Source organism: Pseudophryne corroboree, chromosome 2 (assembly GCF_028390025.1).
Source record: "Pseudophryne corroboree isolate aPseCor3 chromosome 2, aPseCor3.hap2, whole genome shotgun sequence".
NCBI lineage: Eukaryota > Metazoa > Chordata > Amphibia > Anura > Myobatrachidae > Pseudophryne > Pseudophryne corroboree.
Window position 1 is genome coordinate 314,893,514 of NC_086445.1, and position 576,716 is coordinate 315,470,229.

Here is a 576,716-nt window from a genome sequence, read left to right on the forward strand (position 1 = left end):
GGGTATACCTTTATGACCCAGAAAGAAAGGCCCAATCAAAGCAATGGAAACACCCAAGTTCACCTAGGCCAAAAAAGTTGAAATCACAGCGATCCGTAAACAAAGTCATGGCCACATTATTCTGGGATTGCCAAGGTGTTATTCTCAGCGATTACTTAGAACCAAATCAATTAATCAACAGTGATCGATACATTATTACACTTAAGAAGCTGAAAGAAAACATCAGCAAAAAAAGGTAAACAATTCCACTGTCAAATGTCATCTTACACCACGACATAGTAACATACAGATGTGTCTTTGCTTTTTTACCAATTTGGCACAACATGCAAGACACGGCTAAGCTGTTTCACGAGTAGCGAGTGGATGAATTTAAAAAAATTTGTTTGCCATAATAGGATATGTATAAAGTAACATATTTAAGAAGCAAATTGAGTCTACGGCATGCAAAAGCGTGCCATACATGGCGGGATATAGCAAAGATGTATGTGGACACATCTGTAGTTTCTGAGGTTGAAAAAAGACAATTTGTCCATCGAGATCAACCTATTTTTGGTCTCCTACTCTATATTTTTTAGGACTTATTTTGTCTGTTGCTAATGTCTGCTGTTGTGTTTATTCCTCTTTTCTTATTACTATAGTGCGTGACTTCGCATCATAACCCTGTATATCCTTATCCATTAGGAATTTATCTAGCCCATTCTTTAAAAAAAAAATCTTTATTCAGAGCATATTAGAATATAGCACAATACATTACATACATCAAAAATAGTATCTAGCCCATTCTTAAAAGTGTTGACCGAGTCCGCCATTACTACTCTCTCAGGCAGGGAATTCCAAACCCATATTGTCCTTATTGTGAAAAAACCTTTTCGCCTCTCCTCTAACCTAAGCAGGTGTCCACGTGTCCTTTGTGTTGATCTTACCAAAAACAGATCCCCCGCAAGATCTGTGTATTGTCCCTATATATATTTATAAATGTTGATCATGTCCCCTCTTAGTCTCTTTTCCAGTGTAAACATGCCTAGCCTTGCAAGCCTTTCCTCGTATTCCAGCACCTCCATCCCCTTAATTAGTTTGGTTGCCCGCCTCTGAACCTTTTCAAGTTCCAAGATATCCTTTTTGTAGTATGGTGCCCAAAACTGCTCACAGTATTCAAGATGTGGCCTCACTAGTGATTTATATAATGGGAGTAGAACACTCTCATCCCTTACATCAATTCCCCGCTTTATGCATGCTAATACCTTGTTAGCCTTCGTTGCTGCAATCCTACTTTTGGTACTGCTGGTTAGTTTGCTATCTATGTGAACACCTAAGTCTTTTTCCAGTACAGAATCCCCTAGTTTTACCCCATTACTATGTAGGTGTTATTTTTGTTTCTGCTACCAAAGTGCATTACCTTACACTTGTCTGTTACGAAGCTTATTACTATACACTGTTTAGGTGAGACAGACTAAATAAAAGGGGTGGAGGGGTGTGTCTTTACGTAAAACCATTTTTAAAAACCTGATATACGGGAATATATGCAGGAGGGGACTGTAGACAATGTCGAGACATTATGGGTAGAAATTGCATGCTACAGGCCACCTGGTATTAATGTATCTGATGAGGAATTGTTGCTGAAGCAAATTGAAAGAGCAGCAGGAGTAGGTGACATAGTAGTGATGGGGGATTTTAACTATCCAGAGATTAACTGGAAAAAAGATTCATGTGACACTGCTAGGGGTTATATGTTTTTAAACACACTTAATGATAACTACTTAGTTCAACTAATTGAGGAACCAACCAGGTACAATGCAATCTTAGACCTGGTATTAACAAAAATGGGTAAATGGCATCAGGTATTATAGTAGGGGAGCCCATGGGAAACAGCGACCAAAATATGGTCACATTCAATATAAGTTTTCATAAGCAGTCCTATACTGGCTCAACTAGGACTCTAAACTTTAGCAAAGCCAACTTTGAAATGATGAGGGAAACTTTAAGGGATATTGCATGGGAAGGTTTGTTCCTAGGATAAAATACTACGGAGAAAGGGGATGTATTAAAGTCACTGCTAGCTAAAAATACTCTCAAATTTATTCCTACGAGAAGCAAAAAAAGGAATAAAAATCATAAACCTATGTGGCTTAATAAAAAGATAAAAGGACCTTATGGGTAAGAAAAGACGAGCATTTAAAAAATACAAATCTGACGGGAATGCGGTATCATTTCAACACTATAAGGAATGCAACAAAATATGCAAAAAAGAAATAAGAGCGGCTAAAGTAGAAACTGAAAAACTAATAGCAAAGGAAAGCAAAGCGAATCCCCAAAAAATCTTTAAATACATTAATAGCAAGAGATTAAAAAAGGAGAGTATAGGCCCTTTAAAAGACAAGTTGGGAGTCTTAATCAAAAATGATAATGACATAGCGGACACACTAAATTCGTTTTTTTTCAACAGTATTTACTAGAGAGGACCCAATTCAGGGCCTAACACACAATCTCAATAATGAGAATATCCCACTGATAGATACTTATTTAAGTGAGGAGGTAGTCTGTGACCGATTAAAACATTTAAAGCTTAATAAGTCACCGGATCCTGATGGAATTCACCCAAGGTTTCTAATGGAGCTTCACTCTGAACTTGCAAAACCGCTATTTTTGAGCTTTAAGGATTCAGTTATATCCGGTATGGTTCCCAAAGACTGACGTATAGCGGAAGTAGTGCCTATATTCAAGAAGGGAAGTAAAGCTGAACTGGGTAATTATAGACCAGTTAGTCTTACATCTATAGTGGGGAAAGTACGGGAAGGTATTGTAAGGGATAGTATTCAGAAGTTCCTTGAAGACAATAAAGTCATTAAAAGGAATCAACATGGATTTGTGAAGGACATATCCTGTCAAACCAACTTACTTGGCTTTTATGAAACAGTAAGTGCAAACCTCGATCAGGGTAAAGAGGTGGATGTAATCTTTTTAGACTTTGCCAAAGCTTTCGAAACAGTACCACACAAGCAACTTATCTACAAGCTACATGAAATAGGGCTAGGAAGCACAATATGCACTTGGGTTAAAAATTGGTTAGATAATAGGGAGCAGCGCATTGTGGTCAATGGTTCTTTTTCAAATTGGACTGAAGTGTTAAGTGGTGTGCCGCAAGGCTCAGTATTAGGACCGCTATTGTTCAACATTTTCATTAACGACCTAACAGAAGGTCTAGAGAGCATGATGTAAATTTTTGCAGATGATACCAAATTGTGTAAGGCTATTAATACGGGGGAGGATGCTGAGACTCTTCAGAACTACTTAAATTAGAAGCATGGGCAGCCAAATGGAGAATGTGCTTCAATACAGACAAGTGTAAGGTAATGCACTGTGGTAGCAAGAACAAAAATAACACCTACATAGAAAATGTGGTAAAATTAGGGGATACTGTACTGGAGAAGGACTTAGGTGTTCTCATAGATAGCAAACTAAGCAGCAGCACCCAAAGTAGGATTGCAGCAAAGAAGGCTAATAAGATACTATTGTTTGGAGAAGAGAGAGAGATAGCGCTCACTGGGAAGAGTTAGGGATGAGTGCTGCTTGACCTGGAGGTGTCCTACCTCCTGTTGCAGGTATTTGGAAATGGTAGGTCAGCGCGCTCTGTGGGAATCGGGTGGGGGAAGGGGAATGAGAAAGGAATGGGGGATTGGTATGTGCTATGGGGATTGATACAATATATCTAGTGAGTGCAATGATATGCATGAAACATGAAACATAAACCATGAACTGGGTTGTGTGAATTTATTGAATATAAAAAATTTTTGGACCCTCTTCAGGTGTGTCCTGCAGACTGCCCTTTCTGTGTGTACCTTCCTTGATGGTACACTTGTGTTAAGGCCCTTTATGTATTGTGTCCACTTACCACTATCAGGTGTGTCTTGCAGACCACCCTTTGTTAGTATACCTTCCTAATGGTATACCTTCTCAGAAGGACCCCTGCCGGGGTTAATGTCAGGTGTACCCTATTTGTGGGTTACCTTTACCATAGGTGTGGTTAGCCTATGTACTTCTGGTAGGTTTGTTTGTATGTGTGGTTTTCTAGTGTGCCAGTTTGCGGCGTCCCGCCTGTCACACTATTCGCATATGTCCTTAGCTGTGGGTAGCGGGTGTGGGGCTGTGAGATCTCACGTACCGCCGGGGGCGAGACTGAACGTCTGCCGCCGGTATCTGCAGTCCCGTGCCCGCTTCCCTCATTTCCTTGGTGTGTCCCTTCAGAGGCGCCGGTCCCCGTCTCTGTAGTCGGCGCCGCTTCTCTCTGCTTCTTCCGGGGTCTCGTCTGCTTCTCCCTGGTGCCGGCGTCACGTGTTTCAGCTTACAAGCCTTTTTCTAGGATTCAATCCTAGAAAAAGGCTTGTAAGCTGAAACGCGTTGGAGAATTTAGACCTGACACACACATAGAAAACCACCACCACACGCCGATACACCCTTCTCCGGCTGGAGAAGGAGAAAGACACAGATCCGGAGCCGTATCGCCCGCTCACGTGACACCACACGTGACGCCGGCACCAGGGAGAAGCAGACCTATGGTAAAGGTAACCCACAAATAGGGTACACCTGACATTAACCCCGGCAGGGGTACTTCTGGGAAGGTATACCATTAGGAAGGTATACTAACAAAGGGTGGTCTGCAAGACACACCTGATAGTGGTAAGTGGACACAATACATAAAGGGCCTTAACACAAGTGTACCATCAAGGAAGGTACACACAGAAAGGGCAGTCTGCAGGACACACCTGAAGAGGGTCCAAAAATTTTTTATATTCAATAAATTCACACAACCCAGTTCATGGTTTATGTTTCATGTTTCATGCATATCATTGCACTCACTAGATATATTGTATCAATCCCCATAGCACATACCAATCCCCCATTCCTTTCTCATTCCCCTTCCCCCACCCGATTACCACAGAGCGCGCTGACCTACCATTTCCAAATACTAATAAGATACTAGCATGCATAAAATGAGGAATTGATGCAAGGGACGAGTATGTTATACTCCCATTATATAAATCACTAGTAAGGCCACACCTTGAATACTGTGTACAAATCTGGGCACCATACTACAAAAAGGATATCCTGGAGCTAGAAAAGGTTCAGAAGTGGGCAACCAAACTAATTAATGGAATACGAGGAAAGGCTTGCAAGACTAGGCATGTTTACACTGGAAAAGAGGAGACTAAGAGGGGACATGATCAACATCTACAAATACATAAGAGGACAATACACAGAGCTTGCGCGGGACCTGTTTTTGGTTAGATCAATACAGAGAACTCGTGGACACTCGCTCAGGTTAGATGAGAGGAGATTCCGCACATTACGGCGTAAAGGCTTTTTCACGGTAAGGACAATACGTGTTTGGATTTCCCTGCCTGAGGGAGTTGTAATGGCGTACTCAGTCAACACCTTTAAAAATGGGTTAAAAATATTCCTAATGGATAAGGATATCCAGGGTTATGGTGCAGTCACACACTATAGTTACTATAAAAAAAGGGATAAAACGTGACGGCTGAAATCAGCATCAGCAAAAATGTTAGACCATTAATCCTGCATGGGAGACCACAAATAGGTTGAACTCAATGGACAATCATCTTTTTTCAGGGTGTAGTATGGTATGCCGGCTGCCGGGCTCCTGGCGACCAGCATACCGGCGCTGGGAGCCCGACCGCCAGCATACCGACAGCATGGCGAGCGCAAATGAGCCCCTTGCGGGCTCGCTGCGGGCACGATGGCGCGCTACATGCGCCACGCTATTTTATTCTCCATCCAGGGGGGTTGTGGATCCCCACGAGGGAGACAAAGTGTTGGGATGTCGGCTGTCAAGATTCCGGCGCCGGTATACTGTGCGCCGGGATCCCGACAGTCGGCATACTGAAGACCACCCCTTTTTTCAACCTTAGATACTATGTTACTATGTTATTCTTCATTTTGCTGCCCATCCTTCCCGTTTAACTAAGTCATTCTGAAGAGACTCAGCATCCCCCCCCGTATTTATAACCTTACACAATTTGGTATTGTCTGCAAAAATTTACACCATACTCTATAGATCTACTGCTAGATTGTTAATTAAAATGTTGAACAATAGTGGTCCAAGTACAGACCCTTGTGGCACACCACTTAGTACTTCAGTCCAATTTGAAAAAGTTCCATTTACCACAACTCGCTACTCCCTATTATTTAACCAATTTTTGACCCAAGTGCAGATTGTGCGACCTAGCCCTAGTTCTTGTAATTTATAGATAAGTCTCATGTGCGGTACTATGTTGAAAGCTTTAGCAAAGTGAAAAAAGATTACATTCACATTCTTACCCTGATCAAGGTTTGCACTAACTGTTTCATAAAAGCATAGTAAGCTTGTTTGACATGATCTAGCCTTCACAAGTCCATGATGGTTCCTATTAATAACCTTATTGGCTTCAAGGAACTTCTGTATGCAATCTCTTAGAATACCTTCCAGTACTTTCCCCACTATAGATGTAAGACTTACTGGTCTATAATTACCCAGTTCAGCTTTACTTCCTTTTTTTAATATGGTCACTACTTTCGCTATACGCCAGACTTTAGGAACCATGCCTGATGTAAGTGGGTCAATGAAGATCAAAAATAGTGGTCTTGCTAGTTCAGAGTGAAGCTCTATGAGAACCCTTGGAGTGACTTATTAACCTTAATTTTTTTAAATCGGTCACAGACTACTTCCTCACTTATATAAGCGCTTAGCAGTGGGACATAATCTTTGTTGAGATTGTGTGGTAATCCCTGCATCTTGTCCTCTCTTGTAAGTACCGATGAAAAAAACTCATTTAATTTGTACGCTATGTCATTATCGGTTTTGAGTAAGACTACCAGCTTGTCCTTTAAAGGGCCTATACTCTCTTTCTTTAATCTTTTGCTGTTGATATACTTAAAGAATTTTGGGGGGTTTGATTTACTTTCCTTTGCTGCTAGCTTTTCAGTTTCTACTTTAGCAGCTCTTATTTCCTTTTTGTATATTTTGTTACAATCTTTATAGTGCTGGAATAACTCCGCATTCCCGTCTGATTTGTATTTTTTGAATGCTCGCCTTTTTTTGCCCATTAGCTACTTAATCTTTTTGTTACGTCACATTGGATTGGAATTTTTAGTCCTTTGTTTGCTGCCCATGAGAATACATTTTCAAGTATTATTAACGAGCAGTGATTTTAATACCTCCCATTTCTCCGTAGTATTTTTTTCTTGAAACAAAATTTCCCATTCAGTGTCCCTTAAAGCTTCCCTCATCATGTCAAAGTTGGCTTTGCTAAAGTTTAGAGTCCTAGTTGAGCCAATATAGGACTGCTTATGAAAACTGATATTGAATGTGACCATATTGTGGTCGCTGTTTCCCATGGGCTCCCCAACTATAATATTTGATATCCATTTCCCATTGTTAGTTAATACCAGGTCTTAGATTGCACTGTACCTAGATGGTTCCTCGATGAGTTGAAATAAGTAGTTATCATTTAGTGTGTTTAAAAACATATTACCCATAGCAGTATCCCATGAATCGTTTGTCCAATTTATCTCTGGATAGTCAAAATCTCCCATCTCTATTACGTCTCCTACTCCTGCTGTTTTTTCAATTTGCTTCAGTAACATTTCCTCATCAGACACATTAATACCAGGCGGCTTGTAGAATAGCCCCAATACTATCTTTTTGTTCCCTTTCCCCCACTTGCAATTTCTACCCGTAACGTCTCAACAGTATTTACAGTCCCCTTGGGAATATCTTCCCATATATCAGGTTTAAAAACATCTTTACGTAAAGACATACCCCTCCACTCTGTTTATTTAATCTGTCTCTCTATGCAGTAATGATGACCCATAATCATCGTTAGTGTTTTGGCAATACCTTTAGTAATACCCTTGTTAGTACCCATGTTATACCCTTGCCAGCTGCTCTTTCCCTCCCCCTTATCCACCCCCATTTTGTTCACTACCTCCATCCTCACTATTCTCACTGCATGACCCGTAGTTTCTAGCTAAACTCTCCACCCCTCGGCACCTAGCTTAAAAACTCCTTCTGCTGCCCCCTCCTCATTCAGGTGCAATCCGTCGTGACAAAAAAGATGGTGCCTGACTGAGAAGTCCACCCAATGCTCTAGGAACACAAAACCATCTTTCCTACACCAGTCTCTAAGCCACACATTTACCTCCCTAATTTCACTCTGCCTCCCTGGGCTAGCGCGTGGCACGTGTAATATTTCGGAGAATATTACCTTAGATGTCCTTACCTTTAGTTTCTGGTCTAAGTCCCTATAATCTTTCTTAAGGACATCCCACCTACCATGACAATGCCAGACCTCACACTTCAAAGGCAATATCTGCAGCCATTGCCAAAATGGGGTGGGCAATAATGCCACATCCACCATACAGTCCTGATTTGACCACTTCTGACTTTCATCTGTTTTGCTCTCTCAAAAACTGTCACTGGGGTCAACATTTTGATGACATAGAGGGTGTTAAGAACGCAAACCCCTGGAATTTTTGCAACATGGCTTCACAGCTTGGGTTGAGAGGTGGAGAAAATGTTTGAGGGCAGATGTTTTTTTTATAGTAGAGCATTTCTGTTACTAAGACTTCAAAGTATTTTACTGCATATTTTCAAATCTGTATCTGTAATAAATTTTGAGTTATGAGCATTTTAGGCATTACTTTTTGGACAACCCTCGTATTTTCTGCACAGCTCCTGAGGCGGGATAAACCCATGGCTTATTTAATTTGCCCTATGGTATGACTGCTTAATTGTGCAGGATTGTGGCTTTTTAACAAGTCTTCTCAACATGCAAAATGTAACATTTAACATTGCCTACCTGTGTATGTATGACACATTCTCCTTATAAAACAGATTTTTTAAACACAAATTACTGGGGTTTAGGGCAGGATGTACTAAAGCTAAAATGCAGTCAAAAAGAGTTTTGACCACATTTCATGGCTTGTATCCGGTAGGCAATGTCATCTATATATGATTTTGCCTAATAGAAGCCTATTTTAGTCACAATTCTATGTACATACCAGTGCCTTTGATCATGTATTGAACAAATTGTATAGTTGTACAACTTACTACGGTTTAGACTAGCTCACTGTTTTACAAATACCCAACAGCTCATGTTTTCAGTATTACCTTAATCACGCACATGTGAGTGCCTCATTCAGAGGTCGCAGCAGGGCCATAACTAGGGTGATGCAGACGGTGTCCTGCACACTGAGAATTTTCACTGCTGGCGCACCAACCAAAGCCACCCCACTTGTCGCTGGCCACCAGATGAAGTGCACCTTCCACAGGCAGTGCTGTGTAGTGGGAGTGTTAGCACATGCATACTCCCCGTGTGGTCTGCCCCCCCTTGTGATGTCCTGTTGTGTGAGGTGGGAGTTCGGGTGGTATGGGTTCAGCTGGTGGAAGCTGCTGCTTCGGAGAAGGCACCATTAATGTATGTGCTCTATAGGGCTGCCGGGGATGGGTGTGGGACGGACACACACAAACTCTCTCTCTCACTATAAGGGGCTCTACCAGGCATCATGTCTAAAAGGGGCTCTACCTGACATTATGTGTATAAGAGGCTCTACCGTGTTGTGTCATGTGTATAAGTTGCACTACCATGCGGAATAATTTGAAAAATGGACACTACGGTGCGGCGTAATATGAATTGGTACTATTCTGTGGTCTTACCCCTTCCCCATGAAGCCACTCCCCTGTATTTTTTACAAAATATGAGGGTGAGTGGGCACAAATTCTCTTTCTGGCACAGGGCACCAAAATGTCTAGTTACAGCTCTGGGACGCAGTGCCAATGATTGCACAACTGAGTAATTACTTGTTATTGTGCATTCGTTTAAAGTCCTGAAAACATCTACCACGCATGCATTTTCCTTGGGATCATTGGCATTATGGGCATTCCTGGGTGGTGACTGGGAGGTGGCCTGTAGTGAATACATTAAAAGGTAGTCTCATGGGCGCGTCATGGGAATGTCATGGGTGTGGCAATGCAAGCGGCTGCCTTTTCAGATGCAATTCCGCAGCCACAAAGGCCATTTTTTGCAGGAGACGAGAAGAAGACAATGTGTCGCCATAAGCAGGTGCAAGTGACAACAGTGAGAGCGATGATGTGCCGATGGTGCCTTGATTACAACCACCATCAGACAGAATTACCATCCACTGCCACTGAAAGTGCCACTTACACATTCATTGGCGAAACTAGAAGTTTGGCAATCTCTTAAGGTGGGGCTCTATTTCATTTCTACAAACTCTTAGGTCTACATGTTTTAACATATCTGACTCATTTCTGTAGAATGCACATTGCAAGCATCTGCAGATATTAGCAAGTGAAGCTGCCATCCAGAAATTAAAAGAGACTCCCAACAGAGCTACCGCAACTCAATTGCAATTGCGTACACATATGCAGCCTGTACGCAAGAATAAGGAACATCGTGCTGAACTGTAGACCTATGGCTATGTAGACTGGATATGGCAGTAGCCATGCAGATGCCATTATTCTGTACATTAAGGTATGCTGGAAAAGGCAGATACAAGCCCCGAAAACTGCCTGCATTTTTACAACCGCTCCCGGCTAACACCATGTGAAGCAATCCTCATCGCCAATGTGCAATCCTTTTGCACCCCCGCAAGGGTGCAAAAGCACTGCACATCAACGATGCTTTCATACCCGGTGAGTAGCTCCCTGCCAGTCACAGTGACTGCATGTGATGTCACGCAGCTACCGCGGCCTGCCCCGCAATGGTCTGGACATGCCTCTCAATCAGGCAGAGGCGATCGCAGCCCTGAGATGCTTTTAGCATCTCCCTGGGCTCCCGGGGAGCTTCTGCAGCGATTCAGTCTGACTTACCCCCAGGCCCTTTGTGCAGTGCTGGTAGTGCTCTTGTACTGTAGAGCTTCTTTAGAAAGAGGGGAAAGGCTTACTTAAAATTAGCCTAACTACCAGCAGTGAATATATGTTTTTATATTGCCCTTCAGTTTCTCTAAAGTACTGAATAAACAAACATCATACTGTGTGATTTTCAATATCAAAACTATTTATTTCATTAAGATTTTTTCTAAATAAAATTTGGTTTAACATCTCAAATACTACACCATACAGATTGAGAACAAATGATTGATTTTGTCATTCGACTTCCAGCATGTTACACATCTTCTAACAACCAACAGATGACATCTATCCCTAATACAGTGTATTGGCATAATCCATTTTGGATACCAATGTCAGAGGCAGAGGCTGAAGACCCCATATCTGTAGTGTACGCTTGTCTCCGCCCTTGTCTGCGTTGTCTATATGGTCTCTGGTGTCTACTTTGTCTAGTGTCACCCATCAACCACCTATACACTGTATGATTCTGGTAATCTGAATTAACAGTGGCAAGCTTATTCCGTTTGAAGGTGGTTAGTTCTTTCTTATAGGTGTCGAGTTGTAATGTCAGTTTGTCAATCAGGTTTACGGTTTTATCGTTTTTAATGGTTGTTAAATTTGTGGTGTTGAACGTGTCTATTTGTGCTTTGACCTTACCCAGGTGTTGTACTATGGACTTTGTCATTTACATCTTGACCTGCCCCTGCGGTTTATATTATGTGAGCATGACCACAAGACGCTTTCGCGACCGGATGGCAAATCATCGCACCACAATACATCAGGCTTTTGAGTCCGACACAGCAGAGCAACCAGTACCATGCCATTTCTTGAACAAACGCCACCAGGTATCGAATCTCCGATGCAAACTTATAGACTGGATTCCACCACAGATACGTGGTGGGGACTGGACACTGGTTCTACCTAAGAAAGAAAGATACTGGATACATCGATTGGACACTATTGCCCCAAAAGGGATGAATGAACATAACCCTTTACCTATTTTTCTTAGATGATAGTGTGGTACAATAAGTCTGTACTGACGTAGGCTAGGTAGCATGATCAGTCCTTTTTTTATAATAAATGAATAAATCACAAAAAATGAAAAAAAAACCTGTTATAAAATATATATATATAAAAGATTTTTTTTTTAATTTATAAAATATAATAAAGTATTGATATTAAGTTAAGTACAATTGGAATATCACTATTTGTCAAATAGGATTTTGTTTCAGTGATAATGGTAATAACATGTTTTTTTGTTTGTTTATTTTCTTGTTGTTAGATACTCTTGTGCTGTATTACTCCCAGGTCTCTGTTCCATGCCTATATTTGTGTGTATACTAATTTTTGGGTAGCACTTGCTGATAAAACACTGTTCGCTGTCACTACCATAACCACCGGCTTAGCTAACATCATCCACAATAGCTTATGAGCACCTTATGATTTCATGTATCTATCCACTAAGTGCTCTGTTGTAAGCAGTATCCTCTCGTATTATCTGTGTTGCCATGGGAATGCGCTACAACTTGTATGTGCTAAAACTTGTATGTGCGCATACCCGGTAGTAGCAACCCGGTGTTTGGCTGGTTTCCGTGGCAACGCGACGCACATTTGGTGCACGCTCAGCTGCGATTATACAATCATGATGGTTATATATGACCTTTATTCAATACTCTTATACACACTTTCTTGTCAGGTTGTTAATATGTTAAAAGCTTTATGCCCCACAGGTACCCAGAAGTGATGATCCGGTGACCCTGTGGTTTCCATGGCAATGCATCGCGCTACTAGTGAGCGCACAGCCGCTGAACACAATGAGATTTATGGATATGGAAGTCCTCTGGCCTTTGATAATAGTATTATTGATTGCTTTACTTTTTCCTGATGTTCCGGGATCGGGTGTGACGTCACTTCCGCCCGGTGGAACGCAATTACAGGCCACAGGTGAATTTTGGCGCCTCTTGCATGGTTGTGAATGGTATTTAACAGGGGCCTGGGAGGCATGGCCTTGATGTCCAGTTCCACTGTTTTGTATGCTGTATTTGACTCTTTGAAAAAGGTCCCAAAGGAGGACCGAAACGTTGGTGAGAAATATGATTTGTATCTGGAACTGTTGAAACTTCTCAGTAAAAACACCTTTTTCTGCAAAATTGTTTTCTGTCTGGAGAGTGCTATCATTTCCACGTTTAGTGAAAAACACTGCACTATATATATATATATATATATATATATATATATGTACACACACAGTATATATATATAGATTATTATTAAGCATTATTATTATTATTATTATTATCCTTTATTTATATGGCACCACGATGGATCCGCAGCGCCCATTACACAGTACATAATCAAATGAGCAAACAAGAGAAGTAAATATAGGACAGGTATAGAAAACCCGGGGTTAGGTGCCATCAAGGGGAGTAAAGAGTATAAGATTGTGTAAGTAAGAAAAGGAAAGGCACATGAGGAAAGAAGTTCCTTCTCTTGTGAGCTTACAATCTAAAAGGTGAGGTGCTAACAGACCGGGGTGACACAGAAGGGGTAGACAGTGAGCATAGACAAGAGGGTTAGGAGGAGAGTTGGCTGCGTTTGGTGAAGAAGTGGGTCTTGAGAGCCCGTTTGAAGTTTTGTAGAGAGGAGGAGAGTCGGATGGGGAGAGCTAGAGCATTCCAGAGATAGGGAGCAGAACGTGCAAAATCTTGTAGGCAGGAGTGGAAGGAGGTAATCAGTTGGCAGGACAGATGGGGTGCATTAGCAGAGCGAAGAGGATGGGTGGGAATGTAAAGAGAGATAAGGTCAGAGATGTAAGAGGGAGAAGAGTGGGTGAGGGCTTAGTAGGTGAGTGTGAGAAGCTTGAATTGCATTCTGAATGGGAAGGGTAGCCAGTGAAAGTCCTGCAAGAGAGGGGATGTGGATGTAGTATGTTTGGTGAGGAATATGAGACAGGCAGCAGCATTAAGGATAGATTGGAGTGGAGAGAGGCATTTTTAAGGGAGGCCAGATAGGAGGAGATTGCAGTAGTCCAATCTGGAGATGACTAGTGAGTGGATGAGGGTCTTAGTAGCGTCCTGGGTGAGAAAGGGTCTGGTTCTATAGATGTTTTTGAGATGGAAATGGCAGGTTTGTGAGAGGTACTGAATGTGTGGTTTGAAGGAGAGGGAGGAGTCAAGGATTACGCCAAGACATTGCACTTGGGGGCTAGAGGAGATAGTTGTGCCATCAATGGATAATGAAATTGTGGGAGAAGGTTATGCGGGAGGGAGGGAAGATGATCAGCTCAGACTTAGACATGTTAAGTTTAAGAAAGCGCTGGGACATCCAGGAGGAGATAGCAGAGAGACAGTTGGATATACGAGTGAGGAGAGCAGGGGAGAGGTCAGGGGAGGAAAGGTAGATTTGAGTATCATCAGCGTAGAGATGATATTTTAAGTCAAAAGAGCTAATGAGCTCACCTAATGAGGATGTGTAGAGAGAGAGAAGGAGAGGCCCAAGAACAGAACCTTGGGGGACACCTACAGGTAGAGGAAGTGAGGGGGAGGTGGAGTCATGAGAGGAGACAGAGAAGGAACGGTCAGAAAGGTAGGAGGACAGCCAGGAGAGAGCAGTATCACGCAAACCAAGTGAGTAACCAAGTGAGAAAAGGACTTGCAAGATGAGAGAGTGGTCTACAGTGTCAAAAGCAGCAGAGAGTAGTGGCCCATGGACTTAGCAGCAAGGAGGTCATTGCAGACTTTCGTGAGGTCAATTTCAGTGGAGTGCTGAGGATGGAATTCAGACTGGAAAGGGTCAAGTAGTGAGTTGGAAGAAAGAAAGACAGTGAGGCGGTTGTGGACAATATGCTCAAGGAGTTTGGAGGCAAAAGGGAGAAGAGAGATGGGTCGGTAGTTGGAGAGATTGGTTGGATCAAGGGTAGGTTTTTTTAATAATAGGGGAGACAAGTGCATGCTTGAAGGCAGAAGGGACAGTGCCTGGTGAGAGTGAGAGATTGAGTAGATGGGCAAGATGGGAACAGGCAGAAGAAGAGAGGAAGAGGAGAAGGCGGGAGGGAATAGAGTCAAGTGGGGAGGTGGAGGGGGTGAGGACCAGATGAGGACCATGTCTTCCTCTCCAGATACAGGGGAGAAAGATGTCAGAGTTGGTAGGAGGGAAGGAGGGGGGGTCAGGAAATGGAGGCTCAGGTTCTGGTGGGATGTTATGTCCTGACGAATGGAGTAAATTTTGGATGTGAAGTAGGTGGTAAAGTCAAGAGCAGAAAGTGAAAAGGGCAGTTGAAGCGGGGGTGGGCAGAGAAGCGAGTTGACAGTGGCAAAGAGGCGCTGGGGTTTGAGGATTGGGAGGAGATGAGGTTTTGAAGGATAATTGTTTAGAGAGGTTAAGGGCAGCAAAGTAGGATGAGAGCATAAATTTGTAGTGGAGGAAGTACTGCTCAAAAAAATAAAGGGAACACTAAAATAACACATCCTAGATCTGAATGAATGAAATATTCTTATTAAATACTTTGTTCTTTACATAGTTGAATGTGCTGACAACAAAATCACACAAAAATTATCAATGGAAATCAAATTTATTAACCCATGGAGGTCTGGATTTGGAGTCACCCTCAAAATTAAAGTGGAAAAACACACTACAGGCTGATCAAATTTTGATGTAATGTCCTTAAAACAAGTCAAAATGAGGCTCAGTTGTGTCTGTGGCCTCCTCGTGTCTGTATGGCCTCTCTACAATGCCTGGGCATGCTCCTGATGAGGTGGCAGATGGTCTCCTGAGGGATCTCCTCCCAGACCTGGACTAAAGCATCCGCCAACTCCTGGACAGTCTGTGGTGTAACGTGGCATTGGTGGATGGAGCGAGACATGATGTCCCAGATGTGCTCAATTGGATTCAGGTCTGGGGAACGGGCGGGCCAGTCCATAGCATAAATGCCTTCATCTTGCAGGAACTGTTGACACACTCCAGCCACATGAGGTCTAGCATTGTCTTGCATTAGGAGGAACCGAGGGCCAACCGCACCAGCATATGGTCTCACAAGGGGTCTGAGGATCTCATCTTGGTACCTAATGGCAGTCAGGCTACCTCTGGCGAGCACATAGAGGGCTGTGCGGCCCCCCAAAGAAGTGCCACCCCACACCATTACTGAGCCACTGCCAAACCGGTCATGCTGGAGGATGTTGCAGGCAGCAGAACATTCTCCTTAGCATCTCCAGACTCTGTCACGTCTGTCACATGTGCTCAGTGAGAACCTGCTTTCATCTGTGAAGAGCACAGGGCGCCAGTGGCGAATTTGCAAATCTTGGTGTTCTCTGGCAAATGCCAAACGTCCTGCACGGTGTTGGGCTGTAAGCATAACCCCCACCTGTGGGTGTGGAGTCTGTTTCTGATCGTTGGAGTAGACACATGCACATTTGTGGCTTGCTGGAGGTCATTTTGCAGGGCTCTGGCAGTGCTCCTCCTGTTCCTCCTTGAACAAAGGCGGAGGTAGCGGTCCTGCTGCTGGGTTGTTGCCCTCCTACGGCCTCCTCCACGTCTCCTGATGTACTGGCCTGTCTCCTGGTAGCGCCTCCATGCTCTGGACACTACGCTGACAGACACAGCAAACCTTCTTGCCACAGCTCACATTGATGTGCCATCCTGGATGAGCTGCACTACCTGAGCCACTTGTGTGGGTTGTAGGGAGGTCATACAGGCACGTGGAGGCCACACACACTACTGAGCCTCATTTTGACTTGTTTTAAGGACATTACATCAAAGTTGGATCAGCCTGTAGTGTGTTTTTCCACTTTAATTTTGAGGGTGACTCTAAATCCAGACCTCCATGGGTTAATAAATTTGATTTCCATTGATAATTTTTGTGTGATTTTGTTGTCAGCACATTCAACTATGTAAAGAACAAAGTATTTAATAAGAATATTTCATTCATTCACATCTAGGATGTGTTATTTTAGTGTTCCCTTTATTTTTTTGAGCAGTGTATATATATATATTAGTGCTCAAAGTGGTCCTAGAGAGGTGGTGGAATTAAACCCCCCCCCCCCACACCCGACAACTATTAAATAAAAGGAATTGCGCACACCATAGGGACGTGGTCTAAAAGGGGCACGGCCTCAATAAGAAAGGGGAGTGGTCCCACAATAGTATTCCCAATTCAAATTATGCCACACGGTAGCACATTCTAATTCACATTACACCACTCAGTAGTGTTCCTTAGTTATGTTATAACACACATTAGCGGCCCCTTATACACAGTGCCCAGAGTAGTAGTGCCACTAATACACATAATGCCCACAGCAGTAGTGCCCCTTATACAGTGCCCACAGCAGTAGTGCCCCTTATGCAAAGCCCCACTGTAGTGGTAGTGCTAATTATGCAATGGCCACAGTGGTAGTGCCTCTTATGCAGAGGCCATAGTAGTGGTGCCCCTTATGCAGTCTCCCTTATGCCCCCAGAAGTAATACCTCTTATTCAATGCCCCATTAGTAGTGCCCCCTGTAGTAATGCCCTCAGTGGTAATGCCTTTAGTATTGCCTCCTGTAGTATTGCCCCCATTAGTAGTGCCATCAGTAGTAGTGCCCCCGGTAATAATGCCACCTGTAGTAGTGCCCCAGTAGTAATGCCCTCTGTAGCACTGCCCCATTAGTAGTGCCCCCCCCCCCACACACACACACACACACACACACACATAACCCCCCACAATACTTACCTTAAGCGCTGCTCCAGTGTACAACCGATGCCATCCATCTAGCTGCCTGCTCCCTGGAACTATGGAAGAGACATCATGACCTCTTTCCCTTAGTGCACACTGCAAGAGCCTGCCTCTGGCTGCCACTGTGGGGAAGAAACCGGGGGCTCGCTGGTAACAAAATTTCAGCATGCGTCCAGCATCTCCCTGTGTGCCGGGCTGACAATCCAGGGTCAGGCGGGATGGAGGAGGCGGAATTGGTTCCATTTCCAAATGGAACTGACAGAACGCAGTTCCCATTCGGCTCACTTTAACCGCTGTGTGTGTGTGTGTGTGTGTGTATATATATATATATATATATTAGTGATGAGCGAGTTCGGTTTCTCGGAAACCGAACCCCCCCGAACTTCACGCTTTTTACACGGGTCCGAGGCAGACTCGGATCTTCCCGCCTTGCTCGGCTAACCCAAGCGCGCCCGAACGTCATCATCCCGCTGTCGGATTCTCGCGAGGCTCGTATTCTATCGCGAGACTCGGATTCTATATAAGGAGCCGCGCGTCGCCGCCATTTTCACACGTGCATTGAGATTGATAGGGAGAGGACGTGGCTGGCGTCCTCTCCGTTTAGAGGAGACTAGAGAGTAGTAGAGAGTAGAGACACTTGATTTACTAATTTTGGGGAGCATATTAGGACGGAGTACTACTTGCTGATAGTGTGACCAGTGACCACCAGTTTAATTAATCCGTTCTCTGCCTGAAAAAAAACGATACACAGTGTGACACAGTCACATACCATATCTGTGCTCAGCCTCAGTGTGCCCTCAGTGTGCTGCATCATCTATGTAATACTGTATATCTGACTGTGCTGAGTGCTCACTGCTCACACAGCTTAATTGTGGGGGAGACTGGGGAGCAGTTATAGCAGGAGTACATATTTTAACAGTGCACACTTTTGCTGCCAGAGTGCCACTGCCAGTGCCAGTGTGACTGACCAGTGACCACTGACCACCAGTATATTGTGATTGTCTGCCTGAAAAAGTTAAACACTCGTCGTGTGGTGTTTTTATTCTATAAACGCATTCTGCTGACAGTGTCCAGCAGGTCCGTCATTATATAATATATACCTGTCCGGCTGCAGTAGTGATATATATATATTTTTTATATCATTATCATCCAGTCTATATTAGCACTGCAGCAGACGCAGTACGGTAGTCCACGGCTGTAGCTACCTCTGTGTCGGCAGTCGCTCGTCCATCCATAATTGTATACCACCTACCTGTGGTGTTTTTTTTTTTTTCTATCTTCTTGATACTAGTAGCTTACTTTAGGAGTCTGCAGTGCTGAGCTGACAGTGTCCAGCAGGTCCGTCATTATATAATATATACCTGTCCGGCTGCAGTAGTGATATATATATATTTTATATCTCATTATCATCCAGTCTATATTAGCAGCAGACGCAGTACGGTAGTCCACGGCTGTAGCTACCTCTGTGTCGGCAGTCGCTAGTCCATCCATAATTGTATACCACCTACCTGTGGTGTTTTTTTTTTTTCTATCTTCTTGATACTACTAGTAGCTTACTTTAGGAGTCTGCAGTGCTGAGCTGACAGTGTCCAGCAGGTCCGTCATTATATAATATATACCTGTCCGGCTGCAGTAGTGATATATATATATATTTTTTATATCATTATCATCCAGTCTATATATGCAGCAGACGCAGTACGGTAGTCCACGGCTGTAGCTACCTCTGTGTCGGCAGTCGCTCGTCCATCCATAATTGTATACCACCTACCCGTGGTGTTTTTTTTTTTTTCTATCTTCTTGATACTAGTAGCTTACTTTAGGAGTCTGCAGTGCTGAGCTGACAGTGTCCAGCAGGTCCGTCATTATATAATATATACCTGTCCGGCTGCAGTAGTGATATATATATATTTTATATCTCATTATCATCCAGTCTATATTAGCAGGAGACGCAGTACGGTAGTCCACGGCTGTAGCTACCTCTGTGTCGGCAGTCGCTAGTCCATCCATAATTGTATACCACCTACCTGTGGTGTTTTTTTTTTTTTTCTATCTTCTTGATACTACTAGTAGCTTACTTTAGGAGTCTGCAGTGCTGAGCTGACAGTGTCCAGCAGGTCCGTCATTATATAATATATACCTGTCCGGCTGCAGTAGTGATATATATATATTTTATATCTCATTATCATCCAGTCTATATTAGCAGCAGACGCAGTACGGTAGTCCACGGCTGTAGCTACCTCTGTGTCGGCAGTCGCTAGTCCATCCATAATTGTATACCACCTACCTGTGGTGTTTTTTTTTTTCTATCTTCTTGATACTACTAGTAGCTTACTTTAGGAGTCTGCAGTGCTGAGCTGACAGTGTCCAGCAGGTCCGTCATTATATAATATATACCTGTCCGGCTGCAGTAGTGATATATATATATATTTTTTATATCATTATCATCCAGTCTATATATGCAGCAGACGCAGTACGGTAGTCCACGGCTGTAGCTACCTCTGTGTCGGCAGTCGCTCGTCCATCCATAATTGTATACCACCTACCCGTGGTGTTTGTTTTTTTTTCTATCTTCTTGATACTAGTAGCTTACTTTAGGAGTCTGCAGTGCTGAGCTGACAGTGTCCAGCAGGTCCGTCATTATATAATATATACCTGTCCGGCTGCAGTAGTGATATATATATATTTTATATCTCATTATCATCCAGTCTATATTAGCAGGAGACGCAGTACGGTAGTCCACGGCTGTAGCTACCTCTGTGTCGGCAGTCGCTAGTCCATCCATAATTGTATACCACCTACCTGTGGTGTTTTTTTTTTTTTTCTATCTTCTTGATACTACTAGTAGCTTACTTTAGGAGTCTGCAGTGCTGAGCTGACAGTGTCCAGCAGGTCCATCATTATATAATATATACCTGTCCGGCTGCAGTAGTGATATATATATATTTTATATCTCATTATCATCCAGTCTATATTAGCAGCAGACGCAGTACGGTAGTCCACGGCTGTAGCTACCTCTGTGTCGGCAGTCGCTAGTCCATCCATAATTGTATACCACCTACCTGTGGTGTTTTTTTTTTTCTATCTTCTTGATACTACTAGTAGCTTACTTTAGGAGTCTGCAGTGCTGAGCTGACAGTGTCCAGCAGGTCCGTCATTATATAATATATACCTGTCCGGCTGCAGTAGTGATATATATATATATTTTTTATATCATTATCATCCAGTCTATATTAGCAGCAGACGCAGTACGGTAGTCCACGGCTGTAGATACCTCTGTGTCGGCAGTCGCTCATCAATCCATAAGTATACTAGTATCCATCCATCTCCATTGTTTACCTGAGGTGCCTTTTAGTTGTGCCTATTAAAATATGGAGAACAAAAATGTTGAGGTTCCAAAAATAGGGAAAGATCAAGATCGACTTCCACCTCGTGCTGAAGCTGCTGCCACTAGTCATGGCAGAGACGATGAAATGCCAGCAACGTCGTCTGCCAAGGCCGATGCCCAATGTCATAGTACAGAGCATGTAAAATCCAAAACACCAAATATCAGTAAAAAAAGGACTCAAAAATCTAAAATAAAATTGTCGGAGGAGAAGCGTAAACTTGCCAATATGCCATTTACCACACGGAGTGGCAAGGAACGGCTGAGGCCCTGGCCTATGTTCATGGCTAGTGGTTCAGCTTCACATGAGGATGGAAGCACTCAGCCTCTCGCTAGAAAAATGAAAAGACTCAAGCTGGCAAAAGCACAGCAAAGAACTGTGCGTTCTTCGAAATCACAAATCCACAAGGAGAGTCCAATTGTGTCGTTTGCGATGCCTGACCTTCCCAACACTGGACGTGAAGAGCATGCGCCTTCCACCATTTGCACGCCCCCTGCAAGTGCTGGAAGGAGCACCCGCAGTCCAGTTCCTGATAGTCAGATTGAAGATGTCAGTGTTGAAGTACACCAGGATGAGGAGGATATGGGTGTTGCTGGCGCTGGGGAGGAAATTGACCAGGAGGACTCTGATGGTGAGGTGGTTTGTTTAAGTCAGGCACCCGGGGAGACACCTGTTGTCCGTGGGAGGAATAGGGCCGTTGACATGCCTGGTGAAAATACCAAAAAAATCAGCTCTTCGGTGTGGAAGTATTTCAACAGAAATGCGGACAACATTTGTCAAGCCGTGTGTTGCCTTTGTCAAGCTGTAATAAGTAGGGGTAAGGACGTTAACCACCTCGGAACATCCTCCCTTATACGTCACCTGCAGCGCATTCATCATAAGTCAGTGACAAGTTCAAAAACTTTGGGCGACACCGGAAGCAGTCCACTGACCAGTAAATCCCTTCCTCTTGTAACCAAGCTCACGCAAACCACCCCACCAACTCCCTCAGTGTCAATTTCCTCCTTCCCCAGGAATGCCAATAGTCCTGCAGGCCATCTCACTGGCAATTCTGACGAGTCCTCTCCTGCCTGGGATTCCTCCGATGCATCCTTGCGTGTAACGCCTACTGCTGCTGGCGCTGCTGTTGTTGCTGCTGGGAGTCGATGGTCATCCCAGAGGGGAAGTCGTACTCGTAAGACCACTTTTACTACTTCCACCAAGCAATTGACTGTCCAACAGTCCTTTGCGAGGAAGATGAAATATCACAGCAGTCATCCTGCTGCAAAGCGGATAACTGAGGCCTTGGCATCCTGGGCGGTGAGAAACGTGGTTCCGGTATCCATCATTACTGCAGAGGCAACTAGAGACTTGTTGGAGGTACTGTGTCCCCGGTACCAAATACCATCTAGGTTCCATTTCTCTAGGCAGGCGATACCGAAAATGTACACAGACCTCAGAAAAAGACTCACCAGTGTCCTAAAAAATGCAGTTGTACCCAATGTCCACTTAACCACGGACATGTGGACAAGTGGAGCAGGGCAGACTCAGGACTATATGACTGTGACAGCCCACTGGGTAGATGTATGGACTCCCGCCACCAGAACAGCAGCGGCGGCACCAGTAGCAGCATCTCGCAAACGCCAACTCTTTCCTAGGCAGGCTACGCTTTGTATCACCGCTTTCCAGAATACGCACACAGCTAAAAACCTCTTACGGCAACTGAGGAAGATCATCGCAGAATGGCTTACCCCAATTGGACTCTCCTGTGGATTTGTGGCATCGGACAACGCCAGCAATATTGTGTGTGCATTAAATCTGGGCAAATTCCAGCACGTCCCATGTTTTGCACATACCTTGAATTTGGTGGTGCAGAATTATTTAAAAAACGAGAGGGGCGTGCAAGAGATGCTGTCGGTGGCCAGAAGAATTGCGGGACACTTTCGGCGTACAGGCACCACGTACAGAAGACTGGAGCACCACCAAGAACGCCTGAACCTGCCCTGCCATCATCGGAAGCAAGAAGTGGTAACGAGGTGGAATTCAACCCTCTATATGCTTCAGAGGTTGGAGGAGCAGCAAAAGGCCATTCAAGCCTATACAACTGAGCACGATATAGGAGGTGGAATGCACCTGTCTCAAGCGCAGTGGAGAATGATTTCAACGTTGTGCAAGGTTCTGCAACCTTTTGAACTTGCCACACGTGAAGTCAGTTCAGACACTGCCAGCCTGAGTCAGGTCATTGCCCTCATCAGGCTTTTGCAGAAGAAGCTGGAGACATTGAAGGAGGAGCTAACACAGAGCGATTCCGCTAGGCATGTGGGACTTGTGGATGGAGCCCTTAATTCGCTTAACAAGGATTCACGGGTGGTCAATCTGTTGAAATCAGAGCACTACATTTTGGCCACCGTGCTCGATCCTAGATTTAAAACCTACCTTGGATCTCTCTTTCCGGCAGACACAAGTCTGCTGGGGTTCAAAGAACTGCTGGTGACAAAATTGTCAAGTCAAGCGGAACGCGACCTGTCAACATCTCCTCCTTCACATTCTCCCGCAACTGGGGGTGCAAGGAAAAGGCTCAGAATTCCGAGCCCACCCACTGGCGGTGATGCAGGGCAGTCTGGAGCGACTGCTGATGCTGACATCTGGTCCGGACTGAAGGACCTGCCAACGATTACGGACATGTCGTCTACTGTCACTGCATATGATTCTCTCCCCATTGAAAGAATGGTGGAGGATTATATGAGTGACCGCATCCAAGTAGGCACGTCAGACAGTCCGTACTTATACTGGCAGGAAAAAGAGGCAATTTGGAGGCCCTTGCACAAACTGGCTTTATTCTACCTAAGTTGCCCTCCCACAAGTGTGTACTCCGAAAGAGTGTTTAGTGCCGCCGCTCACCTTGTCAGCAATCGGCGTACGAGGTTACATCCAGAAAATGTGGAGAAGATGATGTTCATTAAAATGAATTATAATCAATTCCTCCGTGGAGACATTGACCAGCAGCAATTGCCTCCACAAAGTACACAGGGAGCTGAGATGGTGGATTCCAGTGGGGACGAATTGATAATCTGTGAGGAGGAGGATGTACACGGTGATATATCGGAGGATGATGATGAGGTGGACATCTTGCCTCTGTAGAGCCAGTTTGTGCAAGGAGAGATTAATTGCTTCTTTTTTGGTGGGGGTCCAAACCAACCCGTCATTTCAGTCACAGTCGTGTGGCAGACCCTGTCACTGAAATGATGGGTTGGTTAAAGTGTGCATGTCCTGTTTATACAACATAAGGGTGGGTGGGAGGGCCCAAGGACAATTCCATCTTGCACCTCTTTTTTCTTTCATTTTTCTTTGCGTCATGTGCTGTTTGGGGGGTGTTTTTTGGAAGGGCCATCCTGCATGACACTGCAGTGCCACTCCTAGATGGGCCAGGTGTTTGTGTCGGCCACTAGGGTCGCTTAGCTTACTCACACAGCTACCTCATTGCGCCTCTTTTTTTCTTTGCGTCATGTGCTGTTTGGGGAGTGTTTTTTGGAAGGGCCATCCTGCGTGACACTGCAGTGCCACTCCTAGATGGGCCAGGTGTTTGTGTCGGCCACTAGGGTCGCTTAGCTTACTCACACAGCTACCTCATTGCGCCTCTTTTTTTCTTTGCGTCATGTGCTGTTTGGGGAGTGTTTTTTGGAAGGGCCATCCTGCGTGACACTGCAGTGCCACTCCTAGATGGGCCAGGTGTTTGTGTCGGCCACTTGGGTCGCTTAGCTTAGCCATCCAGCGACCTCGGTGCAAATTTTAGGACTAAAAATAATATTGTGAGGTGTGAGGTGTTCAGAATAGACTGAAAATGAGTGGAAATTATGGTTATTGAGGTTAATAATACTTTGGGATCAAAATGACCCCCAAATTCTATGATTTAAGCTGTTTTTTAGGGTTTTTTGAAAAAAACACCCGAATCCAAAACACACCCGAATCCGACAAAAAAAATTCGATGAGGTTTTGCCAAAACGCGTTCGAACCCAAAACACGGCCGCGGAACCGAACCCAAAACCAAAACACAAAACCCGAAAAATTTCCGGTGCTCATCACTAATATATATATATAGCAATGGAAATAAGTGCGGCACTGGGAGTCTTTGCAATGATGGTGAATAAGCTGTCTCTTTATTTCATCAACGTTTCGGGGACGAAGGGGCTGCATCCCCGAAACGTTGATGAAATAAAGACACGGCTTATTTACCATCATTGCAAAGACTCCCAGTGCCGCACTTATTTCCATTGCTGTCTATTGGATCCAGATCCTAGGAGGTGAGGGCACGGGAGCAGATTACTGTTACGCTGGGGAGCGTGAGGAGTGCCGGGTCGTCTGCATCATATATATATATATATATATATATATATACACACACACACAACTTACAGAATTATATAGTGCTCTCAGCTGGTTTACAGGGACCTGAGCCCACAGTGACTTGGCAGGGCTCCTGATCAGACTCACAAGATTCAGCTGTCTGGCATATGCAAAATCAGTGTTCACCGGTGGATCCCATCTCACAATCCAGTAGCAGCGGTGGGTGCTCCTTCGCTTGCTGCAACACAAGCTGAACGGTACCAGGCAGGAGCCATCTGGTCTACTATTGCTCTCTTTGCTTCTCTCTCTCCTTGACACCCTCTCTCTTGCGCCCATCTCTTTCTGTCATTCCCTTTCTTTCCCTGACACCCTCTCACTCTGACACCCTCTCTCTTCCTCACTCTCTCCAACACTCTTTCCCTGTCTCTTGCCCCCTCTCTCTGGTCTCCCTCTCTCCCTGATACCTTTCTCTCTTATACACTCGCTCCCCCTCTTTGTCTTGTTCCACCTTCCTCTCTACCTCTCTTTGTCTCTCCCTCTTTCTTTCCGTGATACGATCTCTCTCTCTCTCTCCCACTTGTTCCCCTTCCCTTTCACCGTCTTTCCCCCCCTCTCTCTCTCTCTCTCTCTCTCTCTCTCTCTCTCCATGAAACACTCTCTCTTGCTCCCTTCTCTTTTTCTCCCTGACACCTTCTGTCTCTCTCCCATTCGCTCCCCCTCCCCCTCCCTTGACATTGACTCTCTCCCCCTCTTGCTCCCCTCACTCTCCCCCTGATACCCTCATTCTCTCTCCCCTCTCCTTCCTCTCTCTCCATCAACTTCTCTCTCTCTCTTGATCCTCTCTCTCCCCCCTATCTTTCCTGCTCTCTCAATGACACCCTCTCTCTTGCGCCCACCCTCTCCCCGACACCTGGTCTTTCTCTCGCTCTCCCTTCTCTTTCTCTTATTCCCTTTCTTTCCCTGACATCCTCTCTTGCTCAGACACTCTCCATCGTTCTCTCTGATACTCTCTTCCTTTCCCCTCTCTCTGTTTCCCTCCCTCCCTGACGCTCCCCCCTCTCTCTCTCTACTGCCCTCCACCCCTCTCTTTGCCTCTCCCTCTTTCTCTCCCCATCCTATTTCTCTCTCACACCCTCTCTTTGTCACGTCCTGGGTCCCTGTGTGCTCAGCTGAAGGTTTCTGGAATGCGTTTACGGAATCAGACTGCCACACTAAACTAGGAGGACGAATATAAGACTTCCTCATGTGTTGCTATAACCGAGTGTTGGTGAGACCTGCCCAGAGGTGTGAAGTCTAACCCACCTGAAGGTTTTCACCAGTGACCCCCTCCAATGGGGATTTGGGTTTCGCTGCTTCCGATAGGCAGGTCGCGGCCCCCTGGACAGGTACTCGGAAATAGCTGAGGAATCATAAAATAATTAACTAGTGTCAGACTGAATAATGAGATAGTCTCTGAAGAGATTAAAGCACACCATACTTGGAAACTAGAGTACTAGAAAATACACTAGAGAAAACAATGATGTCCAACCGAGGACACTCAGTGCTTGGGAACTGGTAAACTTGAAATACTTGAAGAAATAAAAGACACTTGACTACTGACAGACGGTACGTGAGAATAGGTGGACTTGAGACACTTGAAGAAATGAATGATACTTGACTGATGGCACACGGTACTTGCGAATAGGTGAACTTGAGATACTTGAAAAAATGAATGAAGCTTGACCGATGGCACACAGTACTTGTGATCAGGTGAACTTGAGATACTTGAAAAAATGAATGAAGCATGACCGATGGCACACAGTACTTGCGAATAGGTGAACTTGAGATACTTGGAGATGTCTGATGGTAATTGGCACTGGAGAACATGTAGAGAAGTCTGATGGTGATTGGCAATGGAGAACACATAGAGAAGTCTGATGGTAGTCGGCACTGCAGAGCACGTAGAGAAGTCCGATGGTAGTCGACACTGGAGAACACGTAGAGAAGCACTAAGTAATAAACATGTAGGAATGCTTTGGGAAACACGTGGAGACACAGAGTGAAGCCTGGAACCTAGAGCAGCAACTCCCAGCACCATGCACTGCAGGAAGACGACGTTGAACAGGCCCCTTCTTGTTCTTGGAGATCAGATTTATATCATTAGGTAAGCTGCCATTGGAGGAAGGAGTCAGCTGAGGATACTAGCACTCCTGTTGGTAACAGTCTGGTCAGGTGATCAGGTAACATGGCTGCTGGAAACTATGCACAGAGAGACCTAAATGCTGTACACAGGATCTTGCCAGCTCTCTCACAGAGGAATCCTCACAGGTGGTTTAATTAGAAGTGAACAACACAACAAATGCTGGAGCTGAAAGCTGAGAACTGCATGGCACCTTGCTGGTCTAAGAGAAATCCCTGCAGATGAGGAGGTAAGCTCAGAGAACACTAGTACAAGCATGAAACAGTCCAGGATCTCTCCATTCCTCTCTCTCACTCTCCCTCCCTGGTACACTTTCTCTTGCTTCACTCTTTCTGACACCCACTGTCTTTCTCCCCTCACTCTCTTCCTAACATTGTCTCTCTCCTTCTCTTGCTCCCCTCTCTCTCCCTCCCCCTCTCTCTCTCTCTCTCCATCACCCTCTCTCTCTCCCCTCTCTTTCCTTCTCTCTCTCCGTGACACCCTCTTTCTTACCCCCTCCACTCTCTCTCCCTGACACCCTGTCTCTCTCTCTTTCATTACCTCTTTCCCTCCTTTCCTTCCTTTCTCTCTCGCTCCAACACCCTCTCCCTCCCCAATATGTCTCTCTCTCATTCTTCCCTCTCTCTTTCTCTCTCCCTTACACCTGTTTGACTCTCTCTCTCTCTCTCTCTCTCTCTCTCTCTCTCTCCCTCCTGCTCCCCTAAGGGGCAAAGTAGTGACAGCGGTGGGGTGCAGTGTCAATTTTATTTGGTTAAGGCTAGTGAGGGCCCCAGGGCAAGGTGATAGGGTCCCCATTAGCCTTAATCAGGCCCTGCCTCTGGGAGTACCATCCCTGGTCCAACTCTTACTGAGGCCCATTGCATGCATATTTGGCAAACAGTTTCTTATTAATATATTAACAAAAAAACAAAAAAAAAGATTTTAACATTTTAAATACTTTTTTTAATAAAGGAAAATGTAGACATCATAATCCTATATATAGCTCTATAGAACGTTATGTGGAAATTTACAAAAAATAAATGATGTACATCCCTGAATGTATCCAGTATTTTGTATTTAAAAATAAAATGTAGAAAACCAGACTCTTAGCTTTCAGAGGTAAAGAAAGGGTAGCACATAAAGTAGCTCAGCGTGGCTTACAATGAATGTGTATGAAAGCTTTTATTTGAGTCAGTTTTTGATCTGCCTCTTGACATCAGCACTTAATGGCAGAAATAAATGTGGGGAACAGCAAGAAGCCTCCAGGCTCAATGGAGCAGGTTTACACAGTTGTAGCAGACGCCTGTTTGAATTAATCTTTTTTGTTCTGTGATCTCTGAACAACATATGTATGCAGACCAAGCACAGGCATGATAGATAGATAGATAGATAGATAGATAGATAGATAGATAGATAGATAGATAGATAGATAGATAGATAGATAGATAGATAGACAGATAGACAGACAGACAGACAGATGTTATCTAAGCAATGTTTGCCATATAAAATACCATGTCGCTAAGGTTTCGAAGTCCAGTTGATCCTTCTTTGTAGATAATGGGGCAGATGTATTAACCTGGAGAAGGCATAAGGAAGTGATAAACCAGTGATAAGTGCAAGGTGATAAACACACCAGCCAATCAGATCCTAACTGTTAATTTACATATTGGAGCTGATTGGCTAGTGCCTTTATCACCTTGCACATATCACTGGTTTATCACTTCCTTATGCCTTCTCCAGGTTAATACATCTGCCCCAATATTCTAATTCAGGGGTTCTCAAACTCGGTCCTCAGGACCCCACACAGTGCATGTTTTGCAGGTAACCCAGCAAGTGCACAGGTGTATTAATTACTCACTGACCCATTTTAAAAGGTCCACAGGTGGAGTTAATTATTTGCCTTGTAATTCTGTGAGGAGACCTGCAAAACATGCACTGTGTGGGGTCCTGAGGACCGAGTTTGAGAACCTATGTTCTAATTCATAGTGTGTGGTACGGGTGAGGGGAGAAGGGAGGGGGAGGGGGGGGGGCTTAAGCACCTGACATGTTCACATAGCTTTAATTAATTTCTGGTGTAAATTTGAAACTAGACAGATAGTGACTTGACATTTCAAAAGGCTTTCTAACTATGTCTATATCAAAATTTGATCTATAAAATGCCATAAGGTCAGATTTTCCAAAATAACCTCAAACTTAACAAGTCATTTTGTGATTCCACTGGAATTGTTACAAATGTATACAGTCATTTAAAAAAAAATGTGACTTGACTAATACCATAGCAAGATTGAAATTATCGTGTACACAGTTTCAAGAAATTATCCTCATTTACATATTTATTCTAGATGCTTCAGGAGTTTGAATAATGGAAAAACAACCTCTGAGATTTTGAATGAAAACAATCAATTATTAATTGTGTTATGATCAGTATTGAACAAATAGGTATTTACTTATTGTGGGTAGTGCTTTATTCATAGAACAGCACTATCCAATTCACGGTTAAATTTACACAGAAGATCTATAGAAACATAGCCTATAAATGAAGACACAAGGGAACAATCCCAGCAGTCACAATATTGTGTTGGTTTCAGCTGCTCATCCGCAGACTGTCACCTCCACCTTGCTGTGTATTGTATTTCAGCCTTTACTGATTCCGCTTCTGTAATCACATATGAAGAGAATACTTTCCTGGACTCATATCTTACAGCACTAAAACACATTGTAATCTAAAAATAATGTCATTTTCTAGGTGAGCAATACATCTATATGGTACATTAGCCTTTACTAACTGTATACTAGAGATGAGCGGGTTCGGTTTCTCTGAATCCGAACCCGCACGAACTTCATGTTTTTTTTCACGGGTCCGAGCGACTCGGATCTTCCCGCCTTGCTCAGTTAACCCGAGCGCGCCCGAACGTCATCATGACGCTGTCGGATTCTCGCGAGACTCGGATTCTATATAAGGAGCCGCGCGTCGCCGCCATTTTCACACGTGCATTGAGATTGATAGGGAGAGGACGTGGCTGGCGTCCTCTCCATTTAGATTAGGAGAGAGAGAGAGAGATTGACCTGAGGCTGATACTGTAGAAGAGAGTGCAGAGTTTAGTGACTGACCACAGTGACCACCAGCAGTGCAGTTGTTTTATTTAATATATCCGTTCTCTGCCTGAAAAAAACGGTACACACAGTGACTCAGTCACATACCATATCTGTGTGCACTGCTCAGCCCAGTGTGCTGCATGCCTGCATCATCTATGTATATATTATATATCTGACTGTGCTCAGCTCACACAGCTTATAATTGTGGGGGAGACTGGGGAGCACTGCAGTGCCAGTTATAGGTTATAGCAGGAGCCAGGAGTACAAGACAGTCACATACCATATCTGTGTGCACTGCTCAGCCCAGTGTGCTGCATCATCTATGTATATATTATATATCTGACTGTGCTCAGCTCACACAGCTTATAATTGTGGGGGAGACTGGGGAGCACTGCAGTGCCAGTTATAGGTTATAGCAGGAGCCAGGAGTACATATTATATTAAAATTAAACAGTGCACACTTTTGCTGCAGGAGTGCCACTGCCAGTGTGACTGACCAGTGACCTGACCACACTGACCACCAGTATAGTTAGTAGTATACTATATTGTGATTGCCTGAAAAAGTTAAACACTCGTCGTGTGACTTCACTTGTGTGGTGTTTTTTTTTTTATTCTATAAAAAACTCATTCTGCTGACAGACAGTGTCCAGCAGGTCCGTCATTATATAATATATATACCTGTCCGGCTGCAGTAGTGATATATATATATATATTTTATATCATTATTTATCATCCAGTCGCAGCAGACACAGTACGGTAGTTCACGGCTGTAGCTACCTCTGTGTCGGCACTCGGCAGTCCATCCATAATTGTATACCACCTACCCGTGGTTTTTTTTTCTTTCTTCTTTATACATACATACTACTACATCTCTTTATCAACCAGTCTATATTAGCAGCAGACACAGTACAGTACGGTAGTTCACGGCTGTGGCTACCTCTGTGTCGGCACTCGGCAGTCCGTCCATAATTGTATACCACCTAACCGTGGGTTTTTTTTCTTTCTTCTTCATACATACATACTACGACATCTCTTTATCAACCAGTCTATATTAGCAGCAGACACAGTACAGTACGGTAGTTCACGGCTGTGGCTACCTCTGTGTCGGCACTCGGCAGTCCGTCCATAATTGTATACCACCTAACCGTGGTTTTTTTTTCTTTCTTCTTCATACATACATACTACGACATCTCTTTATCAACCAGTCTATATTAGCAGCAGACACAGTACGGTAGTTCACGGCTGTAGCTACCTCCGTGTCGGCACTCGGCAGTCCGTCCATAATTGTATACTAGTATCCATCCATCTCCATTGTTTACCTGAGGTGCCTTTTAGTTGTGCCTATTAAAATATGGAGAACAAAAATGTTGAGGTTCCAAAATTAGGGAAAGATCAAGATCCACTTCCACCTCGTGCTGAAGCTGCTGCCACTAGTCATGGCCGAGACGATGAAATGCCAGCAACGTCGTCTGCCAAGGCCGATGCCCAATGTCATAGTACAGAGCATGTCAAATCCAAAACACCAAATATCAGTAAAAAAAGGACTCCAAAACCTAAAATAAAATTGTCGGAGGAGAAGCGTAAACTTGCCAATATGCCATTTACCACACGGAGTGGCAAGGAACGGCTGAGGCCCTGGCCTATGTTCATGGCTAGTGGTTCAGCTTCACATGAGTATGGAGGCACTCAGCCTCTCGCTAGAAAAATGAAAAGACTCAAGCTGGCAAAAGCAGTAGCACCGCAAAGAACTGTGCGTTCTTCGAAATCCCAAATCCACAAGGAGAGTCCAATTGTGTCGGTTGCGATGCCTGACCTTCCCAACACTGGACGTGAAGAGCATGCGCCTTCCACCATTTGCACGCCCCCTGCAAGTGCTGGAAGGAGCACCCGCAGTCCAGTTCCTGATAGTCAGATTGAAGATGTCAGTGTTGAAGTACACCAGGATGAGGAGGATATGGGTGTTGCTGGCGCTGGGGAGGAAATTGACCAGGAGGATTCTGATGGTGAGGTGGTTTGTTTAAGTCAGGCACCCGGGGAGACACCTGTTGTCCGTGGGAGGAATATGGCCGTTGACATGCCTGGTGAAAATACCAAAAAAATCAGCTCTTCGGTGTGGAACTATTTCAACAGAAATGCGGACAACAGGTGTCAAGCCGTGTGTTCCCTTTGTCAAGCTGTAATAAGTAGGGGTAAGGACGTTAACCACCTCGGAACATCCTCCCTTATACGTCACCTGCAGCGCATTCATAATAAGTCAGTGACAAGTTCAAAAACTTTGGGTGACAGCGGAAGCAGTCCACTGACCAGTAAATCCCTTCCTCTTGTAACCAAGCTCATGCAAACCACCCCACCAACTCCCTCAGTGTCAATTTCCTCCTTCCCCAGGAATGCCAATAGTCCTGCAGGCAATGTCACTGGCAATTCTGACGAGTCCTCTCCTGCCTGGGATTCCTCCGATGCATCCTTGCGTGTAACGCCTACTGCTGCTGGCGCTGCTGTTGTTGCTGCTGGGAGTCGATGGTCATCCCAGAGGGGAAGTCGTAAGCCCACTTGTACTACTTCCAGTAAGCAATTGACTGTTCAACAGTCCTTTGCGAGGAAGATGAAATATCACAGCAGTCATCCTGCTGCAAAGCGGATAACTGAGGCCTTGACAACTATGTTGGTGTTAGACGTGCGTCCGGTATCTGCCGTTAGTTCACAGGGAACTAGACAATTTATTGAGGCAGTGTGCCCCCGTTACCAAATACCATCTAGGTTCCACTTCTCTAGGCAGGCGATACCGAGAATGTACACGGACGTCAGAAAAAGACTCACCAGTGTCCTAAAAAATGCAGTTGTACCCAATGTCCACTTAACCACGGACATGTGGACAAGTGGAGCAGGGCAGGGTCAGGACTATATGACTGTGACAGCCCACTGGGTAGATGTATGGACTCCCGCCGCAAGAACAGCAGCGGCGGCACCAGTAGCAGCATCTCGCAAACGCCAACTCTTTCCTAGGCAGGCTACGCTTTGTATCACCGGTTTCCAGAATACGCACACAGCTGAAAACCTCTTACGGCAACTGAGGAAGATCATCGCGGAATGGCTTACCCCAATTGGACTCTCCTGTGGATTTGTGGCATCGGACAACGCCAGCAATATTGTGTGTGCATTAAATATGGGCAAATTCCAGCACGTCCCATGTTTTGCACATACCTTGAATTTGGTGGTGCAGAATTATTTAAAAAACGACAGGGGCGTGCAAGAGATGCTGTCGGTGGCCAGAAAAATTGCGGGACACTTTCGGCGTACAGGCACCACGTACAGAAGACTGGAGCACCACCAAAAACTACTGAACCTGCCCTGCCATCATCTGAAGCAAGAAGTGGTAACGAGGTGGAATTCAACCCTCTATATGCTTCAGAGGTTGGAGGAGCAGCAAAAGGCCATTCAAGCCTATACAATTGAGCACGATATAGGAGGTGGAATGCACCTGTCTCAAGCGCAGTGGAGAATGATTTCAACGTTGTGCAAGGTTCTGATGCCCTTTGAACTTGCCACACGTGAAGTCAGTTCAGACACTGCCAGCCTGAGTCAGGTCATTCCCCTCATCAGGCTTTTGCAGAAGAAGCTGGAGACATTGAAGGAGGAGCTAACACGGAGCGATTCCGCTAGGCATGTGGGACTTGTGGATGGAGCCCTTAATTCGCTTAACAAGGATTCACGGGTGGTCAATCTGTTGAAATCAGAGCACTACATTTTGGCCACCGTGCTCGATCCTAGATTTAAAGCCTACCTTGGATCTCTCTTTCCGGCAGACACAAGTCTGCTGGGGTTGAAAGACCTGCTGGTGAGAAAATTGTCAAGTCAAGCGGAACGCGACCTGTCAACATCTCCTCCTTCACATTCTCCCGCAACTGGGGGTGCGAGGAAAAGGCTCAGAATTCCGAGCCCACCCGCTGGCGGTGATGCAGGGCAGTCTGGAGCGACTGCTGATGCTGACATCTGGTCCGGACTGAAGGACCTGACAACGATTACGGACATGTCGTCTACTGTCACTGCATATGATTCTCTCACCATTGAAAGAATGGTGGAGGATTATATGAGTGACCGCATCCAAGTAGGCACGTCACACAGTCCATACTTATACTGGCAGGAAAAAGAGGCAATTTGGAGGCCATTGCACAAACTGGCTTTATTCTACCTAAGTTGCCCTCCCACAAGTGTGTACTCCGAAAGAGTGTTTAGTGCCGCCGCTCACCTTGTCAGCAATCGGCGTACGAGGTTACATCCAGAAAATGTGGAGAAGATGATGTTCATTAAAATGAATTATAATCAATTCCTCCGCGGAGACATTGACCAGCAGCAATTGCCTCCACAAAGTACACAGGGAGCTGAGATGGTGGATTCCAGTGGGGACGAATTGATAATCTGTGAGGAGGGGGATGTACACGGTGATATATCGGAGGGTGATGATGAGGTGGACATCTTGCCTCTGTAGAGCCAGTTTGTGCAAGGAGAGATTAATTGCTTCTTTTTTGGGGGGGGTCCAAACCAACCCGTCATATCAGTCACAGTCGTGTGGCAGACCCTGTCACTGAAATGATGGGTTGGTTAAAGTGTGCATGTCCTGTTTTGTTTATACAACATAAGGGTGGGTGGGAGGGCCCAAGGACAATTCCATCTTGCACCTCTTTTTTCTTTTATTTTTCTTTGCGTCATGTGCTGTTTGGGGAGGGTTTTTTGGAAGGGACATCCTGCGTGACACTGCAGTGCCACTCCTAAATGGGCCCGGTGTTTGTGTCGGCCACTAGGGTCGCTAATCTTACTCACACAGTCAGCTACCTCATTGCGCCTCTTTTTTTCTTTGCGTCATGTGCTGATTGGGGAGGGTTTTTTGGAAGGGACATCCTGCGTGACACTGCAGTGCCACTCCTAAATGGGCCCGGTGTTTGTGTCGGCCACTAGGGTCGCTAATCTTACTCACACAGTCAGCTACCTCATTGCGCCTCTTTTTTTCTTTGCGTCATGTGCTGATTGGGGAGGGTTTTTTGGAAGGGACATTCTGCGTGACACTGCAGTGCCACTCCTAAATGGGCCCGGTGTTTGTGTCGGCCACTAGGGTCGCTAATCTTACTCACACAGTCAGCTACCTCATTGCGCCTCTTTTTTTCTTTGCGTCATGTGCTGATTGGGGAGGGTTTTTTGGAAGGGACATCCTGCGTGACACTGCAGTGCCACTCCTAAATGGGCCCGGTGTTTGTGTCGGCCACTAGGGTCGCTAATCTTACTCACACAGTCAGCTACCTCATTGCGCCTCTTTTTTTCTTTGCGTCATGTGCTGATTGGGGAGGGTTTTTTGGAAGGGACATCCTGCGTGACACTGCAGTGACACTCCTAAATGGGCCCGGTGTTTGTGTCGGCCACTAGGGTCGCTTATCTTACTCACACAGTCAGCTACCTCATTGCGCCTCTTTTTTTCTTTGCGTCATGTGCTGATTGGGGAGGGTTTTTTGGAAGGGACATCCTGCGTGACACTGCAGTGCCACTCCTAGATGGGCCAGGTGTTTGTGTCGGCCACTAGTGTCGCTTAGCTTAGTCATCCAGCGACCTTGGTGCAAATTTTAGGACTAAAAATAATATTGTGAGGTGTGAGGTATTCAGAATAGACTGAAAATGAGTGGAAATTATGGTTTTTGAGGTTAATAATAATATGGGATCAAAATGACCCCCAAATTCTATGATTTAAGCTGTTTTTTAGTGTTTTTTAAAAAAAACACCCGAATCCAAAACACACCCGAATCCGACAAAAAAAATTCGGTGAGGTTTTGCCAAAACGCGGTCGAACCCAAAACACGGCCGCGGAACCGAACCCAAAACCAAAACACAAAACCCGAAAAATTTCAGGCGCTCATCTCTACTGTATACCATACTTGACTACTTTTGAAAAAGCATTTCAGGGAGATTGTGACAGTGACACCTATCAGCGCAGACGCGTGCTGCTACATCTGAGAGGCGTGTCATAAAAATGACTTACATCCAAATGGAAATGAGCCCCAAAGTTAGTAAGATCTACTTGTTGAAGAAAAGACACTGATATTTTGCAGAATTTGTTTACGTATTGTGCTTTACAAGAGGTTCCATATACTGTAAGTGGCCATGAGAAACTTTATTTTAAATGCATGTAGCCATAGATCTATGGGGCAGATGTATTAACCTGGAGATGGCATAAGGAAGTGATAAACCAGTGATATTTGCAAGGTGATACACGCACCAGCCAATCACCTAACTGTTAATTTACATATTGGAGCTGATTGGCTGGTGCGTGTATCACCTTGCATTTATCACTGGTTAATCACTTCCTTATGCCTTCTCCAGGTTAATACATCTGCCCCTTTGTGCCTTATAACCAATGCAGGGAAATGGCACTGAATGTATGTGAATGTATGTATCTGTGATTTATTTTTTCCCCCCCAAGAATGTAACAGCTGCATAATGGGGGTAAGGTGCAATGAGGGAGATTGCTGGTCTATTCAGGGAGTCAGGGAGATTGCTGCTATTTCAGGGAGTCTCCTGCAGAATGAGGGAGGGTAGGCAAGTATGATGTATACAATCATGGTATCCATTGAATTTCAAAACATAAACCTCTTTGTGGTTAGATTTCAGATTGCCAGATTTTTCCTCTCTCATTGTGAACATATGAGATAAGAATTTACTGAAAAGCTCATTAAAAAAAGACCTATATTAAGAAATATATTAACATTTAGCTAACTGGGAATTATTTTATCTATCCTACTTAAATGTTGTTATTTCACACTCCAGACTGGCTGTCTAGTTATCTTACCTGGCACTGTCTATATGTGTCCCATGCTGTGCTGCTGCCTGATGTTGTTTCCTTCATGTGGAGTCGGCACCGCGCCGCCATCCTGCCTGAGATCAACTGACCGCTGTTCTACCAATCCTAGACCTGATTCTACCAATCCTAGACCTGCACATGACTCCAGTGACCTATCAGAAGCCAGGGCTCCGTATATACTGTAAGTTTCTCCCTGGCCACTAATTTGCTTCCTAGCTTCCTGTGTGCAGTTTATTCAGAATTAGAACCACAGTTCAGGGTGTCCTATCTGCTACCCTGTTACTCCTAGTGCTAGTCTTTATTACTGAGCGCTTTCAGAGTGTCCAGTGTGTTCCTGTAGTGCAGCCAGTATTACCATACCCTCCAACATTTTACACAGAAAAATCGGTACAAATTAGGAAAGGGGGCGTGACCACGGGTAAAGGGGGCATGGCCACACCCATTTTCCTATACTTTCAATGGAAGTTTGGAAAGCCAAAAATCGGTACAGACCATATAAAAAGGTACAGTACCTGCCAAAAAGAGTTGGAGGGTATGGTATTACTAAGCACCATACACAGTCTCCTGTGTACTGCTGTTAAACTCCAGGTGCTGGTCATTACTGCTGAGTACTCCAGTGTGTTCTTGTGCTTTAAGTACAGGTTAAGCTATCATTACTAAGCATCTCTCAGGGGCAGATTTATTAAGCTTGGTGAAGTGATAAAGTGGAAGGTGATAAAGGACCAGCCAATCAGATCCTTACTGCCATGTCACAGGCTGGGTTTGAAAAATGACAGGAGCTGACTGGCTGGTGCTTTATCACCTTCCACTTTATCACTTCACCAGGCTTAATAAACCTACCCCTCAGTCTCTAGTACGTAGTTGTTGTGCTGCCAGTATTACTAAGCATTACCCACAGTCTCCTGCGTGTTGTTGTCATAGGCAGAGTCGGATTTACCACTAAGCAACCTAGGTGATCGTCTAGGGCCCAGTGGGTACGGAAATCTGTCCCTGAAATGCAGCTAAAGTCACAACAAGCCTAGGTCCAGTCCGGACATAGAGGAACGAAGGCAGACGCCGTCAGCATCATCCTCTGCTTCTCACTGAGAAGCATTTTCCTCCAGGCACCAGCAGAGGGAGCGTACCAGCTGCAGGCATGAGATCCACGGTATCCTGTGAGCTGCTTTCTCTGCTCCCAGCTCCATCTTCCCGCTGATCCCCTGGCTGGGTTCGGGGGTGATGATGAAGTGTCAGCCCAGGCTACCAGCTCCCAATTGATGGCCATCGCACAGTAGGGGACAGAGAGAGAGCCCACCGCCGCTGATGGATAGGGAGGATGCCGTCACATGCTCTCCTCCCAGGCCCGAGCTGTTGACAGACCACTTTAAAGCATTTTAACTAGCAGGCCCCGGCAGACTGTCAGCACATAGTGACAGCTGCCGGGTGCCTGATCCGCCTCCCCAGTGCACGCTGCTCTGTTCTCCGCTGTGGAGAGAGAGGAGTCGAGAGGAGGTGTGCTGCCGTCACAGTTTCGGGTCCTGACAGACTGACAGCAGTTCGGTAGAAGCTGCCTTGGTGTGTGAGTGGTTTCCCAGATGCTCTTATGGCTTTGCTGCGTAGCATGCTATTGCTAGTGCTGCCCTTTGTAAATCAGCCTCGGGACTCAGAGCTGACTTTCCTACTATCGACTGGGGGACAGGCCCTTTACAATGGCAGCATAGAGGTGGTGTACCAGGTGAGCCTACCCCTCTACATACTAATAAATAGTGTGCATCATAAATTATATATGTTTCCCTTACGTACATTAGTACCATGGGGTATAGATGGGTCCCTTGGGAGCCATGGGCACTTTAAGAGTTTAATAGTGTGGGCTGGCTCCTCCCTCTATGCCCCTCCTACCAGACTCAATTTAGAAAATGTGCCCTGTGGAGCCGGTCACAGCTAGGAGAGCTCCTAGGAGTTTTTCTGGTTTTATTGTTTTTTTACAACGTTAGGTACAGGGAGGCTGCTGGCAACAGCCTCCCTGCTTCGTGGGACTTAGGGGTGGAGTAGGAACCAACTCTAGAAGTTAATGGTTCTCTATCTCCGCTGACAGGACACTGAGCTCCTGAGGGTGCTGATCGCAAGCCCATGAGGCGACTGCTAACTCCCGCAGCACGGCCACCACCCCCTAACAGAGCCAGAAGATGGAGTGATGAGTATGGCGCTGGCGACCCGCTTCCCGGGCGGGAATGGCGGTACAAGGGTGGGAACGCAGCTCTGACAGGCTGCACTCCAGAAGGCTCAGCAGCACTTGGTGTAAGGCGCTGTGAGGGGTGTCCTGTGCCAGCGCAACATACCCTACACTGGTCACATATACTAACAGGGGCTAATCCCACTGTTAGCAGCAAAATCACCTCAGGTCAGTATTAACAAAGCTAAATATTTATCTTGTTAAAAACACGTTAAAGGTTAAAGAACACTGTACGCTGTTTGCTTAAGAAGTACCGTAATGGTACGCTATCTACGTAGCGATCGCTCAGCCGTAGGCGAGACGCTCAAGCGTCACGTTCGCTCACGGCCCAGTGATCACAGGACACGTTATTGGTTATGTCTAGGGTAATGATTCGCTATGGCGTAGCTTACGCTCGAGACCACGAGGAGGTCACCAGCGATGCAGACGCTCACAACACTATACCTTTATATTTAAACCTTTTAACAATGTAATGCGCTATATACCTTAATGTGAATACAGGGTGTAAGTGCAACCTTGTGTAACCTGACTAACTACAAAGCTGCTTGTGCGTCACCGACGCTCAAGTGAACACTTAACACTATAGAAAATACACAGATACTGGTTTAGGGTTCCAAAGCCTATTAACTGTATTATATCTAATATACTTGTAAAAAAAGGATAACAGTACATATGATACACTACAATATAACAGAGACTTCCTAACCACAGAACTAAACAATAAATACAAATAGACAATACTACGCTGACCTAGATACAATACAATACTATATTAGTCTAGGGGAGATATGAGAGAAAGGAGAAGGGAGAGAGAGAGAGAGAGAGAGAGAGAGAGAGAGATGAGAGAAATTGGCTCACAGAAAAAACAATGATTACGTTACATAAGAGACAACATGGTTGCAGATAAAACTACATATGTGAGAGACAATCGCTGCGCAGTTAGTCAATGCTGAATACAGCATGGGATGGAAGCTAGACTCCATTTTGAGAAACCTCCACTTGATTCCAAAGACCACACCACATGCCTGAAAGGGGGAGGGGAAGACATCCAGCAGCAGCCATTTTAGATTTGCAGGTCCAAACACATGGCACCACAATCACATAGCAGAAAACACAAGACTCCATTTTACTCCAAAATGTCCAAGCCTCAAAACAATGCATATGTTCTGATTTTACAATTCCAAACCATCTAAAACACCTTTCACAATGTAATCCAACTTCCTAGAACCATCTCATAATTTCACATTCCAAATCACCTTTCACAATGTAATCCAACTTCCTAGAACCATCTTATAATTTCACATTCCAAATCACCTTTCACAATGTAATCCAACTTCCTAGAACCATCTTATAATTTCACATTCCAAATCACCTTTCACAATGTAATCCAACTTCCTAGAACCATCTTATAATTTCACATTCCAAATCACCTTTCACAATGTAATCCAACTTCCTAGAACCATCTTATAATTTCACATTCCAAATCACCTTTCACAATGTAATCCAACTTCCTAGAACCATCTCATAATTTCACATCCCAAACAACTTCAGTATCTCACTAACCAGAGCATATTCATCACAAGACCAGATCACAATGTACTCACAAGTATCAGCCTGCCATTGCTACCAGCACATATTCAAAACTACTGCATGGTGGTATTTATGATTAACAAGATCCCAGCTACCATCACAGATTCCACAGGGCACCAACACTAACACCCAACAATCACACAACCAAGCTACAACATCCTATTTAAACCAGAAAGCAATCTGTCTATATTCCCTTATCTAGCCATGTGGATTCAATACTTAGCCTTTGGTGCCTGGTCAGTCCTGGGGATGTAGCCTCCATGCTGCTGGGTGCCAGGTAGCTGTGTGTGTCTGTGTGTGAGTGTAGCTACATTACATCTGTTCTCTGAGGCCACACCTGACCACTACCTTCCTGTTTGACCAGTATCTGGGGGAGGGGTCTCTCTAGCTTTTGTATTGAATCACTGTTCTCTTTGTATATGCTAATCAGGTTCAGACCTGAAAACTTAGTTGATCATCCATTGTTCCCAACAAAGCTGATCTTAACTTTTATACATATAATCATATCTATCCGCTGCAATGTCCCACGACAACACAATAGGTCTCAAACTAAACCACACCTTATTCTGCTTGCTTCAATACCAAACATGATGTGTTTATCTGGTTCGGTTCAAATGATACACATCCATGACATTAATTCATCAGCCAATTCTAAATCTCCATGACGTCTGGTGTTTGCTGTGCTCGCTGCGCATATTTGCAAGTATAGCGGCTTATATGTGTGCAGTTTATATGGTCTCTCTATGTAATATTTTTCTGACTTTGACAGTCCACCCTTTGGCAGTCACCAATAACTGCCACTTCCTAAAACATTTCAAAAAGAGAAAAATATATGTCAGGGGTTAATACATTTCCATGGTTGGGTAGGGGAGGAGAGAGGAGTAGGTGTGAAAAGGGTATGACCTGGTGAGATAGCAGAAGCATGTGTGTATGCGTCCATGTTTGGGGGGGTCATGTATCATCGTGCCGAACGTGTTGTAAATCAAGCTTCGAGGTATTGCGAAGTATACATTTGAATTCCTTCTTATCCCATATTAAGGGTCTGTGGATGGGCTGTCAAACTCTACCGAGCTCATTTCGGCTTTCAGTTGCAACAAAATGGGGATGCACATTTTAGTTGATGATACATGAATGAGGGAAGTATGTGGTTGCTGATATCTGTGCCTGTATTCCCTATCGACTATGTGTGTCATTACCTGAGGGTTGTAGAGATGAAGATAAAGAACACTTATGGAAAATGCAATGATATTCTATGTCAGGGAAATGTACGTTCGTCGATTGAGGTCTTGATTGGTGTCGGTTGATTGGAGTCTTCTTCTTTGTGCTTTTGCTCATAAATCGTGAGTAAAGCAAACAACGTCCATGGATTTACAAAAAAATGTTGGGCTAGCGTGATTTTAAAGTTCCTAGGGAAACTGGGGTACCCATGGCATTGTCCATCAAAATCTTGTATATCAGGTCGTCTGCTCTTCTTCTTTCCATCTTTCCGTTGTCGGCCCCTTGGCTCATCAAATCCTTCGTCTACGTGGGTCTTTGTACCTCGGAGGAAAACATAGAAATGGGTGAAAGACGGACCGTATACTCATTACATCATTACGTCATGGTTTCTAGCATTGGGTCATAAATCAAATCCAGGTTAATTACAGTTTCCTCACTCCTCAAGCTCATCACTCTTGTACTTTGTTTGCACCTCATTAAAGCCTGCCCGCATCTAAATATCAATCCAATCGATATAACGACACCCAAGATACATAGCAGAAACTTTCCAACATCCATTATGACTCCTTGAGCCCAGTCTCCCAAACCGGAGAACCAATTTCGCGGGTTCAACCATGACACCCAACCAGTCAGCTCATTACCTACAGCAACAAGGGTGAGATTGTGTTTTCGACGAAATTCCCATTTTAATTGCAGAATGTCGTCCATCTTTTGGTCTATGACCTCTACCGGATCCTCGGTGCTATTTGTGATATACGTGCAACACTTTATACCGTACTGTGTTGCCAAAGTAACACAATATCCGCCTGTTACTGCTGTAAGGTAATTAAGAACCATCCTATGCTGAACTAGTTCTGTTTTGTAAGCTTGAAGTTCTCTTCCAGTGTATCTAAACGTGTCATCATACATTTCAGTGATATTATCTAACAAATTGGCGAGTGCGGAAATGTATCTATAATTCATCACTCCTCGAGCGGTACGAGTGAAATCTAACGCTACCAGAACCTGAATCCCGGTGGATTCATGGATAAGATCAGAGGCCGGATGCTCTAACCTTTCTGACAGTTGTCTTTTAACTCGGTGTTCGTAGTGAGTGTGAGTATAAGGAGCTTGGGCACCACGGTGTATATCCTTCATTTTGTCATGTGTAACAGTCATTACTTCAGGCAATACTTTTCCAATATAACACAATCCTTCAGAGTTTGGGGCAAGCCACTTGTACGCCTTTCTCCCGCATATGAAATATGCATCATCGGGGAGAACATAAGGGACGGAGAAGGACATGACCATATTACAAACCTTCCAGGTGAAATCTCCTGACCCTAATTCTTCCATCTGCTTAATGCACGTATCGGTTTGTACGATATGTGCACAGTATCCTGGTGATACCTCTCCAACCTTTAGTAATCCTATTTCCTAAGGTATATCGATACCGGAAAGATTTTCCTCTACTGGCTATGTGGCGTACGAGCTCTGTATCTGTAGGCATTCTATCTGCTCTATGTGAAAAGGTCATGGTTTGGTTGCTCCATGACACTTCCCAATTTCCCGGTTTTCTAGGATTGGAGATGTTAAAACATAAGAGGGACCTATCCACATGGTATTGGTGGAGCTTCAAACTAGGAGGGCTGGAGATATTAAACCTCCTGTCCACCGGTCTCCCACCCTTTAGCTCAAGTACCTCCCCTACCGTTAAAGGAAATGGTACTAGCCCTGATTTGCTGTGACCCTGAGGTACTTGAGAGCATACCCAACAATCTGTTTGGTTCAACACGTTACCCACTAGAGAGTGATAGTCACTCAATGGATGCCGGTCCATATGGATATTAAGACTGGATTGGCATTTCTTTATGCATCCATCTTCAACCGTTGTCACAGAGCCTACAGATACAGTTTTTCTTTTTGAACTAACAATCCTTCAAAGAAAATGTTTACAGATAACATGGTTGTTAGATCGTGCCCGGTACTCGCCTTTGCTTGGTGATTGGGTTGCTATTGGAAATTTACACCTCCGTCTCAGTCATCAGGACCTTTCTGGATCCTTTCTCGACCTCACTGGTACTCTCACCGAAACAGACTGCTCTGGTCAACATCATGGTTAACGGAAAAATCCATATCACAGTCTCTTGGGGCAAGTCCATCTTACAGGAGGAGAAAAGAAGAAATTTGTAAATGGGGTATAAGAAAATCAGTTTGAGGGGGAGAGAACTCGTTACGATAATAAGTTCTCTCGTCTTGTCGTTCTTCTTGTTCTGCTGTCCTCTCAAAAGGTGCTGTCTCTTCAGTCTTCAAAAACGATCATTCTGGTGATGCAATATTCCTTCCTAACCGACGATCTTTCTGTAAGGAGCAAAAATCTGGCATTACCATAGGTCCAACTGAGGGGTGACATACCATCTTTAAACCATGGAAACATGAGTGGGAAGAGAGAGACAACAAAAAAAACAAAAGAGATAGAGAACAATTCATGTGCATATATACATTACATAACTCGACAATAACCACCAATAAGAAAAGAGAAACAAAGCATTTTTAAACATTGTCAACATTAAGAAAACATTGTTAGCATTAGAAAAACATTGTCAGACTTATTAGGCTGTCATATCTATGTGTCTAATGGTCTCCTTGAGCAGTCCCTCCCCACCAGCTCCTGCATTACTCCATTGTCTGTATCTGGCCAGAAATACATTGTGGCGGAGGTTATGCTGGGGTTTGGTAGACTTCTGCAAGGACCAAGTTGATATGCAATGTGTGAATTCTTACCAATACTCGTCATAGATGGGGATAGAGAGAGAGAGAGAGAAAAAAACATTTTTCACAAATACATTTACAACGTTTCACCTGGTCATCCCTGTGTCTTTAGTGAATGACCTCCCACTTTATTAATCGTTACCTCAGGCTTACCATCAGTCCTAATGATCACCTTTCTTGACTATATTTTATGGGTGTGGCCCAAAATTCTTCCTATATGATCCCTGATTATAATGGTGTGTCATATTCATGCTCATTTTCATGTCTAGGGGGTCTAACTTTATGTGGGTTATTACAGTTGTTGGCATAATGCCCTTCTCTTCTACAATGGTAACAAATCCTTGGCCTTCTCCATGTGCTAGGGGCCTGGGGTTCCGGTCGACTTGATGCATCCTCTAGTGCTTGGATGTTCAGTGTCATCAACCGCTTTCCCTGCACCTACCTGATTCCTTGGATACCATGATTATGTCGTTGTCTAGGGAGTTGATATACCTTCTGTGAATCTTTGATCATACAGTTAGATCTTTCCTAGGATCTGGGTAATCAGACATGATTGATCTCAATTCTGTCCGGGACCAGGGATGGCGCATTGCACTGTCCTTGACGGGAATGGTTCCCTGATCATCAGTCTTCCCATTGGGGACTGTGATCACCCTGACAGGACTAAACTCAATTACATCACCTTGTTTTGGTCTTACAATATGGGGTACATTTGTTTGTGCGTGATATAAAACATTGTACGTACCTGTGGACACGACCTCACCTGACCCTCCGTTAGGGGGTTTGATTATTGCCTTTACCAATTTGGTCGTGTCCACCTGGATGTCTTGTAGGATGGCTTCTGGAAGAGGTGCCGACATCGTTCTGGGCTCACTTTCTTGTTGGTAATCCTGAGGGAAGTTTAACATGGGGTGCGACTTGCACAGGTTAACATTTGTAATTTTTTACACTTTCATTTTCATAAACATTATTACATTTAACACTTTCATTCTTAATACAGTTACTAAGTGCATTTTTATCGTACAACATTGTGCCATTTCCCTGCAACCATAATCCTCTTCAATGCCATGTCTCTCCTCTCAAGATGAAAGTTAGATATGTAAGTTACATTTCTTTGCATTTCACTTTCCTGTTGCCATAACTGCAAACAATCATCATGTTTAACTCGTTGTTTCCAGGATTTTATGAGACTGATCCTTTGCCTTAAATTATGCAACACCTCTGAGTCAAAACTACCTATCCCGGGAAATGGTGCCTTATCCCCCGCAGTCATTCGTGTCCATTCATCACAAAAGGTCTCAGTGTGGGGACCATATTTCCCCCACATTACTAACCGAGCAGACCCTCGGGGTCTGCAAGCCTCTGGAGTCTGAATCCTGACCTCCGACCGTCTCTGTGTTGTGCACTTGGCTGCCATTGTGGACCTTTTTAACACAGAAAAACTTCCTAAAATGCACCAAACACAGAACTTCGTTGGAAATCCTTAAAGCTCTTCCACTGAACTTCTTCTGCTCCGGGTATCCCCGTTCCGCCTTCTAGCAGACACGTGTAGCCGTTGCAGGCCCTATCTCTAGAGATTTTCCTGAGAAAATTCCCTTCCTTTTTCTTTACACAAATCACGCTTGCATGTGCTCCCTACAACACGTATGAGGGCAAGATTTACGCATGGATATACGACCTCATATCCCGTTGCGTTATTGGTCACACATACAACCGTGCGGTCCAATCGTACCACTTATAGACACTTGTTGCCCATAAATGGTAGGATCATTGGAGTCTCCCTACTGTGCTCCAAAACAGCCAGAGCGTAATACAACGAAAACTTTATCACACTCTGTTGCACGTTTTCACTCAGATCGTGCTTATCACATTCCACATAGATCACAAATTATCACATAGATCACAAAGTCCACAAAGCGGGATTATCACATAGATCACAAAGTCCACAAAGCGGGATTCAATACACTCATACCGTTTTCAACCCACTATCATTCTTATAGTTTTCTGATCAGAAAAATCATTTCCCGTAGTCTGATAGCTCTCCCCAGAGGTACTACAGTAAAACAAGGTATTTAAACTAAGTTTTGGAAAGCTGAAATCAATTTGTGTTATTGTCTTGTGGCTTCTGTATCGCCTTACTATAAGCGATATTTCACTATATAAACGCTTACCAAACACCACACAGTATCTTCTATGCTGTGTGCTTGGTTTTTTTTTTTTCAGTTACTCCCTTACCTTTTTTTTTTTTTTTTAAATAGCAGCAAATTTTCTCAGCACGTTATCAATGCAAATGGCAAACAGGAAGGTGAGATATGTGAAAGTACACAGATGAAAATGCAATTCTAAATTAATCTAATAACATACATTGATGTAAGCACAGACATATAGACATTACATATATGTACTAATCACTTATTACATATATGAGACCTTATTCAGTGCTTCCAATTTGCATACGAATGTGCTTTCAAACTATCTGCGAATGCAATCTCCTTCACTGCTGGGAGAGAAAAAAAACAAACCAGTCACACAAGTTCATTTGCATTTCAATGGCCCATCTCACAACTAGCAGAGAATCCTAGAATCTTGGAGGTGAGAGGGGAAAAAGAAAAAAAACACAACAAAAAACAAAACAACATTTTTCATTAAGCCCTATCTGAACTATTTATAATTGACTATGACACTGGTTAAATAAATGCATTGGTAACTCATAAATGGTGATTTTTTTTTTTTTTTTTTTTATTTTTTTTTTACAATGGATGGCTGATTATTTCCTGAGTCAACTGAAAAGCAGCCGTTCAAAAAAAAATAACATTTGACCTTCCCAAAATGGCCGCTGCTCCCCCCCTTCCACCTCCATGAGGGTCACACAAAATGGTGGACAGACCATGCGGCCTCTCCTGCCATAAAGAAAATCACCATGCTAGTTCCCAAAGTAACTTTTAAATGTACTTTTAAACCTACTTAAACAGATAAACAATCTAATCTTAATCAAACACGATATGATCCATTTGAACCTGGTTTTGCGACAATAAAAATACATTTTAGCATCTTAAATATTATGAGAAACGCCTTGTCCCTTAAAATTTCCTATCAGCGTCTTACTGATACCACAATACATTAACGTGGGTGTTTTTTTTGTTTTTGTTTTTTTCAGCATTTTGCGAGATGTCCATCATTAGCCGGTCAATTACAGCCGCGTTTGTAATGTACAGTGCATCATTAAGATCGTGATATCGCGGACCAGAGCCCCCATCTAACAAAGCTAAATATTTATCTTGTTAAAAACACGTTAAAGGTTAAAGAACACTGTACGCTGTTTGCTTAAGAAGTACCGTAATGGTACGCTATCTACGTAGCGATCGCTCAGCCGTAGGCGAGACGCTCAAGCGTCACGTTCGCTCACGGCCCAGTGATCACAGGACACGTTATTGGTTATGTCTAGGGTAATGATTCGCTATGGCGTAGCTTACGCTCGAGACCACGAGGAGGTCACCAGCGATGCAGACGCTCACAACACTATACCTTTATATTTAAACCTTTTAACAATGTAATGCGCTATATACCTTAATGTGAATACAGGGTGTAAGTGCAACCTTGTGTAACCTGACTAACTACAAAGCTGCTTGTGCGTCACCGACGCTCAAGTGAACACTTAACACTATAGAAAATACACAGATACTGGTTTAGGGTTCCAAAGCCTATTAACTGTATTATATCTAATATACTTGTAAAAAAAGGATAACAGTACATATGATACACTACAATATAACAGAGACTTCCTAACCACAGAACTAAACAATAAATACAAATAGACAATACTACGCTGACCTAGATACAATACAATACTATATTAGTCTAGGGGAGATATGAGAGAAAGGAGAAGGGAGAGAGAGAGAGAGAGAGAGAGAGAGAGAGAGATGAGAGAAATTGGCTCACAGAAAAAACAATGATTACGTTACATAAGAGACAACATGGTTGCAGATAAAACTACATATGTGAGAGACAATCGCTGCGCAGTTAGTCAATGCTGAATACAGCATGGGATGGAAGCTAGACTCCATTTTGAGAAACCTCCACTTGATTCCAAAGACCACACCACATGCCTGAAAGGGGGAGGGGAAGACATCCAGCAGCAGCCATTTTAGATTTGCAGGTCCAAACACATGGCACCACAATCACATAGCAGAAAACACAAGACTCCATTTTACTCCAAAATGTCCAAGCCTCAAAACAATGCATATGTTCTGATTTTACAATTCCAAACCATCTAAAACACCTTTCACAATGTAATCCAACTTCCTAGAACCATCTCATAATTTCACATTCCAAATCACCTTTCACAATGTAATCCAACTTCCTAGAACCATCTTATAATTTCACATTCCAAATCACCTTTCACAATGTAATCCAACTTCCTAGAACCATCTTATAATTTCACATTCCAAATCACCTTTCACAATGTAATCCAACTTCCTAGAACCATCTTATAATTTCACATTCCAAATCACCTTTCACAATGTAATCCAACTTCCTAGAACCATCTTATAATTTCACATTCCAAATCACCTTTCACAATGTAATCCAACTTCCTAGAACCATCTCATAATTTCACATCCCAAACAACTTCAGTATCTCACTAACCAGAGCATATTCATCACAAGACCAGATCACAATGTACTCACAAGTATCAGCCTGCCATTGCTACCAGCACATATTCAAAACTACTGCATGGTGGTATTTATGATTAACAAGATCCCAGCTACCATCACAGATTCCACAGGGCACCAACACTAACACCCAACAATCACACAACCAAGCTACAACATCCTATTTAAACCAGAAAGCAATCTGTCTATATTCCCTTATCTAGCCATGTGGATTCAATACTTAGCCTTTGGTGCCTGGTCAGTCCTGGGGATGTAGCCTCCATGCTGCTGGGTGCCAGGTAGCTGTGTGTGTCTGTGTGTGAGTGTAGCTACATTACATCTGTTCTCTGAGGCCACACCTGACCACTACCTTCCTGTTTGACCAGTATCTGGGGGAGGGGTCTCTCTAGCTTTTGTATTGAATCACTGTTCTCTTTGTATATGCTAATCAGGTTCAGACCTGAAAACTTAGTTGATCATCCATTGTTCCCAACAAAGCTGATCTTAACTTTTATACATATAATCATATCTATCCGCTGCAATGTCCCACGACAACACAATAGGTCTCAAACTAAACCACACCTTATTCTGCTTGCTTCAATACCAAACATGATGTGTTTATCTGGTTCGGTTCAAATGATACACATCCATGACATTAATTCATCAGCCAATTCTAAATCTCCATGACGTCTGGTGTTTGCTGTGCTCGCTGCGCATATTTGCAAGTATAGCGGCTTATATGTGTGCAGTTTATATGGTCTCTCTATGTAATATTTTTCTGACTTTGACAGTATAATCTGTGAAAGCGGGAAAACGCGCCGTTACAGGGCTCGGGGCTTCTCCTCAGAGTGGATCCAGCACTCACCAGCGCCATTTTCTCCCTGCAGATCACACTGAAGAGATGCTGACAGGGAGCGCTGCCCTCCACATAAGTGCAGCATACCTCTACGGTACCAGGGTGTTATAGACAAAGGGGGAGAGTGTTATTATAGCTGTTTAATCTTATTAAGGTTATTCAGTTCAGCGCCTGCTGTTTCCTTGTATTAACTGCCTACTGGGGCGCTGTATGGCTTGCTCCTTATACTCTGTGGCTCTTTGAAGGTACTCTGGGGAAAACTGCGTCTGCATTTTCGTGTGTGTGTGTGTGTGTGTGTGTGTGTGTGTGTGTGTGTGTGTATATATCTCACAGAAGCATGTCTCAGAACTCTGTATCTTGTGCTGCAGAGTGTGTATCTTCTCCCAAAGAGTCTATTCCATGTACTCAGGAATACCAGGTTCTTTCTCAGCTTTCTGAATCCAAACCCCCATGGGTGGATCTATTAGGTGCAGGATATCCCAGATCTCATCTCGGATAGCTCACAATGAGACTGAAACACAGGTTTTAAGAAAGTCTGTTGAGGTTTTGTCGTATTCAGCTCCCACTACCTCATCTAAAGCCCCCATTATATACCCAAAGAAGCGTGCTCAGATAATGCAAGCTGACACGGATACCGACTCTGATACAGGGGACGGTGATGGGGATATACAGGGGGGAGATGCATCCCTTGGTAAGGGGGTGCAACTCATGATTAAGGCTATTAGGGACATTTTACACATTACTGATAAGGTACCTGAGCAGGTAGGGGAGGCTTACTTTACAGACAATAAGAAAACCTCCCTTACTTTCCCTGCATCTAAGGAATTAAACGCATTGGGGCAGATGTATTAAACTGGAGAAGGCATAAGGAAGTGATAAACCAGTGATATGTGCAAGGTGATAAAGGCACCAGCCAATCAGATCCTAACTGTTAATTCGCATATTGGAGCTGATTGTCTGGTGCCTTTATCACATTGCACATATCACTGGTTTATCACTTCCTTATGCCTTCTCCAGGTTAATACATCTGCCCCATTGTTTGAAAAATCCTGTGAAAACCTGGAGAAAAAATTCCAGATCCCAAAAAGGGTTCTCATTGCTTTTCCTTTCCCTGAGGAGGACAGGAAAAAGTGAGAAATCCAGCCTGTAGTAGACACTTCTGTATCTAGGTTGTCTAAAAAGGTAGTTTTACCTATCCCTCGGTCCACCGCTTTAAAAGAGCCGGCTGACCGCAAGATTGGGACTACGCTCAAATCACTATACACAGCTACGGGAGAAGCTGTAAGACCCACTATTGCTTGTGCGTGGTGATAAAGCTGATTATCTTACAGGAAAGAAAGCTATACCTTAAACACACCTTAAATACACTTTAAGCCTTTAGCCGCTGCGGCCGCTATACTTAATACACACGCTATGTACTTTATACACTGTTTGCGTATGGAGTCCCGTATCACTGTACAGACTTAGCGTACAAACGCCGCGCTGGGGATACAAAGTACACACAGCGCGCACACACCCAGAGATACACTTTAAACCTTATACAGCAATGCGATGCATTACTAATACACTCTTAAACCTTAGCAGGAAAAGGAAGACACAACACCGATTTGTAGTTAAACTACTGGGTTCCGACACCACAGCGTAATATTTCCTGAAAGTGGTTTTACAATACAAATCATACACTACAATACAAGACAATATAACAGAATAATGGCTACAGTCAATGTACATACGTGATTGGAATCGCTTGCACAACCCGGCCGGTCCCCGGTCATCTGATAGATAACGTTGTGAGTCTTGTGTGTGGCCAGGCTGCAGCAGGCTTTATTTATACAATTCTTCCAAAGCAATACAATGGATACTGTAATCCCTATGTCCACTGGACACAGGAATGCACTTTTACAGTACAGGAGAGGTCATAGGTTGATTTGAATAGGTAGGCAATGTCTTTCTCAACTGCTCTTGTGGGTGGTCTTCTCTGGATTCCTGCCGCATACATAATATACAGTAAATACAGTTTATATCTATGTTCTGCTTCTGCACATAACTATCTGCAGGAACATGCGATCTTCCGCAGACCAACACCGGAATGTTACCCTTAAAATACCCTACAGCTGGATACCAAATACCACCTTATAACCTTAGTCTGTCCCTTCTTATCCTGTAAAGGTGAATCCCTTTGTTCTGGAATCATTTAAACTGTTGTTACTTTCTGATGTGGTGCAGGGGGACTATGTGTACAATGTGCACTATTTGGATTAAATATGTAATGTGTTTTGATAGCTCTCCATGCGTTCACAAACTCTACCGTAAATACCCATACCACACGCTGATGCGCACGACCGTGGGAGCGACCATACGCAAATTGCGAATATGTGCACGCACAGCAGAACAAGTACACGCGCGGAGGCCATCTGTGTGTTGTTTGTACGTGATGTGTGTACTGCAATATTTTTCGACTTTGACAGTCCACCCTTTGGCAGTCACCAATAACTGCCACTATCTAATCACTAAACAGAAAAATATCTACACAATATCTACATAAGTTTTGGATGGTCGGGGGAGAGTGGTAGGTAGGAAATGTATGACCTAGTGGGATAGTAAAAAGCATGTATGTATGAATCCATGTCTGAGGGGCATGTATCATCGTGCCGTATATGTTCTAAATAAGCTTCGAGGTATTGCGAAGTATACATTAAATCCTTCTTATCCCATATTAAGGGTCTGTAAGTGGGCCGACAAACACTACCGAACTCTTTTTGGCTTCTTGTTCCAACAAATGGGGTGCACATTTAGTTGATGATACATGGAGGGGGAACATATGTGAGTGCTAGTATGTGTGGATATCACCTGTCGACTATGTGTGTCATTAACTGAAGGTTGTAGAGATGAAGATAAGACACATATCTAAAATACATTCACATAACATTTACATAAACATTCTTGGGTAGGGCTGATGTCTTTTCCAGATGGGTGTACCTGGGTAGAGGGGGAGACAAAGGAAAAACGAGTGAAAGAAACAGGCCATGGAATTCATTTGCAATCCTTATCATAACACTGTCTCTATGGATGGGTCGTAAATTAAATCTGCTGCTATAACAATGCCCTCGCTCCTTAGACTCATCAAATTTGTGCCGTGCTTGTGCCGCGTCAGAATTCGAACACACCTAAATATCAAGCCAATAATTATGACGACTCCCAGGATACAAAGGAGAAACTTCCCTACACTCATAATAACATTTTGAGCCCACTCTCCTAATCCTGAGAACCAATTTCGTGGCTTCAACCATGAGACCCAGCCGGTCAGCTCATTACCATCAGCGGTCAGGGTAAGGTTGTGTCTCCTCCGGAACTCCCACTTCAACTGCAAGATATCGTCCATCTTTTGATCGATAATCTCCGTGGGGTCGTCAGTGCTGTTCGTGATATATGTACAGCACTTCACACCATATTGAGTTGCCAGAGTAACACAGTACCCACCCATCACGGCTGTGATATAATTTAGGACCATCCTGTGCTGAATCAGTTCCTTCTTGTAAGCTTGTAACTCCCTTCCTGTAGGTGTCGTCATACATCTCAGTGATATTATCTATCAAGTTCGCTAGCGCATGGATATACCTATAATTTATAATTCCTCTGGAGTACGGGTGATGTCTACTGTGAGAAGGAATTGAATCCCGGTGGATTTGTGGATCAAATCAGAGGCTACGTGCTCTGTCCTCTCTATGAGGTATCTCTTGACGATGTGTTCATAGTGAGTATGAGCGTAAGGAGCCTGAGCACTGCGGTGAACATCTTTCATCTTATCATGGGTTATGGTCATGACCTCTGGCAACACTCTTCCAATGTAACACAATCCCTCTGAGCTCGGGGCAAGCCACTTGTACGCCTTCCTCCCACATATGAAAGGTTCCGGTATGAATGGTCGACCATGTTATGGTCGACAGTCATTAGGTCGACCACTATTGGTCGACATTGACATGGTCGACATGAACACATGGTCGACACATTAAAATGGTCGACACATGAAAGGTCGACACATGAAAAGGTCGACGTGAGTTTTTTAACTTTTTTTGGTGTCGTTTTTTGCGTAAAGTGACTGGGAACCCCAATTAGTGCACCGCATGCCCTCGCTTCGCTCGCCATGCTTCGGGCATGGTGCCTTCGCTCCGCTACCACTTCGCTCGGCACAGATTACCGTTCCAATCGTAGTCCACGTGGATCGTAAAGTATGGAAAAGTTCCCCAAAAGAAAAAAAAGTTACAAAACTCATTTCGACCTTTTCATGTGTCGACCATTTTCATGTGTCGACCATGTGTCCATGTCGACCATGTCAATGTCGACCAATAGTGGTCGACCTAATGACTGTCGACCATAACATGGTCGACCATGTGAACGGATACCCATATGAAATAGGCATCATCGGGGAGAACATAGGGGACAGAATATGACATTACCATATTACAAACTTTCCAAGTGAAAAACCCAATCCCTAGTTCTCCCATCTGCTCAGTACAAGTATCGGGCTGGATGATATGAGCACAGTACCCTGGTGATACTTTTCCAACCCACATGTTCTTGCTTCCTCGAGTATCCCTATACCGGAAATTAGAAATGAGCGGGTTCGGTTTCTCTGAATCCGAACCCGCCGAACTTCAGCTTTTTTTACACGGGGCCGAGCAGGCTCGGATCCTCCCACCTTGCTCGGTTAACCCGAGCGTGCCCGAACGTCATCATCCCGCTGTCGGATTCTCGCGAGGCTCGGATTCTATCGCGAGACTCGGATTCTATATAAGGAGCCGCGCGTCGCCGCCATTTTTCACACGTGTATTGAGATTGATAGGGAGAGGACGTGGCTGGCGTCCTCTCCGTTTAGGGTGACTAATAGTACTAGAGAGAGAGAGACACAAATTTTGGGGAGCATAATATAGGAGGAGTACTACTTGCTGCTGATAGTGTGACCAGTGGCAGTGACCAGTGCCACCAGTTTAATGAATCCGTTCTCTGCCTGAAAAAAAACGATACACAGTGTGACACAGTCACACATACCATATCTGTGCTCAGCCCAGTGTGCTGCATCATATACTGTATATCATTATCTGACTGCTGAGTGCTCACTGCTCACACAGCTTAATTGTGGGGGAGACTGGGGAGCAGTTATAGCAGGAGTACATATTTTAAGTACAGTGCACACTTTTGCTGCCAGAGTGCCACTGCCAGTGTGACTGACCAGTGACCACTGACCACCAGTATTGTGATTGTCTGCTGACCACCAGTATATTGTGATTGTCTGCCTGAAAAAGTTAAACACTCATCGTGTGGTGTTTTTATAAACGCATTCTGCAGACAGTGTCCATCAGGTCCGTCATTACATAATATATACCTGTCCGGCTGCAGTACTAGTGTGATATATATATATATATTTTAATTTTATCTCATTATCATCCAGTCTATATTAGCAGCAGACACAGTACGGTAGTCCACGGCTGTAGCTACCTCTGTGTCGGCAGTCGCTCGTCCATCCATAATTGTATACCACCTACCCGTGGTTTGTTTTTTCTATCTTCTTGATACTAGTAGCTTACTTTAGGAGTCTGCAGTGCTGACAGACAGTGTCCAGCAGGTCCGTCATTACATAATATATACCTGTCCGGCTGCAGTACTAGTGTGATATATATATATATATTTTAATTTGATCTCATTATCATCCAGTCTATATTAGCAGCAGACACAGTACGGTAGTCCACGGCTGTAGCTACCTCTGTGTCGGCAGTCGCTCGTCCATCCATAATTGTATACCACCTACCCGTGGTTTTTTTTTTGTTTTCTATCTTCTTGATACTAGTAGCTTACTTTAGAAGTCTGCAGTGCTGAGTCTGACAGACAGTGTCCAGCAGGTCCGTCATTACATAATATATACCTGTCCGGCTGCAGTACTAGTGTGATATATATATATATTTTAATTTTATCTCATTATCATCCAGTCTATATTAGCAGCAGACACAGTACGGTAGTCCACGGCTGTAGCTACCTCTGTGTCGGCAGTCGCTCGTCCATCCATAATTGTATACCACCTACCCGTGGTTTATTTTTTTTTTCTATCTTCTTGATACTAGTAGCTTACTTTAGGAGTCTGCAGTGCTGAGTCTGACAGACAGTGTCCAGCAGGTCCATCATTACATAATATATACCTGTCCGGCTGCAGTACTAGTGTGATATATATATATATTTTAATTTTATCTCATTATCATCCAGTCTATATTAGCAGCAGACACAGTACGGTAGTCCACGGCTGTAGCTACCTCTGTGTCGGCAGTCGCTCGTCCATCCATAATTGTATACCACCTACCCGTGGTTTATTTTTTTTTCTATCTTCTTGATACTAGTAGCTTACTTTAGGAGTCTGCAGTGCTGAGTCTGACAGACAGTGTCCAGCAGGTCCGTCATTACATAATATATACCTGTCCGGCTGCAGTACTAGTGTGACATATATATATATTTTAATTTTATCTCATTATCATCCAGTCTATATTAGCAGCAGACACAGTACGGTAGTCCACGGCTGTAGCTACCTCTGTGTCGGCAGTCGCTCGTCCATCCATAATTGTATACCACCTACCCGTGGTTTATTTTTTTTTTCTATCTTCTTGATACTAGTAGCTTACTTTAGGAGTCTGCAGTGCTGACAGACAGTGTCCAGCAGGTCCGTCATTACATAACATATACCTGTCCGGCTGCAGTACTAGTGTGATATATATATATATTTTAATTTGATCTCATTATCATCCAGTCTATATTAGCAGCAGACACAGTACGGTAGTCCACGGCTGTAGCTACCTCTGTGTCGGCAGTCGCTCGTCCATCCATAATTGTATACCACCTACCCGTGGTTTATTTATTTTTTCTATCTTCTTGATACTAGTAGCTTACTTTAGGAGTCTGCAGTGCTGACAGACAGTGTCCAGCAGGTCCGTCATTACATAATATATACCTGTCCGGCTGCAGAACTAGTGTGATATATATATATATATATATATATATATTTTAATTTTATCTCATTATCATCCAGTCTATATTAGCAGCAGACACAGTACGGTAGTCCACGGCTGTAGCTACCTCTGTGTCGGCAGTCGCTCGTCCATCCATAAGTATACTAGTATCCATCCATCTCCATTGTTTACCTGAGGTGCCTTTTAGTTGTGCCTATTAAAATATGGAGAACAAAAATGTTGAGGTTCCAAAATTAGGGAAAGATCAAGATCGACTTCCACCTCGTGCTGAAGCTGCTGCCACTAGTCATGGCCGAGACGATGAAATGCCAGCAACGTCGTCTGCCAAGGCCGATGCCCAATGTCATAGTACAGAGCATGTAAAATCCAAAACACCAAATATCAGTAAAAAAAGGACTCAAAAATCTAAAATAAAATTGTCGGAGTAGAAGCGTAAACTTGCCAATATGCCATTTACCACACGGAGTGGCAAGGAACGGCTGAGGCCCTGGCCTATGTTCATGGCTAGTGGTTCAGCTTCACATGAGGATGGAAGCACTCAGCCTCTCGCTAGAAAAATGAAAAGACTCAAGCTGGCAAAAGCACAGCAAAGAACTGTGCGTTCTTCGAAATCACAAATCCACAAGGAGAGTCCAATTGTGTCGTTTGCGATGCCTGACCTTCCCAACACTGGACGTGAAGAGCATGCGCCTTCCACTATTTGCACGCCCCCTGCAAGTGCTGGAAGGAGCACCCGCAGTCCAGTTCCTGATAGTCAGATTGAAGATGTCAGTGTTGAAGTACACCAGGATGAGGAGGATATGGGTGTTGCTGGCGCTGGGGAGGAAATTGACCAGGAGGATTCTGATGGTGAGGTGGTTTGTTTAAGTCAGGCACCCGGGGAGACACCTGTTGTCCGTGGGAGGAATATGGCCGTTGACATGCCTGGTGAAAATACCAAAAAAATCAGCTCTTCGGTGTGGAAGTATTTCAACAGAAATGCGGACAACATTTGTCAAGCCGTGTGTTGCCTTTGTCAAGCTGTAATAAGTAGGGGTAAGGACGTTAACCACCTCGGAACATCCTCCCTTATACGTCACCTGCAGCGCATTCATAATAAGTCAGTGACAAGTTCAAAAACTTTGGGCGACAGCGGAAGCAGTCCACTGACCAGTAAATCCCTTCCTCTTGTAACCAAGCTCACGCAAACCACCCCACCAACTCCCTCAGTGTCAATTTCCTCCTTCCCCAGGAATGCCAATAGTCCTGCAGGCCATGTCACTGGCAATTCTGATGAGTCCTCTCCTGCCTGGGATTCCTCCGATGCATCCTTGCGTGTAAGCCTACTGCTGCTGGCGCTGCTGTTGTTGCTGCTGGGAGTCGATGGTCATCCCAGAGGGGAAGTCGTAAGCCCACTTTTACTACTTCCACCAAGCAATTGACTGTCCAACAGTCCTTTGCGAGGAAGATGAAATATCACAGCAGTCATCCTGTTGCAAAGCTGATAACTGAGGCCTTGACAACTGTTGGTGTTAGACGTGCGTCCGGTATCCGCCGTTAGTTTACAGGGAACTAGACAATTTCTTGAGGTAGTGTGCCCCCGTTACCAAATACCATCTAGGTTCCACTTCTCTAGGCAGGCGATACCGAGAATGTACACGGACGTCAGAAAAAGACTCACCAGTGTCCTAAAAAATGCAGTTGTACCCAATGTCCACTTAACCACGGACATGTGGACAAGTGGAGCAGGGCAGGGTCAGGACTATATGACTGTGACAGCCCACTGGGTAGATGTATGGACTCCCGCCGCAAGAACAGCAGCGGCGGCACCAGTAGCAGCATCTCGCAAACGCCAACTCTTTCCTAGGCAGGCTACGCTTTGTATCACCGGTTTCCAGAATACGCACACAGCTGAAAACCTCTTACGGCAACTGAGGAAGATCATCGCGGAATGGCTTACCCCAATTGGACTCTCCTGTGGATTTGTGGCATCGGACAACGCCAGCAATATTGTGTGTGCATTAAATCTGGGCAAATTCCAGCACGTCCCATGTTTTGCACATACCTTGAATTTGGTGGTGCAGAATTTTTTAAAAAACGACAGGGGCGTGCAAGAGATGCTGTCGGTGGCCAGAAGAATTGCGGGACACTTTCGGCGTACAGGCACCACGTACAGAAGACTGGAGCAACACCAAAAATGCCTGAACCTGCCCTGCCATCATCTGAAGCAAGAAGTGGTAACGAGGTGGAATTCAACCCTATATATGCTTCAGAGGTTGGAGGAGCAGCAAAAGGCCATTCAAGCCTATACAATTCAGCACGATATAGGAGGTGGAAAGCACCTGTCTCAAGCGCAGTGGAGAATGATTTCAACGTTGTGCAAGGTTCTGCTGCCCTTTGAACTTGCCACACGTGAAGTCAGTTCAGACACTGCCAGCCTGAGTCAGGTCATTCCCCTCATCAGGCTTTTGCAGAAGAAGCTGGAGACATTGAAGGAGGAGCTAACACGGAGCGATTCCGCTAGGCATGTGGGACTTGTGGATGGAGCCCTTAATTCGCTTAACAAGGATTCACGGGTGGTCAATCTGTTGAAATCAGATCACTACATTTTGGCCACCGTGCTCGATCCTAGATTTAAAACCTACCTTGGATCTCTCTTTCCGGCAGACACAAGTCTGCTGGGGTTCAAAGACCTGCTGGTGAGAAAATTGTCAAGTCAAGCGGAACGCGACCTGTCAACATCTCCTCCTTCACATTCTCCCGCAACTGGGGGTGCGAGGAAAAGGCTCAGAATTCCGAGCCCACCCGCTGGCGGTGATGCAGGGCAGTCTGGAGCGACTGCTGATGCTGACATCTGGTCCGGACTGAAGGACCTGACAACGATTACGGACATGTCGTCTACTGTCACTGCATATGATTCTCTCCCCATTGAAAGAATGGTGGAGGATTATATGAGTGACCGCATCCAAGTAGGCACGTCAGACAGTCCGTACTTATACTGGCAGGAAAAAGAGGCAATTTGGAGGCCCTTGCACAAACTGGCTTTATTCTACCTAAGTTGCCCTCCCACAAGTGTGTACTCCGAAAGAGTGTTTAGTGCCGCCGCTCACCTTGTCAGCAATCGGCGTACGAGGTTACTTCCAGAAAATGTGGAGAAGATGATGTTCATTAAAATGAATTATAATCAATTCCTCCGTGGAGACATTGACCAGCAGCAATTGCCTCCACAAAGTACACAGGGAGCTGAGATGGTGGATTCCAGTGGGGACGAATTGATAATCTGTGAGGAGGGGGATGTACACGGTGATATATCGGAGGATGATGATGAGGTGGACATCTTGCCTTTGTAGAGCCAGTTTGTGCAAGGAGAGATTAATTGCTTCTTTTTTGGTGGGGGTCCAAACCAACCTGTCATTTCAGTCACAGTCGTGTGGCAGACCCTGTCACTGAAATGATGGGTTGGTTAAAGTGTGCATGTCCTGTTTATACAACATAAGGGTGGGTGGGAGGGCCCAAGGACAATTCCATCTTGCACCTCTTTTTTCTTTAATTTTTCTTTGCGTCATGTGCTGTTTGGGGAGTGTTTTTTGGAAGGGCTATCCTGCGTGACACTGCAGTGCCACTCCTAGATGGGCCAGGTGTTTGTGTCGGCCACTAGGGTCGCTTATCTTACTCACACAGCTACCTCATTGCGCCTCTTTTTTTCTTTGCGTCATGTGCTGTTTGGGGAGTGTTTTTTGGAAGGGCCATCCTGCGTGACACTGCAGTGCCACTCCTAGATGGGCCAGGTGTTTGTGTCGGCCACTAGGGTCGCTTAGCTTACTCACACAGCTACCTCATTGCGCCTCTTTTTTTCTTTGCGTCATGTGCTGTTTGGGGAGTGTTTTTTGGAAGGGCCATCCTGCGTGACACTGCAGTGCCACTCCTAGATGGGCCAGGTGTTTGTGTCGGCCACTAGGGTCGCTTAGCTTACTCACACAGCTACCTCATTGCGCCTCTTTTTTTCTTTGCGTCATGTGCTGTTTGGGGAGTGTTTTTTGGAAGGGCCATCCTGCGTGACACTGCAGTGCCACTCCTAGATGGGCCAGGTGTTTGTGTCGGCCACTAGGGTCGCTTAGCTTACTCACACAGCTACCTCATTGCGCCTCTTTTTTTCTTTGCGTCATGTGCTGTTTGGGGAGTGTTTTTTGGAAGGGCCATCCTGCGTGACACTGCAGTGCCACTCCTAGATGGGCCAGGTGTTTGTGTCGGCCACTAGGGTCGCTTATCTTACTCACACAGCTACCTCATTGCGCCTCTTTTTTTCTTTGCGTCATGTGCTGTTTGGGGAGTGTTTTTTGGAAGGGCCATCCTGCGTGACACTGCAGTGCCACTCCTAGATGGGCCAGGTGTTTGTGTCGGCCACTAGGGTCGCTTAGCTTACTCACACAGCTACCTCATTGCGCCTCTTTTTTTCTTTGCATCATGTGCTGTTTGGGGAGTGTTTTTTGGAAGGGCCATCCTGCGTGACACTGCAGTGCCTTTCCTAGATGGGCCAGGTGTTTGTGTCGGCCACTAGGGTCGCTTAGCTTAGTCATCCAGCGACCTCGGTGCAAATTTTAGGACTAAAAATAATATTGTGAGGTGTGAGGTATTCAGAATAGACTGAAAATGAGTGGAAATTATGGTTTTTGAGGTTAATAATACTTTGGGATCAAAATGACCCCCAAATTCTATGATTTAAGCTGTTTTTTAGTGTTTTTTAAAAAAAACACCCGAATCCAAAACACACCCGAATCCGACAAAAAAAAATTCGGTGAGGTTTTGCCAAAACGCGGTCGAACCCAAAACACGGCCGCGGAACCGAACACAAAACCAAAACACAAAACCCGAAAAATTTCAAGTGCACATCTCTACCGGAAATACCTCCCACTGTTGGCTATTTGGCATACAAGTTCAGAGTCTATGGGTATCCTATCAGCTCTGTGCGAAAAGGTAATTGTCTGGTTATTCCACGTCACTTCCCAATTTCCCGGTTTTCGGTAATTGTAAATATTGAAACATAATAAGGATCTATCTACATGATACTGGTGGAGCTTCAAACTAGGGGGCCTAGAAATATTGAATTTCTTGTCCACCGGTCTCCCACCCCATAATTTGAGTACCTCATCTATTGCTAAAGAGTACGGTACTAATCCTGACTTGCTCTGACATTGAGGTACTTGTGAGCACACCCAGCATTCTGTCTGGTTTAAGACCTTACCCACTAGTGAGTGGTAATCACTCAATGGATGACGGTCCATGTCGATATTAAGGCTGGACTGACATCTCTGGATGCACCCATCCTCGACTATGTTCTCACAATTCCTACAAATGCAATTTTCCTCAGACAATAACCCTTAACAGTGCCTCCGAGCTCCCTGACTACCAGAGCGCTTTCTGATACTCGCCTTTGCTCGAGTGATGTGTTGCTCTTGAGATTCTACAAATCCATCCTCGCCATCAGAACCCATTCCAGATCCTTTCTCGACCTCTCTGGGACCCTCACCGAAACAGACTGTCCTGGTCAACAACAGGATTAACAGGAAAACCCGGAACGCAGTCTCTTGGGGTAAGTCCATCTTGTTAAGGGAAGAGAAGGGAAACAAGAAGGGGGAGAAAGAGAAGGAGGGTAGTGGGAAATGGAGAAAAAAAAACTGGTGCGACAACCACCTCTGGTCTTGTTGTTCTCTGCGCTCAGGTGCCGTCTCAACAGTCCTGCCTCTCAGCTTTCCCGGAACAGACACTCCAGTGATACGATGTTCTCTACACTCTGCTCTTTGTCACGAGTTCTCTCCGGGTCAGCGACCTTTCTGTAGGGAACATAAATCTTGCATTTCAATGTGTTTAACTGTTGTGTATTATCAGTTGTGTGAAGTGAACCATCTGTGGAAAGTGAAAAGAGAGGGGAAATAATAAAAAGAAAATTTGTCAGATTTGCGTTCACCATCAGGCTGTCACACCATCATGTATATCGGTATCTATGCACAGTCTCCCTTCACCAGTATTCCCATTCTCCACCCTTTGTGCATGACCAGGCACACTGATACTGGTGTCCCTATGCTGGTGAGATATACTGGGTTTGGGCAGAACTCTGAAAAGACCGAGTAGGCATGTGACGTTTGAACTGTAATCCTGTCGGTGAATTTAAGAGATGAAGAGGAAACTTTGAAGACAAATCACAGAGTTTAGTAATAGATAAGTTTGTATAGGCAAAGAAGATTTTACAAAGTTTGACATCTGGATTGGGCACTACGGGGAATGATTCCCTAATCGGTCTGTTCCCCTAAAAAAAAATTCTATGTGTGTTATATCTCTACTGGGACTGTCCCAGCCATCAATCCAGTGTCTTGTCCATTCTAAGTTCATTGGGAACCCGGTATCTTTGAGATAATGTCCTCTACCTGTGATGGACATGCATCTAAAACAGTGAAATGCAACATTAGTCCTCGTGGGTATCTAACATATTTTGTGCTTCCTGGGTGGGAGCACTCAATATGTTTACCATCTCAAACAAAACTCTGGTTAAGTTACTTAGAGGTCACTTGTGCTAGAGAGAGAAGCAGAAGTTTACTGGCCTCCTCCTAACCCAAATAAGTTCTGTCAAAAGGGTAATTTACTCTGTTCTTCCCATTAACCGAATCTGTGTTTTTCTATACTGTATCGTGATTCCTTACTATATGTCCCTTGATCCCGTCTATGTGTTTAATAACGTGGCTTGTTTTCTCTGTCTAAGGGTCTATATTGGCTATGTGTTCTACTATACCTACAATTTCTGGCAAAATGCCCTTCCTTTTTACAACTGTAACATATTCTCGGTCTTTTCCAAACAGCAGGGGTCTGGGGTTTAGGCTGATGAGACTTTGGTGTAAGAGCCTGTATTCTTTCAATCCTCAGCCTCTCCTCCTGTTGTTTTCTACGCCTAACAATATTCTTGTGGTGTACAATTGCGCACTCTCTAAGGCAAGCTACTGGGACCCCTCTCCAATTAGGCAAAGATGTTTGTAATCTGTCCCTTACCATACCTCCCAACATGACCCTCTCCAGGAGGGACACAACGCTCCGCTTCCGGACCTCCCCCCAAACACATGATTGTCTGCACCTGTGATGAACAGGTTAATGGATAAGAAAGGTGTTTCAGCACAGGTGATGTCTCTCATAAACTAATAGGGAAGTCCAGGAGCAGAGCGTTCCGTCCCTCCCAGAGAGGGCCATGCCGGGAGGCATGCCTTACTGTCTTATCGAGTCCATCCATTAGCACAGAGACAGCCACCTCCCTGTAATTCGTATCATTCCCTGTATCTGATACCCCAATGTATCTATCCATTATTTGCAGGGACCGATGGAAATATTCAGATGTCATTTCATTTTCCCTCTGCTTTATGGAGAAAATTCTTCTCCACTTAACAGTTGTGGGGAAATACAACTCTAGTTGCCTATTAATTTGCTCTAAGTTCTCCTGATTGTGTTTGTCAGTCATAAGACTATCCGACCCTAATCTACAATCAGTGATACATTTTTGGGTGTCAATATTAGGGGGTAGGCACGCTTTCAAAAATATCCGCCAATGTTGGTTTGTCGGTTCATACGCATTACCCAGATCTCTGATAAATTTCTGACATCTGGCTAAATGCTTCCGAGGGTCGGGGAATTCTGAAATGATTGATCGCAGCTCATCTCTGGGCCACGGGCAATACATTGCATTATTCCTGGTGAGGACTACTCCCTGACTATCGGTTCCCCCATTGGGAGTTACTATTTCCAAGACAGGGTGTAATCCTACCGTTCCGTTCCTAATCTGTTTACTGTGAGGTGTTGTTGTCTCTGTGCAATGAACTGTCTCACACTTACCGGTAGCTGTGACCTCACCAGTTCTTTCATTGGGGAATACTGTTACTGCTCTACCTGGTTGGACAGGCCCCACCTGAGTTTCCTGCAAAGTGACTGTTTGGAGGAGAGCTGGAATTTGGCTGGATCCTTCATCTTCTTGTGACCTATAACCTTGAAAAGACTTCAAAACAGGATACATCTTGCAAAAATTAAGGTTAATACATTGTTTTTGCATACTACTATCATTTACGGATATACCATTGACTGTAGCCATCTCTTCCCCTTCGACCTGTGTCGACAATGGTGTGTTTGTGTTCCCATTCCCGCTAGGTTTTGAACCTGTTTTGCAAATTTGTTCTCTTTGCATATCCCCCTCCTGTTGCCATAAATTTAAACAATCTGTATGTCTAATCCTTTGTTTTCTGGATTTTATTAAACATATCCTTATCCTTAAATTCTGCAATACCTCTGGTTCAAAACTGCCCACTTTAGGGAATGGTACCCTATCTTTGTCAGTCATACGTTCCCATTCAGACAAAAAGTCTTCAATACTTTTTCCTTCAAACTTCGCTGACCCCATGGGCCGCGGCTCTTCAACCTGAACCCTGGTTACAAAACGTCCCTTACTTGAGCAACTGGCTCCCATAATTGTGGGCCTTTTCCCACAAACACCAAAATATTCAATATAAGGTAACGGTGAAAGTTCTCCGAGCGCTCTTCACCCGCTCACCGCCCACGTTGGACAGTACTACCATACACTGTCGATAGCGAAGGCAATGTACCCAACTTAGGGCCCTATGTGACCTATATTTACTGGAAGTTTTTAGGAATAACTTACCCTTTCCAGTAAAGTATCGGCCGTTGGAGATTTTCCTGAGAGAGACCAGCGAAAACTCCCTATGCACTTTATTATACACAAATCACGCTTGCGTATGCTCTATACAGCGCTGATGATACCGCGATTTTACGCAAAAGCTCGTAAAAAGGATATCACATTGCGCTATATATCGCACCCACAAACGCGCGGTCCAATCGCACAGCGTATAGGTACTTGTTACTTATCTGCCGTACGACCACTGGAATCGATTTTCAGGCTGCGAAACCTCAGCCGGAGCGTATATATAAAAAAAACTATATGGGTCACACACAATTCACAATTCCCTACCACGCTCCTGTAAGTCTCCTCACGACTTACGTATTAAACCTTATACTAACGTGAGTCAGCCGCCTCACGCCACCGAGTCTCCACTCACTTGATGTACCACACGACGAGATTCTGAATTCCGGGGTTCAAATTTCCACTCGCTCCTACGTTCACTCACTCAAATACACTTTGGTTTTTCTGTACAGAAAATTATCATTCATTCAGACAAGCAGCTTTACTCCCAGAGGCAATACAGTACATAAGAGTTTTATACTAAACTTTGGAAACTGGGCAATCTTGTGCTATTGTAGCGTGGCTACTGTCCCACCTTTAAACTAAACGAACTATCGTGTGGTTTTATTCTGCGCACACAACGCTGTGCAAGCTTGCGCAATTACGCAAGCGTGCGTACCTCTATGCCACGTGTGCGGCCTTGCCCCACGTGCACGTTTTGTGTACGCTGTCCTCACGTTCCGTACCACGTGTACTTATGTGCGGATGCAATAAAACAACTTACACAATTTCTATAAATGTGAGCAATATTAACTATAATCGCTCACTTAACACGCCACACAGTTTCTTTTCTGTATAAACCCTTATAACTAGGCCAGACTGTGTTTGTGTTTTACACTTACTTCCTTAATATTTATATTATGAATCTAGCAATCAGTCCTATGGCAACAATGTGAGCGGGTGTACAAAGAGTATGGGTGTACGCTTTTGTTGTGTACGCATTTGGCGCCAAAAAATAAATTCACAGATTTTAAATAGCTTTTTTTCTGTTTACCTTACGAATTCTACCAGCATCCCTACAAACCATACAGAGCAGACGTCGTCTAATCAGCAAATAAATAGGATTTCTCAGTGCATCCACCGACCAAGAAAAGGATACGTAGGATACCTTTCCACCCTTTTGCTGATAGGTTAAGTCTGCTGTGACCCGTTAGGCTGTGGATATGTGGAAAACCGGATAATGCCCTCAATTGATAAAGCTGATGATCTTACAGGAAAGAAAGCTATACCTTAAACACACCTTAAATACACTTTAAACCTTTAGCTGCTGCGGCCGCTATACTTAATACACACGCTATGTACTTTATACACTGTTTGCGTACGGAGTCCCGTATCACTGTACGGACTTAGCGTACAAACGCCGCGCTGGGGATACAAAGTACACACAGCGCGCACACACCCAGAGATACACTTTAAACCTTATACAGCAATGCGATGCGTTACTAATACATTCTTAAACCTTAGCAGGAAAAGGAAGACACAACACCGATTTGTAGTTAAACCACTGGGTTCCGACACCACAGCGTAATATTTGCTGAAAGTGGTTTTACAATACAAATCATACACTACAATACAAGACAATATAACAGAATAATGGCTACAGTCAATGTACATACGTGATTGGAATCGCTTGCGCAACCCGGCCGGTCCCCGGTCATCTGATAGATAACGTTGTGAGTCTTGTGTGTGGCCAGGCTGCAGCAGGCTTTATTTATACAATTCTTCCAAAAGCAATACAATGGATACTGTATTCCCTTTGTCCATTGGACACAGGAATGCACTTTTACAGTACAGGAGAGGTCATAGGTTGATTTGAAAAGGTAGGCGAGGTCTTTCTCAACTGCTCTTGTGGGTGGTCTCCTCTGGATTCCCGCCGCATACATAATATACAGTAAATACAGTTTATATCTATATTCTGCTTCTGCACATAACTATCCGCAGGAACATGCGATCTTCCGCAGACCAACACCGGAATGTTACCCTTAAAATACCCTACAGCTGGATACCAAATACCACCTTATATCCTTAGTCTGTCCCCTCTTATCCTGTAAAGGTTAATCCCTTTGTTCTGGAATCATTTAAACTGTTGTTACTTTCTGATGTGGTGCAGGGGGACTATGGCCCTCATTCCGAGTTGTTCGCTCGTTGCCGAATTTCGCTATATTGCGATTAGTCGCTTACTGCGCATGTGCAATGTTCGCAGCGCGCATGCGCTTAGTTATTTTACTCAAAAGTTAGGTTTTTTTCTCATGGCATTACGAGAATTTTTCTTCGTTCTGGTGATCGGAGTGTGATTGACAGGAAGTGGGTGTTTCTGGGCGGAAACTGGCCGTTTTATGGGTGTGTGTGAAAAGTGGCTGGAGAAACGGGGGAGTGCCTGGGCGAACGCTGGGTGTGTTTGTGACATCAAACCAGGAACGAAACTGACTGAACTGATCGCAGTGGCAGAGTAAGTGTCGAGCTACTCAGAAACTGCTAAGAAATTTCTATTCGCAATTTTGCGAATCTTTCGTTTGCAATTCTGCTATGCTAAGATACACTCCCAGAGGGCGGCGGCTTAGCGTGTGCAATGCTGCTAAAAGCAGCAAGCGAGCGAACAACTCGGAATGAGGGCCTATGTGTACAATGTGCACTATTTGGATTAAATATGTAATGTGTTTTGATAGCTCTCCATGCGTTCACAAACTCTACCGTAAATACCCATACCACATGCTGATGCGCACGACCGCGGGAGCGACCATACGCAAATTGTGAATATGTGCATGCACAGCAGAACAAATACACGCGCGGAGGCCATCTGTGTGTTGTTTGTACGTGATGTGTGTACTGCAATATTTTTCGACTTTGACAGTGGATTTCTAAAGCCACAGTAAAGTGGTCAGGCACATTACTAGAGGAATTAGATTCTATGGATAGAAGTGACAATGAATTGTCATCACATACAGGATTCTGCAGGTTTCATGATGGAGGCCATGAGGGACCTTGGCCATCTTAATGCGAGGGCTTTTTCCATGGCTGTCGCGGCACGCAGAGGACTCTGGCTGTGCCAATGGTCTGCGGATGCAGAATCCAAGAAAAGTGTGGAGAACCTACCCTTCACAGGTCAGGCTCTGTTTGTCTGTGGGTAAGTCAACCTTTCTTCCCTCAGCAACACCACCGACTAGGAAATGTTATCCTACGTCTACAATGCAGTCCTTTCGGACCGCTAAAGTTAAAAAGTCAAAATCCCCTTCCACTTTCTTTAGAGAAGGTCGGGGGAAATCCAGAAAACCTGCACCAACAGGTTCCCAGGAACAGAAACCTAGTTCTGCTTCCTCAAAATCCTTGGCATGACGGTGGACCTCCCAGCCTGGAGATCGGGCAGTCATGTCTGGGCGTCATCATGCCTGGACCCCTGGGTACAAGATATTGTTACCCATGGGTACAGACTGGAGTTTCAAGAACTCCCACCTCACAGATTTTTCAAATCAGGCTTACCAGCTTTGCTAACAGAAAGTGCTATCCGACAGGAATACATTCAAAAATTGCTAAAGTCAAATGTCATTGTTCCAGTTCCACCTCACAAACAAGGATTATTACCTAAACCTGTTTGTGGTACCGAAACCGGATGGTTCGATCAGGCCAGTTTTGAACTTGAAGTCATTGAACCCTTATTTGAGGGAATTCAAATTCAAGATGGAGTCTCTGAGAGCGGTGATCTCAGGTCTGGAGGAGGAGGAGGAATTTCTAGTATCCCTAGATATCAAGGATGCGTACCTTCACATTCCGATCTGGCCGCCTCACCAGGCTTATCTAAGATTTGCACTGCTGGACTGTCACTTTCAGTTCCAGGCACTGCCGTTTGGCCTCTCCACGGCACCAAGGGTGTTCACCAAGGTCATGGCGGCGATGATGCTCCTCCTCCACAAGCAGGGTGTGAACATAATTCCTTATCTGGACGATATGCTGATAAAATCGTCTTCCAGGGAGAAGCTGTTACAGAGCATTGTTCTCTCAACTCAACTACTCCAGGATCATGGACGGATCCTGAATCTTCCAAAGTCGCATTTGGAGCCGACAAGGAGACTGTCCTTCCTGGGGATGATCCTCGACACGGAAGTACAGAGGGTTTTTCTACCGGTGGAGAAAGCATTGGTGATACAAACAATGGTCTGGGATGTCCTGAAGCCAGCCCAGTTATCGGTTCATCAGTGCATTCGCCTTCTGGGGAAGATGGTTGCCTCCTACGAGGCTCTGCATTACGGAAGATTTCATGCACGGTTCTTCCAACTGGATCTCCTGGACAAATGGTCGGAATCTCAGCTTCACATGCACCAGAGGATATGTCTGTCGCTGAAAGCCAGAATCTCGCTCCTCTGGTGGCTGCAAACTTCTCACCTACTAGAGGTCCGCAGGTTCGGGATTCAGAGTTGGATCCTTCTAACCACAGATGCAAGTCTCAGAGGTTGGGGAGCAGTCACCTAGGGGGAAAACTTCCAAGGAAGGTGGTCAAGTCTGGAATCCATCCTTCCGATAAACATTCTGGAACTAAGGGCCATGTACAACGGTCTTCTACAAAGTGGCAAATCTTCTAAAAGATCAGGCCATTCAGGTTCAGTCGGACAATGTAACGACGGTGGCCTACATAAACCGACAAAGCGGAACAAAGAGCAGAGCTGCAATGTCAGAGGTAACAAGAATCATCCTCTGGGCAGAAAAGCACGCGGTGGCGCTGTCTGCAATCTTCATTCCGGGAGTGGACAACTGGGAAGCGGACTTCCTCAGCAGACACTATCTCCATCCAGGAGAATGGGGCCTCCACCCGGAGGTGTTTGCGGAGGTGATAGGTCTTTGGGGCGTACCTCAATTAGACATGATGGTCTCCCACCTCAACAAGAAGCTTTGGAGGTACTGTTCCAGGTCAAGAGACCCACAGGCAGTGGCGGTGGATGCCCTGGTGACTCAGTGGGTGTTCAAGTCCGTGTATGTGTTCCCTCCACTTCCACTCATCCCAAGGATTCTCAAACTAATAAAGAGAACAAGAGTTCAGGCAATCCTCATTGCTCCGGACTGGCCAAGAAGGGCTTGGTACGTAGATCTTCTGGAGTTACTGCTGGAAGATCCGAGGCCTCTTCCTCTTCGCGAGGACCTTCTGCAACAGGTTCCATTCGCTTATCAAGACTTACCACGGTTACGTTTGATGGCATGGAGGTTGGACACCAGATCTTAGCTCGGAATGGCATTCTGAACAAGGTTCTTCCTACCCTGATACAGGCAAGGAAAGGAGTAACGTCTAAACATTACCATCGACTTTGGAAAAAGTATGTGTCTTGGTGTGAATCCAAGAAGTTTCCTACAGTGGAGTTTCAACTTGGGCGGCTTCTCCTCTTTCTGCAAGCAGGTGTGGATGTGGGCCTGCATTTGGGCTCCATAAAAGTCCAGATTTCAGCCTTGTCCATTTTCTTACGGAAACAATTGGCTGCCCTCACTGAGGTTCAGACTTTCTTGAAAGGGGTTCTGTACATCCAGCTTCCCTTTGTGCCTCCTATGGCACCTTGGGATCTTAATGTGGTGCTGCAGTTCCTGCAGTCGGATTTGTTCGAACCTTTACTGGAGGTTGATGTCAAGTTTCTTACTTGGAAGGCGGTCACACTATTGGCGTTAGCATCTGCTAGACGTGTGTCAGAATTGGGGGCATTGTCCTGCAAGAGCCCCTACTTGATTTTCCATGAAGATAGAGCTGAGCTCAGGACACATCAGCAATTTCTTCCGAAGGTTGTGTCGGCTTTTCATATTAACCAACCTATCGTGGTGCAGTGGCTACTGACTCCTCAATTACCTCCAAGTCCTTGGATGTTGTGAGGGCTTTGAAGATTTATGTGAAGAGATCTTCTCGTCACAGAAAGTCGGACTCTCTGGGGTATATTTACTAAGCTCCCGATTTTGACCGAGATGCCGTTTTTTCATCAAAGTGTCATCTCGGTCAATCTCGGTCATTTACTAAACACTAATCACGGCAGTGATGAGGGCATTCGTAATTTTTTGCTAGTTCAGGTAAAAAATTACGAATGAATACACCATCGGTCAAATTACGCCTGTTTAGATACGAATCTCGGTCATTTACTAAGCAAAAAAACACAAAACACTGCCGTGAAAAATTACAATTCGCAAAAAAGTCCTAAAAAAAAACAGACCTGCTTTTTTTATTCGTGATTTGAGATGCATGCAGGGATCCATGAGATCCGTGCATGTATATCAATGGGAAGGGGTGGGAAAGTGTTTTTTGTTGTTAAAAAAAATTGCGTGGGGTCCCCCCTCCTAAGCATAACCAGCCTCGGGCTCTTTGAGCCGATCCTGGTTGCAGAAATATGGGGCAAAAAATGACAGGGGTTCCCCCATATTTAAGCAACCAGCATCGGGCTCTGCGCCTGGTCCTGGTCCCAAAAATACGGGGGACAAAAAGAGTAGGGGTCCCCCGTATTTTTAAAACCAGCACCGGGCTCCACTAGCTGGACAGATAATGCCACAGCCGGGGGTCACTTTTATACAGCGCCCTGCGGCCGTGGCATCAAAAATCCAACTAGTCACCCCTGGCCGGGGTACCCTGGGGGAGTGGGAACCCCTTCAATCAAGGGGTCCCCCCCCCCCAGCCACCCAAGGGCCAGGGGTGAAGCCCGAGGCTGTCCCCCCCCATCCAATGGGCTGCGGATGGGAGGGCTGATAGCCTTTGTTGTAAAATAAAAGATATTGTTTTTAGTAGCAGTACTACAAGTCCCAGCAAGCCTCCCCCGCATGCTGGTACTTGGAGAACCACAAGTACCAGCATGCGGCGGAAAAACGGGCCCGCTGGTACCTGTAGTACTACCACTAAAAAAATACCCAAAAAAACACAAGACACACACACCGTGAAAGTATAATTTTATTACATACATACACACATACATACATACTTACCTTAAGTTCCCACGCAGGTCGGTCCTCTTCTCCAGTAGAATCCAAGGGGTACCTGTTGAATAAATTCTACTCACGAGATCCAGGGGTCCAGGCTCCTCGGCAAATCCAGGGATAATCCACGTACTTGAATAAAACAAAAAAACGGTTGCCCGACCACGAACTGAAAGGTGACCCATGTTTGCACATGGGTCACCTTCCCACGAATGCCAGAAACCCACTTTGCCTTCTGGCTAAGTGGGTTTCTTCAGCCAATCAGGGAGTGCCACGTTGTAGCACTCTACTGATCAGCTGTGTGCTCCTGTCCTCACTGACAGGCGGCACACGGCAGTGTTACTATGTAGCGCCTATGCGCTACATTGTAACCAATGATGGGAACTTTCTGCCCTGCGGTTGACCTAAAGTGACGTCACCGCTGAGCAGAAAGTTCCCATCATTGGTTACAATGTAGCGCATAGGCGCTACATTGTAACACTGCCGTGTGCTGCCTGTCAGTGAGGACAGCAGCACACAGCTGATCAGGAGAGTGCTACAACGTGGCACTCCCTGATTGGCTGAAGAAACCCACTTAGCCAGAAGGCAAAGTGGGTTTCTGGCATTCGTGGAAAGGTGACCCATGTGCAAACATGGGTCACCTTTCAGTTCGTGGTCGGGCAACCGTTTTTTTGTTTTATTCAAGTACGTGGATTATCCCTGGATTTGCCGAGGAGCCTGGACCCCTGGATCTGGTGAGTAGAATTTCTCCAACAGGTACCCCTTGGATTCTACTGGAGAAGAGGACCGACCTGCGTGGGAACATAAGGTAAGTATGTATGTATGTATGTGTGTATGTATGTAATAAAATTATACTTTCACGGTGTGTGTGTCTTGTGTTTTTTTGGGTATTTTTTTAGTGGTAGTACTACAGGTACCAGCGGGCCCGTTTTTCCGCCGCATGCTGGTACTTGTGGTTCTCCAAGTACAAGCATGCGGGGGAGGCTTGCTGGGACTTGTAGTACTGCTACTAAAAACAATATCTTTTATTTTACAACAAAGGCTATCAGCCCTCCCATCCGCAGCCCATTGGATGGGGGGGGACAGCCTCGGGCTTCACCCCTGGCCCTTGGGTGGCTGGGGGGGGGGACCCCTTGATTGAAGGGGTCCCCACTCCCCCAGGGTACCCCGGCCAGGGGTGACTAGTTGGATTTTTGATGCCACGGCCGCAGGGCGCTATATAAAAGTGACCCCCGGCTGTGGCATTATCTGTCCAGCTAGTGGAGCCCGGTGCTGGTTTTAAAAATACGGGGGACCCCTACTCTTTTTGTCCCCCGTATTTTTGGGACCAGGACCAGGCGCAGAGCCCGATGCTGGTTGCTTAAATATGGGGGAACCCCTGTCATTTTTTTTTCCATATTTCTGCAACCAGGATCGGCTCAAAGAGCCCGAGGCTGGTTATGTTTAGGAGGGGGGACCCCACGCAATTTTTTTTAGGATTTTACTTTGTTTAATTTAAAAAAAAAAAAAAATACGAACCCCAGCACGGATCACACAGATCCGGCCGAGATTGATTGTAAAAAAAAACGGCAGTGTTTTGCTAATCACTGCCGTCAAATTAGGTAAAAAAACACGAATGACATCGACATCGGAAGAAAAGAAAAATACGAATACGACAGCTTAGTAAATCCATCGTAATCAATTCAAAAAGTTGCAGTTTTACACTGTCGATGTCATTCGTGATTGAACTTTGACCTATTTTCGGAAATTACGAATGTTAGTAAATGTACCCCTCTGTTTGTCCTTTATGATGCCAACAGGGTTGGGTGTCCTGCTTCTAAGCAGACGATTTCTCGCTGGATCGGGTTTACTATCCAGCATGCTTATTCTACGGCAGGATTGCTGTGTCCAAGATCTGTTAAGGCCCACTCTACTTGTAAGGTGGGTTCTTCCTGGGAGGCTGCCCCGGGCGTCTCGGCTTTACAACTTTGCTGAGCGGCTACTTGGTCAGGGTCGAACACATTTGCTAAGTTTTACGAGTTCGATACTTTGGCCTCTGAGGACCTTAAGTTTGGTCAGTCGGTGCTACAGGAGCCTCCACACTCTCCCTCCCGTACTGGGAGCTTTGGTATATCCCCATGGTACTAATGTGGACCCCATCATCCTCTAGGACACAAGAGAAAATAGGATTTTAATTACCTACCGGTAAATCCTTTTCTCGTAGTCTGTAGAGGATGCTGGGTGCCCGCCCAGGGCTTCGTTTCCTGAATTTGTTACTTGGTTAAGTAGTGCATTGTTACTTGGTTAAGTACTGCATTGTTACTTGGTTAAGTACTGTTGTTCAGCCGTTGCTGAATTGTTTCAAGCTGGTTAGCTTGGCTTTCTTTTGTTATGTGTGAGCTGGCGTGAATCTCGCCACTATCTGTGTATTTCCTTCTCTCAAAGTATGTCCGTCTCCTCGGGCACCCGTCTATAACCCATGGTACTAATGTGGACACCAGCATCCTCTACGGACTACGAGAAAAGGATTTACCGGTATGTAACTAAAATCCTATTATAACCACCTATAGATGTATAGTGTATTTCTCTCACTGTATATAATTAGCTGTTCTCTCATATAAGTCTGTATTGTATGTCTGTCTTGCCAAATACATGATATCTGCAGCCACACTATGAGGGTCAAGTTTGCCAAAATCGGCGCAGCAGCCGCATCGCTCGTGTGTGGGCACACACATTTCATTCACATCCCCGATGGATGCGACCGTAATGTGATTGACAGTGGCGGCTTTAGGGGGTGCGGCATTGCGCATGCAGGCCGAATAGCGGGTGTGCAGGGACAGTTTTCAGGGCGGCTGCGTGACGTCACATGCAGCCACTCCGGTTAAAAAAATGGCAGCAGACTGACAGCGCAGCCAGGCTGCTCTCTCATATCGGCGCCTAACGTGCACTGATACTGCTTCCTCGCATAATGACCTTTACTACATTTACCCCTTTGTATTATTTAAATAGAAAAAAATTGGGTACTCAAAATGTGCGCGAAGGCAGCTCCCACCAATTCATATACATAACAGGATGTCACCACACCCCAATAACTGACCAAAAATTAAAAAAAGAAGGTAATCTCTACTAGTATGAGCACCACAATCTTATATACATGAATATAATCACGTTACGTTCCTTGTGAGGAGGTGTCTATCCTTCGGTTTCTCTCTTTATCCACAACAACAATCTGGGTGATACAGTCTCAGCGATTATATGGAAGGAGAACAAATTAAGAGAACAATGTGTGATATTGTTTCATCTACTATGTCTTTAGATTCAAATGATCCCCTTTATATAGACCAGACAAAAAGGAAAAAGATAGATTTATGGGTGAGGCGCGTACCCCAACTCACAATGAAACCAGAAGCTGATGCCTATAAAAGGTTTCTTTAATCTTCTTCACCTCCTTTTTGTGAGCCTTCCACCAAAGAATATTAGAAGAGTGCGTACCTAACTCACTTTTAAAGCTAGATACGTGAAACACATAAAGGTATCTTTTCCATAACACCAAGGTTTATCATGCGTACCACACTCACGGGAGTAATCGCAAAGACACTCCTATCTGGGTTTCTTTTATATCCAACGTCCCCAAGCTGTTATAACTTTCAATGTAGACGTGATATCACGATAACTCCCAAAAATGTAGATGTGTCAGCCTTGGTGGAAATTTCCTGGAGATAAAAGCGAAAAAAAGGTGTCACAGTACCCAGTAGTCAACGCGTTTCGGCTCATCCGGAGCCTTCCTCAGGACATAACAGCTTGAGGACTTCCCCTGTTCAATGTAAAGAGTGCAGAACTGATTGTGGAAGTGTCACTCATTCACCCATTCACTCACTCAAATTTAACTATAGCTGCCCAGTGGCCCTAGCCCAGAGCCCAAAACAAATCCTAAGCATGACAACTTTATTCAGACACTAATATAGGTTGTTTTTGTGCCTTTTGATGTAGACATTCCATGTCAATCAGAATAAAGTCAGATCTGATTCTATGAGTTTAGGGTATAGTAGTTCCATATATAGCACTTGCACTAGTTCCTCTTTGCAGAGCACTGTGATTTGCAGACTTTTCTAGAGCAGGACTTATATGTAAGCATTACTCTATATGGAATTTAAAATGGATATAAATACAGAAAATAACATTAGTAGTAAGCGACTTGAAAATTGTTTATACTTTCAATACCCACAGATCGTATCATTCTTGCAAAATGGTTTGTGCTGTATGCAGTATAGGCCGCACACCACACACCCGGCAGCCAGGACAGAGACCACTGTGTGCCTGCAGTGGCTCCCCCTAAATCTGCAAATGGAACCATTTTCTGTGTGATATATTTGAAAAGTTGGTGCCAGTACAGAAGTTAGTAAAGTCCCAATGGATACTGTTATGTGGGAGGTTGCCTACTGTTATGTGGGAGGCTACCAAACTGGTAATAGAAAGTGGATTTGTTGATTGCACATGCACAGCTGAGAAATTGAGATGCTAAGGAGCTCAGCTATAGAGTGGGATGAAATGAAACAGGTCTGAGAGCTGAGATTGGGCAAGCAACAATGCAAAGGTGGTGCCAAGCGCCAGGGCCACTGTACAGTATATACTGATAGAATGTTTGGGACCACAGCAGAAGCTCCAGAAATATGTGTGAGAGATCTGGAGAGGCAGCGCTGGGAGCCACAGCAGAGATCTGTAGAGGCTGTGTGAGTTAAATTGATTATGTGTACTGCAATATTAAGCAACTTCTATACCTGCTAGAGACTAAGGGGGTCATTCAGATCTGATCGTTGCTGTGCGTTCTCGCACAGCGGGCGATTAGATCCGAACTGCGCATGCATATACACCACACTGCGCTGGCGCATCGTACGGCTGCAGCGGGCATCAGCGCCCTGCGACGGGATGTTGCAAAGAATCCATTCGCACGGGAGATCGCAAGGAGATTGACAGGAAGAGGCTGTCTGGGGATGGCAACTGACCGTTTACAGGGAGTGTCTGGAAAAACGCAGACAGATCAATCGTTTTCATGGAGGGTGTCTGACGTCAAATCCGGTCCCGAACAGCCTGATGTGATCGCAGTGGAAGAGTAAGTCCTGGGCTGCGCAGAGACTGCACAAAATCAATTTGTCCAGCTCTGGTACACATGCGATCAGACACTTGCACAGCGAAAATACACTCCCCCTGCAGGCGGCGATAATCTGATCGCAGGACTGCAAATACGCTGCCTAGCGATCAGATCTGAATGACCCCCTGAGTTATAAATGGTGTAGTCAGATACCTCAGGCACTGAAGATAGCTGAGTACCGTGGATTAAAGCCTATATTTGTAATAACATTTTGTGATCACAATTTTTTTTGCACTCCATTTTTTCATACAGTACAGTATGTAAGCCAGTTCCTGTCAGCTAATTTCCCAGGTGCCCAGAAACTGATATGCTTGGGAGAGGTTCTGTCTCTTTGAGCCTATGAGATAGCAAACCTCAACCCATAATAAAAGCGTAGTTTGTGTATAAAATCTGTGTGGCAAAGGATGCAGAGCAATTCTCATGTTTTTGTGAGGCAGCGTAGGGACTGGTCAAAAGGCAAGACTTTAACATAGTTGGCCAGCTTGACAAAGTACTGTATAGCTATTTTTTATTTTATTTAAATTGTGTGGTCACATCAGGGAATCCGTTCATGTGACCGGCGCTCAGGATCCCGGCGGTCACCATGCTGATGCCGGGATCCCGCCCACTCTCCAGACCGACAGTTGGCATGCTGACTGACAGGGACTATTCCCACTCGTGGGTGTCAACTACACCCATAGAATGGGAATAGAAGCTGTGGCGAGTGCAGTAAGCCACTGAGCCTGCTGCTTTGCCCCCCACCGGCATTCTGCTGCCGGGATCCCAGGGTCGGTATGCTGACCGCCTGGATCCCCAGCACCGGTCTCCCAGTCCCAACCCCACATCAAGCACCTGAAAACAATCCATGCTGGAATCTCCAAAGCAACATTGCGAAAATTGTCTGCCCACCTATGGTACTTGTCCGAGGAGTTGGTGGGCCTTTGCCTCCTCGACAACAACGTCACCCACAATATCAAGAACCGCATGGTCAAGGCTATGTCGGACATTGACGAGGTCCCTCCGAAGCAAGTAACCATGTCCCTAGATGGCGATGGAGAGGACGCTTTGAAAAAAAAATAAGTGTCCGACTTTACGACAAAGAGGGCCAGGTCTCTCCTCACTAAACTGAACATTTCTCAAACCTTCCTCCAAATCGTCACAATGGAAGGAGAATGATGACTACAGAGCAGCTAGAGCTACAGCGAAAAATGTGATTGTGACAAATGACCATGCTGAGCATGGCATTGCACTGATCCAGGCCACCTAACAAAGGACAAGGATGAGCTCCAGTTTGTTCTCCAGCTAGTATCCGAACACCAAAAGCGCTACCCAAAGGCACTCAAGAGGAACTTTATCGAGTCAACAGAATAATGGTGCATAATCAGCCAATAACATTTCACTTTTATTGCCCAACAATTTGCCATTTACAAGTTTCTTGTAAGTTTTAAACTTTAATAAATTTATATATAAATAATTGTATATATTATTGCAAAACATTTTATATCCGCCAGTTTACAGGTCCTTGAGTGACCCCTAAATATCAAAATAATTTCGAAAACAGTGTTTTTACACCAAATGGAAGATTTTGAGAGGGTCAGACCAACATTTTCAAAACTTTTTTGTTTTGCCATATAAAAAAAAAAAAATGACAGTCCTCACGATGTCACTTATACACTGCCTCAAAATATTAGGGTGTCTGCTTATCTTCAAAAGCCTGCTGTTCATACTGGCATCAATGGTATCTGAAAAAAAAGGATGAGAAGAATGTACCTATTATAGTAGATCTCCAATACCAAATATTAACACCCTAAAGATAAAGGTGTACCATATGCGGTGGTTTATAACCACTTTTCCAATGCAGTAGGTTATTATAATCACCAAATAGCTTCCAGGAACACTTTATACAGATGGGCAATTCGTTCTTGGTATCTTATAAATGATGATGTGCTCAATGTATAATATATAAAAAGAGAGAAAATGGTAACAATAGTGTAATAACGTTTCACACAGTTGTAATGACAAAAAATAAAAGTAATTGCCTGTACATTTCAAAGATTAAAAGTTTGCTTATCTGAATAGAGTCTTGATCCCCATTTGGATCCAATAGAGGTTCAGTCAGTATGCCCTCAATGCGTTTCGCCCTTCATAAATGTAGTTTGGACTTCCTCAGTTCCTGTAGTTTAGTGGGTTTTACACAGTTAATTGAGGTCCTGTGTCCCTGGTACCAAATTACATTTCAAATTAATTTTATCCGAAAAGCCTTGGCTGTTCTTGGACAATAAAAAAACTCTAATTATTGGTCTACAAAATGCCATTGTACCCACTATCCACTTAACCACAGATACGTAGACGAGTGGTAATGGGCAAACAAAAGATTACATGACTGTGACAGCCCACTGGTTGTGTGAATCACCTTCAGCAGCAGCAGAAGCAGTATCTAGCGAACAACACCAGCTTATTCAGAGGTAGGCTACTCTGTGTATCACTGGATTCAATAAGAGGCATACCGCTGACAACCTTTTAGAAATATTGAGGGTTGTCATAGAAGCATGGCTTAACCCACTTGGACAATCCTCAGGATTTGTGATATCCCATGCTATGCTCACAAAATCAACTTGGTGGTACAGGGTTTTTAAAAAATTAACAGGGGCGTGCAGGAAATGCTGTTTGTGGCCTGAAAAAAATTGGGACATTATCGGCATTCAGCTAGAGCATGTAAGAGATTTCAGTACCTCCAAGAATAGTATGATTTGCTCTGCCACCAACTGAAGCAAGAGGTGGTAACCAGGTTGAATTCCACCATTTATATCCTTCAGCAGGTGGCGGAACAGCAAAATGCCACCACAGCTACTGTATACAACAAGGCATGACATTGGGAGAGGAAGGTGCAAGGTGCTCAAACCCTTCAAAGTAGCCACATGTGACATGATTTCAGACACTGCTAGCTTGAGTCAGGAGATCCCTCTAATTAGGCTTTTGGACAATCAGTTTAAAAAATTGAAAGGGCAGATGAAACAAAGTGATTCTGCCAAGTATGTCAGACATGTAGATCAAGTCCTTTACTCATTTTACCAGGATCCAAGGTTTGCCAATACCTTGAAATCGGATCCCTACATTTTGATGACTGTGCTTGATCCATGTCTTTCTTTTCAACTGACCCAGATTTTAAGAGAGGCAAAGAGCTCCTGGTTAGCAAGTTGGCAGCTCAAGTAGTACACAACACACGACATCTCTGCCTTCACTTTTAGCTACCAGGAAAAAAACCTCAGCTTTTCCAAAAGACCCAGTGGTGATGCAGAGGAGTCAACACAACATTTTGACATCTGGTCGGGTCTAAAAGAATTGCCCAATATTAGAGACACCTCTACTGTAACTCAATATTATATAGTCACCATGCAAAGAATGATGGAGGATTATATTCATGACACCATACAAATAGGCATGTCACATAGTCCCTTTGACTACTGGAAGAGAAAAAGGCAATTTAGAACAAGCCGGCTGTGCATTAGTTAAGCTGCCCACCCTCCAGTGTGTACTCAGAAAGAGTTTTCAACACTGTTGGGAACCTTATCAGTAATTGGTGTAGTAGGCTACTTCCTCAAAATCTGGAAAAAATTATGTTCATTCAAATAAACTACAAATTCCATGAGGAAGGCCTTTGCTGGCAATTACATCAAAGTACAGTGACTTCTGTGATGGTGGATTCCAGTGGACATGAACTGATGTTGTGTGAGGATGAAGTACACATTGATGAGAGTGAGGTTGGTAGTGATGATGACATCTGGTCACTGCAGAGCTGTTAGCTCCATTACGCCCATTGGTAGCTTGTTTTGAGGGGGACCAAACAAACCAAGTACTTCAGCCATAAAAGTGGCAGTCCCTGTCTCTGAAGTGCTTAGTTTGGTAAACTGTGCAAGTCCTTCTTTAACATCCAACATAAGGGTGGGTGGGATGATCCAAGGACAATTCTATCTTGCACCACTTTTCATTTCTGCCACTGCTGTGGGGCAATGTTTCATAGATGTGCTATAAATTGGCATGTGTTTGTGTCACTGCTCTGTCGCTTAGCAACCAGCCAGTTCACTGCAGTTTTTGGCCTAAACTGGATGAATACAACACTGTCTGGAAATTACTTGAAATGAATGCCGGGCTGGCTCCACTGTGCATGTTCGGGATCTCGCTACTCACGCGAGCTTCCCTGTGCAGTCTGGAGCCGTCACCAACCACATCCAAGGACAGCTCTGTCGGAACGGTCAGCACTGCTGACCTTTGTTACATTGCCCTCACATATCGGCCTGCTATCTTTAAGATAGCAGCAACAATAATGACAGGGGTGCAGAGTGCCCATCACTGGGCACACACCGTGGCTGTCATACATGGGGGGAAGCGGTATACCGCGCATAATGTGCACTGATACCGCTTCCCCCCAATATTGACTGTTTTTACATTTATATGTAAAATACAGTAGTGTTACAGTATATAATGAGCCATTTAAATGAATGTACACAGGTTTATATAGCAGAACTTTGCACTTCCAAAATAAAAAGCTGCTTTTGGCAGCACAACTATACTCTTACTTGTGACTTTAGTAGTGTTGTCCACCATGTGGAAAAGCTCTTTAATAGCAAGGTTGCAATGGGATGTAGTCAAGTGACCGCCGGTCGACTTCTGAAAATAAAATATAATAAAATAAAATAAAAATTGTATAGTACACTGGGGTTAGCACACAATTATTATGTATTTTTTTCTAATGATATTTTAGGCTTTTTAGCTTTTATTATAATTTTACAATGGGGTGGAGCCACTGAATGGACATACAGATCACCCCTAGGTGGACAGAGCACCCCTTGTCAGATACATCACCACACGGCAGACAGAGCACCCATAGACTGATACTGATAGAACACACCAGCCCCTGGATGTACACACGGTGTACTTGGTTTAAACACTGGGGAAGTGCCCCTGGATGTATATGTCTTATGGATGTATATCCCCTGGATGTATATGGATTATGGAGAGATCACCCATTGTACTAGATGACAGACAGAGCACGTCTGGACTGATACTGATAGCATGATACACCAGCCCCTTGATGTACACACAGTATACTGGGTTTTAACACTGAGGCAGAGCCCCTGGATGTATATAAACAGATCACCTCTTGTCAGATATAGCACCAGACGACAGACAGAGCACCCCAGGACTGATACTAATAGGACACACTAAGACACACCAGCCCCTGGATGTACACACAGTCAGGGCTGCCAAGAGAACAACTTCTCCTGGGCCCCCCTGCCCCCACTGGAGGGGGTGTGAACACAGCATGCTAAGGGCATGGCCACTACTCTTTGGGGCTTGTCTAGCATATCAGAAGCACCCACTCACAGGAGCATGGCATGCCTCACAGCCAGGGCAGTAGAGAGCCTGGTACTTTTCGGGGTCATGGCCTAATGAAAGGAGGCTTGGACCTGGGCCCCTCTATCAGACCTTGGCCCATGTAATTTAGACCCTCAAACCCCCCCCCCCCCCCCCCACGGCGCCACTGCACACAGTATACTGGGTTTTAACACTGGGCAGAGCCCTTGGATGTATATGGATTATTGACAGATGACCCTTTTTCAGATACACCACCTAACGACAGAGCACCCCTGGACTGATACACCAACCCTACAACAACACATTCATTCAGCGCACTCTCCACAGCCAGAAACCCTGAGCCAGTCTCGTATCCAGAAGTTCAGGTGGGTCCGGTTCTCAGACAACCGAACCCACTCATCTCTACCTTACACCTTCTGAAACATTTCATGTAGTCATATTTTCCCCCTTTTCCCCAATGGTATAGTCAATAAATATCCCATTTGGACTCATAATTAAAAACATTGACAGTGATACAAATGGCAATTCCATTAATTAATTTGCAGACCAGCTGCATTTAATACATACTGTAATGGCAAGAATTATTTATTTATTAACAGTTTCTTATTTAGCGCAGCATATTCCGTTGCGCTTTACAATTAGAACAGTAATAGAACAAAACTGGGTAAAAACAGACAGACATATAGGTAGGAAGGCCCTGCCCGCAAGCTTACAATCTATAGGGAAATAGGCATTGATACACAAGGATAGATGCTACCTATTGCATAATGGTCCACCAGATTGCTAGGTTCTTAATGGGTTGTATGATATGATCACCCTGCAATGTTGGCTAAGTGTCAGGAGGGTGTGAGAGTAAAGAAAGACAAAATATGTGATGTTATGTATACTGTACAGAGAGGATGTAATTAGATAGGGAAGCACTGAAGGTTATGTGGGTGGGTCTGGAATTTGATAGGCTTGTCTGAAGAGGTGAGTTTTCAGGGAACGTTTAAAGGTTTGGAGACTAGAGGCGAGTCTTATTGTGCGTGGGAGGGCATTCCAGAGAGTGGGTGAAGCCCGGATAAAGTCCTGTAATGTAATTTTGAGTGTGAACAAGTAATGCATGTGGATGAGAGACGTAGATCTTGTGCAGAGCGGAGAGGTCGGGTAGGGAGATATTTTGAGATGAGTGAAGAGATGAATGTTGGTGCAGTTTGGTTAATAGGCTTGTATGTCAGTAAAAGTTTTTTATATTAAATACGGTAGAATACTGGTAACCAATGGAGGGACTGACAGATAACATGTTAAGCAATCTGGGGCCCCAACTAGGGCATCAAAGCTCTATGCCTCATGTTCCTTCCCCTCCTCTCCCATCTCTTCCTTATTCCTCTCATCTCTTCCTTCTGCTTATATTTCACCCACTTTCCTCTGCTCTGTACAATTCATTTCTACAGTGCTAGAAATCTATCTGGGCACGGGGATGTGTAGTAATATAAAATGAGAGAATCTGGCACCATGGATAATAGAAAACAACAACTTTTGCGAACAAGCGAAGGTTATCCAAAATCAGCAAAAACGATCTATATAGATTATAGAAATACATATTCTCCCTCTATAAGTCTATAGGTGGATTTGACTATCCTTCATGCCCCTTTATATGCCTTAGAGCCCTTTATGCCAATTTACATACCTCAGAGCCCCTTATGCTCTTTAAATGCCTTAGAACCCCTCATGCCTCTATATGTTTCCCAAAACCACCCTTGTGTCTCTTTACATGCATTAGAGCCTCCTCATGCTTTTTTAAATGCCTCATATCCCCTCATGCTCCCTGTCATGTCTAAGGGCCCTTATGCCTATATATGTCTCCCAAGGAGAGCTCCCACATGACACTCTATACTTCAGATTCCCATCATTCCCTTTTTATATGCCAAATATTTTTATATGCCAAAGCCCCCATTCCCCTTTATTTACAGAATCAACTCACGCCCAACACAGCAGCCCATTACCATTTTATATGTCAGAGCACACTCATATTCAGCATAGCAGCCCTATTGCCAGTTTACATATACCCCTTTCATATCGCAATGCTGTGTCCCACCTGTGATTTGGAAACGGGTCCTTCCCACCCAACATTGGACCTTTCACATTGGCTTCCCTGACCCGGCAATATGCCAGGTCAGGTTGCCATGGTGGGCGGGGACCACGGCAACATCGGGGACAGGGGCGGAAGCAGTGCTGGGAGATCACGTCCACGCCGCCTCTCCCTATGCAGTGAATGGGTCCCGGGACGCATCGACCCGTCAACCGGTTCACACTGCACCTGACCCGGTTTTTAACCCGGGAATAACATTGCTTTATTTCCGGGTTGAATTATTGGGTCAGGCGACCCAGGTATTCGTCCATGACCTCTTTCACACCGCACAGCGACCCGTGTCGACCCAGCAATATATTGGGTCGATACCAGGTTATTTTTGCAGTGTGAAAGGGGTAATAGCAGGTCCCTTTGTGCCCAGAAAACCAGCCCATTGCCAATTTAGATGCCAGAGCCTCATAATGCTCAGCAAGTCCATTGTCCCTTTATATCACATTCCCTATATTACCTGACACAGACCCCCCCTCAAACCCCCATATAATATCACCCCACACCACAATCATTCTCCCCATGTGTGTGTGTATATATATATATATATATATATATATATATATAATCTCCACAGGCTATGTATCTCTCTCCTCCTGTGTATGTCATATTGTCTGCCCAGACTGCCCTAAGTCCACTATCCACACTGACTGAGTGGGTGGAGGACAGGCATGGTGAGGAGGTAGGTGAACATAGGCAGGACAGGAGATGTGCTGTGGGTTGGTATGGACAGGTGGAGGAGAAGTTGGTTGGAGGCTTGAGAATTCCAGCACCATTTGTCTGGGATGAACAAGCCTCCAGACTCCACACTGTCCCAGATGGATAGAAACCCTAGTATAATTGTTATGTGGGGGGGGGGGGCAGAAGTAATATTGGCGTATGTAACATGGCTAGTAATGTATGGGGGTGTTGCAATGTGTGTCAGTCTGCACTGTACAGTAATTCTTACTATCTAGGCAATAAGTATATTAGTGTTAAAGTACACATGTATGTATGTGTTAGTGTTACAGTTTGTACAGTATGTATACAGATTCATATAAAGTATTGTTATTGTACGTGTGTGTGTGTGTGTGTGTGTGTGTGTGTGTGTGTGTGTGTGTGTGTGTGTGTGTGTTGTGATGATCTGGGATATTTTAGCTTGGTAAAGTGTCAGGTGCTCAAATGAGGGTCCACATGCATCTTTTCCAAGTTTAAACAAACAAAATGATGCTTTATTGTTGACAACTTACAGCAATAATACAACAGGAACCTAGCCCCAATTCAGAGCCCTTACTTCTAGAGCCTTTACTATGATGGACAGCTAGTCTGAAACGTCATATAAAGTCTCATTGTCCTACCTACATTTTGCAGGTCTGGACGCCGGTCTCCTAGCTCACTGGCCTAAAGGCACATTGGACTCTTTGGCTGCCACAGTCCCATTTGGACTGTCTCCATAGGACAGCCTGACTTATCTGCCACAACCCTACCCAGGTGGATTACACAGAGCAGCCAGAGTCATAGAGAGGTTTTCCGAGCCCAGATACTTTATGGGGGAATGGCATAATTGGCCAAAACCCCACCAAATATACATACTACATATGTTATATGCGGCCCAGCGCTACACACAGAGAGCCCAGACTTGAATCAATTGAACATCTCTGGAGAGATCTGAAAATGGCTGTTCACTGACGCTTCACATCCAACCTGATGGAGTTTGAGAGGTGCTGCAAAGAGGAATGGGCGAAACTGCCCAAAGATAGGTGTGCCAAGCTTGTGGCATCATATTCAAAAAGACTTGAGGCTGTAATTGCTGCCAAAGGTGCATCAACAAAGTATTGAGAAAGGCTGTGAATACTTATGTACGCGTATTTTCTTAGTTTTTTATTTTTAATAAATTAGCAAAAATATCAAGAAAACTTTTTTCACGTTCTCATTATGGGGTATTGTGTGTGGAATTTTGAGGGGAAAAAATGAATTTATTCCATTTTAGAATAAAGCTGTAACATAAAATGTGGAAAAAGTGAAGCACTGTGAATACTTTCTGGATGCACTGTATACCACACAAATCCATAGGTATGTAAATTATGTATACAGCATGTACATTTTCAGAGTTGTCTACAAGAGGGAAGGGTTAGAGGGTCCAGAACCAGTATCTTGCCATGGCGTTTTAAACCGGCTCTGAATATGTTAGTTGTCAGCAGAATTTGCACTGGAGATTGCAAAGCACTGTGGACTATGCTGGCACTGTATACATGTTAATAAAGGAATAACTTAGAGGCTTTGTCAGTGCAGTGCTATGGGCCCAACACACTGGCAGATAAAACAGAATGATATGAACATTCTCGTTCATTAATGAACGAGAACTCGTTCATATTGTTCATATTGTTCAGCGCTCGTTCATCGTTGGTGCCCCGTCGCTTATGCATGCAGGCCAATATGGACAATCTCGTCATTATTAGCATGCAGTGCTATGGAGCCGGGTGATGGGGGGAGTGCCCCGTCACTGCTCCCCCGCCGTTGGGTCGCCCGTCGGCCGTTTCCGCCGTCGGGCAGCTCGGCGGCAGATCGACAAATGTGTAGGGCCCATTAGTGTACAATAAACACAGTAATGAGTAAGTGGTCTAGCATTTCTAACAATTCATTTTAATGTAGAAGCACCTAGAAATGCAATACTTGTTACAAAAGTTATTAAATGCTGTACACTGTGGCAATAGTGAGTAGGTTGTAACTGTATTTACAATGTTTGACAAGTGCTGTAGCCCTTAGTTTCATGGCAGTGATACAGTACATCACTGCAAGTTTCTAATGACAAAGGCTGTAACCACTAATAATGTCACAGAATTATGCTTTAGTTTTTGTCACGCATATGATATATTATGTAACAATATTTACAAATCATATTTTGTTGGTTAAATATAAAACAAACAAGAATGGTGAGCTTTGGTATAACTACACTGTGTTGGCATGGCTGTATTTGTATTTGTATTACTGCAAATGCAATGAGCACATTACTATGAAGAAAATATATCTATGTAATATTTTAGCCCATACACCAATAGAAAAAAGTGTCAATTTGACTGCAGTGTAAGGAAAGAGTTAATGAAATGCCTCAGCTAACACAGTGTGAAGTAAACCATCAAATATTGGCTGAAATAAACAGGCCATTGCTTCCATATCGCTGTGGCATTGTTCATCTGACCTTGCTGGACTCTCATTTGCCAACCATCCCCTTGTCTCCATAGTTACTGGATGTGAAGACCAGTTCCCTTGAGTCTCCTTGTAGAGTAACCATGGTGATTTGGAGAGCGGTGCTAGTGAAAGACATAGGACTTGAGTGAAGGAGACGCGAGTCCTGATACAAGAGACTCAAAAAGGGTAGGAGGGTGCATAATATATACAAATAGAAGCACAGAGCACCATAAATAACAGAGAATGGGATGCTAGGTATCTTGGGGGTTTAGAAATAGAAGAAGTAATGTTAAGCTAGTGGGAGCCACATGAAAAAAAAATCACAACAGATATATAGGTACATATCAGAAATGTGCACTTTGTAGCCAATAATATAAAAAAAAATGTTATTAAAAGAAATAAAAGTGTAATTTTAAGAATGTTGAAAATGTATCTATTTTAGATACTTGAAAATATTTCTTAATTGCTACAAAACCTATTTAATTAGAAACCATGATGTACTTTTAGGGTAATAATTTCTTTGTTAGAGAAGAAAACAACCTTTACATATATTCAGTTACATGGATTCAAGCAGAGCTGGATTAAAGCTTATGTGTGTTGTGGTGGGTGGAGGTGGGGGGCGGGATTGGCCATTAGCTCATTGGGGCCATTATCAATAACATTGTCACAAAGATGCACTGTATTGGCAATATGTAATTACTCCCAGCACCATAATTGTGCCCCCTGTTCATGTCATGTCATAGTGCATCCAGTTCATATTTTGTCTCAATGCCCCAGTTCATATGTTGCCCAATTGTGACCCCAGTCCACATTATACTACACTGTCCCCCAGTTCATGGAGGGGCACTATTATTATTATTTTCCTTTATTTATATGGCGCCACAAGGGTTCCGCAGCACCTAACAAAGTACATAAACAAATGGAAAAAAACCCAGCAACTTACAGAACGAGATAATTAAAGACAAATCCATTGTATATAAACATTTCTGCATTAACAGACATGACAATAAGAAAAGCATCTGGGTGGCAGAAACCAAGGGTTAGGTGCCATTGTAGGGAGTATGGAGTATAAGATAGACTAAATGAGAAAAGGAAAACCACATGAGGGGAGAGGGCCCTGAGAGGGGAAAGACAAACACGGGTGACACAGATGGGGATGACAATGAGCATTGAACATAGGTTTAGGATGAGAGACGGCTGGGTTTGATGAAGTGGGTCTTGAGAGCCCATTTGAAGTTAAGTAGAGCGGTGGAAAATATAATGGGGAGAGGTAGAGAATTTCAAAGTTAGGGAGCAGCATGTGCAGAATCTTGGAGGCGGGAGTGGGAGGAGTATTCAGTTGAGAAGAGAGGCGGCATGCATTTGTGAAGAGAACGAGCAGGAATGTAAAGGAGATAAAGTCAGAGATGTAAATGGGAGAGGAATGGGTGAGAGCCTTATAAGTGAGTGTGAAAAGCTTGAATTGGGTTCTGAAGGGGAAGGGGTGTCAGTGAAGGGCTTGTAAGAATGGGGAGGCGGAAGTAGTATGATTGGAAAGGAGGATGATCCGGGCAGCAGCATTGAGGGTAGATTGGAGTGGAAAGAGGCATTTATCAGGGACACCAGATGGGTAGAGATCACAGTTGTCCAAACTGGATATAACCAATGAGTTTCTAAAGGTCTTCAAAGCATTCATAGTGAGAAAGCATCTGATCCTGGAAATATTTCTGAGATGGAAACGGCAGGACTGTGCGCAGTACTGAATGTGTGTTTTAAAGGAAAAGGAGGAGTCAAGGACAACTCCGAGACAGTGTACTTGGGGACTATAGGAGATAGTTGTGCCATCAATAGATAATGAAATTGTGGGAAGTGAGGTTATGCGGCAAGGTGGGAAGGTGATCAGCTCAGTTTTCGACATGTTAAGTTTAAGAAAGTGCTGGGACATCCAAGAAGAGGTAGCAGTTATACAGTTGGATATACAAGTGAGGAGAATGGGGGAGAGGTCAGGAGAGGAAAGGTAGATTTGAGTATCATAAGCATAAAGATAATAATCCCACTATCTAATGAGTTTCCCTAAAGAGGATTAAGTAGCCAAAGAGTGATGGGGTAGTTGATGAAAACTTGGACATAGTTTGGATGAGGTAACTGGGTGGTGAAAAATTGGAAATAGGAGCGGAGACTGTATGATAGAGACAGAATAATAGAATTGCAGGAGTGCAGGTGAAAGTACAGTGTTGGTAAATGTGTATGTACAATGGCAATGATATAGTTTCAAGCAAAATAAAAGTGAAGATCATAAAGTTGCATAAATTTAATTTTAAAGTAGACTGTTAGAATTGAGAGGTTGTGGCTTAATCTGCAGCAGATTCTTTAAAGGAGCATCTGCTATGCCATGTCATTCCACACATGCTGCCTGTTATTCCTGTTCCTTGCTACTTGTCAAACATAGGGAGTTAGAAATGTTTTTGATGTCATATACTGGATGCAGACATGCCCAAAATGTGATGCTCGTTTAAGTTCACCAATATTGGTCACATGCAGTGACAAGCCTGGGTACTGGGGGGCATGGCCAAATCAGGGAGGCATGGCTCCCTCCAAAAAAGTGTTAAAAAGTACTATGTGTGGCGCCACAGCAGCGTGTGTTGGGCTGGAGCAAGAGTCTGCTGCCACTGAGCACTATCAGGTAAGAAGTATTACAGGAACGGGCAGACCCGGGCCCCTCCAACAAGCCTGGGCCTGGTAAAGAGTATCCCCTCCATCTCAGAGCCCCTGTCCAGATTTTAGAAAGTGAGCCCTTCTGTTGATGTATTGAGAGCAATTAATAAACATTAAAACAAAATATAGGAAAATTAGGAAAACATTAGCTTTATGTTTTTTAACAGTGTCAACTACAGACGGGATGGTATCGGGATCCCAGCGCTTGGGATGCCGGCAGTTAAAATACTGATAGCGGAATCCAGAAGGTCAGGATCCTGACACCAAGGTGGTAAGGAGGCTAGGCCTAATCCCCAACACCCCTAACGCTAACCCTCCTTGCCTGCCAGAATCCTGACACCAAGGTGGTAAGGAGACTAGGCCTAATCCCCAACACCCCTAACGCTAACCCTCCTTGCCTGCCAGGATCCTGACACCAAGGTGGTAAGGAGACTAGGCCTAATCCCCAAAACGCCTAACGCTAACCCTCCTTGCCTGCAGCCTGACCCTAACCTACCAGCCCATCACCCGCAGACTATGGCCCTCATTCCGAGTTGATCGGTCGCAAGGCGATTTTAGCAGAGTTACACACGCTAAGCCGCCGCCTACTGGGAGTGAATCTTAGCTTCTTAAAATTGCGACCGATGTATTCGCAATATTGCGATTACTAACTACTTAGCAGTTTCAGAGTAGCTCCAGACTTACTCTGCCTGTGCGATCAGTTCAGTGCTTGTCGTTCCTGGTTGACGTCACAAACACACCCAGCGTTCGCCCAGGCACTCCCACCGTTTCCCCGGCCACTCCTGCGTTTTTTCCGGAAACGGTAGCGTTTTCAACCACACGCCCCTGAAACGCCGTGTTTCCGCCCAGTAACACCCATTTCCTGTCAATCACATTACGATCGCCGGAGCGAAGAAAAAGCCGTGAGTAAAAATACTTTCTTCATAGTAAAGTTACTTGGCGCAGTCGCAGTGCGAACATTGCGCATGCGTACTTAGCGGATTTTCATTGCGATGCGATGAAAAATACCGACCGATCAACTCGGAATGAGGGCCTATACCTATTCCTCCCTAGGGCATGGCTATCTCCCCCACCCTAACCTTCCCCCCAGAGCCTAAAAATAAGATTTTACTCACCGGTAAATCTATTTCTCGTAGTCCGTAGTGGATGCTGGGAACTCCGTAAGGACCATGGGGAATAGCGGCTCCGCAGGAGACTGGGCACAACTAAAGAAAGCTTTAGGACTACCTGGTGTGCACTGGCTCCTCCCTCTATGACCCTCCTCCAGACCTCAGTTAGGATACTGTGCCCGGAAGAGCTGACACAATAAGGAAAGGATTTTGAATCCCGGGTAAGACTCATACCAGCCACACCAATCACACCGTATAACTCGTGATACTATACCCAGTTAACAGTATGAAATATAACTGAGCCTCTCAACAGATGGCTCAACAATAACCCTTTAGTTAAACAATAACTATATACAAGTATTGCAGACAATCCGCACTTGGGACGGGCGCCCAGCTTCCACTACGGACTACGAGAAATAGATTTACCGGTGAGTAAAATCTTATTTTCTCTGACGTCCTAGTGGATGCTGGGAACTCCGTAAGGACCATGGGGATTATACCAAAGCTCCCAAACGGGCGGGAGAGTGCGGATGACTCTGCAGCACCGAATGAGCGAACTCTAGGTCCTCCTCAGCCAGGGTATCAAACTTGTAGAATTTAGCAAATGTGTTTGACCCCGACCAAGTAGCTGCTCGGCAAAGTTGTAAAGCCGAGACCCCTCGTGCAGCCGCCCAAGAAGAGCCCACCTTCCTCGTGGAATGGGCTTTTACAGATTTAGGATGCGGCAGTCCAGCCGCAGAATGTGCAAGTTGAATCGTGCTACAGATCCAGCGAGCAATAGTCTGCTTTGAAGCAGGCGCACCCAACTTGTTGGGCGCATGCAGGATAAATAGCGAGTCAGTCTTTCTGACTCCAGCTGTCCTGGAAACATATATTTTTAGGGCCCGGACTACGTCCAGCAACTTGGAGTCCTCCAAGTCACGAGTAGCCGCAGGCACCACAATAGGCTGGTTCAAATGAAACGCTGAAACCACCTTTGGGAGAAATTGGGGACGAGTCCTCAATTCCGCCCTATCCATATGGAAAATCAGATAAGGGCTTTTACAAGACAAAGCCGCCAATTCTGACACACGCCTGGCCGAAGCCAAGGCCAACAGCATGACCACTTTCCACGTGAGATATTTTAGTTCCACGGTTTTAAGTGGTTCACCAATGCGACTTTAGGAAATCCAACACCACGTTGAGATCCCAAGGTGCCACTGGGGGCACAAAAGGGGGCTGAATACGCAGCACTCCCTTAACAAATGTCTGAACTTCAGGTAGTGAAGCCAGTTCTTTTTGGAAGAAAATCGATAGAGACGAAATCTGGACCTTAATGGAACCCAATTTTAGGCCCATAGTCACCCCTGACTGTAGGAAGTGCAGAAATCGACCTAGCTGAAATTCCTCCGTTGGGGCCTTCCTGGCCACACACCACGCAACATATTTCCGCCATATGCTGTGATAATGGTTTGCGGTCACTTCTTCCCTAGCTTTAATTAGCGTAGTGATAACTTCCTCCGGAATGCCCTTTTCCTTCAGGATCCGGCGTTCAACCGCCATGCCGTCAAACGCAGCCGCGGTAAGTCTTGGAACAGACAGGGCCCCTGCTGCAGCAGGTCCTGTCTGAGCGGCAGAGGCCATGGGTCCTCTGAGATCATTTCTTGAAGTTCTGGGTACCAAGATCTTCTTGGCCAATCCGGAACCACGAGTATAGTTCTTACTCCTCTCCTTCTTATTAGTCTCAGTACCTTGGGTATGAGAGGCAGAGGAAGGAACACATACACCGACTGGTACACCCACGGTGTTACCAGATCGTCCACAGCTATCGCCTGAGGGTCCCTTGACCTGGCGCAATAATATTTTAGCTTTTTGTTGAGGCGGGACGCCATCATGTCCACCTGTGGCCCTTCCCAATGGTGTACAATCATTTGGAAGACTTCTGGATGAAGTCCCCACTCTCCCGGGTGGAGGTCGTGTCTGCTGACAAAGTCTGCTTCCCAGTTGTCCACTCCGGGAATGAACACTGCTAACAGTGCTAACACATGATTTTCCACCCATCGGAGAATCCTTGTGCCATTGCCATCCTGCTTCTTGTGCCGCCCTGTCGGTTTACATGGGCGACCGCCGTGATGTTGTCTGACTAGATCAGCACCGGCTGGTTTTGAAGCAGGGGTCTTGCCTGACTTAGGGCATTGCACATGGCCCTTAGTTCCAGAATATTTATGTGTAGGGAAGTCTCCTGACTTGACCATTGTCCTTGGAAGTTTCTTCCCTATGTGACTGCCCCCCAACCTCGAAGGCTGGCATCCGAGGTCACCAGGACCCAGTCCTGTATGCCGAATCTGCGGCCCTCTGGAAGATGAGCACTCTGCAGCCATCACAACAGCGACACCCTGGCCCTTGGAGACAGGGTTATCAGCCGATGCATCTGAAGATGCGATCCGGACCACCTGTCCAACAGATCCCACTGAAAGATCCTTGCATGGAACCCTCCGAATGGAATTGCTTCGTAAGAAGCCACCATCTTTTCCAGGACTCGCGTGCAATGGTGCACCGACACTTGTTTTGGTTTTAGGAGGTCTCTGACTAGAGATGACAACTCCTTGGCCTTCTCCTCCGGGAGAAACACTTTTTTCTGTTCTGTGTCGAGAACCATCCCCAGGAACAGTAGACGCGTTGTAGGAACCAGCTGCGACTTCGGAATGTTCAGGATCCAGCCGTGCTGTTGTAGCACTGCCCCAGCTAGTGCTATTCCGATCAACAACTGTTCCCTGGACCTCGCCTTTATAAGGAGATCGTCCAAGTACGGGATAATTATAACTCCCATCCTTCGAAGGAGTATCATCATCTCTACCATTACCTTGGTAAATACCCTCGGTGCCGTGGACAGACCAACGGCAACGTCTGGAATTGGTAATGACAGTCCTGTACCACAAATCTGAGGTACTCCTGGTGAGGGGGGTAAATGGGGACATGCAGGTACGCATCCTTGATGTCCAGTGATACCATGTAATCCCCTTCGTCCAGACTTGCAATAACCGCCCTGAGCGATTCCATTTTGAACTTGAACCTTCGTATATAAGTGTTCAAGGATTTCAAATTTAAAATGGGTCTCACCGAACCGTCCGGTTTCGGTACCACAAACATTGTGGAATAGTAACCCCGTCACTTGAAGAAGGGGTACCTTGACTATCACCTGCTGCGACTACAGCTTGTGAATTGCCTCCAGCACTGCCTCCCTGTCTGAGGGAGCTGTCGGCAAGGCAGATTTGAGGAAACGGCGAGGGGGAGACGTCTCGAATTCCAGCTTGTACCCCTGAGATACTACCTGTAGAATCCAGGGATCCACCCGTGAGCGAGCCCACTGGTCGCTGAAATTCTTGAGACGGGCCCCCACCGTACCTGGCTCCGCCTGTGGAGCCCCAGCGTCATGCGGTGGACTTAGAGGAAGCGGGGGAGGACTTTTGTTCCTGGGAACTGGCTGTATGCTGCAGCTTTTTCCCTCTACCTCTGCCTCTGGGCAGAAAGGACGCGCCTTTAACCCGCTTGCCTTTCTGGGCCCGAAAGGACTGTACCTGATAATACGGTGCTTTCTTTGGCTGTGAGGGAACATGGGGCAAAATGTTGATTTCCCAGCTGTAGCTGTGGAAACGAGGTCCGAGAGACCATCCCCAAACAACTCCTCACCCTTATAAGGCAAAACTTCCATGTGCCTTTTAGAATCAGCATCACCTGTCCACTGCCGAGTTCCTGGCAGAAATGGACATTGCGTTTATTTTAGATGCCAGTCGGCAATTATCCCTCTGTGCATCTCTCATGTATAAGACTGCGTCTTTAATATGCTCTATGGTTAGCAATATAGTGTCCCTGTCTAAGGTACAGAGAATCTGACCACGCAGCTGCAGCACTGCACATTCATGCTGAAGCAATAGCTGGTCTCAGTATAATGCCTGAGTGTGTATATACAGACTTCAGGATAGCCTCCTGCATTCTATCTGCAGGCTGAGACGGTAGTGCCACCTTCTTTGACAGACGTGTAAGCGCTTTATCCACCCTAGGGGATGTCTCCCAACGTGACCTATCCTCTGGCGTGAAAGGGTACGCCATTAGTAACCTTTTAGAAATTACCAGTTTCTTATCGGGGGAAACTCACGCTTCTTCACACATTTAGTTCATCAGATGGGGGAAAAACCACTGGAAGCTTTTTTCTCCCCAAACATAATACCCTTTTTTGTGGTACCTGGGGTAATATCAGAAATGTGCAACACATTTTTTATTGCCGTAATCATGTAACGGGTGGCTCTATTGGAATGTACAGTAGTCTCATCGTCGTCGACACTGGAGTCAGTATCCGTGTCGACATCTGTGTCTGCCATCTGAGGTAGTGGGCTTTTTAGGGCCCCTGATGGCTTTTGAGACGCCTGGGCAGGCATGGGCTGAGAAGCCGGCTGTCCCACATCTGCTATGTCGTCAAACCTTTCATGTAAGGAGTTGACACTGTCACGTAATTCCTTCCACATGTCCATCCACTCAGGTGTCGACCCCGCAGGGGGTGACATCACATTTATCGGCATCTGCTCCGCCTCCACATAAGCCTCCTCATCAAACATGTCGACACAGCCGTACCGACACACCGCACACACACAGGGAATGCTCTGACTGAGGACAGGACCCCACAAAGTCCTTTGGGGAGACAGAGAGAGAGTATGCCAGCACACACCAGAGCGCTATATAATGCAGGGATTCACACTACCCACAGTGATTTTTCCCTTATAGCTGCTATAATACACAGATTTGCGCCTAAATTTAGTGCCCCCCCTCTCTTTTTAACCCTTTGAGCCTGAAACCTACAGGGGAGAGCCTGGGGAGCCGTCTTCCAGCTGCAATGTGAAGAGAAAATGGCGCCAGTGTGCTGAGGGAGATAGCCCCGCCCCTTTTTCGGCGGACTTCTCCCGCTCTTATAATCATAATGTGGCAGGGGTATTTTACACATATATAGCTTATTAGGCTATATTATGTGTGATTTGCCACTCTTAAGGTACTCTAATTGCTGCCCAGGGTGCCCCCCCCAGCGCCCTGCACCCATCAGTGACCGGAGTATGTGGTGTGCACAGGGAGCAATGGCACACAGCTGCAGTGCTGTGCGCTACCTTAATGAAGACCGGAGTCTTCTGCCGCCAATTTCCTGGATGTTCTTCTTGCTTCTGGCTCTGCAAGGGGGACGGCGGCGCGGCTCCGGGACCGGACGAACGAGGCTGGGCCTGTGTTCGATCCCTCTGGAGCTAATGGTGTCCAGTAGCCTAAGAAGCCCAAGCTAGCTGCAAGCAGGTAGGTCCGCTTCTCTTCCCTAAGTCCCTCGTAGCAGTGAGTCTGTTGCCAGCAGATCTCACTGAAAATAAAAAACCTAAAATATACTTTCTTTTCTAGGAGCTCAGGAGAGCCCCTAGTGTGCATCCAGCTCAGCCGGGTACAAAATTCTAACTGAGGTCTGGAGGAGGGTCATAGAGGGAGGAGCCAGTGCACACCAGGTAGTCCTAAAGCTTTCTTTAGTTGTGCCCAGTCTCCTGCGGAGCCGCTATTCCCCATGGTCCTTACGGAGTTCCCAGCATCCACTAGGACGTCAGAGAAACCTAATTCCTCATTCGGATCCCGGCGGTTAGGATCCCACCGCCGGTATAGTGATCAATGTCAGGATCCCGGCACCAGCTGTCCAGGTAGTATCGGGATTCCGGCACCAGTATTTTGACCGCTGGGATCATGACTGGATCCCATACAGACCAGTATTATACTATAACTACTAGGGTGGCAATGTTTCATCTCCATTGGAACCAATTTTGTTCAGCCCTCACAGCTTAGGGGTTCACAGTGATGGGCTGCTGGCATGTGTGGGTGGAGTGCACTGAACACAACCTAGGGGAGTCAGATAAAGATCTACAGTAGCTTATCAGCGTGGTGCTGTTCACCTATGGTAGAGAGACATACAGTTTTTTCCCCCTCTCCCTTCCCTGACTGATACTAGCCATGTGACCATCGCCCTGGGGCTGGTTTTCAAAATGGAAATGGGATCCCTCATTGTTTGTAGCTGGAGCAAGTTGGTAATATGTTGTCAGCTGCCTGATTTTCAAGTTGCTACTTTATAAAAAAAATTATTAGAATTAGGCCAACTCTTATTCCTACTTGTTTTCTCTGCAATCCAATCAATCTATTGTACATCTTTATGGAGTAGTATTGCACTGTAGAAAAATGGTTTTATGCATATACAATATAAAATATTCTAATAATAATATCAGACACACAGGCCAATTATTCTATAAGTGTAGACATGCTGTTCAGAATAGTAGATTCCCACCAAGGCTAATATGTGAGAAATCAAATATTTTACTGTTGTACAGCTGTCACGTCAGTTGCAATTACCATCAACTACCGGAATGTGGTGGTTCATCAAGTCTTGTATCATTTGGTGCTTCCTCTAATATTTCTTCTCCCCTGGAAAACATTGAACTTTTATATTGATAAAATATTTTATGCATTCCAAAACAATTAAATTTAAAGAAAAATTAGACACATTTAATAAGAAATGTGTACAGTAAATGCATTTTCAAGTAACTGACATACAGTACAGTAATTAGAAAACATCAACAGATAATCTCATTAGGAGACATATCTCTTATGGTTACTCTGAAGCTGGTGCATCAATATGCAATGATGATTATCAGTAGTACTATCTAGCCACTTCTGATTGTGTAATTGAGCTCTATTATATCAAGTTGCAATGTCAGTTTAAATAATTTAATTGATATTCTCATACATTTTTAAAGGGGAAAAAACATGTATTTGTGTTTAATTACATTTTTATGAAAACGTTAACGTTAACATCTTAATAAATTATGAATGCAGCATTCTGCCTTGTGTATATGATATATTATGTATTAGTATAAAAATTCCCAAGCCACCTTTCTACACTGTCATAAGTACACGTACGAAATACCTGCAATGAATGCAAATGCCACTGTTTTGAGTTGAACCAACTTGAGATACATCCAAGCCAACAGTAAAGACAAATTTCTTGTGTGCAGTTTCTCCTACAAACTCAGTGCACAAATACATCTAAATGAACCACTTACAGTATTTCTACATGTGATGCTTCAACAGAAACCATATAAAACACATTCATACTGTACATAGATCACACCCTTTCTCACCCTGGGGGCTACTAAGACCCTCATCTACTCACTGGTCATCTACAGTTTGGGATACTGTAATATACTCTTATCTGGCCTCCCTGCCTCCCATCTCTCTCCACTCCAATCTGTCCTCATTGCTTTTGACCGGCTAATCTACCTCTCCAAACAGTATACTGTACCTCTGCCTTCCCTCTAATGCAGGCCCTACATTAGCTACCGATCCCCTTCAGTTGAATTCAAACTTTCACTTACAAAGCCCTCACCCATTCCTCTACCATTAGCATCTCTGACCTAATCTACTTTCACGTTCCTGCCCACCCTCTTCACTCCACACATGCATGCCGCCTCTCCTGACAATTTATTTCTTCCTCCCGCTCCTGCCTCCAAGATTTTGTCCATGCTGCGTCCTACCTCTGGAATTCTCCCCATCTCCCTATCACACTCTCCACCTCTCTCCCAAACTTCAAAAGTGCTCTCCATTCTTCATGAGTGCCATACAGCTTTCATCCTAACCCACTGCTCCCTTCTTCTTCCTCGCTGTCTATGCCATCAGTATCACCCCTGTCTGCCTGCCCCTCTCCTTTATATTGTAAGTTCTTATGAGCAGGGCCCTCTTCCCCATGTGCTTTTGCTTCCTTTACTTTTACTATCATCTCTTCTGTACGCCCTACAACAGCACCTATCCCATGGTTGCTGCCGTCCTGCTGCTTATTTGAGTGTTTTGATCACTGATACAGAAATAGTTATATACCATATACAGTAATTGTGCTGCATTGTTTTCTACTGTAAATACAAAATAATGTATTGCTTATTTATGTTCTTTTTAAGGTACTGTGGAACCCTTCTTGCACCATACATATAAATAAATAAAGGATGATAATAATAATAATAATAATAATAATAATAAATATGTATCAATTAAAAAAATAGAAATGGTGTTATAAAGTTCTAATATGGCATCAAAGACCATTGTACATATATGCTACATGATGTGTTCTCAATAGATAGTAACATTGTAAATATTATATTGAAGATATAAAATAATGTACAGTATCTTCAAAAGGAATCTATTTAACATTTCTATGTTTCTTCTTAATGTGTGAGTAGCATTAATATTGTTTAATGAATGTTATATTATATCTCTATCATCTTTCTGAAAAAAGGTAGTTTATTTCCAGACTACACTCGGAGTGTGTTTAAATAAATAATAAAACTAAATTGTGTAACAGATAGCTAATTAAATAATGAATTCCCAGCTATTACAGTATTCAAAACACACTGTGGATTGGGCCAAGGGCAGTGGGATACTATATACCCTCTAGGTTCGCATTAACCGGCCTTCTCAGGCTCTCCCAGGTGCTGTAGAATAGATGGAGTCCCATGATAAGCTAGGAGTTCAGAGCGTGGTGACATCAGCTCTTCTACTGGCCCGTACTGATGGAGCAGCTTCCCGAGGGCAAGCGTATAGCAGCAGTAATAGCCATTGATGGTGAAAGGGCAGACGCTGCTGGAGCAGAATCTGCCCTACTCGTATGTGGCTCTGATTTCAATGGTGCTTGAGAAAAGCCAAGGGTATCGGTTGTCACTGAGCCTTGTGCTCACCAGGATATAAGGTGGCACATAGTACAATTAAACTCGGGAATCCCGCGATTACAAAAAACGACTTATATGATATTAGAAATTGGTGGGTTTGGGGCCCAGACTCGGTAACTCAGTAACTGTCCAAATTCTAGCCTCCCCACAGGCAGTAGAATACATGGCAGTACATTGTATGTGAGTTTTTTTTTTCATATTATTATTAAGTTCCTTACTGTATATAGCGCAGCAAATTCCATTGTGCTTTACAATTTGAAACAAAAGTGCTAAAACAAAACTGAGTAATAACAGACAGTCTGGTTGGGTATGTAATCCCGGCAGTCAAAATACTGACCCCGGAATCCCAACCGTCAGAATGCCTGCAGGGGGGCTAGTGGAACGAAGCCCCTTGCAGGCTCGCTGCGCTTGCCATGCGGTGGGATCAGTGGCCTTGCTTCACTTGCCACAGGTTCTGTTCCCACTCCATGGGTGCCGTGGATTGCCCCCAATACAGACATACAATCTATGTGACAGCAGCTGCTGATGGGGTCTGTCCAGATGGAAGTGCCCAGATCTCCTGGTGGCTCAATACTCAAGGGACCAATACCACCCACCACCCCATCCCCTGCAAGAGTGCCCGCATAGCCTGATACCCCCCTTCCATGGCTCCCCTGCCAGTGCCTCCCATCACATCTGTTATGATTAATGTTTCTGAGGCAGAGACTACAGGTTCCGGCATCACAGTGAAGTAATCACAACTGTGCACCTCCAGAGCAGAGCTGAATACAGTAAATTACCCCTGCTACAGGATGAAAGAAGATAAGAGAGTATAATTTATTTTATCCAACAGCAGGGGTAATTCTATTTCAGAGGAACACATTTGTGATTCCCCCACTGCGATGCCAGCACTTGGAGAATGCCTTGGTCACATTTCAATGTCCATACTTGCTTCAAGCCATGCCCCCACCTTGCCTTCTTCTCATTTGGCTTCTCTCCTAGCACACCACAGTGACTGATGGTGCAGGTGTGGTAATAGTCTTATACGTGATGAAGTCTTTGGAGTATGAGATTTATGCCACTGATTTACGTGAGAGTTTTTGTACGTGTTTGATATTGTTGTCATCTAAGCCTACATTACGTGGAGTGTGATGAGTAGCTGGAGCCACTTCATCAATTGCTATTTCTAGAGTCTGGTTCAGGTGTGATACAGCCATCTCAGGAGAAATGAATGCAGTAATAGGTGAGAGCAGTTGTTGTAGAGAAGTGGAAAGTTCTTGACAATTAATTGTGTTAATATTTCTGCAGGTTTGATGAGGATTGGAGGATTTCAGTGACAATGAGTTTGAAGTAATGGAGAAGAGCATGCAGGTGATAAGGTTGTATTCCGAGAGAGGGAAAGGGTGTTAGTGAATTCAGAAACTGAGCATAGTCTGGTGAACACAAGATCAAGGCAGTGGCCCTCCTGATGAGTAGATGAGTCCATTCATTGGGAGAGTCAGAGAATGGAATTTAGAGAGTAGTTTGGAGGCATTAGCAGCAGATTTCAGGCTATCAATTGCCATATTGAACTCAACCATGATGATGGTGGAGATGTCAGAAGATAGGAAGTAGGGAGACAGGCAGAAAAATATTCCTCAATTTGTTTGGGTTGCCCTGGTGGGCGATAGATAGCTACAACATGCAGGGAGAAAGGAGTGTAAATCCTGATAGAATGAACTTCAAATGATGTGAATGTGAGTGATGGGACCTGTGGTAGCAGTATGTATGAGAAGGATTGGGAAAGTAATAATCCAACCCCACCTCCTTTATTATTGCCAGGCCTGAAGGTGTGTGTGAAGTGCTGCAGGGGAGGCCATGTCTGATTGTGTGAACCATGTTTCTCTTATAGCCAGTAGGTTGAAGTTGTTAAATACAGGTATGAAGAGGACATGGTTGGATGTTAATTTGTAACAAATAGAGAGTGCATTCTAAAAGGCACATTTTAGTGATTTGGAGGGTGATGGGAGACATGCAATGTTTATTAGATTTGCTGGATGTATATACTGCTGCAAAATCAGGTGAATGTGATTGGGGCCCATGCAAGTGGTTGTGGCTTGGATTTAGTGAAATTTCTCCAGCTAATAAAAGAAGGAGAGAGAGTTAATTATAGTTCTAGGGTGTTTGTGAATTTTTTTTTGCGGTGAGAGGTTGTGAATATTATTGTCAATGTATAAAGATAAGTAAAAAGCTCTTGAGTGTTAATAAGAGGGAAGTAGGTAAATGAGGCGGCAATGTGTACAGTAATTGCTTTGGAGAAAATACCATGAAGTGCAATGAAGAAAAGCAATTTGTGGCACATGGTGTTTGAAATAAAACTAAAGTGATTTAGGTTTAGAGCATAATGACGTTGCAATTATTAAAGTTAAACATTTAAATACCTGTTTACTGGTTTGTTCAGCTGTTTATTTTCAAACACTTAGTGTTATGAACAATTTGAGTATGTGAACGGACACTGACCAGCACAGCTGACCCTAGATTGCACGGAATACTATGGCTATTTAATACAGGCTACTTGTGAGTAAAATGTTTAGCTGATGAAAGGTGATACATTAAACTGTAATTGCATATATGGTAATATTAGCCTAGTACGCCTTCTTTAACTATGCCTCACTGAGCAAAATGGGTGCAGAAAATTGATACTAAAGTAGACAAAGTTAGAGGTGAGGGATGAGAGTCAGGACAAAAGACACTGATAAATCAGCCAGGGCTAATGAGTATAAAGGCAAATTGGAACAGATATACAGTGTGATTGTTATGAAAAAAGAAAAAAGCTAGTACAAATAGTTATAAGCAAGCAAGTAAGTTTTTGCAGTGACCAAACAGGAAGTTCAGTGTTGAGCATACAGGTTATACAGGCAGTTGGTTTCTGTAGTGGAGAGTTCGTGAACCCACAGCTGTTGCTTTAAAGAAGTCCTTCTGTAGTTGAGATTGGTTTTGTAATATTCACCTTCTGTTCTCCTTAGGTTTAATGGAGGTATAATGCTGAGATTATATGTAAAATGTAAACTGCTCCTTTACATTTTTACACTTATAATATTAGTGCACTTCCAGCCTTCTAATGATCCTTAAATAGGGAAAAGCAGGCATGTGTATGCAATAATACCAATCAACGCCCAATACTCTCCCACTAGAATAGTCAGAAAAAGAATTGACCCCCCCCATATTTTTCAAACAGGGACATAAGGTGGGTCCTGGTGCCCAGTGAAAGCACTTGCTATGATGCCCCTTCCATACTGCAGTCAGGCACCTTACTCATGGATGTATCTGCTCCTGTATGGGAATATGACAGTATTTTGAAATGTGTGCCTTATATAAAGAAGTGTGCAACTGAGGGTGCTTATGGAAGTGAGGGGGAAATGGGAGCGGCCAGGTGATCCCGGAGAATAAAAAGGAGTAAGTTGCAAGTGAGATTGATTGAAACAGATAAATTTTCAGGTACTGCAGAATACTGACCCCTGCCTTACAGGGCCCTGGGCATTGACACATGTCATACCACCCTTGTTATGGGAATGGTCCACATATAACCACACCCTTCTGTATACCTCCTCTTAATTCTCAGAAACTGTGTTGTTAGAATCTTTGGTTATAAGAATAAGCCCTTAACAAATGGTTACCATTATTTGGTTTGCTACAAATATTTTTGTTTTAACATTTTTGTATTGGTCACAAGTCAATGGAAGAGCTAAAAGATTTATAAGTTTTAAATTAATAGTAAGTTTTGTAGTAAAAATAGATGCCCGGGTTTAAATTTTCCAGTTATTGAGTTATCAACATATTAAAAATAATAAGTAGCTTCGCAGCTCTTCCAGCACACCCATGAGGTAGTTGCATAGTGTCGTTTTTGTTTGTGGGGTGTCACCAGGAGCCCTGATGTCTAGCTTTTCTTTCTGTTCAGTTTTATAATCACTTTTCTATTGCGAGATGGTTTTACAGTTTTCCTTCTGTTATCAATGTTGCAATTCCAAGGCTTTTGGGTACATAACATTTTTTTGTCTTACCACTTCCATTTCAGTCAGTTATTTTAGTTAATTGATTTATGGTTCTTTCAGGTCACTGAATTATGGTCATTTCTGTTATTACAGTTCATTAAAGTTTTCATCCAAGTACATCCAGTGGAAGGCCCAGAACAAGCACCCCAGGTTAAAGTTCTGGCCAGCGAACACCAATGGGAAGTCCTACTGGGACCCCAACCACCTAGTACATCTTCTAGGATCCAATGTTACCACTTTGTGAAATTTTATTCCAAATCCATCCAGTAGCAAGCCCAGAACTGGCTCCCTTGGTCAAAGTTCTGGCCAGTGTACACCAACGCGGGGAAATGTTGGCTAAATAATGTTGTGGCCTCCTAAATTAATTTAGTTTTCACTCATTCACTTACCTCCAACTCCAAAATATTTTATTTTATCCCCGTGCCCCTTTCCTACCCTGTTATTCTTCTGTCCCCATATCTTTAAAGCCAACATACCATCCGCAGGTAGACTTATCTTCCTCTCCCACCATTCCAAATCTGCCACTCTCCTTCAACAAAACCTGCACTGCCTCCCATTCCCCTACAGAATCCTCTTCAAACTCCTCACCCTCACATAAGAGGCCCTCTCTAACTCCATTTCTCCCTACATCTACAACCTCATCTTCCTACATACTCTCTCCCAGCCACTCTGGTTGGCCAGTGACCATGCCACTCCTCTACCTTGGTCACTGCATCCCATGCATGAGTCCAAGATTTTACCTGCACTGCCCCCCTTCACTGGAACGAGCTCTCCTGCTCTATTAGACTATCTCTGACCTTGCAAAGCTTCAAACGGGCACTGACAACCCATCTGGGTATCAAAGCATACCCTTCCGTATAACCTAGTCTCAAGGCCACTCTCCCAACCCACTGCCACATGCCTTAGCCATCTATGCCACACTTACTTCCTGTCATCAGGCTATGTTCTGCTTGCTCGCACCTCCTGTCACCTGTCTGTCTCCCCCCACCCCCTAGATTGTGAGCTCCTTGGAGCAGGGCCCTCTTCCCTCCTGTTTTTACAACCGTCTTCTCTCAAACTTCAATTATTGCTCTATCCTACTGTACATAGCGAATGTCTATACCTGTGTTACTGTTTATCTCTTCCAGTGGCTGCCTGCCCCTAGTAGTACGCTGACTGCTCCTTTGCTTTCTTACATCTTAGCTGTAGTTTGTACTTAGAATTGTGTTGCTAATTGTTACCTGTGCTCTGTTTTTGTTTTTTTGTTACTGTAATGTTAAGTTCTATGTACACTGTATTTTTCTAATGTCTGCCGTACGTATGGTGCTGTGAATCACTTGTAGCGCCTTATAAATAAAATGCCATAATAATAATAATTGCAATAGTGTTATATTGGTTAACTATATATAGCATTTTTAAAAATACTGGACATGATTTAATGTCTGGTTTTCTAAGTTCATATGCCATTATCAGTAAGATAAATAAAGACTATATAAATGATTCATGACCCTACTTTGATCATCACACATGTCAGAAATAACATTTAAAGTTAAGGGTTACACTGCTGATCTTATAATAATAATAATTGATAAATGGTATTTTATCCTAGGATTAAGAATATATTATCATTATGGTACACCTGTCAGTCATCATTGTCCTACAATGAGAATATTTCTTCCACAAGTAATTACTTTGGTCAACATATATTCAGAATGGATATAACTCGTGTAAAAGATTATACACCTGTCCAGAGACTTTCTATCACATTACAATCTTCATTGTTAAAAACTCATTAAATAGAAGAATGGGAATAAAAACAATCACATAGTGACAGATTGCTGAACATTGAGGAATAATACAGAATTTACAGTTAAATACACTTGGGAAAGCAGAAAATGGTGTTGGCAAAGATTGATGTAAAAATATGTAACTCAGAAATATCAATGATCCTCATATCTCATTATTCTATATCAGCTGCAATGTATGATGGATATATCTTTTCAAGTGCTGAAATGGCTCACTGGGTGAGATTTACCAGGCAATGATACCAGGCAGAATAAAATAGACTTCTATTATCATTGAAGTCACTTATACTGTAGTTATTTCATGTTCATGCTGTGATGATCAGAGCTCTAGTCTAAACTATATCTTGTTATCAATAAAAAAAAAACCTAACTGTATTGTAGACATGGTAATGATTAATAAATATTCACTAAAAACGACATTTATGGACATTTAGAAACTAATCCGTTTACAATGTAAATTCCCTCACTGCCCATTTGATTAATTTGAAAATAAAATACTGTAGACTGATTAATTGAGTGGATCAATGAGTGTTGCACTGTGAAGCCAGGATTGTCTTATAAGTAAGTCCACTTTAAAGGTGCAAACGCACGGTGACATTTATCCATGTGATTTTGACTATATAGTCAAAATCACAAGGAAAGTTAGTGGACATCGCAAGGTGTTAGCCACCTTGCGATACCGATGCGATCCCAATACGTGATCTTCAATCAAATCAGTATGACGAATCCCAGATTTGATTGAAAACTATTTTGCATTGTACATGAACAATATTGATACCCTATGTGGAATGTATGCTATATACTTAGGAAATGGGATGGCACAGGAGAAGTGTAAATGGGTTGGACTTAGATTCTGTCGGGTCTTTACTTACCTTTATGCCAGCACTGCAGCAATTGGAGGGCGGCTTTTCTGTGCTTCCTGGTTATTCGCATAAGAGAAGAGGGGAGGGCACAATATACTACAGCCATCTTTAGTGATGTCATATATTACAGACAGCATTAGTGATACCATATACTACAGACAGCATTAGTGGCTGATATATACAGTACTACAGACAGCATTAATGGCCACCATATACTACATAAAACATTAAACTCCTAATTACATCCTTCAGTCTCATTAAAAAACCCCAGTTAAAACAGAGTATATACTATATATATATATATATATATATATATATATATATATATATAAACAATAATCGCTTTCTGTGCTATGATACCTCTTCAGGTTACAAAGAGTGGTGAGCTGCTACTCTCACTAAGCTCTCTGTTAGCTAGAGCTAATGAAAAATATACACAACAATAGTGAATGTGCGCCCTCAATATTTTTACAAAGTTTAAACTAGAGATGTGCGGCGGACACTTTTCGGGTTTTGTGTTTTGGTTTTAGATCTGGATCCCGCTCATGTTTTGGGTCTGGACTGGTTTTTCCAAAACCATCCTTTCACGTTTTGGTTTTGGATCTGGATGATTTTTTAAAAAAACCATAAAAACAGTTAAAACTCACAGAATTTGGGGGTAATTTTGATCCTATGGTATTTTTAACCTCAATAACATTCATTTCCAGTCTATTCTGAACACCTCACAATATTGTTTTTAGGCGAAAAGGTTGCACCAAGGTCACGGGATGACTAAGCTAAGCGACACAAATGGGCGGCACAAACACCTGGCCCATCTAGGAGTGGCACTGCAGTGGCAGACAGGATGGCAGTTTTAAAAACTAGGCCCCAAAGAGCACATAATGCAATAAAAAAAAATAGGTGCAAGATGGAATTGTTTTGGGCCCTCCCACCCACCCTTATGTTGCTTAAGCAGGACATGCACAGTTTAACAACCCATCATTTCAGAGACAGATGGTCCTGCTGGAAAAAGCTTGCCAAGTTCTCCGAATCATAGCTAGCTACAAACATACCACCTCCATATTTGATGACTGGCGGGGATTACTAGCATTAGGCAACTAGTCAATATAGATGATAAACGACTTTTGACCTTTACCAAGGTTCCCTCAAACTTTGCTATGGTGAGCAGCCATGCCATCAGGTGCATGTTCCAATTTCATATATTTATTAAAAATCAATTTCATATAAAGCCATACACATAAAAGTTTTGCAAACAAGGTTCTTATTTTGTCAGAAATTTTGATAAAACACAGTCCATATTTTGACAGAAATTTCCTCTCCCGACTTCTTGCTAGGAAGATCAGGGATCACAATAGTAAGAAAAACCCAATGCGTTTAGTCTCTTGGTGAGTGTAGTGGGTAAGTTCCAGACGACCAATGGGAGGCAGAGGTATTGCAAACAAGTAAGCTTTTATTTACAGCTGGCAGGCATAGCCACTGCAATACTGTAGCTTCTTACAAAGGTTACTATCAAGAGTTCACAATAACAATTTAGCATACTTGAAGACAGCAGTGTAAACAGGCAGAGTATTCACAGCAGTTTCAGGGGGCAGATTTCTCCAGGACAGAGAGAGTTGCTAAAGGTGCAGCCTCTCCCACACATTCCCCACTACTAACTCATCTAGCCTGGTTTTTATAACTTAGCTGGTCCTAATTAAGGAAAGGGTGTGGTTCCTCCGTGAGCTGCAGGTGATTAACCCCTTCCTCAGAATGTGGGAGAGAGCCACTCTGCCACAGTCAGACTTCATCAGGGGTATATCTTTTGCAGAAAATAAAATCAAAACCTCAACTGTATATCTATCATGAACATCCCTAGCCAGCTTGTGAAATATAAGAATCAGAACCTAGGTCAATCTGGTTTGGAGAGGGTTCCCAAGATGGATTCAACCTTTCCAAGTTATAAAAGTGTTCCTCCAGTGCTACCAGATGAGCCTGTGTCTATATTTTATATATATATATATATATATATATATACACACACACACACACACACACACACACACACACACACACAACAATACCCTATTTACTGCGCTAGGAACTATATGGCAGCACCCTTTAGGTAGTCCCCTGCTAGTAAGGATTAAGAATAGATATGAGGAAAAAGATACCTTAGATGCGCTACCAGATATACAATAAGGAGATATCTCCTAAATAATAATAATAATAATAATAATAATAATAATTAATAATAATAATAATTTTATTTATATAGTGCTCTTTCTCCAATAGGACTCAAGGCGCTTAACAGATACATAGCATAATATAGTACAGAAAATAATGAAGTACATTTTCATAAAATACAGAAGCATGAAGATACTAAAAGGGACATTATGGAAATGCTTGAGTAAACAGAAAAGTCTTGAGTCTACTTTTGAAGGATTCTATAGTTGGAGCCTCTCGCAGAGTCGGAGCCGCATGACTAAAAGCTCGACCCCCAGATGAATTACGGTAGATTCTAGGTACTGCTAAAAGTCCTTCATCTACAGATCGCAGTAATCGAGTGGGGCAGTATGGGGTCAGAAGCTGTTTCAGGTACCTTGGGCCTTGGTAATGTAATGCTTTGAAACTCAGTAAGCCAATCTTGAAGATGATTCGCCATCGTACAGGCAGCCAGTGAAGGGAGTAGAGGATGGGTGTTATGTGGCTGGAATGGGGCTGGTTGGTTAATAGCCTGGCAGCTGTGTTTTGCACCAGCTGTAAGCGATGCAATTCTTTTGCTGATAGACCAAGGTAGAGGGCATTACAGTAGTCTAAACGAGATGATACAAATGCATGTATGACTTTTGGCATATCATCTGAGGGAATTAAGTGCTTGATTCTGGCTATGTTCCTCAGGTGAAAGAATGAGGATTTGATTGTAGCTGATATCTGATGTTTAAGTGTCAAGCCACCATCCAGGACAACGCAAAGATTCCGCACACGATCACTGGTCTGTAATTCTGAATCCCCGAGTGTAAGTCCAGTTGGTTGGCTATGCTGCAGTCTTGTCCTTTGATGTTGCGGTCGTATCATAAGGACCTCTGTTTTATCCGGGTTCAGTCGCAGCCAACTGGTGCTCATCCACTCCTGTAGTTCAGCTAGATAGCCATTTAGGGTTGCTATTGGGTTATCAGTGCCCGGAGCAAAAGACAAGTACAGTTGTGTATCATCTGCATAGCAGTGGTAGACCAGGCCATGGCGCCTGATTATTTCGCCCAATGGGAGCATGTATACTGCAAAAAGCATGGGGGATAGTATAGAACCTTGTGGGACACCACATGGCAATGGCACTGGTGGTGAGGAGTATAATCCAGATGATACTCTCTGTGACCTGCCTGTGAGAAATGATTTGAACCAGCTTAGGACTGTGCCATCCAGACCACCGAAATGTACCAGTCGCTCAATCAGAAGCCCATAGTCCACGGTATCAAATGCTGCCGAGAGATCCAGAAGGATTAATATTGAACAGTCACCTCTGTCTTTTGCCATCAGAAGATCATTTAACACACACACCAGGGCTGTTTCAGTGCTATGTCTTCTCCTGAATCCTGATTGAAATGGATCATAAATATCATGGGTTGTCAGGCGGGTTTCCAGTTGATTTGCATGACTTTCTCAATAACCTTTCCTAGGAAAGGAAGGTTTGATACCGGTCTGTAGTTGGTCATGCAGTCGGGATCTAAATTAGGTTTTTTAAGAAGCGGTCTAACAATTGCTTCCTTTAGGGGTTCAGGAAAAATGCCTGTCTGCAAAGAGCATTGAACAATTTTTGTAAAGACAGGACCAATTATATCCATACAACCTATTAGAAGCTTGGTTGAGGCTGGGTCCAGATCACAGGTGGTGGGACGCAAAATCCGAGCAATTTCAGCAGTGTCCTTTACATCCACTGGATCAAAGCTGGTCCATGAAGGCAGGTAGATTATATTGGCAGGCTTTGTAGTTTGGCACTCCTTTGATGGCACTGTGGAGATTCCAGCCCGGATGGTGGATATTTTATCTGCAAAGAAGTTTGCAAACTCGTTGCATCTTGCCTGGGAGAGGGTCTCATCAGTCTGCAGGCATGCTGGTTTTCAAAGCATCTCCACTGTGCGGAAAAGTTGAGCTGGCCTACCTGTTTGCTGCTTTGATCTCATTTGACAGGAACTGTGCTTTCTTACGAGTGATTGTCGATTGATATTCTTCATTATGCTTTATTAATTTTATTTTATCATCCACTAGGTTAGTCTTCCTCCATCGTCTTTCCAGTCTACGCCCCCTTTTCTTGAGCTCACTAACACTGTTGTCGAACCATGGAGCTTGACGTTGTGGTTTACGAGGTCTTAAACGCACAGGGGCGATAATATCAATTGCAGCCATAACATCCCTATTATAATAACGGACTAGGGAACAGGGATCTTCACAGGCACCCAGTATAGCAGAGAGATCCAGATTTGCTGCAAGAGCCTGGGGAGTCATACCCCTCCTTGGACGATACCTGGTCAACTCCACGGGCAGAGATCTTATTTGAGGGGTTGCAACTGAGAACCAGAGGGAGTAGTGGTCTGACCAGATGACTGGGTTTATTTTTAGGTCAGTGACTTCTAATCCAATCTGAAAGACAAGGTCGAGAGTGTGACCACTTTTATGTGTGGCAGAGGGAATGACCTGTGTGAAGCCCAGACCATTCATTGTGCACAGGAGGTCTTGGCAAAGGCGTGAGAGCTCATCATCCACCCATGCATTGAAATCCCCGAGGATGAGCCATCTTTGATGTTCCAGAACCAGGCCAGCAACAGTGTCTGCAATTTCTTGTAGAAATATCTTTCCATCTCCAGGTGGCCGGTAAATGAGAAGTACTCTGAAACCTAATCCTGTCGAACTCCGGGCAGCAATGCACTCAAATGAGCGAGTAGTTTCAATAGGGTGGACCCTAAGTTTGTTCTTTTTTGAAGCAGATAGCCACCCCGCCACCCCTGCGGTCCAGTCTTGGGTTGTGGATGACAGAGTAGTTTGTTGGTACTGCAGCCTCCAATATAGGTGCTGCATTTTCATCTAGCCAGGTCTCTGTAATACAGGCTAGATCTGCAGATTCAATAAGGTCAGCAATTGTTGCAGTCTTGTTTCTTATAGATCTGGCATTACAAAGGACTGACCTGATTGGGCATACCAGAGGGCCTTCAGTTTTCTTTATGTTAAGTGCAGGAGCTCTGGGTATGGGGGTCACAAAGTGAGAGTTGACAGTTCTGTCCTTCCAAACACAGGGCCATCTTTTGGGTATCACTTCTATTTGATTGTTCTTTGAGTATGGGGGTGAGCAGGTGGGCAAAGGATTTAGATGGTTACCGGGGGAAATACATTTCCGGCCTGCTCGCTTCCCACGAATGCGCCTGTGTTTTCTTTTTAAAATGCCAAGGGATTGGAGAATAGAAGCCTGTGATGGTGTGATAGGAACTGCAGAACGTGGTGGGCGGAGTTAAAGAATGAAGCTGGAGCAATACGTATACATTTGGTCATCAATGACAGATTACTATAAATTTGAGCTGCATATGATGATGAGAGAGGGAGATAAAGCAGTGGGTTTTTTCTTTTGTTTGTTCTTGTTTTTTTTTCTTTTTTCCTTTTTGTGTTTTGTTTTCCCCCAATTCGGTATGTGATCCAAAATTATAATGGGATTATGAACAAAGTTATTGCTATAACCTATTGTGTATATTTGAAGCAAGTAATAAATAAAATAACTGCTGATTTAGTCAATTATCCTAGGATAGGCAGCCTTTTGGAAAGGTGTTAGAAGCCAATTCCTACTGTGTAGGTGTGAAAAGTCTCAGTGTGAGAGGCCTTTGAAGTAGATTTTTTTGTGGGGGTAGTGATAACGTGTCCTGGAAATGGATCCTGATTTTAAACAGTGAGCCTTCAGCAATTCAGAGCCTGAATATACTGATATTAGTAGATTAATGCAATAAGTCAGTTATTTGTTGCTCAGAGAACAGAGGTGGATGATGTCTAAGTGATGGGCTGGATGTAGCCAAAGATAGGTTGTAATCCACAGTACCTTTTCTGGGTAATGTCCAATGCAGAGTACAGCAGCTGCTAAACTGAAGGATTTCTCAGTGGAGATATGCAGAGGATTCAGTCCAGGATTCAATCCAGTGTGTATCTCAGCGCAGGAATGCAATCCGTTGGTTTTGATGAAATGTCCGCGTAGAGTAGTACAAGTTCAAGGTAAGTCCTTGGATATTTATGATGATTCATAGGTCAGTTGTGGTGAATTTAAGCTGTTTTATGGAGATGATCAGGAGCATACAAAAGGTGAGGCAGCCATCTTGGGCGCCATACTTTAAAATGCCCTTGGGCGCCATACTTTTAAATGCCCTTATGATAAATTCACTTCTACTTTAAAAAACATTAATAAGATTTAAAATAATTTATTCATATTTAGTGAACAGAGGAATATATTACTTTCACATAAAATATGATACAACACATTAGATACAATGAATTTCATACGTAATTATAACATAAAACCCTCTGGTTCATGAGGATATGATATTATTTGTTTCCACCTCACCCTAGCGGGGTATGAGCTCTTAAGGTGGATTGCCCCACAGAGTTCTGATAATTAAATATTAGCACTAGCGCTTTACTAAATGACACTGATAATATTAACATAGCTTATTAGTCACTCCTTATTGGGTGTCTTTTCTCTCCCCTTCGCTAATGAATAAATATATCTAATACATTTGTGACTGCTTGAATATAAAATGCATTTTAATTATCATACATAAATATTGCTCTTTCTTTTCCATATCTTCTGGTGTATGATAATCAAGTCACTACAATGTGAAAAATAATAAGACAGATTGTGATCCCAAACAGGCTCTATTGGAACCAGTCTCCGGGAATCAAGGAACGCTCATTTTTAACTGTGTTTAATCAAGAAAAGGTTCCTGTATGTACTAGACCACTTTGTTAGTATCGAACAATTAACAAACAGCGCTGTTATTTAACAGGATGTGATGTCATAAACAGATACTTGATTACTATGGGTATAAATATGCACCCAGTCCCATTATGTCTTTACCTCTTGATGAAGTCTGAGAGATGAAACGTGTTGGTCTACCCTTACTGACTACTGATTAAGATAAGACATCTTACTTGTCTTAAAAAACACTGATAGCACTGCATTTTTATATATACGTTTTTGGAAAAAAATGATGCTCTTTAAAAAAAAAATGTATGTTCTTTAAAAATCTTTTTAACCTTTTTGTTGCCATAAATAAATTGTATATATATTTTTATACACTCGGTATCTGATCCTTTTTTTAGCTGGAATACTGTTGTGTGATACCATTGGTTGCTAATACACCCATCCCCCTGTACATATATCTATCTATTTATCTATCTATGTGTGTGTGTATATATATATATATATATATATATGTGTGTATGGGGCACCACTTACTGCACTACTAAACATGCACAGACGCTAAGATAAATCCAATGTAATAAGCTTCTACCTAACTGGCCCGCAAATTGCCAAGCGGAAGTAGAGGTCCCTGTAATTAAAAATGTGGTTGTTATCTAATTTTAGGATTGCCAGTGGACATTTTCTTCTGTAAATTAAACATGAATTGTTAATTACAGGGACCTCTACTTTCAGTTGGTAATTTGCGGGCCGGTTGGCGGAGGTAGAATCTATAATGATGTGCAATGGGATTGACTTCCCTAATGTGTCCCTAATGTGGCTCCTGCCTCCGATTGTCATCATATGGGCCTGTTGGCGGAAGTGTGCCTCACTTTCTGGCTGTCATCATTAATGCTGGTTGGCGGAAGTGCATGCCACATCACTTCCATTTCTGGCTGGCGCCTGTGGAGCCGGTTGGCGAAACCAACTCTACTGGAAGTGATGTCCGCATGGTACCCACGACCGGATGTCACACTAAGTGTAAGGTTATAAATGTCTTCTTTCCAGTGGCTCTCCTGCCTTGATAACGACTGTTTACCAGTGGAAACGCGTTGCCTTGGAGAGCCTCTGACCATTACCACTGTATGTTCTAGGGATCCCTATCTTCTTGAGTGGCATTCTAAATGGCTGTAAAGTGTCATTCAGGTGATATGCCAATTCCATCTTCCCTGCATGTAAATATGTTTTTAGTTGTTTTAATAAATATCACCTTTACTGAAGCTAGTATTTGCTTCTATGACATATATCCCCATTTGGAGGTATCATTTCACCCGCTTAAAGTATGAGGATGCACGTAAAGAAACGGCTGTAGGATTGACTACGCACTGGGTTGTGTGAGTACGGTACGTTGTGTACTTATGTTGGCAAGAAGGTGATCTGCTTGTATTTCTATTCATCACGTGGTGTTACATGTAAAGATACCTTTATAGGAAGGAATCTGCATTAACTTGCTTGAGTACGGTACATTTCTACCTATGCTGTTTTCCTAAAGGTGACCAGTTTTTCCATCTACACGCTGATTCGGATAAAAGATACCTTTATAAGATTATTTTGTTCTCTGTTTCTGTAAGCTTTTGGTACGATTCTCCTGAGAAACTAGTATATGTCTAGTGCAAATGTCTTAACATCACACACTATAGTGAATGAATGCCTTGGTATTTTTGGAATTACTACACTATGGTGTTTTGCTGTTTTTTGGGGATGCGGTTACATTGCCGGCAGTCGGGATCCCGGCAGTCAGGATACCAACGTCGGAATCCCAACCACTGACAATGCCTACAGTCAGAATCTCGGCTAACAGGGGCTATTCCCACTCGTGGGTGGCCACGACACACATAGAGTGGGAATAGAACCTGTGGCGAGCGCAGCGAGTCAGTGAGCCCGCAGTGTGGCGAGTGCAGCAAGCCCGCAAGGGGCTTTGTCGCACTCGCGCCCCTGCTGGCATCCCGACGTCGGTATGCTGACTGTCGGGATCCCGACCGCCGGCATATCATACCCAAAGCGTTTTTTGTTTCCTTTCTGAGGTAAATGTGAAAGTGAACCCTTAAAAACAGGCTATCCTCTTTAATTTCACTGATGACAGATGGTTTGAAAATCCCTTTAAGGACACCTCCAATTCATTCCAAAGGGTCGACATGCATTAGGTCGATAGGTACCTAAGTTCGACATGGTCAAAAGGTCGATAGGTAAAAGGTAGACAGTGCTTACGATCGACAGGTACAAAAGATCAACATGGCAACGGTCACCACACGTTTTGGTTTTTTTTCACGTTTCTCCAACTTTTGTTTGATGTACTATTCACATGGACCTTGATTGGGAATACTAAACTGTGGTAAATGAGCCACTCTGCCTGAAGCATGGTGATCGCGAGGGTACATGTTTCCGCTGATTGTGCTTAGATATGGTTAAACATGCAAAATGACACCCAAAAAACAAACAAGCAAAAAAAAAAATATGTGTCGACCATTGTCATGTCAACATTGTGTACCCTGTCGATCTAATGCATGGCTATCATATGGGGTTAACCTAATGACTGTCTGTATAAACACTGTAGATATTCTATACCACACCTCATGGTCTGAATGAAAATGTTTCCCTTGCTTATTATCTGTAATACTGCTTTTTATAGCCACATTTTTCAAAGCACTTTGCACATTGCTCTTTTGTAATAATTGTGTATGTAGTTATTTTGTATAGTCAGGACCTGATATTGCTATTGTTCTACAGATAGATCCACGGTTATCTTGGCTTCTTTGCTGCGCCTAGGCACACCATGGTGTATTACATGAACCCTTCATCTATTGTTCTCAGCTGCAATACAATACAGAGAACAATACAGCAGGGTTTAAGTCATTACAGCAGGGGATTAAGGGGGACATTGACTAAGCAGTGCTAAGAACAGAGAAGTGAGCCAGTGGAGAACTTGCCCATGGCAACCAATCAGCACTGAAGTAACATCTATAATTTCCATACTATAAAATGATACAGAGCTGCTGATTGGTTGATGGGGCCACTTCTCCACTGGCTCGCTTCTCCACTCTTATCACTGCTTAGTAAATGTCCCCCTAAATCCGACTGCCCAGTCTCAGTTAATCCTATTAAAGGCCAAGATAAACATGGACCCATCTGTATATTATGCATTTAAACAATTTCTGTATTTTTTTTATTGCAGTGTGCTGTAACGTTGGTGATGGTATACCAATCCACTTGTCACCTAGTAACTGACACCCGCTTCTAACGTCACTTCAGCTGCGCGGTCTGCAATAAGGAGGTCAGCAAAAGTCCGGCAACAGAAGCACAGCACACATTGGCATGTTTGGGTGTTCATCTCTGATGTAAGATAAGATGTATTTTGTATAGTTCTTGCTCCTGACAAATTTTTTTTTTTTTTTTTTTTTAAATGAAGTGCTGAAAATTCAGGAACCCATTGACTCTAGGTGTATGAGTCTCCTCGTTTGTACATACATAATCAGTAATATAAAGGTATATATATATATATATATATATATGTTCCCCACGGACCGGCACTCCCTCCTCCGTTTGCTGGGATAGCTCCGGTGCCCTCCAGGAAGATCCACATAAATAGAAAGCAGGAGGCGGCACTCGGAGACTTTAAAATGCAAATAGTGTATTCAGCAAAAAACCAACGTTTCGGGGTCAGATGTACCCCTTTGTCAAGGTGAATAACAAGTGTGCAGTGTGGTAACATACCTTAAATAGAGAGATATCCCTCCGTGACTTCCGCCCGCCCGACCACGCTGATTCCCGCACCATTTCCGGCTGCCTGTATCTGACGTCAGCGCTGTCGTGTGCGGTCGCCGTAGCAACCAGGAACACAGTCCGTCCTCTCTGCTGTCTTCCGGCTGTCGGGTCTTTCGTGGTCGCGTCTGGTTGCTATGGTAACCAGGCGTGCAGAGCGGCCGGGCTGCGGCACTATGTGAAGAAAAGAGAAGTAGGAAAAAGTGAACCGTGTTAAAATTAAATGTGACAGTACCCTATCACCACTAACAGAGCTAGCCATAGGAGAGATCTCCACAAATTCTAAATGCAGTCAGCTATACTCAACAATTGCATTGCCGACCCTGCTGTTAGTCTAAAGGGGCTGGAATACCGCAAAACCGTGTAGGAGGATCGAGAGAAGGGCGAAAGGTCTGGATCACTGAGTCCCTACTAATAATCTGGGGGAGCTATCCGTGACTGATCACCGGAGGAAGACATTAGATCACACAGTGATTGCAAACTCAATAGACATTTGCGCGTTATCCACAACGACTTGTGGAGATACCTCTAGGCTAAAGATGAAGGACTGTGCAGAACAGCTTATAGTGGCAAAAAGAAAGAGATGCTAACAGCGACATAATTAAAAGATATTAAAGCTCAATTTTTCGTTGAGGCCATTTTGATTAGTGGTCCCCAACTTAAAAATCCACCGAGTTTCCAACTGCAGCAGTCTTCCATCCCTATCTCCTCCTCTAACATGTTTGGGGACATGATCAATAATCAGATAACGTAGATCCTTCATGGTGTGTCCTGCTAGTGCGAAGTGTCTCGCTACTGGTTGATCCGATTCTTTACCCTGTAGCGCTTGCTTGATGGCCGAACGGTGGAGAGCCATTCTTTCCCGGAAGGATCTTATAGATTTTCCCACATAATGAAGATTACAGGGGCATTTGATGATATAGATTATGTGGGTGGTTGTACATGTTAAAACGTATTTAATACTAAAGATCCTTTCGCTATGAGGGTGCTTAAAGTTTGGACCCGTGATCAAGTACTCACATGTTGTGCATTTTATGCATTTATAGCAGCCAGGTTTCTTTTCTAGAAAAGCACCTTGAGGTCGACTCTGCCTGTTTGCCTCTACTTGAAAACCGGTGACGTCCGAGTGGACCACTCTATCTTTGATATTCCTGCCCCGTTGGTAGCAGACCATAGGTCTTTTGTTGCGGAGAGAATGGAGGGCTTGATCCGAGGCCACTAGTGGCCACAAGGCTTTGGTGGCCCTCTGAACCACCGGGCTAGACGTATTATATTTGGTCGGGAAGATGATAACTGGTTTCTGTACTGGATTCTTAGGGGTTAACAAAGCTTCCCTGGGGATCTGCATAACTTCTTCTTTATGCTTCAGTAGCAGTTGATAATCATATCCCCTTTCCAAGAATTTTGTAACCATATGGTCTAGTTCTTGTTCCAGATTGCGGCGATCGCTAGTGATCCGCGATACCCTGATCATCTGTGATCGGGGTAATCCCTCTTTCAAAGCCTTAGGATGATGACTGCTTGCTTTGAGCAGGGTGTTCTTATCGGTGGGCTTACAGAATAGGCCCGTGTGCAGGATTCCATCACGGATGGTAACTTGAACATCCAGATAGTTCAAGGTATTTGTACTTGTCTGGTAGGTGTACTTAATGCTCGAGGCCCTGGAGTTGATAGAAAACATCAATGAATTGAATTGGTCCACCCCCCCTGTCCACAAGATAAAGAGGTCATCTATAAATCGTGTGAACAGGAGGATGTGGTCAGCAGTGGACTTGTTTTTGAAAAATGACTCGAACTCCTCCTTAAACATGAAGATGTTGGCAAATGAGGGGGAGACGTTGCTCCCCATCGCGCACCCTGTCTTCTGGCGGTAAAACTTGCCGTTAAAAAGGAAGTAGTTCTTCTCCAGAGTCATACGCAGGAGCGTCAAAAATAGGGTACGGTCAAGAGATTCCATCCTTTCTTTTATTAGGAATTCCTCCATGGCTAATAGACCTGCCTCATGCGGTATACTGGTGTATAGACTCACCACGTCGACCACGCGGATCAAGGTGTCCTCTGGAACATGCTTGATTTCACCCAACCGGTTGATAAAGCTTGTTGTATCCTTGATAAAGTGCTGGTGCTTGATAATAAAGGGTTGCAGGATGCTATCTAGGAAGACTGACACCGGTTGAAAAATGGAGTCCCGAGCTGCTATGATGGGTCTTCCCGGCGGGGACTGAAGGTTTTTATGTACTTTTGGTACAGTGAAGAATATAGGTACCAGCGGATGTTCTTGCTTTAGTGCTGAATAGAGCTTGGGGGTAATCTTACCAGTCGCTTTGGCCTGGTCCAGAACGGAAAAGAGTGCTTTCTGGTATTCAACGGTAGGATCGTAAGGGAGTTCCTCATAGGTGGCTACGTCAGCTAGTTGGCTATAGATCTCGTTCAGATAATACTCCAGATCGAGCACCACCACTCCTCCCCCTTTATCCGCTGGGCGGATCACTATGTCTCGATAGTCTCCCAACGTTTTCAGAGCACCCCATTCCGCTTTTGATAAATTGCAATGCGTTTTAGGTAGTTTTGGGGCTTCGTTGTACCTTTTAACTGAGTCTCCCAGCAATCTTGTAAATGATCTAATGGATGCATTAGTGGAGACCGGGTCAAAAGAGGATTTTGAACGTTGGTTCAGAAAGTTCTGGTGAGTGACATCTAGTGGAGAGGGGGAGGGGGGCTCCTTCATGGTGGACTGGAAGTATTCCTGGCGTCTCAATTTACGAGAGAATTGATGTAATTCAATATGCCAGTTAAAGTCATTAAAGGGGTTTGTCGGGACAAAGGACAGCCCCTTTTCCAACACTGCTTGTTCCACCTCTGAGAGGCTCCTATGGGACAGATTATAAACTAAGGTTTTTTGTTTATTGAGGCTCCTCTGGTTCCGTGCGTTTTGGCCGCCCCTGCGGGTGGTCGTCCTCTTCTTCCTTTTTCTGTCGGTGTGTCCGACGCCGTCCCTAAAGGGACCGCCGTCCGTTGGGATGGTCCTTCTGAATCTACCGGACCAAAGTCGCTGTCGCTGTTCGATGTACCGGGTGCACTCTGCTGTGCTTCCCTCCTTTTCCGCCAACTCTGCTTGCCCCGAAAATTGTATGGTTTTGAGTTCGCCGAATTATCTCCCATCAGCCATCTATATACTCGATTGGAATCGTAGTCCTCCTTTACAATTAGTTGTTTGTTTCGCTTAAATTTGACCAAATCGCTTCTGTATTTATCGACTTGGTGTTGGAGTTTAACCATCCATTCTTGGTTAAGGTCACTCTGCAATTCTATTTTGTGCGTCTTCTCTATGGTTGAGATTTTTCCCCGGGTGATGCCCAATTCTTTACCCGCTTCTTCCACCACCAGTAGCATGAGATCTAAACTGCATTTATTTAAAATCCCGACCCATTTCCTGCAAAAGTCGGGATTAAACCGTCCTATGGTGGGGACATTTCTGATGCGGAATCCTCTAGGCACCATTTTTTGTCGATGATAATCTGAGAGGGAGATTCCATGTAGCAGAAAATCGATCTCCCTTCTCTTAAGCTTAAGTAGCTGATGATAGAGATCCTCTATGTTCCCTGAAGACTCCTCTGGGTTGAGATGTTCCTTAAATCGTAAACGTTCTGCGTCATCATCAGTATAGCTGAAGGATTCTCCTAGTGTGGAGAAGATACCTTTGCATCCAGGTGAGTCGTCAGTATCGCCCAGCTCCATGTGGGTTAAGGTGCTGCGTGCTAGAAGTGAACGTGCCACTTAAAGTGCTGAGTGTCCAAAGTGCTGCTGTGCAAAGTGCAATATATCCACTCCTGACAGAAGAATGACCTCTGCTATCGAGGCTAAACAAGATGTGGGGGGCTTCCTTGTCCCAAGCTGATGGTGCTACCAGTGTTGGTGGTCCAGCATCAATTAAATATGTTCCCCACGGACCGGCACTCCCTCCTCCGTTTGCTGGGATAGCTCCGGTGCCCTCCAGGAAGATCCACATAAACAGAAAGCAGGAGGCGGCACTCGGAGACTTTAAAATGCAAATAGTGTATTCAGCAAAAAACCAACGTTTCGGGGTCAGATGTACCCCTTTGTCAAGGTGAATAACAAGTGTGCAGTGTGGTAACATACCTTAAATAGAGAGATATCCCTCCGTGACTTCCGCCCGCCCGACCACGCTGATTCCCGCACCATTTCCAGCTGCCTGTATCTGACGTCAGCGCTGTCGTGTGCGGTCGCCGTAGCAACCAGGAAAACAGTCCGTCCTCTCTGCTGTCTTCCGGCTGTCGGGTCTTTCGTGGTCGCGTCTGGTTGCTATGGTAACCAGGCGTGCAGAGCGGCCGGGCTGCGGCGCTATGTGAAGAAAAGAGAAGTAGGAAAAAGTGAACCGTGTTAAAATTAAATGTAACAGTACCCTATCACCACTAACAGAGCTAGCCATAGGAGAGATCTCCACAAATTCTAAATGCAGTCAGCTATACTCAACAATTGCATTGCCGACCCTGCTGTTAGTCTAAAGGGGCTGGAATACCGCAAAACCGTGTAGGAGGATCGAGAGAAGGGCGAAAGGTCTGGATCACTGAGTCCCTACTAATAATCTGGGGGAGCTATCCGTGCCTGATCACCGGAGGAAGACATTAGATCACACAGTGATTGCAAACTCAATAGACATTTGCGCGTTATCCACAACGACTTGTGGAGATACCTCTAGGCTAAAGATGAAGGACTGTGCAGAACAGCTTATAGTGGCAAAAAGAAAGAGATGCTAACAGCGACATAATTAAAAGATATTAAAGCTCAATTTTTTGTTGAGGCCATTTGGATTAGTGGTCCCCAACTTAAAAATCCACCGAGTTTCCAACTGCAGCAGTCTTCCATCCCTATCTCCTCCTCTAACATGTTTGGGGACATGATCAATAATCAGATAACGGTGTGTCCTGCTAGTGCGAAGTGTCTCGCTACTGGTTGATCCGATTCTTTACCCTGTAGCGCTTGCTTGATGGCCGAACGGTGGAGAGCCATTCTTTCCCGGAAGGATCTTATAGATTTTCCCACATAATGAAGATTACAGGGGCATTTGATGATATAGATTATGTGGGTGGTTGTACATGTTAAAACGTATTTAATACTAAAGATCCTTTCGCTATGAGGGTGCTTAAAGTTTGGACCCGTGATCAAGTACTCACATGTTGTGCATTTTATGCATTTATAGCAGCCAGGTTTCTTTTCTAGAAAAGCACCTTGAGGTCGACTCTGCCTGTTTGCCTCTACTTGAAAACCGGTGACGTCCGAGTGGACCACTCTATCTTTGATATTCCTGCCCCGTTGGTAGCAGACCATAGGTCTTTTGTTGCGGAGAGAATGGAGGGCTTGATCCGAGGCCACTAGTGGCCACAAGGCTTTGGTGGCCCTCTGAACCACCGGGCTAGACGTATTATATTTGGTCGGGAAGATGATAACTGGTTTCTGTACTGGATTCTTAGGGGTTAACAAAGCTTCCCTGGGGATCTGCATAACTTCTTCTTTATGCTTCAGTAGCAGTTGATAATCATATCCCCTTTCCAAGAATTTTGTAACCATATGGTCTAGTTCTTGTTCCAGATTGCGGCGATCGCTAGTGATCCGCGATACCCTGATCATCTGTGATCGGGGTAATCCCTCTTTCAAAGCCTTAGGATGATGACTGCTTGCTTTGAGCAGGGTGTTCTTATCGGTGGGCTTACAGAATAGGCCCGTGTGCAGGATTCCATCACGGATGGTAACTTGAACATCCAGATAGTTCAAGGTATTTGTACTTGTCTGGTAGGTGTACTTAATGCTCGAGGCCCTGGAGTTGATAGAAAACATCAATGAATTGAATTGGTCCACCCCCCCTGTCCACAAGATAAAGAGGTCATCTATAAATCGTGTGAACAGGAGGATGTGGTCAGCAGTGGACTTGTTTTTGAAAAATGACTCGAACTCCTCCTTAAACATGAAGATGTTGGCAAACGAGGGGGAGACGTTGCTCCCCATCGCGCACCCTGTCTTCTGGCGGTAAAACTTGCCGTTAAAAAGGAAGTAGTTCTTCTCCAGAGTCATGCGCAGGAGCGTCAAAAATAGGGTACGGTCAAGAGATTCCATCCTTTCTTTTATTAGGAATTCCTCCATGGCTAATAGACCTGCCTCATGCGGTATACTGGTGTATAGACTCACCACGTCGACCACGCAGATCAAGGTGTCCTCTGGAACATGCTTGATTTCACCCAACCGGTTGATAAAGCTTGTTGTATCCTTGATAAAGTGCTGGTGCTTGATAATAAAGGGTTGCAGGATGCTATCTAGGAAGACTGACACCGGTTGAAAAATGGAGTCCCGAGCTGCACCAGTATACCGCATGAGGCAGGTCTATTAGCCATGGAGGAATTCCTAATAAAAGAAAGGATGGAATCTCTTGACCGTACCCTATTTTTGACGCTCCTGCGTATGACTCTGGAGAAGAACTACTTCCTTTTTAACGGCAAGTTTTACCGCCAGAAGACAGGGTGCGCGATGGGGAGCAACGTCTCCCCCTCGTTTGCCAACATCTTCATGTTTAAGGAGGAGTTCGAGTCATTTTTCAAAAACAAGTCCACTGCTGACCACATCCTCCTGTTCACACGATTTATAGATGACCTCTTTATCTTGTGTACAGGGGGGGTGGACCAATTCAATTCATTGATGTTTTCTATCAACTCCAGGGCCTCGAGCATTAAGTACACCTACCAGACAAGTACAAATACCTTGAACTATCTGGATGTTCAAGTTACCATCCGTGATGGAATCCTGCACACGGGCCTATTCTGTAAGCCCACCGATAAGAACACCCTGCTCAAAGCAAGCAGTCATCATCCTAAGGCTTTGAAAGAGGGATTACCCCGATCACAGATGATCAGGGTATCGCGGATCACTAGCGATCGCCGCAATCTGGAACAAGAACTAGACCATATGGTTACAAAATTCTTGGAAAGGGGATATGATTATCAACTGCTACTGAAGCATAAAGAAGAAGTTATGCAGATCCCCAGGGAAGCTTTGTTAACCCCTAAGAATCCAGTACAGAAACCAGTTATCATCTTCCCGACCAAATATAATACGTCTAGCCCGGTGGTTCAGAGGGCCACCAAAGCCTTGTGGCCACTAGTGGCCTCGGATCAAGCCCTCCATTCTCTCCGCAACAAAAGACCTATGGTCTGCTACCAACGGGGCAGGAATATCAAAGATAGAGTGGTCCACTCGGACGTCACCGGTTTTCAAGTAGAGGCAAACAGGCAGAGTCGACCTCAAGGTGCTTTTCTAGAAAAGAAACCTGGCTGCTATAAATGCATAAAATGCACAACATGTGAGTACTTGATCACGGGTCCAAACTTTAAGCACCCTCATAGCGAAAGGATCTTTAGTATTAAATACGTTTTAACATGTACAACCACCCACATAATCTATATCATCAAATGCCCCTGTAATCTTCATTATGTGGGAAAATCTATAAGATCCTTCCGGGAAAGAATGGCTCTCCACCGTTCGGCCATCAAGCAAGCGCTACAGGGTAAAGAATCGGATCAACCAGTAGCGAGACACTTCGCACTAGCAGGACACACCATGAAGGATCTACGTTATCTGATTATTGATCATGTCCCCAAACATGTTAGAGGAGGAGATAGGGATGGAAGACTGCTGCAGTTGGAAACTCGGTGGATTTTTAAGTTGGGGACCACTAATCCAAATGGCCTCAACGAAAAATTGAGCTTTAATATCTTTTAATTATGTCGCTGTTAGCATCTCTTTCTTTTTGCCACTATAAGCTGTTCTGCACAGTCCTTCATCTTTAGCCTAGAGGTATCTCCACAAGTCGTTGTGGATAACGCGCAAATGTCTATTGAGTTTGCAATCACTGTGTGATCTAATGTCTTCCTCCGGTGATCAGTCACGGATAGCTCCCCCAGATTATTAGTAGGGACTCAGTGATCCAGACCCTTCGCCCTTCTCTCGATCCTCCTACACGGTTTTGCAGTATTCCAGCCCCTTTAGACTAACAGCAGGGTCGGCAATGCAATTGTTGAGTATAGCTGACTGCATTTAGAATTTGTGGAGATCTCTCCTATGGCTAGCTCTGTTAGTGGTGATAGGGTACTGTTACATTTAATTTTAACACGGTTCACTTTTTCCTACTTCTCTTTTCTTCACATAGCGCCGCAGCCCGGCCGCTCTGCACGCCTGGTTACCATAGCAACCAGACGCGACCACGAAAGACCCGACAGCCGGAAGACAGCAGAGAGGACGGACTGTTTTCCTGGTTGCTACGGCGACCGCACACAACAGCGCTGACGTCAGATACAGGCAGCCGGAAATGGTGCGGGAATCAGCGTGGTCGGGCGGGCGGAAGTCACGGAGGGATATCTCTCTATTTAAGGTATGTTACCACACTGCACACTTGTTATTCACCTTGACAAAGGGGTACATCTGACCCCGAAACGTTGGTTTTTTGCTGAATACACTATTTGCATTTTAAAGTCTCCGAGTGCCGCCTCCTGCTTTCTGTTATATATATATATATATATATATACACTGTGTATGTGTGTGTATATATACATATACACTGAGTTTGCTTAAGCTTAGTAGACCGAGGATAGATCAAGTTAGCCATTAATAACATAAAATGCATCCAAAACTGAGCTAAGGTACCTGCGTTATTTGTATCATCTAGTAATTGCTAAAGAACAAATGTACGGATCATACCTCAAAGCAATTAGTGTCAGGAGACCACATTCAGCACAGTAAGCCAGACACATTTTGCAAAAAGTATGCATCTGAAATGCAAGGCCTATGATTTTTCTTTTTTTTATAGATATGGCTGTTTCAGCATTTCATTGCCTCATTCACTAATATCTCACTTTAAAGTCTATAACTATTTTTCATTTAATTTCTTTAAATCATTCAGCTGTTTTTTTTATCACTATAATTTGAATGTTACATCCTCGGGAGTATTATTAATATTATTATCCTCCTTTATTTATATGGTGTTACAAGGGGTCCACAGAGTCTTACAGAGTAAATAAACAGAATGAAGAAAACAAGAAAAAATGGACGTACAGTACAAAACATAGCAGGACATGAAAGCTTATAAACACTGCTACATCAGCAGTCATAGGGCCTAATTCAGGTTGGATCACATTGTGCGATCCAACCACAAATAATGATAAAAAGATGCGGGGCGCTTGCGCAACGCCCGTCCTGCGCATGCACCTGCATTTTCTGCAGGGGGCCACAGAAAATGCGATCACCTCTGCCTGTCAATCAGGCAGAGGCGGTCCCGGGCGGGGGGCGGGCAACGCTCCGTTTCCAGGGAGGAGACTAAGTGTTGTGGGGGCGGATGCGGGCAAATGGAGCCGGTGCGGCGCAAACGGGGGCGTAATCATACCGACTGCGTGACATCACACAGAGAAGTGGGTCTTGAGAGCACATCTGAAGCTTTGTAGAGACATGGAGAGTCTGATAGGGGAAGGAGAGAGTTCCAGAGGTAGGGTTAAATTTACTAAGCTCTGTGTTTGCCCGAGTTTGCAAACATGAGAATGTTGCATGGATTAGAACTTCAAAACACGGATGGACAGGGACATATGATAAAATACACCAAACTCGGATGGACCTTACCTAAAATTGTGTTTACAAACACACCCGTGAATTATGCAAACTCACACCTAAATACACTTTTCAAATAGGCGTCCCCCTCAGCAGCTGGTACTTGTGTCTCTCCAAGTACCAATATGCAGTTCTTACTGTAAAAAGACAATATTATTTACAAACTTAAATTACTTGAAGCTATCAACACGGCACCCACAGCCCAGGCGATAACCCAGGGCTTCAGCATTGACCTGGAGTGCCCTGGAGAAGGGGAGAGCTTTATTGGGGGTGTCCCTACTCCCTCAGGAATCCCTAGCCTAAGCTGACTAGTTATGGGGGTCAACGCTTCAGCCATGAGACCCTATGAAGTGTGTCACCTAGCTGTGAAATTACTCCCCAGCTAGTGGAGTTTGGTACCTGTTTTAAAAATATGGGGGAACCCTATGTTTTTTTATCCCTGTATTTTAAAAAACCAATGCCAGCACCAAGAGCCTAGTGTTGGTTCTTAAAATACAGGAGAACCCTACATAATTTCCCCCCCATATTTTTGAAACCAGGACTGGCTGAAAGAGCCCGCGGCTGGCTTTGCTTGTGGGGAAGGGGGGGGGACGGACGCTGTTTTTCTTGTGATATTTAACCATTTATTTAGATTTACACAGAGAAGCACTGCACAGATCTCTCTGATTGGTGCAGGCTTCACGTTGAAGAGTGTTTGGCTGATGAAGTACACATCAAACGTGGCTACCAAACACAAATGCTTAGACCAACAGGGAAACACGACTGTGTAAAACACAAGTGCACAGTAAATTCCTGTATTTCATTTTAAAAAACATACCTATGTGCAAACGATCACATCCGTGTTTAATCTCGGGAAATACAGGCAAAACACTAATCTTAGTAAATTTCCCCTATAGTGAGCAGCATGGCTAAAATCTTGGATGCGGGACTGGGAAGAAGAAATCAGTTCACAGCAGGATCAGAGCAGAGACAGCATTCATTTGTGAAGCGAAGTGGGTGGTTATGTGAAGGGAGAAATGAGATGTACTGTATATAGAAGATGATTGGGTGATGGCTTTGTACTGTGAGTGAGTATTCAATTGGGATCTGAAGGGGACAGGAAGCCAGTGTAGGGTTAGTACAAGTGGGAACGTCAGATTTAATATGTTTAGAAAGGAAGATGAGCTGGGCAGCAGCATGGAGGACAAACTGAAGTGGAGAGAGATTGGAGGCAGGGAGGCCAGATAAGAAGAGGTTACAGTAGTCAAGTATGGAGATGACCAGTAAGTGGATAAGAGAATGAGGGTCTTAGTTGTCTCTTCATTACTGTGATACTGCAATAATAAACCATGGCAGATGCTATCGGCAACCAATCCAAACCAGAAATTACATTTAAACTAAGCAATACCAATAGTGCAATAGGTAAATTTGTCCAGAAGAATAAATAACCTTGATACTGGACAGTTCTAGACCTGGTATATCAGTAATCACATTTAACTCCTAAAGATGCAGCAATTCAAATACACTTGCAATGTATACATAGCATTCAATATAAGAAGTGCAATGTACAGTAGGGCAACCAAACTACATTAAAAGCTTATGCCAGTGATTCTCAAACTACAGTATGTAGGGTGACTCTGGGCACTTGCAGGGGTGCATTGGATTGGTGGTCCAACAAGGGACCCACGAACCCCAAGGAGAAAATAGTATCACTCATCCCATCAACATCTGAAGAGGTAAAAGAGAACAAAAATAAAAATAAAAATAAAAAGAAGATAAAAACAAAGAGAGGAAAGGGGATGGAACCACTAAATCAATCATAAAGAAGGGAAGAATTCCAGTGAGTTAAAAGATGACAGGAAAGCCTTCAAAGAGTGATCAGGAAAAAAAACACCAGTAAAATATTCAATTTGAGCAAACAAGCTTACCATAGAAGAAAATTATATACTCATGAAAGGTTTAAAATTTGCCCCCTCTAGTGATCCCAATCCTTTCGATATCTTTGTTGACCTACAAAAATTTGTTAGAAAAATATGTGTCAAAAAATTCTTCTTATCTAAAGAATACCAAGAAGAAAATAACCTGGAGAAACAGGAGGAATCCAATTTTAGACCAAAATCGAATTTTTACCCTAAACATGTAGAGGGGGTAAACATTGATTGCTTCAATTCAATAGTGAGTAAAGAACGAAGATAAATTCCTAAAATAAAAATATAACACAAAAGAAGTATACGGCTATTAAATCACTACAGGATAATGCTGACATAATCAAACCAGCAGATAATGGGGGGGGGGAGTGGTCATTATGGATAAGGAAGACTACATTAAAGAAATATATAGGCAACTGGGAGATAGCTCAACATATAAAAAAATACAGAGTGACCCAATAGTAACCATCTCAAAGAATATTGCAACAATGAGTAAAAATGCTTTTGAAAATGTCACTTTGAAGAAAGAAGAGGTCAATTTCATCAATATCATAGATCCCTCCACCCCCACCATTTATGTTTTACCCAAAATTCATAAACATCCTACTCAGCCACCAGACCGTCCTATCATTACAGGTGCAAATTGTATTACTTCAAATCTATCAGCAATGATAGATTCCTTTTTACAACCCCTGGTAACTAAAACGTCATCTTTTCTGAAAGATACTGGAGATGTCCTCCGAAAATTAGAGAACATCAAATGGGAGGAAAATTACACATTGATAAGTGCTGATGTCAGTACATTGTATACAATTGTAGACCGGGAAAAAGGTAATGTAGCTATCGAGTATTTTTTAGATGCCAGTGAATATACACAAAACCTAAAGGATTTCATCTTGGACTCAATATCCTTCATACTAACCAATAATTATTTTTACTTTAATGGCTGTTATTTTTTTACAACAGAAGGGAATGGCCATGGGTACCAGGTTTGCCCCCAGTTATGCAAATTTATTTTTTGGCCTAATGGGAGAAACGCACCATAGATGAGGTGAGATAATTGGGGGCAAACCTGGTATGTTGATGTTGTTTTATAGATGATGTATTTTTAATTTGGAAAGAAGATAACTCCCTCAAATCCTTTTGTAATATGCTCAATTGTAACTGTTTTAATGTACATATCACCTTTAATACCAGTAAAAAGAGCTCAGCTTTCTGAATTTGGTTATATATGTAGAAAAGGGAGAGATATGTACCAAGACACATAGGAAACCTACAGATTTTACCTCCTATATCACAATGAATAGTTTTCCATTGGTTGGAAAATATCCCTCTGGGTCAATACAAATGTCTGAAAAGAAACTGCACAAAAGAGTATGTTCTACAAGTACAGATAGAAGAAATGACATGACAATCAAAGAAAATGGATACCCAAAAAATGTCCTGGAAGAGGCCAAAAGAAAAATTGGAAATATAGACAGAACGGAACTTCTAGTAGAAAAAGAAAAGAAGAACAATGAAGCGAACAACTACCAATGGGCCTTTTCTACACAATATGGGAACATCATAAAAAAGTAGAGCAGATCTTCAGAGAAGAATTGGAAGTTATTACTGGATGATCCCATTCTAGGTAGCCACCTTCCAACAAAACCTTTTTTCATATATAGGGAAGCAAAGTCTCTTTAAAATAGCCTGTTTAAAAGTAGTATCCCGAAGCGACAATTAGAAAGGATTGCAATAAAGGGTTTCATAGATATGGTGATTGCTTGATGTGCAGAACCACCACTAAACCCAATATAGAGAGGAAAACAACAGAATTTGAAGTAAAAGAGAAAAAATACAAGATAAAAGACTTTATCACTTGTCATTCAAGGAATGTAATTCACCTGTTCGAATGCAAATGTGGATTAATCTACATAGGTAAAACCTCTAGACAGTTAAAAAAATAGGTCATCTGAACATGTCTATTACATAAAAAAGGTTAAACACACATCCATTTTCAGATCATTTCTGTCATTAACATAACAAGTGTGAAAGAGAAATCAAACATTTCCTTATAATACAACAGGTTCAGGCTAATTGGAGAAATAAGAACATTGAAAAGACACTGGCAAAAATGAGATGAGATGGATTTTTGAGTTAGACTCACTTAAACCAAAAGGTCACAATGTTGATTTTAAGACTATGTGGGAATACAAAGTACCACATTAGAAATGGAATGAGTCAGGAGCTATACCGTCTCTTTTTTCATGCAAGGGAATATGTCACAACCCAGGAAAACTAAAGATTGCCACTTTGCACCCACTGTTGAAGGATCCAGGAGTCAATGCTATTTCCCATCTCCAAAATGGTTACTGGAATGACGAATATGTATTGGGAATAAAGGAAATTGCCCATTTCTAAGATGGCCGCCGGAACCCAGGTACATCTGTATAAGAGGACCGTCAAGTTAAGTTCCTTGTCTATACAATAATCACTGACAATATAGAGGATCCAATTTACTATTTAACATCAAGATATGGGCCCTCATTCCGAGTTGTTCGCTCGGTATTTTTCATCGCATCGCAGTGAAAATCCGCTTAGTACGCATGCGCAATGTTCGCACTGCGACTGCGCCAAGTAACTTTACTATGAAGAAAGTATTTTTACTCACGGCTTTTTCTTCGCTCCGGCGATCGTAATGTGATTGACAGGAAATGGGTGTTACTGGGCGGATACACGGCGTTTCAGGGGCGTGTGGCTGAAAACGCTACCGTTTCCGGAAAAAACGCAGGAGTGGCCGGGGAAACGGTGGGAGTGCCTGGGCGAACGCTGGGTGTGTTTGTGACGTCAACCAGGAACGACAAGCACTGAAATGATCGCACAGGCAGAGTAAGTCTGGAGCTACTCTGAAACTGCTAACTCGTTTGTAATCGCAATATTGCGCGTACGTCGGTCGCAATTTTAAGAAGCTAAGATTCACTCCCAGTAGGCGGCGGCTTAGCGTGTGTAACTCTGCTACATTCGCCTTGCGAGCGAACAACTCGGAATGAGGGCCATGATACGCTGTATCATAAGGGTCTTATGTACTGTGTATGGATTTTGAGGATGGAATGCTACCGGAAGTGACTGGTGGAATGCAATGCGTAACTTCCGGGGCCTGTAAAATGGAACTGAGGAATCCTAATGAGTGGAATGCACACAGAGGGCTTTGTAGGAGGGGGAATTTGTTTGGAGGGTCTGATTAGGCCATCTGCGGTGGCCTAATCAGCCCGGGACCTTGTCTGCCTTATAAGTTAGCCCACTGCAGCACCTAGCTATGGTGAGAGACTCATTGTTTATGTATATGAATTTATGTCAAAACTATTTACATTGTGACACTGTGTGCCGGTTGGCATTACTGCATCTGAATATTAACTTCTGTTCTGTTTTAACTAAATAAATATACTTTTTTAACTTAAAAGGTTATTTTTCACTGAGAAATCCCAGGGCTTTCCAGAGCCAGTCAGTAAACCTCAGAAGTTTTACATGTCTAATGGGGAACTAAGTGCTCGTTCCCAAGGTTTATTGTGGCTGCTTCAAATCCCCCAACAGCACAGAACCAGGCATATTAAACCCTCAATTCTCATACTGTGCTGGTGACTGTCAATCATCAAATATGTGAACAAACAAGTCTTGTCCTTCACCACACAATTCAACTTAAGGATGACATATAAACACAATTTACTTAATTTAATATTTATTTCTGTAAGAAACTTTTGACCTAAGGGAACCGTGAAATAAATTTTGATACTCTAGGCCAGTGGTAGCCAACCCTGGTCCTCGAGAGCTACCAACAGTTCACATTTTCCAGCTCACCTAGCAGGTGCAGAGGTGTAGTCATTACTAACGGACACATTTTAAAAGATCCACAGTTGGAGCTAATTACTTCACTTGTGATTCTGTGAGGAGACCTGGATAACGTGAACTGTTGGTAGCTCTCGAGGACTAGGGTTGGCTACCCCTGCTCTAGGCTCTGGGATTAAAAAATGTTGGAAACCACTGGCTTTGGTACTAGAGTCCAGGAATATATTTCTCAGCATTACATTTTTTGTTTATTGATGGCAGAGGGCAGTGGTAGCAGGAGTCTGATGTCAAGGAGATTCCTGCCCAGCAGCCTTTGGTGGAGTCAGAGTGAGAGGAGGATGATGATGGCTCTGTGGTCAGGGGCAAGACAAAGAGCGTGGTTTAGTTATGACAAAAATGTGGCCCTTGTGAATGTCATCATGATACATTACAACCACCTGCAAATAGCGCTTCAATAACATCAAGCATAATGTCAAGCGCAAAATTCCTAGAGTCCCGACACCAAACTGGTACTGGCTCTCTCTTCCAGCTGGAGTGGCTTGAATATGAAGAGCCGATGAGTGGCATCATCACACCAGAAGTGGTTCAAGCACTCCATGTACAGGACATGGATGCCCTGCCCAACCATGGAGAGTAAAATCCTAATATTAACCTTTGTCATGTTAGTTTAATGTGCTCAGTGTGACATAATGTTATGTTTTGGGTTTTTTGAAGCTGTACTTTCATCCAAATCTGCATAGTACTTTACAAACAATGGGGTCTATTTACTAAGCCTGAAAAAGGGTACACATTAGGCCTATGCAAAGTGTCTGCTCTGCTAATGGTTCCCTTTCATTGATTTGCATAAATGTCCATGAATCTGTTGCCAGCTTTTTGTTTTTGTTTTTTGTAAAATATACATTTTGTGGTTAAATTTTTTTCCTCTCAATCTCTTGACAAATGGTTCTGCTAAGCTACGTTTGTTATGGTCAACTCCACAAATGTCTGACTTTTGGATTATTTTAAAAGCACCATATATCATCCTATTTCCTTTTCATGCACAAAACCAAACATCTGCATATTGGACTGGTAAACTGATTTCTGTTTTTTAAAACTTTGGGGTTTTTTTGGTGTAGACTCCACAATTGTTCATTCTGCTGCTCTTGTACTGTATTTCCTCCATTCACTCATATTGACATAATGTTTTTCTTTAGTCCCAGAGTCAAGAGCCTCAGTCCCCACCAATAGAGCCACTTAGAGTTCCAGAGGAAACACAAGAAGATGGAACCTTCCCATTACACGTTTCCAGTCACACCACAATGGCCACAAACACAAAGGCCACCCAGCCCGGACTTACAAGCGCCACCAAAACATACAGGTGGTGATTCTGCATTCCTCTCCTCCATGGCAGCATTCCATGACTGTCATGTGGCAACAGATTAGGCAACAAATTAGACACTTGTCACAAATTCCAAGGCATTTGCAAAAGCGTGACAGCAGTCTTTATACCACTAATGCAAGTGTGTTGCTGTTAAATGAAAATGTGAGTAATCGCAATACAAAAGTAAATGCTCAATTTGGTATTATGATATGAATACATGAATGCAAACACTGTGTGTTAGAGGCACAAACAAATGCTAACATCAGATTTCATGATTTAAAAAAAAAACATAATGTTCCAATTGCAAAACAATGTCCTTAGGGACATCAAACAAAACATGATGTCATTGGTGGCACACACTGTTAGTCGCCCCCTGAGGCATCTATTAGCAGTAGTAGCAGTGTAAACCCCTCACCTGCACCAAAGCCACCTAGGCATGGGGCCCGCGCAGGAAGTGGTGCTACTGGTACTTGCTGCTCTTCATCCTACCCTAGCTAGCAAACTAAAAGCAGACATTCACAATAACATTCCATGATATGTTCTCCAAGTGTATTTGTTTGGTTAAAAGTTTTTTCCTATAGGAAAAAAAAATAGGATTTTAATTAACTTCCGGTAAATCCTTTTCTCGTAGTCCGTAGAGGATAATGGGGTTTCATTTAGTACCATGGTGTATAGACTGGTCCACTAGGAGCCATGGGCACTTTAAGAATTGGATAATGTGGGCTGGCTCCTCCCTCTATGCCCCTCTTACCAGACTCAGTCTAGGAAACTGTTCCCGAGGAGATAGACATACTTTGAGAGAAGGATATAAAGGATAGTGGTGAGATTCCGAACCAGCACACACACAAACCAGAGGAAAGATATGCTAACCAAACTTTAAACAGGAACAGCAACAGCTGAACCAACAATACTTAACCAAGTTACAGTGCAGGAAGAACGAAGCACCAGGCGGGCGCCCAGTATCCTCTATGGACTACGAGAAAAGGATTTATCGGTAGGTAATTAAAATCCTATTTTCTCGAACGTCCTAGAGGATACTGGGATTCCATTTAGTACCATGGGGATGTACCATAGCTCCCAAACCGGGTGGGAGAGTGCTGAGGTTCCTGCAGAAGGTCCTCAGAGGACAAAGTATCGAACTTGTAAAATTTAGCAAATGTGTTCGAACCAGACCAAGTAGCCGCTCGGCAGAGCTGTAAAGTCCAGACACCCCGGGCAGCTGCCCAGGAAGAGCCCACCGACCTAGTAGAGTGGGCCTGTATGGATTTCAGGAACCGGCAAACCTGCCGTGGAATAAGCTTGCTGGATAGTGAGCCTGATCCAGCGTGCAATTGTCTGCTTTGAAGCAGGACACCCAATTTTATTGGGATCATAGAGAACGAGCTAGTCGGATTTCCTGTAAAGAGCTATCCTCTTTACGTATACCTTCAAAGCCCTCACAACATCCAAAGCCTTTGAAGTAGCAGAGGTGTCGGTGACAACCGGAACCACAATAGGTTGGTTGATGTGAAACGTAGACACCACTTTAGGAAGAAATTGCTGACAAGTTCTGAGTTCAGCTTTGTCCTCATGGAAAATTAAATAGGGGCTTTTGTGAGACAAATCCCCCAGCTCCGACACACGTCTTGCTGAAGCCAAGGCCAATAGTGTGACAGTCTTCCATGTAAGATATTTTATGTCCACCTCCTGTAATGGTTCAAACTAGTCTGATTGGAGGAACTGCAGCACCAAATTGAGATCCATCCCAAGGTGCCGTGGGAGGCACAAAGGGAGGTTGGATGTGCACAACACCTTTCAAGAACATCTGCACCTCAGGGAGAGAAGCCAATTGTTTTTGAAAGAAAATGGACAAGGCTGAAATCTGGACTTTTATGGAGCCCAGACATAGACCCACATCCACACCTGCCTGCAGAAAAAGCAGGAAACGTCCCAGATGAAATTCCACCGCAGAATAATTTTTGCTCTCACACCAAGAGACTTATTTTTTCCAAATACGGTGGTAATGTTTAGACGTTACCCCCTTCCTGGCTTGGATCATAGTCGGGATAACTTTGTTAAGGATCCCTCTTCTGGCTAGAATCAGCCGTTCAACTTCCATGCCGTCAAACGTAGCCATGGTAAGTCCTTATAGATGAACGGGCCCTGTTGCAGAAGATCCTCGCGAAGAGGTAGAGGCCACGGATCTTTAAGGAGCATCTCCAGAAGTTCAGCGTACCAGGTCCTTCTTGGCCAGTCCGGAGCAATGAGTATTGCTTGAACCTTTTCCCTTTTTATTCTTTTTAGAATTCTTGGGATCAGAGGAAGTGGAGGAAACACATACACCATCTGATAGACCCATGGAGTCGTCAGAGCGGCTACCGCCACTGCCTGTGGGCCTCTCAACCTGGAACAATACAATTTGAGCTTCTTGTTTAGAAGAGAGGCCACCATGTCGATTTGTGGATCTCTCCATCGACTTGTCAAGCACCTGAACACTTCCGGGTGAAGGCCCCACTCCGCCGACTGCAGGTCGTGTCTGCTGAGGAAGTCTGCTTCCCAGTTGTCTACTCCCGGAATGAAGACCGCTGACAACACCACCACGTTTTTTTCTGCCCAGAGGAGAATTCTTGACACCTCTGACATTGCTGCTCTGCTTTTTGTTCCGCCCTGTCGGTTTATGTACGTCAATGCCGTCACATTGTCCAACTGGACCTGAATGACCCGGTCTTGAAGAAGATAGGAGGCCTGCAGAAGGCCGTGCGTTCCAGAATGTTGATTGGAAGGATGACTTCCTGACCTGACCATCTTCCTTGAAACTGCAACCCCTGGGTGACTGCTCCCCAACCTCTGAGGCTTGCGTCCGTGGTTAAGAGGATCCTGTTCTGAATTCCGAACTGCTGACCCTCGATGAGGTGAGAAGTCTGTAGCCACCACAGAACGGAGATCCTGGCTTTTGGCGACAGACGGATCCTGTGGTGCATGTGAACATGCGATCTGAACCATTTGTCCAACAGATTGAGCTGGAAGGGTCTTGCGTGAAACCTTCCGTATTGAAGCATCTCGTAAGAGGCCACCATTTTCCCCAGAAGATGAATGCATAGATGCCCCCATATCCGGGTTGGCATCAGGACCTCCCAAACCATGGACTGGATTACCAATGCCTTTTCAAATGGATGGAACTTTTTCTGTGACTCTGTGTCCAGTATCATTCCCAGGAATGGAAGCCTCCATGTTCAGAATCTACCCGTGATCCTGGAGAAGTTTGGTTGAGAGACCAATGCTGTCCAGCAACCTCTCCCTGGACGGCGCCTTTATCAAAAGATCGTTAAGGTACAGAATTATATTAACTCCCTGTTTGCGGAGTATAAACATCATCTCTGCCATCACTTTGGTGAATACCCTTGGTGCATTGAAGAGACCAAATGGCAGGGCCTGGAACTGATAGTGACAGTCCTGCAGTGCAAACCGTAAATAAGCCTGATGAGGTGGCCAGATCGGAATGTGAAGGTACGCATCCTTGATATCCAGAGACACTAGGAATTCCCCTTCCTCCAGACCTGAGAACACCGCTCTCAGAGACTCCATCTTGAACTTGAAAACTCTTAAGAACGGGTTCAAGGACTTGAGGTTCAGAATCAGCCGTACCAAACCGTCCGGTTTTGGTACTAAAAACAAGTTGGAATAGTACCCCATATTGTGCAAATAAGGTGGAACTGGAACAAAGACTTGAGTCTGTACCAGTTTTTGGATGGACTGCTGTAAAGTTATACTTGCCTCTTGCGAAACTGGTAAGCCTGATTTGAAGAATCTGTGAAGTGGGAGCTCTTGGAACTCCAGTCTGTAGCCATGGGAAAGAAGATCTATGACCCAGGGATCCCGGCACGAACTTGACCAGATGTGACTGAAGAATTTTAACCTGGTTGGTTTTGCCTTGTAAACGTTTGCTGCTTTAAAAAAACGTAAGAGTTCAGCCGTAGTCTCGGAGCTCCTGTTGTCTCGCAAGCAATTACATCCGGACCTAGTTCCTTGGTCTGCTACGTCATGTTTGACATGCCATTTTCATGTGAAATGGACCATAAAAAACTAGCAATTCGAAAATAGGATTTTAATTACCTACCGGTAAATCCTTTTCTCGTAGTCCGTAGAGGATGTTGGGGTCCATATTAGTACCATGGGGTATAGACGGGTCCACCAGGAGCCATTGGCACTTTAAGAGTTTAACAGTGTGGGCAGGCTCCTCCCTCTATGCCCCTCCTTCCAGACTCAGTCTAGAAACTGTGCCCGTGGAGACAACATACTTCGAGAGAAGGAATTACACAGTTAGTGGCGAGATTCACACCAGCTCACACAACAAGGCAAATCCGGCCAACATTCCGGAAAACTCAGCAACAGCTTAAACAGTAAAGAACGCAGAACTTACCTAGGAATCAGGCAGAACCAAATAACCACTGCAGGATAAAGTGTAGGCGCCCAGCATCCTCTACGGACTACGAGAAAAGGATTTACCGGTAGGTAATTAAAATCCTATTTTCTCTTACATCCTAGAGGATGCTGGGGTCCATATTAGTACCATGGGGATGTACTAAAGCTCCCAGAATGGGAGGGAGAGCGCGCAGGCTCCTGCAGAACAGCTTGACCAAACGAGGTCATCAGAGGCCAAAGTATCGAACTTGTAGAACTTAGCAAACGTGTTCGATCCAGACCAAGTAGCTGTAAAGCCGAGACACCCCGGGCAGCTGCCCAGGAAGAACCTACCTTACGAGTAGAGTGGGCCTTAACAGATTTCGGACATGGCAATCCTGCCATAGAATATGCATGCTGGATGGTGAACCTGATCCAGCGAGAAATCGACTGCTTAGAAGCAGGACACGCAATTTTCTTGGGATCATAGAGGACAAACAGAGAGTCCGAATTTCTATGAGGAGAAGTCCCCCTCGCATAAATCTTCAAAGCCCTCACAACATTCAAGGCCTTTGAAGCAATTGAGGAGTCAGTAGCCACTGGCACCACAATAGCTTGGTTGATATGAAAGGCCGACACAACCTAAGGAAGGAACTGTGGACGAGTCCTGAGTTCCGCCCTATCTTCATGGAAGACCAGATAGGGAGTTTTTTCAGGACAAAGCCCCCAATTCCGACACACACCGAGCAGAAGCCAAGGCCAACAAAGTAACCGCCTTCCACGTGAGAAACTTGATTTCAGCCTCCTGCAGAGGCTGAAACCAATCCGATTGCAGGAACTGCAACACCACATCAAGATCCCATGGGACCGCTGGCGCCACAAAGGGAGGCTGGATGTGCAGAGCCCCTTTCAAAAAGGTCTGAACCTCAGGGAGGACAGACAATTATTTCTGGAAGAAAATGGATAAGGCCGAAATCTGGACTTTGATGGAGCCCAATATCAGGCCCATATCCACACCTGCCTGCAGGAAAAGTAGAAACCATCCAATTTGAAACTCCACCGCAGGAAATTTCTTGGATTCACACCAAAACACATACTTTTTCCAAATACGATGGTAATATTTAGACGTTACCCCCTTCCTAGCCTGTATCAGGGTAGGAATAACCTCGCTCATAATACCCTTCCGAGCTAAGATCTGGTGCTCAACAGCCATGCCATCAAACGTAGCCATAGTAAGTCTTGATAAGCGAACGGCCCCTGTAGTAGAAGATCCTCCCGAAGAGGCAGAGGCCTTGGATCTTCCAGCAGTAGATACAGCAGATCCGCGTACCTTGGCCAGTCCGGAGCAATGAGGATTGGCAGAACCTTTGTTCTTCTTACAAGTTGTAGAACTGTTGGGATAAGAGGAAATGGAGGAAACACATACACTGACGTGAACACCCACGGTGTTACTAGTGCGTCCACTACCACTGCCTGTGGGTCTCTCAACCTGGAACAGTACCTCCTCAGCTTCTTGTTGAGGTGGGAGGCCATCATGTCTATGTGAGGAACCCCCCACCAACCGGTTACCTCCTCGAACACCTCCGGGTGGAGGCCCCACTCTCCTGGATGCAGATCGTGTCTGTTGAGGAAGTCCGCTTCCCAGTTGTCTACACCTGGAATTAAGATAGCTGACATCGCTACAGCGTGCCTTTCTGCCCAGAGGAGGATTCTTGTCACCTCCGACATTGCAGCCCTGCTCTTTGTTACGCCTTGTCGGTTTATGTAGGCCACTGTGGTCACATTGTCCGACTGCACCTGAACAGCCCGATCCTGTAGAAGGTGTGCTGCTTGAAGAAGGCCGTTCTATACGGCTCTTAGGTCTATGATGTTTATCGGAAGAAGGGATTCCTGACTTGACCACCGTCCTTGAAAGGTTTCCCCTTGAGCGACTGCTCCCCAACCTCTTAGACTTGCATCCGTGGTTAGAAGGATCCAGTACTGAATTCCGAACCTTCGGCCCTCCAGATGGTGAGGTAGTTGCAGCCACCAGAGGAGCGAAATCCTTGCTTTCGGCGACAGATGTATCCTCTGGTGCATATGTAGGTGAGATCCCGACCACTGGTCCAAGAGATCCAGTTGAAAGGACAGAGCATGAAACCTTCCATACTGCAGAGCCTCGTAGGAGGCAACCATCTTCCCCAGAAGGCGGATGCACTGATAAACCGATACCCGGGCCGGCTTCAAGACATCCCGAACCATTGTTTATCCCGAACCAACGCTTTCTCCACAGGTAGAAACACCCTCTGCACCTCCGTGTCGAGGATCAACCACAGGAAAGACAGTCTCCTTGTCGGCTCCAGGTGAGACTTTGGAAGGTTCAGGATCCAACCGTGCTCCCTGAGCAGATGCGTCGTGAGAGCAATGGATCTTAACAACTTCTCCCGGGATTATGCCTTGATCAACAAGTCATCCAGATATGGAATTATGTTCAGAATTGGCCTGACCGAACCATCCGGCTTTGGTACCACAAAAAGGTTTGAATAGTAACCTTTGTTCAACTGATGAGGTAGAACTGGAACAATGACCTCCGACAAAACCAATTTTCAGATAGTGCCCAGTAAAATAGCTTTGCCGGCAAGCCTGACTTGAAGAATCGGTGAGGTGGGAGACTTTGAAACTCCAGCCTGTACCCCCGGGACACAATATCCTGTATCCAGGCCGGACGACACCCAGACATGGCTGAAATGCCAGAGTCTCGCTCCCACCTGACCTACTTCCAGGCTGTGCGGTCCACCGTCATGTGGAGGACTTTTAGGCACCAGAAGCAGGCTTTTGGTCCTGGGAACCTGGGGGAGCAGGCTTTTTGGATTTGGCACAACCACCTCTAAAGAAGGTGTGAGAGGGCTTGTTCTTTCTAGTCCTAGTGGGCCGAAAGAACTGTGATGTGTTGGAAAAAAAAGGCTTCTTCGTAGCCGGTGCAGCTGAGAGGAGAAAAGGAGACTTACCCGCTGTAGCTGTGGCAATCCACGCATCCAGCACCTCCCGAACAGAGCCTGACCTGTATAGGGTAGGCTCTCCACACTTTTCCTGGATTCCGCGTCCGCAGACCATTGGCGCAGCCAGAGACCCCTGCGAGCTGAGCCGGACATGGAGGAGATCCCTGCCACCATGGAACCCAGATCCTTCATGGATTCCACCAGAAACCCTGCAGAATCCTGTATGTTACGTAAAAACAAATCAACGTCACCTCTATGCATCGTAGTCAAGTCCTCCTGCAGAGTGATTGACCACTTTGCAATTGCTTTTAAAATCCATGCACAGGCAATAGTTGGCTGCAGTATCGCCCCTGAAGCAGTGTAAAATGGATTTGAGCGTAGCATCCACCTTGTGATCTGCCGGGTCTTTCAACGCCGTAGATCCCGGGACAGGCAAAACCACTTATTTTGACAGCCTGGAAACAGAGGCGTCAACTATAGGCGGGGACTCCCATTTTGTTTCTATCGGCCTCCGGGAAGGGAAAAGCAACCAGAACCCTTTTAGGGATCTGGAATTTTTCTCCGTGTTTTCCCAGGCCTTTTCAGGCATTTAGTTCCTTAGAAGCAGGGAAGGTGAGAGGGGTTTTCTTACTGTCTGTGAAAAAAGCCTCCTCAACCTGCTCAGGAGGTGTGTCAGAAATATTTAACACATCCTGTATGGCCTCAATCATCAACTGCACCCCCCTAGTAAGTTATGCCATCCGCCTTGACAACTTCCCATCACCGTCTGCTGTGTCAGAATCGGTGGCCGTGTCATCCTGTGTAATTTGGGCAAGAGTACGTTTGTGAGAATGTACCGCAGTGGGCCCCAGGGAAGCAGTAGCTGACCATACTGCCATAGAGGACTGCAATTCCTGAGTTGCATGCTCAGTTCTTGCAACCCTTTCAGAAATCTGAGAAAAAGCCCCCCTAAGAGAGGCTAACCATTCTGGTTCCCTAGCCGGGATCTGTGCTACAACAGTGCAATCCTGATTACATGGGATGGGATCTTCCTGATAAGATATATCCTCTGTAGCATATGAGACAGAGTCTCTAGACATGGTTGCTTGTACACCCCACACACCCCACATACACACAGGGTACAGGGCAGACAGAGTTTCCCACGCAAGAATGGCAGATAGACACAGAGATTGGAGCCAACCCACACACAGCGCTATATAAGTATAGGGAGACCCTTAACCAGTGCTGACTGTGTCCCTTAATAGGTGACACAGTCTCTACACAGCCTCCCCTCCCTTCTACAACCCCCTGGTACCGTACAGATAGCTGGAGGTGCTCTGAAGGGACTGCTCTTCACTTGGCAGCGTGTCTGCAGGCAGGAAACTGGTGCTGAACGCTGCTGGGTCCGCTCTGAGAAGCTCCACCCCCTTAATGGCGCTGTCTTCCCGCTCTTCCAAGATTATACTGGCCTGAGGATTTAGTGCTGGCTGAGATCCGAGAACCCCGACAGGCTTTTTGGTCAGTGTAGGGTTAAGGCGCCGGCTCAGGGAGCCCCTCACAGCGCCGCACCATGTACCGCTGAGCCCCCGGAGCGCAGTCAGTATTGTGCTCCTACCCTGTATCTGCCATCTTAACATTGGCTCTCTGCTTGTTATAGAGTGGATGACTCACTCGCCACACATCAGCTCTGCAAGGTGGTGGCGGTATGCTGCCGGGGTGAGCGTTCCCCTGCGTCGGGGAGTGATCTATCCACTCTGGAGCTCAGTGTCCAGTCAGCGGAGACAGGGGCTCAGACCCCACAGGGTGGACACTGCTCCCCCTCAGTCCCTCGATGCAGGGAGGTTGTTGCCAGCAGCCTCCCTGTAAAATAACAAACTCTAAAATAATCTTTACTAAAGAAGCTCTGTAGAGCTCCCCTAGCTGTGACCGGCTCCTCCGGGCACATTTTCTAAACTGAGTCTGGTAGGAAAGGCATAGTGGGAGGAGCCAGCCCACACTGTTAAACTCTTAAAGTGCCAATGGCTCCTGGTGGACCCGTCTATACCCCATGGTACTAATATGGACCTCAGCATCCTCTAGGACGTAAGAGAAAAATCAAGGCATTATCGCAAAAAACACAAAAACACAATTCTTAGTACATTTCCCCAGGAGGTATCAGTGCTGCTAACAATTAGCTTCCATGCAGTTTTGCAGTCTAGAAGTAATGAGAATGCTGTCCCTTTATTAGCATTGACTTGAGGATGGCCTCACTTAATGCAGGCTGTGGCAGGACATACACTTGTCATGCAGCCTGTAAAATACAGGTTTGGGAAGACAGATTAGAGGCAGGTAATGGCCAGTGGCTGGCTGGCAACTTTCAGCCTGGGGCGCAGACTCAAGCAAGCGGCCCAGCTTTTCACAGGGAATCTGCAGCCAGGTGGCCCTGGAACACTGAAATTGGGGGGCAGATGGCACCCTGCCCCCCTGCCCAGCCAGCCCCTGGTAATGGCTACTTGGTATTGCCCTTTTTCTGACTAACCAAATGTCACTCACAGTCTCTATATGGAGCAGTTATCAGCACTTTACTGTGGCTTTGGCTGATGGCTCACTAGGCACATATATACAGTATCTAGTTGCCAGTGGCGTGCGGTGAGGTCAGAGGCTGGTGAGGCACTACAGCCATAATGTCCGCTGAATCCTGCCGATGACCCCTACCACCACCGAGCCAATGCCCGCTACTGTCTCTGAGCCGATGCCTGCTGCCACCGCCAATGGCTTACAAACTTGCCCACCATCAACTGACCCAGCCCTCCGCCACTAATTTGCATCTCAATCCGATGCCGCCAATGCCCGCTGCCTGCCTGCTCATCATACTTGTGATATATTGTACATTTTTATAGAAAAAAAAATAAAAATTAGTGTTTGGGAAGGGAGTGGGAGGAGGACATGAATGCAATTTTGTTGTCCAGGGCTTCCATTAACTTAATGGAGAAGGGTCTGAATGGGTTAAAAAATGTAAAAAAGAAATGCGTGAGGTCCCCATTCCTAAGTATAACGAGCCTCGGGCTCTTTGAGCCGGTCCTGGTTGTTTAAATACTGGGGGAAAATTGGACAGGGGTTCCCCAAATTTAGACAACCAGCACCAGGCTCTTAGAGCGGTCCTGGTTCCAAAAGTATGGGGGACAAAAGATGTAGGGGTCCCCCGTATTTTTAAAACCAGCACCGGGCTCCACTAGCCAGGGACATAATGCCACAGCCGGGGGACACATTTATGTAGGTCCCTGCGGCCGTGGCATTACCCCCCCAACTAGTCACCCCTGGCCGGGGTTCCGAGGAGTGGGGACCCCTTAAATCAAGAGGTCCCCCCCCTCCAGGCACCCAAGGGCCAGGGGTGAAGCCCGAGGCTGTCCCCAGCACCCCTGGGCGGTGGGTGCCGGGCTGATAGCCATAAGTGTGTATAAAAAAGAATATTGTTTTTTGTTGTGGAACTACAAGGCCCAGCAAGCCTCCCCCGCTTGCTGGTACTTGTACCAGCATGCGGGGAAATAACGGGCCCGCTGGTACCTGTAGTTCTACAACAACAACAATACCCAAATAAAAACACAATACACACACCGTGAAAGTAAAAATTTATTAAAACACACTTACACATACTTACCTACATCCCACGCCAGTCACGTCCACTTGTCCATGTAGAATCCAATAGGTGGTTCCTGTAAAAATGAGAGAGAGATTACTTACCTACATCCCACGCCGGTCACGTCCACTTGTCCAGTAGAATCCAAACAAAGTAATCCACAGGAGGAGAGAGAGAGAGAGAGAGAGAGAGAGAGAGAGAGAGAGAGAGAGAGAGAGAAATAGAGAGAAATGAATGAATATTATGCACTCGCTGACGCGGGAAGACGTTAGCACAGACAGGGGAGAGTGCTGCTGCTAGCTGGGATGATGGAGCAGGCGCCCCCGATAGTTGTGAGCCTAGTAGCTATACCCCTAGTAGCTTTGCCCCCTGTAGCAGTGCCCCCAGTAGCAGTGCCCCGAGTAGTTGTGACCCCTGTAGTTGTGCCCCCAGTCGCTGTGCCCCTTGTAGCTGTGCCCCCTGTAGCTTTGCCCCTTGTGGCTGTGCTCCCAGTAGTTGTGACCCCTGTAGCTGTGCCCGTTGTAGCTGTGCCCCTTGTAGCAGTGCCCTGAGTAGTTGTGCCCCCAGTCGCTGTGGCCCCTGTAGCTTTGCCCCAGTCGCTGTGCCCCCAGTAGTTGTGACTCCAGTTGCTGTGCCCCTTGTAGCTTTGCCCCTAATAGCTGTGCCCCCTAGCTGTGCCCCGAGTAGTTGTGCCCCCTGTCGCTGTGCCCCCAGTAGCTGTGACCCCAGTCGCTGTGCACCCTGTAGCTTTGCCCCCAGTAGCTGTGACCCCAGTCGCTGTGCCCCTTGTAGCTTTGCCCCCAATAGCTGTGCCCCCTAGCTGTGCCCGAGTAGTTGTGCCCCCTGTCGCTGTGCCCCCTGTAGATTTGCCCCCAGTCGCTGTGCACCCTGTAGCTTTGCCCTCAGTAGCTGTGACCCCAGTAGCTGTGACCCCTGTAATTGTGCCCCCAGTTGCTGTGCCCCTTGTAGTTGTGCCCCCCAGTTGCTGTGCCCCTTGTAGTTGTGCCCCCCAGTTGCTGTGCCCCTTGTAGTTGTGCCCCCCAGTTGCGGTGCCCCTTGTAGTTTTTCCCCCCAGTTGCTGTGCCCCTTGTAGTTGTGCCCCCCAGTTGCTGTGCCCCTTGTAGTTGTGCCTTTTGCTGTGCCCCTTGTAGTTGTGCCCCTGTTGCTGTGCCCCTTGTTGTTGTGCCCCCCAGTTGCTGTGCCCCTTATAGTTGTGCCCCTGTTGCTGTGCCCCTTGTTGTTGTGCCTCTTGTAGTTGTGCCCCCCAGTTGCTGTGCCCCTTGTAGTTGTGCCCCTTGTAGTTGTGCCCCCAGTTTCTGTGCCCCTTGTAGTTGTGCCCCCCAGTTGCTGTGCCCCTTGTAGTTGTGCCCCCCAGTTGCTGTGCCCCTTGTAGTTGTGCCCCCCAGTTGCTGTGCCCCTTGTAGTTGTGCCCCTTTTGCTGTGCCCCTTATAGTTGGGCCCCTGTTGCTGTCCCCCTTGTTGTTGTGCCCCTGTTGCTGTACCCCTTGTAGTTGTGCCCCCCAGTTGCTGGGCCCCTTGTAGTTGTGCCCCTTGTAGTTGTGCCCCCCAGTTGCTGAGCCCCTTGTAGTTGTGCCCCCCAGTTGCTGTGCCCCCAGTTGCTGTGCCCCTTGTAGTTGTGCCCCCCAGTTGCTGTGCCCCTTGTAGTTATGCCCCTTTTGCTGAGCCCCTTATAGTTGTGCCCCTGTTGCTGTGCCCCTTGTTGTTGTGCCCCCCTTTTGCTGTGCCCCTTATAGTTGTGCCCCTGTTGCTGTGCCCCTTGTTGTTGTGCCCCTTGTTGTTGCTCTGCCCCCAACACAAACACATAAAAAAATAAAAAAACACACACACATACTTACCGCTCCTGCAGCGCTGTCCTCCGTCTCCGTCTGCCGGCTCGTCTCTGCTGTACTATGGGAGAGACGTCATGACTCATGACGTCTCTCCCATAGTAGCGCCGCTCAGACACCAGGGGTCAATTATGACCTCTGGTGTCAGTCAGCGGCGCCGGCTGCAGCGGGCGCCCACACAGCCCACGGCGCCTGCTGCAGCCAGGAAGGGGGCTCGCTAGTGATTGGACAGCGGATCCAGCACTGGATCCGCTGGGCCAATCACATCTGGGGCACTGACAGGGGCGTGCATTCATCGGGGCTGAATGCACGTCCCTGTCATTGCGGCACCAGTATAGGTGCCGCTTCGCCATTCATTTTCAATGGGCTTTCACAGCCCATTGCTGCGCCCCACCCCCTGCCCGCCCCCCGCTGCCCGGACTTTTAGTGTTAGCAGCGGGAGGCACCTCTCCCGCTGCCTCCCAGCTGTCCCTCACAAGCAGCCACAGGGGGGGAGAATTATTAAAATAATAAAAAAATATATTTATAACAGACTGTGTTATAAATATCTTCTTTTTATTATTTTAATCATTATGACAGGGGAGGCAGTGCCTCCCCTGCCTCCCCTGACTGCACGTCCCTGCTAGTTGCTCAGGTTGAGATACACTTTAGGGTTTGATACACAGACCTGGTTTCCATGCCGCTCTGGGTGATTGCTCAGTGTGACTATGCTTATTAGTGTCCAGCTGCCACTCTCAGCAAGTCAGGATCCTAGCAGGCCGTTCCGACCGTCTCTCTCTCTCTCTCTCTTCCTTAGTCCCACTGCAGAAGCAGCTCCCCGGCTATAACCTGCCCCACATGTAGCCCCAAATCCAGAGCAGGCCAGTGTGCCTCCTTCCCTTTCTCTGTCATGTGCAGGGCTATCTCACTGGGCTTCTCAAGCTCCACTCCAAACAGCCTCTCTTTTGTTTTCCTTTAGATTCCAGGGTATCACACGAATTGGACTCGACAATGCAAAGTTTTACTAATACAAAAGTTGCAGTGATAAGGATCCACACAGGAGTAATGTTAAATTTCTCTGGTGTTTTAGTATCCACTGCTGCCAAGCGGCAGTGCTTGTCAGTGCTTGATGAATAGACCCTATAATCCCACAATATGTCACCGTACAATGGGGGTCATTCCGAGTTTATCGCTTGCTAGCAGTTTTTAGCAGCAGTGCAAACGCATTGTCGCCACCCACCAGGGAGTGTATTTTCACTTTGCAGACGTGCGAACGCCTGCGCAGCAGAGCGCCTGCAAAAACATTTTGTGCAAAACAAGACCATCCCTGGACTTACTCTTCATGTGCATTGATTCTAACGTTGGAGGGTTGGCTTTTGACGTCACACACCCGTCCAGTGTCCGCCCAGCCACGCCTGCGTTTTCCCCGGCACGCCTGCGTTTTTCCAAATACTCCCTGAAAACGGTCAGTTGACACTTAGAAACGCCCCCTTCCTGTCAATCTTCTTGCGTTATGCCGTGCGACTTAAAGCTTTGCTAGAACCTGTACAAAACCACAAAGGTCTTTGTACCCATACGTCGCATGTGCGCATTGCATTGCATATGCATGTACAGAAATGCCAAATATAAGCTGATCGCTGCGCAGCTAGCGAACAATGGCAGCTAGCGATCAACTCGGAATGACCCCCCAATCTCCCCATACTACATAACTGGGCTACCTCACCACACTATGGGATCTATTCGTGTAGCAGAGAAAAGCCCAGATTGGCGGAAAACAGGGCTTTTCTCTGCTTTTGGCTATTCACAGGGTGGGTTACCGTGGAGAAGTTCCTGACTTCTCCAGCAGCACCCCAGTTCTATGCCTGCATCGCATCGCCATACTTTAGCTTCTCCATGGAGTTCAGATTCACCATCTCAGAATGGGACAACCTGAACATCAGTGCTGAAATTGCAGGGAAGTTCAATGCACCCATGCACGGCACCCGTGCTGGCTTGCCCCCTGACCTCCCAACAGCTACTGCAGCCAACCTGACCTCAGATGATGGTGCATGCGCAGAGAAGACCCTTTGCAGAGGGGACCACTGAAGAAGACAGCAGTTCTGGAGTCCTGGATACCGGATCGCATCGCCAGAGAGGTGAGGTTTCATGAATTGCTACTTATCTAAGCTATATATCGCATCAAAGTGATACAATCTATAGTGATAAGCAACATTTCATTTAACGTTTTCTACATGAATAGACCCCCTATATCACCACATCACTGCACTTACCCGCTCCCCCCTACCAATAACATTAGTGCATCCCCTCCACAGGAACTTACCGTTAAAGTGGATCTCTCTCTCTGTCTCTCTGCTCTGGTCTCATCTGGCTTGTTGTCTGTGTTTGGAGCAGCTCCCCATAGTTGTGGAAATAGGGAGACAGTCTCAGGTGTGATGGTGTGTGTGTGTGTGGGGGGGGGGGGGGGCAGGAGGAGGCAGGCCTGGGAATGGGAATGAGAGGAGTGGAAGAGAGGGAGACAGCTGGGTAGAGGAACATGAAGGGGGCAGGCCTGGGAGGGACTACTTGAAATGTCTCACTCCTCCCTAAGGCACAACAGCCCCAGATAGCTGGTCCCGTAAGAAGGACTGTATCAGAGCATCACACACTGAGCACCAGTCTAGATGGAAGCAACACTGGCAGGAGTCCATTATCTGCATCAAACTTGATGGTCTGATGGCTATATGGCATATAGAGAAGTTTAAGGGCATGTGGGAAGTCTAATGGGCATATAAATGGCATGTGGAGAAACTTTAGGTCTAGAGGTCCATGCTGCCATCAGAGACTGTTTGGGAACCACTTTTAAATCTGTGGGTATTTATTATTCTACAGCAGGTCAACACTTCATGAGAAACAAGGCAGCCTGAGTATTGTAGTGCTCTGTGCAGTGTGCTATGCAGGGAATATACCTGTCCTGTGCTATGCTGGCAGTGTACACTGGCTGAGCACATCCTGCGTGCACTGAAGCATACCAGTTGCATGTGGGCTACACCTCTCTCATACTAGCACCACCAGGCACTCAGCGTGCACGAAGGGCAGTCCCCAAACTCCACCCTAAAATCTTAGCTGGAATCTCTGTTGCTTCAGACCAAACGTCAAGGTCGGAGACCACCTACTGAGGACTCATCAGCACCGACCTCGGAGGTGGGACCTGATCCCCATATCCACAGGGAGTGTACAGGAGGCAGGAAGCAGAGCTGCCAGGAGATGGGCAAACTGCCTGACATAGCCAGCAAACCCTGCCTCCCTAAGTGATATTCTAGGGGGTAAATTTACTAAGGTGGGACTTTTTTTAGAACTAGTGATGTTGCCTATAGCAACCAATCAGATTCTACTTAACATTTATCAAGCTGCTTCTAGAAGATAATAGATAGAATCTGATTGGTTGCTATAGGCAGCATCACCAGTTCTAAAAAAAACTCGCACCTTAGTAAATTTACCCCTAGATGCTGACAGTCACACTGCATTGCACATCTGGGATTAACAGTCTTCTGCAGTGGATACCATGGGCCTATGTTCATGGGGGGCCTGCAGCAACATCCCCATTGTTAATCCGGGCCTGCCAGAGAGATTACCATTACTTTTCATCACTTTTCCTCATTGATCATACTGTATATGCATGTATGACATTCCCACAGAAGAAGGAACTGTTTACTATTTAATATGGGAAGACAGCATTTCTGCCCGTAAAGGGGGTGTTATTAAAATTAGTCTTTGTACCTATACTTTTAATGGGATGCAAATTTCTATACTCACCTCAGTCAATGTAGAAAATGCCAAAATAAACAAAGATGTGTGGTGCATGGATAAAAATATGCAGACACGCCCATATGTAAAGTTATCCACATCCTCATCAATATCAGATCGCACTTGCTCCATCCCTATTCTGTCTGTAACGTGTATCTTCTCATATATACAACTTTGCTTAGCCCCCAGTTACATCAACATGCCCTCATTACATTTTGCCCAAGTGGAAGTACTGTAAGTTGGGCCCTGTAAAAACATTTTTACTGATTACGCCCTGCATAGAAATAAAGGCTCATTTTAAATTTACACAGCCATTGGTGGCAATGGTGGAGGCCTGTTTATAAAATGTTCCATATATTTGCCACTTGTGTGGATTATTAGATCTACACAGTCAATAGGTCTACCACTAATAGTAGACATGCATTAGGTCGACAGGGTCAAAAGGTCAACATAGAATAGGTAAACAGTAGGAAATGTCGACAGGGTCAAAAGGCCGACATGGAAATGGTAGATACAAAAAAGGTAGACACAATTCTTTTTTTATATTTTTTTGCGTTTTATCACTTTTGTGCTACAAACAAGCCCCATTAGTGTAGTGCGTTCGCTCGCCATGCTTCGGGCAAGGTTACTATTCCCAATCGTAGTCCATGTGGATGGTAGGAAAAACTGGGGGAAAAAACAAAAAACTTGTCTACCATATGTGTTCCGGTCATTATCATGTCAACCTTTTGATCATGTCGACCATTTGAACTGTCTACCTTTTACATGTCGACCTTTTGACCCTGTTGACCTAATGCATGTCTACCATTAGTGGTAGACCTATTGAATGTAGAACTTTTAGTGTAGATCTGTAGTCCGGATACCATTTGCCACATTCTGTATATAGCCACAACGTTCAGCATGTCTTGCAGCTGTATTTCACAGTTGTACTTCAACAGCACAGAAACATTATATGATAGTCACCTGACTTCCCAGCTCTCTTTATTCCAAAACATTATTATTATTATTATTATTATTATTAACTGTTTCTGATATAGTGCAGCATATTCTGTTGCGCTTTACAATTGGAAATAACAGCCCTGCTCGCAAGCTTACAATCTATATTGGTTGGAGGTGCCATCGCTGCTGCATACATGGAAGCAGCAGCGACACACTACTACGTTCATGCAGTATGAGGCGTCTGATAAAATTAGACGCCTCCTGCATACAATAACGATCCGAGTAGTCCTTGGATACAGCATTGGATCACCTGTGACGCCATCGTCCAGGCTGCACGTGCCCATGGGTCACAGCAGTTCCTACAAAGAGGCCTCCAAATCAGGAAACAGCATCCGTTGACCCCCTTTCCCGCACCTAAACGGAAGCAGAGTTTCAATCATTGACAGTCTGCACCCGTAGGGCGCACGATGATGCAGGACCGATACTGCATATGTGCAGTACGAGTCCAGCGCATGCGCTAAGTACTGATCATCGGTACTTTGTGCTATATGCCGCACCTCCAACCACATCTGAATCAGGCCCACTGGACAGAACTGCAAAGCAAAACGCAAAGATTTTTGTAAAAATTTTTAATATTGCTGGAACTTTGCACCACTCTAAAACAGACTGATCAATGTGCATTATTGATTTTTACAAATAATAAATGTGGATATTTCTATGGCACCAAGACTAGCAAAATGTCTTTCACAACTCACACAGTATAGGTATGTGAAGGCTATAAAATGAAACAGCTAGGAGCGCCATCTTGTGATAAACTGTAATAGCACTGTCTGTTATAGAATTGCCTGACAGCAAGATAAAGTAGTATAGAGCTAAAAATACTCGGTTACGTAATCCGCTGGTGAATTTGCTGCCGCATTAGAGTAAATTAGAACAATCTATTCCATTTAGCCTATGCCTGGACAGTTAATACAACTTCACTAAAGAGTCTATATAATGAGGCAAGCTATTTTTTCCCTACTTCAAAGGTACAAAAGTAGCTTCTACTATATTTCTTAAGCTGCATAGACACGCTGCGATGCAGGCTAACGGCCGATATTGACTATATTGTGGCTGGAGGCATGAACCTCCGATATAGTCAATATTGGCCGGCCTGCACAGTCTATTTTTCCTTGCAATGCAGACCCCGCATCGCAAGCTGTATACACATGGGGGGTCATTCCGAGTTGATCGCTAGCTGCATTTGTTTGCAGCGCAGCGATCAGGCTAAAAAATGCCAGTTCTCTGCATGCGTATGTGGCGCAATGCACACGCGCGACGTACGGGCACAACGAACGATGCAGTTTTGCACAGTGTCTACCGATGCATTTCAGTCACACTAGTTGGCGCAGTTATTGACATGAAGTGGGCGTTTCTGGGTGGCAACTGACCATTTTCAGGGTGTGTTCGGAAAAAGGCAGGTGTGCCAGGGAAAACGCAGGTGTGGCTGGGCGAACGCTGGGCGAGTGTGAGACATCAAATCCGGAACTGAATAGTCTGAAGTTATCGCAAGCGCTGAGTAGGTTTTGAGCTACTCTGAAACTACACAAAAAAATTTTTTTGCAGGTGCTCTGCGATAAAAACATTTGCACTTCTGCTAAGCTAAAATACACTCCCAGTGGGCAGCGGCACAGCGTTTGCACGGCTGCTAAAAACTGCTAGCGAGCGATCAACTCGGAATGACCCCCATAGTGCGATATGCACTCTGATTTCTACCGATATGGACCGTGTGTATAAACCTTGTGATGCTGATGCGCAGTCCCGCATAATAATAATGCTAAATGTTATAATATTTGCCTTTTATAATGTAGTTTGATAACAAACTGATTGTGTATTAGCCTGACATGATAATTGCATATTTCAGGTATCGGACAGGAAAGTATAAAGGGACATATTTATTTGGCCATTTCTCATAGATTTACACAGAAACGGCAGTTTCTGTCTAATTTTATGTATTCCCACTAAGTACCGATAGCCTAATACAGAAATCTCCTGCCAATGGCTTCTTAGTGCAGTAGACCGTAGTCCCCATCATTACAAACTATGGTCTTAAGCCTATGTACAGAGTTTACCCCTGTAGGTTTATGTCATACTCAGATGGCAAAAATCGTCTAAGTCTTTGGCAGCTTATTCACAGGAGGGGGATTTTATGATCTCCATCCTGTAGCCTCTGAGGAGTACACAGTTGCATGCACCGTTTTGGTTTTGTATGAAGTGGTTGTCACAAAACAGAGGTTTACAGCGCTTCCCAGTCGCACTTTGACCTACATGCGGCGCAGTACAAAGCACTGTCCGCCATTCGCTGGTCCATCCGGTGTCCCGCGCTGTCAGTCACAGCATCCATTTCAGGATAGTTAGGCTTCGGCTCCTTCCCGGTCTGCTAGGCCTCAGTCCACTCTGAAGCCTAGCCTGGAGTACTGCATGTTACTTTCTGATCAGCTGACTCTGCAGAGAACTCTCCAACCAGGTAGTGTTTCGCTGACATGTGATCCCTTCAGCCTATCACCAGAGAGCAAGGGGTATATATTCCAGCTCCAAGCACTGGGAAGCTGTCACTGCTTTGTTGTCCTCAAGCCTGTAGAGAGCGCCTGCAATCTCCTGCTTAAAGAGACAGTGCATTACCAACTTCAGCACTTCCTGACTCCTTTCTCCAGGATAGAAATACATTGGGGATAAACCCCTGGTGTCCCCCAGCACACCAAGCTGTAACTGTACTGAGACATCAAAGAATATATGAATATATATATATATATATATATATATATATATATATATATAATAGAAATCCAGAGGTCTTGACTACATACAGTTTGCAAATGTATGATAAGCCACCAGGTCCTGACAAGGTCTTTCATGTCTTGATACAGGTACAGCTCGGTGTGCTGGGGGACACTAGGGGTTAATCCCCAATGTATTTCTATCCAGACTACCCCCTCCCTTTATGCCCCTGAATTGTATTTCCTAATTGATTTGAGCAACTTACATTTTGTTCTGTTAGTATGAGGGGCACTGATGGGACCAGTGTTTGGAGGGTATGCTGGTCTCTGTAGTGCCATTTAGAGATCCTGGGGGTATCTTCAAGTAAGTTAGCTCTCAATTCAGATACATTTGCACAAATGCCATTATCATGTGGCATTATGTTATATTGACCGGAAGGGGGGTTGTTATTATTATTAGTACCTGGGGTGGGTCTGGGGTGCGGTTCCCCCTGGATTGGTGGGGCTGGGCTGCTTTAGGGTAGCACACTGCGAGTTCTTATTTAGCACCCCCTTAACACATTTATTAATCCTTCTGGTCTGTTAATTACACTTTCACTAGTACATTACTTTTTGTATAGATTTTGTTTTCCTTTTATTAAAATATACTAACACTTTACCTTCTCGCATTGTGCTGCCCTTGGGTAGCTGGCCTTTGCCGGTTTTGCACCCCGGGCCTAGAGTTAGGGACCACCAGCATCAGCGGAGCCTTGTCGAGGCCTGGTGGCTTATCATCCGTTTATATACTGTATGTAACTAAGACCTCTGTATTATTATTATTATTATTATTATTATTATTATTTTTGTGTGTGTGTGTGTGTGTGTGTGTGTGTGTGTGTGTGTGTGTGTGTGTGTGTGTGTGTATATATATATATATATATATATATAGTTTGAGTATCCCTGATCTAAAATTCAAAATCCCACATTTTTGGATCTCCTACTGAGATAATGACACATATATATTATATTATATAGCCTGCATCACTGAGTACCCTATCCAGCTATCCTGTACTGCTGGTTTAATCCCAGTTTACAGCTATCAATTTCCACCACAAGTGTCACCCAAATATCATTGCACTGGTATCCCCAGTGTTCTAGTACCCCGTAGTTGTACAAACACCTGTGGCCAACCATAGACTTTAGCCGAACCTGCCACGCCTGTATTCGCAGCTCATTTATCAAGCCCAAACTATTCCGTACTTGAGACTCCAGCCAACTAGTTACTAGACCTCGTCTGGTTCCACAAGTACCAACAACCGTGACTGTAAGCACTAACCCAATGGATCCAGCAGGCAGTGCTGGTTTAAGTGCCGACGTGCTGCAAGCTATAGTGGCACACCTGGAGGGTCTGGAAACAACACAGCGACAGATGGTAAAAAGCTTACAGGCAAGATGGGTTTCAAGCATCTTTGGCTACACCCTCGTCTCAATCTACTGCCCGTGAAGTTTACCAAGGTCCTTCTGCATCTTCCAAGGCTATCCGCCTCCCTACGCCAGATACATTTTATGGAAATCCCAAGCTCTGTAGGGGATTTCTAAATCTCTGTGATGTGCATTTCACACTTCTTCATGAAAATTATCCCCCCTCCAAGTCTAAGGTGGCATTCATCGTTTCTCTCCTGTCCAGAAAAGCCCTTGAGTGGGTATCTCCTCTGTGGGAGAGATCAGATCCCATTCTCAGTGACTGCTCAAGGTTTCTACAGTCTTTTCGTGGAATCTTCGATGAACCTGGACGCTCAACGTACGCTTCCATTGATATCATGAGAATCCTCCAAGGCTCTAGGACAGTCAGACAGTATATAATTGACTTTCAAACTCTGGCATCTGAACTCCAATGGACCGAGGAAGCCTTGACCGCGGCTTTCTGGCATGGCCTCTCTAAAAACTCAAAGATGAGCTAGCGTCTAGAGATATGCCTTCTACTCTCAAAGATCTTATGTCTTTATGTAATAAAATTGATCTTTGCTTGAGAGAAAGGATTCATGAAAAATCTCGACCGGGTTAAGCCACGTCCACCTCCTCGCCTTCCTTCTTCCTCAGATGTTGAGCCTATGCAGATAAATTGCTCCAAGTTGTCTGCAAAAGAGGAACAACATCGTCATCAGATGAATCTCTGTATGTACTGTGGAAAAAGTGACCACCAACTGACAACCTGTTCCAAGCATCCGGGAAACGGGCATTACTAGTCTCTGGAGGAGGGTCGGAGTTAGGAAGCGTAAAAATCTGTTTCTCTGCAGCTCCCACCGGTTTTGAAACTTTTCTTGCTCTACTAGATTCCGGCGCTGCAGAAATTTTCATTTCGGCTGACCTGGTGTGCAAACATCAGATACCCACTAGGAAGCTTTCTCAAGCCATCACTCTCCCGGCAGTAGATGGTAGTCCTATACCTCATTGGACTACTCGCCAAGAGAATTGCAATTTAACCCTTCAGGTGGGGGTGTTACATTCCGAGGCTCTCTCATTCTTAAGGTGGGTACACACTATTAGATATATCTGCAGATCAATTGATCTGCAGATATATCTATGTACGGATCGGGCAGTGTGCTGTGCATACACACAGCCCGATCCGTCGGGGGACTGACGTCATGAACTGGGCGGGCGGGCGCGAGCGCCCGCCCAGTTCACCTGTCAATCACCGCCGGCCGCCACAGCATGTGTACGGGCGGTCGGACGACTGCCCCGTACACACACAGCGACACGCCAATATATCGTTAGATATATTGGCTGTCGGCTGTGCTGCGCGGCCGACGCGATACGTCTGTGAACGACGGAGTTCACAGACGTATCGCCCGTACACACTGGCCGACGGTCCCGCGATGTATCGGCCGTTCAAGAGAACGGCCGATACATCGACCAGTGTGTACGGGCCTTTAGTTATCTCCAGAGCAATTCATCCTCTCATTTTCGGACTTCCTTGGCTCCAGCAGCATAATCCTCAATTGGACTGGACTTCCATGCAAATTCTTTCCTGGGGTTCTAAGTGTCATAGCTAAAGAGAAAGACAAGTAGTCTAAAAGACTGTGCACAGGATTCAGAGAATTATAATATCAATTCCTATTTGTTAACCAACCTATAAGAGAAGAAAATGGATGCATATATTAAAATGCAGAACATTCAAACGAGTGGTTGGAGGTGCGCCATTAAGCAAAAAACAGCAATTCCAGAAGTTGAGGCAAAAAACACTAGTGGATTTTAGCCAAAGAAGGCTTAATGTGTGGCGCACTCTTTTTTTAATTTATTTATTTTTATTAAAAATGAACTTTTATTTCTATATTTCTAAAAAAGATTCCTTAATAAGAAATACATATAGGACAGTCCATTGTAAATCTGAAAAGAAACACCTATATTTAATTGGTGTCAGCAAAGAGAAAATATAGGTAAACTAATTATAGGTCTATATACCATATTGTAGAGATCCTTATAGTATAAATTTTGATCTCTAATCAACCGCTCCCTGCTGGGCATCTCACATAATAAATTATGCAATAGAAAATCGTTTTTATAATAAATTATGAAATAAATTTACATTTCATTTAATATAGCAGTGCACTTCTTTACCAACTAAAATTAATTTCATTATAATTAAACCTTTAAGTGACAAGGTATCTTCAATATATCCTCTTATTGCATTGTGCTCATATCCAATATGAAAAAACACTTGAAAGTTTAGTATCCACAAGAACAATTCAGCTGTGAAAACAAATGTTGTAATACTTCACTAGTATACGCAGAGTGTCAAGTATGGATCTTAGTTTACCCACTGATCAGAGTGAATCAAGGCCAGTGTTTTTCTGCTGCCACTATCTTAAACAGATACTATGTTGCACTTCTGTTGCTACATAATCGCATAGTGCTGTTACTACATATCCACAGAAAGGCACTGTAACGGTTCAACTGTTAAGAAGAAATGAACACATGCAGTATAATTCCACATTAGATTAAGCACTGATATGTTTCAAAATGCCACATATATTACTAGATCAAAAACAATTCTATGTTGCACTTCTATTGTTACTTGCTCAATGACAATGTTGTTACTAAGTGACAACCGTTCAATGCAGGAGACAGTGAAACAAAGATTTTAAACATGGCATCTGCGGTGTGATTTCACATTCAATTGAACACTAATAAACAGTTATAAGCAGATATATTCACAGACATCATATAAACAATACAATAAATAGTCAACAAAATTGTGCCTGATTAAGGAGATGAAGTTTGAAGATGGATAGGTGAGCTTGATAATGAAAAAATAGGATTTTGAATACCTACCGGTAAATCCTTTTCTATGAGTCCGTAGAGGATGTTGGGCCGCTCAAAGAACCATGGGGTATAGACGGGATCCGCAGGAGACATGGGCACTTTAAGACTTTCAAAGGGGGCGTGACCTGGCTCCTCCCTCTATATCCCCCACCAGACTCAGTTTGGAACTGTGCCCGGAGAGATGGACATTTCGAGGAAAGGATTTAACAACAAAGGTGAGCACAACACCAGCTCACACCATAAGCATGCCGTACAACATGGCAGATAACTGAACACATGTCAACGGACATGAACAAGATTCAGCAAGAAGCTGAAAAAACCATAACACCAACTGTGTTTAACCAGAACTACACTGCAGATACAGTACGCACTGGGACGGGCGCCCAACATTCTCTACGGACTCATAGAAAAGGATTTACCGGTAGGTATTCAAAATCCTATTTTCTATTTCGTCCTAGAGGATGTTGGGCCGCTCAAAGAACCATGGGGATTATACCAAAGCTCTAAAAATGGGAAGGAGAGTGCGGATGATTCTGCAGCACGATAGACCAAAACTAAGGTCTTCATCGGCCAAGGTATCAAACTTGTAAAACTTAGCAAACGTGTTTGACCCCGACCAAGTAGCAGCTCGGCAAAGTTGCAATGCCGAGACACCCCGGGCAGCCGCCCAGGAGGAGCCCACCTTCCTAGTGGAATGGGCATTCACCGATTTCGGTAACGGCAAGCCTGCCTTGGAATGAGCCTGCTGAATTATTTGACAAATCCAGCGGCAAATGGTCTGCTTGGAAGCAGGACATCCAATCTTATTGGGAGCGTATAAAATAAACAGAAACTCTGTTTTCCACAATGGAGCCGTTCTGGCTACATAGATTTTCAAAGCTCTGACCACATCCAGAGACTTATCCTCAGCCAAAGCCACAATAGGTTGGTTAATATGAAAAGAGGAAACCACCTTTGGCAGAAATTGTTGCCGAGTTCTTAACTCAGCACGATCTTCATGGAAGATCAAATAAGGGCTCTTGTGAGACAAGGCCGCCAACTCTGACACCCGCCTAGCGGATGCCAATCCCAATAAAATGACAACCTTCCAAGTGAGGAATTTCAACTCCACTTTACGTAAAGGTTCAAACCAATGTGATTGAAGGAACGATAACACCACGTTAAGGTCCCAAGGTGCCACAGGGGGCACAAAAGGAGGTTGGATATGCAACACCCCTTTCACAAAGGTCTGCACCTCAGGAAGTGAGGCCAATTGTTTCTGAAAGAAAATGGACAAAGCAGAAATCTGCACTTTTAATGGAGCCCAATTTAAGGTCCGCATTCACACCATTTTGTAGAAAATGGAGAAAACGTCCAGGGTCAAATTTCTCCACAGGAGCTTTCTTGGACTCGCACCAGGAAATATATTTCCTCCAAATTCGGTGATAGTGCTTCGACGACACACCCTTCCTGGCAAGGATAAGAGTAGGTATGACTTCACTGGGAATACCCTTTTGGGCTAAAATCTGGCGTTCAACCGTCATGCCGTCAAACGTAGCCGCTGTAAGTCTTGATAGACGAACGGCCCCTGCCGCAGCAGGTCCTCGCGCAGAGGAAGAGGCCAGGGATCGTCGACCAGTAATGTCAGAAGATCCGGGTACCAAGTTCTCCTTGGCCAGTCCAGGACCACAAGGATCGCCGGTATGCTTGTTCTTTTTAGAAGCCTCAGCACCTTTGGGATGAGAGGAACCGGAGGAAACACATACACTGAGGGGAACACCCAGGGTGTTGTCAGTGCATCCACCGCGTCCGCCAGAGGGTCCCTGGACCAGGAACATTACCTCGGAAGTTTCTTGTTGAGGCGAGACGCCATCATGTCTATATGGGGAACCCCCCATCGATTTGTTAGCAGCGTGAAGACCTCCTGATGGAGGCTCCACTCTCCTGGATTCAGGTCGCGTCTGCTGAGGAAGTCTGCTTCCCAGTTGTCCACTCCCGGAATGAATATTGCCAACAGAGCGCTTGTATGCCTCTCCGCCCAGTGAAGAATCTTTGTGGCTTCCGCCATTGCCGCTCTGCTTCTTGTGCCGCCTTGGCGGTTTATGTAAGCTACTGCCGTGACATTGTCCGATTGGATCAGAACCGGCAGATTTCGAAGAAGATGTTCCGCTTGTAGAAGGCCGTTGTAAATGGCCCTCAGTTCCAGAACGTTGATGTGAAGATGATCTTCTGGACTTGACCATCTTCCCTGGAAGGTCACTCCAGAGTGACTGCCCCCCAACCTCGGAGACTTGCATCCGTGGTCACTAAGATCCAGTCCTGGATCCCGAACCGACGTCCTGCAAGGAGGTGAGAGCTGTTGAGCCACCACAGGAGGGAGATCCTGGTGTTGGAAGATAGAATTATCTTCCGGTGCATATGCAGGTGGGATCCGGACCACTTGTCCAACAGATCCCACTGAAACACTCTGGCATGGAACCTCCCGAATTGGAGGGCCTCGTATGCCGCCACCATCTTTCCCAGCAATTGAATGCAGTGATGAATGGAATCGGTTTTCGGTTTCAATAAGAGTTTTATCAAACTCTGAATTTCCAGAGCTTTCTCCACAGGGAGAAAAACCTTCAGCTGGACCGTGTCCAGAATCATGCCCAAAAACGCCAATCGGGTTGTCGGGATCAACTGTGATTTTGACAAGTTCAGGAGCCAGCCGTGCTGTTGCAGAACTGACATGGACAGTGCAATGTCCTGTAACAACTTGTTTTTGGATTTCGCCTTTATCAGGAGATCGTCCAAGTACGGGATAATTGTAACTCCCTGCCTGCGCAGGAGAACCATCATTTCTACCATTACTTTGGTAAAAATCCTCGGAGCCGTGGACAGACCAAACGGCAACGTCTGAAATTGGTAGTGCGTATCCTGGATAGCAAACCTCAGGAAACTTTGGTGAGGAGGATAAATGGGGACATGAAGGTAAGCGTCCTTTATGTCCATTTATGTCCAAGGAAACCATGAATTCTCCTTCCTCCAGACTGGAGATCACCGCCCTGAGAGACTCCATCTTGAATTTGAATTCCTCTAGGAATAAGTTGAAGCTGGCAAGGCTGATCTGGAAAACCGGCGAGGGGGCACGTCTTGAAACTCCAGTGTGTACCCCTGGGATACAATCTTCAACACCCAAGGGTCTAGACCCGAGCGAACCCAGACCTGACTGAAAAGCCTGAGAGCTTGATACCATTCGTGTCGCAAAACATCTTATTTTGCGAGGATGCTGTACTTGTGATTAGTAAGTGTTTTCCTAGGATAATTCTTTGTTACGTGGTACAGCAGGCTTCATCATTGGCCCATGAATGCATCAATTCTCAGCACTATTTTCAAGTGTCCCATCCCAGCTACTTCTTTTGCTGGTCCAGTAATGTCCCTAAATGTGAACAGACAAGGCCGCAAGTCCCCCCACTGTCATCCTCTGCCATCACTTTAGAAACTAGAACACTAGTTGACCTTTGCCTCTGGATGACATAATGCATGGCCTTCCACCTGTTATGGAGGTGGTACCCAACTGCCTCTGCCCTGCCTGGAGTGGAGCCACTATTGTAGCCAGACTAGTGTATTTTAACATACATCTGTTCCTCTGTTACACAATAGGATAATTTCAGGTGGCACTGTAACTCCTGGAACCACCTGGCGTGAGTCCAAACCCCCTGGACTTCAGGTGTAGCTAACGGCAAATCTCTTTCCCTGGCTATCTGCAGATCAAGAAAGGTGTATACCCTGTGGTAAGATCGATCTGGTTGTTGTATGTTCATATCAACTCACAGACTAATTGAGTCACTTCCTCCTCCTTCTTTGACAGTGTAAGAATTTGAGGAGTGATGCAATAGAACAGCTTGCAGGCCCCATTCCCATGCGGGTCATATACAGTATGATGGCCCAGTACTGGCACATGCCATAGATTTTGGCACAGTTCCTGTGGAAGCAGACCGCCTTGATCACAATAGACTCTCTCCGTACAAAAGTACTTGTGGATAAACTGTCCCACAAAGGTCTGAGCAGCGGACTCTGATGTTTGGTCCCATGTGGGCACTACAAACTGCAAACTTGATGAAATGGTCCATCATGACCAAGCCATACTGGTAGCCACTTACCATGTTCCTAAGAAGGACATAGTCCATCATAAGCAAATCTAGAGGCCCTCCAGTGGGATCAGTACGTAATCCCGCTGGATGGGATCCCGGCGGTCGAAATACCGATGCCGGAATCCCGACCACACAATCCCGACAAGGGTGGCGAGCGGAACGCAGCCCCTTGCGGGCTCGCTACGCTCGGCACACTATTATATTCTCCCTCTATGGGTGTCGTGGACACCCACGGAGGGAGAATATGTCGGGATTGTGGAGGTCGGGATTCCGGCGTCGGTATTTCGACCGCCGGGATCCCGTCCAGCGGGATGTTGACCGCACCCCCTTCCAGTCTGCACAATTTGTACTAGTGCCCGTTGTTCTGTGGGTTTAGGTTTTCAATAATTCTAACAAATCCTACACACATCCTCCACCAGACAGAAGTTCTGTAATTGTGGCCACTGGTACACTTTCTTTACTACCAAATAAGCCTTGTACATGAGCACTGCACACCACCTCCTGCGCCGTCTTCTCTGATAAGATCAGCTGCCAAATATATACTGCAGATACTCCAGTTGGCACAATAATCCATCTCCAATATGATCAACCTTTCTTTGTCTGTTGCATCTATATTCACATATATTCACACCAGTGTACATCAACCCCACCAATAACATCCAGCGGGCAGTTAGAAGACTATAATGTGTTCCCAGCAGGAAAGGCCATACCACCTTTGAGTGGGCCTTTTAGACTTAACACTGCCAGTGCAGATCTTGGACTGACTGTATCCATTAAGATTGACGTTGTGTCACAGTGCGTTTAGACAGCCCTCACAATGATTTTCGTTCATCATAATATGGATCACTCCAGTATCCAGTGACCGTTTCATCACGTTTATGGAGAAAGGCTTCAATTGAAGCATTACTGGACTTGGGATCAAAGTTAAACACACCAGAATTTCTTGCTGTTGTATTTGTGTACTCATTAAGTTGTCCAAAAAAAAAAAAATAGTTTAGTTGCAATGTGTCCCCAATTTTGTATTCTTCTATATCCCATTGAAAGGCGCAGTAGTTCATAGTTGGTAGGAATAATAGGCCCCTCTGTTCAATTGGGGATAGGTTGGATAGTAGCGGGTTCATTTGTATACGATTTTATTTTTGGAACTAGTTATTTTGAAGGCATCTCCATTTCCCCCCTACCCCTCAGGTTTAGAGTAGAATTGCCTAAATAATGGGAGGAGTATTGAGGCTGTACTCCTCATAGATGAGGCCCTGTTAAGCAGTTAATTCTCAGAAGAAGGTGGTTTCCTAAATTTCTGTCTGCTGCCACTTATACTAAGTAACCCCCAATGTTCCATAGTCAGTGTGGTCTTGCTGCACTTTGTAGGAATAAGCTTTTTTTTTTTTTTTTTTTTTTTTTTTTTTTTAAGGTGAGTAAATCTATCCTGTACTTTTTCATCAGCAGAGGTAATTTAGCTCTAATTTAGGTCCATTTATTATTTTATTTTTTTGTAAAACTCAGGATACAGGCATCAATTGTAGGGACATTAAGGATATGAAAGCCATATGGGAGCCCTTTATATACGTTCATGCATACATTTGTTAGTGGATTTCCCCCTATGATATCTGGCAGCTTTGGCTCATTTATTGATGGCATCTTATCAGAAATAATTTGTGGTCGCTTGGATTTTTGATGATGACATGATTGAGCACGGCAGCATGTTCCCAGGCTGTTCACATCAGTGCCATACATAGTGAGACTCATTGTTGTTGTTTTGAGTCAGTGCAGTTTCTTTTAACTTTCATTGTTTTGTTTCATTTAAATATTGTTTGTGCAAATACTGTATTATTCTCCGTGCACGGTTTTCAAACTCTGATGTCTATTTAAACCTGCTGACTTGTCCATGATGTTAGCTTCATAGAGGGCACGTATAGCCCAAAACGTTGCTTTTTTTATGCTTTAACAAACACATGCAGCAAGATGTAATGGAGTCTGAAATAACGGGATAACGTCTGATTTCTGACTTTTTTGCCCCTTAAAAAAAAAAGTCTGAGATTGGCCAGCATCCCGCACCTCTGGCGATCTCAGACTCCATTACATCCAGCCGACGATGTTTAACTCTATCTAGGCTAGTGCCATGTTTTCCTTCATCTCTTTGTACACAATAAAATAAATGATCAACATGCACACAGTGACATCTAGTGGCAGACTTGATTACAGCCCCATTTGTTCCTGGAAATACATACTGTATTTTACAAAACTTAAAATAATTCATAGAATCATTGAATTTTGACAGCAGTTGAGAACCACTTGGCCTATCTAGTCTGCGCTAAACAAATGTATACATACACCCTAGAGTTCATTTTTGTTGGAGGCAGATTAACTTACCAGTATATTTTTGGATTGCAGGAGGAACCCACGCAAGTATGGGGAGAAAATAGAGACTCCACCCAGTTAGGGCCATGGTGCGAATTGGGCCTATGACCTCAGTGCTGTGAGGCAGTACTGCTAACCATTACACCATCCATACTGTTATTTATGCTATAATAACCCATACTTGCCTACCTGACCCTGTCCATGAGGGAGAAAAATGCTCTGTTCCTGGACTTTCCTGGTAATGTATGATTGCCATCGCCTGTGGTGAAACGCCTTTCTTATCAATTAACGAGCTCACCACAGGTGATGGCAATCATACATTACCAGGAAAGTCCAGGAACAGAGCATTTTCTCCCTCATGGAGAGGGTCAGGTAGGCAAGTATGTAATAACCATCACTTATATACTTGCCTACCTGACCCTCTCCATGAGGGAGAAAATGCCCTGTTCCTGGACTTTCCTGGTAATGTATGATTGCCATCACCTGTGGTGAGCTAGTTACCAGGAAAGTCCAGGAACAGAGCATGTTCTCCCTCATGGAGAGGGTCAGGTAGGTAAGTATGCTTATATAACACTGTAAACTTCTGCACTTCCTAGAATAGGACTGGCCCAATAACATCCTGTTGTTTTTTCTGGGCTAATAGCTTGTGTGCAAAACATAGTTATTACTTAAATTAGCAGCAGAAGTTTTATTATGTAAAGCAGTTTCCCAAACACACTCCTCAAGGCACCTAAGATATCCATGGCTGAGCACAGATGGTTAAATCAACTGATTGAGGTACTAATTAAATCACCTGTACCCAAGCTCTGATGTAAAGTATTACAAGTGTGTGCATGCCCATGGGCAGACTAGATGGGTCAAGGTGTTCTTATCTGCTGTCAAATTCTATGTTTGAAACTTCTAGAAAACAGCAGTCACATAAAAATAAGTGTTCCATTGCTGTTCTCTTGTACTGTACTACATATGGAAATATTATCTCAATGTCATATATGTTATAAGGGGATGCAGTCAGGATCCCGCTGTCAGTAGCCCAGCAGTCAGAATACAGACGCCGGAATACTGATCCTATTCTGAATGCTGGCAATGGCATCCAGAATGGGTTCACCATCCCAAACGATGACAGACTGCGCTGCAAGTGAAGTAAGTCGCGGGGGTGGGGGGTTTGGGTGGTAAGTAGGTTTAGGCTGCGGGGGGAGAGAGGGTTAGATTTAGGCTGCATCCCAGGGGGTTAGGGTTAGGCAGCGTGGAGGGGATGAGGGGTTAGGTTTAGGCATCTACAGGGGGTGGTTAGGTAACAACGGGGGAGGTTAGAGTTAGGCTATGGGTAGGGAGGGTTAGGCAGAGGGGTGAACGCCTCTTACTCACTCGTCAGCTTCTCAAACATCGGGATCCCAGTGTCTGTATTACGACCTCCTGGATCCTGTGCGCCGGCAAAAATAGGATTTTAATTACCTACCGATAAATCATTTTCTCGTAGTCCGTAGAGGATGCTGGGGTCCATTTTAGTACTATGGGGTATAGACAGGTCCACTAGGAGCCATGGGCACTTTAAGAGATTAATAGTGTGGGCGGGCTCCTCCCTCTATGCCCCTCCTACCAAACTCAGACTAGAAAGTGTGCCTGAGGAGACGGACATACTTCGAGAGAAGGAAATACACAGATAGTGGTGAGATTCACATCAGCTCACACATACAACAAAAGGAAAGCCAAGCTAACCAACTCGGAACAATTCAGCAACGGCTGAACCAACAATACTAAACCAACTAACGATGCAGGAATATGAAGCACTGGGCGGGTGCCCAGCATCCTCTACGGACTGCAGGAAAAGGATTTACCGGTAGGTAATTAAAATCCTATTTTCTCTTACGTCCTAGAGGATGCTGGGGTCTATTTTAGTACCATGGGGATGTACCAAATCTCCCAGTATGGGAGGGAGAGTGCTGAGGTTCCTGCAGAACGGATTGACCAAACTTTAGGTTCTCAGAGGCCAAAGTATCAAACTTGTAGAACTTAGCAAACGTGTTCGACCCTGATCAAGTAGCTGCTCGGCAAAGCTGTAAAGCCGAGACACACGAGGCATCCGCCCAGGAAGAACCCACTTTACGAGTAGAGTGGGCCTTAACAGATTTTGGACACGGCAAGCCTGCCCTACAATAAACCTGCCGGATAGTGAATCTGATCCAGCGAGAAATTGTCTGCTTAGAAGCAGGACACCCAACCTTGTTGGGATCATAAAGGACAAACAGAGCGTCCGACGTCCTGTGACAAGAAGTTCTCTTCACATATATTTTCAAAGCCCGCACAACATCCAAGGACTTTGGGGTAATTGAGGAGTCTGTAGGCACTCACAATAGGTTGGTTGATCTGAAAGGCCAACACAACCTTTGTAAGAAATTGCTGACGCATTCTGAGCTCAGCTCTATCCGCATGGAAAATCAAGTAGGGGCTTCTGCATGACAATGCCCTCAATTCCGACACACGTCTAGCAGACGCCAATGCCAACAGTGACTGCCTTCCAAGTAAGATACTTGACGTCCACGTCGTGTAACGGCTCAAACCAATCCGATTGCAGGAACTGCAGCACTACATTAAGATCCCAAGGTGCCGTAGGAGGCACAAAGGGTGGTTGAATGTGCAGAACCCCTCTCAAGAATGTCTGAACCTCAGGAAGAGCAGCCAATTGTTTCTGGAAGAAAATGGACAAGGCCAAAATCTGGACCTTTATGGAGCCCAAGCATAGGTCCACATCCACACCTGCTTGCAGAAAGAGGAGAAACTGTCCCAGTTGAAACTCAACTGTAGGAAACTTCTTGGATAAACACCAAGACGCATCCTTTTTCAAAATCCGATGGTAATGTTTTGATGTTACACCCTTCCTAGCCTAAGATCTTGCGTTCAACCTCCATGCCGTCAAACGTAGCCATGGTAAGTCTTGATAGGCGAACGGCCCCTGTTGTAGATGGTCCTCGCGAAGAGGAAGAGGCCTCGGATCCTCCAGTAGTAATTCCAGAAGCCCTGCGTACCAAGCCCTTCTTGGCCAGTCCGGAGCAATGAGGATCGCCTGAACTCTTGTTCTTTTTATGAGTTTGAGAATCCTTGGGTTGAGTGGAAGTGGATGGAACACATACCCTGACTGGTACGTCCACGGAGTTACCAGTGCGTCCACTGCGTGTGGGTCTCTCGACCTGGAACAGTACCTCCGAAGCTTCTTGTTGAGGTGAGAAGCCATCATGTCTATCTGAGGTACACCCCATCGGCTTGTCACTTCTGCGAACACCTCCGGGTGGAGGCCCCATTCTCCTGGATGGAGAGCGTGTCTGCTGAGGAAGTCCGCACCGCCAGCGCGTGTCTTTCTGCCCAGAGGAGGATTTTTGTTACCTCTGACATTGCAGCCCTGCTCTTCGTTCCGCCCTGCCTGTTTCTGTAGGACACTGCTGTGACGTTGTCCGACTGAACTTGAAAGGCTCGATCTTGCAGAAGATGTGCCGCTTGGAAAGGGCCGTTGTATATGGCCCTTGGTTCCAGAACGTTTATTGGAAGGAGAGATTCCTGACTGGACCACCTTCCTTGGAAGTTTTCCCCTTGGGTAATTGCTCCCTAACCTCTGAGACTTGCATTCGTGGTTAGAAGGATCCAATTCTGAATCCCGAACTTGCAGCCCTCGAGTAGGTGAGAAGTTTGCAGCCACCAGAGGAGTGAAATTCTGGCTTTTGGCGACAGGCATATTCGCTAGTGCATGTAAAGATGTAATCCCGACCATTTGTTTAAGAGATCTAGTTGGAAGAACCTTGCATGGAATCTTCTGTACTGTAGAGCCTCGTAGGAGGCAACCATCTTCCCCAGAAGGCAAATGCACTGATGAACCGATACCCGGACTGGCTTCTGGACATTCCGGACTATTGATTTGATCACCAACGCTTTCTCCACCGGTAGAAACACCCTCTGCACTTCCGTGTCGAGTATCATCCCCAGGAAGGACAGTCTCCTTGTCGCTCCAATTGTGACTTTGGGAGGTTCAGGATCCACCCATGATCCTGGAGTAGTCGAGTTGAGAGAGCAATACTCAACAGCATCCTCTCCTTGGAAGATGCTTTTATCAGTAGATCATCCAGATATAGAATTTTGTTCACTCTCTGTCTGTGGAGGAGTAACATCATCTCTGCCATGACCTTGGTGAACATCCTCAGTGCTGTGGAGAAGCCAAATGTCAGTGCCTGGAACGGATAGTGATAGTCCAGCAGCGCAAATCTGAGATAAGCCGGGTGAGGCGGCCAGAACGGAATGTGAAGGTAGGCATCCTTGATATCCAGGGATACTGGGAATTCCCCCTCCTCCAGACCTGAGATCACCGCTCTCAGAGACTCCATCTTGAATATGAATTCCCTCAATAGGGGTTCAATGATTTTAGGTTTAATATCGGCCTTATCGAACCGTCCGGTTTCGGTACCATAACCAGGTTTGAGTAATAACCCTTGTGTTGTAGGTGAGGTGGAACTGGAACAATGACATTTGTTTGAACAAATTTTTGAATGGCTTCCGGTAGGATAGCACTTTCTGTCAGCGAAGCTGGTAAGTTTGATTTGAATAATCTGTGAGGTGGGAGTTCTTGAAACTCCAGTCTGTATCCCTGGGCAACAATATCCTTTACCCAGGGGTCTAGGCATGACGCCCAAACATGACTGAAACTTTTAGCCTCGCTCCCACCTGTCCAACCTCCAGGCTGGGAGGTCCACCGTCATGCTGAAGATTTTGAGGAAACAGAACCTAGTTTCTGTTCCTGGGAACCTGTTGGTGCAGGTTTTCTGGACTTTCCCCGACCTCCTCTAAAGAAGGTGGGAGGGGGTTTGGATTTTTTAAATTTTGCAGTCCGAAAGGACTGCAGTGTAGGCGAAGGATAAGATTTCCTAGCCGGTGGTGCCGCTGAGGGAAGAAAGGTTGACTTATCCGCAGTTGCCGTGGAAATCCACGCATCCAATGCTTCCCCAAACAGAGCCTGACATGTGAAGGGTAGGTTCTCCACGCTTTTCTTGGATTCTGCATCCACAGTCCATTGACGTAGCCAGAGTCCTCTGCATGCCGAGACTGCCATGGAAGTAGCCCGTGCATTCAGCATGCCAAGGTCCTTCATGGCCTCCACCATGAACCCTGCACAATCCTGTATGTGACGCAAAAACAATTCAATGTCACTCTTATCCATAGTATCTAAGTGCTCTAACAATGTGCCTGACCACTTTACTATGGATTTAGAAATCCACACACAAGCAATAGTGGGCCTTAAAGCTACGCCAGTAGCTGTGTATAATGATTTGAGTGTCGTCTCAATCTTGCGGTCAGCCGGCTCTTTTAAAGCGGTTATACCAGTAACAGGTAAAACCACCTTTTTTGTCAACCTAGATACAGAAGTGTCAACTATAGGGGGGTTTTCACATTTTTTTTCTATCCTCTTCAGGAAAAGGGAAAGCAATGAGAACCCTTTTTGGGATCTGGAATTTTTTCTCTGGGTTTTCCCAGGATTTTTCAAGCAAAGAGTTTAACTCCTTGGAAGCCGGGAAGGTAAGCAAGGATTTTTTACTTTCTCAGTTATGTGTAAAAAGTCCCTAATGGCTTCAATCATTAGTTGCACCCCCTTAGCAAGTGATGCATATCCCCATCACCGTTTCCTGTATCAGAGTCGGTATCAGTGTCAGCTTGCATTATCTGGGCAAGTGTGCATTTTTGTGGGTACGTAGGGGGGTTCTTAGACGAAGCAGGGGGGGCTGAGTATGCCAAATCTTCACCAGATTTTCTCAAAAACTGTGTTTCTTTCTCAGTCTGTGACATCCTAGTTGAAATCTGGAATATCATGCCCCGTAAAGAATCCACCCACGGGGGTTCAGAATCAGAAGGCTGGGAAAGTACATTGCAGTCCTGAGTACATGGAATAGACTTTTCAGGAGAAGATAAACACTCTGCAGTACAGAATACAGAGTCCTTAGATATGGTAACGTGGATATACACTTACACACCCACACAGGAAAATATCAGACACTGTTTCATCCAGAGTACTTGCAGAGAAGCACAGAGTATAAGGGGCCAGCCACACAGCGCCCCTGTGGGCAGTTATTATGATAAAAGCCCGGCGCTGACTAACCAACCTTAATAGGTTACTTAGTACCAACAACACACTCGGTACCGCAGAGGATAACTGGAGTTATGTGGAGGCCAGCACTCCCTGTCAGCGTCTTGTTCCTATGATCTGCAGGGAGAAAATGGCGCTGGTGAGTGCTGGATCTGCTCTGAGAAGCCCCGCCCCGCCCCCTGTAATGGCACACGGCTTCCCGCACAATTTTATTATACTGGCCTGAGGTTTGGTATGCTAATAGCGGGATTAGCCCCCGTTAGGTGCTTGTACCAGTTTAGGGTGATCGCGCTGGCCCAGGACGCCCCTCAAAGCGCCTACACTGAGTGTTGCTGAGCCCACATGGAGCGCAGCCTGTCAGAGCTGCACTCCCACCCTTGTGCCGCCATTCTCGTTGGCGACCCTCTAACCGGGCCGCCAGCGCTATACTCACCACTCTTCTTTCTTCTGGCACTGTTAGTGGGTGGAGGCCGTGCTGCGGGAGTGAGTGGTCGCCTTGTGGGCTTGCGATCAGCACCCTCAGGAGCTCAGTGTCCTGTCAGCAGAGATAGAGAATCATTAACTTCAAGAGTTGGTTCCTACTCCCCCCCTCTAAGTCCCACGAAGCAGGAAGGCTGTTGCCAGCAGCCTTCCTGTAACCTATTTACTCTATTAAAACAAAAAAACTAAGAAAACTCCTAGGAGCTCCCGTAGCAGTGACCGACTCCTCCGGGCACATTTTCTAAACTGAGTCAGGTAGGAGGGGCATAGAGGGAGGAGCCAGCCCACACTATTAATCTCTTAAAGTGCCCATGGCTCCTAGTGGGCCTGTCTATACCCCATGGTACTAAAATGGACCCCCACATCCTCTAGGAGGTAAGAGAAACATACTGATACCGTTCTAAGAAACCTGACAGTTTTTTTTTTGTTTAAAGTATTAAAGAGATTATTGACTGATACACTTACCCACAATAAACAGCTTTATGTTATGGTTTTGGGAACGGGCAAGAAGATATCCTGGAACCAACCCAGCAGGGGATTTGTGGGAATATGGGTTAAATGGAATAAGGGGATTGATGTCCAATCCAGTGAACCCCAGTTATCTACAGGTGGGTCCCGAGAGTGAGTGAATTTGGATCTCTTTATGAAAGGAGGTCTGAGACTATTCCTGGCGGCATATTTACTAACTATCTGTTTTGGTTCTAAACAACAGGAAACCTGCCCAAACAGGACTGCCTGAGGCAGGTGAGTTTGGGAGAAGTACCGCACAGTTCACTATGATCCTTGCAGGCTTCATTAGGTTTAAAAGCAATGAAAGTGTTTAATTGGAAAAAAAATGATGTGTCCTATACAGCTTTTAAATCTATCTACCTAGTGTCCTAAAATATAAAAACTGTGAAAAAGTCCAACACTCCAAGATAGATGAAATAGCCAAATTCCTTAATTGAATCCTAAATCAATAATCTTTTATTAAATGTATACAAAGCATGATAAGAGTCCTCAGTGAGCTCTATGATGGTCCTTACACATTTACATTTTCCAAGTTATCTCCACCAGTACATGGACAATGAAAAGCACACTATGAACAAGTCACGTCTCTGGAACATGCAATGTCCTGTGTGTCTCACAACCGATGTTCAGGGTCACAAGTCCTTACCCGATATACAGGGCAGTCAGCTGGTAAATATGATATCTTAGTGAGTGTGGTTGGGGGATCTTAGCAGTGGATACATACAATATCCCGGTAGACAGAATGCCGGCTGTCAGTATACCAACAGCAGCATCGTGTCTGCCAGAACACTGGCGAGTCCCCTCGTGGGCTCGTTGCGCATCGGGCCAGGTGGCGAGCTTTACTCACCACAGGTTCTATTTTCACTCAGTTGGTGGTGTGGACCCACCAACCGAGTGTGAATATCGGGTGGGTGTCGGGATGCCGGCTGTCGGGATTGCGGCATCGGTCTCCCGAATAGAGGGGGCCCAACTGCCAGTAACCAGACTGCATCCCCTTAGCAGGTATGATTCTCCTTTAATTTGGTTTAATCTATAAAAACGTTTGGTCACTTGTACTAAAATATATTCCCTACATGCACAATATTGTCCAGTAATTCTGCAGATTTTCTTATATCGCTTTAATAAATTTCGTAATTTAAAATTACCGCTTTCATTACGGGCATACAGCATATGGGTCAATTCAATCGGGGGTTATGTTCTCACCCAGTGAGTAAGTTCAGCTACAGTATATTCTTCCACTTCTCTCTCAAAGGTTTGATACATCTTCCCCTCTGACTTTCCTAATTTTTGTGTATTTCATTGTTTCTCTTATGTTACTTTTCCACCACTTTGGAAATACCTCATTGTGCGCATATACAATACCACTAGTGTTCGCATTGTTTTACGCAGTATCATTGCTGCAGTGTACAATAATAGTACTAATTACTTTAATGAAAAGTGCATTCCAAAAGAAACTAAATAATTCCATTAAATAATCATCAGTTTTAAAAGACCTTTTATTATTTTTATAAGTGGAGAAGAAGGACTGGTGGTTTCAGTGAATCATTGCATAGGAAGCAAAAAAAAATAGCAATATCATTCCAGATACGGGATAACAAATATCCAAATTTGGCACAGATTTTCACATTGAGATCACATCTTTAACACTGTCAGAGAATAAAAGAAAATCAATGACCCAAATAAAATGTTTCATGGCTTTGTATAGCGTAGTAAATGTGTCTACCATGAGAAATTTCTATAAGCTGCAGCGATCGGTTGTAAAGCATTATTTTATGCATACCTCGGTACAATGCGCCGCGCACGGTGAATTACCCATGATGCACAACTGTTCTTACAATAAGAAATAATAACAATCAATTGAGGTTTTCTGTGTCTTCTGGATGATTTGTTGCATATACGGCTAACAATATGATGAAGGTTTTAATGTACAAAGAACACTTCTAACCAATATCATGAAGAGACAATGATGTGACACCTCACCAACTCCTCCAGGCTACACTGTAGTAATTACTGATACAGACCAATATCAAAAACACGGCATTCAAAATATTAGATGCATAGGAGCTTTACAGTAGAACTGTACTCGGGTAACATTTTACCACAGGCCCCTTATTTCAGTACAGGTCCTGCAGCACCAGGAGAATGTTGAAACTGAATGCAAAGTATTTGGACACAGCTGACCATGCATCTGTAGTAAGACTAAACAGTGAGCTTGCATTGCGCAGTATATGAATGGCAGTGTTTTTATGAGAGAGACCTCTGCAGTTTTATTTGTATGGTAAGGCAGGCCTTCTGTAGAGTTTTCAGTGACTAGTGAACTCTTAAAAGCATAATAAAAAAATACATAAATAAAAAAATAGTAATTGTGCCAAACAGTGCAAATAGTCTGTTGTAATTATAGATGTGATGCTTTTATACACATATTAAAGTACATTTGTGCTGTTACAGGGCTTTTCTAAATTTGCATTCTAAGTTAGGGAGCCAGTAAGGGTTACTTTGGTGTCAATGTGACTGATTTCCAGTTGTACACATCTAGCCACAGATGTGGATGGGTGCTCAGAAGTATGGATCTCTGCCTATATTCAGAGTTAGTCGCATATATGCGTCTGTAATGCCCCTATCCTTCAGGTTGTGAAAGTAACCGTCATCACAATCAGTGCAATCTGCACCAGTCCTATACCTGTGCAATAGATATGTCTGAAATCAGATGGTTCTCTGCATATGCGCATCACTGATTAGCCTGCAATTCTGCTTTAACGCCCTCAGGACACAGATTCTACCTGTGATCACCCAGTTACTACCGCGCAGCCATAAGTGGTGGTAACAGGGTCCGCAAAACGGGATAGCATACAACTCTGAATTAGTCCTAATGGGTGAGGTCTCGTTAGCCATTTAATCATTACAGAAGGGTCTGCTAAATTATTACAGTAAAATCTGTATTTTATTTGGTGAATGTTTACACTGTACTGAATGGTGACTAGATCAAGGGGAAAACAAAATTCAACACATATTGTGCAATAAAGCAGTAAATTCTGGTGGCTGCACCCAAATGAGGCAGTGGGTCACATCATCCAAGCCAGACCTCGCTTCATGTGCATGTCTATCGTTCAGGTTTTTGAGGATTTTTCAAATTGTGTATAACTCCATAAACTCACAAACGTAAAAAAAAAAAAAAAAGTATTTTTAAAGTAAAGTACAAAAAACAATGAGCATGTTGTAGAGGAATGACTCTTATATTCAGCCCTGTGTGACAATAGAACATGGGAAACTACCCAGATACAACTGCTTTCCTGTCCTACAGATACATGCACACGGAGGGGTAATCCATGCTTTATATATTCCCCTCCGTTCAACAAGAAGTCATCTCTAAGCAGGTCTTGTGTAATCTGAAAAGTGATAACTATATTTAAAACGTTACCAACAAAATGTAATTAAAAAGCAAATGTAATTAACACCTTTATCCCACAATCAAAGCATATTTAAACACATTAAACTGATATTTACAAGAATTTATTCATTTCAAATTATGAGCATATTTCCCTAGATCATCTTCAGCTTTTAAGAATAAGAAGCTTCCCATTTTCTATCATGTCCCATAACAGTGGTGTATGCCGCCATTGCAGTTTGGTGAATCAGACAGTATTTGGTCCATTCTGTAGTTACACTTCATGCAAGACTTTGCACCGAAGAGTCTACTTATTGTAAGAAAAAAAAATGAAACTAACTTTGATGTATGAAGTGAATTTCATATGGAGATGTGTTACAGATCTCAATATATCTCTGTATATAAAACAAAGGTAACGTGGTGGGTTAACAGAGGTGGAGGGATGCATGTTAGCACTCCCAAAACCCAAGCAATCAATTAGGTGGACATCACGTAGATTCATGATAAACACTTATCCCTGCACAGTGCAGACGTAGGGACACACAGGAATCGCTTACCTGACTGAATATTATAGGCGCTAGCAGCCTAGTATAAGGTGCCTAAAAATAATTATTCATTCATTTTAGGCAGGAAAACATTTATCATTCCCACAGATATAAGTGACGTATATATTCAATGTCGCACTTTGTTGTGTTCCAGGCTGATCTCAAATGGAGTATAAACAGAACTGGATACAGGTATTATCACTTGTATAATCCTGCCACAGCTGGGCCAACTGTGTGTGCACTCAGAATACAACTGGTACATTGTCCCGTCATTACAGATCACGTAGTCAACTGCTTAATAAAAACTACACACATGTAACAAATGTCAGTAGAATCAATGACAGGCACAGATGAAAAAAATAACAAAGAGATGCTCATACAGACTCCTCACACCAGAAGTGTGACACATGCTGTTCTTTGGGAGACAACATTCATCTTCAAGTATTATTATAAGAGTACTATCCCCTATTTATATTTTCTCTACAACGACAAGAACGAGCGATATATAAAATGGCACGTCTCTGATGGGTGGTTTCCTGTGACAATTTATAAATGGACACATTGTCATGAGAACAAATATTTTTCCCTTTTTAAGTCTACATATAATTAGTTTTTGCATATTGAAATCATAGAAGCAATATCGTCAGTATAGCTGTTCCTTATTCTAGAACCATAGCCGTACTCTTCCAGTCACAGCGGATCTGTACACGGTAAAAGCTTCTACATACTGTACTTGCAGATCCCATAAGCATGCATTTGCAACCATGATCTTCCATCAGAGCATGCATGAATTGTTCTACTCATATTTGGTTTGTAGGAAACTTTTGCTGCATGCCAGAACAGGCACTAGCTTTGCGATTTATTGCTTATTTCCTGTCTTTGTTTTGTTGTTTGGGCTACAGCTAAAATCTTTAAGCGAAAGTTCACAGTCTGTCAGTACATTCGCTGGAACGTATTTCTTCATTTGCTCCACAACTTTTTGATAAGCTGAGTTTTCTTGTTCCAGAGATCGGATAACATTTCTCATTTTATTTTCTCTAGATACAGTTATTTCAGTGTTGGCCTCAAGACTCTGAATCCTAGTGTGAGCTACCTGTTTTGGAGAGAAATGACAAGCTTTAAGAATATTTTACTAGCAAGCTCAAAGAGTAGTTTGTTTCCACATGCAATTCACTTTACAAAGTATGTAAATAATATTGACGTAAAGTGAGAAATGTAATAGGGTGTGAGAATCAGAAAGTGAGAGATTTTTGTGAGAGTTCTTCTGGTTTTTTTTTAATGTGGCATTCATTTACATGGCAAAATCAACCTGGTTTTGCCATGTAAATGATTGCTACTTTAAAAAAACAGGTGAACCCTCACAAAATCTCTCACTTTCTGCTTCTCATTACATTCCCGCCATTGGTCCCCATACGTCTGCGACAGATTGTTGCAATTTCCCGAATCCCCAACACTAGGGTTGGGGAATCTGGAATATTCAAGTTTAAATATCTCAATTCCCCAATCCTGACTGGAAACGGTTGGGATTGTCAAAATGGTGATTTTTAACATGAAGAATTCCCCATTCATTGATGGCCACTGATGGGCAGTTCTGGTTAGGTTGAGGAATCAGAAGCTAGATGAATAAGAACAGTGGCTACTCTATGCCGCTCATTGCGGCTCAGTCACGGCAGGTGTCTTGCGTTGTATGGCATATTGAGGCTTGGTATATAAGGACACATCTGTATACAGCCCTAACAAAGATTATATATAGCCTTTGAAAATACATTCTATTTGTTTGCAGGTGGGGCCTTCTCCCCTACTTATTTCCACTAATGTCAGCAATAGTATTAATGCCAATAATATTAGTAATAGCAGTAATGTACAGTACTGTAAGCAGTACAGGTTGAGTATCCCATATCCAAATATTCCGAAATACGGATTTTTTTGAGTGAGACTGAGATAGTGAAACCTTTGTTTTCTGATGGCTCAATGTACACAAACTTTGATTAATACACAAAGTTATTACAAATATATTATTAAATGACCTTCAGGTTGTGTGTATAAGGTGTATATGAAACATAAATGAATTGTGTGAATGTACACACACTTTGTTTAATGTGCAAAGTTATTAAAAATATTGTATAAAATGACCTTCAGGCTGTGTGTATAAGGTGTATATGAAACATAAATGCATTCTGTGCTTAGACTTGGGTCCCATCGCCATGATATCTCATTATGGTGTGCAATTATTCCAAAATACGGAAAAATCCGATATCTAAAATACTTCTGGTCCCAAGCATTTTGGATAAGGGATACTCAACCTGTAGCAGCAATGATATTACCGCCAGGGCTCAAACTGCTGCTGTCACTCCCCTATCAGTGAGCCCCAATGGTGCTGGGCGTTTCCCGTCATTATACATGACATCAGGGTTGCGCTGAAGGTTTCTAATTGGTCATGATAAATTATGACACTAAGTGCCACTGGGGCACAACAACTACTGCCTTAGCACTACCCCCACCTCCCTAATACATCTCTATAAGGCAAAGTGGTGAGGAAAAAAAATGAATCTACAAAACAGCTAGCACGGATGTGTCCTCATAAAGTATTGCTGCAGTCGTGCCAAACTTCTCTTCTCTACCCCTCAGGTTCTGTTTGACTCTGCTTGCGGCAAGTTTATTTTTTGCATTCACCATCTTCTGTGCTTGAATGTGTGTCTTAATCACAATGCCTTGCAACAAAACTGCTTCACGTGAATGCATTGATTAATTTGATACACAACACTTATATATCTGTGTGCAACGGAGTCTGAATCTGTATACAAAAAGCCACGATCAGCGCATTCTCATGAAGCAGTTTTGTCACATCGCATTGTGATTAAATCGCACATTCCAGTGAAAAAAACCCCCGCTACACAGCTTGCCGTGGCTCACTCTAGCCGCATTGGTGTATTGAGGCTAGGTGTGTATGACAACACATCTATACTTCAATCTTTTCTTCCATTGTTACACAGTCGCAATTTTAATGACCTCAGATTGCAGGAGAGCCACATGCAGCCCAGAGGACGTAGATTTGTCCCCAAAGCAATACCTGTGAAATAATGTGTGTACATGTATTGATTGAATGACTGTTCATCAGTGCTGCATAGTACAATACAACAGTGTTTCTTTAAAAGCGTGTCCACTAACATGTACAGTGACCTTTATAATCAATGTCAGCCGTCACTCATATACACTATTCATGGAGGTGTTAGCTAGACAAGCCACTGCAGCTGTGTTACAGAATAAAGTATTATTCCTACAGACTGCTGGAGCCACGTCTTTAAAACAGTTTATGACACCACTGCCTGTCTTCTGCTGAATCAACTGCCCAGTGCATTAGGTACAGCAAGCCTACAAAGTTGTCACTCAAACTCTGCCTTCTTAGCAGATAATCTTAATCTCATTTGTAGATAGATAGATAGATAGATAGATAGATAGATAGATAGATAGATAGATAGATAGATAGATAGATAGATAGATAGAGAGACAGACAGACAGACAGACAGACAGACAACTATTTAACATATACACACACATTTACAAAAAGGAAAACAGAACTGTATATATCCTTAGCATCTAGTAAGGTGCTGCAGTGATGTGTAAAAATTATTTTGTGTGTATTATTTGGCAATAAAAACACTATATGAATAAGACATTCACACTCTCACTAAGAATCATGAAATGTATACCTGCCAAGAAGATGGATACTTTCTCTCTGGACTAAAGGTGGGTACACACGCCCGCTCAGTTCAGCTGTCAATCACCGCCGACTGTCAGAGCACAGCCGACGGCCAATATATCTACCGATATATTGGCTCATCGCTTTGTGTGTACGGCGTTCGGCCGACCGCCCGAACACATGCTGCGGCAGCTGGCGGTGATTGACAGCTGAATTGGGCGGGCGTGTGTACACGCCCGCCCACTTCATGACGTCAGTCCCCGACAGATCGGGCAGTGTGTATGCTCAACACACTGCCCGATCCGTCCATAGATACAGTATATCTGCCGATCAATTGATCGGCAGATATATCTATCAGTGTGTACCCACCTTAAGAAAATTTGAATTTAAAAGGAGCTATGAAATTGTAGCACAGCACATGTAACATATCTTCTGTCACATGTTGCCTATTGTAGTATAATATTGTTTAAATACAGAATTAATAACAATGGGGCAGGTGTATTAAGCCTAGAGAAGTGAACAAGCAGTGATAAGTGCAAGGTGATAACGCACCAGCCAATCAGCTCCAATATGTAAAATGACAGTTAGAAGCTGACTGGCTAGTGCGTTTATCACCTTGCACTTATCACTGCTTAATCACTTCTCCATGCTTAATACATCTGCCCCATCAATCATGTTATATGCAAACTGTACAAGTGAAATACCTGCAGCTTTTCCAAGAGGTCCATGTTCTGCCTCTTTAGCTGGTTGTTGGCCTTGTCAAGCTTTTGGAAAGCTTCTGTGTCATCACATGGAATAGACGCTACCAACATCTCATCATTAATTACATGATACTCAACTTCATAAGCATGGAGCTGTTTGGAAATGTCCATTTCAAATACCTGCATGCAAAAACATATGAGCTGTAAGTTGTCCTACATGAAAATATGACTACAACCCTGACAATGGTAGAAGAATCTCACATCCAGCTTTTGTTCTTTTTTTTTTTTAAAAAGACCAAAACTTTTTATTTAGGGATTAGTGAATATAGTATAAAATGATATAGGACTTGCAAACATGGAGTATACTTAATACATAGAAAATACAGTAGTAAGGTGGAACGGAGCAGATAAACATACTAAGGTAAACACCTAAACCATATTTAAACAAGAAAAAGAGGAGGAGGGCACAAGGGGGTGGTTAAGGAGACGGTTATCAGTGGTAGTGTGTAATACAGGGTACTGGGCTAAAAATACGGGTATCATAATGAGCGAACCTCGGAAGAGTAAAGGGGTGGCAGCAAAGGAGATATTTGGAAGGAAGGCAAGTAATGGAGACAAACAAGGAGGCGAAGAGAAGTATTACATACATAACCAAAGAGCCTAGAGGGTCTATTTATGAAACAATGAAAAGAATTGAGATGTGAGCCAGTGGAGAAGTTGCCCATGGCAACCAATCAGCATTGATGTAAGATTTATCAAGAGCATTCTGTAAAATTATAAGCAGCAACTGATTGGTCGCCATGGGCAACTTCTCCACTGGCTCACTTCTCCACACTTTTCACTGCTTCATGAATATACCCCTAAAGCTGGTTGGATTTAGTCTCATATAAATGGCAGGTGAGCTTTCCCATGTATCTAAGGACGTCCGTGCTGAGACGCTGGGTGGCTTAGCATGTTTCCAGAATTTGGCAAAAAGCAGTAAGCTTTGGCTTTAGGTTCATGTTTAGGGATCAGCTACTCAAGACACACTGCATTAGGGCACCAGTTGCAAGGATAAGAAGTCATTTAATTATACAGTACATCACTAGTAATGCTTGGGGGGGTGAGCAGCAGCCTCGGTCCCCTCCAGCAGCCCTGGTCGGGTAAGTAGTACCCCCTCCTCAACCCCTCTCGGTGCCACTGTAGAGAGTAGATATATACACTTCTGTTCTAGATGAAGACATCTTTATAAATCTTGAGAGCACACCTGCCACAATCACTGATTATACAGCCAGGTTACTAAAGCATTACAAGGAATATATCTAAAATGTAAAATTTAAATAATACTCGACAAAATGTTACTTACTGTATCACAGTATTACTGGTGTTTATTAGGCTTTGTAACAAAGTTACCTGTGTTATGATGTTCTCCATAGTGTCCTTTGTCATATCAGGTATATTGACTTTTAGAAGATCCACTATGTTCTCAAAGCTGTCACATGCCATTATACATTCCTTGTTGTTACTTAGAAGACAAAGGGCCACCTTGAAAATGGCTTCTGTTCCTTGTACAAAAATAATATCTGAGGGAGGAAAAAATGTTACAGTAAATGCCACTTCTTTTTAGAACATTTGATAAATCCCCCCTTAATCTCTGTTGTGTCTGCCATACACTCACAGTACTCACACTGCAAATATGTATGACCTGAAAATCCTTATGTCCTATCATCTTCTCTGACAATACCTGAAGCTTAATCTTAAAGAAAGCCTTATGTGTCACCAGATATGTACAGTGCATCCGGAAAGTATTCACAGCGCTTCACTTTTTCCACATTTTGGCCCTCATTCCGAGTTGTTCGCTCGCTAGCTGCTTTTAGCAGCATTGCAAACGCTAGGCCGCCGCCCTCTGGGAGTGTATCTTAGTTTAGCAGAATAGCGAACGAAAGATTAGCAGAATTGCTACTAAATATTTTCTTGCAGTTTCTGAGTAGCTCCAGACCTACTCCTCGATTGCGATCAGCTCGGTCCGTTTAGTTCCTGGTTTGACGTCACAAACACTCCCTGCATTCGGCCAGCCACTCCCCCGTTTCTCCAGACACTCCCGCGTTTTTTAGCACACTCCCAGAAAACACTCAGTTACCACCCAGAAACGCCCCTTTCCTGTCAATCACTACCCGATCAGCAGGGCGACTGAAAAGCGCCGCACGAACAACAGCGAAACTGCTAAGTTTTTAGTTAAATAACTAAGCGCATGCGCCCTGCGTACCATGCGCATTTAGTAACAAATCGCAGCATAGCGAAAATCGGCAACGAGCGAACAACTCTGAATGACCACCTTTGTTATGTTACAGCCTTATTCCAAAATGGAATAAATTCATTTTTCCCTTAAAATTCCAAACACAATACCCAATAATGACAACGTGAAAAAAGTTTGAGATTTTTGCAAATTTATAAAAAATAAAATATAGGATTTTAATTACTTACTTTTTCTCGTAGTCCGTAGGAGATACTGGGAATCCATTTAGTACCATGGGGTAAAGATGGGTCCACTAGGAGCCTTGGGCACCTTAAGAATTTGATAGTGTGCACTGGCTCCTCCCTCTATGCCCCTCCTACCAGACTCCATCTAGGAAACTGAGCCCGAGGAGACGGACATACTTTGAGAGAAGGATAGATAAGGAAAGTGGTGAGATTATGAAACAGCACACAGAACAATAAGAAAGCCATGCTAACCAAACTTGAAACATGAACAGCAACAGCTGAACAAACCAGAATACTTAACCAAGTAACAGTGCAGGAAGAACGAAGCACCGTGCGGGCGCCCAGTATCCCCTACGGACTACGAGAAAAGGATTTACCAGTAGGTAATTAAAATCCTATTTTCTCTTATGTCCTTGGGGATACTGGGAATCCATTTAGTACCATGGGGAAGTACCAAAGCTCCAAAACCGGGTGGGAGAGTGGCTGAGGTTCCTGCAGAAATGACTGACCAAACTGAAGGTCCTCAGAGGCCAAAGTATCATACTTGTAAAACTCTGCAAATGTGTTCGAATCTGACCAAGTAGCTGCTCGGCAGAGCTGTAAAGCCGAGACACCCCGGGCAGCCGCCCAAGAAGAACCCACCAACCTAGTAGAGTGGGCCTGTACTGATTTTGGAACCAGCAATCCTTCCGTGGAATAAGCATGCTGGATAGTGAGCCTGATCCAGCGTGCAATAGACTGCTTTGAAGCAGGACACCCAATTTTATTGGGATCATAGAGAACGAAAAGCGAGTCAGATTTCCTGTGACGAGCTGTCCTCTTTAGGTACACCTTCAAGGTCCTCACAACAGCCAAAGACTTTGAAGTAGCAGAAGTGTCCGTAACAGCCGGAACCACAATAGGTTGGTTGATGTGAAACGCGGACACCACCTTAGGAAGAAATTGCTGACGAGTTCTGAGTTCAGCTCTGTCCTCATGGAAAATTTAAGTAGGGGCTCTTGTAAGACAAAGCCCCTAGCTCCGACACATGGTCTTGCTGAGGCCTAAGCCAACAGTGTGACAGTCTTCCACGTAAGGTACTTTATGTCAGCCTCCTGTAACTGTTCAAACCAGTCCGACTGGAGGAACTGCAGCGCCAAATTAAGATCCCAAGGTGCCGTGGGAGGCAAAAAGAGAGGCTGGATGTGCAGAACACCTTTCAAAAACGTCTGGACCTCAGGGAGAGAAGCCAATTGTTTCTGAAAGTATTTAGACATGGCTGAAATTTGGACTTTAATGGAGCCTAGGCGTAGGCCCACATCTTCTCCCAACTGCAGAAAAAGCAGGAGATGTCCCAGATGAAATTCCACCACATAATATTGTCTACTCTCACGCAGAGACATACTTCTTCCATATACGGTGGTAATGTTTAGATGTTACCACCTTTCTGGCTTGGATCATAGTGGGGATGACCTTGTCAGGAATCCCTCTCCTGGCTAGAATCAGCCGTTCAACTTCCATGCCGTTAAACGTAACCACGGTAAGTCTTGATAGACGAACAGGCCTTGTTGCATTAGATCCTCGCGAAGAGGTAGAGGCCACGGATCTTCGATCAGAATCTCAAGAGGATCCGCGTACCAGGCCCTTCGAGGCCAGTCCGGAGCAATGTTGCTTGAACCTTTTCCCTTTTAATGGTCTTTAGAATTCTTGGGATTAGAGGGAGTGAAGGAAACACGTACACCAGCTGGTAGACCCACGGAGTTTTCAGAGCGTCTACCGCCACTGCTTGTGGGTCTCCCAACCTGGAACAATACCGCTTGAGCTTCTTGTTGAGTCGAGAGGCCATCATGTCGATCTGTGGATATTCCCATCGACGTGTCAACCACCGGAACACCTTCCCAGTTGTCTACTCAGAGGAGAATTCTTGCCACCTCCGACATCACTGCTCTGCTTTTCGTTCCGCCCTGTCGGTTTATGTACGTTACCGCCGTTACGTTGTCCGACTGGACTTGAATGGCCTGATTCTGAAGTAGAGATGGGGACTGCAGAAGGGCGTTGTAGATTGCCCTGAGTTCCAAGATGTTTATTGAAGGACGACTTCCCGACTTGACCATCTTCCTTGAAACTGCACCCCCTGGGTGACTGCTCCCCAACCTCTGAGGCTTGCGTCTGTGGTTAGCAGTATCCAATTCTGAATCCCAAACCTCCGACCCTCAACGAGGTGATAAGTCTGTAGCCACCACAGAAGGGAGATTCTGGCTTTTGGTGACAGACAGATACTCTGGTGCATGTGAAGATGCGTTTCGGATCATTTGTCCAACAGATTGAGCTGGAATGGCCTCGCAAGAAAACCTTCCGTACTGAAGCACCTCGTAAGAGGCCACCATTTTCCCCAGAAGGCGAATGTACAGATGCACCAAGACCAGGGTTGGCTTCAGGACAGCCCGAACCATCGACTGGATTTTCCAAAGCCTTCTCCAAGGGAAGGAACACTCTCTGAGACTCTGTGTCCAGTATCATTCCCAGGAAAGGAAGCCTCTGCGTCGGTTCCAGGTGAGATTTTGGTAAATTCAGAATCCACCTGTGATCCAGGTTGAGAGGCCAATGCTGTCCAACAACCGCTCCCTGGATGGTGCCTTTATCAGAAGATCATCCAGGTATGGATTATGTTCACTCCCTGTTTGCGGAGTAGAAACCTCATCTCTGCCATCACCTTGGTGAACACTCTTGGTGCCATGCAGAGACCAAATGGCAGGGCCTGGAATTGGTCGTGGCAGTCCTGCAGTGCAAACCGTAGATAAGCCTAATGAGGTGGCCAGATCGGAATGGGAAGGTACGCATCCTTGATATCCAGAGACACTAGGAATTCCCCCTCCTCCAGACCTAATGGAATCCAGCCAAGCTGGCTGCCCCGCTAGCCTGGGAGGGTGCACTTCACTGAGTACACTGCAGTGAACCCCCTGGAGAAGAGGAACACTGTGCCTTACATGAAACACACTCTCTGTCTGACATACTGTGACAATGACAGCACACACACACACAGGAAAAGGTTAAATGCACAATGAACCCACAAAATGCCCTTCAGGGAGACACAGAGACAGTCTGGAGCCAGCTCACAGCGCCCTTACTGCTAATGCCAAGCTTAGCCAGGTCGCAGACTAAGTACCCAGATTGGGGACTTAGTACACTAGTAAGCGCTCCCTCCATGCTATGACCCCCTGGTACCGCTGAAGTAATCTGGAATCTCTCCGGAGGAGCTGCGTGTCCCTGTCAGTCAGCATCTGTGTCATGCTCATAGTGAATCCCCGCCCCTCCAATGGCACGCGGACTTCCCGCTTTTTTATACTGGCTGAGGTAATTTTAATGCCTAAAATGGAGTCAGCCACCTTTTAAGTCTGTAATGCCAGTCTGGGTACTGTGTACACACGTAGTGTACTTAGACTCAGTTCACTCCCTCAGAAGCGGTGTGTCTGCATTGTGTACTGAGTCTGAAGATCCAGACGCCCCATGTAGAAGCCGTGCGTCTCCGTATCCTCATGCCGCCATAATGGCCGGTGACCCGCTAACCAGCTTAGTACTCACCACTCTTCTATCTTCTGGCTCTGTTAGGGGTGGCAGCGTGCTGCGGGAATGTACGCTCGCCATGGTGGGGCTTGTAAATAGTTCCCTCAGGAGCTAGTGTACTGTCAGCGGGGAACGGGACCATTAACCCTTCAAAAGGTTGGGCCATGTCCCCCCCAAGTCCCACGAAGCAGACCTGCCTGAAAATAACACACATACAAAATAAATGCAGAAACTCTTCAGGAGCTTCCAGCAACGTGACCAGCTCCTCAGGGCACATTTTCTAAACTGAGTCTGATAGGTGGGGCATAGAGGGAGGAGCCAGCGCACACTATCAAATTCTTAAAGTGCCCAAGGCTCCCAGTGGACCAGTCTATACCCCATGGTACTAAATGGATTTCCAGTATCCCCAAGGACGTAAGAGAAAGATGTCACATGTACATAAGTATTCACAGCCTTTGCTCAATACTTTGTTGATGCACTGTTGGCAGCAATTAAAGCCTTAAGTATTTTTGAATATAATGCCACAAGCTTGGGACACCTATCTTTGGGTAGTTTCGCCCATTCATGTTTGCAGCACCTCTTCAGCTCCATCAGGTTGGATGGGAAGTGTCGGTGCACAGCCATTTTAAGATTTCTCCAGAGATGTTCAATCGGATTTAAGTCTGGCCTCTGGCTAGGCCACTCAGGGACATTCACAGAGTTGTCCTGAAGCCACTCCTTTGATATCTTGGCTGTGTGCTTAGGGTCGTTGTCCTGCTGAAAGATGAAACGTCGCCCCAGTCTGAGGTCAAGAGCGCTCTGGAGCAGGTTTTTATCCAGGATATCTCTGTACATTGCTGCATTCATCTTTCCCTCTAGCCTGACTAGTCTCCCAGTTCCTGCCGCTGAAAAGCATCCCCACAGCATGATGCTGCCACCACCATGCTTCACTGTAAGGATGGTATTGGCCTGGTGATGAGAAGACACCTGGCATTCACGCCAAAGAGTTCAATCTTTGTCTCATTAGACCAGAGAATTTGTTTCTCATGGTCTGAGAGTCCTTCAGGTGCCTTTTGCCAAACTCCAGGTTGGCTGCCATGTGCTTTTTACGCACCAGCCACTCCGCTCCAATATGTAAATTAACAGTTAGGAGCTGATTGGCTGGTGCGTTTATCACCTTGCACTTATCACTGGTTTGTCACTTCGTTATGCCGTCTCCAGGCTTAATACATCTGCCCCATTGTGTGTAGAATTTTGAGGACAAAAATTAATTTTTTCCATTTTGGAATAAGGCTGTAATATAACAAAATGTGGAAAAAGTGAAGCGCTGTGAATACTTCCAGGATGCACTGTACATCATGGAGAATGGGGGATATATACTAAGTCTTGGACAGTGATAAAATGGATGGAGATAAAGCACCAGCCATCAGCTCCTAACTACGATGTTACAGGTTTTGTTTGAAAAATGAAAGGAGCTGATTGGTTGGTTGTTTATATCTCTCTACTCTCTCTCTCGCCAAGGCTTAGTACAACTGACCCTGTGCCTTAAAACAGTACATGATGCCTTATAAATTAATTTAGACAATCCACTTGGTTCCTTCCTGTTGCTTCTAGAACTGTGTCCCCCTTGGCACATAACTGACAATCTACTGGTTCTGACCATAGTCTGTGCACTTTTGGACACTTACACTTGCTTGATTATCTTCATTTTAGGTTCCATACTGCATATTGTGTATTTGGCTATGGCACTGGTTCCCAAACTTTTTTGATTTACGGCACCCTCGAGTATCAGAATTCTTTTCACGGCACCCCTAGGCCAAAAGTTTCTCACTGAGAGATTGTAATTTGTGTTTATATGTCATCCATAGGTTCAATTGTGTGGTGAGAGACAATATTAGCTTCTGTTTTCCCACATAGTTTATGACTGGAAGCTACCAGCACTGGTTTTGCCTATTACACTGACCATAAATAATTTGAATTGGTCCTTGACCACCAACCCAGGGCACCCCTGCAAGTGTTCCGAGGCATCCCAGGGTGCCTAGCCACACAGTTTGAGAACGACTGGGGATATGGGCCAAGCAAAAATACCTATATCGTTACAGCCAAAATCCATGATAGGCAATTCTGTAGAAACTGGTCAGGCTCCAGTACAAATCTGCCAAGACACACCCACTGGGAAGAGGTCCCACCCATTTCAAACACTTAAGATCATGTTGGTTGGCAAGCATGTAAATTAGTTGGTTTAAAGGATGAAACATGACTATTGTGTTTTATTTTCATCACTGACTCAACATATCAACATATAGATCTTTATGTTTGTCCTTATTTATATTCCTGGCATCTGATGCTTCCTACATGTGTGAGGAAGAAAGTCACAAAGAATATAAGGCTAATTTAGAAGGTGGGACATACAGGTATACAGTATATAGTAGGATACAGAGACGCTACCTTAATACTGTTGGGTCTAGAGCAGCGTTTTTCAACCGCTATGCCGCGGCACACTGGTGTGCCGTGAGCGGTTCTGAGGTGTGCCGCCAGAGATGCCCGCTGCATAACCCTGCCGCTGCCTCACTTTAATTCATAATGTCGGGCTCGGGCGGCGCTGGGCTCTTCCGGGTAGCCCAGACGCAGCCTGGCCCGTGACCTGAATGGAGCAGCAGCGTGACTCATGGGTTACACACGCATGCTACGTCGCCCGCCCAGTACTCCTCCATGTCACCTGCCCGCCTAGCGCTGCTCCACGTCACCTGCCCGCCCAGTGCTGCTCCTGTGTCCTCGCTTCTCGCCGCTGGCTGCACCGCTGAAGGAGGGAGACTGTACACAGCTCCTGCCTCCTCCACAGCTACAAATCAACTAACCTACTCAAGCACAGTAGGTTCCTGTAAATTTGTATTTATTGTTACTGTGGTGGCCAATGTGTGTTGTAACTAGTGTGGGGGCCAATATGTGCTGCAATTACCGTGGGGTCAGTGTGTTCTGCATTTACCGTGGGGGCCAATTTGTGCTGCAATTATCATGGGGGCCAATGTGCTGCAATTACCATGGGGGCCAATATTTGCTGCAATCACTTTGAGGGCCAATGTGTGCTGCAATTACTGTGGGGGCCAATGTGTTTAAATTGCTGAGGGGGCCAATATGTGTTTTGTTTCTCTGGAGGCCAATGTGCGTTTCCCCAAACCCACCCCCGCTCCCACCCCCCCTTGGTGGTAGTGGGGAACTGATGGTGTGCCTTGGCATTTTAAAAATCCGGTTTGGTGTGGCGCGAGTTGAAAATGGTTGAAAATCACTGGTCTAGAGTGATACTGTGCACACAACACACAAACACACCATACTTGCCTACTTTTGAAAAAGCATTTCAGGGAGACTGTGAAAGTAATAGCTATTAATACGACGTGCACTGCTACATCTGAGAGGCGTGTCATAAAAATGACTTACATCCAAATGTAAATGAGCCCCAACGTTAGTAAGATCTACTTGTTGAAGAAAAGACACTGATATTTTGCAGAATTTGTTTGTGTATTGTGTTTTACGAGAGGTTCCATATACTGTAAGTGGGTACAAAAAAACCTTATTTAAAATGCATGTAGCCATAGGGATCAGTGGGCCAGATGTATTAAGCCTGGAGAAGTGATAAAGAAGTAACATATTAACACAGTTAATGAGGTTGAAAAGAGACAAAATGCCAAGCGGGTTCAACCTGTATTCTGTATTAAGCTCTGCACATTATAATGCACCAGCTGAAGTAATGGTTTCGTACCAATTGACAACTATATTTCATACCACTCCTAGATACTTATTGTCAATATATTAAATGCTATAGCCTTGGATACTTTTTTCAGCTAGAAAACTGTCCAATCCGTTTTAAATGCATTTACACAGTCCACCATTATTACCTTCTCCGGCAGGGAGTTTCAAATCCTTATTGCCCTTACAGTGAAGAACTCCTTCCTACGTTTTGTATGGATTTTCCTCTCCTCTAGCCTCAGTGAGTGCCCACGTGTCCTATACAGAGTTCTATTAATAAACAAATCCCCTGTTAACTCTTTATAATGACCCTTTACATATTTGAAGATATTAATAATGTCTCCTCTTAAGGCCCGTACACACTGGTCAATATATCGGCCGTTCTCTTGAACGGCCGATATATCGCGGGACCGTCGGCCAGTGTGTACGGCCGATATGTCTGTGAACTCCGTCGTTCACAAACGTATCGCGTCGGCCGCGCAGCACAGCCGACGGCCAATATATCTACCGATATATTGGCGCGTCGCTTTGTGTGTACGGGGCAGTCGGCCGACCGCCCATACACATGCTGCGGCGGCCGGCGATGATTGACAGCTGAACTGGGCGGGCGTGTGTATACGCCCGCCCAGTTCATGACGTCAGTCCCCGATGGATCGGGCAGTGTGTATGCACAGCACACTGCCCGATCCGTCCATAGATATATCTGCAGATATATCTATTAGTGTGTACCCACCTTTAGTCGCCTCTTTTCTAGTGTATACATATTTAACCTAGTAAGCCTTTCCTCGTACTCTAGTATCTCTAACCCTTTAATTAGTTTAATAGCTCACCTTTGAACTCTTTCGAGTTCCGAGATATCTTTTATATAATATGGTGCCCAAAATTGAACACAATATTTCAGGTGCGGACGTACCAATGATTTGTACAGCGTCAGGATTACATCCTCATCCCTTGTCTCAATACCCCGTGTACTTGTATTAAGCCTATTATCTATGAGCACCCTCAAATCTTTTTCCACTACTGTTACCCCTATATTTTCCCCATTAAGTGTGTAGGATGCAAGTTTGTTTTTAATCCCAAAATGCATAAATTTTTCAATATTGAACCTCATTCCCCATTTAGACGCCCAGGTTTCAAATTTAAAGTCATTCTGTACATTGATTTCTGAATTAATTACCTTACACAGTTTAGTATCATCTGCAAAGATTGACACTGTGCTTCCCAGGCCTATTCCTAGATCATTAATAAATATATTGAACAGTAGCGGGCCAAGCACGGACCCTTGTGGTATTCCGCTGACTACTGGTGCCCAGCTGGAGAACATCCCATTGACCACTACTCGTTGTACGCTATAATCCAGCCAATTACCTATCCATGTACAAATAGTATTTCCTAGGCCAAGTTCCCTTAATTTGATGATCAGTCTCCTGTGAGGCACGGTGTTGAAGGCTTTTGCTAAATCTAAATAGACCACATCCAATGCTTTTCCCTGATTAAGATTATCGCTCACTTCCTCGTAGAAGCTAATTAAGTTAGTTTGACATGACCCGTCCCTCACAAACCCAAGCTGACTCTTGCTAATAAACTTAGTATTCAGCAGATAATCCTTTATGCTATCCCTCAAAATTCCTTCCAATATTTTACCGGGTGTAGTACGGCTGACCGGCGGTCTCCTGACGCATACCGACGCCGGGATCCCGGCGGAGAGGGGCGAGTGCAGCAAGCCCCTTGCGGGCTCGCTGCGCTCGCCACGCTGCGCTCGCCACGCTGCGGGCTCGGTGGCGACCTGCGGTCGCCACGGGTTCTATTCCCACTCTATGGGTGTCGTGGACACCCACGAGTGGAAATAGTCCCTGTTGGTCGGCATGCCGACCATCGGGACAGTGACCCGTCGGGCTGGTGGAGGAGGTCATGTGACTGTCGGTCAGCTGACCGGCGGTCACATGAATACCACCCTATTTTACACACTATAGAGGTTATACTAACTGGTCTATAGTTCCCGGGATGATTTTTAGATCCCTTTTTAAATAATAGCACTACCTCAGCTATACGCCAATCCCTCTGTACCATACCTGATCTAATTGAATTATAGAAAATCAAGTACTGTATAAGGGTCTTGCTAGCTGTGTCCTAAGCTCCATAATTACCCTCGGGTGAAAACTATCTGGGCCTGGTGATTTATTAATATTTATGCTGTTTAGTCTTTCCAGGACTACTTCCTCACTTAAACAAGCATCTAGCCAAGAATCATTACTTTCACTGTCGTTAAGCACTACTATCACCTTCTGATCCTCCCTGGTGAATACTGATAAAAAATAATTGTTCAGTATATCCGTTTTTATTTTGTCATCATTTACAGTATCACAGTTTCCAGTTCATCTTTTAATGGGCCTACGTTCTCCTTTTTGTAACCTTTTAGGCTTGGCATTACTCTCTATAGCGATTTGCTTTTTGTTTACAATTTTAGATGCTCTCCAATAGATTTAAATGTTTTGAAAGCACAACTTTTTTTTAGCCATTTCATTTTTTACCTCCTTATTAAGCCACATTGGTATGTGTTTAGTATTCCTGCGTTTACTGCCGACTGGAATGATTTTGTGAATATTGCTATCAAGCAACCCTTTTAAAGCATCCACATTTCCGATGTGTCCTTACCATGAAACTAAACTTCCCAGTCAATGTCGTTTCGTGCCTGTCTCAGCATATTGAAGTTGGCTTTTCTAAAGTTTAATGTTTTGGTTGATCCCTTATAGCTATGTTTCTTGAAACGGATGTTGAATGTGATCATATAGTGATCACTGTTTCCCAAGGTCTCCCCAACTGTAATGTTTGATATAATGTCCACATTATTGGTAATAACTAGGTCCAGAATATTATTACCTCGGGTTGATAAGTGCAAGGTGATAATGCACCAGCCAATCAGCTCCAATATGTAGGAGCTGATTGGCTGGTGTGTCATCACCTTGCACTTATCACTGCTTTATCACTTCTACAGGCTTAATACATCTGCCCCACTGTGCCTTATAACCAATGCAGGGAAATGGCACTGGTGATCCCACTTGAATGTACTGTATGTATCTCTAATTTCTCCCCCCCCCCCAAGAATGTAACAGCAATGTAATGGAGCTAAGTTGCAATCAGGGAGATTGCTGGTTTATTCAGGGAGATTGCTGCTATTTCATGGAGTCTCCTGCAGATTGTGGGAGGGTAGGCAACTATGAAACACACAGAACCTGAATATCTTGACTCTGTCTATTCTTAAAAGGGGCCTCTATTTGACATGTTTTCAGATTTAGAGTAAAATTAAAATCTCAGACTAAGCACGTGCATATTCAGGATTTGGTAGCTTGCTATTTATTTTTTTATTACCTGACATGTTTGGCTGAGTTACCAGAAATATAAGTAGTATTCAAGAAGACAAAACAGTAACATAATGAAAGTAGTGCATAATAAACCTATTACAATATATTATGTAAGCAAGGCTTGATAGAGACTAATGCACAATCCAACAACTAGAAAAATTAATTTGTGCATGCACAGAACACACACGCAGGTGGAACAAGATCTATATCAAATGATGAAGGAAATCTATTTCAGACACAAGGCTGAGGAAGAAGGTAGCCAACAAATACTTGGCTCTTTGTTCTAAAGCTTAGCTTAATAAACATGCTGATTATGATATTAGCCAGGGTCATTGCAACTATTACAGGGGCCCATGGCCAATAAACAACTACATTCAACAAACACAACACACTTATTCGCAACATGAAACTTAAAACAAGCATCTTATTATGGAAAATTATACTCAAGTAAAGGCAGTCACAGATTGGGTTGGCATGATCTTCATAAAGTAAGACAAGATGGTTTATTTACGAAGAGGTGGGTTGCAAAACCCAACACTTCTGAATGTGTTTATTCATGATTTTAATAGCCCTGTCTTGCTAGTAAAAGTATTGCCCATTTAAAAATCATGCATAAACACGCTCATAAATGTTGAGTTTTTTAACCCCCTAATTTGGGTGATGATAAAAAGGGGGTAATATGATCATCAGGCCTCCAGAAGGTTGTATCGCAGAAATATGCAGACAACTTTTTCAAGATGACATTTTGCATTTAACCATGTCAACATCATCAATGTGTTAACTTTATAAACGAAGAAATAGTGATTGCTATCAAATTCTTTCATCTTTAATAATCCATTCTTCTTATGATAGGTGCAGCAATGGGATAAACCTGAGCTGATGCACACTGATCTGAATGTTGGGTAATATGTGATTGTGAATAAAAAAAAAAAAAAAATATATATATATATATATATATATATATATATATATATATATATCATACAGAGGTGTGGCACTCAGACTTGAAAAAATGACACTTAGATCTGTGGTGAAGTCATCAACGTTTCAATATTATGAATATTTTCATCAGGATCCTGATGACAATATTCATAATATTGAAACGTTGATGACTTCACCACAGATCTAAGTATCATTTTTTCAAGCCTGAGTGCCGCAACTCTGTATGTTATACAAACTATCCTGTGAGGGCACTGGCGCAGTTTATTGTGGAGCACGGAGTGCCGGACCTGCGATATAGATATATATATATATATATATATATATATATATATATATATAAATAAAACACTTAGAATTTTGTTCTCTCATACAGTATGTAAGTGTCCTTGACTTGATATCAAGGTGAAGTACAAATACTGTATGCTTAAAGGGCTATTTACCAGCATTAGATGTATTTGCTCTGACACGAGTACTTTTGCTAATAGATCCAATTGCCATGTTTTTTTTTGATGGACAGAATTAGACATCAAAATAGGGACCCAAATAGGCAATATGAGCCTAAAGTACGGATGTGAACATCCTGCATTGTAAGACAAGAAAATTCCACCAAGGGATCACAAATGTATCTGAAGACTAGAAATGGTTGAACAGACAGACCAGCTGCCTGCTAGCCTGTCACCCCAAACCAGCTGCTTGCTAGTGTGTTGCCCCAAACCAGCTGCATGCATGAATTATATTTAAATAAATGACTTCTATTACATATATATGCTGTACAGGACTATAAATATATTAGCTCCTTAGGAGTCGGCATTAACTGACCCACAGAACTGCTTTTTAGTAAGTAATGTCATGAGCAGCGATAACAGTCTACATTTCTGTTACTGGAGCAAAACCACTGATATTTTTGCTGTATGGTTTATCAATATATGATTGAGAAGATACTGTTTGCAAAATGAAATCACTGGTTAATACATATGGGGACCCATTTATCATTAAATATTTGCAGCCATATTCCCAAAAACACCCATTTTCGGGAGGTAACTGCAAATTTTTAGTAAAACCCCATGTATAAAGGAGGGATCACAGCAAATATCTCTGATATCTAAAGATGGTGTTGTAGCCTTTGGGCTACAGATCGCTAAAGTAACTAGGGTTCCTGCATCCATGCGCATGAGCCCCACAACCATTCTGAACACATCGCAGGGATAGGTTTTCAAAAGGAGCTCCCGTTACTGCATGTGTAAATTGTTACATCCGGGCGTAATAATCGCAATTCTGGGTGCTAATATCATGCCCAGATTGCATTGATAGAGACCCTATTTTTCTACTCAGTCTGACATATAGGGTAGCCATGCTTGTAGTCACATGTTTATGCTTCCGCTTGTTACATAAATTATACCAGGCTATGCCGCAATAATGTTTATTTTTTTAAGTCATGTATTCTGTATCCAAGCTTTACACAAAAAAACAAAACTTACACACACAATCATCATAGGACATATAGGGATAAAAAAGAAAAATATATTCTATTTTTGGCATGTAATTGTAAGTAAACTTGTCCGGATAGCATACCAATGGACAACAAGTTGGGAAATCAGTATAGCACGAGTAATAAAAAAAAAAGAAAGAAAAAAGACGAAAAAAAAAAAAAAAAGGGTGTAATGAACCTTGCCCTACTCTCATAGATATAGCCCTTGCTCGGTCCATATAAGAAAAATGTATGAAGCCTCTGTGTCATCATGATCCCTGCCCAACCTCGAGTGTCACCATCTATCCCTTTTGACATGGAATTTATGCATTGTATTACGGGTTCTAAACGTGCTTCTCGTGCTTAACCACATTATTTACCAGGGCTCTCCACTTAGGAAACCAAGTGCGAGCAATTACGGGGGATATCCTCTTAGCCCCAGTAAAACATCGGGTGCAGAAAACGTATGTTTTTTGTGATTTTTCCCCATGTTTCACCAAATTTTTTTTTTTTACAGGCTATCCAGATTGATAGCCTGTAAAAAAAAAATGTCCCTTCTCCCGAAAACACACAGGTTCAGTGAAACCTGTGTGTTTTCGGTAGAAACAGCCCCGTTTTCGCAGGGGATTTTGCTTCGCCTGCCTGAGGCAGGTGAAAAAAATCCCTGATAAGCCGCATCTCATGCCATCTTATCAGAGCTAATTAGATAGCCCCCGGCGGGACAATTAACCCCAGTAAATTACCGGGGCTAATAGGATATCCCCCTATAACTTTGGCTAGTGTAGTAAAGCACAAGACATAGCGGTATAGGACCGCAGAGTGGGTCTCTTCCAAGTCCAAGCCAAATAAGCATACTATAGGATTAAGGCTTGGGAGAGAGGTATCCGTAAGCAAAATGTTGTTCCAGAACTGAGTCCAGTATTGCAATACCCCAGTACATTCATAAAGAGCTTTATTTTAACAGATCCAAAATAAAGGTTTTATTTTAAAATTAGTTTAACATCCAAAATATAATAGGTGATCAGACATCCTATTAGTACTTGAAAATCCATTTCTGCATTTTATATTTGTTTGATCACCACTGCCATGAAGTATAATTAAAATAAATCTAATAGTATGGAAGAATTTTAATACAGTAGGATCAGATTCTTCATGTCTATTGTCGAAGTCAAAAATATTACATAAAAAGAACATACAAACTACACACATATAAGTCGCTATACTTGCAAATACACGAAGTGTGCACAGCAATATATGGTAACACGCATTTACACGGACATGCCAGAGATGGATTCGACACTTATTTCATACAGTACATAACTATAATAATATCAAGCGCCAGACATCATGATGATTTAAAATTATATAATGAAGTAATGTCATGTATGTGTATTATTTGAACGAAACCAGATACACCTGTCATATTTGGTATTAAAGCAAGCAGATTAATGTGTAGATTAATTTGATACTTGTTATTAAGTTGTAGGACATTGCAACAAATAATTATGATTAAATGTATGTAAGCTAAAATCACTTTTATTAGAACAATAGATATTCCAAACAGGTAGTGGACAGGAAGCTCAGGCCAGCCCCTTTGGACGTCCCCAAGGCTGAACCTGTTCAGCATATACAAAGAGACTAGTGACTCATCATGAATGAGTGAGTCCCCTCCCCCAGAAACTAGATAACACATTGCTGATCACAGAGGAGCTCAGTTCCTGTTTTGGTCTCAGCGTAAGATGGAGTCCCAGCATGATTTTAGAGAGAGAGAGAGAGAGACATAAGCATTGAGGGAATGGTATTGTATTGCTGGCCTGTAACTGTATGCAACTGTATGTATTAACTGCTTACTGTATGAGTTGTAACTATAGGTATACTGTACATTGTAATATATTGAACCCATATCCTTTTAATAACAAATATATACATCAATGAGTTTTGGAACTCAGATGTGTGGGTGTATTGTTTTCTCTTATGGGATGCAGTGTTTTGCGATGTACAGCGCACTTTTATCGTATATGGTAATAAGATGCGCCTGGCGTCTGCAATATATATTAGAGCGGGCATTTTAAATATTTGTGAGAAAGCAATTTGGCATTCACAGATGAGGGCTTTTACGGGATATCAGGGTCTTAATGATGCACTGTACATTACAAACGCGGCTATAATCGACCGGCTCCGATGGACGCATTGCGACGCTGATGAAAATAACATCCACGTGTATTGTTGTGATATCAGTAAGCCAATGATATGAAATTTCAAGGGACAATGCGTTTCTCATAATATTTAAGATGCTAAAATGTATTTTTATTGTTGCAAAACAAAGTTCAAATAAGTCATATTGTGTTTGATTCAGATGGGATTGTTTATCTGTTAAGTAGGTAAAAGTACATTTAAAAGTTGCTGCATAGCCTTGATATAGTTTTTTTTTTTTAACTCAGGCCTAAAATAACTTCTGGTGCTTGTGTAATGTGTGATTTCTTTGTGACAAAGGAAGCCGCATGGTCTGTCCTCCATTTTGGACTAACCACATGGCCTGTCCACCATTTTGTGTAAACCTCATGCATGTGGAAGGGGGAGGAGCAGTGGCCATTTTAGGAAGGTCATTTTCTAAATAGCTGATTTTCAGTCTGCTCAGAATAATCAGTTTCCTTGGTCACATCAAACACCATTTATGAGTTACCAATGCATTTATTTAACCCATGCCATAGTCAATGACAAATAGTTTCAATTGGGCCTAGTGAGAGTAAATGGTAAGATAAATGCTTGGCTTGGGGTAAAAAAAAATTGCACATAGATAGAAAAAGGAAAGAAAGGGTTTTGGTTTTTTTTTTCTCTTTTTCCTTCCAAGACTTGTAGAATCTGCTTGCTATAGGATAGCCATTGAAATGCAAATTAACCTGTGCAACTGCTTTTTTTTAGCAGTGGAAAAGCAAATAGCTTTGATATGCAAATAAGAGGTAAGGTGTCTCATAGGAGACCAGTAAATGGTACATATATATAATATTATTATAATTATGTGTATATTTATATCAGTGTATGTTCTGCAAGATAGCTATCCAATCTGAATCATATCATTTAAATTATTGATTATTGCTAGTCATTATAGATCTGTGTGAAATAGGATACATTTGTTGCTAGATAGGTAAATTTGAAATAACAGTATTTTAAGGAAGTGTAAAGACACAAACGCAGGTCTGCATAAAAGTTTATACAGAACAAGTTGTTTCTAGTGGGCAATAGTAATTAATATTGTTCACATTTATACTTAGAGCTGTGTGATTTGTTTTATTGTTTTATTGCGGACGCAGGGTTTTGTACACGTGTCTCGGACAAAGTAAAGGACTGCGCACGCAGCGTAAGAGACACGCACGGTCGCGTGTGTACACAAAGTGCGTAAGAATGCGGGCACTAAGTACAAATTACACAATAGTGTCGTTTAGTTCAAAGGTGGGATAGTAGACATTTAATACAATAGCACATAACTATCAGATTTCAAAAGCAGGTTACTCTAAATTTAGTTTAAAAACTGTATTGCCTCTGGGGTAAAGCTGCCTATCTGAATGAATTTAAATTTTCTGTACAGAAAAAACCAAAGTGTATTTGAGTGAGCGAACGTAGGAGTGAGTGTATATAGAACCCAGGGAATTCGGGATCCCGTAGTGTGGTGCATCAAGAAAGTGGAGGCTTGGTGGCGTGAGGCGGCTGACTCATGTTCAATATAGATTGAAATACGCAAATCGTGAGGAGATTTGCAGAGGAGCGTAATAGGGAATTGTGCATTGTGTAGTATTAAAGTAAAAAGGTTTTTTGTTACGCTCCGAGCTGAGGGTCAAAGTTTGTACATTGACCCCGTGGTTGTACGGCAGATAGGTAACAAGTACCTATACGCTGTGCGATTGGACCGCGCGTTTGTGGGGGCGATACATAGCGCAACTTGATACCCCTTTTACGAGCTTTTGCGTAAAATCGCGGTATCATTAGCGCTGTATAGAGCATACGCAAGCGTGATTTGTGTATAAAAAGTGTATAGGAAGTTTTCGCTGGTCTCTCTCAGGAAAATCTCCAGCGGCGGATATTTACTGGAAACGGTAAGTCACTCCTAACACTTCCAGTAATAGAAACTAGATAGGGCCTCACTGGGTACGCGGTGTTCACTATTGGAGTGAGTCGTGGTACTCAGCGGAGAAGGAGCGAGTGAAAGCGCTAGGTGTCTTTCACCGTCTATTTGCGGTGTGCATTGGGGATTGCGTTTATTGGCAAAATGTCTGCGATGGGATCCATTTGCACAAGCAGTGGGCGTTTGGTAGCTAGGGTTCAGGCTGAAGAAGAGTTGGGAGCGAGAAGGTCAGACTCGGGACCGAGAAGGTCATAATTGCGACCGAGAAGGTCAGCAAGGTTTATTATGTGTGAAAAATAAGAATTTACTTACCGATAATTCTATTTCTCGTAGTCCGTAGTGGATGCTGGGAACTCCGTAAGGACCATGGGGAATAGCGGCTCCGCAGGAGACTGGGCACAAAAGTAAAGCTTTAGGACTACCTGGTGTGCACTGGCTCCTCCCCCTATGACCCTCCTCCAAGCCTCAGTTAGGATACTGTGCCCGGACGAGCGTACACAATAAGGAAGGATTTATGAATCCCGGGTAAGACTCATACCAGCCACACCAATCACACCGTACAACTTGTGATCTGAACCCAGTTAACAGTATGATAACAGAGGAGCCTCTGGATAGATGGCTCACAACAACAATAACCCGATTTAGTTAACAATAAATATGTACAAGTATTGCAGACAATCCGCACTTGGGATGGGCGCCCAGCATCCACTACGGACTACGAGAAATAGAATTATCGGTAAGTAAATTCTTATTTTCTCTGACGTCCTAGTGGATGCTGGGAACTCCGTAAGGACCATGGGGATTATAACAAAGCTCCCAAACGGGCGGGAGAGTGCGGATGACTCTGCAGCACCGAATGAGAGAACTCCAGGTCCTCCTCAGCCAGGGTATCAAATTTGTAGAATTTTGCAAACGTGTTTGCCCCTGACCAAGTAGCTGCTCGGCAAAGTTGTAAAGCCGAGACCCCTCGGGCAGCCGCCCAAGATGAGCCCACCTTCCTTGTGGAATGGGCTTTTACATATTTTGGCTGTGGCAGGCCTGCCACAGAATGTGCAAGCTGAATTGTATTACAAATCCAACGAGCAATAGTCTGCTTAGAAGCAGGAGCACCCAACTTGTTGGGTGCATACAAGATAAACAGCGAGTCAGATTTTCTGACTCCAGCCGTCCTGGAAACATATTTTCAGGGCCCTGACTATGTCCAACAACTTGGAGTCCTCCAAGTCACTAGTAGCCGCAGGTACCACAATAGGTTGGTTCAGATGAAACGCTGAAAACCACCTTAGGGAGAAAATGAGGACGAGTCCTCAATTCCGCCCTGTCTGAATGGAAGATCAGATAAGGGCTTTTACAGGATAAAGCCGCCAATTCTGACACGCGCCTGGCCGAGGCCAGGGCCAACAGCATGACCACTTTCCATGTGAGATATTTTAACTCCCCAGATTCAAGTGGTTCAAACCATTGTGACTTTAGGAACCCCAAAACTACATTGAGATCCCAAGGTGCCACTGGAGGCACAAAAAGGAGGCTGTATATGCAGTACCCCTTTTACAAACGTCTGAACTTCAGGTACTGAAGCTAGTTCTTTTTGGAAGAAAATTGACAGGGCCGAAATTTGAACCTTAATGGACCCCAATTTTAGGCCCATAGACACTCCTGTTTGCAGGAAATGCAGGAATCGACCTAGTTGAACAGAGCGTCCACAGCTATTGCCTGAGGGTCCCTTGACCTGGCGCAATACCTGTCCAATTTTTTTTTTTTTTTTTTAGACGGGACGCCATCATGTCCACCTTTGGTTTTTCCCAACGGTTTACAAACATGTGGAAAACTTCTGCTGAGGAAGTCTGTTTCCCAGTTGTCCACTCCCGGAATGAACACTGCTGACAATGCTATCACATGATTTTCCGCCCAGCGAAAAATCCTTGCAGCTTCTGCCATTGCCCTCCTGCTTCTTGTGCCGCCTTGTCTACGTGGGCGACTGCCGTGATGTTGTCCGACTGGATCAGCACCGGCTGACCTTGAAGCAGAGGTCTTGTTTGGCTTAGGGCATTGTAAATGGCCCTTAGCTCCAAGATATTTATGTGAAGTGATGTCTCCAGGCTTGACCACAAGCCCTGGAAATTTCTTCCCTGTGTGACTGCTCCCCAGCCTCGCAGGCTGGCATCCGTGGTCACCAGGACCCAGTCCTGAATGCCGAAACTGCGCCCTCTAGAAGATGAGCACTCTGCAACCACCACAGGAGAGACACCCTCGTCTTTGGTGACAGGGTTATCCGCTGATGCATCTGAAGATGCGATCCGGACCATTTTTCCAGCAGGTCCCACTGGAAAGTTCTTGCGTGGAATCTGCCGAATGGAATTGCTTCGTAGGAAGCCACCATTTTTCCCAGGACCCTTGTGCACTGATGCACTGACACTTGGCCTGGTTTTAGGAGGTTTCTGACTAGTTCGGATAACTCCCTGGCTTTCTCCTCCTGGAGAAACACCTTTTTCTGGACTGTGTCCAGGATCATCCTTAGGAATAGAAGACGTGTCGTCGGGATCAGCTGCGATTTTGGAATATTAAGAATCCAACCGTGCTGCCGCAACACTACTTGAGATAGTGCTACCCCGACTACCAACTGTTCCCTGGATCTTGCCCTTATCCGGAGATCGTCCAAGTAAGGGATAATTAAAACTCCCTTCCTTCGAAGGAGTATCATCATTTCGGCCATTACTTTGGTAAAGACCCGGGGTGCCGTGGACAAACCAAACGGCAGCGTCTGAAACTGATAGTGACAGTTCTGTACCACAAACCTGAGGTACCCTTGGTGAGAAGGGTAAATTGGGACATGGAGATAAGCATCCTTGATGTCCAGAGACACCATATAATCCCCTTCTTCCAGGTTTGCAATCACCGCTCTGAGTGACTCCATCTTGAATTTGAACCTTTGTATGTAAGTGTTCAAGGATTTCAGATTTAAATTAGGTCTCACCGAGCCGTCCGGCTTCGGTACCACAAACAGCGTGGAATAATACCCCTTTTCCTGTTGTAGGAGGGGTACCTTGATTATCACCTGCTGGGAATACAGCTTGTGAATGGCTTCCCATACTGCCTCCCTGTCGGAGGGAGACGTCGGTAAAGCAGACTTTAGGAAACGGCGAAGGGGAGACGTCTCGAATTCCAATTTGTACCCCTGAGATACCACCTGAAGGATCCAGGGGTCCACCTGTGAGTGAGCCCACTGCAAGCTGAAATTTTTGAGACGGGCCCCCACCGTGCCTGAGTCCGCTTGTAAAGCCCCAGCGTCATGCTGAGGACTTGGCAGAAAACGGGAGAGGGCTTCTGTTCCTGGGAACTAGCTGTTTGCTGCAGCCTTTTTCCTCTCCCTCTGCCACGGGGCAGAAATGAGGAGCCTTTTGCCCGCTTGCCCTTATGGGGCCCAAAGGACTGCACCTGATAATACGGCGTCTTCTTATGTTGAGAGGCTACCTGGGGTAAAAATGTGGATTTCCCAGCCGTTGCCGTGGCCACCAGGTCTGTTAGACCTACCCCAAATAACTCCTCCCTTTTATAAGGCGATACTTCCATATGCCTTTTGGAATCAGCATCACCTGACCACTGTCTTGTCCATAACCCTCTTCTGGCAGAAATGGACAGCACACTTACTCTTGATGCCAGTCGGCAAATATCCCTCTGTGCATCACGCATATATAGAAATGCATCTTTTAAATGCTCTATAGTCAGTAATATACTGTCCCTATCTAGGGTATCAATATTGTCAGTCAGGTAATCCGACCAAGCCACCCCAGCACTGCACATCCAGGCTGAGGCGATTGCTGGTCGCAGTATCACACCCGTGTGAGTGTATATACATTTTACTGCTTTCTGTCAGCAGGTTCCTTAAGGGCGGCCGTATCCGGGGACGGTAGTGCCACCTGTTTTGACAAGCGTGTGAGCGCTTTATTCACCCTAGGGGGTGTTTCCCAACGTGCCCTATCCTCTGGCGGGAAGGGGTATGATGCTAATAACTTTTTAGGAATTAACAGTTTTTATCGGGGGAAACCCACGCATCATCACACACTTCATTTAATTCCTCAGATGCAGGAAAAACTACAGGCAGTTTTTTCTCACCCAACATAATACCCTTTTTAGTGGTACTGGTATTATCAGAAATGTGTAAAAACATTTTCCATAGCCTCAATCATGTAACGTGTGGCCCTACTGGAAGTCACATTCGTCTCTTAATCGTCGACACTGGAGTCAGTATCCGTGTCGGCGTCTGTATCTGCCATCTGCGGTAACGGGCGTTTTAGAGCCCCTGATGGCTTTTGAGACACCTGGACAGGCACAGGCTGAGTCGCCGGCTGTCTCATGTCATCAATCTTTTGTAAAGAACTGACACTGTCACATATTCCTTCCATAAGCTCATCCACTCAGGTGTCGACTCCCTAGGGGGTGACATCTCTGTTACAGGCAATTTTTCCGCCTCCACATCATTTTCCTCCTCATACATGTCGACACAACGTACCGACACACAGCACACACACAGGGAATGCTCTGATAGAGGACAGGACCCCACTAGCCCTTTGGGGAGACAGAGGGAGAGTATGCCAGCACACACCAGAGCGCTATATATATATATATATAGGGATAACCTTATATAAGTGTTTTTCCCCTTATAGCTGCTGTATTGTTATACTGCGCCTAATTAGTGCCCCCCTCTCTTTTTTAACCCCTTTCTGTAGTGTAGTAACTGCAGGGGAGAGCCAGGGAGCTTTCCTCCAACGGAGCTGTGAGAGAAAATGGCGCCAGTGGGCTGAGGAGATAGGCTCCGCCCCCTTCTCGGCGGCCTTTTCTCCCGTTTTTCTGTGGAATCTGGCAGGGGTTAAAATTCATCCATATAGCCCTGGGGGCTATATGTGATGTATTTTCGCCAGCCAAGGTGTTTTTATTGCTGCTCAGGGCGCCCCCCCCCTAGCGCCCTGCACCCTCAGTGACCAAAGTGTGAAGTGTGCTGAGGAGCAATGGCGCACAGCTGCAGTGCTGTGCGCTACCTTGGTGAAGACAGGATGTCTTCTGCCGCCGATTTTCCGGACCTCTTCTTGCTTCTGGCTCTGTAAGGGGGCCGGCGGCGCGGCTCTGGGACCGGACTCCGAGGCTGGGCCTGTGTTCGGTCCCTCTGGAGCTAATGGTGTCCAGTAGCCTAAGAAGCCCAATCCACTCTGCACGCAGGTGAGTTCGCTTCTTCTCCCCTTAGTCCCTCGATGCAGTGAGCCTGTTGCCAGCAGGTCTCACTGAAAATAAAAAACCTAAAACTAAACTTTCACTAAGAGCTCAGGAGAGCCCCTAGTGTGCACCCTTCTCGGTCGGGCACAAAAATCTAACTGAGGCTTGGAGGAGGGTCATAGGGGGAGGAGCCAGTGCACACCAGGTAGTCCTAAAGCTTTACTTTTGTGCCCAGTCTCCTGCGGAGCCGCTATTCCCCATGGTTCTTACGGAGTTCCCAGCATCCACTAGGACGTCAGAGAAAGTATGGTTCACACACGGAGACTTTTTGCAATGAATGGTTACGTATGACTGACAAAGATAGGGTACCATTCCCTAAGGTGGGCAGCTTTGAACCAGAGGTATTGCAGAACTTAAGGATAAGGATATGTCTGATAAAATCCAGAAAACAAAGGGTCAGACATACAAAGTGTTTAAACCTGTGGCAGCAAGAGGGGTTGGTGAGTTTTATCCTAAGGTATTGCAGGTAGTATGTCTAACCAAAGTCATATAAGACAAGAATGGAAATATAAGAACTGTTTGAACTTGTAGCAACAATAAACAAGTAGGAAGAAAAAAAGAGAATGCAAGTACACCGCCATATGTAGATGTGGAAGCAGTTACGGCCAGCATACAAACTATAGAAAATAATAAAAATATGAAAAATATGACTGTAACCTATATATGTACTAATGAATGTTGAAGTTTTATTTAGGAGGAGAAGGTGACCTGATTGTTTTCAGCCATTTCTCATGTACCCAGAGGAGTATCCAACCGGTAAAAGAAGAGCAGTAGCCTGTGGGGGAAGTGGCTGAGACCAGTGGAACAGGTAAGTATGGTATCATTCGTGTACATATATAGTAAAACCCAAAAATAAAACAAAAAAAAGAAAGAAAGTAACGTCAGAAATGGAGAAAACCCTGTCCGCACATTAGTATTTGCCAGTAGGAAAGCGGACAAAGACAAGGTTACCATATAAGAAGTATTCATTCCTAGTAATGCCCCTAGTCAAGATGAGCTCGGAAATGTTTGTTGGACCATGTACAGACCTTTAATACGGGATGAGAAGGATTGAATGAATACTTCGCATGACCTAGAAGCTTGTTAAAAAATTATTTTGTTTTGTCTCTTGCAGTAATAGAAAACTCTCCATCTGGATAAGACTACTGGTAAACACTAATTCGGCAAATGGGAGGTGGCTGTCTCTGTGCAAATGGACGGGCTCAATAAGGCATTGAGTGTCAGGGTGCAGACTTCTTTGCAAAATTAGAAAGGGGTCACAGTAGCTAATCTTAGATAGTGTGCTATTGAACATCACAAGAATATTGCTATGCACAAAGAACAACAGGTGGAGAGGTTGAGGACGGTAAGTATACTGGCACATACAGGAAAGACCCATCAGTCCAAACCCCAGATGCCTAATGGTCAATAATATGTTACACTTGTAGGAAGAAAGGGCATTTTGCCAGAGATTGTAGGAGTAGTAGGACACATAGTCAATATAGATCCCCTAGACAGAAAACACAAGCCACATTATTAAACACATAGACGGTACCAAGGGACATATAGTAAGGAATCATAAGACATAGAGAAAACACAGATTCGGCTAATGGGAACAACAAAATAAATGAACATTACCCTTTGACAAAACTTGCTGGGGTTAAGATGGGGCCTCTAAACTTTTGCTTCTTTTTCCTAGCAGAAATGGCCCCTGATTAACTTCATTGTTAGATATGATATACATATACTATGCTCCCGCTCAGGAAGTACAAAGTATGTTAGACACCCACGAAGACTAATGTCGCATTCTACTGTTCTAGATGCATGTCCATCACAGGTAGAGGAAATTATCTCACAGATACCGGGTTCCCTATGAACTTAGGATGGACAGGACACTGGATTGATGGCTGGGATAGTCCCAATAGCGATACGATAAACACAGAATTTTTTTTTTTAAGGGGAGTAGACCAAGTAGAGAATCACTTCCCCGTAGTGCCCAATCCAGTTGTCAAATTTTTATAAAATCTTCACCTCTACAAACTCATCTGTCACCAACCTCTATTCTGTTTCTCTACAGTTTCCTCTTCATCTTTTGCGTTCACACAGGGTGGTACAATACATGGACCCAATTACAGTTCAAACTCCACATGCCTAGGTCCTTCAGAGTTCTGCCCGAACCCAGTATATCTCAACAGCACGATGACACCAGTATTACTGCAGTGTGCCTTGTCATGCACAAAGGGTGGAGAATGGGAATACTGGTGAAGGGAAATTTTGTATAGACACTGGTATGCCTGTTGGTGAATGGCAAACCTGACATTTTCTTTTTCATTTTCTTCTTCTTTCTCTCCTCTAGAGATGTTTCTTTTTTTTTTTTTTTTGAGTTATGCTCATGGTACTCTACATTGCAAACACACAATAGTTAAATTAAGATACAAAAAATTTGTGTTCCCTACAGGAAAAGGCAGTCTGGAGGACAAAGGGGTATGGCCAGGAGTCCTCAGGACTGTGGGCAGGTGGACACAGTAAGCCAGTAGCCCCCAGAGCATCCTTCCAAGTCTAGCTGAGGTGGCACACCGTCTGACTCATCTAGGCAAAGAGGGTAGGTGCAGGCTGATGAGCGTCTACTGGTGTGCGCCAGGATTCTATTCTCATGCAGGTAAGAGAGCAATGACCTGTCTTGCTTGCTTGAGGAAGAATATTGGTAAAGCAATACCAACAGAGCCATCCCATATCCCTCCTGCAGACGGATCTTTTCAGGAAATACAAATCGACTTCGTACAGTTAACACCCTTTAGGAATTATTGTTATGTATTGGTGTGCACTGATGTTTTCTCAAACTGGGTAGAGGCATTTCCTGCCGCCACGGATGCTGCTGTATTTACCGCAAAGGAAAATTGCGCAGAAATTTGTGTGTAGATAATGGTACCCCTAGAAGTAGGAGCAAAGCTTGAAATTGTACTATTGTGATCATAGATACTGCCACTAGTATTATGTAGCTTCGGAACCACTCCCAGATCTTCACTTAACGAATCACCCTCTTCGAAATTTGTTTTTGTTTTGGTATTTGTGTTTTTTTGGTTGTTTTTGGAAGACAACCTCATGTCATGATTGATCCGCAGAATGATCAGAAATACACCAATGAGGTGACAGTACAGTACCTTATTGAGATGAGCCAGCATTTGAGAACTTGACAAAAGAACTTGAAACTGTTGATTGCTGGTATGCCAAATACTAACTGTCTTGATTGTGAACCAAGAGACTGTGTGATTGTTCTTACGCTCAGATTGCCTAATAGACAGGTGGGAAGGACCATACCAAGTTTTGTTGACAGCACTAAAAGTCGCCGAAAGAGAGACTTGGGTCCACTCGTCCCACTGCAAGAAGGTCGCTGACCCGGAGAGAACTTGTGACAAAGTAGTTTATTGCTCACATTCATCGAGTTTGTGTAGTTTGGTAACTGTGTGTTCCAAGTGAACTGTGTGTTCAAAGAGCAAGGTGGAGAGCAAAGTGAACTGTGTGTTCCAAGTGAACTGTGTGTTCAAAGAGCAAGGTGGAGAGCAAAGTGAACTGTGTGTTCCAAGTGAACTGTGTGTTCAAAGAGCAAGGCAAAGAGAACCTCGTATCACTAGAGACTCTGTTCCGTGAAGACTGAGAGGCGGCACTGTTGAACACTACCTGAGCGTATTAAAGGACTGCAGAAATACCAGTCATTGTAATTGATTTGTTATGAACAAGAGTTGTTTTGTTCTATTTCTCTTTTCTCTCTTTCCCGCTGACAAACATTTTCTTTCAGGATATTCTATTTTTGCAAGGTTTTTTTATGAGGAGTCGAGTGTGGGACTGGAACTGGTTCTGGAGGAAGGAGTGATTTCCTTATAGGATCCCAGGATTAGCCGATCAGTTTGTTAAAGTCAGAGAAAAATCAAAGTTCTAGTAGTTATGGAGTTCAGAGGTAATCAGGAACAATCAGACAATGGCTATTCACACATTGCAGATAAAGAGCTCATTAATATATGTGGAAGAAAGGTTTATGAGTGGCTCTCCACGAACTCCGAAGGTTTATGTTATTTAGGAAGGACACTACTTATAACCCTTGTTCAATGATTAAACAGACCTAGCATACGTTCCAGAAATGGAAACAATGTTCAGAAAATGATAGGAATATGTAGATCATGAAAATTTTATATGTCACGATTTGTTTGTGTCTTCTTCATCTATCCAGCAGAACCTCAATCGAATCCAAACATCAGTGTACAAAGACGTAGGTATATGTATGTGTGAAATGTTCGTCGCAAATCAGACATTATAGGCCAAAGCACTGTCCCAGCATACTCTATAGGTTGAATGTTGTCCCACACCCAACCAGTGGTCCCGTGACCGCCGAGTGCATATAGAGGATGTCTCGTCCTCCTCCCTGTCTTCCCCAAATATAGTTAAGTGTCTGATTTGCGAAATGCATACATACTTGTGTCTAGGTCACCGATTATTGTATGATTTTTTTTTTTTCTTATGTTAATAATTGATGGCAGTTATTGTTTGCTGCCAAAGGGTGGACTGTCGAAGTCAAAAATATTACATAAAAAGAACATACAAACTACACACATATAAGTTGCTATACTTGCAAAATACGCGCAGCGAGCACAGCAATATATGGTAACACGCATTTACACGGACATGCCACAGAGATGGATTCGACACTTATTTCATACAGTACATAACTATAATAATATCAAGCGCCAGACATCATGATGATTTAAAATTATATAATGAAGTAATGTCATGTATGTGTATTATTTAAACGAAACCAGATACACCTGTCATATTTGGTATTAAAGCAAGCAGATTAATGTGTAGATTCATTTGATACTTGTTATTAAGTTGTAGGACATTGCAACAAATAATTATGATTAAATGTATGTAAGCTAAAATCACTTTTATTAGAACAATAGATATTCCAAACAGGTAGTGGACAGGAAGCTCAGGCCAGCCCCTTTGGACGTCCCCAAGGCTGAACCTGTTCAGCATATACAAAGAGAATAGTGACTCATCATTAAAGAGTGAGTCCCCTCCCCCAGAAACTAGATAACACATTGCTGATCACACAGGAGCTCAGTTCCTGTTTTGGTCTCAGCGTAAGATGGAGTCCCAGCATGATTTTAGAGAGAGAGACATAAGCATTGAGGGAATGGTATTGTATTGCTGGCCTGTAACTGTATGTAACTGTATGTAACTATGTATTAACTGCTTACTGTATGAGTTGTAACTATAGGTATACTGTACATTGTAATATATTGAATCCATATCCTTTTAATAACAAATATATACATCAATGAGCTTTGGAACTCAGATAATGTGTGGGTGTATTGTTTTCTCTTATGGGATGCAGTGTTTTGCGTTGTAAAGCGCACTTTTATCGTATATGGTAATAAGATGCGCCTGGCGTCTGCAATATATATTAGTGCGGGCATTTTAAATATTTGTGAGAAAGCAATTTGACATTCTCACTATTAGGGATACCACTCACTTATGTTCGTTCTATAAAATTCTACCAAGGTGCACTAAGATGGCGCCAATGTAACAGACTGACTTGCAAACAATGGGCCTAATTCTGAGTTGATCGCAGCAGCAATTTTGTTAGCAGTTGGGCAAAACCATGTGCACTGCAGGGTGGACAGATATAACATGTGCAGAGAGAGTTAGATTTGGGTGGGATGTATTCAAGCTGAAATCTAAATTGCAGTGTAAAAATTAAGCAGCCAGTATTTACCCTGCACAGAAACAAAATAACCAACCCAAATCTAACTCTTTCTGCACATGTTACATATGCCCCCCTGCAGTGCACATGGTTTTGTCCAATTGCTAACAAACTTGCTGCTGCGATCTACTCAGAATTACTCCCTATGAGTGCAATGTATATTAAACATATGTGTTCTGAAACTACAGTTAACTTTTTACCTTATTTCTAACAGAGTGTGACTGAATGTCCACGTACAGAGAAAAACTATCACTGTAATTATACACAATTCCAATTATAATGTTCTTTTACCATTTATTTCTCAGTGAAGCAGTATGAAATGTAAAAGTAAATAAATATGCCAATCAACAGTTCCTGTGTTCTTACCAAAAACTCTGGCAACGAATCCGAGCGGAAACTGAGAAGCAAACAATGTTAGGAACCAAGGAGCAGCATACAGACTGGGGCTGATCTCATTCGCTTCCAAGTGGTTGTAAAGATCTCTGTGATAATCGTGAAGAAGTCGGGACAGTTGATACATTTGAATCTGAAAAAAATATATTAAAATACACATTAACCTCCTCCAGTGATCGAAGATGCCAAGTTAGACTGCAAAATACAGTAAACATGGTGATATAGTCATATTACATTTTTGTTGCTTCATAAGTGGTTAATATTTGTGATATCTATGGAGTATTGGACTGTATAGGTAACAGTGGTTCTTATAGACCTCTTACAATGCCGTGTAAGCTGACAATTTCTCTTATAACCACTTGGCTAATTGCTATATACTGTAGTTATGTCTCACTGACAGCAGCCAGGATCCTCTGATAGCTGGTTTCCAGTTTGGCAAAGCATAAAGCTTACACAAGCTGGGACTAAGCAGAATATTTCAGAAATGTTCAGAAAAAAAGGTAACAGTTAATTTCCAAAGCTTTATTAAGTACTGTAAAAGTTTACAATTCTTTAGTATACAGTATATTGTGGATAGATTGCTCCTTGCAAATGAAGAGTGGCCAAGTATTATGCCTAATATATGTGATGTCTGGTTGCTGTAAGAATGGAGACCCTTTCTCACTTAGGGTTCTATCCATGAAGCAGTGAAAATAAAAGAGGAGCAACAGACTAGTGGGGAAGTTGCCCATGGCAACCAATCAGCATCTCCTTTACATTTTATAGAATGTACTTGATAAAGGCTTCCTTCAAAGCTGATGTTGTTATGGACAACTTCTCCACCTTTTCTCCACTCTCGTCACTGTTTCATGAATAGGCCCAGATTTATCAAGCCTTGGAGAGTGATAAGTTCCACAGTGATTCAGGGGTCTATTCATGAAGCAGTGAAAAGTGTGGAGAAGTGAGCCAGTGGAGAAGTTGTCCATGGCAACTAATCAGCATTGAAGTAACATTTATAATCTGCTTACTATACAATTGTACGGAGCAGCTAATTGGTTGCCATGGGCAACTTCTCCACAGGTTCACTTCTCCACTGCTTCATGAATAGACCCCAAAGTACCAACCAATCAGCTACTAACTGTCATTTTTCAAACACAGCCTGTAACATGGCAGTTAGGAGCTGGTTGGCTGTTACTTGATCATCATGCAATTTATCACTCTCCAACGCTTGATAAATCTGGGCTTTACTTCTGTACAGCGATCGTTCCAAATGTCTCTGCAGTGACTCTAGACCATACCTCCCAACTTTAGTTCAGGAGGAGTGGGACTCCTCTGTGCTGTGAAGCCGCGCCCGCCCGAAAAAGGGGCATAGCTTAAATTACCTCACAGTGGGGGCATGGCCAGAGCTCCATGAGCTGCTGGCATGCCCCCAGACCCTTTTTATCCTACGAACAGACGCTGTGCGCACTGACAGGAGCCTGCCAACTGCCCCCCCCCCCCCCCCCTTCCCCAAGACACTGCGACCTGTGGGTGGGACAGCGGGACAGTCCCATAAAAACGGGACTGTCCCGCGATAATCGGGACAGTTGGGACTTATGCTCTAGACACTGAAGTGAGAGGGTCTGCCATAGTCAATAGAAATGTAATGCATAAATGCCCCATAACTTGAGGTCTACGTGCCCAGCTTCTGGCATGTCAATTCCTTAAGATGGGGTGGATAACTAGGGTGAATATTAATTAAAGTGCAGGTTTATAGAAATGGAGATGTTGCCAATAGCAACCAGGTTCTGCTTATTATTTATCTAACACTTTCTAGAACATAATAGCTAGAATTGGATTGGTTGCTATAGGCACATATCCACTACTACAAACCTGCACATTAGTAAATATACCCCTAGGTTTCTAAATATTGGTGAGTTTTGGGTCTCCAGGCTGGGACCCGATAGCAAAAGGCAAGTGGCTGCACAAATGTTACCCCTCCCTTTCCCATGCTCTCCCTTACAAAGCTTCAAATAGCACCATGTAAACTCTCTTATTTTCTTCAAAACAACATCTAATACACAAATAATGATAAAACATGTAGTTTCCTGAAAATCTGTACAAATAGTGAGTTCTGCTGCCATCACTTCAGTGTTCATTAAGAAAACTTGTGTATCATAAGTCACTTCTGATTTCTATTTTCTGTACAACACCCTACTTCTTCATGCTTTCATATGGTTCCAGAATTCCTCTGTGACATTTAAAATCCATTTAATCAAAAGTGTTTGAGAGTACCTGAAGGGACATCATATCTGGCCGATACTGCTTACGGAACGAGAGGTCGTACATCAGAAACTTTAGCATTTCAAAGGATTGTTGTTCACTCATATGAAGGAGAAGTACCCCTGCCACAAAACTGATTCCCTGACAATAGCCAACTTCTTGGTCTAGCAAGGAATATGCTTTGAGAAGATTATACAGGGACAGCTGCCCCGCTCCCAGCTGTGCAGAGAAATAAGGGTGGGTTGGGAAGGTTCTTCCTGTAAAAAAAGAAAAATGCAATCAAAAATGGAATCATCCAAACACATTCCTTGCACTACTATAAATAAAATTCCTGTTGTTGTTTAGTAAAAATGTAATATGTTATTTATGATATGTGAATGTGTTCGATATTATTTATAGCACTCACAAACATAATTATTTGGTTTTATTTATAAATAGCAGTAATTATGTACACAATGTTTTTACTTAAAACAGTATTGAGGTAATGTTAACGGTGAATTAACATTGCACAAGAACTCTGCAGATAAATGATAATCACATACCAAGATCAACAAGTATTGCATGCTGCTGGGCTGTGAGTTGCTTCAGAAGGTCACTATATGTTATATCTGATGGCTGCTGTTTGCTTGGAAGTCTGTGTCTTAGGCGATACTGTACAGACAGAAACTGCCATATCTCCCCTCGTTTGCATTTTGGGACACCTAACAATCAGAAGCAAAACATATTTCAGCAAAGTATAGGGGGAACAAAAAAGGAGATTTATGGTAAAAACTTACCTTTGTTAAATCTCTTTCTGCGAGGTACACTGGGTTCCACAGGGAATAACATTGGGGTGTAGAGTAGGATCTTGATCCGAGGCACCAACAGGTTATAAGCTTTGACTTTTCCCAGAATGCATAGCGCCTCTATAACCCCACATCCGTGTACAGGAGCTCAGTTTTGATAACCAGTCCAATGCAGTAGCAGGTAAAAGAGACGACAAACGTTAGTAGCCACGTTCACCACATTCTCACGGCAGGAGAAGGTATCATACTGTACCTGAACAGGCCTGTTCTGTATTAAATGCCTGGCCAGGTTCAGAGCATTGAACACCGCCCGCAGTTCCAGAATGTTTATCGGGAGGAGAGATTCCTCCTTGGTCCACCGACCCTGAAGGGAGTGTTGCTCCAACACCACGCCCCAACCTCTCAGACTGGCAACCGTTGTCAGGAGGACCCAGCTGGAGATCCAGAAGGGACGACCCCTGCTCAGTCGATGGTCGTGCAGCCAGCTCAGTGACAGACGGACCTCCGGAGACAAGATCATGTGAGACCTGATCCGGTGAGGCAGGCCGTCCCACTTGGCTAGAATCAGTTTCTGGAGAGGGCGGGAACGGAATTGAGCGTACTCCACCATGTCGAAAGCCAACACCATGAGACCTAGCACTTGCATTGCCGAGTTTAGCGACACTTGCGGACGAGATAGGAAGCACCGAATCCTGTCCTGAGACAAGAACAACCTCTGGTTGTGAGTGTCCAACAATGCCCCTAGGTACACCATGCTCTGAGCAGGGACCAGGGAAGACTTCTTCTAGTTGATGAGCCACCCGTGGGCTTGCAGAAACTGTAGCATCAGATCCACATGACGTAGGAGAATTTCTGGGGAATTCGCCAGGATCAATAAGTCGTTCAGACACGGTAGGATCCTGACCCTTTGACGGCGAAGTGCAGCCATCATTACCACCATGACCTTTGTGGAGACACGCGGGGCTGTGGTCAAACCAAAAGGTAAAGCCCAAAATTGATAATGGAGGTTGCCCACAGTAAACCTCAGGTACTGCTGATGTGACATTGCAATAGGAATATGCAGGTAAGCATCCTGTATGTCCAGGAAGACCATATAATCCCCAGGCTCCAAGGCCAGAACAATAGAGCGAAGAGTTTCCATACGAAACTTGGAGACTCTCACAAATCTGTTCAAGGACTTGAGGTTGAGAATGGGCCGAGAGGACACATTTGGTTTCGGGACTAGGAATAGCGGTGAATAGTACCCCTTGCCTCTCTGAGCCAGAGGCACCTGTACTACCAACTCCTGTGTCCAGGAGGGACTATACCACCGAATGAAGAGTTTTAGCCTTCACCTGATCCAAAGGGACGTCTGTCAGGCAAAATCGATGAGGGGGACGATTCTTTAAGGATATGGCGTATCCGCGAGTGACAACTTCCCGTAGCCAGGCGTCGGAAGTGGTCTTCAACCATTCCTGGGTACACCCTAGAAATCGGACTCCCACTCTGGGATCCCCCAGAGGGAGGCCGGCCCACCCCGTCATGCAGCAGGCTTGTCAGTTTTGGAAGCAGGCTGACGTGCAGCCCAGGCACATTTAGGCTTAGCGGTTTTGGAAGTGCAAGCCTGTTTCGGGTACGCCTGACCTTTGGATTTACCTGAAGGACGAAAGGAAGTACTCTTAACCTTCGGCACCGAAGGAGCAGTACTAGGTAGACACGCTGTTTTAGCAGAAGCTAAGTCAGCCACTATCTTGTTGAGGTCCTCTCCAAAAAGAATGTCTCCCTTAGAAGGGAGCACCTCCAGGGTACTCTTAGAGACCAGGTCCACAGACCAGGACCGTAGCCATGGGATCCGGCGAGCCAAAATGGACGTAGTAGAAGCCTTGGCCGCCAGAACACCAGCATCAGAAGCCGCCTCCTTAATGTAATGAGATGCTGTGACAATATACGAGACACTGTCTAGCATTATCAGAAAAGTTGGAAGGCATCTCCGCTTCCACCTCCTGAGCCCACGCTTCAATAGCCTCTGCAGTCCATGTCGCTGCAATAGTGGGCCGATGCACAGCTCCTGCGAGGGTGTAAATCGCCTTTAAGCAACCCTCCACACGCTTATCCATTGGTTCTTTCAAAGAAGTGACGGTAGTTACAGGCAGAGCTGAGGAAACCACCAGCCACGTCACTTGTGAATCCACTGGCGGGGGTGTTTCCCAATTTTTACTTAGCTCCGCAGCGAGGGGATAGCGAGCTAGCATCTTCTTGTGAGGTGTGAATTTCTTTGCTGGATTTTCCCAGGATTCTTGACGTATGTTAACTAAATGGTCAGAGTGAGGTAAAATAAGATTTTACTTACCGGTAAATCTATTTCTCGTAGTCCGTAGAGGATGCTGGGACTCCGTAAGGACCATGGGGAATAGACGGGCTCCGCAGGAGATAGGGCACTTTAAGAAAGCTTTGGACTCTGGGTGTGCACTGGCTCCTCCCTCTATGCCCCTCCTCCAGACCTCAGTTAGGGAAACTGTGCCCAGAGGAGATGGACAGTACGAGGAAGGATTTTTGTAAATCTAAGGGCGAGATCCATACCAGCCACACCAATCACACCGTATAACTTGTGATAAACTACCCAGTTAACAGTATGAACAACAACATAGCCACGGTTCAACCGATAAACTATAACATAACCCTTATGTAAGCAATAACTACATACAAGTCTTGCAGAAGAAGTCCGCACTTGGGACGGGCGCCCAGCATCCTCTACGGACTACGAGAAATAGATTTACCGGTAAGTAAAAACTTATTTTCTCTAACGTCCTTGAGGATGCTGGGACTCCGTAAGGACCATGGGGATTATACCAAAGCTCCCAAACGGGCGGGAGAGTGCGGATGACTCTGCAGCACCGATTGAGCAAACAGGAGGTCCTCCTCAGTCAGGGTATCAAACTTATAGAACTTTGCAAAGGTGTTAGACCCCGACCAAGTAGCTGCTCGGCACAACTGTAATGCCGAGACCCCTCGGGCAGCCGCCCAAGAAGAGCCCACTTTCCTAGTGGAATGGGCCTTAACCGATTTCGGTAACGGCAATTCTGCCGTAGAATGCGCCTGCTGAATCTTGTTACAGATCCAGCGAGCAATAGCCTGCTTTGAAGCAGGAGCGCCAACCTTGTTGGGCGCATACAGAACAAACAGAGCTTCAGTCTTCCTGATTCTAGCCGTTCTGGTCACATAAATCTTCAAAGCCCTGACCACATCCAGGGACTCGGAATCCTCCAAGTCCCGTGTAGCCACAGGCACGACAATAGGTTGGTTCATATAAAAAGATGAGACCACCTTTGGCAGAAATTGAGGACGAGTCCTCAACTCTGCCCTATCCACGTGAAAAACCAAGTATGGGCTTTTGTGAGATAAAGCCGCCAATTCTGAAACACGTCTAGCCGAAGCCAATGCCAACAACATGACCACTTTCCACGTGAGGTATTTCAACTCCACAGTTTTGAGTGGTTCAAACCAAGGTGACTTGAGGAAACGTAACACCACGTTAAGATCCCAAGGCGCCACCGGAGGCACAAAGGGAGGCTGAATATGCAGCACCCCCTTCACAAAAGTCTGTACTTCAGGAAGAGAGGCTAATTCTCTTTGAAAGAAAATGGATAAGGCCGAAATTTGGACCTTTATGGACCCTAATTTTAGGCCCAAAGTCACTCCTGTTTGAAGGAAGTGAAGCAGACGGCCCAAATGGAACTCCTCCGTAGGAGCAGCTCTGGCCTCACACCAAGAAACATATTTCCGCCATATACGGTGATAATGTTTTAACGTCACATCTTTCCTAGCCTTGATCAGGGTAGGAATGACTTCCTCCAGAATTCCTTTTTCCGCTAGGATCCGGCGTTCAACTGCCATGCCGTCAAACGCAGCCGCGGTAAGTCTTGGAACAGACAGGGCCCCTGCCGCAGCAGGTCCTGCCTTAGAGGAAGAGGCCACAGATCTTCTGTGAGCAACTCTTGCAGCTCCGGATACCAAGTCCTCCGTGGCCAATCTGGAACAATGAGGATTTTTCTGACCCTGCTCATTCTTATTATTCTCAACACTTTGGGTATGAGAGGAAGAGGAGGAAACACATACTGTAGACCAATCTGAACACCCAAGGTGTCACCAGAGCGTCTACCGCTACCGCCTGAGGGTCCCTTGACCTGGCGCAATACCGCTTTAACTTTTTGTTGAGACGGGATGCCGTCATGTCAATTTGAGGAAGTCCCCATCGATCCGTGATCTGTGCGAAGACTTCTTGATGAAGTCCCCACTCTCCCGGATGCAGGTCGTGCCTGCTGAGGAAGTCAGCCTCCCAGTTGTCCACCCACGGGATGAACACTGCTGATAGTGCGCTTACATGGCCTTCGCCCAGCGTAGAATCCTGGTCGCTTCTGCCATGGCCACTCTGCTCCTTGTTCCGCCTTGCCGGTTTATATGAGCCACTGCCGTGACGTTGTCCGACTGAATCAGAACCGGTTTTCTCCGAAGCAATTCCTCCGCTTGACACAGGGCGTTGTATATGGCCCTCAACTCCAGGACGTTGATGTGGAGACAAGTCTCTAGGTTCGACCAGAGACCTTGGAAATTTCTTCCCAGTGTTACTGCTCCCCAGCCTCGGAGGCTTGCGTCCGTGGTCACCAGGACCCAGTCCTGAATGCAGAACCTGCGACCCTCTAGCAGGTGAGCACTGTTCAGCCACCACAGGAGAGATACCCTGGTCCTGGGAGACAGGGTGATCCTTTGATGCATTCGTAAATGGGACCCGGACCACTTGTCCAAGAGGTCCCATTGAAAGGTCCTCGCATGGAACCTGCCGAAAGGGATGGCCTCGTATGAAGCCACCATCTTCCCCAGGACCCGCGTGCAATGATGCACTGAAACCTTTTTTGGTTTTAATAGGTTCCTGACCATGGCTATGAGCTCCTGAACCTTTTCGATCGGAAGAAAACCCTTTTTCTAGTCTGTGTCTAGAATCAGGCCCAAAAAGGTCAGACGCGTTGTAGGGACTAGCTGGGACTTCGGTACATTGAGAATCCAGCCGTGTATCTGCAACGTCTTCATGGACAGAGACACGCTGTCCAGCAACTTCTCCCGAGATCTCGCCTTTATGAGGAGATAGTCGAAGTATGGGATAATTGTGAGCCCCTGCCTGCGCAGGAGCACCATAATTTCCGCCATTACCGTGGTGAAAATCCTCGGGGCCGTGGAAAGCCCAAACGGCAACGTCTGAAATTGGTAGCGACAGTCCTGCACTGCAAATCTCAGGAACGCCTGATGAGGGGGGAATATCGGAACATGAAGGTATGCATCCTTTATGTCCAGGGACACCATCCAATCCCCCCCCTCCAGGCTGGTGATGACCGCCCTGAGTGATTCCATCTTGAACTTGAACCTCTTCAAGTACAGGTTCAGAGATTTTAAGTTTAAAATGGGTCTGACCGAACCGTCCGGTTTCGGTACCACAAACAGGGTCGAGTAATATCCCTCTCCTTGCTGGAGATGAGGAACTGTGACAATCACCTGTTGAATATACAATTTTTGGATTGCTGCCAACACTAGCTCCCTCTCTGACGGGGAAGCCGGCAGAGCCGATTTGAAAAACTGGCGAGGAGGCAAGTCTTCGAATCCCAGCCTGTATCCCTGAGAAACAATCTCTAATGCCCAGGGATCCACCTGCGAGTGAACCCAGACGTGGCTGAAAAACCGAAGACGAGCTCCCACTAGATCTGCCTCCCCCCGGGAAGCCCCAGCGCCATGCGGTGGACTTTGCAGAGGCAGGGGAGGACTTTTGCTCTTGGGAACTAGCTGTGTGCAGCTTCTTTCCCCTACCTTTCCCTCTGGCAACAAAGGATGATCCCCGTACCTTTTTGTTTTTATTGGAACGAAAGGACTGCATTTGATAATGAGCTGCCTTTTTTGTATGCTGCGGGGGGACATTAGGTAAGAAATTCGACTTACCAGCCGTAGCCGTAGAGACAAGGTCCGAGAGGCCGTCTCCAAACAACTCCTCCCCTTTGTAAGGCAAGGACTCCATATGCCGCTTTGAATCGGCATCTCCCGTCCACTGTCGGGTCCACAAGAGCCGCCTAGCAGAAATAGACATAGCATTTATTCTGGAGCTTAATAAACAAATGTCTCTCTGAGCATCCCTCATATACAAGGCAGCATCTCTGATATGCTCTATGGTCATTTGAATAGCATCCCTTTCTAAGGTGTCAATCTCCGTAGATAAGGAATCTGCCCATGCCACAACCGCACTACAAACCCAGGCCGACGCCATAGCCGGTCTAGCAATAGTACCTGAATGAGTGTAAATGTGCTTCAAGGCAATTTCCTGCCTGCGGTCAGCAGGTTCCTTGAGGGAAGCCGTATCCTGAGAAGGCAGTGCCACCTTTTTGGACAAGCGTGTCAGCGCCTTGTCTACTTTAGGCAAAGATTCCCAGTGTATCCTATCAGTTTGTGGAAAAGGATACGCCAAAAGAATCCTTTTGGGAACTTGTGGTCTCCTATCCGGAGATTCTCAAGCCTTTTCGCACAATTCACTTAGTTCAAATGAGGATGGAAAGGTGACTTCAGGCTTTTTCCCTTTATACATGTGTACCCTCGTGTCAGGGACAGGGGGTTCTTCAGTAATATGCAAAACCTCTTTAATGGCAATAATCATGTACCGAATACCTTTTGCCACCTTCGGCTGTAATTTTGCATCTTCATAGTCGACACTAGAGTCAGTATCTGTGTCATCGATCTGGGATATGGTGCGCTTCTGAGACCCCGAAAGGCCTGGCGCCACAGGTACAGGCATGGACTGGCTACCTGACTGATCCCTAGCTTCTGCCTTGTCTAACCTTTTATGCAATAGATTAACATTTGCATTCAAGACATTCAGCATATCCACCCATTCCGGTGTCGGCGTTGCCGACGGCGACATGACATTCAAGCACTCCCCCTCCACATTAAGCGAGCCTTCCTTGTCAAACATGTCGACACACGCGTACCGACACACTTCACACACACAGGGAACCCCTTTCTGAAGACAGTATCCCTGTCAAGGCCCTTTGGAGAGACAGAGAGAGAGTATGCCAGCACACACCCCCAGCGCAATGATCCTGGAGACCAACACAAAATGTTTTTCCCCAGCAGCGCTGTATAATGTTATCCGCCAATTATGTGCCCCCCCCCTCTCTTTTAAACACCCCTTCACTGTGTGTAAGCAGGGGAGAGTCCAGGGAGCTTCCTCTCAGCGGTGCTGTGGAGAGAAAATGGCGCTGGTGAGTGCTGAGGGAGAAGCCCCGCCCCCTCGGCGGCGGGCTTCTGTGACGCTCAAACTTACAAAAATATGGCGGGGGCTCTTTTATATACATGTACAGTGCTCACCTGTACATGTATATTGTCTTTTGCCATAAGAGGTGTTTATATTGCTGCCCAGGGCGCGCCCCCCCCCCCCCCCCCCGCGCCCTGCACCCTTACAGTGACCGGAGTGTGTGAGGTGTATGGGAGCAATGACGCACAGCTGCAGTGCTGTGCGTTACCTCCGTGAAGCTGAAGGCTTCTGCCGCCTGACGACTTCTGTCTTCTGTTCTTCTAGCTCTGTGAGAACGGCGGCGCGGCTCCGGGGGTGGACGCCCAGTAAGAACCTGCGTTCACCCCCTCAGTAGCCGCGGAAGCAGAGCCTATCTTAGACAAGAAGGTCTGCTCCTCTCTCCTCAGTCCCTCGATGCAGGGAGCCTGTTGCCAGCAGTGCTCCCTGTGAAAAAGTAGAAAAAATCCAAACAAAAATGCTTTTAGGCAGAGAACTCAGGAGAGCTCTCTGCAGTGCACCCATCCTGCTCTGGGCACAGTGTAAAACTGAGGTCTGGAGGAGGGGCATAGAGGGAGGAGCCAGTGCACACCCAGAGTCCAAAGCTTTCTTAAAGTGCCCTATCTCCTGCGGAGCCCGTCTATTCCCCATGGTCCTTACGGAGTCCCAGCATCCTCAAGGACGTTAGAGAAAATAGGATTTTGGTACTTACCAGGTAAATCCTTTTCTTTGAATCCATAGGGGGCACTGGAGTACACTTGGGATATGAACGGTGTTAGCAAGGACTGGGCACTGAATATTCAAATTTCAGTAACTCTCCTCCCCTCCATACTCCCAGAATACCTCAGTGTTTTTTCCTGAGGCGAACAGGATAGAGAGGATGAACAATGGAGAATTACCTATAACATTATAACATAACGGACAACAATAAAGTTGACACATAACGTTATTGACAACTAACCAGTTGACACCATAACCGATAAATCGGTGAGAATATGTTACCATAAGATCCACTGAACTTACCACAACCAGGTAAAACTGCTCTGGGTGGGCGTCCAGTGCCCCCTATGGATTCAAAGAAAAGGATTTACCTGGTAAGTACCAAAATCCTATTTTCTTTTTCATCCACTAGGGGTCACTGGAGTACTCTTGGGACGTACCAAAGCTTCCCTCGTGGGCGGGAGAGCTGTTTGGCACCTGTAACACTAGGCGGCCAAAGCTAGATGCTGATGCCGCAAACTTATCAAAATTGTAAAAGCGCACAAACGTGTGCACTGATGACTATGTAGCCGCACGGCAATGCTGCGTCGTAGAAGCCCCACGACCAGCTGCCCATGAAGTTTCCACAGAACGTGTGGAATGTTACTGATGTAGGCGGCTGTAACCTAGCATGAAGGTAAGCCAGACGTATGGTCAGTATAATCCATCTGGATAAGGTCTGCTTAGAAGCTGGCCAACCCATTTTGGCAGCATCATAGAGAACAAACCACGTATCCATCTTAGAAACTGTAGACGTTCGGGATACATAAACGCGTAATGCGCGTACCACATCCAAAGTTCCAGAATGTCCTGTTAACACAGGAACTACTATTGGTTGATTGATGTGAAAAGATGACACTACCTTTGGCCAGAAAGCAGGATTCGTCCGAAGCTCCGCTCTGTCATCATGAAACACTAAAAACAGTGACTTGCATGCCAATGCACCCAAATCTGAAACACGCCTTGCCGAAGCTAAGGCTAGGAGAAAAATCGTTTTCCAAGTGATAAACTTAATATCCACTTGATGTAAGGGTTTAAAGTACGAAGACTGTACCAAATCTAAAACCAGATTCAAGTCCCATGGCGCTGTAGGTGGAATGAATGTAGGCTGTACTCTGAGGACACCTTGCAGAAAGGTGTGTACAGGCGGCAATAGAGCCAATCGTCTTTAAAAGCAAATTGACAAAGCAGATACCTGCACCTTTAGTGTAGATAAACGCAGTCCTCCATCTAAGCCCGTCTGTAGAAATAACAAAAGACGGGATAACTTGAAAGATGATGTCGGAAACTTCCGAGCTTCACACCAACCTATATAGGCACGCCAAATTATGTAATAATGAGCTGTCGTAACTGGATTTCTAGCACGTAACATGGTTACTATAACCGATAGTGGAATGCCCTCTCTTCTTAAGAGGGCGGTCTCAACAGCCACCCCGTCAAACGCATTTGCGCTAAATCGGGGTAAAGGAATGGACCCTGTTGTAACAAGTCCGGACGTAGCGGAAGCGGGCAAGGATCGTCTGCGAGTAGCCCGCGAAGATCCGAGAACCAAGCTCTCCGAGGTCAATGAGGCGCCACTAGTATGACTGTGGCAGACTCTCGTTTGATCCGTTTTAGCAACAGAGGGAGCAGCGGAAATCCGTTTTAGCAACAGAGGGAGCAGCGGAAACAGATACACGAGGCTGTACGGCCACGCAATAGTGAGAGCATCCCCTGCCACTGCCTTTGGTTCTCGCGTTCTGGACACATACTGGGGCGTTTGGTGATAATGGCGAGATGCCATCAGGTCCACTTGAGGGTATCCCCACCTCTGGACCAACATGTGAAACCCTTCTGGATTTAATGCCCATTCTCCTGGATGAAAATCCCGATGGCTGAGATAATCCGCCTCCCAGTTGTCCATTATCGGAATGACCACTACCGACAATATCACTTGGTGATGGGCGGCCCAATTGAAGATTCAAGCTACTTCCCGCATGCCATGCGGCTTCTCGTTCCTCCTTGTTTGTTGATGTACGCGACCGCCGTTGCGTTGTCTGACTGCACTTGGACAGTCTGAGACCGAAGCATATGCACTACTTGTCGTAGCGCATTGTAAATTGTCCGGAGTTCTAGGACATTTATAGACAGCAATCTTTCTTGATCCGCCCAGAGACCTTGGAGCTGACAATTTTGAACTACAGCTGCCCAACCTCTGAGACTCGCGTCTGTGGTTAGAACTATCCAATTCCAGACGCCGAACCGATTTCCTGCGGTTAGATTGTGTACTTGGAGTCACCAGAGTACAGAAACTCTGGCCCGTGGAGACAACCTCACCTCTAGTGAATCTGCAGATACGAGCCCGACCACTGTGCGAGCACATGCAGTTGAAAAGGACGTGAGTGAAATCTTCCGAACAGAAGAGCTTTGAAAGTCGCCACCATTGTGCCTAACAGGCGAATGCACAAATGTACCGAGGCTTGAGCACTAATCGTACCAGATGGCGAATAGTCTGTACTTTCTGTTCTGGTAGGCAAATTCTTCGATCTACCGTATCGAGAATCATCCCTAGGAATTGAAGTCGTTGAGACGGAATCCGATGTGAGTTCTTGAAGATGACAATCCAACCGTGCTGAACCAGCACATTGTACGTTAGCAACACATGTTGCAGGCGCATTTGGTGAGACGGAGCTTTGATGAGCAAATCGTCTAAATACGGAACTATTATCACTTCCAGGGATATGAGATGAGCCATCATAACAGACATCACTTTGGTGAATACCCTAAGCGCCGACGAGAGGGCAAACGGTAGAGCCTGAAACTGATAATGGAACTGCCGTATCGCAAAACGCAAGAACCTCTGATGAGGTGGGCAAATCGGAATGTGTAAATACGCATCCTCGAAATCCAGCGCAATCATGAATTTCCTGTGGCTCTGAACCTGCAAGTACTGTCCGCAGAGATTCCATCTTGAATCTGTAGTAAGTATTCAACATTGGCCTGACCGAGCCAGCCGGCTTTGGTACCACAAACAGACTGGAATAATAACCCTGACCTTGTTGGTGTACAGGGACTGGAAACAAAACTGCTGAATCCAGCAGAGAGTGAATGGCAATTTACCGAACCGCCCTCTTGCCGTCCGACACAGGCAGTCCTGTCTTGAAAAACCGCAGAGGTGGTAGACAGTCGAACTCTTATCTTTTAACACTAAATTGCGGATCCACCCATCTGTGGATGTCTGGAACCCCGCCAAATGAAACGTCTGAAGGCGTGCTCCCACAACTGGAGAACAGAGATGGGCTGGGAGCCCGTCCTGCCACTGGCTTGCCGGTGACCTTAGCGTCCGGATGCTGGTGTTGGTTTGTTGAAAACCACGTCCTCGACCTCGCCTACCAGGCGTGGCTGTTTCTCTACCCCGGCCTCAAAAGGGCTGAGGTCTAAAGGATTCGAACACTGGTCCAGAGTATACCTTTGTCCAAATTTGGACCAAGCAACCTTCGCATAAGGTAATGCTTTGATTCTTCTTCTCGACCTTTGCCTCCGCCTGCTAAGAACGCAGCCAGAGCACTTGTCGTGCCACCACGAATGACGCTGAAATGCGAGAACTGACTAGGCAGACGTCCATAGAAGCTGTACATAGATAATCAGCAGCTTCGCAGATTTGATTAGCGAGGAGCATAAGGTGGACGTTTTGTAGGGCGGACCTGAGTCCTGTTATACAGACAAGCAACGCCGTAGTTACCCAAATGCCAACCAAACACGGTCGAAGCAACACCCCTGCTGCTGTATACAGCGACTCTAGCATAGCTCCCATGGAGATGTCACTGACTTTGGAAACAGTAACTAGACTGAAATCGGCGAGGTTTAGAAACCTGTGTATCAGGATCCTATTAACATATTATTTAGAGATTCCAGAAAAAAAAATTAAGAAACACGCTGGAGATCTGTGGTCTAGTAAAGACCACCTTATAAATTGCCAGAGCCTCTTCAGTCTGACGCACCCACACTATCTGACTGCTGGTCTGTTCACCCTTCTCACATTCATCTTGCGCAGTTAGGCCTGGCATAGAATCGTCAGGATTGCAACATAGCAGAAACTGGTAATTTATAAGGCAAATGAGAACTATCTTTGCAAAATAGGAGATGAAATGGGAGTATAAGATATACTGTGCATGTGGTAGAACTCACCGGGAACCCATTGGTACAGACATTGCAGTGAAACAACTTTCCCGTCTTTGCTGGTGACTTACTTATTATGTAACCAGACAAATAAATAGACAAAGACAGACCAATTCCACCTCAGTAAAATTGCGAAAATGTGTCTATATGGTCAAAATGCAGTGCACGTGGCCAGACCATAAGAAACCTGATTCAGAAATTCCTACCAACACCCCTGCGCCATCCGGTGGAGCAGTGTTGTAGGACAGGAACGTTCTGGAAAAGAAACAAAGTATGATTAAAATGGCCTCCATCCATGTGCTTACAGTAAAAGAACATATAGCATATTTCCTTACATGACCATATATACATACAGTATTTTATATACATTTTCTATGGTATAACATCTTGTATGATATAACAAACGCTACACGAATGCATAGATAACACAATGCAGCGCCTTTTTTAGTATAGATCTATTGCTGCTGCTGTGGCATAATCTCCCCCCCCCCCCCCCCCCCTGCAGCAGCGCTACATGTAATAGGGACAGGGAAACTCCTGACTGCCCAGCATGAGCCCACTAGTTAAGAGGGCTGTTTCACAGGGACAGACCGCGGCAGCAGTGTGCACTGTCCGCGGTCTGAGTGATCATAGGCGCCGGCATCTCCCCCCCACCCTGCTACCCCCTTAGCGTGTGCAGGGAGCGCTGGCAGTGCTGAGCTGCCAGCCGTTATTGAGCCAGACCGCGGCAGCAGTGAACGCTGTCCGCGGTCTGAGCAGTTACCTTCCCCTAAGCCTCCGGCCGTTACAGTAAAAACAGACCGCGGCAGCACTGAACGCTGTCCGAGGTCTGATTGCATTACAGGCAGGGAGCGCTGAGAACGGCGCTTGCAGCGGCCGTCCAGCGCGTCCCTCGAATCAGCGTCCGGGAATAGGGGAGTGGCGGCGGGGAGCTGATAACAGCGGTGGCGGGGACGGAGCCGCGGGATGCCTGGGGCGACGCACAGAGCAGCCACACGGCGGGGCGGCAGCGTGAGCTGACCGCCCCGGTCATAAATACCTTGGTTCCTGTGCTCTGACGGGGCTTCTACAGCAAGCTCCGTTCTCAGCTGAAGGTAGCTGATGTACTTGGGCTCTGACGGGGCTTCTTCCAGCAAGCTCCGTTCAGTCCTTTCTGCAGTCTCAGCTGAAGTTAGCTGAGCTGCTTGTGGCTGTGAGGGGGCTCCTTTGTGAGGCCCGACACGCCAAGAGCTGCACGCAGCAGCTTCTGTAATCCTGGACCCATAGCTTTTGTGGAAGCTGGGAAAGGATTATAAATATATAAAAAGCAAAAATAAAAATAGAATATGTGGAGGAGCTCCACGCTTTGTGCTCCTTTCCATGTGAGCACCGAAAAAACACTGAGGTATTCTGGGAGTATGGAGGGGAGGAGAGTTACTGAAATTTGAATATTCAGTGCCCAGTCCTTGCTAACACCGTCCATATCCCAAGAGTACTCCAGTGACCCCTAGTGGATGAAAAAGAAAACTTGTTTAACTACCTTCTGACATTTTAACCTGTCCGGTTTCTTAGAGTTAGCATCAGGCTCTGGGTCATCAGTAATTTGAAGAATCAGTCTGATAGCCTTCAATAAGTCAGGAACATCCACCTGTGAGACAGATTCCCCATCAGAAGTATCTGGATCAGAGTCTGTGGGATCAGTATACACGCCATCCTCATCAGACGAGGTGTCTGGGACGTGGGTGGATTGTGAGGAAGTAATGGTCCACTTAGAGGACCCCTTGATCTTAGGCGGGCAAGGGTTAGATTTCTTTTCAGTCAATGAGTGGTTCAATTGCTGTAACTGAGTGGACAGTTGATCTACCTATGGCGGATTAACCACAGGGACAATATGCGGTTGTACCGGCACGTGAGGTCCCATAGGGGGCGTAAGTCTAGTTACCAGCGTACTTAATAACGTGGAGAAAGTAGCCCAAGGCGGGTCATTATGAACCCCCGTTACTACAGACCCACTGGGAGGTAGAGAACCCCCAGAACCTGAACACTCTGCTGCTATGTTTTCCTCTGTGTCTGCAGCGTCACCATCACGCATTGTGGGATCAGCCCCAGCTCTGTCGCCCCTTGTAGCTGACATACCTGAAAGCTCAATTCATGGGCAACCCAGTACAATATCAGCAGCCTAATACCTTAACAAGAACCCCCTGTGCAGTGTATTAGCACAGATAATTCAAGAGGTATATGGTGACTGAAAATCACAGAGAAAAATACTCAATAAGTATATCCTGTGAAATACCTATATGAACTAATACCCCTGACGCACTTAGCCCCCTGCAGGGTACAGAATATAGGGATAGCAATCTGAGTTAGATACATGGAATGGAAGTCACGCAGCAGCTGTATATGCACACACAGTCACATGTACAATGCAGAAATTATGACATGCAATAAAACTGCACTGGACTAGCAATACTAAGTAATACTGAGTAAAGCTATACAGATTAATAGATATATCAATGCACAGTAAAATACTGGATGTATATCACAGGGAACGTGCACTACATTACCCTGAATAAATGCACTGTTTCTTAACTAACACTGTCAGCAGACATGTAGAATACTTAAGTGTCCTGTAAAATGCACAGCGCTGACATGCAGGCAGCTTTACAGAGGAGGATTTGCCCTCCCAGGATCAGCTCAGCATGTGAAGATGGCGCCCAAACGCTGACAGGGAGTGAGAGAGAGAGATGCAGCTCCAGGGAGGAAACATTTACTTTAAATGCCGCCCTGGGGCTGGGGGAGGGGCTACAGGTCAGAGCCTTATCCCCTTGCTGGACTTCCCCACCGGGTACTGTGGGCCATAGACAAACGGTTTTTAGTAAAACCAACCTGTGCCCTTGCCCTGGTGGTCTAGTGGGGTCCCTGTACTGCCACTGTGTCCACGCCAGCGCACGCGGCCCGCCTCCCACCAGCCGTGCCGGATCGTGGTTTCTAACGGGTCCCGCCTGGGGGACCCACTTACCTCCTCCCGAAGTGCGGCCACGTGATCCTGGAGAGCTGCGGTGGTGTGTGTGTGCCTGACTGAAGAAAACCGTAGCCTCTGCTGTAAGTACCCGGCAACCAGGGCACGGTAGTATACAGCGCCGCTGGGGGATGTGATGGAGCTGCAGCAGGAGATGTCTGACTGACATCTAACACTAACAGTGTCTCTGCTGCAGCCCTTGAAGTCTTCAAAATTCACTTAAAAAAGCTCTTCTGAGGGCTGCTGGAGCAGCCCTGCCCGTTGTCTGCCTGTACTGCAGGCACCAACTACAAAACTGAGCTCCTGTGCACGGAAGCGGGGTTATAGAGGAGGCGGCGCTATGCATTCTGGGAACAGTCAAAGCTTTTAGCCTGTTGGTGCCTCGGATCAAGATCCTACTCTACACCCCGATGTTATTCCCTGTGGAACCCCAGTGTACCCGGCAGCAGAAAACATACAGTATTAACAAAACTAAACTACAGTACATCCCCACAAACACCCATTTCAAGTGAATATCTCCACTTCCTAATTAAATGGTTTCCTGCGATTACTAAGCTCTGTGCAAATTGTGGAATTGAAGCCTTAGGAAACATTCATACAGTAACTGCTGTATTCAAAACATAAACTAGCATATAAAAGTAGTAACAGTGTGTCACTCATGTAAAAAATGCAGCATATTGTTATAATAGCAACAGAAAAAATATCCCAGAACTTAAATCACAGCTGCAACTCAGTAATGTTGTAAAAATAGTATATATATATATATATATATATATATATATATCACATACATAGTAGCTGGCACTCACTGGATCCATAATGATATAGCGTATCCTGGTGCCCTCACATGCTGGTATCCCCAGCAGTATGTACACAACAAGCAGGTGCGGCACTCAGGAAAAAATGACAGACTCAGGAAAGTTGTATATCAACGTTTCGGTGTATTACCGTCTTCAGGATATAAAATACAAACAAACAAAATCTTACCTTAAATTGCTACCTCACCCAGTGAAAAGCAGGCAGTGTCTGACGTGCATCCACGGCCGCCGCCGGACCGGAAGCGAGGCACAGCTCACGTCAGCATTACCCACAACGGCATGTCCGCGCTTCAGCTGTGCGGCGCATGCTTGTGACATCACCATCACCATAACAACCACAATGTACACAACAACATCACTGAAAGAGAAAGTAACATAGCGTATAGTATAATCATATCTGCAGGGTATACTCATGCATGTATCTACATTCCTGCTTTGATTGAGAGCATCAGGCAATGATTATTGTATGGTTCTAAATATATTATGCCAGCACAAACAATTTAATGAGGTTTCATATGAACATAGACCACGTGATTGTTTCATTAAGTCCTCGAGGACTAACTGTTTCCAATCTATGTATCCATTCTGTTTCACGTTTAAGTAGAAGTCGATTACGATCACCACCTCTGCGTAAGGGGGGGATGTGATCGATCATTCTATACTTTAAGCTTGATATACTGTGTCTATTTACTAGAAAGTGTCGGGCAACTGGTTGTTCGCTCTTACCACTATTAATGGCCGCTCTAATTGCCGACCGATGTGCCGACATTCTCTCTTTAAATTTGCATTGGGTCTTCCCAATGTAAGAAAGTCCGCAAGGACAGATAATCTGATACACCACATATGTACTATTACAGGTAAGATGGTGTCTGATTTGGTACATCCTACCTGAATGTGGGTGTGGGAACTTATCCCCCGGAATCATGAAGCTGCATGTAGCACATGTACATCTGAAACATCCCCATTTTTTATTAGCTAAAAAGTGAGTGGCTTTATTGGGGTCACTAATATCAGTACGAACAAGTAAGTCCCTAAGATTTTTCTCGCGGGTATAACATGGCATTATCGTCTGTTGTCCTAAATGAAGGGACCTATCTGATTGTACGATTGGCCATCTGTTCTTAGTAATTTTTTTGATATCAGGGGATAAATCATTGTATCTACTTACGCGAATTGCTATATGTTTGATATTGAACAGGATTTATTTTTTTCTAATCAAGAAGTGTGTTCTAAGGTTGTCTGTTATATGCGGTATATAGACGACCTGTTTTTAATTTGGCAGGGCACTGAAGATAATTTCAGATCATTAATCAATCTGCACAATGATTCTGACTGCCCAGTAAAACTTACAGTAGAGATGAGTCAATCACAGATTCACTTTCTGGATGTTCAGATTACAGTAACTCCAGAAGGATTGACTACATCTGTATTTAATAAACCTACAGACCGCAACACTATTTTACACATCAACAGTAACCACCCACGTGAACTTAAATTAGGTTTACCTTACTCTCAGATGATAAGAACACGTAGAATTAACTCTGATCCAGATGAGGCGTGTAGGCAACTTGATGAAATGGTACAGAAATTTGTGGAGCGCGGCTATGATTACAGGAATTCATGTAATATCAAAGATAAGGTTCTTAAACTTGACAGGTCCACTCTATTACAGAAAAAGGTAAAGGGAATGTCATCTGATAGATTCCCGTTTGTAAGTAGATACAATGATTTATCCCCTGATATCAAAAAAATTACTAAGAACAGATGGCCAATCGTACAATCAGATAGGTCCCTTCATTTAGGACAACAGACGATAATGCCATGTTATACCCGCGAGAAAAATCTTAGGGACTTACTTGTTCGTACTGATATTAGTGACCCCAATAAAGCCACTCACTTTTTAGCTAATAAAAAATGGGGATGTTTCAGATGTACATGTGCTACATGCAGCTTCATGATTCCGGGGGATAAGTTCCCACACCCACATTCAGGTAGGATGTACCAAATCAGACACCATCTTACCTGTAATAGTACATATGTGGTGTATCAGATTATCTGTCCTTGCGGACTTTCTTACATTGGGAAGACCCAATGCAAATTTAAAGAGAGAATGTCGGCACATCGGTCGGCAATTAGAGCGGCCATTAATAGTGGTAAGAGCGAACAACCAGTTGCCCGACACTTTCTAGTAAATAGACACAGTATATCAAGCTTAAAGTATAGAATGATCGATCACATCCCCCCCTTACGCAGAGGTGGTGATCGTAATCGACTTCTACTTAAACGTGAAACAGAATGGATACATAGATTGGAAACAGTTAGTCCTCGAGGACTTAATGAAACAATCACGTGGTCTATGTTCATATGAAACCTCATTAAATTGTTTGTGCTGGCATAATATATTTAGAACCATACAATAATCATTGCCTGATGCTCTCAATCAAAGCAGGAATGTAGATACATGCATGAGTATACCCTGCAGATATGATTATACTATACGCTATGTTACTTTCTCTTTCAGTGATGTTGTTGTGTACATTGTGGTTGTTATGGTGATGGTGATGTCACAAGCATGCGCCGCACAGCTGAAGCGCGGACATGCCGTTGTGGGTAATGCTGACGTGAGCTGTGCCTCGCTTCCGGTCCGGCGGCGGCCGTGGATGCACGTCAGACACTGCCTGCTTTTCACTGGGTGAGGTAGCAATTTAAGGTAAGATTTTGTTTGTTTGTATTTTATATCCTGAAGACGGTAATACACCGAAACGTTGATATACAACTTTCCTGAGTCTGTCATTTTTTCCTGAGTGCCGCACCTGCTTGTTGTGTATATATATATATATATATATATATATATATATATATATATATATATACACACACACACACACACACACACACACACACAGGTTGAGTATCTCTTATCCAAAATGCTTGGGACCAGAAGTATTTTGGATATCTGATTTTTTCTACAGTCTGTACATAATAATAATAATATATTAATATTAAAGGTGTGTCTACAGCTTTTTTCTTGTGGACTGCATTTGAAGAAGAGCGGCAGTAGTACCATTGTGGAATTTTATTTGTGGACTTGGTGTGCTCTTGTCTGGTGGTGCTTAACAGCAGGAGATTATTATAAAAAAAATAAGACTAATAATAAACTGCCTTTCTGGTAATGATAATAAAGGAGTGTAGAAAAATGTAAAAACACACAAACTTTTTTATTGAGGACTGCACTTCAAAGTGCGGCAGTACCATTGTGGAATTGTATTTACACAATAAACAAGGCCAGTACCTTCCTTTAGGGTGGCATACATCTCCTCCATATCAAAACGGATTTTTGTTCTGCAGTTTAACTTCTTATCCCAAAGACTGAAAACTTCTTTATGGCATGTTCCAACTTCATCATAATCTAATTTAATTTTCCTAGACTGTAGCTCATCTCTGCTTGCTGGATGGAAAGAGTAAAATTTAAAAAATAAATGTATGTATAAATAACAACATGACCCCAAATTATATTTTTATGTTAAAGGCAGAAAAACGATCTGGTGAAATACTGAATGTGGCCATGTCTGGAAGACCACATTGGGTGAACAGGACTTTAAGAGCAAGTAAAACCTGTACTTGCAGGAACATACAGTATTACAGCCTGTGTCCTGGTTGCCAACAAAAAATAGAATTTCCAGGGACACGGTTCTGCTCCAGTAAAGGCAAACACATCATTCTTAGTACATCCTTCAGCCCACTACAACAACCATCAGGACATATTCAGCGGACATGGTTATAATGTTATTTATTTGTGTTTTAAAAGTTTATTCTTAATAAGTAAATAAGTGCAACATCAGAATACAAAGTACACACTAAATATACAGACGGATCAAAAATGTACCAGACTATTGTTAACTATGTGATGTAATGCAGAAGTGAATTTCCCATTAAGTCATGCGAGGCATGTGCCTAGGGGTGGCACTTGTTTGGGGGCGGCACTTGGATGCTTATGTTGGTACTGTCAGCCCAAAAAGTACCAGTAACTTAAAAATATTTCCACTGTACTGTACCATATGCCATCTTGAATGGAGTGTAAATAGTAGGACATGCACATACTGCCGCTGTAAGCTGTCCTACTTAGTAAATATGTATATATATTTTTTTAATTCTAATAAACTGGCTAATATCAAATGAGGGCCTATAACCAATCAATAAAAATAATAAAATTAGGCAGGTGAGGGGTGGGCATTACTGTTGTGCTTACGAGCACCCTCGCCCCTAAATCTGCCCCTGGTGTCAAATAATATCTAATACTGTAAACAGATGAAGTGCTAATACAGGTTGAGTACCCCATATCCAAATATTCCAAAATACGGAATATTCCGAAATACGGATTTTTTTTTTTGAGTAGGACTGGGATAGTGAAACCTTTGTTTTATGATGGTTCATTATATACAAACTTTGTTTAATACACAAAGTTATTACAAATATTGTATTTAATGACCTTCAGGCTGTGTGTATAAGGTGTATATGACACATAAATGCATTCTGTGCTTAGACTTAGGTCCCATCGCCATATCATCTCATTATGGTATGCAATTATTCCAAAATACATAAAAATCCAATATCCAAAATACTTCTGTTCCCAAGCATTTTGGATAAGGGATACTCAACCTGTATACAATGGACTATATCCATCATGCTCTAAACTGTGCTAAACATGGCTTCTGTGGCTGTGGATCTGCAGTCTCATAACAGGCTTCAGGCATACACTCTGTGTAACGCATGCACCGTAGGGGTTTCTGGAGTTTTACAAGCATGCACATTACCACATAATCACTCAACTGAGCAAATGTCAGCACTGCGTCCAACTCTGAATCAGACCTATAGTTATTATTGTATTCTTTATAGTGTTTTACTGTGTTATGTGTGTCACTGTCGTAAGATTGTTTGTGTTTATTCACATCTGTATTTCTTGGAGAGAAATAAAAATATAACGGATAAAAAAAAAGAAAAAAAAATGTAGCTGTATTAGATTTAGGTTCCACATACTAAAACTACAAAAAGAAAGTTTACATAATGTGTACAAAAATAAAATAGAAAAAAAATAGGATTTTAATACCTACCAGTAAATCCTTTTCTCCTAGTCCATAGAGGATGCTGGGGACTCCAAAAGGACCAAGGGGTATAGACGGGATCCGCAGGAGACATGGGCACACTATAAGACTTTGAATGGGTGTGAACTGGCTCCTCCCTCTATGCCCCTCCTCCAGACCTCAGTTATAGGAACTGTGCCCAGGGAGACGGAAATTTCGAGGAAAAGGATTTTTGTTAACCAAGGGTGAGAAATACACCAGCTCACACCACAACACACCATACAACATGGCTTTTAAGCAACACCAGTTAACAGCAAGAACTAAAAACAGCAACAAGCTGAACATAACCGATACACAACCTCCGTGTAACAGAAGCAATAACTATCAATACCACTGCAAAAAACAGTCCGCACAGGGACCGGCGCCCAGCATCCTCTACGGACTAGGAGAAAAGGATTTACCGGTAGGTATTAAAATCCTATTTTCTCTTACGTCCTAGAGGATGCTGGGGTCTCCAAAAGGACCATGGGGTCTATACCAAAGCTCCAGACCGGGCGAGAGAGTGCAGACGACTCTGCAGCACCGATTGAGCAAACATGAGATCCTCATCATCCAGGGTATCAAACTTGTAGAACTTAGCAAAAGTGTTTGAACCCGACCACGTGGCTGCTCGGCAAAGCTGAAGCGCCGAGACTCCTGGTAGAATGGGCTTTCACTGACTTCAGCAACGGCAATCCAGCCGTATTACAGATCCAGCTTGCAATCGTCTGCTTGGAAGCAGGAGCTCCAATTTTGTTGGGAGCATATAGGACAAACAGAGCCTCTGATTTCCTAATTGGAGCCGTTCTTGCGACATAAATTTTCAAAGCTCTCACTACATCGAGAGATTTTGACACAGCCACGGCATCCGTAGCCCCAGGCACTACAATAGGCTGGTTTGTGTGAAACGAAGAAACCACCTTCGGCAGAAATTGTTGACGAGTCCTCAATTCCACTCTATCCACATGGAAAATCACATAGGGGCTCTTGTGAGACAAAGCCGCCAATTCCGACACCCGTCTTGTGGACACTAAGGCCAAAAGCATGACCACTTTCCAAGTGAGAAATTTCAACTCAACCTTTCGCAAAGGTTCAAACCAGTGAGACATAAGAAATTGCAACACCACGTCAAGATCCCATGGTGCCACGGGTGGCACAAATGGAGGATGGATGTGCAGCACTCCCTTCACGAAAGTCTGAACCTCTGGAAGGACGGCCAATTCTTTTTGAAGGAAAATAGATAAAGCCGAAATCTGCACTTTAATGGAACCTAATTTCAGGCCTGCATCCACGCCTGCCTGCAAAAAATGGAGTAAACGACCCAGCTGAAACTCCTCCGTAGGAGCTTTCTTGGCTTCACACCAAGACACATACTTTCTCCAAATTCGGTGATAATGCTTCGCCGTGACCTCCTTTCTAGCCTTAAGGAGAGTGGGGATAACTTCCGCGGGAATACCCTTTCGAGCTAGGATTTGGCATTCAACCTCCACGCCGTCAAACACAGCCGCGATAAGTCCTGAAAGATGCACGGCCCCTGCAGTAACAGATCCTCTCTGAGTGGAAGAGGCCAGGGATCTTCTATGAGCAATTCCTGAAGATCCAGATACCAGGCCCTCCGTGGCCAATCTGGAACGATGAGTACCGCCTGAAACCTTGTTCTTCTTATGATCCAAAACACTTTTGGAATGAGTGGAAGTGGAGGGAACACATATACCGACTGAAACACCCACGGAGTTACCAGGGCATCCACTGCACTGGCTTGAGGGTCCCTTGACCTGGAACAATATCTCTGAAGCTCTTGTTGAGGCGAGACGCCATCATGTCTATTTGAGGAATTCCCCAATGACTTGTCACTTCTGCAAAGACCTCTTGATGAAGACCCCACTCTCCTGGATGGAGATCGTGTCTGCTGAGGAAGTCTGCTTCCCAGTTGTCCACACCCGGAAGGAAGACCGCTGACAGAGCGCTTACATGCTTTTCCGCCCAGCGGAGAACTTTTGTGGCCTCCGCCATCGCCGCTCTGCTCCTTGTTCCGCCCTGGCGGTTTTTGTACGCCACCGCTGTTATGTTGTCCGACTGAATCAGGACAGATAAACCTTGAAGAAAGTGTTGCGCTTGCAGAAGGCCGTTGTAGATGGCTCTTAATTCCAGAACGTTTATGTGCAGACAAGCTTCCTGGCTTGACCATTTTCCCTGGAAATTTCTTCCTTGTGTGACTGCTCCCCAGCCTCGGAGACTTGCATCCGTGGTCACCAGGACCCAAACCAGGTTCCTGAACCTGCGTCCCTCTAGGAGGTGAGAACTTTGAAGCCACCACAGGAGAGATATTCTGGTCCTGGAAGATAGACTTATTTTCCGGTGCATGTGCAGGTGAGACCCAGACCACTTGTCCAACAGGTCCCACTGAAATATCCGGGCATGAAACCTGCCAAACGGAATGGCTTCGTAAGCGGCAACCATCTTCCCCAGCACCCGAGTGCATTGATGAACCGATACTCTTGCCGGTTTCAGAATCGCCTTGACCATGGCCTGGATTTCCAGAGCTTTTTCCGCTGGGAGAAATACTCTCTGCAGTTCCGTGTCCAGGATCATGCCCAAAAAAGACAGCCGAGTTGTCGGAATCAACTGTGACTTTGGCAAATATAGAATCCAACTATGTTGTTGCAGAATTGTCAGGGAGAGTGCCACGTTTCTTAGCAACTGCTCCTTTGATCTCACCTTTATCAGGAGATCGTCCAAGTACGGGATAATTGTGACACCCTGCTTGCGTAGGAGTACCATAATTTCCGCCATTGCTTTGGTGAAGACCCTTGGGGCCGTGGAAAGACCAAACGGCAACGTCTGAAATTGGTACCGCAATCCTGTACCGCAAACCTCAGGATAGCTTGATGTGGAGGATATATTGGGACATGTAAGTAGGCATCTTTTATGTCGACTGACGCCATAAAATCCCCCCCTTCCAGACTGGAGATCACCAGTAAGGGAAAGGGGAATGGGGGGAATATCTTCTGCAGTCGAAAATCAATTATTTTTTTGAGTCTAATGAATACCCCAGTAATACATGTATTGTGGTTACAATTCTCAATCATATGTTGGGGGTGCTACCAAAGACAAAAAATTGAGGACAAAAAAAAAAAAAGAGGATAGAAAAGATTGTCTCTTTGTTGGCGCACGGAAAGAAGAAAAGATTATAATGAATCTAAAATATAACTTTTAATGTCAAACGATTAAAATGATGTGAAATATATACGGAAGAATATTATTAAATAAAAGATACTGTATCAATTAAAAGTATTCACTGTGTGTAATTTGTTATATTACCATATGCTGTGTTATTGGTGTTCATAGAACCAGGACCACCATATAATAATCTCACTATTCAGTATAAGGATAAACTTTAATAAATATGATTATACATTCAGGGTCTGACAAGTTACTGCAGCCTTCAAAATCCTCACTATTATTTGCCTTTGAGGTATATATCACAGCTTGTCCTTAATTCCCTATTGTCATAACAGTTTAAATATAACCCTGACATGGATTACCATTTGTCGTTGGTATTCAATGCCCCTGCCTATATTGCTATAGTAATTAATATGCATATATAATAGCAGAAGCACATTGCCTATAGAGACTGTTATTAGGAGGCTTATTAAGAAGAGTCACACTGTGTCATATTAGATCTTACAGTGTTGCGGTTTTATTGCCCAATGCTGCAACATTGTAACAGCCCGTACAGTTGGGTCTTTTTCCTTTACACAAACGTTTATGAGTGAAAATAGAGCAGTATATAATACGGGGACAGCTAATCAAAGCCCTGACATCAAAATATATGCTCGTGACTTTGAAATTATAGTATGCTTATCTACAGGATTTATCATAAGTAAACCATTTTCCTGCCTATCAGTCACAGCCTAATTGAATACAGTACATTTATGCCAGAATACAATATTGTATCATGTTGTGTGCCACTGGGTTAGCCACCTAAATCAGCTTCGTGTATACATCCTTTTCTTAGCAGTCTCTGAAATGTGTAGTATAATGCTGCTGCCAGGCTGGTTTTAAACAATCAACTAGTGAATGCAATTGTGTCCAATGCTACACACTACTACATTAAATATCACCGTTGCTCTATATTCATCAGTTTCAAAGGGTTACAGAAGTCTTATCACGGGAATAATTCACATGGGGCTGCTGTCATTTATACACAGTGGTATTCACATGTGTATTCCCAATATACAGCACACTGCCTTAGTCTAATTAGTATAATTGGCTCCATATGTGATTCCTATCCTAAAAAGTGTGAATAGGAAGCATGTAACAAAATGCTGCTATGCAGCTGATTTTATAGTGGCTGACAAAAGTTATAATATCCCCCATATGGTAAACTGTATTACACTCAGTCCTGTATAGTTATATGGATTTCAGCACGTGTGCCATTTGCTGAATTAATTCACTCAGACTTATGTGCTAAAACTCCCTGCATTTAACAGCCTATATTAAGAGTATTTCACAGAGAGCCATTAAGCTACACATGTGTTGTGCAGAGTTGTTTAAAATTACAGATCATTATTACACCACATAGGATCCCACAACGCTCAGTGTACAAGACACATGTAAAGTAAACTGTTCACGAGTGCTTTCTCTTAGTAGTTATGTCGCATGATATCTAATAAGGCCCAGCATGCACGGTATCTATACACGTGTGTTTTAATCTATCCACAGGTACTTTGACTCTACTCCTTTACATATTTTCTAAATGGCTTGTCATTCTATTATGATGATCCTGGTCCTATTGCATACACTTATTACTTTACATCAAATTCCTTTCAACATTTTTATACAGTGTAATTTAAGCAAGCAAATTCATGCTGCTCTGAAACGACACCCAACGTGCACGTTTCACATCAGCTTCGTCAGGGCAAACCAGATTGTCCTCCCAAGGATGGCTATAAAGGAGAGGCTAACCAATCATAGTCAAATTAATTGTCATGTGATCGCATAACATTCCACCCCTACCAGGGCTCCTGCTATCTGTATACCATTAATTAACAGACAAGGGGGTATATTTACTAAGATTCGTAATTTCCGAAAATAGGTCAAAGTTCAATCACGAATGACATCGGCAGTGTAAAACTGCAACTTTTTGAATTGATTACGACTAATTTACTAAGCTGTCGTATTCGTATTTTTCTTTGCTTCCGATGTCGATGTCATTCGTGTTTTTTTACCTAATTTGACGGCAGTGATTAGCAAAACACTGCCGTTTTTTTTTTACAATCAATCTCGGCCGGATCTGTGTGATCCGTGCTGGGGTTCGTATTTTTTTTTTTTTTTAAATTAAACAAAGTAAAATCCTATTAAAAATTGCGTGGGGTCCCCCCTCCTAAGCATAACCAGCCTCGGGCTCTTTGAGCCGATCCTGGTTGCAGAAATATGGGGAAAAAAATGACAGGGGTTCCCCCATATTTAAGCAACCAGCATCGGGCTCTGCGCCTGGTCCTGGTCCCAAAAATACGGGGGACAAAAAGAGTAGGGGTCCCCCGTATTTTTAAAACCAGCACCGGGCTCCACTAGCTGGACAGATAATGCCACAGCCGGGGGTCACTTTTATACAGCGCCCTGCGGCCGTGGCATCAAAAATCCAACTAGTCACCCCTGGCCGGGGTACCCTGGGGACCCCTTCAATCAAGGGGTCCCCCCCCCCCCCAGCCACCCAAGGGCCAGGGGTGAAGCCCGAGGCTGTCCCCCCCCATCCAATGGGCTGCGGATGGGAGGGCTGATAGCCTTTGTTGTAAAATAAAAGATATTGTTTTTAGTAGCAGTACTACAAGTCCCAGCAAGCCTCCCCCGCATGCTTGTACTTGGAGAACCACAAGTACCAGCATGCGGCGGAAAAACGGGCCCGCTGGTACCTGTAGTACTACCACTAAAAAAATACCCAAAAAAACACAAGACACACACACCGTGAAAGTATAATTTTATTACATACATACACACATACATACATACATACTTACCTTATGTTCCCACGCAGGTCGGTCCTCTTCTCCAGTAGAATCCAAGGGGTACCTGTTGAAGAAATTCTACTCACCAGATCCAGTGGTCCAGGCTCCTCGGCAAATCCAGGGATAATCCACGTACTTGAATAAAACAAAAAAACGGCTGCCCGACCACGAACTGAAAGGTGACCCATGTTTGCACATGGGTCACCTTTCCACGAATGCCAGAAACCCACTTTGCCTTCTGGCTAAGTGGGTTTCTTCAGCCAATCAGGGAGTGCCACGTTGTAGCACTCTCCTGGTCAGCTGTGTGCTGCTGTCCTCACTGACAGGCAGCACGCGGCAGTGTTACAATGTAGCGCCTATGCGCTACATTGTAACCAATGATGGGAACTTTCTGCCCTGCGGTTGACCTAAAGTGACGTCACCGCTGAGCAGAAAGTTCCCATCATTGGTTACAATGTAGCGCATAGGCGCTACATTGTAACACTGCCGCGTGCTGCCTGTCAGCGAGGACAGCAGCACACAGCTGATCAGGAGAGTGCTACAACGTGGCACTCCCTGATTGGCTGAAGAAACCCACTTAGCCAGAAGGCAAAGTGGGTTTCTGGCATTCGTGGAAAGGTGACCCATGTGCAAACATGGGTCACCTTTCAGTTCGTGGTCGGGCAGCCGTTTTTTTGTTTTATTCAAGTACGTGGATTATCCCTGGATTTGCCGAGGAGCCTGGACCACTGGATCTGGTGAGTAGAATTTCTTCAACAGGTACCCCTTGGATTCTACTGGAGAAGAGGACCGACCTGCGTGGGAACATAAGGTAAGTATGTATGTATGTGTGTATGTATGTAATAAAATTATACTTTCACGGTGTGTGTGTCTTGTGTTTTTTTGGGTATTTTTTTAGTGGTAGTACTACAGGTACCAGCGGGCCCGTTTTTCCGCCGCATGCTGGTACTTGTGGTTCTCCAAGTACAAGCATGCGGGGGAGGCTTGCTGGGACTTGTAGTACTGCTACTAAAAACAATATCTTTTATTTTACAACAAAGGCTATCAGCCCTCCCATCCGCAGCCCATTGGATGGGGGGGGACAGCCTCGGGCTTCACCCCTGGCCCTTGGGTGGCTGGGGGGGGGGGACCCCTTGATTGAAGGGGTCCCCACTCCCCCAGGGTACCCCGGCCAGGGGTGACTAGTTGGATTTTTGATGCCACGGCCGCAGGGCGCTGTATAAAAGTGACCCCCGGCTGTGGCATTATCTGTCCAGCTAGTGGAGCCCGGTGCTGGTTTAAAAAATACGGGGGACCCCTACTCTTTTTGTCCCCCGTATTTTTGGGACCAGGACCAGGCGCAGAGCCCGATGCTGGTTGCTTAAATATGGGGGAACCCCTGTCATTTTTTTTCCCATATTTCTGCAACCAGGATCGGCTCAAAGAGCCCGAGGCTGGTTATGCTTAGGAGGGGGGACCCCACGCAATTTTTTTTGGCAAAAAAAAGCACTTTCCAACCCCTTCCCACTGATATACATGCACGAATCTCATGGATCCCTGCATGCATCTCAAATCACGAATAAAAAAAGCAGGTCTGTTTTTTTTAGGACTTTTTTACGAATTGTAATTTTTCACGGCAGTGTTTTGGGTTTTTTTGCTTTGCACTTCTTAGTAAATGACCGAGATTCATACTTAAACAGGCGTAATTTGACCGATGGTGTATTCATTCGTAATTTTTTACCTGAACTAGAAAAAAATTACGAATGCCCTCATCACTGCCGTGATTAGTGTTTAGTAAATGACCGAGATTGACCGAGATGACACTTTGATGAAAAAACGGCATCTCGGTCAAAATCGGGAGCTTAGTAAATATACCCCAAGGTTTGGTTCTTCTCAGAACCCAGGCATCAGTATAGATAAATACAGGGAAAGGTTGAATAACATATTACTGAGATGTGCACACAGAAGTCCATGATGGATTAAAGTACTGACGGATATTTATGAAGAATACTCACAGAGATGAATTCATATTATTAAGCATTTTAATTCCATGCTGGTATTAGCATGGAATTAAAATGCTTAATAATATATGAATTCATCTCTGTGAGTATTCTTCATAAATATCCGTCAGTACTTTAATCCATCATGGACTTCTGTGTGCACATCTCAGTAATATGTTATTCAACCTTTCCCTGTATTTATCTATACTGATGCCCGGGTTCTGAGAAGAACCAAACCTTGTCTGTTAATTAATGGTATACAGATAGCAGGAGCCCTGGTAGGGGTGGAATGTTATGCGATCACATGACAATTACTTTGACTATGATTGGTTAGCCTCTCCTTTATAGCCATCCTTGGGAGGACAATCTGGTTTGCCCTGACGAAGCTGATGTGAAACGTGCACGTTGGGTGTCGTTTCAGAGCAGCATGAATTTGCTTGCTTAAATTTCACTGTGTAAAAATGTTGAAAGGAATTTGATGTAAAGTAATAAGTGTATGCAATAGGACCAGGATCATCTTAATAGAATGACCAGCCATTTAGAAAATATGTAAAGGAGTAGAGTCAAAGTACCTGTGGATAGATTAAAACACACGTGTATAGATACCTTGCATGCTGGGCCTTATTAGATATCATGCGGCATAACTACTAAGAGAAAGCACTCGTGGACAGTTTACTTTACATGTGTCATGTACGCTGAGCGTTGTGGGATCCTATGTGGTGTAATAATGATCTGTAATTTTAAACAACTGCACAACACATGTGTAGCTTAACGGCTCTCTGTGAAATACACTTAATATAGGCTGTTAAATGCAGGGAGTTTTAGCACATAAGTCTGAGTGAATTAATGCAGCAAATGGCACACGTGCTGAAATCCATCTAACTATACGGGACTGAGTGTAATACAGTTTACCATACGGGGGATATTATAACGTTTGTCAGCCACTATAAAATCAGCTGCATAGCAGCATTTTGTTACATGCTTCCTATTCACACTTTTTAGGATAGGAATCACATATGGAGCCAATTATACTAATTAGACTAAGGCAGTGTGCTGTATATTGGGAATACACATGTGAATACCACGATATATAAATGACAGCAGCCCCATGTGAATTATTCCCGTGATAAGGCTTCTGTAACCCTTTGAAACTGATGAATATAGAGCAACGGTGATATTTAATGTAGAAGTGTGTAGCATTGGACACAATTGCATTCACTAGTTGATTGTTTAAAACCAGCCTGGCAGCAGCATTATACTACACATTTCAGAGACTGCTAAGAAAAGGATGTATACACGAAGCTGATTTAGGTGGCTAACCCAGTGGCACACAACATGATACAATATTGTATTCTGGCATAAATATACGGTATTCAATTAGGCTGTGACTGATAGGCAGGAAAATGGTTTACTTATGATAAATCTTGTAGATAAGAATACTATAATTTCAAAGTCACGAGCATATATTTTGATGTCAGGACTTTGATTAGCTGTCCCCGTATTATATACTATTCTATTTTTACTCATAAGCATTTGTGTAAAGGAAAAAGACCCAACTGTACGGGCTGTTACAATGTTGCAGCATTGGGCAATAAAACCGCAACACTGTAAGATCTAATATGACACAGTGTGACTCTTCTTAATAAGCCTCCTAATAACAGTCTCTATAGGCAATGTGCTTCTGCTATTATATATGCATATTAATTACTATAGCAATATAGGCAGGGGCATTGAATACCAACGACAAATGGTAATCCATGTCAGGGTTATATTTAAACTGTTATGACAATAGGGAATTAAGGACAAGCTGTGAAATATACCTCAAAGGCAAATAATAGTGAGGATTTTGAAGGCTGCAGTAACTTGTCAGACCCTGAATGTATAATCATATTTATTAAAGTTTATCCTCATACTGAATAGTGAGATTATTATATGGTGGTCCTGGTTCTATAAACACCAATAACACAGCATATGGTAATATAACAAATTACACACAGTGAATACTTTTAATTGATACAGTATCTTTTATTTAATAATATTCTTCCGTATATATTTCACATCATTTTAATCGTTTGACATTAAGTTATATTTTAGATTAATTATAATCTTTTCTTCTTTCCGTGCGCCAACAAAGAGACAATCTTTTCTATCCTCTTTTTTTTGTCCAGACTGGAGATCACTGCTCGAAGAGATTCCATCTTGAACTTGAAAGTTTTCAAATACAGATTGAGGGATTTTAGGTATAGGATTGGTCTGACCGAGCCGTCCGGCTTTGGTACGACAAAGAGACTCGAATAAAACCCTTCTCCCCGTTGAGTCGGGGGTACCGTGACAATGACACGCTGTTGACACAGCTTTTGTATCGCAGCACTCACTACTTCAATTTCTGGGATAGAAACTGGCAAGGCTGATTTGAAAAATCGGTGGGGGGGGACACCTCCTGAAACTCCAGTTTGTACCTTTGGAACACTATGTCTAACACCAAAGGATCCAGGCCCGAGTGAATCCAGACCTGACTGAAGAGTCGGAGACACGCCCCCACCGGTACGGCCTCCTGTAGAGGAGCCCCAGCGTCATGCGGTGGACTTGGCAGAAGCCGGGGAGGACTTCTGGTCCTAGGAGCCTGGCACAGCAGGCAACCTTTTTCCCCTTCCTCTACCTTTAGACGCAAGGAAGGACGACCCTCTTCCTTTTTTGTATTTATTAGGCCGAAAGGACTGCATCTGATAATGGGGTGTCTTTTTCTTCTGTGCAGGAACATAAGGAAGAAAAGATGACTTACCCGCTGCAGCCGTAGACACCAGGTCAGCAAAGCCGTCACCAAACCAGACACTACCTTTATATGGGAGAGCTTCCATAACTTTCTTAGAGTCGGCATCAGCATTCCATTGATGAATCCACAGCGCTCTCCTGGCCGAGACTGCCATGGCATTAGCCCTTGATCCCAAGAGGCCAATATCCCTCGCCGCATCCTTTAGGTAAGCTGCAGCGTCCCTGATATAACCGAGAGTCAAAAGAATGTTATCCCTATCCAGGGTATCCATGTCCGATGCCAAATTATCTGCCCACTTACCAATAGCACTACTCACCCATGCCGACGCCACGGCAGGTCTGAGCAGTGCACCCGTAGTGACATAAATGGATTTTAAGGTCGTTTCCTGCTTCCGATCCGCAGGGTCCTTAAAGGCAGCAGTGTCAGGAGACGGAAGCGCCACCTTCTTGGACAGTCGTGATAGAGCCTTGTCCACATTGGGAGATGACTCCCACTTTTCCCTGTCATCAGAGGGGAAAGGATATGCCATTAGAATTCTCTTGGGAATCTGCCACCTTTTGTCAGGAGATTCACAAGCTTTTTCACAAAGAGCGTTCAGCTCATGAGAGGGGGTAAACGTCACCTCAGGCTTTTTCCCTTGAAGGGGCCCTACACACTAGCCGATCCGCCGACGAGCTGCCCGACGGCGGATACGGCCGGCGAGCGACCCGGCGGCGGGGGGGCAATGACGGGGGGAGTGATGTTTCTTCACTCCCCCCGTCACCCGGCTCCATAGAACTGCAGGCAAATATGGACGAGATCGTCCATATTGGCCTGCATGCACAGCCGACGGGGGACCAGCGATGAACGAGCGCGGGGCCGCTGAGGAGGTCTGTACCTGAGACAAGGCATCCTCCATGGATTCTCTCCACGTTTGTGTCTGAGAATCAGATTTATCCAGTCTTTTAGTCAATAACGCCGCATTTGCATTCAATGTACTCAACATATTCACCCAATCAGCAGTCGGCTGTGCCGACAGAGTCACTCCCAGCTCCTTATCTGCGCCCACTGCAACTTCCTCCGGGGAGGAGCACTCAGCCTCAGACATGTCGACACACACATACCGACACGCACAAAACACTCTGGCTATAGGGGACAGACCCACAGGGAAGCCTGTTAGAGAAACACAGAGGGAGTTTACCAGCTCACATCCCAGCGCCTATTCCAGTTCTGAGAGCAAATATACACTGCCTCAGATGCCCCCGTTTTGCTCCCTGTTACTTGTTCAGGAGAGTGGAGGTCCGGGCCAGCGTATCTGCAGCCTGTGAAGAGAAAATGGCGCTGGTAAGCTGTGAGGACTAAGCCATGCCCCCTCACCGGCGCACTGTAGTCCCGCTCAAAATTCAAATATTTATACTGGCGGGGGCTATATTTAGTGCCTAGGCACTTATAATATCTATATTTTGCCAGTCTTATGCTCCAGTAATCAAGCTGCCCAGGGCGCCCCCCCCTGCGCCCTGCAAGTGCCGTCTGAAGTGTGCGTCGGAGCATGGCGCGCAGCGCAACCGCTGCGCGGTACCTCGTTACTGAAGTCTTCTGCCGTCACTGAAGTCTTCTGATCTTCTTTATACTCACCCGGCTTCTTTCTTCTGGCTTCTGTGAGGGGGTTGACGGCGCGGCTCCGGGAACAAGCAGCTAGGCGCACCAAGTGATCGAACCCTCTGGAGCTAATGGTGTCCAGTAGCCTAAGAAGCAGAGCCTTTGAACTCAGAAGAAGTAGGTCTGCTTCTCTCCCCTCACTCCCACGAAGCAGGGAGCCTGTAGCCAGCAGGTCTCCCTGAAAATAAAAAACCTAACAAAGTCTTTTCAGAGAAACTCAGGAGAGCTCCCCTAGTGTGTGTCCAGTCTCTCTGGGCACAGAATCTAACTGAGGTCTGGAGGAGGGGCATAGAGGGAAGAGCCAGTTCACACCCATTCAAAGTCTTATAGTGTGCCCATGTCTCCTGCGGATCCCGTCTATACCCCTTGGTCCTTTTGGAGTCCCCAGCATCCATTAGGACGTAAGAGAAAATATTGTATTTGATTTCAGATGACTTTATATTGGTATAGTAACACTCAGGAGACCAGATCACATTTTTAGGTAAATCAATGGACTTTCAGTATGTAAAAGTGTAAAAATGCAGAATTATGAAAAAGTGTACTTGCTTATATACAGATGTGTCCCGCTACAGCCTTGCTGCTTTTAGCAGCGTTATGTAGCAGGACTGTGATGCATAAGTATTGCGGCATGCCACTTGCGTATGCATCTCAAGCAGTTTCCAATAGAATGAATGGGAGTCGCATGAGCATGTGCGAGCAGGTTCCATTCACTTCAGTGCATAGCATAGTGTAAGCATACTATGCCACGGATTGTGTGCTGCAATGCGCAACAATCCAAAAGGACATATCTGTAACACAGTGCACTGCTTCAGACTCCAAACTCATCTTGTGTACCTTATGTGCAAATGATTGCCAGGCATGCTCACTGTGGTGTCCACAGCTGATGTGGATGAGCCTGTGAGCAAAGGATAAGTGCTAAGCATTTCTATAAGTGTATGCAGTGGCGTAACTCAGGCAAATCCAGACTCCAGCTGTCCGGGGGCACCAAGAAGGAATGACTGAAGGGGGCTGATGAAATAGGATGATCTCTCTCCACTCATTTAATTGTGATTTGCTAGAGTCACTGCTGACTGCTGTCCTTACAAGATCCATTTGTAGCCTCCTTGAGCCGAAGAGTCTTGGAATGTGTAATAGCAGCAGCAGCGCGAGGCACATCAAAGTGTGTATACTGTATTAGTAAGCTACAGCTCTGCTGTTTTGTCTTATACTGTACAGTATTATGAAAGAAAATAAGAATTTACTTACCGATAATTCTATTTCTCGTAGTCCGTAGTGGATGCTGGGGACTCCGTCAGGACCATGGGGAATAGCGGGCTCCGCAGGAGACAGGGCACATCTAAAAAGCTTTTTAGGTCACATGGTGTGTACTGGCTCCTCCCCCTATGACCCTCCTCCAAGCCTCAGTTAGGTACTGTGCCCGGACGAGCGTACACAATAAGGAAGGATCTTGAATCCCGGGTAAGACTCATACCAGCCACACCAATCACACCGTACAACTTGTGATCTGAACCCAGTTAACAGTATGATAACAAAACGAAGTAGCCTCTGAAAAGATGGCTCACAACAATAGTAATAACCCGATTTTTGTAACAATAACTATGTACAAGCATTGCAGACAATCCGCACTTGGGATGGGCGCCCAGCATCCACTACGGACTACGAGAAATAGAATTATCGGTAAGTAAATTCTTATTTTTCCTAGTGGATGCTGGGGACTCCGTCAGGACCATGGGGATTATACCAAAGCTCCCAAACGGGCGGGAGAGTGCGGATGACTCTGCAGCACCGAATGAGAGAACTCCAGGTCCTCTTTAGCCAGAGTATCAAATTTGTAAAATTTTACAAACGTGTTCTCCCCTGACCACGTAGCTGCTCGGCAAAGTTATAATGCCGAGACTCCTCGGGCAGCCGCCCAGGATGAAGCCACCTTCCTTGTGGAATGGGCATCTACATATTTCGGCTGTGACAGGCCTGCCACAGAATGTGCAAGCTGAATTGTACTACAAATCTAGCGTGCAATAGACTGCTTAGAAGCAGGAGCACCCAGCTTGTTGGGTGCATACAATATAAACAGCAAGTCAGACTTTCTGACTCCAGCCGTCCTAACTATATATATATATATATATATATATATATATATATATATATATATATATATCTTTAGGGCCCTGACAACGTCTAGTAACTTGGAGTCCTCCAAGTTCCCAGTAGCCGCAGGCACCACCATAGGTTGTTTCAGGTGAAAACGCTGACACCCCTTTAGGAAGACACTGGAGACGAGTCCCAGTTCTGCCCTGTTCAAATGGAAAATTTTAATATGGGCTTTTGTAAAACAAAGCCGCCCATTCTGACAATCGCCTGGCCGAGGCCAGGGCTAACAACATGGTCACTTTCCATGTGAGATATTGGTCAACAGCATGGTCACTTTCCATGTGAGATATTTCAAATCCACAGATTTGAGCGGTTCAAACCAATATGATTTTAAGGAATCCCAACACTATGTTGAGATCTCACGGTGCCCCTAGAGGCACAAAAGAACTGTATATGCAATACACCCTTTACAATCTGTACTTCAGGAACTGAAGTCAAATTTTTTTTTTTTTTTTTTTTCTGGAAGAAAATCTACAGGGCCGAAATTTAAATCTTAATGAAACCCAATTTGAGGCTCAAAACACTCCTGTTTTCAGGAAGTGCAGAATCGACCTAGTTGAATTTCCTTCGTGGAGCCTTTCTGGCCTTACCCACGAAACATATTTTCACCACATGTGGTGATGACGTTGTGCGGTCACCTCCTTCCTGGCTTTGACCAAGGTAGGTATGACCTCTTATGGAATGCCTTTTTCCCTTCAGGATCCGGTATTCAACCGCCATGCCGTCAAACGCAGCCGCGGTAATTCTTGGAAAAGACATGGTACTTGCTGAAGCAAGTCCCTTCTTAGCTCCCCAGGCCCTTAGTCCTCTGTGAGCATCTCTTGAAGCTCCGGGTACCAAGTCCCTCTTGGCCCATCCGGAGCCACTAGTATAGTTCATACTCCTCTATGTCTTATAATTCTCAATACCTTGGTTATGAGAAACAGAGGAGGGAACACATACACTGACTGGTACACCCACGGTGTTACCAGAACATCCACCGCTATCGCCTGAAGGTCTCATGACCTGGCGGAATACCTGTCCCGTTTTTCGGGCGGGACGCCATCATGTCCACCTTTGGTCTTTGCCAACGGTCCACAATCATGCTGAAAAACTTCCCTATGAAGTTTCCACTCTCCCGGGTGGAGGTCATGCCTGCTGAGGAAGTCTGCTTCCCAGTCGTCCACTCCCGGAAAGAACACTGCTGACAGTGCTATCACATGATTTTCCGCCTAGCGAAAAATCCTTGCAGTTTTGTCACTGCCCTCTTGCTTCTTGTGCCGCCCTTTCTGTTTACGTGGGCGACTGCCGTGATGTTATCCCACTGGATCAATACCGGCTGACCTTGAAGCAGAGGTCTTGCTAAGTTTAGAGCCTTATAAATTTGCTCTAAGTTTATTTATGCAGAGAGAATTCTCCAGACTTAATCACACTTCCCTGGAAATTTTTTCCCTGTGTGACTGTTCTCCAGCCTCTCAGGCTGGCCTCCGTGGTCACCGGCATCCAATCCTGAATGCCAAATCTGCGGCCCTCTAGAAGATGAGCACTCTGTAATCACCACAGGAGAGACACCCTTGTCCTTGGATATAGGGTTATCCGCTGATGCATCTGAGGATGCGATCCGGACCATTTGTCCAGCAGATCCCACCGACGAGTTCTTGCGGGAAATCTGCCGAATGGAATTGCTTCGTAATAAGCCACCATTTTTACCAGGACTCTTGTGCAATGATGCACTGACACTTTTCCTGGTTTTAGGAGGATCCCGATTAGCTCGGATAACTCCCTGGCTTTCTCCACTGGGAGAAACACGTTTTTCTGGACTGTGTCCAGAATCATCCCTATGAACAGTAGACGTGTCATCGGAAAAAGCTGCGATTTTGGAATATTTAGAATCCACTCGTGCTGTCGTAGAACTACTTAAGATAGTGCTACTCCGACCTCCAACTGTTCTCTGGACCTTGCCCTTATCAGGAAAGCGTCCATGTTTCCTTTTAAGAAAAATCATCATTCCGGCCATTACCTTGGTAAAGACCCGGGGCGCCGTGGACAACCCAAACGGCAGCGTCTGAACTGATAGTGACAGTTCTGTACCAGGAACCTGAAGTACCCTTGGTGAGAAGGGCAAATTTGGACCTGTAGGTAAGCGTCCCTGATATCCAGTGACACCATATCGTCCCCTTCTTCCTGGTTTGCTATCACTGCTCTGAGTGACTCCATCTTGATTTGAACGCTTGTATGTAAGTGTTCAAATATTTCAGATCTCACCGAGCCGTCTGGCTTCGGTACCACAATATAGTGTGGAATACTACCCCCTTCCATGTTGTAAGAGGGGTACTTTGATTATCACCTGCTGGGAATACAGCCTGTGAATTGTGTGAGGGGAAGATGTCTCGAATTTCCAATGTACACCTGGGATACTACATGTAGGATCCCGGAGCTCCCTTGCGAGTGAGCCCCCTGCGTACTGAAACTCTTGAGATGACCCCCTACCGCACCTGAGTCCGCTTGTACGGCCCCAGCGTTATGCTGCGGACTTGGCAGAAGCTGTGAGGGGCTTCTGTTCCTGGGAATGGGCTGCTTGCTGCAGTCTTCTTCCCTTTCCTCTACCCCTGGGCAGATATGACTGGCCTTTGCCCGCCTGCCCGTATGGGGACGAAAGGACTGAGACTGAAAAGACTGTGTCCTTTTTTGCCGATATGTGATTCGGGGTAACAAAAGGTGGATTTTTCAGCTGTTGCCATGGCCACCAGGTCCGATGGACCGCCCCTTTATACGGCAATACTTCCACATGCCGTCTGGAATCTGCCTCACCTGACCACTGTCGTGTCTTCGTCTGGCAGATATGTACATCACATTTACTCTTGATGCCAGAATGTAAATATCCCTCTGCGCATCACGCATATATAGAAATGCATCCTTAAAATGCTCTATAGTCAATAAAATCTTGTCCCTGTCAAGGGTATCAAAATTTTCAGTCAGGAAATCCGACCAAGCCCCCTCAGCGCTGCACCTCCAGGCTGAGGCGATTGCTGGTCGTAGTATAACACCAGTATGTGTGTATATACTGTCATGATATTTTTCAGCTTCCTATCAGCTGGCTTCTTGAGGGCGGCCGTATCTAGAGACGGTAACGCCCTGTTTTTATAAGCGTGTGAGCGCCTTATCCACCCTAAGGTGTGTTTCCCAACTCGCCCTTACTTCTGGCGGGAAAGGGTATACCGCCCATAACTTTCTATCGGAGGAACCCCACGTATCATCACACACTTCATTTAATTTATCTGATTCAGGCAAAACTACAAGTAGTTTATTCACCCCCTACAAAATACCCTTATTTGTGGTACTTGTAGTATCAGAAATATGTAACAGCTCCTTCATTGCCCTTAACATGTAACTCGTGGCCCTAAAGGAAAATTACGTATGTTTCTTCACCGTCGACACTGGGGTCAGTGTCCATGTCTGTGTCTGTCGACCGACTGAGGTAAATGGGCGTTTTTACAAGCCCCTGACGGTGTCTGAGACGCCTGGACCGGTACTAATTTGTCCGCCGGCCATCTCATGTCGTCAACCGTCTTGCAGCGTGTTGACATTATCACGTAATTCCATAAGTAGACCATCCATTCCGGTGTCGACTCCCTAGAGAGTGACATCAACATTACAGGCAATTTGCTCCGCCTCCTCACCAACATTTTCCTCATACATGTCGACACACACGTACCGACATACAGCACACACACAGGGAATGCTCTGATAGAGGACAGGACCCACTAGCCCTTTGGGGAGACAGAGGGAGAGTTTGCCAGCACACACCAAAAGCGCTATAATGTATATAACAACCCTAGAAGGTGTTGTTTCTATATATGCGCTCTTAATATATAATTATATCGCCAATTTATGCCCCCCTTCTCTTTTAACCCTGTTTCTGTAGTGCAGTGCAGGGGAGAGTGGGAGCCTTCCTCACCAGCGGAGCTGATCAGGAAAATGGCGCCGTGTGCTGAGGAGAATAAGCTCCGCCCCCTTTTCGGCGGGCTTTTCCTCCCGGTTTTTTAATAACTGGCCTGGGTTAAAATACATACATATAGCCTTAATGGCTATATGTGATGTATTTATTTGCCAAATAGGTATTTATATTGCTGCCCAGGGCGCCCCCAGCAGCGCCCTGCACCCTCCGTGACCGTGTCAGTGAGCCGTGTGACAACAATGGCGCACAGCTGCAGTGCTGTGCGCTACCTCTCTGAAGACTGTGAAGTCTTCTGCCGCCTGTTTCCGGACCTCCGTTCCGCCGTCTTTCTTCAGCGTCTGTAAGGGGGATCGGCGGCGCGGCTCCGGGACGAACCCCAGGCTGACCTGTGTTCCGACTCCCTCTGGAGCTCAGTGTCCAGTAGCCTAAAACTTCAATCCTCCTGCACGCAGGTGAGTTGCAAGTCTCTCCCCTAAGTCCCTCGTTGCAGTGATCCTGTCGCCAGCAGGAATCACTGATTAGAAACCTAAAAAAAAACTTTACTAAACAGCTCCTTAAGAGAGCCATCCAGTTTGCACCCTTCTCGGACGGGCACAAAAACCTAACTGAGGCTTGGAGGAGGGTCATAGGGGGAGGAGCCAGTACACACCATGTGACCTAAAAAGCTTTTTAGATGTGCCCTGTCTCCTGCGGAGCCCGCTATTCCCCATGGTCCTGACGGAGTCCCCAGCATCCACTAGGACGTTAGAGAAAGGAGGGCAGAAGTTGTTTTAAGAAACTTTTAGAGCTCTTTAGAGAAACTTTTAAGGCTCTATTTATTATCATTTGCAGCCAGCACCCGAAAATAAAAATTCCTTATTGCTGCAATAAGGAATCTTTAGTCTATCAGCTGTACAATTGGCTAGTTGCTGAGACACGTGCTCCAATATCACATTATTTCCACCTTTGCGCCCTCAGCCATGTCATTGTGCACGTGCCAACAGATGTCAGCACTTGGGGGGCACCACCTTCTATTTCGCCTCTGGGCGACTGGTGTGAACTTACACCTCAGAGTGCATGCCACATTTTGTGTGGTGCCATGACATGTTTCATGGTTTGCTTCTGTGTCTTTTCCAGTTATCACCCTTTCTTGGCCTAATGGTTACTGACAGCACCTTGACTCTGACCTTGCTTTTGAATATGGATTTGGAACACTACTTAACATTAACTTTGTTTTCTGTGTATCTGAAACTGCATCATATTTTATCCAAGAGCTACATACCGTAGGTGTCGTAACCTCTGTCTCTTGCTGATAAACACCTCTGGCTTGTGTATATAAATCCTGAGGATTACTGGATACATGCAGAAACCACTTGCTAGTAGAGAGGAATGATTTCAGTGAAGAGCACACAAATCTCATCACTGTAGTTTATCAACAGTGAATGATCCCGGGTGTTATATGCTTGACCGGGCGAGAAACTTGCTTGGTTATAAAGTGGGGGAACCAACTGGTGATGGAACTGGTTAACAGATCTGCAGTGGAATGTCATGGTGACACTGGGAAATGGATTTACTTTAGGTTGTATAATACATATTTAAGGCAGTATCCAATTAGACACGGTAATTTCGACAGGCGCAACCAAATCCCTGATAAGTAACCAATGTTTCCCAAAGTGCGCGATACCACCCCTTGGAGGTGCTTGAAGATCCAGGGGGTCGTTAGTAGCCTCAAGTGCAATTGAGGGGCGTTGAATAAAAATAAGGGGGTGGTGGAAGGCTAGCTGCAGTCAGTCCCAGGTCTTGTAGTAAGATTAGAAGTGCTGCCTGAGGGACACTTCCTTCCCTGCTGTTGCTGCATGCTGAGTGTGGTGCCGTGGTGTTCTACTCCACTCCTCCTCCCTCTATTGCAAGGGTGAGCTCAGCCGATATGTATCGGCCACCTGGGCTGGTGGTATATTGGGACACCTAAGATTGCAGCTGCACAGTGCGGCAGACACAATGCCGCAGCCTAAGGGTTCTACTCCACACAACACGGCTCGGCCAGCTCCTCTGCTCTCTGAAGCGGTGGCTGTCAATGCTGTCATTAGATAGGAACCAAGAATAGGAGAAGCCAAGGAGGGATATTATAAGATGCATGCTGAAGATACCCCATGACAGCAATAACTTTAAAGGTAAGCTTTTGTCCTGAGAAATGCTGACTCACGTGTAACTGCTGCAAGCATCTGCTGGTGCCTTTTTGTATATAGTAGAAAAGTTTTTAATTGCATTTCCTACACCATATTTAGAGTAACGTGGGTTCACATGCGGTGACAAATATGTTAACTAAAAAAAGAAACTGACTGCAAATAGTTACAGTAATCGCTGTGATTTAAAAATGCTGCTGTCAAAGATAGAGCCGAACAATAATAAATTAATAGCAACGCACCAGGTTCATCCTTCTCATTAGGATTATTTTTATTATTTGTGATTTTTATTATAATATCCTTCGTTTTCTGTGTGTAATGTGAATGTTACTATGGTTGATTTAAAACATTTTTTTTATAATTTCAAGCTTCTAAGTGTCTTATTTACAACTATATCTTTCTTAACTAATTTGTAGGACATAGCTAGAAAGATACATACAAAAAAGAATGCAAATTTGTCACTGCATCTTTCTTGTTTGCTTAAAAAAGACAGATTTGCAGATTTTTTCCTGAAGAGGGGGACGTAGACCAAATAAGTTTGGGACCCTCTGTTCTAGACTAACCTTCAAGTTTCAGGTTCTCCTTTTCCATTCTCAGCAATAAGATCTGTTGATGTATTGCTTTCCTCCATAACCTCTGAAGGTCTTCAGAATTTCGTTTCCCATCAAAACTGTCTGTATCGTTGTCGTCCTGAAGAGGAGTTACTAGAGGGTCCTCTTCCATAGTAGGAGGGAGAGGGGATAATGGCAGCAAATCATTTACATCTAAATGATCTAAAAGAATAAAGATACAGAACATTCACCATCATTTCCATGGTGTAATATCTTGCAAACAAAGTACCACATTCCTCTTAACTCATGTCTGGTGTATTGTTCAGACAAGGAGAACTTATACTATGTCACTAACAAGGGGAAATACACTAAGTCACACAAGCGACTTCCTTTTTATGTTTTATATATAAACATTCTGGCACTTCTTGTTTTCGTGACAGATTTAGATCCTATTTTCAGCATTTCTGGGTAGAATGTATGATCTAATGCAGGAGTGACACCTCATAATGTGGTACCACTTTTGAAATGACTAGCGCTATACCTACAGAGCCAACAAAATGTACCCAATTTCTCTAATAGCTGTGCAGAAAATGTTTATATTGACTTTGATGCTAGTATATTTGTATATTGAGTGAGCTCATAATGGGAATATAGCAGTAACATTTTTTTATTTTTTTTTATATTAAATTATTAACATCTTTCCATGCTGGGTTTAAACTTTACATTAGAACCATTAGTGCTCCCCTTAGGATTCCAGCCCCAGCGCAGAGGTATAAGTTATCACCAGAAAGAAGTCTGTAAAGGGTTCACACAAATCAAATCAAATATAACTTTGATTGAATATAATTCATGTATTTAATGTTTATCACATATATTTAAAAACAGTAAAATATTTTGCATAAAAATATAATAGTAGAGAATGTGAATAGATTGCAAAAGAGTGAAAAATATTAAACGTCTCATCTGTGTGTATGTGTTGCATCTTATTGTACAGTATAATGTATTGTATATTTGTATACGTTTAAAGTAACAAAGTTAAGAATTGGTAACATTGTTACAATTCTTCCAGAGTTTGGCTGAGTAACATAGAAATATAGAATTTGACGGCAGATAAGAACCACTTAGCCCATCTAATCTGCCCCTTTTTTAATTCTTTAGGCAATCTCAAACCCTTTTGAACCTTAGTTCCTTGTAAGAATAGTAATATGCCTATCCCATGCATGTTTAAATTTCTCTACTGCCTTAGCCTCTACCACCTCTGACGGGAGGCTATTTCACTTTTCCACTACCCTTTCTGTGAAGTAATTTTTCCTTACATTTCCCCTGAACCTGTCTCCCTCCAGTTTCAGTGTCTGTCCTCGAGTTCTAAAACTTATCTTCCTTTGAAGAAAGTCTCCCTCCTGTACTTTGTTAAAACCCTTGTTATATCTGAAAGTTTCTATCACGTCCCTCCTTTCTGTTCTCTGCTCCAAACTATACATGTTAAGATCTTTAAGTCTTTCCGGGTAAGTTTTGTGATGTAGGCCATGCACCATTTTAGTTGCCCTTCTTTGTATGCTCTCTGATTTATTTATATCATTCTGGAGATATGGTCTCCAGAACTGGACACAGTATTCCAGATGAGGCCATACCAATGACCTATACAGTAGTATTATTATTTCTTTTTTTCTGCTGCTGATTCCTCTACCTATTCAACCAAGCATTTGACTTGCCTTTCTCATTGCTTTGTTGCATTGCTTTCCTGACTTTAAGTCACTCAAAATAGTGACTCCTAAATCCCTTTCCTCCTCAGTGGTTTCCATTATAGTACCTTGATAACATATTTAGCCTTTGGGTTTTTGAGACCCAAGTGCATGATTTGGCATTATTTAGCATGAAACTGTAGTTGCCACGTTCTTGACCATTTCTCAAGTCTACCTAGATCATCAGTCATTTGTTTTACCCCTCCTGGTGTGTCTATCCTGTTGCATATCTTTGTGTCATCTGCAAAAAGGCATGCTTTCCCTTCAATACCATTTGCAATGTCACCAACAAAGATGTTAAAGAGCACTGGTCCAAGTACAGATCCCTGGGGTACTCCACTGGTAAAATTTCCCTCCACAGAATGCACTCCATTTACTACAACTGTCTGTTTCCTATCCTGCAACAAGGTTCTTATCCATTTAACTGTTTTATAATCCAATCCCATATTCTCAAGTTTATTTAGCAGTCTGCGATGTGGGACAGTGTCAAATGCCTTACTAAAGTCTAGATATGCTACATCTACAGCCCCCCGCTTCCCCCCCATGATCTATTATTGAAGTCAAAGAAGTCAATAAGATTTGTTTGGCATGATCACCCGCGAGTAAATCCATGCTGTTTTGGATCCTGTAAATTAATTTAAGATATTACACTACTCTTTCTTGTATTAGTGTTTCCATTACTTTCCCTATGACTGGTGTAAGGCTTACTGGTCTGTAGTTACTTGCTTCTTCCTTGCTTCCGCTTTTGTGCAGTGGAACTACTTTTGCTCTTTTCCAGTCCTCTGGAACTGTACCTGTATCTAGTTGGTTGAATAATTCTGTTAATGGTACTACCAGAACATCTTTAAGCTCTTTTAGTATCCTTAGATGTATCCCATCTGGTCCCATTGATTTATCCACTTTCAGTTTTGAGAGTTCTGTTAGGACCTTCTTCTTTGTACTTTCATCTACCTTATTTTTATGCATGTCCTTGCAACTTATCTGTAACCGTAGTGAATACTGAGCAAAAGTAATTATTTAAATGATCTGCTATTGCCTTGTCTCCCTCCATCAAGTTATCAATCTCTGTCTTAAGTCTTATTATTCCTCCATTTAATTTTCTCCTTTCACTTACAGTATATACTTAAAAAAAGGTTTGCTCCCTTTAGCTACTGACTGGGCCATTTTCTCGTCAGCTTGTGCATTTGCATGCCTGATCACTTTCTTAGCCTCTTTGTCATTATTATTTTGAGTCTGTTTATATTTCCTAAAGGCCATCTTTTTTGCTTTCACACTAGTTGATACTTCTTTTGTGAACCACACTGGGTTCCTTTTCAAGGTGCTTTTTCTAACCCTTTTGATACAAAGGTCTGTTGTCTTTAGTATTGCACTTTTTAGTCTTTCCCACCTCTCCTGCACTCCTTTCAAGTTCCTCCAGTCTGCCAATGAATCACTTAAACATCTCCCCATTTTTGCAAAGTAAGCCTTACTAAAATCCAACACCTTTGTTTTTGTGTGACAGAAGCTGGGTCTTATCTTTATAATAAACCATACTGCTTGATGATCACTGGATCCTAGGTGTTCACCCACATATATGTCTGATATCCTGTCACCATTGCTGAGTATTAAATCTAATATTGAGTCTTTGCGAGTGGGTTCCCTCGCCAATTGTTTGAGAGATGCTCCCTGTAGGGAATTTAGAAATTTGTCACTTCTAGTTGAGCTTGCAAAAAACTCCTCCCAATTTACATCAGGTAGATTAAAGTCTCCCATGATTATAACCTCTCCATTTAGTTATTTTTGTGATGTTCAGCAATAGGTTCCTGTCCAAATCCTGCCCCTGTCCTGATGGTTTACAGATCACCCCAGTGCGAATAATGTCCTTCGCCCCTGTTTCCAGGGTGACCCAAAGTGCCTCAGTTTTCTCTTCAATATTTTGTATTAAAGTAGCAGTTATGCTTTTTTTCACACGCAATGCTATCCCTCCTCTGATTCTTCCCATTCATCTTTCCGAAATAAATTGTATCCTGGTATAGCTATGTCCCAGTTACGTTTCTCACTGCACCATGACTCTGTAATTGTCACAATATCTAGGTCATCCCTTGTCAATATCGCAATTAGCTCTGGAATTTTGTCTCCTAAGCTCCTAGCATTTGCACACATATGTTTAAGAATTTTGTTTGTGCATTTGTTATTAGTAGTCATGTTCAGACAGTACAAAGAAAAAAAAGTCAAGTTTAAATTTGATAGTACCTGTTTGGTGATGTTATTCAATTTTTTTTTTTTTTAATGTTCAGAATTCACTTTGTTTTTACAACATGGCTGCATCTCACTAAATATAACAATATAGTAAATCTGTTTAAAACAGGCTACATCTGACCACAAATGACCAAAGCATATAATTAGCTCTGTGTTTGAGTAGACACCAGGCTGCATGCAACAATAAACTGTGATTCACTTTACAACTTCCCTACAAAAACAATACCAATTATAAGCAATTCATTAACTCAAACTTGAAAAATATACAAGAGTTTGCATAAGAGAGAAATATAGTGAGCGGATTGGAAATGTCTTTCCATAGCTCAAAAACATAGATGTTAATTTGTTTGTTGCCGCTTGAGAACTGGATACACACTATAAGATATGTTGTATGCATTGGTGGCTCCAGAGGTGGGGCTGCAGCATTGTCTAAAATTTAACTAGGGGAGCCACACCAACTGCCACCCTCCAAGCACTGCCACACATCCCCGGCTGGGCCTGGAAGTTGGTGTGGCTCCCCTATTTGAATTTTGGACTGTGCCGATTGGAACAATATATTGTACACATCGTACAGTGTGTACCCCCAATCCATCCATTTTTAAATCGTCCTATTGGATGTGCAGCACGTCTAATTGGACGATTCCATGGATGACTGTGGTATTGTTACATATAGCAGGTAACAATACATCATGATGTCGAACAGCAGATCATTTAATGTGTATGGCAGATGTGATGTATTGTTAAAGCGCATTGCCACGTTGCTGGGTTACACCATCACATGGTATGTACACAGCCTTAAAGCTACCAAAGTTAATGTTTTTCTGTTAAAGGAAAGCACACATTCACTTTACATCGAATACAAGAATATATTGGTATATTTATATAAATATCACTCCGTGCTGATTTGCCAGTTATTACAAAAAGACTTCTGTTTAAATTAGCCAGTCATATAGCTCCATACATTGTATCTATCAACAAGATATCCCTTGAAATGTTCATATAAAATAGGGCTAGATACAGATTAAGGAGTCACATTTTAGGAAAAAAACTGGTAATATTCCCTCTATTTTGCGTTCATATAGACCCTACTAGTCCAAAAATATACACTTATTATTTTATGTATGAAAATTTGTGCATTTGCATTGACATAATTTTGTTCAGTTTATGTAGAAGGAATTATAGTGTAACGTAGTAAGTTTATAGATAATGCATATATATTTGTAACAAATATAAGTTTAATATTAAAGTCTGCCTTTGCAAGGTAACAACAAAGCAAGCATCAGATTGTGTAACCTACTATTGTCACGTAATCCCTAAAGATAGAGGAATATGCTGAGGACTTGCTGCTATATATTGTGAACTATAAGTGAAGACTACTACACAAATTTGCCTGAATTTAAACAAATGGGACGATCCTTGTGAAGATATGAACTGGGGAAATCAACAGATTTGTATTTCCTATCTATCATAAACCAGCTTTTGTAAAAATGTTGACAAGCACAATGAAGACCCCGAAACACAGGCACTGTGAGGCCAACAAGTCTAATTAAAGCATTGCATGCACGCTGGAAGTACAACTGTACACATGGTGATTTACGATCGTGTTTACAACTGTACTGCTGGCGCACGTGAAATGCTTTAAGTATCATTTTACATGTGTGGATGCCAGTGTTAGGTTTAGCTGCCATCCTGGGGGTTAGGCTGTAATGGGGAATGAAGAGGTAGGCTGTGGGAAAGGGTGGTTAGAGTTAGTCATTACCGGGGGTAGAGTGCGACCATTGGGATACCGTGTGTCGGCATTGTGAACACCGGCATCCCATCGGCCGGTCCTGTTATGCCCTTATCTGACTATATGACTGAAAAATGGGAAGCATAGACATACATGGATGCAGAACAAATACTGCAGGTACACAAGCAATACACTTCAATGATATGAATATCAAATTGACAGAAAAAAAATGCAAACCTTAGTGAACATAGCATTTTTATGAAGAAAAGACATCTGTGACCAATACACTTATTTATGATCTTTTTTTTTTTTTAAACCACAGTTTTATTTAATTAGGGTAGCAGCATGGCATGTGCAAATAACAAAGTGCATACTTGCTTTTTATTACACCAAGAAAGCGCTAGCAATACAGGGAATAATTTATTACAGAAGAGAAGTAATGCCAGAATAAAGGGATACGTAAACACATCACCAGGATATCAGAGTAATGCTGCCCATACGCCTAAAGCTTTATTGTCAGATCTGGACAGTTGGAATGAAAATCTGGCAATGGATGAGCGCAAATGACAGATGGCCATTTGCTCCGAAATGCCGAAAAAAAATGACAAAAAAATGGACGTGGATTTAACCAATTTCTCTGTTTGACCATTTCGGTTTGTTTTCCAGTGTTTGGGAGCAAATGGTCAATTGTCATTTGCTATCATCCATTACCAGATTTTCATTCCAACCGGCCAGATCGGACAATAAATCTGTAGGTGTATGGCCAGCTTAAGTCCCTTACCTCTGTGTTGCATATCTGAGGAAGATTTGACCATTGGTGAAGCTACCCTGAGGAAAATCTGCTGACGCCACGATATTCGTCGAGGTGTGTGAGATGTTCCAGTAACATTTAAGGAATCATTACTGCAAGAAGGGAACGTCTTCCTCCTACCTTCAAATTCACTGCTGGAAAACATTAATAACATTAATAACATGAAACAATGAAAAATACTGTGAATAGCATGGGAACAGCTAGATTGCTTGACATTCTCGGTTTTCATAAATGACTTCATAGTGTAATCTCATGCACATTTAATTCAAATACAAAGGGGTATATTTACTAAGCTCCCGATTTTGACCGAGATGCCGTTTTTTCTTCAAAGTGTCATCTCGGTTAATCTCGGTCATTTACTAAACACTAATCACGGCAGTGATGAGGGCATTCGTAATTTTTTGCAAGTTCAGGTAAAAAATTACGAATGAATACACCATCGGTCAAAACGCGGCTGTTTAAGTATGAATCTCGGTCATTTACTAAGAAGTGCAAAGCCAAAAAAGAACAAACACTGCCGTGAAAAATTTCAACTCGTAAAAAAGTGCTAAAAAAAAACAGAACTTTTTTTTAAATTCGTGATTGGATAGGCATGCACGGATCCATGAGATCCGTGCATGTATATCAGTGGGAAGGGGTGGGAAAGTGCTTATTTTTTAAAAAAAAATTGCGTGGGGTCCCCCCTCCTAAGCATATCCAGCCTCGGGCTCTTTGAGCCGATCCTGGTTGCAGAAATATGGTGAAAAAAATGACAGGGGTTCCCCCATATTTAAGCAACCAGCATCGGGCTCTGCGCCTGGTCCTGGTCCCAAAAATACGGGGGACAAAAAGAGTAGGGGTCCCCCGTATTTTTAAAACCAGCACCGGGCTCCACTAGCTGGACAGATAATGCCACAGCCGGGGGTCACTTTTATACAGCGCCCTGCGGCCGTGGCATCAAAAATCCAACTAGTCACCCCTGGCCGGGGTACCCTGGGGGAGTGGGAACCCCTTCAATCAAGGGGTCCCCCCCCCCAGCCACCCAAGGGCCAGGGGTGAAGCCCGAGGCTGTCCCCCCCCATCCAATGGGCTGCGGATGGGAGGGCTGATAGCCTTTGTTGTAAAATAAAAGATATTGTTTTTAGTAGCAGTACTACAAGTCCCAGCAAGCCTCCCCCGCATGCTGGTACTTGGAGAACCACAAGTACCAGCATGCGGCGGAAAAACGGGCCCGCTGGTACCTGTAGTACTACTACTAAAAAAATACCCAAAAAAACACAAGACACACACACCGTGAAAGTATAATTTTATTACATACATACACACATACATACATACTTACCTTATGTTCCCACGCAGGTCGGTCCTCTTCTCCAGTAGAATCCAAGGGGTACCTGTTGAATAAATTCTACTCACGAGATCCAGGGGTCCAGGCTCCTCGGCAAATCCAGGGATAATCCACGTACTTGAATAAAACAAAAAAACGGTTGCCCGACCACGAACTGAAAGGTGACCCATGTTTGCACATGGGTCACCTTCCCACGAATGCCAGAAACACACTTTGCCTTCTGGCTAAGTGGGTTTCTTCAGCCAATCAGGGAGCGCCACGTTGTAGCACTCTCCTGATCAGCTGTGTGCTGCTGTCCTCACTGACAGGCGGCACACGGCAGTGTTACAATGTAGCGCCTATGCGCTACATTGTAACCAATGATGGGAACTTTCTGCCCTGCGGTTGACCTAAAGTGACGTCACCGCTGAGCAGAAAGTTCCCATCATTGGTTACAATGTAGCGCATAGGCGCTACATTGTAACACTGCCGTGTGCCGCCTGTCAGTGAGGACAGGAGCACACAGCTGATCAGGAGAGTGCTACAACGTGGCACTCCCTGATTGGCTGAAGAAACCCACTTAGCCAGAAGGCAAAGTGTGTTTCTGGCATTCGTGGGAAGGTGACCAATGTGCAAACATGGGTCACCTTTCAGTTCGTGGTCGGGCAACCGTTTTTTTGTTTTATTCAAGTACGTGGATTATCCCTGGATTTGCCGAGGAGCCTGGACCCCTGGATCTCGTGAGTAGAATTTATTCAACAGGTACCCCTTGGATTCTACTGGAGAAGAGGACCGACCTGCGTGGGAACATAAGGTAAGTATGTATGTATGTGTGTATGTATGTAATAAAATTATACTTTCACGGTGTGTGTGTCTTGTGTTTATTTGGGTATTTTTTTAGTGGTAGTACTACAGGTACCAGCGGGCCCGTTTTTCCGCCGCATGCTGGTACTTGTGGTTCTCCAAGTACCAGCATGCGGGGGAGGCTTGCTGGGACTTGTAGTACTGCTACTAAAAACAATATCTTTTATTTTACAACAAAGGCTATCAGCCCTCCCATCCGCAGCCCATTGGATGGGGGGGGACAGCCTCGGGCTTCACCCCTGGCCCTTGGGTGGCTGGGGGGGGGGGACCCCTTGATTGAAGGGGTTCCCACTCCCCCAGGGTACCCCGGCCAGGGGTGACTAGTTGGATTTTTGATGCCACGGCCGCAGGGCGCTGTATAAAAGTGACCCCCGGCTGTGGCATTATCTGTCCAGCTAGTGGAGCCCGGTGCTGGTTTTAAAAATACGGGGGACCCCTACTCTTTTTGTCCCCCGTATTTTTGGGACCAGGACCAGGCGCAGAGCCCGATGCTGGTTGCTTAAATATGGGGGAACCCCTGTCATTTTTTTCCCCATATTTTTGCAACCAGGATCGGCTCAAAGAGCCCGAGGCTGGTTATGCTTAGGAGGGGGGACCCCACGCATTTTTTTTTATTATTTTACAGTGTTTAATTAAAAAAAAAAAAAAAACCCCAGCACGGATCACACAGATCCGGCCGAGATTGATTGTAAAAAAAAACGGCAGTGTTTTGCTAATCACTGCCGTAAAAATAGGTAAAAAAAAACGAATGACATCGACATCGGAAGAAAAGAAAAACCCGAATACGACAGCTTAGTAAATCCATCGTAATCAATTCAAAAAGTTGCAGTTTTACACTGTCGATGTCATTCGTGATTGAACTTTGACCTTTTTTCGGAAATTACGAATCTTAGTAAATTTACCCCATAGTGTTAATTAAATTGTAGTTGAACCTCTAGATTAGTGGTGCTCAAACTTTTCCACCGGCATTTCCCCTCCCCCATTATCATCAAGAACCTGGTATCTCCTGCATGGAATTCACTGATCCACTAACACTTTCCTACTATTTTTGATTACAGCTAACAGGCTTAGCTGCAAATATTAAACACATTGTTGTACTTCTTACCTATTAATCTGAAGAACTACATACCCTTACTGAGTTTCAAATACACATACTATATTATGTAATGCGTGAGTTTTCGCTGTGTTTGTCTAACTATGAAAGAGAGCATCACCTAAAATGAACCCAAGCCTCAGCAATACAGCCTAGGTTACAGTTTGAGAACCACCGCTCTAGATAATGAATTAGGTTGCACGATACTGACCCATAATTACAGAGTACAGTTATATGCCCAAGCAGAACAGTTAAGAACAAGACAATTGTAATTACCCATGTTCCCTTACTTCATAGGTCCTGTAGCAAAATATCTCAAATCTATATTTAGCTTAATTACGTTTAATTAAAAATAGAACATATAATGGGCTGGTGGATGTCAGTAAAACGGTCTATTCAATGAAAATCACAGTTATTGTTTGAAACAAAGTTACTGGTTATTGGAATCTATGTAAACTAAAATTATATTATAGGCATGCATTTAGTCTAGAAAATTAGCACTAGTTATATATTTAAATTGTAACTCTCCTGGGGACACCAAACATGGTAGCCCTAACCTTAATATGATACTTATTTAAAAATGCAAACATACATGATTGCTCCACCAAAAAAAAAAAATGTAGAGTAGAAAAACAAAATACCTTTCTAAACACTTTGTTATAAAAAAAATACAGAACTTTTCTTTTTTCTGCAAATATTTATAATTTATTTATTACCAGTTATTTATATAGTCCACACATATTCCGCAGCGCTTTACAGAGAATATTTGGCCATTCACATCAGTCCCTGCCCAAGTGGAGCTTACACTATATATTCCCTACCACATGTACACAAACATTTTGTTTGACCCAATTAACCTACCAGTAAATTTTTGGATTGTGGGAGGAAACCGGAGCACCCGGAGGAAACCCATGCAAGCACAGGGAGAATATACAAACTCCACACAGTAGGGCTAAGTCGGTCCCTAACTGCTGTGAGGCAGTACTGCTAACCATTACATCGTCTGTGCTGCCCACTACTGAATAAGACATGTATTTGTAATAGCAAGTCATTAGTGATAGTTTAATTTTTCTATCCCTCTGGACTTCAGAGATTGTAATAATGGTATAAAACGGTATAATGGTTTAACCTACTTTGTTGTAACAGATCACGTTCAGAAACAAAGTCGGTCAAACCCCGCATGGGCTTACAGAATCTGGTTTTGGGTTCCTCACAGACTGTGAGTTATGCAGTACATTTATTAACCACCAACTGTTAAGTGTCTAAGAACCACATAACAATTGCACTTGGGATTGCTAAACAATTAAACTTGGGAGACCCAGAACAATGGCACAGTAACTCTTATGGTTCCAGCTGAAAAGCTACTGTACAATCTGACCATCATAAGTACAGAAACTGCTCATACTTTATCACACGCAAGTCTTTGAATAGATAATTATTTTGTATTAATACGCCCTGTGACAACTTCTAACTCTAGTGACTGCCATCTCCTTCAATACTCTACCCCAGTGGTTCCCAAACTGAGTGCCATGGTGGGTGCATGGGTGCCACGAGTTGGTGCTCCAGGAGAATATAGAATAATTTATGGTCAATGTGATTGGCAGCCACCAGCACTGCTTTTGCCTATCATAAAGTATGTGGACAAACATAAGTGCAACCCTGTCCACCACATAACTGAACCTAAGGATGACAATTACTCAATAAGAAATTTGGCCAAGGGGTGCAGGTAAAAAAAAATGCTGATTCTCTATGGCGCTGTGATCCAAGAAAGTTCGGGAACTCCATTCAAATCTTCCTAACCTTACAAATGCACATTTGTGTGTCTCCCACAGAGGTGCATTCCCCTGTTCCCTTCTTGTGACTTCTGTTGGTACATCCGGAGACTCAGTACTATTATCCACCTACATGTTCTGTATGGGTTGGGTACGAAATCCCATCAGTCGGGAGTCAGAAGACCGACAGTGGATTCCCGGCACATCCTGGTTACTATTTTAACCCTACCCTAACCCACTCCTCCCGCAGAATATATATATATATAGATAGATAGATAGATAGATAGATAGATAGATAGAGAGAGAGAGAGAGAGACAAAAAAGGGCACGCTCCAGATTTCCATATAGACAGCAATCAATTTATGGCTTAAAATTGCATATTCAACTCAAACGTTTTCAGTCCATCCAGACCATCCTCAGGAGTCACTGCAACATAGTAAGTATTGGATGTATTTCTCACCACAGTCCAGCAGCGAGATGAGAAATACATCCAATATTTACTATGTTGCAGTGACTCCTGAGGATGGTCTGGATGGACCGAAAACGTTTGAGTTGAATATGCAATTTTAAGCAATAAATTGATTGCTGTCTATATGGAAATCTGGTGCGTGCCCCTTTTTGTATCTCTATATGCCAATACTTTGTTGTATTGTGGGTGACACCCCAGTGGATATAATATGGAAGATGAAAGTGCGGCCTAGCAAGGAGAGATAGATAGATAGATAGATAGATAGATAGATAGATAGATAGATAGATAGATAGATAGATAGATATTAGACAAACTAGTGTATGGATCGACATTCCTGTAGTTTGCGAATATGCTCTGGTGCCCTCCGACAATAATGGACACTCCGTGGACACAAACTCAGCGAGACTCGGAGACTTTCAAACAACAAAATATATTTCACAACATCACAGCAAACACCAACGTTTCGGGGCCGTTGCGGCCCTTTGTCAAGGTGAATACCCTTGTTACCTTGGTTATTCACCTTGACAAAGGGGCGCAACGGCCCGAAATGTTGGTGTTTGCTGTGACGTTGTGAAATATATTTTGTCGTTTGAAAGTCTCAGAGTGCCGCTGAGTTTGTGTCCATGGAGTATATATATATATATATATATATATATATATATATATATCTGACCACTTTTAAGATTCAGTATATAGAACTACAGTTATAAACAATGAAAACTTCAACCATGTGACTGAAACACACATTAGAAAATTCCAAGTCATTATGTCACTATTTCACACCACCCCCAACTATGATGGCTTTGTGCTGGAGGGGACTTTTATGAGGAAGCGCAACCTAAAAATGATTGTAAACATTCCTCCATCAGTTCTATAGCCATCTCTCTGGCTGGAGCTGCATGTTTACATCTTCTAAAGTGGAAAGAAATGTGCAGGATATGCAGAGAATAAGAAAAAGGCATGATGTGACACCGTTGGCCAACCAGTAGCCCACGTGCAATATACAGTTCTCCTACGCACCATCTGTGGCTTACTACTTAAAGGTCACCTCGAAGCTGCATCAACAACATAAAAATAAAAAAAGCAACAGGGATTAGTAATTACTTTTTTCTAAACAAAATAACATTCCTTTTCCTCTCTCGCTCTCTTTCTCCTTCTTTTCACTCAGTGAATGAGGGATACTCTGTGAGCTCTCCCATGCAGTCCAGAGCCGGTAGCCGCCGCAGCCAGGGACAGCGCTGTCCCTGGCTGTGGTAATGAGGCAACAACACCTGCAACTGTCAAAATCGTATAGTGCCATGCATATTGGCGTGCTATCTTTTAGTTTAGCAGAGCAGATACAGACAGGACGCATAATGAGCGCTGATCCAACATCCCCCTCCCCCCATATCGCTTCATCATACATCTACCCCTACGTTATATCTGTGCATATTATTGGGCATTGCTGATCACTGAAAGGCATTACTATTGTTTGTGGCTTATTAACCTCTTCACTGCTGAGAGTTTTAACCCTTGCGCTGAGGCCATTTTCCAATGTTCGCACATTCACATTCCAACATCAATATCATTGTTTTTATTTTTATGCAGTACCCACACACATTACACGTGTGTTTTTTTCATAAGAGTTTGTTTTTTCAGAAAATACCATTAGTCTTTTTATTCATTCTAGAACATCTAAAAAAAATTGCTAACCCAAATGGCCAAAAAGCATGTTTTTTTACATTTTCGGTGTCTTGATGTAAACACTTCCTCTGTGCAGGAAGAATATGGTAGCCCAACCAGGCATAACATTTTAAAAGCTAAACCACCTACCACATTAAATCAGATATCACTTCTCTTATTTAATACAAGATGGGGGAGATATGAGCTCTAGATCCCGCCCCCCCCAATCTGTGGAAAATTTTCTTCATTGTATACGGTTTCAGTGATTGAGTGGTGATCACCAGGCAATAGCTACTAGTGGGAAACATAATTTAAAAGTGGGGACTCCACGCATTCAAATATGTATGCCCACATGACTGCAGCTGCCATTATGGGTGGTGATAGGAGTGTGCTCCTCCAGTGAGTGGATAATATCCATTTCCCAGAGTGTGATGCATCATTACCTGGTGATCACCAGGCAATACGTATTAGGGGCCCCATCTTTTGAAAGAGGGAACAACCCACTTCCTAAAATGGGTGGCCCTTGGTTATTTGCAGCCAAGTCAGGGGTTATCTTCCTCCATGCCTGGATTACATTATTTTTCTGTAGCACAGGAAGGTAATGTCCACCTGCAAATACATACAGTTTGAAAGATGGCGCTCCCATCTTTCTAGGTGATGTAGTTAGGGAGTTAGAGGGACTAAAAGATACCCCACACACACGATTTTCTTTTACAAGCATTTCTTTTTATCTCATAAATGAGGTACCAAATTCACTTCCCAATAATGAAACAAAAGGAGAAAGGAGTATGTTTGGCAGAGCTAACAATCTACATAAGATATGGGGCACATGGTATAAGGTAATACTTGTTTTGTACAATGTACCAGTCACAGTAAAACTAATGACCGAGCTAGCTTTTGTGCGCAAACAGTGTTTTGTGCAGAAATAATAGGATTTTGATAACCTACCGGTAAATCATTTTCTCCTAGTACGTAGAGGATGCTGGGGACGACATCAAGACCATGGGGTATAGACGGGATCCGCAAGAGACATGGGCACTCTAAAGACTTTTCATTGTGTGTGAACTGGCTCCTCCCTCTATGCCCCTCCTCCAGACCTCAGTTGTAGGAACTGTGCCCAGGGAGACTGACATTTCGAGGAAAAGAAACACTTAACTAGTGGTGAGATATCTACCAACTCACACCCTCAACCATGCCGCACACATGGCATTCAACATAACACACGCCAACAGGCATGAACTAATTGCAGCAACATGCTGAAACCAAGATAACGCAACTTGAGTAACTGTAATAACTAAACTGCAGGAAAAGTACGCACTGGAACGGGCGCCCAGCATCCTCTACGGACTAGGAGAAAAGGATTTACCGGTAGGTTATCAAAATCTTATTTTCTCATACGTCCTAGAGGATGCTGGGGACGACATCAAGACCATGGGGTCTATACCAGAGCTCTAGTACGGGCGGGAGAGTGTGGATGACCCTGCAGCACCGATTGACCAAACTTTAGGTCCTCATCGGCCAAGGTGTCAAACTTGTAGAATTTTGCAAATGTGTTTGACCCTGACCAAGTAGCTGCTCGGCAAAGTTGTAATGCCGAGACCCCCCGGGCAGCCGCCCAGGAGGAGCCCACCTTCCTAGTAGAATGGGCCTTCACCGACATCGGTAACGGCAATCCAGCCGTACAATGTGCTTGCTGAATCGTACCTCTGATCCAGCACGCAATAGTCTGCTTGGAAGCAGGACACCCAATCTTGTTGGGAGCATACAGGACAAACAAAACCTCTGTTTTCCGTATTCGAGCTGTTCTAGCGACATAAATCTTCAAAGCTCTAACCACATCTAGAGACTTTGACTCAGCGAACGTGTCAGTAGCAACTGGCACCACAATAGGTTGGTTTATGTGGAAAGAGGAAACCACCTTTGGAAGAAAATGTTGACGAGTTCTCAACTCTGCCCTATCTTCATGGAAGATCAGGTAAGGGCTCTTGTGAGACAAGGCCCCCAATTCAGACACCCGCTTTGCGGATGCCAACGCCAAAAGCATCACCACTTTCCAAGTGAGAAACTTCAACTCTATTTCTTGTAGAGGCTCAAACCAACCCGATTGAAGGAACTGCAACACCACATTAAGGTCCCATGGTGCCACTGGAGGCACAAATGGAGGCTGGATGTGCAGAACCCCTTTCACGAACGCCTGAACTTCTGGAAAGGAGGCCAATTGTTTTTGAAAGAAAACTTAGAAGGCCGAAATCTGGAACTTGACTGACCCCAATCTAAGGCCCGCATCCACACCAGCCTGCAGAAAATGGAGAAAACGTCCCAACTCAAACTCTTCCGTAGGAGCCTTCTTGGATTCACACCAAGACACATATTTTCTCCAAATACGGTGGTAATGTTTAGACGTTACTACTTTCCTGGCCTGAATAAGAGTGGGGATGACTTCCTTGCGAATACCCTTTCGGGCTAGGATCCGACGCTCAACAGCCATGCCGTCAAACGTAGCCGCGGTAAGTCTTGATACACACACACGGCCCCTGCTGTAGTAGGTCCTCTCGATGAGGAAGAGGACGAGGATCTTCTATGAGCAACTCCTGAAGATCTGGATACCAAGCCCTCCTTGGCCAGTCTGGGGCAATGAAGATTGCTCAAACTCTTGTTCTTATTATTATTTTGAGAACTTTTGGAATAAGTGGAAGTGGAGGGAAAACATATACCGACCGAAACACCCACTGGGTCACCAGTGTATCCACTGCCATTGCTTGAGGGTCTCTCGACCTGGAACAATACCTCTGAAGCTTCTTGTTTAGACGAGATGCCATCATGTCTACTTGAGGTACTCCCCAAAGACTCGTCACCTCTGCGAAGACTTATTGGTGGAGGCCCCATTCTCCTGGATGGAGATCGTGTCTGCTGAGGAAGTCTTCTTCCCAGTTGTCCATTCCCGGAATGAAAATTGATGACAGAGCTCTAACATGTCTTTCTGCCCAGAGGAGAATCCTTGTCACCTCTGCCATTGCCGCTCTGCTTTTCGTTCAGCCTTGCCTGTTTATGTACGCGACTGCTGTTACATTGTCCGACTGGATCTGCACGGGATCTTGAAAAAGATGTACCGCTTGTAGAAGACCGTTGTAAATGGCTCTCATTTCTAGAACGTTTATGTGAAGGCAGGCTTCCTGACTTGACCATTTTCCTTGGAAGCTATCCCCCTGTGTGACAGCTCTCCATCCTCGGAGACTTGCATCTGTGGTTATTAGGACCCAGTCGTGAATCCCAAACCTGCGTCCCTCTAGTAGGTGAGAACTGTGTAGCCACCACAGGAGCGAAATCCTGGCTTTGGGGGACAGGATTATTTTCCTGTGTATGTGTAGGTGGCATCCGGACCACTTGTCCAACAGGTCCCACTGGAATACTCTGGCATGAAATCTGCCAAACTGTATGGCCTTGTAGGCCGCTACCATTTTCCCCAACAACCGAATGCATTGATGGATCAACACGCTTGTTGGTTTCAATATTTGTTTGACCATTTTCTGGATTTCCAGAGCCTTTTCCACTGGAAGAAATACTCTCCGTACTTATGTGTCCAGAATCATCCCTAAAAAGGACAATCTTGTCGTCGGTTCCAACTGCGACTTTGGAAAATTCATGATCCAACCGTGTTGTTGGAGTATTGACAGGGAGAGTGCGATGTTCTGCACCAACTATTCCCTGGATCTCGCTTTTATCAGGAGATCGTCCATATAAGGAATTAATAAGAATTTACTTACCGATAATTCTATTTCTCGTAGTCCGTAGTGGATGCTGGGAACTCCGTAAGGACCATGGGGAATAGCGGCTCCGCAGGAGACTGGGCACAAAAAGAAAGCTTTAGGACTACCTGGTGTGCACTGTCTCCTCCCCCTATGACCCTCCTCCAAGCCTCAGTTAGGATACTGTGCCCGGACGAGCGTACACAATAAGGAAGGATTTTGAATCCCGGGTAAGACTCATACCAGCCACACCAATCACACCGTACAACTTGTGATATGAAACCCAGTTAAAAGCATGATAACAGAGGAGTCTCTGAATAGATGGCTCACAACAAGAACCCGATTAGTTAACAATAACTATGTACAAGTATTGCATACAATCCGCACTTGGGATGGGCGCCCAGCATCCACTACGGACTACGAGAAATAGAATTATCGGTAAGTAAATTCTTATTTTCTCTGACGTCCTAGTGGATGCTGGGAACTCCGTAAGGACCATGGGGATTATACCAAAGCTCCCAAACGGGCGGGAGAGTGCGGATGACTCTGCAGCACCGAATGGGCAAACTCTAGGTCCTCCTCAGCCAGGGTGTCAAACTTGTAGAATTTAGCAAACGTGTTTGACCCCGACCAAGTAGCTGCTCGGCAAAGTTGAAGAGCCGAGACCCCTCGGGCAGCCGCCCAAGAAGAGCCCACCTTCATCGTGGAATGGGCTTTCACTGATTTAGGATGCGGCAGTCCAGCCACAGAATGTGCAAGCTGAATCGTACTACAGATTCAGCGAGCAATAGTCTGCTTTGAAGCAGGTGCACCCAACTTGTTGGGCGCATACAGGATAAATAGCGAGTCAGTCTTTCTGACTCCAGCTGTCCTGGAAACATATATTTTCAGGGCCCTGACTACGTCCAGCAACTTGGAATCCTCCAAGTCCCTAGTAGCCGCAGGCACCACAATAGGTTGGTTCAAGTGAAAACCTGAGACCACCTTCGGGAGAAACTGAGGACGAGTCCTCAACTCTGCCCTATCCATATAGAAAATCAGATAAGGGCTTTTACATGACAAAGCCGCCAATTCTGACACACGCCTGGCCAAGGCCAAGGCCAACAGCATGACCACTTTCCACGCGAGATACTTTAGCTCCATGGTTTTAAGTGGCTCAACCAATGCGACTTTAGGAAATCCAACACCACGTTGAGATCCAAAAAGTGCCACAGGAGGCACAAAAGGAGGCTGAATATGTAGTACTCCTTTAACCTAAGTCTGAACTTCAGGCAGTGAAGCCAGTTCTTTCTGGAAGAAAATCGACAGAGCCGAAATCTGGACCTTGATGGACCCCAATTTGAGGCCCAAACGTCACCCCTGCTTGCAGGAAGTGCAGGAATCGACATAGTTGAAATTCCTCCGTCGGGGCCTTCATGGCCTCCCACCAAGCAACAAATTTTCGCCAAACGCGGCGATAATGTCTTGCGGTGACTTCCTTCCTGGCTATGATCAGGGTAGGGACGACTTCCTTCGGAATACCCTTTTCCTTTAGGATCCGGTGTTCTACCGCCATGCCGTCAAACGCAGCCGCGGTAAGTCTTGGAACAGACAGGGCCCCTGCTGCAGCAGGTCTTGTCTGAGCGGCAGAGGCCAAGGGTCCTCTGCCCGCATCTCTTGAAGTTCCGGGTACCAAGGTCTTCATGGCCAATCCGGAACCCCGAGTATGGTTTTCACTCCTCGCCTTCTTATTATTCTCAGTACCTTGGGTATGAGAGGTAGAGGAGGAGACACATAAACCGACTGGTACACCCACGGTGTCACTAGAGCGTCCCCAGCGATCGCCTGAGGGTCCCTTGACCTGGCGCAATATCTTTTCAACTTCTTGTTGAGGCGGGACGCCATCATGTCCACCCGTGGTCATTCCCAACGGTTTACCCGCATTTGGAAAACTTCTGGATGAAGTCCCCATTCTCCTGGGTGTAGGTCGCCCATCGGAGAATCCTTGTGGCTTCTGCCATCGCCATCCTGCTTCTTGTGCCGCCCTGTCTGTTTACATGGGCGACCGCCGTGATGTCGTCTGATTGGATCAGTACCGGCTGGTTCTGAAGCAGGGGCCTTGCTTGGCTTAGGGCATTGTAAATGGCCCTTAGCTGCAGAATATTTATGTGAAGCGAAATCTCCTTGGAAATTTCTTCCCTGTGTGACTGCACCCCAGCCCCGAAGGCTGGCATCCGTGGTCACCAGGACCCAGTCCTGTATTCCAAATCTGCGGCCCTCTAGTAGATGAGCCCTCTGCAGCCACCACAGCAGCGACACCCTGTTTCTTGCTGACAGGGTTATCCGCTGTTGTATCTGTAGATGGGACCCGGACCATTAGTCCCACAGGTCCCACTGGAACGTCCTTGCGTGGAGTCTTCCGAATGGAATTATGCTTCGTACGAAGCTACCATTTTTCCCAGGACTCGTGTGCATTGATGTACCGACACCTGTCCTGGTTTTAGGATGTCTCTGACTAGAGATGACAACTCCTCGGCTTTTTCCACCGGAAGAAACACTCTTTTCTGGTCTGCGTTCAGAAACATTCCCAGGAACAGAAGACGTGTCGTCGGGACCAGCTGTGACTTTGGAATATTGAGAATCCAGTCGTGCTGTTGTAGCACTTCCCGAGAGAGTGCTACCCCCACTACCAACTGTTCTTTGGACCTCGCCTTTATCTGGAGATCGTCCAAGTATGGGATAATAAAAACTTCCTTCTTGCGAAGGAGTATCATCACTTCGGCCATTACCTAGGTAAAGACCTTCGGTGCCGTGGACAACTCCAACGGCCGCGTCTGGAACTGATAGTGACAGTCCTGTACCACATATCTGAGGTACCCCTGGTGAGGAGGGTAAATGGGGACATGCAGGTACGCATCCTTGATGTCCAGGGAGACCCTGTAATCCCCCTCGTCCAGGCTCGTAATAACCGCCCTGAGCGATTCCATCTTGAACTTGAATCTTCTGATATAAAAGTTCAAGTATTTTAATTTCAAGATGGGTCTCACCAAACCGTTTCGGTACCACAACCACTGTGGAATAGTAACCCCTTCCTTGCTGAAGGAGGGGCACCTTTACAATCACTTGTTGTGATTATAGTGTTGAATATCCACCAACACCGTCTCCCTGGCAGAGGGAGGTGCCGGTAAGGCAGATTTTAGGAAACGGCGGGGGGAAGAACGTCTCGAACTCCAGCCTGTACCCCTGAGATACTACTTGAAGGACCCAGGGATCCATGTGAGAGAGCCCACTGTCCGCTGAAATATCTTAGACGGGCCCCCACCGTACCCGGGTCCGCCTGAGCAGCCCCAGCACCATGCTGTGGACCTACCGGACGCAGGGAGGACTTCTGCTCTTGGGAACTAGCTGTGTGTTGCAGCTTTTTCCTCTACCTTTGCCTCTCGGCAGAAAGGATGAGCCTCTAGCCCTCTTGCTTTTCTGGGGCCGAAAGGACTGTACTTGATGATACGGTGCTTTCTTTTGTTGTGGGGTAGCCTGTGGCAAAAAAATCGATTTCCCAGCAGTAGCTGTGGAAACGAGGTCTGAAAAACCATCCCCAAACAGTTTTACCCCCTTATAGGGCAACTTCCATGTGCCGATTCGAGTCGGCATCGCCTGACCATTGCCAAGTCCATAACCCCCATCTGGCGGCAATGGACCTAGCGCTTATTTTTGATGCCAGCCGGCAAATATCCCTCTGTGCATCACGCATGTATAAGACCACGTCTTTTATATGCTCTATTTTCAGCAAAATATTGTCCCTATCCATAGTTATTTTCCGACAGGGAATCTGACTACGCAGCGGGAGCACTGCACATCCATGCCGAAGCAACGGCTGGTCGCAATATAATGCTCTAGTGTGTGACTATATCTTATAGGGTAACCTCATGCTTTCTATCAGCAGGTTCCTTCAGGGCGGCCGTATCCGGAGACGGTAGTGCCACCTTTTCTGATAAGAGTGTAAGCGCTGTATCTACCCTATGGGGTGTTTCCCCGCGTGACCTATCCTCTGGCAGGAAAGGGTACGCTGCCAAGAACCGCTTTAGAAATTATCAATTTCTTACCGGGGGAAGACCACTCTTCCTCACACACCTCATTTAATTTCTCAGATGCAGGAAAAACTACTAATAGTTTTCTCTCACCAAACACAATACCCTTTTATGTGGTACCTGGGGTATAATCATAAATGTGTAATACATTTTTCATTGCCTCAATCCTGTAACGGGTGGACCTATTGGGAGGGTACACCAGTCTCATCGATGTCGACACTGGAGTCAGTATCCGTGTCGACATCTGTGTCTGTTATCTGAGGTAGCGGGCGATTTTAGAGCCCCCCATGACATTTGAGACGCTGGAACAGGCACAAGCTGAGTAGCCGGCTGTTCTGTGTCGTCGACCTTTTATGTAAGGAGTTGACACTTTCACGTAATCCTTCCATAAGTTCAACCACACCGGTGTCGACCCCGCAGGGGGTGACAACATATTTACAGGCATTCGCTCCGCCTCCACCTCCTTATCCTCCACATACCTGTCGACACAGCCATACCGACACACAGCACACACACAGGGAATGCTCTGATAGAGGACAGGATCCCACAAAGCCCTTTGGGGAGACAGAGGGAGAGTATGCCAGCACACACCAGGGCGCTATATATCACAGGGATAGCACCTATAAAAAAGTGTTTTCCCTTATAGCTGCATATATATTGTATACTGCGCCTAAATTGTGCCCCCCCCCTCTCTTTTTATCCCTTTCTGTAGTGTATTAACTGCAGGGGAGAGCCAGGGAGCTTCCCTCCAACGGAGCTGTGAGGGAAAAATGGCGCCAGTGTGCTGAAGGAGATAGCTCCGCCCCTTTTTCGCTGACTTTTCTCCCGCATTTTTATGGATTCTGGCAGGGGTTAATGTACATCCATATAGCCCTGGGGGTTATATGTGATGTATTTTTGCCAGCCATGGTGTTAATATTGCTGCTCAGGGCGCCCCAGCGCCCTGCACCCATCAGTGACCGCAGTGTGAGGTGTGCATGAGGAGCAATGGCGCACAGCTGCAGTGCTGTGCGCTACCTTGATGAAGACTGATGTCTTCTGCCGCCGATTTTCCGGACCTCTTCTTGCTTCTGGCTCTGTAAGGGGGCCGGCGGCGCGGCTCTGGGACCGGACTCCGAGGCTGGGCCTGTGTTCGATCCCTCTGGAGCTAATGGTGTCCAGTAGCCTAAGAAGCCCAACCTGGCTGCAAGCAGGCAGGTTCGCTTCTTCTCCCCTTAGTCCCTCGATGCAGTGAGCCTGTTGCCAGCAGGTCTCACTGAAAATAAAAAACCTAAAACTAACTTTTATCTAAGAAGCTCAGGAGAGCCCCCTAGATTGCACCCTGCTCGGTCGGGCACAAAAATCTAACTGAGGCTTGGAGGAGGGTCATAGGGGGAGGAGCCAGTGCACACCAGGTAGTCCTACAGCTTTCTTTTTGTGCCCAGTCTCCTGCGGAGCCGCTATTCCCCATGGTCCTTACGGAGTTCCCAGCATCCACTAGGACGTCAGAGAAATATTGACACCTTTTTAACGAAGGAGGACCATCATCTCCGCCATCACCTTGGTGAATACCCTCGGTGCCGTGGAGAGTCCGAACGGCAATGTCTGAAACTGGTAACGGCAATCCTGTACTGCGAATCTCAGATAAGCTTCATGAGGAGGATAAATGGGAACATGCAAGTAAGCATCTTTTATGTCTACTGACACCATGAAGTCCCCCTCTTCCAGACTGGAAATCACTACCCTCAGGGATTCCATCTTGAACTTGAACCTTTTCAGGTAGAGATTCAGATTTTCAGGTTTAAAATCGGTCTGACCGAGCTGTCCGGCTTCGGAACTACGAAGAGGCTTGAATAAAAAAACATTCTCCTTACTGTGCCAAGGGTACCAGGACAATGACCTGATCCTGACATAATTTTTGAATTGCCGTTGTTACTGCCTCTCTTCCAGGAAGAGAAGCTGGCAAGGTCGATTTGAAAAATCGGCATGGGGGGACGTCTTGAAACTCTAGTTTGTACCCATGGGACACTATTTGTCAGACCCATTGGTTCAGGCCAGATTGAATCCAGATTTGGCTGAAAAGTTTCAGACGTGCTCCCACCCGAGCGGACTCCCGCAAGGGAGCACCAGCATTATGCTGCAGATTTGGCAGAAGCAGGGGTGGACTTCTGCTCCTGCGATCCGGGAGACGCTGCGGATTTCTTTTCTTTTCCCCTTCCTGCAAAAAAAAAAAGGGGGAGACCTTTGGCCTTTTTGTATTTGTTGGGCCGAAAGGACTGTATGTGAGAGTGATGTGTCTTTTTCGCCGGTGTAGGAGCATAAGGCAAGAATGTCGACTTACCTGCGGTAGCCGCCGAGACTAACGCATACAGCCCATCACCAAACAATGCCTCACCTTTATACGGGAGAGCCTCCATATTTTATTTTGGAATCTACATCAGCATTCCACTGGCGAATCCACAACGCCCTCCGAGCCGATACTGCCATGGTAGCAGTTCTTGATCCCAAGAAACCAATATATTTACGCAGCAGCGTCCTTGATATGACCTAACGTTAGGAGTATCTCGTCTCCATCTATTGTGTCAATGTCTAATGACAAGTTTTCTGACCACTTTTCAATAGCACTACTCACCCACTCACAGACAATGGTAGGCCTGAGTAGTGTCCGATTGGCCACATCAATAAATCACCTCACTCACTTGCGGTCTGTCGGCTCCTTAAGTGAAGCCATTCCAGGTGCAGGTCTCTTTTATGACAGGGCCCTGTCTAAAATGCGGGGTGACTCCCACCTTTTTTGGAAAAAGTTAAGCTGCCTGAATTCCTTTTGGGAATTTGAAATTTCTTTTCAGGTTAAATCAGACCTGAGGTGGAGGGAAAATTACATTACTTCTTTAATAAAGTAAACCCTCTCCTTGTGGTAAAAGAGGGGGCTTTGTAACTTCTAACACCTCCTTTATAGCTAAAACATGTTTTAAACGCTTTTTTTGATAACTAAGGACCTATTCCCCTTGAATCACTAGTGTCGACACAGGAATCAGAGTCCGTGTCGGTATCAGTTTGCACTACTTGTGCAAATTTGTATGTGACCCAGAAAGGTCCCTGTGGATGAAAGGCAGAACTATTAAAAATCACATCTTCAACAGAATATTTTAATTTTCTGTATGAGATTCAGTCCAACCTCTTACTGATATGATTCACGCTATCACATAACCTTTCACCCAGTCAGGCTCTTGGTGTCATATTACACCTCTGTGTCCCTAACATGTCTCCACAGAGTTCCCTGCCACAGACATGTCACACACGTCCAGAACCATACCACAGACACTCCGGGACTTATAGGGGGACAGACCCACAGTAAAATCTGTCAGAGGGACACAGATGGGATTTGCCAGTTCACAACCCAGCGCCAGTAACACAATGTCTGTGAACACAAAATGTCCACTGACATTCAGCGCTTTTATAATGTTAATCACACAATTATATAGCACCAAATTCACTGTGGCCCCCCGTTTTGCACCCTGATACTTGTTCAGTAGTGGAGGACCAGCCTCTCTGCAGCCTGAGGAGAGAGAGAAAATGGTGCTGAGCAGTGTGCTGGCTGACTGAGGAGGAAGCTCCACTCTTCAATGGTGTGTTTCTTCTCAGCTTTTATGAGGTAATCTTTTATACTGGTGGGGGTAGGACTGTGCCTCAGCAACTTATACCCCTTATTTATGCCAGTTTCAATAGGTTTCATGCTGCCCCCCCCCCCCCCCTGCGCCCTGTACCCTGCAGTGCCTGTGTTGTGTGGGCAGTATGGTGCGCTGCGCTCCCGCCAGCCGCACGGTACCTTTAGCCATCCCTTTCTTGATTGAAGATCTGTCTTCTAACACTCACCTGTCTTCTAATTTCTGGCTCTGTGAGGGGGGTGACGGCGTGCTGTGGGAGTGAGCATCTAGGCACGGCTAGCGTTCAGTTCCCTTCAGGAGCTAATAGTGTCCTGTCAGCCAGAAGCAGAGCCATGAAACTCTTTAGGAAGTTGGTTCCTACTTCTGCCCCCTCAGTCCCACGAAGCAGGGAGTCTGATGCCAGCAGATCTCCCTGAAAATAAAAAACCTAACAAGTCTTTTCAGAGAAACTCAGTAGAGCTCCAGTCGACCTGGGCACATTTCTAAAACTGAGGTCTGGAGGAGGGGCATAGAGGAAGGAGCCAGTTCACACCCAATGAAAAGTCTTTAGAGTGCACATGTCTCCTGCGGATCCCGTCTATACCCCATAGTCTTGATGTCGTCCCCAGCATCCTCTATTACGTATGAGAAATAGTGTGTTAAGAAACAGGAACATGGAGGAGATAAAGGCAGGATATGACAATTATGATGTCTTTCTCTACTGTATGTGCATTTATCATGAGGCTTTATAATAATAAACAAATACAGGGCCCTGAGTGGGCACTGTTATCATGCAATGCCGGTAATCAGAGAAGATGTGAAGGGGCCCGGCAGCTTACCATGTATTTGCAAATGCATGCAACAAATATCTCTACATTTTTATTATTAAATACATTTTTACAAGTATTGTTGCGAGGACTATTTAGTGTGCTGGGGAACTCCTGGGGGGGGGGGGGGGGGGGAAGCCCCCCTCTTTTTTTTTTTGTATGGAACACATATTTTCACAGTTAGTGATGTCAGTGACTCCTGTTAATGGACTACAAACAGTAAAATGAGAAGTGAGAGCAGTCCATGGTTTTTTACATCCACAACTCATACCAAAAATCAATTCTAGGTGTGCATATAAAATTACCATAGGGTTCAGTGTATTTTGTTGATGGATAGCATTGCTGACATGTTTAGCATGATAACATTGAGTATGTACACAACGATGAAATGTCAACATGGTAACAATGTAGACAAATGGCAGCTAACACTAGTTTCTGCGGTATGTCGCTATACCTAATGTCTGCATTTCAATGTTGACACTGCAACAGTCGGCATGCTGACTGCATCCCATACCATATAACCCCTAAGCTCTCAATATCCCCTATACCTGTTTATCCACAAAATATTTCTATGCACATAAAAAAATGTGAATGTTTACAAAGCATGCCAATGAATGAATAAATAAACTCCCGATGCAACACCCTTAAGACAAAAGTGGCATTCAGTAACGTGGTGTTTACTGGTAATGGAAGAATACGTTCAGGGAGGCACGGCACCTTATCTGCACCTACTGTACTATACATACACTGGCTTCAGAGGCATTTTACGCCAAATACAGAAACAGATGTTCTGCTAACTTAATTTTGTACATTTATTTGCTTTGTACATGGTCAGAAACATTTTACTGTCTGGTTCTGGTGGCAGCAAGATGTGTCGCCAATGTAACATGTAACAAAACGTGTCTATGTAAAATATAATGCACTCAGTATGGTTGCTGCATCTGATATGCACATGTGAAAAGCAAATATAGTATATAAACAGCTGCACGTACATTTAGGGCAATGTAAGATGATGTAAGCGCTGAGGCCACTGCTACCAGCACCATTTTAGAGAAGGCAAATTTCTGCTTAACCTAAGCGCACTGCTTCCTTGTGCATGAATAATATTAAGGATGGAGCAGTGCCTGTAAATAGGCATCTGTACAGTCCTGTGACTTTACGCTGTATACCTATACTTAGTACTACTAAATTGTCATATTACTTTTATTAACAGATTGGAAAACCTATTTGGGATGAATGGATTGCGGTTTCTCAGCCACAGCATAATAAATGTTGTCATTACATTCCTACCAGGGCATAAACAATGCAAGGAAACACACTGTTAGCGCTCAATACATGTATGACCTAAACTACACAATTGTGTTCAGTATTTATATTCAGTAAACTTAATAATGTCTTACACACCCACGTACAGTATTAAGTCTTCATATTTTAAAAGTATTATTAATTTTTTCCAATCTCTAAAGTGCAATAAATACAGCAAGATAGCGCTGTGAGACAATTAAAAAACACAGAAAAGCCACAGCCCAAGCGTTATTATCACTGACCTGATATAAGAAACATCTTACACACTTATAATCACTACAATTACTCACAGACATAGAATCCCGCACAATTAGCCAGTTGATTCTATTAGTACAGCTGTGCAGACAGACAAATGTGAACGCAAAAAGCTCGCTCTCAGAGTGGGGTCAGATTGGCATTTTTCAACGTCTGATGTTCCCAGTACAGACAATGGCGTGTTTAGAAGCATGTAAAATAGCACATTACATTCAATAAGAAACACAAATGAGCTGTCACGTATTAGAACTTTCCATGAGAGCTTCAATGTAACAGGAAACCAGAGTTTCTATATAATCTATCATACGTACACCTGTTACTATTATACAGTCTCCTGAACACCATATCTTTTAACTGAAAAATACTGCATTGAAAAGTGCTAGTCTTACACTGTGCTAAAAAAGCAGTAAATAAATTTTGGGAGACCAACATGAATCACACTTCATCGTTTGCACAGCTGAGCATTTCACCATTTAAGAGACCAATTATGGTAATTACAGGGCCATACCCAAGCAGAGTTACCATGCAGTCTGCGCCTCACAGTCCTTGATTAGCTGAACCCATCAGGGCACGTGAGCTGTGACAAACACAAACCTCAGGAAGTGCTTGGAAAAGCAGCTGTACTTTATCTCACCTCTTGCGAGTATCATTCTCAGGCAGGGTGGGACGTCTCCCTGAGGCCTGGTATAAGTTTTTCAGAAAAGAAGGGGCAGAGAAGGATGAGGGGAGACTGGAGGACGAAGGCTCACTCTCAGTGCGAATACGCCGGACAATGGGAACAGGGCTAAGTGTCGGCAATAACAGAAAACAATATTATAAGCAGCAGAGACTTTAAAGATATTAACAGGGAAAGTCAAGGACACCTTAAGTTCCTAAACACTATAAGAAAATATAATACATATTGCCTTTTCTGTACCAAAATACTTTTATTCACTTTAAGTTTATTCATTTTAAGTTTAAGTTTATTGTAAAGGATTACGTAAAGTTGCACGGAATAAAAAAAAATCTGGGATACACATTGGGGTGTATTCAATAATTGTCGGAAGCTGCCATCTTGTCGGATAGACGGCAGCTTCCGACAAGTTTAGGTCGAAAAGGGTTCCGACCTATTCAATTCCGACTTGTTGGAAAGCTGTCGGAATGCATGCGGACCGCATGTATTGTCGGAAGCGCGGCCAAACCGACAGGTATTAGACCCGTTTCCGACAATGTCAATCAGACTTTAAAAAAAGTTGGACTGCCATTGTCGGGACCGGGCCAAACCTATCATTGAATACTGACCTGTCGGATCCTTTCCATCGGAAAGGATCCGACAGGTATTGAATACAGCCCATTGTCAGAGACCGGTGAATTTTTTTATAATGAGGTTTAAAATTAACCACTAGTCTCCAAACAGTAAATAATATGCGTTTCATATGTTTAAATTCCATACACTAAAGCTTTAGTAGACCCTAGTATGGAAAAACACCTACTCACGCCATATACTGCTGTAATAAAGGCTTATAACAGGAAATTTCATGGTAGCAATTATGTAGTTGTGATTTAGGAAATGTGACGGGACTGGAAAACAAATCTTTCCATCATATACATTAATCCAAAGAACAAAGCACACAAAAAGGACATTTTAATGGATTAAAGATTCCATATCTAACCTGCTCTAAAATCCTCGTGTGCTGCAATAAACTCCGAGGACTACTGTTTATACTTTTCTCATTTCTTTTATTTGAACAATACAGGCTACATGCAAATAATGGAAAACTTTTTCATTTCAATTGTATTGGCTATAAAGCTGAAAATCTTTGTTGGAACTATGTAGCCTACACTTGACTTTAAGGCAACTTCTTGGGCCTGGGGACTGTTCTCACGGAGATACAGTAAGTTGCTCACTTACCCCAAATTTGTATACACACATCTTATAGGCACTTAATTATAATTGTGAAAATAAAATATAAATAATTACTAGGAGTAATGACTAAATCCAACTAGATATACTTGCAAATGAAAACGTTAGATAGGCAATAATATATTAAGAAGGAATTTTGTTTCACCTTAAATGGAATGAATGGACCTCAGATAAATGTGTGCACATGAATAAGACAAATCCCAAGTGTAATAATAACAGAAGGACTATGGCTCTGCACTAGTAATATACTTAATACTATATATTCTTGAACAGTAAGATGTAACTGACCTGCTTTGAGTTCCATCACAGGCTAGTGAGTGCTGCCTTTGAAGGGGGGACCTGCTGTTTGGTGACTTTGTGTCAGGAAGGGTTATCCTTCTCTTGGCACTGGATGGAGGGTGGCTGAAAGTATGTGCCCGTCTGCGAAACTGGGGAGAGTCTGGATCCTCCTCTGGAAACGCCTGACAGGAAGAAGAAACCGGAGAAGACGGTGGTGTGGCAGGTGGGGAATCTCCTGGTGAGCCGTCCTGTGGTAAGACAAGATGTTAGGGATCCTTCCCAATAATCATGAATAGAGATGATTCAATTGTTCCTGTCAACACTGGTCATGATCTCTCCAAGGTTCACTGTATGTAAATTCCTGACGCTAACTTAAGAGTCTGGGCAGAAGAAAGAAAAACTGCACAGAGAGAGAGAGACCTCCAATGCTGCCGGACCACGGTTCCTAGCTGAATACAGTATCGCACTGAGGGGCTGTTTTTGTAGCGAATAATAATGCTTTCTGACTTTTTGTTCAAACTAGCTGGTTTCCTGGACACACGTTTCCTGTGCTGTCAGTATAATATCCTGGAAAACAGTCTATTATTATGATGAAGGCTGGTAGGTCTGTACTAGAAGAACAGAATCATGCTGCTGTTGTGTCTTTCACATGGGGTGAAGGAGACGTGAAGGTGCAGTCCTCTGTGAACCACATGTTACATGAAACAGGAAGTTTAGTAATGTAACTATCAAAGGAAGGAAAATATTACAACATTGTCACAAAGTAGATTTATAGTAAGTACACTAAAAACACTGTGTGCTTTAGCTGGGAAACTTCCAGATATGGAGAAAAAACATCCCATGATAACACAAACTATAAATAGTAACACCAGGGGGGTATCCTATTAGCTGCGAAAATGCATCAATTTATCACAGGTCAATTTTTCGCACTATCGCACGAAAGTTGCAGCGAATATGGCTTATCACAATATTAATCATACATAAACACACAGCGCTTATATAACCACCAAAAAATCTATTAACATTAACTGTTTTAATTGATATCAAGTTTCTGCAGCTCCTACTGGTGGTACTGTTCCACCCACTAATTACCAGAAATATAATAGAACTTATAAAGGAGCGCTAAAACAAAGATATACAATCAAATAAAATTATAATCAATTTATTTAAATACACTCCACATAGAGCACAAAAATAAAATTCATAAAATGTGCAATTGCTTCAATCCCATGCCCTTATTTCCAAATAACCGTCCATTAAGGTTTCCCTGAGTAACAATCCATAGGTCTGCTTGTGTCCAATTTGTATCAACTGTATATTATATGGACACACTGGTCCCTTTAGTGTAAATTTACACAGTCTCTGTGGTACCACTTCAGATGAATGTCCAGAGCGGGGGAGAGCGCTGTGTAAGGAGATGAACACAGCGGTATGCTACGACCCCTTTTTATAGCTCCTTCCCAGCCGTAGTATGAATTGCTGGATACTCACGGCCACCGCGGCTCCTATTACACGGGGAGCGGGCCTCCTTAGCCAGGTCCCGCTTCAGCTGTATCCCCGGTCCAGCGGCCTGCCACAGGTCACAAGATGAAATGCAGAAACTAAGGGCAACGGGATCAGTCAAAAGTGCCCTCCTTACGCGTTTCTCCGCAGATAGGGCAAACCGCTTGCCCTATCTGCAGAGAAACGTGTAAGAAGGGCACTTTTGACTGATCCCGTTGCCCTTAGTTTCTGCATTTCATCTTGTGACCTGTGGCAGGCCGGTGAGCCGCTGGACCGGGGATACAGCTGAAGCGGGACCTGGCTAAGGAGGCCCGCTCCCCGTGTAATAGGAGCCGCGGTGGCCGTGAGTATCCAGCAATTCATACTACGGCTGGGAAGGAGCTATAAAAAGGGGTCGTAGCATACCGCTGTGTTCATCTCCTTACACAGCGCTCTCCCCCGCTCTGGACATTCATCTGAAGTGGTACCACAGAGACTGTGTAAATTTACACTAAAGGGACCAGTGTGTCCATATAATATACAGTTGATACAAATTGGACACAAGCAGACCTATGGATTGTTACTCAGGGAAACCTTAATGGACGGTTATTTGGAAATAAGTGCATGGGATTGAAGCAATTGCACATTTTATGAATTTTATTTTTGTGCTCTATGTGGAGTGTATTTAAATAAATTGATTATAATTTTATTTGATTGTATATCTTTGTTTTAGTGCTCCTTTATAAGTTCTGTTATATTTATGGCTTATCACAGACTGCACACTCCCGTTTTTTGCACCTATCTTATGCCAAAAATCGCGAAAACAGGATCCTGCTGGCAAAAACAGAGAGTATAGGAGAAAACTGGGAAATCTGCCTGTACCCCTAAAAAACCAAACTAATATAGGAAAACATTATAGTAGTGTCTCAAGGTGGAGGACATAATGAAACTATTTGGTGTACTTAAATTGGGTCAAATGACAGTTAAATGTCTTTTTTGAAAAATGTGAAAAAATTATAGAAAACAATTAGTTTTCAGCAAAATAAGTACTCTCATTAAATTAGAGGTACAAAATAACTATAAGTATATATTTGGGTCATTTCTAGGCGCAAAAAAAGCAAAATAAAATAAATACTCCCACATGCAAGTCACTCATAAAGCACCCCAATATACCAATATATATTTTTTGACCCCAAAAATTACTTGTCATTATTGGCCAATTAAAATAATAAAACAATCTCTAAGTGCATAATTAGGCACTAATTGGGGTGTCCCATGGGTTCTGAACCAAATCCCTATATTTTTATCTTAAATATGGATTTTGCACTACTTCTCGCCAGCTCAGAGATGGTGAAAGCAAATTTGCAATAAAACCTATGGAGACTTTTACTCAATAACTTTTTGCAGCTAACTGGATACAGAGTTTTCGCATTTGCAATAAAAAGCCCTGTTTTTATTGCAAAACCGCATTTTCGTAGCTAACAGGATAAACCCCCCCCAAGTGTGGGCTAGCGTTAACACGATTATCACCAGAGTTCTACTCATATCATGTAAGGGATCATGTACCTTGTCAGACGCAAAGCTGTTGCAGCGCTCAAAGCTGTCCATACTGCCCAGCCTGCCTCTCATGCGATTCGCTCCCTGCAGAGAAATACCACAATCAATTGTCTTTTATTTCAATTAAGGATTCATCAATTACTCAATACTCCTGCAAGTGAGAGGATTATAAATGAACAATACTATTACAAAGAGTGTCCAGTATGGTATACACAGAAATGTAGTGTGCATAGTATGAATTTTGTACTTTAAAGAAATTCTATATTTCTGGTGTTCGCAAGTATGACACCTGCTACCCTGTAGCTGGAATTTGTAAGACAGGTTACACCAATAAGAATAGTTTCTTCTCAATTCTTAATCTATTTCTAGTGACTCTACCAAAGTCTTTATGAATGATTCAAAGAATCAGTCCACCCTGTGGTTGGCTTGGGAAAACCGCCATGGCCTCATACCCTATAATGATGTGATGGTTTAGGATCCCTGTATTTTCTTCCTAATAATTGATACACTAAGACACGGGATAATGGGGAAATACCTCTATTTAGAGGTTAATAGTAACTTTTATTTAATTTAGTGTATGGAAACACCGGTAGGCTATAAATACTAGTTATTTAACTATTACATTTGATAATCAATTCCTAGCTAGGGGTAGTTTACCGCACTGGAAACGCATATACAGTACCTTAAATAAGGCCCAATTTCAATTACTACACTATTAATTATACTTTCATATTATGGGCGGTATTCAAATCTTATCGTGGATCCCTGCGTCCGCCGGCAGCTATTCAAATGTTGTTGCCAACGGGAGCGAGGAGTTCATTTCAGATCGCTACCCTCGGGGGTGGCGAGCTGAAATGCGCATAAAGAGACCCATTTGGGTGCCCAAACAGAACTTTTCATACTCGCACCTATTAGTTTAGTCAGATTTAGGTGCTCTGCGCGCCTAAACCAGACTCTAATGAGCACAATAAGCACGATAAGTGGGGACAACTGAAAATCTCCCCACAATCTCCCGTCACTTTAGACACACCGGGCGCGATGAAACAATTGAATTCCCCCACTATAAATGTTAACTACAATGCAGAAAATTAATAAGGAATATTTCTGCATTACCTTGCTAATCACACTTACTGTAATTGTGGGATCCATAAACTTAGTCTTGCCTCTTTTATTTAGTATGTAAAAGAGAAGTAATCCTGCAAAGTCATCACCAACCTCTCCACCCTTATCTTGCCCGTTTTCTTGTAGTATTAATTTATCTAGACCTGAGTCTAACAGGGGGAAAAAGATCATGTCTTGGAGAGATTTAAAGCAAAGAGAGATGAAGTACCAACCAATCAGTTTTTAAATCTCATTACAGGCTGTACTACAAAAATGACAAAAGCTCTCTCCACGGCTTGATACATTTCCCCCATAGTCACAATTTACATGCAACTCCCCACTTACACTGTAACAAAACAAACTAACAATTGGTACAAATATTATGGTGTTAAAAGTACCTTAGTTTTGCTCTTACAAAGTCAAGAGTACATGTTTGTAACTCAGGTGGTGCACATATGAAAAGTGGGTCCAGAGTATTTCTTGAAAGAAGTTTAATACAGGGTGTTTCACTCGCTATTGGACCCAAAGTTTTTCAATTAACCTTTTAAAGTAATTTACGTAATTTAGTGAAATTTGACACGGCATACCTCGGTCCATGAGAAACATGAGGAAGTCACAGCAAGGGTTGAAAGTGTACTCCATTAGCATCCAGGCAAGCTGCTCACACGTGTGCGAAGTGAAGGCCACCTGTTCATGCTTCTGACAGTGGAGTTGTGTACTGTGGTGTCCAGTGGCGGCACCAGAGGTGGGGCTGCAGTGCAGTTCAAATTTCAAATAGGGGAGCCACACCTACTGCCACTAACTGTCATCCCAATCTGACTCACTGGAAGTTGGTGTGGCTCCCTTATCTGAACTCTGGACTGCGCTGCAGCCCCACCTCTATGTTGGTTAAAACCTTCCATAACATGAAACGACACGTTCAGGCTGCCTCGGATGCTAATGACAAACACTTTCAACACTTGCAATGACTTCCGCTTGTTTCTCATAGACCGACGTATGTCCGTGTCAAATTTCACTAAATAAAGTCAATCACTTTAAAAACTTTGGGGACTATAGCGAGTGAAACACCCTGTAGTATATAGGTTTCTTGCTTGGTGTTGGTGATAGAATCCTGTACAATAGGGTGAAAGTGGACGCAGTGTATTTTATAAACACTGGCATGCCCTTTACAGTGAACACCTCTGAATAAAGTAAATAAATGTAGGGTCTTGCTAATGGCCTTGTATGGTGTCCCAGGCCCTTTATTTATATTGAAATAATAACTTAAAGAATTATATAATCCAAACAGTTATTTAATCCACATAGAAGAATATCAATTATTGCCTCCTGTTCATTAATAATTTAGCCAGGGGTATTCCACATGTGGCCCTACAGATGTTGTGAAACTACACATCTCATCATGCCCTGACATAGTCTTGCTATTAGGGCATGCTAAAATGGTGGCCTCGCATGCTGGAATGTGTTGTTCCACAGCAGCTGGAGGGCCGCATGTTGAGTAACCCTAGTTTAGAGCCTCTCTTTCTCAGCTGTGAGGTAGGAAATTTTAGGTCTTTCTGACAAATTTTATACATGGAAGAAGATAACTTGCAGACAGAAAGGAAGAGGGTAAATGAAAAATGCATAGGTGTTCCTTGGCTTCAAGAAAGATTCAAAGAACAGGGGCACTATAAATGAAATGTACTGCCATTAGCCAGCTACAGCTTACTAGTCCCACACACCTGTCTAAACAATAACTCCATCCTTTTTACCATACTCTCACCTCGTCACACAGTACTCTCTCTGCTACCTCAGACTGTGAGCAACTCCCATCACTGGGCCTGATTCAGAGATGTACTTATACCCAATAGTTTAGGTACATCTCCAAGGTTTGTCACTCTGCGAATATCCTGCATGATTGCTTGCAGTACCCACTTAGCCACAGCAGCATGACTGACATGAGGAGTAGCGCACCCCGTTTCGCAGGAATGCCGGACTCTCTGTGTTTGGACGCAGATCTCCTAGCTCTGGCAGCCAGTCCGAGTCAGCTGAGGCTTAGTCAGAAGGCTGAGGGCTGCGGATGCTGCATCTTCAGACACAGCAGTTAGATCAGCCCTTTACCCTACAGACACCTTCCACTGCTGCATTAGAGTATTAGGGCATTGCTGATGCTCTCTGCTCCATCTCTGCATTAGGCCCACAGATCTGTGTCAGCCAAGAGAGGGATAACATTCTCTCCTCACTCTCTGGCCTCCTCCTGCTCTTCCCTTCCCCTCATACAACAGAAATTTAAGGAGAGATGTACCAAACCTTACAGACATGCCCATAGCAACCAGACATGCCCATATCATTTATCTAGCACAGTCTATAAAATGTCAGAAGCAGATTGGTTGCTATGGGCAACTTTTTCACTTTATCTTTGTCAAAAGGTTTGATATATCTCCCCCTCAGTCGCCATTGACACTACTGTGCTCCTTGTGAAGATGCCTGAGACTCTCTGCTTCTCCCTGCAGCGCCCCATTACATCCTGTATTCAATATTCTCACAGGAACCAAAATCCAAACTTTTCTCAGCGCGACTGACATGTTGGCACCTGCACTTTTCAATGGTTCAATGTACAGTATACACACTTTGCTTCATGCTATGGGGCAGATGTACTAAGCCTTGGAGAGAGAAAGTACCAGCCAATCAGCTTCTAACTGCCATGTTACAGGTTGTGTTTAAAAAATGACCCGGAGCTGATTGGCTGCTACTTTATCCCTATCCAAAGCTTAGTACACCTGCCCCTTGGTGTATAGGGTGTATATGAAACATAAATGCATTGTGTGGTTAGACTTAGTTCCCTTCCCCTGGATATGTCATTATGTATATGCAACTATTTCAAAATCCCCCAAAATCCGATATCCAAATCACTTACAGACCCAAGCATTTCAGATAAGAGAGCCAGCCTGTACACTTACTTCTCACACCTCCCTCTCACCATATGCAGGGAAAGCAGACCAAGCCATCCTCCCAGTCGCCACCTCAGGGCAATTGTCACTCTGCTTGCCTCACTGCTCTCTATAACTTCTTCTGGGTTGCTATGGCAACCTCCCTTTAAATCTCCCCACAACTATGATAGCTATATTAACTAACTCACTGCCAACATCAACATAAAGGACAGCGATGGGTCACACTATGGAGGGGCAATATAGTATGACTTGTTAAAGAACCACTCCCATCCCCAAAAAGACAAGAATAAAGCACTGCAACTAATGCAGGACAATGTTCTTAGGTAAGCACAAGTGCCTAGATTGCATCACACTACAAATTTAGAGATGGGCTAATAGTTGTTATCCATTGTTACATAAGAATAATCCATTCCAATGTGCTTGGTCTCTCTCTGGAACACGGATAATTAGCATAAATAGGTTTTAAAATATGCAGGAAGTTATGATATGCTAATTAATTAGAAATGAAAGAAATAATTATTTCTCACTCATACCCTTGAGAAGATATTTTCCAGAGAGTTTGTCAATGATTTCTTAGCCTTGTTCTTCAGAACATCCAGCTTGAATCGCCCACTGGGAGCAGTGTTCTCTGGGATTGAGCTGCTTGATGAACTCTGAAAACAGGAGATTAGACATTGAAGATAAATACACAATTTTGCTGAATTACATTAATCACACATTTACAATATAGAAAGGTATCAGTCTGCAGGTAAAGTATTAAAGTATGTGTTGATATTACATTGTTGGAACACATGTCCATTGGAAATGCTGCAATGTCCACATAGGGAGATGCTACAGATACTAAGGGGGTGATTCAGACCCGGTCGCTGGGCTGCTAAAATTGTTGTCCTGCGATCAGATAGTCGCCGCCCAAGGGGAGTGTATATTTGCCGTGCAAGTGTGCGATCACATGTGTACGCCGAAATACTAAAAATCCCCTCAGTCAGCGGACAGCTGCAAATCCGTTTGCACCTCACTCACCAGTGAATGTGTTTTACCAGTGTGTGCTGTCTATGCGCAGCCCAAAACTTACTCCTACAGTGTGATGAGAACAGGCTAACGCCACACACCCTCCCTGAAAACGCTTGGGAACGCCTGCGTTTTCCCTGACACTCCCAGAAAATGGTCAGATACCACCCACAAACGGCCTCCTCCTGTCAATCAGCATGCGAATGGCTGTGCGATTAGAATTTTCGCACCAGCCTGTCGCTGACCGGCGAAGCCTGTTGTTGTTTGCTGACACGTGTGTGCATCGCGATGCATACGCAATTAATCGCTGATCACCTGCTGTGCGTAAACACAAGTCTGAATTGAGCCCTATATCTGCAGCTGATAGCACTCATTTTCAATCACTGTCACTTATTATTCCTAAGCAAAACAATGTTTAGCTATGTAACTACGTATTTAGCTGGGGGTGTTTGTTTATTGTTATACAAAAAAGAGACGGCAAGGCTGAATAACAGTGCCTGAACACACACAATGCTTTCACATGAAGAAAGCATAAGAAAATAAACCTTTTCATTACTCACGTTATGGTGGAAAGTTATTAACTATTCCACTATTTTTGTATTGATTTGGACACTAGAAGCACGATTTCATCATACTGTATCTGGCTAAGTATGTATTTGCCTCAGTATCAGTAAGGTAACTAGCATATAGCAAATAGGTTTCATATTGGTTCAGCCAAAATATGTCTGCCTGCACACTTCATTATATCCAAATATGAATACCGCTAAGGCTTTCAAAATTGTTCAGCTTAAAGCGCTCTACTTTAATGTAAATCTCTGTAAAATACAGATGATCGGTGGAATATAAAATGTATTTTTCCTTTAAAGAGAAATGGCTAGGAGACATTTGTTAATTATCAACTCTGGAGCCGACGGGCACTGAGGTCCGCACCTTTATGCTGGGAACAAGTCCAAGAAAGTAATTTGATGTGATCTAGAAAATAATGTAGTTCTTCTGAAAACATGCAGAAAATTAAGAGACCGACCTAACCCTTCTTCTTTAAGGATCATTTCTTTATCTCACAACCTTTAACTCCTCCTCCACTTCATATAACTTGGATCTCATCTTAAGATTCTCACCTTCTTATATCCGATTTTCACACATGTCGGCTCCTTTCCAATAGCCAGCTCTCACTCCTGCCTCCCATGTTGTTCCCCACACTGCCCCGCTAGTTCACACTTTCCAACAACTGTCAAAGTGCTCACTCTAACCCAGCTCTACACTATAGCATATCCTACCTCCACCTAATTCTACTCCCTCTGAATGTTTTATTATTATTACATTTTATTTATAGGGCACCACAAGTGTTTTGCAGCACCACAAGTGTTTCGCAGCGCCGTACAAAGGACAGTACAAGGAGTCAAAACTTAGCATTACAGTAAATAAATAACAAAAATAGAGTACAGGTAACAAAGAGCACCACAATTCTCAAAACATAATACAGCTAAGATGTAAGTAGCGAGGGAGTAATCATCGTACTACTTGGGGCTGGTGACCATAGATAGAGATGAGCCTTCACCAGCAGGAGAAAAAGCGGGTAAAGATGGTCGCTGAGTAGGAGAGAGCTGTGAGTGAAATGTGTCAAGAAGAGGGCTTTGACAACAAGAGGAAAGAGGGTCCTGCTCTGAAGAGCTAACAATCTAGTGGGAAGGGACGACAGAGAGATGACATGAGGTGCAAGCAAGCGGGAGGGAGCCTGATGGGAGTACAGTATGTAAGCAAAGCAGAGATGTTCAAGGCATGAGGCAGGGGCATGGAGGAGCAGCCTCAGGACTAGGTTATGCATCGGGAGGGTATGCTTTGATGAATAGGTGGGTTTTTAGTGCCCGTTTGAAGCTTTGCAAGGTCGGGGAGAGTCTAATGGAGCTGGGGAGCACATTCCACTGAAGGGGTGCAGCACGGGCAAAATCTTGAACTCGTGCATGGGAAGCAGTGACCAGGGCAGAGGAGAGGCGACGGTCATTGGCCGACCGTAGTGGGCGGGAGAGAGTATGAAGGGACAGGAGGTTGGAGATGTAGGGAGCAGTGGAATTAGAGATGGCCTTTTATGTGAGGGTGAGGAGTTTGAAGAGGATTCTGTAGGGGAATGGGAGCCAGTGTAGATTTTGTCGAAGAGGAGTGGCAGATGTGGAGCGGCGGGATAGGAAGATAAGCCTAGCTGCGGAGTTGAGGACAGATTGGAGGGGAGCGAGATGGGAGCAAGTGAGGCCAGTGAGAACATTGCAGTAGTCGAGTCGTGATATGACCAGTGAGTGGATGATAAGTTTAGTTGCACTCTGGGAGGGAAATGGCCTGATGCGAGCAATGTTGCGTAGCTGGAACCAACAGGATTGCGCTTGAGCTTGGATGTGGGGTACAAAGGAGAGGGAGGAGTCAAGAGTGACGCCCAGGCAGCGGAGTTGGGGAACGGGGGAGATGATGGTTTAGTCAACAGTGATAGAGATATTGGTAGGGGGTGGTGCTCTGGCTGGGGGAAAGGTAATGAGTTTAGTTTTGTCCATGTTGAGCTTCAGAGAGCGCTCAGACATCCAGGAGGAGATGGCGGAGAGGAAGCTGGAAACCCGAGAGAGGATGGAAGGGTGTGAGGTGGTGCCGGAGGCAGAAACAGAGAAAGAGCGGTTAGTGAGGTAAGAGGTAAACCAGTCAAGGATGGTGCTAGAGAGTCCAATGTTTTGGAGTGTGCGGAGGAGGAGAGGATGACCCACGGTGTCAAAGGCAGCAGAAAGGTCAAGAAGGACGAGCAGAGAGAAGTGGCTCGTGGATTTGGCTGAAAGCAGATCATTGGTGACTTTTACCAGAGCAGTCTCGGTGGAGTGGAGTGGACGAAAGCCAGATTGTAGTGGCTCAAGGATGGAGCTGTCAGAGAGGTAGCTTGTGAGACGGCTGATCTGAATCCCGACAGGGAAAGGTAGGTATACTCAGCTAATCCCTGGCCCCCTAACCGGCCCTCCCCGCAGCCTAACCCTAACCCTCCCAACCCTGCATCCTAAGTTTAACCCTCCTCGGTGGTGCCTAAACCTAACCCCCCTCCTTTCAGCTTACACCCAATCTCTCTTGGGAGTTGGCATATTTCTCCCTTCTTTGCAGAGTTTTCCTTTCGAATGCTCTGGTTTCCTCCCACACTCCAAAAACATACTAGATGGTTAATTGGTTTCTGACAAAAATTGATCCGTGTACATATTTCATGTGAACAGGAATATAGATTGTAAACTCCACTGCTGTGAAACTGAGGAGAATGACCAAATACCCGCTGTATAACTTTAACTTCAGCGCTGCGGAATATGTATGTGCGCTGTATATATATGTATATATATATATATATATATATATATATATATATATATACACGAGTGCCGCCTGTTCCTTTACTATTGGGAGTGGATGGATGCATACCCCTCTCTATTAGGACATTTCTTTCTCTGCATTTCTACAAAGGAAGGCACCAGGGCAGTTGCATTGTTATCCAGGGAGTGCCGACCATACCAACTCCTGTATATATGTTTTTATAATAAGATTTTACTCACCGGTAAATCTATTTCTCGTAGTCCGTAGTGGATGCTGGGGACTCCGTAAGGACCATGGGGAATAGCGGCTCCGCAGGAGACTGGGCACATCTAAGAAAGATTTAGGACTACCTGGTGTGCACTGGCTCCTCCCACTATGACCCTCCTCCAGACCTCAGCTAGGATACTGTGCCCGGAAGAGCTGACACAATAGGGAAGGATTTTTAATCCCGGGTAAGACTCATACCAGCCACACCAATCACACCGTATAACTCGTGATACTATACCACGTTGAGATCCCAAGGTGCCACTGGAGGCACAAAAGGGGGCTGAATATGCAGCACTCCTTTTACAAATGTCTGAACTTCAGGTAGTGAAGAAGCTAGTTCTTTCTGGAAGAAAATCGACAGAGCCGAGATCTGTACCTTAATGGAGCCTAATTTCAGGCCCATAGTCACTCCTGCCTGTAGGAAGTGTAGAAATCGACCCAGTTGAAATTCCTCTGTTGGGCCTTTCTGGCCTCACACCAAGCAACATATTTTCGCCATATGCGGTGATAATGTTTTGCAGTTACATCTTTCCTGGCTTTAATCAGCGTAGGAATGACTTCCTCCGGAATGCCCTTTTCCTTTAGGATCCGGCGTTCAACCGCCATGCCGTCAAACGCAGCCGCGGTAAGTCTTGGAACAGACAGGGCCCCTGCTGCAGCAGGTCCTGTCTGAGCGGCAGAGGCCATGGGTCCTCTGAGATTAACTCTTGAAGTTCCGGGTACCAAGACCTTCTTGGCCAATCCGGAACAATGAGTATAGTTCTTACTCCTCTTTTCCTTATTATCCTCAGTACCTTGGGTATGAGAGGAAGAGGAGGGAACACATAAACCGACCAGTACACCCACGGTGTCACTAGAGCGTCCACAGCTATCGCCTGAGGGTCCCTTGACCTGGCGCAATATTTTTCTAGTTTTTTGTTTAGGCGGGACGCCATCATGTCCACCTGTGGCTTTTCCCAATGGTTTACTATCTGTTGGAAGACTTCTGGATGAAGTCCCCACTCTCCCGGGTGGAGGTCGTGTCTGCTGAGGAAGTCCGCTTCCCAGTTGTCCACTCCCGGAATGAACACTGCTGACAGTGCTAACACGTGATTTTCCGCCCATCGGAGAATCCTTGTGGCTTCTGCCATCGCTGCCCTGCTTCTTGTGCCGCCCTGTCGGTTTACATGGGCGACAGCCGTGATGTTGTCTGACTGGATCAGAACCGGTTGGTTTTGAAGCAGGGCCTTTGCCTGACTCAGGGCATTGTAAATGGCCCTCAGTTCCAGAACATTTATGTGTAGGGAAGTCTCGTGACTTGTCCAAAGTCCTTGGAAGTTTCTTCCCAGCGTGACTGCCCCCCAGCCTCGAAGGCTGGCATCCGTGGTCACCAGGACCCAGCCCTGTACGCCGAATCTGCGGCCCTCCACGAGATGAGCACTCTGCAGCCACCACAAGAGAGACACCCTGGTCCTTGGAGACAGGGTTATCAGCCGATGCATTTGAAGATGCGATCCGGACCATTGGTCCAAGAGGTCCCACTGAAATATTCTGGCATGGAACCTGCCGAATGGGATCGCTTCGTAGGAAGCTACCATCTTTCCCAGGACTCGCGTGCAGTGATGCACCGACACCTGTTTTGGTTTTAGGAGGCCTCTGACTAGAGACGACAGCTCCTTGGCTTTCTCCTCTGGGAGAAACACTTTTTTCTGGACTGTGTCTAGAATTATTCCCAGGAACAGTAGACGTGTCGCAGGAACCAGCTGTGACTTTGGAATATTCAGAATCCAACCATGCTGGTGTAGCACCTCCTGAGATAGTGCTACGCCCACTAACAACTGCTCTCTGGATCTCGCTTTTATCAGGAGATCGTCCAAGTATGGGATAATTAAAACTCCCTTTTTTCGAAGGAGTATCATCATTTCGGCCATTACCTTGGTAAATACCCTCGGTGCCGTGGACAGGTCGAACGGCAACGTCTGGAATTGGTAATGACAATCCTGTACCACAAATCTGAGGTACTCCTGGTGAGGATGGTAAATGGGGACATGTAGGTAAGCATCCTTGATGTCCATAGATACCATGTAATCCCCCTCTTCCAGGCTTGCAATAACCGCCCTGAGCGATTCCATCTTGAACCTGAATTTTTTTATATATGTGTTCAAGGATTTCAAATTTAAAATGGGTCTCACCGAACCGTCCGGTTTCGGTACCACAAACATTGTGGAATAGTAATCCCGTCCTTGTTGAAGTAGGGGCACTTTGACTATCACCTGCTGGGAATACAGCTTGTGAATTGCCTCTAACACAGCCTCCCTGTCTGAGGGAGTCATTGGTAAGGCAGATTTGAGGAAACGGCGGGGGGGTAATGTCTCGAATTCCAGCTTGTACCCCTGAGATACCACTTGAAGGATCCAGGGATCTACTTGTGAGCAAGCCCACTGATTGCTGAAGTTTTTGAGACGGGCCCCCACCGTACCTGGCCCCGCCTGTTGAGCCCCAGCGTCATGCGGCGGACTTAGCAGATGAAGCGGGGGAGGACTTTTGTTCCTGGGAAATGGCTAAATGCTGCAGCTTTTTCCCTCTACCTCTGCCTCTGGGCAGAAAGGACGCGCCTCTACCTCGCCTGCTCTTTTGGGGACGAAAGGACTGCACCTGATAATACGGTGCTTTCTTAGGTTGTGAGGGGACATGTGGTAAAAAAGCTGACTTCCCAGCCGTTGCTGTGGACACCAGGTCCGAAAGACCATCCCCGAACAACTCCTCACCCTTGTAAGGCAAAACTTCCATGTGCCTTTTAGAATCTGCATCCCCTGTCCACTGCCGGGTCCATAACCCTCTCCTGGCAGAAATGGACAGTGCACTAATTTGAGATGCCAGCCGGCAAATATCCCTCTGTGCATCTCTTATGTAAAAGACCGTGTCTTTAATATGCTCTATGTTAAGCAATATAGTGTCCCTGTCTAGGGTGTCAATGTTTTCTGACAGGGATTCTGACCACGCAGCTGCAGCACTGCACATCCAGGCTGAAGCAATAGCTGGTCTCAGTATAACACCAGTGTGTGTATATATAGCCTTCAGGAGAGCCTCCTGCTTTCTATCAGCAGGTTCCTTTAGGGCGGCCGTATCCGGAGACGGTAGTGCCACCTTTTTTGATAGACGTGTAAGCGCTTTATCCACCCTAGGTGGTGTTTCCCAACGTGACCTATCCTCTGGCGGGAAAGGGTACGCCATTAGTAATTTTTTTGAAATCACCAATTTTCTATCGGGGGAAGCCCACGCTACCTCACACACATCATTCAATTCTTCAGAAGGGGGAAAGACTACTGGTAGTTTTTTTCTCCCCAAACATAATACCCTTTTTTGTGGTACCTGGGGTTACATCAGAAATGTGTAAAACATTTTTCATTGCCTCAATCATATAACGAGTGGCCCTAGTGGACATTACATTTGCGTCATCGTCGTCGACACTGGTATCAGTATCCGTGTCAACATCCGTGTCTGCCATCTGAGGTAGCGGGCGCTTTAGAGCCCCTGATGGCCTTTGAGACGCCTGGGCAGGCACGAGCTGAGAAGCCGGCTGTCCCGCATTTGGCATGTCGTCAAATTTTTTATGTAAGGAGTCGACTCTTTCGCGTAATTCCTTCCACAAGTCCATCCACTCAGGTGTCTGCCCCGCAGGGGGTGACCACACATTTATAGGCACCTGCTCCTCCTCCACATCAGCCTCCTCATCAAACATGTCGACACAGCCGTACCGACCACCGCGCACACACAGGGAATGCTCTGATAGAAGACAGGACCCCACAAAGCCCTTTGGGGAGACAGAGTGAGAGTATGCCAGCACACACCAGAGCGCTATATAATACAGGGATTAATTAAATTATATCCCCTTATAGCTGCTGTATATGTATATTGCGCCTAAATTTTGTGCCCCCCCTCTCTTTTTTACCCTTTCTGTAGTGTAGTCTGCAGGGGAGAGCCAGGGAGCTTCCTTCCAGCGGAGCTGTGAGGGAGAAATGGCGCCAGTGTGCTGAGGGAGATAGCTCCGCCCCTTTTTCGGCTGACTTTTCTCCCGCTGTTTTCTGTATTCTGGCAGGGGTAATTATCACATATATAGCCTCTGGGGCTATATATTGTGATATATTTGCCAGCCAAGGTGTATTTATTGCTGCTCAGGGCGCCCCCCCCTAGCGCCCTGCACCCTCAGTGACCGAAGTGTGAAGTGTGTATGAGTAGCAATGGCGCACAGCTGCAGTGCTGTGCGCTACCTTGGAGAAGACTGATGTCTTCAGCCGCAGATTTTCCGGACTCTTCTTGCTTCTGGCTCTGTAAGGGGGCCGGCGGCGCGGCTCCGGGACCGAACATCAATGGCCGGTTCCATGCGGTCGATCCCTCTGGAGCTAATGGTGTCCAGTAGCCTAAGAAGCCCAAACTACCCACAGTTAGGTAGGTTCGATTCTTCTCCCCTTAGTCCCTCGTTGCAGTGAGCCTGTTGCCAGCAGCTCTCAGTGTAAAATAAAAAACCTAAAATATACTTTCTTTCTAGGAGCTCAGGAGAGCCCCTAGTGTGCATCCAGCTCGAGCCGGGCACAGGATTCTAACTGGAGGAGGGTCATAGTGGGAGGAGCCAGTGCACACCAGGTAGTCCTAAATCTTTCTTAGATGTGCCCAGTCTCCTGCGGAGCCGCTATTCCCCATGGTCCTTACGGAGTCCCCAGCATCCACTAGGACGTCAGAGAATATATATATATATATATATATATATATATATATATATATATATATATACACATAATTAGAAAGGTAGGGATGTTTTAAACATGGGCTGAATCTGATTGGCCTAGAACATGGGGCAGATGCAGTGAGTACTATGGCTGTGTGATATCACTCTGCACATGCTGCAACAGTGAACACATACATATTTGCCTATGCAGACCCACTCCCATTTTGCTGGTATCAAACCTTACGACCAGAGGCGTAATGAGGGTGTGAAGTTTCTTTAAGGAACAATTTAGTATGCAGGTGTTGACAGAAAGGAAGTCCATGCAGACCTGCAACGATGCTTACATAGCCTATTAGGGAGCATATCTTCTACACATGGTACAGGGCAGGTACTAGTACACACTAATGATGATGAATTGTGGTAAGCTACGGTATGCTCATATGCCACTGATGCAGAGCTGTACGCATCTTATGGGAGGTGTGTATGACTCCACATATGTGCAGATATACCATTTTTGCATTCACAGTTTTCAGGATTAATTTACGCCCAGTTTACGATCAACTTGATCCCTAGGTGTCTGGGACTTTCAGGATGAAGTGATGACAGTGGCTGATGTGTGTCCTGCATAGACTGGAGGGGTGAAATCTGGCTGCTGCACAGTATGGAAAAAGTAGCCCCAAGGGTAGGGTCCTGGGGAGATGAGAGTGTAGCTGACCCCCATGCAGACAAACAGTGGCTGGGGACAGTTCAAGGCAGTGTTACTAACAGACTTCCAGACCCTCCATGCACTTGGGGCAGTTACTTATGAGAGATAAATAGTTTTGCAATATTAATTTATAAACAAGTTAAGCAAGTTAAAGTTGCGGTTATTTATATACTGCTATAGATTTATGGTTATATTAATATGTGATGCTAACTGGTCTCTCCATTTGTCTAACTAAGACTGCACAGTGTCAGTGCTAGATGAGAGGAAGATAACAGAACAGACGCCATACAGTAGCCATGTGGCTGAATGCATTAGATTTACCGGCTGCATTTCTCCGATGTGTACATGGGTTTTCTGCTTGGTCTCACAGAGTTGTCTCAGATGAAGGATGGCAAGTTCATTCTCTTCTTGCTCGCTGGTGGCTTTCATTTTCTGACATGTGCAAGAGCAGAGACACAGTTATTATGGAATATTTCTTCATAAAACACAGACAGGTGTGATGTATGTATATGAAACAAGCCAGGGGTAGAATTCTGCTATGATATGTAACCAGTATTCCGCCTACCAATAAAGTTTGCGTTCGCCATTTTTTAAAAACTGAAGTCAGACAGGAAATTGTGCTTGATCACCCTAAAAACCTGGAAGACATGACCAGACTAAGTCCCGGATTCAATTAGTCGAGGGAGCTATTCGCCTATACATGGCAAGTGCACATGCTGGGAGACAAGGTGGAGGAAGCCATTTGTGACTGGAGCACAAATAAACACATACAGTACAGTAACAACCATCCACAAAACGAAGGTACTTCATGTGACATACAGTATATGGCATTTTGATGGCTTTATTTTGAGAAATAAACATAATACTTAACTTAAAATAAGAATTTACTTACCGATAATTCTATTTCTCGGAGTCCGTAGTGGATGCTGGGGTTCCTGAAAGGACCATGGGGAATAGCGGCTCCGCAGGAGACAGGGCACAAAAAGTAAAGCTTTCCGATCAGGTGGTGTGCACTGGCTCCTCCCCCTATGACCCTCCTCCAGACTCCAGTTAGGTACTGTGCCCGGACGAGCGTACACAATAAGGGAGGAATTTTGAATCCCGGGTAAGACTCATACCAGCCACACCAATCACACTGTACAACCTGTGATCTGAACCCAGTTAACAGTATGATAACAGCGGAGCCTCTGAAAAGATGGCTCACAACAACAATAACCCGATTTAGTTAGCAATAACTATGTACAAGTATTGCAGATAATCCGCACTTGGGATGGGCGCCCAGCATCCACTACGGACTCCGAGAAATAGAATTATCGGTAAGTAAATTCTTATTTTCTCTATCGTCCTTGTGGATGCTGGGGTTCCTGAAAGGACCATGGGGATTATACCAAAGCTCCCAAACGGGCGGGAGAGTGCGGATGACTCTGCAGCACCGAATGAGAGAACTCCAGGTCCTCTTTTGCCAGGGTATCAAATTTGTAGAATTTTACAAACGTGTTCTCCCCCGACCACGTAGCTGCTCGGCAAAGTTGTAATGCCGAGACCCCTCGGGCAGCCGCCCAAGATGAGCCCACCTTCCTTGTGGAATGGGCCTTAACAGATTTAGACTGTGGCAGGCCTGCCACAGAATGTGCAAGTTGAATTGTGCTACCAATCCCACGAGCAATCGACTGCTTAGAAGCAGAAGCACCCAGCATTGTTGGGTGCATACAGGATAAACAGCAAGTCAGATTTCCTGACTCCAGCCAACCTGGAAACTATATTTTCAGGGCCCTGATAACATCCAGCAACTTGGAGTCCTCCAAGTCCCTAGTAGCCGCAGGTACCACAATAAGCTGGTTCAGGTGAAACGCTGACACCACCTTAAGGAGAAACTGGGGACGAGTCCGCAGCTTTGCTCTGTCCGAATGGACAATCAGATATGGCTTTGTGAGATAAAGCCGCCAATTCTGACACTCGCCTGGCCCAGGCCAGGACCAACAGCATGGTCATTTTCCATGTGAGATATATCAAATCCACAGATTTGAGTTGTTTAAACCAATGTGATTTTTTAGGAATCCCCAAACTACGTTGAGATCGCCCAGTGCCACTGGAGACATCAAAGGGGCTGTATATGCAGTACTCCCTTAACAACTTCTGGACTTCAGGAACTGAAGCCAATTTCTTTCTGGAAGAAAATCAACAGGCCGAAATTTGAACCTTAATGGACCCAATTTGAGACCCATAGACACTCCTGTTTGCAGGAAATGTAGAAATTAACCTAGTTGAAATTCTTCCGTGGAGCCTTCCTGGACTCACACCCTGGCACATATTTTCACCTAAGTGGTGATAATGTTGTGCGGTCACCTCCTTCCTGGCTCTGACCAGGGTAGGGATGACCTCTTCCGGAATGCCTCTTTCCCTTAGGATCCGGCGTTCACCCGCCTTGGCGTCAACGCAGCTGCGGTAAGTCCCGGAACAGACACGGTTCTTGCCGAATCAAGACCCTTCTTAGTATCTCTTGAAGTTCCGGGAACCAAGTCCTTCTTGGCCAAACCGGAGCCACGAGTATAGTTCTTACTCCTCTCCTTCCTATCATTTTCAATACATTGGGTATGAAAAGCAGAGGATGGAACACATACACCGACTGGTACACCGACGGTGTTACCAGAGCGTCCCAGCTATTGCCTGAGTGTCTCTTGACCTGGCGCTTCAGGTGGGACGCCATCATAACCACCTTTGGTCTTTCCCAACGGTTTACAATCATGTGGAAACTTCCAGATTAAGTTTCCACTTTTCCGGGTGGAATTCATTTATGCTGAGGAAATCTTCCCAGTTGCCCACTCCCGGAATGAACACTGCTGACAGTGTTATCACATGATTTTCCGCCCAGCGAAGAATCCTTGCTGTCATTTCCCTCCTGCTTCTTGTGTCGCCCCGTCTGATAACGTGGGCGACCGCCATGATGATGTCCTACTGGATCAGCACCGGTTGACTTTGAAGCAGGAGTCTTCCTAGGCTCAGAGCATTGTAAATTGCCCTTAGCTCCAGTATATTCATGTGGAGAGAAGTCTCCAGACTTGACCACACTTCCTTGGAAATTTTTTCCCTGTGTGACTACTCCCCAGCCTCTCAGGCTGGTATCCGTGGTCCCCAGAACACAGTCCTGAATGCTGAGTGTGCTGCCCTCTAAAAGATGAGCACTCTGCAGTCCCCACAGAAGAGACACCCTTGTCCTTGGAGACAGGATTATCCGCTGATGCATCTGAAAATGCGATCCGGACCATTCGTCCAGCAAATCCCCTGAGATCTGCCGAATGGAATCGCTTCGTAAGAAGCCACCATTTTTCCCAGGACTCCTGTGCATTGATGCACTGATACTTGGCCTGGTTTTAGGAGGTTTCTGACTAGGTCGAATAACTCCTTGGCTTTTTCCTCCCGGAGGAACACCTTTTTCTGGACTATGCCCAGAATCATTCCTAGGAACAGCAGACGTATCGTCGGAAAACAGCTGCGATTCTTGGAATATTTAGAATCCAGTCGTGCTGTCGTAGAACTACTTTAGATAGTGCTCTTCCGACCTCCAACTGTTCTCTGGAACTTGCCCTTTTCAGGATATCGTCCAAGTAAGGGATAATTTAGATGCCTTTTTTCTTTGAAGAAACATCTTTTCGGCCATTACCTTGGTAAAAGGCCCGGGGTGCCGTGGATAATTCAAACGGCATCGTCTGAAACTGATATTGACAGTTCTGTACCACGAACCAGAGGTACCCTTGTTGAGAAGGGCAAATTTGGACATGGAGGTAATCCTTGATGTCCAGGGACACCATATAGTCCCCTTTTTTCCGGTTCGCTATCACTGCTCTGAGTGACTCCATCTCGATTTGAACCTTCTATGTAAGTGTTCAAAGATTTCAGTTTAGACTATGTCTCACCAAGCCGTCTGGCTTCAGTACCACAATATAGTGTGGAAAAATAATACCCTTTTCCTTGTTGTAGGAGGGGTACTTTGATTATCACCTGCTGGATATACAGCTTGTGAATTGTTTCCAATGCTGCCTCCCTGTCGGAGGGAGCCGTTGGTAAAGCAGACTTCAGAAACCTGCGAGGAGAAGATGTCTCGACTCTCCAATCTGTACCCCTGTGATAATACTTGTACTATCTAGGGGTCAACCTGCGAGTGATCCCACTGCGCGCTGAGACTCTTGAGACTACCCCCCCACCTTGAGTCCGCTTGCACGGCCCCAGCGTCATGCTGAGGACTTGGCAGACGCGGTGGAGGGCTTCTTTTCCTGGGAAGGGGCTGCCTGCTGCAGTCTACTTCCCTTACCTCTATGTCTGGGCAGATATGACTGGCCTTTTGCCTGCATGCCCTCATGGGAAAGGAAGGATTGAGGCTGAAAAGACGGTGTCTTTTTCAGCTGAGATGTAACTTGGGGTAAAAAGGTTGGATTTCCCAGCTGTTGCCGTGGTCCCCAGGTCCGATGGACCGACCCCAACTAACTCCTTCCCTTTATACGGCAATACTTCCATGTGCCGTATGGGATCTGTATCACCTGACCACTGTCGTGTCCATGACATCTTCTGGGTGATATGGACAACGTACTTATCTTGATGCCAGAGAGCAAATATCCCTCTGTGCATCTCACGTACATATATATAGAATGCATCCTATTAAATGCTCTATATGAATAAAATATTTTCAGTCAGGGAATCCGACCAAGCCAACCCAGCACTGCATCTCCAGGCTGATGGCGATCGCTGGTCGCAGTATAACCACCGTATGTGTGTATATACTTTTTAGGATATCTTTCCAGCTTCCTATCAGCTGGCTCCTTGAGGGCGGCCGTATCTGGAGACGGTAACGCCACTTTATAAGCGTGTGAGCGCCTTATCACCCTAAGGGGTGTTTCCCAACGCGCCCTAATTTCTGGCGGGAAAGGGTATAACGCCAATATTTGCTATCGGGGTAACCCCACGCATCATCACACACTTCATTTTATTTTATCTGATTCAGGAAAAACTACAGGTAGTTTTTTCACTCCCACATAATACCCTTTTTTGTGGTACTTGTAGTATCAGAAATATGCAACACCTCCTTCATTGCCCTTAACGTGTGGCCCTAATGAGAAATACGTTTGTTTATTCACCGTCGACACTGGATTCAGTGTCCGTGTCTGTGTCTGTGTCGACCGACTGAGGTAAATGGGCGTTTTTAACGCCCCTGACGGTGTTTCTGAGACGCCTGGACCGGTACTAATAGTTTGTCGGCCGTCTCACGTCGTCAACCGACCTTGCAGCGTGTTGACATTCTCACGTAATTCTCTAAATAAGCCATCCATTCCGGTGTCGACTCCCTAGAGAGTGACATCACCATTACAGGCAATTTCTCCGCCTCCTCACCAACATCGTCCTCATACATGTCGACACACACGTACCGACACACAGCACACACACCGGGAATGCTCTGACAGAGGACAGGACCCACACTAGCCCTTTGGGGAGACAGAGGGAGAGTTTGCCAGCACACACCAAAACGCTATAATTATATAGGGACAACCTTATATAAGTGTTTTCCCTTATAGCATCTTTATATATATCTCAATATCGCCAAAATCAGTGCCCCCCCTCTCTGTTTTAACCCTGTTTCTGTAGTGCAGTGCAGGGGAGAGCCTGGGAGCCTTCTCTCCAGGCTTTCTGTGAGAGAAAATGGCGCTGTGTGCTGAGGAGATAGGCCCCGCCCCTTTTTCGGCGGGCTCGTCTCCCGCTATTTAGTGAATCTTGGCAGGGGTTAAATATCTCCATATAGCCTCTGGGGGCTATATGTGAGGTATTTTTCGCCAAAAAAGGTTTTCATTTGCCTCCCAGGGCGCCCCCCTCCCAGCGCCCTGCACCCTCAGTGACTGCCGTGTGAAGTGTGCTGAGAGGAAAATGGCGCACAGCTGCAGTGCTGTGCGCTACCTTTAGAAGACTGCAGGAGTCTTCAGCCGCCGATTCTGGACCTCTTCTTACTTCAGCATCTGCAAGGGGGCCGGCGGCGCGGCTCCGGTGACCATCCAGGCTGTACCTGTGATCGTCCCTCTGGAGCTGATGTCCAGTAGCCAAGAAGCCAATCCATCCTGCACGCAGGTGAGTTCACTCCTTCTCCCCTAAGTCCCTCGTTGCAGTGATCCTGTTGCCAGCAGGACTCACTGTAAAATAAAAAACCTAAGCTAAACTTTCTCTAAGCAGCTCTTTAGGAGAGCCACCTAGATTGCACCCTTCTCGGCCGGGCACAAAAATCTAACTGGAGTCTGGAGGAGGGTCATAGGGGGAGGAGCCAGTGCACACCACCTGATCGGAAAGCTTTACTTTTTGTGCCCTGTCTCCTGCGGAGCCGCTATTCCCCATGGTCCTTTCAGGAACCCCAGCATCCACAAGGACGATAGAGAAATATAAAATAACAACAGGGAAATAATAGGGAAGAAAGGTATATAAAGTAAATAAAGTAATGAGAGAATCAAAAATAAAACACAAAACACAACAGACAGTGAAAGAAGCTTGGGCCTAATTCAGATATGATCCTAGCAGCAAATTTGTTAGCAGTTGGTCAAAACCATGTGCACTGCAGGGGTGGGGGGTGGGGGGGGGGGCAGATATAACATGTGTAGAGAGAGTTAGATTTGGGTGGGGTGTGTTCAATCTGAAATCTAAATTGCAGTGTAAAAATAAAGCAGCCAGTATTTACACTGCACAGAAACAATATAACCCACCCAAATCTAACTCTCTCTGCATGTTATATCTGCCACACCTGCATTGCACATGGTTTTGCCCATTAGCTAACAAATTTTCTGCTGTGTCAGGTCTGAATTAGGGCCCATGTTCTACAGAAATTAGAGTGACCGTTCCAGCTATATATGTAAATGTATATAGTCTTAAGGCAGAATAATTGGAATGTTTCAAAAAGACAGTGTGGGCACATTGGAGACTATCGGGTAAATGTAACATCCTGCGAACTGCAGGCATCAGAGGGTTCCGTGCGAGTCTGCCCCATGATTAAAAGTACTGTAATAATCATTATAAAGGCTCGCACAAAACCCGCGGATGCCTGCAATCTGCAGACTACTACAATTACCCCTATAGCTTTCCAGGGTTAGTGAAGAGTCTACTTACATCACTTATATTGGTTGTGTTCACTAAAATACTGTTGCTGCCTCAACTATGTTTAGTACAAAAGGTGCTGTAAATGTTATTAGTGATTTAACATACTAAGCAATGGGAGGCATCATCCGTGAAGTGTGACAATATTAACAATGACATATTTTTTTAAATAATCTGTTCACTTAAATTGCACCAAAATGTAACAGAAAAATAAATCTGACCAAATCTGATGTTATTACCGAAACACAGACATGTCCTTGTGCTACCTTTTATATTTCTATGTAAACAAAGACACAGACATAATAATGGGATACACAATAAACAATATATTCTTACATTCAATAACACAAAGAAACAATGTTGTTTATACTCTTTGCATACAAATATATTTGTTATATATTAGTAAGGTCAACAAAACAAAGGATACCTACCTGCACTCTTTCAAATATGTCAGCTTGATCATTATCCGAGAGTAAAGACAGTTGTCTCTGTATTACCAGCTTCGCTCTAGGCGGATACAGCCCTAGCAATCAAAACAAGACGGAGCTATTCAGGATAAATGGAGGCTACTTTATTTGAAGAAATAAAAGGGAACAACAAAACAAAACTATACAACTAGCTGAGTAAACGTACAGCAAAACATTTCTTAACACAGTTTGCAAACTTAGGGTCATAAATCAGGTTTACTGACTTAATTTCATTTTCATTAACATGACACCACAAAACTGCTGTCAACCAATAAAAATGGTTGGATGAGCAATAAGCCATGCTATTTAAGCAGCCAAACAAACTGATGATTCTGAAAACACAATTTGTTATACTACCAGTGCGCACTGGGCCGGATTCAGATGTGGTTGAAGTGGTTATCGCTGCTGCTCACATGATAGCACTTATACATTAATGCAGCAGGAAGCGTCACGCCTCCTGCTTGCATTAGTGATGTGAGCTGTATCCCATCGGATCACCCATGCATTGTACAGCAGGAACTGCACTGTGAGCTAAGAGAAGAGGAAGGCGAAGTTCGTACAGAGGCAGTGCAACGCAGCACATTGCCAGCAGCAGTACGGGAGAGAGGAGGGGGAGGAGCTGCTGCAGACCAAGGCACCAGAGTGATAAAAACTATACAGCAGGCAGCCAATAAAGGTAAGAATGACTGTGTGATTCTGCAGCCAGCATAGGTTAGCGGCGCATGCACAGGATGTAGAGAATGGCGGCACGATAACGTTACCGTGGCACCACATCCCATTACACAATGCCAAGATTACTGCAGGAGGTGTGGCTATGATGATTATAGGCAGTCTGACCCATTCAATTTACTCTGGAAGTGGATGGGTGGCTAGAAGCACCACACCAGATTCGGGAGCCTCCAGCCATTCCGGGAGAGAAGGCAAGTATGAAGTGTGTGTAAACTGTAGGTGTGTAACTCTATGGGCGGAATTTAATTGATTATGCCCCCTCCTGCCACCTATCGCACCTGTCGGCAGCTATTCAATCATTTCTGCAGAAGGGCGCGATATCAGCATTTCAGCTCGTTACCACCGGGGGTGGCAAGCTGAAATGTGTGAAGTGACCCGTTTGGGCACCCAAACGGGACTTTCCGTGATTGCACCCATGACTTAGTTGGGCCTGGCCACTTTATGTGGCTGAACCCAACTGCTACGGGCGCTAAGGGGCGATAATGGGGGACAACTGAATATCGCCCCGCGATCTCCCGTCACTTTAGACCGGCAATCTTCCTTCACTTTAGACAGGAGAATAAGCGCCATATATCAATTGAATATCATCCTATGTATGTGTGTGACTGTATATATTTACCGGTATGTGTATGTCTGTGTCTGGCTATATGTATGGTATGTGTATAAGTGTATGGTTGTGTGTGTGTGTGTGTGTGTGTGTGTGTGTGTGTGTGTGTGTGTGTGTATGTGTGTGTGTGTGTGTGTATGTGTATGGGCTGCAGTGTCCCACAGAGGGATGGTAGGGAGAAAATGCTCTGAACTGCTGTGTGCACGATGTGGTGTAGGGCTTTATGTGTGACCACTCCCCATTTTCATGTAGTACGCACCACTCACCCCGATCATGTGGTCTTGATTATATTCTAAATATGTTTAGAGAGAAACATAATTTTACCTGTAGAAGGATTAGTTATTTTTAAAAGTTCCATACTTATACTTCAATACTGTAAGGGCTAGATGTATTTGTACATAATACCAGCAAGGAATGGAAGACTTGTAAAGCACCTTAGAGTTTGAAAACAGCATTATTGTAAAACCGAGTTGATCTTTCTGTACACTGCAAGAGGTTATCTTGTGGGCTCATAGATATCTGACAGCTTTGAGGTGTGAGCAAAAGCAAGCAGGATTTCTGTATTACAATTGCTGGAAATCAGAGTAGGTGACTATCGTGCAAGGTGAAGACAGAACCTCACTCCTAACTGAATCTGCACCTAAACGTTCTTCCTTTCCAGATGTATTTTGAAGGAAATGTGAATTCCCATTTATACCTTCTATCCTCTCGCACAGTTTGTGTAGTGCGTGCATAGGACAGGCCTCACAAAGCTTGACCTGTGTCTTGGCGTTCTGTAGTGCAGCAGCAGTGCTGAATGCCTGCTTCAAGGTCAGCATGACCTCATCCACCTGACAAGTAAAACACAATGTTTTATAGAGGTATGTGAAAACATGTCAAAGAAAGTAATTGTATAATGCAGACTATAATAAGGGATAAGTAATACCAATAGATTAAAAATACTAGCAATGACCCCAAATTAGCATAGCATGTTTTCTCACTTATTAGTCTACTAAGCAGTGATAAGAACGGAGAAGTGAGCCAGTGGAGAAGTGCTCTGTATAATTTTATAGTATACAAATTATAGATGTTACTTCAGTGCTGAATGGTTGCCATGGGCAACTTTTCCACTGGCTCACTTCTCCGCTCTTATCACTGCTTAGTGAATGTCCCCCTAACAAAAGTTTATGTATTTAACAGTGTCAAGGTGAGGGACTAACAGACCGGAGTGACACAGAAGGGGTAGACAGTGAGCATAGACAAGAGGGTTAGGAGGAGAGTTGGCTGGGTTTGGTGAAGAAGTGGGTCTTGAAAGCCCATTTGAAGTTTTGTAGAGAGGTGGAGAGTCGGATGGGAAGAGGTAGAGCATTCCAGAGATAGGGAGTAGCACGTGCAAAATCTTGTAGGCAGGAGTGGGAGGAAGTAATCAGTTGGCAGGAGAGACGGCATGCATTAGCAGAGCGAAGAGGACGGATGGGAATGTAAAGATAGATAAGGTCAGAGATGTAAGAGGGAGAAGGGTGGGTGAGGGCTTTGTAGGTGAGTGTGAGAAGCTTGAATTGTATTCTGAATGGGAAGGGTAGCCAGTGAAGGTCCTGCAAGAGAGGGGATGTGGATGTAGTATGTTTAGTGAGGAAGATGGGACAGGCAGCAGCATTGAGGATAGATTGAAGTGGAGAGAGGCCAGACAGGAGGAGATTGCAGTAGTCCAATCTGGAGATGACCAGTGAGTGGATGAGGGTCTTAGTAGCATCCTGGGTAAGAAAGGTCAGATCCTGGAGATGTTTTTGAGATGGATATGGCAGGTTTTTGAGAGGTACTGAATGTGTTGGTTTGAAGGAGAGGGAGGAGTCAAGGATTACTCCATCTCACCTCACTGCTACAGCAACCCTGATAATCTCATTCACATCACTCCCTCAGACTCTCTCCCTCTCTCCTCTGGAATGCCAGATCTGTCTTTAATAACCTGGTCCCCACCCATAACCTTTTCATCTCAAATTCCTTGCATCTCCTAGCCATCACTGAAACTTGGATTACCCCCTCTGACACAGTTTCTCCTGCTGCTCTCTCTTGCAGGGGGTCTCACATTCTCACACACGCCCCGACCTGGGTGTCGTCACGGTGGTGGTATTTGGCTCCTACTACCCTCTAGCTACTCATACCAACTCATACCACCAGAACCATCCCTTACATTCACTACATTTGAGGTCCATGCCATACGCTTCTTCCAACCTGTTCATCTTCGAGTAGCTGTCATTTACCGCCCCCCTGGCATGCCCTCCAAATTCCTTGACAACTTTGCTTCCTGGCTTCCTCACTTTCTCTCTTTGACATTCCCTCCATTATCCTAGGTGATTTCAACATCCCTATCGATAACCCCACAAAAACACCTGCCTCTAAACTCCTTAACCTCACCTTTTCTCTTGGTCTCTCCCAGTGGATCTACTCCCCCTCCCATGTGAGTGGGAGCTCACTGGATCTGGTTTTCACTCACCGCTGTGATCTTTCTGATTTCTTTAACTCCCCGTTCCCCCTCTCTGACCATCACCTGCTTACTTTTAACCTCTCTCTATCTGCTTCTCCATCATTACCAGCTAAGACTACCATCACTAAGTATAACATGGAGGCTATTGACACCACTTCCCAATCTTCCCTGTGTGACTCACTGCTCTCTCCTATTCTCTCTCTTTCCTGCCCTAAACAAGCTACTTCCCTTTACAATGCATCCCTTACCTCTGCTCTTGACTCTGTCTCCCCACCTACCACTATTCACCCTTGCAGATCGACACCTCAACCCTGGCACACCAAATGCACCAGATATCTGCAAAAATGCTCACGTACCGCTGAGCGACAGTGGAGGAAATCACGCAATAAGGATGACTTCCTCCATTACAAATTTATGCTCTCATCCCACTTTGCTGCCCTTACCCTCTCTAAACAATCTTACTTCAAATACCTGATCTCCTCCCATTCTTCAAACCCCAGGCGCCTCTTTGCCACTGTCAACTCGCTCCTCTGCCCACCCCCGCTTCAGCTCCTCCCTCTTCACTATCTGCTCTTGACTTTGCCACCTACTTCACATCCAAAATTGACTCCATTCGTCAGGACACAACATCCCACCAGAACCTGAGCAACCCCCCCTCTCCTTCCCTCCTACCAACTCTGACATCTTTCTGGAGAGGAAGTCATCGTCTCCATCTGGTCCTCACCCCCATCTACCTCCCCACTTGACCCTATTCCCTCCCGCCTTCTCCGCTTCCTCTCTTCTTCTGCACTGTCCCTTCTGCCTTCAAGCATGCACTTGTCTCCCCTGTGATTAAAAAAACCTACCCTTGATCCAACCAATCTCTCCAACTACCAACCCATCTCTCTTCTCCCTTTTGCCTCCAAACTCCTTGAGCGTATTGTCTACAACCGCCTCACTGTCTTTCCTTCTTCCCACTCACTGCTTGACCCTTTCCAGTCTGGTTTCCATCCTCAGCACTCCAATGAAACTGGCCTCACGAAAGTCTGCAATGACCACCTTGCTGCTAAATCCAGGGGCCACTACTCTCTGCTTATTCTCCTTGACCTCTCTGCTGCTTTGGACACTGTAGACCACCCTCTCCTACTGCAAATCCTTTACTCCCTTGGTGTGCGTGATACTGCTCTCTCCTGGCTGTCCTCCTACCTTTATGACCGTTCCTTCTCTGTCTCCTCATGACTCCACCTCCCCCCCCCCCCACTTCCTCTACCAGTAGGTATCCCCCAAGGTTCTGTTCTTGGGCCTCTACTTTTCTCTCTCTACACATCCTCATTAGGTGAGCTCATTAGCTCTTCTGACTTAAAATATCATCTCTACGCTGATGATACTCAAATCTACCTTTCCTCCCCTGACCTCTCTTCTGCTCTCCTCACTCGTATCTCCAACTGTCTCTCTGCTATCTCCTCCTGGATGTCCCAGCGCTTTCTTAAACTTAACATGTCTGACTAAGGTGATCATCTTCCCTCCCTCCCGCATAACCTCACCTCCCACAATTTCATTATCCACTGATGGAACAACTATCTCCTCTAGCCCCCAAAAGCTGTTAACCATTTGTCTTAAAACAGCAACAGGAATCATTGCCGGGTTAACCAACATTTAGTAAATCCACCCATAAGACACATCTCTCGTCATACATTCAGAATAACATGTAACTTTATAATCTTCTACTTTGGAAATTATTGTATTGGTTTCTGCACATTAATATACCAATATTAGAGCAGAACAGTAAGGGCAATATGATTCTCAGTTTTGGAGATTTTAAAATACAACTAATAACTCAAACAACCATAGTTTGGTATATACATACAAATTTGTAGTAAGTACAAGTTCTGACAACTCATTAAAGAATACATAGGGGGGAATTAAATTGGGAGCGAGATTTAGCTAGGTAAAAAGCCTTGCGCCCAATTTTGGATTATCATGGGTATACGGACTCCCGATACCTCTGGAATTCAGCACTGAAAAACCCACAGCACGTGATTTTTTTTTTTTTAAACACACTCACCTGTCTGGTGCTCTCCCCTCCATCTTGTCACTGAGGACGGGGCTGCTGAGAAGCTCTGGGGGTGCTGGGACGTGTATTTCTCCCAGCAGCCGGCTCCAGGAAAAATTACATTGCAGGAGGGAGGGTGGGTCATACACACTGAGGTTCACTCTCACAAACAGTCATGCACACACTCACACACACTGCATACAGAGAACCGGCTCCCGATGCCGGAAGAAGACCCCGATTCGGAAAGTGTGTAATTACTGACTAATACCCCTTTCACACCGCCAATGTTGGATTCCACCCAGGAATTGGAAATGGATCCTTCCTGGGTGGGTTCCGGCATTGGACCCTACAGCAGGCTTCCCTGAACCGGCAATATGCTGGGCGGGTTGCCATAGCGGCGGGGGGCCGAGCCGGCATCAGGGGATCATCTACGCGCCGCCTCTCCCTATTGTAGTGAACAGGTCCCGGGTCGCATCGACCTGGGAACCCGTTTACGCTGCCACTGACCCGGTATTAAACCCAGGAATAACACTCCTTTATTCGCGGGTTGAATTACCAGGTTGTGATCAGGGAATTCAACCATGGCCCTTTCACACCGCACACCGACCCGGCAATACGCCGGGTCGGTAACGGGTTATTTGTGCGGTATAAAAGGGGTATAATTAAGGTAATTGGAAACGTTCAATTGCTTAATTAGTCCACTGGGGGGTGCCGCCGGGTTGCCAGTGATTTTTCATAAAAATAAAGATTTTATGAAAAATCAGACTTGCTCTGATGGTGCGAGAAACAAAACTGCAGTGATTTCTATAGAAATCAATGCATCCCATTTTCTGTTCTCTAATTTAATACCAAAACCCCACAGCTGCGGGGAAAACCTCACGCCTGCAATTTAATTCCCCCCATATAGACCATTAGAAACGGCCTCATAACATCCCCTCACGTACGTGTTGAAACTGGACTTAACTTTGCTCATGTACTTGTCACACCCACAGCCTGTCGAGATGAGTCGCAGCACACATACACACTATGCATTCCTATGGAAGCGTGTACATGCACACAGGCCCACAAATACTCGCAGGCACACTATTTGTGGCAAAAGAATTGCATTTGCTGCATCTGGATGACAAGGTGAGCCTGGACACATCTGTATGTTGCAGTGTGTCTCACAGCGACAAGTCTTACTGTCTGCCTTCATACCCACCAGACTGCACATGTGAACCCAGTCAGAGTGTCACAACCTTAGCAATGGGCAAAGCAAAGCAGAAATACCCTTGCAGGGTTCCATGGCTAAGGCCCCAATACGTTAGACACTGCTCCTCTGTTCTGGGTCTGCACCAATCGTAATTGAACAGTCAGCATCCATACCATCCCAGTTGTGACAGTATGTATGTAGCTGTAACAGAACAAATGGTTATTGGGTGTTGTGACATTTTTGCGCTCTAGGAACAAGATGTGATCGGTTTATATGCTCAGTGTGACTGTTTCCGCCTAGAGCTCTGTATTATTATACATGTGAAAGTAACAAGGAGGGAAGTGAAAGTGACATAGCAGATCAGACAAGCGTTACCGTGAAATATTATTATACTGTAGGAATATGTGGCTATGGTACAATGTACACTGGGAGTTCAGATAAAGGTGGTAATACATGTTTATACAATTACATAAAATAATATGTTTATCATGTAATCTATTTTAAATATGCAAAATTATTAACCTTTATGCAATAACATTTAAAACATTAACCAATACAACTGTATTAGCCATATACATATTTACACCGTATAAAGAAAACTAAAATAAATTTTTTAATATGACTTATGATATATGACAATGATGGCCTGACAAACTTCAGGCATAAAAATGGTGGCCCTCTAATCTTCAGAACCCCCTAATCGTCATAACGTCAATAAAATGGTTAAAATATAGCATTTATTGTACCCAAATAAAGATCTGTAATAATATATCAGCAGGTATTTTAAACACGTGTCCCCAGCCATAATAAAAAAATCTGACCATAAAGTATTAAGGAGGTGTGGGCTGAAGGTATAAGCTTGGGGGCTACATGTGGTCCTATGGTCACCTGTCACCCATCATTGATAAATGATATGGGATATAAAGATGTGGCCACATACACCTATCTTCAAATTGCCCCAAATAGCCATGTTTTGTACACCACAGATTTTGGAACTAAGCAGTGTCATGCGTCCGCCACACAGTTTTGCATTAATCACTAATGCAAAAAAAGTACATTGCATGCAGCAGCTGGGTGAGCGACTCAGACACTAACTAATAAAGGCAAAAGACTGAGGACCTATGCAAGTCACAGCACACATTGTTATGCTTAGGCCTTTATACCAATTCCATTGCATTATATTATCAGTGACTTCGGATACAGCTGTAATGCGACATCTCAGAAATAAGTGAAAGTCCAGAAATCGCACCATGCATCTCAAGCCATATGGAGCAAAAAGAATGAGGGAATGAGGACATATCTGTATATGGGATTTCATGTATCAGCTCATGATCTAGATTTTATTCAGGCCTGAAATAAACAGGAAGAGTTACCACATGTTGAGTATCCCTCACCTAAAATGGGACCAGAAGTATTTTGGATATCAGATTTTTCCATATTTTGGAATAATTGCATACCATAATGAGATATCATGGCGATGGGACCAAAGTCTAAGCACAGAATGCATTTATGTTTCATACACACCTTATACACACAGCCTGAAGGTCATTTTATCCAATATTGTTTAATACACAAAGTTATTAAAAATATTGTATTAAATGACCTTCAGGCCGTGTGTATAAGGTGTGTATGAAACATAAATGAATTGTGTGAATGTACACACACTTTGATTAATGCACAAAGTTATTAAAAAAAGTGTGTGTACATTCACACAATTCATTTATATTTCATATACACCTTATACACACACAGCCTGAAGGTCATTTAATACAATATTTTTATTAATTTTGTGTATTAAACAAAGTTTGTGTACATTGAGCCATCAGAAAACAAAGGTTTCACTACCTAACTCAAAAAATTCCGTATTTCAGAATATTCCGTATTTCGGAATATTTGGATATGGGATACTCAACCTGTATTATTTAATTGTTTATGTAGTTCTTATGGATGGGGTAAGGGACCATTCAGATCAGATTTGTGCCCCTGGGACCTTGTCCTGGTCAATGTGAAGTAGAAAAGAAAGCCATGAAGATCCGCTCTATCATACTACGCGGGGACTTGTAGATCTTAGTTTGGAGGGGTCTCCCGCAGACATGAGCAGCATATAACAGCACCACAATTAATGCCATTTATGATGGGCTGTGAAGTACTTTTAGCTGCCAAAATCATACTGTGTGAATGTGGTTTAAAGACCAAGGGGCTGATGTACAGTATAGTGAGTCCTGCATGGCATATCAGGCTGCATGCATTCACAATGCCTTGCTCAGAAATAAAACAAGCATGCGCGGCAATGTAAATCCAGGTGTCTTTTGCATTCTCACACTTCAGTAAGAGCCTACACGCAAATGCGGCTCATGCAGACCTGCCAATAGGCAAGTCTGCACCTATTCCAAAGGCACATCTTTTGCACCTTCTACCAGGCGTGTGCAAGTGCACACTGATGATTGGGCAGTACGGATGGGTTCAATACCCAACACATCCCCAACTGTGAGTTTGTATATTCTCCCCGTGCTTGCGTGGAATTCCTCTGGGTACTCTGGTCTCCTCCCACAATCCAAAATATACTGGTAGGTTAGCTGGCTACTGACAAAAAAATAACCATAGCGTGTGTACATGTACATGGGCAGACTAGATGGGCCAGTGGTTCTTATCTGCCGTCAAATTCTATGTTTCTATGACTTATAATAAAGTAGGCACCTACTGTGTGCTGCTAAAGCAGAGGCATATACATCTGGAGCAGTGAATAGCTCTGCATTTCAGTAGATATACAATATTTTTGGGCGGACTTGGGTACTTCACATCCATGTCACTGCCATCGCTGCATTTGCCGAGTGATTAGCCGGACGTTGCAACAAGTGCACTGTGAGGCATACGAAGTTGTCAGACTGTCATATCACATTTCTGCTGGTCTTTTGAGGCCAATACAGATTTTAATGTTACTGTGGCTGTAAACCCTGACCCAAGTGGAAAAAAAGGGAGCAGCACCACTGAAGGGGTTAGCCCTTTTTCCGCGGTGCCATCTTTAAAGGGACCAATGCAGCGCTAGGCACCAATCTATATATATAAATGTGAAAGCCCTCACTCACTCGCTGGCTGACTCATCACTAAAGGGTCTATTTACTAAGCCTTGGATGGAGATAAAGTCGTTGGAAATAAAGTACCAGCCAGTCGTCTCCTAACTGCTATGCCACAGGCTGTGTTTGAAAAATTACAGTTAGGAGTCGATTAGCTGGTATCTCCAGTGACTTTATCTCCATCCAAAGCTTAGTAAATAGACCCTTAAGTCTCTTACTTCCCGATATGTTAGAAAGCAGAAATCTGACATAGGTATTTTTCAGGTGGTAAATAGGAAAACGACATAATTAGAATTTAAATAAATGAAAAAGGGGTTGACATAATGACATCTTTACCGATGCGTGGCTTGCGTTGCGTGAACGATAACACCCAAACGGACAATCGGATCAAAATTTGGATTGCACCTCCAGTGTGTAGAATTAATAAACTTCAAAAATGGTTCTGTCACTTTTTACCGTATCTGCTATGGGTGCTCCACGGGTAACCCCAAGAACCATCGATTAATATTTATTTACACCAAGACGTCTCAAATTTACATCTCTAAAGATTTACCAAATTTTTGACACTCAGTTATATTTACGACCGTGAAAATCAGAAACTCCCGTGCAAAGAACGGTTAAAACAGCTAGTTTTGAATATATTATCAGTGCTAGGTTCCAATTTTGAATGCATTACTGATGCTAGGCACTGGGTGTTTAAAAATGTGTATTTTTTACGTTGTTTCAAGTGCCGCGGCCCCGGACCCTCTCCAGTGGTAGCGCCGATGCTGAATGTTAAACATAAAAACTTTAAACATAGAATTTTAAGGCAGATAAGAACCATTTAACCCATCTAATCTGCCCTTTTAGAGTGCGGTTATTAGGGTTAAGGGTTACAGTTATGTTAAGGGTTTGGTTAGTGCATTAGTGTTAGAGTCAAGGTCAGGGTTTGGACTAAGGATAAGGGTTAGGGTTTAAGTGTTAGGGTAGTAGGATTAATTGTGAGGGTTTTGGGTACCAGTGTTAGGGTTTAAGACAAAGGGTGAGGGTTAATAATAATAATAATAATTGTATTTATTGTTAGAGTATTAGTGTTTGGGGTTAGGAAAAAGAAAAATGTCATTTATTTGCATGTTCCTGCTACCTCCTACAGTAATCATGTATTTGCGGCAACAGGCAGCTGGGGAGCGGTGCACTTAATAGGAGCGAGCAGCGGGGGGCTATAGTCCCGCAACCCATACTTAGACATTGTGTCTGTCCGCGGCATTCGCAGGAGTGTGCCTACGCACACTCCCGTGAACGCTAGCATAACAAAAGCCTGCTGTTGGTATGCCTTCCCAGGATGCGTACGCATCAGGGCAACACCATGTCATACAGCAATTATAAGCAAAGATGTGTAAGGACATACCTGTATCTGCGCTCAAGCATGGATATCCTCAAAACTGGACTGCAATGGCGAAGCTTTGGAAACTCTGGTATAATGAGCATTTTTATAATAGAGGTATAATAGTAGTTACATTTTATTATTTTGACAAATATTAAGTCAGTAAAGATTGTCAGAGATGCAAATTGGCATCTGTAGTACAACCCATTTTGTAATATATAAGGAACAGTCATGTTAACCCGAAGTGAGCTGCACCGGGAGGATGGCTTTGCAGGGGGAGACGCTGGAGCTGAGACTAGCCCTAGTGTTGCAGGGCTGTGTACACAGGGCCGGTGCTAGGGTGTTCGGCGCCCTCCTGCAAACTATCAATTTTGCGCCTTTCTACAAAAACAAATGTGACCGATCTCATCCTCAAGGCTGTAACTAGACATTTTGGTGCCCCCCTCCCCCTCAAGATTCACAACATGGACAGTGCGTGCCAAAGGCACGCTGCAAAAATATAGGGGCATAAAAAATTACGTAAAGTATAGCGGCGTAAAATAATTTACGATGCACAGTAGTCTCCATTATTCAAAATTACGCCACACAGTAGTACCAGTTATATACATTGCGCCAGGTAGAGTCCCTTATATACATTACACCAGATAGAGCCCCCTTTTACATACTGCACCAGGTAGAGCTAGTGGCCCATTATTCCAGGTAGAGCACCCTTTTACACATTGCGCAAGGTATAGCCTCCTTTTACAATGCCAGGTAGAGTCCCTTTCTCTAACGTCCTAGTGGATGCTGGGGACTCCGTAAGGACCATGGGGAATAGACGGGCTCCGCAGGAGACTGGGCACTCTAAGAAAGATTTAGTACTACTGGTGTGCACTGGCTCCTCCCTCTATGCCCCTCCTCCAGACCTCAGTTAGAATCTGTGCCCGGGCGGAGCTGGGTGCATTTTAGTGAGCTCTCCTGAGCTTGCTAATAAGAAAGTATTTAGTTAGGTTTTTTATTTTCAGAGAGCTTCTGCTGGCAACAGACTCTCTGCTACGTGGGACTGAGGGGAGAGAAGAAAACCTACTAACTGCGGCTAGGTTGCGCTTCATAGGCTACTGGACACCATTAGCTCCAGAGGGATCGAACACAGGAACCTAACCTTGGTCGTCCGTTCCCGGAGCCGCGCCGCCGTCCCCTTCGCAGAGCCAGAAGACAGAAGCCGGCGGGTTGAAGCAAGAAGACGTCAAAATCGGCGGCAGAAGACTCCTGTCTTCACCGAGGTAGCGCACAGCACTGCAGCTGTGCGCCATTGCGCCCACACTAACCCACACACTCCGGTCCCTGTAGGGTGCCGGGTGCAGGGGGGGGGGGGGCGCCCTGGGCAGCAATTGATTACCTCCTGGCAAAAGCAGCATATATACAGCTGGGCACTGTAATATGCATGAGCCCCCGCCATTAATTTTACACAAAATCGCGGGACAGAAGCCAGCCGCTGAGGGGGCGGGGCCTTCTTCCTCAGCACTCACCAGCGCCATTTTCTCTCCACAGCTCCGCTGAGAGGAAGCTCCCCAGGCTCCCCGCCAACGGACAGGATGCGCTGGGAATCCTCCCCTAGGGTAGATAAAGCTCTGACACGCTTATCTAAGGTGCCCCTGCCGTCACAGGATACGGCGCCCTAAAGGATCCTGCAGATAGGAAGCAGGAAAGTATCCTGAAGTCTGTTTATACACATTCAGGTACTCTACTGAGGCCGGCGATTGCGTCGGCCTGGATGTGTAGTGCTGTAGCAGCATGGACAGATAATCTGTCTGAGGAAATGGATACCTTAGACAAGGATACCATTTTACTGACCCTGGGGCATATAAAAGACGCTGTCCTATATATGAGGGATGCCCAGAGGGACATTTGCCTACTGGGCTCTAGAATAAATGCAATGTCAATTTCTGCCAGAAGGGTCCTGTGGACTCGGCAATGGACAGGTGATGCAGACTCCAAAAAGCACATGGAGGTTTTGCCTTACAAGGGTGAGGAATTGTTTGGGGACGGTCTCTCGGACCTAGTTTCCACAGCTACTGTTAGGTTCCTGGTGCTCAGAACAAGGGAGATGTTCATGAAGTGAGTCCAGAGCACCAGGACGTAACGCTGGGAAAGGGGAATGGAAAGGGAATAGCCCCTGGCGCCCTAACTCTGTTGTCTCACCCGTGCTGTCAGAAATCCCTTGCGAGACTATGGTTTCTTGAGCCCTTGGCAGCCGCGTTTGAAGGGCGGATTATGTCTGCCCAACTCCGATGGCCCCCGGTCTTAATGAGAGACAAAGGGAAATCCGAGACAGGATGATAACAAGAGGCCCTCTAACTAAGCAAACAGGCCAGGGGCTACAAGCTAACTAAAAACCTAAAGTATGTGCGGAGAAACCGCCAAAGGAAAATAACAACAAAGGAAATGCTGATCACACGCCGACACAATACCTTTGTGTACCGGCGGTGACAGCATAAGCAGAACCCTCTGCAAAACACCAGGGACAGAAACAATAATGAAATACAGCGGCCTAGGCCAACGGACGCGGGAGAGCCGCTACTCACGGAACCGGTACGAATACTGGCAAACGGACAGGAACCCTCAATGATGCCGACACACACTCTCAGAACTGGAGGACAGGCAGAATCCCAAACGACAGACCGGTGGACACCAGGAAACCAGGAACTTGACCAGGGATAGGCAAAGCCACTGGACCTCAGGGCAGGAACGCCTCACAGCAGGACACGGGAACAGACACAGGAATCGACACAGGAATCAACACAGGAAGCAGCTAGTCAGACACTGCTATACAGGAGCTCAGGGACTGGCAGGAACCAGGTCAGACTTCAAGCAGACTGAAAACCAAGAAATATCACCAGCATCTGTGAATTGCAGTCAGCCAGCATATAACAGAGAGGCCTAATTAATAATCCCATGCAGCTGCCCTGTTGCATGATTCCAAACTGACAAGATGCAATTAGCAGCCAGGTGAGGCTGAACACATGGGAACAAGCTGCAATTACACAGACTCACCAGCGGCAGCAGACAAGAGTATTCTAAAACAGAGCAACAGGAAATCCTGGCATGCAAGACAACTTTATAAACATAAAATACAGAACAAAACTGCAAAACAGGAATGAGCCACAGCCGTGGCTCATAACAGCTACGGCTGGGAAGTCAAATTTTTTGCCATATATTCCCTCACAGCCTAAGAAAGCACCGTATTACCAAATGCAGTCCTTTCGATCACAAAGAAGCAAGAAGGTCAGAGGTGCGTCCTTTCTTGGCAGAGGCAGGGGTAGAGGAAAGAAGCTGCACCATATAGCTAGTTCCCAGGAACAGAAGTCCTCCCCGGCTTCCACTAAATCCACCGCATGACGCTGGGGCTTCACAGGTGGAGCCAGGAGCGGTGGGGGCACGTCTCCGAAATTTCAGCCACCAGTGGGTTCGCTCACAGGTGGATCCCTGGGCTATACAGATTGTGTCTCAGGGATACAAGCTGGAATTCGAAGTGATGCCCCCTCACCGTTACCTCAAATCGGCCCTGCCAGCTTCCCCCATAGAAAGGGAAGTAGTGTTAGCGGCAATTCACAAGTTATATCTCCAGCAGGTGGTGGTAAAGGTTCCCCTCCTTCAACAGGGAAGGGGATACTATTCCACAATGTTTGTGGTACCGAAACCGGACGGTTCGGTCAAACCCATATTGAATTTAAAGTCCCTGAACATTTATCTGAAAAGATTCAAGTTCAAAATGGAATCGCTCAGAGCGGTCATTGCAAGCCTGGAGGAGGGGGATTTTATGGTGTCTCTGGACATCAAGGATGCTTACTTGCATGTCCCCATTTATCCACCTCATCAGGAGTACCTCAGATTTGTGGTACAGGATTGTCATTACCAATTCCAGACGTTGCCGTTTGGGCTCTCCACGGCACCGAGAATATTTACCAAGGTAATGGCGGAAATGATGGTGATCCTGAGAAAACAAGGAGTCACAGTTATCCCATACTTGGACGATCTCCTCATAAAGGCGAGGTCCAGAGAGCAGTTGCTGATCAGCGTAGCAGACTCTCAGGAAGTGTTGCAGCGGCATGGCTGGATTCTGAATATCCCAAAGTCGCAGATGATTCCTACGACGCGTCTGCCCTTTCTGGGCATGATTCTGGACACAGACCAGAAGAAGGTGTTTCTCCCGGCGGAGAAGGCTCAGGAGCTCGTGACTCTAGTCAGAGACCTCTTAAAACCCAAACAGGTGTCGGTGCATCACTGCACGCGAGTCCTGGGAAAGATGGTGGCGTCATACGAAGCCATCCCCTTCGGCAGGTTCCATGCGAGGATCTTTCAGTGGGATCTTTTGGACAAGTGGTCCGGATCGCATCTTCAGATGCATCGGCTGATCACCCTATCCACCAGGGCCAGGGTGTCTCTTCTGTGGTGGCTGCAGAGTGCTCACCTTCTCGAGGGCCGCAGGTTCGGTATACAGGACTGGGTCCTGGTGACCACGGATGCGAGCCTCCGAGGATGGGGGGCAGTCACTCAGGGAAGAAACTTCCAAGGGTTGTGGTCAAGTCAGGAGGCTTGTCTGCACATAAATATCCTAGAACTAAGGGCCATATACAACGCCCTGAGTCAAGCGGAGCCTCTGCTTCGCAACCAACCGGTGCTGATTCAGTCAGACAACAACATCACCGCAGTGGCTCATGTAAACCGCCAGGGCGGCACAAGAAGCAGAGTGGCGATGGCGGAAGCCACCAGGATTTTTCGTTGGGCGGAGAATCACCTGCAAGCACTGTCAGCAGTGTTCATTCCGGGAGTGGACAACTGGGAAGCAGACTTCCTCAGCAGGCACGACCTCCACCCGGGAGAGTGGGGACTTCATCACGAAGTCTTCACTCAGATTACAAATCGATGGGAACTTCCACAGGTGGACATGATGGCATCCCGTCTCAACAAAAAGCTGCAAAGGTATTGCGCCAGGTCAAGAGACCCTCAGGCGATAGCTGTGGACGCACTAGTAACACCGTGGGTGTTCCAGTCGGTCTATGTGTTTCATCCTCTTCCTCTCATACCCAAGGTGCTGAGAATCGTAAGAAAAAGAGGAGTGAGAACAATTCTCATTGTTCCGGATTGGCCAAGATGGAACTGGTACCCGGAACTGCAAGAAATGCTCACAGAGGACCCATGGCCTCTGCCTCTCAGACAAGACCTGCTGCAACAGGGGCCCTGTCTGTTCCAGAACTTACCGCGGCTGCGTTTGACGGCATGGCGGTTGAACGCAGGATCCTAGCGGAAAAAGGCATTCCGGATGAAGTTATTCCTACGCTGATAAAGGCTAGGAAGGACGTGACAGCAAAACACTATCACCGTATATGGCGAAAATATGTTGCCTGGTGTGAGGCAAGGAAGGCCCCTACAGAGGAATTCCAGCTGGGACGGTTCCTGCACTTCCTACAGTCTGGAGTAACTATGGGCTTGAAGTTGGGGTCCATAAAGGTCAAAATTTCGGCCCTATCCATTTTCTTTCAAAAGGAACTGGCTTCTCTTCCTGGGGTTCAGACGTTTGTTAAGGGAGTGCTGCGTATTCAGCCCCCTTTTGTGCCACCAGTGGCACCTTGGGATCTCAATGTGGTGTTGGGTTTTCTGAAATCCCACTGGTTTGAGCCACTTAAGACCGTGGAGCTAAAGTATCTCACGTGGAAGGTGGTCATGCTATTGGCCTTAGCTTCGGCTAGGCGTGTGTCAGAATTGGCGGCTTTGTCATGTAAAAGCCCCTATCTGGTTTTCCATATGGACAGGGCAGAATTACGGACTCGTCCGCAATTTCTGCCGAAGGTGGTGTCATCCTTTCATTTGAACCAACCCATTGTGGTGCCTGCGGCTACTCGTGACTTGGAGAGTCCAAGTTGCTTGATGTAGTCAGGGCTTTGAAGATCTATGTAGCCAGGACGGCTGGAGTCAGGAAAACTGACTCGCTATTTATCCTGTATGCATCCAACAAGCTGGGTGCTCCTGCTTCAAAGCAAACCATTGCTCGCTGGATCTGTAACACGATTCAGCAGGCTCATTCTGCGGCTGGATTGCCGCATCCAAAATCAGTCAAAGCCCATTCCACAAGGAAAGTGGGCTCTTCTTGGGCGGCTGCCGAGAGGGGTCTCGGCATTACAGCTTTGCCGAGCGGCGACTTGGTCGGGTTCAAACACATTTGCTAAGTTCTACAAGTTTGATACCCTGGCTGAGGAGGACCTGGTGTTTGCCCATTCGGTGCTGCAGAGTCATCCGGACTATCCCGCCCGTTTGGGAGCTTTGGTATAATCCCCATGGTCCTTACGGAGTCCCCAGCATCCACTAGGACGTTAGAGAAAATAAGATTTTACTCACCGGTAAATCTATTTCTCATAGTCCGTAGTGGATGCTGGGCGCCCGTCCCAAGTGCGGACTTTCTGCAATACGTGTATATAGTTATTGCTTAATAAAGGGTTATGTTATGTGGCATCCATTGTTTGATGCTCTGTTGTTGTTCATACTGTTGACTGGGTAAGTTTATCACAAGTTATACGGTGTGATTGGTGTGGCTGGTATGAGTCTTACCCTGGATTCCAAAATCCTTTCCTTGTAATGTCAGCTCTTCCGGGCACAGTTTCCTTAACTGAGGTCTGGAGGAGGGGCATAGAGGGAGGAGCCAGTGCACACCAGTAGTACTAAATCTTTCTTAGAGTGCCCAGTCTCCTGCGGAGCCCATCTATTCCCCATGGTCCTTACGGAGTCCCCAGCATCCACTACGGACTACGAGAAATAGATTTACCGGTGAGTAAAATTTTATTTTTACACATTGCGCAAGGTATAGCCTCCTTTTACAATGCCAGGTAGAGTCCCCTTTACAATGCCAGGTACAACCAATCACACATTATTCCATATAGAGCACCCTTTTACACAATGCGCCAGGTAGAGTCCTCTTTTACACACTGAGCCAGGTAGAGTTCCCTTTTACACTTTGCGCCAGGTAGGGCACCCTTTTACACATGCCGCTTCCCCAGCACACATTACTATGAACCCCCCTTCATCAGCAAATATTAATATGACCCCGCCTCCCCAGCACAGTATCAGAATCAGGTTTATTGGCCAGGTATACTTGCGTATACTAGGAATTTGTCTTCGGTTTGCTTTACAACAGCCAAGTAGGTAACAGATAAGCAGGTGGGGGGGTAAGCAAAGTCACACAGATAGGGTATACGGTAGGAACACAAGTGAGTTACATGTACGTCTAGTCAGTCAATGTTCAGGAGTTCAGCAGGCGGACCGCTTGGGGAAAGAAACTTTTGAGGCTTCTGGCGGACCTGGCGGGGACGGCCCTGTAACGCCTGCCTGAAGGAAGCAAGTTAAACATGCTGTGGCCGGGGTGTAGCTGGTCTTTTACTATCTTCATTGCCCGCTTTTTAGCTCTGGACAAGTACAGGTCCTGAACTGAGGGAAGGTCGGTCCCGATGATCTTCTCTGCGGTTCTGACCACCTTTTGGAGCCTGCATCTGTCCCTCGCGCTGGCGGAGCTGTACCATACGAGTATCGAGGAGCACAGTACCGACTCCACAATCACGGAGTAGAAGAGGAGCAGAAGCTTCTGTGGGATGTTGAACTTCCTTAGTTGCCTGAGAAAGAACAACCTCTGCTGCGCTTTCCCAACAGTGGCGTCAGCGTTGGACCCCCATTTAAGGTCCCGGGAGATTGTGGTCCCTAGAAACTTGAAGGAGTCCACTAGCGATACCACACTGTCAGCAATCGTTAGCGGAGGTGCACTAGATGACTTCTTCCTGAAGTCCACTATCATCTCGACAGTTTTGAGGGGGTTGAGCTCGAGGTTGTTGTGGATGCACCACTGGGCCAGCCGGTCTACTTCCCGTCTATAGGCCGATTCGTCCCCATCCTTGATGAGGCCGATGATGGTGGTGTCATCGGCGAATTTGATGATCCTTACTGATTGCGCCTCTGAGGTACAGTCATTTGTGTACAGGGAGAAGAGCAGGGGTTAGAGGACACAGCCCTGAGGGGCCCCTGTACTAATGGACAGCGCTTGAGAGATGAATTCCCCCGCTTTCACCACCAGTGTCCTATCTGTCAGGAAGTCTATTATCCAGGAACAGGTGGCTTCTGGGACCCCTAGGCGAAGTAATTTGGGGTGGAGGATGCTGGGGACGATTGTATTGAAGGCCGAGCTGAAATCGACAAACAGGACCCTCGCGTAGGTACCGGGAATGTCTAGGTGCTGTAGAATGTAGTGCAGGCCCAGGTTGACTGCATCCTCGACACACCGATTTGAGCGATAGGCGAACTGCAGAGGGTCTAGTTGGGGGCCAGTCACAGTTTTCAGGTGATTCAAAACCAGACGCTCAAACGTTTTCATGACCACAGACGTCAGTGCTATCGACCTGTAGTCGTTCAGGTTCGTGATAGTGGGTTTCTTGGGGACCGGGACTATAGTAGACCTTTTGAGGCAGGAAGGGACTTTCTGTAGCTCCAGCGATTTATTGAAGATCTTGGTGAATATGGGGGCGAGCTGACCTGCACATGCTCTTAGGGCAGATGGTGACACTCCGTCAGGACCCGGAGCTTTCCTGGTTTTGGCCCTTTTGAACAATGCCTCCACCTCTTCTTGGGTGACTTGCAGTGCCTGGGGTTGGCCGTCGGTGTTCGGGGCATCGTAGAGGTGATTGTTTGGGTTGCAGGGGACTTCTTTTGCGAACCTGCAATAAAAGTGGTTCAGTTCATCTGCAAGGTCTTGGTGCATGGCGGTGGACTTTGATGTTTTCCTATAGTTGGTTATGGATTGCATCCCTTTCCATACAGATACGGGGTCATTGGTGGAGAGATCGTTTGTCAGCTTGTCCGAGAACCGCTTTTTTGCTAGCCTGATAGTCAGAGAGTTCCTAGTACGGTTGTATAGTGCTCTGTCACCGCTGCTATAGGCCTCCTCTTTGGCTCGACGAAGTTGCCTGAGCTGGGCATTGAACCTGGGCTTGTTGTTGTTGTAAATGCGGTAAGTCTTGGTAGGTACACACATGTCCTCACAGTAGCTGATGTAGGATGTGACAGTGTCTGTCAAGTCATTCAGGTCGGTTGCCGAGGCTTCAAAGACCCCCCATTCCGTGCAGTCAAAGCAGGCCTGGAGCTTCATCTTGGCCTCATTGGTCCATTTCTTAACAGTGTAGTGTTCGCTAGTCACATTACACCGCATAGTAGCGTCCGTTAGTCACATTACACCGCACAGTAGTGTCCGTTAGTCACATTACACCGCATAGTAGTGTCCGTTAGTCACATTACACCACACAGTAGTGTTCGCTAGTCACATTACACCGCATAGTAGTGTCCGTTACTCACATTAAACTGCACAGTAGTGTCCGTTACTCACATTACACGACACAGTAGTGTCCGTTACTCACATTACACCGCATAGTAGTGTCCGTTACTCACATTAAACTGCACAGTAGTGTCCGTTACTCACATTACACGACACAGTAGTGTCCGTTACTCACATTACACCGCATAGTAGTGTCCGTTAGTCACATTATACTGCACAGTAGTGACCGTTACTCACATTACACCGCACAGTAGTGTCCGTTACTCACATTATACTGCACAGTAGTGTCCGTTACTCACATTACACCGCACAGTAGTGTCCGTTAGTCACATTACAAGCATAGTAGTGTCCGTTAGTCACATTACACCGCACAGTAGTGTCCGTTAGTCACATTACACCGCATAGTAGTGTCCGTTAGTCACATTACACCACACAGTAGTGTTTGCTAGTCACATTACACCGCATAGTAGTGTCCGTTACTCACATTACACCGCACAGTAGTGTCCATTACTCACATTATACTGCACAGTAGTGTCCGTTACTCACATTACACGACACAGTAGTGTCCGTTACTCACATTACACCGCATAGCAGTGTCCGTTAGTCACATTATACTGCACAGTAGTGACCGTTACTCACATTACACCGCACAGTAGTGTCCGTTACTCACATTATACTGCACAGTAGTGTCAGTTACTCACATTACACCGCACAGTAGTGTCCGTTAGTCACATTACACCACACAGTAGTGTTCGCTAGTCACATTACACCGCATAGTAGTGTCCGTTACTCACATTAAACTGCACAGTAGTGTCCATTACTCACATTATACTGCACAGTAGTGTCCGTTACTCACATTACACGACACAGTAGTGTCCGTTACTCACATTACACCGCATAGTAGTGTCCGTTAGTCACATTATACTGCACAGTAGTGACCGTTACTCACATTACACCGCACAGTAGTGTCCGTTACTCACATTATACTGCACAGTAGTGTCCGTTACTCACATTACACCGCACAGTAGTGTCCGTTAGTCACATTACAAGCATAGTAGTGTCCGTTAGTCACATTACACCGCACAGTAGTGTCCGCTAGTCACATTACACCGCATAGTAGTGTCCGCTAGTCACATTACACCACACAGTAGTGTTCGCTAGTCACATTACACCGCATAGTAGTGTCCGTTACTCACATTACACCGCACAGTAGTGTCCATTACTCACATTATACTGCACAGTAGTGTCCGTTACTCACATTACACGACACAGTAGTGTCCGTTACTCACATTACACCGCATAGCAGTGTCCGTTAGTCACATTATACTGCACAGTAGTGACCGTTACTCACATTACACCGCATAGTAGTGTCCGTCAGTCACATTACACTGCACAGTAGTGTCCGTTACTCACATTACACCGCATAGTAGTGTCCGTTACTCACATTACACTGCACAGTAGTGTCCATTACTCACATTATACTGCACAGTAGTGTCCGTTACTCACATTACACGACACAGTAGTGTCCGTTAATCACATTACACCGCACAGTAGTGTCAGTTAGTCACATTAAAGCATAGTAGTGTCCGTTAGTCACATTACACCGCACAGTAGTGTTCGTTAGAAAAAAAGGCTGCTGACAGCGCTGCCAGGGGTCAAACTTAAATCAGATGCGTCGGCAATGTAATTGCGGATGCATCGGGAGGCGGCGCTACACATGCTGGATAGCCTTGATTTTTGCTGGGCGGCCCTCAGCATGTACAGAGATGAACGCAGAACTGGCTGCATATGCAGCGCTCTGCGTTAATTTCTAAATGACCCCCTATGTCAGGTACAGCCTTCATTCCCTCCACAGTGCGACATCGGTACCTGCAGAAGTTCCCGGCATGGGCGCTGCTCCTCCTCTCCCTTCTTCTCTGGTTTCTTGCTGGCTCCGTTACTCCAGTGGCTCTGTAGTATGTTGTCAGTGACCCCGTGAGGGGGGAAGGGAGCGGGTACTAATTACTCGGGCCTGGGACTGATGGTGGGGCGTGGCACTTCCACCCCTCCTCCTACCTTACTGGGCAGCAGCAGCAGCTCTCATCCTGGCAGCACATGCAGTGTGCTGTGCTGCAGTGGGGCAGAGAGGCTGCTGCTGCTGAGCCTCTGTTCCTGTATGGGCGGGGGCCTGGGGGGAGTGATCACTCTCCCCCCTCGAATTGACCCTGGCTGAGGGCTCAGGTATCAGGCCCTGCAGACTGCACCACCCAACCTCCCACCCTTCCCCCTTGGCACTGGAAAGTTTTTTAGTACATTTGACATAAAGGGGCGTGGCCACGGCACCGACAATTAGGCCACGCCCCCAGACAGCATGTGATGTGACAGCAGCGTGGTGTGTGGGCTCTCTCTGGGGAGGACGAGGGGGAGGGAGCCGCGCTGTTCGCTGCCAGCGCCGCTACCTGTCATCCACTGTGACAGGCGCAGCGTCAGCCAGCAGCAGCAGGGATGTAGAGCAGGGACAGCGCCTCTTCAGCTGTGCGCCTCCCTGTACTGCATCCCTTTGCTGAGCGGCTAGCGCCGGCTCGGTGTGTACACTGATGATATGGCGCTTATTTACCGCACCCCAGTACACCAGTGTTGTGGCACAAACTTTAAATTCACCATTAATGCCAGATGCACAATGAAATGTAATTTCACTGTTTGGGATTGTGCCGCAGCCCCAGGTCACCTCCACACCGGGGAACTGTGTGTACAGAGCTTCTGGAGACCAGATCTTAGCTCCCGACACCCCAGCAGTACAGGGAGCGGCAGCGATTTGTACTGTTAACCCCTGCTGTTCTAGAGGGTACTAGAGTCCCCGACTGCAGAGATAGGGGAGCCCAGCAGTGAGTGCTGGGCAGAGAATGCAAAGAAATACATATAAATGCAGCACTGAGCCAGGAGAGCAGTTCCTGAGCTGCGGAAATCATGTTACTGTGCACAGGCTCAGTGTATAATTTACAAAGTAAAAAGGTTTTAAACGTATTTAAAGTAAAAATGCACTTACAGTACTCTCTCCCTGGTAGTCTAGAGGGAATCTGGAACTCTCTGTGGGCTGCTGGTCCCCCACAGGGAAACGGAATGCCTTCTCTTGCAGTCTCATCATTGAAAGTGGAATTAGAAGGAAGAAGCAAGGCTGCATAACACAACCAGCTAAGTGGATTCAGGGAGCTCCAAAGAACTTCACCTCCATGGCCAGGAAACCATGCCTGGGAACCTTGTTGTCTATATCTGGAGCTCGGATTCATGCTTGAGGTGGCAGACTTGGTACCTTAGCAGCATCCTGGAAGTCAGTTTTGGAGGGAACTTTTCCCCACTCTTGACGTGACGGCACCTGGGCATTGACTATCACTGCATGTGGGCTCAGGCACAGAGTAGTGACCATTCACCACAGTCCATCAGGGACAATGTTAAAGGTCTGCATGCCAGGTACATGTACTTACTGTAAGTTGATTGGGTAAAGACCACAGGGTGGAATTACCCCTATGGTACGGTGTGTTGAATTCGGATAAAAAATAGTGATGAGCAGATTCGGTTTTACTCGGTTTTACTCGGTTCTCAAAACGGCATCTTATTGGCTATCCAAAACACGTGACATCCGTGAGCCAATAAGATGCCGTTTTGAGAACCGAGTAAAACCGAGTAAAACCGAATCCGCTCATCACTAATAAAAAAGCGGCCTGCATTCCCTGTTTTATGTGTATTTTCTTTGACATCAAGAAGAGTTTTACTGCTAACATCTCTAGACTGTACCCTCCAAGCTCTATTTGCAAAGTGGAAGAGTCTTTTGAAGACTCTATAAGCGATAAACATTTTGCCTTCAAGACGACTGCATCTGTATCCTGCAACTTACAGGACTGCGCCAAATGCGATCCCTTTCTCTGGCTGTTCTAGGTTGAGCCCAGTGTCTCCAAGCTCCGCCATCTGCCAGCTACCGTGCAGAGCGTGGTCCATGGTGTGGGATCTGTGGGAACCAGCAGACACCAACAAGGAGGTGTGGCCACAGCTGGTCTATGCATACAGATCAGAAGCTGTTCCAGGTGCCGCTTGATGGACCTTGGTGGTGGGTGCAAGATACCTGCACGCTACACAGTGGGTGGAGTCAGTAATGGCTGTTACTGATGTAAGAAGGAATCTCCTATTGGCCCAGGTCCAGTGGGATCAAGTAAGAAGGAATCTCCTATTGGCCCAGGTCCAGTGGGATCAAACAAGTCTATGATTGCTTGGCACAGTGAGGTGCATCCGGTCACACTTACAATCTAATTCTTATTGCTTAGCCAGGAAATTTTATAACACTTATATAAGTTCAAATACCATAACAATGTTTATGAATACATATCTTTTTATACAGTGTCTCATGAAACCTATGTGTTACACCACCTCTCAGACCATGCCATGACTACTACCTACCAATGCTTCTGTGGCACACTGGAAGACATAGCAAATATACTGACTCACACCCGACTCCCCACATTCACGGCAAACGAAACCAAAGTGATCAATATGCTTAATACCCTGGAATACATAAAAAAGAAAAATTAACAATTAAATATTGCATTAATTTGCATCTTTGAAAAGATAAAATGACAATGGCATGGGAATCTTTTTTTAAGCAATTGTTCTGTAAAACATAAGTGAGCCTTATTATGTTGCAATTTGTCTCTTAAATACCATGTTGTTTTTAATTTAGATTTTGTTAGTGAGTAATCCAAAATCCTCTTACAATAATCTATGAATTCAATAGGAGAGGCTAAAGCCTTAATCCATTCACCTTCACCCGAGTGAACGTGGTGGGTTAGATTTATCCAAAGTGCTGTGAATATTCACACTTTCCAAGCACGCCTGTGTGAACAAGCATTGCAGGCAGCAGCGTGTATTTCAGCAGCAGAGATTTGGGGTGTGTCTTTGTATCAATCTAAAGAAAAAAAGTCACTGCAGTTTAGTTATGTATTTTAAAACTTTGGTTCCGGTATTAGATACGTCTTGGTGCTTCAGGAGGGAGAATATTACAAAATCTACTATACCCCTTTACCCCTGTTTTGGGCCCAAATCCCCAGCGCCTCCTTTCTTCCACACTGCAACACTTCTGGCTCTGAAGTTATAGATAATTCTACTTTATAGATTGCATATATTACTAAATTGAAGTTAATAATAGCCCTGTATACTGTAATAGTATTTGTTTTATTGCACTGTATATTGTAAACTGTGTGTTACATACAATCGGAAGGATGTAATGCAGTCCGAGATCGCCGGAGGTGCGGGTTGCCAGCCGTTCGTGGACGGTTTTTTAAAAGGGACAATCACTTATAAGGCAAAAACATGCCTTGTAAGTGATTGCTCCTTTAAAAAAAACGTCCGCAAACGGCCAGCAACCCGCACCTCCGGCGATCTCGGACTGCATTACATCCTGCCAATTTTATCTTGTAAGAAAAACCCTTCTTTAACCCATAAGATATGTCTGTAGAAGACTAAGGAGTATATTCAATTGAAGTCGGATCCATTCTGACATTCATTTGTTGGAATGGATCCGACCTGGGCTATTTTAAAAAAAGTCGAATTGAGAAGCGGGAGCTGAGACGGGAGAGAGCAGCGCTACAGTAGCGGCTACAGCAGCAGGATGTGTCACAGCCGCCGCTCACGGCAGCGTCCACCCGGCCCGAGCAAGCGAAGTCACGCTTGCTGGAGCCGGGTGGACGCGGCTGTGACACATCCTACGGCTACGCTGCTGTAGCGCTGCTCTCCCCCGTCTGCCCGCGGCACTCCTCCTGGTCTCCCCCCCGTCTCCTCCTCTCCCCCATCTCTGTTCCCGCATCTCAATTCGACTTTTTTTCAAGTCGAATTGAGATGTTCGAAAAGGGGACCAAAACCTGTCAGTTTTGGCGCCGTTTTCAACAAAAGCACGCGGATCGGCAGCTATTCCGCCGTTCCACGTGCTTTTCGACAAGTCGAATTCCTCGCCTTGTCCAATAATCTGGGGTTAGACTGAATAGGTCGGAACCCCTTCCGACCTAAAAAAGTTGAAAACTGCCGTCTTTTCGACAGACGGCAGCTTTCAACTTCAATTGAATATACCCCTAAACACAAACAAACCAAGCTTGATAACAGACACATACCTGGGAACATGAAGATATGTCTTTGAAATTTTTTTCCAACACCACAGTTTTTGTATCAGGACTTATTAGGTTAATTTCAAATCTTCCAACCTTTAAAAGAAATGTTTATAGAATTTTAGTTATATAATTATAAATAATAACAAATATAGCTATGTTCAATATATAAAAAGCTGCTCATATAATACATCCAGAAGGTTCACAGTATAAACTATATATAAAATAATAAGAATTTACTCACCGGTAATTCTATTTCTCGTAGTCCGTAGTGGATGCTGGGGACTCCGTAAGGACCATGGGGAATAGACGGGCTCCGCAGGAGACTGGGCACTCTAAAGAAAGATTAGGTACTATCTGGTGTGCACTGGCTCCTCCCTCTATGCCCCTCCACCAGACCTAAGTTAGGGAAACTGTGCCCGGAAGAGCTGACATTACAAGGAAAGGATTTTGGAATCCAGGGTAAGACTCATACCAGCCACACCAATCGCACCGTACAACTCGTGATAACCTTACCCAGTTAACAGTATGAACAACAACTGAGCATCACTCAACGGATGGCTCATAACAATAACCCTTTATTAAGCAATTACTATATACACGTATTGCAGAAAGTCCGCACTTGGGACGGGCGCCCAGCATCCACTACGGACTACGAGAAATAGAATTACCGGTGAGTAAAATCTTATTTCTCTAACGTCCTAGTGGATGCTGGGGACTCCGTAAGGACCATGGGGATTATACCAAAGCTCCCAAACGGGCAGGAGAGTGCGGATGACTCTGCAGCACCGAATGAGCAAACACAAGGTCCTCCTCAGCCAGGGTATCAAACTTGTAGAACTTTGCAAAAGTGTTTGAACCCGACCAAGTAGCCGCTCGGCAAAGCTGTAAAGCCGAGACCCCTCGGGCAGCCGCCCAAGAAGAGCCCACCTTCCTTGTGGAATGGGCTTTCACTGATTTTGGATGCGGCAATCCAGACGCAGAATGAGCCAGCTGAATCGTGCTACAGATCCAGCGAGCAATAGTTTGCTTTGAAGCAGGAGCACCCAGCTTATTGGGTGCATACAGAATAAACAGCGAGTCAGTCTTCCTGACTCCAGCCGTTCTGGAAACATATATTTTCAAAGCCCGGACTACGTCCAGCAACTTGGAGTCCTCCAAGTCACGAGTAGCCGCAGGGACCTCAATAGGTTGGTTCAAATGAAACGATGATACCACCTATGGGAGAAATTGGGGACGAGTCCGCAATTCTGCCCTGTCCATATGGAAGATCAAATAAGGGCTTTTACATGACAAAGCCGCCAATTCTGATACACGCCTCGCAGATGCTAAGGCCAACAGCATGACCACTTTCCACGTGAGATACTTTAGTTCCACGGTCTTAAGTGGTTCAAACCAGTGGGATTTCAGGAAATCCAACACAATGTTAAGATCCCAAGGTGCCACTGGTGGCACAAAAGGGGGCTGAATATGCAGCACTCCCTTTACAAATGTCTGAACCTCAGGCAGTGAAGCCAGTTCTTTTTGAAAGAAAATGGATAGGGCCGAAATCTGGACCTTTATGGACCCTAATTTCAGGCCCATAGTCACTCCTGACTATAGGAAGTGCAGAAATCGACCCAGCTGGAATTCCTCTGTAGGGGCCATCCTGGCCTCACACCAACCAACATATCTTCGCCATATACGGTGATAATGCTTAGCTGTTACATCCTTCCTAGCTTTTATCAGCGTAGGAATCACTTCATCCGGGATGCCCTTTTCCGTTAGGATCCGGCGTTCAAACGCCATGCCGTCAAACGCAGCCGCGGTAAGTCTTGGAACAGACAGGGCCCCTGTTGCAACAGGTCCTGTCTGAGAGGCAGAGGCCATGGGTCCTCTGTGATCATCTCTTGTAGTTCTGGGTACCAAGTCCTTCTTGGCCAATCCGGAACGATGAGTATTGTTCTCACTCCTCTTTTTCTTATTATTCTCAGTACCTTGGGTATGAGAGGAAGAGGAGGGAACACACATACCGACTGGAACACCCAGGGTGTCACTAGCGCGTCCACAGCTATCGCCTGAGGGTCCCTTGACCTGGTGCAATATCTTTTTAGCTTTTTGTTGAGGCGGGACGCCATCATGTCCACCTGTGGCAGTTCCCATCGATTTGCAATCTGTGTGAAGACTTCTTGATGAAGTCCCCACTCTCCCGGGTGGAGGACGTGTCTGCTGAGGAAGTCTGCTTCCCAGTTGTCCACTCCCGGAATGAACACTGCTGACAGTGCTTGTACGTGAATCTCCGCCCAACGAAGAATCTTTGTGGCTTCTGCCATCGCCACCATGCTTCTTGTGCCGCCCTGGCGGTTTACATGGGCGACCGCCGTGATGTTGTCTGACTGAATCAGCACTGGTTGGTCTCGAAGCAGGGGCTCCGCTTGACTCAGGGCGTTGTATATGGCCCTTAGTTCCAGTATATTTATGTGCAGACAAGTCTCCTGACTTGACCACAGCCCTTGGAAGTTTCTTCCCTGAGTGACTGCCCCCCATCCGCGGAGGCTTGCTTTCTTCCCTGAGTGACTGCCCCCCATCCGCGGAGGCTTGCATCCGTGGTCACCAGGACCCAGTCCTGTATGCCGAACCTGCGGCCCTCGAGAAGATGAGCACTCTGCAGCCACCACAGAAGAGACACCCTGGCCCTCGGGGACAGGGTGATCAGCCGATGCATCTGAAGATGCGATCCGGACCACTTGTCCAACAGATCCCACTGAAAGATCCTCGCATGGAACCTGCCGAAGGGAATGGCTTCGTATGAGGCCACCATCTTTCCCAGGACTCGCGTGCAGTGATGCACCGACACCTGTTTTGGTTTTAGGAGGTCCCTGACCAGAGTCACTAACTCCTGGGCCTTCTCCTCCGGGAGAAACACCTTCTTCTGTTCTGTGTCCAGAATCATACCCAGGAAGGGCAGACGTGTCGTAGGAATCAGCTGCGACTTTGGAATATTCAGAATCCAGCCGTGCTGTTGCAACACTTCCTGAGAGTGTGCTACGCTGATCAACAACTGCTCCCTGGACCTCGCACCTTATGAGGAGATCGTAACTCCTTGCTTCCGAAGGAGCACCATCATTTCGGCCATTACCTTGGTAAATGCTCTCGGTGCCGTGGACAGACCAAACGGCAACGTCTGGAATTGGTAATGACAGTCCTGTACCACAAACCTGAGGTACTCCTGGTGAGGTGGATAAATGGGGACATGCATGTAAGCATCCTTGATGTCCAGAGATACCATAAAATCCCCCTCTTCCAGGCTTGCAATGACCGCTCTGAGCGATTCCATTTTGAACTTGAATTTTTTCATATAAATGTTCAAGGATTTTAAATTCAGAATGGGTCTTACCGAACCGTCCGGTTTCGGTACCACAAACAGTGTGGAATAGTAACCCCTTCCCTGTTGAAGGAGGGGGACCATTATTATCACTTGCTGGAGGTACAGCTTGTGAATTGCCGCCAGGACTACCTCCCTTTCCGTGGGGGAAGCTGGCAAGGCTGATTTTAGGTAACGGTGAGGGGGAGTCACTTCGAACTCCAGCTTGTATCCCTGAGATACAATTTGTATAGCCCAAGGATCCACCTGTGAGCGAACCCACTGGTTGCTGAAGTTTCGGAGACGCGCCCCCACCGCTCCTGGCTCCGCCTGTGGAGCCCCAGCGTCTTGCGGTGGACTTAGTGGAAGCCGGGGAGGACTTTTGTTCCTGGGAACTAGCTGCATGGTGCAGCTTCTTTCCTCTACCCCTGCCTCTGGCAAGAAAGGATGCTTCTCTGACCTTCTTGCTTCTCTGAGAACGAAAGGACTGCATTTGATAATACGGTGCTTTCTTAGGCTGTGAGGAAACCTGAGGCAAGAAAGTCGACTTTCCAGCTGTCGCTGTGGACACAAGGTCCGAGAGGCCGTCCCCAAACAATTCCTCACCCTTATAAGGCAAAACCTCCATGTGTTTTTTAGAATCGGCATCCCCTGTCCATTGCCGAGTCCATAAGACCCTCCTGGCAGAAATGGACATTGCATTAATTCTAGAGCCCAGCAGGCAAATGTCCCTCTTGGCATCCCGCATATATAAGACGGCGTCTTTTATATGGCCCAGGGTTAGCAAGACAGTATCCCTGTCCAGGGCATCTATGTCCTCTGACAGAGTATCTGTCCATGCTGCTACAGCGCTACACATCCAGGCTGAAGCAATAGCTGGTCTCAGTAGAGTACCAGAGTGTGTATACACTGACTTCAAGATAGCTTCCTGCTTCCTATCCGCAGGATCCTTTAGGGCGGCCGTATCCTGAGACGGCAGGGCCACCTTCTTAGATAAGCGTGTCAGCGCCTTGTCTACCCTAGGGGAGGATTCCCAACGTAACCTGTCCGTTGGCGGGAAAGGGTACGCCAGCAGTAATTTTTTGGAAATCACCACTTTCTTATCAGGGGAACTCCACGCTTCTTCACATAACTCATTTAATTCATGTGACGGGGGAAAAGTCACTGCCTGCTTTTTCTCCCCAAACATATACACCCTCTTGTCAGGGACAGGGTTAACCTCTGAAATGTGCAATACATCTTTCATTGCAATAATCATGTAGCGGATGGCCTTGGTCATCTTAGGCTGTAATTGTGCCTCATCATCGTCGACACTGGAGTCGGACTCCGTGTCGGCATCTGTGTCAACCATCTGAGATAGTGGGCGTTTATGAGACCCTGACGGCCTCTGAGTCGCCTGGTCAGGCCCGGGTTGAGACCCCGGCTGTCCCAAGGCTGCGGCGTCATCAAACCTTTTATGCAAGGAGCTTACATTATCATTTAAGGCCTTCCACATATCCATCCAATCAGGTGTCGGCCCCGACGGCGGCGACACCACATTTATCCGCACTTGCTCCGCCTCCACGTAACCCTCCTCATCAAACATGTCGACACAGCCGTACCGACACACAGCACACACACAGGGAATGCTCTGACTGAGGACAGGACCCCACAAAGGCCTTTGGGGAGACAGAGAGAGAGTATGCCAGCACACACCACAGCGCTATATAACCCAGGGATATTCACTATAATAAGTGATTACCCAATAGCTGCCGATTTTATGGCTTTTGCGCCTAAATTTATGTGCCCCCCCTCTCTTTTTTACCCTTCTTGTACCTGGATACTGCAGGGGAGAGCTTGGGGAGCGTCCTTCCAGCGGAGCTGTGAAGAGAAAATGGCGCTGGTGTGCTGAGGAAGAAGGCCCCGCCCCCTCAGCGGCGGGCTTCTGTCCCGCTTCTGTGTGAAAAAAATGGCGGGGGTTTTTACATATATACAGTGCCTGACTGTATATATGTATGTTATGCCAAAAAGGTACTTCAATTGCTGCCCAGGGCGCCCCCCCCCCAGCGCCCTGCACCCTACAGTGACCGGAGTGTGAAAGTGTGCTGGGAGCAATGGCGCACAGCTGCGGTGCTGTGCGCTACCTTAAATGAAGACAGAAGTCTTCAGCCGCCGTCTTCAAGCTTCTGTTCTTCTGGCTCTGCGAGGGGGACGGCGGCGCGGCTCCGGGAACGGACGATCGAGGACAGATGCCTGTGTTCGAACCCTCTGCAGCTAATGGTGTCCAGTAGCCTAAGAAGCGCAACCTAGCTGTAGACAGGTAGGTTTGCTTCTCTCCCCTCAGTCCCTCGTAGCAGTGAGTCTGTTGCCAGCAGAAGCTCACTGAAAATAAAAAACCTAACAAATACTTTCTTTTACTAGCAGGCTCAGGAGAGCCCACTAGGAGCACCCAGCTCTGGCCGGGCACAGATTCTAACTGAGGTCTGGAGGAGGGGCATAGAGGGAGGAGCCAGTGCACACCAGATAGTACCTAATCTTTCTTTAGAGTGCCCAGTCTCCTGCGGAGCCCGTCTATTCCCCATGGTCCTTACGGAGTTCCCAGCATCCACTAGGACGTTAGAGAAAAATAAATGTATTTTCATTGTATCCACTCGCACTGAAAATAGCTATGCATGGGTGTAACTGTGCAGTATTCTGACCTGTTATGTACATGTCTTGTTTATTCTTCACCAACATCACAAGAGAATGTTCTACTGCATACAGAATTTATGTATATTACGCTGCGTGGGTGTTATGTATTTTACCGGAATATTGCATCTGAAATAACAGACTATTATCTACAGTACTGTTATTGGCAAATTAGTTAAATGTACGGTAAATATATGTAACTGAACACTTGCAAAATAGCAGCTGCCCCCAGAGACTTGCAGCAATGACATTAATATAACAAGATGTCAAATCTCTAGGAAACGCAGAGCTTAAAAACAGTTTTCAGAGATAAACAGAAATAGTAATGGCACATATATAAACACAGTTAAATTACAGAGGTATTGAAAGTGTAACAAAAACTATCTGGAATAAACAAGGAAGTGCAAATAATGGAAAACCAATTAAAAAGAAAAAGTGACACATACTGTATACGAGGACACATCTGCAGTATTAGCATGCAGAGCGCCTGTAGACCAAATGTCAACACAACGGAGACCCCAGAAGGCAGATGCTGCAATGTTGTCGGCAAGCCGTATTTATCCCATTAGTTCCTTATACACCATGTGTCCACTTTATTAGGTATACTAGCGCATCAATTCAAATATCTACATGGCCAATCATGTAGCTAAATACATAATACATAAAAGGGAGGGGGGGGGGGGCATTCAGATATGGTTGTATTTAGCATAGATGCTGCATCCTTGGAAGCATCAGCGATGCTAGCACATGGTAATGCAGCAGGAGGCACCTGGTATAAGCAGACATTTGCATGCATGTGTGATCCACTGCTGTGTCCGATGATCACCTGCAACAGCATCAGCATCCTGAGTAACCCGTGAGGTTTCGCAGACTGGCCACCACAGCTCCATTGCTGAGGCAAGGGAAGCTTCATCGGAAGATGAAGACCGTGGCTTCGGCACTCCCACAAAACAGAAGCAACATGCCTCCATCTTGGGAAACAGAGAACATCACCACTACCAAACGACTGCAGACTGTCAATCAACTGACGTCTGCAGCCTTACTGTCCGTCATTGCATCGCCCATAATGTACATGTGCAGTAAGAGTCCTGCACATATGCAATGTACCGAACATCAATACATTGTGTACTTTAATTGCGACAGGACCTGAATCATGCCCAGGGTGCAGGCATGATTCAGGTCCTGTTTCTGTGCAGGGTAAATACTGGCTGCTTTATTTTTACACTGCAATTTAGATTTCAGTTTGAACACACCACACCCAAATCTAACTCTCTCTGCACATGTTATATCTACCCCACCTCCAGTGCTCATGGTTTTACACAACTGCTAACAAATGTGCTGCTGCGATAAGATCTGAATTAGGTCCATGATCAAGAGATTCAGTTTCTGTTCAGTCCAAACACTAGAATGGGCAACACATGTGATATAAGTGACTTTGACAATGGGATGATTGTTGGTACCAGACAGGACAGTTTGAGTATCTCAGAAACTGCTTAGATACTGGCATTATTCAAACGCAGTAGTCTTCAGAGTTTAACGAGAATGGTGTAGAAATACACCTCAGCCTAACTAAATATTCTGTCTGACAATGTGCATCCCATTATGGCCACAGTCTAACCATCTTTGAATCTAATGCTACTTCCAGCAGGCTAAAACGTCATCTCAAGCTGGTTCCACGAACATGACAATAAGCTCAGTGTGTTCTAAATGCCTCCATAGTCACCAGATCTTTATCCAATACAACACCTCTGGCATATAGTGGAACAGGAGACTCGCAGCATGAACGCGCAGCAGACAAATCTGCATCTGCGCGATGCTATCATGTCAGCATGTACCACAATCTCCAAGGAACCTTGTCAAACCATGTCATGAAGAATTTGTGCTGTTTTGGGGTGGGGTGTTTCTATAAAATATTAGAAAGGTATACCCAATAAAGTGTTAACAGAGTGCATGAGGGGAGATGCCAGCCGTCAATATACAGTCAGCGGTATCTCGGCCGCCAGTATGCCAGCTCGCTACGCTGCGGCCTCGGTAGCTCACTGCATCCACCACAGTTTCTATTCCCACTCTACGGGTGTCGTGGGCACCCACTTGTGGGAACAGCCCTGCTGCGCCGGTATTCTGGCTGCAGGTATAGCCAGCTGTCAGGATTCCGGCATCAGAATCCTGAACACCGATTCTGACAGCCGGCAAATTAAGCATATACCCATGAGGGGTTCCTCTTTTTGCTTCCAAGGTACATTGCACAGGGCAAAGTCTATTTCCTCTGGAATACACTTAATAATGAGTATGTAGGAAGGCTTAAGCAAGATCATTCAGCAGTATGAGTCTATGGGGAGATAATAAGATTTTAAACCTACCGGTAAATCTATTTCTCCTAGTCCGTAGAGGATGCTGGGGACTCCGTAAGGACCATGGGGTATAGACGGGCTCCGCAGGAGAAAGGGCACCTAAAAAGAACTTTGACTATGGGTGTGCACTGGCTCCTCCCTCTATGCCCCTCCTCCAGACCTCAGTTAGAGAACTGTGCCCAGAGGAGATGGACAATACAAGGCAGGATTTAGCAATCCAAGGGCAAGATTCATACCAGCCCACACCAATCATACCATGTAACCTGGAATATACATAACCAGTTAACAGTATGAACAAAAACAACAGTAACGGTCCAAGACCGATGTCAACTGTAACATAACCCTTATGTAAGCAACAACTATATACAAGTCTTGCAGAGTTTCCGCACTGGGACGGGCGCCCAGCATCCTCTACGGACTAGGAGAAATAGATTTACCGGTAGGTTTAAAATCTTATTTTCTCTTACGTCTTAGAGGATGCTGGGGACTCCGTAAGGACCATGGGGTTTATACCAAAGCATCCAATCGGGCGGGAGAGTGCGGACGACTCTGCAGCACCGACTGAGCAAACGCTAGGTCCTCCTCAGCCAGGGTATCAAACTTGTAGAATTTAGCAAAAGTGTTTGACCCCGACCAAGTCGCCGCTCGGCAAAGTTGTAAAGCCGAGACGCCTCGGGCAGACGCCCAAGAAGAGCCCACCTTCCTAGTGGAATGGGCCTTAACCGAATTTGGTACCGGCAATCCAGCCGTAGAGTGAGCCTGCTGAATCGTATTACAGATCCAGCGAGCAATAGTCTGCTTCGAAGCAGGAGCGCCAATCTTATTGGCCGCATACAGGACAAACAGAGCCTCTGTTTTCCTAATTCTAGCCGTCCTGGCTACATAAATTTTTAAGGCCCTGACTACGTCCAGGGATCTGGAATCCTCCAGGTCACCAGTAGCCACAGGCACCAAAATAGGTTGATTCATATGGAACGACGAAACCACTTTAGGCAAAAATTGCGGACGTGTCCTCAATTCAGCTCGATCCACATGAAAAATCAAGTAGGGGCTCTGGTGTGATAGAGCCGCCAATTCTGACACTCGCCTTGCTGATGCTAAGGCCAACAACATGACCACCTTCCAGGTAAGAAATTTCAACTCAACCTTGTTAAGCGGTTCAAACCAGTGTGATTTTAGGAACTGCAACACCACGTTCAGGTCCCATGGTGCCACTGGAGGCATAAAAGGGGGCTGGATGTGCAGCACTCCCTTTACAAACGTCTGGACTTCTGGAAGAGAAGCCAATTCCTTCTGAAAGAAAATCGAGAGTGCCGAAATCTGTACCTTAACCAAGCCTAATTTCAGGCCCATATCCACTCCTGTCTGTAGGAAGTGGAAAAGACGACCCAGATGAAAATCTTCCGTAGGTGCATTCTTGGTCTTACACCAGGACACATACTTTCGCCAGATACGGTGATAATGTTTTATCGTCACCTCCTTCCTAGCCTTTATTAAAGTAGGGATGACCTCTTCCGGAATCCCCTTTTTTGCTAGGATTCGGCGTTCAACCGCCATGCCGTCAAACGTAACCGCGGTAAGTCTTGAAATACACAGGGCCCCTGCTGCAACAGGTCTTCCCTCAGAGGAAGAGGCCAGGGGTCTCCTGTGAGCATCTCTTGTAGATCCGAGTACCAGGCCCTTCGAGGCCAGTCTGGGACAACGAGTATCGTCTTGTACTCTTTTTCGTCTTATGATCCTCAACACTTTCGTGATGAGAGGAAGAGGAGGAAACACGTAGACCGATTCGAACACCCACGGTGTTACCAGTGCGTCTACTGCTACTGCCTGAGGGTCCTGAGACCTGGCGCAATACCTCCGAAGTTTTTTGTTGAGACGTGACGCCATCATGTCTATTTGAGGAGTTCCCCAAAGACGTGTTACGTCTGCAAAGACTTCTTGAAGAAGTCCCCACTCTCCTGGATGGAGATCGTGTCTGCTGAGGAAGTCTGCTTCCCAGTTGTCCACTCCCAGAATGAAGACCGCCGACAGAGCGCTTACATGATTTTCCGCCCAGCGAAGAATCCTTGTGGCTTCTGCCATCGCGACTCTGCTTCGTGTCCCGCCTTGGCGGTTCACATGAGCCACTGCTGTGACATTGTCCGATTGAATCAGAACCGGTAGGTTTCGAAGAAAACTCTCCGCTTGTCGAAGGCCGTTGTAAATGGCCCTGAGTTCCAACACATTGATGTGTAGGCAGGACTCCTGGTCTGACCATAGAGACCCTGAAAAGTCTTTCCCTGTGTGACCACTCCCCAACCTCGGAGGCTCGCGTCCGTGGTAACCAGGATCCAATCCTGAATTCCAAACCTGCGACCCTCCAGCAGGTGAGCACTTTGCAACCACCACAGGAGGGACACTCTGGTTCATGGGGACAGAGTTATTTTCCGATGTAAGTGCAGATGGGACCCGGACCACTTGTCCAGAAGGTCCCATTGAAAAGTCCTTGCATGGAACCTTCCAAAGGGAAAGGCCTCGTAGGCCGCCACCATTTTCCCCAGAACTCGAGTGCATTGGTGAACTGACACCCTTTTCGGTTTTAGCAGGTCTCTGACCATGTTCTGGATGTCTCTGGCTTTCTCTATTGGGAGGAAGACCTTCATTTGTTCCGTATCCAGTATCATACCTAGGAACGGTAGTCGAGTTGTCGGAATCAACTGTGACTTCGGTAGATTTAGAATCCAACCGTGTTGCTGGAGCACTCTCAGAGAGAGCGCCACACTGCTCAGCAATTTCTCCCTTGATCTCGCTTTTATCAGGAGATCGTCCAAGTATGGGATAATTGTGACTCCATGCTTGCGCAGGACCACCATAATTTCCGCCATTATCTTGGTGAAAATCCTCGGGGCCGTGGAAAGTCCAAACGGCAACGTCTGAAATTGGTAATGACAATCCTGTACAGCGAATCTCAGGTATTCCTGATGGGGGGCATATATGGGGACATGAAGGTATGCATCCTTTATGTCCAGAGACACCATAAACTCCCCCTCCTCCATATTGGCTATTATTGCTCTGAGAGATTCCATTTTGAATTTGAATCTTTTTATGTACAGGTTTAGGGATTTCAGATTCAAAATCGGTCTGACCGAACCGTCCGGATTCGGGACCACAAATAGGGTTGAATAGTAACCTCTTCCCTGCTGGTGCAGGTGAACCTTGATAATCACTTGCTGTATACACAGCGTTTGAATTGCAGCTAACACTACATCCCTTTCCGATGTGAAAGCTGGTAGGGCCGATTTGAAAAATCGGCTCGGGGGCACATTCTCGAATTCCAATTTGTAACCCTGGGAAACTATTTCCAACACCCAGGGATTCAGGTCCGAACTGACCCAGGCCTGACTGAAAAGTCGAAGACGTGCCCCCACCGGTGCGGACTCCCTCAGGGGAGTCCCAGCGTCATGCTGTGGTTTTTGGAGCAGCCGGGGAGGACTTTTGTTCCTGGGCACCTGCCGAAGCAGGTGCTCTCTTGCCTCTGCCCTTACTTCTGGCGAGGAAAGAGGATCCCCGACCTCTTTTAGACTTGTGCGACCGAAAGGACTGCATCTGATAGGGTGTTGCTTTCTTTTGCTGTTGGGGAATATATGGTAAAAAATTTGATTTACCTGCTGTAGCTGTGGAAACCAGGTCCGTCAGCCCATCCCCAAACAATACATCTCCCTTATAGGGTAGTACTTCCATATGTTTTTTGGAATCCGCATCACCCGTCCACTGGCGAGTCCATAAGGATCTTCTCGCTGAGATAGACCTGGCATTGGCCCTAGAAGCTAGCAATCCCATGTCCCTTTGAGCATCCCTCATAAATAAGACTGCGTCTTTTATATGGGCTAGAGTTATCCTTATCCATAGTATCAAATTGATCTGTCAGCTCATCTGTCCAAGCTGCAAATGCGCTACACACCCATGCCGACGCAATCGTCGGTCTTAACACAGCACCGGTATGAGAATAAATACCCTTTAAGGTAGTTTCTTGCCTGCGATCTGCAGGGTCCTTAAGGGCCGCTGTGTCAGGAGACGGTAGTGCCACTTTCTTGGACAAGCGCGTCAGGGCCTTGTCCACAGTGGGGGGTGATTCACAAATCTCCCTGTCCTGCTTAGGGAAAGGGTATGCCATAAAAATTATTTTGGGGATCTGCGGTCTCTTATCCGGAGTTTCCCAAGCTTTTCCAAAGAACTCATTTAATTCATGAGATGTGGGAAAATTAATAATCTGTTTCTTTTCCTTAAACATGTGTACCCTTGTGTCGGGGATCGAGGGTTCATCCACAATATGCAACACATCCCTTATTGCCACAATCATACACTGAATGGTTTTAGTCACCCTAGGTTGAAATTTGACTTCGTCATAGTCGACACTGGAATCTGAATCCGTGTCGGTAGTAGTGTCTTGTGTTAAGGGACGCTTTTGAGACCCCGACGGGCCCTGTGAGTCGGTCCAATCTGAGGATTGACCGCCTGATGTCCCCCCTAAACCAGCATTATCAAGCCTTTTATGTAAAGATGCCACACTTGCATTCAACGTATGCCACATGTCCATCCAATCTGGAGTCGGCACAACCGATGGGGACACACCACTCATTTGCTCCACCCCCTCCTTGGAGAAGCCTTCCGCCTCAGACATGTCGACACACACGTACCGACACCCCACACACACAGGGATTAACCTATAAGGGGACAAAACCCCAACCAGGTCCTAAGGAGAGACAGAGAAAGAGTATGCCAGCACACACCAGCGCTTAACAACACTGGAAAAAAAAATATATATATCCAGATAGCGCTTTTTTTTATATATATATTATGTCAATTCCCACTCACTGCGTCGCCAAAGTGTCCCCCTCCTCTTTTTTCCAACCTGTGTTCAGCAGCGGAGAGACCAGGGAGCCAGCGTTTTCTTTCTCATGCAGCTTCTGTGGAGAAAATGGCGCTAGTTAGTGCTGAGGATCAAGCCCCGCCCACCCAACGGACGGGCTTCGGTCCAAGTGATTTTTCAATAAAATGGCGGGGGATCAGAGATTTACTGCCTCCGCAGTCTAATCCCACTGTATTTGTGCCAAAATGTGAGGTTTATTGCTGCCCAGGGCGCCCCCCCCTGCGCCCTGCACCCTTCAGTGCTGTTTGTGTGTGTGTGACTGGGAGCAATGGCGCGCAGCTTACCGCTGCGCGCCTTACCTCATGAAGATCTGATGTCTTCTGCCGCCTAAGATGTCTTCTGTCTTCTCCATCCGCTTCTACCTTCGGCATCTGTGAGGAGGACGGCGGCGCGGCTCCGGGACGAACCCCAGGTGAGACCTGTGTTCCGACTCCCTCTGGAGCTAATGGTGTCCAGTAGCCTTAGAAGCAGTGCCCAACTTGACAAGCCAGCTCTGCTTCTCTCTCCTCGGTCCCACGATGCAGGGAGCCTGTTGCCAACAGGACTCCCTGAAAATAAAAAACCTAACAAAAATTCTTTTTTTACAGAAAACTCTGGAGAGCTCTCTGCAGTGCACCCATTCTCCTCTGGGCACAAGATCTAACTGAGGTCTGGAGGAGGGGCATAGAGGGAGGAGCCAGTGCACACCCATAGTCAAAGTTCTTTTTAGGTGCCCTATCTCCTGCGGAGCCCGTCTATACCCCATGGTCCTTACGGAGTCCCCAGCATCCTCTAGGACGTAAGAGAAAAATGGATTTCCCTTCTGTAAGCCTAAAATAGTACACTATGTATGCATTGATGTATGTGTGTGTACTGTAATTAGAACTCTCATTTATCAACTGCTGTTCAGCATTAACCTTAGGGAGACCCGATGATTAGATTAATGATAAAGAGTGAAGTGCCACTGTACAGTATGACCCTAATACACCTTGAATGTAAGTGGCTATGGCCTCATACTGAACATATGAACATTAGTTTAAAATGTTATGTGTTCTCAGAGCCTAATAATTAACAGTCATACTGTACATGTATTACCAAAAAATTCAATGCAAACAGAAATAAAATGTAAACAAATAGACAAACTTTCACCCAGGCATTACTTCAGTAAAATAGAATGGCATTCTATGAGAGCATTATGTATACAATGTTACAAGCAACAAGAATAGAATAGTCAACGCCTAACTTCTAAGGGCACTAGGGCTACATGCTTACTGAAAGGATGGCGACACAGTTAACCAATGTACTGATGTTTTAGGTTCAATCTATGGGGTCAATCCTCCCTATGGGGGAACTGCATTCTCGCTATGTGCAGCGCAATATCCGGCTAAGCACATTATTATGGTTACGAAATATTCACTCATTTTCCTTTGTACCTCTACGGGGTGCAAGGAAAAACATATCACTGCAGAATGCCTTCATGACCATTGCGGAGGCATACAGCGAAGAACGCAACCAGCTCATATGAATGCACTTGATATTAGCAAACCTGTGTGTGTAATTGTGCTTACATGAATAAACTTTACAGTCACTACAGTAGGTGAAACAAGAATCTTTTTTGTTGAATATGACTCCTGGTTGTCAAACCTAGCTAGAAGATATAAAGATGTAAGTAAGGACAGCAGGCTAGCTACATGAAACCATAACCTTTTGTGCTTTACATACCTGAAAGAGCATGGTTCTATTCTTCTCAGAGTCCGATGGTTGTACATGACTTGGTGCACTTGCATGTCTCCGTCTTGACTGTGACTTTCCATCATAAACTTTCTTCTGAATAGTGACACTGCTACATCTAGATCTAAACTCCTGCTGGTCCTCAAAGCCTGAGTCTTCTAGAATCCGCTCAGGAAAGGTTACCCGCATACTAGAAATATTGCTCTGGCTACCTATTTTAAATATACATGGATTGCTTCTGGAGGCAGAATTGGCATTAGTCTCAGTGTCCTGTTCTTGAAATGTACTATCAGATGGAGACACTGGGAAATCCGTCTCAGCCTCTGTGAGGTCTGAAATCGAGTCTATACTGCTCTGTTCATTCAGCAGTTTCAGCCGCTGGCGTTCATGTTGAGAGAATTTCTCAATGCAGTCATCAACAAGGGTAGATGGAGCATTTTTATGAGCAATTACCACCTTCCCACAGTATAAAACCTCATACTTCTGGGAGTTATAAAAGGCATCTTCGCCATCTCTGCTGGGTTTTGAATCTTCCTTCAGGGCAACTTTGGACACTTGCCGAATGCTACTGATGACAGTGGAGACCTGAAAACACACAAAGCATAAGCGTCAGGGACAAAAGTAGGAAGATTACAATGACGAAACAAATTTTGCAACATGTACTGCTTAACTGAAAAATTCAGGTTGCAAAACTATAATAAAAAAGTTCGGCTGAATAAACACAAAGCGAGAAATGCTATTGAAATGCAGTAAACTCTGTTATATATTACTCAATAAATAATGCATGGTGTTTTGGTTCTTTAGAGGCTACAAATGAATAAATTCAAGGCTAGACGCTATCAATGAAAACAAATGATTAACGGCACCAAGGTTTAGCTAGAATCATAAAAAAAATGATTATATTTATTTTAATTATTTTAATGTCTCAGCCAGCTTTTCGCATAGCTCTCTAGCCACTAAGGACCAACAACTGAATATGATTATTGTTATCTTACATTTACAGTTAATTATGCCATACATAGAGCTCAGACTTGACCATAATAATGTAAAATCTAGGAACCAACAGACTGTTTTAGGTATACTGGCTACCTGGTTCCTGGAAGTTATCCAGCCCTGGGTGTGGCTGCCTTTCCTATAAGGTACGGAGCACTTCATAAATCTGCATGTTGTTCTTGCTCTACGGCTATTAACAGAAGGCAACTAATATAAAACACCATCATCTAAACACAGACAATGGGGGTCATTCAGATCTGATCGCTGCTGTGCGTTTTTGCACAGCGGCCGATCAGATTCGAACTGCGCATGCACTGCGCTGGCACATCTGCAACGGACATCAGCGCCCTGAGACAGAATAGTGCGAAGAATCCATTCGCACGGGCGATCGCAAGGAGACTGACAGGAAGAGGCCATTTGTGGGTGGTAACTGACCATTTACAGGGAGTGTCCGGAAAAACGCAGACGGGATCAAGCGTTTTCAGGGAGGGTGTCTGATGTCAAATCCGGTCCCGAACAGCCTGATGTGATCGCAGTGGAGGAGTAAGTCCTGCCAGGGCTGCGCAGAGACTGCACAAAATCAGATTGTACAGCTCTGCTACACATGCAATCGCACACTTGCACAACAAAAAAACACTCCCACTGTAGGCGGAGATAATCTGATCGCAGAACTGCAAAATCGCTGCCTAGCGATCAGGTCTGAATGACCCCCAATGTCCCCTAACTTGCTAGTGGGAACAATGTAAGAAAATCAGCATAATTGTTAATCAATAAATATTATTATTACCATTTAAACCTGTTTATTTTGTGCAACAACAAATAAAACAGCAAGATAGAGAGTAATCCTATTACCTAAATGATAGGCAAAAAAAACCCACAGAAATAATTGTGTTTACATGAAAAAAGAAAAGCCCCATAAATAAGAGCAATAGTTATTTTTTTTTTTTTTATGACAATAAACACTTATAACCTAAAGATGGCGCATTTGATTCCTAGCCAACCAGATCTCTCCAGTTTGGCCACAGTGGGGCTGTGTATGTAAATAAATAAGGAAGAACTGGTGCCGTCTAGGTAAACGGGGCATACACTGTCAGAAATATGGACACTAGTGCTGTAAACAGCGACATAGCTGGCATAATGGAAATACAGCTTGGAACGTGTGCCAACACACCAAGTGCTTTCTAACATAAACCAGAATCCTCAATGCAAATCCGAAGTTTCCACAGTTTCCATCCCTGAACAATAAAACAGCAACAACCAAGATTTATGGTTTTATTAAAAAGGGCTGTGGCAAACCATAACGCAGGCTGCCACCTTCGCAGTTCATCAGACCATAAAAAGTGGCACAACCAACATGTCCAGAAGAGGAATGTAAATAAACAAATCACTCACTCTAGGACACTAGACATCATGTTACTTCACACTCTATAGCAGCTGCTCTTTTCTGTATTAAAGTCCGACAAGCCTCTGGCAGTGTTCAATAGACCAGCAGCATTTCCATTTGATTTGTAGTGACGGCTGGAAACAAAGCATACTACTGCCAACGTGTAGAAAACATAGATGTCTGTGTGCCGTAGATTATTTGATAGAAGTTCTATTGTAAATGTAGTTCATCTTTTTAATCAGTAAACACCTTTAACACCAAGTACAAATTTGTATCAGTACTACAAGTGACAACTGGCAAGGTCTGACACCGTAATACTCCTTTCACACCGCACAAATAACCCGGTATCGACCCGGCATATTGCCAGGTCGACACGAGTCAGTGTGCGGTGTGAAAGCACCAAGCCCGAATTCCCGGGTCGCCTGACCCGGTAATTCAACCCGGGTTATAAGCAGTGTTATTACCGGGTTGAATACCGGGTCAGTGGCTGCATAAACGGTTTCCCAGGTCGATGCGACCCGGGACCCGTTTACTAGATAGGGAGAGGCGGCGCCGAGATGAGCTCATCTCCCAGAGCCACCTTCACCTCCGTTGCCGGCTCCACCCCCCGCCGCTATGGCAACCGACCCTGCATATTGCCGGGTCTGGAAGCCAGCGAAAGGGGTAGGAGAGTCTCCAATGCCGGATCCCACCCGGGAAGGACCCGATTCCAATTCTCGGGTGGGATCCGGCATTGGAGATGTGAAAGGGGTAAGGCACACAACACAGCCATGATGGTGTCAGCCATGAATGAGCTGCACTTTGAATCTTTTCCGATTAAACTTTACCGACAAATTAGCTAAAACCCTATGACCTTTATGACTTTCAACAGCCAGAAAACCATGTCATTCTCACTACATCACAGGAATGAAGCAGAATTAGGAGATGTACTAAGATGTACTAAGCAGTGAAAAGAGTTGAGAAGTGAGCCAGTGGAGAAGTTGCCCATGGCAACCAATCAGCTGCTCTGTATAATGTTACAGTATGCAAATTCTAAATGTTACTTCAATGCTGATTGCTTGCCATGGGCAACTTCTCCACTGGCTCACTTCTCCACTCTCTTTACTGCTTAGTGCAGTGGTTCTCAAACGGTTTGCTGTGGCACCCTAGGGTGCCTCGGAACACTTGCAGGTGTGCCCTGGGTTGTTGGTCCAGGACCTATTCAAATTATTTACGGCCAATGTAATAGACAAAACCAGGGCTTGTGGCTGCCACTCATAAACTATGTGGACAAACAGAAGTGAGTCCTGTCCCTCATCACATAACTACCCTAAGGGTTACATATAAACACAATTTACTTTATTTAAATATTTTTTTTCTGAATTTCCCAGTAAGAAACTTTTGTCCAAGGGGTGCTGTGAAAACAAATCTGATACTCTAGGGCAGGCATTCCCAACCACGGTCCTCAAGGCACACAAACAGTGCAGGTTTTGGTGATATCCAGGCTGCAGCACAGATGGTTAAATCAAAATAACTGAGCTACTAATTAAGTCACCTGTGCTGAAGCCTGGATATCACAAAAACCTGCACAGTGATACCACTTTCAGACAGAGAAAAGAACCCGGTAATTGTCCGGCTCCTGAAGGGTCGACCCGGGATTTTTTTTTGTCTGAAAGGGTCAACACGGGACTGAGTTCCCGGGAATTCAACCCAGGAATTTACCTGGGTTTTTCCCGGCTCTTACACGGGTTGCCGGCTATCTGAAAGGGTCCGACCCGGTATTTTAGAAATGGGTCGAGGCTGACCGCGCTTATTGGCTGAGCTGGCGGGGCACTGACGATTGGCTGAGCGGGCGTGGCACTGGCATCTGAGGTCATCATTATGCTGCAGGGGAGACGGAGGCATAAGACTGTGCCAGGTAGCACAGTGCTAGCAGCTGCATCAGGCTCTCATTTGCTGTGTGAAACAGCAAAAAACAAGCAATAAGCCAGGAACTCCGGGCTACTCAGCAGTAACTCGTCGGCCATGGCTAATGCAATGCTGTGATCAGTCACCACCCACTTTCATGACCTCATCTCTGTGTGCCATAAAAACCAGTCCATTTTTATGACACATAAGTCTATTGCAGGGCTGACACGGGTTCTGTCTGAAAGGGGTCGACCCAGGAATTTTCCAGGTTTTTTGTGCTGTGTGAAAGGGGGTAAGGGACCGTAACCCGGGTTTTTCCCGGGAACACAAGCCTGTGAAAAATCCAGGTTTTTGAGATTTTTCTGTCTGAAAGTGGTATTAGTGTGCCTTGAGGACCGTGGTTGGGAACGCCTGCTCTAGGGCGACGTGACTCAAAAAAATTTGGGAACCACTGGTAGTACATATCCCCCTTCATCTGATATGGTTTTCAATCAATGCCAAACCACTTCAGTCTCTTCATTATGCAAAATAAAGTAAACTGAAATGTATAATTTCTAAATACACACAAAATACAGAGGGCCATATTCCGGTGTTGGTCCATATCTAATGCAGACAATACTCTGCTTTCCTGAAACACAAACATCTCCCAAATACGAAGGGAAATGCATTCAACGGATTATTAACTTACCAGTGTAAACATACTATACAGTACTTTATAGTCAGGGACACAGTGTGTGCTGCTAACTATAGGATATATGCCAGGACCTTGTGTACATACCACAGTCTTATGCCAAGTGTCCTTCATTTCACAGTCTGCAAACAGAACCATGGCCTACTAGGCAGATTACTTCAAATCATGGGCACAATTGAAGAATAACAAAAATATATAATGTGAAGCAATAACAATTTCCCAGGGCTGTGTTATTTCCAAATAGAACTATAAAACCATGCAACTGCTTTACAATTAGCACAGAACAATGGGCACATGATAACATTCAGTAACAATTAGTAATACAGAATGTAGGCAGCAGCTATTCTATGCCAATATAGAAGGAGCTACCAATAGAGCAAACCTACTGCAGTGCAGGAGAAATAGATATTGGCAACAATGAGCCCACAGGCCGTCAGAAGCCTCACACACATGCCCTAAACAGTTTGCTGCCAATCTACTATGGAGCCAAGGATTGGACAGGCTTGTGGGGGTAGTCAGACAAATATGATGCTATGTCTGGAGGGCAGGTGGGTAAGTCTGATGGACATGTGTGGCGTTCCGAGAGCATGTGGGGCTACATTAGGGCAAGTGAGGGGCATGTGGTGACAATTTGGGATGTGGCTGTGCCATCGTAGTTTTCTGCCTTATTTAGTTTTCATTCTTTAAACTAAGGGTAATGTGCAGCTCTTTAGATTCACATAGAAACATTTGTATTTGACGGCAGATAAGAACCATACGGCCCATCCAGTCTGCCCTTTAGGGTTAGGAGACAGAGCATTAGGATTGGTTTAGTGGTTTGGTTAAGGGTGCAGCCCTTGAGGTATATCATGTTTCCAATCACTAATCGGGCATAAGCTGTATGAATCTTGAAAAGTGCTTAAAATGCAGTATAGAGTATTACTGAACCCCAAAAAATGAATGCTGAAGAAAGTATTAACCTTGTAGCTCCATTTCTAACAGCTGTAGCTATTCCAACATCTTTAGTACTATGACATACAGTAATACAGACAAAAACCTGATACTGCCACCTTAGTTATCGCTGGCCAACTAGCCAAGCAGCATATCAAACAATAGTGATTTGTTATAATAACGCATGTGTACACTCCTTTATCAAAACCATACTTTATTATTCATTTAAATACTTTCAGTCTTGTGTGCTTATTTCTCAAATTGGTCTAGACTCTAGAACATTTTGAAACCCCAATTTGCTATATACAGTAGGCTCAGAAGCTCAGACTGTCAGAATAGCACGTGAAAGCAGAGGGGTAGAGGTAGGGGTAAGCCCTTACAGAGCAGACAGAGCTAAGAAGGGCATTCCAAAGCCTCTCTGTCCACAACATCATGTGCCATTTGACAGTAGGAGAAAGCACAGACATATCAATCATGAATAGCAGGCTGAATTGTCATGGGGTTCCTGCTCTAAAGAGTACCTTTCCTGTTTTTGGTTTGGTAGCTATTAAGAAATCAGTAAACACAATTAAGAATACATATATAGTGTGTGTGTGTGTGTGTGTGTGTGTGTGTGTGTGTGTGTGTGTGTGTGTGTGTGTGTGTGTGTGTGTGTGTGTGTGTGTGTGTGTGTGTGTGTGTGTGTGTGTATAATCCTGTTCTAAAATACTCTTCAGCCCTTTGCCATCAGTGTAGGACGCCACAGAGATGACCTGCTAGAAAATCCTGTTCCCCTGACCATGAACCACCTGCAACTTGGATCAGTCTTGTAACAGAGCATTTACATTGCAAAGGAACTGAGAATAAAGAATTATACGAACAGCTTCTGCTGTAAACTTTTATTGCAAAAAACTGTGTCATAAAAGATTATCCTTGTGAGTTGGTGGAGATGATATCCCAACCATTCATTGGGAGTAATAAGTGGTTCCAAAATATAGCTATCCCGTTTACTGCCTTAAAAACTGTATATATACACACTACAGGTTAGACTGGAAGATCCGTTCACTGCTAACATGAGGTAAGTTTGTATATCTATCTATGAATTTCCTGCCATTTTTCATGCACAATGCACGAGTTCCTTCAGGTGAAATGTATAAAAAATGTGCATTAAGGGGTGAAATACTTGATGTTGCACAAATGACAATAGAACACACACTATAGCCTTATCAACTTATGGAGAACAATGGGACTTATGTCCAATTACGGAACAAGTTATTTTAACACCCAATGTAAAACTAGTAAAACGTACATAGCAGCTATATGAGTGTTTCAATACAATATTTTCATCATAACAGCCATCCTTTATGCTGTAAGTATGCAATATCCCACAATGGCACTGGCTCCACAAGCCCTGTGAATAACCCATTTTAGTGTACTGTATATAATACAATACAGTCTTCTGCATGTAGACAACACATAACAAGATAAAAGGTAAGTTTCTCGATCAATGTAAAGTGTAAAAAGATGCAATTTATTTAGAGGCTCACGATAAATGTAAAAGAATAGAAACAAAACCCCCTTTTCTGAACCTAAGGTGTGTACACACGGTGAGATCCCTGCTATGTTCGATTTTGACTACACGATTTCCCTTGAACTCCCCCAGAGCCCAGATAGCACAGATTGGACAGATTTTGACTATCTGTGCTTGAGATTTTGTCTATGTACGATTTTTACTAAGTGCCAATTTTGACTATACTTTGTACTAGATTGTACACTAGACAGTCAAGATTGACCTGCCTGCACAGTCTATCTAGCCTTATGATACCGACCCCACTGGAGCGCGCATAGGGATCGAATCTGTATCGCAAGCTGCCTAGCACCATGAGATACTGTATGCACTAACTTTTCATAAGATTTTGACTATATAGTAAAAATCTCACAGATTTATCTCACCGTGTGTACACACCCTTAGTTGTCCAGCTTGGGAACTATTTCCCCATACTAACTCCGGCACTGTATGGCAGGGAGGGTTGGGGAATAAAAGGGCCCTAATAATAATGCCAGAGGCCCTCCTGACAGTGAATGACAATTGGTAAATACTCTGAAATGTAACTATGGCTATTTACAATATTAGACTAAAAGGGTTCTCATAAGTATTTCCCTAAACAAAGTGTGGCTATATAATAAAGGCCTGTAGGCACATTACATAAGTCTGGCCACATCCACTAGCCAGGATGCAGTCCATATATACCGGCTGTCGGGATCCTGGCGTTCAGGAACCGACTCCGGGATCCCGTCAGCCGGTGAAATACACCCTAGCCATGCCGCTTTTAGAAGTGACATACAGTGGCAGCCTTGCTGCTCATGCCATAAAGAAAAACTGTGGCTTGTCAGTATCATTCAGCCTCTCCTAGGATAAATAACGCTACTTAGGTTAACCTACGTTGTCAAATTAACTTTTACCCACTTCTTTATATACATGAGTTGATATTTCAAACTGCTTCAGTTCTTCATAAAAGAGAAAAAAAAATTCACAATTACTTTTACTGCCCAAGGTGCCACAGCTACCCACAGGCCATCTCTGCCCAATGCTATATCCTATTCTGAGACATGCTAAGAACTGAACAACACAATCAGCCAGCCAATGGGTAATATACTCCAAACTCAGAAACACTAACAGAGAAGTACACTTGCAAAGTGACGCAATTACACATCCCAAAGTAAGGACGACATTACACACAAATGTATTTCTCAGTCTTCCATGGTGCTCTAAAGATACATGAATGGTAGACTTGTAGACGCTTATATAAAGCTATTTACTAGGAATATGTAGCAGTACAGTTCTAGGAAATGGTCCTTCAAAATAGCAAGGACACAGTGTGCATATCACCGTGAGGATCACAAAGCAGGTTATTAAGTGCAGGCAGAGAACTCAACTAATGGTTAGTAGGCCAGTGTGATCTGAATGACAAAACTAGCACAGTGTTGCTGATATGTATGTAACATATCTCACCCTGCTTGCAATGTACATATATTTGATGAATGAGCCATGTTGGGCTACGCACAAGTAGATCTATTCGCCATCTGTAAACATATAAATAGAGGTAATTACAAATGCATCTGTATAATATATATATATATATATATATATATATATATATATATAAAATATATGTCTTAATGTCATTATTTAATAGGCGACACCCATCTACATGTTTAGAACTGGGTCTAAGCCCCTGTGGAAGTGCTGTGTTAAATCCTTGTCCATGTTGCACCTCTACCCTCTAAGCTCCAGTTGTAAGCTATGCTACTGTATATTGATTGCTGTGGATATTTCATGTACATCTTCACTTTCTTAATCTACTTGCTTCATAATATTTCTATTTGGGAAATCAGGTCAAAGTCATACTCCTCATCCATTCCATACCATGCCTTAGCTTACCTATTCCATGGAAGACAGTGCCCTCATTATAATCCTCTCTTTGGTATTCAAAAGAGTATAAAAAACTGAGACCATAAGGAGGTAGAGATGTGCATTTTGCTGTGCAAGGGTACCATAGAACTAGTAAGAATGCTTTGACAACAGTCTTGTGTGGTTGTAAGACAACAAACATGGATTGACCTTGTCCTATATACACAGGTATCATTAATTAGACAGATTGTGTGGATCTTTTTACACAAGTTAAAGTTAGAATAAGGACAATTTTCCCTATTTCAGGTGGGGTGAATTGGAACCTTATAATTTCTTATCAAACCTTAACTTTAAACTTATTTTTATGTTTTCTGGTCATAAACAGTAAACTAGGAGTACTGAAAGACTGGCGTATTACACTGGTGTTTCCACAGGGGAAAGGGCTTTTCTCAATTTATCACTGGAGAAATCAATTAAGCACTGCCTACCTCCATTCACATAGATCTCTAAGGGGACAGATGCATTAAGAAATCTTGAGATAGTGTTACCCTTTACTAGGCAATGGGGACCTGCAAAGCCTGAAAGGCAGTGCATTTACATTTCAACATGGCCGCTCAGCAACAACACAAGCCGCTGGAAAAGGAGAGCAATACCTAGCAGAGGTGTGGGATTTCTGCTGTTCTTAAATTGCGGCACTGTCGATTACTGCTATAAATTGCAAAACAGATTTGCAGATAATCCCACTGATTAATGAATAGACCACTAAAATACCACTAAAATACTCAATCAATATTAGAGAAAAGTTCTGCCGTAAAAAAGAAAAAGATATCCAATATATATTCCTGAATGAAATTTAAAGCCACATTTGCAAAGTTATTTTAATTTTGTTACAATTTGTTTTAATGAAGAAGATTGGAGAAGCTTATAAAATAAAAGTTTTCATGTCAGTGAATGACTGAACAAGTGTTATTAATAAGTAGCAGGCATTATGGTTTACACACCGTTTTAGTGAATATCAGCTTTATGGGTACAATTGTAATGTGCATGCTAATCTAAATTTATTTTAAACACCTAAATCAGCGAGTGTTACTGGTTAGACTTTGTTAGGGAAAATGTTCACATACTCTAGTTCTGTACAACCATGTGCAACGATGACACATAAGGCTATAAACTTTGGTTTTCACATGCCCTTAATTTAACCACAACATTCACAGATACATTTTTATTTATCTTGGTAACAAGATCTGCAGTTCTCCAATGTACACATATTTTAGATAGCCAACTTTTTTCTTCATTACAGTAAATCACGACATGGCTACAAAAGTACTGGGCCAGTTTACTGTAAGAGAAAAATGGGTCTGCATTTTAAAGATAGGAAACAAATTACTGTGATCCATATTAGGAAAACGGAAATCAGACCACTGCCATTGTGATAAAAAAATTGTATTAATACGTAAATGAATATAATTCAATGTCAGTTTATTATAACTATTAAAAAAAAAACAATATTGTAATTATATATGTATACTTCCACTGCTGCTGCTATCAAGCCTGAAACAGTTATGAATAAATTAGAGAAAATAGCGTCATGAAAAAAAAAGTAATTTCATGAGAAGCCCATTGCTACCAGGGCAGCAGAAAACAGCTCCTGTTGGGCTCCATCAGCTGCCAGGCCCTGTGTACCTGCCTCCCATGCAGCTTTGGGCCCTGCCTCGCACTGCCATATAATGCCATGTCTGTGATCAACAAGAAGCTTAACCAGCTCTGACACAGTAATGCATTAGAAGACTGTGGTTTCTTAAAAAATAAGAATTTACTCACCGGTAATTCTATATCTCGTAGTCCGTAGTGGATGCTGGGGACTCCGTAAGGACCATGGGGAATAGACGGCTCCACAGGAGACTGGGCACATCTAAAGAAAGATTTAGGACTATCTGGTGTGCACTGGCTCCTCCCCCTATGACCCTCCTCCAAGCCTCAGTTAGGAACTGTGCCCGGAAGAGCTGACACAATAAGGAAGGATTTTTGAATCCCGGGTAAGACTCATACCAGCCACACCAATCACCCCATATAACACGTGATAGGAACCCCGGTTAACAGTATGATAACAAATGGAGCCTCTGAAGAGATGGCTCACAACAAAACCCGATTTTTGTAACAATAACTATGTACAGGTATTGCAGACAATCCGCACTTGGGATGGGCGCCCAGCATCCACTACGGACTACGAGAAATAGAATTACCGGTGAGTAAATTCTTATTTTCTCTGACGTCCTAGTGGATGCTGGGGACTCTGTAAGGACCATGGGGATTATACCAAAGCTCCCAAACGGGCGGGAGAGTGCGGATGACTCTGCAGCACCGAATGAGAGAATTCCAGGTCCTCCTCAGCCAGGGTATCAAATTTGTAGAATTTTGCAAACGTGTTTGCCCCCGACCAAGTAGCTGCTCGGCAAAGTTGTAAAGCCGAGACCCCTCGGGCAGCCGCCCAAGATGAGCCCACCTTCCGTGTGGAATGGGCTTTTACAGATTTAGGCTGCGGTAAGCCTACCGCAGAATGCGCCAGCTGAATAGTGCTACAAATCCAGCGCGCAATAGACTGCTTAGAAGCAGGAGCACCCAGCTTGGTGGGTGCATACAGGATTAACAGCGAGTCAGTCTTTCTGACTCCAGCCGTCCTGGAAATATACATTTTTAGGGCCCTGACTACGTCCAGCAACTTGGAATCCTCCAAGTCCCTAGTAGCCGCAGGCACCACAATAGGTTGGTTCAAGTGAAAAGCTGAGACCACCTTAGGGAGAAACTGAGGACGAGTCCCCAATTCTGCCCTATCCATATGGAAAATCAGATAAGGGCTTTTACAAGACAAAGCCGCCAATTCTGAAACCCGCCTGGCCGACGCCAAGGCCAACAGCATGACCACTTTCCACGTGAGATATTTTAATTCCACAGTCTTAAGTGGTTCGAACCAATGTGATTTCAGGAATGCCAAAACCACATTGAGATTCCAAGGTGCCACTGGGGGCACAAAAGGAGGCTGAATATGCAGTACTCCTTTGACAAAAGTCTGAACTTCGGGCAGTGAAGCCAGTTCTTTTTTGGAAGAAAATCGACAGAGCCGAAATCTGGACCTTTATGGACCCCAATTTGAGGCCCAACGTCACCCCTGCTTGCAGGAAGTGCAGGAATCGACCCAGTTGAAATTCCTCCGTCGGGGCCTTCATGGCCTCACACCAAGCAACATATTTTCGCCAAATGCGGTGATAATGTCTTGCGGTGACATCCTTCCTGGCTTTGATCAGGGTAGGGATGACTTCCTCCGGAATACCCTTTTCCTTCAGGATCCGGTGTTCAACCGCCATGCCGTCAAACGCAGCCGCGGTAAGTCTTGGAACAGACAGGGTCCCTGCTGCAGCAGGTCTTGTCTGAGCGGCAGAGGCCAAGGGTCCTCTGTAAGCATCTCTTGAAGTTCCGGGTACCAAGCTCTTCTTGGCCAATCCGGAACCACGAGTATGGTTTTCACTCCTCGCCTTCTTATTATTCTCAGTACCTTGGGTATGAGAGGCAGAGGAGGAAACACATAAACCGACTGGTACACCCATGGTGTCACTAGAGCGTCCACCGCTATCGCCTGAGGGTCTCTTGACCGGGCGCAATATCTTTTCAACTTCTTGTTGAGGCGGGACGCCATCATGTCTACCTGTGGTTTTTCCCACCGGTTGACCAGCATTTGGAAGACTTCTGGATGAAGTCCCCATTCTCCCGGGTGGAGGTCGTGCCTGCTGAGGAAGTCTGCTTCCCAGTTGTCCACTCCCGGAATGAACACTGCCGTCAGTGCTAACACATGATTCTCTGCCCATCTGAGAATCCTTGTGGCTTCTGCCATCGCCATCCTGCTTCTCGTGCCGCCCTGACTGTTTACATGGGCGACCGCCGTGATGTTGTGTGACTGGATCAGTACCGGCTGGTGTTGAAGCAGGGGTCTTGCCTGGCTTAGGGCATTGTAAATGGCCCTTAGCTCCAGGATATTTATGTGAAGAGAAATCTCCTGATTTGACCACAGTCCATGGAAATTTCTTCCCTTTGTGACTGCCCCCCAGCCCCGAAGGCTGGCATCCGTGGTCACCAGGACCCAGTCCTGTATTCCGAATCTGCTGCCCTCTAGTAGATGAGCCCTCTGCAGCCACCACAGCAGCGACACCCTGGTTCTGGCCGATAGGGTTATCCGCTGTTGCATCTGGAGATGGGACCCGGACCATTTGTCCAACAGGTCCCACTGGAACGTCCTTGCGTGGAACCTTCCGAATGGAATTGCTTCGTACGAAGCTACCATTTTTCCCAGGACTCGTGTGCATTGATGTACCGACACTTTTCCTGGTTTTAGGATGTCTCTGACCAGAGATGACAATTCCTCTGCTTTTTCCAGTGGAAGAAACACTCTTTTCTGGGCTGTGTCCAGAATCATTCCTAGGAACAGAAGACGTGTCGTCGGGACCAGCTGTGACTTTGGAATGTTTAGAATCCAGCCGTGCTGTTGTAGCACTTCCTGAGAAAGTGCCACCCCCACTATCAACCGTTCTTTGGACCTCGCCTTTATCAGGAGATCGTCCAAGTACGGGATAATTAAAACTCCCTTCTTGCGAAGGAGTATCATCATTTCGGCCATTACCTTGGTAAAGACCCTCGGTGCCGTGGATAACCCAAACGGCAGCGTCTGGAACTGATAGTGACAGTCCTGTACCACAAATCTGAGGTACTCCTGGTGCGGAGGGTAAATGGGGACATGCAGGTACGCATCCTTGATGTCCAGGGATACCATGTAATCCCACTCCTCCAGGCTCGCAATAACCGCCCTGAGCGATTCCATCTTGAACTTGAACCTTTTGATATAAGTGTTCAAGGCTTTTAAATTTAAGATGGGTCTCACCGAACCGTCCGGTTTCGGTACCACAAACATTGTGGAGTAGTAACCCTGTCCTTGCTGAAGGAGGGGTACCTTGACGATCACTTTCTGTGAATACAGTTTTTGAATAGCCACCAACAATGCCTCCCTGGCAGAGGGAGTTGCCGGCAAGGCAGATTTTAGGAAACAGCGGGGGGGGAGACGTCTCGAATTCCAGCCTGTACCCCTGAGATACTACTTGAAGGACCCAGGGATCCACTTGTGAGAGAGCCCACTGTGTGCTGAAAAACCTGAGACGTGCCCCCACCGTTCCCGATTCCGCCTGAGCAGCCCCAGCGTCATGCTGTGGACTTACCGGACGCAGGGGAGGACTTCTGCTCCTGGGAACTAGCTGTGTGCTGCAGCTTTTTCCCCCTTCCTCTGCCCCTCGGCAGAAAGGATGAGCCTCTAGCCCGCTTATTTTTCTGGGGCCGAAAGGACTGTACCTGATAATACGGTGCTTTCTTTTGCTGTGGGGTAGCCTGTGGCAAAAAAGTCGATTTCCCAGCAGTAGCTGTGGAAACGAGATCTGAAAGACCTTCCCCAAAAAGTTCCACCCCTTTATAGGGTAAAACTTCCATGTGCCGCTTGGAGTCGGCATCACCTGACCATTGCCTAGTCCATAACCCCCGTCTGGCGGCAATGGACATAGCGCTTATTTTTGATGCCAGCCGGCAAATATCCCTCTGTGCATCACGCATGTATAAGACCGCGTCTTTTATATGGTCAATCGTTAGCAAAATATTGTCCCTATCCATGGTATCAATGTTTTCCGACAGGGAGTCTGACCACGCAGCAGCAGCACTGCACATCCAAGCTGATACAATAGCGGGTCTCAATATAATGCCAGTGTGTGTGTATATAGCTTTTAGGGTACTTTCCAGCTTTCTATCAGCAGGTTCTTTTAGGGCGGCCGTATCCGGAGACGGTAGTGCCACCTTCTTTGATAAGCGTGTCAGCGCTTTATCTACCCTAGGGGGTGTTTCCCAGCGTGACCTATCCTCTGGCGGGAAAGGGTACGCAGCCATTAACCGTTTAGAAATGATCAATTTCTTATCTGGGGAAGTCCACGCTTCCTCACACACCTCATTTAATTCGTCAGATGCAGGAAAAACTACTGGTAGTTTTTTCTCACCAAACATAATACCCTTTTTTGTGGTACCTGGGGTATCACCAGAAAAATAAGATTTTACTTACCGATAAATCTATTTCTCGGAGTCCGTAGTGGATGCTGGGGTTCCTGAAAGGACCATGGGGAATAGCGGCTCCGCAGGAGACAGGGCACAAAAAGTAAAGCTTTTTCAGATCAGGTGGTGTGCACTGGCTCCTCCCCCTATGACCCTCCTCCAGACTCCAGTTAGGTACTGTGCCCGGACGAGCGTACACAATAAGGGAGGATTTTGAATCCCGGGTAAGACTCATACCAGCCACACCAATCACACCGTACAACCTGTGATCTAAACCCAGTTAACAGTATGATAACAGCGGAGCCTCTGAAAGATGGCTTCCTTCAACAATAACCCGAATTAGTTAACAATAACTATGTACAATTTATGCAGATAATCCGCACTTGGGATGGGCGCCCAGCATCCACTACGGACTCCGAGAAATAGATTTATCGGTAAGTAAAATCTTATTTTCTCTATCGTCCTAGTGGATGCTGGGGTTCCTGAAAGGACCATGGGGATTATACCAAAGCTCCCAAACGGGCGGGAGAGTGCGGATGACTCTGCAGCACCGAATGAGAGAACTCCAGGTCCTCCTTAGCCAGAGTATCAAATTTGTAAAATTTTTACAAACGTGTTCTCCCCTGACCACGTAGCTGCTCGGCAAAGTTGTAATGCCGAGACCCCTCGGGCAGCCGCCAAAGATGAGCCCACCTTCCTTGTGGAGTGGGCCTTTACAGATTTAGGCTGTGGCAGGCCTGCCACAGAATGTGCAAGTTGGATTGTGCTACAGATCCAACGAGCAATCGTCTGCTTAGACGCAGGAGCACCCATCTTGTTGGGTGCATACAATATAAACAACGAGTCAGATTTTCTGACTCCAGCTGTCCTTGCAATATATATTTTTAATGCTCTGACAACGTCCAGTAACTTGGAGTCCTCCAAGTCACTTGTAGCCGCAGGCACTACAATAGGCTGGTTCAGATGAAATGCTGACACCACCTTAGGGAGAAAATGCGGACGAGTCCGCAGTTCTGCCCTGTCCGAATGGAAAATCAGATATGGGCTTTTGTAAGATAAAGCTGCCAATTCTGATACTCTCCTGGCAGAAGCCAGGGCTAGAAGCATGGTCACTTTCCAAGTGAGATATTTCAAATCCACCTTATTTAGTGGTTCAAACCAATGAGATTTTAGAAAGTCCAAAACCACATTGAGATCCCACGGTGCCACTGGAGGCACCACAGGAGGCTGTATATGCAGCACTCCCTTAACAAAGGTCTGGACTTCAGGGACTGAAGCCAATTCTTTTTGAAAGAAAATCGACAGGGCCGAAATTTGAACCTTAATAGATCCCAATTTGAGACCCATAGACAATCCTGATTGCAGGAAATGTAGGAATCGACCCAGTTGAAATTCCTCCGTCGGAGCACTCCGATCTTCGCACCACGCAACATATTTTCGCCAAATTCGGTGATAATGTTGCACGGTTACTTCCTTCCTTGCTTTAATCAAAGTAGGAATGACTTCTTCCGGCATGCCTTTTTCCTTTAGGATCCGGCGTTCAACCGCCATGCCGTCAAACGCAGCCGCGGTAAGTCTTGAAACAGACAGGGACCCTGCTGAAGCAAGTCCCTCCTTAGAGGTAGAGGCCACGGATCTTCCGTGATCATCTCTTGAAGTTCCGGGTACCAAGTCCTTCTTGGCCAATCCGGAACCACTAGTATCGTTCTTACGCCTCTTTGCCGTATAATTCTCAATACTTTTGGTATGAGAGGCAGAGGAGGAAACACATACACCGACTGGTACACCCAAGGCGTTACCAGCGCGTCCACAGCTATTGCCTGCGGATCTCTTGACCTGGCGCAATACCTGTCCAGTTTTTTGTTGAGGCGAGACGCCATCATGTCCACCATTGGTCTTTCCCAACGGGTTACCAGCATGTGGAAGACTTCTGGATGAAGTCCCCACTCTCCCGGGTGAAGATCGTGTCTGCTGAGGAAGTCTGCTTCCCAGTTGTCCACTCCCGGGATGAACACTGCTGACAGTGCTATCACATGATTCTCTGCCCAGCGAAGAATCCTTGCAGCTTCTGCCATTGCACTCCTGCTTCTTGTGCCGCCCTGTCTGTTCACATGGGCGACTGTTCTAACGACAGTAAAATATTGTCCCTGTCCAGGGTATCAATATTTTCAATCAGGGACTCTGACCAAACTACCCCAGCACTGCCCATCCAGGCAGTCGCTACAGCTGGTCGTAGTATAACACCTGCATGTGTGTATATACTTTTTTGGATATTTTCCATCCTCCTATCTGATGGATCTTTAAGTGCGGCCGTCTCAGGAGAGGGTAACGCCACTTGTTTAGATAAGCGTGTTAGCGCCTTGTCCACCCTAGGAGGTGTTTCCCAGCGCTCCCTAACCTCTGGCGGGAAAGGGTATAATGCCAATAATTTCTTTGAAATTATCAGCTTTTTATCAGGGGCAACCCACGCTTCATTACACACGTCATTTAATTCTTCTGATTCAGGAAAAACTATAGGTAGTTTTTTCATACCCCACATAATACCCTGTTTAGTGGTACCTGTAGTATCAGCTAAATGTAACGCCTCCTTCATTGCCAAAATCATATAACGTGTGGCCCTACTGGAAAATACGGTTGAATCGTCACCGTCACCACTGGAGTCAGTGCCTGCGTCTGGGTCTGTGTCGACCGACTGAGGCAAAGGGCGTTTCACAGCCCCTGACGGTGTTTGAGTCGCCTGGACAGGCACTAATTGATTGTCCGGCCGCCTCATGTCGTCAAACGACTGCTTTAGCGTGTTGACACTATCCCGTAGTTCCATAAATAAAGGCATCCATTCTGGTGTCGACTCCCTAGGGGGTGACATCCTCATATTTGGCAATTGCTCCGCCTCCACACCAATATCGTCCTCATACATGTCGACACACACGTACCGACATACAGCAGACACACAGGGAATGCTCCTAACGAAGACAGGACCCACTAGCCCTTTGGGGAGACAGAGGGAGAGTTTGCCAGCACACACCAAAAGCGCTATATATATATCAGGGATAGCCTTATAATAAGTGCTCCCTTATAGCTGCTTTGTTATATCAAAATATCGCCATAAATTTGCCCCCCCCTCTCTGTTTTACCCTGTTTCTGTAGTGCAGTGCAGGGGAGAGACTTGGGAGCCGTCCTGACCAGCGGAGCTGTGAGAGGAAATGGCGCCGTGTGCTGAGGAGATAGGCCCCGCCCCTTTTCTGGCGGGCTCGTCTCCCGCTATTTAGAAAAATCAGGCAGGGGTTAAATATCTCCATATAGCCTCTAGGGGCTATATGTGAGGTATTTTTAGCCCCCCTCCCAGCGCCCTGCACCCTCAGTGACTGCCGTGTGAAGTGTGCTGAGAGGAAAATGGCGCACAGCTGCAGTGCTGTGCGCTACCTTTAGAAGACTGCAGGAGTCTTCAGCCGCCGATTCTGGACCTCTTCTGACTTCAGCATCTGCAAGGGGGCCGGCGGCGCGGCTCCGGTGACCATCCAGGCTGTACCTGTGATCGTCCCTCTGGAGCTTGATGTCCAGTAGCCAAGAAGCCAATCCATCCTGCACGCAGGTGAGTTGACTCCTTCTCCCCTCAGTCCCTCGCTGCAGTGATCCTGTTGCCAGCAGGAATCACTGTAAAATAAAAAACCTAGCTAAACTTTTTCTAAGCAGCTCTTTAGGAGAGCCACCTAGATTGCACCCTTCTCGGCCGGGCACAAAAATCTAACTGGAGTCTGGAGGAGGGTCATAGGGGGAGGAGCCAGTGCACACCACCTGATCTGAAAAAGCTTTACTTTTTGTGCCCTGTCTCCTGCGGAGCCGCTATTCCCCATGGTCCTTTCAGGAACCCCAGCATCCACTAGGACGATAGAGAAATAAGATTTTACTCACCGGTAAATCTATTTCTCGTAGTCCGTAGTGGATGCTGGGGACTCCGTAAGGACCATGGGGAACAGACGTCTCCGCAGGAGACTGGGCACATCTAAAGAAAGATTTAGGACTATCTGGTGTGCACTGACTCCTCCCCCTATGACCCTCCTCCAAGCCTCAGTTAGGAACTGTGCCCGGAAGAGCTGACACAATAAGGAAGGATTTTGAATCCCGGGTAAGACTCATACCAGCCACACCAATCACACTATATAACACGTGATAGGAACCCCGGTTAACAGTATGATAACAATTGGAGCCTCTGAAGAGATGGCTCACAACAAAACCCGATTTTTGTAACAATAACTATGTACAAGTATTGCAGACAATCCGCACTTGGGATGGGCGCCCAGCATCCACTACGGACTACGAGAAATAGATTTACCGGTGAGTAAAATCTTATTTTCTCTGACGTCCTAGTGGATGCTGGGGACTCCCTAAGGACCATGGGGATTATACCAAAGCTCCCAAACGGGCGGGAGAGTGCGGATGACTCTGCAGCACCGAATGAGAGAACTCCAGGTCCTCCTCAGCCAGGGAATCAAATTTGTAGAATTTAGCAAACGTGTTTGCCCCTGACCAAGTAGCTGCTCGGCAAGGTTGTAAAGCCGAGACCCCTCGGGCAGCCGCCCAAGATGAGCCCACCTTCCTTGTGGAATGGGCTTTTATTGATTTAGGCTGCGGTATTCCTACCGCAGAATGCGCCAGCTGAATAGTGCTATAAATCCAGCGCGCAATAGACTGCTTAGAAGCAGGAGCACCCAGCTTGTTGGGTGCATACAAGATAAACAGCAAGTCAGTTTTTCTGACTCCAGCCGTCCTGGAAACATAAATTTTCAGGGCCCTGACTACGTCCAGCAACTTGGAATCCTCCAAGTCCCTAGTAGCCGCAGGCACCACAATAGGTTGGTTCAAGTGAAAAGCTGAGACCACCTTCGGGAGAAACTGAGGACGAGTCCTCAATTCTGCCCTATCCATCTTATGACCACTTTCCACGTGAGATATTTTAATTACACAGTCTTAAGTGGTTCGAACCAATGTGATTTCAGGAATGCCAAAACCACATTGAGATCCCAAGGTGCCACTGGGGGCACAAAAGGAGGCTGAATATGCAGAACTCCTTTGACAAAAGTCTGAACTTCAGGCAGTGAAGCCAGTTCTTTCTGGAAGAAAATCGACAGAGCCGAAATCTGGACCTTGATGGACCCCAATTTGAGGCCCAACGTCACCCCTGCTTGCAGGAAGTGCAGGAATCGACCCAGTTGAAATTCCTCCTTCGGGGCCTTCATGGCCTCACACCAAGCAACATATTTCCGCCAAATGCGGTAATAATGTCTTGCGGTGACATCCTTCCTGGCTTTGATCAGGGTAGGGATGACTTCCTCCGGAATACCCTTTTCCTTTAGGATCCGGTGTTCAACCGCCATGCCGTCAAACGCAGCCGCGGTAAGACTTGGAACAGACAGGGTCCCTGCTGCAGCAGGTCTTGTCTGAGCGGCAGAGGCCAAGGGTCCTCTGCCCGCATCTCTTGAAGTTCCGGGTACCAAGCTCTTCTTGGCCAATCCGGAACCACGAGTATGGTTTTCACTCCTCGCATTCTTATTATTCTCAGTACCCTGGGTATGAGAGGTAGAGGAGGAAACACATAAACCGACTGGTACACCCACGGTGTCACTAGAGCGTCCACAGCTATCGCCTGAGGGTCCCTTGACCTGGCGCAATATCTTTTCAACTTTTTGTTGAGGCGGGACGCCATCATGTCCACCCGTGGTCATTCCCAACGGTTTACCCGCATTTGGAAAACTTCTGGAAGAAGTCCCCAGTCTCCCGGGTGTAGGTCGCCCATCGGAGAATCCTTGTGGCTTCTGCCATCGCCATCCTGCTTCTTGTGCCGCCCTGTCTGTTTACATGGGCGACCGCCGTGATGTTGTCTGATAGGATCAGTACCGGCTGGTTCTGAAGCCGGGGCCTTGCTTGGCTTAGGGCATTGTAAATGGCCCTTAGCTCCAGAATAATTATGTGAAGCGAAATCTCCTTGGAAATTTCTTCCCTGTGTGACTGCACTCCAGCCCCGAAGGCTGGCCTCCGTGGTCACCAGGACCCAGTCCTGTATTCCGAATCTGCGGCCCTCTAGTAGATGAGCCCTCTGCAGCCACCACAGCAGCGACACCCTGTTTCTTGCCGACAGGGTTATCCGCTGTTGTATCTGTAGATGGGACCCGGACCATTTGTCCCACAGGTCCCACTGGAACGTCCTTGCGTGGAACCTTCCGAATGGAATTATGCTTCGTACGAAGCTACCATTTTTTTTCAGGACTCGTGTGCTTCCACTGGAAGAAACACTCTTTTCTGGTCTGTGTCCAGAATCATTCCCAGGAACAGAAGACGTGTCGTCGGGACCAGCTGTGACTTTGGAATATTGAGAATCCAGTCGTGCTGTTGTAGTACTTCCCGAGAGAGTGCTACCCCCACTACCAACTGTTCTTTGGACCTCGCCTTTATCAGGAGATCGTCCAAGTACGGGATAATAAAAACTCCCTTCTTGCGAAGGAGTATCATCATTTCGGCCATTACCTTGGTAAAGACCTTCGGTGCCGTGGACAACTCCAACGGCAGCGTCTGGAACTGATAGTGACAGTCCTGTACCACACATCTGAGGTACTCCTGGTGAGGAGGGTAAATGGGGACATGCAGGTACGCATCCTTGATGTCCAGGGAGACCCTGTAATCCCCCTCGTCCAGGCTCGTAATAACCGCCCTGAGCGATTACATCTCGAACTTGAATCTTCTGATATAAAAGTTCAAGTATTTTAATTTTAAGATGGGTCTCACCGAACCGTTCTGTTTCGGTACCACAACCATTGTGGAATAGTAACCCCTTCCTTGCTGAAGGAGGGGCACCTTGACAATCACTTGTTGTGATTATAGTGTTGAATAGCCACCAACACCGCCTCCCTGGCAGAGGGAGGTGCCGGTAAGGCAGATTTTAGGAAACGGCGGGGGGAAGAACGTCTCGAACTCCAGCCTGTACCCCTGAGATACTACTTGAAGGACCCAGGGATCCATGTGAGAGAGCACACTGGGCGCTGAAATTTCTGAGACGGGCCCCCACCGTACCCGGGTCCGCCTGAGCAGCCCCAGCGTTATGCTGTGGACCTACCGGACGCAGGGAGGACTTCTGCTCTTGGGAACTAGCTGTGTGCTGCAGCTTTTTCCTCTACCTTTGCCTCTCGGCAGAAAGGATGAGCCTCTAGCCCTCTTGCTTTTCTGGGGCCGAAAGGACTGTACTTGATGATACGGTGCTTTCTTTTGTTGTGGGGTAGCCTGTGGCAAAAAAGTCGATTTCCCAGCAGTAGCTGTGGAAACGAGGTCTGAAAGACCATCCCCAAACAGTTTTACCCCCTTATAGGGCAAAACTTCCATGTGCCGATTCGAGTCGGCATCGCCTGACCATTGCCGAGTCCATAACCCCCGTCTGGCGGCAATGGACCTAGCGCTTATTTTTGATGCCAGCCGGCAAATATCCCTCTGTGCATCACGCATGTATAAGACCACGTCTTTTATATGCTCTATTGTCAGCAAAATATTGTCCCTATCCATAGTAATTTTCCGACAGGGAATCTGACCACGCAGCGGGAGCACTGCACATCCATGCCGAAGCAATGGCTGGTCGCAATATAATGCCCGAGTGTGTGACTATCTTTTAGGGTAACCCCCTGCTTTTTATCAGCAGGTTCCTTCAGGGCGGCCGTATCCGGAGACGGTAGTGCCACCTTTTCTGATAAGCGTGTAAGCGCTGTATCTACCCTATGGGGTGTTTCCCAACGTGACCTATCCTCTGGCGGGAAAGGGTACGCTGCCAATTACCGTTTAGAAATTATCAATTTCTTACCGGGGGAAGACCACGCTTCCTCACACACCTCATTTAATTTCTCAGATGCAGGAAAAACTACTGGTAGTTTTCTCTCACCAAACATAATACCCTTTTATGTGGTACCTGGGGTATTATCATAAATGTGTAATACATTTTTCATTGCCTCAATCATGTAACGGGTGGACCTATTTGGAGGGTACACTAGTCTCATCGTCGTCGACACTAGAGTCGGTATCCGTGTCGACATCTGTTTCTGCCATCTGAGGTAGCGGGCGTTTTTAGAGCCCCCCATGACATTTGAGACGCTGGAACAGGCACAAGCTGAGTAGCCGGCTGTTCTGTGTCGTCGACCTTTTGTGTAAGGAGTCGACACTTTCACGTAATCCTTCCATAAGCCCAACCACACCGGTGTCGATCCCGCAGGGGGTGACATCACATTTACAGGCATTCGCTCCGCCTCCACATCATTATCCTCCTCATACATGTCGACACAGCCGTACCGACACACAGCACACACACAGGGAATGCTCTGACAGAGGACAGGACCCCACAAAGCCCTTTGGGGAGACAGAGGGAGAGTATGCCAGCACACACCAGGGCGCTATATATCACAGGGATATCACATATAAGAGTGTTTTCCCTTATAGCTGCCTATATATATTGTATACTGCGCCTAAATTGTTCCCCCCCTCTCTTTTTAACCCTTTCTGTAGTGTATTGACTGCAGGGGAGAGCCAGGGAGCTTCCCTCCAACGGAGCTGTGAGGGAAAAATGGCGCCAGTGTGCTGAAGGAGATAGCTCCGCCCCTTTTTCGCTGACTTTCTCCCGCATTTTTATGGATTCTGGCAGGGGTTAAAAAGCACCTATATAGCCTCTGGGGCTATATATGGTGCCAGTTTGCCAGCCAAGGTGTCAGTATTGCTGCTCAGGGCGCCCCCCCCCCAGCGCCCTGCACCCATCAGTGACCGAAGTGTGTGGTGTGCATGAGGAGCAATGGCGCACAGCTGCAGTGCTGAGCGCTACCTGGGAGAAGACCGAAGTCTTCAGCCGCCGATTTTCCGGACCACCTTCTTGCTTCTGGCTCTGTAAGGGGGACGGCGGCGCGGCTCCGGGAACGGACGACGAGGTCGGGTCCTGTGTTCGATCCCTCTGGAGCTAATGGTGTCCAGTAGCCTAAGAAGCCCAAGCTACCACCACTTAGGTAGGTTCGCTTCTTCTCCCCTTAGTCCCTCGATGCAGTGAGCCTGTTGCCAGCAGGTCTCACTGAAAATAAAAAACCTAACAAACACTTTCTTCCTAGGAGCTCAGGAGAGCCCCTAGTGTGCATCCAGCTCAGCCGGGCACAGAAATCTAACTGAGGCTTGGAGGAGGAGCCAGTGCACACCAGATAGTCCTAAATCTTTCTTTAGATGTGCCCAGTCTCCTGCGGAGCCGTCTATTCCCCATGGTCCTTACGGAGTCCCCAGCATCCACTAGGACGTCAGAGAAATGTGTAATACATTTTTTATAGCCTCAATCATATAACGGGTGGATCTATTGGAGGGTACACTCGTCTCATCATCGTCGACACTGGAGTCGGTATCCGTGTCGACATCTGTATCTGTCATCAGAGGTAGCGGGCGTTTTATAGCCCCTGATGACATTTGAGACGCTTGGACAGGCACAAGCTGAGTAGCCGGTTGTCCTATGTCGTCAAACCTTTTATGTAAGGAGCTGACACTGTCACGTAATTCCTTCCATAAGTCCATCCACACAGGTGTCGACCCCGCAGGGGGTGACATCACATTCACAGGCATTTGCTCCGCCTCCACATCATTATCCTCATCATACATGTCGACACAGCAGTACCGACACACAGCAGACACACAGGGAATGCTCTTACAGAGGACAGGACCCCACAAAGCCCTTTGGGGAGACAGAGGGAGAGTATGCCAGCACACACCAGGGCGCTATATAACACAGGGATATCACTATACAGAGTGTTTTCCCCTATAGCTGCCTATAATATATATATATTGCGCCTAAATTGTGCCCCCCCTCTCTTTTTTACCCTTTCTGTAGTGCAGGACTGCAGGGGAGAGCCAGGGAGCTTCCTTCCAGCGAAGCTGTGAGGGAATAATGGCGCCAGTGTGCTGAGGGAGTTGGCTCCGCCCCTTTTTCGGCTGGCTTTCTCCCGCTATTTTATCGTTTCTGGCAGGGGTTAATATACACCTATATAGCCTCTGGGGCTATATATGGTGTTAGTTTTGCCAGCCAAGGTGTTATTATTGCTGCTCAGGGCGCCCCCCCCCCAGCGCCCTGCACCCATCAGTGACCGCAGTGTGTGGTGTGCATGAGGAGCAATGGCGCACAGCTGCAGTGCTGTGCGCTACCTTGGAGAAGACAGATGTCTTCAGCCGCCGATTTTCCGGACCACCTTCTTGTTTCTGGCTCTGTAAGGGGGACGGCGGCGCGGCTCCGGGAATGGACGACGAGGTCGGGTCCTGTGTTCGATCCCTCTGGAGATAATGGTGTCCAGTAGCCTAAGAAGCCCAAGCTACCACCACTTAGGTAGGTTCGCTTCTTCTCCCCTTAGTCCCTCGTTGCAGTGAGCCTGTTGCCAGCAGGTCTCACTGAAAATAAAAAACCTAAACTATACTTTCTTCTAGGAGCTCAGGAGAGCCCCTAGTGTGCATCCAGCTCAGCCGGGCACAGAAATCTAACTGAGGCTTGGAGGAGGGTCATAGGGGGAGGAGCCAGTGCACACCAGATAGTCCTAAATCTTTCTTTAGATGTGCCCAGTCTCCTGCGGAGCCGTCTATTCCCCATGGTCCTTACGGAGTCCCCAGCATCCACTAGGACGTCAGAGAAATAAAGGTTAATCCCAATCAGCATCTCCTCTTGCCAACAATAATAATGTAATGACTGTATTGTATACTGTTTAGCATGTGCTCTTGAGGTTTGGTTTACACAGATTTTTAATTATATCAGGTAGGTTCCTTAAGGAACACTAGGTTCTCCAAGATGTCCCCTAAATAAGTTACCATCACTGCAGGTTTACCAAAGCACCCAGTCAACCAGTGGCACACCAATAGGTAGCACAGACTGCTGAAAGAGACTTTTGCGAAACTTGCATGGGAGTAAATACAGGAGACAATGGAAGGCAGTAACATCAGGGAAAGGGGCCCACTGACCTCTACCATTGGTCCAGGTTCTGACTCTATGAACCACAGAGCAGGAATAAGCAGAGAGCTCAGGGGCCATGTGCCGCAGTCTTCCCTCTCCCTGTCTGCTGGGGTGATGGAAGTGAACTTGCAGGGTGAATGTGATCTGTAGGTGGCAGGGCCCCTCCCACAGCAGCCGCCACCTATTGGGAGAAATTTTCTCTTGAGTGCACACCCTAACGTCCCCTCCGCTTCACAGCTGTACAGGGGACACAGATAGCTGCACAGGGGGACCATGTCCTTCTAGCAGGTGACATTGTCCTCCTAACAAGGCCGGGCCCATTAGTACCCATCCCCCTACCATTTCAACACCTCTGGAGAGAGTGTATGTCGGAGCATCATAGTGAGCGTGACCATGCCCTCCAGAGTCATTTAATGGCTGCATGCAGTGGAGACACCATCCAGCTCGGTCTGCTACCCACCCAGTCCAGTTCTGGAGGATACATCACTCACATGTGCAGAATCACAGTCACAGCAGGCTCTCACACATGCATAGTCACACGCACAGCAGTCTCACACATGCAGAGTCACAGCAGGCTCTCACACATGCAGTCACAGTCACAGCAGGCTCTCACACATGTACATGGTCACACACAGAGCCGGCCTTAGGTATAGGCAAACTAGGCAAATGCCTAGGGCATTTGGTATGCTTAGGGGCACCAGCAGCTTCTGCTGATTAAAATGATATGCGGCATGCCTATATTCTGTGTGTGACTGCGGCTGTATCTGCATACGAAATGCTACGTTGCAGTGTATTCCTGGAAATCACTGTAATGTAGCATTTCGTATGCAAATACAGCCGCAGTCGCACACAGAATATAGGCATGCTGCATATCATTTTAATCAGCAGAAGCTGCTTGTGTATCCTAGCCACATAGTAATGCAAATAATAAGAATTTACTTACCGATAATTCTATTTCTCGGAGTCCGTAGTGGATGCTGGGGTTCCTGAAAGGACCATGGGGAATAGCGGCTCCGCAGGAGACAGGGCACAAAAAGTAAAGCTTTAGGATCAGGTGGTGTGCACTGGCTCCTCCCCCTATGACCCTCCTCCAAGCCTCAGTTAGGATACTGTGCCCGGACGAGCGTACACAATAAGGAAGGATTTATGAATCCCGGGTAAGACTCATACCAGCCACACCAATCACACTGTACAACCTGTGATCTGAACCCAGTTAACAGTATGATAACAGCGGAGCCTCTGAAAGATGGCTCACAACAATAATAACCCGATTTTTGTAACTATGTACAAGTATTGCAGATAATCCGCACTTGGGATGGGCGCCCAGCATCCACTACGGACTCCGAGAAATAGAATTATCGGTAAGTAAATTCTTATTTTCTCTATCGTCCTAGTGGATGCTGGGGTTCCTGAAAGGACCATGGGGATTATACCAAAGCTCCCAAACGGGCGGGAGAGTGCGGATGACTCTGCAGCACCGAATGAGAGAACTCCAGGTCCTCCTTAGCCAGGTTATCAAATTTGTAGGATTTTACAAACGTGTTTGCCCCTGACTAAATAGCCGCTCGGCAAAGTTGTAAAGCCGAGACCCCTCGGGCAGCCGCCCAAGATGAGCCCACCTTCCTTGTGGAATGGGCATTTACATATTTTGGCTGTGGCAGGCCTGCCACAGAATGTGCAAGCTGAATTGTATTACACATCCAACTAGCAAAAGTCTGCTTAGAAGCAAGAGCACCCAGTTTGTTGGGTGCATACAGGATAACAGCAAGTCAGTTTTCCTGACTCCAGCCGTCCTGGAACCTATATTTTCAGGGCCCTGACCACATCTAGCAACTTGGAGTCCTCCAAGTCCCTAGTAGGCGCAAGACACCACAATAAGCTGGTTCAGGTGAAACACTGACACCACCTTAGGGAGAGAACTGGGGACGAGTCCGCAGCTCTGCCCTGTCCGAATGGACAAACAGATATGGGCTTTTTTGAGAAAAAAACCACCAATTTGACACTCGCCTGGTCCAGGCCAGGTCCAAGAGCATGTTCACTTTTCATGTGAGATGCTTCAAATCCACAGATTTGACTGGTTTTAAACCAATGTGTTTTGAGGAATCCCAGAACTACGTTGAGATCCCACAGTGCCACTGGAGGCACAAAAGGGGGTTGTATATGCAATACTCCCTTGACAAACTTCTGGACTTCAGGAACTGAAGCCAATTCTTTCTGGAAGAAAAATCGACAGGGCCGAAATTTGAACCTTAATGGACCCCAATTTGAGGCCCATAGACACTCCTGTTTGCAGGAAATGCAGGAATCGACCGAGTTGAAATTTCTTCGTGGGGCCTTCCTGGCCTCACACCACGCAACATATTTTCGCCACATGTGGTGATAATGTTGTGCGGTCACCTCCTTTCTGGCTTTGACCAGGGTAGGAATGACCCCTTCCTGAATGCCTTTTCCCTTAGGATCCGGCGTTCCACCGCCATGCCGTCAAACGCAGCTGCGGTAAGTCTTGGAACAGACATGGTACTTGCTGAAACAAGTCCCTTCTTAGCGGCAGAGGCCATAAGTCCTCTGTGAGCATCTCTTGAAGTTCCGGGTACCAAGTCCTTCTTGGCCAATCCGGAGCCATGAGTATAGTTCTTACTCCTCTACGTCTTATAATTCTCAGTACCTTAGGTATGAAAAGCAGAGGATGGAACACATACACCGACTGGTACACCCACGGTGTTACCAGAACGTCCACAGCTATTGCCTGAGGGTCTCTTAACCTGGCGCAATACCTGTCCCGTTTTTTGTTCAGACGGGACGCCATCATGTCCACCTTTGGTAATTCCCAACGGTTTACAATCATGTGGAAAACTTCCCCATGAAGTTCCCACTCTGCCGGGTGGAGGTCGTGCCTACTGAGGAAGTCTGCTTCCCAGTTTCCATTCCCGGAATGAAACACTGCTGACAGTGCTATCACATGATTTTCCGCCCAGCGAAAAGTCCTTGCAGTTTTTGCCACTGCCCTCCTGCTTCTTGTGCCGCCCTGTCTATTTACGTGGGCGACTGCCGTGATGTTTTATCCCACTGGATCAATACCGGCTGACCTTGAAGCAGAGGTCTTGCTAAGCTTAGAGCATTATAAATTTACCCTTAGCTATATTTATGTGGAGAAAAGTCTCCAGACTTGATCACACTCCCTGGAAATTTTTTCCTTGTGTGACTGCTCCCCAGCCTCTCGGGCTGGCCTCCGTGGTCACCAACATCCAAAACTGAATGCCGAATCTGCGGCCTTCTAGAAGATGAGCACTCTGTAACCACCACAGGAGAGACACCCTTGTCCTTGGATATAGGGTTATCCGCTGATGCATCTGAAGATGCGATCCGGACCATTTGTCCAGCAGATCCCACTGAAAAGTTCTTGCATGAAATCTGCCGACTGGAATTGCTTCGAAGGAAGTCACCATTTTTTTACCATGGCCCTTGTGCAATGATGAACTGATTTTAGGAGGTTCCTGACTAGCTCGGATAACTCCCTGGCTTTCTCTTCCGGGAGAAACACCTTTTTCTGGACTGTGTCCAGAATCATCCCTAAGCACAGGAGACTTGTTGTCGGGATCAGCTGCGATTTTGGAATATTTAGAATCCACCCCTGCTGTTGTAACAGTATCCGAGATAGTGCTACTCCGACCTCCAACTGTTCCCTGGACTTTGCCCTTATCAGGAGATCGTCCAAGTAAGGGATAATTAAGACGCCTTTTCTTCGAAGAAGAACCATCATTTCGGCCATTACCTTGGTAAAGACCCGGGGTGCCGTGGACAATCCAAACGGCAGCGTCTGAAACTGATAGTGACAGTTCTGTACCACGAACCTGAGGTACCCTTAGTGATAAGGGCAAATTTGGGACATGGAGGTAAGCATCCCTGATGTCTCGGGACACCATATAGTCCCCTTCTTCCCGGTTCGTTATCACTGCTCTGAGTGACTCCATCTTGATTTGAACCTTTGTAAATGTTCAAATTTTTTTAGATTTAGAATAGGTCTCACCTAGCCTTCTGGCTTCAGTACCACAATATAGTGTGGAATAATACCCCTTTTCTTGTTGTAGGAGGGGTAATTTAATTATCACCTGCTGGGAATACAGCTCGTGAATTGTTTCCCATACTGCCTCCTTGTCGGAGGGAGACCTTGGTAAAGCAGACTTCAGGAGCCTGCGCAGGGGAAACGTCTCGACATTCCAATCTGTACCCCTGGGATACTACTTGTAGGATCCAGGGGTCCTGTACGGTCTCAGCGTCATGCTGAGAGCTTGTCAGAAGCGGTGGAACGCTTCTGTTCCTGGGAATGGGCTGCCTGCTGCAGTCTTCTTCCCTTTCCTCTATCCCTGGGCAGATATGACTCTTATAGGGACGAAAGGACTGAAGCTGAAAAGACGGTGTCTTTTTCTGCAGAGATGTGACTTAGGGTAAAAAACGGTGGATTTTCCAGCAGTTGCCGTGGCCACCAGGTCCGATGGACCGACCCCAAATAACTCCTCTTCCTTTATACGGCAATACACCTTTGTGCCGTTTGGAATCTGCATCACCTGACCACTGTCGTGTCCATAAACATCTTCTGGCAGATATGGACATCGCACTTACTCTTGATGCCAGAGTGCAAATATCCCTCTGTGCATCTCGCATATATAGAAATGCATCCTTTAAATGTTCTATAGTCAATAAAATACTGTCCCTGTCAAGGGTATCAATATTTTTAGTCAGGGAATCCGACCAAGCCACCCCAGCTCTGCACATCCAGGCTGAGGCGATCGCTGGTCGCAGTATAACACCAGTATGTGTGTATATACTTTTTATGATATTTTCCAGCTTCCTGTCAGCTGGCTCCTTGAGGACGGCCCTATCTATAGACGGTACCGCCAGTTGTTCTGATAAGCGTGTGAGCGCCTTATCCACCCTAAGGGGTGTTTCCCAACGCGCCCTAACTTCTGGCGGGAAAGGGTATACCGCCCATATTTTCTATCGGGGGGAACCCACGCATCATCACACACTTCATTTAATTTATCTGATTCAGGAAAAACTACGGTAGTTTTTTCACATCCCACATAATACCCTCTTTTGTGGTACTTGTAGTATCAGAAATATGTAACACCTCCTTCATTGCCCTTAACGTGTGGCCCTAATAAGGAATACGTTTGTTTATTCACCGTCGACACTGGATTCAGTGTCCCTGTCTGTGTCTGTGTCGACCGACTAAAGTAAACGGGCGTTTTAAAACCCCTGACGGTGTTTTTGAGACGTCTGGACCGGTACTAATTGTTTGTCGGCCGTCTCATGTCGTCAACCGACCTTGCCGCGTGTTGACATTATCACGTAATTCCCTAAATAAGCCATCCATTCCGGTGTCGACTCCCTAGAGAGTGACATCACCATTACAGGCAATTGCTCCGCCTCCTCACCAACATCGTCCTCATACATGTCGACACACACGTACCGACACACAGCACACACACAGGGAATGCTCTGATAGAGGACAGGACCTACTAGCCCTTTGGAGAGACAGAGGGAGAGTTTGCCAGCACACACCAAAAACGCTATAATTATATAGGGACAACCTTATATAAGTGTTTTCCCTTATAGCATCTTTTTTATATATTTCTAACGCCAAATTAGTGCCCCCCCTCTCTGTTTTAACCCTGTTTCTGTAGTGCAGTGCAGGGGAGAGCCTGGGAGCCTTCCCTCCAGCCTTTCTGTGAGGGAAAATGGCGCTGTGTGCTGAGGAGATAGGCCCCGCCCCTTTTTCGGCGGCCTCGTCTCCCGCTCTTAACGGATTCTGGCAGGGGTTAAATATCTCCATATAGCCCCCGGAGGCTATATGTGAGGTATTTTTAGCCAAAAATAGGTTTTCATTGCCTCCCAGGGCGCCCCCCTTCCAGCGCCCTGCACCCTCAGTGACTGCCGTGTGAAGTGTGCTGAGAGGAAATGGCGCACAGCTGCAGTGCTGTGCGCTACCTTAAGAAGACTGAGGAGTCTTCATGCCGCCGATTCTGGACCTTCTTCTTGTTTCAGCATCTGCAAGGGGGCCGGCGGCGAGGCTCCGGTGACCATCCAGGCTGTACCTGTGATCGTCCCTCTGGAGCTAATGTCCAGTAGCCAAAGAAGCCAATCCATCCTGCACGCAGGTGAGTTCACTTCTTCTCCCCTAAGTCCCTCGTTGCAGTGATCCTGTTGCCAGCAGGACTCACTGTAAAATAAAAAAACCTAAGCTAAACTTTTCTAAGCAGCTCTTTAGGAGAGCCACCTAGATTGCACCCTTCTCGGCCGGGCACAAAAATCTAACTGAGGCTTGGAGGAGGGTCATAGGGGGAGGAGCCAGTGCACACCACCTGATCCTAAAGCTTTACTTTTTGTGCCCTGTCTCCTGCGGAGCCGCTATTCCCCATGGTCCTTTCAGGAACCCCAGCATCCACTAGGACGATAGAGAAAAGATGCATTTTCATAAACAAAAGGCGCCCGACGTTAGCAGAGCTGCCAGCTGACTCATGCCAGGCATCTCCTTCAGAACTAGTGGCGGTGCTAGGGGGCACCAGCCAAAATCTTGCCTAGGGCATCATATTGGTTAGGGCCGGCTCTGGTCACACAGCAGGCTCTCACACATGCAGAGTCACAGTCACAGCAGGCTCTCACACATGTACATGGTCACACAGCAGGCTCTCACACATGCAGAGTCACAGTCACAGCAGGCTCTCACACATGGGGAGACACAGTCACAGCAGGCTCTCACACATGTACATGGTCACACAGCAGGCTCTCACACATGCAGAGTCACAGCAGGCTCTCACACATGGGGAGACACAGTCACAGCAGGCTCTCACACATGTACATGGTCACACTCACAGCAGTTTCACACATGCAGAGTCACAGTCACAGCAGGCTCTCACACATGCAGAGTCACAGTCACAGCAGGATCTCACATATGGGGAGACACAGTCACAGCAGGCTCTCACACATGTACATGGTCACACTCACAGCAGTTTCACACATGCATTGTCAGTCACAGCAGTTTCACACATGCAGAGTCACAGTCACAGCAGGCTCTCACACATGCAGAGTCACAGTCACAGCAGGCTCTCACACATGCAGAGTCACAGTCACAGCAGGCTCTCACACATGGGGAGTCACAGTCACAGCAGGCTCTCACACATGTACATGGTCACACAGCAGGCTCTCACACATGCAGAGTCACAGCAGGCTCTCACACATGGGGAGACACAGTCACAGCAGGCTCTCACACATGTACATGGTCACACTCACAGCAGTTTCACACATGCAGAGTCACAGTCACAGCAGGCTCTCACACATGCAGAGTCACAGTCACAGCAGGCTCTCACACATGGGGAGTCACAGTCACAGCAGGCTCTCACACATGTACATGGTCACACAGCAGGCTCTCACACATGCAGAGTCACAGCAGGCTCTCACACATGGGGAGACACAGTCACAGCAGGCTCTCACACATGTACATGGTCACACTCACAGCAGTTTCACACATGCAGAGTCACAGTCACAGCAGGCTCTCACACATGCAGAGTCACAGTCACAGCAGGCTCTCACACATGTAAATGGTCACAATCACAGCAGTCTCAGACATGTAAAGGGTTACACACATTTACACAGATTGGCACACACGCTATAGTGTGCCGGCTCCCTCTTAGAGTTTATACAATATTGTAAATATTATCTGTAAAAAGCTATGGGGCTTTTTTTTCAGTCTATGAAGTCAGTGCACATGGCTGTCCATTACTGTGGTTCATGATAATGAGCCTAGCAAACACTGATATATAACAACTTCAGCGTTATGTCAAAGTCAATTGTATCAATATGAAAACACAGAGCACCTAATGGACATAAAGTAATTACATTTATTTCATCTTCAAACTGACACAATGACATCAACGCAGGCAATTAGGGCAGAAGGAACATCTGTCTCCTAACAGCTATGTCCTAACAAAAATGAACGGCAATGAATCTGTGAGGACTTTAACCCGACCATGTTTACAAAAAAATCCAATCGCACGAATACGTTCTGCCGTTTGGAAGTATAAAGTTTTTTGTTTAGCTTATTCAGTCAGCTTTCTATCTCACACAAGAACTAAGATGTAAGTTCCCCCACCATACTACCGTATAACAATCTGTTACATGTACACATTAATTTAGGAACAAAAGTAAGCTTGTTAGGTTTTTAACAAGTAAACTTAAACATATTTGAGTGTATGTTTATGAAAATCTCGAAGATGGAAGTATTGGCATAAAAACAAAAAAAAACACAACAATTAGGTTCTAGATGTAATATTCTACAGACATGATCTGCTCTTGTAGACAAAAAATAAATAAAAAATAATGACAGTGTACTGGGAAAATAAAAAGCCAAATTTGGAATTGAACTGCGAATTTGCCATGAAAACGACTTGCCAAGCCCAACTTGCCCATAATTAAATTGACACCTAAGTTACTATAAGCAAAACAGTATATTTGATTTATTTTGACAGAAAAATCATTTGAAAACTGAAGGTTTGCTTTCTCTGCCACTAGCATAAAGATGCAAGAACGGTTTACTGTATGGGCCAAATCCAAGAAGATGCCGCTAATTTACCGGCTGTCGGGATACCGGCGGTCGGGATACCATCTGAAACGCCATATTCCCACTCAGGTTGTGGTCCATGCCACAACCCAAGGAGGAATATAATAGTGTGACGAGCAAAGATTGCCAACTGCCCTGGATCGCAGCGAGCCTACGAGGGGACTCGCTGCGCTCGCCGTCGGGATTCCAGCTGTTGGGATTCCGGCGTCACTCTCCTGCCCGCCGGTATTTCATACCGGATCCCATGCATGCCGACGTTTAGAATGCCAGTGGGCAGAAGGCAGGGACCAGAATATTGACGCCAGAATCCTGATTGACAACATCCCAGTTGTAAGTATGCCAGGGAGGGTTAGCACTAGGGGGAAGGTTAGGCTGCGGGAAGAGTTAGGTTTGCGGGAGGGTTAGTATACTTACCTACCAGGTGTCGCAATTCTAGGCGTTGGGAAGCCCCTGTCAGTCAAGTAACCGCCGGCATGTTAAGTGGCTGTCTACCGTGCCCAACCTTAGTAGTTTTATTAAAAACTAACTGAAGTATCCGGCTCTGCTTGGGTTTAAATCTTTAAGTTATTAAGTCATCAACGAGTTGGATGTAACTGTCAACAGCTTAGCGGCTCTTCCAACACACCCATGAGGTAGCTGCCCAGTGTAGTTTATTTGGGGGGGTGTAGCCAGTAGCACTAATTCCCACCTTTCCTTCTGTTAAGTTTTACACTGACTTTTACATTGTGAGATGAGTTTAAAGTTCTCCTTCTGTTATCAATGTCGCTATTCCAAGGCTTTTGGGTACAAAATATGTTTTGTCTTCCCACCTCAATTTATGTCAGTTATTTCAGGTCATTGAATTATTGTTATTTATGTCAGTTATTACAGTTCATAAAAATGTTCATCCAAATCCATCCAGTGGAAGGCCAGAACATGCTCAAGGGGTCAAAGTTGTGCCTGGTGAACACTAACAGCAGGTCCCCTTTGTATGTCTTCTGGGATCCAATATAACCACTCTGTGAAGATTTCATCCAAATCCATCTAGTGGAGGGCCCAGAACAGGCTCTCTAGGCCAAAGCTCTGCCAGTGTACCCCAACAGGAGGTCCAACTGGGACTTCAGCACCCTAGTATGTCTTCTGGGATCTAATGTTAACACTCTGCTGTGAAGTTTTCGTCCGAATACATCCAGTGGAAAGTTCAGAACAGGCTACTCGGGTCAAACTTCTGTCCAGAGTACACCAATGGGAAGTCTGACCGGGACCCTTAACTCCCTAAAACTTGGCCAGGATTCAACTAGACCACCTTGTATTTGTGTCATGCCAATCGGTACAAGGGTGTCCGAATGCATAACTGGACAGACAAACAGACCATGAATTTTCTATATAAGATCTGAAGAGGACATCAGCCCTAGTGGAAAATACACACTGTTAGGGAGCAAGCTACTCTGTATTTAATGTAATTTGTTACTTGACAAATCAATATTATAGCCACTACTTTTTGATGTGTTCTTAATGTGCTAAAGGCAAATTTAGGTCTATCATAGGGTTACAATGTTTTTGGGTGTTTTTTTTTCTAGGGACAGTCTGCAAGACACATGTAAGCAGACAAAGTAGGGCTAATTGACAGATTACTTGCATTGTTTTTGCTCCACTGCACATAAATCTCCTAACGTGGGAGGTGGAAAAGTAATCAGAAGACGAAACATATTCTGGCTCAGTTCCACACTTTGCTGCACTCTTATCAAAATGTTATTGTAACAATCAAACACAGACAATTTGCTAGACTAACACTGGTCTACACAGGACTCGTGTGCTACTTATAAAAAGCAACTTAATATTTAGCCTAGAGGAAAGAATCTGTAAAAGCTAAAAAAAGGCAGTGACTCTGAAAATTCAATTGTTATTAACAACAAATACAAAGAGATATTTATAACCAAGGTCTCAAGAAAAACCTCTAGTTGTTGAGTTCATGGTTAGAGCTCATACACACAGTCATTAGACAATGATTAGTAAAACGGAATATAACTTGTCCTTATTTTTAATGGAGCATTCAAAGTATTTTGTCAAAGCTTCTCTGCTGTAGAGTGTTGGAGATGGCGATGCAGTTACAATCTAGACGGTAGGGATTCCATCGCACATTCCCATCGAGAATCCTGAAAGAGTCCAAGACACAGACACCAGAATCACGACCATCCCAATTGTCGAGACAGTAGAATGCATAAATACTACGCTGGGGATGGGGGGAGGTTTAGGTGACCTCCGGTGGACTTAAGGTGCGGCGGGGAGTGGGGGACGGGAAAGGGTCAGGCACCACCAGAGGGGGTGTGGGGGGGGGGGGGGGGGGGAAGGGGGGGAGACTGTTAGGTTTATGGTGCAGGGAAGGGATGTTAGGTTTAGGAAGAACCCGGGGGAGTTAGGGTTATGGACCTAAAAGGGAGGGTTAGGGGAGGGTTAGACCACTTACTGGCTCATGTGAAGATTTTGACTGTCAGGAAATAGGATGCTGCTGTCGGTCTCCTGACCGCCGGCATCCGAACACATAGCATTTCATAACCAAGCCGAGAGTGAGTTCTCCTATATGCCCATATACGCAGCTCTATATTCCCAGTACTCCATTAAATTTCTATTCCATTTATTGATATTTTATTGTTGTAGTTGCTAAGCGATACTCAGCTTTTTGTATCATGATCCCTCAAAGAATTCAATAAATGTAGACTTATAAAATTGACAGTGTTGCAGTTGTCTCTTGGCCGCCTATCCACATTAAAGAAATATCTGTGAGTTTTAGATTTAGGGTATTGGTTATCCCCCTTTGCAGGGGATAATAGGAAGTTCTTTACTATAAAACTCTTATGGTTGTTAAGGGTGGTTACACACTAGAACGATCTTGAATAGATATTTTATTTATTTATAATTGTTTATTACCAGTTATTTATATAGTGCACACATACTCCGTAGCGCTTTACAGAGAATATTTGGCCATTCACATCAGTCCCTGCCCCAGTGGAGTTTACAATCTATGGGGCAGATGTATTAACTTGGAGACGGCATAAGGAAGTGATAAACCAGTGATATGTGCAAGGTGATAAAGGCACCAGCCAATCAGCTCCAATATGTAAATTAACAGTTAGGGTCTGATTGGATGGTGCCTTTATCACCTTGCACATCTCACTGGTTTATCACTTCCTTATACCGTCTCCAAGTTAATACATCTGCCCCAATATTCCCTACCACATGAACACGCCCACACATTCATACTAGGGTTAATTTTGTTGGGATCCAATTACCCTACCAGCATATTTTTGGATTGTGGGAGGAAACTGGAGTACCCGGAGGAAACCCACGCAAGTACGGGGAGAATATACAAACTCCACACAGGTAGAGCCATGGTGGGAATTGAAACCATGACCTCAGTTCTGTGAGTCAGTAATGCTAACCATTACACCATCCATACTGCCCAAATGTTGTTTCTGGCCAAAACGGAACGACATATCAGCCAGATCATTCAGCGTGTATCTGTTGTTATTTATACACTCCAACGATCACATGCAATAGCTTCTAGTCAACCGTGCTGCACAGTCAACCAGAAGATATAGTGTGCGATGCCATGCTGACAAATGCAGCATAGCATCCTACATCATGCCGTTGTCCCCTGCATCATGCAAGTGTGTATGAACGTACCGATGCAGGGTTCGATCGGTCGGCTACATATCGTTCTAATGTGTAGCTGGCCTAAGAGTCTAGATCATGTGTTGTAGGCTTTGTGCCCTGACTCTGGTTCTGCTTAGTTCTCTGTACCACTGCTACATATGTATCCAATCTTGTGTACCCGACAATGGACTGTGGTTAGACTACATTTGTTACTTAACATCTCGTGAGTCAACATGCCTACAAATGTATTGGACCCTTGACTCTGTATTAATTAGACTTTGTTTCACTCTTTCAGTGCCTTAGTGTCAGTGTTACCCTCAAGGACCCCTCCACTGCTCATATATTTGGTCGCCTGCAGTATTCTTGAATCTCCTGTTTGTTATCATTTCCTGGACTAGTTCGGTGCAGCAATGTTTGATGCAATCAGGTGACTGAGCCATTTAGCCAGATCCTGAATGCTGGGCTCACATGACCTCTTCATCTAATGACAGTCAAGAGTGTCCTATTTAAACCTGCTCTGGACTGCAGAGCATTGGCAGAACTCATTTCCTAGTATAGGTTCACCCTGGCTCCTGATCCTGCTACAGCGGCAAGTGTCAGTTCTCTTGCTAAACCCACAACTGCAAGCACTTCTCCTACATCAAGATCACCTGCTGTATCTGCAAGTGCTCAGTCTCCTGATATATCAGTTCACCTGCTGTACACTAGTGCTCAGTCTCTTGCTGCATCAGTTGTCCTATTTAACCCAATAACTGCTAACACTCCTGCTATTATCTCTAAGTGCTGGATCTAGATTCCAGCTGTATCCACTAGTACCAACAATCTGGCAATATTCTCTAAGTGCTGCTTCTCTCTGTTTACACTACTGTAAGGGGACACCGCTGCTGCACTGTCCTTCTGTTCTAGATCCTGTATGCATCCTGGGCCCGCTTAACAGCTTACTCTTCTGGGACTCTCAGAAGTCTCTTGTTACACCTGTTCTAAGTCTAAAGACCAGCATGCTCTTTACCAGAGTCACCACCAAAGTCCTGGGAGTACAGTATATTTACTAAAGTGCAGGTTTTTAGAAGTGGAGAGGTTACCTAGAGCAACTAGATTCTAGCTATTACAGTATCTTCTAGAAGGTGCTATATAAAATAAGTAGAATCTGATTGGTTGCTATGGGCAACCTCTCCACTTCTAAAAACCGCAGTTTAGTAAATATATTCCCTAGAGTCTGGATGCCCATCATCAGTAGCAGTGTCTGGTCTCCATTCTCTAGGTATCTGGTAATTACGCTAATACGGAATTCAGACACCAGTTCCAGTTCTGTCTCAGGGTGCAGGTTCCAGGCCTGCGTGTCTGTACTCCAGTACACAAACCAGAGTTCCTCATACCTGTCCCTATCGCCAATAGTTCCAGTTCTAGTAGTCCCGAGTTCCCAGTAGAGGATGCCAGCTCCATGTGCCTGGGTTCAGATGGTGGGGTTGAGTTCTCCTTAAAATGTTCCAGGTTGCTGTATTGGGGATTCCAGCTCTGTACTCTAATCCCTGACCTACAGTAGGGATAAACTCAGCTCCCATTGTTAATCTGGTCTTGGAGATTCTATTACATTTGTCCAGTCTCAGCTAGCTTCAACTTCAACTAGACCCTAGGGTGATTGCTCAGATTAATTTAAAAAACCTGAAACATGACATTCAGTCTGCCAACAAGTGTGACTTGAACGGTGTCTTTACTTGCTGCCTACTCTCTTGTCTGCTTCTGAAAATGTGGAGGACTGCTGATGACATCTTTTAAATAAATTGGGAGTTTATCAGTTACTGCCTGTTCTACGGTCAGCTTTCCAGTGTTCTGCTTGCTGCCTGGCCCTGCCTTAATACTGGTTCAGTAATATTTCCAGCCCATACCTCTCCGACTACTGTAATCTATTCCATTAGACCTCCACATTAACTGTCTTGACTATACAGGAGAGCCATTATGATCTGTCCACACACTGCTGACACATCACACATTCACAGCACTTTTATCAGATGGGGGTAGAGAGCCCATTAAACACTTCCTTGCAGTTTTAATACATTTATAGCTGATGCTGACCTTGACTTGAGATGTTTGTATTGAGTTTTGAAAGTGAAGAAAGGCATCTTCTACATCCTCAGTGATCAGCACAGCATGGTACTACATTAACTATAACTGCATGTGGGGGGGACACAAATCACAAAGTGTTCAAATTGTTCTCTGGAAGCAGTAAACAGATTAATGTTCAGATCGCTTTTTACATAAACTTCATGCTAAGAGTCTGGATTACTATTTAATTTACAACCACGCACTTTATTCCTTTGTGAAGGCCCATTGTTACCTGGTTTACATGAAGCAACCGTGGGAGGAAGCAGTACAAGCGAGTCCTGCATAAAGCCACAAAGCATGTCACACAGACACAGAAGACAAGACGTCATTCACACAGGGGGATATTTTATGCATAGCTTGATAAAAGGTAAAAACATCAACCCTTTTTTATTGGTGTCCAATAAAATTATGAATAGTGTAGGTTTAGTTTTTAAACATCTATAATATAGTCAGGTTGTTCTGCTCATTTTAAAAGAGTTTTCATAACCATTTCACAAGCGAGTTTTGACAGATTATATTGTTTTCCATTTTGATAAGACTGGATCTCACTAGCATTAATAAATGTTATCAGTGCTTGACATTTCATGGTCATGGTAAGCTTTGGCGATCGGAGCTGTCGGCCTTTATTTGCTTTAGTCAGTTCTAATGGTCCCAGGCATGTACAGATACCAAACACAGTGTATAATAGTGCTATGCTGTGAGAGCAATTAAGGACGCACTTCTTCATAACCCAGTTTTCCGTGTGGAAGCTAAAAGTATCTGTAAACAGGATGCTAAATATTTTTTTTGTGGGGAATTAGCAGAATTTACTGTATATAGCCAGGGCATGTGCAGTTAAAAGTTCAAATTCATGCAAGTTATTTACAGTATAAAGCGCTCTTTAATTGTCAAAAAATCTGTTGCACCTTTAAACAAATCAGAGTGATAAAACGCAATCAGGAAAAACATATACTTTTTGTGCCCAACTTGCTTGAAACTTAAAGATTCTAGACTTTTTCTCTACATTCTACAATGTCTATGGGAAGTGAAAATAACTTGCACCAATGAAATAGGCCCAACGGAGATTAGGAGCATACAGCTGAAACATTTTGAACTCAAATAATGAGTTTCTTGAAGACAGTGGGATTAAAAGGGGGTGGGGTGCAATAGGGGGAAAATTCAGCGCTTCTCCAAACTTTAGTCAAGATATGTGGGTTATTTTACAAAAAAAACTAATTCAATCAAATATAAACCCAAGTTTATCAAACCTTAGAGTGATAAATTGCACGTTGATAAAGTATCAGCCAACCAGCTCCTAACTGCCATGTTACAGGCTGTGTTTAAAAAATAACAGTTCGGAGCTGATTGGTTGGTACTTTATCACTGTGCAATTTATCATTCTCCGAGGCTTGATAAATCTGGTCATAGTATACACTGTGCGAGTCCAAAACCATACACTGACAGGTGAAGTAAATAACATTGATTATCTCATTACAGTGGCATCTGTCAAGGGATGAGATATATTAGACAGCCAGTGAACACTCAGTTCTTGAAGTTGAGGTGTTGGAAGCAGGAAAAATGGGCAAGTGTATTGATCTGAGCAACTATGACAAGGGCCAAAATGTGATGGCTCGATGACTGGGACAGTGCATCTGCAAAACGGCAGGTCTTGTGGGGAGTTCCCGATATGTAGTGGGTATAACATAACAAAAGTGGTCCAAGGAATGACAACCGGTGAACTGGTGACAGGGTCATGGATGTTCACTGAGGGGAAAGGGGCAGGGTGAGAACATTCAATAAGCACAATACTTACTGACTCAAAATAAAAATAACATGGGTGACACAGGAACCTCCACATCAAATGCAAATAATTAAAGACCACCTTTGTAGTTCTGAATGGGTAGAGGTGCTCCCTGAGAGTGAAATGGTACTGAAGCAAAAAAAAGGGAAGAAAAGAAACACTTTTTTTGGGTGCACTTTGTCTAAAATGTAACTTTTAATAGGTATATGTTAAAATAGTTAGTCATCTAAGTGAATCATCACATATGGGGAAAATTCATAATGGTTATATAATTGTGAAGGTTCTCTGAAAATATAAATACCCACTAGGGAGGCCAATCCCGGGATCGGCGGGATCCCGGGATTTAGGCCCAAAAATAGCAGGGATTCAATCCCGGGATTGGAGGCTCCAATCCCGCGGATTGAGGGATCAGCGTTGAGCGTCCTCCGGACGCTCAAACGCTGCCCGGCTCCCTCCTCGGCTCCCCCTGTGCAGCGTGACCTGTGCCTGTGAGGTCACGCTGCGCTGTCAGCAGCCGCAGAGCAGGAAGGTACGGCGGTATTAACCCGCCGCCTCCTCCCGGCTCCCCCTACACTTACCCGCCGCCTCCTACCGGCTCCTCCTGCACTTACCCGCCACCTCCTCCCGGCTTCCCTGCACTCAACCACCGGCTCCCCTGCACTCCCCCGCCGCCTCCTCCTCACCAGCTACCCAGCTGTGCAGGTTTGTACTTTTTTTTAATGTCTAAGGGGCAGGTGGGGAGGGGTGGGGAGGGGCGTGGGGGATGGCCGGAAACAATTGAAAGCCAATCACGGGTATCCCGGGATTGACCATTTTTCAATCCCGATACCCGGGATTGAAAAAATGGCCCGGGATTGGCCTCCCTAATACCCACATGCTGTCTTATGGATTGGGTTGTGTGTACAAGCCCAGAACCTGGCTATAAGTCCACATAAATTATTGTTGCTGACAGCAACACAATATATCCCGATAAGTACTCCTTGGCTGCCGGTAACACAACCCCAACTTCTTGGTTACAACGGTAAAGTGCCAATTTGTAGCTTAGAAACACCACTCATGCATACAAGGTATATGCACAATAACCTTTGTCTTCATAAAGGCATGTATCACCATTGTACAGTATACATTATGACAAGAAATTTTTTCAACATACAAAGAACATAGTCTATTGTCAATTGTTGAAATAAATCCATGAGGCGCAATGTGTCAGAGTAATAGGACAACACTCCCACAGATAGTGTATGGGCTGGAAACATATATACACATGCTGTAAATAGTACAAATGCAGGAACAGTGTAAAAATAAGAATTTACTTACCGATAATTCTATTTCTCGTAGTCCGTAGTGGATGCTGGGAACTCCGTAAGGACCATGGGGAATAGCGGCTCCGCAGGAGACTGGGCACATCTAAAGAAAGCTTTAGGACTATCTGGTGTGCACTGGCTCCTCCCCCTATGACCCTCCTCCAAGCCTCAGTTAGGATACTGTGCCCGGACGAGCGTACACAATAAGGAAGGATTTTGAATCCCGGGTAAGACTCATACCAGCCACACCAATCACACCGTACAACTTGTGATATGAAACCCAGTTAACAGTATGATAACAGAGGAGCCTCTGAATAGATGGCTCACAACAAGAACCCGATTAGTTAACAATAACTATGTACAAGTATTGCAGACAATCCGCACTTGGGATGGGCGCCCAGCATCCACTACGGACTACGAGAAATAGAATTATCGGTAAGTAAATTCTTATTTTCTCTGACGTCCTAGTGGATGCTGGGAACTCCGTAAGGACCATGGGGATTATACCAAAGCTCCCAAACGGGCGGGAGAGTGCGGATGACTCTGCAGCACCGAATGAGAGAACTCCAGGTCCTCCTCAGCCAGGGTATCAAATTCGTAGAATTTTGCAAACGTGTTTGCCCCTGACCAAGTGGCTGCTCGGCAAAGTTGTAAAGCCGAGACCCCTCGGGCAGCCGCCCAAGATGAGCCCACCGTCCTTGTGGAATGGGCTTTTATTGATTTAGGCTGCGGTAATCCTACCGCAGAATGCGCCAGCTGAATAGTGCTACAAATCCAGCGCGCAATAGACTGCTTAGAAGCAGGAGCACCCAGCTTGTTGGGTGCATACAGGATAAACAGCGAGTCAGTTTTCCTGACTCCAGCCGTCCTGGAAAAATAAAAATTTCAGGGCCCTGACTACGTCCAGCAACTTGGAATCCTCCAAGTCCCCAGTAGCCGCAGGCACCACAATAGGTTGGTTCAAGTGAAAACCTGAGACCACCTTCGGGAGAAACTGAGGACGAGCCCTCAACTCTGCCCTATCCATATAGAAAATCAGATAAGGCCTTTTACATGACAAAGCCGCCAATTCTGACACACGCCTGGCCAAGGCCAAGGCCAACAGCATGACCACTTTCCACGCGAGATACTTTAGCTCCATGGTTTTAAGTGGCTCAACCAATGCGACTTTAGGAAATCCAACACCACGTTGAGATCCAAAAAGTGCCACAGGAGGCACAAAAGGAGGCTGAATATGTAGTACTCCTTTAACCAAAGTCTGAACTTCAGGCAGTGAAGCCAGTTCTTTCTGGAAGAAAATCGACAGAGCCGAAATCTGGACCTTGATGGACCCCAATTTGAGGCCCAAACGTCACCCCTGCTTGCAGGAAGTGCAGGAATCGACATAGTTGAAATTCCTCCGTCGGAGCCTTCATGGCCTCCCACCAAGCAACAAATTTTCGCCAAACGCGATAATGTCTTGCGGTGACATCCTTCCTGGCTATGATCAGGGTAGGGATGACTTCCTTCGGAATACCCTTTTCCTTTAGGATCCGGTGTTCTACCGCCATGCCGTCAAACGCAGCCGCGGTAAGTCTTGGAACAGACAGGGTCCCTGCTGCAGCAGGTCTTGTCTGAGCGGCAGAGGCCAAGGGTCCTCTGCCAGCATCTCTTGAAGTTCCAGGTACCAAGCTCTTCATGGCCAATCCGGAACCCCGAGTATGGTTTTCACTCCTCGCCTTCTTATTATTCTCAGTACCTTGGGTATGAGAGGTAGAGGAGGAGACACATAAACCGACTGGTACACCCACGGTGCCACTAGAGCGTCCCCAGCGAATGCCTGAGGGTCCCTTGACCTGGCGCAATATCTTTTCAACTTCTTGTTGAGGCGGGACGCCATCATGTCCACCCGTGGTCATTCCCAACGGTTTACCCGCATTTGGAAAACTTCTGGATGAAGTCCCCATTCTCCTGGGTGTAGGTCGCCCATCGAAGAATCCTTGTGGCTTCTGCCATCGCCATCCTGCTTCTTGTGCCGCCCTGTCTGTTTACATGGGCGACCGCCGTGATGTCATCTGATTGGATCAGTACCGGCTGGTTCTGAAGCAGGGGCATTGCTTGGCTTAGGGCATTGTAAATGGCCCTTAGCTGCAGAATATTTATGTGAAGCGAAATCTCCTTGGAAATTTCTTCCCTGTGTGACTGCACCCCAGCCCCGAAGGCTGGCATCCGTGGTCACCAGGACCCAGTCCTGTATTCCGAATCTGCGGCCCTCTAGTAGATGAGCCCTCTGCAGCCACCACAGCAGCGACACCCTGTTTCTTGCTGACAGGGTTATCCGCTGTTGTATCTGTAGATGGGACCCGGACCATTAGTCCCACTGGAACGTCCTTGCGTGGAGTCTTCCGAATGGAATTTGCTTCGTACGAAGCTACCATTTTTCCCAGGACTCGTGTGCATTGATGTACCGACACCTGTCCTGGTTTTAGGATGTCTCTGACTAGAGATGACAACTCCTCGGCTTTTTCCACCGGAAGAAACACTCTTTTCTGGTCTGCGTTCAGAAACATTCCCAGGAACAGAAGACGTGTCGTCGGGACCAGCTGTGACTTTGGAATATTGAGAATCCAGTCGTGCTGTTGTAGCACTTCCCGAGAGAGTGCTACCCCCAATACCAACTGTTCTTTGGACCTCGCCTTTATCAGGAGATCGTCCAAGTACGGGATAATAAAAACTTCCTTCTTGCGAAGGAGTATCATCACTTCGGCCATTACCTAGGTAAAGACCTTCGGTGCCGTGGACAACTCCAACGGCCGCGTCTGGAACTGATAGTGACAGTCCTGTACCACATATCTGAGGTACTCCTGGTGAGGGGGGTAAATGGGGACATGCAGGTACGCATCCTTGATGTCCAGGGAGACCCTGTAATCCCCCTCGTCCAGGCTCGTAATAACCGCCCTGAGCGATTCCATCTTGAACTTGAATCTTCTGATATAAAAGTTCAAGTATTTTAATTTCAAGATGGGTCTCACCGAACCGTTGCGGTACCACAACCACTGTGGAATAGTAACCCCTTCCTTGCTGAAGGAGGGGCACCTTGACAATCACTTGTTGTGATTATAGTGTTGAATATCCACCAACACCGTCTCCCTGGCAGAGGGAGGTGCCGGTAAGGAAGATTTCAGGAAACGGCGGGGGGAAGAACGTCTCGAACTCCAGCCTGTACCCCTGAGATACTACTTGAAGGACCCAGGGATCCATGTGAGAGAGCCCACTGTCCGCTGAAATATCTGAGACGGGCCCCCACCGTACCCGGGTCCGCCTGAGCAGCCCCAGCACCATGCTGTGGACCTACCGGACACAGGGAGGACTTCTGCTCTTGGGAACTAGCTGTGTGTTGCAGCTTTTTCCTCTACCTTTGCCTCTCGGCAGAAAGGATGAGCCTCTAGCCCTCTTGCTTTTCTGGGGCCGAAAGGACTGTACTTGATGATACGGTGCTTTCTTTTGTTGTGGGGTAGCCTGTGGCAAAAAATTCAATTTCCCAGCAGTAGCTGTGGAAACGAGGTCTGAAAAACTATCCCCAAACAGTTTTACCCCCTTATAGGGCAACTTCCATGTGCCGATTCGAGTCGGCATCGCCTGACCAATGCCAAGTCCATAACCCCCGTCTGGCGGCAATGGACCTAGCGCTTATTTTTGATGCCAGCCGGCAAATATCCCTCTGTGCAGCACGCATCTATAAGACCACGTCTTTAATATGCTCTATTTTCAGCAAAATATTGTCCCTATCCATAGTTATTTTCTGACAGGGAATCTGACCACGCAGCGGGAGCACTGCACATCCATGCCGAAGCAACGGCTGGTCGCAATATAATGCCCTAGTGTGTGACCATATCTTATAGGGTAACCTCTTGCTTTCTATCAGCAGGTTCCTTCAGGGCGGCCGTATCCGGAGACGGTAGTGCCACCTTTTCTGATAAGCGTGTAAGCGCTGTATCTACCCTATGGGGTGTTTCCACGCGTGACCTATCCTCTGGCGGGAAAGGGTACGCTGCCAATAACCATTGTAGAAATTATCAATTTCTTACCGGGGGAAGACCACTCTTCCTCACACACCTCATTTAATTTCTCAGATGCAGGAAAAACTACTAATAGTTTTCTCTCACCAAACACAATACCCTTTTATGTGGTACCTGGGGTATAATCATAAATGTGTAATACATTTTTCATTGCCTCAATCCTGTAACGGGTGGACCTATTTGGAGGGTACACCAGTCTCATCGATGTCGACACTGGAGTCAGTAGCCGTGTCGACATCTGTGTCTGTTATCTGAGGTAGCGGGCGATTTTAGAGCCCCCCATGACATTTGAGACGCTGGAACAGGCACAAGCTGAGTAGCCGGCTGTTCCGTGTCGTCGACCTTTTATGTAAGGAGTTGACACTTTCACGTAATCCTTCCATAAGTTCAACCACACCGGTGTCGACCCCGCAGGGGGTGACAACATATTTACAGGCATTCGCTCCGCCTCCACCTCATTATCCTCCACATACCTGTCGACACAGCCGTACCGACACACAGCACACACACACACAGGGAATGCTCTGATAGAGGACAGGACCCCACAAAGCCCTTTGGGGAGACAGAGGGAGAGTATGCCAGCACACACCAGGGCGCTATATATCACAGGGATAGCACCTATAAAAAAGTGTTTTCCCTTATAGCTGCATATATATTGTATACTGCGCCTAAATTGTGCCCCCCTCTCTTTTTAACCCTTTCTGTAGTGTATTAACTGCAGGGGAGAGCCAGGGAGCTTCCCTCCAACGGAGCTGTGAGGGAAAAATGGCGCCAGTGTGCTGAAGGAGATAGCTCCGCCCCTTTTTCGCGGACTTTTCTCTTGCATTTTTATGGATTCTGGCAGGGGTTAATGTACATCCATATAGCCCTGGGGGTTATATGTGATGTATTTTTGCCAGCCAAGGTGTTAATATTGCTGCTCAGGGCGCCCCCCCCCAGCGCCCTGCACCCATCAGTGACCGCAGTGTGAGGTGTGCATGAGGAGCAATGGCGCACAGCTGCAGTGCTGTGCGCTACCTTGATGAAGACTGATGTCTTCTGCCGCCGATTTTCCGGACCTCTTCTTGCTTCTGGCTCTGTAAGGGGGCCGGCGGCGCGGCTCTGGGACCGGACTCCGAGGCTGGGCCTGTGTTCGATCCCTCTGGAGCTAATGGTGTCCAGTAGCCTAAGAAGCCCAAGCTGGCTGCAAGCAGGCAGGTTCGCTTCTTCTCCCCTTAGTCCCTCGATGCAGTGAGCCTGTTGCCAGCAGGTCTCACTGAAAATAAAAAACCTAAAACTAACTTTTATCTAAGAAGCTCAGGAGAGCCCCCTAGATTGCACCCTGCTCGGTCGGGCACAAAAATCTAACTGAGGCTTGGAGGAGGGTCATAGGGGGAGGAGCCAGTGCACACCAGATAGTCCTAAAGCTTTCTTTAGATGTGCCCAGTCTCCTGCGGAGCCGCTATTCCCCATGGTCCTTACGGAGTTCCCAGCATCCACTAGGACGTCAGAGAAATATAATTGTCAACACTGTGCTGGTGATTGGTATAAAACGTGTAAGCAGTGTGAGCAGGTTTGCAGGTACACTTGCATATAGTGACAGGGACAGTATGAGTATAAAGTCAGAACACAGAGTGCATTGCAGCTTGCTGGGCATGGTGCTGCATAGCCACAGACTGGTCAGAGTGCTCATGCTGACCTTTGTCCACCGCCAAAAGCACCTATAATGAGAATCAGAACTAGACCATGGAGCAATGGAAGATGGTGGCCTGGTCTGATGAATCATATTTTTCTTTTACATCATGTGTATGGAGAGGTGTGTATGCTTCGTTTACCTGGGGAAGAGATAGCACAAGGATGCAGTATGTGAAAAAGGCAAGCTGGTAAAGGCAGTGTGATGCTCTGGGCGATATTCTGCTGGGAAACCTTGGATCATAGCAATCATATAGATATTACCATGGGGGTAATTCTGAGTTGATCGCAGCAGCAAGTTTGTTAGCAATTGGGCAAAACCATGTGCACTGCAGGTGTGGCAGATATAACATTTGCAGAGAGAGTTAGATTTGGGTGGGTTATTTTGTTTCTATGCAGGGTAAATAATGGCTGCTTTATTTTTACACTGCAATTTAGATTTCAGTTTGAACACACCCCACCCAAATCTAACTCTCTCTGCACATGTTATATCTGCCCCCCCTGCAGTGCACATGGTTTTGCCCAACTGCTAACAAATTTGATGCTGCGATCAACTCAGAATTAGGCCCCATAACACCTACCTAAATATTGTGGCAGACTAAGTACACTTCTTTAGGGCAATGATATTCCCTGATGGCAGTGGCCTCTTCCAGCAAAAGAAAAAAAAATAAGAATTTACTTACCGATAATTCTATTTCTCGTAGTCCGTAGTGGATGCTGGGGACTCCGTAAGGACCATGGGGAATAGCGGCTCCGCAGGAGACTGGGCACAAAAGTAAAGCTTTAGAACTACCTGGTGTGCACTGGCTCCTCCCCCTATGACCCTCCTCCAAGCCTCAGTTAGGATACTGTGCCCGGACGAGCGTACACAATAAGGAAGGATTTTGAATCCCGGGTAAGACTCATACCAGCCACACCGTACAACTCGTGATCTAAACCCAGTTAACAGCATGATAACAGAGGAGCCTCTAGAAAAGATGGCTCACTACAGCAATAACCCGATTTTTTGGTAACAATAACTATGTACCAGTATTGCAGACAATCCGCACTTGGGATGGGCGCCCAGCATCCACTACGGACTACGAGAAATAGAATTATCGGTAAGTAAATTCTTATTTTCTCTAACGTCCTAAGTGGATGCTGGGGACTCCGTAAGGACCATGGGGATTATACCAAAGCTCCCAAACGGGCGGGAGAGTGCGGATGACTCTGCAGCACCAAATGAGAGAACTCCAGGTCCTCCTCAGCCAGGGTATCAATTTTGTAGAATTTTACAAACGTATTTGCTCCTGACCAAGTAGCTGCTCGGCAAAGTTGTAAAGCCGAGACCCCTCGGGCAGCCGCCCAAGATAAGCCCATCTTCCTTGTGGAGTGGGCATTTACAGATTTTTGGCTGTGGCAGGCCTGCCACAGAATGTGCAAGCTGAATTGTACTACAAATCCAACGAGCAATAGTCTGCTTAGAAGCAGGAGCACCCAGCTTGTTGGGTGCATACAGGATAAACAGCGAGTCAGATTTTCTGACTCCAGCCGTCCTGGAAACATATATTTTCAGGGCCCTGACAACGTCTAGCAACTTGGAGTCCTCCAAGTCCCTAGTAGCCGCAGGCACCACAATAGTGTTGGTTCAGGTGAAACGCTGAAACCACCTTAGGGAGAAACCGAGGACGAGTCCTCAATTCCGCCCTGTCCGAATGGAAAATCAGATAAGGGCTTTTACAGGATAAAGCCGCCAATTCTGACACGCGCCTGGCCCAGGCCAGGGCCAACAGCATGACCACTTTCCATGTGAGATATTTTAACTCCACAGATTTAAGTGGTTCAAACCAATGTGACTTTTGGAACCCAAAAACTACATTGAGATCCCAAGGTGCCACTGGAGGCACAAAAGGAGGCTGTATATGCAGTACCCCTTTTACAACGTCTGAACTTCAGGGACTGAAGCTAGTTCTTTTTGGAAGAAAATTGACAGGGCCGAAATTTGAACCTTAATGGACCCCAATTTCAGGCCCATAGACACTCCTGTTTGCAGGAAATGTAGGAATCGACCAAGTTGAATTTCCTCCGTCGGGCCTTACTGGCCTCGCACCACGCAACATATTTTCGCCAAATGCGGTGATAATGTTTTGCGGTTACATCCTTCCTGGCTTTGATCAGGATAGGGATGACTTCATCCGGAATGCCTTTTTTCCTTCAGGATCCGGCGTTCAACCGCCATGCCGTCAAACGCAGCCGCGGTAAGTCTTGGAACAGACAGGGTCCTTGCTGGAGCAGGTCCCTTCTTAGAGGTAGAGGCCACGGATCCTCCGTGAGCATCTCTTGAAGTTCCGGTTACCAAGTCCTTCTTGGCCAATCCGGAGCCTCGAATATAGTGCTTACTCCTCTCCATCTTATCAATCTCAGTACCTTGGGTATGAGAGGCAGATGAGGGAACACATACACTGACTGGTACACCCACGGTGTTACCAGAGCGTCTACAGCTATTGCCTGAGGGTCCCTTGACCTGGCGCAATACCTGTCGAGTTTTTCCCAACGGTTTATAATCATGTGGAAGACTTCTGGGTGAAGTCCCCACTCTCCCGGGTGGAGGTCGTGTCTGCTGAGGAAGTCTGCTTCCCAGTTGTCCACTCCCGGAATTGCTGACAGTGCTATCACATGATTTTCCGCCCAGCGAAGAATCCTTGCAGCTTCTGCCATTGCCCTCCTGCTTCTTGTGCCACCCTGTCTGTTTACGTGGGTGACTGCCGTGATGTTGTCCGACTGGATCAACACCGGCTGACCTTGAAGCAGAGGTCTTGCTAAGCTTAGAGCATTGTAAATGGCCCTTAGCTTCAGGATATTTATGTGAAGTGATGTCTCCAGGCTTGACCATAAGCCCTGGAAATTCCTTCCCTGTGTGACTGCTCCCCAGTCTCGCAGGCTGGCATCCGTGGTCACCAGGACCCAGTCCTGAATGCCGAATCTGCGGCCCTCTAGAAGATGAGCACTCTGCAACCAACACAGGAGGGACACCCTTGTTCTTGGTGACAGGGTTATCCGCTGATACATCTGAAGATGCGACCCGGACCATTTGTCCAGCAGGTCCCACTGGAAAGTTCTTGCGTGGAATCTGCCGAATGGGATTGCTTCGTAGGAAGCCACCATTTTACCCAGAACCCTTGTGCATTGATGCACTGAGACTTGGCTCGGTTTTAGGAGGTTCCTGACTAGCTCGGATAACTCCCTGGCTTTCTCCTCCGGGAGAAACACCTTTTTCTGGACTGTGTCCAGGATCATCCCTAGGAACAGAAGACGAGTCGTCGGAACCAGCTGCGATTTTGAAATATTGAGAATCCAATCGTGCTGCCGCAACACTACCTGAGATAGTGCTACACCGACCTCCAACTGTTCCCTGGATCTTACCCTTATCAGGGAATCGTCCAAGTAAGGGATAACTAAAATTCCCCTCCTTCGAAGGAATATCATCATTTCGGCCATTACCTTGGTAAAGACCCGGGGTGCCGTAGACCATCCATACGGCAGCGTCTGAACTGATAGTGACAGTTCTGTACCACAAACCTGAGGTACCCTTGGTGAGAAGGGTAAATTGGGACATGAAGGTAAGCATCCTTGATGTCCAGAGACACCATGTAGTCCCCTTCTTCCAGGTTCGCAATCACTGCTCTGAGTGACTCAATCTTGAATTTGAACCTCTGTATGTAAGTGTTAAAAGATTTTAGATTTAGAATCGGTCTCACCGAGCCGTCCGGCTTCGGTACCACAACAGTGTGGAATAATACCCCGTTCCCTGTTGCAGGAGGGGTACCTTGATTATCACCTGCTGGGAATACAGCTTGTGAATGGCTTCCAAAACTGTCTCCCTGTCAGAAGGAGACATCGGTAAAGCCGACTTTAGGAAACGGCGAGGGGGAGACGTCTCGAATTCCAATTTGTACCCCTGAGATATCACCTGAAGGATCCAGGGGTCTACTTGCGAGTGAGCCCACTGCGCGCTGAAATTCATTGAGACGGGCCCCCCACCGTGCCTGATTCTGCTTGTAAAGCCCCAGCGTCATACTGAGGGCTTGGCAGAGGCGGGAGAGGGTTTCTGTTCCTGGGAACTGGCTGATTTCTGCAGCCTTTTTCCTCTCCCTCTGTCACGGGGCAGAAATGAGGAACCTTTTGCCCGCTTGTCCACGAAAAGACTGCGCCTGATAATACGGCGTCTTCTCATGTTGAGAGGCGACCTGGGGTACAAACGTGGATTTCCCAGCTGTTGCCGTGGCCACCAGGTCTGAAAGACCGACCCCAAATAACTCCTCCCCTTAATAAGGCAATACTTCCAAATGCCGTTTGAAATCCGCATCACCTGACCACTGTCGTGTCCATAACCCTCTACTGGTAGAAATGGACAACGCACTTAGACTTGATGCCAGTCGGCAAATATTCCGCTGTGCATCACGCATATATAGAAATGCATCTTTTAAATGCTCTATAGGCAAAAATATACTGTCCCTATCTAGGGTATCAATATTTTCAGTCAGGGAATCCGACCACGCCAACCCAGCACTGCACATCCAGGCGGAGGCGATTGCTGGTCGCAGTATAACACCAGTATGTGTGTAAATACATTTTAGGATACCCTCCTGCTTTCTATCAGCAGGATCCTTAAGGGCGGCAATCTCAGGAGAGGGTAGAGCCCTTACAAGCGTGTGAGCGCTTTATCCACCCTAGGGGGTGTTTCCCAACGCACCCTAACCTCTGGCGGGAAAGGATATAATGCCAATAACATTTTAGAAATTATCAGTTGTTATCGGGGGAAATCCACGCATCATCACACACCTCATTTAATTTCTCAGATTCAGGAAAACTACAGGTAGTTTTTCCTCACCGAACATAATACCCCTTTTTGGTGGTACTCGTATTATTAGAAATGTGTAAAACATTTTTCATTGCCTCCATCATGTAACGTGTGGCCCTACTGGAAGTCACATTTGTCTCTTCACCGTCGACACTGGAGTCAGTATCCGTGTCGGCGTCTATATCTGCCATCTGAGGTAATGGGCGCTTTAGAGCCCCTGACGGCCTATGAGACGTCTGGACAGGCACAAGCTGAGTAGCCGGCTGTCTCATGTCAACCACTGTCTTTTATACAGAGCTGACACTGTCACGTAATTCCTTCCAACAGTTCATCCACTCAGGTGTCGACCCCCTAGGGGGTGACATCACTATTACAGGCAATCTGCTCCGTCTCCACATCATTTTTCTCCTCATACATGTCGACACAAACGTACCGACATACAGCACACACACAGAGAATGCTCTGATAGAGGACAGGACCCCACTAGCCCTTTGGGGAGACAGAGGGAGAGTTTGCCAGCACACACCAGAGCGCTATATATATACAGGGATAACCTTATATAAGTGTTTTTCCCCTTATAGCTGCTGTATCTTTAATACTGCGCGTAATTAGTGCCCCCCCTCTCTTTTTTAACCCTTTCTGTAGTGTAGTGACTGCAGGGGAGAGCCAGGGAGCTTCCCTCCAACGGAGCTGTGAGGGAAAATGGCGCCAGTGTGCTGAGGAGATAGGCTCCGCCCCCTTATGGGCGGCCTTATCTCCCGTTTTTCTATGTATTCTGGCAGGGGTTAAATGCATCCATATAGCCCAGGAGCTATATGTGATGCATTTTTTGCCATCCAAGGTGTTTTTATTGCGTCTCAGGGCGCCCCCCCCCCAGCGCCCTGCACCCTCAGTGACCGGAGTGTGAAGTGTGCTGAGAGCAATGGCGCACAGCTGCAGTGCTGTGCGCTACCTTGTTGAAGACAGGACGTCTTCTGCCGCCGATTTTCCGGACCTCTTCTGTCTTCTGGCTCTGTAAGGGGGCCGGCGGCGCGGCTCTGGGACCCATCCATGGCTGGGCCTGTGATCGTCCCTCTGGAGCTAATGTCCAGTAGCCTAAGAAGCCCAATCCACTCTGCACGCAGGTGAGTTCGCTTCTTCTCCCCTTAGTCCCTCGATGCAGTGAGCCTGTTGCCAGCAGGTCTCACTGAAAATAAAAAACCTAAAACTAAACTTTTCACTAAGCAGCTCAGGAGAGCCACCTAGTGTGCACCCTTCTCGTTCAGGCACAAAAATCTAACTGAGGCTTGGAGGAGGGTCATAGGGGGAGGAGCCAGTGCACACCAGGTAGTTCTAAAGCTTTACTTTTGTGCCCAGTCTCCTGCGGAGCCGCTATTCCCCATGGTCCTTACGGAGTCCCCAGCATCCACTTAGGACGTTAGAGAAAACACAACAGGGAGTTCAATGCAGAGGGAGCCTACTGCTGATCTACAACCTAAATTGTCTGTAATTACTCCATCCTCTGGAGCACTGTCCTGGCCAACAAATCACACCATCTCACTCAATGACCTCCTGATTCTGGCATGTGCATAATGAAAGTCTACAGAGTCTTCAACCTCCACACATACACATTCCCTGACCAGTCTAACAGAAGCTATAGCTCCTTATTCCCCTGTCCAAACTATAAGGTAGACTATATGGCTGAGCTGCCTTATTTAAGCTTGGCCCCATGGTAGAGTGGTTGATTATGATGCCACAATTTATATAACACTTCCCCACAAGACTTAGAGCATGTTTAACAGAGGGCAGTTACTGAACCTCCCCCAAGTTTTCAGATGGCAGCAGGATCCTGGTGTGAAAGAGTTCAAAGATGTCAAGCTAAGAATGGGAAACTGTTTGACCATACTATAAATTCACATAAAGTCTTGTCTCATTTTAGGATTAACCCATTTTTGGCCAACATTGGCTCCACATAAGCCACACTTCGGGTTCGTTGTAGAGTCTTGAGAGAAAAGAGAATATTCGCACCAGCCTGTCTCTGACCGGCGATACCTGTTGTTGTTGGCCGATGCGCGTGTGAATTGCGGTGCATATGCATGCACAGTTAATCGCTGATCGCCCGCTGTGCGAAAACGCACAGCAGCAATCATGTCTGACTCGGGCCCTATGTTTGCCAAGTCAATATCTAATAGGGTGTCGCCATATCACAGAGGGCGTTCCAACAACTCAGTCCCCTGGTAGTTATGGTTAAGCTAGTTTGCAAAAAAAAAAAAGCAACCAAGAAAAACTATAGTATAAACTCTACAACAGTTTTTGGAAAATGCACCTAGAGTATTTGAAACAATACATGTGAGTCTGGATCTGTCATGTCTTCAATTTTGTAAGAACAATGCCCATATAGTAATGTAGGGTGAAATAAAGGCCTAATTAGCCCCCCCCCCAATTATTTTGCAAGCTTGTGGTTTTTATTTCAAACATGGCAGCATAAGTCCCAATAGAAGTCCCATTAAAATACATTACCACCACATTTAATTCTCATTTATACTTTCTTCTGCATTTGGATTTTTGAGTACTACTGGAAGTAGTACCCCCCATCCCCCTTCCCCTCAACCCCCACAGTGGCTGCAAGAAGAGTTTGCTTTATCCCCGCAGGAAAAAGTGTCAGAAGGGGACAGCTGTATTTGTGGTGCTTCAACCTGGTTTCCCTGGTAGGGCAACCAGAGAGCAGCATCAGGCACTTTTCCTGAGAAAACATAGTAATCTTAGTTATACAGATACACTGAATCCTAGTCTTCTGAGGTTTACTAGTGAAATTATGCAAACCACTTTAAATGTATATTATATTTGTGATTTTTCTAGATTTGTTATTTAAACCATTGTTATATTCAATACCCACACCTTAACATTTACCTATCATATTTCTTGGAAATAAATATAAAAATAAAAATCCTGTTTCCACAAACCCTGGTCTGATTTACTGTCTGTATATGGGAGGCATATCCTTGCCTCTCTGCTGTGGTGTGAAAGGAGGAACAAGCAAGAGTCCTATCAAATAAGGAAACAATAGTACAAGTTGAATGTTTTCACATAGTACAAGAAGAGAACATCAGGCATGTGATGATCCAAACAGAAAACCATCTAAAAACCAAAAACAGAGCTGAGGGGGGAGTTGCAATGCCTCACTGCTCAATACATCACTTGACTGTGATGGTCATGGCAGTTACATAACACTATGGCAAAATCTGCAAATCTATCAGTCAGTCATGGCAATCTTAAGAATGAAGAAAAAAAACAAAAACACATCAATCTGCTTTTTATAGCCTGTCACAATAATTTATATCTATAAAAAAAATAATTTTATTTTAATGGGACTGTAGCTTAAATGTTTGCCAATTCCAGTGTTCACTGTACCTAGCTAGTGTTCAGCCAGAACAGTGGTGGTCAACCAGTGGCTCTTGAGCCGCATGAGGCTCTTTCTTTATTTAAATGTGGCTCCCAACACTCTAAATCATGTGACCACAACAGATACAGAAACTGCTACACTCCAGCCAGACATGCAGCAGCAGCAGTACAGGGACTGAAAATTGAAGGAGCCAGATACTAGAGGTGAGACACCCACTGGCAAACAGAGAACACATTAGGGGCTGCAGCAATGGCACGACTTGGTGGGGGAACTTTAGTGACACATGAGGGTGGGCTAGAGTGACACAAGGCAGAGCTGGCTGGAGTGACACAGAAGGGTCCTGGCAGGAGTGACACATGGAGGAGCTGACTGGAGTGATGAAGGAGGGTGCTGGAAGTAGTGACACATGGGAAAGCTGGCTGGAGTGATATAGGAGGGTGGTAGCAGGAGTGACACATGGGAGAGCTGGCTGGAGTGACATGGGGGGTGCTGGCAGGAGTGACATAAGAGGGTGCTAGCAGGAGTGTCACATGGGGAGCTGGCTGGAGTGACATAAGAGGGTCCTTGCAGGAGTGTCACATGGGGAGCTGGCCGGAGTGACACATGGGGGAACTTAAGTTCATTATGTGAATCTGGCTTTTTCAGTTATTTTATGTGAAAGTGGCCTTTTCAATGGATCTGACTTTACATTTTTTTATTTTATGTCGTTCTGGCTTTTTCAATGTATTTTATACCAGAGGAGTGGTCTAGCAGGCACAAGGCCACATTCCATTTTTGCATGCGCGCCTTCGGCTCGATGTCGGCTCTCTGACGTACCTAACAAGGTTTTTTGGCTCTTTGTCACTGACTGGTTGGCCGCCCCTGAGCCAGAACATAATTATGACAAAGAAATACAGAAAGAAACACAGAAGGCAAGCTATGCTTAAAATTCATAGAACTTCAGTCATTGTATAGTTCTGACTGTACTTGTCAACCCCAAACTGGCTAGAGCAGGTTTTAAGTCGAAGCCTTTTAGATCAAAAACTGAATAACTGTAATATTGCAATAGTGGGAATAAATATTTACTGAATTATGCTGTATAAATTAACTAAAATGTAAATATATTAACATTACATAACTAAAATTATACATAAAATCTACTTTACAAGAAAGAGCTGCAGCCAACATTCCATACAGGCAAAGAGAGCAGTCTTCTACACTGGCAAGACTCACACTGAAAGAAGATATCCAGTGGCACACTGCAGAAGCAGTAAGGTAATGCATTGGACTGGCTCCATAAAGCACCGAGTTTATTTTAGTAGCACAGATTACCAGACTATGCAGCTCTATGTAACCAGAGATGTTACATACTAAAAAAGGAAAAAAGTATTATTCACATTAAGGAAACAATAAAAGGAGGAAGGCTCTTGTGTGGAATTAGCTCTTGATCAAAGAAGATACGTACTCTTCACAACCCTGCAGATGTGTCCTCTCTCATCGTTGCAACAGTCACATTAAACAGCCTGTCACACTCCAGATTTTTAAAAGTACTTTCTTACTGTTAGGGTCTCCTGCTCTGTGCTGCCACGTCGTCATGGCAACCGGGAGACAAGTGCTAGTTGAGTAACCTGAGCGTAGCTGATACTCCGGTTCGGGTCTTTTGCTGTGCAGTGGTTACAGGCTCTGTGCACGGCAGGGGATCCGGTGCTGGTTTTTGTGCTCACAGTCTGTGAGGTCTGAGTGGGGCGTGGACAGCACCTGCTACATAAACCCTCTTCTCAGGTTAGGCAGATGCTGCTGAATCTTTGTTGGTTAGTCAGTTCCTGAAAGCTAGCTAGTACTGTGTAAACTTTGTATTTGTTTGTTGCTTACTGCAAATAGGCCTTGGGATTTGGTATTACACTCTGCCAATCCAGACCTAGCAGTAACACTGGAGTCAGTCGTTTAACCTGCTGGGGTTCTTTTGCTACTCTGTGAACCTAGCAAGTTTGCGGCTGTATTCTCAGACTTGCCTGCCAAAATCCTTTCTCACTGTGCAAGGTGTTCAGGTGTCAGTTTAGTGGCAGTAAGCTGAACCAGTGCACTGCAAGTGAGGACTAGGATTGTGGAGACTCTCCTTGTGTCTATTATTCCATCTCTGACCAAGGAGTTTACTGCCACACCCGTTGGTAACCCTTTAGGGTTTTGCTGTTGCCCTTAGCAACAGCATTTCGGGTTCTCTACGTATTAAATCACAACATCTCGCTTCTTTCCATCTGAGCATTCCTAATACTAGGGAGACACCCAGTTTCTTAGCCTTTGGGCTTCTCTGTTCACTTTGTGTTTATTTTGTTACCCTATCACCTTCTATGTATGTAATGTCATATTCCCCAGTCTGTCTGTGAGTTCATTTGTTTTGCATCCCTCTCCGTTCAGACACCAGTACATTCCTGCTGGCACTGGTGTGCATAACACTTACCTATGCGATGTCTGTCCTGGCTGGCGCAAAGGTCCGTGCGCGCTGTATCCACACATCGCTCCCAGAGGTCCACCAGCGCTGATCCAGCATGAAGTCTCCTGCAGCAGCTGCTGCTTCTGTGCATAGTACTGCACAGCGCTGTCTTCCATTGTTTATTTCTCATTGTGCTCACTTCCTGGTGTTTGGGCCTAGTCAGAGTTTCCCTCCAAATTCAGACATGGGCGCTGCAATCTTGGATTCCATCAGCTGATCCTCCATTGTCCAATCTTGGAGCTCCTTTCGTCAGCTGACTGCAACATCCAATGAATCCACACTGTAAGGTATAAAATGTAATTTCCTGGATTACCAATTCGTCAGTACAACAGTCTCTGTCCAGGAAGTAACAGCTCTGTGCTCAGTGACTTTGTATGATCCAGTCTGTCCAGATTCCATTTCTGGCTACCATTGCTATTTGGACTTTGCCTTTCTTCAGTGTCTTTATGCAATACTGCCAGTGTTAAGATTCCGGATCAAGCCCGGTGAGTACTCCAGTCCCTTCTGGTTCCATTCCGGATGCTATTGTCATTTGAACTGTGTCTTTCTGCAATACTGCCAGTGTTAAGATTCCGGATCAAGCCCGGTGAGCACTCCAGTCCGTTCTGATTCCATTCCGGATGCTATTGTCATTTGAACTGTGTCTTTGTCAGGCTCCGGAGCCTTACCTCCGGCGGGTGTTTCTGCAGGTTACCGTCCCGCTGGTTGGCGCGGCTGCGGCGGCAGGGAGCTGCTGGCGCCGGGTCCTCCTGGACGGATGTGCGGCTGCCAAGGGCCGGGGGCCGAGGGTCTGGAGACCTGCGGCGGGGATCGCTGCGGTAAAAACAAAAAAAATAAGAATTTACTCACCGGTAATTCTATTTCTCGTAGTCTGTAGTGGATGCTGGGGACTCCGTAAGGACCATGGGGAATAGACGGCTCCGCAGGAGACTGGGCACATCTAAGAAAGATTTAGGACTATCTGGTGTGCACTGGCTCCTCCCCCTATGACCCTCCTCCAAGCCTCAGTTAGGAACTGTGCCCGGAAAAGCTGACACAATAAGGAAGGATTTTTGAATCCCGGGTAAGACTCATACCAGCCACACCAATCACACCATATAACACGTGATAGGAAACCCGGTTAACAGTATGATAACAAATGGAGCCTCTGAAGAGATGGCTCACAACAAAACCCGATTTTTTGTAACAATAACTATGTACAGGTATTGCAGACAATCCGCACTTGGGATGGGCGCCCAGCATCCACTACGTACTACGAGACATAGAATTACCGGTGAGTAAATTCTTATTTTCTCTGACGTCCTAGTGGATGCTGGGGACTCCGTAAGGACCATGGGGATTATACCAAAGCTCCCAAACGGGCGGGAGAGTGCGGATGACTCTGCAGCACCGAATGAGAGAATTCCAGGTCCTCCTCAGCCAGGGTATCAAATTTGTAGAATTTTGCAAACGTGTTTGCCCCCGACCAAGTAGCTGCTCGGCAAAGTTGTAAAGCCGAGACCCCTCGGGCAGTCGCCCAAGATGAGCCCACCTTCCGTGTGGAATGGGCTTTTACAGATTTAGGCTGCGGTAAGCCTACCGCAGAATGCGCCAGCTGAATAGTGCTACAAATCCAGCGCGCAATAGACTGCTTAGAAGCAGGAGCACCCAGCTTAGCGGGTGCATACAGGATAAACAGCGAGTCAGTCTTTCCGACTCCAGCCGTCCTGGAAATATAAATTTTTAGGGCCCTGACTACGTCCAGCAACTTGGAATCCTCCAAGTCCCTAGTAGCCGCAGGCACCACAATAGGTTGGTTCAAGTGAAAAGCTGAGACCACCTTTGGGAGAAACTGAGGACGAGTCCTCAATTCTGCCCTATCCATATGGAAAATCAGATAATAAGAATTTACTTACCGATAATTCTATTTCTCATAGTCCGTAGTGGATGCTGGGGACTCCGAAAGGACCATGGGGAATAGCGGCTCCGCAGGAGACTGGGCACAAAAGTAAAAAGCTTTAGGACTACCTGGTGTGCACTGGCTCCTCCCCCTATGACCCTCCTCCAAGCCTCAGTTAAGATACTGTGCCCGGACGAGCGTACACAATAAGGAAGGATTTTGAATCGCGGGTAAGACTCATACCAGCCACACCAATCACACCGTACAACTTGTGATCTGAATCCAGTTAACAGCATGATAACAGAAGGAGCCTCCGAAAAGATGGCTCACAATAACAATAACCCGATTTTTGTAACAATAACTATGTACAAGTAATGCAGACAATCCGCACTTGGGATGGGCGCCCAGCATCCACTACGGACTATGAGAAATAGAATTATCGGTAAGTAAATTCTTATTTTCTCTAACGTCCTAGTGGATGCTGGGGACTCCGAAAGGACCATGGGGATTATACCAAAGCTCCCAAACGGGCGGGAGAGTGCGGATGACTCTGCAGCACCGAATGAGAGAACTCCAGGTCCTCCTCAGCCAGGGTATCAAATTTGTAGAATTTAGCAAACGTGTTTGCCCCTGACCAAGTAGCTGCTCGGCAAAGTTGTAAAGCCGAGACCCCTCGGGCAGCCGCCCAAGATGAGCCCACTTTCCGTGTGGAATGGGCTTTTACAGATTTTGGCTGTGGCAGGCCTGCCACAGAATGTGCAAGCTGAATTGTACTACAAATCCAACGAGCAATCGTCTGCTTAGAAGCAGGAGCACCCAGCTTGTTGGGTGCATACAGGATAAACAGCGAATCATATTTTCTGACTCCAGCCGTCCTGGAAACATATATTTTCAGGGCCCTGACTACGTCCAGCAACTTGGAATCCTCCAAGTCCCTAGTAGCCGCAGGCACCACAATAGGCTGGTTTAAGTGAAAAGCTGAAACCACCTTAGGGAGAAATTGAGGACGAGTCCTCATTTCTGCCCTGTCCGTATGAAAAATTAGGTAAGGGCTTTTATAGGATAAAGCCGCCAATTCTGAGACACGCCTGGCTGAAGCCAGGGCTAACAGCATTACCACTTTCCATGTGAGATATTTTAAGTCCACAGTGGTGAGTGGTTCAAACCAATGTGATTTTAGGAATCCCAAAACTACATTGAGATCCCAAGGTGCCACTGGAGGCACAAAAGGAGGCTGTATATGCAGTACTCCCTTGACAAACGTCTGAACTTCAGGAACAGAAGCCAGTTCTTTTTGGAAGAATATTGACAGGGCCGAAATTTGAACCTTAATGGACCCTAATTTGAGGCCCATAGACAGTCCTGTTTGCAGGAAATGCAGGAAACGACCCAGTTGAAATTCCTCTGTAGGGGCCTTCCTGGTCTCGCACCACGCAACATATTTACGCCAAATACGGTGATAATGTTGTACGGTTACATCCTTCCTGGCTTTGATCAGGGTAGGGATGACTTCATCCGGAATGCCTTTTTCCTTCAGGATCCGGCGTTCAACCACCATGCCGTCAAACGCAGCCGCGGTAAGTCTTGGAACAGACATGGTCCCTGCTGGAGCAGGTCCTTTCTTAGAGGTAGAGGCCACGGGTCTTCCGTGAGCATCTCTTGAATTTCCGGGTACCAAGTCCTTCTTGGCCAACCCGGAGCCACGAGTATAGTCTTTACTCCTCTCCTTCTTATGATTCTCAGTACTTTTGGTATGAGATGAAGAGGAGGGAACACATACACTGACTGGTACACCCACGGTGTTACCAGAGCGTCCACAGCTATTGCCTGAGGGTCCCTTGACCTGGCGCAATATCTGTCCAGTTTTTTGTTGAGGCGGGACGCCATCATGTCCACCTTTGGTTTTTCCCAACGGTTCACAATCATGTGGAAGACTTCTGGGTGAAGTCCCCACTCCCCCGGGTGAAGATCGTGTCTGCTGAGGAAGTCTGCTTCCCAGTTGTCCACTCCCGGAATGAACACTGCTGACAGTGCTATCACATGATTCTCCGCCCAGCGAAGAATCCTTGCCACTTCCATCATTGTCCTCCTGCTTCTTGTGCCGCCCTGTCTGTTTACGTGGGCGACTGCCGTGATGTTGTCCGACTGGATCAACACCGGCTGACCCTGAAGCAGAGGTCTTGCCTGACTTAGGGCATTGTAAATGGCCCTTAGTTCCAGGATATTTATGTGAAGTGACGTTTCCATGCTTGACCACAAGCCCTGGAAATTTCTTCCCTGTGTGACTGTCCCCAGCCTCTCAGGCTGGCATCCGTAGTCACCAGTACCCAATCCTGAATGCCGAATCTGCGGCCCTCTAGGAGATGAGCACTCTGTAACCACCACAGGAGAGACACCCTTGTCCTTGGAGACAGGGTTATCCGCTGATGCATTTGAAGATGCGATCCGGACCATTTGTCCAGCAGATCCCACTGAAAAGTTCTTGCGTGGAATCTGCCGAATGGAATCGCTTCGTAAGAAGCCACCATCTTTCCCAGGACCCTTGTGCATTGATGTACTGACACTTGGCCTGGTCTTAGGAGGTTCCTGACTAGGTCGGATAACTCCTTGGCCTTCTCCTCCGGGAGAAACACCTTTTTCTGTACTGTGTCCAGAATCATCCCTAGGAACAGCAGACGTGTCGTCGGAATCAGCTGCGATTTTGGAATATTTAGAATCCATCCGTGCTGTCGTAGTACTACTTGAGATAGTGCTACTCCGACCTCTAACTGTTCTCTTGACCTTGCCCTTATCAGGAGATCGTCCAAGTAAGGGATAATTAAGACGCCTTTTCTTCGAAGAAGAATCATCATTTCGGCCATTACCTTGGTAAAGACCCGGGGTGCCGTGGACAATCCAAACGGCAGCGTCTGAAACTGATAGTGACAGTTCTGTACCACAAACCTGAGGTACCCTTGGTGAGAAGGGCAAATTGGGACATGGAGGTAAGCATCCTTGATGTCCAGAGACACCATATAGTCCCCTTCTTCCAGGTTCGCTATCACTGCTCTGAGTGATTCCATCTTGAACTTGAACCTTTTTATGTAAGTGTTCAAGGATTTCAGATTTAAAATGGGTCTCACCGAGCCGTCCGGCTTCGGTACCACAAACAGCGTGGAATAATACCCCTTTCCCTGTTGTAGGAGGGGTACCTTGATTATCACCTGCTGGGAATACAGCTTGTGAATGGCTTCCAATACCGCCTTCCTGTCGGGGGGAGACGTTGGTAAAGCAGACTTCAGGAACCGGCGAGGGGGAGACGTCTCGAATTCCAATTTGTACCCCTGAGATACTACCTGCAGGATCCAGGGGTCCACTTGCGAGTGAGCCCACTGCGCGCTGAAATTCTTGAGACGGGCCCCCACCGTGCCTGAGTCCGCTTGTAAGGCCCCAGCGTCATGCTGAGGACTTGGCAGAAGCGGGGGAGGGCTTCTGTTCGTGGGAAGAGGCTGTCTGCTGCAGTCTTTTTCCCCTTCCTCTGCCCCGGGGCAGATATGAGTGGCCTTTTGCCCGCTTGCCCTTATGGGGACGAAAGGACTGAGCCTGAAAAGACGGTATCTTTTTCTGCTGCGAGGTGACTTGGGGTAAAAAGGTGGATTTTCCAGCCGTTGCCGTGGCCACCAGGTCCGATAGACCGACCCCAAATAACTCCTCCCCTTTATACGGCAATACTTCCATATGCCGTTTGGAATCCGCATCCCCTGACCACTGTCGCGTCCATAATCCTCTTCTGGCAGAAATGGACATCGCACTTACTCTTGATGCCAGAGTGCAAATATCCCTCTGTGCATCTCGCATATATAGAAATGCATCCTTTAAATGCTCTATAGTCAATAATATATTGTCCCTGTCCAGGGTATCAATATTTTCAGTCAGGGAATCCGACCAAGCCACCCCAGCACTGCCCATCCAGGCTGAGGCGATTGCTGGTCGCAGTATAATACCAGTATGTGTGTATATACTTTTAAGGATATTTTCCAGCTTCCTATCAGCTGGTTCCTTGAGGGCGGCCGTATCAGGGGACGGTAACGCCACTTGTTTTGATAAGCGTGTGAGCGCCTTATCTACGCTAGGGGGTGTTTCCCAACGCGCCCTAACCTCTGGCGGGAAAGGGTATAATGCCAATAACTTTTTAGAAATTAGCAGTTTTTTATCGGGGGAAACCCACGCTTCATCACACACCTCATTTAATTCATCTGATTCGGGAAAAACTACGGGTAGTTTTTTCACACCCCACATAATACCCTTTTTTGTGGTACTTGTAGTATCAGAAATGTTCAAAACCTCCTTCATTGCCGTGATCATGTAACGTGTGGCCCTACTGGAAAATACGTTTGTTTCCTCACCGTCGACACTGGAGTCAGTGTCCGTGTCTGGGTCTGTGTCGACCACCTGAGGTAACGGGCGCTTTAGAGCCCCTGACGGTGTTTGAGACGCCTGTACAGGTATTAACTGATTTGCCGGCTGTCTCATGTCGTCAACAGTCTTTTGTAAAGTGCTGACACTATCACGTAATTCTTTCCATAAGACCATCCAGTCAGGTGTCGACTCCCTAGGGGGTGACATCACTAACAGAGGCAATTGCTCCGCCTCCACACCATTTTCCTCCTCATACATGTCGACACAACGTACCGACACACAGCACACACACAGGGAATGCTCTGATAGAGGACAGGACCCCACTAGCCCTTTGGGGAGACAGAGGGAGAGTTTGCCAGCACACACCAGAGCGCTATATATATACAGGGATAACCTTATATAAGTGTTTTTCCCTATTATAGCTGCTGTATATATTTATATGCCAATTTAGTGCCCCCCCCTCTCTTGTTTTACCCTGTTTCTGTAGTGCAGGACTGCAGGGGAGAGTCAGGGAGCCTTCCTCCAACGGAGCTGTGAGGAAAAAATGGCGCCAGTGTGCTGAGGAGATAGGCTCCGCCCCTTTTTCGGCGGCCTTTCTCCCGCTTTTTTATGTAAAAATAGGCAGGGGTTAAATACATCCATATAGCCCAGGAGCTATATGTGATGTATTTTTTGCCAAAAAAGGTGTTTTTATTGCGTCTCAGGGCGCCCCCCCCCCCAGCGCCCTGCACCCTCAGTGACCGGAGTGTGAAGTGTGCTGAGAGCAATGGCGCACAGCTGCGGTGCTGTGCGCTACCTTAGTGAAGGCAGGACGTCTTCTGCCGCCGATTTTCCGGACCTCTTCAGTCTTCTGGCTCTGTAAGGAGGACGGCGGCGCGGCTCCGGGACCCATCCATGGCTGGGCCTGTGATCGTCCCTCTGGAGCGAATGTCCAGTAGCCTAAGAAGCCCAATCCACTCTGCACGCAGGTGAGTTCGCTTCTTCTCCCCTTAGTCCCTCGATGCAGTGAGCCTGTTGCCAGCAGGTCTCACTGAAAATAAAAAAAAAAAACCTATTTAAACTTTTATTCTAAGCAGCTCAGGAGAGCCACCTAGATTGCACCCTTCTCGTTCGGGCACAAAATCTTAACTGAGGCTTGGAGGAGGGTCATAGGGGGAGGAGCCAGTGCACACCAGGTAGTCCTAAAGCTTTTTACTTTTGTGCCCAGTCTCCTGCGGAGCCGCTATTCCCCATGGTCCTTTCGGAGTCCCCAGCATCCACTAGGACGTTAGAGAAAAGGGCTTTTACAAGACAAAGCCGCCAATTCTGAAACCCGCCTGGCCGACGCCAAGGCCAACAGCATGACCACTTTCCACGTGAGATATTTTAAATCCACAGTCTTAAGTGGTTCGAACCAATGTGATTTCAGGAATGCCAAAACCACATTGAGATCCCAAGGTGCCACTGGGGGCACAAAAGGAGGCTGAATATGCAGTACTCCTTTGACAAAAGTCTGAACTTCGGGTAGTGAAGCCAGTTCTTTTTGGAAGAAAATCGACAGAGCCGAAATCTGGACCTTTATGGACCCCAATTTGAGGCCCAACGTCACCCCTGCTTGCAGGAAGTGCAGGAATCGACCCAGTTGAAATTCCTCCGTCGGGGCCTTCATGGCCTCACACCAAGCAACATATTTTCGCCAAATGCGGTGATAATGTCTTGCGGTGACATCCTTCCTGGCTTTGATCAGGGTAGGGATGACTTCCTCCGGAATACCCTTTTCCTTCAGGATCCGGTGTTCAACCGCCATGCCGTCAAACGCAGCCGCGGTAAGTCTTGGAACAGACAGGGTCCCTGCTGCAGCAGGTCTTGTCTGAGCGGCAGAGGCCAAGGGTCCTCTGTAAGCATCTCTTGAAGTTCCGGGTACCAAGCTCTTCTTGGCCAATCCGGAACCACGAGTATGGTTTTCACTCCTCGCCTTCTTATTATTCTCAGTACCTTGGGTATGAGAGGTAGAGGAGGAAACACATAAACCGACTGGTACACCCATGGTGTCACTAGAGCGTCCACCGCTATCGCCTGAGGGTCTCTTGACCGGGCGCAATATCTTTTCAACTTCTTGTTGAGGCGGGACGCCATCATGTCTACCTGTGGTTTTTCCCACCGGTTGACCAGCATTTGGAAGACTTCTGGATGAAGTCCCCATTCTCCCGGGTGGAGGTCGTGCCTGCTGAGGAAGTCTGCTTCCCAGTTGTCCACTCCCGGAATGAACACTGCCGTCAGTGCTAACACATGATTCTCTGCCCATCTGAGAATCCTTGTGGCTTCTGCCATCGCCATCCTGCTTCTCGTGCCGCCCTGTCTGTTTACATGGGCGACCGCCGTGATGTTGTCTGACTGGATCAGTACCGGTTGGTTTTGAAGCAGGGGTCTTGCCTGGCTTAGGGCATTGTAAATGGCCCTTAGCTCCAGGATATTTATTTGAAGAGAAATCTCCTGATTTGACCACAGTCCTTGGAAATTTCTTCCCTTTGTGACTGCCCCCCAGCCCCGAAGGCTGGCATCCGTGGTCACCAGGACCCAGTCCTGTATTCCGAATCTGCGGCCCTCTAGTAGATGAGCCCTCTGCAGCCACCACAGCAGCGACACCCTGGTTCTGGCCGATAGGGTTATCCGCTGTTGCATCTGGAGATGGGACCCGGACCATTTGTCCAACAGGTCCCACTGGAACGTCCTTGCGTGGAACCTTCCGAATGGAATTGCTTCGTACGAAGCTACCATTTTTCCCAGGACTCGTGTGCATTGATGTACCGACACTTTTCCTGGTTTTAGGATGTCTCTGACCAGAGATGACAATTCCTCTGCTTTTTCCAGTGGAAGAAACACTCTTTTCTGGGCTGTGTCCAGAATCATTCCCAGGAACAGAAGACGTGTCGTCGGGACCAGCTGTGACTTTGGAATGTTTAGAATCCAGCCGTGCTGTTGTAGCACTTCCTGAGAAAGTGCCATCCCCACTATCAACTGTTCTTTGGACCTCGCCTTTATCAGGAGATCGTCCAAGTACGGGATAATTAAAACTCCCTTCTTGCGAAGGAGTATCATCATTTCGCCCATTACCTTGGTAAAGACCCTCGGTGCCGTGGATAACCCGAACGGCAGCGTCTGGAACTGATAGTGACAGTCCTGTACCACAAATCTGAGGTACTCCTGGTGCGGAGGGTAAATGGGGACATGCAGGTACGCATCCTTGATGTCCAGGGATACCATGTAATCCCCCTCCTCCAGGCTCGCAATAACCGCCCTGAGCGATTCCATCTTGAACTTGAACCTTTTGATATAAGTGTTCAAGGTTTTTAAATTTAAGATGGGTCTCACCCGAACCGTCCGGTTTCGGTACCACAAACATTGTGGAGTAGTAACCCTTTCCTTGCTGAAGGAGGGGTACCTTGACGATCACTTTCTGTGAATACAGTTTTTGAATAGCCACCAACACTGCCTCCCTGGCAGAGGGAGTTGCCGGCAAGGCAGATTTTAGGAAACGGCGGGGGGGAGACGTCTCGAATTCCAGCCTGTACCCCTGAGATACTACTTGAAGGACCCAGGGATCCACTTGTGAGAGAGCCCACTGTGCGCTGAAAAACCTGAGACGCGCCCCCACCGTTCCCGATTCCGCCTGAGCAGCCCCAGCGTCATGCTGTGGACTTACCGGACGCAGGGGAGGACTTCTGCTCCTGGGAACTAGCTGTGTGCTGCAGCTTTTTCCCCCTTCCTCTGCCCCTCGGCAGAAAGGATGAGCCTCTAGCCCGCTTATTTTTCTGGGGCCGAAAGGACTGTACCTGATAATACGGTGCTTTCTTTTGCTGTGGGGTAGCCTGTGGCAAAAAAGTCGATTTCCCAGCAGTAGCTGTGGAAACGAGGTCTGAAAGACCTTCCCCAAAAAGTTCCACCCCTTTATAGGGTAAAACTTCCATGTGCCGCTTGGAGTCGGCATCACCTGACCATTGCCTAGTCCATAACCCCCGTCTGGCGGCAATGGACATAGCGCTTATTTTTGATGCCAGCCGGCAAATATCCCTCTGTGCATCACGCATGTATAAGACCGCGTCTTTTATATGGTCAATCGTAAGCAAAATATTGTCCCTATCCATGGTATCAATGTTTTCCGACAGGGAGTCTGACCACGCAGCAGCAGCACTGCACATCCAAGCTGATGCAATAGCGGGTCTCAATATAATGCCAGTGTGTGTGTATATAGCTTTTAGGGTACTTTCCAGCTTTCTATCAGCAGGTTCTTTTAGGGCGGCCGTATCCGGAGACGGTAGTGCCACCTTCTTTGATAAGCGTGTCAATGCTTTATCTACCCTAGGGGGTGCTTCCCAGCGTGACCTATCCTCTGGCGGGAAAGGGTACGCAGCCATTAACCGTTTAGAAATGATCAATTTCTTATCTGGGTAAGTCCACGCTTCCTCACACACCTCATTTAATTCATCAGATGCAGGAAAAACTACTGGTAGTTTTTTCTCACCAAACATAATACCCTTTTTTGTGGTACCTGGGGTATCATCAGAAATGTGTAAAACATTTTTCATAGCCTCAATCATATAACGGGTGGATCTATTGGGAGGGTACACTCGTCTCATCATCGTCGACACTGGAGTTGGTATCCGTGTCGACATCTGTATCTGTCATCTGAGGTAGCGGGCGTTTTATAGCCCCTGATGACATTTGAGACGCTTGGACAGGCACAAGCTGAGTAGCCGGCTGTCCTATGTCATCAAACCTTTTATGTAAGGAGCTGACACTGTCACGTAATTCCTTCCATAAGTCCATCCACACTGGTGTCGACCCCGCAGGGGGTGACATCACATTCACAGGCATTTGCTCCGCCTCCACATCATTATCCTCATCATACATGTCGACACAGCAGTACCGACACACAGCAGACACACAGGGAATGCTCTTACAGAGGACAGGACCCCACAAAGCCCTTTGGGGAGACAGAGGGAGAGTATGCCAGCACACACCAGGGCGCTATATAACACAGGGATATCACTATACAGAGTGTTTTCCCCTATAGCTGCCTATAATATATATATACTGCGCCTAAATTGTGCCCCCCCTCTCTTTTTTACCCTTTCTGTAGTGCAGGACTGCAGGGGAGAGCCAGGGAGCTTCCTTCCAGCGAAGCTGTGAGGGAATAATGGCGCCAGTGTGCTGAGGGAGTTGGCTCCGCCCCTTTTTCGGCGGGCTTTCTCCCGCTATTTTATCGTTTCTGGCAGGGGTTAATATACACCTATATAGCCTCTGGGGCTATATATGGTGTTAGTTTTGCCAGCCAAGGTGTTATTATTGCTGCTCAGGGCGCCCCCCCCAGCGCCCTGCACCCATCAGTGACCGCAGTGTGTGGTGTGCATGAGGAGCAATGGCGCACAGCTGCAGTGCTGTGCGCTACCTTGGAGAAGACAGAAGTCTTCAGCCGCCGATTTTCCGGACCACCTTCTTGTTTCTGGCTCTGTAAGGGGGACGGCGGCGCGGCTCCGGGAACGGACGACGAGGTCGGGTCCTGTGTTCGATCCCTCTGGAGCTAATGGTGTCCAGTAGCCTAAGAAGCCCAAGCTACCACCACTTAGGTAGGTTCGCTTCTTCTCCCCTTAGTCCCTCGTTGCAGTGAGCCTGTTGCCAGCAGGTCTCACTGAAAATAAAAAACCTAAACTATACTTTCTTCTAGGAGCTCAGGAGAGCCCCTAGTGTGCATCCAGCTCAGCCGGGCACAGAAATCTAACTGAGGCTTGGAGGAGGGTCATAGGGGGAGGAGCCAGTGCACACTAGATAGTCCTAAATCTTTCTTAGATGTGCCCAGTCTACTGCGGTGCCGTCTATTCCCCATGGTCCTTACGGAGTCCCCAGCATCCACTAGGACGTCAGAGAAAAACAAAAACAAAGGTGAAAGGTTCTCCAGCTCTGTGCTCCCAAGTTACTTCTGGTTCCCTGGTCCTGGTTGCTCTCATCCATCGGTTACCTAAACGCTGCTGCAGTCCTGCTGTCTAAGTCTGTTGCCACTCGATGAAGCGCTCATGGGTCCCAGGTCGTAGAGGAGCTCCAGGTGCTAACGGCGGTTCCTGCAGACGTCTTAATTTCTTCAAAGTCAAAGTTGTTCAGCCTCATCTTTCAATCATAAAACACAGTATTCAGTTCTTCTTTACCGGAGTTCTTCAGCTTCACTCTTCGAGTCATTTAACCATAGACTCGAATTCTTCAAGTTTCTTCAATTGCTCCAATATTCGTGTACAGCCTGATTATTCATTAAAACTACAGTTATCTTCCTTTTCTTTATGCCCTCCGGCCAACGTTAACACTTAGTTAGGCTTCCACCCCATGAGGAGGAATTACATTCAGCCACCTCGTTTACTCTCCTCACAGGTAGCTGTCCCTTCAGCCAAAACTCGGTTGTCGGAACCCCAACTTACACCGAGCGTGACAGTCTTGCTGCAATACTGCCAGTGTTAAGATTCTGGATCAAGTTTGCTGAGCACTCCAGTCCGCTCCAATTCCATTCCGGATACTTTTGTCATTTGAACTGTGTCTGACTTTAATACTGTCAAGTGTCAAGATTCTGGCTCAAGCCCGGTCAGCACTACAGTCCAATCCAGTTTAATTTTGGATATTATTGTTATTTGAAGTTTGTCAATCTAGTTTCATTCCACTCATCATTCCTGTGGCGAACCTGGTATCTGCTGTCAGCTACAGTAACTGCAGTGAAACATGGAAGTTGTTCTTTAATAAAAGTTTTATTCTTTATTATAATTGCCTCTGGGCTTGTCACTGCTAAAACATCAACTATTCTTTCAAGTCTACGCACCATACCTGGTTAAAGCCTCCTCAATTCATTTATAATTCCTCTGTGTCAGCTCCATCCACAAACGCCTGTCCAAACAAAACCCAACCTTCAGGCGTGACACAGCCCTTCTAACACTGCGCCACTTTTTCGTGCATGAGTGTCTTATTGCATCTTATTTGCATCGCTGCGAATAACTGATGATTAAAATTATATGCGGCATGCCTATATTCTGTGTGCGACTGCAGCTCTATCTGCATACAAAACTCTACAGTAGTGTTTTGCTGGAAACAATGTAACATAGCACTTCATATGCCGATACAGCCACAGTCGCAGCTTTTCCGATGAAAGCAGTGTGATAGCAAAACTTCCATTGACAACACCATCAAAAGGCCGCGCTGCCTATCATGTACAAGCTCTGGAAACAGCAGTTTTCTGAGTTTTGACCACATTTTGCCATTCGTACATCCCACCCTTACAGCCTGTCTTGATCCAACATTACCAGTCATCTATCCAAGACAAAACGCTTCTTTATCAGCCCATGACAACTTATTTATTAGCAGTTTCTTATATAGCGCAGCATATTCCGTTGCGCTTTACAATTAGAACAACAGTTATAGAACAAAAATGGCAAAAAACAGACCGAGGTAGGAAGGCCCTTCTCGCAAGCTTACAATCAATAGGGAAATGTGATACTCTGAAGCTGTGAGGTATCACTCAAAGACCTGTCCCACCCACATATAATATGCTGATTTCAGAAACCATTACTTTATATGCGATTCTGATGAAAGTCATTGAGTAGCCAGTCAGATCCTACTCAGAGTAAGCTATTTTTTAAAAGTCAGAGAGGTCAACGCAATTTAAAAGTTGATTTATTGGAAATTGGAATTGGAAACGGGTCCTTCCTGGGTAGGATCAGGCATTGGCCGCTGCCGCTGGCTTCCCTGATGCCGGGTGGGTTGCCATAGCGTCGGGGGGAGGGGGGAAGCCGAGCCGGCAGCGGGGTTGGAGGCGGCGCTGGGAGATGAGATCATCTCCGCGCCGCCTCTCCCTGTTGTAGTGAACGGGTCCCGGGGCACATCGACCCGGGAGCCCGTTTACGCTGCCATTGACCCGGTATTCAACCCGGGAATAACACTGCTTTATTCCCGGGTCGAACTGCCGGGTCAGGCGACCCGGGATTTTGGCATAGAGAGATAAGCAGCTGAGAGGGAGAGACTACAGCAAGCAGACTGGCTGAGACTTGTGGTTCATCACAGAGTCTTACTGAAGTGAGTGCAATAAAGATTCCAGATGCACAAAATGTAATCGATTTACAAACAAAGAACATTCAAATTTTTTTAAAGCATTCGCCAGAGGAGTCTATGCAAAGTTGCATGCGCTCAAACCACTTGGTGAAGCAGCTGCACCAGTCTGAAGCAGGTATGTCTTTTACATGCTGGATGAAGGTCTCCACTGCAGCTTCCAGGGACTCAAAATGAATCCCACACATCCCCAACTTGCACCCACTTCACATCTTCCGTATCATCACCTTAAGAGGGGTATTACACATATGCTTGAGAAACGGCAACAAACACCATTCATTTCCAGTTCTCTATAGATACCTATAGCCACATATGTACAACATGTGACAAGATATGAGCATGGTAAAGATTTACATTTTGTAATGCATTTAATTAGTAAAGATAACAAATAGATTGCAAATTTTGATATGTAGATTTTACAAACCACACAAAACTTAAGTAATTTGATATGCAAATATACATAACTAGTAATATGTCAGGTCAAGTCAGCCATCCGCTGCTTCGATCTCGACCCACATCCGTGTAAGACTCAAGAGCTCTTGGGGGTCATTCCGAGTTGATCGCTCGCTATTTTTTGCAGCACTGCAAACAGATAGTCACCACCTGTAGGGGAGTGTATTTTTGCTTTGCAAGCATGCGATTGCATGTGCAATCAAGCACTACAAAAAACTTTTGTGCAGTTTCACCCTCTGCGATCACTTCAGCCTGTTATTGTCCGGAATTGACGTCATACACCCGCCCTGCAAACGCTTGGACACGCCTGCATTTTCCAAACACTCCCAGAAAACGGTCAGTTGCCACCCACAAACGCCTTCTCCCTGTCAATCTCCTTGCGATCGGCCGTGCGAATGTATTCTTCGTTAAATCCATCGCACAGCAACGATCCGCTTTGTACCCGTATGATGCGCCTGCACATTGCGGTGCATGCGCAGTAGTGACCTGATCGCTGCGCAGCGGAAAACGTCAGGGTGCGAACAGGTCGAAATGAGCCCCCTTTTCCGCTGGTCTCTCCCTTCACCATACAGCAGTTGGAGGGACACGTACCGTGTATGTCGTCTCAGGACATGCCATTCACAATTATTACATAGATAAACACTAACCATCTCACATAATTAGTATTAAAAACCAACGAGAAACAAGAAACATAATAAAAATATTACAATCACGGAAAACAGACAGAATCAACGACTGCTCCTGTGCCAATGAGTGGGGGAAGTGGAGAGAGATGTAGGGCCAAAGAGTTGGTGGCCGCTGGCAAGACCAATACACCAATTGAACTTGAAGATAAATTGGCCTTTTTAGGCGGGTTAGCATTGTTTGCTACCTGTAACTGAATAAATAAATTGCTCTTTTAAATTTTAAAATATGTAGCCCAAAATGTAAGACCAGCGTGCCAGTTAATACCGTTCAACATGCCACATCTGGCATGCCTGACCAGGGTTGCCTACGCCTGATCTTGGGATTTAAAAAAAATGTAACAATTATTTTGAATGCTGCTGGACACTTTAGAATAGATACTTGCAAAGTGCACGGTGGATAGGGCTTATGCCCAGAGATTGTCTGTTGTCATACACCTCTTTTATGTAACTTCTCTTTTTTCAGAACATCACAAGTCTTGGAATTGTAAATCAACTGTGTGTAGTCTTTTAGAGCAGACAGATGCTGATAGAAATGTTTTTAGTACCGAATAAGAATGCCATCAACGTCTGGCCTTCTACCAAGGTTAATGTACAATATAGCTAGAACTGGTTTGACTTTACTGAGCGGTAGGTCTTAAAATTAAATTATGAAGGGTGAAGAAGCCACTTTGAGACTGGGGGATAGCATGCCATCGTGAAAAGCAATGTAGAAGTTGCCAACCGCTGCTGGGGCAAAGGAAGGGAGGAGAGAGAATAGTCTACGTATAGTTGACGCAATCTGCTGTGATCAAATACAGAGCTTGTAACAGCTAAGAGGCCTGTCTCTTGTGAATCACGAGCTAGCCAGCAGAAGCTCACCCTTATTAGAGGAGTTAACAGAACGCAAACACGTTTCACTTTGGATCTAAGCTGCTCTGAGACATTATAGACATTTGTTTTTTGCACAATTATGTTTAACTGAATATGTTATGTGTACCTTGACAATCTCAGATTACTACCAGGTACTACTTAGGACATTAAGCAATATTGCCAGAGCAGTTAAATAGTTTGCAGTACAAATCAAGGCCTGAACCTCAGAAGCATGAATGGTGTTCCCTTTCTTGTCCGTATTTTCTGCTTCTGGGTGTCTCAGTGACCCATTAATTAGACATTAGTATATTCTCTCTTACTCATTCAGAACCTGCAGGAAGCAGCTCTGGGCAGTGTGGCACAATATCCCCAGTATTACCGTGCTACACTGGCCAGAGCTGCTTCCTGCAGGTTCTGAATGAATCTGTCCACCCAACAACAAAATCTGCCGATCTTGAATACAAAACACAAACATTATATTTAAAATTTGACACTTCCTCTACATACTTGTGTTTTTTTCTTTTATATGGAGGTCTATTTATAGCAGTGCTTTCCTGTACTGTTGGACAAAAGTTTCTGAAAAGCAAATATCTTCCATAGATGTTATTTTTTTAACACATACATACACACTCGTGCACAGACTGGCACACAGACAAAGTCAAATTCAATGTCAAGTCTCCACAGTCAAATTATTCCAAACTTCGAAGATGGATATACAGATCAACTTCTTCAGCATAATCTGCACTAATATTGAGAATCTGAAAAAGACTCCTTGTAAGTAGATCACTGTTCTGTTGTTTCATATACAGGTATAACAACATCTGTGTTGTAGAACAAGCCACGTGATGCAACATTAACACACAATATTTTACATGAGCTTGTCAACTAGTGGCTCATGGACACAACAAAGGAACAATCATCTGATTCACAATATCTTGAGATCTATGTTTTCCTGTGCAAATGCCCATCTCACACCTGACTTAAGATGGCCACACACCTACAGATTTATTGTCAAATCTGGCTGGTTGAAATGAAAATCTATAAATGGATGAGAGCAAGTGACAATTGACCATTTGCTCTTGAACACTGGAAAACAGACAAAAATGGTCAAACAGACAAATTGGTTAAATCCACGTCCGTTTATGTCCGTTTTACGGCACTTAGGAGCAAATGGCCATCTGTCATTTCCGCTCACCCATTACCAGGTTTTCATTCCATCCAGACCTGACAATAAATCTTTAGGTGTATGGGCAGCATTAGATGAGGTTACGCTGAAAAGAACTGGTTCCACACTGAGCATGATCACCACAAATCCTAACTCTAGGATGGGTATTTTATATTAGAGCATCAGCTTCAAAATAGGAAGCAACAGCAATTCTCTATAAAAACACTTTTTTTTTTTTTTACAGCATACTTCTGCCCACCGTGCACTAAGTATGTAGTGTGTACCTCCACTATTTGCACACCCTGCCAGCAACAACCTATGCAGTGCACCCCAGATGGTTGTCTCGGATTATTCCTCCGGAGGCAGGGTGTGCTCCACGTGGATTTTTATAATATATCCTTTGGGCCCTTGTATGGCTCACCGCCCACAGTGTAACCTTCGTAGTGCACCCAACATGGCTGCCTCATCTGGTACGCTGGTGGATGGGTTGAAAAATACATGGACCTGATGGTTTTGTTGGCACCCTACTCTGAGCGCTAGTATGCTGCAATCACCCCATTTTGTGCCATGTCTTCTAGGGATGGACTATTCAATCCAGGGTAATCCTACGCTGAGTGCCAAAGACGGCTGCCTCACCTGGTACCTGTGAGGGTGGAATACACAGGATCCCGGCTGCTGAAATACCAACGCTGGAATCCCGAAACTGCTCTGAATGCCGGTGCTGGCATCCCGAGTGAGATCACAATGCCGGCGTGGGCACCCCGATCACAATCCAGTTAATGCTGAGCCGCTGCCGAGGTAAGTCGCGGGAGGGTAGGTAGATTTAGGGTATGGGAAGGCTTAGGCATGTCAGCCCTGACCAGGATACACAACCCGTCCGAGGTTATTGCCTACACCAGGCCTGGCCAACCTGTGGCTCTCCAGCTGTTGTAAAACTACAAGTCCCATCATGCTTTGCTACAGTTTTGCTATTAGGGAAGGCTAAAAAACTGTGGCAGGGCATGCTGGGATGTGTAGTTTCACAACATCTGGAGAGCCACAGGTTGGCCAGGCCTGGCCTACACCAACCCTGCATTGTTATGATAATGTCTGGCTTGTCTATTACTTTATTACTTAAATCATCTGTATTACGTGCATTGTTTTTGATGTCTGTAAAGCTCCTTGAGTCCTGTTCGAGAAAGAGCGCTATATAAATAAAATATAATTATTACCACCGTCAAACCTGAATAAGTGGGATACCTCTAATACTGGGACTTATTATGACGCACCAAAAAACCTCTGTTAGTGAGACTGTCAAACCTCTCTTAACTGAGACTGATTTTTCTTGATTATTAGGAATAATCACCTCTCTATAAGAGATTATTGCTGTTAGGACCTCTAAGTTACAAAGCTGAGCAAGCATTAAAAACATTACATCGATATTTCTAAATGTCATACAATGGCGATCAAAAGCTGGCCCAGATTTATCAAGCCTTGGACAGTGATAAATTACCAACCAATCAGCTCCTGTCATTTTGCAAACACAGCTTGTAACATGACAGGAGCCGATTGGTTGGTACTTTATCACTGTGCAATTTATCACTCTCCAATGCTTGCTAAATCTGGGCCTATATTTGGTCAAATTTATGAGCTTCAGAAAGCACATAATGTACATAAGTTTATTTAGCATTCAGTTTGAACCTTCATAAGTGAGAACCACTATCAGTGAGACAAACACTTCTTGAACCTGGATAAGCGAGATACCTCCTTAGTGAAACTTATGCTGGTTTCAGATCGCAAATGTCGGATCCCACCCGGTAAGAGAAACGTGTCCTTACCGGGTGGGATCCGGCATTTGCGCTCCTTTGCTGGCTTTCCGACCCGGCAATATACCGGGTCGGTTGCCATAGCAGCGGGGGGCGCAGCAGCAGCAGGGGCGGGGGTGGAGGCGGCGCTGGGAGATGAGCTCATCTCATGCGCCGCCTCTCCCTATGCTGTGAATGGGAGCAGTGTCGCATCGGAACGGCTCCCATTCACACTGCACCTGACCCAGTATTCAACCCGGTAATAACCCTTCTTTTTTACCGGGTTGAATTACCGGGTCAGGCGACCCGCTAATTCAGCAAAGAACCTTTTACATCGCACACTGACCCGTTTCGACACGGCAATATGCTTCTATGGCAGAGACACAGCATATTTGTGTTTCTATAGTGCAATATGACAAATAGACCTGTGTACACAGAAGTGGAACAGAACATACACTGGGCAGATGAAGAAAAACACTCGTGTGTAGAAACTCTTATAACTGCATGTTGAAGGGAGATGAAAAGATTTATGTTTTTTTAATCACATCAACATAACCAATATAATCAAAATGAAAGAAGGCCGGACACTTATTATTAGCATTGCTTTGTAAGGCACAGCGGAACTCCACTATAAAAGGACAGTGGGGAAAAATAAGATTTTACTTACCGGTAAATCTATTTCTCGTAGTCCGTAGTGGATGCTGGGGACTCCGTAAGGACCATGGGGAATAGACGGGCTCCGCTGGAGACAGGGCACTTTAAGAAAGAATTAGGAATACTGGTGTGCACTGGCTCCTCCCTCTATGTCCCTCCTCCAGACCCCAGTTAAGGAAACTGTGCCCGGAAGAGCTGACATTACTAGGAAAGGATTTTGGAATCCAGGGCAAGACTCATACCAGCCACACCAATCACACCGTATAACTCGTGATAAACTTACCCAGTTAACAGTATGAACAACAACAGAGCATCAGATAAACCCGATGCAACCATAAAATAACCCTTATTTAAGCAATAACTATATACAAGTATTGCAGAAGAAGTCCGCACTTGGGACGGGCGCCCAGCATCCACTACGGACTACGAGAAATAGATTTACCGGTAAGAAAATCTTATTTTCTCTAACGTCCTAGTGGATGCTGGGGACTCCGTAAGGACCATGGGAATTATACCAAAGCACCCAAACGGGCGGGAGAGTGCGGAAGACTCTGCAGCACCGAATGAGCAAACAAAAGGTCCTCCTCAGCCAGGGTATCAAACTTGTAGAACTTTGCAAAGGTGTTTGAACCCTGACCAAGTAGCCGCTCGGCATAATGCCGAGACCCCTCGGGCAGCCGCCCAAGAAGAGCCTTCCTTGTGGAATGGGTTTTTTACTGATTTTGGAGGCGGCAAGCTAGCCGCAGAATGAGCCTGCTGAATCGTGTTACAGATCCAGCGAGCAATAGTTTGCTTTGAAGCAGGATGCATACAGGATAAACAGCGACTCAGTTTTCCTGACTCTAGCCGTTCTGGCGACATAAACCTTCAAAGCCCTGACTACATCCAGTAACTCGGAATCCTCCAAGTCACGAGTAGCCACAGGCACCACAATAGGTTGGTTCATATGAAAAGATGACACCACTTTTGGCAGAAATTGCGGACGAGTCCGCAATTCTGCCCTATCCATATGGAAAACCAGATAGGGGCTTTTATGTGACAAAGCCGCCAATTCTGACACACGCCTCGCCGAAGCCAAGGCTAATAGCATGACCACCTTCCACGTGAGATATTTTAACTCCACGGTTTTAAGTGGCTCAAACCACTGTGATTTCAGGAAACTCAACACCACGTTAAGATCCCAAGGTGCCACTGGAGGCACAAACGGGGGCTGAATATGCAGCACTCCCTTTACAAACGTCTGAACTTCAGGCAGAGAAGCCAGTTCTTTTTGAAAGAAAATTGATAGGGCCGAAATCTGGACCTTAATGGACCCCAATTTTAGGCCCAAAGTCACTCCCGACTGTAGGAAGTGAAGGAAACGGCCCAGGTGGAATTCCTCTGTAGGGGCATTCCTGGCCTCACACCAAGCTGTCACGATCCGGGTATCTGGACGCCATTTCTTACCCATCAGATGCCTCCTAAGGCTGGCTCAGCGCTCCAGGACCGGATCCCATCTGTTATCCTGATGTGTACATTCCTGTATCCTCTCCTGTCACTCTGGGACGCTGTCACAGTAAACGCCATATTACACCTGGCATGGCGTCTCCCGCGGCCTCCGCCGCCGTCCCTGAACTTCTGCATGCAGAGTGTCTGAGTGGCGATTACGTCAGCCGCGGCCTCCGCTGTGTCCGCGTGGTTGGATGTGCATCTGTCAGCCTGGCGCCTCCCGTCTCCGGTGGCCGGCGCCGCCATTACTGTTTTCATTACCACATGGATTACAAACCAAACTTCCCTCCAAGTGTCTGCATGGGCGCAGCCATCTTGGATTCTGTCAGCTGATCATTTCCACCAATCTGTTCTCAGTATTGATAATCTGCATAATTGCCTAGCCAATCCCTTCCTTGCTGCAGGTATAAATACACTGTGCCTGAGCAAGGAAGGCGTCAGTGCTTTGGTTGTCAAACCTAGTTCCTGTTTGTCTCTCTCCTGTGATTGTCTTCCAGGTTCCAGCTCCTGTCTCAAGACTTCCACCATAGAGACCCGCACCAGCATTCCACCTGCGGTGTAGCCTGACTCTCCAATCCATTGTGGATTCATCTGTTTCCAGCTACAACATTACCTGCTTCCAGCTCAGCTTCCAGCAGAGTACAGCTTCCCTTAAAGGGCCGGTGTCCTTTCTACACTTTACCACTCTCCACCGGTATTATTATTTCTCCGCTCTCAAGTTCTACATTTCAGTTCATATTTCATCGCTCCCAAGTTCATTTATTATTTAACTGGTTCCAGCCAGTATCCACTCCGTGCTAACAACAGTCTGGTTCCAGCCAGTATCCACAGCAGCTGTTTTATCTTCAGCAACCCAGCTTTTCCTGGAACACCAGCTGGCACAAGCCTGGGTTATCTCCATTGCTACAGTCGGGCCTGGTAAGGACTTTCCATCTAGAAGATCATAAGAACTATCTCACACTACCAGTGCCCTGTGGCTCCTGCCATCCTGTAGTACCCAGGAACTGTATTTATTCTTTGCTGACTTTTATGTTTTCTTTTACTGCTGCTGTGTTGCGGAGTTGTCATAATAAACATCATTGACTTTTATCCAAGTTGTCGTGGTCACGCCTTCGGGCAGTTATTATTCATGTTACTTACATGTCCAGGGGTCTGATACAACCTCCCAGGTTCCGGTACATCTCAGCCCCTACAACTGAGGCTGCCTCCCGTCAGCTCAGGCCCTCAGTTGTGACAGTAAGCACTGACCTAATGAATCCAGCCGGAGACCAGGATCAAGCGGCCAGGCCGATGCAAGAACTGGCAGCCCGACTAGAACATCAGGAGGCTGCACAGGGCCACATCATCCGCTGTCTCCAGGATCTCTCTACTCGGCTGGATGGGATTCAGACAACTCTCCATGGATCAGGCGCGTCTGGTGCGTCAACCACAGTGACTCCAGCTATAACCCCACCCACCTTATCCATTTCTGCTCCACGTCTTCATCTTCCAACGCCAGCAAAATTTGACGGATCTCCAAGATTCTGCAGGGGATTTCTCAACCAGTGTGAGATTCAGTTTGAGCTACAACCTGGCAATTTTCCCAGTGACCGTACAAAAATTGCCTACATTATTTCTCTTCTCAGTGGCTCAGCCCTTGATTGGGCATCACCGTTATGGGAGAGGTCCGACACCCTGCTATCTTCCTACACTGCCTTCGTGTCAACATTCAGACGCATCTTCGACGAGCCAGGCCGGGTAACCTCAGCTTCATCCGAGATTCTCCGTTTACGCCAGGGGTCACGTACTGTAGGACAATATCTGATACAGTTCCAGATCCTGGCATCCGAACTGGCATGGAACGACGAGGCCCTGTATGCTGCATTCTGGCATGGCTTATCTGAGCGTATTAAAGATGAGTTAGCTACCAGAGACTTACCTTCTAAGTTAGATGAGCTAATCTCACTCTGCACGAAAGTTGATTTACGTTTCAGAGAGAGAGCAATTGAGCGTGGAAGATCATCTGCTCCAAAATCTTCTGCTCCTCCTCCTCGTCAACTGTCACCATCTAAAGATGAGCCCATGCAACTTGGCCGTTCCCGTTTAACTCCTGCTGAGCGCCGAAGACGTCTCTCCGAGTTTCTCTGTCTCTATTGTGCAGCTCCGTCTCACACCATTAATGCCTGTCCCAAACGTCCGGGAAACTCCAAATCCTAGCTCGCCAAGGAGAGGGCCGGCTAGGAGTAATGATCTCCTCTCCATCTCCTCAAGATTGTAATCTCCCAGTCTCGCTTCAAGTTGCTCAACGTTATCGGAACGTCATTGCCCTCCTTGATTCCGGAGCAGCTGGGAACTTTATTACCGAAGCCTATGTTAAACGGTGGTCCCTACCCACCGAGAGACTTCCTTCGTCCATTTCTTTAACTGCCGTGGATGGCAGCAAAATTTTTGATGCAGTTATTTCTTTAAGGACTCTACCAGTTCGTCTGAGAGTGGGAGTTCTTCATTCCGAACTTATTTCTTTTTTAGTGATTCCAAGAGCCACACATCCTGTGGTCCTGGGCCTTCCATGGCTCCGTCTTCACAATCCTACAATTGATTGGACGACTACGCAAATCCTGGCATGGGGTTCCTCCTGTGCTGAGACATGTTTGTTTAAAGTATTGCCTGTCTGTTCTTCCTCCCCCAGGTCGTCTGATGTTCCACCTCCTCCATATCAAGATTTCACGGATGTGTTCAGTAAAGCTTCTGCTGATATCCTTCCTCCTCATAGAGAATGGGACTGTCCGATTGATCTCGTTCCAGGGAAGGTTCCACCTCGAGGCCGAACTTATCCGTTGTCTCTGCCTGAGACGCATTCTATGGAGGAATATATTAAAGAGAACCTAGCAAAGGGGTTCATTCGACCTTCTTCTTCTCCAGCCGGCGCAGGCTTCTTTTTTGTAAAAAAGAAAGATGGTGGTCTGCGGCCGTGCATCGACTACAGAGGTTTGAACGACATTACCATCAAGAACCGTTATCCTTTACCCCTGATTACTGAGCTCTTTGACAGAGTTAGCGGAGCTACCATCTTTACAAAGCTGGACTTGCGAGGTGCATACAATCTCATCCGGATCCGTGAGGGTGACGAGTGGAAGACCGCCTTTAACACCCGTGACGGACATTATGAGTACCTCGTCATGCCCTTCGGATTGAGCAATGCTCCAGCTGTCTTCCAGCATTTTGTCAATGAGATCTTCAGAGACATTCTATACCGTCATGTCGTGGTCTATCTAGACGATATCCTCATTTTTGCCAACGATTTAGAGGAACATCGTTTTTGGGTTAAAGAGGTTCTGTCCCGTCTCCGTGTCAATCATCTCTATTGCAAATTAGAAAAATGCGTCTTTGAAGTCAAGTCCATTCCGTTTCTAGGGTACATTGTGTCCGGTTCCGGACTAGAGATGGATCCTGAGAAACTACAAGCAATCCAAAATTGGCCGGTACCCTTAACCCTCAAAGGGGTCCAGAGGTTCTTAGGGTTCGCCAACTATTACCGAAAGTTTATACGAGACTTTTCCACCATTGTGGCGCCTATTACTGCTTTCACTAAGAAGGGTGCTAACCCGTCCAAGTGGTCTGAAGAAGCCATGCAAGCATTTCATTTTTTAAAACAAAGGTTCATCTCTGCGCCTGTTCTGAAACAGCCTGACATCGACTCTCCTTTCATCTTAGAGGTGGATGCCTCCTCCGTTGGAGTAGGAGCGGTGTTATCTCAGAGGGCTAAAGATGGCCATTTACACCCTTGCAGTTTCTTCTCCCGGAAGTTCTCCCCAGCTGAGCGCAACTATGCCATTGGCGACCAGGAGTTGCTAGCCATCAAGCTCGCTCTAGAAGAGTGGAGGTATCTGTTGGAGGGAGCTTCTCATTCAATCACCATACTTACAGACCACAAGAACCTTTTATACCTGAAGGGCGCACAATGTCTCAACCCTCGTCAGGCCAGATGGGCACTTTTCTTTTCCAGGTTCGACTTTAAACTCCAGTTCTGTCCGGGCTCTCAGAATCGCAAGGCCGATGCCCTTTCCCGCTCATGGGAGCAAGAAAATGAGTCAGAGTCTTCAGACAAGCATCCTATTATAAATCCGTTGGCATTCTCCACGGTAGGGATGGACTCTACGCCCCCATCAGGGAAAAGTTTTGTGAAGCCGATGCTAAGGAAGAAGCTCATGCATTGGGCCCATGCTTCCCGTTTTGCCGGACATACAGGTATCCAAAAAACCCTGGAGTTTATCTCTAGGTCCTATTGGTGGCCAACTCTGAAAAAGGACGTCTTGGAGTTTATTGCATCTTGCCCAAAGTGTGCCCAACATAAAGTATCCCGCCAGTCGCCTGCGGGGCAACTGGTTCCACTATCCGTTCCCCGTCGACCATGGACCCACTTGTCGATGGATTTCATTACAGACTTACCCATGTGCAACAAGTTCAATACCATCTGGGTGGTAGTTGACCGGTTCACCAAGATGGCACACTTCATTCCTCTCACCGGTCTTCCGTCAGCTTCCAAGTTGGCTCAAGTATTCATACAAGAGATCTTCCGACTCCACGGTCTTCCTGAAGAAATTATCTCAGATCGAGGAGTTCAATTCACAGCCAAATTCTGGCGAAGTTTATGTCAAGTCCTCCAAGTCAAGCTAAAGTTTTCCACGGCTTACCATCCTCAGACCAATGGTCAAACCGAGAGGGTGAATCAGGACTTGGAGGCCTTCCTCCGCATCTATGTGTCCTCCTCTCAAGATGACTGGGTTCATTTACTTCCCTGGGCCGAGTTCTGTCATAACAACCAGTATCATTCTTCATCTGCTTCAACACCATTCTTCACTAACTTTGGATTCCACCCTAAAGTCCCTGAGTTCCAACCGCTTCCAGCAACTTCTGTTCCCGCAGTGGATATCACCTTGCATCAGTTTGCCAATATCTGGAAGAGCGTACGATCAGCTCTGCTCAAGGCATCGTTCAGGTACAAGAAGTTTGCGGATAAGAAGCGTCGAGCAGTTCCTGCTCTCAAGGTGGGTGATCGGGTATGGTTATCCACGAAGAATTTGAGGTTAAGAGTTCCCAGTATGAAGTTTGCACCTCGCTATATCGGTCCTTTCAAGATTGAACAAGTCATCAATCCTGTTGCTTACAGACTCCAGTTGCCTCCCTTCTTAAAAATACCCAGGACATTCCATGTTTCCCTGTTGAAACCACTGATCTTGAATCGGTTTCATTCCTCACTTCCTCCAACTCCGAAAGTCCAAACTCAACGAGGCGTTGAGTATGAAGTGGCCAAGATCCTGGACTCACGTCACCGTTACGGTCAACTACAATATCTTATTGACTGGAAGGGTTATGGTCCTGAGGAACGTTCATGGACCAATGCTTCTGATGTCCATGCTCCTGCCTTGGTCCGGAGATTCCATTCCAAGTTTCCTCAAAAGCCAAAGAAGTGTCCTGGGGCCACTCCTAAAGGGGGGGTTGCTGTCACGATCCGGGTATCTGGACGCCATTTCTTACCCATCAGATGCCTCCTAAGGCTGGCTCAGCGCTCCAGGACCGGATCCCATCTGTTATCCTGATGTGTACATTCCTGTATCCTCTCCTGTCACTCTGGGACGCTGTCACAGTAAACGCCATATTACACCTGGCATGGCGTCTCCCGCGGCCTCCGCCGCCGTCCCTGAACTTCTGCATGCAGAGTGTCTGAGTGGCGATTACGTCAGCCGCGGCCTCCGCTGTGTCCGCGTGGTTGGATGTGCATCTGTCAGCCTGGCGCCTCCTGTCTCCGGTGGCCGGCGCCGCCATTACTGTTTTCATTACCACATGGATTACAAACCAAACTTCCCTCCAAGTGTCTGCATGGGCGCAGCCATCTTGGATTCTGTCAGCTGATCATTTCCACCAATCTGTTCTCAGTATTGATAATCTGCATAATTGCCTAGCCAATCCCTTCCTTGCTGCAGGTATAAATACACTGTGCCTGAGCAAGGAAGGCGTCAGTGCTTTGGTTGTCAAACCTAGTTCCTGTTTGTCTCTCTCCTGTGATTGTCTTCCAGGTTCCAGCTCCTGTCTCAAGACTTCCACCATAGAGACCCGCACCAGCATTCCACCTGCGGTGTAGCCTGACTCTCCAATCCATTGTGGATTCATCTGTTTCCAGCTACAACATTACCTGCTTCCAGCTCAGCTTCCAGCAGAGTACAGCTTCCCTTAAAGGGCCGGTGTCCTTTCTACACTTTACCACTCTCCACCGGTATTATTATTTCTCCGCTCTCAAGTTCTACATTTCAGTTCATATTTCATCGCTCCCAAGTTCATTTATTATTTAACTGGTTCCAGCCAGTATCCACTCCGTGCTAACAACAGTCTGGTTCCAGCCAGTATCCACAGCAGCTGTTTTATCTTCAGCAACCCAGCTTTTCCTGGAACACCAGCTGGCACAATCCTGGGTTATCTCCATTGCTACAGTCGGGCCTGGTAAGGACTTTCCATCTAGAAGATCATAAGAACTATCTCACACTACCAGTGCCCTGTGGCTCCTGCCATCCTGTAGTACCCAGGAACTGTATTTATTCTTTGCTGACTTTTATGTTTTCTTTTACTGCTGCTGTGTTGCGGAGTTGTCATAATAAACATCATTGACTTTTATCCAAGTTGTCGTGGTCACGCCTTCGGGCAGTTATTATTCATGTTACTTACATGTCCAGGGGTCTGATACAACCTCCCAGGTTCCGGTACATCTCAGCCCCTACAACTGAGGCTGCCTCCCGTCAGCTCAGGCCCTCAGTTGTGACACAAGCAACATATTTTCGCCATATACGGTGATAATGTTTAGCCGTCACGTCTTTCCTAGCTCTTATCAGCGTAGGAATTACTTCATCCGGTATACCCTTTTCCGCTAGGATCCGGCGTTCAACCGCCATGCCGTCAAACGCAGCCGCGGTAAGTCTTGGAACAGACAGGCCCCTGCTGCAACAGGTCCTGTCTGAGAGGCAGAGGCCATGGGTCCTCTGTGACCATCTCTTGAAGTTCTGGGTACCAAGTCCTTCTTGGCCAATCCGGAACAATGAGTATCGTTCTCACTCCTCTTTTTCTTACTATTCTCAGTACCTTGTGTATGAGAGGAAGAGGAGGAAACACATATACCGACTGGAACACCCACGGAGTTACCAGTGCGTCCACAGCTATCGCCTGAGGGTCCCTTGACCTGGCGCAATATTTTTTTAGCTTTTTGTTTAGGCGGGATGCCATCATGTCCACCTGTGGCCGTTCCCACCAATTTGCAATCTGCTCGAAGACTTCTTGATGAAGTCCCCACTCTCCCGGGTGGAGGTCGTGCCTGCTGAGGAAGTCTGCTTCCCAGTTGTCCACTCCCGGAATGAACACTGCTGACAGTGCTTGTACGTGATTCTCCGCCCAACGAAGAATCCTTGCGGCTTCCGCCATCGCCACCCTGCTTCTTGTGCCGCCCTGTCGGTTTACATGGGCGACTGCCGTGATGTTGTCTGACTGAATCAGCACTGGTTGGTCTCGAAGCAGGGGCTCCGCTTGACTCAGGGAGTTGTATATGGCCCTTAATTCCAGTATGTTTATGTGCAGACGAGTCTCCTGACTTGACCACAGCCCCTGGAAGTTTCTTCCCTGAGTGACTGCCCCCCATCTGCGGAGGCTTGCATCCGTGGTCACCAGGACCCAGTCCTGTATGTCGAACCTGCGGCCCTCGAGAAGATGAGCACTCTGCAGCCACCACAGAAGAGACACCCTGGCCCTCGGGGACAGGGCGATCAGCCGATGCATCTGAAGATGCGATCCGGACCACTTGTCCAACAGATCCCACTGAAAGATCCTGGCATGGAACCTGCCGAAAGGAATGGCTTCGTCTGACGCTACCATCTTTCCCAGGACTCGCGTGCAGTGATGCACCGACACCTGCTTTGGTTTCAGGAGATCCCTGACCATGGTCACTAACTCCTGAGCCTTCTCCTCCGGGAGAAATACCTTCTTCTGTTCTGTGTCCAGAATCATGCCCAGGAAGGGCAGACTCAGTAGTAGACTCAGAAGGGCAGACTCAGAGTAGGAATCAGCTGCGACTTTGGAATATTCAGAATCCAGCCGTGCCAACACTTCCTGAGAGTGCGCTACGCTGACCAACAACTGCTCTCTGGACCTCGCCTTTATGAGGAGATCGTCCAAGTATGGGATAACTGTAACTCCTTGCTTCCGGAGGAGTACGATCATCTCCGCCATTACCTTGGTAAAGACTCTCGGTGCCGTGGATAGACCAAACGGCAACGTCTGGAATTGGTAATGACAGTCCTGTACCACAAACCTGAGGTACTCCTGGTGAGGCGGATAAATGGGGACATGCAAGTACGCATCCTTGATGTCCAGAGATACCATAAAATCCCCCTCTTCCAGGCTGGCAATGACCGCTCTGAGCGATTCCATTTTGAACTTGAACTTTTTCATGTAAATGTTCAAGGATTTTAAATTTAGAATGGGTCTTACCGAACCGTCCGGTTTCGGTACCACAAACAGTGTGGAATAGTAACCCCTTCCCTGTTGAAGGGGGGGTACCATTATTATCACTTGCTGGAGGTACAGCTTGTGAATAGCCGTCAGGACTATCTCCCTCCCCGTGGGAGAAGCTGGCAAGGCGGATTTTAGGTAACGGTGAGGGGGCGCCACTTCGAATTCCAGCTTGTATCCCTGAGATACAATTTGTATAGCCCAAGGATTCACTTGTGAGCGAACCCACTGGTTGCAGAAAATTCGGAGACGCACCCCCACCGCTCCTGGCTGCGCCTGTGGAGCCCCAGCGTCATGCGGTGGACTTAGTGGAAGCAGGGAAGGACTTTTGTTCCTGAGAACTGGCTGCATGGTGCAGCTTCTTTCCTCTACCCCTGCCTCTGGCAAGAAAGGATGCACCTCTGACTCTCTTGCTTTTTTGAGAACGAAAGGACTGCATTTGGTAATACAGTGCTTTCTTAGGCTGTGAGGAAACCTGTGGCAAGAAAATCGACTTTCCAGCTGTCGCTGTGGATACGAGGTCCGAGAGACCGTCCCCAAACAATTCCTCACCCTTATAAGGCAAAACCTCCATGTGTTTTTTAGAGTCGGCATCCCCTGTCCATTGCCGAGTCCATAAGACCCTCCTGGCAGAAATGGACATTGCATTTATTCGAGAGCCCAGCAGGCAAATGTCCCTATGGGCATCCCGCATATATAAAAGACGACATCTTTAATATGGCTAAGTGTTAGCAATACGGTATCCCTGTCCAGGGTATCCAACCCCTCTGACAGAGTATCTGTCCATGCTGCAACAGCACTGCACATCCAAGCTGAAGCAATAGCCGGTCTCAGTAGAGTACCAGAGTGTGTATACACAGACTTCAAGATACCTTCCTGCTTCCTATCCGCAGGTTCCTTTAGGGCGGCCGTATCCTGAGACGGCACGGCCACTCTTTTAAATAAGCGCGTCAGGGCCTTGTCAACCCTAGGGGAGGATTAGCGTAACCTATCCGTTGGCGGGAAAGGGTACGCCATTAGTATTCTCTTGGGAATCACCACTTTCTTATCAGGGGAAGACCACGCTTCTTCACATAACTCATTTAATTCATGTGACGGGGGGAAAGTCACTGGCTGCTTTTTCTCCCCAAACATATTTACCCTCTTGTCAGGGACAGGGTCAGCCTCTGAAATGTGTAATACATTTTTCATTGCAATAATCATGTATCGGATGGCCTTAGTCATTTTGGGCTGTAATAGTGCCTCATCCTCGTCGACGCTGGAGTCGGACTCCGTGTCGACATCTGTGTCAACCAACTGAGATAGTGGGCATTTTTGAGACGCTGACGGCCTCTGAGGCGCCTGGGCAGGCCCGGGTTGAGAGCCCGGCTGTCCCCCGGCAGCAACATAATCAAATCTCTTATGTAATGAGTTTACATTGTCATTTAAGACCTTCCACATATCCATCCAATCAGGTGTCGGCACCGACGGGGGCGACACCACATTTATCTGCACTTGCTCCGCCTCCACCTAACCCTCCTCATCAAACATGTCGACACAGCCGTACCGACACACAGCACACACACAGGGAATGCTCTGACTGAGGACAGGACCCCACAAGGTCTATGGGGAGACAGAGAAAGAGTATGCCAGCACACACCACAGCGCTATATACACAGGTATACACACTACCAAAAGTGAATTTTTCCCAATAGCTGCTGTATCAATACACCTTTTGCCTAAATTTATGTGCCCCCCCTCTCTTTTTACCCTCTTAGTGCCAGGAGACTGCAGGGGAGAGCCTGGGGAGCGTCCTTCCAGCGGAGCTGTGAAGAGAAATGGCGCTGGTGTGCTGAGGAAGAAGGCCCCGCCCCCTCAGCGGTGGGCTTCTGTCCCGCTGTTTCTGACTAAAAAATGGCGGGGGTTTTACACATATACAGTCACAGACTGTATTTTGTGTCTTTTTTATGCCAAAGGTATTCTTATTGCTGCCCAGGGCGCCCCCCAGCGCCCTGCACCCTACAGTGACCGGAGTGTGTGGTGTGCAGTGGGAGCAATGGCGCCCAGCTGCGGTGCTGTGCGCTACCTTAATGAAGACAGGAGTCTTCAGCCGCCGATTTCATCACCAGCTTCTGATATTCTGGCTCTGCGAGGGGGGCGGCGGCGCGGCTCCGGGAACGGACGACCGAGGACCTTTGCCTGTGTTCGAACCCTCTAGAGCTAATGGTGTCCAGTAGCCTAAGAAGCGCAACCTAGCTGTGAACAGGTACGTTTGCTTCTCTCCCCTCGGTCCCACGTAGCAGTGAGTCTGTTGCCAGCAGATCTCACTGAAAATAAAAAACCTAACATTACTTTCTTTACTAGCAGGCTCAGGAGAGCCCACTAGGTGCATCCAGCTCTGGCCGGGCACAGATTCTAACTGAGGTCTGGAGGAGGGGCATAGAGGGAGGAGCCAGTGCACACCAGATAGTACCTAATCTTTCTTTTAGAGTGCCCAGTCTCCTGCGGAGCCCGTCTATTCCCCATGGTCCTTACGGAGTCCAAGCATCCACTAGGACGTCAGAGAAAGACTGGATATGAGGAATAGAGTAAAAAGTAACATATGACACAAAGGCAGCCGCTCTGCAAACTATGGGAACTGTGGTGGTGCTGTCAAAGATAAATATATGAGGGACAGAGGGATGATCTGCACTATCAGGAGTACAAATCATGAGCTCATTGGTACTAATAGTTGAAGCAGAGTGCAAGCACTATCTCCTTGGTCCATTCCCACTGTAACAGAGGTGAGCTCACTGCACATGCGCAACCTCTTGACCATTGCTTCTTCTGCGCATATGGCTTACTGCACATTCTTCTTCATTCGTCCTCCATAGAAGTAGGGTGGGCCCACGAGTGTCTGGTCTGTTACTGAGCTTTACACCGATGACACCGCTCACAACTGCTTGTGGAACTACAAGTCCCACTGCATGTATATTATAGAAACATAGGCCCTCATTCCGAGTTGTTCGCTCTGTATTTTTCATCGCATCGCAATGAAAATCCGCTTAGTACGCATGCGCAATGTTCGCACTGCGACTGCGCCAAGTAACTTTGCTATGTATAAAGTAATTTTACTCACGGCTTTTTCATCGCTCCGGCGAACGTAATGTGATTGACAGGAAATGGGTGTTACTGGGCGGAAACACGGCGTTTCAGGGGCGTGTGGCTGAAAACGCTACCGTTTCCGGAAAAAACGCAGGAGTGGCCGGAGAAACGGTGGGAGTGCCTGGGCGAACGCTGGGTGTGTTTGTGACGTCAACCAGGAACGACAAGCACTGAACTGATCGCACAGGCAGAGTAAGTCTGGAGCTACTCTGAAACTGCTAAGTAGTTAGTAATCGCAATATTGCGAATACATCGGTCGCAATTTTAAGAAGCTAAGATTCACTCCCAGTAGGCGGCGGCTTAGCGTGTGTAACTCTGCTAAATTCGCCTTGCGACCGATCAACTCGGAATGAGGGCCATAGAATTTGACGGCAGATAAGAACCACTTGGCCCATCTAGTCTACCCCTTTTTTTTTTAACCATATTTTTGTCTCAAACCTCATTTGATCCTTATTTCTTTGTAAGGATATCCTTATGTCTATTCCATGCATGTTTAAATTGCTCTAATGTCTTAATGTGCATACAAACTTGGCGAGAAACTGAGCGACAGCGCTCATTTCCCCCCTTCCTGAGCGACGTCGCTCATTTTCTCGGTAAGTGTGTATGCCGTCAGCAATGATCGATGCGCGGCCCCTCGATCATAGAGCGACGTTGTCTAGTGTGTATGAACCTTTAGCCTCTACCACCTCTGATGAGAGGCCATTCCACTTGTCCACTACCCTTTCTGTGAAGTAATTATCCGGTGCAAAGAATAGATACTCCACGTTACCTTTGTTAACCCAATCCTGGCTGGATCTGCATCATACAGCATGTCACAGAGTTGTGCTGCATTGACCCTGTGTTGTCTCACACCCTTTTGTTCTACCTGGTGAATAAACCAAAGAACTGGTTAAGGCAGTGTTTTCCAAACTGTTTTGAATCACGGCGCCCTAGAATATCAGAATTTTTTCACGGCACCCCTAGGTCAAAAATTTCTTATTGAGAAATTTAGAAAGAAATAATAGGATTTTAATACCTACCGGTAAATCCTTTTCTCTTAGTCCGTAGAGGATGCTGGGAACTCCAAAAGGACCATGGGGTATAGACGGGATCCGCTGGAGACATGGGCACACTATAAGACTATACCCCATGGTTCTTTTGGAGTTCCCAGCATCCTCTAGGACGTATGAGAAATAACATTAAGTAGATCGCGTTTATATGTCATCCTTAGAGTCAGTTGTGTGGTGAGGAACAAGATTTGCTTCTGTTTGGCCACATATTTTATGACTGACAGCCACCAGCACTGGTTTTGCCTATTATATTGACCATGAATAATTTGAATTAGTCCTGGACCACTTACCCACTTACCCAGGGCACCCCTGCAAGTGTCCCCACGGCACACAGTTTGGGAACCTCTGGGTTAAGGTATTCAACATTCACATATGCACAGCATCTATTCACTGTGTGGATAGAGTAAGTCCTGGGCATATCCCGAAGAGGGACAAACAGGAGGCCACGTCCCCTTTTCAGATGCACAGAGAGGTGTCCTCTTTCCCACACGGCACCTTGTCCATTGTTCAACCTTGAGTGAATACTAGAACATTTTATTTTGCACTGTACAACTAAACAGTGAACACTGTATATCAGTTTTGTTAATAACGGAATATTTTTATTCTGGGATTTAGGGGGGAGAAGTACTAAGCATTGGAGAGTGATAAATTGGAGTGAGACAATGCACCAGCCAATCAGCTCCAAACTGCCATGTTACAGGCTGTGTTTGAAAAATTGCAGAAGGAGCTGGTTGCTACTTTATCTCTCTCCACCTTATCACTCTCCGAGGCTTAGTACATTTCCCCCCCTTAAACTGAAATTCCCATATTATTCCCATACCAATGAGGCAGTTTTATAAATGATAAATTATTGTTCCCAGCACTGTCATCAGATTCTGTGTAATATGGATGTAATAGCGGATGGCATGCTAGTTCCTATAGGACAAATCTGTGTCCATAATTGTGGTTCCAGTGAATGGACAGACCGTGTTTAGTTAGACAGTCAATAGGTCAACCCCATATGGTTGACATGCAATATGCTGACATGGTCAAAAGGTCGACAAGTTTTTCTTTTTGCTCCATCTACCATCCCATGTGGATTATGTTTGGGAACAGTAACCTTGCCCAAAGCGTGGCGAGCGGAGAGAGCCTGCGAGGGGCTACGTTTTCACTAATCATGGTCACACACACTTTGAAATTGTACAAAATGTTTAAATAAAAAAAAAAATTAAAAAACAGAAAAAGTATGTTTTTCGTGTCAAGCATTTTCATGTTGACCTTTTCCCCCTTTCGACCTTTTGCATGTTTACCTATTGACTGTCTATCTATTTTAAGCAGCTGTTATACCACACCCCCATAATGGTCACCACCTAAAGCGTGTTGTTTATGTTTTGCAGGCAGCATACACTCACACTGTTCACGGGTCACAGACCATTCCGCTTAATTAGGTTGGCACCCTCCATAATAAGAAGTAGGACAACAAGCATTAGATCACACAAAACAACAATAATGCAGTGGCTGATTACAGAAACATACACACGGCACGTGACCCATCTAATCATGCCAGTGCACAAGAAATGGTTTAAGCAAAGAAACAAACAGCAAACCTGTGGCTTACCAAGCCAGCTTATAAAATAAAATACCATTATCTTTTCATCAATGCTATCTAAGCAACTCTTTTCACGAAGTACTATAACACACACACAGTTCATTTGAGTCTTAAAAGCCTTCAACTTACACTGATTAATCCTGCACAAATTCCCCATAGTAGCCTGGGAGAAAGTCTATTATCCGCATAATAACCTCTCTGTAGCTGACTGAGCATATGAAGACTGTTCTTAGATCTTGTAGTGATCGGAGACTGCATACTGTGTGCTAGAACAGCTTTCTGCTCCCAATAAGTAACCGTTATAATAATGGGGATGATGCATGTCGTGTGTGTTATGGTCCATACACACTGAACACTTTTCCACGCTGCCCAGCGATGTCAGCGGGGATGAGTGGCTTTCCATAGCAGAACGCTATGGAAAGCCGCTCACCCCGCCATTCATCTACTGGTAATACCAGTAGATAAGCGGCGGCTGCCAGCGATGAAGCGGGAGCGCGCATCAGCGATCACCGCTTGCTCATACACACTGGGCGGCTTTGAGCTGAAAGCAGCTTCAAACACCAAAAAGTGAGCTGCTTTCAGCTTAAAATCGCCCTGTGTGTATGGGCCTTAACACACTGCTCCGAGGATACACAAGTACAGGCAATGCAGGAGCGTACACAATTCGTTGCAGCCCCCCAGTAATAATAATACTGTCCCCAAACACATACCGTACTTGAGCCCTGGATTCAGATCTCCCCCACAGGTCACACTGCTTAAGACTCATGCAGCTCGGTCCTCCTCAATAGATCACTCTTGAACATGACTTGACGTACCACTGAGCCACGAGCAGCAGCAGGAAAATAAGCTTGATGGAAAAGTGATCAACTCCTGGCTTCAAACAAGGTAGCTTTCCAAGGTGGGATCTATATTGAGAGAGTTTCTCAAGGAGTTGTGAACAACAAGTTTAAAAGGTGTCCCTGCAAGCTGGTGAAGCATCCCAATAGGACACTGGGCCAAATTCAGATCTGATCGCTGGGCTGCGTTTTTTGCTGCCCTGTGATCAGATAGTCGCCACCTACAGGGGGAGGATAAAAGCGCTGTACAAGTGTGCGTTCGGTTGTGTTGCAAAGCTGCACAAAAATTAGTTTGTTCAGTCTCTGCGCAGCCCGGGACTTACTCTTCCTGTGCGATGGAATCCTGCTGATCGAGGCCGGAGAGACGTCAGACACCCTCCCTGAAAATGCATAAGCACGCTTGCATTTTTCCAGACACTCCATGAAAATGGTCAGTTGCCACCCACAAACGGCCTCTTCCTGTCAATCTCCTTGCGAACGCCCATGCGATCGGCTTTTTCGCACCATCCCATCGCTGGTGTAGCTCTGCGACACGCCGTCGCAGTGCGGTGCATACGCATGCACAGTTAGAATCTGATTGCCCGCTGTGCTAAATTGCACAGCAACGATCAGATCTGAATTACCCCCACTGCCGGGGAGATGGATCAAGCCTTGAATAGAGAAAGTGGAGTAGTTGCCCAAAGTGTCATTTCAAAGACTGTGCTAGGTAAAGCTTGCAATGGGCAACCTCTCCACTTTATCTCTCTCCAAGGCTTGCTACAACTCCCATTATGACCTTGGAGCAAGGATGACCAGATTTTTAAAACACAGTCATTTGCTGCAATCTGCCAACAAGAAATAAAAGAACCACAGAAAACATACCATGTCCCGGATCACAGAAGGCTGGCAACTCTCCTCTCAGTAACATAAAACCTGCCTTATATGTAAGTTACAAACATAATGAAAAACCAAAGATATACTGTAGTTCAAGTACAATGTCAAAGATTATAGGAACATGCAATACAGAGTTCATAGTCTCAATGGACAAACAGAAACATTGAGGGTGATTCCGAGTTGTTCGCTCGCTAGCTGCTTTTAGCAGCATTGCACACGCTAGGCCGCCGCCCTCTGGGAGTGTATCTTAGCTTAGCAGAATTGCAAACGAAAGATTAACAGAATTGCAAATAGAAATTTCTTAGCAGTTTCTGAGTAGCTCGACACTTACTCACAAATAGCTATCAGTTTAGTCAGTTTCGTTACTGGTTTGACGTCACACACACGCCCAGCGTTCGGCCAGCCACTTCTCCGTTTCTCCAGACACTCCCGCGTTTTTCCCTGACACGCCTGCGTTTTTCCGCACAATCCCAGAAAACGGCCAGTTTCCGCCCAGAAACACCCACTTCCTGTCAATCACACTACGATCACTTCAACGATGAAAAGTCTTCGTTAGGACGTGAGTAAATCTACTAAGTTTTAAGCTAAAATACTAACCGCATGCGCACTGCGAACCATGCGCATTTTTGCCTTAATCGCTCCGTTGCGAAAATCGGCAACGAGCGATTGACCCCCATTGTCTGATTACATATAATTAAGTAGTACTGTATACTCATCCAAAGTTGCAAAAAAAGAAAAAGCTTGGTGCGATCTACCAATCAATTCTCTACGATCTATACGTTTATTTTGATGCAGTAGAAAGCAAATATAAAATACAGCTAAACAGATCAAAAGATTGTAATAGATTCAAGACGGATATATTCCTGTTGGAAACTATAGACCTGTATATATGGGAGTGGAAAGCAGCGGCTGAATGAAGGATCACACCATCTGTCTCTAACCTCTGTCCCTCCTATCCCCACTATTTCTCTCATATCTGCCCCCCATCCTTTCCGTCTGGCTCATTTCTCTTCCGTCTCGAGCCTCTCCTCCCCCCCATATTTCTCTCATCTCTGCCCCCTTCTGTCTCTTTTGGTCCCCACTCCCCAAATGTATTTCTTTAATAGCGGTTTCCTTTCCCCACAGTATCTCTGTCATCTTTTCACCCCCCACCACAGCTCTTTCATCTATCCACCTCCCAGTTTCTCTGATCTGTCCCCTTTCCCCATATCTCTCAGTGCCTCCTGTGTACCCTCCCCCAGTCTCTCTCTCATCTCTTTACCCCTTCCTCCCACCAATCTGTCATCTGTCCTCCCTCCCCAAAACAGCTCCACCATCTCTTACTCTCATCTGTCCCCCTCCCTTCTCTCTCTCTCATCTCTTTTCCCCTTCCCCTCATCTGTCTACCCCAACCCTGGTCTCTCTCTTTGATCTGTGTCGCCCCCCTTTCTTTCTCTTGACAATTCACTCCTCTTCTCCCTTTTCCAGTCACACTCTCTCACCTCTGTCCCCTGTCTGTTTCTCATATTATACCCTTCCTCCACCCGTCTTCTCTCTCTCCCCCTTGCATCTATCTCTCATCTTTGCCCCTATCCTATCTTTCTCTACTTTTCATAATAAGTAGAGACATATCTAAGATAAAAAATAAAATTCAAATATAATATTTTATTATACTTTAGTGCAGGGGTGGGGAACGTCCGGCCCGCGGGCCGGATAAGGCCCACACAGCCTCTTTATCTGGCCCGGCGGCCAGTGCTGCAGCCGCTGCTATGTGAGGGGAGGAGAGCGCAGCACAGCGCCTCTCCTGCCCTTCAATGTGCTCAGTGATGTCCGGACTCCGGTCTTCGGCGGCGGGGTGAATCTCATTGGTTTGTTAGCCAATCAGAGCTCGCGGACTGGCAGCCCCGGCTCCCGATTGGCTTCTGGTCCTCGAGCTCTTAACCGGTGCCTCATTTGAGATGCCCATTGCCAGAGACTGAACTTCACTGAGCATTGAGGGGCAGGAGAGGCGCTGCGCTCTCCTCCCCTCACACAGCAGGAACAACAGCAGTGAACAGCGGGGAAGGGGGGGGGGGGGGTGCACAGTGGGGCATTGTGTATCGGGCACAGTGGGGCATTGTGTATCGGGCACAGTGGGGCAATGTGTATCTGGCACTGTGGCGGTATATGTGTATCTGGCAGTGCACTACTGGGGGCATATGTGTATCTGGCACTGTTCTATTGGGGGCTCCCATTTTTTTGCGTGCACACACAGCATCTCTAAGGTGCATATATACTGGGGGCATAATTGCTGGGGCATAACTACTGGGGGCAGGCTAATTTTTAAGTTGATAATTTTTGTATGGCCCCCGAAGGATTTTATAAATAGCCAAATGGCCCTTGGTAGAAAAGATTTCCCCACCCCTGCTTTAGTGGCATTTAAAAGAGCATAGTACAGGCAACTAAGGATGAATTCACAGGTCCACAGTGCAAAGCTAAATATGTGTGCACTATCCCATTCTCGTGCACTCCCCTCTACAGTTTAAAGTCCCGTTGTCAATGTCCCTAGATATTCATATCAAATTTATGTGCCCGTGATTCTGCCTGACAGGTGGAGTTATTGTATTAAGGGGCTAGACATGTTTGGCCCGTTCCTGACAATAGCAATCCGACTTTTTTTTAAAGTCGGATTGACATTGTCGGAAATGGGGCTAAAACCTGTCGGGTTTGGCCGTGCTTCCGACAATAAACGTGGATCGGTGGCTTAAGCATGGACATGTTTGCTCAGAGCAGGTTTGTCTAAAAGCAGACAAAGGACTTACTCTGTCTCTCTTCATGTACCTGCTAGGTGAGTAGCTGGTCAGTAGATGTTACAAGTGTATCATTCTAATCTTCATGTACTAAAATACTATTGTGCATGGGTTTCCAGTGTAAAAGTGCATACACACGGAGAGATTTTGACTATGCAATTTCCCCTGAAATCCCCCGGAGCCCAGAAGCACCGACTTGGACTATCTGTACCTTCAATTTTGACTATGTACAGTTTTGACTAAGTGCCAATTTTGACTATACGTTGTACACTATATAGTCAAGATTGCCTTGCCTGCACAGTCTATCTTTCCTTGCGATACCGATCCTGCGGGAGTGTGCATCGGTATCGCATGCAGCCTAACACAGTGCGATTTGCACTAACTTTCCTTGCGATTTTGACTATATAGTCAAAATCGCAAGGATAAATCTCACCGTATGTACACACCTTGAGTTGTTTGGTTCTTATTTATTGTACTTAATATTAAAGTCCTACAAATTATTACAGGCTGAGTATCCCTTATCCAAAATGCTTGGGACCAGAGGTATTTTGGATATCGGATTTTCCGTATTTTGGAATAATTGCATACCATAATGAGATATCATGGCGATGGGACCTAAATCTAAGCACAGAAGGCATTTATGTTTCATATACACCTTATACACACAGCCTGAAGGTCATTTTAGACAATATTTTTAATAACTTTCTGCATTAAACAAAGTCCGTGTACATACACACAAATCATTTATGTTTCATATACACCTTGTACACACAGCCTGAAGGTCATTTAATACAATATTTTTTATAACTTTGTGTATTAAACAAAGTTTGTGTACATTGAGCCATCAGAAAACAAAGGTTTCACTATCTCACTCTCACTCAAAAAAGTCCGTATTTCGGAATATTTGGATATGGGATACTCAACCTGTACTTTGTGCAAATGTAAGGGGAAAAAAATACACAACACACCACACCACCACAAGGACAACGTACTTTAAGGGATCATGTGACAAAGGGACTTCATATCTGTCAAAAGTATATAAACTTCATACAATTTTGAAAACTGCTTTAACAAAGCTTCATTATTAGTCCTAACAGTCAGCTGGTAACTTTTTAATAGCAAACTATTTGAACAGTGTCTATTCAACAAAAAGTAAGTGCCAGGATGCTATTTTGTGGGTGGCCCCAATATCCAGACCAATGCTGCTTGTCAATTAGGAATACGTGCCATGTCCAATTCACAAAAAAAGTAATAAAAAAGGAAAGCTAATTGCACATATAATTTCCTAATGTCATTCTGTCCAAAAAAAAAAAAATCTGTTTCAGAGTAGCTTAAATATTTAGCTTAAATACTACGCTTGTTTACGTTTATTTAACGTTATTTACTTCACAATTCTTCAGTGCACCATTAGGTTAACACAATCCTTGTACAAAATGTGCTTTTACTGAATAACAAACATGGATAGGCAGCCCATGGCTGTTTGGGAAAGAAAGTGCCAGTCTCCCTCAGTATCTTATCTAACTGTAGAAGCAGAAAATGTTTTGACTGTCAATATTAATTGTACAAGCGTTACACCCAAGAAGAAATGGAATGCAGTTTAACTCCTTCCTTGTGTCTCCATTAGGACAGTTCACAGCTCTGTACAAAAAGATGTGTTCTGGAAAGCTTCTTATTGGTAAAATGCATTAAGAAAAAAAAAAAAAAAATAGGAAAATGCCTAAATTCACCAAAGATTTTACAAAAGAAAAGTTAGCTACAATGGGGCCGTCGTATGGATGGACCACAATGCCACCCACCCATAGTCCTGACAGAATAGGACATTTTTTAATTTCAGAATGGGGCCTGGCCTGTATACTGTAACACGAGTATTGCTGCACTTCCCGGTGACTGACTCATCCCATAGGAAAGGTCCGTTCCTCCATTTCATCCCCAATCCTTAACCCGCTGACTACACCTCTACATTACCCTATGAGAAGCAAACTGAGAATTAGCCTACAACAGCAAATGTGTTGGGGTGGGGGGTTATTAGTGTAATGTGAAGGAAACTGCTATTGAGGATGGGGGCTAGGGACAAGCTGGGATGACTCGTGTGTGGGTGGGGAGGTTAGCGTCATGTGGGGATGACCTGAGTGTGGCAGAGGGGTTAGCGTCACAGCTTTTATTTACCTAAGGTGTGGTCAAAAGACTCATCCATTCTTTCATCACCAGTGGTCACAGCTACTGCAGCCAACTTCTATTTGGTATTGCCCACCCATCTAACCCGGCTTTAATCCAACCAAAATGATGACTCCTTTCATGCCATTCCACACTACACTGTAAATACCTTCAACGACTGCCCATATCCTACTCACCATGATCCTAATAAGTCCTCAATAACCCCATCCCCTCATAAACCTCATCTCGAAATACTCTCTCCCACACACCATCTTATGATGACCATCTTACTCCCATCTACAAAATGTCTTCCGTTTTGCAACCCACTAATGGATACTACACCCTATTAGAATGTTTACATTTTCTCTGAAAAAAAACACCCCTTCATTAGAGGATTCCATACATCCCTGATGGAGTCCCAATCTCTAGTCATAGCCACTGTAATTCCTTGTATCTGTTAGGCCCTTTCATTACTTGAATGCAAACTCTCATGAGCAGGACCCTCCCTATCCACTGTTTTTCATGTCTTTTTTTTCTTTCTACCTTGTATGTACTGTGCTGTGATGCCTTATATATTTAAAAAAAACAATACTTTACTAATATGTGAAATACCATACATATTATTAACTCATAAGGTGTCGTCCATTTACACAGGAAAATGCTACGAATTTTAAGGCTACAAAATTATTTAAAAAAGTAATTCATACCAGGAAACGCAACTGCAATATCATATTCTAGCATTAAAAGACAAGGCAAAAATGATACTTTACAGCATAAAAATTACCGTCACTCGCACAAAACTAAGGGCCTAATTCAGACCTGATCGCAGCAACAAAACCATGTGCCGTGCAGGTGGGGCAGATGTAACATGTGCAGAGAAAGGTAAGGGCCCTACACATTGACCGATTCGCCGCCGAGCTGCCCAACGGCGGATACGGCCGACAGAGGGGCAGTGAAGGGGGGAGTGAAGTTTCTTCACTCCCCCCGTCACCCGCCTCCATAGAAGTGCATGCGAATATGGACGAGATCGTCCATATTGGCCTGCATGCACAGCCGACAGGGCACCAGTGATGAACGAGCGCGGGGCCGCGCATCATTCATCGCTTGTGCCTCCACACTTATAAGGTGTGTACACACGGTGAGATTTTTTCTTGAGATTTTGACTATACAGTCAAAATCGCAAGAAAAGTTAGTGCAAATCGCAAGGTGAAAGTCACCTTGCGATCCCGATGCGCGGCCCCGCCAGGTCGTCATCGCAAGAAAAGATAGACTGTGCAGGCAAGTCAATCCTTGCTAGATCGGTGTACTATCTAGTTCATCTCACATGTCAATGACATCTCACATAAGCCAAAATCTCACATAAGCCAAAATCGCAAGCACACATAGTCCATATCTCAAGAAAAGTTAGTCAAAATTTGTCCTATCTGGGCTCCGGGGAGTTCAAGGGAAATCGCAAGTAAAAATCGAACATAGCAAGGATCTCACCGTGTGTACACACCCATAGATATGAACGGTATCTCGTTCATTAATGAACGAGATCGTTCATATCTTTGAGTGATATCGCCCAGTGTGTAGGGCCTATTAGATTTGGGTGGGGTGTGTTCAAACTGAAATCTAAATTGCAGTGTAAAAATAAAGCAGCCAGTATTTACCCTGCACAGAAACAATATAACCCACCCAAATCTAACTCTCTCTGCACATGTTATATCTGCCCCACCTGCAGTGCACATGGTTTTGGCTATTAGCTAACAAATATGCTGCTGCATTCAAAATAAGATTTTACTCACCGGTTAATCTATTTCTCGTAGTCCGTAGTGGATGCTGGGAACTCCGAAAGGACCATGGGGAATAGCGGGCTCCGAAGGAGGCTGGGCACTCTAGAAAGATTTATGACTACCTGGTGTGCACTGACTCCTCCCACTATGACCCTCCTCCAAGCCTCAGTTAGGACACTGTGCCCGGACGAGCTGACATAATAAGGAAGGATTTTGAATCCCGGGTAAGACTCATACCAGCCACACCAATCACACCGTACAACTCGTGATACTATATCCAGTTTGACAGTATGAAAACAACTGAGCCTCTCAACAGATGGCTCAACAATAACCCTTTAGTTAGCAATAACTATTTACAAGTATTGCAGACAATCCGCACTTGGGATGGGCGCCCAGCATCCACTACGGACTACGAGAAATAGATTTACCGGTGAGTAAAATCTTATTTTCTCTGACGTCCTAGTGGATGCTGGGAACTCCGAAAGGACCATGGGGATTATACCAAAGCTCCCAAACGGGCGGGAGAGTGCGGATGACTCTGCAGCACCGAATGAGAGAACTCAAGGTCCTCCTCAGCCAGGGTATCAAATTTGTAGAATTTTGCAAACGTGTTTGCCCCTGACCCAGTAACAGCTCGGCAAAGTTGTAAAGCCGAGACCCCTCGGGCAGCCGCCCAAGATGAGCCCACCTCCTTTCACCGATTTAGGATGCGGCAGTCCAGCCGCAGAATGCGCCTGCTGAATCGTGTCACAGATCCAGCGAGCGATAGTCTGCTTAGAAGCAGGAGCACCCAGCCTGTTGGGTGCATACAGGATAAATAGCGAGTCAATTTTCTTGACTCTAGCCGTCCTGGAAACATAATTTTTCAAGGCCCTGACTACGTCCAGTAACTTGGAATCCTCCAAGTCCCTAGTAGCCGCAGGCACCACAATAGGTTGGTTCAAGTGAAAAACTGATACCACCTTAGGGAGAAACTGGGGACGAGTCCTCAATTCTGCCCTATCCATATGGAAAATCAGATAAGGACTTTTATATGACAAAGCCGCCAATTCTGATACACGCCTGGCCGAAACCACGGCCAATAACATGACCACTTTCCGCGTGAGATATTTTAGATCCACGGTTTTTAGTGGTTCAACCAATGTGATTTTAAGAAAACTCAACACCACGTTGAGATCCCAAGGTGCCACTGGAGGCACAACCGGGGGCTGAATATGCAGCACTCCTTTTACAATGTCTGAACTTCAGGTACTGAAGCTAATTCTTTCTGGAAGAAAATCGACAGAGCCGAGATCTGTATCTTAATGGAGCCTAATTTTAGGCCCATAGACACTCCTGCTTGTAGGAAATGCAGAAATCGACCTAGTTGAAATTCCTCTGTTGGGGCCTTTTGTGGCCTCACACCAAGCAACATATTTCCGCCATATGCGGTGATAATGTTTTGCAGTTACATCTTTCCTGGCTTGAATCAGCGTAGGAATGACTTCCTCCGGAATGCCCTTTTCCTTTAGGATCCGGCGTTCAACCGCCATGCCATCAAAACGTAGCCGCGGTAAGTCTTGGAACAGACAGGGCCCCTGCTGCAGCAGGTCCTGTCTGAGCGGCAGAGGCCATGGGTCCTCTGATATAATTTCTTGAAGTTCTGGGTACCAGGCTCTTCTTGGCCAATCCGGAACCACGAGTATCGTTCTCACTCCTCGCCTTCTTATTATTCTCAGTACCTTTGGTATGAGAGGCAGAGGGGGGAACACATAAACCGACTGGTACACCCACGGTGTTACCAGAGCGTCCACAGCTATCGCCTGAAGGTCCCTTGACCTGGTGCAATATCTTTTATAGCTTTTTGTTGAGGCGGGACGCCTTCATGTCCACCTGTGGCCTTTCCCAATGGTGTACAATCCTTTGGAAGACTTCTGAATGAAGTCCCCACTCTCCCGGGTGGAAGTCGTGTCTGCTGAGAAGATCTGCTTCCCAGTTGTCCACTCCGGGAATGAACACTGCTGACAGTGCTAACACATGATTTTCCGCCCATCGGAGAATCCTTGTGGCTTCTGCCATCGCCATCCTGCTTCTTGTGCCGCCCTGTTGGTTTACATGGGCGACTGCCGTGATGTTGTCTGATTGGATCAGGACCGGCCGGTTTTGAAGCAGAGGCCTTGGCTGACTCAGGGCATTGTAAATGGCCCTCAGTTCCAGAATATTTATGTAGGGAAGTCACCTGACTTGACCAAAGTCCCTGGAAGCTTCTTCCCTGTGTGACTGCCCCCCAGCCTCAAAGGCTGGCATCCATGGTCACTAGGACCTAGTCCTGTATGTCGAATCTGCGGCCCTCTTGAAGATGGGCACTCTGCAGCCACTACAGTAGAGATACCCTGGTCCTTGGAGACAGGGTTATCAGCCGATGCATCTGAAGATGTGATCCGGACCACTTGTCTAACAGGTCCCCCTGAAAAGTTCTTGCATGGAACCTGCCGAATGGGTTTGCTTCGTAGGAAGCTATCATTTTTCCCAGGACTCGCGTGCAATGATGCACCGATAACTGTTTTGGCTTCAGGAGGTCTCTGACTAGAGATGACAGCTCCTTGGCTTTCTCCTCCGGGAGAAACACTTATTTCTGGTCTGTGTCCAGAACCATCCCCAGGAACAGTAGACGTGTCGTAGGAAACAGCTGTGTCTTTGGACTGTTTAGAATCCAACCCTGCCGTTGTAGCACTTTCCAAAATAGTGCTACCCCGACTAGCAACTGCTCCTTGGACCTCGCCCTTATAAGGAGATTGTCCAAGTACGGGATCATTAAAAACTCCCCTTTTTCGAAGGAGTATCATCATTCCGGCCATTACCTTGGTAACACCCTCGGTGCCATGTACAGTCCAAACGGCAGAGACTGGACTTGGTAATGGTAATCCTGTACCACAAATCTGAGGCACTCCTGGCGAGGATAGTAAATGGGGACATGCAGGTAAGCATTCTTGATGTCCCGGGATACCATGTAATCTCCCTCGTCCAGGCTTGCAATAACCGCCCTGAGCGATTCCATCTTGAACTTGAATTTTTTTATGTATGTGTTCAAGGATTTTAAATATAAAAAAGGGTCACACCGAACCATGCGGTTTCGGTACCCCAAACCGTGTGGAATAGTAACCCCGTCCTTGTTGAAGTAGGGGCACCTTAAGTATTACCTGATGGGAATACAGCTTATTAATTGCCTCAAGCACAGCCTCCCTGCCTGAGGGAGTTGTCGGCAAGGCATATTTGAGGAAACGGCGGGGGGAAGACATCTCGAATTCCAGCTTGTACCCCTGAAATACTACTTGAATGAAACAGGGATCCACCTGTGAGCGAGCCCACTGATCGCTGAAATTTTTGAGACGGCCCCCCCACCGTACCTGGCTACACCTGTGGAGCCCCCGCGTCATGCTGTGGACTCAGAGGAAGCGAAAGAAGAATTATGATTCTGGGAACAGGCTGACTGGTGCAGCTTTTTCCCTCTTCCCTTGTCTCTGTACAGAAAGGAAGCGCCTTTGACCCGCTTGCTTTTCTGAAGCCGAAAGGACTGTACCTGATAATACAGTGCTTTCTTAGTCTGTGAGGAAAACTGAGGTAAAAATATTTCTTCCCAGCTGTTGCTGCGGATACGAGGTCCCAGAGACCATCCCCAAATAATTCCTCACCCTTATAAGGCAGAATCTCTATGCGCCTTTTAAAGTCAGCATCACCTGTCCAGTGACAGGTCTCTAATACCCTCCTGACAGAATGGACATTACATTCATTTTGGATGCCAGCCGGCAAAATATCCCTCTGTGCATCCCTCATATATAAGACGACGTCTTTAATATGTTCTCATGTTAGCAAACTAGTATGTTTGACAGGGTCACCGACCACGCTGCAGCAGCACGCTCTGCAGGTTTCAGTCTAGTACCTGAGTGTGTAAATACAGACTTCAGGATAGCCTCCTGCTTTTTATCAACAGGTACCTTCAAAGTGGCCGTTCCTAAAACGGTAGTGCCACCTATTTTGACAACCGTGTGAGCGCCTTATCCACCCTAGGGGATATCTCCCAGCGTAACTTATCCTCTGGCGGGAAAAGGTACGCCATCAGTAACATTTTTTAGAAATTACCAGTTTCTTATCAGAGGGAACCCACGCTTTTCACACACTTCATTCATTCATCTGATGAGGGAACAAAACACCGCCTGCTTTTTCTCCCCAAACATAAAAACCCATTTTTAGAGGTTAATGTCAGAAATGTGTAACACATTTTTTATTGCCGGGATCAAGTCACGGATGTTCCTAGTGGATTGTGCATATGTCTCAACCTTGTCGACTCTGGAGTCAGACTCCGTGTCGACATCTGTGTCTGCCATCTGAGGTAACAGGCGTTTTTTGAGCCCCTGATGGCCTTTGAGACACCTGGGCAGGCGCGGGCTGAGAAGCCGGCTGTCCCACAGCTGTTACGTCATCCACCCTTTTATGTAAGGAGTTGACACTGTCGGTTAATACCTTTCACCTAACCATCCACTCTGGTGTCGGCCCCACAGGGGGCGACATCATATTTATCGGCATCTGCTCCGTCACTATATAAGCCTCCTCCTCAAAAATGTCGACACAGCTGTACCGACACACCGCACACACACAGGGAATGCTCTGACTGAGGACAGGACCCCACAAAGCCCTTTGGGGAGACAGAGAGAGAGTATGCCAGCACACACCAGAGCGCTATATAATGTGGGGATTAACACTATAACTGAGTGAATTTTCCCCCATAGCTGCTTGCATATACAATATTGCGCCTAAATTTAGTGCCCCCCCTCTCTTTTTAACCCTTTGAGCCTGAAAACTACAGGGGAGAGCCTGGGGAGCTTTCTTCCAGCTGCACTGTGAAGAGAAAATGGCGCCAGTGTGTCTGAGGGAGATAGCTCCGCCCCTTTTCCGCGGCCTATTCTCCCGCTTTTTTCTGGATTCTGGCAGGGGTATTTACCACATATATAGCCTCTGGGGCTATATATTGTGGTATTTTTGCCAGCCAAGGTGTTTTTATTGCTGCTCAGGGCGCCCCCCCCAAGCGCCCTGCACCCTCAGTGACCGGAGTGTGAAGTGTGTATGAGGAGCAATGGCGCACAGCTGCAGTGCTGTGCGCTACCTTGGTGAAGACTGATGTCTTCTGCCGCCGATTTTCCAGACCTCTTCTTGCTTCTGGCTCTGTAAGGGGGACGGCGGCGCGGCTCCGGGACCGAACACCAAGGACTGGGCCTGCGGTCGATCCCTCTGGAGCTAATGGTGTCCAGTAGCCTAAGAAGCCCAATCCGGCTGCAAGCAGGCGAGTTCGCTTCTTCTCCCCTTAGTCCCTCGCTGCAGTGAGCCTGTTGCCAGCAGGTCTCACTGAAAATAAAAAACCTAAATCTATACTTTCTTTCTAAGGGCTCAGGAGAGCCCCTAGTGTGCATCCAACCTCGGCCGGGCACAAGATCTAACTGAGGCTTGGAGGAGGGTCATAGTGGGAGGAGCCAGTGCACACCAGGTAGTCATAAATCTTTCTAGAGTGCCCAGCCTCCTTCGGAGCCCGCTATTCCCCATGGTCCTTTCGGAGTTCCCAGCATCCACTAGGACGTCAGAGAAATCTGAATTACCCCCTAAAATGCAAGTTAAAAAGACATCATTCAATTTAGTTTCCTTGTGCAATCCCAGTTTTCACTACATACCCTTGAACTTTCACTGTCTACATGTTGGAGCCAGCAAAGTATAGCACAGCCCTCTAGATACATGACCCTTGGATTCTTATAACAGCTAGTAAAGGCAGAGAGACTACGGCAATCCTAAAACACCAATATAATTACACAAGGCAAGGTTAAAAAAAATTTAGTAAAAAGCTAGATTATATAGGGATAGTCCTGTATCCAAGCACTGTGCCATGTCATGACTTTATTTCCCTTGTATATCTAAGTCACTCACTAATGGCAGGTTTAGCTATGCACAAATGGAGCACTGGACATTGGACGATTTTGATTGTTTCATGCAAATTGGTCAGAAAAGAGCAGCCATCCTATTCATAATAGATGGAAATGTCATCCTGTATGGCAGAGAATCTACCTGTACAACAGGGTCTCTGTTCTGGTGCTACACAGCAGGATTAGTGCAAATTGTAGATTAAGATTTCTCTGGAATCAAAATGAATTGTATTCTGCATCAGATTGCAGCTCTCTCTGGGACTGGTTTTAAGTATGTGCATTTACGCTCTGCAAATATGTGTCCTAGTTACCACACACGTGCACACTGGCAGCCCTTTAGAGATGCATTTTATTTTGAACTAAATGGATCTTCAGGTATAATGTTAGGAGACATACATTTTGCAACTACATAAACTGTGTGCAACTTTTGGAGATAATGGGGGTAATTCAGAGTTGATCGCAGCAGCAAATTTGTTAGCAGTTGGGCAAAACCATGGCCCTCATTCCGAGTTGTTCGCTCGCAAGGCGATTTTAGCAGAGTTACACACGCTAAGCCGCGCCTACTGGGAGTGTATCTTAGCTTCTTAAAATTGCGAACGATGTATTCGCAATATTGCGATTACAAACTACTTAGCAGTTTCAGAGTAGCTTCAGACTTACTCGGCATCTGCGATCAGTTCACTGCTTGTCGTTCCTGGTTTGACGTCACAAACACACCCAGCGTTCGCCCAGACACTCCTCCGTTTCTCCAGCCACTCCTGCGTATTTTCCGGAAACGGTAGCGTTTTCATCCACACGCCCATAAAACGCAGTGTTTCCGCCCAGTAACACCCATTTCCTGTCAATCACATTACGTTCGCCGGAGCGAAGAAAAAGCCGTGAGTAAAAAAACTATCTTCATAGCAAAATTACTTGGCGCAGTCGCAGTGCGAACATTGCGCATGCGTACTAAGCAGAAAAACGCTGCGATGCGAAGAAAATTACCGAGCGAACGACTCGGAATGAGGGCCAATATGCACTGCAGGGGGGGGCAGATGTAACATGTGCAGAGAGAGTTAGATTAGGGTGTGGTGTGTTCAAACTGAAATCTAAATTGCAGTGTAAAAATAAAGCAGCCAGTATTTACCCTGCACAGAAACAAAATAACCCACCCAAATCTAACTCTCTCTACACATGTTATATTCGCCCCCCGCAGTGCACATAGTTTTGCCCAACTGCTAACAAATTTGCTGCTGCGATCAACTCTGAATTACTCCCAATGATAACGACTTGTCTGTGTTCCCCGTGCCCAACTATAGATTATAGTTAATATTGCACACATTTTGAGATGCATATAGCTTAATATACAGATGTGAAAAAGGAAGAGTGCAGAGGCAACTTGACGTCCAGTTCTTTATCAGGTCCCCTGTGTGTAGGTACAGCAGACCACTACTGGCTGCATGTTACTTAGGGGGGAAATGTTTCAATCTTTCTGAATAGAACAAGTAGAGGTTGCCAATAGCTGCCACTCAGATCCTACCTATCGTTTCATATAATGTGCTAGATAAGTAGATTAAAGCTGATCGGTTGGTAGGGACTACATATAGAGAAACAGTAGGTATAGTATGAACCACAGGGAATGCTGCTCTCCTCTGTGTTACTGGTTGCCCAGACAGCTGCATCAGTGATGATCACCCCCTGTTGTGTACTCATGTAAATAGGAAATTAATGAGGAAATGGCAATATCAAAATCAGGGGTGCATGCAGGAGCCATTGTTATATGGTTGAAGCTTTCATGGGAACACCCAGATCAGAGCATCACTAAACCACATTTATTTTTTCACAACACAGTAAATTCCATTTAATGTTAGACCTTTTAGGTGAAATTCTTTAGGAAGAGGGAGACTTTTTGCAACATGCGAACACCATTCAGATGAGCTGAACATAGCAAATGGGTTTATAAAACTATGCCTGTGAATATTGGATCAAGGTACAATTAGTGTAGTGTCTCTTTAAGAGTCAAAACATAGAAAGCTTTTATTTGCTTTTTTGTGTTCCTTGAGGACACAGACAAAAGGATCTGAGACTTACATAAACAAGTTAAAGCAGGTGCAATCCCTGTAAACATAAAAAGTTGTGTTTCTTTAATACAAATCATTTTAGTTACATATAAGAAGAACATTAGTTAATCATTCTTCTTGAGGTTTGGATTCAAGCTACTATAAATAATTTAGTTTGCAATTACTATGGCAACAACAGTCACATGACAAGTCATAGCAGAAAGGCCTCCCTTAACTCTGCCTTCATGTGACCACTTGAGGAGTGGGGACTGACTGGCTGGCTCAGACTGACAGATCATGGTAAGCTCTCTTGGGATCAACAGAGACCAAAAGCTTCCAGGGAGGAAAGAGAGGGAAGGGGGGAAGGGGGGATACTTTATGCAGTAGGAAGAAAAATTCATGTTAAAAATGTACAAATCTTCGTTAAAAAATAAAATAAAAGAATAATCATTAAAAAAGGAGGTCTGTTGGAGTGCACCTTTAGAAGCACAATGCGCAGAAGTACTACAACATCTACCATGTTACGGTTTCCTGCCATGAAGATAGACCTGCACTTGACTAAAAACTACATTTAACTACTTAATTAACTACTACAGAGATCTGCTGCAAAAATGTATATATATTTAAATTACAGCGCATAGGATCAGTGTTGATGCATAATTATATCATTACATTTACAAACACATTTTAACTCCTTTGAAAGCAAATGGGAAAACAAATGGACAAAAAAAACAAAACAAAAAATTAACTGTATGTGAAGGCACACGAGTGGCAATAAAACAAAAATAAAGAAAGCATAAAACAAAAAACATTGCTTATTCCACAGGTTTCTATATTCACTAACTTCAGCCAGCTAGGCTTGAGGGGGTGAGGGGCTAAACCTGGGTGAACATGATGTCATGTTCAATTTGCTACACTGGATTAGAAATAAACATAGCTACATGTTACAGATGCAACATGACTGTCAGTGGAAAGAAAATCCATATAACTATACCCGATTGTTTAAACACTTCTCAATATAGACTTGTAAAAGTAGAACTAGAGCTAGTGACATTTTGGATCAGCAGAACAACAAAGTGTGGCACTGGAGATGCTAAGGCAGTGGATTCCAAACTTTTTTGAATCACGGCGCCCTAGAATATCAGAATTTTTATCACGGCACCCCTAGGCCAAAAATTTCTTATTGAGAAATTTAGAAAGAAATATTACATTAAGTAGATCGCGTTTATATGTCATCCTTAGGGTCAGTTGTGTGGTGAGGGACAGGATTTGCTTCTGTTTGGCCACATATTTTATGACTGGCAGCCACCAACACTGGTTTTGCCTGTTAAATTGACCATGAATAATTTGAATTGGTCCTGGACCACCAACCCAGGGCACCCCTGCAAGTGTCCTGAGGCACCCCAGGGAGCCACGGCACACAGTTTGGGAACCTCTGTGCTAAGGGGATCCCATGGACTGGATGTGAAAAGAAAAGTTCTGCCTGTAGGGAAATTTAGCAACAAGATTCAGTCATTTGTACAAAAATGGTCAACACACTACTTTAAGCAAGACTGCAAAAAAAGGCGAATGAATATCCTCATTCGTCTGTTTTGCCAAAACATTTTAGGTATTCTTTAATATTGTACTTTTATTTCAAGATTATTTATCAGAATATAAAAATATCAGGATTATTGTTTTTTGTTTTTATTTATTAATAATAATAATAATACTACTACTACACACGTGAAAAGTGCTCCTGATGTGCTGATTAGGAACCTATTCAATAAATCACATGCGGCCCTGAACTGCTTGCCTCCACCTCTCTTCCTTTCAACTTCATTGCATTGATCCAAAACAAAGCTAAATTTATCCATCTAGTAAACCTGGACTTGACAGCAGATACTAGTTATAATAGTCCATATCACAGCCACTATGACGAAGGAGCCAAAATCACAGCATGTATATCCAGGAAAACAACAGAGTTGCATGAAAACCAACCTATTGAAATCAATAGAATCATAATAATATCCTGGGGGTAAGTTATCTAAGGGTCAATATGGTGTTTTCCTGCGAAATCCCATCAAGTTTGTCATTTGGAGATTTACTAAAGCCAAGCCTGCAGGGAATCTGCTTGAAAAACATGACTTTGGATGGCAATAGACCAATGGTGCAAACTCTGAATATGTTACATAGACAGGAATAGAAATCCCAGATGTACTAAGCATCGTGTTAGTAAAACAAATAGAAACAGCTGAAAATTTGCAGCACAATTTAATACCAAAGTAGACTACCAAATGCGAGCTGGATCTGTATGTCAAAAGTGCTACAATTCGTCCAGGCAAATAAAGGGGATACACAATTACAAAATGTGATCAGTGTTATTTGCTAAATTCAGCAGGGTCAAAGTATTTATAATTACGGATGATCTTTTTATCCAGCCTCGTCCGTAATCTACGAACACTACAGAATGACACTCGGCTTTTATTTATTTATTATTTATTTATTAACAGTTTCTTATATAGCGCAGCATATTCCGTTGCGCTTTACAATTAGAACAACAGTAATAGAACAAAACTGGATAAAAACAGACAGACAGAGGTAGGAAGGCCCTGCTCGCAAGCTTACAATCTATAGGGAAATAGGCATAGATACACAAGGATAGATGCTACCTATTGCATAATGGTCCACCAGATTGCTAGGTTCTTAATGGGTTGTATGATGATACCCCACAAAGTTATCCAAGTGTCAGGAGGGTGTGAGACTAAAGAAAGACAAGATATGTGATGTTATGAATACTCTTATGATGTTATGAATACTCTACAGAGGATGTAATTAGATAGGGAAGCACTGAAGGTTATGTGGGTGGGTCTGGAATTTGATAGGCTTGTCTGAAGAGGTGAGTTTTCAGGGAACATTTAACGGTTTGGAGACTAGAGGCGAGTCTTACTGTGCGTGGGAGGGCATTCCACAGAGTGGGTGAAGCCCGGATAAAGTCCTGTAATTTTGAGTGTGAACAAGTAATGCGTGTGGATGAGAGACGTAGATCTTGTGCAGAGCGGAGAGGTCGGGTAGGGAGATATTTTGAGATGAGTGAAGAGATGTATGTTGGTGCAGTTTGGTTAATAGCCTTGTATGTGAGTAAAAGTATTTTATATTTAATACGTTAGAATACCGGTAACCAATGGAGGGACTGACAGAGCGGATCTGCAGACGATGAACGTCTGGCAAGGAAGATTAGCCTCGCAGCTGCATTCAAAATGGATTGTAGTGGTGAGAGCCTATGTTTGAGAAGACTGGTCAGGAGACTATTACAATAATCAATGCGGGAGATAATGAGAGCATGGATTAGAGCTTTTGCACGCAAGAGTAGTTTTAGGTAGGAGTGGCATGTGCCATAAATCATGTTGCATAGAAATGAGCAAGCCTGTTTTGCAACATCCCATACCTTCTATTGTACAAATACGCCAGGTTTTTTTGTTTTTACACATGGATTTTAAGGCCAAGATGGAGGCAGGTGAGCAGCTTGAGGCCTGCAAGTGCAAACGGCAAAAATTCAACTATTTGCCCCAAACTAGAAAACCAAGACTTCACTTTGCATTACGGATTATGTAAAATGTGAAAAGGGAGAGGATGGTGTTACAGAGTGTCGCACAGTGAAGGCAAAGAACAATTTGGTTTTAAATCTAGTGGATATATTTACTATGCTGTGATTTGTCAAAGCCACTGATCTGTTAAGTATGTTTGTCCAATAGTTTTAAAGCAGCAATAAGAACGAACGCTAAACAATCCCGATTTAGCATTCATTGCTACCGCTATCTGTCATAATCTCTGAAGAACGGCAGCTCTGACAAACCTCAGCATAGAAAATATACACGTAGAGGGCTACCCGATGCCTTGTATCTGTGCATGCATCCCAATGGCTACCGCTAGCAGAGGCATACCGGTATTGCATGGAGAGCCAAAGGCCTTCCTGGGTGGTGGCAATCATAGTCAGGCATGCTGATGTCTTGAATGGGTTGAAAGACAGTTCCACTGGCAACCATGCTGAACAAACATAGGATTGCTTTAATGTTCAAAGGTACAGCCAATGTTCTCTCGATGGTGCGCCTGTCAATGCCGGTGGGACCTCAGCGGGAAGCACATAGGCATTAACATATATTTTCAGCCACTACTGCACCTTCATCCACCTCTGATACAGGCCCTAAGGGGTATATTCAATTAGGGTCGAAAGCTGCTGCCTGTCGGCGGTATAGCTGCCGATTCACGTACTTTTGAGGGAAACCGGGCCAAATTTTACAGGATTTGGCCCCATTTCCGACCATCTCAGTCCGACATAAAAAATGTCGGACTGAGATGAGGGACCTTAGTGGAGGAGAGGGGGAGAGTCGCGGGGAGACGTGGGGGGGGGGGGGCGGTGAGCAGTGCTGGAGGATGTCACGGCCCTGCTCACAGCAGCGTCCACCCGGCTCCAGCAAGCGAGACCTCGCTTGCTGGAGCCGGGTGGATGCTGCCGTGAGCGGCGGCTGTGATGCGGGGATGGGGAGCAGAGGGATGTGGAGACATGAGAGGGGGGAGCAGGGCGGCGGGCTGCAGAGCACTTCCTCTGATGGGCGCCCCCCGGCCAGGCTCCCGGCAGCGTACCCCGGCCGCTGCTGACAGGTCCTCCGCCACCGCTGACAGATCCTCCCCCGCCACTGACAGCATCACCCACCGCCTGACAGGTACCCCCAGCCGCTGCAGTTACCTCTCCCTGGCCGCCGCCGCTGAAAGGGAGAGACGGGGGGGGGGGGGGGGGGAGAGCCGCGGACAGACGGGGGAGAGCAGCGCCCGCGGCTCTAAGCTCCTGCATCTCAATTCGACTTTTTTTAAACTCGAGTTGGTAATGCATTGAATAGCCCAGGTCGGATCCTTTCCGACAAGTAAATGTCGGAATGGATCAGACTTCAATTGAATATACCCCTAAGCCTCCAGACATTTACTGAATGTGATCCGATACTAGTATTTAAAATTACAGGGGACATTTGCGGGCCAACCTCTATAAATCTCATCTAAATGCCATGTAAGTGACATACCACAAACTTGGCTTGCCAACAAGGAGAGGTCTATCAATTGTGATTTCTCAGAAGAGATGACTGCAGACAGTGACCAGCTAAGGTCCCAAGTAACGGTAGGGATCAGGACAATCAAAGCTAATCTATATCAAAGGGCAGATTTGGCCAACAGCAGCAACATCACTTTCACTTTGCTGGCAGTGATGAATGAAAAGAATAGATTCTAAGGGGATGAGTCAATTGTTTGATAGAATTTGCTCCTGTTTAAAGAGGTTGGAAGCTAACTCAATGCATGCGATTAGCAGTGTTAAGCGGCTTCCCCCAAGCCAAGTGCCGAGCCTGCTGCAGTTAAGGTACTCCTAACACTTGCGACCAGCCGTACTTCATGCTAATTGCTGCTCAGATGTCAGGAGGGTGCGAGCAGAAACCCACGATTGGTATAGCCTCAGGACTGGTCGCCCAAAATAATTGAATTAGCTCCCAGCTACTTTAGAAGGGAATTAATTATCTCAAACAACTGAATCACCACCCAATGAATCGCCCCAAAAGAAACCTTCTCACACAGGAAAGTATGTGGTCTAGTTAGGACACTTTGCAATTTTGTCCTGCTAACCAGCTTCTCTTTTTGATACTATTTGCAGCGTTAAGAGCTGTAGTATCAGGCAATTTAGAATTATTCTCATGCAGGGACAGCTGCTCAGAAAAGCAGCTGTCAATGCAAATGGTAATAACTACTCTTTCCCTGATGATTACAAAAGGTAATAGGTTACTGTTCCGGGTCCTCACCTGTATCACTAAGGATGCCCAGCCATTGGGTCATGCATGCACACATAAAGACTGCTGTGAAGTAATAAGTATGGCAAAACTGTAGCCTATAGACTACATTGAGAATAATTGGGTACTGCAGCAGGATTATTACTAGCAGGGACACTTAACCCTCAGTCAGGTGCAGCTGGCCTGACAGGCTCCGCAAAGCTGTTCTCGCTCCCCTCTCCGCAGGGGCCTGTCCCTTCTAGTACCTTCCTATCTCTAGGTGCTGTTCGAAACCCCCCTAGTCCGTTTTCCAGCCGTCTGTGTGGAGTGCAGTAGTGAACCTCCTCCGACTTTTGAACGTTTGTTTTTCCTTTTATTTTCAAATATTGTTTATTTTGCTCATTTTATGAATGAAAATTACAAAGGTTTTGGATATTTTGTGGAAATATGTAGGTTTGTCCAGGGTGGCCACTCAGGCACACTGCGCCCAAACTTATACTCACGTTTGTGTTTTCTCTTTTTTGCTTCAGATTTTCTGCTGAAATTGCCCGTAAAACCTACGATTTCTCTCACTGTACATCCTAATGAAGTCACTGATCACTTTAAGAGCGTTAGAATTGCGTTAATTAGGTGCTAATGACGACTTTTAACAGGCGCCTGTCAGGTGCACGGCGCCTGAACCCGGGAGTCCCAGAGGTGCGCCTGACGGAGAGGTAAAATTGCCTAAACCACACAGAAACAGATGTGTACACAATGGGGGTCATTCCGAGTTGATCGCTCGCTAGCTACTTTTTGCAGCCGTGCGAACACATAGTCGCCGCCCACAGAGGAGTGTATATTTGCTGTGCAACGGTGTGATCACTTTTGCAGCCGAGAAATAGTTTGTGCAGTTTCTGAGTAGCTCAGAACTTACTCAGCCCTTGCGATCACTTCAGCCTGTCCGGTCCCGGAATTGACGTCAGACACCCACCCTGCAAACGCTTGGACACGCCTGCGTTTTTCCAAACACTCCCAGAAAACGGACAGTTGACACCCACAAACGCCTTCTACCTGTCAATCTCCTTGCGATTGGCTGTGCAAATGGATTCTTCGTTAAATCCTGTGCATTTGCGGTGCATACACATGCACAGTAGTGACCTGATCGCTGCGAAAAACGGCAGCGTGCGATCAGGTCGGAATGACCCCCAATGTATTAGATAACTGCAACTTTCTTACAGCTTTTACCCACAAAACAGCTGATTTAAATATTGACATTGAAATCATGATACGGAGTTACTAGTGAAGCTGCCAATATGTCAGAAATGACGTGGTAGTTCTATCAACGTCCGTCTCTTTTACAGCACCAGCTTCTAAAATCGGACACACAGCAGATAAATACTGGTGGTAGTGCCAAGATATCTAGATAACGGCTGCTGGCTTTACAATTATGGTTCAATACATTTAATGAAATATAGAGTATAAATAAATGCTATACAGAGGTTTGATTTTTTTTTTTTAATGAACGCATAAGATGAAATGCAATATATTTCAGGTCAGCGGAATCAATGAAACAAACTTATTACTGCTCACTCTAGCATTAGGGTGAGCAGTAGTCCTCCATATGCTTGTTTTGGAATAATAGTTTTCCTTACAGATTGCCAAAACTTCCAGTTGACTTCTCGGATGCTAAAAAGGCCCTTGTCAAAAAGAGCAACAAAAACGGAATGTTGGCTTCCAGATGTCGCTGGATTAAACCAACATCACGTGCGACAAACTGTAATTCAGGACCTAACGCCAAAAGTGGCCTATCTCTGCAATAATGACATTTCACATGGCTTGCTAACTAGCCAACCTCCTTCCAGCCTCCTAGTCCTTCAGGACAACGATAAAAGAGCTGCAGTTGTCACAAGCCTACCATTACTGGAAGACAGGCACATAATCAGTGTTCTGAGCACATCAACAAACCTGACTACAATGAACCATTCAAAAAAGGTACAGGGCAAACTTTATTTTACCTTGTTTGTTTTGGTCATTCAAGGTCAGTGTGCTACACTTCCTGCACAAGTCTACTGTATGCACTATGAAAATGCTCTTATTTTGATTTATCTTGTTTTGTAAAACTCAAATGTGTACTTGCAAATCATATGCTCTGTTATCCCACCTCATAACACACACAGTCTTTGCCTTCTCACCTGAATGGGGTTGGAAGCCTTGAAGACATGACAGGCCATCTCAGACTCCGGGTTGTCAGGTTGAGTCTTAATCAAGTAGGCAAAGTAAGAGGGATCCTGGCTGTTATGGATGAAGCGGGCAATGTGCTGTGTCTTGTGTTCAAATATGAAGACCGCTGTGTTGCCACTGGCGCCATTCAAAGCAGGCACACAACGAAGATGCGGGGCAACTAATAGGAGTTGAACTTCTCGACAAGGTGCCACACAACCAGGGGGCTCCTGCTTTTCTGCCCGTCTACGGATCTCTGCCACTAGCCATGGCAGCATTGGTAGAGTTGTCCTACGGTCTAGGGATGACCAGCCAACATACCACAAGTTGAACCTTTTTTCCACTACAGGCCTGTCAGGGAGTGGTTGCTCCTCCAACAGAGGGTGACATTGGTCTGCTGAACTTCTCCTCTCCATGACTGCTCCAGAAGATAACACAGGACAGGTCTGGGAGCTTGAAAACAAGATGCTAGCAGTAAGAAGTAAGTACAGACAGTATAACAGCTCTTGCAGTGGGACAGAATGGAGTCTCCTTGTAGCCTACCAGCACAACTGCAGTCCTATATCTGGGAGCTCCCTTGTTGCAAGTCCGGACATGGACAGTTTACACAGCTATGATACAATCCAATGACATGTTATAGAAGGCACACATACCATTAGGGAAGGTACACATCATATCAGCCAGAAGAGTTGCTGTGCTCAGGCACATGGCAGGGACACACACACAGACGTGCACAATAGCAGTGCCTGCCTTCTGCTCCCCACACAGACCTGTCTGTACTGTGTTTCCTTCTCTCCTCCTCCTCCCTCTAGCAAGCGATCGTCATGACAGATCCTGCAGACCAGCTTCTCCTCCCCACCTCCTGCCTGCATGTATGCATTAGCCCAGCCAGCTCCCAGCCCACTGCTTTGTACTGGCTCACCAATAGCTCCCAGCACACTCAATGACGGGAGGACTGTGCTAGCAATGAGCCACCCGCGCAGTGAGCGGGATATTCCTGCAAATGTGGCTTAGAAAGGAAAAGTCAGTTCTTCACTGAGGGGAACCCCCGGATTGGTGACACAGCAGCAGCGAGAAAATCTTCCCCCGGCCCACCCTCCCTCAGTATGTCTGCTCCCAGCACACCTACAGCAGCAAGAAGTTTCATCATCACCTCAGAATCCGGCTGCAGCTTCCATGCATGCGGGTGTGTGACTCTGCCAGAGCCGCCTGCTGCTAATTATACACCTCACTCCTCGCCTTATAGCAGCAGCCGGGTGTAGGAGGTGTGGGGTGCCCGCTGGCAGCAAGAGGAGGGAAGTAGTGCTGCTGCTGTGTCTGCACCACGAGGAGAGGCCAGCAGCAGCACGGCTCCTTTCTCCTGTGTTATGTATAGTATACCAATAACAAACAGCCCATTATGGACAAGTCTCGGGTGATTCTTTGCGAGGAGAGGCCAGCAGCAGCACGGCTCCTTTCTCCTGTGTTATGTATAGTATACCAATAACAAACAGCCCATTATGGACAAGTCTCGGGTGATTCTTTGCAGAGAAACTTTTATATTTGGTTTTTCAGTCCAGAAATAAAATATCATTAGCAGCTAGAACTACTAAAAGTAAAGACAACTACATGTGAGCAGAACTCTCCCTATAATGACAGTTTTTCAGTACTTGTGCAATGACAGAATTGATTGCAAAGTAGTGTTTGCTGAGGCAAATAATGCAATTTATTTACTATGGCTATATACAGTACCTCCTCACAGCTCCAGTGGCCGAAGAGAAAGACGTATAAAATGAATTAGCCCTTGGGCATTTAAAATAAGAATTTACTTACCGATAATTCTATTTCTCGGAGTCCGTAGTGGATGCTGGGGTTCCTGAAAGGACCATGGGGAATAGCGGCTCCGCAGGAGACAGGGCACAAAAAGTAAAGCTTTCCGATCAGGTGGTGTGCACTGGCTCCTCCCCCTATGACCCTCCTCCAAGCCTCAGTTAGGTACTGTGCCCGGACGAGCGTACACAATAAGGGAGGATTTATGAATCCCGGGTAAGACTCATACCAGCCACACCAATCACACCGTACAACCTGTGATCTAAACCCAGTTAACAGTATGATAACAGCGGAGCCTCTGAAAAGATGGCTCACAACAATAATAACCCGATTTTTGTAACTATGTACAAGTAATGCAGATAATCCGCACTTGGGATGGGCGCCCAGCATCCACTACGGACTCCGAGAAATAGAATTATCGGTAAGTAAATTCTTATTTTCTCTATCGTCCTAGTGGATGCTGGGGTTCCTGAAAGGACCATGGGGATTATACCAAAGCTCCCAAACGGGCGGGAGAGTGCGGATGACTCTGCAGCACCGAATGAGAGAACTCCAGGTCCTCCTTAGCCAGAGTATCAAATTTGTAAAATTTTACAAACGTGTTCTCCCCTGACCACGTAGCTGCTCGGCAAAGTTGTAATGCCGAGACCCCTCGGGCAGCCGCCCAAGATGAGCCCACCTTCCTTGTGGAGTGGGCCTTTACAGATTTAGGCTGTGGCAGGCCTGCCACAGAATGTGCAAGTTGGATTGTGCTACAGATCCAACGAGCAATCGTCTGCTTAGACGCAGGAGCACCCATCTTGTTGGGTGCATACAATATAAACAACGAGTCAGATTTTCTGACTCCAGCTGTCCTTGCAATATATATTTTCAATGCTCTGACAACGTCCAGTAACTTGGAGTCCTCCAAGTCACTTGTAGCCGCAGGCACTACAATAGGCTGGTTCAGATGAAATGCTGACACCACCTTAGGGAGAAAATGCGGACGAGTCCGCAGTTCCGCCCTGTCCGAATGGAAAATCAGATATGGGCTTTTGTAAGATAAAGCTGCCAGTTCTGACACTCTCCTGGCCGAAGCCAGGGCTAGTAGCATGGTCACTTTCCATGTGAGATATTTCAAATCCACATTTTTTAGTGGTTCAAACCAATGAGATTTTAGAAAGTCCAAAACCACATTGAGATCCCACGGTGCCACTGGAGGCACCACAGGAGGCTGTATATGCAGCACTCCCTTAACAAAAGTCTGGACTTCAGGGACTGAAGCCAATTCTTTCTGGAAGAAAATCGACAGGGCCGAAATTTGAACCTTAATAGATCCCAATTTGAGACCCATAGACAATCCTGATTGCAGGAAATGTAGGAATCGACCCAGTTGAAATTCCTCCGTCGGAGCACTCCGATCCTCGCACCACGCAACATATTTTCGCCAAATGCGGTGATAATGTTGCACGGTTACTTCCTTCCTTGCTTTAATCAAAGTAGGAATGTACGCCTCTTTGCCGTATAATTCTCAATACTTTTGGTATGAGAGGCAGAGGAGGAAACACATACACCGACTGGTACACCCAAGGCGTTACCAGCGCGTCCACAGCTATTGCCTGCGGATCTCTTGACCTGGCGCAATACCTGTCCAGTTTTTTGTTGAGGCGAGACGCCATCATGTCCACCATTGGTCTTTCCCAACGGGTTACCAGCATGTGGAAGACTTCTGGATGAAGTCCCCACTCTCCCGGGTGAAGGTCGTGTCTGCTGAGGAAGTCTGCTTCCCAGTTGTCCACTCCCGGGATGAACACTGCTGACAGTGCTATCACATGATTCTCTGCCCAGCGAAGAATCCTTGCAGCTTCTGCCATTGCACTCCTGCTTCTTGTGCCGCCCTGTCTGTTCACATGGGCGACTGCCGTGATGTTGTCCGACTGGATCAACACCGGTTTTCCCTGAAGCAGAGGTTCTGCCTGGCTTAGAGCATTGTAGATTGCTCTTAGTTCCAGAATGTTTATGTGAAGAGACGTTTCCAGGCTCGTCCACACTCCCTGGAAGTTTCTTCCTTGTGTGACTGCTCCCCAGCCTCTCAGACTGGCGTCCGTGGTCACCGGGATCCAATCCTGTATGCCGAATCTGCGGCCCTCCAATAGATGAGCACTCTGCAACCACCACAGAAGAGATACCCTTGTCCTTGGAGACAGGGTTATCCGCTGGTGCATCTGAAGATGCGACCCTGACCATTTGTCCAACAGATCCCTCTGGAAAATTCTTGCGTGGAATCTGCCGAATGGAATTGCTTCGTAAGAAGCCACCATTTTTCCCAGGACTCTTGTGCATTGATGTACAGACACCTTTCCTGGTTTTAGGAGGTTCCTGACAAGCTCGGATAACTCCTTGGCTTTTTCCTCCGGGAGAAAAACCTTTTTCTGAACCGTGTCCAGAATCATCCCTAGGAACAGCAGACGAGTTGTTGGCATTAACTGGGATTTTGGAATATTCAGAGTCCACCCGTGCTGTTTTAGCACTTCTTGAGACAGTGCTAATCCCATCTCTAGCTGTTCTCTGGACCTTGCCCTTATCAGGAGATCGTCCAAGTATGGGATAATTAATACGCCTTTTCTTCGAAGAAGAATCATCATCTCGGCCATTACCTTTGTAAAGACCCGAGGTGCCGTGGACAATCCGAACGGCAGCGTCTGAAACTGATAGTGACAGTTTTGTACGACGAACCTGAGGTACCCCTGGTGTGAGGGGTAAATTTGGAACGTGGAGGTACGCATCCTTGATGTCCAAGGATACCATAAAGTCCCCTTCTTCCAGGTTCGCTATCACTGCTCTGAGTGACTCCATCTTGAACTTGAACTTCTTTATGTACAGGTTCAAGGACTTCAGATTTAGAATAGGTCTTACCGAGCCATCCGGCTTCGGTACCACAAATAGAGTGGAATAATACCCCTTTCCTTGTTGTAGAAGAGGTACCTTGACTATCACCTGCTGAGAGTACAGCTTGTGAATGGCTTCCAAGACCGTCTCCCTTTCGGAGGGGGACGTTGGTAAAGCAGACTTCAGGAAACGGCGAGGTGGATCTGTCTCTAGTTCCAACCTGTATCCCTGAGATATTATCTGCAGGATCCAGGGAGCTACCTGCGAGTGAGCCCACTGCGCGCTGAAATTCTTGAGACGACCGCCCACCGCCCCCGAGTCCGCTTGAGAAGCCCCAGCGTCATGCTGAGGCTTTTGTAGAAGCGGGGGAGGGCTTCTGTTCCTGGGAAGGAGCTGCCTGTTGCTGTCTCTTCCCCCTTCCTCTGCCTCGTGGCAGATATGAATATCCCTTTGCTCTCTTGTTTTTAAAGGAACGAAAGGGCTGCGGTTGAAAAGTCGGTGTCTTTTTCTGTTGGGGAGTAACTTGAGGTAAAAAGGTGGATTTCCCGGCTGTAGCCGTGGCCACCAAATCTGATAGACCGACTCCAAATAACTCCTCCCCTTTATACGGCAAAACTTCCATATGCCGTTTTGAGTCCGCATCGCCTGACCACTGTCGCGTCCATAAACTTCTTCTGGCCGAAATGGACATAGCACTTACCCGTGATGCCAGTGTGCAGATATCCCTCTGTGCATCACGCATATAAAGAAATGCATCCTTTATTTGCTCTAAAGACAGTAAAACATTGTCCCTATCCAGGGTATCAATATTTTCAATCAGGGACTCTGACCAAGCTACTCCAGCACTGCACATCCAGGCTGTCGCTATAGCTGGTCGTAGTATAACACCTGTATGTGTGTATATACTTTTTTGGATATTTTCCATCCTCCTATCTGCTGGATCTTTAAGTGCGGCCGTCTCAGGAGAGGGTAACGCCACTTGTTTAGATAAGCGTGTGAGCGCCTTGTCCACCCTAGGAGGTGTTTCCCAGCGCGCCCTAACCTCTGGCGGGAAAGGGTATAAAGCCAATAACTTCTTTGAAATTAGCATCTTTTTATCGGGGGCAACCCACGCTTCATCACACACCTCATTTAGTTCTTCTGATTCAGGAAAAACTATAGGTAGTTTTTTCACACCCCACATAATACCCTGTTTAGTGGTACCTGTAGTATCAGCTAAATGTAACGCCTCCTTCATTGCCAAAATCATATAACGTGTGGCCCTACTGGAAAATACGGTTGATTCGTCACCGTCGCCACTGGAATCAGTGCCTGTGTCTGGGTCTGTGTCGACCGACTGAGGCAAAGGGCGTTTTACAGCCCCTGACGGTGTTTGAGGCGCCTGGACAGGCACTAATTGATTGTCCGGCCGTCTCATGTCGTCAAACGACTGCTTTAGCGTGTTGACGCTATCCCGTAATTCCAAAAATAAAGGCATCCATTCTGGTGTCGACCCCCTAGGAGGTGACATCCCCATATTTGGCAATTGCTCCGCCTCCACACCAATATCGTCCTCATACATGTCGACACACACGTACCGACACACAGCAGACACACAGGGAATGCTCTTAACGAAGACAGGACCCCACTAGCCCTTTGGGGAGACAGAGGGAGAGTTTGCCAGCACACACCAAAGCGCTATATATGACAGGGATAGCCTTATAATAAGTGCTCCCTGTATAGCTGCTTTTATAATATAATTTTTGCCACTATTTTGCCCCCCCTCTCTTGTTTTACCCTGTTTCTGTAGTGCAGTGCAGGGGAGAGACCTGGGAGCCGTCCTGACCAGCGGAGCTGTGTAAGGAAAATGGCGCTGTGTGCTGAGGAGATAGGCCCCGCCCCTTTTTCGGCGGGCTCGTCTCCCGCTCTTTAGTGGATTCTGGCAGGGGTTAAATATCTCCATATAGCCCCCGGAGGCTATATGTGAGGTATTTTTTTAGCCAAATAGGTTTTCATTTGCCTCCCAGGGCGCTCCCCTCCCAGCGCCCTGCACCCTCAGTGACTGCCGTGTGAAGTGTGCTGAGAGGAAAATGGCGCACAGCTGCAGTGCTGTGCGCTACCTTTAGAAGACTGAGGAGTCTTCTGCCGCCGATTCTGGACCTCTTCTTGTTTCAGCATCTGCAAGGGGGCCGGCAGCGAGGCTCCGGTGACCATCCAGGCTGTACCTGTGATCGTCCCTCTGGAGCTGATGTCCAGTAGCCAAGAAGCCAATCCATCCTGCACGCAGGTGAGTTCACTTCTTCTCCCCTAAGTCCCTCGTTGCAGTGATCCTGTTGCCAGCAGGACTCACTGTAAAATAAAAAACCTAAGCTAAACTTTTCTAAGCAGCTCTTTAGGAGAGCCACCTAGATTGCACCCTTCTCGGCCGGGCACAAAAATCTAACTGAGGCTTGGAGGAGGGTCATAGGGGGAGGAGCCAGTGCACACCACCTTATCGGAAAGCTTTACTTTTTGTGCCCTGTCTCCTGCGGAGCCGCTATTCCCCTTGGTCCTTTCAGGAACCCCAGCATCCACTAGGACGATAGAGAAAATGTCACTTTCAGCCAGTGGCATAACTATAATGGGTGCAGAGTGTATAGTGCACACAAGGACAAATCAAGGGGGCTCACACCCTTCTGCACCCATTGACTTTACTTATTATCTCCAATGTTAGTGCATTGACTAAAATCTCTGGGAAAATGGCATCAGAGATGTGAGGGTGGCAGCAGTTTCCACATGTTTGAGGTATTAGGGCTATTTAAGGAGAGACTAATGCAGGAGATATCAAGGCTATCTCCTACATTAGGCTAAATATTACTTGGTACACACTAAAAGCGACATATCAGCCGATTGGTAAGTGTGTACAGCCGATATGTCTGTGGACGATGTCATTCACAGACATATCATGTCGGCTGTGCAGTACAGCCGATGGGCGTAATATCTGAAGATATATTGGCACGTCTGGTTGTGTGTACAGTTGGTCTGCCGACAGCCTGTATATTTAATGCAGGGACTGACATCACAGCTGAAATTAAAATGCCCGACCAGCTGTAATGTCTGGACGACACATTGGGGGTCATTCCGAGTTGTTCGCTCGCTAGCAGTTTTTAGCAGCCGTGCAAATGTTATGCCGCCGCCCACTGGGAGTGTATTTTAGCTTAGCAGAAGTGCGAACGGTTGTATCGCAGAGCACATGCAAAAAATGTTTGTGTAGTTTCAGAGTAGTTCAAAACCTACTCGGCGCTTGCGATCACTTCAGACTATTCAGTTTCGGATTTGACGTCACACACCCGCCCAGCCACGCCTGCATTTTTCCAAAAACTCCCTGAAAACGTTCAGTTGCCACCCAGAAACGCCCACTTCATGTCAATGACTCTGCGGCAACCAGTGCGACTGAAATGCATCGCTAGACACTGTGCAAAACTGCATCATTCGTTGTGCCCGTACGTCGTGCATGCGCATTGCGCCGCATACGCATGCGCAGAACTGCAGTTTTTTAGCCTGATCGCTGCGATGCGAACAAATGCAGCTAGCGATCAACTCGGAATGACCCCCATTGAGCAGTCATTAGGTATGCTTACCTGTATCGGCTGCTCTGTCTCCATTTCAACAAGGTGTGTACCCAGCATGTACACTGTAGACTGCAGTCCAAATGATCACCAATGGGGTAGTAGTGATGAGACACTCTAGAACACAGGCAGCCATTGCCGGGTTACGGAACGCAAGATCCAGAAGTGCGTCATCGGACGATTCTGCTTGATAGACCTGGAGGGAATGGTGGCAGGAGTCTCATTGGGTGTCTTGTCTATTTAGGGGAGTAACTGTATTTTGTTCTTTGTAAGGGTCGTGATTAGGCCACACACCCTACAGTACCCGGGCTTGGTGCCACTCTCTACGGCAGCTGCTTGCTTGCAACTCTGAATAAGGCTCTCAGTGTTTTAGGCCATCCCTAACCATTGGTGCTGTAGGCAACCGGCCGGGTTAACCTTAAGCTGGGTACACACAGGGATAGGTCATCTGATCCAGTGGATTGGACTGACATATCACTCACAATGAAGCATATCGTGCAGTGTGTATGCCCAATATGCGAGTGCCTGTGGTCACTAGCGACATCATCAGGTTTGATGTGCTGCATCCCTCTGCACTCCATCCCAGCAGCAGCCGACAGTGTGCAGGTGTACAGGGCTCCCCTCTTACGCATCCACAGTAGGGATCTGGCAGCTCAGAGCATGGTACAGTCACCTGTAGTGGCGTCGGATCCCGGGGCACATGAATGCCAGCATCCTGTCCATCCAGGCTGGCAACCACCATGAGCAGCTGGGATATTTCAACGGCAGCACCCACGTTACTTTGCAGGCAGACAGTGGGCAAGGGGGAACCATCCTAGACCATACCGGATGGGGGCCAATCCGTGGGATTACCAGTGCCAGATTAAGGACCACATGCGTCTGGAAGTGAAATTTATGAAGGGCCTATTGTGTACCGTCGCAGGGGGGTGACCAGCAACAGCAGAGTTGTGACTAGGGGTTGTGTCACACAGGGCCCGCCACACATTGGGGCAGATTTATTAAGCTTGGAGAAGTGATAAAGTGGAAGGTGATAATACATCAGCTCCTAACGTCCATGTTACAGGCTTGTTTGAAAAAATGACACTAGGAGCTGGGTGGCTGGTGCGTTATCTCCTTCCACCAGGGCCGGACTGCCCATCTGGAAATTCTTGCATATGCCAGAAGGGCCGATGGGCAGGTGGGTCGGTCCGGTTCCACAGAGAGCACTGAAGGTCGCGGGCAGCGCAGCCTCCAACTCTCTGTTCGATGTGTTTGCACTGTAATGGGGGCATGCTGCAAGTCCACACTCCCTGACTCGCGGCACTCCCCTATGCGCCGTGTATGCGTGCGCCCCTGGGATGTCAATTGCCATGGTATTGAGGGCATCATCTCCGTGCCCACCCCGGGACATGCGCACGCCCCCCTGTGACGTCACACACGCCAGGGCGATTCGGAGCCCCAGTCCGTCCCTGCCTTCCACTTTATCACTTCATCAGGCTTATAAATAAATCTGCCCCATTGTCGCTTGAGTCAAAGCTGCCAATAGTTACAGCAGCCACTCTCAGGCCAACAAGTAACTGCAGGTGCTTTTTGGCTTGAGAGTGGCTGCTGTAATTGTTGGTGGTCTTGAAATTGGTCCAGAAGAGGACTGAAGCATTGACACTTCAGGTGACTATATGATTGACAGCCTTTACTACAGCATGTGATGCAGGTTATACTGTTTCTGGAGGTATTACATTTCCATTCTTTCTTCTATATCTATCTTTCTCTATATATAATAAGGTTGGGTATGTGTTACCAGTGGCCGGGATCCCGGTTACGCTCGCCACAGGTTCTATTCCCACTCTATGCAAGTGGGAATAGTCACTGTTAGTCGGCATGCCGGGCTTCAGGATGTAGGGGGAGGTATTGTGACCGGCGGTCACATAATTACATCCCATATATATCTACATATCTATCTCTTTCTCCTTATTTATATGTGTATATATATACATATATATATATATATATATATACATACATACACACACACATATATATACACATATATATACACACACACAGAGGAAAAACCACAGCACTCACCGCACCAGAAGTGGGGCACAGCTATGCACTTACCACTCACAGGGTGGGGTGCATGTAACACTGCACTCTCCACCACAGAAGCGGGGTACACAGCTGTACTTACCACTCACAGGGCGGGGTGCATGTAGCCCATGACCACATCGCTCTAATAAATACAAACAGAGAACCCAGCACTCACCAAAGTAAACTCACTTATCCTCAACAATTCAATAAATAAATGATGGGGGTTTAGTTGGTGGATTGGCCAATGCACGGAAGCCTGCATACCGATTTTCAAGGTACCCCACCTTCATGCAGGTCCTACACTATCACAGAGTCTTAAAACCTGACTACCACACTGCTGCATCATCTGCCTGCTAGATGTAATGTGTACCTGCCACAGACTTTATGGCTTTTAAAGGCACACTAGTCACCTATTGCACTGGCTCAAAGATGATTGCTAAAAAACAGCTGAGACAGGTTCAGGATAATAAAGTCCACACAGGGGTGCATGAGAAAGCTAGTGGCCACGGTTAATAAGAGCCAACCATAGATTAACCCCTTCATATACACACAGAGGAAAAACCACAGCACTCACCGCACCAGAAGTGGGGCACAGCTATGCACTTACCACTCACAGGGTGGGGTGCATGTAACACTGCACTCTCCACCACAGAAGCGGGGTACACAGCTGTACTTACCACTCACAGGGTGGGGTGCATGTAGCCCATGACCATATCGCTCTAATAAATACAAACAGAGAACCCAGCACTCACCAAAGTAAACTCACTTATCCTCAACAATTCAATAAATAAATGATGGGGGTTTAGTTGGTGGATTGGCCAATGCACGGAAGCCTGCATACCGATTTTCAAGGTACCCCACCTTCATATATATATATATATTTCTCTAACATCCTAGAGGATGCTGGGGACTCCGTAAAGGACCATGGGGATAGACAGGCTCCGCAGGAGACATGGGCACTTTAAGAAAGAATTTAGTTCCTGGTGTGCACTGGCTCCTCCCTCTATGCCCCTCCTCCAGACCTCAGTTTGATACTGTGCCCAGACGAGCTGGGTGCTGTTCAGTGAGCTCTCCTGAGTTTACTGATAGAAAGTATTTTGTTAGGTTTTTTATTTTCAGGGAGCTCTGCTGGCAACAGACTCCCTGCATCGTGGGACTGAGGGTAGAGAAGCAGCCCTACTCTCTAAAGCTAGGTCCTGCTTCTTAGGCTACTGGACACCATTAGCTCCAGAGGGATTGGTACGCAGGATCTCACCCTCGCCGTCCGTCCCGGAGCCGCGCCGCCGTCCCCCTCGCAGAGCCGGAAGATAGAAGCCGGGTGAGTATGAGAAAAGAAGACTTCAGAGGCGGCAGAAGACTTCATGATCTTCACTGAGGAAACGCACAGCATTGCAGCTGTGCACCATTGCTCCCACACACCTCACATACTCCGGTCACTGTCAGGGTGCAGGGGGGGGGGGGGCGACCTGGGCAGCAATATAAACCTCTTATTTGGCAAAAGGAGCATATATACAGCTGGACACTGTATATATGCATGAGCCCCCGCCAATTTTACACTTTTAGCGGGACAGAGACCCGCCGTCGAGGGGGCTGGGCTTCTCCCTCAGCACTCACCAGCGCCATGTTTTTCTCCACAGCACCGCTGAGAGGAGGCTCCCCGGACTCTCCCCTGCTTATACCACGGTAGAAGAGAGGGTTTTAAAGAAGAGGGGGGGGGCACATAATTCGGCGCAGATAATAACAGCGCTACTGGGTAAACATTAAATTGCTGTGTTTTTTCCTGGGTCATATAGCGCTGGGGTGTGTGCTGGCATACTCTCTCTCTGTCTCTCCAAAGGGCCTTGTGGGGGAATTATCTTCAGATGAGCATTCCCTGAGCGTGTGGTGTGTCGGTACGTGTGTGTCGACCTGTCTGAGGTAAAAGGCTCTCCTAAGGAAGAGATGGAGCAAATGTGTGTGTGAGTAGTGTCTCCGTCGACAACGCCGACACCTGATTGGATATGTGAAATAAAGTGCTGAGGTAAATTTATTGCACAAAAGATTAGAGAACAGACAGTGAATCTACACAGGTCTGTCCCTATGTCGCAGAGACCTTCAGAGTCTCACAATGCTCATTATCCAAAATAATAGACACTGATATCGACACGGAGTCTGACTCCAGTGTCGACTACGATAATGCAAAGTTACAGCCAAAACTGGCAGAAAAGTATTCAATATATGATTATTGTAATAAAAGATGTTTTGCATATCACTGATGACTCATCTGTCCCTGACACAAGGGTACACATGTTTAAGGGGAAGAAAGCTGAGGTAAATTTCCCTCCTCTCATGAAGAAAAAGAGCGGGAATCACCAGACAAGAAGCTGCAGCTTCCCAGAAAGAATTCTCAGGGAGTATCCTTTCCCTACTAGGGCCAGGATACAATGGGAATCTTCCCCTAGGGTGGACAAAGCTTTGTCACGATTACCCAAAAGGTAGCGCTGACTTAACAGCTATCCTCAGAGATCCTGCAGATAGCTTGCAGTAAAAGTACTGTGAAGTCCATTTACACACATTCTGGTACACTAACATACACTCCAACATTTTACACACAAAAATCGGTACAAATTAGAAAAAGGGGCGTGGCCACGGGTAAAAGGGGGGGTGTGGCCACGCCCCTTTTCCTATACTTTCAATGGAAGTTTGGAGAGCCAAAAATAGGTACAGACCATAAAAAAAAAAAAGGTACAGTTGGAGGGTATGCACTACTCAGACCGGCGATTGTGTCGGCATGGGTTTATAGCGCTGTAGCAGCGTGGACAGATACCTTATCAGCGGAGATTGAAACCCTAGATAAGGATACCATGGTATTGACCCTAGTATATGTATATATATATATATATATATATATATATATATATATATATATGATGCTGTCTTATATATATATATAAAACATGCCCAAAGAGACATTAGTCTACTGGGTTCTAGAGTTAACGCTATGTCGATTTCTGCTAGAAGTGTCCTGTGGAACATGCAATGGACAGGTGATGCCGACTAAAAGAGGCATATGGAAGGTTTACCTTACAAGGCTGAGGAATTGTGTGGAGAAGGGCTCTCGGACCTGGTCTCCACAGCTATAGCTGGTAATTCTCATCTTTTGCCTTATATTCCCTCACAGCCTAAGAAAGCACGACATTATCAAATGCAGTCCTTTCGGTCGCAGAATAACAAGAAAGTACGAGGAGCGTCCTTTCTTACCAGAGGTAAGGGTACAGGGCACAGCTAGTTCCCAGGAACAGAAGTCCTCCCCGGCCTCTACTACATCCAACGCATGTCGCTGGAGCTCCGCTAAGGGAGTCCACCCCAGTGGGAGCACGTCTTCGACTCTTCAGCCACATCTGAGTTCACTCACAGGTGGTTCCCGGGGCAATAAAAAAATTTTCTCAGGGTTACAAGCTGGAATTCGAAAGGTGCCTCCTCGCCGGTTTTTCCTTATCGGACCTACCGGCTTCTCCCCCGGGAAGGGAGATAATATTAAATACAATTCACACATTGTATCTCCAACAGGTGGTGCTCAAGGTTCCCCTCCTGCAACAAGGAAGGCGATATGACTCAACCTTGGCTGTAGTCCGGAAACCGTACGGTTCGGTCAGACCTATTTTTAAAATTAAAATCTCTGAACCTATACGGGAAAAGGTTCAAATTTAAAGTGGAATCGCCCAGAGCGATCATCGCCAGCCTGGAAGGGGGGGATTTGATGGTGTATCTAAACATAAAGGCTGCATACCTTCATGTTCCCATTTATCCACCCCATCAGGCGTACCTGACAATTGCGGTACAGGATTGTCATTACCAATTTCAGGGTAATTGGCGGAAATAATGGTGCTCCTACGCAAGCAAGGAGTCACAGTTGTCCCATACTTGGACGATCTCCTAATAAGGGCGAGATCAAAAGAGCAGTTGTTGAACAGCGTGTCACTTTCGCTGAAGGTGTCACAGCAACACGGCTAGATTCTCAATTTCCCGAGGTCACAGTTGGTTCCTATAACTCGTCTGCCCTTCTTGGGTATGATTCTGGATACAGACCAGAAATGGGTTTACCTTCAGATAGAGAAGGCCCAGGAACTCATGACTCTAGTCAGGGACCTATTGAAACCAAGACAGTTGTCAGTGCATCACTGCACTCGAGTCCTGGGAAAAACATTCCCTTCAGCAGATTCCATGCGAGGACTTTCCAATGGGACCTACTGGACAAGTGGTCCGGGTCACATCTACAGATTCATCAGTTGATCACCCTATCCCCCAGGGCCAGGGTATCTCTCCTGTGGTGGCTGCAGAGTGCTCACCTTCTAGAGGGCCGCAGATTCGGCATTCAGAAATAGATCCTGGTGACCACGGACGCGAGCCTCCGAGGCTGGGGAGCACTCACACAGGGAGGAAATTTCCAAGGTCTTTGGTCAAGTCGAGACTTGTCTTCACATCAACATATTGGAACTAAGGGCCATATACAACGCCCTACGTCAAGCGGAGACCTTTCTTCACGACCAAATTCTTTCTTAAAGTGCCCATGTCTCCTGCGGAGCCCGTCTATCCCCATGGTCCTTACGGAGTCCCCAGCATCCTCTACGGACTACGAGAAATAGATTTTCTCTATCGTCCTAGTGGATGCTGGGGTTCCTGAAAGGACCATGGGGAATAGCGGCTCCGCAGGAGACAGGGCACAAAAAGTAAAGCTTTTCCAGATCAGGTGGTGTGCACTGGCTCCTCCCCCCATGACCCTCCTCCAGACTCCAGTTAGATTTTTGTGCCCGGCCGAGAAGGGTGCAATCTAGGTGGCTCTCCTAAAGAGCTGCTTAGAAAAAGTTTAGCTAGGTTTTTTATTTTACAGTGATTCCTGCTGGCAACAGGATCACTGCAGCGAGGGACTGAGGGGAGAAGGAGTCAACTCACCTGCGTGCAGGATGGATTGGCTTCTTGGCTACTGGACATCAAGCTCCAGAGGGACGATCACAGGTACAGCCTGGATGGTCACCGGAGCCGCGCCGCCGGCCCCCTTGCAGATGCTGAAGTCAGAAGAGGTCCAGAATCGGCGGCTGAAGACTCCTGCAGTCTTCTAAAGGTAGCGCACAGCACTGCAGCTGTGCGCCATTTTCCTCTCAGCACACTTCACACGGCAGTCACTGAGGGTGCAGGGCGCTGGGAGGGGGGCGCCCTGGGAGGCAAATGTAACCTATATAAAGGCTAAAAATACCTCACATATAGCCCCCAGAGGCTATATGGAGATATTTAACCCCTGCCTGATTTCTCTAAATAGCGGGAGACGAGGCCGCCAGAAAAGGGGCGGGGCCTATCTCCTCAGCACACGGCGCCATTTCCTCTCACAGCTCCGCTGGTCAGGACGGCTCCCAAGTCTCTCCCCTGCACTGCACTACAGAAACAGGGTAAAACAGAGAGGGGGGGCAAATTTATGGCGATATTTTGATATAACAAAGCAGCTATAAGGGAGCACTTATTATAAGGCTATCCCTGATATATATATATATAGCGCTTTTGGTGTGTGCTGGCAAACTCTCCCTCTGTCTCCCCAAAGGGCTAGTGGGTCCTGTCTTCGTTAGGAGCATTCCCTGTGTGTCTGCTGTGTGTCGGTACGTGTGTGTCGACATGTATGAGGACGATATTGGCGTGGAGGCGGAGCAATTGCCAAATATGAGGATGTCACCCCCTAGGGAGTCGACACCAGAATGGATGCCTTTATTTATGGAACTACGGGATAGTGTCAACACGCTAAAGCAGTCGTTTGACGACATGAGACGGCCGGACAATCAATTAGTGCCTGTCCAGGCGACTCAAACACCGTCAGGGGCTGTGAAACGCCCTTTGCCTCAGTCGGTCGACACAGACCCAGACACAGGCGATGACTCCAGTGGTGACGGTGACGAATCAACCGTATTTTCCAGTAGGGCCACACGTTATATGATTTTGGCAATGAAGGAGGCGTTACATTTAGCTGATACTACAGGTACCACTAAACAGGGTATTATGTGGGGTGTGAAAAAAAAACTACCTATAGTTTTTCCTGAATCAGAAGAACTAAATGACGTGTGTAATGAAGCGTGGGTTGCCCCTGATAAAAAGCTGATAATTTCAAAGAAATTACTGGCATTATACCCTTTCCCGCCAGAGGTTAGGGAGCGCTGGGAAACACCTCCTAGGGTGGACAAGGCGCTAACACGCTTATCTAAACAAGTGGCGTTACCCTCTCCTGAGACGGCCGCACTTAAAGATCCATCAGATAGGAGGATGGAAAATATCCAAAAAAGTATATACACACATGCAGGTGTTATACTACGACCAGCTATAGCGACTGCCTGGATGTGCAGTGCTGGGGTAGTTTGGTCAGAGTCCCTGATTGAAAATATTGATACCCTGGACAGGGACAATATTTTACTGTCGTTAGAACAAATAAAGGATGCATTTCTTTATATGCGTGATGCACAGAGGGATATCTGCACACTGGCATCACGGGTAAGTGCTATGTCCATTTCGGCCAGAAGAGCTTTATGGACGCGACAGTGGACAGGCGATGCGGATTCAAAACGGCATATGGAAGTTTTGCAGTATAAAGGGGAGGAGTTATTTGGAGTCGGTCTATCAGATTTGGTGGCCACGGCTACAGCCGGGAAATCCACCTTTCTACCTCAAGTCACTCCCCAACAGAAAAAGGCACCGACCTTTCAACCGCAGCCCTTTCGTTCCTTTAAAAATAAGAGAGCAAAGGGCTATTCATATCTGCCACGAGGCAGAGGTCGAGGGAAGAGACAGCAACAGGCAGCTCCTTCCCAGGATCAGAAGCCCTCCCCGGCTTCTACAAAAGCCTCAGCATGACGCTGGGGCTTCTCAAGCGGACTCGGGGACGGTGGGGGGTCGTCTCAAAAATGACAGCGCGCAGTGGGTTCACTCGCAAGTAGATCCCTGGATCCTGCAGATAATATCTCAGGGGTACAGGTTGGAATTAGAGACAGATCCACCTCGCCGTTTCCTGAAGTCTGTTTTACCAACGTCCCCCTCCGAAAGGGAGACGGTTTTGGAAGCCATTCACAAGCTGTACTCTCAGCAGGTGATAGTCAAGGTACCTCTTCTGCAACAAGGGAAGGGGTATTATTCCACTCTTTTTGTGGTACCGAAGCCGGATGGCTCGGTAAGGCCTATTCTAAATCTGAAGTCCTTGAACCTGTACATAAAGAAGTTCAAGTTCAAGATGGAGTCACTCAGAGCAGTGATAGCGAACCTGGAAGAGGGGGACTTTATGGTATCCTTGGACATCAAGGATGCGTATCTCCACGTTCCAATTTACCCCTCACACCAGGGGTACCTCAGGTTCGTTGTACAAAACTGTCACTATCAGTTTCAGACGCTGCCGTTCGGATTGTCCACGGCACCTCGGGTCTTTACAAAGGTAATGGCCGAGATGATGATTCTTCTTCGAAGAAAAGGCGTATTAATTATCCCATACTTGGACGATCTCCTAATAAGGGCAAGGTCCAGAGAACAGCTAGAGATGGGATTAGCACTGTCTCAAGAAGTGCTAAAACAGCACGGGTGGATTCTGAATATTCCAAAATCCCAGTTAATGCCGACAACTCGTCTGCTGTTCCTAGGGATGATTCTGGACACGGTTCAGAAAAAGGTTTTTCTCCCGGAGGAAAAAGCCAAGGAGTTATCCGAGCTTGTCAGGAACCTCCTAAAACCAGGAAAGGTGTCTGTACATCAATGCACAAGAGTCCTGGGAAAAATGGTGGCTTCTTACGAAGCAATTCCATTCGGCAGATTCCACGCAAGAATTTTCCAAAGGGATCTGTTGGACAAATGGTCAGGGTCGCATCTTCAGATGCACCTACGGATAACCCTGTCTCCAAGGACAAGGGTGTCTCTTCTGTGGTGGTTGCAGAGTCCTCATCTATTGGAGGGCCGCAGATTCGGCATACAGGATTGGATCCTGGTGACCACGGACGCCAGCCTGAGAGGCTGGGGAGCAGTCACACAAGGAAGAAACTTCCAGGGAGTATGGACGAGCCTGGAAACGTCTCTTCACATAAACATTCTGGAACTAAGAGCAATATACAATGCTCTAAGCCAGGCAGAACCTCTGCTTCAAGGAAAACCGGTGTTGATCCAGTCGGACAACATCACGGCAGTCGCCCATGTGAACAGACAGGGCGGCACAAGAAGCAGGAGTGCAATGGCAGAAGCTGCAAGGATTCTTCGCTGGGCAGAGAATCATGTGATAGCACTGTCAGCAGTGTTCATCCCGGGAGTGGACAACTGGGAAGCAGACTTCCTCAGCAGACACGATCTTCACCCGGGAGAGTGGGGACTTCATCCAGAAGTCTTCCACATGCTGGTAACCCGTTGGGAAAGACCAATGGTGGACATGATGGCGTCTCGCCTCAACAAAAAACTGGACAGGTATTGCGCCAGGTCAAGAGATCCGCAGGCAATAGCTGTGGACGCGCTGGTAACGCCTTGGGTGTACCAGTCGGTGTATGTGTTTCCTCCTCTGCCTCTCATACCAAAAGTATTGAGAATTATACGGCAAAGAGGCGTGAGAACGATACTAGTGGTTCCGGATTGGCCAAGAAGGACTTGGTACCCGGAACTTCAAGAGATGATCACGGAAGATCCGTGGCCTCTACCTCTAAGGAGGGACTTGCTTCAGCAGGGTCCCTGTCTGTTTCAAGACTTACCGCGGCTGCGTTTGACGGCATGGCGGTTGAACGCCGGATCCTAAAGGAAAAAGGCATGCCGGAAGAAGTCATTCCTACTTTGATTAAAGCAAGGAAGGAAGTAACCGTGCAACATTATCACCGAATTTGGCGAAAATATGTTGCGTGGTGCGAAGATCGGAGTGCTCCGACGGAGGAATTTCAACTGGGTCGATTCCTACATTTCCTGCAATCAGGATTGTCTATGGGTCTCAAATTGGGATCTATTAAGGTTCAAATTTCGGCCCTGTCGATTTTCTTTCAAAAAGAATTGGCTTCAGTCCCTGAAGTCCAGACCTTTGTTAAGGGAGTGCTGCATATACAGCCTCCTGTGGTGCCTCCAGTGGCACCGTGGGATCTCAATGTGGTTTTGGACTTCCTAAAATCTCATTGGTTTGAACCACTAAAAAAGGTGGATTTGAAATATCTCACATGGAAAGTGACCATGCTTCTAGCCCTGGCTTCGGCCAGGAGAGTGTCAGAACTGGCAGCTTTATCTTACAAAAGCCCATATCTGATTTTCCATTCGGACAGGGCAGAACTGCGGACTCGTCCGCATTTTCTCCCTAAGGTGGTGTCAGCATTTCATCTGAACCAGCCTATTGTAGTGCCTGCGGCTACAAGTGACTTGGAGGACTCCAAGTTACTGGACGTTGTCAGAGCATTAAAAATATATATTGCAAGGACAGCTGGAGTCAGAAAATCTGACTCGTTGTTTATATTGTATGCACCCAACAAGATGGGTGCTCCTGCGTCTAAGCAGACGATTGCTCGTTGGATCTGTAGCACAATCCAACTTGCACATTCTGTGGCAGGCCTGCCACAGCCTAAATCTGTAAAGGCCCACTCCACAAGGAAGGTGGGCTCATCTTGGGCGGCTGCCCGAGGGGTCTCGGCATTACAACTCTGCCGAGCAGCTACGTGGTCAGGGGAGAACACGTTTGTAAAATTTTACAAATTTGATACTCTGGCTAAGGAGGACCTGGAGTTCTCTCATTCGGTGCTGCAGAGTCATCCGCACTCTCCCGCCCGTTTGGGAGCTTTGGTATAATCCCCATGGTCCTTTCAGGAACCCCAGCATCCACTAGGACGATAGAGAAAATAAGATTTTACTTACCGATAAATCTATTTCTCGGAGTCCGTAGTGGATGCTGGGCGCCCATCCCAAGTGCGGATTATCTGCAATAATTGTACATAGTTATTGTTAACTAATTCGGGTTATTGTTGAAGGAAGCCATCTTTCAGAGGCTCCGCTGTTATCATACTGTTAACTGGGTTTAGATCACAAGTTGTACGGTGTGATTGGTGTGGCTGGTATGAGTCTTACCCGGGATTCAAAATCCTCCCTTATTGTGTACGCTCGTCCGGGCACAGTACCTAACTGGAGTCTGGAGGAGGGTCATGGGGGGAGGAGCCAGTGCACACCACCTGATCTGGAAAAGCTTTACTTTTTGTGCCCTGTCTCCTGCGGAGCCGCTATTCCCCATGGTCCTTTCAGGAACCCCAGCATCCACTACGGACTCCGAGAAATAGATTTATCGGTAAGTAAAATCTTATTTACCGGTAAGTAAAATCTTACTTTATATATATATATATATATATATATTGCTAAAAAAAATAAAGGGAACACAAATAACACATCCTAGATCTGAATGAATGAAATATTCTTATTAAATACTTTGTTCTTTACATAGTTGAATGTGCTGACAACAAAATCACACAAAAATTATCAATGGAAATCAAATTTATGAACCCATTGTCACACTCGCGACGCTGCGGCTGCCGCGCTTACCGCTCCGGGTGCGCTGGGTCTCCCGGCGGTCGCCGCCCCCGGTGGGCACCGGGTTGTTGCGTCTTGCTGGCGCTGCCTCCGGCGGGTTCCCAGGGTGTTGGTGCCGCCATTGCGCCTGGCGTTCACGGGAGCGTGGTGGGCGAGTGATGTCATTGGCCCCTTCCGCCAATTGGGAGAGAGCGGGAAGTTCAAAGGAAGACGCCGTGCAGAGCTCCGGCGCCTGAGTATCGTCTCTCCTATGATCACCAGTGCTAGCAGCGTTCAGCGAGTTCTCTAAACTGAACGTCTCCTGTGTACCAGCGTTTGCAGAGTATCTCTCAGTGGAACATTTCTTGTCCTTCCAGCGTTTGCAGAGTATCTCTCAGTGGAACATTCCTACTGCTTCCAGCATTTGCAGAGTATCACTCAGTGGAACAATCACTGTGCTACCAGTGTTACAGTGTATCACTCAGTGGAACAATTACTGTGCTACCTGCGTTACAGTGTATCACTCAGTGGAACATTCACTGTGCTACCAGCGTTACAGTGTATCACTCAGTGGGACATTCTCTGAGTTACAGTGTTTCTCTTAGGGGGGACACCTCCTGTGTTTCCTGTATTACATGATATCTCCAAGTGGAACGCCTTCCATACTTCCAGAGTTACACTGAATCTTAAATCCTCATTCATTTCTTCAGTAACGCTCTGATTGGCTCACGGATCGGCGCTGAATTAAACTATGACACCCGCCGGAGACTGAGGGGAAGGAGAGGCACAGGCTGCGCTCTCCTTCCCTCACATCAGCGGCGGTGCGAGGAGCGGCGGCCCGTCGGTGTGGGTACGGCATACCCACGGCTAAATTCTTACGGGTACGCCGTACCCACCCGTACCCGCCCACTTGCCCCACTGAACCCAGGTCAGTGACACCCATGGAGGTCTGGAGTTGGAGTCACAGTCAAAATTAAAGTGGAAAAACACACTACAGGCTGATCCAACTTTGATGTAATGTCCTTAAAACAAGTCAAAATGAGGCTCAGTTGTGTGTTAACTCAGTAGTAGTTATTCGCTTGCCTGCTCTGATATCTCGGTTATGTTTTTGTTTGTTTTCTTGGGGGGTGGGGTTATATATATGGCTTGATATGTCTGGTTCTCTGATATCCGTATTCGCTTTGTGTATTGGATTGACCTAGGGGGTGGATCTCTATGATTTCCCCTCAATTTTTTCGGGGGGGGGGGGGGGGGGGGGGGGGGAAGCAGTAGTTGGTGTCTGGTGGCTACCTCTTTATTTCTCCCGAGAGTCATTATATTCTTGGCCCCGATTAAGGTGTGCTTGCACTAGATAATGGTGCTACGAAGTTTTGTTTATTTTTATTTCTAGGTATTTGCACTCAGTTTTGGGATCCAAGTATGCTGCATGTTGGGGGTGGTATACAGGGAGGGGGGCGGGGGAAGGTTTTGGGTTGTACTTATTTTTTGTGTGGCAGTTTATGTTGTGAATGTAGATGGTTTGCTGCTGTACTATTTAAGCAATGGTGTCCGGTAACTGAACTTATGCATGGCGGACTTGGCCAGCCGCGGGGTGTTGCGCTTATTATACTTCTGACGTCCTATGGCTGGGCTTAAAATTTTATCATGGAATGTGAGAGGGCTCAATGATAAAGTTAAGAGGTCCCTGGTACTCCGACAGATTAAACATTATGCCGCTGATATTGTATCACTGACCTGGTTTGGGAGTGTTGTGGACTCGGGGTTTCTTCCGGTGACCGGGAAGAGGAACCGCAACTGGGCCGCAGCAGAGATGGCCGAATGTAAGTTTTCCTCATGCAGGATCAGGTCGGCAAACAGGAGGCACACGTGGACGCTGAAGGTCTCCTGAAAGACAGAACTTGAAAGGTGCTGGTGAATCAGAGAAGAATACCAGGTGCTGGAGGCACAACTGCGCTTAGGTGCGCTGGGGCTTGGAGACACTGAAGTGTTTGTAGGCGCTGAAGTGCTTGGAGGCACTGAGGTGCAGGGAGGCGCTGAAATGCTTGGAGGCGCTTGGAGACACTGAGGTGCTTGGAGGCGCTGAGGCGCTTGTTGGCACTGAGGTGCTTGGAGGCGCTGAGGCGCGTGGAGACACTGAGGTGCTTGGAGGCGCTAAGGTGCTTGGAGGCACTGAGGTGCTTGGAGGCGCTTGGAGGCACGGAGGTGCTTGAGGCACAGAGGTGCTCGGAGGCACGGAGATGCTCAGAGGCACGGAGGTGCTTGGAGGCACGGAGATGCTCTGAGGCACGGAGGTGCTTGGATGCACGGAGGTGCTCTGAGGCATGGAGGTGCTTGGAGGCACGGAGATGCTCGGAGGCACGGAGGTGCTGGGAGGCACGGGAATGCTCGGAGGCACTGAGGTGCTGGGAGGCACGGAGATGCTCGGAGGCACGGAGGTGCTTGGAGGCACGGAGATGCTCGAAGGCATGGAGGTGCTGGGAGGCACGGGGATGCTCTGAGGCACGGAGGTGCTCGGAGGCACGGAGATGCTCGGAGGCACGGAGATGCTCGGAGGCACGGAGGTGCTGGGAGGCACGGAGGTGCTGGGAGGCACGGAGGTGCTGGGAGGCATGGGGGTCTGGCGATCACCACTCCTGGGGAACTGATGATACTCAGGCACTGATGCAGTTCCTGGTGCCTGAAATTATACTTCCCACCACCAGCTGGTTGGTGGGAAGTGCCTGATGACGTCACCCGCCCAGACGCCGGGCCGGGAGCCGCCAGCGAGGACGGCCGCAGAGAGGACCAGCGCGCCCGGAGAGGTAAGTAAGGGGCCCGGGGCGGCTGCGTGAAAGTACCCCCTCCTCTAGGGGTGGCCCCTGGACACTTCCCAGGTTTCGTAGGGTGCTTGGCATGGAAGATCCGGATTAGTCGAGGAGCTGAGACCTCAGAAGCTCCTATCCAACTTCTCTCCTCAGGACCATAACCTTTCCATTCTACCAGATATTGCAGGTTCTTATGAAGATAACTAGAGTCCAGAATAGTTTTGATCTCGAAGTCTGTCCCAGTTTCAGTTTCTACCGAAGTGGGGCTTGAGGGCTTAGAATGAAAACGATTAAGGATGAGAGGACGAAGGAGAGAAACATGAAAGGCATTTGGTATGCGTAGATGGGAAGGTAATCCCAACTTGCAGACCACAGGATTCAGGATTTGTAGCACAGGGTATGGACCGATGAACCTTGGGGCGAACTTCATGGTGGGTACCTTTAGCCGGAGGTTACGTGTGGAGAGCCATACCCTATCTCCAACCTTGTATTGAGGAGCGGCTCGCCATTTCTTGTCCGCGAAGAACTAGTATCGGACAGAAACCTTTTTAAGACTAGCATGAACCTTACTCCAAATTTGTCTGAAGTGTAGTAGAGTGGAAGTCACAGCTGGAACCTCTCCTGTTGGAAGAATTGGTAATTCCGGAATTTGTGGGTGGAAGCCATAGTTGATGAAGAACGGAGATTCGCCAGTGGAGGAATGAAATGAATGGTTATGTGCAAACTCTGCCCCAGTTGTCCTGTGAAGGGGATAGATACAGGCGGAGGAAAGTCTCCAAGTCTTGATTGACTCGTTCCGTTTGCCCATTAGTTTGGGGGTGATAAGCGGACGAAAACTTAAGTTTAATTTGTAAGGCCAAGCAGAGAGCTTTCCAGAACCTTGCGGTGAACTGTACCCCTCGATCAGAGACTATTTCTTGAGGCAACCCATGCAATCGAAAATGTTCTCGGACAAATATTAGAGCTAATTTAGGAGCTGTCGGCAGACCAGTCAAAGGAACGAAATGCGCCATCTTCGAAAAACGGTCGACGATCACCCAGACAGTGTTGAAACCTTTGGAATAGGGCAAGTCGGTGACGAAGTCCATGGAAATGTGAGTCCACGGTTTCATAGGAATGGGCAGAGGACGAAGTAACCCAGCAGGAGGTAGATGGGGAGATTTATGCTGTGTACACTGTGGACAAGAATTAACGTAATCCTGTACATCCTTCCTCATGGAGTCCCACCAGTAAGATCTTTGCAGAAACTTGTACTTCTTCTGGGCGCCGGGATGACCGGAAAACTTGGAGATATGGGCCCACTGTAGTATCCTTGACCGGAATTTAGCTGGTACGGACATTCTTCCAGGGGGAGGACCTGGAGTAGTTTAGGCAGCGGAGACAGAAATTGGATTCAGAATTAAACTCCGCTCAAAAGAATCCTCTTCATCTGTGGCAGTTTGTGAACGGGACAGTGAATCCACTTTAGTATTTAAAGTCCCGGCTCGGTACTTGATAACAAAAGAAAATCGAGTGAAGAAGAGTGCCCATCTAGCTTGGCGAGGATTCAAGCACTGTGCGGTTTTGATATACAACAAATTTTTGTGATCAGTGTAAATGGTAATCACATGTTTGGCCCCTTCTAAGAGATATCTCCACTCTTCCAAGGCAGATTTAATTGCCAATTGCCAAGAGTTCCTGGTCTCCTATAGTGTAATTTTGTTCAGCCGGAGAGAATTTACGAGAGTGAAAGCCACACGGATGTAATTTCTTATCTGAGGCATACTGAGAGAGAACGGCCCCAACTCCGACCGAGGATGCGTCAACTTTTAGGAAGAAAGGTTCCTCGAAATTTGGTTGTTGGAGTACTGGAGCAGACATAAAAGCCGATTTCAAGTGGGAAAAGGCCTCTATGGCTTCGGGGGCCACAAACCCGGGTTGGAACCCTTCCTCGTCAAGGCGGTAATGGGTGCAACAATGGTGGAGAAACTTCTAATGAACTTTCTATAATAGTTCGCAAAACCCAGGAATCTCTGTATTGCTTTCAAGGAGAGTGGCTGTGCCCAGTCCCGAATGGCGGAAAGTTTCTCCGGGTCCATGCGAAGCTCCATCCCCGAGATGATATAACCGAGGAACGGTATTGATGTTACTTCGAAGGTACACTTTGATAACTTGGCATAGAGATGATTCTCACGTAGACGGCGGAGTACCTCTTTGACCTGTGTTCAGCAAGGTCTTTGGAAAAAATCAGTATGTCATCCAAATACACCACGACACTTAGGTATAACATGTCTCGGAAGATTTCGTTGACGAATCCCTGGAAGACAGCAGGAGCATTGCTAAGACTGAACGGCATCACCAGATACTCATAATGCCCATCCCGGGTATTGAAGGCGGTCTTCCATTCATCTCCCTCTCTGATGCGTATAAGGTTATAGGCCCCCCTCAAATCGAGCTTGGAAAAAACGTGGGCACCACGAACTCTATCAAATAGCTCTGTGATTAGAGGCAAGGGGTATTTATTTTTGATGGTAATATCATTTAGGCCGCGGTAGTCGATACATGGTCTTAACCCTCCGTCCTTCTTTTTCACGAAGAAGAAGCCCGCTCCAGCCGGGGAGATAGAGGGGCGAATTAATCCCTTGTGAAGATTGGACTTGATATAGTCTGACATAGCTTGTGTCTCTGGAAGGGACAGAGGATAAATGCGACCCCGGGGCGGCATTTTCCCTGGGATGAGGTCAATGGGACAGTCCCAAGACCTATGGGGTGGTAACTGGTCAGCCGCCTGTTCCGAGAACACATCCTTGAACTCTTGGTACGCCTCCGGGATAAGTTCTTCCTCCGCCTTAGTAGATACACGAAGCGGACAGACAGGAGTGAGACAGTTAGCGTGACAAAAAGAACTCCAAGACCGAATCTGTGCGGTCTTCCAATCGATATGGGGATTGTGAATTCTGAGCCAAGGCATTCCGAGAACCAGATCGTGATGCATCTCCGGAATCACCAGGAACTCCAAATATTCTTGATGTAGAGCCCCGACCTGTAATTTAACTGGAACCGTGTGTTCTGTTATGATACCCTTGGATATCCTAGTACCATTGATAGCTGTCAAGGAAATAGGCCGTTCGATGGACCGTACTTCCAAATTCAGGCTTTGGACACAGAGGGAAGAAACGAAATTCCCCGCAGCCCCGGAGTCTAACAGGGCTTCAAAAGACTTGGAAGTAACCTTGGTGGTTAACGTTACAGGAAGCAAACAGTCAGAAGTCGGAGAAGATTTGGTCGTAACCCCCAACTTGACTCCTCCGGAACAAGCTAGGCCTGCCCGTTTCCCGGACGGGATTTGCAAGACTTGATGAAGTGACCCGCAGCTCCGCAGTACAGACAGAGTTTACACTCATGACGACGCTGTCGCTCCTCCGGGGACAATCGGGATCGGTTAATCTGCATGGGTTCGTCTGGACTTGGGACCACCGCTTGCCTTGCAGGAGGAAGCCGGAACCTAGAACGATCCGATCGACTACGTTCACCTCCACGTTCCTGCATCCAGAGATCTACCTTGACACAGAGAGAGATCAATTCCTCTAAAGAATCCGGAAGCTCCCGAGTGACCAACTCATCCTTCAGGCGATCAGAGAGACCGTTCCAGAAAGCAGCTCTCAGAGCCTCATTATTCCAGCGAAGTTCAGAGGCAATGGTTTGAAAATGAACCACATACTGACCCACGGATCGGGAGCCTTGACGGATGCGGAGCAAATCAGAAGAGGCCGAGGGCATCCTGCCGGGCTCGTCAAAAATTAGTCGAAAAGACGTGATGAATTCGGAGTAATTGGAAACCAGTGAATCCGAACGTTCCCATAATGGAGACACCCAATCCAAGGCAGATCCTTCCAGCAGAGAAATAATATATGCCACCTTGGACCGGTCTGTAGGAAAGTTATGTGCAAGTAGCTCGAAATGTACCTCGCATTGGTTTAAAAAACCACGACAGTTTTTAGGATTCCCATTATAACGGGACGGAGTAGGTAGCTGAAGGCGCGGAGTGGCACCGCCCGATGGTTGAACATTGCTGGAAGCGGCAACTGGTGCGGCTACTGGAACTGGTGCCGGAATTACCGAGGCTAGAGACGCCTGGATCTGATCCAGACGCCCGGACAACTCCTGGAGGTACTGCATCACCTGACCTTGTGCCGCTTCCTGACTTTGTACTCGGGAAGCCAGATTCTGGATGGCACTTGAGTCCGTGTTCCGATCCCCCGGGTCCATGTGGCCTGAGTATACTACCACTGACCTGGTTTGGGAGTGTTGTGGACTCGGGGTTTCTTCCGGTGACCGGGAAGAGGAACCGCAACTGGGCCGCAGCAGAGATGGCCGAATGTAAGTTTTCCTCATGCAGGATCAGGTCGGCAAACAGGAGGCACACGTGGACGCTGAAGGTCTCCTGAAAGACAGAACTTAAAAGGTGCTGGTGAATCAGAGAAGAATACCAGGTGCTGGAGGCACAACTGTGCTTACGTGCGCTGGGGCTTGGAGACACTGAAGTGTTTGTAGGCGCTGAAGTGCTTGGAGGCACTGAGGTGCAGGGAGGTGCTGAAGTGCTTGGAGGCGCGTGGAGACACTGAGGTGCTTGGAGGCGCTAAGGCGCTTGGAGGCACTGAGGTGCTTGGAGGCGCTAAGGCGCTTGGAGGCACGGAGGTGCTTGGAGGCACGGAGGTGCTTGGAGGCACGGAGGTGCATGGAGGCACGGAGGTGCTTGGAGGCACGGAGATGCTCTGAGGCACGGAGGTGCTTGGAGGCACGGAGATGCTTGGAGGCACGGAGGTGCTGGGAGGCACGGGAATGCTCGGAGGCACGGAGGTGCTGGGAGGCATGGAGGTGCTGGGAGGCACGGAGATGCTCGGAGGCACGGAGGTGCTTGGAGGCACGGAGATGCTCGGAGGCACAGAGGTGCTGGGAGGCACGGGATGCTCGGAGGCACGGAGGTGCTGGGAGGCACGGAGGTGCTCGGAGGCACGGAGGTGCTTGGAGGCATGGAGATGCTCGGAGGCACGGAGGTGCTCGGAGGCACGGAGGTGCTGGGAGGCACGGGGGTCTGGCGATCACCACTCCTGGGGAACTGATGATACTCAGGCACTGATGCAGTTCCTGGTGCCTGAATTTATACTTCCCACCAGCTGGTTGGTGGGAAGTGCCTGATGACGTCACCCGCCCAGACGCCGGGCCGAGCGACGGGAGCCGCCAGCGAGGACGGCCGCAGAGAGGACCAGCGCGCCCGGAGAGGTAAGTAAGGGGCCTGGGGCGGCGGCGTGACATATTGTCTGCCTCATGGAAACTCACTTGGTGGGTAGTAAGATTCTCTCTTTGAAAAGACCCTGGGTGGGATGGGCGTACCACTCCATGCACACTTCTGCCTCTCGTGGAGTTTCAGTCCTTATTAGGCGGACCGTCCCCTTCGTGCTGGAGTCTATACAAACGGATCCCTGGGGGAGATATGTGTTTTTGAAATGTAGAATATTTTATGTCCCTGTCCTCCTCCTAGCTGTTTATGTGCCCCCTACCTACTCTCCTGATGTTCTTAAGAAGGCTGCTGGGTTCATGGCCTCATTCCCCGGGATTTCTGTTATTTGCCTTGGGGACTTCAATAATGTGCTAGATGCGGCGAAGGACAGGCTCTCTATGTCTCCATCTGCTGCGTGTCCTGGGAAATCCACTTTTGCAAATGTGGTATCGGGGTTGGGCCTGGTCGATCCTTGGAGATTGAGACACCCGTCTCTTAAACAATACTCCTGTTTCTCTCATTCTCATTCTTCGTTCTCCAGGATTGACCTGGCCCTCCTCTCGAGCGATATGGTTCCCCGTGTTGGTAGTATTAGGTATGAGACTAGGGGTATATCAGATCACTCCCCCTTGTCCTTTACTTTAGACTTTAACTGCTCTAGGGGCCAAGCTGTATGGAAATTTAATCCATTTTGGCTCGTACACATGGGGGACGGCTCTGACTTGGTGGCTGCATGGCGGGAATTCTTTGTACTGAACAGTGCCGAAAAAACTCTCTCTAATTTATGGGACACGTTTAAGGCCTTTCTGAGGGGGAGTTTGATTAAAAGGGTGTCTAATTTGAAGTCCTTTTATAGGCGATGGGAGGCTGAGCTGGAGGCCCAGAGTGTCGCTGCAGAATTACAATACTTACAAGATTCTTTGAACAGTTCTAAGCTAGCCTGGTTATCGGCTCAGAGGGAATGGAAAGGTTACCTAATGGAAAAGACTCAGCATAGACTCCTTTTATCCTCCCATACCTTTTACACTACTGGTGATAGGCCGGGGACATACCTGGCCTCCCTGGCCCGGGGTGATAGACCTACTAGTGTTGTGATTGAGACTGTGAACTCTGATGGTGTTTTCCTGACTCAGACTCCACAAATGGCGGCTGAATTTGTATCCCACTATAGCCGTTTGTACAAATCCAAACTGGGTTGTACTTCGTCGCAACTGAACGATTATTTAGACAGTGTTTGTTTCCCCACCTTGTCCAGCGAGGCTTGTGACCTGTTGGAGGCACCTCTCTCCTCTGATGAAATTATGGTCGCTGTTGGGGCCTCCCCTAGTGGTAAAGCCTCGGGTTTGGATGGCATACCTTCTGAGGTCTATAAACAACACTTGGATTTATTTGTCCCTCGTCTACTGGAGTTGTATGGCCAAATCTTTGCACAGGAGTCTCTCCCCCCGTCTATGGCGGAGGCAGTGATTGTGGTTCTCCCTAAACCTGACAAGGATCTTAGGAAAGTTGAGTCCTATCACCCTATATCCCTCTTACCCACTGATATTACAATTTTGGCTAAGGTGCTGGCTGGCAGATTAAATGCAGTTATTTCTCACATACACCCGGATCAGACGGGATTTATGCCCAATAAATCGACTTCCATTAACCTTAGACGTCTGTTTACTCACCTACAAATCCCCCGTAAGGACCCCTCCTCCTCTATAGTTGTTTCGTTGGATGCCGCTAAGGCTTTTGATTCTGTGGAGTGGGATTATTTGTGGGAAGTTATGCGTAGATTTGGTATAGGCCCAAACTTTATTAAATATGTTCGATTACTGTATTCCTCTCCTTCGGCGAGGGTGGCGGTAAATGGTTTTGTATCTCACTCCTTTCCCCTATCTAGGTCAAAGTCGAAAAATATCGTAATACATATGCCTTGTACTAACCCCATGCACATGCCGCTGCGCGTGCACTCGCTCTGCCGTGCATGCGCATATCCGCACTTTGCGTAACGAAGCTTTCACGGCCATGCACCTTGGCGCGTGGTATGTGCATTTACGGTAGAGTTTGTGAGCGTGTAGCGTGTTATTAGAACATTACATATTTAACCCATATAGCGTACATTTTAGATATAGTTCCCCCAGACCATGTCAGCGAGTATTACTAGTTTAAACAGTTCCTGGACATGATAGGAAGGGTCAGATAAAGGTTGGAAGGTGATGTCTAGTATCCAGCTGTAGGGTATTTTGAGGGTAACATTCCGGTGTTAGTTAGAGAAAGATCGCTTGTTCCTGCGTATAGTTATGTACAAAAGTAGAATATGAACATTAACTGTATTTACTGTAAATTACATATGCGGCGGGAATCCAGAGGATACCACCCACAAGAGCAGTTGGGGAAAGACATCGCCCACCCTTTCAAATCCACCTATGACCTTTTCTGTAATGTAGAGACACATCTCTGTGTCCAATGAACAATGAGATTACAGTGACCATTGTATTGTGTATGCATGTTGTGTATAAAAGGACCATTGTTGCCTGGCCGGTCAGAAAACTCTGAACGTTATCTACCTGATGAGCGGAGGACCGGAGCCGGGTTGCGCTTGCGAATATTCTCACGTACGTACATTCTCTGTAGCCATTATTCTGTTTAGATTTACTTGTTAGCCTGTAGTGTATAAATTGTATTGTTTATCTTTTGGAATCAATCCACTGTGGCCTTAGAACCCGGTGGTTTCAACTACAATTCTGTGTTGTGTTTTCACTTTCCTGCACAAGGGTTTAAAGTAGATTTATCTGTATAAGGTGTATAAGCATTGATAAGGTGTACGCACTGCGGATACTTTGTATCGCCAGCGCTAACAAGGTTCAAAGGTTATTCATTGTGTGTGCGCACTCTGAGCGTACTCCGTACACTCAGTGCGGCGTGTGTACGTCAAGTACGTACCACGTACGGGACTCTGTACGCAAATAGCGTACGGAGTGCGTAGCACGTGCACATAATCTAGCGGCCATTAGCGGCTCCACGGTAATAGTGTATTTAAAGGTATAGCTTTGCGGTCTAAGATAATATCGACATTATCAATTGGGAGCTCGTCCGGTTCCTTCTCATACCCGCAGCCTAGCAGAGTTTTCGCAGACTTTATCTATCAGCAAAGGGCGGAGTATCCCCTGTAAAACTTCTCTTGGTCGGGGGATACAATAAGTGCTGATTAGATAAGCGTCTGCCCTGCATGGATTGAAGGGATGCTGGAGGGATCCGTAAGGTAAGAACGCAAAAGCTATTTTTCTTTTTAAAACCTGTAAATTTCTGTTTTGGCGCCAAATGCGCACGCAACACACACATACATCTGTATTTTGTACTTTGCATATCTGCTCACACCATTGCCATAATCACTGATTACCAGATTTATTTTGATCTGTACTGGAAAATTTGTTGCTATTTAGTTAACATATAGAGTTAATATTTAAGGGAGTAAGTGTAAAACGCACACACAGCCTGGCCTAGTTGTAAAGGTTGATACAGTGGAAACTGTGTGTAGCGTTAAGTGAGCGATTATAGTTAAATATCGCTTACATTTATAGAAGTGTGGGATTTGTAGTACTGCGGACGTACGGCCTTTGTACACGTGTCTCGGACAGCGTTCGGGACTGCGTACGCAACGTAAAGGCCTACACACGTGGCGTGTTTACGCAACGTGCGTACAGGTACGCCCACTAAATACAAATCCCACAATAGCATTGTTTTAGTTTAGGCGATACGTTAGCCACGCGATAATAGCACAAATTTGTTCAGTTTCCAATATTTAGTTTAAAAGAACCTTCTCCTACTGTGTCACCTCTGGGACTAGGCTGTTTTATCTGAATGAAAGTTAATTTTCTGTACAGAAAAACCAAAGTGAATATGAGTGAACGAGCGTGAGTGTGCAAACAATAAAGGTTTTGTGAACCCAGAATTCGGGATCCCGTAGGAGACCACATCAGGTGAGTGGACACTTGGTGGCGTGGGAGTGGCTTTTTCACGTTAACATTGATTAGAGTACAAAGGAGCAATTAGTATAACAGCAGACCAAGAGGTCAGCGAAGTCAGAAATCCGCTGACTAAGTCAAGCGAAGCTCTGAAAACTGTGGCCTAAAAAGGTCAACGGTGAGAGCGCAGCCCCGGGGGTTAGCGTAGTACCCATATAGGCCTGTTCTGAAAAGCTCCGGCTGAGGTTTTGCAGCCTGAAAAACGATTCCATTGGTCGTACAGCGGATAAGTAACAGTTACTTATACGCCGTGCGATTGTACCGCGCGTTAGTTTGTGCAATAGTTAGTTCAACATGATACCCATTACGCCATTTGCGTAAAATCGCGGGATCATAGACGCTAATTGTACATGCAACGTGATTTGTGTAACAGTTTTTTTATTTTAAGGGAGTTTCGCTGGTCACTCAGGAAATCTCCAACGACCAATATTTACTGGGAAGGGTAAGTCACTCCCACACACTCTCAGTAAATAGAGGTTACATAGGGCCCTAGGTTGGATACAACCAGTGCTGAGGACAGTGCTCAGGTGTATTGGCCAACATGGGTGTGAGTGGGTGAGAGCGCTCTGAGAACTTTCACCGTCGCCTTACCACTGAGTAATTTGGTTTTTGTAGGGATTAGCTGAGAAGGCAATACCTGCAAAGAATGGGGGCCAGTTGCTCAAGTAAGGGACGATCAACCAGGGTTCAGGTTGATATTCCGCGGCCCAAAGGGTCGGCGAGGTATATAATGTGTGAGAAATATGGATCACACGCAGAGGTTTTATGCAATGAATGGGAACGTATGACTGCGGAAGATAGGGAACCATTCCCTAGGGTAGGCAGTTTTAGTCCTGAGGTGTTGCAAAATTTAAGGAGAAGGATATGTCTAATAAAATCCAGAAAACAAAGGATTAGACATACAGATTGTTTACATTTATGGCAACAGGAGGGTGACATGCAAAGGGGATTAGCTCTAATAGCTGGTTCCAACCCTAGCAGGAAACTGATAGCAACAGCACCACCACCACCGTACATTACAGGAGAGAAAATGGCTACAGAGAATGGCATACTAATATATGATAAGAGTGAACTTAATAAATGTGTTAATGCTAACCCGTGCAAGTTGTATCCCATCTTAAACTTCCCTCAGGACTGCTACCAAGAAGATGAGCCCAGCACGATATCGGCACTCTCTCTAGCAGCCACCATACAAGACACACAAGTGGGCACGGCCCAACCAGTAAGAGCAGTAGCAAAGGCCCCTAGCGGAGGGACAGGTGAGGTCGTGTCCACAGGTAAGTACGGTACAGTACATTATGCAGAGACAATTGCACCTCACATTGTAGAAGAAACCCAGAATGATATAATTGAACTAAATCCTGTCAGGGTGATCGCAGTCCCCAATGGGAAGACTGACACTCAGGGAATCACTCCCGTCAGGAACATTGCTATGCATTGCCCCTGGTCCCGGACAGAATTGAGGACAATTATGTCTGAATTTCCCGATCCCAGAAAAGATCTAGCCGCATGTCAGAGGTTTATTAGAGAACTAGGTAACGCCACCGAACCCACAAACAAAGATTGGCGGACAGTGCTACGGGCATGTTTGCCCTCCAATATTGACCCTGTGAAATTCATTGCCGACTGTAAATTAGACGCAGAAGTACCTCTCACTGATGAATACAATCAGGAGAACGTAAAACAGATCAATCTGCAGTTAGGAGTATATTTCCCAACTGTTGTCAAATGGAATAAAATCTTCTCCATTAGACAAAAAGAAGGTGAAACGGCTTCTGAATATTTCCATCGAGCACTGCAGGAAATGGCTAGATACACTGGGGTCGCGGATATTAAGGAAAATGTACATCATAGAGAGGTAGCGGTGTCCGTATTAATGGACGGTTTAAAAGAAACGTTGAGAACAAGGGTACAAACCACTCAACCAAATTGGAGAGGTATCTCGGTGGCTGCATAAGAGAGTCCGCTATTGAGCATGATCGGAACATCATTAGGCACAGGGAGTCACAGGGGGATAAGCTGATGACAGTAAGTATAAAAGTCCTGACAACGAAGCCACATCAGCCTAAACCCCAGACCCCTGATGGTAAGTCGTATGTGGTAAAATGTTTTAAATGTCAGAAGGAAGGACATTACGCACGGAACTGTAATTTTAAAGACCCACATAAGGTATATCGACCCCCTAGACCAGAACATGACACACAGTATGACGCACGTGGCGTGGGAGTGGCTTTTTCACGTTAACATTGATTAGAGTACAAAGGAGCAATTAGTATAACAGCAGACCAAGAGGTCAGCGAAGTCAGAAATCCGCTGACTAAGTCAAGCGAAGCTCTGAAAACCGTGGTCTAAAAAGGTCAGCGGTGAGAGCGCAGCCCCGGGGGTTAGCGTAGTACCCATATAGGCCTGTTCTGAAAAGCTCCGGCTGAGGTTTCGCAGCCTGAAAAACGATTCCATTGGTCGTACAGAGGATAAGTAACAGTTACTTATACGCCGTGCGATTGTACCGCGCGTTAGTTTGTGCAATAGTTAGTTCAACTTGATACCCATTACGCCATTTGCGTAAAATCACGGGATCATAGACGCTAATTGTACATGCAACGTGATTTGTGTAACAGTTTTTTTATTTTAAGGGAGTTTCGCTGGTCACTCAGGAAATCTCCAATGACCAATATTTACTGGGAAGGGTAAGTCACTCCCACACTCGGCGAGGTACATAATGGGGTAAATTTACTAAGATTCGTATTTTCCCGTTTCAGGTCAAAGTTCAATCACGAATGACATCGAAAGTGTAAAACTGCAACTTTTTGAATTTATTACGACTAATTTACTAAGCTGCCGTATTTTGTCTTTTCGGGTTTTCCGATGCCGATGTCATTCGGTTTTTTTTTCAGTTTTTTACGGCAGTGATTAGCAAAACACTGCCGACTTTTTCAAAATGAATCTCGGCCGTATCTGTGTGATCCGTGCTGGGGTTCATTTTTTTTTTTTTTTCAATAAACACTGTAAAACTTAAAAACAAATTGCGTGGGGTCCCCCTTCCTAAGCATAACCAGCCTCGGGCTCTTTGAGCCGATCCTGGTTGCAGAAATATGGGAAAAAAATTGACAGGGGTTCCCCCATATTTAAGCAACCAGCATCGGCTCTGCGCCTGGTCCTGGTTCCAAAAATACGGGGGACAAAAAGAGTAGGGGTCCCCCGTATTTTTAAAACCAGCACCGGGCTCCACTAGCTGGACAGATAATGCCACAGCCGGGGGTCACTTTTATATAGTGCCCTGCGGCCGTGGCATCAAATATCCAATTAGTCACCCCTGGCCGGGGTACCCTGGGGGAGTGGGGACCCCTTCAATCAAGGGCCCCCCCCCCCAGCCACCCAGGGGTGAAGCCCGAGGCTGTCCCCCCCATCCAATTGGCTGCGGATGGGGGGCTGATAGCCTTTTGTGAAAATGACAAGATATTGTTTTTAGTAGCAGTACTACAAGGCCCAGCAAGCCTCCCCCGCATGCTGGTACTTGGAGAACCACAAGTACCAGCATGCGGCGGAAAAACGGGCCCGCTGGTACCTGTAGTACTATTACTAAAAAAATACCCCAAAAAAGACAAGACACACACACCTTGAAAGTAAAGTTTTATTACATACATGCACACAAACATACATACATACTTACCTTATGTTCACACGAGGATCGGTCCTCTTCTCCAGTAGAATCCAAGGGGTACCTGTTGAATAAATTCTACTCACCAGATCCAGGGTCCTCAGGGCAACCATTTGTAATCCAGGTACTTGAATAAAATAACAAAACGGATACCCGAGCCACGAACTGAAAGGGGCCCCATGTTTTCACATGGGACTCCTTTCCCCGAATGCCAGAAACCCACTCTGACTGATGTCTAAGTGGGTTTCTTCAGCCAATCAGGGAGCGCCACGTTGTAGCACTCTCCTGATCGGCTGTGTGCTCCTGTACTGAGTGACAGGCGGCACACGGCAGTGTTACAATGTAGCGCCTATGCGCTCCATTGTAACCAATGGTGGGAACTTTCTGCCCTGCGGTTGACCGAAAGTGACGTCACCGCTGAGCAAAAAGTTCCCACCATTGGTTACAATGGAGCGCATAGGCGCTACATTGTAACACTGCCGTGTGCCGCCTGTCACTCAGTACAGGAGCACACAGCCGATCAGGAGAGTGCTACAACTTGGCGCTCCCTGATTGGCTGAAGAAACCCACTTAGACATCAGTCAGAGTGGGTTTCTGGCATTCGGGGAAAGGAGTCCCATGTGAAAACATGGGGCCCCTTTCAGTTCGTGGCTCGGGTATCCGTTTTGTTATTTTATTCAAGTACCTGGATTACAAATGGTTGCCCCGAGGACCCTGGGACCCTGGATCTGGTGAGTAGAATTTATTCAACAGGTACCCCTTGGATTCTACTGGAGAAGAGGACCGATCCTCGTGTGAATATAAGGTAAGTATGTATGTATGTTTGTGTGCATGTATGTAATAAAACTTTACTTTCAAGGTGTGTGTGTCTTGTCTTTTTTGGGGTATTTTTTTAGTAATAGTACTACAGGTACCAGCGGGCCCGTTTTTCCGCCGCATGCTGGTACTTGTGGTTCTCCAAGTACCAGCATGCGGGGGAGGCTTGCTGGGCCTTGTAGTACTGCTACTAAAAACAATATCTTGTCATTTTCACAAAAGGCTATCAGCCCCCCATCCGCAGCCAATTGGATGGGGGGGACAGCCTCGGGCTTCACCCCTGGCCCTTGGGTGGCTGGGGGGGGGGACTCCTTGATTGAAGGGGTCCCCACTCCCCCAGGGTACCCCGGCCAGGGGTGACTAGTTGGATATTTGATGCCACGGTCGCAGGGCACTATATAAAAGTGACCCCCGGCTGTGGCATTATCTGTCCAGCTAGTGGAGCCCGGTGCTGGTTTTAAAAATACGGGGGACCCCTACTCTTTTTGTCCCCCATATTTTTGGAACCAGGACCAGGCGCAGAGCCCGATGCTGGTTGCTTAAATATGGGGGAACCCCTGTAAATTTTTTCCCCATATTTCTGCAACCAGGATCGGCTCAAAGAGCTCGAGGCTGGTTATGCTTAGGAGGGGGGACCCCACGCAATTTTTTTTGAGAAAATAATCACTTTCCCACCCCTTCCCACTGATATACATGCACGGATCTCATGGATCCGTGCATGCCTATCCAATCACGGGGAAAAAAAGCAGGTCTGTTTTTTTTAAGCACTTTTTTACGAGTTGTAATTTTTCACTGCAGTGTTTTGTTTTTTTTTGCTTTGCACTTCTTAGTAAATGACCGAGATTCATACTTAAACAGCCGCGTTTTGACTGATGGTGTATTCATTCGTGATTTTTTCCTAGGACTTCCAAATATTACGAATGCCCTCATCACTGCCGTGATTTGAGTTTAGTAAATTACCGAGATGACACTTTGATGAAAAAACGGCATCTCGGTCAAAATCGGGACCTTAGTAAATTTACCCCAATGTGTGAGAAATATGGATCACACGCAGAGGTTTTATGCAATGAATGGGAACGTATGACTGCGGAAGATAGGGAACCATTCCCTAGGGTAGGCAGTTTTAGTCCTGAGGTGTTGCAAAATTTAAGGAGAAGGATATGTCTAATAAAATCCAGAAAACAAAGGATTAGACATACAGATTGTTTACATTTATGGCAACAGGAGGTTGACATGCAAAGGGGATTAGCTCTAACAGCTGGTTCCAACCCTAGCAGGAAACTGATAGCAACAGCACCACCACCACCGTACATTACAGGAGAGAAAATGGCTACAGAGAATGGCATACTAATATATGATAAGCGTGAACTTAATAAATGTGTTAATTCTAACCCGTGCAAGTTGTATCCCATCTTAAACTTCCCTCAGGACTGCTACCAAGAAGATGAGCCCAGCACGATATCGGCACTTTCTCTAGCAGCCACCATACAAGACACACAAGTGGGCACGGCCCAACCAGTAAGAGCAGTAGCAAAGGCCCCTAGCGGAGGGACAGGTGAGGTCGTGTCCACAGGTAAGTACGGTACAGTACATTATGCAGAGACAATTGCACCTCACATTGTAGAAGAAACCCAGAATGATATAATTGAACTAAATCCTGTCAGGGTGATCGCAGTCCCCAATGGGAAGACTGACACTCAGGGAATCACTCCCGTCAGGAACATTGCTATGCATTGCCCCTGGTCCCGGACAGAATTGAGGACAATTATGTCTGAATTTCCCGATCCCAGAAAAGATCTAGCCGCATGTCAGAGGTTTATTAGAGAACTAGGTAACGCCACCGAACCCACAAACAAAGATTGGCGGACAGTGCTACGGGCATGTTTGCCCTCCAATATTGACCCTGTGAAATTCATTGCCGACTGTAAATTAGACGCAGAAGTACCTCTCACTGATGAATACAATCAGGAGAACGTAAAACAGATCAATCTGCAGTTAGGAGTATATTTCCCAACTGTTGTCAAATGGAATAAAATCTTCTCCATTAGACAAAAAGAAGGTGAAACGGCTTCTGAATATTTCCATCGAGCACTGCAGGAAATGGCTAGATACACTGGGGTCGCGGATATTAAGGAAAATGTACATCATAGAGAGGTAGCGGTGTCCGTATTAATGGACGGTTTAAAAGAAACATTGAGAACAAGGGTACAAACCACTCAACCAAATTGGAGAGGTATCTCGGTGGCTGCATTAAGAGAGTCCGCTATTGAGCATGATCGGAACATCATTAGGCACAGGGAGTCACAGGGGGATAAGCTGATGACAGTAAGTATAAAAGTCCTGACAACGAAGCCACATCAGCCTAAACCCCAGACCCCTAATGGTAAATCATATGTGGTAAAATGTTTTAAATGTCAGAGGGAAGGACATTACGCACAGAATTGTAATTTTAAAGACCCACATAAGGTATATCGACCCCCTAGACCAGAACATGACACACAGTATGACGCACGTAATTGTGATCAGGGACCGCATAGGAGGAGTTATGAGCCACATGCAGGGAAAACCAGGAGGTACCCACCTAAGAGGAACTGGCAAACCTCTGGAAATTCTCAGCTACCCCCCTCACATATTGTAGCTGCCAGCACGCTGCGGGAGGGTCACAACATACAATAGGGGTCAGGCCACACCTGTAGTTTGCAGCCAGTGAAGTTGATTGCTAGCCTTGGAAATGAACCCGAGGTTACAGTTGATGTAGCTGGTAGATCACTACCTTTCCTTGTAGATACAGGGGCGGCCAGGTCAGTGTTAAATTCAATGGTAGGTATGAAAACAACGGGTAAAACAATTTCAGCAATGGGGGTAACAGGAGTAGTGCAACACTACCCTATAAGTAAACCAGCAGAGATTACGATAGGGCCTTTGCAGACCAAGCACTCCTTCTTGCTAGCTGCATCGGCTCCGACTAATCTACTTGGGAGAGATTTAATGTGTAAGATGAGGTGTGTCATATATTGTACTCCTGAGGGTGTCTTCTTAGATATACCCGAGAATCACGTTCAGGAAGTGCAGGATATGTTAGACACTCCACAAAGGTTAATGTCACACTCTGCTGTTATAGACAGGTGTCCATTCAAGGTAGTGGAAATGATCTCCCAGATACCAGAATCCCTCTGGACCAAAGATGGACAAGACACTGGACTGATGGCAAATGTAGCTCCTGTAGTAGTTCGAGTAAAAGATGGTAGGATAGCTCCAAAAATCCCACAATATCCTCTGAAGCCAGAGGTGGAATTAGGAGTGTACCCAGTCATAGAGCGCTTGCTACAACAGGGCATTCTGGTTAGGACGTCCAGCACTGCCAATAGTCCCATCTTCCCTGTGAAAAAGAGTGGGGGGAGGGGTTACAGGCTAGTGCAGGATCTAAGAGGGATAAACAAAAAAGTTGAGAGCCAATTCCCCGTAGTGCCAAATCCAGCTGTCATCCTCATGCAAATTCCTCCTACTGCAAAGTTTTTCACTGTCATTGACCTCTGCTTTGCTATCTTTTCGGTCCCTCTGCACCCTGACAGCCAATACTTGTTTGCATTTACATACAGAGGAGTACAGTACACCTGGACTCGCTTACCCAAAGGTTTCATTGACAGCCCAAGTATTTTCTCCCAGGCTTTGCATGACTGTTTACAATCCTTTCAACCTGAGAGCGGATCAGTATTAATACAGTATGTAGATGACTTACTGCTGTGTTCTGACTCACTCGAATCGTCCTTGAAAGACACGAAACAGCTTCTGTTTCACCTTTCTAATACGGGACACAAGGTTTCAAAGGATAAGTTACAGTTGTGCCAGACCAAAGTGAAATACTTGGGACATTGCTTAACACAAGGACTGAGACACCTCACCGCTGATAGAATACAGGCGATTCGCGACATGACTTTGCCACAAACCCAGCAACAGATCCGCACTTTCCTAGTAATGTGTGGGTACTGCCGAAACTGGATCCCAGGGTTCTCCATACTGGCCTTACCTTTACAAGAGATGGTCTCGTCAAACAAACCAGATCGGATTTCGCACACAGATGAGTCCGAACTGGCATTTGAGAGACTCAAACAGTGCCTATCACAGGCACCTGCATTAGGTATGCCAGATTATGGGAAACCCTTTGAGTTGTACGGTACGGAAAGTGCTGGGTGTGCGGCAGGTGTTTTAACCCAGAGACATGGTGATGCCAGCAGGCCGGTAGCTTACTACAGTGCACAGTTGGACACCGTAGCACGATTTTTCCCCACATGCTTGCGAAGTGTTGCAGCGATAGCTTTGCTAGTGAGTAAAAGCGAAGACGTAGTGTTGGGACACAGCCTGACCATCCATACGCCTCATGCAGTGTCAGCCTTACTGAATTCTGCCCAAACCAGACATGTCTCATCAGCACGGTTTACAAGGTGGGAATTAGCACTAATGGCACCTGTAAACATCACCATAAGGAGATGCAGCGCACTAAATCCTGCAACGTATCTCCCAGGTGTGCCTGGACAGGCACAAAGGGTGGAGGATGAGAGTGATGGTGAAGGAGGATTTAGTACAGACACTGACACACATGATTGTATGGAATATCTGAACCAAACTTTCACTGCAAGACCCGACATCAGTGACAACCCACTGGAAGGCGTAGATTTTACTTTTTACACTGACGGTAGTTGCCACAGACAGACGGACTCGGGAGACTTGTGTACTGGATAAGCAGTCGTAGATGACAAAGGTATCATAGAAGCGGAACCCCTGGGCCGACCACACTCAGCACAAGTTGCTGAGCTGGTCGCCCCAACCAGAGTGTGTGAATTGGCTAAGGGTAAGTCAGCCAATATCTACACGGATTCTAGGTATGCCTTTGGAGTAGTGCATGATTTCGGGGCCCTATGGCGCCTCAGAAATTTCATGACGGCAGCTGGCACACCCGTGGCGCATGCGACCCACATCAAAAGACTTCTAACAGCGATACAGGAACCTGACAGAGTGGCTGTTATCAAGTGCAAAGCCCACACGTACAGTCAAGACCCAGTGTCACTTGGTAACAGCCGGGCAGACGAAGCTGCTAAATCAGCAGCCAGCACCCCCATACAGACAGACATCACACAACTGATGGTATTCAATATCGTCAACACACAAAAATTAAGTGAAATGCAAAATTTGTGTTCTCCACAGGAAAAGGCAGTCTGGAGGTCAAAAGGGTATGGCCAGGAGTCCTCAGGACTCTGGACAGATGGACAGGGTAAGCCAGTAGCCCCCAGAGCATACCTTCCAAGTTTAGCTGAGGCGGCACATGGTCTGACTCATCTGGGCAAAGAAGGTATGTGTAAGCTCGTGAGAGCCTACTGGTGTGCGCCAGGATTCTCTTCTCATGCGGTTAAGAGAGCAATGACATGTCTGATAATGTCGGTATTATCTTAGACCGCAAAGCTATACCCCTTTGTACACTATTACCGTTGAGCCGTTATGGCCGCTAGACTACGTGCACGTGCTACGCACTTTGTACGCTATTTGCGTACAGAGTCCTGCACGTGGTACGCACTTGGCGTACGCACACTGCGCTGAGTGTACGGAGTACACACAGCGAGCGCACACACAATGGATAACCTTTAAACCTTGTTAATGATACAATGTAATGATATGCTTATACTTTAAACCTTTGGCAGCAAAGTACTGCAACGATGTTATACCTTTAAACCTTAAGTAGCGCTGGCGATACAAAGTATCCGCAGTGCGTACACCTTAACAATGCTTATACACCTTAAACAGGTTAATCTACTTTAAAGCCCAGGCAGGAAAGTGAAAACACAACACCGTTTGTAGTTGAAACCACAGGGTTCTAAGGCCTCCGTGGATTGATTCCAAAAGGGTAAAACAATACAAGTTATACACTACAGGCTAACAAGTAAATCTAAACAGAATAATGGCTACAGAGAATGTACGTACGTGAGAATATTCGCAAGCGCAACCCGAACTCGGTCCTCCGCAGGTCATACAGATAGCGTTTAGAGTCTTCTGACCGGCCAGGCAACAATGGTCCTTTTATACACAACATGCATACACAATACAATGGTCACTGTAATCTCATTGTTCATTGGACACAGAGATATGTCTCCACATTACAGCAAAGGTCATAGGTGGATTTGAAAAGGTGGGCGATGTCATTCCCAACTGCTCTTGTGGGTGGTATCCTCTGGATTCCCGCCGCATATGTAATTTACAGTAAATACAGTTAATGTTCATAATCTACTTTTGTACATAACTATACGCAGGAACAAGCGATCTTTCTCTAACTAACACCGGAATGTTACCCTCAAAATACCCTACAGCTGGATACTAGACATCACCTTCCAACCTTTATCTGACCCTTCCTATCATGCAAAGGCGAATCTCTCTGTCCAGGAACTGTTTAAACTAATAATACTCGCTGACATGGTCTAGGGGAACTATATCTAAAATATACGCTATTTGGGTTAAATATGCAATGTTCTAATAACACGCTACACGCTCACAAACTCCGCCGTAAATACCCATATCATGCGCATGATCGCCGGAACGATCTTACGCAAATTGCGGATATGTGCACGCATGGCGGACTGAGTGCACGAGCAGCGGGCATGTGCATGGGGTTAGTACAAGGCATATGCATTATGATATTTGTCGACTTTGACATGTCTTACCTGCTTGAGGAAGAATATTGGAAAGTCAATACCAACAGAACCATCCCATATCCCGCCGACAGACGGCTCTTTTCAGGTAATACAAATTGATTTCATACAGTTGCCACCCTGCAGAAATTTAAAGTATGTGTTGGTTTGTATTGATATGTTTTCAAATTGGGTAGAAGCGTTCCCCGCTGCCACAAATACTGCAAAGAAAATCGTGCAGGAATTTGTGTGCAGATATGGTATCCCTAGGATAATTGAAAGTGATAGGGGTACCCATTTTACAGGTGAAGTCTTTCAGGTAATGTGCAAACTGATGGGAATTAATAGTAAGCTGCATACTCCGTACCGCCCACAGGCGAGTGCGAAAGTGGAAAGAGTAAACAGCACTATTAAGAACAAGTTGAGCAAGGTGATGGCTGAAACTGGATTGTTGTGACCAGAAGCTTTGCCACTTGTATTGTACAGCATCAGAACCACTCCCAGGTCCCCCCTTAACCTATCACCCTTTGAGATTCTTTTTGGTCGACAACCCCATGTAATGATTGACCCCCAGGATGATTTGAAATGCAATAATGAGGTGACTGTAAAATATTTGGTTAAGATGAGCAAGCAGTTGAGGAATCAAAACAGCAATCTAAAGCTGGTGATTCCTGACCTACCAAACAGCAATTGTCATGACATTGAACCTGGGGATTATGTAATGATTCGAAATTTTCTACGCTCAGGTTGCCTTATTGACCGGTGGGAAGGACCGTACCAAGTCTTACTAACCAGCACGACAGCATTGAAGGTTGCCGAGAGAGAGACTTGGGTCCACTCGTCCCACTGTGAGAAGGTCGCTGACCCAGAAAAAGCCCGTGACAAAGAGCAGAGTGTGGAGGAAATCGTATCACTGGAGTGCCTGTTCCGGGAAGGTTGAGAGGCAGGACTGTTGTCACGGCACCTGAGCACAGAGAACTACAAGACCAGAGGCGGTTGTCGCACCAAAATTTCTTTTTCCTTTTTATTATTTTCTCCATCTCCCATTACCCTCCTTTCCCCCCCTTCCTTGCTCCTTTTTCTCTCCCCTTAGCAAGATGGACTTACCCCAAGAGACTGCATTCCGGGTTTTCCTGTTGACCCTGTTGTTGACCAAAGCAGTCTGTTTCGGTGAGAGTACCAGAGAGCTCGAGAAAGGATCTGGAATGGGTTCTGATGGCAAGGACGGATTTGTAGAATTCCAAGAGCAACACATTCACCGAGCAAAGGCGAGTATCAGAAAACGATCTGGTAGTCACGAAACTAGGAGGCACTGTGAAGGGTTATTGGCTGAGGAAAATTGTATCTGTAGAAATTGTGAAAACATAGTTGAGGACGGGTGCATCCAGAGATGTCAGTCCAGCCTTAATATCAACATGGACCGTCATCCATCGCGTGACTATCACTCATTAGTGGGTAAGGTTTTAAACCAAACAGAATGCTGGGTGTGCTCACAAGTACCTCAAGGTCAGAGCAAGTCAGGACTAGTACCGTATCCTTTAGCAATAGATGAGGTACTTGAATTACGGGGTGGGAGACCGGTGGACAAGAAATTTAATATTTCTAGGCCCCCTAGTTTGAAGTTCCACCAATATCATGTGGATAGGTCCTTAGTATGTTTCAACATTTCCAATCCCCGAAAGCCGGGAAATTGGGAAGTGACATGGAATAACCAAACCATGGCATTTTCACACAGAGCCGACAGAATGCCCATAGACACTGAACTTATACGCCAAATAGCCGACAGTGGAAGGTATTTTCGGTACAGGTATACTCTAGGAAGTAGGACCATGCGGGTTGGAGAAGTATCTCCAGGGTACTGTGTGCATATCATACAGCCTGATACGTGTACTGAACAGATGAGAGAGTTAGGGGTAGGATTTTTCACCTGGAAGGTTTGCAATATGGTAATGTCATATTCTGTCCCATATGTTCTCCCCGATGATGCATATTTCATATGCGGGAGGAAGGCGTATAAGTGGCTTGCCCCAAACTCAGAGGGATTGTGTTACATTGGAAGAGTGTTGCCAGAAGTCATGACCATAACCCATAATAAGATGAAAGACGTTCACCGCAATGCTCAAGCTCCTTACACTCATACTCACTACGAACACATCGTTAAAAGACACCTTATAGATAGGACAGAGCACGCAGCCTCTGATTTGATCCACGAATCCACCGGGATTCAATTCCTACTCGCGTTAGATATCACCCGTACAGCCAGAGGAATTATACATTTTAGGTATATTCATGCGCTAGCGAACCTGATAGATAATATCACCGAGATGTATGATGACACCTTCAGGTATACAGGGAGGGAGTTGCAAGCTTACAAAACGGAACTGATCCAGCACAGGATGGTTCTCAATTACATCACAGCAGTGACAGGCCGGTATTGTGTCACCCTAGCAACTCAGTATGGTGTGAAGTGCTGCACGTACATTACAAACAGCACTGATGACCCAACCGAGGTCATAGATCAAAAGATGGACGATATCTTGCAATTGAAATGGGAGTTCCGAAGGAGACACAACCTTACCCTTACTGCTGTGAGTAATGAACTGACCGGCTGGGTCTCATGGTTGAACCCACGCAATTGGTTCTCAGGTTTAGGAGAATGGGCTCAAAATGTTATCGTGAGTGTAGGAAAGTTTCTCCTTTGTATCCTGGGACTCGTCGTAATGATTGGGTTGATATTTAGATGTGTTCGATTTTTAACGCGGCGCAAGCGCAGTACCACAGTGATGAGTTTGAGGAGCAGGGGCATTGTTACAACAACTGATTTAATTTATGACCCATCAATCGAGACAATGTTGTGATAAGACGTGATTCCACGGTCCGTTTCTTTCACCCGTTTCTCCTTTGTTTTCCCCTCAAGCAAAAAGACATCCATTCGGAAGAAGACTTTGATGGACATTCTAAAGACTTTGATGGACATTCTAAAGACTTTGATGGACATTCTAAAGACTTTGATGGACACACTAAAGACTTTTATGGACACTCTAAAGACTTTTAAAGACTTTGATTATCACCCACAGCAAGGATACACCCATCCGGACAAGACCTTAACCAACACCCAAGAACGATTGCACAAATGTTATGTGAATGTATTTGTGATACGTGTCTTATCTTCATCTCTACAACCTTCAGGTAGTATCACACATAGTCGACAGGTGATATCCACATATTAGCATTCACATATGTTCCCCCTCCATGTATCATCAACTAAATGTGCACCCCATTTGTTGGAACAAGAAGCCGAAAAGAGCTTGGTAGTGTTTGTTGGCCCACTTGCAGACCCTTAATACGGGATAAGAAGGATTTAATGTATACTTCGCAATACCTCGAAGCTTATCTAGAACATGTACGGCATGATGATACATGCCCCTCAGACATGGATTTCATACATACATGATTTTACTATCCCACTAGGTTATCCATTTCTCCTCTCCTCCTACCATCCAATTATTTTATAGATATTGTATTGTATATTTTTCTGTTTAATGTTTAGATAGTGGCAGTTATTGTTGACTGCCAAAGGATGGACTGTCAAAGTCGAAAAATATCGTAATACATATGCCTTGTACTAACCCCATGCACATGCCCGCTGCGCGTGCACTCGCTCTGCCGTGCGTGCGCATATCCGCACTTTGCGTAACAGAGCTTTCACGGCCATGCGCCTTGGCGCGTGGTATGCGCATTTACGGTAGAGTTTGTGAGCGTGTAGCGTGTTATTAGAACATTACATATTTAACCCATATAGCGTACATTTTAGATATAGTTCCCCCAGACCATGTCAGCGAGTATTACTAGTTTAAACAGTTCCTGGACAGAGAGATTCGCCTTTGCATGATAGGAAGGGTCAGATAAAGGTTGGAAGGTGATGTCTAGTATCCAGCTGTAGGGTATTTTGAGGGTAACATTCCGGTGTTAGTTAGAGAAAGATCACTTGTTCCTGCATATAGTTATGTACAAAAGTAGAATATGAACATTAACTGTATTTACTGTAAATTACATATGCGGCGGGAATCCAGAGGATACCACCCACAAGAGCAGTTGGGGAAAGACATCGCCCACCCTTTCAAATCCACCTATGACCTTTTCTGTAATGTAGAGACACATTTCTCTGTCCAATGAACAATGAGATTACAGTGACCATTGTATTGTGTATGCATGTTGTGTATAAAAGGACCATTGTTGCCTGGCCGGTCAGAAGACTCTGAACGCTATCTACCTGATGAGCGGAGGACCGGAGCCGGGTTGCGCTTGCGAATATTCTCACGTACGTACATTCTCTGTAGCCATTATTCTGTTTAGATTTACTTGTTAGCCTGTAGTGTATAAATTGTATTGTTTATCTTTTGGAATCAATCCACTGTGGCCTTAGAACTCGGTGGTTTCAACTACAATTCTGTGTTGTGTTTTCACTTTCCTGCACAAGGGTTTAAAGTAGATTTATCTGTATAAGGTGTATAAGCATTGATAAGGTGTACGCACTGCGGATACTTTGTATCGCCAGCGCTAACAAGGTTTAAAGGTTATTCATTGTGTGTGCGCACGCCGAGCGTACTCCGTACACTCAGCGCGGCGTGTGAATGTCAAGTACGTACCACGTACGGGACTCTGTACGCAAATAGCGTACGGAGTGCGTAGCACGTGCACGTAATCTAGCGCCCATTAACGGCTCCACGGTAATAGTGTATTTAAAGGTATAGCTTAGCGGTCTAAGATTATATCGACATTATCACTAGGGGTACACAACAGGGTTGCCCACAATCTCCTACTCTGTTTGCTATGGCCATTGAACCCCTTGCATGCCTCCTGAGGGCGGACGTGGGGATCTCTGGCTTTAAGGTGGGTGCCCGTGAGGACAGGGTGGCCTTATACGCCAATTACGTTTTGTTGTTTGTGGATCGCTATGCTGAGTCTATGCCTAGGATTTTGGAAATTATTATTGGGTTCGGGCAATACTCTGGGCTCCTGATTAATTGGGAGAAATCCTTTATTACCCTACTTCGGGGCGAAGTTCCTGCCTCCCCGTTAGTAGCTCTCCCATTGCGGTGGGTGGACTCCTTCAAATATCTGGGCATTTGGGTGTCTAATGATCCTCAGAAATTCTCCTCCCTAAATATTACTCCTCAAATTACGTATCTCCGTAGCCGGGTGAAGGCCTGGGGGAAACTACCTTTAACGGTCACGGGGAGGGTTAACATGGTAAAAATGGTTTTCCAGCCCAAACTTCTATATGTTTTGCAGCACTTTCCCGTTTACATTCCGCAGAAGATTTTTAAACAAATAAATGGGTTGCTTTCCTCCCTGGTGTGGGCTAGTAAGCGGGCACGTTTGAGACTGGATACCCTGACCAGGTCACGGGAATTGGGGGGTTTGGCTCTCCCCAACTTCCGTTTTTATTATTATGCAGCGCAACTGATACATGTCTGGGAGTGGGTTAATGACCTCGATGCCCTGGCTTTGCACTCGCTGATGATGCACCATGACTATCCTGGTGGCTCCCCATTACAGCTACTCCTTTGCGGTAGTGTCAAAATGTCCACTGCCACTGATTAAACAAGCCATCCTAATATGGAAATTGCTGCACTCTGTGATGCATGGCCACGGTGTTGATCCTGATACCCCACTGGATAATGCTTATGGGCTGCCGGAACTGTGTCAACTTCAAGTCCGGGAAGTCTAGGGAAACTGGGGAGTGTATTCTCTAGGCCATTTATATAGTGATGGGACCCTTAACTCATTCCAACAACTTCAACAAGTGCACAATGTCACCTCGGGGTTCTTCTTTCGATTCCTTCAGCTGAGACACGTTCTGGCTGCCCGGTATCCGAATGGCCCTCCCGGTCCTCGTTGATTCCCCGGTCAAATTAATGCTGCGGACACTGGACTCGGGACACCTAGTTTCTAAGATATATGATTGCATTCTCCAGATGCACCATACTGACCCTCTAACTTCTCTCCGGGGTAGGTGGGAGTCGGATGTGGGTGTGTTATCAGATGATGCATGGAACACTGCTATGGGATCCCATCGGATCTCCACTTCCTCTGTTAGATACCAGCAAATACAATTATATATTCTGCATAGGGTGTATATGACCCCGGTGAGGTTAGCACATATTAGGGGGTCTCATAGCTCACGGTGCCCTAAGTGTGGAGCCATGGGTGCCCTAAGTGTGGAGCCATGGGTGCCGACTTCTGGCATCTGCTTTGGTTGTGCCCTAACATATCTCTGTTCTGGAAGGCTGTTATACGTACCATAATTGATACAGGTATTCCCTCTTCCATATGTACGCCTGTGCTGTGTACATTGCTGATTGTGGACAAGGAAGCTTTAGATCCGCCCAGCAGGCGATATGTCATCAATTTATGTGCCCTGGCTAGTGTCTGCATAGCCCGGCTGTGGCTGGCTGGTGAGGCCCCGGCACCTAAGGCTTGGATATCTCTGGTCAACGAAACTATAGCACACGAAAAATTTGTGTTCCTGGCTAGGAAGGTGGAGAGGAAACTGTTTACAATATGGGGCAGGTGGATGGAGTCTAGATATTTTAAGGATAGATAAGTTTAGACTTGTATTTCTTTCCTTATTTTATTCTGGGATGTTTTGGAGGTGGATACCCTCGCGGCCGGCCTTGCTATGCTGTATTTCGATATATACTGCACTTACTCTGCTATGCTTATGTTTATACTGGAAGTGATGTGTTTGGGTTGTGTTACTCCCAGACGCAGACGCTTTGCGACTGTGTGACTTATAGGACATGTTATCCGCTTGATGTACCATGTGCCTTATAAATGTACAGCTGTTTATGTGTACTTTGTGTATGTTTGTAGTCTTGGGTTTGTTTTTTGTGTAAGTTGTTAATGCAAAATCAAAAACTCAAATAAAAAGTTATTGAATTAAAAAAAACAAAAAACGACAGGGGCGTGCAAGAGATGCTGTCGGTGGCCCGAAGAATTGCGGGCCACTTTCGGCATTCAGCCACCGCGTGCCGAAGACTGGAGCACCAGCAAACACTCTTGAACCTGCCCCGCCATCATCTGAAGCAAGAGGTGGTAACGAGGTGGAATTCAACCCTCTATAGGCTTCAGAGGATGGAGGAGCAGCAAAAGGCCATTCAAGCCTATACAGCTACCTACAATATAGGCAAAGGAGGGGGAATGAACCTGACTCAAGCGCAGTGGAGAATGATTTCAACGTTGTGCAAGGTTCTGCAACCCTTTGAACTTGCCACACGTGAAGTCAGTTCAGACACTGCCAGTCAGGTCATTTCCCTCATCAGGCTTTTGCAGAACAAGCTGGAGAGATTGAAGGAGGAGCTAAAATAGAGCGATTCCGCTAGGCATGTGGGACTTGTGGATGGAGCCCTTAATTCGCTTAACCAGGATTCACGGGTGGTCAATCTGTTGAAATCAGAGCACTACATTTGGCCACCGTGCTCGATCCTAGATTTAAAACCTACGTTGTATCTCTCTTTCCGGCAGACACAAGTCTGCAGAGGCTCAAAGACCTGCTGGTGAGACACTTGTCAAGTCAAGCGGAACGTGACCCGTCAACAGCTCCTCCTTCACATTCTCCCGCAACTGGGGCTGCGAGGAAAAGGCTAAGAATTCCGAGCCCACCCGCTGGCGGTGATGCAGGGCAGTCTGGAGCGAGTGCTGACATCTGGTCCGGACTGAAGGACCTGCCAATGATTACTGACATGTCATCTACTGTCACTGCATATGATTCTGTCACCATTGAAAGAATGGTGGAGGATTATATGAGTGACCGCATCCAAGTAGGCAAGTCAGACAGTCCGTACGTATACTGGCAGGAAAAAGAGGCAATTTGGAGGCCCTTGCACAAACTGGCTTTATTTTACCTAAATTGCCCCCCCCCCCTCCAGTGTGTACTCCGAAAGAGTGTTTAGTGCAGCCGCTCACCTTGTCAGCAATCGGCGTACGAGGTTACTTCCAGAAAATGTGGAGAAGATGATGTTCATCAAAATGAATTATAATCAATTCCTCCGTGGAGACATTCACCAGCAGTTGCCTCCAGAAAGTACACAGGGACCCGAGATGGTGGATTCCAGTGGGGACGAATTAATAATCTGTGAGGAGGGGGATGTACACAGTGAAAGGGGTGAGGAAACGGAGGATGAGGAGGAGGTGGGCATCTTGCCTCTGTAGAGCCAGTTTGTGCAAGGGGAGATTGATTGCTTCTTTTTTGGTGGGGGCCCAAACCAACCAGTCATTTCAGTCACAGTCGTGTGGCAGACCCTGTCGCTGAAATGATGGGTTTGTTAAAGTGTGCATGTCCTGTTTATACAACATAAGGGTGGGTGGGAGGGCCCAAGGACAATTCCATCTTGCACCTCTTTTTTCTTTCATTTATCTTTGCATCATGTGCTGTTTGGGGACTATTTTTTGAAGTGCCATCCTGTCTGACACTGCAGTGCCACTCCTAGATGGGCCAGGTGTTTGTGTCGGCTACTTGGGTTGCTTAGCTTAGTCACACAGCTACCTTATTGCACCTCTTTTTTTCTTTGCATCATGTGCTGTTTGAAGACTATTTTTTAAATCTGCCATCCTGTCTGACACTGCAGTGCCACTCCTAGATGGGCCAGGTGTTTGTGTCGGCCACTTGGGTCGCTTAGCTTAGCCATCCAGCGACCTCGGTGCAAATTTTAGGACTAAAAATAATATTGTGAGGTGTTCAGAATAGACTGGAAATGAGTGGAAATTATGGTTATTGAGGTTAATAATACTATGCGATCAAAATGACCTCCAAATTCTATGATTTAAGCTGTTTTTGAGTTTTTTTTGTAAAAAAACACCCAAATCCAAAACACACCCGAATTAGACAAAAAAAATTCAGGGAGGTTTTGCCAAAATGCGTGCGAATCCAAAACACGGCTGCGGAACCGAATCCAAAACACGCCTGCGGAACCGAATCCAAAACCAAAACACAACACCCGAAAAATTTCCGGTGCACAGCACTAGTTTTAAGTTGTGATGATTCTACATACTTCCTAAATAATGTTTTATGACTAGTTAGCTACTATAACTCATGTTACCCCCGGATTAACCACGTTGATATTTTAAGTATTATAACTTTGGATAGCTTTTTCATTCAGAAATGTATCCATTCCTTTTTTAAATCCAATTACAGAGTCCGCCATTACCACCTTCCCTGGCAGGGAATTCCACATCCTGATTGCCCTAACAGTGAAGAACCCTTTCATCCGTTGCATTCTGAACTTTCTTCCAGTCGCAGCGAGTGCCCACGTGTCCTAAACTGTGTTTTTTTAATAAATAATTCCTCTGATAACTCTTTGTGATGTCCCTTTACATATTTGAAGATATTAATAATATCTCCTCTTAGGCGCCTTTTTTCAGCCTAGTAAGTCTTTCCTTATAGTCCAGTCCTTCTAGGCTTTTAATCAATTTAGTAGCTCGCCTTTGAACCCTTTTCGAGTTCACTGATGTCTTTTTTATACAATGGTGCCCAAAACTGAACACAATATTCCAGGTGCGGACGTACCAATGCGTTATACAGCGGCATGATTACATCCGAGTCCCTTGTCTCAATTCCCCTTTTTATGCACGCTAGCACCTTACTTGTCTTCTTTACTGCATTTTGACATTGTGTACGGTTATTAAGCCTATTATCAATGAATACCCCCAAATCTTTTTCCAACTCTGTTTCCCCTAGGCGTTCCCCATTTAATATGTAGGATGTAAGTTTGTTTTTAGTCCCAAAATGCATAACCTTGCATTTGTCTGTATTGAACCTCCTTTTCCATTTAGACGCCCAGAGTTCAAGTTTAGATAGATCATTCTGCACATCCAATTCTGAACTAATTACCTTACACAGTGTTATGAGCCTCGGCTGTGGCTCATTCCTGTTTTGCATTTTTGGTTATGTATTTTATGTTATACTTCTGTTTCTGTTCCCCGTGGGTGTCATGGGGTGTTCGGAGCCCACCCTTAAAGAGAGGGTACTGTTATGAACCACAGGTAGTGGTTCATTCCTATTTTATGTTTATAAGTAGTCTTGCAGGCCAGGATTTCCCGTTGCTCTGGTTTAAGAAAATTCTTGTTTGCTGCCAGTGGTGAGTCTGTGTGATTGCAGCTTGTTCCCATGTGTTCAGCCTCACCTGTCTGTTGATTGCACCTCTCAGTTGTGCAGCAGGGCAGCTGCACGACATAATTAATTAAGACTCTCTGTTATATGCTGGCTCAGTGCAATTCACAGACGCTGGTGATATTTCCAGATTTCCTGGGTTCCAGAGTTCTTGAGTTCTGAGCTAGTCTCTGCCAGTTCCTGAGCTCCTGTCTAGCAGTATCTGTCTAGCTGCTTCCAGTGTCGGTTCCTGAGTGTCGGTTCCTGTGTCGATTCCAGTGTCTGATCCTGTGTCCTGCCGTGAAGCGTTCCTGTCCAGAAGTCCTGTGGCTTTGTCTGTGCCTGGGCGAGTGTCTGGCTTCTTGGTGTCCACCGGTCTGTCGTTTGGGATTCTGCCTGTCCTCCAGTTCTGAGAGTCTGTGTTGGCTACTTTGGGGGTTCCAGTCCGTTTGCCAGTATTTGTACCGGTTCCGTGAGTAGCGGCTTTGCCGCGTCCGTCGGCCTAGGCCGCAGTATTCTTTGGTTATAATTTGTTACTGGTGTTTTGCAGAGGGTTCTGCTTATGCTGTCACCGCCGGTACACAACAGTATTGTGTCGGCGAGTGGACAGCATTTCCTTGGTTGTTCTTTTCCTTTGGCGGCGTGCCGCACATATATTTAGTTTTAGGGTTAGTAGCCCCTAGCCTTCTGTTTACTTTAGCTAGAGGTCCCCTTGTTATTATCCTGTCTCGGTTCACGCCTTGTCTCAATCTAAGACCTGGGGGCATCGGAGTTGGGCAGACCTAATCCGCCCTTCAAACGCGGCTGCCGTGGGCCCAAGAAACCATAGTCACTCAGGCGTGAACTGACCACACGGGTGAAACAATGGAGGTAGGGTGCTAGGGGCTATTTCCACACCACACCTTATTTCAGCGTCACGTTCTGGTGCTCAGGACTCACTACGCAACATCTCCCTTGTTCTGAGCACCAGGAACCTAACACACAGTTTAGTATCTACGTTCAGTCTTCAAACATGCGGGGGGACGCCCAGAACAGGGCTAGTCCGCCCCGCATGTCAAGCATCGCTCAGCAGCGATGCTTTTGTACTGAAAGAGTAGCTCCCTACCAGCGCAGCTCCTGCGCGCTGGCAGGGAGCTACACATCGCAGCGGCTGTGTGCGACGTCACCGTGGCCCCCCCCCCCCCATGCAGGTCTGAATTAGCCCCATAGTGCAGCCGAAAGCACAAGGACTGAGTGTCCACAGAGGTGCAGATCATATGCCTGAGCATAGCCTTCAGTCTGCGCATGCAACCAACCCCAGCAACATACCCATGTCACCAGACACACAAAGACTGCCCCCCTTCCCCCCCCCACACACACAGCCAGTTTCCCAGTCCCTACACACACACACACACACACACACACACACACACACACACACAAAGAAAGGGGGCAGCGGAATGTTGAACCTGGCATGCTACCACTGTGCTGTATATCACTGTAACTGTCACAGCTTTTCATCTTTAAACAGGATACTTTACCATCATGTTTAAACTTCTAAAGGTGAGATGTCAGAGAGGAAAGGTCTTGAGATAAAAATTGGAAACTTTTCATATAAAGTGATGGTAACTGCTCATCACATCTGTGTAAGTGGACATCACTAAGTCTGCAGAAGTCCTTCTGTATCACGGTTTCACACTGGCTGACCAACGTTAAAGCTGACATAAGTAGGCAAATTGCTTCACAAAATACGAAAACAAGATTCAAGTAGTTTATTCTCACACCAAATAAGGCTGTCCCTTGCTCATATTAACATTTTGACTCAGAATGCATTAAACCTTGCTACTCTTGCACAGAAACTGAAAAACAATTGAGCAAAGGCCCTCATTCCGAGATGATCGTAGCTGTGCTAAGTTTAGTACAGCTACGATCATTCACACTGACATGCGGGGGGACACTAGTCCGCCCCGCATGTCAGTGCTAACCCCCCCCCGGCAGAAGTGCAAAGGCATCGCACAGCGGCAATTGCCTTTGCACTTCCAGATTAGCTCCCGACCAGCGCAGCTTTAGCGTGCTGGCCTGGAGCTACTCGGCGCTCCCTGGCCCGCAGCGGCGGCGTATGACGTCATGCAGCCGCTGTGGGCCGCTGTGGGCCACTCCCCACACGGTCCGGCCACGAAACACCAAGCGACCACCTCTGCCTGTCAATCAGGCAGAGGCGATCGCAGCCCAGCTACGGCCTTCGTCCGTCTGGCATTCGCAGGTGCACTACGGCGCATGCGCAGTGGGTACCCGTTCGCTCGGCTGCGATAAAAAGCAGTGAGCGAACGGGTCAGAATGACCACCAATAGCCATTAGCCATCTGGATCTGCTGTTGTCACCAGCTTGTTGGTTACTTGCTCTAGAGTGAAATCATAGGATGCAGACTGATTTTCTGCACAAATCTGATTATCTCCTCAGGAGTTTCCTCTAAAGGCCCATACACACAGGGCGATTTTGAGCTGAAAGCAGGTCACTTTTGGTGTGTTGACCTGCTTTCAACTCAAAGCCGCACAGTGTGTATGCCCCAGCGATGAGCGCTGATGCGCGCTCCTGCTTCATCGCTGGTGGCCACCGTTCATCTACTGGTATTACCAGTAGATGAATGGCGGGGTGAGCGGCTTTCCATAGCGTCCTGCTATGGAAAGCCGCTCACCCCCGCTGACATCGCTGGGCAGGGGGGAAAGCGCCCAGTGTGTATGCACCTTTAGAGACACAAAAATGAAAGACCAAGTTTGTAGGTGATCTGTGGCCATTTGTGTTCCTACAGAAAGAAGGGAACGTATGGACATGAGCCTGAAGCACATTTAGGTTACGTCAGTATTTGCAGCACTGGGAAGAATATTGCCCAACCAAAGAGCTCTGTATACAAATAATGAATAAGAATTGTAAAAGAAAAAGATGAAGATGATAGACAAAGGCATATTGAAGGTGGTACTGTATACACACCAATCATAACTTTAACACAATGGAATTGACAGAGTTTCAGTTTTCCGTAGAACATAAGCCGGGTACACATCTTTATGATGGTGCAACCCAGTGATGCCATGTAATGATATATTGCATCATCGTACACACGATACGCCATACGATGATGCAATATATTGTTACATGCTTCATGTAACAACACAATGGGGGTAATTCAGACCTGATCGCTCGCTAGCGTTTTTTGCAGCGCTGCAATCAGGTCAGAACTGCGCATGCATATACACCGCAATGCGCAAGCGCATTGCACAGGTACAAAGCGGTTTGTTGCTCTGCGATGGGTTTGTGCAAAGAATCCATTCGCAAGGGCGATCACAAGGTGGTGGACAGGAAGAGGGCGTTTGTGGGTGGCCATTTTCAGGGAGTGGTTGGAAAAACGCAGGCGTTCCCAAGCGTTTGCAGGGCGGGTGTCTGACGTCAATTCCGGTCCCGGACAGGCTGAAGTGATCGCAGCGGCTGAGTAAGTCCTGGGCTACTCAGAATCTGCATAAAATCTTTTGTACCACTCGGCTGCACATGCGATCGCACACTTGCACAGCTAAAATACACTCCCAGGTGGGCGTCGACTATGTGAACGCAGGACTGCAAAAAAACGTTAGCGAGCGATCAGGTCTGAATTACCCCCAATATGTCCATGGAATTGTTCCATCTGAGGTACAGTACATCAGGTGGGACAATTCGACCACCCAATTCATGAAATGATGAACTGGGTGGATTTATGGGTACACACTCTATGGGGGGAATCCAATTGCATGCGGGAAATGTAAAACCATGGAGGGTTTTCCTATTGAATTAAAACCCAGAAAATTGGACGTACTGATTTCTATAGAAATCACTGTCTTTTTTTTCTCGCACCTCCAGAACAAGTATATGAAAACTACATCTTGCAGCAGCCCTTGCGCCTACCAGCACTCCCGAAGCCTCCTAGCAGCAGCACCCACCCACCCCCACCCCCCTTCAGTGGCAAGATATAAGGGAGACCGCCGGTAGCCCAGGAAACCACTGGACAGGTGAGTATTTATTTATTTTTCAAACACTGCTGGGTTTGCTGGGTTTTCAGCACTGAAAACCAGCAGCCATTTTTTATTTAATTGAATGCCGCGGGTAGCCTCACTAAACCTCGCGCCCAATTGGGTTCCCCTATATGATGGCTACTGCGATCCATCGCAGATCACAACATTGTCCAATATATCGAATAGTGTGTACCCAGATTTGCTCTAATTTGTCCTACAGTATAAGGAAAATCTCATATATGATCTACAATAACTTAATTCATTACTTTGTTTAACGGTATAAACTTGCACTAATGTTTATCTGGACTTCCCATGTCCTTGGAGGAACAAATACGTTTTGGATGAATGAGAGATTACACAGATGTGTCTTGTGTAATGCAGGAAATCATTGCAGTATATAACCTTAGTTGACCTGAGATTTTATAACATAGGCCATGAGACCGATGAACTTAGAATTTTGGTCAAGTTCCCAGTAATTGCTTAAGCCCTTCTCCAACCTGAGTTGTCACCCATCTAGAATAATTACTTGTTTGCTCAGTCCCCTCAAAAATGGTAAAATGGTATTGTTTTTATTTCTATTGCAAAACAGAATGTGTCCTTGATGTTTAATACTGGCCCAAACAGAAGATACATGACATGGTTACTGCATACCCTCCAACATGACCCGTTCCATTAGGTACGGAATGCTCTGTTCCTGGACTTCTTTGCCAGTGGCAGTTACAGAGGTGAGGCTGCAGCACAGTCCAAAATTCAAATAGGGGAACCACCCAACTGCCACCCCAAACACTGCTAAACATCATCAGCCAGGACACAATGGCAGTTGGTGTGGCTCCCCTATTTTAATTTTGGACTGTGCTGCAGCCTCATCTCTGTAACTGCCACTGGCAAAGAAGTCCAGGAACAGAGCATTTTGTACCTAATGGAATGGGTCATGTTGGAGGGTATGTTACTGAGGGGCAGGGACGGCCCGCCCGTTACGCGGGTTACGCGTAAGAATAAGGCGCCACACTGTGGAGGGCGCCGGCAGCTAGGACCACGCTCCCAGCCCATGCTGCCTGCTGTATACTGCCAGCTCCGAGTCCTATGCGGTGTGTGGGCTCGCGGACGGAGATCAGTAGAGGTGCCCCCGGATGCTGAGGTGGCCAGGGTGAGGAGGAGAGGGAGCTGCGCTGTGACAGCGCCACAGATCGGAGCTCTTAACGATCTGCAGCACTGAGCTGCGCTTCCGGCTTCCCTTGGTTGCCCTGGCAACCTTACACCCGCAGCGCCGACCGCCAGGGCAGCCTAACAGTACAGGACAGCTGAGCGACGGCTCAGCTGTCCAATAGCCTATAAAGCAGCAGCCTGCGGCTCGGTAATTGGCTGAGCGCGCAGGCTGCAGGGTAAAGAAATGTCCCTGGCAGTGGCAGGCAGCGTGTGGAGCAGCATGTATGCGCCTTGGAGGAGACAGAGAAGAGTGAGTTCTCACTCTCCTGTCTCCTGTTCTGTATTACAGCAAAAGTATGCCTGGCTGTTTTATTATTGTGTATTATAAGGGCACGGTCGTGCCCTTATATTAAGGCTGAATCGAACAAACGGAATTTTCCCATAGGGAACTTCTGAGATGGGGGCATGGTGTTTGAGGGGCTACACCTCAAAACTGATTGGACGTACTGAGCTGAAATTTCGCATGGGCGCGTAGAATCGTCACCCGCTGCTGCATGCCAAATTTCAGGGCAAAATAATAAAAAATGAGGAATTGGGAGTAACCTAAAGTTCCAACTGTCAGTTTTTTTCTGCCACTCCCTCAGTGGCTTTTTGACACCGTTTTCCTATAGAGTGAATGAGGAGATTTTTGGGAAGGCATAACTCAGGACAGAGGACGAATTAAGACTTGGGGTTTGTTTTATTAGATAGAGTATGCCCCAGTGTAGTGCCTTTTGGGGTTGTGGTTTTTCAGAAAGTTACAGATTTTTTTAAATTAAGTAAAATATGCCCCATTATAAAGATAGGGCTTTTCAATTTGTTGCGGCTGCGCAGTGGCCGCCAGCAGGGGGTGTACAGAGAGTAGCTTCACTAGGTGTACCAAGATGGCTGACACTGCACATCTTGTGCTGTGTGCCCGCCTGCCAAGCTCCTTCCCTACTACTATTGGAGACATGCTGGCAGGCCGGAGATACAAAGAAGTCGGTGTCCTTCTGCAGGGCGCTCTGCCAGGCACAGAGTCCCTGCACTGTGACAAGGTATGTCCGGCCACCCTCCTCTCCCGCTGTGTGCCCGGCTATCCCCCCCTTTCCCATCCCGCTGTGTAACCGGCTTCCACCTCTCCCGCTGTGTGCCCGGCTATCCCCCCCTTCCCGCTGTGTAACCGGCTTCATCAGCTCCCGCTGTGTGCCGCCGCCGCGGCATTTAAACTGCAGTTCCCGGCCCTCTCCCCAGCATACATCATTCAGTTTGGAGGGGCAGATTGGACCACCAGGACAGGCCATCGCCGGGCCGGTCCGATCCCCTCTTCTGCTGAGACGTGCCTGGCCGGTGTGCGCGTCCGTGTAATGGAGTCCTGTGCAGGGTAGGGATGGACATCGAAAGCAAACCATCATATGATGGCAATGTTCCACCATTGAAACTTTCGATGCAATGGTTACTAACCATCACATCAAAAGTATTCGATGGTGAAAACTATTTATATGACTAGTTCATGCGCAAAAGCCTGCATTTTTGTTTGCAATGTGGGAATTGGGATCGGGGGCAGGGCCAGACTCTGAGCAACATATTACTTTATCACTGGACATTGTGTGTATAATATACATATATAATATACACACACAATGCCCAATGATGAAGTAACATTGCCCCCTCAGTGCCAAATATACAATGCCCCCACAGTGCCAGAGATACATTGCCCCCACTGTGCCAGATATACAATGCCCCCACAGTGCCAGAGATACAATGCCCCCACAGTGCCAGATATGCAATGCCCCCACAGTGCCAGATATACAATGCCCCCACAGTGCCGGATATGCAATGCCCCCACAGTGCCAGATATACAATGCCCCCACAGTGCCAGATATGCAATGCCCCCACAGTGCCAGATATACATTGCCCCCACTGTGCCAGATATACAATGCCTCCACAGTGCCAGATATGCAATGCCACCACAGTGCCAGATATGCAATGCCCCCACTGTGCCAGATATACAATGCCCCCACAGTGCCAGATATACAATGCCTCCACTGTGCCAGATATGCAATGCCCCCACAGTGCCAGATATACATTGCCCCCACAGTGCCAGATATACAATGCCCCCACTGTGCCAGATATACAATGCCCCCACTGTGCCAGATATACAATGCCCCCACTGTGCCAGATATACATTGTCCCCACTGTGCCAGATATACAATGCCCCCACAGTGCCAGATATACAATGCCCCCACAGTGCCAGATATGCAATGCCCCCACAGTGGCAGATATACATTGCCCCCACTGTGCCAGATATACAATGCCTCCACAGTGCCATATATGCAATGCCACCACAGTGCCAGATATGCAATGCCACCACAGTGCCAGATATGCAATGCCACCACAGTGCCAGATATGCAATGCCCCCACTGTGCCAGATATACAATGCCCCCACAGTGCCAGATATACAATGCCTCCACTGTGCCAGATATGCAATGCCCCCACAGTGCCAGATATACATTGCCCCCACAGTGCCAGATATACATTGCCCCCACTGTGCCAGATATACAATGCCCCCACTGTGCCAGATATACAATGCCCCCACTGTGCCAGATATACATTGTCCCCACTGTGCCAGATATACAATGCCCCCACTGTGCCAGACTGTGTCAGATATACAATGCCCCCACAGTGCCAGATATACAATGCCCCCCCTGTGGCAGATATACAATGCCCCCACTGTGTCAGATATACAATGCCCCCCTGTGTCAGATATACATTATCCCCCTGTGGCAGATATACATTGCCCCACTGTGCGCTCATTGCCCCCCACCCCTTACCGCTGGCTCTGTTTCTTCTATGTGAGGGGAGGAGAGCGTAGCATAGCGTCTCTCTTGCCCCTCAATTCTCTTTGATGCCCGGTCTGACTCTCCAACGGCGGCGGGATCAATCTGAAATGATGCGCCGGTTCGTTAGCCAATCAGAGCTCGCGGACCGGCAGCCAATCAGGAGCCGCGGCTGCCGGTCCATGAGCTCTGATTGGCTAGTAAACCGGTGCCTTATTCAGATTGACCGCGCCGCCGCCGATGGAGAGTGAGACTGGGCATCCAAGAGAATTGAGGGGCAGGAGAGGCACTGCGCTGCGCTCTCCTCCCCTCACACAGAACGAAGCCAGCGGAATGCAGTATTGTGGACGACCCGGCGGTACGGCGTACCGGCTGGGAATTTCTTACAATAATGTGGATGGCAACTTGCTCAGTGCACGGTTTGCTTTGCTGTCTCACATGGGACCAATTCCAATGATTATGGTGTGGAGTTTGTATGTTCTTTCCATGGTTTTTGTGTTTTCTCTTGGTTTTTCCAACAGTCCAAAACATACTCAAGCAAGGACTTTGCCCATAGCCCTCCTAAATTATTCCCCCTGATCAATGGTGGTGTATAGCTGGAGTGATATAAAGATCAGTGATGTCACTATGGCCCTCATTCCGAGTCGTTCGCTCTGTAATTTTTTTCGCATCGCAGCGTTTTTCAGCTTAGTACGCATGCGCAATGTTCGCACTGCGACTGCGCCAAGTAAATTTGCTATGCAGTTAGGATTTTTACTCACGGCTTTTTCATCGCTCCGGCGATCGTAGTGTGATTGACAGGAAATGGGTGTTACTGGGCGGAAACAGGCCGTTTTATGGGCGTGTGGGAAAAAACGCTACCGTTTCCGGGAAAAACGCAGGAGTGGCCGGAGAAACGGGGGAGTGTCTGGGCGAACGCTGGGTGTGTTTATGACGTCAAACCAGGAACGACAAGCACTGAACTGATCGCAGATGCCGAGTAAGTCTGGAGCTACTCAGAAACTGCTACGAGGTGTGTAATCGCAATATTGCGAATACATCGTTCGCAATTTTAAGAAGCTAAGATTCACTCCCAGTAGGCGGCGGCTTAGCGTGAGCAACTCTGCTAAAATCGCCTTGCGAGCGAACAACTCGGAATGAGGGCCTATGTCTCCTCTGAATCCTCCTGAGCTCCGAGTGTCTGTGGCTTCTGCTGCTGCAGGTAAGGTCTGGGATCTGATTGGCTCTCTGAGTCAGTGAGAGCCAATCAGAGCTTGCAGTGGGCCCTGTTGCCTAGCAGCAACCTAGAGAGGGGAGGGGGTGAGGGGACTGGCTGAGCAGGCTAATGTCTGAAACAGACAGCCTCCAACGGACTTAGGAAGTTTCCCTGATAGACACAGCAGCAAGGGGAGGCATAGCTATTTGGAATTAGAAAAAAACAAGCCACCATCGGAAGACCATCGAATGACTATCATTCGATAGTGAAAAACATCGGGAGGGCACCATTAAATGCTAAAAACACTACCATCGAAACGAAAACATCGATGGTTCTGAAACATCGACCATCGATGTCCATCCCTAGTGCAGGGTGGAAGGGACTCCGTGCGGTAATGGTGTCTGTACGATCGGCGCACTGAGACTGAGGCTGTGGGTGCGGGGGGGGGGGGATCGGAACACGTTGTAGCCTGTGATGCGGGGAAACTTTTCCCCCTGCCCCTGACATGGTGCTATCATTCCCCAGGGTAATGCAGCCGCCGTGTCACGGCATCCCCTGTGGTGGCCTGGGATCAATTTTATGAGGTGTCACCCACACAGCCATATACTGGCACTGCCCCCTTCCCTCCCTCCCCTCCCTCGTCCACCCCCCCGCCCTGCTGTGTCCACCCCCCCGCCCTGCTGTGTCCACCCCCCCCTGCTGTGTCCCCCCCCCCGCCCTGCTGTGTCCCCCCCCCCTGCCCTGCTGTGTCCCCCCCCCTGCCCTGCTGTGTGTCCCCCCCCCCCGCCCTGCTGTGTGTCCCAGCGCCCTCCGTGCTGTGTGTCCATCCCCCCCCCCTCCCTGCTGTGTGTCCGTCCGTACCCCCCCCTCCCTGCTGTGTGTCCGTCCGTATCCCCCCCTCCCTGCTGTGTGTCCGTCCGTATCCCCCCCCTCCCTGCTGTGTGTCCGTCCGTATCCCCCCCCCCCTCCCTGCTGTGTGTCCGTCCGTATCCCCCCCCCTCCCTGCTGTGTGTCCGTCCGTATCCCCCCCCCCTCCCTGCTGTGTGTCCATCCGTATCCCCCCCCCTCCCTGCTGTGTGTCCGTCCGTATCCCCCCCGCCCTGCTGTGTGTCCGTCCGTATCCCCCCCCTCCCTGCTGTGTGTCCGTTCGTATCCCCCCCCCTCCCTGCTGTGTGTCCGTCCGTATCCCCCCCCCTCCCTGCTGTGTGTCCGTCCGTATCCCCCCCCCACCCTGCTGTGTGTCCGTCCGTATCCCCCCCTCCCTGCTGTGTGTCCGTCCGTATCCCCCCCCCTCCCTGCTGTGTGTCCGTCCGTATCCCCCCCCTCCCTGCTGTGTGTCCGTCCGTATCCCCCCCCCTCCCTGCTGTGTGTCCGTCCGTGTCCCCCCCGCCCTCCCTGCTGTGTGTCCGTCCGTGTCCCCCCCGCCCTCCCTGCTGTGTGTCCGTCCGTGTCCCCCCCCGCCCTCCCTGCTGTGTGTCCGTCCGTGTCCCCCCCCGCCCTCCCTGCTGTGTGTCCGTCCGTGTCCCCCCCGCCCTCCCTGCTGTGTGTCCGTCCGTGTCCCCCCCGCCCTCCCTGCTGTGTGTCCGTCCGTGTCCCCCCCGCCCTCCCTGCTGTGTGTCCGTCCGTGTCCCCCCCGCCCTCCCTGCTGTGTGTCCGTCCGTGTCCCCCCCGCCCTCCCTGCTGTGTGTCCGTCCGTGTCCCCCCCGCCCTCCCTGCTGTGTGTCCGTCCGTGTCCCCCCCGCCCTCCCTGCTGTGTGTCCGTCCGTGTCCCCCCCGCCCTCCCTGCTGTGTGTCCGTCCGTGTCCCCCCCGCCCTCCCTGCTGTGTGTCCGTCCGTGTCCCCCCCGCCCCCCCTGCTGTGTGTCCGTCCGTGTCTTCCCCGCCCTCCCTGCTGTGTGTCCGTCCGTGTCCCCCCCCGCCCTCCCTGCTGTGTGTCCATCCGTCCGTGTCCCCCCCGCCCTCCCTGCTGTGTGTCCGTCCGTCCGTATCCCCCCCCCCGCCCTCCCTGCTGTGTGTCCGTCCGTCCGTATCCCCCCCCCGCCCTCCCTGCTGTGTGTCCGTCCGTCCGTATCCCCCCCCCCGCCCTCCCTGCTGTGTGTCCGTCCGTCCGTATCCCCCCCCCCCGCCCTCCCTGCTGTGTGTCCGTCCGTCCGTATCCCCCCCCGCCCTCCCTGCTGTGTGTCCGTCCGTGTGTATCCCCCCCGCCCTCCCTGCTGTGTGTCCGTCCGTGCGTATCCCCCCCCCCGCCCTCCCTGCTGTGTGTCCGTCCGTGCGTATCCCCCCCCCGCCCTCCCTGCTGTGTGTCCGTCCGTGCGTATCCCCTTCCCCGCCCTCCCTGCTGTGTGTCCGTCCGTCCGTATCCCCCCCCCCCGCCCTCCCTGCTGTGTGTCCGTCCGTGCGTATCCCCCCCCGCCCTCCCTGCTGTGTGTCCGTCCGTGCGTATCCCCCCCCCCCGCCCTCCCTGCTGTGTGTCCGTCCGTGCGTATCCCCCCCCCCCGCCCTCCCTGCTGTGTGTCCGTCCGTGCGTATCCCCTTCCCCGCCCTCCCTGCTGTGTGTCCGTCCGTCCGTATCCCCCCCCCCGCCCTCCCTGCTGTGTGTCCGTCCGTGCGTATCCCCCCCCGCCCTCCCTGCTGTGTGTCCGTCCGTGCGTATCCCCCCCCCCGCCCTCCCTGCTGTGTGTCCGTCCGTGCGTATCCCCCCCCGCCCTCCCTGCTGTGTGTCCGTCCGTCCGTATCCCCCCCCGCCCTCCCTGCTGTGTGTCCGTCCGTCCGTATCCCCCCCCCCCCTCCCTGCTGTGTGTCCGTCCGTCCGTATCCCCCCCCGCCCTCCCTGCTGTGTGTCCGTCCGTATCCCCCCCCGCCCTCCTGCTGTGTGTCCCCCCCCCCCCGCCCTCCCTGCTGTGTGTCCCCCCCCCCCCCCCGCCCTCCCTGCTGTGTGTCCGGCCACCCCGCCCTCCTACCTGCTGTGTGTCCGGCCACTCCCCCCCCCTCCCTCCTGTGTGTCCGGCCCCCCCTCCCTGCCGTGTGTCTGGCCACCACCCCTCCCTGCCGTGTGCCCAGCCACCCTCCCCTCCCCTGCTGTGTGTCCGGCCACCCCCCCCTCCTCCCTGCTGTGTCCGGCCACCCCCTACCCCCTCCCCTCCCTGCTGTGTGTCCAGTCACCCTCCCCTCCCTGCTCTGTGTCCAGCCCCCCCCCCCTCCTCCTCCTCCCTGCTGTGTGTCCGGCTGCCCCCCCTCCTCCCTCCCTCCATGCTGTGTGTCCGGCCACCCCCCCTCCCTGCTGTGTGTCCGGCCACCCCCCCAGACACGCAGCGCCTGACACACACAGACATGCAGCGCCTGACACACACACACGCATATGCAGCGCCTGACACACACGCAGCACCTGACACTCACACGGACCTGACACACATGCACACACTCACACGCAGCACCTGACACACGCACACGGGATCAGTACTAAATGCCGCCGGCCGGAATCCCGGCGGTCGAAATCCCGACGCCGGAATCCCGACCATACAATCCCGTCAGGGGTGGCGAGCGGAACGCAGCCCCTTGCGGGCTCGGTGCCTCGCTACGCTCGGCACACATATATTCTCCCTCTATGGGTGTCGTGGACATCCACGGAGGGAGAATATTTCGGGATTGTGGCGGTCGGGATTCCGGCGTCGGTATTTCGACCGCCGGGGATTCCGGCCGGCGGCATCTTGACCGCATCCCACACTCACACGCAGCACCTGACACATGACACGCAGCACCTGACACACGCACACAGACACGCAGCACCTGACACACACAGACACGACGCACACGCAGCGCCTGACACACACACACGCAGCGCCTGACACACATGCAGCACCTGACACACACACAGCGCCTGACACACACACACGCAGCACCTGATACACACACACACGCAGCACCTGACACACACGCACACGCAGCACCTGACACACACAGACACGACACACACACACGCAGCGCCTGACACACACACACGCAGCGCCTGACGCACACTCAGGGCCTGACACACGCAGCACCTGACACACACGCACACACAGCGCCTGACACACACACACGCAGCACCTGATACACACACACGCAGCACCTGACACACACGCACACGCAGCACCTGACACACACGCACACACAACGCCTGACATTCTCACACGCAGCACCTGACACAGACACGCAGCACCTGACACAGACACGCAGCACCTGACACAGACACGCAGCACCTGACACAGACACGCAGCACCTGACACAGACACGCAGCACCTGATACACACACGCAGCACCTGATACACACACGCAGCACCTGACACACACGCACACGCAGCACCTGACACACACGCACACGCAGCACCTGACACACACGCACACGCAGCACCTGACACACACGCACACGCAGCACCTGACACACACGCAGCACCTGACACACACGCAGCACCTGACACACACGCACACGCAGCACCTGACACACACACACACGCAGCACCTGATACACACACACACGCAGCACCTGATACACACACACACACGCAGCACATGACACACACACGCAGCACCTGACACACAGACATGCAGCGCCTGACACACACGCAGCACCTGACACACACGCACACGCAGCACCTGACACACACACACACACACACGCAGCACCTGATACACACACACACGCAGCACCTGATACACACACACACACACGCAGCACATGACACACACACGCAGCACCTGACACACAGACATGCAGCGCCTGACACACACACGTAGACATGCAGCACCTGACACACACATGCAGCACCTGACAGACACAAACACACACACAGACATGCAGCACCTGACACACCCACACACACAGACTTGCAGCACCTGAAACACATACACACACAGGCAGCACCTGACACACATATATACATGTGGCATTTAACGCACACACGCACAGCACCTGACACACAATCATATACACTCAGAGCACCTAACACACACATACACTCGCAGCACCTCACACACACTCGTATACACACGCAGCACCTGCCACTCACACATATATACACATGCAGCACCTGCCACTCCCACATGCATGAACAGCACCTAACACACACATATATACATGCAGCACCTGACACACACATACACGCGCAGCACCTGACACCCACGTGGCAGCTGACGCATACAAATGCAGCACCTGAGATACACACATATACACGTGCAGCACCTGAGACACACACATACACGTACAGCACCTGACACACACACACACACACATGTATGTACACGCGCGGCACCTGGCACACACACACACACGTACGTATGTATGTACACGTGTGGCACCTGACACACACACACACACACGTATGCACACGCGTGGCTCCTGACACACACACACACACATGTACGTACACGCGCGGCTCCTGACACACGCTTGTACACGCGCGGCTCCTGACACGTACACGCGCGGCACCCGACACATGCACAGCACCTGACATACACACATGTAGGTACGCGCCACCTGACACAAACACACGTACACGCACTACACCTGACACACACGTACGTACACGCACTGCACCTGACACACACGTATGTGCACGCACGGCACTGACACGTAAGTACGCGCACGGCACCTGACACACACGTACATACTAGTGATGAGTGGGTTCGGTTCGTCGGAACCCCCCGAACTTCACTCATTTTACACGGGTCCGAGGCAAGTTCAAACCTTCCCGCCTTGCTCGGCTAACCCGAGTGCGCCCGAACGTCATCATCCCGCTGTCGGATTCTCGCGAGATTCGGATGTCTGCATTCGTGGAAAGGGGTCCCATGTGTAAACATGGGACTCCTTTCAGTCCGGGTGTTCGGTTTGTTGTTTTGCCAAGTACGTAGATTTAATCTGGAACCTGGATCAGGTGAGTATAATTATCTTTTATTTTCAGGTACCCGTGGATTCTACTTGGAGAAGAGGACCGACTGCTTCGTGTCAACATAGGTAAGTATGTGTGTGTCGGCAGGTGTGAAATAAAGTTATACTTTCACGGTGTCTGTGTCCTGTTTTTATTTGGGTATTTTTTTTCCAGTAGAACTACAGGTACCAGCGGGCCCGTTTTTCTCCCGCATGCTGGTACTTGTGGTTCTCCAAGTATCAGCTTGTGGGGGAGGCTTGCTGGGACATGTAGTACTACTGGAAAAAACAATATTCTTTAAATTTTCTCAAGGCTATCAGCCTCCTATCCGCAGCCCTTGGATGGGGGGACAGCCTCGGGCTTCACCCCTGGCCCTTGGATGGCTGGGGGGGCCCCTTGATTGAAGGGGTCCCCACTCCCCCTGTGTACCCCGGCCAGGGGTGACTAGTTGGATATTTAATGCCACGGCCGCAGGGCACTGTATAAAAGTGACCCCCGGCTGTGGCATTATCTGTCCAGCTAGTGGAGTCCGATGCTGGTGTAAAAAATACGGGGGACCCCTACTGTTTTTGTCCCCTTATTTTTTGCACCAGCACCAGGCGCAGAGCCCGGTGCTGGTTTTAAAAATACGGGGGATCCCCTGTCCGTTTTTTCCCCGGATTTTTAGAACCAGGAGCGGCTCGAAGAGCTCGAGGCTGGTTATGCTTTGGAGGGGTGACCCCACGCTATTTTTTTTCCGGGTTTTTCACATTCCATTTAAAAAAAGAATAATAATCTTTTAAAAAATATATAAATAATACTTCTGCCTCCAAAAAAGACAAACCAAGTACCTAATCCCTTCTAATATATATAGATATGCTATTACCAAAAAAAAAAACAGCAAAAAAAACATGTTTTTAAATTTTTTTATTAGATTCCGCCAGCAAAGTGTGGCGGATTGAAAATGACGAATTTACTGTTTAAAAGCACTGTTGTCGAATTTACAAACTTCAATTGAATATACTTTTGTCGAATTGCCGCATTTGTACCATTGCAGAAAAGTCGAATTTGTCAAATGTCGAATTTTAAAAAGTCAAATTTTGAAAGCCTGTAAGAATAGGCCCCGCCCCCTTCTTCACATCAGCCGTTCCCTTCTACCCCTGTACCTTGCTCTCTCCTGTCTGTGCTCTCTCTCGTCTGTAGGACTAGGCCCCGCCCCCTTCTTACCCTCCAGTGACTGCTCTCTCCTGACAAGTGGACCAGGCCTGCCCCCTACACGCTGCTGGTGTCTTCATTGTTACTTGGTCTGAAGCTCCGTTGGGGAGAGAACTCACGTGAGCTCATTAAGAATGTGGAACTGGGATGTTTTAATTTTATTGTGAGTAGTGTAGTGTGGTGATGTAGTATGTTGTATGGGGGGTATAGTGTAATTATGAAGTGCAGCATATGGGAGGGCTATAGCATAGTGATGTAGTGTGGCATATGGGGGGTGGTAGCGCATAGGCGCGCGTACAGGGGGTGCCTGGTGCGCACAGGCACTCCCTAATGTCCAGCACCGCTGCACGCCACGCTTGCTGTAGCACAGTGATCGCTGAGTGTGTGATCGGTGGAGCCTAGCCTGCAGCTCATTTCCGTACCTCCCACCACACCTGCGCCCGCCCCCCCTCTGCCTGCTGCTAATACTATGCTGAGTGGCGTCACCTTGCAATGTGACGTGGTGATGTCCGCCCATGCTCTCCTCCCGCCCACCTGTGCTTTCCTCCCACTGCGGTCTCTCAGTCCTAGTGTGCCGCGGCCGCCACACCGCTGGCAGTGTTCCTCTAGGGGGGACTGGGAGCCGCCGGCAGACACATTCTGCTGAGACTTACTTGTCAGTGCGGGTTCCGGACGGCAGGCGGCGAGTGGGAGGGCAGACGGGGAGCAGGTGTCACAAGGAGTGTGTGGGTAACTAATACACAATACTTCCGCTCAACGTGGCACTGCTGGTCCTTCATCTCCCATGTCTCTTCAACGGGTGGCGGGCAGCCCGGAAATTAAGTGATGTGTTGTGCAGCAGTCAGTGTGAAGTGACTGTGAGTAACACTGGTGGTGCTGATGATGCTGCTGCAGAATCGGGAAGCAATTAATTCATAAATATAATGTACTCTATCAGTGTATTATACATACATAAACATGTACATACGTGTATTTGTGTATACATGTATATGCATGTATATACATGAGTGTGTGTGCATATATATATATGTATAAAAATAAGACTTGGGGTTTGTTTTATTAGATAGAGCATGTCCCAGTGAAGTGCCTTTTGGGGTTGTGGTTTTTCAGAAAGTTACAGGTTTTTTTTAATTAAGAGAAATATGCCCTATTATAGAGAGAGGGCATTTCAATTTGTTGCGCCTGCGCAGTGGCCGCCAGAAGGAGGTGTACTAGAGTGCCTTCACTTGAGAGCCGCAATATGGCCGCCTTCTCCCCGGTTATTCTATAAATAGGAAAATAACCTCACAGGTTCACATAGGGCAGAGTTGCCACTACTAGTGCAGGGCTGTAACGTACAGTACTAAGGAAAAGCCATATACTAAAGCGGCACGGTGACCTCACCCCTCTCAGAGACACCAGGGCGCAGCACACTGTACTGGGTACACTTGGTACACACACCTGTTAGCTCAGGGCAGCACTATAGGACCCTCCTGTAATGCTGTGCTGGCGGCGTGTAGTGATCAGGGCACTGGGAGACTGGCTGGCTGGTCTCCGTCTCTGCTGCCTATAGAACTTCCACCTTTGTTATATATCAGGGCTGCTCTCCTGTGTGTTCGCTTCCTCTCCTACCTCACACTGGAACTGGCCGCCCAGAGAACGAGAGGGCAGTGGCTGACATCAGAGATGGTGCAGCAATTTGTGTGGGCAGAGCCCCTCACAGCAAGGTGTCCTTATGCTGTGCCCCGTGTAATCACTGTGATCCATACAGACTCTCACCCTGGTATGCTCTCTATTTATTATTTATTTTTTTACACTGCGGCATGCTCGAGGGAAGGGAGCAGGCACCCCACCGCCACTACTCCTCCGCCAGCATCACTGCCGAGCCGGTCAGTGTTCCGGCGGCAGCAGTAGGCAGCCACCAGCAACAACAGGAAGCTGTTACTCCCGGCAGCAGTAGCGTCAAGCTGCAATTCAGCCAGCGGCACGATGATCTGGGAGACAGTGGCAGCACAGGGAAGCAGTACCCCTCCAATCGCAGCACCAACCAGGAGACTGAGGCAGCAACCCGCCCCCAGCAGCAGCACCACCCTGATGATAGGTAAGATGCATTTTGGTGTCACAAGAAGGTGGCCGGAGTCGTGGCTGGCTGTGGTCACACCCCAGGGAAAAGTGATAGTGATTTCAGTGTTCCCTTGCACGGGGATTGGATGTGTAGATGTATGGAGGCTATGTATGTATAGATGTGAGCGTTAGTGTGCGGATGTATGAGAGCGGCGGTGTGCGGATGTAAGAGAGCGGCGGTGTACGGATGTATGAGAGTGGCGGTGTGCGGATGTATGAGAGTGGCGGTGTGCGGATGTATGAGAGCGGAGGTGTGCGGCTGTATGAGTGCGGCGGTGTGCGGCTGTATGAGTGCGGCGGTGCGGATGTATGAGAGCGGGGTTGTATGGATGTAGGAGAGCGGCAGTGTATGGATGTATGAGAGCAGCAGTGTACAGTTGTGTGAGAGCGGCGGTGTACGGATGTATGAGAGCGGCAGTGTATGGATGGCAGCGTCATAGGGAGGGATGTCGGAATGCTGTTATAGGATTCATAATACAAAATGGAATCCGTATAGTGGGTGGGGCTGGCACCATGGCACCACGTTGGGCTTGATGGGCAGGTAATGCGGCAAGCACACCCAAATTGGCGTCTGACGTCGCCCGCAGTCCACACTGTTGTGAGGAGTCTGAGTTAATTTTGACTGTGTAGTGCACTCACAGAGGACCTACCGCCTGTCCCCTCCTCGCATCTGAGCAGCAGGTCAGGCTCTTATTTTCTTTTTAATCAGGAGAGGCCGAGTGAACTGTGAGCAGGGGGGCAGAGCTACATGGGACCCAGAGGGGCTGCTGTGCTGTCAGAGAGGGAGAGGAAGAGAGAGATGAAGCTACTGCAGATCCCCAGCTGATTGTGAGGTGCCGGGTTGAAGGGTAATGTGATCACCCTTCACCCTCGCTGCCGCTGGGGACCGCATCTAGGCTTTCTCCATCGAGGGCATGCGGCGCAGCAGTGGGCAGCGTGTAATGAGTTTGTCTGACTCATTATACTGCTGCCTGTTGTGGACACCTCCGTCCGTACGGACTGGTGTACATGCCCAGCACAGAGGTGACAGTGTTGGTGGAAGTGCTGCCCAGCTCTGACCCTGCAGTCCTCCTTGATCTGGCTGCGGCCGCTGCTGCTGCGGCCCGAAACCCCTGCCGGTCCCCTCCATAGACTTCTGCCTGGCCAGCACTGAGGTACTAGGGGTAGCCCAGCTGCGGGAAGGGTATGTCTCTGGCTTTCTCTCCGGCAGGGGAAGGTGACAGCGGCGGAGGAAGCGCTGCCCACCTCAGACACTGCAGGCCTCCCCGATCCAGCTGCGGCCACAGCTAATGCTGCCAGAACCCCCTACTGGTCTCCTTTGTTGACTGCCGCATGGCCAGTGCTGAAGTACTGGGGGTAGGCCAGCTACGGGAAGAGTGTCTCTGCCTCGGGCTCTCTCTCTCTGGCAGGGGAAGGAAGGGCTGATTCTCTGGCACAACAGGGAGGGCTGGGCTGCAGGAACACAGCACTGGAAGAAACAGGAGGCCAAACTCATGACCAAAAAGTGAGCAGTGCAGTGATCAGCCCCCTGGTCTTTCCCTCTCTCTGGGTGCAGAGCTGTATTCTACAGAGAGAGCTGGGATGGGAAGAAAGGGAACGGCACCTGACATACACATACACGCGCAACACCTGACACACACACACACATATACACGTGCGGCACCTGACACACACGTAGCATCAGACACAATAAAATAAACATGCAGCACCTGACCCACACATACACGCGCAACACCTGACACACACACACACACATACACGCGCAACACCTGACACACACACATATACACGTGCGGCACCTGACACACACACATAGCATCAGACACAATAAAATAAACATGCAGCACTTGACACATGCATATAAACGCAGCACCTGACACATACATATACACGCACACCATCAGACACACTAATATACACATGCAGCACCTGACACACACATACACACGCAGCACCTTACTCACACACACATAGACACGTGCAGCACCTGACACACACACTTGTACATGCGCAGCGCCTGACGCACACTCATGTACACACGCAGCACCTGACACACACTCATGTACACACGCAGCACCTGACGCACACTCATGTACACACGCAGCACCTGACGCACACTCATGTACACACGCAGCACCTGACGCACACTCATGTACACGCGCAGCACCTGACGCACACTCATGTACACGCGCAGCACCTGACACACACACTTGTACACGCGCAGCGCCTGACGCACACTCATGTACACGCGCAGCACCTGACGCACACTCATGTACACGCGCAGCACCTGACGCACACTCATGTACACGCGCAGCACCTGACGCACACTCATGTACACGCGCAGCACCTGACGCACACTCATGTACACGCGCAGCACCTGACGCACACTCATGTACACGCGCAGCACCTGACGCACACTCATGTACACGCGCAGCATCTAATGCACACTCATGTACACACGCAGCACCTGACGCACACTCATGTACACGCACAGCACCTGACACAGACATATGTATTCATGCACAGCACCAGACATACACTTGTACACACGCGGAGCACCTGATACTCACACACACATACACCCGCAACACCTGACACACACACACGTGCGCCAGCTGACGCATACACACGAACCATCAGACACACTCACATATACACGCAGCACCTGACACACACATACACACACATACACACACACACACACACACACACGAGCTGACACACACATACACAGGCAGCAACTGACACACACACACACACACACATATACACGCACAGCACCTGACACCACGCACTCACACGTACAAGCAATGCATTTCACGCCTACCTCCAGCCTCAGTCACAGGCTGCTGCCGCCTACCCCCCTCCCTGCATCAGCTGCAAAGGCAGCAAAATATTTTGACCAAAGTCTAAAGGCCCATACACATTAAACGATGTCGCGCTGTGAGTGACATTGTCTAATGTTTCCCCCTCCCGGGCCGGCCAGCCGGCGGCCGACTGTACACACTGAGCGATATGACCGCTCATATCGCTCAGTGACATCACGCCCCCGCCAGCCCTGCATGAAGGTCCTGGACGACAGTCCACATCCTTCATGCATGCCCTACCGACAGCAACGATTGTTGCTGACCCGCGGGGCCGCGCATCGTTCATCGCTGGCGGCATACACACTTAACGATAAAACGAGCGACGTCGCTCAAGGAGGGGGAAAATGAGCGACGTCACTCATTAAATGGTTAAGTGTGTACAGAGCTTAAACAATTCGGTTTGGTAAATAAAATTATTTTGCACAGAACAGTGATGTTATACGAACATTTTCATTAAACATTTAAAAAATCAAATGTTTATTCTTACAGTGAAATTTTACATTTCTGAATAAATTTTTTTTTTTTTTTAAAAAGCGATGAAATTCCATAGACAAAAAACCTTACGGTTTCACATGTCCCATTAAGGCTTCTTAGACATGATCGAAATTTCAGAGACCTGTTGTAACTCTTCCACTCAAACTCCAAAAAGCAATGAAATTCCGCTCATTAAGGCTGACGCCTTAATGGACGTGTTCCTTGCGCAATACAGATATGGTATGCCATCACAGCCTGTGGGTAAGTGCAGATTCAGCACTCTCACAGAGTGAGATTGCTGTCACTCACACAATGGTGGAGCTGCTAGTTCACAGATTTGTGTGCTCATTGGAATACACACATGCAGTCTATGCAACTGAAGGTCTGAGCGGAAGACAAAGCTGCTCGGATGAGGTAAGAGTGTTGTTGGTTGGAGGGAGGAGACAGCATTGTGGATGGGGGAACAAAAGTGTGTGGCTAGAGGGAAGACTAAGCAGCATTGATGGGTGGTGACAAAGAAACACGGGATAATTCAGACTGCAGCGATCGCAGTCTGAATTAGTTTGTGGGGTGCGAATGCGCAATGACTGCACTGTGCGTGCGTACCCGGGAGCCCAGTGGGGGGAGGGCCTGACATGCGGGGCGGACTATCCCTGTGCTGGGCATCCCGCCGCATGTCAGAGTAATTGATTGTAGATGTGCTAAATTTGGCACATCTACAATCAACTCTGAATTACCCCCACAGATGGGGGGGAGGTAAGACAGATGGGGGAAAGACAGTGGCACAGATGGTGGGGAGATAGCTGCATGGATGGGTGGACAGTGCCGTGTGGATGAGGGGGAAAAAGCAGCACAGATGTGGGAGGGGAAAGAGCAGTATAGATGGAAAGAAACGGCATGGATGAGGAAGGCAGAGCAGCATGGATGAGGGGAATACAGTCCCAACACTGGAGGAGATAAGTATTTTTACCTTCCCTTGGTGGGTGGCAGCTAGGCCTAATCCTTGGGTTTGTTGTATAGGGCAACCCCCCTCCCACCCCAATAGTGACCCACGAAACTTACCTTCAGGATGACAGCTATATGAATAGGGTAAGAGTGGTGTGGATAGGGGGTAGATCAAGCAGCAAGTATGGGAAGGGAGACCTCGGTGCAGATGGGTTGAAAACACTGGCACGGATGGGTAGAAAGCTGGTGCAGATGGGAGAGAAGACAGTGTGCTATGTATTGGAGGAGGCAGAGTGACGTTGAAGAGGGAAACTGAGCAGCACAGAGAGAAGGAAACGGTGGTACAGACAAGGCACAGGTGGGGAAAGACAGATGGTACAGATAAATTAGTACAGACTAGCACAGATGGGAGAACACAGCAGTAGGGATTGGGGAAGACAGAGCAGCATGGGGGTGTATAGGGGAAGTAAGTGTAGATGCATAGACCGTAGATGGGGTATTATAGTTTTAGCAATTAACCAAGATGTTTGAGGGAGCTAAATGTGTATTCTAAAAGAGATGGATGTATGGAGTTAGAAGGATGTTGTAACAAGGTGGGATTGTTGTGGTGACTGAATGGGATGGTTGTGAGGACTGTGTGGGATGGGAGCACCACATAACTGCTCAGACCTTCAGTTGCATAGACTGCATGTGTGTATTCCAATGAGCACACAAATCTGTGAACTAGCAGCTCCACCATTGTGTGAGTGACAGCAATCTCACTCTGTGAGAGTGCTGAATCTGCACTTACCCACAGGCTGTGATGGCATACCATATCTGTATTGCGCAAGGAACACGTCCATTAAGGCGTCAGCCTTAATGAGCGGAATTTCATTGCTTTTTGGAGTTTGAGTGGAAGAGTTACAACAGGTCTCTGAAATTTCGATCATGTCTAAGAAGCCTTAATGGGACATGTGAAACCGTAAGGTTTTTTGTCTATGGAATATATATATATATATATATATGTGTGTGTCTGTGCAAGTGCTATATGTAAATATATACTGTATATAAATGTGTATGTATATATAATATATGTATATATGTATATATATATATATATATATATATATATAGACACACACCAATCGCAGGCACTTGGTCCGCCCCCTTGGGCTAGCTTGCTCTGGTGCCCTCCACTAGGGTGTTAACCCCATATCCATGCGGCAAAGAATGAGGCGGCACTCAGAGGCTTAAACTGTGCAAAAACTGCATAAACAGATCAACGCTTCGGGGTATTGGTACGGGACTGTCAATGGCGGAAATCAATGGACACAGGAGTCACACCTGTATTGTGTCCATTGATTTCCGCCATTGACAGTCCCATGAGTGCCGCCCATTCTTGTGCTATGTATTTGGTGGGAGATCACCTTGGAGGGCACCTGGGCACTTAGTGTGACAAGCGGGTGGCATATATATATATATATATATATATATATATAATATATATATGTGTGTGTGTGTATATGTATGTATATATGTTTTTATATATATATATATATATAATGGTGCTGGGGCGTTGGGTATGGAATCCCGGCTGCCAGAATGCCCGGCAGCGGGGCGAGCGCTAGAAAGCTGCGCTCGCCACGTGCGGGTTTGGTGGCTTGCTGTGCTCACCACAGATTCTTTTCCCACTTTATGGGTGTTGTGGACACCCATGAGTGGGAATAGCCCTTGCGCAGCTGTTGGCATTCTCGGCGGTCTGGATCCCGGTGATAGTATTCTGACCGCTGGTACCCCAACTGCCAGGATATTGGCTACATCCCATGCTGGGAGGGGCACCAAGATTGTTCTTGCCTCCGGGCTATTGGGATGAAGTTACACCACTGCACACCAGGTATCTGTATAACATGTTCTACCTGGTGCAATGTGTATAACGTGCTCTGCCTGGTGCAATGTGCATAACATGCTCTACCTGGCGCAATGTGTATAACGTGCTCTGCCTGGTGCAATGTGTGTAACATGCTCTACCTGGTGCAATGTGTATAACGTGCTCTACCTGGTGCAATATGCAAAACGTGCTCTGCCTGGCGCATTGTGTATAACGTGCTCTACCTGGTGCAATGTGTATAATGTGCTCTACCTGGTGCAATGTGTATAACGTGCTCTACCTGGCGCAATGTGTATTATGTGCTCTACCTGGTGCAGTGTGTGTAACGTGCTCTGCCTGGTGCAATGTGTGTAACGTGCTCTGCCTGGCGCATTGTGTATAACGTGCTCTGCCTGGTGCAATGTGTGTAACGTGCTCTGCCTGGTGCAATGTGTGTAACGTGCTCTGCCTGGTGCAATGTGTGTAACGTGCTCTGCCTGGTGCAATGTGTGTAACGTGCTCTGCCTGGTGCAATGTGTGTAACGTGCTCTGCCTGGTGCAATGTGTGTAACGTGCTCTACCTGGTGCAGTGTGTGTAACGTGCTCTGCCTGGTGCAATGTGTGTAACGTGCTCTGCCTGGCGCATTGTGTATAACGTGCTCTACCTGGTGCAGTGTGTGTGTGTAACGTGCTCTGCCTGGTGCAATGTGTGTAACGTGCTCTGCCTGGTGCAATGTGCGTAACGTGCTCTGCCTGGTGCAATGTGTGTAACGTGCTCTGCCTGGTGCAGTGTGTGTAACGTGCTCTGCCTGGTGCAATGTGTGTAACGTGCTCTGCCTGGTGCAATGTGTGTAACGTGCTCTGCCTGGTGCAGTGTGTGTAACTTGCTCTGCCTGGTGCAGTGTGTGTAACGTGCTCTACCTGGTGCAATGTGTGTAACGTGCTACCTGGTGCAATGTGTGTAACGTGCTCTACCTGTGTGGTGTAATGTGAATTGGTACTATTATGTGGCCATGCTCGTTCCCCATGAAGCCACGCCCCAAAGTTTTTGGTGCGCGCCCTAGGCGCGCACTGTCCTTGTACTCAGATATGGGGGGGAGCACCAATTTACTTTCTGACAGTGTCCTGTATGCTACACAGCCCAGCAGCACTGTCACCCCATCCCCCCCCCTTTCAACACTTTGAAGTGTCCAAATCAAGTCTCTGTTTTTATATTTGAATAATTAATAAGATTAATAAAAACCTTCATTCCAATAGGACCCAGAAAAGGACAGGTAGGACCCCAATTTTTAAAAGTTAGATTAATTAGAAAACACTTATTTAACGGCTTTGCCCTTTAAGTTTTAACTTTATGGTAGGTAGTTGATTTCACCCATGTTTCGCTTAATGCGCTTTAAGCTTTTGTATAATATTTTCCATCAACCATGGGGGGCGCCAAAATCTATATTCGCTTACCAAAAAATTTAAGCTTGGGCCGGCCCTGCTGAGGGGTAAATGTATGAAGCAGTGATAAGAGTAGAGAAGTGAGCCTATGGAGAAGTTGCCCATGGCAACCAATCAGCTCCTCCGTACAATTGTATAGTATGCAAATTATAAATGTTACTTCAATTGTGACTGGTTGCCATGGGCGACTTCTCCACTGGCTCACTTCTCTACTCTTATCACTGCTTCATACATTTACCCCTCAGTAACATACCCTCCAACATGACCCATTCCATTAGGTACAAAATGATCTGTTCCTGGACTTCTTTGCCAGTGGCAGTTACACAGGTGAGGCTGCAGCACAGTCCAAAATTCAAATACTGCTTCATACATTTACCCCTGTATATCTGGAAGGTAAAGGTCAGCCACTGTCAGAGGATTAGCCCTTACCTAACAGCCACACAGAGCCGGCGCTAGCCGCTCAGCAAAGGGATGCAGTGCAGGGAGGTGCCAAATTGAAGAGGCACTCAGCCTCTCCCTGCTCTGCATCCCTGCTGCTGCCAGCTGCCGCTGCGCCTGTCACAGTGGATGACAGGTAGCGGCGCTGGCAGCTTGCAGCGTGGCTCCCTCAACCTCCTCCTCCCCAGAGAGTGCATGCAGTGTGCGGCTTCAGCCCACACACAGCGCCACTGACATCCCGAGTTGCTTAGAGGGTTGGGGGTGTGGCCTAATCGTGGGAGCAGTGACCACGCCCCTTTATGGATTTATTTTTATTTCTCATACGTCCTAGAGGATGCTGTGGTCCACTTCATGACCATGGGGTATAGACGGTTCCGCAGGAGCCATGGGCACTCTTAAAACTTTTCAATGGGTGTGAACTGGCTCCTCCCTCTATGCCCCTCCTCCAGACCTCAGTTTTAGAAATGTGCCCAGGCAGACTGGATGCACTCTGAGGAGCTCTACTGAGTTTCTCTGAAAAGACTTATGTTAGGTTTTTAATTTTCAGGAAGAACTGCTGGCAACAGTCTCCCTGCTTCGTGGGACTGAGGGGGCAGAAGTAGGAACCAACTTCCTGAAGAGTTTCATGGCTCTGCTTCTGGCTGACAGGACACCATTAGCTCCTTAAGGGAACTGAACGCTAGCCGTGTCTAGATGCTCACTCCCACAGCACGCCGTCACCCCCCTCACAGAGCCAGAAGTCAGAAGACAGGTGAGTGTAAGACAGATCTTCAATCAAGTAAAGTGACGGCTGAGGTACCGCGCGGATGGCGGGAGTGCAGCGCGCCATTGCTGTCCACACATACACAGGCACTGCAGGGTGCAGGGCACTGGGGGGGGGGCGCCCTGGGCAGCAAATAACCTCGTAAACTGGATAAAAGGGGGCATAAGATGCCAAGGCACATCCCTACCCCCGCCAGTATAAATAGTATGTGAAAAATCTGAGGAGAAACGCGCCATTGCGGGGGCGGAGCTTCCTCCTCAGGCAGCCAGCACACTGCTCAGCGCCATTTTCTCTCATTCACAGACTGCAGAGAAGACGCTGGTCCTCCTCCACTTCTGAACAAGTATCAGGGTGAAAAAAGGGGGGGCCTGGGTGCTAAATCATATTGTTCATAATATAATAGCACTTAAAGGTTTCTGTGAACGAAGTACGCAACACAGGGATTTTGTCTCTGTGTACAAAGTATGCGGCACGGGGATTTTTTCTTTGGCGCTGGGTTGTGAACTGGCTGTTCCTAAACTGTGTCCCTCTGACAGATTTTACTGTGGGTCTGTCCCCTATAAGTCCCAGTGTGTCTGAGTGTGTGTTATACACGTGTGTGACATGTCTGAGGTAGGGAGTTCCTCCCCTGAGGAAGGCATTTTAGGGACACAGAGTTGTAATGTGGTGGCGCTGCATGGGTGAAAGAAATACGTGATAGTATGCATCATATCAATAGGAGATTAGATAAGTCTGAATCTCATGCTGAGTGCTGGAGAAAATCTGTGGAAGATGTGATTTTTCAGGGCTCTGTTCTTCCATCCACAGGCGACCCCTCTGGGTCAAATAAGAGGCCATTTGCGAATATTGTGAATACTGATACCGACACGGACACTGATTCTTGTGTCGACGATAGTGACTCCAGAGAAATAGATCATAAATTGGCAAAAAATATACAATATATTATTGTAGCTATAAGGGAAGTGCTGGAAGTGACGGAAGCCACTCCTGTACCTCAGGAGAAGGCATATTTCTATAAAGAAAAGAAATCCAAGGTCACCTTCCCTCCTTCCCTGGAGCTTAATACTCTCTTTGAAGGGATGTGGGTGAATCCCGAAAAGAAATTTCGCATTCCCAAGAGAATTCAGATAGCTTATCCTTTCACGGTGGAGGACAGGAAAAAAATGGGAGACACCCCCTGTGTTAGACAGTGCACTGTCCAGGTTGACAAAGAAGGTAATTCTCCCTGCAACTGGCACGGCTTCACTAAAAGAGCCGGCAGACCGAAAGATGGAAACTACATAAAAATCCATTTATGTTGCCAATGGTACGCTGCTCAGGCCCACTACTGCTTGTGCGTGGGTGAGTCGCGCTATTGAAAAATGATCAGAAAGCGTGCCATCAAAAATTGACTCGATTGATAAAGATGAGATACTCCTTAAGTTAGGGAATATCAAAGACGCTGCCGCATACATGCTAGAAGCGATGAAAGATATTGGACTCTTGAGTTCACAAGCCGCTACCATGGCAGTATCGGCTCGGCAGGCGTTGTGGATTCGCCAATGGAACGTGGATGCAGATTCCAAAAGAAATATGGAGGCTCTCCCATAAAAGGGGAGGCCTTATTTGGCGATGGACTGGATGCGTTAGTCTCGGCGGCTACTGCAGGTAAGTCGACATTTTTGCCCTCTGCGCCTGCACCGGCAAAACAGACATATCACCCACACATGCAGTCCTTTCGGCCCAATAAATAAAAAAAAGCAAGAGGTTCCCCCTTCTTTGCAGGAAGGGGAAAGGGAAAGAAGTCCACAGCGACTTCAGGTTCCCAGGAGCAGAAGTCTACCCCTATTTCTGCCAAATCTTCAGCATGACGCTGGGGCTCCTTTGCGGGAGGCCGCTCGGGTGGGGGCACGTCTCAAACTGTTCAGCCAAGGTTGGATTCTGTCTGGCCTGGATCCCTGGGTGTAGCAAATAGTGTCCCAGGGATACAAGCTGGAGTTTCAGGACGTTCCCCCATGCCGATTTTTCAAATCGACCTTGTCAGCTTCTCTTCCGGAAAGGGAAGCAGTAACAGCGGCAATCCAAAAATTATGTCAGGATCAGGTCATAATCCTGGTACCTTTGTCACAACAAGGAGAAGGGTTTTATTCAAGCTTTGTTGTAGTTCCGAAGCCGGACGGCTCAGTCAGACCGATCCTAAACCTAAAAAATCTGAATCTCTACTTGAAACGATTCAAATTCAAAATGGAATCACTGAGGGCAGTGATTTGCAGTCTGGAGGAGGGGGACTACATGGTGTCTGTAGACATAAAGGATGCTTACCTGCATGTTCCCATTTATCCTCCTCACCAGGCTTATCTGAGATTCGCGGTTCAGGATTGCCATTACCAATTCCAAACGTTACCTTTCGGTCTCTCCACGGCGCCGAGGGTATTCACCAAGGTGATGGCGGAGATGATGGTTCTCCTGCGTCAAAAAGGAGTTAATATAATTCCTTGTCTAGACGATCTCCTGATAAAGGCGAGAACCAGGGAGCAGTTGTTACAAAACATCACACTCTCCCTGACAATACTCCAACAACACGGTTGGATCATAAATTATCCAAAGTCACAGTTGGAACCGATGACAAGATTGTCTTTTCTCGGGATGATTCTGGACACAAAAGTTCAGAGAGTTTTTCTTCCCATAGAAAAGGCTCTGGAAATCAAGAAAATGGTAAAACAAATATTGAAACAATCAAGTGTGTCGATCCATCAGTGCAGTCGGTTGTTGGGGAAGATGGTGGCAACCTACGAGGCCATACAGTTTGGCAGGTTCCATGCCAGAGTATTCCATTGGGACATGTTGGACAAGTGGTCGGGATCCCACCTTCACATGCACCGGAAGATAATCCTGTCGTCAAAAGCCAGGATTTCGCTCCTGTGGTGGCTACACAGTTCTCACCTACTAGAGGGACGCAGGTTCGGGATTCAGGACTGGCTCCTGGTAACCCTGGATGCAAGTCTCCAAGGCTGGGGAGCGGTCACTCAGGGAGAATGCTTCCAGGGAAAATGGTCAAGTCAGGAAGCCTGCCTTCACATAAATGCCTTCACATAAACGTGCTGGAATTGAGAGCCATTTACAACGGCCTTCAACAAGCGGTACATCTTCTTCTAGATCATCCCGTGCAGATCCAGTTGGACAATGTAACAGCAGTCGCGTACATAAACAGGCAGGGCAGAACGAAAAGCAGAGCGGCAATGGCAGAGGTCATGAAGATCCTCCTCTGGGCAGAAAGACATGTAAGGGCTCCGTCCGCAATTTTCATTCCGGGAGTAGACAAATGGGAAGCAGAATTTCTCAGCAGACACGATCTCCATCCAGGAGAGTGGGGCCTCCACCAAGAAGTCTTCGCAGAGGTGACAAGTCTTTGGGGAGTTCCTCAAGTAGACATGATGGCATCTCGTCTCAACAAGAAGCTTCAGAAATATTGTTCCAGGTCGAGAGACCCTCAAGCAATAGCAGTGGATGCGCTGGTGGCCCAGTGGGTGTTCCGGTCGGTGTATGTCTTCCCTCCACTTCCGCTGATCCCATAAGTGCTCAGGATCATAAGAAGAACAAGAGTTCGTGCAATCTTCATTGCCCCAGACTGGCCAAGGAGGGCTTGGTACCCAGATCTTCAGGAGTTGCTCATAGAAGATCCTCGGCCTCTTCCTCTTCGCGAGGACCTGCTGCAGCAGGGGCCGTGTGTGTATGAAGACTTACCGCGGCTACGTTTGACAGCATGGCTGTTGAGCGCCGGATCCTAGCCCGAAAGGGTATTCCCTAGGAAGTCATCCCCACCCTTATTCAGGCCAGGAAAGGAGTAACGTCGAAACATTACCACCGTATTTGGAGAAAATATGTGTCTTGGTGTGACTCCAAGAAAGCTCCTACGGAAGATTTTTAGTTGGGACGTATTCTCCATTTTCTGCAGGCAGGTGTGGAGACGGGCCTCCGATTGGGATCAATCAAGGTCCAGATTTCGGCCTTGTCAGTGTTCTTCCAAAAACAATTGGCCTCTCTTCCAGAGGTTCAGACCTTCGTGAAAGGGGTTCTGCACATCCAGCCTCCATTTGTGCCTCCAGTGGCACCATGGGACCTTAACGTGGTGTTGCAGTTCCTTCAATCGGATTGGTTTGAGCCTCTACAAGAGATAGAGTTGAAGTTTCCCACTTGGAAAGTGGTGATGTTTTTGGCATTGGCATCCGCACGCCAGGTGTCTGAATTGGGAGCCTTGTTGAGGACTCGTCAACATTTTCTTCCAAAGGTGGTTTCATCTTTCCACATAAACCAACCTATTGTGGTGCCAGTAGTTACTGACACGTTCACTGAGTCAAAGTCTCTAGATGTGGTTAGAGCTTTGAAGATTTATGTCGCTAGAACAGCTTGAATACGGAAAACAGAGTCTTTGTTTGTCCTGTATGCCCCCAACAAGATTGGGTGTCCTGCTTCCAAGCAGACTATTGCGCGTTGTATCAGAAGTACGATTCCATACTATGGCTGGATTGCCGTTACAGACGTCGGTGAAGACCCATTCCACTAGGAAGGTGGGCTCATCCTGGGCGGCTGCCCGGGGGGTCTCGGCATTGCAACTTTGCCGAGCAGCTACTTGGTCGGAGTCAAACACATTTGCAAAATTCTACAAGTTTGACACCTTAGCCGATGAAGACCTCAAGTTCGCTCAATCGGTGCTGCAGGGTCATCCGCACTCTCCCGCCCGTACTGGAGCTTTGGTATAAACCCCATGGTCATGAAGTGGACCCCAGCATCCTCTAGGATGTATGAGAAAACAGGATTTTGATACCTACCGGTAAATCCTTTTCTCCTAGTCTGTAAAGGATGCTGGGCGCCTGTCCCAGTGCGTACTTTATCTGCAGTTTTTGTTATTAAAGTTACACAAGTTGTGGTATATTAGTTTCAGCATGTTGCTGTAATTGGTTCATGCCTGTTGGCGTGTGTTATGTTGAATGCCATGTTGTGCAGCATGGTTGAGGTGTGAGCTGGTATGTATCTCACCACTAGTTTAAAGTAAATCCTTTCCTCGAAATGTCCGTCTCCCTGGGCACAGTTCCTATAACTGAGGTCTGGAGGAGGAGCATAGAGGGAGGAGCCAGTTTACACCCATTGAAGAGTCTTAAGAGTGCCCATGGCTCCTGCAGAACTGTTTATACCCCGTGGTCATGAAGTGGACCCCAGCATCCTCTACGGACTAGGAGAAAAGAATTTACCGGTAGGAATCAAAATCCTGTTTTTTAAGTCTTTGCAGTACAGTGCAGTGCCTGATGATCCCTGAGCCCCCAGCCCTCAGCCAGGGTCAGTTCGAGGGGGGAGTGTGATCACTGTGATCACACTCCCCCCACACACCAATACAGGAACACACAGTGGCTTAGCAATAACAGCAGCCTCTCTGCCAAGATGAGAGCTGATGCTGTTGCTGCTGCTGCCTAGTAAGGTGGGAGTGCAGCGGACCAGGGCCCCCTCCATCAGTCCCAGGCCCAAGCAATTAGTACCCGCTCCCTCCCGCTCGTCACTGAAAACATCGTAAAGAGCCACTGGAGTAACGGAGCATGCGAGAAACCGGAGGAGAAGGGAGAGGAGGAGCAGCGCCCCAGCCGGGACCTCCTGCAGGTAACGAGGCCACACTGTGGAGGGAATGAAGGCTGTACCTGGCATATGGGGTCATTCAGAGATGAACGCAGATCGCTGCATACGCAGCTGGATCTGCGTTCATCTCTGCACATGCTCAGGGCCGCCCAGCACAAAGCAAGGCTGCCCAGTATGTGTAGCGCCGCCTCCCGATGCATCCGCAATTACATTGCAGAAGCATCTGATGTAAGGTTGACCCCTGGCTGCGCTGTCAGCAGCCATTTTTTTTTCTCGGACACTACTGTGTGGTATAATGTGACTGACGTACACTACTATGCGGTGTAATGTGACTAACGGACACTACTATGCGGTGTAATGTGACTAGCGAACACTACTGTGCAGTGTAATGTGATCAACGGACACTACTATGCAGTTTAATGTGACTAGTGAACACTACTGTGCAGTGTAATGTGACTGACGTACACTACTATGCGGTGTAATGTGACTAACGGACACTACTATGCGGTGTAATGTGACTAACGGACACTACTGTGTGGTATAATGTGAATAAGGGACACTACTGTGCGGTGTAATGTGACTAACGAACACTACTATGCAGTTTAATGTGACTAGTGAACACTACTGTGCAGTGTAATGTGACTAACGGACACTACTATGCGGTGTAATGAGACTAGCAAACACTACTGTGCAGTGTAATGTGACTAAAGGACATACTATGCTGTGCAATGTGACAAGAGAACAATACTGTGCGGTGTAATGTGACTAGCGAACAATACTGTGCAGTGTAATGTGACTAGCGAACAATACTGTGCAGTGTAATGTGACTAGCGAACACCACTGTGCAGTGTAATGTGACTAGCGAACACTACTATGCGGTGTAATGTGACTAATGGACACTACTGTGCAGTGTTATGTGACTAATGGACACTACTATGCGGTGTAATGTGACTAGCAAACACTACTGTGCAGTGTAATGTGAATTGGTACTATTCTGTGGCCCCTATATTTTTGGCGCTTTCCCCTGTTGGGGGAAGTGGCATGTGTAAAAGGGTGCTCTACCTGGCACAAAGTGTAAAAGGTTGCTCTACCTGGAATAATGTGTGACTGGCTCTACCTGGTGCAATATGTGAAAGGCGGCTGTATCTGGCGTAATGTATATAAGGGGCACTACTGTGTGGCGTAAATTTTAATAATATTGACTACTGTGCGTCATAATTATTTTACGCCCCTATATTTTATGTAATTTTTTTATGACCCTATATTTATGGATCTTAAGGGGGGGGGGGGGGGGGGTGCACCAAAATGTCTAGTTACAGCTCTGAGAATGAGATCGGTCACATTTGTATTTGTAGAAAGGCGCAAAATTGATAGTTTGCAGGAGGGCGCCGAACACCCCAGCACTGCATGTATACATAAAATCACACTTATACAGACACAATTATACAGTCATACACAAGCATACATACATAGTCACACATATTGTACTTACAGTCACACACCTAAACACAGACACATATGCATACATTCACTCACATATATACATACAGCCAGTCGCATACCTACATACATACATATATACAGTCACACACATGCACACACGGGATGTTGTTATGTATCTCCCCCTACATCCCGCCCACTCACAATCCCGACAGTCGGCATGCCGATCAATAGGGACTATTCCCACTCGTGGGTGTCCTCGACACCCAAGGAGTGGGAATAGAACCTGCGATCGCCACTGAGCTCACATGGGGCTTGCTGTGCTCGCCCCCGCCCGCCAGCATTCCGCTGCCGGGATGCCGGCGTCGGTCTCCTGACCGCCACGTGACGGGCACATACGCACACATTCATACAGTCACACATACATACAGTGCTCCTTTACTAAGCCACACTCACCAGTTAGGCTGTGCTGCTGCTGTATAGTGAGGTACTGGCTGTATAATACATTGTTGCTGTATAGCCCCCCCCCCCCATCCCCTTTTCAGATACCACCTCTAAAAACCTCTTCTCCAGCTCAGCTACGCTGCTGCATTGATTAAAGGCTTCTGTGTCTTGGGTAACTTGCCCCCTGTGCCCCTTATTGATCCGGGCGCATTGCCCTACAGTGAAGAAACTGGAAGTAAACTACAGCTGTCGGGAGCTCCCAGCAACAAGGGCTACTGGGAGCTGTAGTTTATTTGGAGTTTCTTACCTGCGATGCGGTACACCCGGCTCCTTTTCAGGTGGCAGCTTGAAGAGTCTTGAGATCAAGCTCCACTAGGCGTTAAGCGACTGCTGCCACAGATGGATGGGGTGCTAGGGGGGATTAAAGTGACTTTCTGGAGCCCACTCCAATTCAGCGCCCAGGTCACGTGTCCCCCTAGCACCTCCACTAGTTGCAGACCTGATTTAACTAAGATTATTGCAGTCTTCCCAAACTTAAACCCCTTTTTCACTGACTTGAAAATCCCAGGTATTGCACATGAATGCGCAACAAACCAGGATTTCTGTCAGTGGAAATGGCTCCAACCAGATCCAGTCACCCAGGAATCCTTCCAGCGTACCTAGCAGGGTTTTACAAGGGAAGGATCCGGGTGAGTTTCAGTGTAAACAGGTACACAGCATGGGAAGAGATGATTTCCCAGCACAAGGAGATGATGTCATCTCCAAGCCCCATATTAAGAGTGTGCCTTTCAGGATTTGTCTTGCCTTCTGCATTAAGTCTTAAGTATTGCCTCCACATCCACAGGGACATAGGGCCTGACTTGATTTTGAAGTTAAGCAAAAAAGCAAGTAACTTTGTATCTGGATCAAACCATGTTGTAATGCAAGGGGAACAAATACATTTATATTTTTATGTGCAGGGTAGATACTGGCTGCTTTTGCATGTAGCCCACAAATGTTTGACAGTTTTATTTTTACACTGCAATTTAGATTTTAGTTTGGACACACCCTACCCAAATATAAATCTCTTTGCACATTTTACATCTAACCCTTATACAGGGCAACATGGTTTTGCCCAAGTGCACAGTTACTTGCTTTTTTTTGTTGCTTTACTTCCAAATCAAAATCAGGCCCATTGCCTTTTAACCACAGGTAATGCAGGTGTTAAATGCAGGAGAAGAAATACAACGTATGACCTAATTATCATCACAGGACACATACATACCGTATTTCGCGTCAAATTTAGATTAGAAGCCAATGTTGATATCTTTGGATTAGTGCTTAGTGTACATAATTAATATGGAGTTCCGGATTTCCCTCATGTAGTTCATATGTAGGAGTATACTATATTTACTAAGTTGCGGGTTTTTAGAAAGGTAGATGTTGTCCATAGCAACCAATCACATTCTAGTTATCTTTTAGAAGGTGCTAGATAAATTATAAGTAGATTCTGATTGATTATCTGATTGATTACTATGGGTGTCACAATCTCATTGCATTCAGATTGCTAGCTAAAACGGATGGTCGTGATGGGTGATGTTTGCTGGTTGCCTTATTACTAAAAACACAAATCCTGCCACCGCCAAGAGTTAGTCTGGGAGATTCCCCTCCAACTGCAGCTCTTCGGTTCCACTGTACTAGAAAAATATACCTTTGAAATAGTAGCTTATGGCCTTAGGAGGCCGTGAGCTAAAAGGTGCATACACACTTGCCGAGAAAATGAGCGTCGTCGCTCATTTTCACCCTTCCTGAGCGTCGTCGCTCATTTTCTCGGCAAGTGTGTATGCCACCGCTGACCAGCAATGTGCGGCCCTGCGGGGCGTTAACAACCCTCGCTGTCGGTTGTGCAGGCAGCTCAAACTGGACTATTGTCCAGGAGGTGCCTGAACGACCCGGCCGCTGCGTGACGTCACTCAGCGATATGAACGTCATATCGCTCAGTGTGTATGCCCGGCCGACGACCACCTGGTCCGGGAGGGGGAAACACTAGGCGACGTCGCTCGTAGAGCACGTCGCCTAGTGTGTACCCACCTTAAGAATCACAGACTATCAGAACTAAAAATTAGGTTTTAATTTTAAGTAATCATTTCAAAGCTTATGGTTACAAAAGGTTACAAAGATTATAATAATTAGCAAAAGTTCACACAAGTTACTAGCAATTTCAAGAAAGAAAATAAAGGTTAAATCAAAGTTCAGATTACCTGGACAGGGTTGAACAATGGCGTAAGTGAGGTCTCTTCTTGAAGATATGATGCATTCTAACCATCTGGCAGGGAGAAGATTGGCTCTTTAATGCAGGGCTCCCAGGTCAGGAAGGAGATTTTACACCTTCTCAGACTTATAGGACCTAATTCAGATCTGATCGCAGCAGCAAATTTGTTAGCAAATGGGCAAAACCATGTGCACTGCAGGAGGCAGATATAACATGTGCAGAGAGAGTTAGATTTGGGTGGGGTGTGTTCAAACTGAAATCTTAATTGCAGTGTAAAAATAAAGCAGCCAGTATTTACCCTGCACAGAAACAATACAACACACCCAAATCTAACTCACTTTGCACGTTATATCTGAACCCCACCCCACCCCTTCCGCAGTGCATATGACTTTGCACATTTGAGAACAAATTTGCTGCTGCGATCAGATCTGAATTAGGCCCTAGGGCCCTCATTCCGAGTTGATCGCTTTCTAGCTGTTCTTGGCAGCTGTGCAAATGCATAGTTGCCGCCCACGGGGGAGTGTATTTTCGCTTTGCAAGAGTGCGAACGCCTGTGCAGCCGAGCTCTGCAAAAATATTTTGTGCAGTTTCAGAGTAGGTCTGGACTTAGCCAGCCCTTGTGATCACTTCAGTCTTTTTGGTGCCGGAATTGACGTCACACACCCGCCCTCCAAACGCCCGGACACGCCTGCATTTTCCCTACCACTCCCAGAAAACGGTCAGTTGACACCCATAAATTCCCTCTTCCTGTCAATCTCCTTGCGATTGGCTGTGCGTATGGATTCTTCGTTAAATCCATAGCTCAGCAACGATCCGCATTGTACCCGTACGACACGCATGCGCATTGCGGTGCATACGCATGCGCAGTAGAGACCTGATCGCAGCGCAGCGAAAATCGTCAGCATGCGATCATCTCGGAATGACCCCCTTAGTGTCTTCTCTGGCTTGTCTGCATGACCCCCTGCTGTATAATAAACAGACCTCTGTCCACACAGATCCTTGCCTTTGATCAGCATTTCAAAACAGAATAAACACACAATTTGTACATGTAAGGTCCTGGCTGCCCAATCCAGATGACATACTCCCAGGCAGTTATTATATACATGAATCATCCTGCAGATCATATTTTAGGCATGAGTGGGTCTCTGTCGTCACAATGGGCAACATCTCCACTTCTAAATACGCGCACCTTAGCAAATATAGCCCCCAGTGAGAGCAGGAGGAAAGGTGTGGCAACTGGACAAGAAGCCATTAAATTGAGGATACATCTACTACTATTTGAAGCCTCTCTGAGAGGAGATGTACGAAGCCTCAGAGAGTGACAAAGTGGAGAAAGATGAAGTACCATCCAATCAGCCCCTAACTTACATGTTTCAGGCACTGTTTCAAAAATGACAGTTAGGAGCTGGTTGACTGGTACTTTGTCTCTCTCCCCTTTATCACTCTCCAAAGCTTAGTACATCTCCCCCTCCGTCTAATAAACCCCACCTGGCACAGGTTCATTAATGATGTCAGGGTAGGATGAAGATGATTGGATATTATTTGTGCATGTACCTTTAAGTCAGTGTATAAAAGGGATGTCACAAAACATACAAGAGTTACTGGCGGAGGTTCCCAGTGCCTGCCAGTCCTGGCTATTCATGGCTGCAGTCCCTCCTCACCACGGTCAGTGTGGTCTGGAGTCCCATGCTGCTCCGTGTCAGGTGATCTCTGCATCACCAATGGCAAATCGGGAATCATGCACCTGACTCTGGCAGCCAATCTCCGGCTATCCACTGCTATAAAGGGATTTCCTGGACCAGCCACAGGTAGCCAATGCAATGTTGTCCATTGTAGCTGTGCTTCTTTCAGTAATTCCACGGTATCGGTCCTCAGTTTACAGTTGCTAGCAGTCTGTTTCAGAACAAATCCAGTTCCAGCCCAGTTCTGAGCAAGTCCAGTTCCAGACTATTCGGAGATAAGCCTATTCAACTTCCACTATATTGCTGGCTTGAGCTAATTCTGTATTCCTAAAGTTCTACTCTATGGTGGTCATTCCAAGTTGTTCGCTCGTTGCCGATTTTTGCTATATTGCGATTAGTCGCTTACTGCGCATGCGCAAGGTTCGCAGAGCGCATGCGCTTAGTTATTTTACACAAAAGTTAGGTATTTTACTCACGGCATAACGAGGATTTTTCATCGTTCTGGTGATCGTACTGTGATTGACAGGAAGTGGGTGTTTCTGGGCGGAAACTGGCCGTTTTGTGGGCGTGTGCGAAAAAACGCTGGCGTTTCTGGGAAAAACGTGGGAGTGTCTGAAGAAACGGGGGAGTGTCTGGGCGAACGCTGGGTGTGTTTGTGACGTCAAACCAGGAACGAAACTGACTGAACTGATCGCAATGTAGGAGTAAGTCTGGAGCTACTCAGAAACTGCTAAGAAATTTCTATTCGCAATTCTGCTAATCTTTCGTTCGCAATTCTGCTAAGCTAAGATACACTCCCAGAGGGTGGCGGCTTAGCGTGTGCAATGCTGCTAAAAGCAGCTAGCGAGCGAACAACTCGGAATGAGGACCCATGTTTGCATTCTTCAGTTTCCAGTCCTTCGTAGATCATCTAGTGTCTCCATTTCTGACTGTGCTCTCCTCCATCTGCATTCGCTTCTGCTCAAGGTCAACTATCCTGACTGTTCGATTCCTTACATCAGCTCAAACCTTTCTATCAAGTAATCCTATTCCCGTATTATGGGGGTCATTCCGACCCGATCGCTCGCTGCAGTTTGTCGCAGCGCAGCGATCGGGTCGGAACTGCGCATGCGCCGTCACCGCAGTGCGCCGGTGCATGGCAGTCGTCGCTGCCTAGTGATCGCCTCTGAGACAGAGGTGGTCGCTGGGCGGGAAGGGGATGAACGGCGGCGTTAAGCCGCCGTTTAGTAGACGTGGTCCGGCCAGCGCAGGCGTGACCTACATTTAGCACAGCTACGATCAACTCGGAATGACCCCCTATGTTCCTATTAACTTTGCCTATGAGAAGGAACTTCATCAAGCTACCCAGCTTCCAGCCTCAACCCCATCTGCAATTACCGAAACAACAAACAAACTCGCAACTTGTGTAACAAGGGATATAGACCTGTAATTTGGTAGATCTTTATCTGGTTTGAGAATTGTCACCACCTTAGCTGCCAACATACCAGAGGGAAAAGAAGTCTGTGCTGAGCAGATATTAATCTTTTTTAGTGATGGGCCAAGTCCACTGCAAGAGTTTTTTAGAATACTTTTGTAGGCATGCCTTTTTAATTCAGCCAAAACTGGATATCTTTAACTGTAACTACTGTGAGCACACCAAATAATGACACCTGAAACCATCAGATGACATACTATAGAATCACTCAGGGCTGTAGAAATGTTTAGCATGGCATCCATTTGTCAAGAACCTGATTGTCATGGACCGGGGACTCGCCTCCGGTGATGGTCTCAGGGGGTTCTCTGACAGATGGCTAGCGCTGCAGCGGAAGAAGTCTGTGAGGGCCGCTGGTGTGCTGCAGCTGAGAGGTAGCTGGTGACTCTGCATCCTGCTGCCACTGGAGCACTGTGCAGGGAGGCTGCCTTTGCAAGATCCCCTTCTCTGGCTTGTCTGCAGTACTGGGGTCTGCCATGTTGGAGACCAATTCATAGTATGCCAATGGGATTTGGTCTCTGGTTTCTTCCAGCCACTCACAGGCTGAGCTCTCTCATAAAAGGGGGCAGTCCGGTTTCAAACATTGCCAGTGCTTTATGCTTCTGTCCCAGTAGAGGTGTCTTAGCTCTGCGCTCCCATAGCTCCACCTGTGTGCCTTTCAGTGTCCCTTGGATTTTCAGCTACACGGAATTGTCACCTCAGATGTCATTTGCTGCACAACTGCCAGTGGTTACCCCGGCACCGCAGTGTCTCCTGGAGTCCTATCCGTAGAGTATTTCTCAGCAGTCCTGCAGTGATCTTCAGAAATGTCTAATAATCATCCATTATGCAAAACTCCATCAGTATTCTTCAGCCACATCTAATAATAATCCATTCTGCAAAACTCTTTCAGTGTTCTTCAGTCACGACAATTAACTATCCAACGTACAAACTCTTTTTATTATATGGACTCTTTCAATAACTCTGCCCATGAATACTCTGCATCTTAATCTTTTGGAATCCCTCATCTTTGTTCTTTAAATATTTGCTCTTATATGTCTTTTCGTTAATAAAAGCATATGAGAAGAACTACATTCATCCTCCTCATTTCTCTTACGTCCTACAGGATGCTGGGGACTCCGTAAGGACCATGGGGTATAGACGGGCTCCGCAGGAGATAGGGCACCTAAAAAGAACTTTGACTATGGGTGTGCACTGGCTCCTCCCTCTATGCCCCTCCTCCAGACCTCAGTTAGATCTTGTGCCCAGAGGAGAAAGGGTACAATGCAGAGAGCTCTCCAGAGTTTTCTGTTTTAAAGAATTTTGTTAGGTTTTTTATTTTCAGGGAGTCCTGTTGGCAACAGGCTCCCTGCATCGTGGGACTGAGAGAGAGAAACAGAGCTGGCTTGTTAAGTTGGGCACTGTTTTAAGGCTACTGGACACCATTAGCTTCAGAGGGAGTCGGAACACAGGTCTCACCTGGAGTTCGTCCCGGAGCAGCGCCGCCGTCCTCCTCACAGATGCCGAAGATAGAAGCCAGGTGAGTATTAGAAAGGCAAGAAGACATCAGGCGGCAGAAGACATCAGATCTTCATGAGGTAAGCGGTAAGCTGCGCGCCATTGCTCCCAGTACACACACACAAGCAGGCACTGAAGGGTGCAGGGCGCAGGGGGGGGGGGGGGGTGCCCTGGGCAGCAATATTCCTCATTTGGTGCAATATAAGCAGGATAAGGCTGTGGCACAGTAAATCCACAAATCCCCCGCCATTTTTTATATAAGTTTACTGGGACCAAAGCCCGCCGTCGGGTGGGCGGGGCTTGATCCTCAGCACTAACCAGCGCCATTTTCTCCACAGAAACTGCATGAAGAAAAGCTGGCTCCCTGATCTCTCCCCTGCTGAACTTCACAGCCTGGAAAAAAGAGGAGGGGGGCACTTTGGAGACGCAGTGAGTGGGAATTAAGGCTATATATATATAAAAAGCGCTATCTGGTATATATATTCCAGTGTTTTTAAGCGCTGGTGTGTGCTGGCATACTCTCTCTCTGTCTCTCCTAAGGGCCTGGTTGGGGTTTTGTCCCCTTATAGGTTAATCCCTGTGTGTGTGGGGTGTCGGTACGTGGGTGTCGACATGTCTGAGGTGGAAGGCTTCTCCAAGGAGGAGGTGGAGCAAATGAGTGGTGTGTCCCCGTCGGTTGTGCTGACTCCGGATTGGATGGACATGTGGCATATGTTGAATGCAAGTGTGGCATCTTTACATAAAAGGCTTGATAAGGCTGAATTAGGGGGGACATCAGGGGGTCAATCCTCGGATTGGACCGACTCACAGGGCCCGTCGGGGTCTCAAAAGCGTCCCTTAACACAAGACACTACTACCGACACGGATTCTGACTCCAGTGTCGACTACGATGAAGTAAAATTGCACCCTAGGGTGACTAAAACCATTCAGTGTATGATTGTGGCAATAAGGGATGTGTTACATATTGAGGATGAACCCTTGGTCCCCGACACAAGGGTACACATGTTTAAGAAAAGAAACAGATTATTAATTTTCCCACATCTCATGAATTAAATGATTTCTTTGGAAAAGCTTGGGAGACTCCGGAAAAGAGACCGCAGATCCCCAAAAGAATTTATATGGCATATCCCTCCCTTCCCTAAGCAGGACAGGGAGATTTGGGAATGATCTCCCACTGTGGACAAGGCCCTGACGCGCTTGTTCAAGAAAGTGGCGCTACCGTTTCCTGACACAGCGGCCCTTAAGGACCCTGCAGATCGCAGGCAAGAAACTACCTTAAAGTGTATTTATTCTCATACGGGGGCTGTGCTAAGACCGACAATTGCGTTGGCATGGGTGTGTAGCGCAATTGCAGCTTGGACAGATGAGCTGACAGATCAATTTGATAATATGGATAAGGATACTATATTCTTAACTCTAGCCCATATAAAAGACGCAGTCTTATTTATGAGGGATGCTCAAAGGGACATTGGATTGCTGGCTTCTAGGGCCAATGCCATGTCTATCTCAGCGAGAAGATCCTTATGGACTCGCCAATGGACGGGTGATGCAGATTCCAAAAAACATATGGAAGTACTACCCTATAAGGGTGATGTATTGTTTGGGGATGGGCTGACGGACCTGGTTTCCACAGCTACCGCAGGTAAATCAATTTTTTTACCATATATTCCCCAACAGCAAAAGAAAGTAACACCCTATCAGATGCAGTCCTTTCGGTCGCACAAGTCCAAAAGAGGTCGGGATCCTCTTTCCTCGTCAGAGGTAATGGCAGAGGCAAAAGAGCACCTGCTTCGGCAGGTGCCCAGGAACAAAAGTCCTCCCGGGCTGCTCCAAAACCCACAGCATGACGCTGGGGCTCCCCTGAGGGAGTCCGCACCGGTGGGGGCACGTCTTCGACTTTTCAGTCAGGCCTGGGTCAGATCAGACCTGAATCCCTGGGTGTTGGAAATAGTTTCCCAGGGGTACAAACTGGAATTCGAGGAGGTGCCCCGCGCCGATTTTTCAAATCGGCCCTACCAGCTTCCACATCGGAAAGGGATGTAGTGTTAGCTGCAATTCAAACGCTGTGTATACAGCAAGTGATAATCAAGGTTCCCCTGCACCAGCAGGGAAGAGGTTACTACTCAACCCTATTTGTGGTCCCGAAACCGGACGGTTCGGTCAGACCTATTTTGAATCTGAAATCCCTAAACCTGTACATAAAAAGATTCAAATTCAAAATGGAATCACTCAGAGCAATAATAGCCAACATGGAGGAGGGGGAGTTTATGGTGTCTCTGGACATAAAGGATGCGTACCTTCATGTCCCCATATATGCCCCCCATCAGGAATACCTGAGATTCGCTGTACAGGATTGTCATTACCAATTTCAGACGTTGCCGTTTGGACTTTCCACGGCCCCGAGGATTTTCACCAAGATAATGGCGGAAATGATGGTGGTCCTGCGCAAGCATGGAGTCACAATTATCCTATACTTGGAAGATCTCCTGATAAAAGCGAGATCAAGGGAGAAATTGTTGAGCAGTGTGGCACTCTCTCTGAGAGTGCTCCAGCAACACGGTTGGATTCTAAATCTACCGAAGTCACAGTTGATTCCGACAACTCGACTACCGTTCCTAGGTATGATACTGGATACGGAACAAAAGAAGGTCTTCCTCCCAACAGAGAAAGCCCAGGACATCCAGAACATGGTCAGGGACCTGCTAAAACCGAAAAGGGTGTCAGTTCACCAATGCACTCGAGTTCTGGGAAAAATGGTGGCGGCCTACGAGGCCATTCCCTTCGGAAGGTTCCATGCAAGGACTTTTCAATGGGACCTTCTGGACAAGTGGTCCGGGTCCCATCTGCACTTACATCAGAAAATAACTCTGTCCTCAGGGGCCAGAGTGTCTCTCCTGTGGTGGTTGCAAAGTGCTCACCTGCTGGAGGGTCGCCGGTTCGGGATTCAGAACTGGATCCTGGTTACCACGGACGCGAGCCTCCGAGGATGGGAAGCGGTCACACAGGGAAAAAACTTTCAGGGACTTTGGTCAGACCAGGAGTCCTGTCTACAGATCAATGTGTTGGAACTCAGGGCCATTTACAACGGCCTTCGACAAGCGGAGAGTCTTCTTCGAAACCTAACGGTTCTGATTCAATCAGACAATGTCACAGCAGTGGCTCATGTGAACCGCCAAGGCGGGACAAGAAGCAGAGTCACGATGGCGGAAGCCACAAGGATTCTTAACATAGTTAACATAGTATCTGAGGTTGAAAAAAGACAATTGTCCATCGAGTTCAACCTATTTGTGGTGTCCTCTGCATGATGATTTGACTAAATAGTAACTATAATGCAATAATTCCAATAGGAATTTATCTAACCCATTCTTAAAGGTGTTGACAGATTCCGCCATTACAACTCCCTCGGGCAGGGAATTCCAAACACATATTGTCCTTACCGTGAAAAAGCCTTTACGCCGTATTGTGCGGAATCTCCTCTCCTCTAACCTGAGCGAGTGTCCACGAGTCCTCTGTGTTGATCTAACCAAAAACAGGTCCCGCGCAAGCTCTGAGTATTGTCCCCTTATATATTTGTAGATGTTGATCATATCCCCTCTTAGTCTCCGCTTTTCCAATGTAAACATGCCTAGTCTTTCAAGCCTTTCCTTGTATTCCATCGTCTCCATGCCCTTAATTAGTTTGGTCGCCCTCCTTTGTACCTTTTCAAGCTCCAGGATATCCTTTTTGTAGTACGGTGCCCAGAACTGTACACAGTATTCAAGGTGTGGCCTCACTAGTGATTTATATAATGGGAGTATAATACTCTCGTCCCTAGCATCAATACCCCGTTTTATGCATGCTAATATCTTATTAGCCTTCTTTGCTGCAGTCCTACTTTGGGTACTACTGCTTAGCTTGCTATCTATGAGGACACCTAAGTCCTTTTCCAGTACAGAATCCCCTAGTTTTACCCCATTTAGTAGGTAGGTGTAATTTTTGTTCTTGTTACCACAGTGCATTACCTTACACTTGTCTGTGTTGAAGCGCATTCTCCATTTGGCTGCCCATGCTTCTAATTTAACTAAGTCGTTCTGAAGAGACTCGGCATCCTCCTCTGTATTTATAGCCTTACACAATTTGGTATCATCTGCAAAAATTGACACCATGCTCTCTAGACCTTCTGTTAGGTCGTTAATGAAAATATTGAACAATAGCGGTCCTAATACTGAGCCTTGCGGCACACCACTTAGCACTTCAGTCCAAGTTGAAAAATATCCATTAACCACAACGCGCTGCTTCCTATTATCTAACCAGTTTTTGACCCAAGTGCATATTGTGCTTCCTAGCCCTGATTCTTGTAGCTTGTATATAAGTCTCATGTGTGGTACAGTATCAAACGCTTTGGCAAAGTCTAAAAAGATTACATCCACGTCTTTACCCTGATCTAGGTTTGCGCTTACTGTTTCATAAAAGCCAAGTAAGTTGGTTTGACAGGATCTGTCCTTCATAAACCCATGTTGATTCCTTTTAATGACCTTATTGGTTTCAAGGAACTTCTGAATACTATCTCTTAGAATACCTTCCAATACTTTCCCCACTATAGATGTAAGACTAACTGGTCTATAATTACCTGGTTCAGCTTTACTTCCCTTTTTGAATATAGGCACTACTTCCACTATACGCCAGTCTTTGGGAACCATACCTGATATAACTGAATCCTCAAAGATCAGAGATAGCAGTTTTGCCAGTTCAGAGTGAAGCTCCATTAGAACCCTTGGATGAATACCATCGGGCCCTGGTGATTTATTAATCTTTAAATGTTTTAATCGGTGACAGACTACTTCCTCGCTTAAATAAGTACCTATCAGTGTGATATTGTCCTTATTGAGATTGTGTGTCAGTCCCTGAATTGGGTCCTCTCTAGTGAATACTGTTGAAAAAAAACTCATTTAGTGTGTTCGCTATGTCATTATCATTTTTGCTTAAGACTCCCAACGTGTCCTTCAAAGGGCCTATACTCTCCTTTTTTAATCTCTTGCTATTGATGTATTTAAAGAATTTTTTGGGATTTGCTTTGCTTTCCTTTGCTACTAGTTTTTCAGTTTCTACTTTAGCCGCTCTTATTTCCTTTTTGCAATTTTTGTTACATTCCTTATAGTGCTGAAACGACTCTGCTTCCCCGTCAGATTTGTATTTTTTTATTTTTTTCTTCGCTGGGCGGAAAATCATGTAAGCGCTCTGTAGGCTGTCTTCATTCCGGGAGTGGACAACTGGGAAGCAGACTTCCTCAGCAGACACGATCTCCATCCAGGAGAGTGGGGACTTCATCAAGAAGTCTTTGCAGACCTAACACATCTTTGGGGAACTCCTCAAATAGACATGATGGCGTCACGCCTCAACAAAAAGCTTCGGAGGTATTGTGCGAGGTCTCGGGACCCTCAGGCAGTGGCAGTAGACGCTCTGATAACACCGTGGGTGTTCAAATCGGTCTACGTGTTTCCTCCTCTTCCTCTCATCACAAAAGTGTTGAGGATCATAAGGCAAAGAAGAGTACAGACGATACTCGTTGTCCCAGACTGGCCTCG

General features: G+C 46.1%; 1 protein-coding gene and 2 long non-coding RNA genes across 12 annotated transcripts; 1 reads left to right on the plus strand and 2 right to left on the minus strand.

Annotated features, from left to right (window-relative positions):
* Window positions 1-79,995: 79,995 nt before the first annotated feature.
* On the minus strand, window positions 79,996-89,309 carry LOC135050762 (uncharacterized). The gene is made up of 3 exons (XR_010241796.1): window positions 89,162-89,309; window positions 83,066-83,156; window positions 79,996-80,230 (listed from the first exon to the last, which is right to left on the minus strand). It is a non-coding gene; the product is annotated as an uncharacterized LOC135050762 (long non-coding RNA).
* On the plus strand, window positions 89,186-136,048 carry LOC135050761 (uncharacterized). Of its 3 annotated transcripts, none has more exons than XR_010241794.1 (4): window positions 89,186-89,337; window positions 103,001-103,071; window positions 118,507-118,669; window positions 135,682-136,048. It is a non-coding gene; the product is annotated as an uncharacterized LOC135050761 (long non-coding RNA). The 3 variants fall into 3 exon arrangements; XR_010241795.1 differs by having other exon boundaries at window positions 103,001-103,063; XR_010241793.1 differs by lacking the exon at window positions 103,001-103,071 and having other exon boundaries at window positions 89,187-89,337.
* A 39,415-nt stretch (window positions 136,049-175,463) lies between these two features.
* On the minus strand, window positions 175,464-476,453 carry TBC1D4 (TBC1 domain family member 4). Of its 8 annotated transcripts, none has more exons than XM_063952938.1 (21): window positions 475,337-476,453; window positions 449,122-449,217; window positions 354,971-355,564; window positions 340,006-340,095; window positions 338,303-338,407; window positions 315,101-315,233; window positions 313,032-313,123; window positions 305,803-305,913; window positions 296,005-296,124; window positions 291,453-291,527; window positions 288,414-288,652; window positions 286,857-287,006; window positions 265,201-265,361; window positions 258,723-258,932; window positions 235,684-235,839; window positions 216,116-216,274; window positions 215,586-215,830; window positions 213,306-213,465; window positions 183,709-183,878; window positions 182,320-182,496; window positions 175,464-179,008 (listed from the first exon to the last, which is right to left on the minus strand). In XM_063952938.1, the coding sequence occupies exons 1-21, from the start codon at window positions 475,778-475,780 to the stop codon at window positions 178,775-178,777; spliced, it is 3,921 nt and encodes a 1,306-aa protein (XP_063809008.1). In that variant the 5' UTR covers window positions 475,781-476,453; the 3' UTR covers window positions 175,464-178,774. The 8 variants fall into 8 exon arrangements, with proteins under 8 accessions (XP_063809008.1, XP_063809007.1, XP_063809011.1 ...); XM_063952937.1 differs by having other exon boundaries at window positions 265,201-265,364; XM_063952941.1 differs by lacking the exon at window positions 286,857-287,006.
* Window positions 476,454-576,716: the final 100,263 nt, after the last annotated feature.

Bases quoted from the DNA above. Each gene is read 5' to 3' on its own strand.
- TBC1D4 (XM_063952937.1), bottom strand. From the start codon at position 475,780: ATGGAGAGGAGAAGTTCAGCAGACCAATGTCACCCTCTGTTGGAGGAG. The intron at 340,096-354,970 runs GTATGTAAAGCA...TTTCTTTTAAAG, and splicing joins ATAGAACCATGCTCTTTCAG to GTTGGAAGATTTGAAATTAA. The intron at 296,125-305,802 runs GTAAATCTAATG...TCCTGTTTTCAG, and splicing joins ACATCGGAGAAATGCAGCCG to AGTTCATCAAGCAGCTCAAT.